This window comes from Panthera onca, chromosome C2, assembly GCF_046562875.1.
Source record: "Panthera onca isolate mPanOnc1 chromosome C2, mPanOnc1 haplotype 2, whole genome shotgun sequence".
NCBI classification, from domain to species: domain Eukaryota; kingdom Metazoa; phylum Chordata; class Mammalia; order Carnivora; family Felidae; genus Panthera; species Panthera onca.
The window spans coordinates 93,820,317-94,397,032 of NC_138347.1; the positions used below are offsets into that span (position 1 = coordinate 93,820,317).

Here is a 576,716-nt window from a genome sequence, read left to right on the forward strand (position 1 = left end):
ATATTAAAGGGACACAGTTTTTTCAAAGAATGTGAAATTTTTTCATTTTCTAGACCAGTGATTCTCACAATATGACTAACACATTGCACACCTGCTAGTGACCTCCAGGGGATTCTAATATTCACGTTGCTACTGTGGCAGTCAGTTTTGAGGAGAAGTTTAGTAATTTCCTCCAGTTTTCTTTTTAAGCTGTTGACTATCCTCACTGTGTCTCAACAGCAACACTAATTTTCTTTTGCCTTGACATTATAAAGGGAATCACTAAAGTGGTAGAAAGACTAAAGTCTTATTTTCTGTTATTTTTCCTTTGACTTCTGAATTTTAAAAACCTAATCTAGAAATTCAGAGGTCCTGGGAAAAATCATCTGGCCTGGGCAAAATGAAGACTTGGATGGAGGATAATCAGCGTTAGTTGCTTTCACGGTCACTTATGCCTATTGTACGTGGCAGAGCATCGTCCATCTGAGAGGTTCTCAATCCTGACTGCATGCATATTCAGTCTTCTGTGAAACTTTAAAAAAGAAAAAAGAACAGAAAAGAAAAAGGCAGGTGTCCTGGTCTCCTTCCTAGGGTTATTAATTTTGTGAGTCTATAGTACATACAAGGAATCTGTGCCCCAGGAACTCTGATACCCACCAGCCGTTGAGTGTAACCACTGTACTTCATGTGTGTCTGGTTGTATCTAACACATGTGAAATGGTGGACTCTCGTGAACAAGCTGTTGTGTCAATATGCCAGTCTAGTCACAAAACCACTCAAACAGTTGTTAAGTAGAAATGATCGGGAAGCTCGATAAAAATGGTTGAACTGTTAGTCCAATCTTGGTTAAAAAGTAGCAATAGGGAAAAGCAGAACGTAATGTTTCTCTGAAATCAATGGTCATACTATACATAATCAAAACAAAACTGTGTCTTCAAAATAGAATGTGGCTTGCTATGACATGTCTTGAACTCACGCTCTCTCTCCCGTTGTCCTTTTAGCTGTAGTGGTGTTTGCTTTCATCCTCTGCTGGCTGCCCTTCCACGTAGGGCGATATTTATTTTCCAAATCCTTCGAGCCTGGCTCCCTGGAGATCGCTCAGATCAGCCAGTACTGCAACCTGGTATCCTTTGTCCTCTTCTACCTCAGCGCTGCCATCAATCCCATCCTGTACAACATCATGTCCAAGAAGTACCGGGTGGCAGTGTTCAGACTTCTGGGATTTGAACCCTTCCCCCAGAGGAAGCTCTCCACTCTGAAGGATGAAAGTTCTCGGGCCTGGACAGAATCTAGCATTAATACATGACCGAGCACATTGCTGAGCAAAGTCATCGCTTATTCTAAACCGGAAGCCATAGCACAGCAGAACTTGGGAAGAAGTTGAAGGTTAACTTTGGAATTAGGAACACATAGAGCTGGAAACAATTGAGAGGAAAGAAAAGATAGAACTTGCAGCGTTCTATTCGACTGCACGCTCATCAGTGCTCTCATACACTATTTCTGCGTATTCACTGTCTATGATTTTGCATTCTGCTGTTGGTGCTAGCAAGGACTTGGCAATTTGGAGAAAGGAGGGTGTGCAGAGGGGCAATTAGGGTACTTTGTACTGTGTAAATACTAAATCTGATTTACTTGTTCATAATGATAAAAAAAATTTGATCAAGAGAATGACATTAAAGTGAAACATTTAAGACATATCTTTTAACTACTAGCAATTTTCATATAGCTCCAGATCAGTGCTGTCCAAGATAAATATAATGCAAGGTACTTAAGTAATTCATATAAAACGTATAAATGAGAATTTGACATTCTTTTTTTTTTTGGACAGAGTCTCTCAAATGTTTACATTTACAATGCACCTTAATTTGGATGCTAAGTTTTCACCAGTAAGACTGGATGTATTTAGGGTTCATGAAATTCACAGATGAAAAAGTAGATTCCATAAATCTAAGTGGCCCAAACACACCTAAAGGTTTTCCAATAAATAAACTACTGGAATTTTTAAAATTTAAAGTGAATTAAAATTAAAAATTCAGTTTTTAAAGTTGCTCAAGCCACCTTTCAGATGTGGTTAGTGGTTACCATATTGGACAGTGCAGCTCAGGAGTATATGTGAAATTATTGTTAATCTTATAAAAAATGTTTACAAATAAAACTCATTCCCTGAAGTGTTTTTTAATAGTGAACTTAGCATAGCAGAATGTTAGAGTGGTAAACCTTCAAAATTACACCTAAATGCCCTAGTCTTCATGCTTGGAAGAAAATGGATATGAAATAGAAGAGGCCTTTTTAAATTAGGTTGAAGTACATGTGTATTTATATATTCAGGAAATGAGACTTTATAGAAATTATAGAAAATCACAAACCGCCTTATTTGGCTTAACAAAAATACTTAAGCCAATCATAAGGCTTTGCTTTGTGAATAAAGGAATAATTTATAACTTACTCTGGAAAGCTTACAGGAATTTAGTGAACATAGACATTTGTCAAGTGGTGAAAAATTTAGAATCTCTTAAATGCTACCGCTTATTGATATTCAAAACTTTAAAAAATCTTATAGCCATTTATTTCAAAATGCCTATGCCATGTCCTGTCTCCAAATTAGTTTTGCTATTTCCATCTCACTGCTTGCCTGATAGATATGTTTACTTGGATTCCCAGTCTCCCTCTGATTCATACTTATGAATGATTAAGCACCTTCAACTAAATATTGAGCATTTTGGTCATAAAACTAAACTTCTCATTTGTATTGACATTGCTCCCTGCATAGGCAACTCTTTGCATATTTATATTATCCTAAAAATTATTTTGTCATAATCCTGTATAATATTAAGCCATAGAAGCAATTCCTACATGAAGTTATTGGTTCAACTATGGAAGTGCATGAACCAGTTAGGGAAATTATTGCCATGATTGATTTTCTCCCCTACCAAAAGTAAAGATTATTATGCTGAAATAATTGACTATTCATCTTAAAAAAATGAAAAACATCATTACAATTAGAATGATTTCTGGGGAAAAATATTTTTGAAATCCTTCCTGACACTAAAATTGCACCAATTTAGTCTAAATTCAGAACTTTCACAAATTGATTAGTCAGCTACTTCTTGGGAGTACATCAATATTTTAAAAAATACTCTCATTCATTTAAGCCTATGAGATACTAATTAGGTCATTCAGCATTATTGTCCTAAATAGGGTCCAGCAAATCCCAAAGATGTAATTCACTTTCCCAAAACCTTAGAGTTTTTGTCTACAAGTATATCCTATTTGAGAGAAAATAAGCAAAGAAGGCTTGACTTCTATCACACAGCTGATTGCTTTGGAGAAAACCACATCTAACTTTTAATTTGTTACCTACCTATTTAATGGTCTTTCCTGTCTTGTGAGTTCAGCCTACAGTCTCAGCCTAACTCACTTACAGGGCATAGTTTACATAGCAAGGACCACCAATGCCCTTCATTGGTGTTGATGAGCAAACTCAGAGATAATGTTTAGAGAAACAGGTCTTTAATTTGCCCTCTTGTATCATTGCCTTTTTTATTGTTTGTAACATCGTATCATCATACTTCATAAATTGTTTAAGACTCAGGGAAAAGAGGAACTTGCGATGAGGAAAATTGTTTCTAAAAGTCTATCATGTCACAAACGTTTAGTATGTGCCTGGTATATTCTAAGCTCTACAGACTCATAAGCCAAGGATTTTATCCTTAATGAGCTCATGATCACTTGTGTCTTGTGTTGCAGTAGATAACTAATAAATGTCTTTAAGTTATGAAATAAACATCTCCAGTTGACCCTGAATCAGATTATTCTCCAGTATTTTAAGGGGTTATTCATCTCCCTGTATTGTTGTGTATTTGGTTCAAAAGAAGTTCAAAATGGGCTGTTGCTACACAAACCAGTCAAATGTGTAGATGCACGTAGTATGTCTGCTGGCAGTAATTACACTCACAGCGTCCTTCATTAATGTAAGGCAAGTAAAGGAATTGGTTTCAGTTTTAATCTGTGTTTCCATTTTCCTGGTTATCCAGCAATGAGGCATCTGTCACTATACCTTCCACCAGGTCACAGAATCAAGGGTTGGGTCTTTTTCATTATAGGAAGTAACTGTACATGACTAAGAACTTTTTAATAATTTCTTTAAAGAAAACATTCTTGCCATGAGTTATTTAAAATCACAGTTTTGTGGCACTGAGATTAAGAAACACTTCCAATGACTGGTCAGACTTGGAAACCATTTCTTTATGGTCACGTTCTTACTGCAGTGAAGGTCGCAGCGATGAGATTTTTCTTGAAACACAGGCTATTTGACTCTAATGCATTTCTTAAGAGGCTGAGATCATTACAAACAATTTACAATTGTTAGTTAACATCGGCAATTTTTGCTATAATTTTTGGCTGTTTTTCATTTAGCAATATACTCGAACTTAGTTTAAAACAACAACAAAAACAACCTATCACAAGACTGGTGCCTGAAAACACTTGTCCTTTAAAAAACAGTGTGTGTATCTTTAAAACGTGACATACATGTACACATATATCAACATTTCTTCTCACATTGTCTAAATGATTAGAACAGAGCTTTCTGCTTTCAGAAACACTGTATCTAGTGTAAATAATGTCATTAAAGATAAAGATTTTTAATGATCCTCCCATGATTTCTTTGCAATTTAATTTGCAACACTGGCGAGAATCTTTCCAATTATAACTTAACTAGATAATTAGTAACCGATGTTAATTCAATGAATTGATAACACAAATATTCTTTATCTGGAGAATAAGCTGCAAGTCAAAATCAACAGAAGGGGATGTGCTGGTGGCAAAGGCCAACCACTTTAAGCTCACGTCACTTATTTATTCATATTAAATGAATTCAGTCATATTAATTCTTGGCAGTAATTGAAGTTTGGAGCAGGTGAGGGAGGAAGTTTGCCTAAGGCTTATTTTGTGTTTTTTTAAAAGATTTTATACAAATCAAATGTCATTTAAAAAAATTTTTTAATGTTTATATCTTTTTGGGAGAGAGCACAAGAGGGAGAGGGAGACACAGAATCTGAAGCAGGCTCCAGGCTCTGAGCTGTCAGCACAGAGCCCGACGCAGAGCTCAAAATCTTAAACAGTGAGATCATGACCTGAGCCACGCGAAGTCAAATATGTAACCAACTGAGCCACCCAGGTGCCCCAATTGTGTTTTTCCTTTTGAATGCAAACTCTTGAAGGGTCTTGGAAGCTAGTCATTTTTGGTTGAGGAAAATACCCTTAAAAAACCAAAAACCAAACCGAAACAAAAAAGGCTGCCAAGCCTATGTCCCTCCCAATTGCCTGGATATTTGCTGGAATTTCAATTAATGTTTCACACTATGACATAGTATACCCATTGCACAAGGGGCTACCGACTGTTCCCAAAACTGGTAAACCAGTAAATCCCTCAGAAAACATGCCTCACACAACTGCTCAGAAAGTTCTACCAAAATGTTTTCAAATGTTCCTTCTAGAAGAAGTCTCCCTGTACTCACCCTCTACCCTCAGCCCCACAGAAAACATTTGTGAAGAATAGTTTGAAAGATTTTCTGTGATTTTTAGTATCTCAAATCCAAACATTTCTCTGGCTCAAACAACAAAAACACTTATATTTAACCCTTTGAGCATGGCACGTTTACCACACTAGAGAGCACTTGCTCATATAAATAAATCCAAGCAGCATAGTCTCCTATTTCACTCATAACCTGCTGTGTTCTACGTAATGTGGAATTTACAACTTTGTTGATTTGTGTTGTTACAATGTGTCATGTCACTACTGGTATTTTGATTTGTGATTCTTTTTATTTAAGGCTTTTGTAAATGTTGAGGTGTTTATTCTAGCTCATACGTCTTATGAAATTAGACACTGGTTTTCCTTCTTATGGATGTTCTAAACCAAACAATAGCTTAATAAATATATTTTAAAAGCCTATAGATAATTTCTTCCATGTGCAGTTATAAATCTTGGTGTCTGGGATATTTTGCCCCTACCCCTATCCTAGATTCAATTCTTCTTTGTCCTTTTAATTTCTGAAATAATGTATTTTGCCACAATGAGGAGGTGTTTATTATAGTGAACATTATTTTCCCAAGGACTCCAATATTTAATAATGAGTGAAACAATTTCTAGAAGAAGAGGTGGCTTCTAAGCTAAAAGTCGAGGACCCTGTGATGGACTGTAATCCCCATGCCCTCTTCACTTCTCTGTCCCTTACGGTCTGTAATCCCCAGAACCAAGGGTGTTGCACCTGCATGGTGCTACCCTAATGTGAGACCCAAAGACCACAAGCTCTCTGAGTCAAAGGCAGACTTCCTGTACATCTTGCATACAGCAGTCAGCCCCTCACTGAATGCTGGTTGCATAAATGAAGGTTTAAAGACTGGGTATGTGTTACCTGGGCACTATCTTCTAGACATATGGATTCCTGGGACCAATAAAATTTAAAACTAAAATTGGAGGACCAATAAGGTGGCCAACTTTAATTTGCTGATTAAATGATTTTAAAATACTCTACTACCTATTGCCACCATCCTTTTTTTTTTCTTTTTCTTTCTTTTCTTTTTTTTAGAGAGCGAGTGGGGGAGAGGGTCAGAGGGAGAGAGAGAAAGAATCATCAGCAGGCTCCACACTCAGTGCAGAGCCCAATGCAGGGCTTGATCCCACAACCCTGGGATCATGACCTGAGGTGAAATCAAAAGTTTGTCGCTGAACCGACTGAGCCACCCAGGTGCCCTGCCGCTATCATTATTTCTACTTAAGAAGAACATGAGAAGTGAATAAAGGATAATCATAGTGTGAAAGTTCAATGTATTCGTACACATACGCTATTAACATGAGAGTTAATTACAACTTTAAGGCAGTATCTGAGTTAAAATGTACAAATAATATCTGGCAATAATTAATAATATAGTAAAGTAATCCTACATGAGATACACTTTTATTGATTTGCTAAGGCCCTTTCCAGTGTCTTCTGACCCCTTCTGTCCACCCCTCCTTCAATTCAGTGTCAGCCATTGCCCCTCACATTCTCTCAGTCCATCCCTGTGTCCTAAGTTCAAAAGAGGAGACTGACTCTAAGGCCGAGAGAGGAGAGGTTAGCATGTCTGCCTGGGACTTGGCAGGTCTCACATTCCGAGGCCAGTGTTCACATGCTGATTGTTCCTGGCCTCCTGACTCATAATCCATCATCAGTTCCCGACTTCATAGCCAGCTTCCTTCAAGGGGTCGTCAAAATAATTATAAATCAATACACGTCTCCTGAAGAATAGCTGGACAGTATGTATCAAATACATACACATTTTGCATATTTCTTGATGCAGTAATTGCACATCAAGACATAATTATGGAGGAACACAGAGATTTACCTGTAATTGTGTTCATTGCATCTTGTTCATAGTTGTGAAAACCTGAAAAACTCTAATGTTGGAGAATAGGAAATTGGTTAAATAAATCCCAGCAACGATAACAGTTAACCTGTACGTAGCACTGTGATACATGCTTTCAATTCTTTTTCACATATAATCATCCCAACACACCTAGGAGGAGGTTTGATTATTATACCCATGGGTGTTGAGGGGGTAACTGAGGTGAGAGTTTTGTCACATGGCCAGGAAATGGCAGAGCTAGAAATGGACCCCAGACCAGCGAGGTTCTAGCGCTTTCACTTCCCCTATTCTAGAGTACTAGGCAGGCATTAAAAATGATATTGTAGGCTGAGGGTCACATTGAGCTGCAAGGTGCTTCGGGGGTGTCTTTAGGACTCAGCACCATGGCAGAAGACATCAAGACCAAAATCAAGAACTACCAGACTGCCCCTTTTGACAGCCGCTTCCCCAACCAGAACCAGACCAGGAACTGCTGGCAGAACTACCTGGACTTTCACCGCTGTGAGAAGGCGATGACTGCTAAAGGGGGTGATGTCTCCGTGTGTGAATGGTACCGGCGTGTGTACAAGTCCCTCTGCCCCATATCCTGGGTGGCAGCCTGGGACGACCGCCAGGCGGAAGGCACGTTTCCTGGGAAGATCTGAACTGGCTCCACCCACCTCTCCTCCGTACTCCATCCTTCTCCTAGGGCAGTGAAGGGGGACCTGGGTACATGGTGATCCCCACCCTGGGATCCTGAAGCATGGCTTAACTAATAATAAATACTCATTGGAAAAGTGAAAAAAAAAAAAAAAATGATATTGTAGGAGGGGCACCTGGGTGGCTCAATTGATTACGTGTCCAACTCTTGGTTTCAGCTCAGGTCATGATCTCACGGTTTTGTGAGTTCGAGACCCTCCGTGGGCTCTGCGCTGGCAGCATGGACCTTGCTTGGGATTCTCTCTCTCCCCCTCTCTCTCTGCCCCTCCCCCTCTCACATTGTCTCTGTCTCTCAAATAACTAAACTTAAAAAAATGATCATGTAGGAGAATTTTAATAATGTGGGGGAAATGTTTACCTGCTATTAGTAAGTGGAAAAAAAAATACTGTCCCATCTTGTAAAGGAAAATAAAGATGTTCACAAAGCCAAAGACTGAAAAGATCCAGCAATATAAAAGTATTAACAGTGTTTCTCTGATCTGTGAAAAGACTTTCCTCTATTTTTTCCACTGTTTCTACAAAGAATGTGTACTATCCTTGTAATAATGGCAAATAGCAAACTGCATTACAACAGTTCAGAGGTTGGCTTCCCTCCCAGCCCTGCTCTGTTCTTACACTTTTCTCTGCTTTTTGCCTCTAGCAACTTGGGTTTGCCTGGTTTCTCTGAGGAGTATCATCCTCAGGATGACATCTTCCATACCCAACACTAACCCCTGCAGCTCCTGACTGGGACACCTGCTCTTCCAGGGGAGAAAGTTACAGAGAAGCGGTGGGAGAGGAAAGCCAGCACTCATCAACTAGGCTTACATTCTAGTTCTGGAGCTGCATTGCTTTGGGCAAGTTCTTTATCAAACCCATGAAAAGTACCAAAACCTAGCAGATGCTTATTAAATGGCTGCTATTATCATTTGGTTACTTGGCACAGCATGAAACAGCACCATGGTGTGCCCACCCTCCTAGGTTGTCTAGCCGAGGTGTCCCACAACTTTTTTGACCATGTGCAGATATTTAGAGAGGCTGGTAAGAGCAGCTGCAAATTTAACAATGCTGGGTAATTGCTTTGCCCAGGGTGTTGACAAGCCTCTGTCAGGTTTTCAAAATACAGCAGACATATTTTGGAGTGAACCCTTGGACCCTCTCTCCCAGGAGACATTTGCACCTCTACTTATGGAATAAAAAGATAATTTCAGACTCAGTCAGCAAGGGGGAGGAAGAGAGGGAACAAGAGCTTGACAAAATCCGTTTCCTGAAAGTATACCTTTCTTCATGGCCACATGTTCGTTATATTGGCATGTGTAACTGCTTCAGAACCTTTTTTTTTTTCAAGAGAGAGAAAGTGAGAGAGAGTGCAAGCACAACCAGGGAGGGAAGGGGGAGGGGGAGAGAGAGAATTTCAAGCAGGTTCCAGGCTCAGCACAGAGCCCCAGATGGAGCTACATCTCACCACCATGAGATCATGACCTGAGCCTAAATCAGGAGTCCAATGCTGAGCCAACTGAGCCACCCAAGTGCCCCTCTTCCAAACCCTTATTAAAAAAACTTTTTTCTTTCAGAATTTACTTCCTAGGAACAAAGCATGAAAAGTGAAGTATGCATAGGCTTTGGAGCTAAAGAGTTACAGAATTCTCTCCTGGCTTAACTATTAACCAGCCATGTGACACAGGGCAAAACTTAGCATTGACCTCTCTGAATCTCAGATGATTTAACACTACAATAGGAACCATAAGAGTATTTGCTTTTTGTGGTTTTTGACAGTTTCAGTGACATAATTTATGTCAAGGGGCAGCATTTGGCACATAGAAGAGCCCAATATACGTTAACTCTTTTTATTACAGCAACCTATTAGGTTGTTTAGAATTTACAATTTCCAATTTGAGTTTCTTTAAAGCAGAGAAAAAACCCAAAACGTGTGAAGAAATTTGAATGCAGAATCCTTCTATAGTTTTAGTGTCTCCCAACCTCAATTTTTTTTCTTTTTAAATTTTTATTTAAATTCTACTTAGTTAACATACAGTGCAATATTGGTTTCAGGAGTAGAATTCAGTGATTCATCACTTACAGACAACACCCAGTGCTCATTGTAATAAGTGCCATCCTAACACCCATCACCCATCTAGCCCATCCCCCACCCACCTTCTTCCATCAACCCTTAGTTTGTTTGTCTTTAAGAGTCTCTTATGGTTTGTTTCCCTCTCTTTTTCCCCTCTTCCCATATGTTCATCTGTTTTGTTTCTTATATTCCATATATGAGTGAAATCAAATGGTATTTGTCTTTCTCTGACTTATTTTGTTTAGCATAACACATTCTAGCTCCATCCACATTGTTGCAAATGGCAAAGTTTAATTATTTTGATGACTGAGTAATATTCCATTATATGTACACACACACACACACACACACACACACACACCATATCCTCTTTATCCATTCATCAGTCAATGGACATTTAGGCTCTTTCCATAGTTTGGCTATTATTGATAATGCTGCTATAAACATCAGGATGCATGTACCCCTTTGAATCTATTTTTATATCCTTTGGGTAAATACCTAGCAGTGCTATTGCTGGGTTGTAGGGTAGATTCTATTTTTAACTTTTTGAGGAACCTCCATATTGTCTTCCAGAGTGGCTGCCCCAGTTTGCATTTCCACCAACAGCGTAAGAGGGTTCCCCTTTCTCCATCCTCGCCAACACCTGTTGTTTCTTGCATTGTTAATTTTAGCCATTCTGGCAGGTGTGAGGTTAGTTATCTCATCAGGGTTTTGATTTGTATTTCCCTGATGATGAGTGAAGTTGAGCATCTTATCATGCATCTGTTAGCCATCTGGATGTCTTCTTTGGAAAAGTGTCTATTCATGTCTTCTGCCCATTTCTTCACTGGATTATTTGTTTTTTGGGTGTTAAGTTTGATAAGTTCTTTATAGATTTTGGATAATTAACCTGTATCAGTTATGTCATTTGGAAATATCTTCTCCCATTCCATAGGGTGCCTTTTAGTTTTGTTAATTGTTTCCTTTGCTGTGAAGCTTTTTATCTTGATGAAGTCCCAACAGTTCAATTTTCTTTTTGTTTTCCTTGTCTCTATGACGTGTCTAGTAAGAAGAGGGCAAAGAGGTTCTTCCTGTGTTCTCCTATAGGATTTTGATGGTTTCCTGTCTCACACTTGGGTCTTTGATCGATTTTGAATTTATTTTCGTGTATGGTGTAAGAAAGTTCCCCAACCCCAATTTTGACAGTTTTACCCACTGCTAATTAAATGAGCTCTTTGGTGACTTACTTTATTGAGACTTTCCAAAGAATTCAGTGTAGTTTTCCAAGAAATAATGATTCTCTTTTTGCAGTCACATTTTATTCAACTTATATAATTTAAATCAAGTAATTAGAATAACAGGGGCACTTTGGCGTAGATAGATTTGAGAACAAAAAACTCAGTTGGTGGAGAAGAAGTGCAGGAGTGAGCTAGAGCATGGCCTTCTGGCACATGACACATTCAGGACCCTTGACAGGGGAGGAAGGACACTGGATCCTAGCAATCTGATTAAGAACACTTCTAATTCCTATGTGAAAGCACTTCAAATATAGTAACTTTTTGGCTCCATTCAAACAGAATAAGTCCTAGTGCAGAACACATTACAGATTGTCTACAGTCCTAGGGGTTCTAGAAGGTTTCATGCTGTAGGCAAACTCCCATCAATTGGTAGTAGGCTCCCAGAAACTTGGCTAAGGAAGGACATTAGGGAGACAATGTGTCCCTTTTGCCTGTGACAGTACGGGTTACTCCTCCTGTCTAGGCATCCCATCTGGTTTTGCATTTACGATGGATTTTTCTTTCTTTCTTTAAAAAAGATTTTTTTAACATTTATTTATTTTTTGAGAGACAGAGAGAGATATAGCATGGGTGGGAGAGGGGCAGAGAAAGAGGGAGTCACAGATTCCAAAGCAGGCTCCAGGCTCTGACCTGTCCACACAGAGCCCGGCACAGGGCTTGAACTCATGAACCACGAGATCATGACCTAAGCCGAAGTCGGACTCTTTTTTTTTTTTTTAAGGACTTGTCATTAATAGTCGCGTTAAAGAAAGCTTGGGTGCAGTTGTCAGACCGCCAGTTGGTATTTCCAGCTTCTGCCATAATCTTGTCTAGGTGCATGTGTAGTGCATGCTCAGTGAACAGAGCTCTCTCCTTAACACATAGTAAACTGAGAGATGACCAACCCATCTCTATTCCCACTAAAGCATGCAAAACACTTCCTGAAAGAAAAAAAAAGTGGACTTTGATACATACTGTAAGGAAAGTCAACTTCTTCCTATCTCAGGAGTGGTGGCAGGGGAAATATTTAAGCATTTTTGTTGTTGTTGTTGTTGTTTTCCTCCACTTGTGCCTTTGCTCTCACTGTAGTCTTAAAGATGCATACTCACCAGGCTGCCAGTCAGCAGGGTCAGTGGGAAATGGGGAAAATTATAGGAATATGTGTAATAAGTCCAGGAAATAGAAGCTGAACAGTCCTCATGTAGAGCACACCCTAAACACTCTTGTTACAATGGTAACAGGCTTTTAACTTTGCTCTAAATCTGCTCGAGTCAGTAATTATTTTAAGAAAACTGTGCTTGAGCCAATAATTTAACACATAGCAAGCACTGCAGAAGATACATTTACATTTCAGCATGTGAATGTAAATAATTCATTTAAATAATTGTTCTTCAAATTAATCTTAATCATTTTTGATTCTGTAGTTTCTTGCACATGCACCAAAAGTTCATGACAGCTGTTACTGTGCTGGTTCTATTGTCAGAAAATGATCTTGGCCCAAGGTTGAACAAGGCCAATTTTATATCCATGCTTTCAGACACTTGAAATAAAAGATTATTTAATCTCACTAATGGGTTGAGTTTTCTCGTCCAGTTGATGAAGTTGAAATAATGCTTTTGGGAGTCATTTTGCCAAAGTGAAACATCTTATGTTATTGAGAATAATTGTAATTTTAGTTAAGCTTTTCCCCATGAAGTTAAATGTATTCATTTTGGAATGATAATACAACTCTAATTTTGGTGAGGCAAAGTGCCATGATAAAAATAGTACTCTTACTAAAGTTATGAATCTTATGGAACAGACAGCAGAACTTGGAATTGTACTTGCATAATTACAATTCATCCAAAGAAGTTGTGATATTCCACGAATTAAAATAGAAGGTATGTTGCCAAAATTTACAACACACACACACACACACACAAACTGAGACACAAAATAAAATGTCTCAGAATGGTAGTATTCATTCTTTCTCTTTTTTCTTCCCATCATCAATTGAATTTCAATAATGCTTGTGCTTTTGAAGAACTACTTTGTAAATCAACCTTATGTTCTCAAATAGAATTGTAAATGAGTCTTCTATATTTATCTTTTGCTTAAAATCAGTTAAAATCTTTAATCAGAGTAGTTAACAAATGGAATACCAAGAAAAAACCCTAAAAACTAAAAACATCTCTGTTTGAAGCTCTGAGACATGTGTAAAGTTACTGAAAACACAGCTCACAACAGGAAAACATTAAAATATATGCTTATGAAAATAAGAAACTGAACAAATTATGTAAGGAGGATTAGAAATTGTATAGGTTTAATTTTGATATTCTAGAATTGATCTTTGGAACATCTCAAAATTTGAGTTGAATCTTTTGATGGAATGAAATTGAGAAGGTCTACTATTTTCCAAGGTCTAAAGATGGTAAAACACTCAAAAGAATCACAGTCACCTTATTTGACAAATTTTGTTTTATAAAGATTTTGTCAAAGAAAGATACTCTCAGTAGGGACAAAGTGACAGAATCTGTAAAAAATTGAGGTTGAAATTAAAATTTCAGTAAGAAACTAACAGAAAAAGAATAGCCTCCTTTTTCTCAGAATTTGCTCTGACATTACTAGAAACAGCAATCAAAGACATCAAGAATTTCACATTTATTAACCACAAATGCAACAGAGAAGGGTACGGTAGGTAATTTTATTAAAAAATGAGTAGATTATATTAAAAATGATGTGAAGGCACCTAGTTGGTTAAGCATCCAACTCTTGATTTCGGGTCAGGTCATGACCTCATGGTTCGTGAGATCGAGCCCCATGTCAGGCTCTGCACTGATAGTGCGGAGCCTGCTTGAGACTCTCTCTCTCTCAAAATAAATAAACAAACATTTAAATGTTAAAAATGATTTATTCTTCATAAAAATATTAGTGATACAGTATTAGAGATAGATATGGCAAAAAGCCTGAATAAAGTATACAAATACATGCCAGGAATAATTTTCCCATTTGTTATTTTTAAACATTCTGAAAATCAATATAAAGTCTTTTTATTTGGATTTAATGTCCACAGATTTTATTTTTAGGAAAAACTTTGATTTTATTTTATTAGTAGAACTATGAAATAGTTCCATTCACAAACTAGTTTTAACTTGTCAATCAGAAAATAAAAATCAATAATTTTACATTGACTTATTTTTAGTTTTCTTGTTACTGAAACCCAGTTTGGCTGCTCACCACTTGAAGCTAGTACTCAAGAGACAAGAGTTGGTTGGAAAGGAAAGTTGCTTTATTCAGGAGTCTGGCAACCTAGGAAGATGGTGGACTGATGTCTAAAGACCATCTCAAAGGCCTGAAACAAGCAGGGTGTTTTAAAAGGGAGGTATAGGGAAGTCATGAAGGTCACTATTCAGGGAGAGCATTCTCAGTATGATCTCAAGCAGACTTACTGCATTAGGGAAGGCTATTTTCTAGCATGGCCAAGCTTGATCTTCTGGGGACACCTCATTACATGTTTCCCCAGGGTCAGTGTTCTGTTGAAATCTCAAAGAAGCTGTAATTAATCAAGCTATATAAGCTACAGGGCACAAGTTAATGAGTTAGAGATATGTATCCTTTAGGCTGCTTGGAACAAGCATATCCCCACTGTCGTCCCTTCTTTTCATTTCTATGGAATATGGGCAAAAGTTCATCTTCTGTAGCTGTTTCAGGCTGAATCAGGGCACAGAAGGGTCTTTGGAATGGAAGGCCCTGACATAGTGCAGGATGTAACTTTGGGCCCCTTTTTCTAAGTGTGTTGGGTGGGGGTAGTACCAAAGGTAGTTCTTTCTTTAAAGTTTTGGATGCCTTCTTGCATCATCTGGTGGCACATAACATTACTAGTCTTGCCCTAAGTATATTCCAGTAAGTCCATAATATTGGTAAGGCCCATTTTTATTATTCCCTCTAGAACTGATCTGATGCTAGTGAGTATCCAAGAAAATACGCCAGAAAACCAATTCCAACTCCCTTGAAACAGAGGGATGTGCTCTTCTAGGGTCTGCTGCAACCAAGTGGCCTGTTGTCTAATTCTGTCTACACTAGTTTCAGCCCGCAGGGTGGAGTTAGTCTAAGTAGAGCAAGAGTTGTTGGCTACTACAACATACACCATTTTGGTCACCAAACTAGTCTAAGGCTACTGTATCACTTATCTAGTGTTACGTTAGCCAAGCAGTCCAAAAAATTTTGTGGGTTGGTGAGGGAGTTAGCTGTTTTGTTAGTGATGAGAATTAAGGTTTTAGGCAAATAACACATGTTGATGAGCTGCAACTCCCCATCAGGGGAGCAAACCATACCCAAAGAAATATTCATCTCCATCTGGTGTTTCCCCAGGGACGTCCTGCCTGACATGGGTGAATAATTTGAGAGAGCTTGTTCAATGGGCAACTTTAGACTTACTGTGGACTGAAAAGGGAGCAGTAAGAACTCCTAACAAGTGCCTCCCGTTGTCCAACTGTTCAAATAATCACATGCCCATGGGGTCCTTTGATTATTCTCAGGGTTACAGGCATGAAAGTTGTCTATACATGAGCTGTTGTGGCAATTTCTCTGAAGTTTACCTCAAGTTGTCTAGCTTGGGCAAACAAACATTCAAAGACAATCAGAACTAGAATCTAACATCCACAAATGTGTGTTACTGAAACATAATTTTTTTTCTCTAAAATCACCTTCATTTCTATCAATGATAGCCAAATTAAGACTAATTTGTTTGTAAGACAAGCCCAGATTTATTTATTTATTTTTTAGTGTTTATTTTTGAGAGAGAGAGCGAGAGACAGAGTACGAGCAGGGTAGGAGCAGCACAGAGCCTGTCGCAGGGCACAAACCCACAAACTGCGAGATCATGACCCAAGCTAATGTCAGATACTTAACTGACTGAGCCACCCAGGCGCCACAAAACAAGCCCAGTTTTAACAAACTTGGCCTAATAAGCACATAAGCATAGCAGGAATAGTAATTGACCATATAAATTCTTTAAAACCTGCTTTGTTGGAACGTTTTATAAGGAATTTCAGATTGAATTTTTCATAGCTTCTCAAGGCCAGAAGCCAAGCCAAATGCTTGCCATTAGATTTGCCTTCAATACCTATAGATTCAGGTGAATTTATCTTCTCCACCTTCCCAAAACATCCTGAGGTTCTTGTACCTGCTAGGAAGTGACATTTTTACTCATTGATAAGGCTGCTGGGAAGTCTAAGCAAGGTACCAAGCCAACATTTCCAAGGGTCTCCATTGGCTCCATAAAGTCAACCTTCGTTCCTTCAAGCTGTCTGGTCATATCTGAGTCTCTGCTTGTCTCTCTCAAATATGGCATTCCAGTCAAAGCCTTGGTAATCTAACCAATGATTTCAATGGTGTCCCATTACAAAGACAACAGGTTCTTACTGAACTTATGCAAACAGTTATAATTGCCATGGAAGAAAAAATACTAGGAGTTTATGAATTCTGGAGGGTTCAGATAGGGAGAAAAGATAAATATTTCAGTTTATTCACGAAGGAATATTATTATATTTCTATAAGTTACAGGTATCTTAAGAGAAAAGGTTTCCTTAAATCTGGAAGAGCAAACATATCAAACAAGAGTCCTAAAGGGCGCCTAGGTGGCTCAGTCTGATGAGTGTCTGACTCTTGATTTTGGCTCAGGTCATGATCCCAGGGTCATGGTATCGAGGCCGGTGTCTGGTTCCGTGCTGAGCATGGTGCCTGCTTGGGATTCTCTCTCTCTCTCTCCCTTTGCTCCTCTCTCCTGCTCTCTCTCTCTCTCTCTCCCTCTAAAATAAATAAAAATAAATTAAAAAAAATAAGAGTCATAAAAACTATAATCATCTTTCTTAATTCACTTAGTCCCATGTAAATAATCTTGTTCTGTTTGAATGCAGCTTTTCCTTAATTTCAGAAATTCTTACCCAGTTTAGTTTTATGATCTTAAAGATAGCAGAAACCTGTGTTTGTCAAAAATCCTTTTCATGAATCTCCTTGAAGATGAAACACATTTTCTAAGAGCACCAAAACAATAGCTGTAAATGACAAAAGACTCAAAAAATAGACATGGTCAAAGATCTGAAGAGAGTTCATTATAATGCAGCTGACAAGGAAATCCAGTTATTTATTGTAACATACATTTTAATAAGTAGAATGTCAAGTGATGACCTTAAGCCAGGACATATTATAACTTTAGAAATTTCATATAATTTCTAGAACAGTTATAACATCAACCCACACAATATAACCTAAGAAGATTTATCATCATTTGTTTGACAATGTTTCCCATGTAATTTAACATAACAAATAAACAAGCTTAATTAGTCAAAAAGACTTCATTTAGAATTTGACTCTTGGGGAAATTTTGTTAAAAACTTCAGAAGGTTTTAAAGCTCCTGCTTAAATAGGATTACAGATCATTATAAAACTTAATGTTTAATTATTTAACCAAGATGGCAATAAGAGATACTACAGTTTGTATAGTTGTTAACAAAACTTAGCTCCTTTAATGTTGAGAGGTTTTAAGACCTGATCAAGACGAAACATAGAAAATTTGATTTTCTGGAAAGATTAAAAAAAAAACAAACATTGTTTATGATTTCTTATCAAGAGCAGACCAACAATCCAAGAAAATTTTGTCTTTTTAATAGAGAAAAGCCAAATTTCAACCTTATGCTAGTATACTTTTAAAACTCGTTCATTCCAATCTTAGTCTTGGCCACCCATAAAATTCTTTTCCAAAGATTCCCTTTCACAAACTTTCTACTTTTTTTTTTTAAACATTCAGAATTTTTCCTAAGCCTTCTCTCTCTAAATAACCAGTCTCATTTTAGGACAAAATTACTTTCTTTTCCCTCAACAAAAATGTATTCCCATTCTTCAAACCTTAAAAAAACACACCTTACTTTTTATGCATATAGAGTTGTTTCCTTATCATTTCTAGCAGTCTTAATTGCACTTATCAGAATTTTAACTCTTAGAAACCTTAGTTTCTAGAGAAAACTAAGTAGTAACTAATTGTGAACTGTGTGTTAAACCAGAAGTCTTTAGATTGGCAAATTTGTAAATATGTCATTATTTTGGAAATGTGCTTTTTTGTAGTACAATTTTCAATAAAGCATAAAAGACGTTTACTGGAAGACCCAAGTATCTTTAGGTGATAAGATAAGTATCTTCTCTGTGATAAGAAGCCAAAAGCAGATAAAAACCTATGTTTAGTAATTAAGATTTCAGTATTTATCTCACTTGAAAAAGACCTAGAAATCCAATAAATTCAACCCAATTCATCATTTAATTGCAAAACTTCAGGGGCACCTGGCTGGCTCAGTTGGTAGAGCATGTGACTTATGATCTCAGGGTTGTAAGTTCAAATCCCCTACTGGATGTAGCGATTACTTAAAATTTTTAAAAAAATCTTTAAAAAAGAAACCAACAAACTCCAAAGTTTCAGGTTGCCAAAGATTTTGAAAGCTGTTTAAAAGTTTATCTATAAGACTTTTTATTTATTTAACCTAAAACTTCATGACACAAAATTAACTATCATTTTGAGTCATTTTTTGCTGACAAATGACAACAGATATAATATGAGCTTATGTGACCTTTAGTAAACCTTGGTAGAATAAGTTTTGTATTTAGTACTGACAACTCTAAAGGCATGTCTATTTTAGCTAAACTAACAACCTTGAATTAGCTTTAATACCGAATATGTTGCACCTGTGTCCACTAAAAAGTCATTCAGTTTGTTCCCCACTGTCAATTTCATGTGGGCTCCTGTGGGAAAATCTGAAGTGGGCAGTTTAAGTCTAGGGGAGATTCTGGGCCCCTTCATGTTGATTTGGGAGGTGCTCCAGTTTGAACCTCATAAGAAGGTAGCCTGACGGCTTAGACTTTTTTCTCCTCCGTTGTGAGGGTAGGAGGAGCAGGAGCCAATGGCACCCAAGGCACTGAGGATGGTATAGGAGCCGGCTGTGCAAGCGGCCCAGGTGGTGGTGCAGAACAGGAAGAGAAGGCAGAGGCGGAGGTAGAGGTGGCAGGGGTGTCACGGGCAAGGCCACAGGTGGACTCAAACTTTGGACTAACATTCTTTTATCTCTGTCTCCTGTCTCTCCTTGCAAAACAGGCTTTGTCTCTGGTTGCTTTTCAGCCCTCTGCATCATTTATTCAAAATATGTCCTAATGGACTTTCTTTGGGAACGGAAGGAGTAGACCCCAAGGCAGAAGTTCAGAAAGAACACCAAAGAAACAGAACTATGACTAAATGAAGCCTAGCTAGTGTTACAATAAAATACCATTTTCTTTTTAGTCATGGTATTATAGCTGTAGGTGTGCCAATCAGAAAATGCCAGTCCCAATGGACTCTGAGAGGGGATTGAACTAGATCCCCCCATTTTTACACAAATACTAAAACAAATCAGGTACTTGTCAAACAAGCCAACTCCCCTTCTAAGAGGAGAGAATAGGGGGGGCACCTGGGGAGCTCAGTTGGTTAAGCATCTGACTTTGGCTCAGGTTGTGATCTCATGGTTTGTGAGTTCCAACCCACACCGGGCTTTCTGCTGTCAGCGCAAAGCCTGCTTCGGATCCTCTGCCCCCTCTCTCTCAAACCCTCCCCTGCTCATGTGCTCTCTCTCTCTCAAAAATAAATACACATTAAAAAAAATAATGAAGAAAAAAAAAACTAAGAAGAGAGACTGGCACAAAGTCACTTTAGAGTCTTGTCCCTTACCAGGGGTACCACAAATTGACCCAGAAGGGTCCAAACAGCTTAATTGGCCAAACTGCAATAAAAGAGGACTCCCAGCATGCATTCTGGTGGAATTACCCTGCCATGGAGCCTATTAGCTCATCCCAGTTCACGTTTCCTTTCCACCAACAGGAAGTGACGGGAGGCAGCTGAGGCCGAGCAGCAGCAAGAAAGGAGATTCCCCCAAACAAAAGTATCTGCAGCTGTTTGGGACCATCCTTAAAATCAATAACCATGAGCAGCTGTCTCCCTGACATCAACACCACTAACTCAGGAAACCAATGGTGGGCTCAGGGGTGCTGCTGCGAATATCTGCTCTCTGTAACCTGGGAACAGGTAAGCCCTGGCATTGCTGTCACAGCCAATCACTCTGTCCTGGGGATACCTGAGGAGGATAGATGTTGGGGTGGGGAGCATAGACTCCTGGCTGGCTCTCCAAAATCTGTTACCAAAGCCCGAGTTTAGCTGCTCATCTCTTTAAAGCCAAGACTCAAGAGACAAGTGTTGGTTGGAAAGAAAAAGTTGCTTATTCAGGTGGCTGGCAACCTGGGAAAATGGTGGACTGATGCCCAAAGACCATCTCCAAAGTCTTGGAACAAGCAGGGGATTTTAAAAAGGGAAGCACAGGGAGGTGATGAGGGTTGCTGTGCAGGGAAAGCATTCTCAGTATAATCTCAAACAGATTTGCTGGCATCATGGAAGTCTATTTTCTAGTATGGCCAAGTTTGGTCTTCTGGGAACACCTGGTTCCTTGTTTCTCCTGGGCCAGTGTTCTGCTGAAATCACAAAACTATAGTTACTAAAGCTAGGCAAAGGTAAAGGGTTAGAGATAGGTAGCCTTTAGGCTGCTTGGAACACAGTTACATTCTCTTTCAGTCTTCAAAGTGTTTTAGAATGGCCCACGATTTGTATTATCAATTCTAAAGCTACATCTTATGTCTGCAGTAAAAACTGTCATGATCTGTTGGTGATATCTGCTGTGAGTGAGATAGTCTTGGGGAATTTTCTAATTTTGGCAATTCTTGCTGGAAAACAATACTTTTAGTAACTATTAATCTCTACTTGTCCTGTATGAAGGAAAAAAAAAATGTTTATATGGCACTGCTGGCCCTAAAGGAAGCCCCAAAGGAGGATTTTCCTAAAGGTCTCTGGTAACACAGTTGTTACAGGGCAGAGATTCCCATTTAGTCTTGAGAGCCAGGAACAAGCGTAACCTATCAGATAAATAACAACATCATGTGAATTCTGTGATTTCAATGGTTTGTGTGACCCTCTGTATCAGTTTCTTGCTTCCTTTTTTTTCTGTCTCTTTATCCCAAGAGCTTCAAGACGTGAAGCACTAATAAGAAAAAAGAGGGAGAGACTGGTGGCTATGATAACTACCTGGGGAAGCAGTGCTGTGGCTCATGCAGCCCTCCCATAGGGGAAGAAGCCTTGTGAAAATGGAATTTTGCAAGGAGGCAGCTTACTGGACATCATTGCACTAAGCACTAGACTCATCTCTTTTAGACTGGTCTCCAGTCTTGGTCTTCTCCATTTCGGGGACCTTTACCATGAATCCACTTCAGCCACTCACTCCTAAGCTGACATGTTGGACAGTGTTGAAATCTTGCATTGAAACATCCCATTTGGCGACCACAGTCTTCTCCCGTTCCAGGGCTCTCAGCCATTACCCCTTTCACACAGAAAGTCTTTAGTCTCTTTACTTTTTCCCTATTAGTCCCCTCCCATCTCCATGATCCTAATTCAATCCATGACCCTGACATCAACCACTTTCCAGTGAGTGTTCTCAGTTCACATGCCTGCTTTCTACCATGTCACTGTTTCTAGATCAAGACAGCTATCCTCCTTCCTGGTTTCATGCTCCACATGCTGAATGGTGCCAGAGAAACATCTCATAGCACTAAGTACTTGGTGGAACAAAATCTCCTGATAATCAGCACTCTGTGCTCGTGTGTCCTTACTCCGCTCTCATTCTTCACATAATCTACTTAGAACCTTCTCCTCAAACCATGCCAGACCCTCAGCAGATACCCTTGTATGTTACTTTAAAAGGAAACAAGTCATGAGTTGAGAGCTCTTTTAGCTGGTTGACACCATATGGAAAAGGTCACACGGAGCTGCACTTGCCCTTTGCCCCTCCTATCATGTCACAGTGGGAGCCATGTCTGCCCTTGTCTCCAGCAGTGCTCTACTTGCTTTCTCCTCTCATCTCCAATGACTTTCCCCTCTCTGCTCGCATCTGCCATCAGAATTTAAGTCTGCTCAAGACTTTTTAACCATAAAAAAAATCTTCACTTAACTCCTGCTATGTACTGAATTGTGTGCCCCTCATTCGTATCTTGAATTTCTAACTCCCCATGTGACAGTATTGAGATGATACCCTTATGATGACATTAATGCTCTTATAAGAAGAGACACCATTTTTTAGCTCCTCCTGACGAATGGATAAAGAAATTGTGGTTTATATACACAATGGAATACTATGTGGCAATGAGAAAGAATGAAATATGGCCCTTTGTAGCAACGTGGATGGAAATGGAGAGTGTTATGTTAAGTGAAATAAGTCATACAGAGAAAGACAAGTACCATATGTTTTCACTCTTACGGGGATTCTGAGAAACTTAACAGAAGTCGATGGGGGAGGGGAAGAAAAAAAAAGAGGTTAGAGAGGGAGAGAGCCAAAGCATAAGAGACTCTTAAAAACTGAGAACAAACTGAGGGTTGATGGGGGGTGGGAGGGAGGGGAGGGTGGGTGATGGGTATTGAGGAGGGCACCTTTTGGGATGAGCACTGGGTGTTGTATGGAAACCAATTTGACAATAAATTTCATATTAAAAAAAAGAGAGAGAGAGACACCAGAGAGCTTGCTTTCGCTCTCCCCCCAACTCCACCCCCCCACCTCCATCCCCCCCTCCACCTCCACACCCCCCCCTGCTCTCCACCTCCACCCCCCCCTGCTCTCCACCTCCACCCCTCCCTGCTCTCCACCTCCACCCCTGCCCGCTCTCTCCACCACCCCTCCCCACTCTCTCCACAACCACCCACCCCGCTCTCTCCACCACCACCCCCCACTCTTTCCACCACCACCCCTCTCTCCACCACCCCCCTTCCCTCCCCCCGTTCCCCCTCCTCCCCACCATGAGGACACAGGAAGGAGATGACCACCTACAAACCAGGAAGAGAGGTCTCACCAGAAGCTAACCATGCTAGCACTTTAATCTTAGACTTACAGCTTCCAGAACTCTGAGAAGTAAATTTCCGTGGTTTAAGCTGCCTGGTCTATGCTATTTTGTTAAGACAGGATGAGTAGAGTAAGTCAATCCTACGGTGACTTCCAGCTGTCACCCTAGTTCTCTCCTCCCCTTCACAGCCAAACCTGCTGAAATATTCAGTATCCCCTTTCTCTCCTTCACTCATTTATTAACCCACTGACATCATAGAATGCTAATAGTACTAAAAAAGAAAGTTTAAGCAAGGCCACACAAACTAGTACTGTGCTAGGACCACTTAGTCTGCTCCATGGAGAAAACCTGTGTTAAGCAAATAACTGCCAATAATTATTTCACTATAATTGAATTGTGTGCTATGGTGAAGAAGTGTCAGGTGGATGCTGTGAGAGGTCTTTCCTTTACCTAGCTGGGCCTGGGGTCTAAGACTGATGAGGGCATCCCTGGGGTAATGACATTTATGCCATAGCACAAGGATGAGTGGGAGCTGAGCAGATTGTTGAAGAGGAGTGAACAGTTCCAAACATAAAGAATAATGGAAAAGGTCTGAGTTATGAACAACATGACGTTTTTGAGGAACTGTGAAAGGTCACAGGGCTGGAGCATAACGGGGTAAGAGAAAAAGTGGCCAAAGGTGGACACTGCCTGAGAGATAGGCAAGATGTCAAAGGCGACACCAGGGATTTTGATCAATTTTCTAAGAGTGATGTGGAGCCAGTGATGCCGTGATGGCGTTGGAGTGTCTCTTGATCAGTCTGACTAGGGGGTTATCAATTTTGTTGATGCTTTCAAAGAACCACCTCCTGGATTCACTGATTTTTTTTTTTAGTTTCTATTTTGTTTCTGCTCTAAATTTTATTATTTCCTTCCTTCTACTGGTTTTGGGTTTTTAATTTTTCTACTTTTTCTAGCTCCTTTAGACATAAGATTAGTTGTTTATTTGAGATATTTTTTCCTTCTTGAGGTAGACCTTTATTGCTATAAACTTCCCTCTTAGAACAGCTTTTGCTATACCCCAAAGAGTATACCACTGTATTTTCATGTTCATTTGTCTCCATGTATTTTTTGGTTCCCTCTTTGATTTCTTGGTTGAACCATTAATAGTTTAGTAGCATGTGATGTAACCTCCATGTTTTTGTGTTCTTTTCAGATCTCTTCATGTGGTTGATTTCTTTTATTTATTTATTTATTTATTTATTTATTAATTTTAATTTTTTTTTTTTAACATTTATTTATTTTTGAGACAGAGAGAGACAGAGCATGAACGGGGGAGGGTCAGAGAGAGAGGGAGACACAGAATCTGAAACAGGCTCCAGGCTCTGAGCAGTCAGCACAGAGCCCGACGTGGAGTTCGAACTCACATACCGCGAGATCGTGACCTGAGCCGAAGTCGGACACCTAACCGACTGAGCCACCCAGGCGCCCCGATTTCTTTTATTTTTAAGTTTTTATTTATTTATTTTGAGAGAGACAAAGACAGTGTGAGTGGGGAAGGGGCAGAAAGAGGGAGAGAGAGAATCTCAAGCAGGCTCTGCATTGTCAGCACAGAACCCAATGCAGGGATCAAACTCACAAACTGTGAGATTATGACCCAAGCCAAAACCAAGAGTTGGGTGCTTAACCAACTGAACAACCCAGGTGCCCCTCATGTGGTTGATTTCTAATTTTATAGTGTTGTCAGAAAAGATGCATGGTATGACTTTGAGCTTTTTGAATTTTTTGAGACTTGTTTTGTGATCTAATATGTGATCTATTCTGGAGAATGTTCCATGTGCCCTTGAAAAGAATGTGCATTCTGTTCTTTTAGGATGGAATGTTTTGAATATGTCTATTAGACCCATCTGGTGCAATATTTCATTCAAAGCTACTGTTTGTTGATTTTCTGTATGGGTGATCTATCCCTTGATGTAAATGAGGTGTTAAAGTCCCCACTATTATTATATTAATACTATTGATGACTTTCTTTATGTTTGTTATTAGCTGCTTTAGGTATTTGGTTGTTCCCATGTTGACTGCATAAATATTTATAATTGTTTTATCTTTTTTGTTGGGTTGTTCCCTTTATGATTATGTAATGCTCTTCTTTGTCCCTTCTTACAGTCTTTGTTTTGAAGTACACTTTGTTCTGTGTAGGTATTACTACCTTGGCTTTCTTCTCACTTCCATTTGCATGACAAATTCTTTTCCATTCCTACATTTTTAAAAGTTTGTTTGTTTATTTATATCTTTTATTTTTAAAATATTAAATATAATTTATTGTCAAATTGGTTTCCATACAACACCCACTGCTCATCCCAACAGGTGCCCTCCTCAATGCCCATCACCCACTTTGCCCTCTCCCCTACCCCATCAGCCCTCAGTTCTCAGTATTTAAGAATCTCCTATGGTTTGCCTCCCTCCCTCTATGTAGCTATTTTTTCCCCTTCCCCTCCCCCCTGGTCTTCTAAGTTTCTCAGGATCCACATATGAGTGAAAACATATGGTATCTGTCTTTCTATGCCTGATTTACTTCACTTAGCATAATACCCTCCAGTTCCATTCACGTTGCTACAAATGGCCAGATTTCATTCTTTCTCATTGCCAAGTAGTATTCCATTATATATATAAACCACATCTTCTTTATCCATTCATCAATTGATGAATATTTGGGCTCTTTCTATAATGGCTATTGTTGAAAGTGCTTCTATAAACACTGGGGTACAAGTGCCCCTATGCAGGGGCGCCTGAGTGGTTCAGTCGGTTAAGTGTCCGACTTCAGCTCAGATCATGATTTCATGGTCTGTGAGTTCGAGCCCCATGTTGGGCTTTGTGCTGACAGCTCAGAGCTTGGAGCCTGCTTCAGATTCTGTGTCTCCCTTTCTCTGACCCTCCCCCATTCATGCTCTGTCAATCTCGGTCTCGAAAATAAATAAACACTAAAAAAAATTTATTTTTTAAAACAAGTTCCCCTATGCATCAGCACTCCTGTATCCCTTGGGTAAATTCCTAGCACTGTTATTGCTGGGTCATAGAGTAGTTCTATTTTTAATTTTTTGAGGAACCTCTACACTGTTTTCCAGAGTGGCTGCACCAGTTTGCATTCCCACCAACAGTTCAAGGGGGTTCTCATTTCTCCATATCGTTGCCAGCATCTATAGTCTCCTGATTTGTTCATTTTAGCCACTCTGACTGGTGTGAGGTGATATGTCAGTGTGGTTTTGATTTGTATTTCCCTGATGAGGAGTGACGTTGAGCATCTCTTCAAGTGTCTGTTGGCCATCTGGATGTTGTCCTTAGAAAAGTGTCTACTCATGTCTTCTGCCCATTTCATCAATGGATTATTTGTTTTTGGGGTATGGAGTTTGGTGAGTTCTTTATAGATTTTGGATACTAGCCCTTTATCCAAAATGTCATTTGCAAATATCTTTTCCCATTCTGTCGGTTGCCTTTTAGTTTTGTGATTGTTTCCTTTGCAGTGGAGAGGATTTTTATCTTGATGAGGTCCCAATAGTTTATTTTTGCTTTTAATTCTCTTGCTTTTGGAGATGTGTCAAGTAAGAAATTGCTGTGGCTGAGGTCAAAGAGGTTGTTGCCTGCTTTCTCCTCTAGGGTTTTGATGGTTTCCTGTCTCACATTCAGGTCCTTCATCCATTTTGAGGGTTTTTTTTTTAATAAATGGTATAAGAAAGTGTTCTAGTTTCATTCTTCTGCATGTTGCTGTCCAATTCTCCCAGCACCATTTGTTAAAGAGATTGTGTTTTTTCCATTGGATACTCTTTCCTGCTTTGTCAAAGATTAGTTGACCATACATTTGTGGGTCCAATTCTGGAGTCTCTATTCCATTGGTCTATGTGTCCGTTTTTGTACCAATAGCATGTTGTCTTGATAATTACAGCTTTGTAGCAGAGGCTAAAGTCTGGGATTGTGATGCCTCCCGCTTTGGTTTTCTTCTTCAATATTACTTTGTCTATTCCCTACAAATTTTCCATACAAATTTTAGGATTGTTCTATCTTTGAGAAGAATGCTGGTGCAATTTTGATTGGGATTGCATTGAATGTGTAGATTGCTTTGGGTAGTATTGACATTTTAACAGTATTTGTTCTTCCATTCCATGAGCATGGAATGTTTTTCCATTTCTTTGTGTCTTCTTCAATTTCCTTCATAAGCTTTCTGTAGTTTTCAGCATACAGATCTTTTACATCTTTGGTTAGGTTTATTCCTAGGTATTTTATGATTCTTGGTGCGATTGTGAGTGGGATCAGTTTCTTTATTTCTTTCTGTTGCTTCATTACTGGTGTATAAAAATGCAACTGATTTCTGTACATTGATTTTGTATCCTGTGACTTTACTGAATTCATGTGTCAGCTCTAGGACTCTTTTGGTGGAGTCTTTTGGGTTTTCCATGTAGAGTATCATGTCGTCTGCAAAAAGTGAAAGTTTGACTTCTTCTTTCCCAATTTTTATGCCCTTTATTTCATTTTGGTGTCTGATTGCTGATGCTAGAACTTCCAATACTATGTTAAACAACAGCGGTGAGAGTGGACATCCCTGTTGTGTTCCTGATCTCAGGGGGAAAGCTCTCAGTTTTTCCCCATTGAGGATGATGTTAGCTGTGGGCTTTTCATAAATGGCTTTTACAATGTTTAAGTATGTTCCTTCTATCCCGACTTTCTCGAGGGTTTTAAGAAAGGATGCTGAATTTTGTCAAATGCTTTTTCTGCATTGATTGACAGGATCATATTGTTCTTATCTTTTCTTTTATTAATGTGATGTATCACATGGATTGATTTGCAAATGTTGAACCAGCCCTGCATCCCAGGAATGAATCCCACTTGATCATGGTGAATAATTCTTTTTATATGCTGTTGAATTAGATTTGCTAGTATCTTGTTGAGAATTTTTGCATCCATATTTATCAGGGATATTGGCCTGTAGTTCTTTTTTCTGGGTCTGTCTGGTTTGGGAATCAAAGTAATGCTGGCTTCATAGAATGAGTCTGGAAGTTTTCCTTCCCTTTCTATTTTTTGGAACAGCTTGAGAAGGATAGGTATTATCTCTGCTTTAAACGTCTGGTAGAATTCCCCTGGGAAGCCATCTGGTCCTGGACTCTTATTTGTTGGGAGATTTTTGATAACTGATCCAATTTCTTTGCTGGTTATGGGTCTGTTCAAGTTTTCTATTTCTTCCTGTTTGAGTTTTGGAAGTGTGTGGGTGCTTAGGAATTTGTCCATTTCATCCAGGTTGTCCAGTTTGCTGGCATATAATTTTCCACAATATTCTATGATAATTGTTTTTATTTCTGAGGGATTGGTTGTAATCATTCTATTTTCATTCATGATTTTATCTATTTGGGTCATTTCTCTTTTCTTTTTGAGAAGCCTGGTTAGAGGTTTATCAATTTTGTTTATGTATTCAAAAAACCAACTCTTGGTTTCATTGATCTGCTCTACAGTTTTTTAGATTCTATATTGCTTATTTCTACTCTGATCTTTATTATTTCTCTTCTTCTGCTGGGTTTGGGGTGTCTTTGCTGTTATGCTTCTATTTTCTTTAGGTGTGCTGTTAGATTTTGTATTTGGGATTTTTCTTGTTTCTTAAGATAGGCCTGGATTGCAATGTATTTTCCTCTTAGGATTGCCTTCACTGCATCCCAAAGCGTTTGGATTGTTGTATTTTCATTTTCGTTTGTTTCCATATACTTTTTGATTTCTTCTCTAATTGCCTGGTTGACCCATTCATTCTTTAGTAGGGTGTTCTTTAACCTCCATGCTTTTGGAGGTTTTCCAGACTTTTTCCTGTGGTTGGTTTCAAGTTTCATAGTATTGTGGTCTGAAAGTGTGCATGGTATGATCTCAATTCTTTTATACTTATTAGAGGCTGTTTTGTGACCCAGTATGTGATCTATCTTGGAGAATGTTCCATGTGCACTTGAGAAGAAAGTATATGCTGTTGCTTTGGGATGCAGAGTTCTAAATAGATCTGTCAAGTCCATCTGATCCAATGTATCATTCAGGGCCCTTGTTTCTTTATTGATTCTGTGCCTACATGATCTATCCATTGCTGTAACTGGGGTATTAAAGTCCCTTGCAATGACCACATTCTTATCAATAAGGTTGCTTATGTCTGTGATTAATTGTTTTATATATTTAGGGGCTCCCATATTCAGTGCATAGACATTTATAATTGTTAGCTCTTCCTGATGGATAGACCCTGTAATTATTATATAATGCCCTTCTTCATCTCATGTTACAGCCTTTAATTTAAAGCCTAGTTTGTCTGATAAAAGTATGGCTACTCCAGCTTTCTTTTGACTTCCAGTAGCATGATAGATAGTTCTCCATCCCCTCACTTTCAATCTGAAGGTGTTCTGAGGTGTAAAATGAGTCTGTTGTAGACAGCAAATAGATGGGTCTTGTTTTTTTTATCCTTTCTGATATCCTATATCTTTTGATTGGAGCATTTAGTCCATTTACATTCAGTGTTAATATTGAAAGTTGTGTGTTTAGAGTCATTGTGATGTCTGTAGGTTTGATGCTTGTAGTGTTGTCTCTGGTACTTTGTTGTCCTTGAAACATTTCACTCACAGAGTCCCCCTTAGGATCTCTTGTAGGGCTGGTTTAGTGGTGATGAATTCCTTCATTTTTTTTTTTGTTTGTTTGGGAAAACCTTTATCTCTCCTTCTGTTCTGAGTGACAGGCTTGATGGATAAAGGATTCTTGGCTGCATATTTTTTCTGTTCATCACATTGAAGATTTCCTGCCATTCCTTTCTGGCTGGCATACAAAGTTTCCGTAGATAGGTCTGCTACTGCTGTTATGTGCTTACCTTTATAAGTTATGGCCTGTTTATCCCTAGCTGCTTTCAGAATTCTCTCTTTATCCTTGTATTTTGCCAGTTTCACTATGATATGCCATGCAGAAGATCGATTCAAGTTATGTCTGAAGGGAATTCTCTGTGCTTCTTGGATTTCAATGCCTTTTTCCTTCCCCAGATCAGGGAAGTTCTCAGCTATGATTTGTTCAAGTACACCTTCATCCCCTTTCTCTCTCTCTTCTTCTGGAATTCCTATGATACGGATATTGTTCCATTTTATTGCATCACTTAGTTCTCTAATTCTCCCCTCATACTCCTGGATTTTTTCTCTCTTTTTCTCAGCTTCCTCTTTTTCCATAATTTTATCTTCTAATTCACCTATTCTCTCCTCTTCCTCTTCGATCCGTGCTATGGCCACCTCCATTTTATTTATTATTTATTATTTACTATTATATTATTATTATTGTTATATTATTATTATTATATCTTATTAAAATGGAGCCACCTCCATTTTATTTTGCACCTCATTTATAGCATTTTTTAATTCCTCATGACTATTTTTTAGTCCCTTGATCTCTGTAGCAATAGATTCTCTGCTGTCCTCTATGCTTTCTTCAAGCCCAGCAATTAATTTTATGACTATTATTCTAAATTCTTGTTCCGTTATATTGCTTATATCATTTTTGATCAATTTGTTAGCTGTTGCTACTTCCTGGAGTTTCTTTTGAGAAGAATTCTTCTGATTCATCATTTTGGGTAGTCCCTGCAGTGGCTTCAAACTGCAGGGCACGTCCCCTGTGCTGTTGGGAATAACTTGTGTTGGTGGGCAGGGCCACAGTCAGACCCAATGTCTGTCCCAGCCCACTGCTGGGGCCACAGTCGGACTGGTGTGTACCTTATCTTCCCCTCTCCAAGGGGCAGGACTCACTGTGGAGTGGTGTGGCCCCTGTCTGGGCTGCTTGCACATTGCCAGCCTTGTGGTGCTGCTTTGATGGGATCTGGCCAAGGGCATATTAGATGGGGTGGATCCGCAAGGTACACAGGGGCGGGAGGGGCAGGCTTAGCTCACTTTGCCGGTGGTGGTCTCCTGTGGGAGGGGCCCTGCAGCACCGGAAGGGAGGCAGACCCATCAGAGGGATGGATCCACAGAAGCACAGTGTTGGGCGTTTTCGTAGTGCAAGCAAGTTTGGTGATGGGAACTGGTTCCCTTTGGAATTCCAGCTGGGGGATGGGAGAGGGAGATGGTGCTTGCCAGTGCCTTTGTTCCCCCGCCAAGCTGAGCGCTGTCTTCCGGGGCTCAACAACTCTCCCTCCCAGAGTCCTCTCACCCTCCCCTCTCTCCCAGAGCAGAGCTGTTGACTTTTAACATTCCAGATGTTAAGTCCTGCTGGCTGTCAGAATGCACGGAGTCTTGCCCCTCCGCTTTTGCAAGCCAGACTTCTGGGGCTCTGCCTTGCCCCGTGGGCTGCCCTTCCACTGCCCCAGCTCCCTCCCGCCAGTCTGTGTAGCACACACAGCCTCTCCACCCTTCCTACCCTCTTCCATGGGCCTTTGTCTAGACTTGGCTCCGGACAGTCCTTTCTGTTAGTCTTCAGGTGGTTTTCTGGGTTATTTAGGCAGATGTGGGTGGAATCTAAGTGATCAGCAGGATGAGGTGAGCCCAGCATCCTCCTATGCTGCCATCTTCCTGTTCCCTCTACATTCTAAAAGAGCAGAAAAATATTTTTTATAAAAACAGAAAATAAAAATAAATTTTTTCACTTTCTGTATTCAAGAATAAGAAAAGAAAAAGAAAAACCATTGAATAGATGGACCAGCAAACAGAAAGAAATGCGATTGATATTACATCCAGTTTCCCTGAGAAATCAAACTACGAAGCACTTTATAGTCCATAAACTAAGCAGGCAGAGAGACTTATGGTGTTCCTTGAAAGCACAGTTGTCCCAGTTGGGTGAGGCTTAGTGTAACAGTTCCATTTTCTAATAGGTGGTGCTGCTTAGTTCACTGGGGTGGATTGTTGTGGCACATGTAGGCCTGTATGCACATGCACATGTGCAGGAGGGGTGAAAATGGCATCGCCCAGCTACCCAGTCTCTAGTGTCAGAGCTCTGTGCTTTTCCTGACCAGTGATCAAGCACCCCTCTGTCTCCAGTTTCCATCCACTCCCCACCTCTACACTGTCCATGACCAAGCATCAGGCTGCCAGGCAACATCTTCCTCTTGAGTCCTATCTTAGATGGGGCTGTGTTTTGCAACCCCTCACCTCTGAGGGACTGGGGTTTTGACCTGCTCGGACCCTCTGGGGGAGGGTTTTGCCAAGAAATGGCCAGGTGCCCACCTACCCCCAAGAACGTTTGCAGGACCATGCTGCTGCAGATGTCCAGAGACTGAAACTGGATACCAGCCCACCCCAGAAAATGTTCACACAATCATGTAGTGGCAGCATTTCAGGGATTATGGTAAATTACAACACATATCTGGTGCCAGGCTTTCCCCTTAATGTTCTTGTTCCAACACCAGTGAATGTGGCTGTTCTCCAGGGTCCTCTGGGACCTTTGCCTGTGAGGAAGCCACACAGCCTCTACCAAATGTCCTCCCAGCAGGGGAACTGCCTCTCCCTGTGTTGCCTGAGGGCCCCTTGGATCTCGGTCTGCTTCTGGGGATTTGCCCTTCCCACCAGAGCACTGCCAGGTATTAGGCTATGGAGTTTCAGACTCTCCACTCCCCTTGTTTAAGGAGTCTTAATGGAATTTAAACCATCTCTTTTCTCTTTTCTCCCTTTTTTGTTCAGTCCTTGTGGCTGTTTCCACTCTTCCTCTTTCTCTCCAGCTGCTTTTGATGGGGGGGGGGGGTGCTTTTCCTGTGCTTTCCCCCCATCTCTGTCCTCTCTCCACAAGCAAAAACATCTCCCTGCTCTTCGTGGCTTCTCTCTACCCCAGTTCACCTCTCCATGCTGTGTATCTGCTGAGTTCTGTGGTTCAGGTTGTTCAGATTGTTGTGTTAATCCTCAGATCAGTTTTCTAGGTGTGCAAGATGATTTGGTGTTGATCTGGCTGCATTTCAGGGATAAGAGACACAAAAAAACCCTTCCATGCTGTTCTGACATCCTGGTCCCTCCCCTATAAATCTTTCTTTATTACCACTTTTTGTATTTTAATTACTATGTGTCTTGGTGGGAACCTCCTTGGGTTCATTTTGTTGGGAGCTCTATGTGATTCCTGGGTATGGATTTCTGTTTCCTTCCTCAAAGTGAGGAAGTTTTTAGTTACTATTTCTTCAAATCTTCTCTTGCTTTTCTCTTTTCTGGGATCCCTATAATGCACATGTTATTAGGCTTGATGGTGGTATTGGGTTCTCTTAGTCTATTTTCTTGTTTTTATTATTCTTATTTTTTCTCTCTCTCCTGTTCAGCTTTATTGCTTTCCATTACTCTGTCCTCCAGATTCACTGATCTGTTTTTTTTGCTTCCTCTAGTCTACTATTTATTCCAGTTAGTATATTTTTTTATTTCAGTTACTGAGTTCTTCATCTCTGTTTGGTACTTTATGTTTTTTATCACTCTGTTGAGGGTCTCACCGGGATCCTCCACTCTTCTCAAATCAGTGAGTATCTTTATGATTACTTTAAGTTCTCTAGTAGGCATATGACTTATCTCATTTTGTTTAGCTCTCTTGCTGTGATTTTGTCCTATTCTTTCATTTGGGACATATTCCTCTGTTTCCTCATTTTGTGTAACTCTCTGTGTCTATTTCTATGTGTTAAGAAAGTCAGCTGTCTCCTGCTGTTGAAAGTTGTGGCCTCATGAAGGAAAGATCCTATAGTGTTCTACAGTGCAATGTCCGCTGTTAACCAGAACCTGACACTTCAGGGGTGTCTCCTATGTGTGTTGTGTGTATCCTACTGTTGTGGCTGAGCTGCTTTTGCATTCAGTCCAGTCACCTGCAATGGCTCTCTTTACCTGTTGTGGGCAGGGTTTGGTTCCTGTGTTGTTAATGGGCCAGTCTAAGTCCACCCTGGGCTTGAGTTAGTTAGACCAGGAATTTGTCAGACCTGCAGTGGCACCAAACTGCAGGGTGCTTTTACTGTATTGTCCCCTGAGAAGGTTTTGTTGGAAGGAAGGGCCTTCAGTCTGATCAGGTGTCTGCTCCTAGCCCACTACTGAGGCCACAGTCAGATTGGTGTGGTTATCTTTCCCTTTCCCTGGGGCAGGAGTCACTTTGGATAGTGTTGGCCTCTGTTGGAGCTGCCTGCACACTGCCAGGCATGTGTTGCTGCTTTGTATGGACTCCAGGAAAGGCTGCATTAGTGGGGGTGTGGTGCTAGCAACATCTGCATCACTCTGCTGTGGGAATGGACCTATGGCTGCTTTGGAAAACTCATGCTGAGGGTGGGTTGGAAGGGGTGGGTCCACAGAAGAGCATAGTGGTGGGGCATGCCACTAACCAGTTAGATGGAGATGGTTTGCACTGTGCTGTTTCCCACAGATGTCAGTGTATCTAGGCTGGGGGCAGGGGAAAGAAGGGGCAACCACCATCTCTTTTGTTCTTGGAGAAGTTTCCCAAAGATACATTCCCTTCTAGCACATACTCTGAGATTAGTAATTGAATCTTCCCATATACCCCAGGCATTTTTCAAACTCCTTCCGTGCTATCTCTCTGCAGCCTTTTTGTTGTGCTGTCTCCTTAAGGGTGGGGATTCAATTTTCTCTCAGCCTCCTGGCCCTTCCAGAGTCAAGCTCGCTGATTTTTAAACTTCCAGGTGTTAAGCCCTACTGACTCTAAGAACTTGCAAAGTTAAGCCCCCTGCTTTTCAAAGCCAAATATTATGGGGATTCATCTTCCCAGGGTTGGTCCTGGGATGCCTAGTGTGGGGTCTTCTTCTCTCCCTTCTCCATGCCTGCAGGGTCCCTCCCTTCCCAAGGACAGTCTCTCAGGCCAATTTGGTTCCTGAGCACATCTTTGCCTTTCCTACCTTTTTCAACGTGGCCTCTCCTGTACATTTATCTGTGGAGAGACTGTTTTGCCAGTCTCCAGGCTTTTTCTGAATTATTTACACTGTGTGGGTGTTATCTAGATATATCCATGAGATGAGGTCACCTTAGGATCCTCCTACTCCACCATCTTCCCTGAAAATACACACACACACACACACACACACACACACACACACACACACTTTTACATCAATAAGATAAACTATATGCTTGCTAGTTTTCAGCTCAAGAAATTAAGGAAATCTTTCCATGCTACCAAGTACTTAATAGGGAACAACTTTTTAAATGTCTGCATAGTATTCTATTAAATGTATTGATTATAATTTACTTAACTCTCTCTAGTGGCTCTTATTTTTCTCCCTTCTCTATTTTTCCAGCCTCAAATTCTCTTTCATTCATTAACAGATATTCACATGACTTGAATTCTCAGTTGCCTCAGACATCTGCTCAAATACCAGAAAACTTCCCCGAGCAGCCTATGTAATATAGTACTTATCCTTCTTTCCCTGTTTTATTTTCCTTCAAAGCAGAAACCTGAAAGAATGAGGGTTGAAGCCACATGCCTACTTGAATGGAAGGGCATTTCTAACTGGAAAAAAAAATTGAAAGTTGGTTGTGGAGGAGTGGAGATCAGACAGCAGAGCCCTGACTCTTGGTCCAAGGTTTCTTCTGCCATAAACAAACCCTCCTTTGTAAAAGGAGGACATTGATCTTCATCAATTAATACTTTGGTGTGTGGGCATCTGGGTGGCTAAGTCGATTTAAGAGTCCAACTCTTGATTTTGGCTTAGGCCACAATATCATGGTTTTGTGAGTTTCAGAGCTGCATTGGTGCTTGGGATTCTCCCTCCCTCTCTCTGTCTCTCTCTCTCAAAATAAATAAATAAATTTTTAAAAATGCTTTGTTGTTTTTCTTTTAGGATCTAAACAGTGATTATCAAGCTTTACTGAGCATATGAATCACCTGGGGATCTTGTTAAAATGCAGCATCTCATTCATTAGGTTTGGGTAAGGTCAGAGATTCTACATTTCTAACAAGATCCCAGATGTTGCCAATGCTGCCAGGCCATGGGTCACTTTTGGTGGAGCAAGTATCTAGAAGTTCCTAGATGGTTAGAGTTTTAGAAAGATACCCAAACAACATTTGCATTGCCTGCCCTGGACCAATTGTTTGTTCTATCAAAACTTCACCAAGAGGGGCGCCTAGATGGTTCAGTTGGTTAAGCATCTGACTTTGGCTCAGGTCTTGATCTCACAGTTGGTGAGTTCGAGCCCCACATCAGGCTCTGTGCTGATAGCTCAGAGCCTGGATCCTGCTTCCAGATTCTGTCTCCCTCTCTCCCTGCCCTTCTGCCATTCATGCTCTATCTCTCTATGTCTCTCAAAAAATGAATAAACATTAAAAAAATAAACAAAAAAAACCTTTACCAAGACAAAATTCCCTTCAGTTTCGATTACTTTTCCCATTTGCTGAGCCAAAGTCAGCCTTCCATTCATGTGGTACCAAGTTCTACTTTCTTTTTATCTTCCCCATTGTTTCTTGGACTGCTTTACCTGTTCTGCTGCCAAGGCTGGTTTCTTCCTATTTGACTCTCTGGGCTTCTATCCCTGGATCAGTGTTTTGCCTCCATGTGTCCTCCTTAAATATGCTCATTGACAACAATATGTTTTCTATAGCCATGGGTCTCAACCCTCAGTTCACATTAGAATTACTTGGGGAGGCTGTAAAAAATATTGATGCCAGGGTCATATACTAAACAAGTAAATAAAAGTCTCTACAGAGCTCAGACATAAAAATTTTTAACATTCCCCACTTACTATAGTATGTAGCCAGAGTAATGAGCCACTAAGTTCTAATTGGATTACAAATACCATCAGTAGGGGTCTCTCACCTAAACTCCCTAGATGAACTTTGTTTTAAACAGCTTTATTGAGGAATGACAAATACACAATAAACTATACATATTTCAAGTTTGATAAGTTTTGACGTGTATACACACATGAAAGCTTTATTACAAGATAATGAACATAGGTATCATTCCCAAAATTTTCATCATGGCCTTTTGGTATCCCATTCCTCCTTTTCTCCCACCCCCTGGCCCTAGGTGATTACTGATCTATTCTCTGGTACTACTGAATTGTTTGGACTTTACAGAATCAGCATAGTTATTCTGAGATCCATCTCTTTTGTTGTGTGTTTCAATAGTTCATGTCTTTTTATAGCTGTGTAGTGTTCCAGTGCACGGATACATTACAATCTGTTTATCCATTCATCTGTGTACGGACATTTAGGTTGTTTCCAGTTTGGGGCTATTCTAAGTAAATTTTGAGCTTTTATGTACAAGTCCATGTACAGACACGTGGTTTAATTTCACATAGGTAATATCTAGGAGTAGAATGTCTGGGTTGTATGGTAGGTATATGTTTACCTTTTAAAGCAACTATTGGAGTGTCTGGGTGACTCAGTTGGTTGGGCGTTTGACTTCCGCTCAGGTCTTGATTTCATGGTTCATGGGTTCGAGCCCTGCATCAGGCCCTGTGCTGACAGCTCGGAGCCTGCTTCGGATTCTGTGTCTCCTTCTCTCTCTACCCCTTCCCTACTCACACTCCATCTCTTTCTGTCTCTCAAAAGTGAATAATCATTTAAAAAAATTAAAGCAAGTATCAAACTGCTTTCTAAAGTAGTTGCAGTATTTTATATTCTGGTACATCAATGTATAAGAGTTCTTGCCTACCCTGGCATCATCAGTCTTAGGGGTGAAGTGGAATCAAGGCAACAAGGACAAAACTGGGGATAAGAGATGTTAAATAATTCACCTCAAATCAAACAGCTGATAAGGGGTGGAGCCTGTGAACATACTTTGTGAGAATCCACAGCTAATGTTCACAAGATCCTTTGTGCTAGAAGGCCACTTTGGTAGCATGAGAGGAATTGAGTATGTGCCCAACAGAGCTCAGCAAAGCCACTCTTACTTCAGTGAGGTTCTTTTTCATCTGTGCTAAAGAAAGATGTGGTCTTTGTGTTTTCTAGTTCTTGTAAGAGACTAAGGGCCGTGACAGAATCATGCACCCCCATAATGACAGAAACCACTCCTCTGTCCATGTGTTCCTATCTTCATCAATTGACCCATTGTATCCAAGCACCAAAGGTAAAGCCAGAGGTAAAGCACACTTCCAATAGCTTCTCTCTCTGGAACATCATTCCAAACAGAGGTGAGCACAGTGTCTGCCTCAGGGAGCTCTTTCAGGAGAAAGGGGCTTCTACTCTGACAGGGAGTATCATTGTAAGCAGTCATTCTGAGAAGAATAGAAGTTTTCGGCCATGTATTTTTTTGTTAGGAAAGTCGTTTTCAAAGAATAAAGTATTGCCTTCTTCCTCCCATTTTTCTTAAAAAGAAAAAAAATTATTTCCACTATTTGCTACTGTATTTGGAACAATTTCCACAGCAAGAGTTCCTGCATAATAAGCCAGCAATACACTCTGATTGATTGATTGATTATGATTGTTACTTATATTCTGAAAATGTATCGATTACTTAATTTTTTAAGGAAGAAAGAAAATTCAAAAATTGGAAAATCTGCATGCTATATGGTTACAAAGGCTTACCACACAACTTTGTGAATGTACCAATTGCCATTGAATTGTGCAAGTTATGTGAATTTAACCTCAAGGGGAAAAAATGCTTACCAATACTGAATGTTTTTTCTAGGAGATAATTTCAAAATTCTCAACATATAAAAAAATAGTTAGAATTAAGTCCACATAGAAGACATGTTTTAGTACATCCTCCTGTGCCATAAGTGGAGGGCAACTGCCCCACCAAAAACCCCTCTCAAAAAACTTGCCTTGGTAGCCAGTTTTATACTATGGGAATCTGTTCTTTTTTAGCCATAGGTGATTGAACCAGGATTTGCCCCAAGAGTAGCTCATTCATAGGCAGGTGATTTGGGGCAATTATATTCTTGAGATTTTCAACTAATATACTAGGAAGCCAAGATGAGTTGGTATTGAGCACTGGACTTTTGAAATCATATGGAGTCAGAGCTAAAGTTAAGGCAAATTAGGTTGTGTACAAGCCAAGCCATGAGGGGTTAGAAGTTATGACTAAGCAGAAAAAAAACGAGATAATAAGAGAGAGAGAAAATGAAAAAAGGAGAAAGAAGGGTGGAGGAGGAGGAGGAAGGAAGGAAAGAAGGAAGGAAGGAAGGAAGGAAGGAAGGAAGGAAGGAAGGAAGGAAGGATGGTTATGGGGAGGGAAGAGAGATCCCTGGCTCTGAGGAGTTTACTAGCTCTAAATGGGGGTGGGGCATGGTTGCACTTAAGTTCCTGTGCCCATGAGACTTCACATTTCACCTTTATTGAGGGTCTATCAGATTCTAAAAGTCAAAAACATTGATAAAGGGAGGCTGAAATTTCTCTTAATGGTTTCTAAAATACAATTTATTTCTATAAGAACACTTTGCATTTCTTATGCAGTTTAAGAGGAAGTTAAGCAATCCTAAAGGAAATTCTTGGACTCTGTTTGGTAGGCTAAGAAGAGCTAGTCTTGGCTCTGTGTATTTTGTAAAAGCACTGTGTTCTAGTACTGGTTCTTTCCTTGAATGTCTCATTTTTCTCATTCATCAGATGGGGTTAATAGCATATTTGGGACACCTGGATGGCTCAGTCAGTTCTGACTATTGATTTTGGCTCAAGTCATGATCCCAGAGTCATGGAATCAAGATTCTCTCCCTCCCTCCCTCCCTTTGCCCTTCTCCCCTGCTCACATGTGCTCCTTCTCTCAAATAATTTCCTATTAAAAAATAGCAGATTTAATATTTCACAGGATCCATATGATCAAATGAAATGATTAAAAGTATGTTGTAAGTTATAAATTGCTATTACAACAAAGAGGAAATATAAAATATGACCAGAGCGATGAGTATATGGGGTGCAAGCACCGGTGAGGAGTAGATGGATTTCTCTAAGCAAAACATGTATTCACTTTTTAGAAGTGTTCATTTATTATTTTTGAGAGAGAGCGACAGAGCATGAGTGTGGGAGGGGTAGAGAGAGAAGGAGACAGAATCCAAAGTAGGCTCCAGGCTCTGAGCTGTCAGCACATGGGACTCGAACTCACAGACTGTGAGATCATGACCCGAGCCAAAGTCAGATGCTTAAACGACTGAGCCACCCAGGCACCCCAAAACATGTATTCATTAAAGCTCACTTATTGTCAAAGACAATAATGTAGTTACCATTCTCCATTATGAATCTCACTAGAGTACTGACTAGTTTGGGACTGATTGTATTTTTCTGGTCTTGTCACCATCTAGCAAGATGTTTTTGCACATTGGATTTTGGGGGAGTTTTTTTTTCTTTTTCCTTTTGTACAGTATACCCCCAGGACTTATTTATCTTATAACTACAAGTTTGTACCTTTTGACCACCTTCACTCATTTCCACCCCTGCCCCTGTGCACTCCTAATCTGTTGAATAGTAATGGCTATGACAAACAGTGGGTTTACTTTCTCAGCATGAAAGTAACCCTAGGAGAAAGGCTGGTTATAACTAGAAGACCAGTCCTGTTTCACACAGAAATATGTGAATATCAAAATAAAACTCTCTTGTATGGACTGATGTTGGGTCATCATTTCCAGACAGCCATGGGGAGTGGGACTGAGAATGGGGCGTGGAGAACACATGACTGCCAAGTTTGTCTGCAGTCACTGAAATGATGGCAAGGAAGAGGTACCAGCCAGAGTGGTCCATCTAAACTAAGGATGACTTCCCATCTCCAGCAGGATAATGCCTAAGTGCCCATGACCTGATGATGCCTGAATCAATTCTGCTCCTGCATGTTTCCCACTTCAGCCTCCTATTTGGCATTCTCAAAATTGAGTGCTGGCAATTCCTTTATGAAATATCTTCTTCCCTTCCTCATTCCCTTGCTGGACTCTGCCTTCCAGGAACTTGAATATCAAGTAGAATGGGATAAGCATCATTCATTCATTCATAATAAGTGTTGACTTATTCTTTGACCCACATCTCAGGTATTACTTCCTAATCTCCATCACCAACACCATCTTCCCAACTCCAGTGAGGGATTCTTACTCTAGGCTTCTGTGGTAGAAATATCCTGATGAATTTTCTCTCCTCGTATTGACCAATGAGGTAAGCATATGTGTTATAGGTCTGGCTCCACCACCAGAATGTCAACTTACCGAGTCAGGAGTTTTCCTCCCTAGCACTTTCTCTACACAATGAAAATGCTCCATATGTATTTCTGGAATGATTTTAGGAACACATACTAAACAAACCATGATTTTAAAATTGTGTAATAGTAGAAGTAACTCTGTTGAGATCTGTGTGGCACAATCTTAAAAAAAAAAAATCACTTGTGATGTCTTTTCATGACTTTACACCAAATTTCATAGAAAAATGAATCTCTACTTCTTTTTAATGTTTATTTTTTAGAGAGAGAGAGAATGTGAGCAGGAAAGTGGCAGAGAGGGGGACAGAGGATCTGAAGTGGGCTCTGCACTGACAGCAGAGAGCCCAGTGTAGGGATTGATCTCATGAACTATGAGATCATGACCTGAGCCAAAGTTGGACACTTAATTGACTGAGCCACCCAGGCACCCTGAGTCTCTAGTTTCTTAATTAAAAAAAAAAAAAAGTTGAGAACTGCTACTTACATCATCCTTTTCACAGGGCTTTCACACTCCCTCTCCCGTCTGTACCACAATGTCCCTGTGAAGTAGAATTCCTCCTTACAGTGAGCAAAGCCCTGCATAGTTGCATAAGGTGATGTGACTCACTAAGGTTATAAAGGTTGGCTACAGAGGAATCAGGATTAGAATTTGGGATTAGTACCTGATTTTTATGAAAGATGCTCATCATCCAGGGATCAGTTTTATTGATTTTGAAGGCTAGGCAGGATAGGATATGCAGAGGAAAAGAAATGTCCAGCGGCTACCATACAGAGGCACAATCCAAGGAGAGAAGAGCCAGAGGCAAGGAAAAAGAGTTGATGTCATGCTGCCACGCCATCCTTTTCTCTTGAGTCCCTGTAACCCCTCTGGTGTTCACCATGGAGGAATAGAAAGATGCTTCAATTATACAATGATGTGTTCCAGTTCAAATGCATTCACATTCATAAATGTTGATGGGTACTTCAAAACCTTGGGTTAGGTGCTGTAAGAAACAAAAAGATGAGTGGGGCATACTCTGCTATAGTGGATAATTAGATGAATAAAACCAATATGGCAGGCATTGTTTATTTATATATAAATTTACTTGCTTGATTTATCATTTACTAAGTGCCCAGACACTATGTTCCAGGCAATGTTCTAGGTACCGGGGATGGTGAAAAGAAACAGTTTATGCTCTTGTGGTGCTTCAATTTTATTGAATGAGATTCAGGATAGATAAACATTTATCAGCCTTAAGGAATCTGCCCAAGTAACAGTCAGTGAAGACAGAGCGGAATTCAAACCTCAGCAGTCTGATTCCAGATCCTTGCTCATTAGCCACCATCCTATTCTACCTAAAGCCTGAAATTCCTGAAATAAAATAGGAAACCTGGCATCCAGGCCCCAATGACATCTTTGCAGAATTGGAATGGACTGACTTCATCATAAATAAAATAGATGAGTCAGAACTAACCTCTAGAATTCACATTTGTGATATTCTTTCCCCAAATCTTCAGCTGGTGAAGTAATAAACATCAAATAATGAAATATGAGACTTGCAATAGCTTGTGACTGTTCCCTGGGACCTATTCTGCTTATGATTATCAAATGATGCATGTTTGCTATTTCACAATAATATCTCCCTACTCTACAACCTGTTTGTAAATCTGTTGTCAGGAGACATGGGAAAGCAGGGGACAAACAGGAGAAGAGAGAAAGAGAAACCAACAGGGATTTAGGAATATGGTGAGGAAGGGGTGGATGTTGCTGTTGACACTGTAAAGCCATCGCCTCAGTCTCAGGTGGCCCAAGTAGGCTCCAGACCCTTGATTTCTCTGGGGTAGTTAATGCATGAGCATCACTCCTCAGGCAAGGTTCCCTGAGAGTGACCACCGGTGGGTGAAGTGAAATGTGTCTTCTGTGAAGATTGTGCCAATCACTCATGGTAAGAGTGGGGATGGAGATCAGGAATATTAGAGAAAAAATCTAGTGATGAACTAGTAATGAAGGGGATTGACATCCTGCTCCCTTTTGATATGAAGATAAGCTGCCCAATTTAGACCTTTGTGACAAGGGAGGAATAGCACAAACAGAGACAGGTACTGACCAAATGATATTTAAAAGGGGCACTGTTGACTCAAGGGCAGACTTATTTTCTTAGTTCAGTAGTAACAACTCAGCCATTTAGAATTCAAAAGGAAAACAGATCCGAGCACAGGACCCATGATCTTGGTGTGGCTTAGATTTCAATTCAGGCAGGATTTGTGACTTCGCTGGATGGTGCTAATGAAATACAGGGTATATTGACTCATCTCTGCTTGACATTTCATTTGCTTCATGATTCCTGGCATGTTCTGCTGAGCGTTGATAGAGGTGTTTTCAGGATGGATAGAGCATTTGAGAAGATGCCATATTGTTCAAAGAGGTGGTAACACTGAAAAGCACTGAAGAGTATACGATCCAGGTTCTGCACATGTTTAAGTTTTTTTTTTTTTTTAATTTTTTTTTTCAACGTTTTTTATTTATTTTTGGGACAGAGAGAGACAGAGCATGAACAGGGGAGGGGCAGAGAGAGAGGGAAACACAGAATCGGAAACAGGCTCCAGGCTCCGAGCCATCGGCCCAGAGCCTGACGCGGGGCTCGAACTCACGGACCGCGAGATCGTGACCTGGCTGAAGTCGGACGCTTAACCGACTGCGCCACCCAGGCGCCCCGTTTAAGTTTTCAACTGTACTGAATTCATAATGGTCTCAGTCCCGATAAGCCATTTTTGTGGCCAGTATCTATTGTGCTTTTAACCTCCTCAAGTTTAATATGCCCAGAAAAAATCCAGAAGATAAATATGAAGACTTAGGTAATTTCTGCTTAATATGTATAAGAAGAGAGGACACAATCTTTTTCTCAAAGCCTAGAAATTGAGGGGTTTTTGGCTTCTCAAAGCATTAAAATAATAGGATGTGATTGGTTGGTTGTATTGAAGATTTACTTGGCAATCATGTGATGAAGTTTTTGCTAACCATTGTTGTGTTTTAGCAATGTCGGATGAGGACACATTATATCATGTAAATCTGGTAGGAAGTGGAAAAGAAAAAACAGAGGTGAAAAGAAGGCATCTACCTAACAAGTAGGTAAAATATTTGTTCAGTGTATGCTCCGAGGTAGGAGCTGTGCTAGATATAGGGGAATATCAAGGAGAATGAGTTAAGAGCTGGGCTCCAGAGTCTGCCAAATGTATATTTGCGTCCTAGTTCTGTTGCCCTGTGATGTTGTCAGGCTATTCTGATTATAGTTTGCTGCATAACAAAGTACCCTAAAATTTGTTGTAAAGCAACAGCCATTTCATTTTGCTATCAATTTTGAGGGTCAGAACTTCAGGAAGGGCTCAACTGGACAGTTCTTGCTTGGGTCCTCTCCTGAGTTTGCAGTCAGATATCAGCTGGGGCTACAGTCATCTGAAAGATTGATTAGTTTGAACCAGGTATGAAAGCAACATGGCTCACTTACATGGATGACAGTTGATGTTGGCTGTCAGCTGGGAGTTTAGCCATGTTCAGGTGATGCTCTAACATGACTGCCTTTGGGGTAGCAAAATTCCTACATGGTGGTCATCTTCTGCAGGAGCAAATGTTCCAGTGGAAGCAGTGGAACCAGTAGATGCATGGCATTTTATAACAAAGTCATGCAGGGTAATTTCAGCCATACTCTACTGGTATAAACAATCACAACCCCAAGGGTAGAGAATCAGACTCTGCCCTTTGACAGAGGAGTGAGAAGGTCACACTGTAGAGGATGGGAGGTATGGTTGCAGCCATCTAAAATAAAATCTGCCACAATGGCCTTGAGAAAATAACCTCTCTAGAGTTCAGTTTCCATCTGTGAAATAAAAATAACAGAATCCTATAAAGGATTGTTGTGATAACTAAATGAAACAATCCTTATAAGAAGCTTTGCCCTGTGCTAAAAACCCAGTAAGTGCTTAATAAACGTTTGCTATTAACAGAGAATCCTGGACCTTGTGGCCTTTACTGTAGCTCCCACTTTACAGACCTAGGATACAAAATCCAAAATCGTGTTCCATCTCTTTGTAATTATCTTCAATGTATAATTTCCTGTAACCCCCTCTTGCATATACTGGAGGAGACTTTGTTCTCCTTCTTGGGGTCTGACATCCTGTGATGTCAAAATCCTCATCAAGTCCTTCCATTCACTTTCTTGACAGTATTTCTTGGGTCCCATCTTTGCTACAGAAAGTTGCTTATTGCTGATTGGCATCTCTACAAAGGCTACTCAGCACTTCTTCAGGTGTCTTTTCTGTGTAAACCCTGTCTTCTCTCCCCAAGCTCCACACCATGCCCCCATACCTTTCACTCACTGAAGATAGCTTGTGACTTCTCTCACTGAGAGAACAAAGGCTCCTCCAAACAGTTTCCTCATCACCCTCTCCTCCATTTCCACACTCAGCCACTCCTGCACCCATCATTGTCTTCTCACCTTTTATCTCAAAATGAAGACCTGTCTCTTCTGGTTTCTAAGGCTAAGTTCTTCAGTCTTGCACTCTTATTTTTTCTATCTTGATGGAACATTGCTATACTGATTATATCTTCTGTATCATCAGTTGCAATCTCTAGATTAGCACCTTCCTCAGATCAATTACATGCTGAAGCCTTTCCTAGTTTACCAAATCAAAATCAACCAACCAACCAACCACACCCTTTCTTTAGCCTTGCTTCTTTGTCCAGCTACTATACCTTCCTCTCCTTCACCATAGACCTCACTGCGTATGAGTCTGCCTCATTACCATTCATTCTTCACTCTCTGTAATCTGTCTTCTGTCCCCTCTTTCTGGAAACTGTTCTTGCAAATAACTCCTGGGGCCTTTTGATTCTTTTAAGACACTGAGTTTGCAAGTGGCTTATTATACAGAAATAGCTAATACCATTGATAAACCAGAATCTTGACCCATGTGACGATTGCAAAGCCCAGTGTCTTTCCATGTTAGCAGTTAATGAGGAGTAAGGCTAATGCATTCTTCGAAGGGTCTGATTTTTTTAAGTTTAATTTTGTTATTATTATTTTTAAGTTTATTTATTTATTTTGAGAAACAGAGAGTGAGCAGGGGAGGAACAGAGAGAGAGAGGGAGGGAGGGAGAGAGAGAGAGAGAGAGAGAGAGAGAGAGAGAGAGAGAGAGAGAGAGAGAGAATCCCAAGCAGGCTCCACAATGTCCAGGCGGAGCCTGATGAAATGAAGAGTTGCGCGATTAACTGACTCAGCCACCCAGATGCCCCAATTTTTAAAAAATTTTAATCGCAATATAGCTAGCATACAGTGTTATATTAGGTCCAGATATATAATATAGCGATTCAACAATTCTATATATTACTCCATGTTCATCATAATAAGTGTGCTCTTAGTCCACTTCACCTATTTCACCCCTCCCCTCCATCTCCTTTCTGGTAGACATCACCTTGTTCTCTATAATTAAGAATCTGGGGTGTCTGGGTGGCTCAGTTGGTTGAGCATCTAACTCTTGATTTCAGCTCAGGTTATGATCTCTTGGTTTGTGGGTTCAGGTCCTGCATTGGGCTCTATGCTAGCAGTATGGAGCCTGCTTTGGGTTCTCTCTCTCTCTCTCTCTCTCTCTGCCCCTCCCCTGCTCATACACTCTCTCTCAAAACGAATAAAAAAACACATTTTAAAATTTAATTTAATTTAATTTAATTTTTTTTTAGGGCTTAAGGATAATGTTTATTTTATTTTTTTAATATGAAATTTATTGTCAAATTGGTTTCCATACAACACCCAAGGCTCATCCCAACAGGTGCCCTCCTCAATGCCCATTACCCACCCTCCCCTTCCTCCCACCTCCCATCAACCCTCAGTTTATTCTCAGTTTTTAAGAGTCTCTTTTGGTTTGGTCCCCTCCCTAACTTTTTTTTCCCCTTCCCCTCCCCCATGGTCTTCTGTTGCGTTTCTCAGGATCCACATAAGAGTGAAAACATATGGTGTCTGTCTTTCTCTGTATGACTTATTTCACTTAGCATAACACTCTCCAGTTCCATCCACGCTGCTACAAAAGGCCAGATTTCATTCTTTCTCATTGCCCCGTAGTATTCCATTGTGTATATAAACCACAATTTCTTTATCCATTCATCAGTTGATGGACATTTAGGCTCTTTCCATAATTTGGCTTTGTTGAAAGTGCTGCTATAAACATTGGAGTACAAGTGCCCCTATGCACCAGCACTCCTGTATCCCTTGGGTAAATTCCTAGCAGTGCTATTGCTGGGTCATTCCATGCTCATGGATTGGAAGAACAAATACTGTTAAAATGTCAATACTACCCAAAGCAATCTACACATTCAATGCAATCCCAATCAAAATTGCACCAGCATTCTTCTCGAAGCTAGAACAAGCAATCCTAAAATTTGTATGGAACTACAAAAGACCCCGAATAGCCAAAGTAATATTGAAGAAGAAGACCAAAGCAGGAGGCATCACAATCCCAGACTTCAGCCTCTACTACAAAGCAGTAATCATCAAGACAACGTGCTATTGGTACAAAAACAGACACATAGACCAATGGAATAGAATAGAGACTCAGAATTGGACCCACAACAGTATGGCCAACTAATCGTTGACAAAGCAGGAAAGAATATCCAAAGGAAAAAAGACAGTCTCTTTAACAAATGGTGCTGGGAGAACTGGACAGCAACATGCAGAATGAAACTAGAACACTTTTTTACACCGTTCACAAAAATAAACTCTCAATGGATGAAGGACCTGAATGTGAGACAGAAAACCATCAAAACCCTAGAGGAGAAAGCAGGCAACAACCTCTTTGACCTCAGCCGCAGCAATTTCTTACTTGACACATCTCCAAAGGCAAGGGAATTAAAAGCAAAAATGAACTATTGGGACCTCATGAAGATAAAAGCCTTCTGCACTGCAAAGGAAACAATCACAAAACTAAAAGGCAACCAGCGGAATGGGAAAGGATCTTTGCAAATGACATATCGGACAAAGGGCTAGTATCCAAAATCTATAAAGAACCCACCAAACTCCACACCCCAAAAAAAATTAATCCAGTGAAGAAATAGGCAGAAGACTTGAATAGACACTTCTCTAAAGAAGACATCCAGATGACCAACAGGCACATGAAAAGATGCTTAACGTCACTCCTCATCAGGGAAATACAAATCAAAACCACACTGAGATACCACCTCACGCCAGTCAGAGTGGCTAAAATGAACAAATCAGGAGACTCTAGATGCTGGAGAGGATGTGGAGAAATGGGAACCCTCTTGCACTGTTGGTGGGATTGTAAACTGGTGCAGCCACTCTGGAAAACAGTGTGGAGGTTCCTCAAAAAATTAAAAATAGATCTACCCTATGACCCATCAATAGCACTGCTAGGAAAAAACACATTTTTTAAAAATAGTCTGTTTCTTGGTGTATCCTTATTTTTCTTTGTTCATTTTGCTTCTTAAATTCCACATAGGAGTGAAATCATATGGTATTTGCTTTTCTATGACTGACTTATTTCACTCAGTATTATATCCTCTAGATCTATCCATGTTGTAGCAAATGGCAAGATTTCATACTTTTTATGGCTGAGTAATATTCCATTGTATATAAATACCCACTTCTTTATCCATTCATCTATCTATGGATCCTTGGACCACTTCCATAATTTGGCTATTGCAAATAATGCTACAGTAAACATAGGGGTGCATACATCTCTTCAAGCTTGTGTTTTCATATTCTTTGGGTAAACACCCAGTAGGAGAATTACTGGATCATAAGGTAATTCTATTTTTAATATTTTGAAGAACTGCCATACTGTTTTCCACAGTGGCTGAACCAGTTTGCATTCCCATGAACTGAGCACAAGAATTCTTTTTTCTCCACATCCTCTTCAAGACTTGTTTCTTGTGTTTTTAATTTTAGCCATTCTGATGGGTGTGAGGTAATAACTCACTGTGGCTTTATTTGCATTTTCCTGATGATGAGTGGATCAGCATCACTGAGTGGATGAACATCTTTTCATGTGTCTGTTAGCCATCTGTGTTTCTACCTTGGAGAAATGTCTGTTCATGTCTTCTGTCCGTTTTTTTAAATTGGATTATTTGTGTTTTTTTGGTGTTGTGTTATATAGGTTCTTTATATATTTTGGATATTAACCCTTTATCACATATATCATATGCAGCTATCATCTCCTGTTCAGTAGGTTGACTTTTTGTTTTGTTGATTATTTCCTTTGCTGTGCAGAAGCATTTTATTTTAGTTAAGTCTGGATAGCTTATTTATGCTTTTGTTTCTCTTGCCTCAGGAGACATATCTAGAAAAATGTTGCTATGGCCAATGTCAGAGAAATTACTGCCTCTGCTCTCTTCTGGGATTTTTATAATTTCAGGTTTCACATTTAGGTCCTTAATCCATTTTGAGCTCACTTTTGTGTATGGTATAAGAAAATCATTTAGTTTCATTCTTTTATATGTAGCTGTCCAGTTTTCCCAGCACCATTTGTTGAAGAGGCTGTCTTTTTCCCATTGCATATTCTTGCTTCCTTTGTTGAAGATTAATTGACCATATAATTGTGGGCATATTTCTGGATACTGTATTCTGTTCCATTAATCTATGTGTATTTTTGTGCCAGCACCATACTGTTTTGATTACTATAGATTTATAGTATATCTCAAAATCTGGGATTGTAATATCTCCAGTTTTGTTCATCTTTTTCAAGATGGCTTTGGCTATTTGAGGTCTTTTGTGGTTCCACACAAATCTTAGGATTATTTGTTCTACCTCTGTGAAAAATGCTGTTGGTATTTTGATAGGGGTTGCATTAAATCTGTAGATTGCTTTGGGTAGTATGGCCATTTTAACAATATTTTTTCTCCCAATCCATGAGTGTGGAATATCTTTCCATTTTTTGTGTGTCATCTTTAATTTCTTTCATCAGTGTTTGGTAGTTTTCAGAGTATAGGTCTTTCACTTCCTTGGTTAAGTGTATTCCTAGGTATTTACTGTTTCTGGTGCAAGTGTGAATGGGATTGTTTTCTTAATTTCTCTTTCTGTTACTTCATTATTACCATATAGAAACGCAGTGGATTTGAGGGTGCCTGGGTGGCTCAGTTGGTTGAGTGTCCGAGTCTTGATTTCAGCTTAGGTCATGATCCCATGGTCATTGGGACAAGCCGTGCTTTGGGCTCCACACTGAGCATGGAACCTGCTTAAGATTATCTCTCTCCTTCTCTCTCTCCCCCCCCACAACCTCTCTCTCCCACTTGTACTGTCTCTGTCTCTTAAAAAAAATGCAATGGATTTCTGTATATTGATTTTGTATCCTGCAACCTTACTGAATTTATTTATCAGTTCTAGTAGTTTTTGGGTAAGGTCTTTGGGATTTTCTATATAGAGTATCATGTCATGTGCAGAAAGGACAGGTTTACTTCTTCCTTACCAATTTGGCTGCCTTTTATTTTGTTTTCTTGTCTGATTGCTGTGGCTAGGACTTACAGCACTATGTTGAATAAAAATGGTATGAGTGGAAATTCTTGTCTTGTTCCTGATTTTAGAGGAAAAGCTCTCAGTTTTTCACCATTGAGTATAATGTTCATTGTGGATTTTTCATGGACAGCCTTTATTATGTTGAGATATGTTCCATCTAAACCAACTTTGTTGAGGGTTTTTATCATGAATGGATGTTGTACTATGTCAGATGCTTTTTCTGCATCTATTGGAATGATCATATGGTTTTAATCCTTTCTCCTATGATGTGATGTATTATACTGATTAATTTTCAAATATAGAACCACCTTTGCATCCCAGAAATAAATCCCACTTGATTGTGGTGAATGATTTTTTTAAATGTATTGTTGGATTCAGTTTGCTAATATTTTGTTGAGGATTTGTGTGTCTGTTCATCAGAGACATTGGCCTGTCGTTCTTTACTGTAGTGTCTTTATCTGGTTTTGGTATCCAGGTAATGCTGGCCTTATGAAATGAATTTGGAAGCTTTACTTCCTCTTCCTTCATTTGAATAGTTTGAGAAGAATAGGGATTAACTTTTCTTTAAATATTTGGTGGAATTTACCTGTGAAGACCTCTGGTCCTGGACTTTTGTTTATTGGGAAGTTTTTGATTATTGATTCAGTTTCATTGCTGGTAATTGGTATGTTCAAATTTTCTATTTCTTCCTGATTTAGTTTTAGGAGATTATATATTTCTAGGAATTTATCTGTTTTTCCTAGGTAAGCTAATTTGTTGGCATAAAATTTTTTATAATCTTCTCTTATAATCATTGTATTTCTTTTTTTAATGTTTATTATTTTGAGAGAGAGAGAGAGAGAGGGAATGGGGGATGGGCAGAGAGAGAGAATTCCAAGCAGACTCCATGCTGTCAGTGTGGAGCTTGACACGGGGCTCAATCCCATGAACTGTGAGATCATGACCTGAGCCAAAATCAAGGGTTGGATGCTCAACTGACTGAGCCACCCAGGTGCCCCACAATCATTGTAATTTAGAGGTGTCAGTTATTTCTCCTCTTTTGTTTCTTATTTTGAGTTCTCTCTCTTTTTCTTGATGAGTCTGGCTAAAGATGTAGCAATTGCTTTGATATTCTCAAAGAACCAGTCTTTTGTCTCATTGCTCTATTCTATTGGCTTTTTTTTAGCTTCTATTTTATTTTTGCTCTAATCTTTATTACTTACTTCCTTCTACTAGTTTTAGGTTTTTAATTTTTCTACTTTTTCTAGCTCCTTTAGGTGTCAGGTTATGTTTTTTGAGATTTTTCTTGCTTCTTGAGATAGGCCTGAATTGCTATACACTTCCCTCTTAGGACAGCTTTTGCTGCATCCCAAAGATTTGGACCATTGTATTTTCATGTTCATTTGACTCCATGTTCTTTTTTAAAATTTCATCTTTTATTTCTTGATTGACCCATTCATTGTTTAGTAGCATGTGATTCAGCCTTCATGTATTTGGGTTCTTTCCAGATATTTTCCTCTAGTTGATTTCTAGTTGCATAGTGTTATGGTCAGAAAAGATGCATGGTATGATTTTGATCCTTTGAATTTTTTGAGACTTGTTTTGTGGCCTAACATGTGATCTGTTCTGGAGAATGTTCCATGTGCACTTGGAAAGAATGTATATTCTGCTCTTTTCAGATAGAAGGTTCTGAGTATGTCTGTTAGACCCATCTGGTCCCATGTGTCATTCAAATCCACTGTTTCTTTGTTGATTTTCTGTATGGGCAATCTATCCACTAATGTAAGTGGGGTGTTAAAATCGCTTACTATTACTGTATTAGTGCCAATGACTTCCTTTATGTTTGTTATTAGTTGCTTTATGTATTTGGTTGTTTTCATGTTGGGTGCATAAATATTTACAATTGTTATATCTTCTTGTTGGATTGTTCCCTTTATGATTATGTAGCATCCTTCTTTGTCTCTTGTCATCGTCTTTGTTTTAAAGTGTACTTTGATATAGGTATTGCTACCCAGCTTTCTTTTCATTTCTAGTTGCATGACAAATGCTTTTCCACTCCTGTACTTTCAATCTGGATGTGTCTTCAGGTCTGAAATTAGTTTCTTTTAGGCAGCACATAGATGAGTCTTGCATTTTTATCCATACTGTCACCCTATATCTTTTTATTGTAGCATATAGTCCATTTACATCCAAAGTAATTATTGGTAGATATATACTTATTGCCATTTTGTTACTTGTTTTATGGTTGTTATTGTAGTTCTTTTCTGGTCCTTTCTTCTTACTCTCCTCTCACTGCTGCTTTCTTTAGGGATATACTTGGATTCCTTTCTATTCATTTTTTTCATATATTACTGGTTTTTGATTTGTGATTGCCATTAAGTTTACATATAACATCTTATGCATATAGCAGTCTATATTAAGTTGATGGTTGCTTAAATTTGAATCCATTCTTACTCTTCTCCCTACCCCCAATTTTAGTATAGGGTGTAATTCTTTAGATCCTTTTCTTTTGTGAATGCCTTGACTGATTTTTATATATATAGTTAATTTTGCTGCTTTTGCGCTTCCTGCTTTTCTTTCTCCTTCTCGAGGTCTTTCCTTTCCACTCAGAGTCCCTTTAACAGTTCTTGTAGGGCTGGTTTAGTGGTCATGAATTCCTTTAGCTTTTGTTTGTCTGGAAAATTCTTTATCTCTCCTTCTATTCTGAATGATAGCTTTACTGGATAGAGTATTCTCGGTTCTAGGCTTTTTTCCTCCAGCACTTGGAATATATCATGCCACTCCCTTGTAGCCTGCAATGTATCTGCTGAAAGATCAGCTGAAAGCCTTCTTGAAGTTTTCTTTGTATGTAACTGTTTTCTTGTCTCTTGCTGCTTTTAAAATTCCCTACTATTACTATGTTTTGCCATTTTAATTAGTAGGTATCTTGGAGATGACTTTCTTAACGTTGATTTTGTTCGGGGATCTCTGTGCCTCCTGGATCTCACTTTCTGTTTCCTTCCTCAGAGTCGAAAGTTATCCACTATTATTTCTTCAACTAAATTTTCTGCCCCCTTTTCTCTCTCCCCTCTTCTTCAGTATTCTCTATAATGCAAATGTTATTATGCTTGATGGTGGCTCTGAGTTCCCTGAGTTTACTTTTCATTTTTGATTATTTTTTCCTCTTTCCTATTCCGCTTATTTGCTTTCCATTTTTCTGCCCATTGCTGATCCATTCTTCTGCTTCCTCTAGACTACTATTTACTCCCTTTAATGTATTTTTAATTTCAGGTATTGATTTCATGTCTAGTTCTTTTTTTATGTTTTCTATCTCTCTATTGAGGATCTCACTGAGATCCCCTACTCTTTTACTAAGTTCAGTGAAAATCTTTTTGAAGATTACTTTAAATTCTCTATTAGACACATGACTTAGCTCATTTTGTTTAGTTCTCTTGCTGTGATTTTGTCCCATTTTTTTCATTTAGGATGTATTCCTCTGTCTCTCTCTGATTCTGTGTGTTAGAGACATCAGCTATGTCTCTTGCTTTTGAAGGTAGTGGTCCTATGAAGAAGAGGTCCTGTAGTGCCCTGCAGTGCAATGTCCTCTGTCAACCAAAACCTGGTGCTTCAGGGGTGTCTCTTATGTGTGTTGCATGCACCCTGCTGTTGTGGCTGGGCTGCTTTTTCCTTCAGTCTAGTTATCTACAATGGTTCTCTTTACCTGTTGTAGGCAGAGTTTGGTCCCTGTGTTAGTGGGCCAGTCAACTTGGGCTTGAGTTGAATCAGACCAGGTATTTGTCAGAGATGCCATAGCACCAAACTACAGAGTGCTTTCTCTGTATTGGCCCCTGAGAAGTTTTTGTTGGTGGGAGGGGCTTGTAGTCAGAGAAGGTGTCTGCCCTAGCCCACTGTCGGGGCTGCAGTCAGACTGGCATGTGTAAGTTTCTTCCCCTCTCCCTAGGGCAAGAGTCATTTTGGAGTGGTCTTGGCCCCTATCGGGGCTGCTTGCACTGCCAGGCTCATGGCACCATTTTGGATGGTTCAGGCCAAGGGCATATTAGAGGATGCGGGTCCACAGGAGAACAGGGGGTGGGTTTCCCAGGGTTAGCAAGATTTGCACAGATCCATGATGAGAGGGGACCTGCAGCTGCTCAGGAAACTCCTGCCACTAGGCTGGAGCGGGCAAGTCCACAGGAGAGCATGGGGATGGACACACAGGGTCCATGCTGGTCTGCTGGCACAGGGGACCTAAAGCTGCCCAAAACCAAGGTCGGCTGGGTTGGAAGGTTGGATCTACAGAAGAGATGGGGGGGTGGGTATTATGGGCGCCTGTTGTTAGCAAGTTTTATGGGTTTCCTGTGGGCGGAGACATGGGGCCTAGGCCTGGCTGAAGGGGGCATGTTTTTGGGAGAAGGTGGAGGTGGGATACCTGTTACCAAGTTAAGTGGAGTGTTGGCACTATGTTGTTCCTGCAGCAGTCTGTGTAGCTGGGGTTGAAAGGATTGTGTCCACTAGTTCCTTTGTTCCTGGGGAAGTCTCCTAAAGATCCCTCCTCCTCCAGCACATGCTCTGAGATTAGTAGCTAAATCTCCTTCCCGTATATCCCAGGCCTTTTTCAAACTGCTACATGTATGCTGTATCTCTGAGGGGATGTTTGTTGTGTTGAGTCTTTCAGGATGGGGACTCAGTTTCTTTTTGTCCTCCTGGCTCTGAGCTGAGCCTGCTGATTTTTAAAGTTCCAGATGTTAGGCACCCTGATTGTAAAAACTTGGGAAATTATGCTGCTCTGGTTTTCAAAGCTGAATATTATGGGGATTTGTCTTCTCCATGGGGTGCCTGGTATGAGAGTCTGTTTCTCTCCTCTCAGTGCCTGCTGTGTCTCTCCTTCCTTCAGACAGTCCCATGGGCTCATTTAGCTCCCACAGTTTGCCCTTCTGACTTCTCTATGTTTACCGTGGAGAGACTTTTCTGCCAGTCTTTGGGTCATTTCTGGGTTATTTACACCAATGTGTGTGTTATTCAGTCATATCTGTGGGACAAGGTGAGCTTAGGTTCCTCCTACCTGCCATCTTCCCTGTAAGTTCTTGGGTGGTTTGATTTTTTTTTTTTTTTTAAGTGAAAGAGCTATAGAGAATATTTAAAAGAGCTTTTTGTTGTTGCTTTTTTGGTTTGAATCTGAAAGACATTAGGGAGTCTTGTGAGTAGAGGGAATTGAGGGCAGTATATTAAGAAAGAATCAATCACCTGGGATTCAAACACTGGTGCCTGTTTTCACCTTTCTTTCAGCTAAGTATTTGTTCCCTGACATCATTAGTTAGGAATGTTTAAAGTCTCTCTACATCCTTGTTGAGATCCACTCCAATCAATTTTTGTCAGGAAGAAACTGAGGCCTAGGTTGGACGAATGACTTGCTTAAGGTCTCAAACCTGCAAAGTGCCAGGATTTTATAATTGCTTTTTATGTATGTATTTGTGTTTGCGTGTATATGGGTTTATTTATATGTACATATTTACTTGTCTTACTGAGGTAATCAATATTAAGAGTTTGACAAACCTTCTATATTTTCTTATGCTAGTGTTTATTTTATCTTATAATAAATCAGGGATATATTTCCAGGTCATTAAGAATAGTTGAATTTATTTTTCCTACTTTAAAATTAAGATCTAGGGGCACCTGAGTGGCTCAGTTGGTTAAGTGTCCAGCTTCAGCTCAGGTCATGATCTCACAGTTCATGAGTTCGAGCCCCGCATTAGGCCCTGTGCTGACAGCTCAGAGCTTGGAGCCTGCTTCGGATTCTGTGTCTCCATCTGTCTCTTCCCCTCCCCGACTCGCACTCTCTCTATCTCTCAAAAATAAATAAACATTAAAAATTTTTTTTAATTGAGATCTAATTGACATACTATAAAATGTACTTGTTTAAAGTATATAATTCAGTGGCCTTTAGTATACTCACAAGATTGTGCAACTATCACCTTATCTCATTCTAGAATATTTTCATTACCCTAAAAGGAAACTCTGGACCCATTAGCAGTCACTTCTTATTTGTCCTCCCCTCAGCCCTCATAGCTACTGATCTACTTTTTGTCTTCCTACCTTGCCCATTCTAGACATTTCATATACATGGAATCATATGATATGTGGCCTTTTGTGTGTGGATTCTTTTCTTAGCATAACGTTTTCAAGGTTCATCTTGTAGTATCAGTACTTTTTTTATGGCCAAATGTTTTGTTGTATGGGTATACCATATTTGTTCATTCATTCATCAATTGACGTGTGGCTATTATCACTAATGCTGCTATGAACGTTTGTGTACAAGTTTCATGCAGACCTTTGTTATCATTTCTCTTGGGTGAAATTGTTGGGTTATATGGTGATTTTATGTTTAACTTTTTGAGGAATTCTTAAACTGTGTTCCAAATCAGCTGTACCATTTTACATTCCCACCAACAATGTATGAGATTTCCAATGTCTGCACATCCTTGCCAATATTTGTTATAGTCGTTTTGTCTATGGCTATCCTAGTGGGTATAAAGTGCTCTCATTATAGTTTTGATTTACATTTCCCTAATGACTATTCATATCAAACACCTTTTCATGTGCTTATTGGCCATTTGTATATTTTCTTTGGAAATATGTTTATTCAAATCCTTTGTTGATTTTTTTTAAACAGGGTTATTTGTCTTACTATTGAGTTGTAATAGTCCTTTATATTTTCTGGATACCAGTCCCTGATCAGATATATAATATGCAAATATTTTCATTCATTCTAGGGGGTATATTTTTATATTTTTATTTTTTTAATTTACACCTGAGTTAGCATATAGTGCAACAATAGTTTCAGGAGTAGATTCCTTAATGCCCCTTACCCATTTAGCCCATCCCCCCTCCCACAACCCCTCCAGCAACCTTCTGTTCTCTATATTTAAGAGTCTCTTATGTTCTGTCTCCCTCCCTGTTTTTATATTCTTTTTGCTTCCCTTCCCTTATGTTCATCTGTTTAGTATCTTAAATTCCTCATATGAGTGAAGTCATATGTCTTTCTCTAATTTTGCTTGGCTCACCAGCTCCATTCACGCAGTTGCAAATGGCAAGATTTCATTCTTTTTGATTGCTGAGTAATACTCCATTATATATATATATATACCACATCTTCTTTATCCATTCATCCATCGACGGACATTTGGGCTCTTTCCATACTTTGGCTATTGTTGATAGCGCTGCTATAAACATTGGGGTGCCTGTGTCCCTTCGAAACAGCACACCTGTATCCCTTGGATAAATACCTAGTAGTGAAATTGCTGGGTCATAGGGTAGTTCTAGTTTTAATTTTTTGAGGAACCTCCATACTGTTTTCCAGAGTGACTGCACCAGTTTGTTTTCCCACCAACTGTGCAAAAGGGTTCTTCTTTCTCCGCATCCTCACCAACATCTGTTGTTGCCTGAGTTGTTCATGTTAGCCATTCTGACAGGTGTGAGGTGGCATCTCATTGTGGTTTTGATTTGTAGTTCCCTGATGATGAGTGATGTTGAGCTTTTTTTCATGTGTTGGCCATCTGGATGTCTTCTTTGGAGAAGTGTCTATTCAGGTCTTTTGCCCATTTCTTCACTGGATTATTTGTTTTTTTGGGTTTTGAGTTTGATAAGTTCTTTATAGATTTTGGATACTAATCCTTTATCTGATATGCTGTTTGCAAATATCTTCTCCCATTCTATCGGTTGCCTTTTAGTTTTTCTGATTGTTTCCTTCACTGTGAAGAAGCTTTTGATTTTGATGAGGTACCAATAGTTCATTTTTGCTTTTATTTCCCTTGTCGCTGGAGTCGTGTTGAGTAAGAAGTTGCTGTGGCCAAGGTCAAAGAGGTTTTTGCCTGCTTTCTCCTCGAGGATTTTGATGTCTTCCTGTCTTACATTTAGGTCTTTCATTCTAGGGGTTGTATTTTTACATTCATTTTTAGTATATGTGCTGCTGAAGCAAGCACCTATGTTTACATTCTTGATGGTATCCTTGAAGAACAAAAGTTTTAACATTTTGATAAAGTCTAATTTATCGTGTGTGTGTGTGTATACATGTGTGTTTGTGGTGTCATATATAAGAAGTTGCTTAAGCCAAGGTCATAAACCTTTACCCCTATGTTATCCTCTATATATTTTGTAGCTTTACCTATTACAAATCTTTAGGTTTTTGTTCCATTTTAAGTTTATTTTTGTATATGGGATAAAGTAGGGGTCCAAGTTTATTCTTTTGTTTGTGTATTTCCTGTTTTCTCAGCACCATTTGTTAAAATGCTGTCCTTTCCCCATTGAGTGACCTTGGTACTCTTATTGAAAATCAGTTGACCATAGTTATCTGGCTTTAGTTTTGGAATCTCGGTGCTATTTCATTTGTTAATATGTTTATTCTTATGCCAGTATCAGACTGTTTTAACTATTGTAGGTTTGCAATAAGTTCTAAAATTAGGAAGTGTGAGACCTCCAACATTTTTTTTCTTTTTTTGAGAGAGAGAAAGGGAGAGAACAAAGCAGGGGGGCAGAGGGAGAAGGAGAATCTTAAGTACACTGACTTTACACCCAGTGCAGAGCCCAACATGTGTCTCGATCTCACCACTGTGAGATCATGACATGAGCTGAAATCAAGAATTGGATTCTTAATTGACTAAGTCACCCAGGGATCCCATGAGATCTCCAACTTTGTTGTTCTTTTTCAAGATTGTTTTGGCTAACCTGAGTTCCGGAACTTCTGTATGGATTTTAACATATTGTCAATTTTGTATTAAAAATAAAAAAGAGGAGCATCTGTGTGGCTCAGTCAGCTGAGCACCCAACTCTTGATTTCAGCTCAGGTCATGATCCCAGGGTCATGGGATCAGGCCCCTCATTGGGCTCTGTGTTGAGCATGGAGCCTGTTTAAGATTCTCTCTGCCTCTGTCTCTCTCCCCTGCTTACATGTGCGTGCTCTCTCTCTCTCTCTCTCTCTCTCTCAAATTAAAAAAAAAAAAAAAAAGGCGTGGAGTTTTGATAGGGATTGTGTTGAATCTCTAGATCAGTTTGGGAAGTTTTGGCATTTTGACACTTTTAAGACTTTCAACCCATGAACACGGGTTATCTTTTGGCATTTAGTTCTTTTAACAATATTTTGTGGTTTTCAGTGTACAAGTCTTGCACTCTTGTGTTAAATTTATTCCTAAGTATTTTATTCTTTTTGGTGCTATCTTAAGTGGGATTATTTTTATTTTTAAAATTTATTTCTATTTTTTAAGTTTATTTTGAGTGTGTGTATGTGTGTGAGTATGAGAAGGGGAGGGACAGGGAGAGACGGAGAGAGAGAATCCCAAGCAGTCTCCACTCTTTCAGTGCAGAACCCGATGCAGGGGCTCACAACTGTGAGATCATGACCTGAGCCAAGATAAAGAGTTGGAGGTTTACCTGACTGAACCACCCAGGCATCCCTGGAATTGTTTTTTTAGTTCTACTTTTTTGAGAGGGACATTGCTAGTGTATACACATGTAATTGACTTTTGTTTATTGATATTATATCCTGCAGACTTGATGAACTGGTTAATGAGTGTTACTAGTTCCCTCACCCCACTGGATTCCTTAGGATTTTCTATGTACAAGATAATGTCAACTGCAAATATAGTTTTATTTCTTCCTTTTACTACTTTTTCCTGTCTAATTATCCTAGTTAGAACCTTCAGTACAATGTTGACTAGAAGTGGCAAGAATGAACATCCTTGATTTGTTCCTGATTTTAGGGGTAAAGCTTTCAGGTTTTTTTTTTTTTTAAATTTTTTTTAACATTTATTTATTATTGAAAGACAGAGACAGACAGAGCACAAGTGGGGGGCGGGGCAGAGAGAGAGGGAGACACAGAATCCGAAGCAGGCTCCAGGCTCTGAGCTGTCAGCACAGAGCCTGACACAGGGCTCGAACCCACAAACCGGGAGATCATGACCTGAGCCGAAGTCAGATGCTTAACCGACTGAGCCACCCAGGCGCCCCTAGAGCTTTGTTTTTTACCATTAAGCATGAAGTTTATGGGCTTTTCATAGATCCTTTTTATCAGGTTGAGGAGGGTCCCCATCTATTCCCAGTTTATTGAGTGTTTTTTTTTATCATAAAAGACTTGGATTTTGTCAAATGCTTCTTAATTGTCTATTGAGATGATCATATTGCTTTATCTTTTATTCTATTAATATGATGTTGTACATTGGTTGATTGTCATATCAAGATGGTTGATCCCATCTTGCATTCCTTGTCAATGGCTTATATTTCTTTTTATATGTGACTGGATTCTGTTTGCCAGTATTTTGTTGAGGATTTTTGCATCTATAGTTGTCATAAGGGATAGTGATCTTTTCTTGAGATGTTAACTCATTTTTAATAGGCTGAAGGTAGTCCATAATATGAATGCATTGCTCTGTTGAGGAATATTTAAATTGCTTTTTTTCCTGTAATAAGCAGTGCTAAAATAAACACCCTTTCACATACTTACATACATATTCATTTTATTTCTTTAGACTTTTAAATATATGGTTGCTTAGTCAAGTGTATGTTTATGTTAAATGTTAACGTTTCTAGATTACCTTCCAAAAATGTTATAGCAGTTTACATCTCTCATCCCAGAGAGAGATGTGGTTGTTCCCCCATACTTTCTCCTGCATGGGATAACCTTTTGAATTTCTTCCCAACTGTCAAATATTTTTCATTGCTTCAATTTTAATTTTCCTAACATGTAACAAGTTTGAACATTGTTCCCCATGACAGTTGCAATTTACATTTCTTCTATAAACTGTCCATTTATTTGCTTTGTCTATTTTTTTTTAAATTGGATTGTTTTTGTATAATGTATAGGACCTTGTGTACATTAGGGATATTCACCATTTATCAGTGATGTTTTGCAATTCTTTCCTCTAGTTTTGATTAGTTAAATGTATCAATCTTTTCCTTTCTAGTTTGTAGGTTTCTTTTTACAGTTACCACCTCATGCATCCCTAGGTTATATAAATTTGTATATATTTTTTAAAAATATTGTATTTCCTCCTAACAAATGGCTGCAAATCTCTTTTAAGTACACAAGCTAAATAAACCAATCCAGAAAGATGCTTACAAGGTACTTGTGATAAATCTGCTTTGATGACAGAGGGAAAGAAAATCCCAGGGCTTGGTTTTGAAGGGGTTGACATTGTTGCAAGGCTGAAGACCTCAGGGGCGCATACCCGGGGGGGGGGGGGGGGGGGTGTGTGTGAACTGGTCCATTTCCTGGAGATGAGGCCTCCTCTGAAGAACCCTAGCAAGAATTCATGGGATGCCTCAGCAGACTCCCTTGGCCTTCCCACACTGTTTGCAACCAGCTAAGCCATGCAGCCAACCAGCTAAGTCATGATAAGATGATGTGTGTTAAACTGCAAAACAACCTTCAGAACCCATTCCTGCATTCCCTTTCTCTTCACACCCTTAGTACCACATGTATACTCTCTTCTATGCTATTTTTTAGTCCCTAACACCTGTGTGGTAGCATCTGAAATAAGCTTTGGAGAAACATGGTGTGTTCCTAGAGCGGCAGTCCTGGGGTTGGCTGGACAACCTTCTGGGAAGTTTTACGATCCAAATTTTAGAAGTTTATAGTGCTTGGTGCCAATTTGCTCAGTCAAAGGTGGAGGCTGCACATATGAGAAGGAACTAGCAGACTGTTCTCTGATTCTATCATTCAAGGGATTGTAGTTTGGACAGAAAGCCATCTACCTCAGAGGAGTCCAGTCTTCATAGAATCATAAAGTTAGGACTTGAGACTATGTTCAAGTTGCCTTACATTGGAGGAAAGCCAAGCTCAGAACTCCGCATTCTCACTCATTGCAGGGGAGCTTGTTCTTTATAAGGACAATCATCCCTGACTCACACATCTGACTGTTGGATAAAATATACCTGGTCCCTTTTCTTTTCTCAGGAGGGGAGAGGATGGCAGTAAAGGGACAGACTTAAAAAAAAAAAAAGGACTAGAGACTGAAGGTCAAAGCTGCTGTGGTTTAATATTTGTTTAAATCTTATTTTAACATCACAACATTTATGAGATAAGATCAAATGCTAGTACCACTGTTGTTCATATCATTTAAATACAATAGCAGAAGAGATCTTGAAGCGTTTTTGCCAGGCAGCACAATGCAGAGTTAGAGTAAACTGGCCTCAGAAATTAGAACCGGGCTTGAATCCTCCATCAATACTGACTTATATACCCTGTGCTTCAAGGGTGATAGCTACACTCACCTCAAAAGGCTGTGAGTCAGAAGTCAGATAATACATGTCAGGTGTTCAGCATGCTGCAAGTGCTCACTAATAAATGCTCACATTCAGCACCATTTTATTTTGGTTTTGATTTTTAAAAAATCTGTAGTTTTGGGGGTACCTGGGTAGCTCAATAGATTAAGGGTCCAATTCTTGATTTTTGGCTCAGGTCATGATCTCACGGTTCGTGGGATCTGGGCTCTGAGCTGACAGCACAGAGCCTGCTTGGGATTCTCTTTGCCTCTCTCTCTACCCGTCACCCACTCATGCTCTGTCTCTCAAAATAAGTAAATAACATTAAAAAAATATCTATAGCTTTCCTAAGTTCAGTGTATACTGCTTGAAAGGTAAAAACAAACAAACAGAAACAAAACTCTGCATGAATTCCCAGCATAAAAATATTTGAGGTTGTGCATTTTATACATTGAATATTCTACTCTAAATAGGCCCCCTTTGCAATATGAAATGGTTTTAAGTGCTTTCTGTCTTTGTTGGGCATGTTCTAGTCCCTGGTGTCAGAAATTCAAGTCCAATTAGCTTGAACACAAAGGGTCACAAGGAAACTGTAAAAGGGGTCAGTGAACGTTAAGGACAGAATAAATTGGGCCTTAACTAGGGACTTTCTATTGCATCATTGCCCTTTTTTCTCTCCTCTTACCAGCTTCATTGCTCTGTCTCACTGGCTTTATCTACATGGAGAAAAACAGCTGCTCAAGATTTTCAAGCTTTTCATCTTAGAGGTCCAGCCATTAGAGCAAGACCACCTTGAGTCTCAATCCCAGATGGCTAGGCCATCCCTAGAATAATGTAGTGAAGTCTGGGTAGTGGTTTTAGAGGAATCCAGCAACTTGTGGAGAACAGAGTGGATGGGGTTGAGTGTGGGAGAGGGTGTTTCTAGCCCACTGTCCTGGAAGGGAGTGGCAGACAAAACAATAGAGGCTTATCATACTTTTCTTTTCTTCCCCATGCCTGGTGAAACCAAAATGTCATCTTAGCTCAGGCTCTGCAAAAATAACACCATAGAGCCTTCAGGCTTTGGGCAAAAGCACCTTAACTGCAGAGAAGCCAATTTTCATTTATGCTAATATTCATAAGTGCTGAACATGAAAATATGCACAGCAGGATAGGAAGGTTTGAGCACGTCACTGAGGCTGGTAGGGGTCAGTTACACAAATCTCATTCAATTTCCAACTCTGTGTGGATCCTGAGTTTTATCCCCATTCCCCCGTGCCCCGCCCCCCCCCCCCCAATACAACACAACTCTTTTCACATGATGATTAAAGAATGTATTTGCACATGACAACTTAGAAATGTATTGCCTTGCATAGATCCATGTGTTATTTAGGACACTGCATTCTGTAGCGCACTGTTCTCAAACTTCATCCATTTGCTCATCATTCCTGTGATTTCTGCCATATCTGAGTAGCACCTGTGCCATTATTTACTCACCATATTCCTTTTCTTAAATATCCACTTTAATCTTATCTGGTTTTCTTTGATATGCCGGATACAATTTTTCCTAGTACAGATGACAAAACTACATAATTTAAAGATGTCAAGCCATGTACCCTTTACAGTTATCTTGTATATTTCCCCACTTTGGGAAACAATGCTATAGTGGAAAATCTACAGCGTTCAATAGCTCATATGTGCAAGAAATTTTGTTAATGTGAATTGAACATGTTTCTTGTAGAACCTGTTTGGATAGAAAACAAAAAATCTGTGCTTTCAGTCCTAGGGGGGAAAAAAAACTAAGAAGCATCCTTTAGTTATCCTTTGACTCAGAAAAGGGGATGGAAATTTATTTCTTCTATGGTTTTGTTAACCATAAAATTATTTTTTATTTCCTAATATGTAAGTGCATCTTTCATCTACAAGGCCAAAATATTATAGTTAAGGCTAAAATCCTCTTTGATCACCACCTCCTCATTTCTTATTAGGGCAAATCTGAGTTACAAATTCAGGTTCTATCCTTTCAGACTTCTGGCCACGATTATCTCTGTTCAATTTGATGTCAGTTAACAGCTACTCACAGATTTCCTTCAGTGCCTTGAACCAGTAAGTTTTCCACTCTTCTTCACGGGGCTCTGTATATTGGAGCATGCCTTCCACAGGCAGAGAATTCACAGTTCCACCCTGGCCTTCATTCCTTGCTTGCACAGAGCCTTGTGATCAGGCAGAAGTGAGACTGAGGACTTCTCAGGTCCTTCCTTGGCGCACTCATAGCCCTGTACATGTACATGGCCTTCTAGATTCTCAGGACCACATCACAAGCTTTAACCACCCTCTTGGATATCTCCGTCCCCGGGTCTTGGAAGTTTTTGACCAGGCTCTTGTTTGCCCCAACTGGTACTGCAGCCTCAAGCAGCGAGTGTTACATGATTACACTGATTATTTTTCAACAAATGCCCTGGATATAAGGTTTTTCCCATAAAGCGAGCTCCGAGTCAAGTTAAATAGTGACACTGATCTGGGGAGGAGATACTTTGAGATGCTCCAAACCCAGTATGCTCCCTCTGGTGGCCGCAGGGCTCATTTTCAAGGCTACTGTGGAGCTGGGGAGAAGAGGAGTAGATTGCGATAAAAAAACACAAAGCCTGCTGTTCTTATCAAGGTTCAGATTGTTACAAGGCTTTAGTTAATTTCCAGAGTTCTGGAAAACTTGATGTTGGCATTTTTCTTGTTGCCACTGTTTTTGTTGCTTTGATGGAGAAGCAAATATATACAGACGTTCTCCATCAAATTCTTGGAAATCTTGTCTCTTCCCCCGCCCCACATACCGTTTACTCACTTTTGTCAGAGATGAGTAAAAGGTGATATTCTTCTATTGGAAGAGACAAGATCATCCATATTCTTATCAAAAATTTGGTGAGAAATGTGGTCAGCTGCACAGCAAATGCCCCAACCAACAAGGACAGCCATTATTCACCTTTGTTGAGCATCATTCTAGAATAAGACCTACAGTTGCCAGGTCTTTCAAATTTTAGTAGAATCTGGAATTCCAGTATTTTGTATGAAATTTCCACATTAAAAACATTTTTTAAATGTTTATTGTTGAGAGAGAGAGCGTGAGTGGGGGAAGGGCAGAGAGAGGGAGACACAGAATCCGAAGCAGGCTCCAGGCTCTGAGCTGTCAGCACAGAGCCCGAAATGGGGCTTGAACCCACCAACCATGAGATCATCACCTGAGCCGAAATCAGACGTTTTACCGACTGAGCCACCCAGGCACCCTTAAATTTCCACATTTTAAATGATAAATTGACAACGACTTCAATTAAAATGAAAATATTGCACTAAAAATAACACACCCATGCAAAAGACTATGGTTTGGAGCAACAGGTCTTATGGATTACATCACTGCCAAATGCTGCAGAGGTGATGAGACTTGCTGTCCCAAGCATATATTCCCTCCCTCCAGTCCAGCAGTAGAGGCGGAAACTTTTTATTTTTGGTCGCCACTCTGAATAAAGGGTAGCTGTACACAGATCTAATTGTTACTTTTAATTAGCACAAGGTAAGATATCTTGAGAGGTTTAAAAGGGTCATTTGCATCCATTTTGGGGGGGCAGTCATGCAAACATGTTGGCCAGGTGGGGGTAGGAGGAAGATACAGTGAAAATTACATAAATTATTTTGGGGCAAAGGGCTGGATAGTCAACTTCTGCATGAAAAGCACTGGGGGCAGAATCCCATGGATTCTTCTTTTCTTGTTTTATTTGCCTGTATGGCAAATATGGGAAAGCATATCCTCTAATAGCTTCTGAGAATGGGAGCATGGGAGGCAAATTTGTGAGATCTCACATTTCTAAAAATGTCTTCATGATACTTCACACTTGGCCAAGAGTAAGCAGGTGGGAAGTCTTCATCTTTCAAATCTTGACGTACTTGCGTCACTGATTTCTAGCTTCCAGTGTTGCTAGCAAGCAGTATAAAGCTATTCTGATTTCTAATCCTATGTGACCACCTTCCTACATTTTTGGGAGCTTCTCTTGGTCCCAGTGTTTTGAAATTTCAGGACGGTGTGCCTTGGGGGAGGTTTATTTCCACTCATCGTGCTGAGCACCCTCCTGCCCTTTCCTTCTGGAAACACGGTGTTTCATGATTTCTTCTCCATTTTCTCTGTTCTTTCTCAAGTCCCCACTACTTGGAGATTGAATGTTCTGGTCTGATCCTAATCTTTTATATTTTCATTTATTTTGGGGTTATTCTCTTAATTGCAGCTTCTAACCCTTCTGAATTTTTCATTTCTGAGAGCATTTCCATGTTCGTTAAGCACCCTTTTCAACAGCATTCTGTCCTCAGTCTAAAGAGGATTTATTTCCTCTCATCTCTCGGGAGATAAACAATTGTTTCCTGAAGTTGCTTCTCCCTTAGTCTCTGATTCTTCCACGTTGTTGGCTTTGGCTTTTCATGTTAGCAGCTTTCATCAGATGTCAGGTCATTCGTCATTAAGCTGGAGGACTCAAAAGCTGACAGGGGATTGTTGAGTGAGTGTTTCACCTCAGGGCAGTGGTTCTCAATCCTGGCTGCACAGAGGAAACACCTGTGGGGCTTTAAAAGTCACCGATGCGGGGCGCCTGGGTGGCTCAGTCGGTTAAGCGTCCGACTTCGGCTCAGGTCATGATCTCACGGTCTGTGAGTTCGAGCCCCGCATCAGGCTCTGTGCTGACAGCTCAGAGCCTGGAGACTGTTTCAGATTCTGTGTCTCCCTCTCTCTCTGCCCCTCCCGTGTTCACGCTCTGTCTCCCTCTGTCTCAAAAATAAACGTTAAAAAAAAAAATTTTAAAAGTCACTGATGCTGGGGCGCCTGGGTGGCTCAGTCGGTTAAGCATCCAACTTCAGCTCAGGTCATGATCTCACGGTCTGTGAGCTCAAGCCCCACGTCGGGCTCTGTGCTGTCAGTTCAGAGCCTGGAGCCTGCATCGGATTCTGTGTCTCCCTCTCTCTCTGCCCCTCCCCCACTCTCTCAAAAAATGAATAAACAAAAAAAATTAAAAAAAATCACCAGCGCTCCGGAAATACACATTTTATTGGTCCAAAGTATGATGTGGGTGTAAGGGTTTTGAAAAGCACTGCAGGTGATATTACTGTGCAGCCCAGGCTGAGAAGAACCACCCAAGGATGCTCTGGCTGAACCATTTCATTGACCATCTTTAGATCTTTCTTTTTGGCCTATGAGGCCCTCTAGGTAACACGCTTAATATTCTCCTGTATGCATATGTTCACTGAATCCCATTTCTGATATGCTACACACAACTTTACTCTCAACTGTGGATTGCGTCTCCCAGGCTAGGGATTTCTATTTTACCTTTTGAGGAGAAACATACAGGCTTCTGCAGGGTTGCAGCTGTCCAAGTGGAAACAACACAACACGGGAGGAATTTTATGGATCCGATGGCATTTGAAACAGCTTTCAACTAGTAGTATTTTAGGCTCCCTTCCCTGTTCATCATCACTTCAAAAGGACATGTTTCTGTCAATTTTTGAGCCTTCAGCGTATTCTGCATGTGAATTGAGGTGATGCTCAGTCCTCTCCTTGAGGAATTAGAATTCCAAAATTCTGGTGCTAGCAAGTGCTTTCCCATTCTTCCCAGTGTTGAGGGGAGTTGTGATTCAACAACAGTAACAATAACAACAAATCTTTACTAGATTTTCAGTGGAGTGTTAGGAGCATGCAAACTCTGACGTGTCCACTTTGTCACTTTTACTCACAGGAATGGCCATCACTCTTTATAACGCAGAGCTTATTTTCTTCTAGAAAGTTTTTCTGTACATTTTTTTTCCTCCAGAAATGAGAAAGATACTAGCGATTCCTAGCAAAACCATCTGAACATAAGGAAACCATGGCCATAGCAGGGGCACTGTGCTTTATTGCTGTTGTTGTTGTTGAATGAGACCCAGGGGAGGCAAGATGGAAGTCAAAACCCTGGGAGTTCATCTTGGAGAGAGAGCATTCTGGGTCTCCGTGTGTACGGAGATAGACCTGGGCCCCTAAGGTTTGGCATTTGGATAACAGGTAAGGGACGCAGACTCTGACAAAGAATTAACTGGCAGCCCCCGAGCCTGTATTGTCCATAATCACATTTTAGCTGTCCCATACAGGGAAATCTGAATCGTTAGCTTCTTTTGAGACATTAGCACATGTGATTATGGCCTGTGATCTTGCAGGACCTCGGGTGCAACTGCTCTTTTGGATGCCACCTGTGTGGCCTCGAAAGGCATTTGTGCAACTTTGGGGATGTGGTTTAAGTTTTTAAAAAGTAACAACAACAACAAAAGCAATCCTATTCATGGCAGAAAAACCCTACTTACATCAGAAAGAATTAAAACATTTATTGGGCATAAATATATTACATATACACTACAGATACAGTTAGGTATTACATATAGCATAGTATTTGCAAAATCTATACATTAAAATTGATATGGCAGTTTTAATACAATGTGTATGAAATAGTCTAAAATTTACAATACAGGAAAACATGATTATTTTTTTTTTCTCCTAGAGTTGAAAACCTTGGAATGTATGTCCAACAGTGAGGTAAAACATTTTGTCTTTCAATTTAAAGAACTGTGCAAGGATAACATTCAAACACATTCAATTAGGGCACTTTTCAATTTTGACAGGAATACTGATTTACCGTAGCCAACAAAACACAGTTAGAAAATGCCAACAATTTCAAGTTGATAAGAACAAGGCAGATAATATGAAAAAAATCTTTTAAAAAAGTTTTCTCTTTCAACAGTTTCTTTGAGGACAAAGGGCAGTTTGCATTACATGACTGGAATTTCTTGTGCCAGGGAGGAATCTGACATACAGAGCATCGGGAATCGGCCACTCACTCATTCCTACCTATTGCAAAAGGGCAAGAGAAATAAGGTCGATAGAACACTTTATTTTATTGTTCGTGTGTAAGGGCAATACAATATAGTTATATATTGATGTCACAAATACGTATTTGTGATAGAAAACAGAGCCAGATGGGAGTAATAATTTTTTGACTGACGGGGTTATAATGGACACCAAATCATGAAGAACAATAAAATAAAGTGCTGCCAGCTGGTATTTCACCCACTTCAGCTTTCTGGTGGTTCAACAGGATGACAATCTCAAAAAAGATAAAGTACTCGTAGCAGTCTTGGCCTTAAGTATTCTTTCATTTAAAACATTTCAACCAATTCAGAGAATTTCTTGATAGCAGCAGTTCTGAAGTGTTTCCAAGAAGGGACCTCCCCCCCACCTGGCAAACAGGGTTTTTGTACACCTTAACTCTTCATTTCATGCAGGTGTTTTGGGGGGAGAAGGTGTGTTTTAAGCAATGGTCTCCAGAAACGCAGATGCCACGGTAGAGTGGGTCATAATACATACTTAAGCAGAGGGCTGAGTTTTGGAAGGCCAGAACTTTGGCAAAAATATATTTACCTTGATGCCATCACTTTGCAAGGCTAATTAAACTAATTATTACAGTCAATAACAAAATACAAAACTCTCTAGTACTTACTACATCAATATAGGCACACAGAGTAATTCATTGATCTCAGCACTTTCTTTCAAGAGATGATTATGGTTTTTTGGGTACATGTAAACGTTTCAATCACTGATAATGGATTTTTTTTTTTTTTTTGGCATTTAATGCACTAGATGCTCTTCTCTTTAAAAACACAAGAAAATGTCAGAAGATTGATAATAATACTACAGATGTTGCCAAGGAACAGAACTGACCTAAAAATTACAAAAGTATAAAACACAAAATAACATGCTACAAGGGGAAATTAGTACATAAGTACATTTAAAAAATTTTACAATAAATAAAGATTGCACTGTAATTGGCATTTAAAGTACTGTATGCAGAATATAGTATAAATAAACCAAAAACAAAATAATGTTGGTTTCCCCATGACTTTGGTATGGGAATATTATAAGCTAGTACAGGATACTGCATCTTAAGACAACACAGACCAAGCACAAAATCGCTATGATCAAGAAAAACCAAGTAGCAAAAATATACAAAAACAGAAGCAGGGGGATACACTGTGTCTGTTGCACCCTTTTGGAATATATTTGCACCTCCAACTCTTAAATGTCCCTGAGGTACGCGAACATTATGGACTTCATATAAATAATCCAATGACTTTGGGTTAAACTTGATTATCTCATGACTCAGAATAAACATGCAAGAGTAACACTTTGCACTCCAATAGCACCTGTTGATCAAGGATCTCAAAGCACTTACAAACATTAGAATCCCCATTTCATTTTATTTCATTTTATTTTTAATGCACGGGAAACTGAGGCACAGAGAGGTAAAGTGACGTGTTCAGGTCACGCAGCAAGTTAGTGACAGATCCAGGGAGAGAATCTAGGCTCCTTCACCCCCAAACACCCTGTGCTCACCACCAAATATCATTCCCTCTCCACACATGGCCAGGTCAAACCCACAAAAATAGGAACTACAAATTTAGATGACTCTCGTTTGGGTTTTACCAGTTTTCATCTGCTGTTAGATTAATATGATGTGCATTGAATCAAGGTATTGAAATTCGATCACTTCATTGATACCTCAAAGAACAGCCTAAAGGCAAATCTTTCCAAAACAACAAGCTGTAAGAAGACTGCTCACAATTAGTATGAATCATGGACAATGGGCAGAGGCACTAAACAGTCACCAGTTCTCGCCATATAACTCTGGTCAAACATAACAGAATATAATAACTCTAGTGATTAGATTAGAAGTAGTTCTACACAAAGACAAACAAGTTAAAGCAGCTTTTAAAACAGCTGAACAAGGAAACAACTAACTATTGCACAATGCCCTCTTAAAATTACTGCTATGAATCGATGGGGTAAAAATCTACAATGCTCCATAATTTATAGGTGCATTTTGGTTACTTGATTTCTTAGACAGGCAGCTCATAGTGTTAAAATCAGAAGAAATACAGATTATTAAAACATTTTAGATTAAAGTACACATTTTGATTCAAATGAGCTAAACACAGTTAAACAACTGAGTGACAAAATGGTTGTTTAGGGCAGCCTTATCTGAGCGAACACATCTTCTGTACGTTGTTGTTGCCGTTGTAGTTGTGTGCTAATACTCTGACAACACTGGAATCCTAGACCTGTAACTACACACACTGTGATTCATGTTCACAGATATCGATGATCAAGACAAAAGAAGTGACTGGTGAATATAAATTACTAAACTGTAACATGGAAGGAAAAAAAACAAACAACCAAAGGCTTGCAAAAGACATCAGTGAAAACAGAATAAAGGTAAATCTGAAGATAAAAGAAAACATATGAAAGCTAGCTTTTGGTATCTGGTTTGCTTTTCTTTAAAAAAAAAAAAAAATCCAGTTTAGTCTCTTCCTAGTTTTGCATTTCAAAAAGGTGCACCAAAACACTGATATTTTTTTTTCCTAGCTAAATCTGTAAAACAAGAGAAGTATATAAATCAAAGAACAGAAGGGCTTAAAAAGGGGAGTATCTGAATAAATGTGTGTATTAAAATGTGTAGCATTAATTAAATTCATACCTCTAGTTTTGTTGGGTTTGTTTACTTCATTAAGAAGTACTGTAATATAAAGGCAAACAAAATGGACAAAGTTGCAAAGCCAACCACAATGAGGGCTGCAAACTGTTCGTCAGTAGGCATCATGCTCTTCATTCTGGGATCATCTATGCTCCCCGTGTCCCCTGTGAGCATGACCTCGCTTCGCTGTAATACAAAAGCCGCAGAGGGGCTGAAAGCTCCGCTTAGCTCCTGAGAGGTGTCTACACAGCGACGGCACACGCACACGCGGAACCTGTAGTCTGTGTTGGTCTGGAGGCCTGAGATCTGGAATGTTGCTTCTTCTCCCTTGTATACCTTCCAGGGAAAACGAAAAAGTCCTGGTCAGTTAATCTGTAACACTGTGGTCTTCTAAAGGAATAATCCTGTAACGCTGGGGGCCTTGTGGACCTGGCTTTACGCCATAAAAACAAAAATGATGTAGACGGGTTATTTCTCCCAATCGGTATTTCATCCAACAGCAACAAAGGAAGGTGTTCTAACCCACTCTGAATAAGCATAATACAAAATTCAGCGACTAGAATTGCAGCTGACCTAAGTAATACATACACAACTGACTAAATTTTAATAAGCATTTAGGCTGTAAATTAGAAGATGACTTAATTCTTACAAAGAGCCCCAGATCTTGGTCCACAGAACAAATTAACATTTGCTGAAAGGAAACAATTAAAAAGTTGCAGAAACAATACAATGCAAAGTGTCAGTTGGATGATTTTTTGACAGTTGCATGCACCATATAACACTACCTCATTAAGATATCCTACTTCCACCTTCAAGAAGTACATCCTATTCTGGGGCCCCTGGGTGGCTCAGTCAGTTAAGCATCTGACTGTTGATCCCGGCTCAGGGCATGATCTCATGGTTCATGAGTTCGAGCCCCAAATAGGACTCTGCACTGATGGGGTGGAGCCTGCATGGGATTGTTTCTCCTTCTCTTTCAAATAAATAAAAAGATGTACACGCTATTCTGACTTGTTTCTGTAATTAGTTTGGCCTGCTCTAGAAGTTCGTATAAATGGCATCCCACTTCATGCCCGCTCTTGAGCCTACAAGCTTCATCCAGGTTACGGATTCAGTAGTGTTCCATCACCTGTCTAGACCTCAATGTATCCATTCTCTTTATGATGGACATTTGCATTTTTTTCCCAGTTTGGAGCTTTTATATAATAAGGCTGCTATGAGTATCTGTGTACAAATCTTTGAGGACTTAAGTTTTTATTTTTCTGGAGTAAATACTTAGGAGAAGAAGTGCTGGGTCACAGGAACATCTACATTTCACTTCATGAGATATAGTTTTCCCAAGTGATTACATCACTTTGTACCTTCTGCCAGCAAAGTAGGAGAGTTCTGGTTGTACCCCATCCTCATCAACATTTGTTATTATTGGTCATTTATATTTTAGCCATTCTGATGGGTGATAATGCTATCTCATTTGCATTTGTCTGATGCCCAACGATGTTTCCTATATTTTCATCTGCTTATTGGTCATTCATATACCTTCTTTTGTGAAGAGTATGTTCAAGTCTTTTTGCCTATTTTTAATTTACTTACTTTTAGTTATTTGTAGGAGCTCTTCTTTTAAAAAATTTTTTTTAAATGTTTATTTATTTTTGAAAGAGAGACACAGAGTGTGAGCAGGGGAGGGGCAGAGAGAGAGAGGGAGATACAGAATCTGAAGCAGGCTCTAGGCTCTGAGCTGTTAGCACAGAGCCTGATGCGGCGTTCGAACCCATGAACCGTGAGATCATGACCTGAGCTGAAGTCGGACGCTTAACTGACTGAGCCACCCAGGTGCCCCTGTAGGAGCTATTTTTATCATCTGGATATAAATCCTTGGCCAGATACATCTTACAAATATTTTCTCCTAGTTTTGTGGGAGGTATGTGCCTAATTGTTTTCTTGAAAAAAATTTTTTTCTACACACTCCAATTTATCACAAATTAACATTTAAGTAATTCAGTGGTCCATCTGGTCATACAGACAGTAAACACAAGACAATCTGTTTTTTTCCATTAAGGACCTGGGAAATTTTCTTCCCCTTTGTTAACTCTAATACAATCACCACGAGGCTTACCATTACAGGGACCTGAAAACTACCAGTCTACTTAGAGAACTCTTTGAGGAAGGGAGATCTCACAAGGCTCTTTTATCAAAGTGATAGCCTCAGACTTAAAGAAAATGATGATCACATTAAAATTACATAAAAATTCATGGCTTACATTACAATCAATGAATTGAGATAGGAAAAAAAGTACCTGGAACTCAAGCAAATCAGCAAGAGATTTGGCTGATGAGTTGCTAAACAAGAAAGTAAAATTAACTGAATCTTTCCTGTATGAATGGCACTGAGGATTGATAAAGCACTTACAATATGCCTGGTACATAGCACTGCACAGGAAAAGGAAGCTATTACACCATTTAGAACTTAAAAACAACTCCAAATATATTATTAAAACACAGCAATTAAAAGTGATAATTATAAGCATTTTCAACCTAGCTCCAGGCTAACTTAGTAAAGCTGTCGTTTTTGCCCATTAAAACAAATCCCCTAGAAAATAAAAAGTATTTCCAATGTTCTCAACGTTGTCTGAAACACTTGTCAGCTACAGAGTTAGTGGGGATCTACAAATGTTGAGTGTTTTTAAAAAAATTTTTAAATGTTTATTTTTGAGAAAGAGAGAGAGAGAGAGAGAGAGAGAGAGAGAGAGAGACTATGAGTGGGGAGGGCAGAGAGAGAGAGGGGGCACAGAATCCGAAGCAGGCTCCAGGTTCTGAGCTGTCAGCACAGAGCCTGGTGTGGGGCTTGAACTCACATGCTGTGAGATCATGACCTGAGCTGAAACTTGGAAGCTCAACCAACTGAGCCACCCAGGCGCCTCCAAATGTTGAGTGTTTTTTTTTTTTTTTTTTTTAATTTTTTTTTCAACGTTTTTTATTTATTTTTGGGACAGAGAGAGACAGAGCATGAACGGGGGAGGGGCAGAGAGAGAGGGAGACACAGAATCGGAAACAGGCTCCGAGCCATCAGCCCAGAGCCTGACGCGGGGCTCGAACTCACGGACCGCGAGATCATGACCTGGCTGAAGTCGGACGCTTAACCGACTGCGCCACCCAGGCGCCCCAAATGTTGAGTGTTTTTAAAGTCTGGTGTATCAACTTCTACCAATTACCAAGAAATAGGACATACCATCAGTGAACACAAGTATACTGGCCATGCATTTAGTGTTGGGCAAACAAAGACAGTGAAAGGATCTCAGAGTTTAGAAAAGGGAACCAACTACCAATGTTCGCTTGATATTTAGCCTTTACAAAATTTTTGGGCGGGGGGCATCTGGGTGGCTCAGTCAGTTGGTTAAGCGTCTGACTTTGGCTCAGGTCACAATCTCACAGTTTGAGAGTTTGAGCCCCACATCAGGCTCTGTGCCGACAGCTCAGAGCCTGGAGCCTGCTTCGGATTCTGTGTCTCCCTCTCTCTCTCTCTGCCCCTCAGCAGCTTGTACTCTGTCTCTCTCTCTCTCAAAAATAAACAGACATTAAAAAAAATTTTTTTTTAAAAGATCATAACCTGAGCTGAAGTCAGACGCTTAACCGACTGAGTTACTAAGGCGCCCCAGATATTTAGCCTTTTTCTTAAGATTTTTCCTCCCTCGTTTTCAAACTTTACAATGTCTTATTTATTATACTTTTGTCTAGGGACCAAGTGCCAGAAAACCAATTTTGTTTGTTTTTTACTATCCAGATTCATCATTGCTTTTGCTAGGCCTTTTGTAAGATTTTAAGCATATTCTGAGGCAGCTGGGTGGCTCCGTTGGTTAAGCGTCTGACTTTGGCTCAGGTCAAGATCTTGCGGCTTGTGAGTTTGAGTCCCACGTCGGGCTCTGTGCTGACAGCTCAGAGCCTGGAGTCTGCTTCGGATTCTGTGTCTCCCTCTCTCTGCCCCTTCCCCAGCTCACCGTCTGTCTCTCTCTCTCAAAAATAAATTAACATTAAAAACAAACAAACAACAAAAAAAGATTTTAAGCATGTTCCCCTTGGTGAGTTACCTTATTTCTTTAAAGACTGTAGCAAGAGCATTAGCAACCAGAGTCATAGACAGAACTGGGTTGGAGCAGCCAAGTATGAAAGGGCTGTAAGAAGAGCGCCCCTGTCTGGTACTAAGAGACCACTGACGGAGAGGTCTCTCACTGCTCCAGTGATGATTTGGTTAAATGATGGTTTAAGGGGAGCTTGTTGCCATGGTGACTGCCCCAACCCACACACTGCCAGCTATTCAGGAGTTCCAACTACACCCTGATGGAACTGTCTATGAATTATTTCCCAACATGTGCGTGGTCTCAAGGAAACAAATGGTGTACATGTTTTTTCATTAAAGAAATCTTTTAACTGTAATGTTCTTTACTTTCTTAATTGAGATTTAATCTCCTAAGTCTAAATGCTCAAGTTGGTATTTTCTGAGAAAAGCCTTTTATTGGAAACTATGGAGACCATTCCTGGAGGGAATGATTTACAACCCACGGGACCAGTTTGATAAAGAAGGTCCTTCCACACTTGCCACACAGCTCTGGTTTTTTATCTGCAACGTCCCAGTAAACAAGCCATTCTGATTCTGTGGTGAGAAGTTAGCACTGGGATGTTTACTGAATTGGAGAGAAGCTGTCCTACAGATTAGCTGTAAGATTTCCTGCTAGATCTGTTTTATTGAAGAGGCCGCTCCTCCTGAAGTATTTGTTGGCACTTACCACACACAGGTCGAAAGACTGTAGCTGTTGGAGCTCTTCTCCTCCGTGCAACCCTGGGGAACTGGGAGGCAAGTGGGCCTTCCCTTCTCAAGCACAGGGACGGACTGGAACCAGGATCCCAGGTCTAAATGCTCGCTCCGTTACTTTCTAGGTTTGTGAACTTAGGCAACCGAACAGCTTTGAGCCTTAATTTCCTCACTTTTAACATGGGGATAGTAACAGTACCTAACCTAACTCTAAGGGGGGCTGAGGGTTAAAGAGAAACTGTATGTGAAGAATGCTTTGTGAGAACACGCTGCGGAAGGTAAGCCAACTTTATCCAGTTTAATCCTCCTGCTTAGAGATAAAGCAAGCGAGGATCTTCAGAAAGGCTGTTCATTTCTTAAGGATTCCTTGCAAAGATGAGATCCCACTCCTAAGTCAAATACCTCTGCTCACCACTGGAACCGCCCCAGCTCTGCCTGTGCCATTCCCTCTGGTAGAGATGCCACCACCTGCCCTCTGCTTTACTCCTCATCTAATGACTACAGTCTGCCATGAGGTCCAGCTCTCATGGCCTGACTCGGTCTTCCCAGACAGCCCCACTCTCTGTCTGGTGTTTCCATTAAACCCCTCCCAGATCACCCCATCCTGGTTCCTGCTGCCTCTGGAGGAAAACACTGCCTTTCCTTTATGCTGTATGGACAGCAATTCCCCCACTCAGTCTGTGCCAAGCAAAGGCTTGGGCAGCATTTCTGTGCTGTGGCCTCTTAATTTCTGCCTTCAAACAATGACCTCGTTGAAGGAAACCAGTTAATAACCTATCCCCACAGATGTTTTTGAGACTTTTGGAAACTGGATATAAATGTTCACTTCTATTTATTTAAATGAATTCTATGGCTTCCAGAATTTGCACAGCTAGAGCTTTGGAAGAAAGCTGGCCCAAAAGTAGATTTCATTTCTTAGGAACCCAATTCATGGAATCCTGAACAGAGACTTCATATATTCATTTTGATGGCTCTTCTCAACTCTAACTTTCTGGAATGAAGATCTCTGAAAATGTTTTTAGAAAGCAAAGGAATGCTACTTTTCTCATACCATTTGGCAAAAAGCTTTAGTGAAGGAAAAATGAATGTCTAATCGAAGGGAACTTCCTTAATGACGAATCCAATTAAAACTTAGGCCTTAATTTGTAAATGTTTTTCTTTTAGCCATTCTTGGTGTTTTAATTGGAACAGCTCCCCCCTTTTCAAGCATTGCCAACTCAAAAATCTTTTAAAAAATATGGTAAACATATTGAGTGTGGGACTGTGTTCTATTATCCACAGCAACCAGCACCAAGGATAGCCTCAACTAAGTTGATGCTCAGTGAATGTTCTCTAATTAGAACTTTCAAATACTCAAGAGCAGATATTCTTACACCACACTGTTTGAAAAGAGGGGAGAATTAGCAGAAACAAGGAAACATTAAGTATTAGACACACCAACCACATAGGCAACAGAAAAGAATTTTCAGTACAGGTGCAGCCATCATTGTAAAAAATGGAATCATTAACAGTAAGTTGTTTTTAGTGCATTAATAGAAACTATAGTTTCTAATATATTTTAGAAATAGTCAACGATGCTTATTAGGCCTTTTGGATTCTTATTTTATATTTTATTTTTAAGTAGGCTCCACACCCAACATGGGGTTTGAACTCCCAGCCCCGAGATCAAGAGTTGCATACTCTAACCGACTGAGCCAGCCAGGTGCCCTGACTTTTGGATTCTTAGCTGAGGAAAAATTAAAACAATTCCAACACCCCATTTCCTGAGGACTCCGGTTCCTGAGGCTGGATATAACTGATTTGTTTTTGTATAAACAGTCACAGCCAGGGGATCACAAAACCACAAGTTCGTCCTATCTGTCACACAGCTGTGCCTCCACTGAAGTGACTTTTCCTGGGACTGCACAGCTCTCTGCATCAGGATGGCAGGCCTCGTGCCCCTTTATTTTCATTCATTTTGACAGGGGCACCATTATGGGCTTTTCCTCCTTCCTGAACCCAATTTAAAAGGCATAGCTCCATTTAAGATTGTCTTTATTGAAGTAACCAATCATAATACCTCAATAAGTATAGAAGCAATATTATTTTTATCAAGACTATTTCTGTTCTTGGTTTGATGTACAATAGATCTTAAAGTAATTTTGACCTTTATTCCAAACAGGAGGACCGAAAGTAATATTCAGATAACTGAAATGAACAATCTGTGCCCGTTAATTCAGAACAACATGCTCTGCAGTTGGATTCCTTGATCCCAGAGAGTCTCTGGGGGAGGATCCCTGGAGGTCTGCACCTGGGCCAATGCTTGGGTCTCTTTACTAATACTGCCCCTCTCAAGAACTGCAAAGGGAGGCAGAGCTGCACAGCAGTGTCACTTACGTAGAGCGTTCTCATTACTGAAGGGCCTGAAGCTCACAGTGGCCCCCAGTTAGAGGTTTAGAGTCCCTACTTTTATAACAAAGTGGCCGAGGCTCAGTGAATTAATTCTACTATCACACGACTGTGGGATACCCTCCAGCTCAAGAGGGAACCCACCGACCTGCAAGCCTCCTTTGTAGAGGGTGCAGTGCTGGGCAGGCGTCGTTGTCCCTGAGCTGAAGAGGACAGGTAAGGGTACTGTTGCTGAACTGCCTCTTGGGGGTCTGCTGTTCTCACCCCAATGGGCGTCTAAGCTCTGAGAGCACTGCCCACGCTCTTCTGTTCTATGTCGGCTCTCTCACGGTACAAAGTACCTAACAGTTTCTCAATAAACCAGGGTCCTAAACCTGGACTTCGCCGAACAGAATAAAAACTTGTCTCGTGAATTTTTAAGTGGATGTGTGAGCATTTTTCTGATGGCCTTCATCAGATACTTAAAGGAAGCTGTAAACCTAAAAAAGTTAATCCGTAAAATAAATGATGGCTTTTAAATGTCCCCATGTTGATCTATTATTTTGCTTTGGATTTGATCCTTTATTCAGGCAAAAATAAAGAGCTGTGTTAGGGAACTGAATTGAAAGCCATTAAAAAATATGTAGGCTCTAAGACTTTCAAATGGTTGCCTTAAGAGCAGCTCTTTCCTCATAGTACCTGATGTGATGCCATGAAGAACCAATGTTAAGTCCCAATACTACATTCTAAAACATGATATAAAATGAAAATTTGTTCAGAGATGCCACCAAATTAAATGTAAAGGTCCACAAATTTTGAGATGCTTTAAAGGTTTACTTAATGCAACAAATCTGAGCACCAAGAATATTAATGATTTGTCACAAATTTTTCCCTAACATGTAACAATGTGTTACAGTTTGGTACTCTTTGCTCCTCTTCATGGAATATTTTTTTAGGGGCTCCTGGGTGGCTCAGTGGGTTAAGCATCCAACTCTTAATTTCGGCTCAGGTCATGATCTCATGGTTTGTGAGTTCAAGCCCCAAGTCTGGCTTTGCATCACGCTGACAGTACAGAGCCTGCTTGGGATTCTCTCTCTCTCCTTCTCTTTCTGCCCCATCCCTGTATGCTCTCTTTCTCAAAATAAATAAATAAACTTAAAAATTTTTCGTGTAAAAATTATATAAAATTTGGTAAAAATTTTTCATACTTCTGGGGTATGAATAGGAATCATCTTGCTTTACATTCTTATACAGGTATCAAACTATGTTATATCTTGTGCAAAAAAAATATCAGTCACCTGCATATACATATAATTTTCATTCCTTTCCAGAATACTCTATAATTAATACTGTCTGACAAGAAGTTTTAAGCTTCTTTGAAAAAACTTGTGCTTGGCATGTTTATTAATGGCAGGAAAGCCAAATCAATCTACGTATGCGTTCTAATATAGAGTAAAAATTTAGGTGAGGATTTACTCCTTTAAGAGACCATTTGTAATTACAACCAACTGCTCACCTCCTATCTTGGTGGCTGAACAAAAGAAAGCTAATAAGCCAGAACCAAGGCAAAGTTAAAATCAATGTTTCAAGTGAAACATCAGAAAAAGCCTTGGTGTTTGCCATATTTGCCTGTATAAGATAAGCCTGGGAAGCAGAAAGACACTCTTCCTGTTACAGGTGATTTTTTTCACCTAAGTTACAAACTTTCTAAATCCACCCCATGCTGAAGCTTACTCTTACTACTACCCTGAGTATAAATAACACCGTTCCTTTGAAACTGCCTCTTTCACGCAGGCAAGAAAACATTTACTGAGTGCCTAACTATGTGCCAGTACTGAGAAATAACAAGGAGTAACACAAGCCCATACATTCATAGGTCCTGTCTGGTTAGTGCTGGGATTGAGGAATCCAGAATGCTCCCTAAAAGCACGGAGCTCTGCCGTGGTGTATGCTCGGCGAGAATGACCTCCCCTTTTCTTTTGCTTTGCTTCTATGTATTCAAAGCCTGTTATCTCCGGAGCACAATTATTTTAACCATTACTCTGCACCCATAATATAAATAGGTTTCATTTCCTATTTCATGTCCAGAAAAACTGAATGAAGTACTCAAAACATCATGTTTAAGTTAATGCTTATTGAACAGGAAGAAGCAAAAAAAAAAAAAAAAAAAAAAAAAAAAAAAAAAAAAAAAAAAAAACAAACCCAAAAAACAGCAGTACAAATTGTCCCTGTCCCTGACTCAACCGTGGCTTTTAATGCACCACGACCCACCTTAATCATTTCTTGGTAAATGTAGTAAACACATGGTTATGTGAAGAATGCTAATCCCTATCTACTGAGCCTGCCCTAAAGTACGATGTTTTCATATATTTTCAACAAGAAACTCGCTTATAACTACAATAAGAAATGTATTCTGAGTTCTACACATGTGACTGCATATCCTATTAGGATTTATAAATCCATGGGTCTAAATATATAACATTAAACAAAGAGCAGATTTAAAAACAATGTTTTTTTAATTTTACATATGTATGTAGGCTTCATGACCAGTGCAGAGCCCAATGAGTGTGCTGAGTGGAACACACAGCCATGAGATCACGACCAGAGCGGAGATCAAGAGTTGGTCACTTAACTGAATGAGCCACCCCTGTTAAAGATTTTATTTTTAAATAATCTCTACACCCCACGTGGGGCTCGAACTCACGACCCTGAAATCGAATTGCATGCTCTTCCAACTGAGTCAGCCAGGAACCCCAAACAAATACCAGATTAGAAACAGCCACATTGCTGATAAACTCTAAATTACTGAATTGATTTACCCATGTTTTAGCAATGCTTGCGATGTATTGATCTTGATCAAATAATGCTGCCTTCTCAATGTAAAACAGCAATCCCTCTTTTAAGCAGCAGAACATTTTTCTAAGAACAGGTGCAAAAGCATGGTACGGGAAATACAATGTTTTTAAAATAACAAGGACAAACATGCAATGAAGGTACTGTTGGGAAACAAATCATTCTTAAGTGTTAAATGATACACTGTGAAATTCGCTATCATTTCATCTTTCACTGCTATGGAACAGGACAGTGCTGCTGGAGTTAAGATGACTGCAGTTAAGAGGGAAAAGCCCTCTGCCGTCTATCTGAGCTGAGACCCTGCAACCAATCCTATCTATCTGGTGAGCTCAAACAAACACAGAAAATTATTTAGTCTGAAATGGGATATGCTGTAAAGAATGAGATTGGAAAGTGAAATGATACAACAGTGTTTTCCTCTCTGTTTTCTAGTGTTTTGCTCTTAAAGAGGAATAATGGAAACCTTAATTATATCATCCACTGAGGTTAATCCATACTTATTAGCAAATGTCATAGTTTTTTGCAAAATGGGGTTCATCCTTTTATCTGATTCTTCATATTAACAAAGTACATGAAGTGCACCAAAATTTTCTCTGGTCATCTTATACACTTGCAAGTATTCTTCATTATTGTAGAAGGAATATTAGCCAGTAATTTAGCAAAAGCTCTGAATCAAATTACTTTCTACCTGCTTTGTGTATCTGGAGCCTCAAGACATGAACAGAGGGGTCTTACAATTAGGCCAATGTTTTAGAAGACGGGTGACATTTATCTTCAAGTTTCTAAGTTTGATATACACGCATGCCTGCATTAAAAGCTCTGGGAAGGAATGGGCTTCACCTCTCCTCAGAGTAATGGGATCATATCCTGATTTCACAAAAACAATTATTAAGTTCCTGGAAACATTACGGAAACCGATGGAGTATCTGAATCATCTACGGATGATCTGAATCATCAGTATCTGCTGGTGGTATCAGTACTAGTGACTGATGATGTACAGTTGTGAAAGAACAAAGGATCAAAAAGCATTATGAAAAATAATAAAACCAAATTCTTTATCGGTTATATTCCAATTACATTCTCTCTTGCATGGGTTTATCAGGTGATCTGTATAAGCCTTGCTAACTCAAGTTATGGTTCATGGACCAGCATCACGTGGGAGCTGGAACCCTCCCCCCAGACTAGTGAATCAGAATTTGCATTTTAACAGATTCCTAGGTGATTGCACATTTAAGGGTGACAAACAGTGACCTCGAGTTGCTGAATCACAGGCCTCAAGAGCTGCTAAGTCATGTACTTTATCCTTCTAACTTCTATAAAAAAGGCAGACAGGACACAGTCTTCAGCAGTTAGGTTGAAACTACTCTCCCTCTGTAGTAAAGCCACTGGCACTTGGGTTTTCATTGCATACCGATTTTGACGTTTGTAAACATCACTGCCGATACCAAGTACAAATACAGAATTTAATATTCTTTGTAAGGTCATGCTTGAGAACTGAAAATTTAATGCCTCCACAGACGAAATGGAAACTAGGGCTTATATAAATGGGTATACACTAGGCAGTTTCTATGATTGGCTGTAAGAAAACCCCGGCTCACCAGTCACTGAATGTTTCAAGGCTAGAGGTAGAGGCTTAGACTGAGAAGCTGCACACATGTCATGCACGCCGGTTCTTACCTGTTTGTACTCAGATTCTCTTCCAACCAATACCTGCAGAATGTAGTTGACAGGGTCACCTTTCATTGGTGGTACCGTCTCCCATAAAATTTCACATGAATTTCCTTCCAACTGTGTGACTCGAGGTGCTGAAATACAGATCCACAGATCCAAGCTCAAAATCCAAAATCACAGTAACAGTCAACATTTTGGTAATACTGGAGCGGGAGAGTGCTTAGTGTCCGCTCTGAGAGGGGGGTTTATTGGCCCAACCTCCTACAAGACCTGCGGGGAACCCTTTATAAAGAAAAGATCCTCCATGACTAGCAAGCCATTGATGAAAACTCCTTTGCTTATTATCCTATTAAAAACTGCTCAGCCTCCATTTGCAACTACGTGGATGGGGCTGGAGGGTATTATGCAAAGTGAAATTAGTCAGACAAAGACAAAAATCATATGACTTCACTCATATGAGGACTTTAAGAGACAAAACAGATGAACATAAGGAAGGGAAACAAAAATAATATAAAAACAGGGAGGGGGACAAAACAGAAGAGACTCATAAATATGGAGAACAAACAGAGGGTTACTGGAGGGGATGGGCTAAATGGGAAAGGGGCACTAAGGAATCTACTCCTGAAATCACTGTTGCACTATATGCTAATTTGGATGTAAATTTAAAAAAATAAAAAATAAAACACGTTAAAAAAAAAAAGAAACGGCTTACCCTGGATTGCATTTTTGTTCTTTTTCAAATAGCTATTGAACACGTTGTAGGATTAGGCCCTGAGCTGGGTACTTTGGAGAATTCAAAACATGGACTATAAACCTTGCTTTCTAGGGAATTAAGACCTAGTTGAGGGAAGGGGAGAGCAAGGTTTGAGACAAATACAAAGAGAAATAAAATGTGAGCGAGTTCCAGGGGGAAGGTTTGAGGAGCGGGTGACATGTGAGCTTAAGTCCCAGAGAATGGTCAGCATTGTGAGAAAGCCTGTAAAAGTCAAGTTATCTCATATTTGTATATATTTTTTAGTACATTTTTCACCTACTGGACTCCTAATTCTGGCTTAAAGGAAAATTACATTAGTTTGTGGTAAAGCATGTAAAATGTTACAGAATTTTAAAATATTTTCTCATAGCCTATGCTATCTCTCTACAGCTTAATTCAATATCTGATATTTTTCTACGTTATAACTAGAACACATAACTCCTCTCTGAACCCCCTTATTCTTTAATTTGTAATTACATGAAATTAATTCTTTAGAGGTAGCTGTTTCTATTTGCATCTGTAGAGTACTGTTTCGGAAAAATAAAGGCTTTCTCAAAAATGAGTTGCAATTAATTGGCTAAAACCCTAATTAATTTATGGAAAAAATAAGGTTCTCCAGCTTATTATATTATATATACCTATATATCTATCTATATCTATAGATATAGATATACAGATAGATAGATAGATAGATATATTATATTTGGAGGACCAAATAGTTCTCCAGCTAAGGTAACAATTTCCTGAACCGAAGAGGAAGAGGAAGAAGATCTGACCATGTGGCAGTGTGAGGAGCCTGTCCTTCTGTAGAAAATGTACCATGAAATTCAAGTGCTATCAATTTAGTATTCCATTGTCCACAAAATGAATCTCTACCAACAAACATGTTGAGAGGCAAAGTCAGTGTCGGAAAGACCCTTGACAGGGCACCTGGGTGGCTCAGTCGGCTAAGCGTCCGACTTCGGCTCAGGTCATGATCTCATGGTCAGTGAGTTCGAGCCCCACATCGGGCTCTGTGCTGACAGCTCGGAGCCTGGAGCCTGTTTCGGATTCTGTGTCTCCCTTTCTCTCTGCTCCTCCCCCGCTCACACTCGGTTTCTCAAAAATAAATAAACCTTAAAAAAAAAGAAAATAAAAAAAAAAAAAAAAAAAGAAGACCCGGGCCATTTGCTAGTTGGTAAAGGTTGGTAAATGTTCCTCGTCACAACAAATCTATTAAACCCAGTGTGTTCAGGAATCTCTTCTGTTACAGCTGACAGGCAAAATGCTACCAAGGGGCTGGGGCATTTACTACCCACGTGAGCCAGCAAGGCCTTGCATCCATTTATAGTTTCTTAGTCACGTGAAAAAGCCATTGCCAAAGAACTTCTGGACTGCTGAGGAGCAGGGAAGCCAGGGAGAAGGTAGCTACCATAAAGTACCCTCGAAAGAGCTACAGGAAACCTTCACAGAATCCAAGCCAGACCTTGACCCAGGCCCTGAGGTCTCTTATCCTCAGTAACGGGCCCTACCCTGGTGGTAGCCAACACAGCTCCTCCATGTGGAAGCAGTGAATCCAACGGCCTTGCTCCCGGGGCCACACATATGAAGGACCTTTTTGCACAGGTCGTGCACATCCCCCTAGCCACCTAAACGATATAGCGACTCACTTTACCCATGTAAAACCTGGTTCAGGTAAGCTGCCTGTCTGTCCGGCAGCCTCAGGTCATCCTGGGCAGCAGGGACCTCCACAAGAATCACCCTATTGGGGAATGAAGGGCAAGGCTGAGGAGGCCCTGAGCGGCTGGGTGGGAGGGCTGAGCCAGATGTCGTCTGCCCCGTCATCTTGCAAGTCAGCTGGGCACAAGGCAGAACTCTGTGGCTGGAAATGGGAGTTGAGCGCTCACTACACCCCATGGAGGGAGAGCCTGGGCAGAGTGGCTTTCGCTCACTCTCCGTGCCCATGAAGGGACAGAGTAAACTAGTCACTGGCAAACCTCAAGACAAATGCTCAAGTTGGTGAGAACACCCTTCCAAAGGACCTCTCCACAGTGGCGGGGGGGACGGGCTGATGAATTGCCTGGGTCATTCTCTAGCCTCCAGGCACCACAGCCATCTGAAGACAGAGGCCAACCTCTGCTCCTCCTGCCAGTCTCTGGGAAGGGAGACTGTCAAACCCTCTGTGGTAAATGGTCACAAGTGCTACCCACACTGGGGTCCACCCTCATTTCTAACCCCAAGTGTGCCACTGGGGTGTGTTCCTTTTCTTTGTCCCATCCTCTGCAGGGATGAGGCCACTACATTATTTGCAGTAAACATTTATACAGACCTGAGGAAAGGCCTTAGCGATTCCTCAGAGAACCCATTCCTCAGCCTTCTCTTTCAAAAAGTTGTTTTGATTCTATGTTGTTGATACTAGAAATATTGAGAGAGTACATTTAAGGTCAGAACAGAGCCTCCTACTCCAGCTCCAACATTTCCTTACTCTCATAGAAGAGCCTGCCAGAAACTCACGGCCTACAGACCTTTGATGGTGGGGGGGACGCTCTTGGTTGTGCTGAAAGTGTAGGTTTCTGAGAAGGGCCCTTCCCCAGCCTCGCTGGCCGCCTGGATTCTGAAGGAGTAGCACGTGAATTCCGTCAGTCTCTGGACCTTATAGGTGTGGCTGGGTCCTCTGTAGATGGAAATAAACCTAGAGGAAGGAGCAGAGACCATTAGCCATCTGAGCTTTTATTAGTGGCAAGAAATCGTCACTGTTAACTTACCTTCTACTCTATCCTATAGAGGCAATGAAGTTCATGTTAACTGGGCACCTGAGAAATACGATGTCCTCTTTACCCATATTTTCCAGATAAGTGAGTTTTGGCTAGAAAATTCCTTAAATTTTAACCTTTATCCTTGCAACAGCTTTCAAAGCCCCTTTCCCAAACTAGTAAGAAGATATTTACGATTACAGAGCTTTCAGAAAACAGTTTAAAAGGAGAAAACAAAAATACTTGGCTCAGAATCATCTATCAGGTTAATCAAAATAACAGAAAAACAGCCAAGGTGAACTGGACAGTTTAAACTGGTAGCTTCTGGAGCCTTCTCCTATCTGAACGAGGATAATTTTGTACTCTGCTAACCATTATTTCTGCGAGACATAAACATAGAAGGCATGAAGATAAAAAAATAAGGCCTTTGGGGTGCCTGGGTGGCTCAGTCGGTTAAATGTCCGACTTCAGTTCAGGTCATGATCTGATGGTTCATGCGTTTGAGCCCCGCATCAGGCTCTGTGCTGACAGCTCAGAGTATGGAACCTGCTTTGGATTCTGTGTCTGTCTCTCTCTCTCAAAAATAAATGTTAAAAAAAAAAAAATTAAAAAAAAAATAAGCCCTTACATTTTCAAGTGTTTTTCTCCCAGGGTCTTGAAACATTTGTATTTTCACAATGAAATGGGATTACCTAGAACTACTACATACTATTGTCATTTGTCTTTTTATTAATTAAATGTAAAAACTTGGAAATAACTTCCCCCAAATGACCCAGAATTTCTGTAGATTACAGTTTTGAAGCCTGCTGTTCCAGGAACATTTTGGGAACCACTACATGAGTTAACCCAACACACAACCTTGTTGCTACACAGGCCCATGGTTCTCCCAGTTTCCAGTGGTTCGACACAGCATCTGAGGACAATCTGCTGTCCTCAGATACCGTTGGAAGTCGGTCAGATAGAATCACAATTTAAAATGTCTCGACTCTTAGGCCCATTTAGCTCAAGGGGAAGGCAGAATTTATGAATTCATTTAGCAAACATTTCTTGAACATCTGCTGTGTGCCACACTCCGTGGATTCAAAGATGAGTAAGACCTAATCCTGTGGGCTAGTTGGTCCTGTGTATGTGGTCAGCCTTTCCCTGTGCCAGAGAACAGTCCCTGTGGATAGTTCTAGAGCTTAAACTACTTTTTCAGAAAACCTGTCAGAGTCCATCCTTATTTTAAAACACCCACGCATTCATCAGCCTTTACAATGGAGTTCCTGAGCCCTAGTCATTTCACTATTTAATGTTCCTTCTGCTTTACTGTGTAAGGAAGCACCTTTTACTGAGGGCTGAACATTTTCAATTTCAGGGAAAGCCAGAGTCCATGCTGAAACCCACAAATACCATGGCAACCTATTTAGTACTCTTGACACATTACCACCTTAATGAAGATACCCTTGCTAATGCTAGAGGCAAACAGCTATTCATTAACTCAGCCTTACCTGGGCCCGAATCTCTAACCAGAGTAATTGCCCTGAGTTATACCACAAAATGGAAGTCATGGTTTAAGGAGTAAAAGTGTTATACTTCCATTACAAACTTGCACTAAGACCTGGTTTTTAAAAGAATTTGGAGAGGTTCACTACCAACAGTACAGCTTCCCTGCCATGCCCTGATCTAAGGAGACTGTTTCCCTTTGAAAATAAGGTCAATACATCTATCTGGGCAGTAGCACTCACAGTCCCAGAGGAAGGTACTGAAGCAGATTCACGGCTCTAATTTGATAGTGTAATCTAAATTGGGCTAAGAGCATACACATCAATTTTCAAATGCATCAAAATCTGCTTCTGGACTGCTTTTTTTTTTTTTTTTCTTCTTTCATTTACTGTTTTGCCCTTTTACTGCATTTTATTTTTTTTACATCGCATCCCAATTTATAGAAGCCACCGTGGAAACAGGTGCTAGCAATGAAATCTACAATTTTACCGTTAGAGCATTGGTTTGAGTCTGGGGATAATGTTACTTAGAAAAAAGAAAGGCTGCATTTGCTTTGCTTTTAGAAAAAAGCCAGAGTGACTCTGAAGGTTCTAAAGGAGGCTTTCACCCAGAGGATTTCAGGTTTAAGTTTACTCCCCTTGCATTCAGTGAGGGTGCACTTAGGCAGGTGCAGGAGGGAAAGGGGTAGTTCTTTCTCCCTCCAGCCTTTTCTAGAATAAGCATGTGTTTGGCCCTTTGATTTAGCCCTCTATTTTGGCAGTAATAAATCACAACTTGCTTGCTGCCCTGCTTTGTCTGGCTTCCCTCCCCTTAGAAAAGGCATGGGAAGAAATTCTGGGGGAAATTTTGTTCTCAAAATGTGTATGGGGATCAATGAAAATGGATGGGGCTAATATGGGGCTAATTCCTAGGTCACATAATTAGCGCACTTAGAGAAAAAGAGGTGACTTGTCCTCTTGGGGCCTGTGTCCTAAGGTGGACACACAGGTCCAAGTCAGAAGGAGCTAAGCAATGAAATAAGACAGCTGGGCCACTCCCTCCTGAGGACTTCTCCCCACATGGCTCATTCTGATGGGTGACTGAGAGCCACAGGGAGCCATTAAGAGACAGAGACAGCAAGTCTGCAAACTGTCTGAAAATTCATACGTTTCTCACTTTAAAGGTTTCCCGTACCTTCCTTCTTCTTGAAGAAAAAGTGCAAGTGTGAGAGAGTGGGGTGAAGGGAGGAGAAAGACTGGGCACTAATTAATGCTTTTTATAATATGGGACGCATTTACACATAGTCCTAATTCCATGTTACTTTACTTTTAACAAAGAAATTTAGTATATGCCTCAGTAAAAAAAAAAAAAAAAAAAATTATAGTTCAATGCTACACGGAAGTAAGTTTGTCAGTCAAAAGCCAAAAATCCTTCACAAAATCTCAGCTCTCCATTTGAGGTTTCTGGAACTAGGACCTTATGTTAACAGCCAATTTGGCACTTTGAGTCTAATCCCAAGGGTTTCGAGAGTTTTGATGTGGAAGACTTTCAGAGGGAACACTGGTTGTATGCCGCTTCTCCACCCACCTGGGCGTCTGGTATGCTCTTGGTCGATGTGGGTTCCACAAACAGAACAGGTCCTGCAGACTAGGAGCCACCGGCAACCTCTTTGGCCTCTTTGTGCCTCAGTGTTTTCCTCTGTGCAACAAGGGTAATGCTAGAACCTTCCTCAGAGGACTGGTGTCAGGTGTAAATGGGTTAACCAAAGTGTTTAGACCAGTCCTGAGCTGTACTAACCACTCAGTAGGTGTCAGTCACGATTATTTTATAATGCTAGGAACTTTTAACCAGGAAAGGCCACACTCTTCCTTCTGAGAGACCATCTATATCACTCAGGTCTAATACAGAGGTTGTTCTCTTTTCTCCTGGGTAGGAAGTTGGCTGTGTGGTGAGAGAGGCTGCAAACCAGGCATCTGCTTTGGGGCTCGGTCAGTGAGGCTGCTCACCTTCTGTGCCCGGGACCCCTCGTGAGGGTGGGTGGGGGGGGGGGGGCGGGCAAGAATAACGACTTTCCCAATCTGGGTGGGATTCAGTTTGACAGCCCCAGTCCCTACACAGAGTAGGTCTTAAATAAACGCCACTGATCCTGAATTTCTTTCTGTCTATGCCGATGGTAGCTTCTGTTTCAAAGAAAGGCCAGCCAAGACAAAATAAGCACACAAGCCAACACAAAAAGAATGGAGTCCCTCTTTTACCGCAATTCTGTCATTATTTTCCATCATTCCAAGAGGCGGGAGAGGAAAGAATCTTCTTCCTTTGGAGCCAGTGATTTATGCCAGTTGCACGGTGGCCTCTCTAGGAGGCTCCGTAGGTTAACGCCCTGTGGCCAGAATCACCCGGGGAGAGATTAAAAGTATTCATCAAATACTTGTTTTACAAAGACCAAGTCAATTTTTTCTTTCCTCAATCTTTTTTTTAATCCACCCTCATTTTAAATTTCATTAAGTCAGCCAGAGGCCTTTGGTGATAGAATGGAATATATGCGATGGGTCTTAAGACACAACGACTGAAGGCTACATATTTCACTGCAACCAAGGATTCAGCACTTAGAGCATGTCTTTGCCATGAAAAGAGGAGGAGGGTAGCCCTTCAGCTTTTCTGATCCTTCTCCCTCCCTCTTATATTTAGGCAGTCCAGCGTCAGTGTTTGGGCTCCATAGGTGCTCATGTACCATAGGGCCTGGGACAAGAGTCACCATTAGAGGCCAACGGGAGTCCTGCTGTCTTGGTGGCCCTGATCCATACTATTTTAGTGTGCACTGCCCGAGCCTGGGGAAAGGGATATCCCTGGAATGGGAGAAAAATCAACCGTGAATGGGGAGGATGTGGAGCAGCTGGAGCATCACCAAAAGATGGTCAAAAAAACCTCTCACCAAGGCCCCAATCCTTTGATTTCCGAAGGTGAGAGTGTGGCCCGGGCAATCAGCGATGCACTATGTGGGGAGTCTGCTGTGCCCCGGGCCACTCCCCTGGTCTAGGCTGCCAGTAGAAACTGGACCACTCTGGGCTTCTCCCCGAGTCGTCCCCCTCTCCCCCTCCTGTTGGTGGGCAGTGGTGGAGCACAGGGACTTGGACCCAGGAAGACTGGATGCAAACCTCAGCTCTGCCCCTTACTGCCCCACCACGCGCCCCTGCTAAGCATCAGTTCTCCCATCTGCAAAACAGGGACAGTATCTGCCTCTTAGGTTGTTTTAAGTGTCAAATGCAGAAATGTGGGTACAAAGCTCAGCATGGAATCCAGTACCTGGTAAGAGTTCAACACACGGTGTCCAAGTCAGGCTAAAGTGCCCTGAGGACAGCAGGTCTCTCAACTCCTGCCACACAGGCCTCTCTCCAGGTTACTGCGGCCATCACTGGCTCATGTCCCAGCAGGAATAGGTCCATATGAATTTGTGATGTTCTGCTGCATCTGCTGTGGCCTATGTCAGACACATAGCTCTCCCACCACGTAAGTTAATCTACTTGAAACGTTCACACTGTTATTGTTATTACGTGAACGTTCCAGTGCTACAGCAACGCAATGAAACATGTAAAACAGGTGGCATGGTTCCTGGAACACAGTACATGCTCAGTAAAATCACTGAGTAGTTTTAGTATTAGTTCAGGCTGAAGCATATGTAGCCACAAGGACCCCTGTGGAATCATAGCTCCTTAAAAGTCATCTTGGCACCGTGGGCCCATACTGGCATTGCCTCTGAGGGGTCTTCTACTCTGTGTTCAATCCCTGCTGCCCATGGCCATGTGCTTTTGGTGGCATCAACCGCATGACCCCAGACTCCTGTGAAGAGCAAGTAAGAGAACAGGTATGGAAACACCCATGCAGCTGCCCCACTGGCTCAGGAGCTGAAGAGACAAGGGGTAGTAACACTCTTTGCAGTCCGCAGACTTGAGGTTGAGTTTAGGTTCAAGAGCCTGGTGATTGATCATGGACTCTATAGCCAGGTAAGCTATTCCCTTCTCTGTAAAATGAATATGATTACAGTGCCTCCGCCCCAGAGGTTGTTGTGAGAGAATCAAATGGCATAATGTGGGGAGAACTCATGACAAAATGCATAGCACCTGTGCTAATACTAATACTAATGTTACTAATCACAAAATGCCAAGGTTTATGAATGATTTACCTTGTTTCTCAACATTGGAGAAGCCTGAAGGTTGTCCCCAGAATGGCATTCTTTACTTATACTCCCTTAGGCTTTCCTGGACCAGAGAGAAAGCTGCGCATATGAATACCATCCATCCCGTCCTGATGAACCCAGGCCAAGAACTTCCGCTGACAACAGATGAAGACAGGGGCAGTGGGGCCTATCAGTGCTGCCCATTAATGGGAATTTGGGCATTTTTACTTAGAGGAAGGAAAAAATGGGAAGAAATGCTCTCTCGTACTAAAAATATTTACTTGGAAAGGGAAACATAAACAAGGCAGAAGGTTGGGGGGGTCACTGAAAGTTTACAGTCGAAATGGATTCTTTACAGCTCTGCCTCCAACTTGCTGCGGCGTGGACTGTAATGTCCTGAAACTAAACACTTCTGTGGTAACAAGCACACATGGGTTTTAATGTTGCCAATTTAACACTGATTTATGAAAATGTTTTACGTATCTGTGAATGCAAAATGATTCTGCTTATTCTGCTGGCCTATCAGAGTACTCCAGGGTTGGTGCAAAGACGTACAAAGACCTTGGCCACAGTGCATAGTCTGTTGCCTTCGCTATGAACTTGGACAAGTCGATAACTCTCCAGGCTGAGTTCCCAGACATTTGGGATAATAATGTCTTGTTCACCTGGCAGGGATTTTTAGGAGATCCAAATGAGGGGAACGAGTAAATTCTATGATTTATTAATTTTACACTAGGAAGGCAAAACAGCAGATTCTTGACGTTTTCAAGAAGTTCTAGGGGAAGGCTGTCCTTTTAACCTCAGTATTCTAGGCTTCAACACATTGTGAAAGATGACTTTTTTACGCTGACGGGCTACTGAGGGAAGAAATTCAGACATGTTACATCTTTGAATATTTATTTTAAATCATTTTAGAGTAAAATGATGATATATAAAGAATTTAATTTTAAACTCAATTTCCTTAAAAGTTTTGTACACCGCCCCCCCCCCCCCCCCCCGCCAAAATCCAAAAATGCCCTGGACAGCTCATAACTTAAATTTGCAGTACAAAATGAGATGACACTAAGGATTTTGTGTTTACTATCTGTTGCTGCTACCTTATAATCCCAAGGTCCATTACAGGCTAACAGCAGCTCATTAATATTAACTCCTCAAAATGATCTACTCTGCTGACCTAAAATGGACTTAGTCTATTAAAGGCTGCACATTTTGAAACCTGTCCTACAACAGCACAAATCAACAGCTGTTAATAAGCTCAGGACAGCTATTTTCCTTAACAATGACATGTCATTGCCTTCATTCTTTCTTAATTTCCCAGGGCTGCATGGACTATGTATGTGTGTCTGTGAGAGAGAATGTCCTACGTTACTGAAGCCATGTTTGGGAATGGAGAATGTTCAAAACAGGAATGGATAGTATGTGTCCTCATTCTACCAAGAACACCGAGTCCTGTTATGCCTACGCAGGAGCAGAGGGAATCAGATGGCATCATGCGGGGACATCTGAGGCAGGGAAGGTGCATTTCCTAAACTGGTTTTGATGTTGATGAGCGTCTCCATTTGCAGACGAAGCACCCAAGTGTCAAGGATTTCCGAAAGACCAACGCGCAAGCAGTTGCTTTCCTCCCTGCACGTTCTCAGCTGCATATGTGCCTATCCGCTTGTGAGTGCTCTAGCTGCAATACTTTTTAGTTAGGTTTCGTTTTATGCTCCTTTTCGAAGAAATAACATGTCCATACAGCTACTGACGAGACTCCACGTAGAATAAAAGAAAATGCTTTTTTTCAATTTTTGTTGTTCACACTGCACTTCGTTATTGATATATTAAAAAGGAGATTTATTTACTTTCAAATAAAGGGTCTCAGGATGAAGACCACCTGAGAACCCTGAAACATCCCATTCTTCTACTTTCTTTGCAGGGAATCTTATCTTCAAGGACACTCTTTGCAGAGTCTTCCAGATGTCTGTTTGTCTACTTCTATTTTAATGGGCTTGTCTCAATCTGATCTGATTTAGGAAAAAATTCTGAGAAAAATGCTACCCAACTCCATTCTATTTATTTATGTTTCAAGTAGATAAAAATTCTATTTTCAAATAGAAAAAAACAAAACAAAACAAAACAAACCCGTAATCAATTTTTTACTTACGGTGCCATTAAGATCTCCAATGGTTCATTTACGGTCACTTACCTCTCCCCATAACTGACATTTCAGCCTGAAACTGACTAAGCCAGCGGTACTTTTTATTTTTGAGGCTCTTTTGAGACATGAGAATGTTTTTTCCCCATCAGTCAGGGACTGGAGACAGGCATCATCAGTTCCAATTTGTAAAGGGAAAAACTAAGGCAAAAAGAAGTTAAGGGATATGCCTCTAGCCATCTAGAAACTCAGTAACAACTCTGGGATTACAAATAAGAGATTTGACACCCCCGTGGAGAACCACAATTGCCTTCCGGTGATTGAAGATAAATAAAAGTGTCATTTATCCAACAAGGGTGATCATGTGTATCAGGACAATTCCAGAGAAGCAAAGGAAATGAATACCATGGGTCTGTGTGGGCCCTGAGCTAGTTGCCTTACATCTATTTAATTCAGCAATATGCTCTGAGAAACAGAAGCAGGGGTTTGTTCTTTAATAGGCATACATTAAGAAAGTTCACTTCTCCCGTAGTGCTCATATACCCTGGAGACTTTTATTAGTTGCCTAATGTGTATTTTTTCAGGGATTCATTATGTAGATTATTTTCTGTCCCTCTCTAACAATAAATAGTCAGTCATAATGAACACATTAACAAAGCCCTCCAATTTTGCCTGCTGTAAGGAAAAGTGTCACAGGCACAAGGGCTGAGTTAAATGGAGAGCAACTGGTAATGATCCACTCTATTAGAGCCCTCTCTCCCAACCCCTTTTGCTGGAAATATATTGGCTTTAAAATACACTGGCCATCTGACTAAACCTGAACAACAGAGTAGCCATAAATGCATTCCTGGAACTTAAGTTCCCCTCGCCTCGGTGCTGTGTACAATTATCAAGAACATGGACCCATAAGGGTCAGGACGAGAATCAGCATCAACTCAAATTCTGTTAGGGCAACATAACGTTTCATTTCAATAACACAGACAGATGCATCTTCAAAATCATCAGTACAGTGTTACAATCTTAAAATGCATGAGCTGATCTTGTTATTCTAATCCCTGTATTAGGTTAATGCAGCATTATGAAAATGTTTACTTCGGGTGTATATTTTTCTTGCATACACAGGAACCAAAGACATTCGGATCTTCTGTGCCAGATTTGCTAAGCATAATAGACTTCATCACTCTACGGCCAAACTAATGTAATTTGTGCTTTTCTGTTGAAATCAAATAAAATCTCTTGTGCTGTCTGCTCGTTGTTTCCCATTAACTTATTTTCTCAGCAGATAAGTTCCTTACAGGTAGCCGCATACCTCAAAAGACTTAGCACATTATAGTAATTCAGGAAAAAAACAACAACAACTGTGATTGAGTGATTATAATCTAACTATTAGGGATAAACTTAGTCCTATAAATATAAAACACTGCTTTGAAGCTGCTGCATAAATATGTAGTCAGTGCCCTTGGAAAGGGAGACTTGTGAGTCAAAAGCTTAAACACATGGAAAACAAATGTGCCATTCAAGGGGAAAAGAATATTCAATGTAGCAAGTCCAGGTGACCCAGATGAATTCTAGGTTGACTTACCTTGAGACAAGGACTTGGGCAAGATGCCCTTTTGGGATCCCTTCTATTTACATGAAATAGCTCCAAACTTAAAAAGAGCCATGTGTAAAAGAACCAGAATAGAAAGAGACACTTAGTTGGAGAAAAAACCAAGGGTACATTTCTGTGCTTTGGAGGTCGTATCCTTGGTTTCCACCCAATCCTGAGTCTGCACCACCCATCTCTAACTGAAGGCTATTTTGCATGAGATTATAAGATCAGGACCCCTTTATGACTCACTCAACCTGTTATCATCTCTAAGAAGCATTCTCTGCTCATTTCATTTTAAGCTTAAAATCATAATAATCATGAGTTAAAATCAAATCATCTCATCAAAACCCATTTTTTTTTTCATCTAGATGGTGGAAGGCTTTGATAGAAATCCAATCAGCATAGAAAATATTTCATTTTTTATTAAAAAACTAAATAATGTAGAGGGTGGCGCTTGGGTGGCTCAGTTGTTTAAGCGTCTGACTCAATTTTGGCTCAGGTCATAATCTCACAGTTGTGAGATCAAGCCCTGCATCGAGCTCTGCACTGAGCAGGAAGCCTGCTTGGGATTCTTTCTCCCCCTCCCCCTCTCTCTGCAAACCCTCCTGCTTGCTCATACTCTCTCTCAAAATAAATAAATAAACATTAAAAAAAAAAGACTACTGTAGATAAAAGCTCTCAGTGCTTGGTGCTTTGTAGGTGTTCAACAAATAGAAGTGTGCTTTAGGACGTTTGAAAATATATTTTTGGCTCAACATTATACTTAGATCTATCTCTGGCTCATTTCAGATTTTTTGATTGAGGGGTATATAAACAAATATAATAAACCACACATTGTAGATGTAAAACCTTAGGGGTTTAGGGGTGTGAGACATTAAGTGGTTGCCCTAAAGAAAGTTAGCATCTTTCTTATTATTTACTTATTTGTCAAAAGCAGAGACTAGAATGTGAAGAAAAAAGAGATAACATGCTGAGATACCCTTTTGTAATGGATCTAGCTCACAAATGATATACAAATATTCAGTGCTTTAAGGTGAAAAAGGTGGGAAGGAACTCTGCATTCAATCTTCTAGTTTAGCCTCTATTTGATGGATGAGAAGAGAAAGACCAATAGTTTAGCAGTCAAATCAAACTCTTTAATTTTATAATTACGAAGCATGGAGTTAGTAATTTTCATTGTGCTTCTGTTGCAAAAATTTTTTTAAATGTTTATTAATTTTGAGAGAGCATGTGCAATCCTGCACCTGTGTGCAGGAGTGGGGTAGGGAGGGAGGGAGGGAGGGAGAAAGAGAGAGAGAGAGCGAGAGCGAGAGCGAGAGCATCCCAAGCAGATTTGGTGCTTCCAGAGCAGAGCCTGGAGTGGGGCTTGATCCCATGAACTGTGAGATCATGTCCTGAGCTGTAATCAAGAGTCAGATACTTAACTGACTGAGCCACCCAGGTGCCCCCATTGCAAAATGTTTTAAGAGTAACATTACTTTCATACTGACTAGGACAACTGTCTGACTCACATAGCCAGCTCTCCTTTCCAATGCCCACAACGGCTGGTGAGTAAAGTAAATTAAAACCACAATTAAGTCTATCTCTGGTTCTCACCTTGGCCACAAGTAAGACACACAATATTTTTGACACATCCATAAGAACTCATTAGTGGCTAATGAAATCAGTGCATTCGCTAAGGAATACGTATACTTTTCCCAGAAGTCCCGACTAGAAATCACTCTGGCAACAAGTTTAATGGAAAAGCTGGTCCTTGAAAGAAGACACTTTCAAACGGACAAGCCAGGTCCAAGTCCTAAAGAACCACAAGGAGACCAGAACTGACAAAAACCACGCTAATCACAAGAATTATAATGTATCCTAGCCAGATGATTTCTCCCCAGTCCTCATGAGTCAAGATCCAAAGTTAAATAAAGGCTTGGATTTGAGGGGCCAATCGATACAAGAGCTCAGTTTCAGGACACTGAGGAAGGTCATCTTCGAACTCAAATTAGGCCAAGTTTCATCCTATTTAATCATAGGAAAATTATTCCACAAATAGAATGAGAATTTATTATGCTCTATACTCCCATCACTTTAATAACTTTCTGAGAGCACTGACAAATCTAATTTAAAAGAGATAAATTTGGACTCCAGATCATAAAATTAAGAAAAATACTGTTCCTAATGGTTGGTTTTCTTAAATCGCCATTTAAATTTAGGCAAGTCATTTATTAACAATGCTAACTTTGGGCCTCCTTTTTTTTTCTTTTTCAAAATAGCACAAATTGATTACTACATTCTACACTGTTTTCTGTCTGGCATATTAAAATGTCTCATACTCATTCAGATTGGTGTTCATGGAACTTTTGTTCTGAGCATCTGTACAGTTCTCCATACGAGGCGCCCAAGGCGGATGCCCCACAAAGGGCAGGGCTGCTGCAGGATGCACCCAGCTGGTTTGGAGCAGAGCGTTCGCTCTCCCCACCTTTCTGGAGGTAACAGTAGAGGCAACTGCATGAGGAGTTAGGAAGCCCCCAATTCTGCTGCCAATGTCAATGTTTCCGGGCTTCACTTTTTCTGAAGCAGTACAACTAGAAGACAGTCTCTAATGAAGATTCTATCATCAAAGGATGCCAAAAGCCCAAGGAAAAAGCAAAGGCTTGTTTGCAAATTTCCCCAAATGCTAGCTTCAAATATTTACCAGGGTTTCTGTTAGTCCATAATTCGTGTTCTTGCCAGCCCTCTCTAGTCGAGGAATCCCCTGCCAGTAAAATAGTGAACCCACAAACACGCATCCAAAGGTACAAAGCACAGTTAAGATGAATGATCTTGTCTATGAGTGAGGATGCATTTAACCTCTAATGAACCTACCAAAAGCAGCCTCATTTTCTCTGTGCTTTCTACACCAGGACTAGTTTCCAACAGATGATCATTTTTGTTCTCCTGTAGTCAAATTACTGGCTTTGATAGGTCCTTCAGTCCAGTTCAAACATCACCTGTTTCAAAAAGCCATTCCTGGTCTTTGCAACCCGATGGTCTCTGCCTCCTCCAACGTCCCAGAGCATTTTTCTCCAATGGTACTAAAGTTCTGAGACCATCTGTGGGTTGATACTATGCATCTGGAGGCAGGGGCTTGTTTTTCCTTGATCTTGGTCTCCACTGAAGGCCTATCTCATAAAATGCCTGCCACACAGGACTCCACTGCACTGAAATGAATCAAAATTCTCGAGTAGAGTGGGGGGTGAAGACTGGACAGCGGTTTCTGTGCTAACTAAACCAGTTCCCTGTGTAAAGGAGCAGGAGCTATAGTGCATAAAGTAGAAAGGACAGGAATGTTTTTGTGTTTAGCAGATAGGCCAAAGGGAAATAGCAGCGCGGGTCTGTTCCAGCAGGGTGTCTTGGATTTATGGTCACCTCCCACCTCCTTCACCTGATTCTCTGATTTGGACTTTTGGTAACAGAACAATTCTGCCATCATTACCTCTTACTCTGCATCTGAATTATTCCTAATACAGTTCAGAGGCCCACCTTCTGATGGGCCATTGTCAGAGGAAATGAAGTTAGGTTAAATAAATACTAGGTGAAAGGCTGGCTTTGATTTCTGTGGCCAAGAGTATTTTCCCGGGCATGGAGTCTTATAAAGAATGTCCTGTTTGCTCTGGCTAATCTGATACTGCGTTGCCCATAGTTACAGAATACAATCCCCATCTGTACATCACCACAGCTATTTCGGATTGGTAAACATGATTGTCCTGATGGTTACTGAATATTTAAAAAGCTAGCATCTCTTCCTAAGTCTCATTTCCCTCTGCACTTGTGACTGATCTAACGCTATAACATAGCATGGGCTTGCATATGACAATTTTATTTTTAGATAATTTCTCTCCGTTATCTGGCTCTATGAAAGAAAAAAAACAAACACAGAATATGACTTGCAGGCAAATCAGAATCTTCAGAATGTTAGTTTAGAAAATCCCAAATGGAGGGGCCCCTGGGTGGCTCAGTCAGTTAAGCGTCCGACTTCGGCTCAGGTCATGATCTCACTGTCTGTGAGTTCGAGCCCCGCGTCAGGCTCTGTGCTGACAGCTAAGAGCCTGGAACCTGTTTCGGATTCTGTGTCTCCCTCTCTCTGCTCCTCCCCTGCTCATGTTCTGTCTCTGTCTGTCTCAAAAATAAACATTAAAAAAAAATTAGAAAAAAAAAAAAAAAAAAAAAGAAAATTCCAAATGGAGAACGGAGGTCCACGATGCAGGACCCCAATACACAGGAAACCTTTCAACAGGAGGAAGAGTGTTTTATTAGAGGACAGGTGAACAAGCAAGGATTCATTCGGACAGAACCGCCCCCTGCAGCCGCCCCGCCAGCTCACCTCTTGTTTCTGTCTTCCAACTGCAGTGTGTACACCATGTCAGCGGCTGTGTGGGTCTTGGCGTTGCTGTCTCCCCACTTCAGCTTCAGGCTCTGGGGCCCCGCGGCAGCACATTCGAGCCTTGGAGGCAACGGTGGCAATGGCCGAGTTTTTGCCCTAATGAACTGACTAAACGGTCCAGCTCCAATTTCATTGACGGCCTGAATTCTGATCCTGGAAAAAGGGAAGAAATACACACATTGCAGCTGAAGATGAGGCAATTCCTCACTGGAAGCAGACACTTGTGGAGTATTTCCTGTGCGCCCCTAAAACTGTACCATGGAATAACGAAAAATAAGCCAATGTAATTCAAGACAAATAGAGAATAGGGCAGCTTGGGCAAACGGATTTCGCTCCCCCTTCCAAAACCCAGCAAAAATAGAGCAGTTAGCAAGATACCTCTTAGCCCTTTAATTAAAAAAAAAAAAAAAAAAAGGGAAAAAAAAGTCTGCTGTCTGAGGGAACACATCCTAAAGATGTGCTATTGTATTTTGTTCTAAGCCACATGTTACCTGCCTCAGAGTCACTTTTGGAAGTGAGTGGGCGGTAAAGAAGAAATGAAATAGGAAAGCAAAGGAATTTCCTTTAGGGTTTACAAAGGGCAGAAGCTCTTCAACAGGGCACGTCTCCAGCTTTGCCCAACCATCTCTGCTAGTCCAGAACCACATAAGTGTGCAGGCACTGCTGGCAATGGGCTGTCATTCAGCTGTCTGTATCTGAATCGCAACTGCATGTTTGCAGCGTGCAGTGTTATGGATAATAAAGATGCCTTAACACTGTCCTCACGGTCTGTGAATTTAAAACCAAAGAGAGTTAAAATTAATAAATAAAATAATATCCTGCTATTATTCCTCTTTTCCTCATGCCTCTGTTTCCTTCCTAGTTGACTGAAACAGCTCTCCAAGGCCTTCATACAACAAACACACGGATGGCACTGCCCCAACCTCATTCTCAACACCGCTCCCCGTGGTGACTGCATGTTCTGGAAGCTTGTTTCCTCCAGGCATTTGGCGGCCCGCACACCCCTGGTTCAGGCTTTCCTCCTCTGCTTCTCAGACCTAAGTTCTGACACCACCTCCCCACTGCCCTCTGTTCCTCTTCTCTTTTTCTGCATGGTACGGACAGTTCTCTCAATAGTCTATTTCCATGGCTCCACCCACTTGGAAGACCACTCACTCCCAGCTCTGCCTTTCCACCTCTTCATGCCCCACTCCGGGCCTCCAGCAGAAACCTCCACCCAGGACCCTCGCTAGGTACACAAGCATCTTACCGAGCTGAGCAGTGTGAGGTCGCTGGTTCTAAAAGTGTGCACACATTCAAAATAGTGTTTCAAAGCACATGATAATAATAAAACAGAGTCAGAGATAAATTCTTAGGAAACCGATCAATTTGAAACATTCTCATAATTTAGTTTTATGTGTTCCTCTTTTACAGCAATTATTGCTTACACACAGAAAATACTATTTAGGTACTACAATACCTAAATTCATCTTGTGATCTCCAATTAGCATTAATTCTTCAAATTTAAACATTACATAATTCAGCACGTCAGTCTAACAATATGCCTGTAGACAGCTGACAAGGCAAAACAAACAAACAAACAAACAAACAAACTCCTCAGATTAATGACAGGTGAGAGGAAGCAAGCACGCCCTACCCTGTACCCTGTCTCCCCCACTGAACGTGGCAATAAACCTGGAGAAAATAAATGAGCAGCTATTTAACAACTCCCAAAAAGCAAACAGTAGCTGGAGGATTTGGTGAAATATTTACCATTGTTTAATTCATTTACCATTGCATTTACCATCTTTTCTCCTCTATTATCCCCCAAACTGGACTCAATGCAGCCTGAAATCCAAAGGCAGACATCTGCATGGACTGAGGGCTCTGGGGGAAATGCGGTTCAAAGAACGGGGTTTCTGGAAGCTCAGAGTGAATGGGGAAATTCCTCATTCTTTTTTTTTTTTCCCTGCATTCTCTCACTCCCCAGTCCTTAGACAATTCCTTCATATTAATAGCCTAAAGAAGAAAAAACACACGCTCATACGAATTGGTACAGAAAAAGCACCTGATGAAATCCAACGTCTATTCATCACAAAAATTCTCAGAAAACTAGGGATAGAAGGAAACTCTCTCAATCTGAAAAGGGCATCTACAGAAACACCTACAGGTAACCTTATACTTAACGGTGAAAGACTAAATAATTTCTAAGATTAGGGACAGTGCAAGGATGTCTACTTTCAACACTCCAACTAACATCATGGACTAGAAGTCCCAGCCAGCGGCAGAAAAAATGGCACAAAGAAAGAAAGGAACTGAACTACAAGACTCTGCTGAAAATTTTAAAGAAAATCTAAATAGAGAGAGACATTCTGCGTTCACGAATTGGAAGGCTACACAGAAAGAAAAGGTCAGTTTGCCCCAAAGTGATCTATAGATACAATGTAATCCTACGAAAATTCCAGCAGGATTCTTAGCAGATCTAGAGAAATTGATTCTAAAAGTTATGTGGAAAGGCAAAAGAACTAAAATTGCCAAACACAAAACTGAAAAATAAGAATAAAGTTGAAAGAATCACACTTTTTGACTTAGGACTTACTATAAAGCTACAGTAATCAAGACAGTGTGGTACTGGTAAGAGACAGACACATGGATCAATATGAGAGAATACAAACTCCAGAAATAGATCTACACAAATATGAATGATTGATCTCTGACAAAAGTGCAAAAGTAATTCAATGGAGAAAGAATAGTCTTTTTAACAAATGGTGTTGGAACAGCTGGTTATCAGTAGGAAGACAAAACTCAATCTAAACCTTCTAAACTTAACTAAATTCTAAACTTAATTCAGAATGGCCCATAGATCTAAACATAAAACGTAAAATACAAAACTTTTAAGGAGAAAACAGAAGAAAATAAAAAGTACTTGTTACCTAGAAATAAGGAAAGAACCATACCATGTTGCCAAGGATAAAGAGGCACTACAACTCTCATATATTGCTAGTGGGAGTGCATAATGGTACAGCCACATTGGAAAACGGTTTTCCTATCAAATTTTTTATTAAGCTTCACACACTTGTGCGACCCAGCAATCCCACTTCCTGTTCTTTGGAGAAATTAAAATGTATGTTCATACAAAACTGACACACAAATATTCACAGCAGCTCTATCCACAATCACCCCAAACTAGATAAATATTTGCTTCATAGTTTGGAATGTACCAAATACTTATCTCTGATAAAGTACAGTAAAAATTCCATTAGAAAGAACTGGACTTTTCCCAGATTCTAAAATACAAGGGGCTGTCTCAGGTCTCTTGTAGATAGTGCAAAGTAAGTCTCTCAATATAACTTAAAGATAAAAGTTTAAAAGATTAAAATAAACTCTTTCTCACCTACAATTCACCTACAATATGGATCTTGTAGTTTTATGGTTTTAATACAAGAGGGTTTTTTTCTATGACTGGAAAATAAGAAATTTTTCTGCAACTGGAGAGGAAAAGTCTTTTAAAAAGAGGTCATCATGATGGTTGGAATTACTACCACTTTTCCCTTCTTAGGAAAAGGGAATTAAGCCAGACATTAAGTTGCAGTCTTTCTTCAAAAGTGTAACAAATTTCCTGACCAACAGCGTTTATATTAATGTCTTTCTACTGTCCAGACTGTCATTCCTTCCCTTTATTATAGTACAGGTATTCGTAGAGTCCAGAGTTCAAGATCCTTTCTTCTGTCTGTTTGCTCAATATCCTCCAGAGCCAAGCTCACCTTCTGTTCCAGGTGAACCTACTGCTTTGTTCTGTGCAGCCCAAACAGCCCTTCAGAACTCTAATAAACAATAGGAAGGGAGGTAATCGGTTGCCTAAGATCGTTATTCTGCTCAAGAAAAAATATCCTGAATCATTTGGAAGAACGAAAAATCAGTTTACAAATGAATTTACAAAGAAGCCAATCCTTCTAGGTGTTACTGGTTCCCTGGCCATAATTTGGAGGGAGGAAAAACACAGATGGTGTCAGCAAATTACTCGAGTTCTAACGAGGCCACACGTTTGAGTGCCCAGCGCAGTGCACCCCTCACGGACGCTCATAGTTTCTTCACTGTGAGAAAGGAAGGGCAGTCTCAAAAGAAGTCAGAAGAATCATTAAGTGCATAAATTAGCACTCTGCAGTTCACCAAAGTGCTCTTGGCCACCTTGAATCCTTTTCTGGCTGAATCAAGATACAAAATAAATGTAGATTTACTCTTTGATTCCTTTTGTAAATTCACTTATTATCTCAAAGCCTCTATAACACTTTCATAGGTATCGTATTCCTTACATTTGAAGTTCTATGGTTCTCTGAACTTTTACTACTGATACATATTTGGTAGGCACATAATCTTAGCCTTAAATACACACATAACACCACCACCACCAAAATACTTTTTAGCAGTGAAGCCTCCTTGGGAATCCTGCTCATCACTTTGGTGTGACCTTGGGGAAATTACATAATACCTTTGAGTAAGGGTTTCCTTATTTATCGAATGGGTATAGTAATACCTTCGCTGCATTTACAAAGTTGGTTATGTAGTTAAGATAAGGTATATAAGAAGCATTCTCTATTTTTAAATATTTTATATTTCACCATTCGGCCAGAAAAGGATTCAAGGTGGCCAAGAGCACTTTGGTGAACTTCAGAGTGCTAATTTATGCACTTACCATTCTTCTGACTTCTTTTGAGACTGTCCTTCCCTTCTCACAGTGAAGAAACTATGAGCATCCGTGAGGGGTGCACTGCGCTGGGCACTCAAACGTGTGGCCTCGTTAGAACTCGAGTAATTTGCTGACACCATCTCTGTTTTTCCTCCCTCCAAATTACGGCCAAGGAACCAGTAACACCTAGAAGGTCTGGCTTCTTTGTAAAGCATCCTCAGGAGGCGAGGGGGAGACACAGAGCTCAGAGACAGACGGAAGTGTTAATATCCAGCATGAGCAACACCTAGAACTGGCTCTGTTCAGAGGACTGTGCTCTGGAGCAGGAGCAGTGTTTCCTCTTGCTTTTAGAGATGAGAATACTGCAGTTAAACGCAGAGAGGTTAAATGACTCAACTTGAATGGCACAGCCGTTCTAGGTGTTGAAGCCTGGATGTGATATGCACAATAGTACCCCTAATTTCTAGCCTGACTCCATGAGGTAGGAATTACTCTATTGTATAAGTGAAGGAAATGAGGCCTGACTAGGTTCAGCCATGGGCACTAGTCTACACAGCAGATACAGGTTAGATCAAAGTGCGAACCTCATCTTTTTAGGCTCAAAGTCTTTTGTGCATTCTGGCATGCTATACTCTCCTAGTTGAACCAAACACGGTGTCCAACCAAAAGGGAATTTTAATTCAAATCATACTTTCAGTTCAACAACTGCCGTTCACCAATAAAGTGAGCATCTAGGATAGTCAATAAATTTGTTTTCACATTATTGCATCAACTTTTGGCCTCAAAGTCAACTACTTACATTTTTTTTTAACTTTTTTTTTTTTAACTTTTATTTATTATTGAGAGACAGAGACAGAGCATGAGCAGGGGAGGGGCAGAGAGAGAGGGAGACACAGAATCCGAAGCAGGCTCCAGGCTCTGAGCCGTCAGCACAGAGCCCGAAGCAGGGCTCGAACCCACCAACTGTGAGATTATGACCTTAGCTGAAGTTGGACACTTAAACAACTGAGCCACCCAGGCGCCCCGTCAACTACTTACATTTTAAAATACATCAACTTATCTACAGTTTTCCGTGTAGCCGATGCACTGAACTAACGCTGTTTAGTTCTAACGATAAAATAACACTAAAAATTGAAATACAACCAAGAACTGATTAAATAAAGTGAGGCCATGGGGCGCCTGACTGGCCCAGTTGGTAGAGCATGCAACGCTAGACCTCACGGTTACGCGTTCAAGCCCCATACTGGGTGTAGAGATTACTTAAACAAACAAAAACTTAAGAAAATAATGAGGCCATATCTTCTCGCACTCTAGTAAAAATATTACATACTCTGAGCCCAGGAGACTGAGAAAACTAAACAAGGACTAAGGTAGTTGCTGTTTGTTTTGTTTTGGGGTGAAAAATACTGTGTGTGAAAATACTTTTCTAATTCCAGTGAGAGCTCACTAAGGACTAATGAGCAGAACCACCACTGACATGAACAAGTCCAAAGAATTCACCTCAGAAGAAACAGATTTTCAAGTTTTATTAGATTAATTACAGTTTACCCCAAACCCAAACTTGAGCAGTTTTCTCTCTAGCTGAAGTAACCTGTTAATCTTGAAATTTATCAGTTTCTGAAACTGTAAGCTCTGCAAATTAAGTATAAGGGCAATGGAACTTTGCCTTCCAATCTAGGGAGGTGACAATGTAAGTCTTGATAAACTCTATCTTGGCCAGGCTGATATGAAAAATCTCAAGTGCCCAGGAGTCTATAATACCCAACAGTATACTGATAATACTGATCAAATAAATTCAATTCAGAAGCAAATTCCTTACAGTTTTTGATTGAAAATCCACTAAAAATATCTACTAATTCTAGATGCTAAATACATTCCTGCCTCAGAAGCTCATAGCCCTCCACAATGCCCTTTATATATACATATACACACACACACTCAAGTTTCTGGCACTTCATACATTGTAAGAAAAATGACTTTCAAAACAAACCTTCCTCAGCTGGGGAAGGTGACTTCTCAGTCATAATTAGCCATCCCAGTAGTCGGGATGTCTCGAGTGTGAGGGTGGGGACGATGAGGGGAGCAAGGAAGAGTCGGGGCAGGAGAGGCCTGGGAGCCAAAGATAGACTTTTTATCCCCCACCCCTCCCCTACAATCTACATCTAATTCTCTAAGAAGACAGAAACGCAAAAGAAGGGAATAATCATCAGATGAGTTGTGAAAGAATACAAAATAGTAGCTGAAATAAAGGAACTCCCTTTGAGGGTTTGATGCGTTGAGAGCAGAGTGATTCAGAAGAGGGCTTCCTGGAAGGGTGGCCTGAGCTGGCTCAGATCTGTCCCTTCCACTAAGCTACTTCTCCTGACAGCTCCTGGGGTATGTCTGCTGCCATTCTGTCTCTAAGCACTTAGATCCGCCTTTGACAGGCAAGAAAACCTTACATGTCTCCCACTGCTTAAGAAATGATGCCAGATCCCCACAGACACCTCTACCTCTATTCTGGTCACAACCCACCTTCCAGCTCTTTTTTTCCCTACCAAACATTAGCAACACACAAGTTATTGAGTGCTGACTTATTGTGTGTCAGGTCCTATATGAGTGCCTGGAATCTTCTCTAAGACAGACAGGTAGCTCAAGTTATTATCCCCATTTTACAGATCAGAAAACGGAGGCACATAGAGCTTAAATAACTTGCCAGAGGTCACAGAGACCCATGCAAGGGACCGAGGACTGAAGTCAAGCTGTTTGATTCCAGTCTGCTACTTCTGAACTACTTAGAATTTGCTCCTAATAAAGTCCACCTCATCTTGTTAGAATGATTTATGATTCACTTTTTGACAGGCTAATGTAGTGCTTGACCTACAGTGAGGACTCAATAGATGTTATTTTTCGTCACTGTTCTACCTAGCGAAAGGAGCATAAATGAGTGTAACAAACAAATCTACCTTAAGTTTTAGTTGTTTGGTAGCTTGGTATGAGTCAGACGATAATGAGGTTGCCAAAAAAAGTAATCTTAGGCAACCTTACTAACCGCTCAATATGGAGAACATGTAAGGTGACAGTCTTGCTCTGCTCTGAGCCAGTCATCCAGACCATTCAGAGGTCTGGGCACTGCTCTTATTAAAGAGTCCGTCAAGAGGCAGAACTCACCCGATCAAGAGGATGGAGGAGGTTACAGGAAACCCAATAATAAAGACAGATCTGAATGAAGTGAGGATGGTTAAGCAGAAGAAGAGACACTATACAAAAATGATGTCTAGACCTCCTCAGCCCTACTAAATTGAAGTCTACAGGAACGGGGCTCAGACTTCTGTATTTTGCAAAAGCTGTCCAGGTGATTCTTATATACATCAACATTCCATTCTGCTCTAGGGAAGAGGTTCTTCTTTTAAAAATAATTTTTTTTTTACATTTATTCATTTTTGAGAGACAGAGAGAGACACAGCACAAGTGGGGAAGGGACAGAGAGAGAGAGGGAGACACGGAATCCGAAGCAGGCTCCAGGCTCTGAGCTGTCAGCACAGAGCCTGACACAGGGCTTGAACTCACAAACCGCGAGATCATGACCTGAGCCGAAGTCGGACGCTTAACTGACTGAATCACCCAGGTGCCCCATCTAGGGAAGAGGTTCTTAAACTTTAACATGCATCAAAATCTCCTGAGGGGTAATTAAAGCGAGTGCCAGGCCTTACCCGTAGAGTTTCTGATTCAGTAGGTCTAGAAAAGTGCCTGATGGTATTTTATTTTATCAAGATTTACTCACCAGGCCATCTTTTCTCTCTCTGCTCACAGAGACTATGACACCATGTGTCAAAAGAAAGCTATGTCTCTGTTTTCAATAACATTTTCTTTTCCTCAAACCAAAACACAAACTCCATACCAAACTCAGTTCTAAGCTTAAAAGTAATGCCTTTAAAAACAGCATTGCAGTTCCAACCAAACCCCATAGGGGGTGCCAGTCAGCCAATGGGTGCTTTTGTAAGCACCCAAACCCTTCTCTGCGTCAGTAGGTTTGCTTACAGAGGTGCACTTTTCTGTCTGGCAAAACAGAGAAAGACAAACTCAGTGTGAGAACAGAGTGTAACTGCTGACGGTTTAAAAAAACAAAACAAAACAAAAAACCCAAACAAACAAAAGAAACAAGTCCTATCTCCCAGCCCCATGGCCTGCTTAAAATGTTTCATTCCACGCTTTTGTCTAGAACATCATGATCTGTTCATTTATATTTTAACCAATTTATGGAACAGAAAAAGGTGAGGTAAAACTTGACTGGACTGAAATTATACCCTTAGTCACTTGAAATACTCATTTTGTACTTCATCATAATTATTGTGATTGTGTTTTTGAAACATATAAAGAATAAGACTGTGGGTTGGTCAGACTTCTACAATAAGGTACCCAATTATGTACTATAGAAACTAGCATAAAGTTGCATAAAAAAAGATCTTAAATGGGAATAATGACCTTAATATCTTAACTCGGAAACAACCCATTTATTTATTGCTCAGCCAGCAAGGACAGGCTAACTCTTTGGTGGAGCAGGTAGGGTGAGTACAACTACATCCAAAGATTCACCTTTCCTAAGTCATGCCCTTCTCATGCAATCTGTCTAAAACGGTATCTTCGAAACTTCCCTATAAGGTTAAAAAGGGACCTTCCACATTCAGCTCAATATACTAGCCTTACATGTTAATACTGAACTGTTCATGCTATATCCATTAAGTACTTTTTAAATAGTCCTGAAGTTTTACTATCCAAATCTTTTTTTTCCCCCCTAAGATTTCATTTTTAAGTAATCTCTCCACCCAACATTGGGCTCGAACTCACAATCCCAAGATCAAGAGTTGCCTGCCCCACCGACTAAGCCAGCTGGGCACCCCCAATCTAAACTCATTCTTCCATAGTCCTTCCATTACTAAACCATTTTGTGTTCTCTAAAATAGAATTATTCGGGGGCGCCTGGTGGCTCGGTCAAGTGCCCGACTCTTGATCTTGGCTCAGGCCATGGTCTCGTGGTTGGTGAGATCGAGTCCCATGTCGGGCTCTCTCTCTCTCTCCCCACTCTCAAAATAAATAAACAAACTTAAAAAAAATAATAATAAAATAGAACTATCCTATGAGATACTTTTAAACATGTGGAAGTTTGTTTGATAATTTCCACTGTAAATGACATTTGATCATTAATCAAAGATTCCCTGTATCTGTTCCTTCACTAAGTCTGTGAGTTCTAGGTTTCTTTCTAGAAGTCATCTGACTGTATGTTGAGTAGTAAGAGCCAGCATTCCTCCCTTATCATCCTTCCACAAATCTTAAAGTTTACAGTTAGCACAACGTCTGGAACAAAATTCACAGGCTAACATTTTGCCCTAAGAGGCTTTCATGATTTCTGATCTAAAACATTCAGGACTGACCTGAGGACTTGATTCCACTCTGGGATAGATGTGGGTATGGATCAGAATGGACACAAAACCATTCAGTGAGTCCCTGAACTAGTGTGGCTTCTTCCTTGTTTTTCTTTTGGCCCTGAGGGATTAAGGTCAGGCAGTATTCGGCACAGCTGGGGAATGACATTCACTTAGTCATTTTACCCCAAGATCCAGCTCACAGCAAGGCTTCCTTAGAGTATCATCATTGGGGAAATTCCCTGAAGTCAAGGTCTGAGTTTAGTCATCTCTGGATTTCCTCCCCACCTGGTTAGAGTGCTCTAGACACAACAGGCACTTAGCATTCGGTTGGCAAACAAGAGTGAAGACTGGTTTTTTTGAGAATGGCTAAAAGGCTAAAAATGAAAGAACGCCCTCGGCCTGACTCTTCTCTTTGTAAGTCATATCCCCCTTTATCTAGTTTCTGTCTCAAGTCCCACTTCGAACCATCCTGATCATCCGGGACCCTGGGTCTTCCTCTCTGAAACACCAACAGGATTCTGTACACTGTGTTGTTTTCAGCCTGTGATGTCACAATAGCCTACTACGTATGCTACTGTTGCTATTTAAGTGCCCCTCAACTCTGTGAGTGCTCTGAGGGCAAGGCCAGTCTATCACTGTTTTATAGACCCACAGTGTATATAATGCTGTGCCCCAAAGAGATTTTTTAAAATAATGAAAGACTAAAAAAGTGAACAATGCCCCCTTGTCATTGTTTTGAAAAGTAAAATAAATCTAGTTGTATAAATTAGACAAAACAGATTTGGTAAGAAAGAAAAAGAATAAAGGTGATATGATCTGGCAAGATGGGGCTTTTGTATCCTCGAGTGCATTAGCTGATTTCTTTCTTCAGCTTCTGGGAGTATAAAAAAGGTAGTCTGTCAGACCACAGAACGAGAAAACACAGTAGAAAAAAAATAAATGAGATGATACATCCTTTTCTAGCAGCAAGTTTGTTAGCCCGTCCTTCACTCCCTCCATCCTACCCCAAGAAGAACCACTTTTGCTGGATGGCAGGATTGATGATGACTGAAATTGCAATGCACACTTACTGCGCACCTAATATGTGCTGTTGGCTTCTAAGCATTTAATATTTGTGTATTAATGCCTTACAATATGCTTATGAAGGAAAGAATCTTGTCCTCATTTTATGGAAAAAAGAAACTGAAACACAGAGATGGTAAGTAACCCTCCTAAAGATATAGCTGATGACCTGAATCTGAATCTATACTCTACATTTCCCTCAAGAAACATTTACAAATATTCCTCGGCTTACGATGGGGTTACATCTCAACGAACCCATTATAAGATGGAAATATTACAATTCAAAAATGCATTTAATACACCTAACCTATTGAACACTGTAGCTTAGCTTAGCCAATTTAAACACTTAACATTAGCCTACAGTTGGGCAAAATCCTCTAACACAAAGCCTATTTTATAAGGTACTGACTCTTTCCTAAAATATACTGAATACCATACTGAAGGTGAAAACCTGAATGGCTGTACGGGCACAGAGTGGCCGTGAGCACATCGGTTGTTGACCCTACTGACCACGTGGCTGACCGGGCACCGTGGCTCACTGCCACTGCCCAGCGTCAGGAGTGACAGCTTCACATCATGTAAGCCCTAGCCCAAGAGATGATCAAAACTCAGTTCCTACTGATTTGTGTATCGCTTTCACACCACTGTAAATCAGGACTGTCTGTAATCTGACCAAGGGTTAGAGGGCACACCTTAGTAACCACAGACGGTTCCTGTGCTCCTCTTACGCTAGTCGTGCACTTTTCATCTTGAGGGAGTTGAGGCAACTTGGAGACGGAGCTAAATAATTTGAAATTTTAAGAGGCCGTGTTGGAGAAAAAGATGGAAGGTGAGGTGCCTGGCTGGGAGAGGACTCCAGGGGAAAGAAAGAATGCAGATGCCAACTGAGCTTTGCTCAGTAATGTGTAATGTAACTTTTTCCTCTGGCCCCTTGTGAAAGGCTGAGTAAAAGGCTACATCACAAATGCTTTGTAACATTGTGTCTGCTTTGGGGAATGAAAAAATGGTGGAACCCAGCTTCAGAGGTGGGCAAGTCCACAGAGAGGACAGAGGGCGCCCACAGAGTGACATGAGTCACAGTAAAAGTATAAGGAAAAGTGGTTGCTAAGAGACCAAGAGGGAGGAACTAATTTAAAGCAGTAGGTGAAATTCTCCCTTGAGGGTTACGAATTGTATAAATTTGTAACAGACTCACAAAGTACAAAGCAATACACGCTTTAAAGCTGTATTTTTCATTTACAGGGCACCTGGGTGGCTCAGTCGGTTAAGTGTCTGACTTCAGCTCAGGTCATCATCTCACAGTTTGTGGGTTCGAGCCCGAGCCTGGCGTCTGGGCTCTGTGCTGACAGCTCAGAGCCTGGAGCCTGCTTTGGATTCTATGTCTCTCTCTCTCTCTCTGCCCTTCCCCTGCTCACACCCTGTCTCTCAAAATTGAATAAATGTTAAAAAAAAAAAAAAAAAAAAAAAAAGCTATATCTGCATTTAGTACTCTTAAATATATTAATTAAGAACGATTAGAATTCAGTCGTTTGGCCTTTAGAACCTGAAAGGTCTATAGCTCCAAGTGCTGATGTGTTCGTGCAGCTCCATTTCTGCTTCCCTGCACTCACCGATAGGTGGTTTCTGGAAGGAGGTCTTTTATAACATGGGTGGTGGTATTGCCCACGGTGATGCTAGTGTCTCCAAGGTCAATATTGTAAGCGAGGATTTCAGATCCATTATTGCACGGCTCTTCCCAGTTCAGTACAAGGCACACAAAAGGTGAATCAGGGTAGGCATTGAGGGTCTCCTCCTCCAGAACACAGAGAGTGGAGACAGGGTCAGGGGCAGATGCTGGTGTCTGGCAAAGGACAAGCTCACTATACGGTCCTGCTCCAGCTTGATTGACAGCCTAAAAAGACAACAGCAAGACAAAGTCCACATTACCCCACCGTAAATTCTGAAGCCTCCGTGTTAGGCGCTGTTACAGAAATCTGACGTAATACACAATTTACTTCCAGAAACACAGGTAGAAAGAAATCTCAGAAAACGTTCGCTTCAATGACCACTTTCCAAAAAACCGCCAATGACACCTTCTCTGTTAATAAAGCAGAAGATAATATCACCATCGTCACCTTTTATAAAAAAACATAACTTTAAAACAACACTTTGTATTTGCCTGGCCCACTTCAGGCCATATATGGTCCTGTGGCATCCTCACAGTTATTGTGGGGTAGACACTAAATGGCAAGTCTTCTTCTAGTCTTTTCCATGTGCACGAGTAACTCCTATCCATGGCCACTCTGACTGTATCACCTCCTAGTCTCCCCCTCACTTACTCTGCTCCAGCCACACTGGCTTCCTTGCTGTTCCACGGGGACACCAAGTCTGCCCCCACCTCAGGGCCTTCGCAAATTGCTGCCCCTCCTGTCCTGGAACCTTCTTCCCTAGACATCTGCACAGCTTGCTCAACCATCTTCACGTCTTCTCTCAAGTGCTGCCTTACAGTGAGCCCTCTCTGGACACCATGTTTAAATCTGCGGTCACCCTACCCCACCCTCACCCCCTGTGATCCTCATTTCCTATTTCCCTTCTTTATTTTTCATCACCACGTTTATCACCACCACGAGAATGTAAGTTGCATAAAGGTAAAGATGTCTGTTTGGCTCACTGTTGCATCCCCCAACAGCTAGAACAGTGTCTGATACACAGTATGTGCTCAATAAATGTTGTTAAACTTGTATTTTTTTCCCTTTAAAAACATTTAGCAGCCTCCTTACAAAAGCAAATGCACTCTAAACTCTAGTTCTCATTTAATTCATAGGAGAGTTTAGAAAGACAAATTAGAGAACTAAACAAAAGTAGTCTGAGCTCTTAAAGGTTCAAAACAAAAGTTACAACACTTAGGTACTACTGTTAATCTCAAAGAAGTTCAGAGCATCCATTTGCTAACAAACCACTTGTGAAACTCTACTGTAATATTTTCTCATATCTACTTCTATTTCATGACAATACTCCAACTCTCTTTTTTGGTAAAATTTTAATGTCATGATTTACTTTAAGAATATATATAGAGATTTCATTCTTTAAGACAAATTTATCACAGGGACGGAAAAATAAGACATCATGAAGCTCCATGTTCATATCAACCATGTACCAGAAGGAAAACACACGGTTTTTAGAGTTGCAGCTTAGTTCAAGTCTTGATTCCATTATTTACTAACTGTGCAGTTAGTAGGCATACACATATGTATGTACGTTGTGTGATCTTAGGCAAATTAGGATCTTCTGAGCCTGTTTCCTGAGATGTAAAATGGAGACAGCAACACCTAATTCATAGGATCATTGTAAAGATTAAATTGGTCAACATGAAAAATCCTGGCTGTTAGCCAGTGCATCCCTTCTGGGGAAGGCCAGAACAAAAGAGCATTTTCTTTTCTGTTAAAAAAACAAAACAAACAACTTTCCTTAAATTTTGAACTAATTTTAGATTTACAGAAACGTTGTAAAAATAGTACAAAGAAACATGTGTACATCTCTCACCTTTCATTCCCTAATGTTAACACCTTATACAACTAGAGATCAAAACCACAGAATTAATATTGATATAATACTATTAACTACATACAGATCTGATTCAAACCTTACTAGTTTCTCCAGCAATGTTCTTTTTCTATTCCAGGATCCCACTCTGGATCCCATATTCTTTTACTACCTTCATTTCATAAGAAATGTTTTCTTGATTTATGCTACTTATTATGACCAGTTTTCAAAAAAAAAAAAAATACAAATAATTTGGAAGATCTCTCTCTCTCTGTCTCTATTTATTTATTTATTTGGGAGCAGGAGAGAGGGAGAGAGGGAGAGAGGGGGAGAGGGAGAGAGGGGGAGAGAGGGAGAGAGGGGGAGAGAGGGAGAGAGGGGGAGAGGGAGAGAGGGGGAGAGGGATAGAGGGATAGAGGGATAGAGGGGGAGAGGGGGAGAGGGGGAGAGGGAGAGAGAGGGAGAGAGAGGGAGAGAGGGAGGGAGGGAGAGAGAGAGAGAGAGAGAGAGAGAGAGAGAGAGAGAGAGAGAGTGCACGCTCCCCAGGCTTGATCTTGTAAACCCTGAGATCATGACCTGAGCTGAAATCAAGAGTTGGACACTGAACCGAAGGAGCCACCCAGGAGCCCCTCAGAAGAATCTTTTAATAAAATAAATAAAAGCATGCCTCTAATATATAGTATGTCTCATGTGAACAGTACTATTTTGGTACTTGTTAATTAAAATACCCTTAAGGAAGCATATCAAAGTGCAAAAATTCTTGAGCAAAACAAGAAATGTTTTACCCAATTTTTATAAAACACAATATAAGTATTACAATGATTTAATTTTAAGATGCCAAATATTCAAAAAACTATTTGTCTGACTTTGCAGTGTGTTAAGTACAATTAATTCATGAAAATAATTCATATTTGGTCTACATGTGTCAAGTAAGTCAATTTAGGTTGAGGAGATCCCTTTCCTGACAAGACGGTACTTCTTTTGCATAGTGATGATGGTCTGAAAAGAAATACCCCCTTCACAGGGTCTGATTCATTTTATGACAAACAAGTATGGACATCTGAAAATATTTTCTACTCCTCACTTTCAAACCAGGGAGGCAAGATTCTTATGCAGGCTCTATTCCTACTCTACTCAATGTATGTTTTAAAATGCCATTTGGGGGAGTCAGTGCTAAGTGACAGCATATACCCTGAAGGGGAAAAAACAAGAACATTTTAAAGAGAGACCCAAAACTCAAAGAGCATAGTGAATTTTTTTTTCCGGTGGTGGCAGACAGTTCTTTATTTATATCCTGCCTTGTTCCAAAAACAGGAGTGTAGCACATATTTTATAACCTTTTCCCAATGACTCAGCACTGCTATTATAAAGATCAGATAATGTGCCGTGACCCTGAGTCACTGACGAGTTAATTATGTCCCAGGTGCTCCATTCAAGAAGGAAGGAACGTGTATAACAAAAGAGTTTAATCAGAATGTTTATGAAAAAGCAGCCTTCAGAATTTAACAGAGAAGCTTCAGTTGATCTGGAAAATTAATTTATGAAGGGAATATTTTCTCCAAAGAGGTCAGAGACACCGATATGTTCATGGACTTGTAATCAGCAATTTGATTCATGACTTAAATCAGGTGGAAACCTAAATCTGGCATCTCTGCCTTTTTATCTATTTAAATCTAAACATGTGTGAAGACAGAGTTCTCCAAGGTCAAGAACCACATCTGACTAATCTTGGTATCTCTCCTCTTGATCAGCCTGTTCACCCTTTGATTCTGGCACAAAGTGGTGCTCAAACTATGTTACCAAACAAATGGAAAGAAATGGACAAAGAACCCTGTTTTCTAAGGACAATTAAGGCTTTACAACGGGGAAAAAATAATCACTTATCCCAAGTCAATAAAAGTAAACTCATGACTACTGTCACTTTTAGGGGTTAGGCTAAGAAGCCAACTGTTCTTCATGTTACTCTATTTGTAACCAGCCTTGTTAATAATGGTCACTGAGAAATGGGAGGTGGATCCTGTCATCTAATGCAGCCTAGTTCAAATCACTCTAATGTTTGTTTCTGGCTCCATTTAACAACTGGCATATACGTCTTGTGTCTTTTGCCAGTCTTAAGCGTCTTTCCCACTGAAACATGCATCTCAGGGGAATTCACAGAGAAGGAACCTTCCCTAAGGAGCTGTAACTGACCCCTCGGCCCTGGATTTGGTCACTTATTCAGTGAGTTCACAGACAGGACACAAGGGTGGAAAAAAGGAGAGTGGTGCAGAATTGGATTTTGTCCTTCTGCTACAGGACCTCCCAGAGCAGCAGGAATCAATTATAAGACCAAAACAATTCAATTTATTTTCATTTAAAAGGACTCTTCATTCCATATCATCCGTCTTGATAGTCTCCATCACAAGCCTTTGGGTCAGTGCCCCAGAGTCCTTCATGGAACACCTGGGTCTATGAGTAACATCGGAGTCATGTCAACCTACCTGTAGTCTACAGCAATATTGTGCAGCGGGCAACAGGTCCCTTATCTCAAAGCCGGTATCTGTCCCGTGATAAATGAGTTCTAAGGATTCTTCATCTTCTCCCCATTCCAACCTGTACTCTGAGATGTCGGCACCAGAGCTTTCTGGACTCTGGAAAGCAGAGATTTAAGTAGTTAATTTCACCGAGAAGGAAAATCCCATGATGGTTGTGCTCAACTAACTAAACTTAGGGAAACAGAGCAACACGCCCCTGGGTATTTCAAATACATGGAAGAGAAAGGCATGAAAGAGGTACTCGATTTCCTCTCAGTTCTAACCAGTGGTAAAATTTCCACAACTCCAGGCGATAGAAGCAAGCGCCAAGAGAGATTAATGTGTAAAATCACCTACATGTGAATTATAGCTTTGTAGGTTCCTCGTGACTTGCATTTGGGGGCAGATAAAGTACAAGAAACAGAAATCGATGCAGAACACGTGCCTGACTTACCTCCCAACTCACTAGGACACATCCATCAGGCGTAAAAGAAATACAAGGTGCTTTGCACTGTCCAGGAGGCCCTGCAGCAGTGGTAATTTCTGAGACATCAGAATAGGGGCCATACTGAAAGGGAAGAACACACACATGCCTGTATGTATAGTGTGAACACACACGTGTGTGTGCACACACAAGCTTATAACCAAACAAGGGCTAGACAGACTAACACCATCATCAGTACAACTGGTTAAAACATATTGCCTAAAGGTTTTCACTTTCAACTGAATGTGCATAAGGTTTCTTCCTACATACACTCTCTGAGGGGTAGGTGTCTATTATGTATGTATTATTTCTTTTTATTCAAAAGGATCAGAAAGTTGGTTTACCAAACATTTCCCCTTTACTGTGCCATCAGAAACAAAACCATGCTGATTTTTGACACAACATGGCATTCTGTTTCAACATGTCTCCCAGGACAGCAAAGAAAACGAAGTCAAAGATAACTAAGTCAGATGTACAGTGCAGCTTAATTTTTAGCACACAAAAATCGACTCGAGATTGGTTATCCAATTCTGTGAGCTGTCAGCACAGAGCCTGATGTGGGGCTTGAACTCATGAACCACGAGACTGTGACCTGAGCCAAAATCAGATGCTTAACCGACTGAGCCACCCAGGCGCCCCTGGGTAACTTTCAATGTAACAGGAATAAATTAAGGCTGATGATAATATTTTTAGATGATAAATTAGATGATAAATTAGATAAATTAGATGATAAAAAATTTCTTCTTTGACAGAAAGTAAAACTCGGAGCATCAGAGTGGCATATTTATCTTTGTTATGGCAGAGATGCCCTGCACAGCTGACAGGGAAGAGAGCAAAACACCAGTAAAACATTTTCTGCAGCATCTGTGGTCATCACCTGCCACTGCTTTTTAATTATGTAAGCTCAGGTGCATCAGCTTTCTTATCTTCTCATCAAAACATTGTTATTGGTTAGATCCACTCTGGTTGTCGTCTTTTTTTTTTTTAATTTAGATAGTTGTACTGTGTCTGAATTTCTTTCCTAGCTGGTAATTAGAAGGAATCCAGCTCCTGCTAAAGGTTTGAGATGCTACTTCAGACCAAGTGTTTTCACGGTGTGGCTAACAGGAAATAGACTGGAGACCCACACATGTTCCTCTGCCAGGCTTTGCACAGGGCTACCGAGAACGAGAGAAAATCACCAATTTCATGCTGCTCTCAATTGTGCTTTCTTATTTTTAAAAATCCTATCAATTAATTATATCTACTTATTTACATGGAACCCATCTGTACAAATCACGAGTATACCTGGCAGTGGGGAGGGGTATAGAAGCAGCCTGCACCAGAAAGACAGTTTCTGGTTACCTTGTTCTCATCATGAATCCCACCCCCCAAACCCACATTACTCTGTGATTTAAAATAGGGGTGTAATCTAGGGGCTCAGTCAGTTGAGTGTTTGACTTCAGCTCAGGTCATGATCTCGTGGTTTAGAGGCTCAAGCCCCACATCGGGCTCTGTGCTGGCAGCTTGGAGCCTGGAGCCTGGAGCCTGGAGCCTGCTTCGTGGGTTCTGTTTCCCTTTCTGACCCTCCCCTGATCGTGGGGTCTCTGTCTCTCTCTCTCGCTCTCAAAAATAAATAAAATATTAAAAATAAAATAAATACAATATGGGTGTAATCTAGACACAGACTTCTAATCTATGATGGCCTGAGAAGAGTTCTCCGGTCTTCACTTGAAACAAAACAAAAACAAGAAGCTGGCCTCCCTGGCCTCTACCCCACTCCAGTTCTAAAAACTGACCTGAGATATTGCTGCGTATAGAAGGGCAAGGCTTCTATAGCTGGGTAAGAAGGAAATTATTTTGAAAACAACCCAAAATAGCTAAAGGGTGATGTTCTTTCTCATTAACCTTGAACTCTTTCTTAACAGAATGACTTGACAGAAATTTCTAATGCTGGGTCAATATGAAGTCACAACAATGTATCAATTCAGAAATGAGATTCACATACCCTTCTTTAATGGCTACCAAGGCTGGATAGATACTGCTGAGGAATTTCGGGGGGAGGATACGGAAGTGTCAGCACCTTGGTATTCTGGTTATGGTGCACAAGCCTGTACTCACCCCTCCGTCATTCAGAGCCCTCACCCGGAAACGATACACAGTTCCGGGGAGCAGGTTGCCCACGGTGCACTCGAGCTCTGGCCCATGGTACACCTCTGAAGCCACATCCTCGGGTTCCGTCATCTCCACACTGTACTCCGAGACCTCACAGCCACTTTCTGAGGCAGGAACGTCTGGGAATGGAGAACGCTTTTCATCTTAGAACATTTTTATGCTTCCAGTTGAGCAGCTCACACCTGGTTTCCCACAAGGTTTGTAACACATCGTGTGGGGGCGGCTGGTCCTCAGTATCTCTCCTACAAAAAGGAACCCTCCCCTCCCCCCAAAAGAAAAGCGATACGGAAGAAAAAGCTTCTGAAGGATGTTATCCGTACTTTTCAAACTACATCTAAGTACATTCAATTACTTCAACAAAATAATTTGGAAACAACAGAACCGCTTGGCAAATGTCTACATTGTAAGACAAGGAAGAAACAGAGGGGAGAAAATCTTCTAACTTAAAACCAAAGGCCACATTAAATCAAGATAAATGACCCAAGGTTGGCACAATATTTTATGACGCTGCACACACGAGTGGTGGCAAAAAAACAGTCTGATGGAGTTCTGCAGGTTTGTATTGGCGAGTTTACATGCTGCAAACTGCTGTCACAACAGGAAATGCTTGTACAGCTCGAATCCATACTGCAAAGTGCCAGGGCCCACATGTGACAAAAGACGAGGAGAATCAGAGGTTACCTTACGAGCCACTTCTCGCTTTAATCTCTACATTGCACGCCACTTCGCTTTTGTGAATAGAGTTGAAAAACTCCTGGGAAAGACTGGCTGCTGTGCAAGATTTTCTAGGCAAGTGTCCTCCGAAGGACAGAGAATGCCCAGTGAGCGTAGCTCCCTCAGGATGAGCGACGGCGTGCCGCAGAACACAAACCCAAGCCAACACACATCAGACAGACAGCGGACATTTTCAACACGAAGGACTACGGTCGTTAGCAGACTGCCAACTTAATCACAAAGCATGAAATCTGCAATTCCACCTCCAGTTGTCCCAACCGCCAATGTCAACGTGAAGATTTGTTCACTCACCCCACTCTAAGTGGACTTCTTTGTGCTTTGGTCTACCCAAAACCCTCGGTGGTCGACACTGACCTGGTGCAATGCTTAGTGTGCGAGCAGGGAGACTTTCAGAGCACTGCAGGAGAAACACCGGAGAGAACCATCTCTTAGTTACTGTGAATTCACCAGACCTCTACATCCCAGGCAGATCCTACTCTGTAACTGAACATGCTGCCCAAAGGGGATCACACGGTGAATGTGCACACTTGATTTCTGTGCAGAAGGGTCTTCTCTCGTGTGCGTGTCAGGTGTGAACATACACTGCATGTGGCACTGGTAAAAATGCTTATTTATGAAGTCAGATTCGTAGCCACGGGTTGTGTATTCTAAGCACACAACTGCTTTCCTTTAAGCCAAAATTAGAGAGATCTGTCGTGAGGACAGAAGAGAACACAAAACAACAGCTGGATGACATTTTTAAATGGTGCTATAAACGGTGAAACCATCCACATACGGGGGCAGAAGAGCAAATAAATTCAGAATTAATCAACTGAGTCTGACATTAACCGGCAGGTTCTTTTAATGCTAAAATAAGCGGGCCTCCTTTTAGGAGCTGATTGTGCAAGGCTGGGGATGTGGAAGTCGACTGTCTGCAAGAGGAGAAAACAAGGTGCAACTCTGCAGCTTGGCCAGACTGCTCCCTTTTCCCCGAGAAGAAGTGCTGCAGGGGAGAGGTATCCTAGACATCCAAGCAGCGCCACGTCTGTGCCACGCCTCACACAGGAGGTGCCTGCTGACCCTCTGGGGCTTGGATGTGGGGACAGCCCACCCAGGGAAGCACTACAGAGAGCTCTGGTGCTGGACGGTGGTCTAACTGGACCTTCTTTTCACAGTCTGTCTATGTGGGTAGCCTATACATCACAGCACTGCTATCCTTGCGGGAGGAAGAAAAACACAGGACACCAGTGGAGGTGTGCTGACTGCTGACTGCAAAGCCAGGCACCCTAACGGCAAGTCTTCTTGTGAAACATAAACCCAGCACAGAGCTATAAGCTACCGTCTCTCACTATTAATGGTTTCAAACCATGATGTGAAACATCCCTACGATGAAAATGGCTTTTTACCATCTTGCCTTTCATTCATTTCTGAATGCGCATTACAGCCAGTTAGTATCTGATTTCTAGAGCACTCCCTGTGTATTTCTGAGGTTATTTTAAGCCTATGAGAACCCTGTGTGGTCGAAACCAAGGCTCCTGACATGTTAGCCGATCTCAGGTCAAGTAAAGAGTGGAGAGCAAGGGATATGCTGCTGCCTACAGGTGTGTAAGTTGGGCACTGCACAACTGCAATGGTGTCACTCAGCTCAGTTGTCATAGATTTGTGTGGTTTTTCCAGCAGATGGCAGTAAAGCACCTTGGGGAAGGCGCATCTCCTGTTCTCACAAAACTGCTAGGTTTGGTAACAGCAGAGCTGTGCAGGAGGTCACGTCTTTTTGACCCTGAATTCTATGCTTTTCTAGCACTGCAATAACTCAGGTTCTTCTTATTTAGTGAGACGAATTCCGGACAACACTCAATTTTCAACCGTCACCTGGGATCATGCCAAAGTCTTCTGAGAAATAACTAAGTGACAAATGCGCCTTGACAATTCCACAGTTTAGCTGAGAATCACCCGGGCCTATCTTTCATGTCCTCCAAAAACGCAACTGGAAAAAACTCTTGTTTTCATTTCCTGATGTGACCCCGTGGCAGGCTGTGCTGTGATGATGCATTCTAAGAGTAATTGCCTTGTGATGTTACAGAGTGGTTGTCTGAACCCGACCCAAGAGGTTTTACTTTCACGCCACGGCAAAACCGACCTGACTGTGTCCACCGGTGCTGATGCAGCATGCTCGGAGTTTGTACAAAGTGCCTGGTTTCAAGTGGGTGAAAGTGTATTCTGTAGCCGATCCGCTGTATGCCACCTCCCACTGGCTCGCTGTAAAACAAGACTCGTGTGTGAGTTTGTGCTTCTTGCAAACGCGGAACAGTAGCAGCCATTCCTGAGGGGAACAAGCTCTAAGCGGTTTCCATGAAAACCAGCATCTCCTATTTTTTTTTTTTTCTTTTCTTAAATAGCCAAGGGCCCTCTCTCCCTTCCCTTCCCAAAGTTAAATATTTAAAATGACACGGAGTCATTTTTCATACTTAGTACTGCAGGCTAGAGTACTTAATACCACCATTATTATATTTGCTGACTATGAGGTTCGGATGCTGGAAACCACAGAAACCCGTCGTTGGCATGGGGGGTGGGGGGGCGGAAACGGAGACAGAGCACGGGGTCAAGCGAGCTGTGGGATGGTTGTGGCGAGAGAAGGCCTTGGGGGCCAGCTGGGTAGGGGAAGGCTGCCCAGCCAGGAGGCTCCTGGTCAGTCTGGGACATGCTCAAGAGTCCCTCCTGCTCTCACGTGCTGGAGGCACAGGGGGTGAAATCTCCCCGTCATGCACAGAGTCCTTCGGGGAAAAAGCCTGCTGTCTTCACAGAGCTCACGTAAGAGACAAAAATGGCGGGGAGGGTGACGAATTAAAGATGAAGCACTCAGGTGACCTAGTTATCTGGCCACTTCTCGGGACTAAAGAAAGTAAGCAGGGCCACTGCAGCAGTCTGACTGCCCGGTAAGGCTGACGCCACCAGGGACAAATCATCGGGGGCCACTTCCCCCGGCTGCCCGCCTCACAAATCTGGGCTGCTGCAGGCTTCCCTCCTCTGTGTTGCTCTCCTTACAGAGCCACACGTCTGGGGGACTATTTCACCAAGGCCTTCTCTCCATGAAGTTGTTTCCAGGAAAATATTTTTCCCCATTACCCAAGACACTTTACTAAAGTAAGTTTCCCTCGGCCACTTATTAGGACAGATTTACAATGAAGTCACAGGCACCAGGGCTGTGGGGGCTGTGGGTGGATACTAAAAAGCGTTATTAGGACATCGCTGGCTAGAAACCTGGGAAGAGGCACATGGGAACAGGGATGACTGACAAGATTCAATTAATCACCCACTTTATGTGCTGGCAAAGCTGTTAACTTTCAGTAGAGAACAGCGTCTAGTTTGATTTGATATCATCAGTGGTCAAGAGAGTCACAAAAATGGAAAACATGCTTTCACAAGGAGCCACGGCAGACACCTGCCTTCTCTCTTCGGTAGCTTTTTTTAACGTAAAAAACTAAATCAAATTTTTAGCCCAGAAGAGGACTTTATGATGAGAACAGCTGTGCCCACCTCAAAGCATTCTTACGTTCTTAGTTCAAAATAGAAGTGGACAGGCTCTAAAACCCGAGCTCCAGGTGGTCACCACAAGCAGAGGGTAAAAGAGCAGCACACGCCTGCCCGGCTTGTTCGCAAAAGTCACTGTTATGGATGGTTACGGGGATTATCAGAATGGTGAGATACGTCATTTTAAAAGTTCTGATGGCTTGGGGCGCCTGGGTGGCTCAGTCGGTTAAGCATCCAACTTCGGCTCAGGTCACGATCTCATGGTTCATGGGTTTGAGCCCCACGTCGGGCTCTGTGCTGACAGCTCAGAGCCTGGAGCCTGTTTCAGATTCTGTGTTTCCCTCTCTCTCTGACCCTCCCCCGTTCATGCTCTCTCTCTGTCTCAAAAATAAATAAATGTTAAAAAAAAAAAATTAAAAAAAATAAAAGTTCTGACGGCTATATTTTTTTTCTATTAAAGCCTAATGAGTTTTATTAGAAAAAAAAGATCGAGTATTTTTAAAGGCACTTCTTAAGGAATCTGATCTTTAACACTGTACTACTTTAACCCACATAGTGCACAAGTGATGACAGTCTGACTCAGATGTCACAAAGATGGAAAGACATTTGCTAAACTTGTCAGGAAAGTGGGACTGTGACGCTGTCACTCTCTCCCGATAATACGATGTTTTGTTTGCCATCGCTGTACGTGGGAACTTGTCGATTACCAAAATCGTCTGCTCTCTCCACCTTATCCTTCCTGCTGATTGCTTCTGCCACTCCCTCTGCTCGTAAGAATTTTCAGCGAACGTGTGCCAAGACAGGGGATGAAAATTTAATTATTCGATTAATTAGGACCTCTGGCTTAAAGAAAGGACACGGAACATTTAAAAACATGATAAAAATGTACATTTCAAGCATACTCTGATCCTTGATGCTGTGTGTAAAAGAGAAAACTGTAAATATGTGATTACGGTCTATCTGTTGTAATGGCACTACCGGTAGAATTGATGGCTTCCCGCTATTACCATAAAGATGTTTTAGGATGTTAGAAAGTAGAGGTTGGTACTGGATTTGAGGAAAACAATTTCCTAAAACTTCACCTTCAGAATTTCCATCAGTAATCTCCAGCAAGTACTTGAGTATTTCTGAACCACCATTATCCTTGGGAGGATCTGGAGAGTAAGCAAATGCCTTATTAGTTATGAAAGGGCATAGATTTTTATTAACAAATATCATTAGAAGACAGAAAACATGTCACATTATACTCCTTAATTCTGAATTTAAGCAAAAGGTATAATAATTACTGTATTACTCTTGAAAAACAAAAGAAACAAACAAAACCACCAAGAAGCCCTGAGTGCTATCAGATTATTCGAATTTTTAGGTCTAGAAACGTCAGAGTTATTTAACAAAACATGAGCAAAACTCAAACTATGAATTAATTTTTCTAGGAATTAAGTTAATAAATCGACTTTGAGAATTCTGAAGCCTGCTCTTTAACATTCAATAATTTTTATATAAGATGAAATACGTAACTCTTTTATTATTTATTTTATTCTTTACCTCACTTAGATTACCAGTGACCGGATTCTTTTGAGATGGAGAGGGAAGGAAAGAGAAGTGCAAAATTTACTGATAAAATAAACAAAACATCAACACGTAATAAATATGTTCCATCACGGTTTGCCACTAAGCATACTGTATATCCCAAGGGAATCTGATACGCAACCGAATTTGTGAGTCGAGAACGCACCAGACAGGTGGTCTGAGGAAGGGGTGCTGGCTTATTACCAGAGCCCTGTGGACTGTGGGTATTTACTCCACTGCTAACTCCGTCGGCGAGAGTTTTCTTTTCTGAGCAGCAAAATACCTTGCATTGTAATTTTGTTAAGACTATGCAGAAGTTCCCTCTACCATCAGTTCTGCCATGTCTCTATTTTAGATACAGACTTAGGAACTTCATGGCCCTTCTTTCGCTTGGTATTTCCATGAACGTATACACATTTCAGTAAGAGATTTAAAACAATAATTACAAAGTTAAATATTACAGCATATAGCTAATGAAACTAAACATTTACTTTCTAGGATTTTGTGAGGAAAAAGCTTCACGATCCGGCAAGAAAAGCACACCTAGATTTTTACAGTTTCTCTTAATCACATCCATCTTCCAAGGAAATAGATATCCTAATAATTCTGCCTCAAAATTATTAGGTAACTTGAAACAGTTTTATGTCTCAATGGTTGACCTCCAATAACAGTTTAATAACGTTTTGTGTTGGGGCGCTTGGGTGGCTCAGTCAGTTAAGTGTCTGGCTCCTGATCTCGGCTCAGGTCACGATCTCATGGTATATGATTTCCTGCCCCACGTGGGGCTCTGTGCTGACAATGCGGAGCCTGCTTAGGATTCTCCCTCTCCTTCTCTCTCTCTCTGCTCCTCCCTCATTCTTGCTCTCTCTCAAAATAAATAAACTTAAAAAAAAATGCTCTGTAGGTTTTTTTTTTTTAAGACTTTATTTTTATATAATCTCTATATCCAACACAGGGTTTGAATTTACAACCCTGAGATCAAGAGTCACATGCTCTACCGACCAAGCCAGACAGGAGCCTCTTTAACAGTATTTTAAATTCCCTTTATATGACCTGGCTGCCAGGTAAAATCTTATTTTAAGTCTCTTTTTTGGGGTGCCTGGGTGGCTTAGTCGCTTAAGCTTCCGACTTCGGCTCAGGTCATGATCTCACAGTTTCTGAGTTTGGGCCCCTCATCGGGCTCTGTGCTGACAGCTCAGACCCTGGAGCCTGTTTCAGATTCTGTCTCCCTCTTGATCTCTGCCCCTCCCCCACTCGCACTCTGTCTCTCTCAAAAATAAATAAACATTAAAAAAAAATAAAAAAATAAAAAAATTAAATCCTTTTCTTTTTCCTTTTTTCTGTCTTTCAGGAATCTAATACTATTATGACACATTAGTGATAATTATACACATCCCAGCAGTTTTACATATAATTGCAAATCTTTATAACATTCTAAAGGCATTCACTTCATTGAAATAATCCGAGCTGCAGAGGTGAGCCAGAATATCCTTCCACCAGATACCCTCAAACACCATTTAATGAACTTCAACAGGAAAAATTCCTGAAGTGGGGTGCACCCCTGGATGGCTCAGTTGGTTGAACATCTGACTTCGGCTCAGGTCATGATCTCATAGTTCTTGAGTTCGACCTCCATGTTGGGCTTTGGGACAGCCCGGAGCCTGCTTCAGATTCTCTTGCCTCCCTCTGACTCTGCCCCTCCCTCACTCATGGGTGCTCTCTCTCTTTCAAAAATAAATAAACATTTAAAAAAAGAAAAAAGAAAAATTCCTGAAGTTCAAAACTTCTGGTTACACACAAACAACAAAAACGAAAGTTTTCCTAGTTCTTAACTTGAACATTCTGTATGTCAAAATTTACTTAAGATGACATACCTAAAGTTTGAAATTTATTCTCAATATTAATTTTATAAATCCATTTTTCACATTAAATATCACTACCATTGTTAAGGGCAAGTTACTGAAGAATGAATACATATTCAGAGATTACTACATTCAAATCAGTAATGAAAGTATAGGAGGCAAAACAATACAGGAAAAATCGTAAAGTAAAATGCTTGTAAAATGGACAATTCCAGTGGAATTCTCTGGATGTTTCTCATACATATATTCCAAATCTGTAAAATCCCCACAAATAATACCTCTTATTTCTTATTCCGGTTTGTCACCACTGAAATCAGTTTTTAAAAATCTATCAAAAACAAGCAACAGCAATGGTAGCAAAACATACCCCATTTGACACTAAAGCCATGAGATGTAACTGGTCCTTTGATGAGGGGTCTTGTGGGGGGTCCGGGCCTGTCAGGACTCGTCGTACACACCAGCACTTCACTTGGACAACTCTTCCCTTCCACATTAGAAGCAGTCAGCTATAACACCACGGAAAAAAATATGAACATGCTTTAGATGTCATGTATTGAAGAAATGGCAACTTTTTACCAAGGCAAGATCAAGGCATCTGTAAATTCACACAGACAGACATTTCTCCTCTCTCTCAATCTCAAACAACTGATTTACAAGTTATTTCCTTTATGGGGTGCTTATTTTCTGTACAGTTAGCTATTGACAATTACAAGTAAAACACTAAGGTGGGTCGTAGCTAAAGACATTTTTTACCCTTTCAAGAAGACATAAAACCAGTATGTTACCACCTAGTTCTTATTGTTTTGTAGGAAGAAATTGGGGGAGGGGAAAGCAGGTAAAAATAACCTTACTTATTTTAGAGTAGGGCAATGCCACCTTGTGGAGAAATGCTAGCAGTATACCTACCTATGTTCTCATGGCACCAAACAGCAAGCGTTTGTTAAATATCAGAAACTGTCATTTTCCTCAAATAGTCACACACTTCACTTGGTGACCTAACAACTGTTTACTGAATGACTACTACATGCCAAGCTACATCATTTGGCCTCCAAATCAGAGAAGGAAGGGTGGAATCAAAAGATAAATTTCTCTCTCCAAACCGCACACAGTCCTATCAGAAAACCCAGTGCTGTGCATGGATCAATAAAGGGTGCCATGGCAAAGGATGCTATCTACTGCTTTTCCTCTCTCTCTATTTTCTAAATGTTTATTTTGGAGAGAGACAGACAGAGCAGGAGGAGGGGCAGAGAGAGAGAGGAAGACACAGAATCCGGAGCAGGCTCCAGGCTCTGAGCTGTCAGCACAGAGCCTGACGTGGGACTTGAACTCATGAACCGCGAGATCATGACCTGAGCCTAAATCGGATGCACTACCAGCTGAGCCACTCAGGTATATCTCTGCTTTTTTTCCTCTCTTATCAGTTGCAAAGCTTTGTTTCTCGTTACAACACAAAGTCCTATGGTCATATTAACAGTGGTTGTTAACCATCAAAGCAAAGCCTAAGTAGGCAGGGAGTGGGTAATGGAAGACAAAAGGAAAGAAATGGGCAGAAGAGCAAAGGAAGAGGAAGAGTGAAAGAGAAATCTAATAAAAAGGAGAAACATCAAAAAGTGGGGGAGAGACAGGTGCACTGAGCATTCAGTTTGGGTGCTCCTGGGTGAGGGCATCTGGCCATGCTGTAATGTAATTTGTTACAGCACACGACAGTAGCTTTCTCTCTCAAAACTAGGGTTTAAAATTAAAGTATGGTGTGCATTTTGTGTCACTTTAAAAATGTAAAGTGCAGGGAACTTAAAAATTTTCTTAACGGACAGAGTCCGTTTGAAATGGTAAATGGGTAAAACATGCAACTGCTTCTTTTTTTAAGCAGTTCAGGTACCAAAATGATTGACTCACCCTGAATTTATACTGTGTGCTTCTTTTGAGATTTTTCACAGTACAGGTTAAATCCTCTCCAGTGTATTTTGGGTGGAAAAGGTTATCCTGCAAAAACAAAGCCAGAAAGAGACATCAGTATCATGAAATCTGGGCATTAAATACTTTTGTGTATGGGATGTTTCTATCGCCTCTTTCCATCACCACCGGCTGCCAGAGGTCTGTCTGGCGGCTACGGCAGAAAGGGGAGCCGGAGTCCACGGTGCTGTGTACCGTGCTCCAGCTTCAAGTAAAAAAAATAATCTTGTTTCATTGTAGGTTCTGCTGGGTCTGTAGAACTTTCTTGTGAGGCTAATAGCAACATGAATGAGAACAATGCTCTCTCTTTGAGAGGATGTAAATTTGCTTTGGAATGGATGCCACCATATGCTTTCCTTACAGAGGAAAGTTTCCTCAATAAGTATTTTCAATAAAGAATTAAGCCACCAAGTAGTACTATGTGACAAAGCAGTGTACATTTTAAAAATACATATTTAACGTTATTATCAAAAAAGCCTCTTCTTTTGCGGTCTTCGCTGTCCAGCTGCAATGGGCTATGTGATACACAGAGGCTGAGGTTTCTGACCACACAGTGTCCTCTTCTGGCCAAGGAAGAAAGGACACCTGGGATGGGAAAGGCATGATCCTTTTAAGAGGATAAATATCCCACTAAAAGCTGAATGTACTGAATTCATCCAACTGTATTCTCAATCATCTGTCCATCCACTCAATCATTAAATATCACCGAGCACCTTCTACGCATCAGGCTTCCTTCCACGTTCTAGGGGTTCAGCACTGTCCAAGAGCAAAGCCTTGCCCACAAGAAACTTACATGCCAGGTAGACAAAGTGATTAAAAAATGAAACGGATCTAACTATGAAGCATTTTATGCGGTATTAAGTGCTGTGGCCCAAAATATCAAGTTGGGTCAAAAGACCGAGGGGCGGATCTAGTGAGGTGCTACTCTATAGCTGTGCAGGTTAACTAAAGCAGCCACGTGGGGTCTTTAAATTTAAACTAAATACAGTTGAAAATTCAGTTCCTTGGCCCCACAGCCATATTTCAAGAGCTCAATCATCATGTGTGACTAGGCACTACCTTTATTGGATAGCACAAACCACAGAACATTTCCATCACTGTGGAAAGTTCTACTGGATAGTACTGTTATACAAGGCGGCCAGGGGAGGGCTCTTCACAGAAGACGTGTGAGAGAAGAGATCCTCAAGGAAATGAGGGAAAAGAGTCAAAGGTAAGTGGAAGGGCCTTCTAGCTACAGGGCATAGAAACTGCAAAGGCCCTGAGGCTAGGGCTTGCTCTTGCGTTCAAACACACAAGGGCAGAAACAAGGACATTAAAGAAAAATCCTATAGCAAAGAACCTTATAGGCATTGTAAGGGCTCTGAGGTGAAGGCCCAGAGATAGGAAGGGTTCTAGACAGAACATCGACAGTATCTACTCTATTGAACAGATCACTCAGGCTTTGTGTGGAAAACAGACTATAGCATGAGAAGGAGGAGGGTAGGGAAAATACTTAGAGACCACTGCAATTATTCAGGGATGAGACAATGGTGGCTTGCGAAAGGATAGTAGCCTTAGATACTAAGAAATGGCCAGATTTCTGGTTGATTTTTGAAGCAAGATTGAAAAGGATTTGCCGACTGATTACACAGATAGGTTCAAGGACAACTCCGAATTTTCTGGCTTCCCTGAACAAAAGGACAGGAATGTCACTGAGACAGGGATGACTGTGGGAAGGACAGGTTGCTGCCGGTGATGGTAGTGGTAGGTATTGAGACTTTGGTTTTGAACCAAACGTAATTTGAACATAGTTTGATGGTGTCCTGTTACGTTAACAACAACGTGACTTACACAAAACACACGCAAGGGTACAAAATCTACAAAGCTTACGTTTTCATCCTCCTGGATTTCCAAGGTGTAGGTGACCACTTCCTCAGGCGAACAACCTTCTGGTTTATTCCACTGCAACGTGACCCATGTGACTCCAGCTCGAACAAGTCTTGGTGCAGAGGGCATCTGAGGGATGTTTCCTAACGTGTAACATACCACCTCTTGGCTATAACCACTACAGAGAGAGAAACCCGGTAAGACGCACATTTAGGAACATGTGAGGAGTCTTGGCATTTAAAAAAAAAATTTTTTTTTTAAGTTTATTTATTTTTGAGAGAAAGAGAGACAGAGGGCTAGCAGGGGAGGGGAAGAGAGAGAGGGAGACACAGAATCCGAAGCAGGCTGCAGGCTCTGAGCCGTCAGCACAGAGCCCAATGCGGGGCTCGAACTCAGGAGCTGTGAGATCACGACCTGAGCCAAAGTCGGACGCTCAACCGACTGAGCCACCCAGGTGCTCCAGGAATCTTGGCATTTTAAAAGAGGAAGGATGAGCCTACCTACTGCCCGACTTGCTTGGGTTGGAAAGGCCGGGGCATGACAGATTCAGCAAACAAAGGAAGGCAAGTATCCTTTATGTGATATCCCCTACCCCAACTCTCGGTCTGCCTGATTCCCCACTTCACTCTGCTACTAAAAAAAGCACACCACATCACAGGACAATATATTTAAGAATTGATTTCCCCCTGAAAGCACCCAGCAGAAAGCACAACACTGTGCAGTGTTACTAAGCTATGACCCACAGCTACCAAGGAACCTTCAAATCAGTGTGAGCACAGATAATTGTCTGCTGATGAAATACATGTTTTACAAATACAGACGGGGCTATTTTTTGAAAGTTTGTGGGTGCTTCCAATTCACTTACAAACTCTTGAAGCCTTTATCATTATGACTTTTTCAACTAGTAGACTCTAAAAATGCAACAGCTATCAAGGGTGGGGAGAGAGGGCTGTAAAACCTTGTGATGTTCTTGAGGCTGGAAAAAAGCTTGGGGACCAATGATGTGCTGAACCTTTAAGATTTTCAATGAGCAGTGATGAAAGACGAAGGATTTTTCCCTTAATCAAGAGTTACCCAGGAAGTGCAATTGAAATATGGCCTTTTCAAAGCGTCTTTAATCCACAGACGCTCCACTGGACACCTGCTCTTGCCTTTCTTCCGCAGCCTGGAGGCAAGCTGTGGTGCCCTGGCTGGTCCAGGTTTTCTCCAATCCTGTGAGTATCTGCCAGGGCTTGACGACAATGGCTGGCCCAGCACCCCTTTCTCTCTATCAGGCAACCTCAGATACAACTGGAAAAGGCAGCTGAACAAGTAGCTTGCTAAAGTGATGAAAGGAAACAGCGCGTGTTCTGAAAAAAAACAACGCCTTAAGAGGTATTTCTTTCAAAACCTAAACTGCTGCCTTCATCTTGGCTCTCAGAGACCCCTAGTGGGGCCTTTGCATTACAGCGTGTGAGACCACACAGAGGCCACACAGCAGCACTCCTCACCTCCGGGGAAGCCTTCTACCCTCTCATTCGATTCCCTCTAGGAAAATCTCAAATGGGTCCAGTGTGGAGGCGGTGGATGTCTTCATGCCTTCCAGCAACATGAGAGGAAGACACAGAATCACCACACGGAACGTTTAACGGCATGAGGGCGAGGGAATATCCTACCTGGTGCCAATGTCATTCCGAGCAGCCAGCCTGAACGTGTACCCCATGGCCGGACAAAGCTTTGTCAACTTGCAGTGCTTCTGACTTCCAAAGAAGCACTGTCTGAAACCGCTGTTTCTTTTTCCCTAAAAGAAAACAGTACAACAACGTACACGATTAAAAACAAAGCATACAGTAGGAAAATGAGGAAGGCATTTTGAACAATTGTTTCATTTCCTGGTTTGGATGAACAAAACCAGCAGAAGGAAAGCTTCTAGGGGTGTGTTCCTTTGTACATAAAGCACATGACAATGAAATGTCATCCTTAACATGAAACACTACAGAAGAGGCTGTAACTGAGACAAGTAACACATTGTACTTGTGGTCCTTCTAAAGTGGCTTTGGTTAACAAAATAAAAAAGGTTCTCTCAGGTACGAGGCAATGCACCATTTCTTCCGTCTTTCTTTCCTTCCTTCCTTCCTTCCTTCCTTCCTTCTTTTTAACATTTATTCATTTTTGAGAGACACAGACAGAGTGTGGGTGGGGGAGGAGCAGAGAGAGAGGGAGACACAGCATCTGAAGCAGGCTCCAGGCTCTGAGCTGTCAGCATAGTGCCCGACACAGGGCTCGAACCCACAAACTTTAAGACATGACCTGAGCCAAAGTTGGACACTTAACTGACTGAGCCACCCAGGGACCCCAACGCACCTTTTCTAAGATCTTCCTCACTTGGGTTGGTCAAAGTGCCCAATCTGACCAACCAAGAGCAAGTCTGCCCTCACTGCGGGGATCGACAGTTCTGGAGACACATAGCACCTAAGATCTGTCTATGCAGCTTGGTGTGGCTAGAAAAGCCCTCCCCAGCCCTCTCCTTTCCCACTTTGCCCCCCGACTCTTGAACACTTGCGTTCCTGCAATGGTGAGCTATTTCTCACTGATCCCTAAATATGGGTCACATGCCTTTGAATCCTCTTGCCCATATCTGCTTCCCTTGTAACAGTGTTTTGGACAATCAGAGAGCTCAATCGCTGCTTGCAGAGTTGAAAGTCCGATAAGCATGTGGAACAATGGCTGAATTCACTTCTATGTGTTATCGCTACTCTTAAGTTTCTTATGAGGCTGGAAATATATATTTAATGCCTTTGTAGTCTTCCATGATGCTTCAAATTCTTTGAAGTAAAACGAAAACACTCCAGTAGGTTGTCTTAATAGACTTAAAAGAAAAAAACTTAACTGCCCTGACCCATGCTCAGGCATGGAATCCTCATATCAGCCATATAGTAGAACAAATATTTCATACCTATAATCCACGGCATTTTATCTATGTTCACACAAAGAAAACCTTTTACATGCTAACACTGAATGGATCTTAGCATTCTAATCAGACGGTTGGGCCCAGGGCCCTCAGAAATGTTTGAAGTTCTCGATTTATTTTATAAAGAAAGATGAAAGCACATTTTCCTCCTAAGCAAATTTAAGCATTTCCTTCCTCGAAGCGGGCCTCCAAATGCTTACCACTGAAACACATTCCAGGTGAAGTTTAATTAAAAATAAAATAAACATACAACTAGCTTGAAGTGTCACGAGGGTGAACAGATTAAAAAACAACCCTGGCACGTTCATCCTCAGACTTAATTCCCCAGCCTCCCCTCCCCGAGCAAGGTGATGCCCTTTCCAGGAAGGGAGTGGAAGTCCTATTAATCTTTAAGATTCAAAGTTCATATTATCAAGGTTTCAAAGTACATTCAGATGCAAACAGTAAGGCATAACATTTTTCAGCTGCTACTTGTGCAAAGTCACTGCGTGGCTGGCCGATCATGCCCTTATGCTTACTTTAACCTTGAGTGTTAAGGTTGCTGCAGACGATGTATTCATAGAAAAACCGTTCATACATACATTTGCATAATTACATCCAGTGTCTGATTACACTCCTTGCACACCCTGGTATGTTTTGTATCCACTTTGAGCTGTAGTGTGATCTACCTTCTTTCCTCCTCTATTTCTGAGCTCAGAGTAAACAGTGCAAGAAAGGCACATCCTGCCGCCACGGAAGCCTCATGTCTTCCAAACCCCGATGCTGGCTCCCTTTCAATGCCTCATTTTTCCTATTTCTTTGTTTGGTCTCCTTTGCCCATTTCTGGTGCTTAGAACTATAGCCAGTAAATAAAAGCCAGTCTGTTCCTTACTAGGTTGATTTGCTTTAATATGGTAAAAGCCGGACTGTCTGCGGCTTAAATGAGAAAAAAGAATGGGAAAGATGGATGATGGGGACTAGACTTTTCTTTTAAAGGGCCACAGCACTGCGGCTCACTAAAGAATTAGAAGAGGCATTCTGTAGCCTTCAAGACGTTTTCCCTATGTTGCTAACATTTTTTTTTTTCCTGCTTCAGTATCAGGCACAATTGCTAAATAAACTCCAACTTGTTTAGATAGAGGACACCAAATTTTCCACCTTTCAAGATGTGCTACTATGTGCGTGGTCCTTAACAACCTGTAGAAGACCCAGAGTTGCTGGAACCTTAGAAACAAGTTTTAGAAACACTATCTGTAGAGTCCGAAGGGGTAAGAGTACACATAGTTCACAGAATGAAGGAAGTGAGGCTCACTGGTAAATGTTTAGAAGTCATTGAGAATAAGCAAAAATAAGGGAAAGTAGGTGAATAAAGTACTTCAAACATGAGAGAAGCTTTTGAGTAAAAGGAAATACTCATGTATGACACGGAGTTTAATATAAAAGGGATATCTGGGAAGAAAAAATTGATATTCACACAAGCTGTTGCACAACAAAAGCGAACTACAGCTGAGAGGTTAGCCAGCGAAGCTGGAGAATGCCATGGGAGACAGCATCCCCGTGGTCTTCTGGGACAGACTGTGCCAGGCTCTCAGAGAGCTCCGGGGCTTGGGCTCTGGAGGAAGAACATGTCCAAAGGTACAGGTGATGTGGAGAATCTGTCTGGAAACCAAGAAGGAGGCCACGTTGCAAACAGCATTTGTGAATAAAATATTACCCAGCTCTTTTTGTTGACAGAAATGAATAGGGTTTAAGAAAAAAAAAAAAAAGATAATGCTTTAGAACACAGAGATTCAGATGAACTGATAGGGGTGGTAATGTGGATGTTTATCGTTGTTTATCAGAAATTAGATATGTCTAAGCATCACTGTTAGGGAAGTTTTACAGATGGAAAGTCATAACTTTGATATTTTATAGGTAGTGTGGCTCCAAATGGTTCTGAGAGATTATGATCTCTGGAACACAGACCCTTTCTAATAAAACCTAATTTAAACTACACAAGATTACGGAGATACACTAGCTTTGCTTGGAAGCTTACTTTTAATCATTTCAAGTCAGCCTTGTCTGAAGTTCCCTACTAAAACACGGTCCTGACAGAAAGGAGTAGCTCTAGTCACTTTTTAGGTCTATTGTCAATAATCTGATCAGACACAGGCAGTAGGGACCTCAGGGGCCCTGGCCTTGTCTTGTGTCACACAGAGGAAGAGGAAGAGCCGGGGCCTGGGTGGTGGTTGGTCTACAGGGAAGGGCTGGCACGTGTCTGCTACCAGTACCCGATTCTCTGCCTGTGGGAGATCATGCAGCATGTGAGCAAACAGGATCAGAACCGCCCCAAGAGGAGCAATTAAGTTCCTGCTCTGAGCAAGGAAAGAAAACTTCACTCCAATTAGACAAAGAGCAGAAAGGAGGCTTCAAGCCCACACCCTTCATTATTCTAGAACAGATCTAGGCACTAAGCTATATTTGACACGAGGCGATACGATCGCTAGCCACCTTCTGGCCTGACTTTCTACTGCCGGTGTCCACAAACCAAAAGGGGCATATTTTCAGGGTTCCCTGGCTTGTTTCCATTTCAGAATCCTGGGCATGCCCCAATGCAGGTTTCTATAGCGCAACTGAGTTCAAGGACAAGATTCATCTGTACTAGATGTGACGGAATTTTGGAGCACAAACCCACTCTGTGCTGATTAAGACACTCAAAGTGGGCATGGGGTGTGGCATTAGCAACCTTCCTATTTCTGTATGAGTGTTCTTCTTATACAACCTGATCCACAGTTCTTGTTAATCTATCATCATCCCACACCCAGACCCCACCTGAGAGCACCCAATCGGCATCCATGGCCTTGAGACAAATGGAACTGTTTCCTAGGGGGCGGGGCGCAGGGCGCTTGTCTTCCATTCCCGGTCACAACTGCTCTCCAGAAGGCCAGCAAGCTGGTGTGTGTACACAGAATATGTCAAATCAGCCCTTCCCTGGTCCCGAGCTGCTCAGTTTTGCCTCACCTCCTCTTTATTACCGATGAAACTGAAGTACATTGCATATTATCTACATCCGAGACCCCACTGAATCGGCTTACTCCCCATTCCCTCAAGCATGTCGCAGGCAGCCCATGCCCTGCACCACTGCACCTCTCTTCACCACCGAGCTCACCTGGCAGATATTCACAGGACATCTTCTCTGTCTCATCCTGGGTGAGCAAGTGTCTCTTTTCCGTTTAGACTCACATACCGAAGAGAGGCACCATCTTTGGGCAAAGTGTCAGTCTTGTAACACTCAGAATTCTTAGAGCACTCACTTTTTAGAAAGGTCACACATTTGGTTACAAGTCCTAATAATAATCAGAGTCCAGATGTTCTTCTAGGTCCTATAAGGTTCCTGCTAACTTGTGAAGAATGTCAACTGTCAATAGCCTCCAACATTATGCCAGACTGTGAACGGGCAGGGATAAGAGAAGGAAGCATAGAGGAACATGGAAAACGTGGACTCCTATGTGGCTAAATAGCAGAGAATGGTTCACCCTTGGAAATGTTCTTTTCAAGATGTGTTAATAACCTCAGGGACAAAGATACTCCCCTAGCCACTGGGAGGAGTGGGGGAAAGGACGTGCCTTCTGAAATCTTTCATTCTGCAAGATAAAATTTGGAGATAAATTATAAATGTAAAAGGCTTTAAATATTTTAAGGAACATAGTCTCTTTTATCCTATTTGATCTTTCTTCTGCCCTTTTACTATTTACTTAAATATTTTTCCATTTTTTTCTAATTTGTAGTTTAAAAATTTTAAATTTTATAGCTAATAAAATCGTAACATATTTCTTAATTATCTCCTCCCCCAGATTAAATATTTTGCTGACCTCGTGTGAGTCGCCCAAGGGAAAAGGACACATGGTCCTGCTTTTCAAGGGTGACACCTGTGGCAGGAATACTGTTCATCTCACGGGTTCCCTGTCCTTACCAGTAAGGGAGCAGGCGGTGATGTCTTCCATCTATTAACTGAGAAGAGCAGTGTTTGAGCGCCCCCAAGCCACACCCTCTGGGCTACCAGAACTGTACCGGGTGCCAGGATGAGTGCCGTCCTACCTACCACTGCATCCCCGGGTACATATTTGCCTTCCTTCTCCCTCTTCCCAGGACACTTGGAAGAGAAGCAGAGGTAGGAACAAGACTTTGCCCTTCAAAGTCTGTGCCCTTGTATCTGACGATCTTAGGACTCAGTACCTGAAACACTGTATGTGCTATACAAAGACAAGGGGAAAAGAAGGTTTTGAATGGTTTTGCATGACTAAGAAAGTCTACGGTCCTTTCCCTCGAATTTGAGTGGGCTTGTGACATCGTGACGCGCTTGCTACTGACAGAATAGAGTGGAAATGAAGCTGTGTGACTCCAAAGCTAGGTCTGAAGAGGTGATAAAGCTTCTGTCTTTTCCCCAGAAGACTCATTTTTCGCAACTCTGACTCCTCTGGGGCTGCCATGTTGCAAGGGAGCCCCAGATGACGTTCCATCCAAGCCAGCAGTGACCACTAGCGAGTCAAGACTCCACCAGAAGATTCCAGATCCCAATCAATGAGCCTCTCTGTCCAGCTGAAGCTCCAGAAATTGTGGAACACATACTTCATTCCCCCAGTGCCTGGTTCAAATTCCCAACTGAGAACGCATGAGCCTAAGAAAGTAATTGTTTTAAGCCATCCAGTTTTGAGGTAATCTGTTATGCGATATTATGAACTTGTGATATGAGTGTTATGCACTCATCTATTTTGATGTCCATATATGTTTAATAGTATGATGTTTCTCAGAACTTTCATAAATTCCCCTCATGCCATAAATAGCTAGGAGGTAAGGGAGTGGAAGGTGCGTGCTAGAACCCAAATGTTTGACTGAATAAAGGGTTCTATTTTCTGTATGCACTTGGTACATGCCTTTTTTCCTCAAAGCCATCCAACAAAGTAAGGCCTCTGAAAAGATTTTAAGAATTTTTGTGGCAGCTAAAACTGTAACCAGATTCCTAGATGATAAAGTCAACCCAAATTGTTAGGCAAGGGCAATGTGGTTACTACACCGTACAGCGTTATATTTTAGACTGACGTAAGATTTTTAATACTATCCCAAACGCTGTAGAGAAACGTTGGGAGATTTTTTTTAAGTTGATTTATTTATTTTTGAGAGAGAGAGAAGAGAGAGAGAGAGTGCAAGCAGGGAAGGGGCAGAGAGAGGGGGAGAGACAAAATCCCAAGCAGGCTCTGCGCTGTCAGAACTAAGCCCGACACGGGGCTCAATCTCAGGAACTGTGAGATCATGACCTGAGGCAAAATCAAGAGTTGGACACTTAACCAACTGAGCCACGCAGGCACCCCGGACACATTTTAAAATATAGACATGCAACAGTCTTTTGGGGATGGTTCAGGTATGGTGTAGCCTAAAGCTACTGGAGTGAACAAATTAAAAAACCTTTCAGATGACCACCACGTGGTACTAGGTTTCCAGCTCTCTGTGGTATCTGTTCACAAACCCATAATGGAATAAAGTTCCAGTAGAGATGTCAATTTACAGATGGGTCTGCTTATTTAAAAACTGCTAAATGAAAGGCATTTGATCCATTTCATAAAATGCAACTGATTTTTAAGGTTAAAATATGTTTAAAAGTAACTCTTAATTTGTAGAACTATGTAACTAAAAGACTGAAAACAACTATTTTTTCAAGTCACTTTTCCTTCTTTATTAATTTCCGTGTCTTCATAAAGCTGCCCTCAGTACTTGGGAAGATGAATCCTCTAAATGGGTTGGTTTCCCATTAAAAAGAGCTTATTTAACACATCCACGGCTGATCCTATACATATAACTTATGCCTAACTCAATTAATTCGGGCTACAGTATTTTTCTGCCAAGAGTAATTCTGGAGACTGTGGGGAATGTGGTTGCTTTGGCTAACATTTCCAATTAGTCTGGCACTAACAACCCTGGGAGCCTGTATTCCCCACATTGGCACTACTAGCTGAAGTTGGCTGATATTTTCAATTGCCTTCTAATTAATAGATTGGAAAAGATCCTTCCTGTTCCTCTTTAAGACAGCTTGATTCCTGGCACAAGGAAATCAGAGCGGCCACAAGGGCGTTAGAATCCATGGGGAACCACCTCCCTCTGGTCATCAGAACTCTTCCTCATGTTTCTTAACCTTAGGCCTCTTTCCATCCACCTGCTTGTCTCACAGGTTCTTTCACAGCCGCACCCACTGCCTTCCGGAGCTGAGCTGCTCTTACCAGGTTTGGTAACTAACTGCCTGCTAAAGAAGTTACATGAACTTGGTTATCGGTTGTCATGTGCTCGTGGCCCAGGGCTGCTGGATCGAGACCTGGGCCGAATGATTCTGGGGCTGGGCACTCTCTGTAACAGCATAGTCCAACCTGTCAAAAATGGCAACGATAAATCAAATAAAAAATAAAGTTGCGCTGGCCAACTGAACTACTGCCAGCCTCAAAGATTTAGTCTGCTAGTACGTCTATATTTAGAAGTCGTGCCAGCACTGGCCGGCCCTAGGCAACATCAAAGATAAATGTTGGCTTGAGAAATAAAAGAGCGTGTATGCGTTCAGCATAACCATATATAAGGAGGGGTTCCTAACAGGGGGTAGAGACGCTCCACATCTGGGTGGATTCAAAGGTTCCTCGTGCCAAACCTCACTCTCCCCTCAGTGATGGCTCTTTCATTTTGAGCACACTGGCACAGAGTTACTTTCACGGGTAAGAAAAGGGGGGTGGGATTGTTTGTGTTGCATGTTACTAAATAAATACTGCATGCATCTCAGCCCTTGGCACACTAGATGTTTCTATTAGTGGGAGAGGCTTAGGTCCCTGAAATAGTCAAGGATAATCAGCAGGTCCTCTGATTTGACTCCAAGGAATACAACGTTCCTATATATTCCTCCCAATATGGAGGCTCATCTGAATGTCCAGTGCTTTGATAAGACCAGAAGGTTGCCACTGGCCCAGGAAAGGGAAAGGAAAGTAGCAAGGGGTGACTGTAGGACAGGCTGCCGTAGTATTGACGCGTGAACCACGGCATGGACGGACTTAGTCCATCCACCTGGCCAAGGCACAAGGCAGTCATCTTCCAGCTGGCATCCAACAAGCATGAAAAACATGAGTTGATAAATTAGGTGCCACGGACCAAGAAAGGGATTTGTCATTTAGTAGCAGCCAGAAGTTGTCCACAAAGTCTGCTCCCCAAACACCCAATAACCCATCCTGCACACATGTGACAAATGACAGAATCTGCTTCAGGTGTGCAGATATCTGGGGCGGAGGTCCCTAAAAGTGAGGGCTCCTTTTAACTTAGCTCTGCCTTTGGTACCCACGAGCCCCTCTGAGTTCTAAATCTATCCTGGCCTACTTCCCACCAACAGAGCCTACAGGGGAGGATGCTGCCCCCCTGGCTCTCTGAAACCACCCGTTGGTGTGGCACTGAAGGTCTGTGATGTGGCAAAACACTACTACTCTGCCAGGTCACTGACTGGGCTTAAGGCTCCTGTGTGAAAGATGGTTTGTGATGGAGCAAGTGCCACATGATCCCGGGACCCCACTCTGCAATCTCCATGAGGGCGTTCCCTGAGAATGACTGAAACAGCACACAGGCCTGGCAAGTGGCAGCTTCCCTTATATTTCAGTCAGGCAGGGGCGATGGCCTGGGGAATGCAAACCAGTTTTCTCACTGCACCAACGCTATGCAACCAAAGCAGTGCGGCACCTTGGAGAAAGCGTCGGCCGGATTCTCAGGGGCTCTCTCCCGCACTGTGGGAGACCCAGGAAGTCACTGTGCTTGCTGAAGCTCCAGTACCTTCCATGAACGGCTGTCTGTCCAACCAGAGAAGCCATGGGCAAATTCACTGGTGCCAAGAAGCATTCTGAAAGATTATCAGTGCTAATTGTGCGACACCTAAGCTAAGAAGTAATGTTTTTAGTAAACTAATTACCAAACACCTGCTAAGGGGCCAGCTCAATCCCTAAATGAGCTAAATTGGCTCTTCCTAACCTAGGTGTCTACGAAGCGACAATCTATGGCCTGTTGTCAGCTCCATGAGGTTTCTGCAACAGGACTGCTGAGCGTGGTTTGGCTCGATAATGGGTCCCCAGGGGCTTTGTGGGCTCCACCTGCTGCTGGCCTCTTCTGCTCTTTCTACGTCAAATTATACTTCCTTGATTTCTGTGGCATTTATGTCATTCTTAGTCGCCTATGTTTTGCAGCTGTGTTGGCTCATTAGTCACCAGGATGGCCACATGTGAAATTCCTATCTGGGCTAGCTGAGTCACATGGGAGGAAGAATCTTGGGAACTGTACTAGTCACATCCCCACAAAGCTATTTTTTTGGTTCTTTCATATGTTCTCTACATGTCATGTCCGGAAGCCAAGCTAATGGCAAATTAACATCTATATATAGCACTGACATCCGTGTTTGTTTTGTTCAAACTGGAGACACTAGCCTCAAGGCTCCTCAAAGTTCCACAGAAGAATGTCATAATCCCCTCATACAGTCCTAATGGCTGACTTTTCCTGCCCCAGATCCTAATATGCACTTAGGGGACATGAAATACTCATTACACTGCATCTGCTGTTGCCCAAGTTAACCCACCGAACCCCAGTGGGATAACGGACACTGATTTCGAGTGGAGAAGCTAAGATTTGGGGGCTCAGTTACTTGCTTGACTGGTAAGAGATAAAGCAGACACTCGGAATCCAAGTCTCCCTCAGTGGACGCCACGTGACTGAGACATATCAGCAATAGGGTTCCAGGCCACACAGCACTAGGTAGGGCTTCTATATGGTACAAACGAAAACCTTATCTAAGAGTAAAACTCTGTTGACAAGTTTCCATACACATTTCCTTTACAGGACTGAACGTTTTCTAAAATGGAAAAGAAAGTTCCTATCTGACTGAGAAGTTTGTTCTTTTACTCGTTAAAAAAAAAAAAGAAAAGAAAAGAAAAGAAAAAGGCCAGATCACCATCCCTTAAAACAGACCGAGCAGGCATTGATGTGCAAGTCAACTGGAGGTTACTAATTCTTTTTAGTAAAAGCCCCTCCCTACCCTAGAGAGATCTGTCCTCAATCCCTACATTTTAGCTTCTAGAGAAAAACTCCCACCCCCTATTGGATACCCCAGTGTCATCAGGCAGAGAAGCAACAGGGCAGAAAATGTGGCTCTGGAGGTGCCCAAAAGAGGGGTGTGGTCAGGACAAAGGGGTTGGTTAGCTCGCGGGCAGGGAGGGTTAGTGGATGGGGTAGTGAGCTTTAAGCAGTAGGTCCTCCCTCCTGAACTCCTACCCCCAAATCTCCATTGTGGGAAAGAACGTTCACCTTGAGAAATCTAGCACTGAAGCATGGTTTTGCTGTGTTCTCCTACTCATAATTCTGGATTAAACTAAAACTGGATTCATAAAGCAGTAAGTTTGCGGTTTCTTTGAAGTCAGGCTGGGTATAAAACTCAAATCTAGCAAAAGAAAGAAACCCTCATAAGGCTTTGGGCCTGCTTTCTGCCAGACGGAAAGCCTGTGACTTGTAAATTAAAATGCAAACCTAGGGGTAAACGTGGGGGTGGGGGCCACACTGTGATCAGGAAAAGGTTAAAATATAATGGTGGCTCATCCAACAGTCAAGTAGAAGAGTACTTTGAAAATGGCCTCCGTCCTTTCCAATGGGATCTCCCAGAGGCAAACAGTGGCTAAAAGTCTATAAACATGCAAGGTCGGCTCTCAGGTCCCATGCCCCATGCCTGTAAATGCCACAACTCATCTGAGTCACCACAGGAGGAGGAAGGGACCAGCAAAGTGCGTACCTTTCCACATTATGAAAACTGCTCTGTCTCAGGGGAAGATCAAAACTGATGGCCACAGCTTAAAAGCCAGTGACACCCGTGTGGTCCATTTTTGGTGGCTCATTACCATCTCCCAGTCAGAGTTACTTCCCACCCTGACTTAAAACTCAAGGACTGTCTAGTTATGATTACTAACAGAGAAAAGTAGGCAGCTAACCTCTGGCAGAACAATTAGTGAGTAATTTCCAAGTGAATTCTGTGGAACAGTAATGCAACATTAAAGACAATGAATTTAGGGGAGAGAGAGTATCAGCTTCCCCCTGAGCTGTAACAGGTTTCTGTTTTCTGTGACCCATTTCTGTTTTCTGTGACCCGACCTTAGAGACCAGCAGCAGTTAGCTATTGATTAACTATTGGCTCTTCCCGGGCACCTGGGTGGCTCAGTCGGTTGGGTGTCCGACTTCGGCTCAGGTCATGACAGCACCCTGGATGACAGAGAAGCAATGGGTGTAAGGCTGGGACAGATGCCCTGGGAGAGGAGAGCTCTGAAGAGAGTTGGGTGTATGTGTGGTGGGGGACAACCCCTCCCATTCTCCTGCCTCATCATGCTCCACTAGGGCAGATTCTGGAAACAGTTCCTGGCACTAGATGTACCTGAGTCCAGAGACTACCAGCAGAAGGTTTTGAAGGGCAGCAGAAGGTTTTGAAGGGATACCCAGGGCCCCATGTGCTCACACTTCCTGGAGGTCAGATGTTGTTCTTTGTGCATCTGATTTTCTTCCCTTGCGAAGTCATGAGCAGCATGGGAATGGCGGGGTGGGGGGAGGGGGGGTGGGGTGCAAAAACCAACCTAAGTGAGGTGCCTCAAGAGGGCTACTGATCCCCAACCTAGCCCCGAATTTAGAAATACAAACTATTAGTTTCTGTCAGAAACATTACTTCTGAAATGACACAACAGGCAGGAATGAACTGGTTACTATTGCCTCTATTCTCACTGTCAGGAAACCCAATGACACCATTTTAAAATCTTTTTTGGAGGGACTGAAAAGGAGAGAGCCAGCATATAAAGCAAAAAAGCTATTTGATGGAAAAATTTGAGAAGCAAGTGGTTAAGTCTGTTTTATTTATGTCTGTTTAAAAAAGTACAGGAGGATAGCATTACATGAGTTTTTTTCAGCTCTCAGAGTAAGAGAGCTTCCCTATGTCACAGATCCCTCACAGGACAGTGTAGAGTGTTGAGACACTGAGGGTCTGTTCCACGAACGCTCAAGTATTTAATAAACAAACAACAGTGAAAAGGATCCTAAAATACACTCTTATCAGAAGGGACAATCCTAAATAAGGAGTTTTGAGAGAGTGTCAATGATGTAAGTATACATGAGCTGATGGGTAAACTGAGGACTGGAGAGGTCAAGCTGCCAGTATAAAACCTGGAACAGAATTTACAGCCCCTCATCTTGGTGTTCTTTCAACTATCCTCTCCTTTCAGGGAGCTCACAGGACTTAAAGGTCAGAGAACACTCCAGAGAGTTTAGGGTCCAGAAGTCTTTCTAGAAGGTGAACAGTAAGCCACAGAAGACAAAAGCATTCCTATGTTGGCAAAAGGTCTATGGTAGGTGGGAGTGCACTCACCTGGCATCTTCGATAAGGCTTAAGAGAGTCAACACCAGCAGGAATTAGCAAGTGGAGAGAAAATGAAGAGGAAGGACAAAGCCTGAAGAATGAAGATGGGAGCAAGGAGAGGATGGAAAGACAGCAAGCAGGGAGAGGCAGGAGAAGGCAAAAAAATGAACAATTTAACATTGTGCGGTCGCGAGCCTATAGTGGGTGCTATTGATTATGAACGGTCATTAGACAAAGCTTCTCCATTTCATGTGACGCTGTAGCTTATTTCCTCCACGCATCCTGCCAGGACACTTTCCATCCAAATTCAAAGGGAAGAAGGCCAACAACTGAGTCACCATGACCATTTCCTGCAGCACCTGGGTTTGCCTTGGAGGTTTCCCATCCAAATACTCGACTTCTCTGACCTTACTTCACTTATGAGGCCATGGTCCAAAGCAGCAAAAAAAAAAACAAAAACAAAAAAACAAAACAAAACATAGGACACACACACACACAGACGCACAGCTCGGAGAGGAGATCTGAGATGAAAACCTGCCTCCTCTTTAGTGGTAAGTTCTATCTTGACGTAAAACCTCAAGATATGAGAAAAAGCATCAGGCACATCAGTGCAACACACCAACAGACACTTAAAAACACTCTCAGTCAACACTCACTCGTCCTTACGAGGAGGGGGAGATGGCAAGGTGTGGCCATGTGCTCACAGGTTGCCCAGGCTCCTTTCCAGCCTTCTGCACTGCCTATAAAAATCTCTTTCCACAAGAGCCATGGGGGTGGTTTCGCTTTCCCTTCAAACCACTTTAAAATGAAACCCACCTAATCTGTAAAATATCCTGGTCAGGTCTGAGATTTCACCAATCTGTACATAGGAACTATTCACAAGGATCCCCAGAACAATAGATCGTTGTCTTTGGTAACATGGAGCCCCAGCGTTCAGATGCAACCCAGATGCAAAAACACACTTCTGTAGAAAGTGACGAAGGGCTCCCTTTTTCACATCAAAATTGCACGTGCGAGTTTTGTCCAATTTCGTTCTACATTTGGTGGGAATATTTTTTCCACACTCGACAAGTCACTTTTTGCCTAAGCCTATATTCTGAACCTTTAAAATCCCCCTGAATTTAAGTCACAAAGACTATTAACTTGCATTTCTCTCCCAATTCCACATTTCCTATTCTTAAATCTTCGTCTGTTTGCTCAATCACTGACAGATAGAATAGAGCAAGGGTGAATGAACGAATGAATGAATAGAACTAACAGCCACAGGGACAATAAGTACAGTCCCTTTTTAGAAACGAAGGGCTTCTTTCTGCATCCAGCATTTCCTGCCTGAGATTCTGTGGGTGGTGTTAGCAAGGCCAGAAACGCACAGGGTCACCATTCAGCACCCAGCTGCCTTGAGAATAAGGTAACTTCACCATGGATACCACCCTAGGACCTCTGGTGACAGAAACAGCAAGAAGGTAGCCTGTTACAGGGTACTCTAGTCCACAGGATGATCACACGTCCCATTGGTAGAGTGAGACCTCCAGGCATGGCTCCAACTGTCCCACAGAGAACACCCAACGGTGCAACACCAATGTTCATCCATGGCTTCAAAAAGCAGAAACAAATTACGTTTCCTAAGTCACAGTGTAGGTTACCTTATCAAAACCATCTATGCAGAATGGCCCTGAGCACTCAAGATAACAGAGCAGTCGATTTATAATACTAATTGATGGCTGGCTGGGCACTAGGGACTCCATAATAGATAAGACCCTGTCTTTTCTTTCAGTAGAATTTCTTGCAAATAAAACAAGTACATACATTTAATGCAATCTAATACAATTCATTATGCGACTTTAGTCTGTCCTCCTTTTCCACAGTCAATACTATAGGTTTAAACTTTTCTCTATTTACATTCTTTCCTCCCCCATGGGTTTAGTGTATCTTAAAAAAGCATAAAATGGTTATTTGTTCAGGAACTTTGTCTCTGCTGTGGCGTTTTAGTTGGATGGATATGAAAATATGCTTACCTCATCCCATTCTAAAAGGTAGTTGGTGATTTTTGAACCATTGTCAATTGGTGCCTGAAAAGAAGAAAAATAGTAAAATGAGATGAGAGAAAGCTGTTCACAGGCAAAACTTAGGAGCTACCCACTTGATTCAAATACAGTACCTATGCTAGTCCTGTGCTCTCCCCTAAGAGGGATCACCCCAGTGGCTCCTGCATTTCCTTGGGAAACATTACCACAAATGAATTTTAATACAATTCAACTGTAGAGAAAGCCCCCCCCCCTCCCCCCCAATAATAAATCATGTCCCACACAAAGAGCCAAACCTGCTTTCCCCACTGCCTCTACCTTTACACCTACTTGGTGCCCTACTTCCTCTGGGGATAAAACTTTCAAGAAGCACATTAAGAAGGGAGAGATTAAAAAGGAAGCTGAGAAACTTAGATGCTGCTTGGAGTCTTGTGGGGGTAAATCTGACCCAGCTAGGTTCAGGGTCAAGAGTCTATAGTTTTGTAACTTCCTCCATACAGTTGCTTTTTTTTTTTTTTTTTTTTTTTTTTTTTTTTTAAGTGCTTAAGATTAGAGAGCCTTCTGTGCCACTGAGATTTCCTTTAAAAAAAAAAAAAATGAGGAAAAATGATGAGATCCCCTGAGAGATTACCAAGAGCAATTAGCCCTTCACATGTTAGCAAAAAGAAGTTTCATAATTTGCTTTCCTCTTAAAAGTATGCTGAGGTCTATTTCACTAAGAAACAGGCCTTGGACAATGGGAAGGGGGGCAGAAAACTTTGGAGACGAGCGGTGTGCAGGGTTAGACCTGCCAGAAGGGGTTGCTGCAGGGAGCAGGCAACCAGAAGGAAGAGGAGACCACTCTCTCATTGCACAAATGTGTCTGGGCCTGGCCCCTTCCCCAGGAAAGAGCTGGAGCCCCACAAACGGCACTGTCCTACCTAGTAAAGGGCAGCCATGTCAGTGGAGTTACACTAAAACCCGGCTTGGCTGTTTGTCATGTGTGGTCTTTTGTTAGGCCCTTAATATCATTGTTTAATATTGTGTTCCAAGAATAAATGGATGCGACAAGTAATTGGGAGAACATATATATCAATCACCTACCCGATACCAGGTACTGAGGAAGCACTCAGTAAACAATAGCGGTTGTTTTATTTTGGCTAATAATAAAACGACATCAAGGGCTCAGTAAATATTAGTCAAATTCATAAAGAAACTCTTCTCCCTCCTTTCCTTCCTTCCTTCTCCTTTCATCTTCTGAGTCATATAATCTGAGTCTCAAAGCCAGATTTCAGGGGAGTGCTGTATGTCCTACTGAACCGTAATTTCAGGCTTTTGTGGGCTCAATTTGGTAGACAGGGATACATCTGAAGTTCTAAGTAATGGACACAATCAAAGTTTTAGATGAGAACACATTTCTAAGATAAGAACTTCATTTATGATGTTTACAAATTTTGCTAGAGAAACTGTTCTTTCAGTAGTTTCTTCTATGATACACTTCCTGCCCCACCACCGAGTTCTTAATTCCTTGAGGGTGGGAACACCGACTTTGGTTTTTGTGTTGCCCAATCTCCTATTGCTGACTAATAAGAAGAAGTTAGATCTTGCACTCTCTCGATGTTTTACTGGATTCAAGGGCAGCTGGGCAGTGACAGCACTGTCCCCTGTCCTTGTGCCCCTCAGCTAGAGCACTGTGATCAGGAAATCTGTTCTAAGGACATTTAAGCAAAAACTGAACTGAATCCAGAACTTCCAAGTTTGTCCATGACTTAATGGAACAAATGTACGTTTCTGATCTATAATTAAATTAAATAAAAGGAGAAAGAAAATGTGAAATACTTTCGTCCTAATAAGTAAACTTTTTCTTGAAGATGCTGGTCTGCCAAAGACCTGAATTTCATCCAGGTTTTAAGCAGAGTATGTATCAGTGATTCCCAACTTTAGGCTTATAAGACCCCGGGGTCCCTCTGGCAATTTTAAGAAGATTTCTTATATTTTGCAAACAAAATGAATTTTAATTCTTTTCTTTAAAAAAGAGATGCTTATGTGCGTATACGTGCAAATAGAGAACATGTTTTAAAATGTGTATCTCCAAGGACTGAAACAATGACGACCGGTTAGGTGAGTGTTACAACTCGGAAAAGGTAGGGAATCACTGACCTGGATTATCCCTGGAAGCCAGGAAGGAAAATAAAATAGTTCAGATTCTAAGCCAGTCTAAGCTTTGCCTTTGCCAAGTAACATACTCCATGTTGGCCAGTGCCTATGAGAACGCAGCCCACACGAGAGGGGTCTCCAGAAGCCCATGCTTTGCTGCTAACCACTACTCTCAACGGCTTTTGTGGATGCCCTGGTTAAATTCAACCTCCTGGTCTAGGAACTAAAGGACAAAATATATCTTTACCAATAAGAGACCTCCCTAGCCATCTTATTTCTTTTATACATTAGTGTATTCCCCAAACACCACAAATTTTTATCTCTACCTCTAAAAATTCACATCTTAAACACATTTTAAAATATAAACAGAGAGGGGTGTCTGGGTGGCTCAGTCGGTTAAGCATCCGACTTTTGCTCAGGTCATGATCTCACGGTTGGTGAGTTCGAGCTCCCCATTGGGCTCTCTACTGTCGGCACAGAGTCTGCTTTGGATCCTGTCCCCCTTTCTCTCTGCCATTCCCCCCCACCCAAAAAAAAACCAAACATTTAAAAAATATATAAACATAGAGAAATAATTACTATAGATATTGATAACAGAATCTACTGTTTTCTTGCAAACACACAACTGTGACTAATGAGCTAACAATACACCTTTAGGACCTCTCTTTGGCAGGAGCAATTTGTAGTCAGTAAACTGTATTTTATGAAAACTACTATATAATTTAGACTTTAAAAAATAATTGGTAATCCTAATAGATCGAAGGTCTAGTTAGTAAAAACGAATTAAGTCTTAATGTAGTTTAGAACACTAAAAATTCTAGGCAGTTTTAAATATTAAACATTCCAGAGTTGCCACTGAAAGAAGCCAATGGAGCCCAAAACTTACTTTTTTCTAAATCTTTCTTTATAAAAACTTTTTACTAAAGTCCTCAACTGTTTCCTGAAATGAAGTAAACCATTAGAAAGTGATGAAATTCAGGGGTACCTGGGTGGCTTAGTCATTTAAACGTCTGACTCTGGATTCTGGCTCAGGTCATGATCTCACGGTTTGTGGGATCGAGGCCCTGCATCAGGCTCAGAGCCTGCTTGGGATTCTCTCTCTCTCCCTTTCTCTTTGCCCCTCCCCCACTCTTGCTCTCTCTCAAAATAAATAAACTTTAAAAAGTGATGAAATTCAGTTATCTAAGTATTTATATCACCTATAAGGCATTGTTTATGGTTCTAAAAGATTTATCCCTGCAAAGAGAGCTAAATGTTTTTTAAGTGTATTTTTTTTTTTTTTTTGAGAGAGAGAACGCAAGGGAGGGGCAGAGAGAGAGAGAGAGAGAGAGAGAGACAGAGAGAGACAGAGAGAATATCCCAAGCAGTCTCTGTACTGTCAGTGTAGACAATGATGCAGGGCTCAAACTCACAAACTGCGAGATCATGACCTGAGCCAAAACCAAGAGTCAGATGCCTAACCGACTGAGCCACCCAGGTGCCCTGAGAGCTCAAACTTCTTTTTGCAGTTCCATCTACTACCGCTCTGCCCAATTTTGATAGACATACCAACTTTTGATATCATAAAGATTTGTTTCACACAGTTACTATGTAGAAAATCTAACACTATCACAAAACTGGAGTAATGCTAAATAAAAATTTTCCAAATGGCTACTCTTCACATTGTTCCCGACACTTTGAGCTACCCACCTTCCATTGCAAGGTTAGTGAACTTTTGCTCCTGTGTGCCAGCTTAGGTGGGAAGGGACATTCAGGTGCGCAGCTGTGGGTGGTGAAGCTAACTGGCTCGGAGCAGGATCCCTTTACGGAATTGTACATGGCGTATACCCTGAAAACAAACAGACAAACAGTCAGTGGCAGTGGCCCATCACAGACGACCAGGGTTTTTATCTGTGCTTTGCCCCAGGCCTTTTTCCAGAGAGGAACAGAATTGAGGTGCTGCATACCATGACTCCTTCTTATCTCCTGGTTGTCCTGACCTAACTATGGCCAGCATTTCCAGGGGATAATCACCCCAGCAGGGAATGTGCCTCAACTCATTCTCTCCTTCCATTAATTGTCAGAACCCTCAGCCCCAATTAAGAAAGGCTGGGTCTACTGACTGGAAAAGAATATGCTGAATAAGAAAACATCCTTATCCCCAAAGTGGTCTTCAAATATCCATTCTAAAACCATGAACCACTCTCCAGTTGACTCTGTCTGGAAGAAGACTGAAAGGAGAGTTAAGGGTTGGCCGAAGAGGGACAAGACATGGCCGAAAAGGGACAAGCCTACAAACTAGAGAAGTATACACAATGGGGTAGAATAGATAACATCTTTAAACTGTTGACAACACTGCAGATATTTGGGAGAAATACAGACGGTGTGCTTGTTACTGCCAAGTGCATCTCTAACTCAACAAAAACAATGTTCAGGTACAGCTTATCCATGTGAACATTTCACTTTTGCACCTGGCGCCGAGATTAAAGATGGGTACTCTGCACATTAAAATGCCTGGCTCAACACCGAACATATGGGTCTGATTTCTCCAGAGAAGCTATGAAGGAAAAGCACATAATGTGCTATTATAAAACCATACTTCTTTCAAATATCCTAAAATAGGGCTATGTTGATTTTTATCATCTTCCTTTCTATTTTTCCATTTTTAAAATATTCAGCATTAAAAAAACCCCAACGTGAAAACCTACTCGTTTTAAAAGACAACAAAGAAACTTTTGCTGCCTAAAAAAGATGCAAGGATTCAAGCTATTCAGAACTGACAAATACATCAAGCCCTTAATTTGTGAGGTCCCATTAAAGACAGAAGAAAACTCAGAATCCAGAGGGGAAGTAAACTTTCCAGAGCTACACGGCTAGAAAGTTGCCTCAACTGAATGCAGCCGTGTAAATCTAACTGCTGTCCTCTATTGCCTACCGTCCTTACTCATCCTGCAATTATGCTTCTCTGAGCACCCACACTCTACCTCCCCTCACTCTACTCAGCGAACATAAACAAGAGCTAAAGATAACAACATTATGGAAAACAGGACCTAATTAGGTGTGTGATTTGCAAAGTCCCTTCTCCTCAAGGTCTATCACAAAGAATTTATAGAGGTCACGCAAGTTAAAATCACTAATGCTATTTGCCACCCTAAAAGGTAAGATACAGATGACTGGATATTTGATTTGTCTTAGGGGAGGACACCACAACATCTGATCCAAACAAATACACTTACTAGGATGCTCTTCACCCAACCTGATGAAAACAAATGTTCCCTTTTGCATGTCCTAAATATAGGAACATGATAATATAAAAGGAAATGGTAGATTTGGCTAGATCATTTCCATGTATTAGAATAGGCTCACTAGGAGTAAATTACTTAAAATGAATCACAGAATATTCCAGATGTGGGCAGGGTTCCTGCCTAAACTTTAGTAGATCAGTTGGATTCTCCAGCTGGTGGCTCATGGGTTACATCTGGCCCAAGCTATGTGTGGGAGAGAGGGAAAAAATAGAGTGATTTAAAATATCACAGCCCCCTGTGCATGAATGGATGGACATGGGCAATGGTCAGTACAAAAAGAGACAAGCAGACATTATACACTCCTAATGAACGATAATGCCACCACCTACAAAATCCTTGCCAGAAAAACGGAACCTGTATCTGATTAAGCCTCCTTCCCATTATATAGGAAACACAGAGAGAATATATTAAGCAAAACTACAGGGTTGCAATCTGCCTAATCCACACTGCAGAAAATTCTACAGGACAAAAAAGTTATTCTAACTAATAAATTGCAAGGGGACAAAACAGAAAAGGGAGGTGAAACCTATAGATTAAAAGAAATTTGTAAGATACCAACCAAACAGAATATTCAGGCCATGTTTGTATTTCAACTACAACAAACTGAAGAGACAAAACCTTCATTTTTAGGACAGTTGAGGAAATGGAAAGAGTCCCTGAATTTTAAAGATGTTAAGGAATGTTATCATTTTTGCTTATTTTGGATGGGCATGTGATGACGGTAATGTGGTTCATAGATGAAACATGATGGTGTCTGGATCGGACTTCATCATAGCTGTGCGGTAGGAGGAGGAGGGAGGGGCAGCAAGGAAATAAGAAGCTGGGTGATGGGTATACGAAAACCCATCAATTACTGTCCACTTAAAAAAATTTTTTTTAATGTTTATTTACTTTTGAGAGGGAGGGAGAGAGAGACAGAGTGCGAGTTGGGGAGGGGCAGAGAGAGAGGGAGACACAGAATCCGAAACAGGCTCCAGGCTCCGAGCAGTCAGCACAGAGCCCGACGCGGGGCTCGAATTCATAAACCACAAGATCATGACCTGAGACTAAGTCAGACGCTCAACCAACTAAGCCACCCAGGCACCCCAATTACTCTCCACTTTTGACTATATCTGAAATTTTCTGAAACAGAAGGTTAAAGGTTAAGCCAACACTGACAAAAAGTTCTGGAGATCTCTCATTTAGAAAAATGAACCTCTGCTTCTAGCAACACAGCGGCATACCTGCCTGATAGTACTCAAGATAAAGGTGAGAACAGTCCGCCTTTAGATGGGGCAGGTGTTATCCAGTTCAGAGTCCTCCCCATCTCTTACTGTCTTCCTGGCAATAAATTTGCTTGTCCACTTGGCCTTTTACCCAGCTCTTTACCAGCTTAGGTTCCTAGTAGATTTCACTTTATAATCACTGGGCATTTGCTTATTCAGACTATACTCAGGTACACTGGGTACTAAATGTTCACAAAAACAGCACCAAAAATCTACATGGAGAATAGAGCAGAGGAAATGAGGCAGGGACAGGCCCTGTGAAGGGCTGGCAGACTGCAGTTACTTATCTGGGGAGATTTGGACTCTGTCAAGTTCATTTTTTATTGAGATTCTTGGGAAATCCATACTTATTAGCCTAGAGAACATGAGTGACAGAGGCAGGTTGGGAGGATGACTATTGTCGGGAGGAATGAAGATCCTGGTGGCAGAAGTAAAAATTTGAGGACGTTGGAGATACATAGTTGTCTGGGCCACAAGGAATTATTTTTCTGGTCTTTCAACTGAAAGAATGTTACAGTTGAAATTAGGGGTCAGTGTTTTGTACTCATAAAACTCTGTCCACAAAGGAAACAAGATCCATTGTATATGCCAATATAAATGTGCCATACACAGTATGTAAAATTTGACATAGTATCTAAGTACCCCATGATATATCGGTCAGTTAAAGTTGTTCAGTAAATAGACAGCAACTAATTTTCATAACCACCAGCTGTGTTTACCAGAAACTTTTAGCGAAAAGTCTCTGGAAATGGTGATTTTTAAGAAGGTTGCAAAAATGTTTTTCATATGATGGTGATGTGTTTTCTCTAAATACCATCATGCGATATGAGCATCAGCGGGGTAGGATCAGTTTCTTAGGTTAAATAAATCAGCAAATTCAGTTCCTTTTGCATTTATCACAGCGAAGAAGGATACATTTTTCTAACGATATGATTAATCTTGTGTTACATTTTCACATTTGTTTCAGCTTAAATACTGACTAAATGATTATGAAACAGGTGCTCCAAGAATTTCAGAAATTTGCCTCCAACTTCCTCCAGCACATCTGTAACATAGCAGGAGCCACAGTTTCTAGTCAATAACACCTATTTCATAATTCTGTACTGAGATGGTCAACCGTGTTTTTGGAAATGTTTCATCACATAATTTTTCTGAGAAATGTTGCTACATGATATCATTTCTGGACAACTTCTTTGCCAAACTGTTAATGCCAATGACTGGAAGACTGCTTCAAATTGTGTCATAAAATTGCTATCCATTCCTTCACTCAAATTCCCGATTATCCTATTATTGATAAAAATATAAATTCTTGACTCCCAAATAAAATGACTATTTCAACGTCAGTACTAATTCTGTAACTACCAATTAGAATACCAATTAGGTATTTTTGCGTATGTGTAAATATTCATATAGCTAAGTGAATATAAATGTTTATGTACATAAACCTACATACTTACATATAAATACCACTGGTCTCTTAATAAATGACTCCCATAACCGCAGTGGGCTGCTGGCAAGGAGTCACGAGCTGTCTTGCCCAGGAACTGATGCTAAGCACCAGACATTCAACGACAGCATCCACGACTGAGACACTGCTGCTTAAAAAAACGTTTGCAGGGGCGCCTGGGTGGCTCAGTCAGTTAAGGGTCCGACTTCAGCTCAGGTCATGATCTCATACACCGTGAGTCTGAGCCCCGTGTCGGGCTCTGTGCTGACAGCTCAGAGCCTGGAGCCCGCTTCAGATTCTGTGTCTCCCCCGCTCTCTGCCCCTCCCCTGCTCATGCTCTGTCTCTCTCTGTCTCAAAAATAAATGAAAGCATTTAAAAAAAATTTAAAAAAAACGTTTGTATATCTGATGGGTGACCTCAAACGATACTAACATAAGGGAGAAAAAAGTTGAAAATGAGAAAAAGCACCGAATAAAGACAGGGAACCAACAGAATGAAGGGGAGGGAATCAGAGTCGCAAAATCAAAGGCAGCAAGAAATGTTAGGAACAGAAGCCACAGATGGGACTTTAGTATACGATTTGAGAAAGAAACCTTTCACTGTATTGAAGAGTGATTTGAACGGAGACTTCTGCAGGCCTTCGTCAAAGTGTGCAATATTAAGAACGGGAAGGAGAAGGTAGCCTGCTTGGAAATGCTGAAAGAAATATCTCATTGTTTTCATCCTTGGCTCTCCAGACTCTCACCGGGGTGACACTTTCTAAATTGGTAATGCACAAATAAATAAAAATGGCAATGAATATAATTGCTCGTTTTGTGGCCGTACAATAATGGAATTCTTTTGCAGCTCCTATATGATAGAAATGACTGAGAAAACAAATTCCACACAGCCTTTGAGGTCTTATAGGTGACTTTTAAATTTCACATTTATTTGAGGCTGCTGTATTTGATAGAAGTTGACATCCCTGGAACTAAGGCTTTGAGAACATGAACTCCACTGCATCAGAAAAAGAGATTTTGCTCCTTTTTTTTGCCAGTGTCAAGTATGGTATATCTTTATCCCAGTAAAATAGTAAGTGATATGGTCGAACTATACACAGGTTCAAAGGACTTGCATCATGAAGTCTTTTTTTTATTATCAGAGTGTGGAAACACCGCAGCGACTCTGGGCAAACAAAAACATTTATACACTTTCCAGATTGATAATAGGTTTGCACATACACTTCATTTGTTCTCACACCATCTTCCTGAAGCCGGTATCATTATTATTCTCATTTTATGAGAAACAAGAAAACAAGGCCATTTAAGTTTAAATGGCTTGCCTCAGCACACCCCCTTAGCAAGTGACTGAGCCATTAACCCCCAATTCCAAGCTCTGTCCACTATGTGTCACGCTGCCTCACCAAAGCTATTCAAGGCAGAGGAAGCTAATCTAAGCAGGCACTGGAAGGATTTCGATTCTTCTCTCGCTTGAAAAATGAAAGACCGTAAGAGGCAAGAGACGGAATGATCTATATGAACTGTGGGCCAGACAAGAAAAAAGTAAAATCTGGACTGTAGACATTTTTCTTAGGAGAGACTCTTTTTTTTTTTTTTTTTTTTTTTTTAATACTAAAAGAGCTTGCTACTGAAGACAGGGAAAATTTTCTCTCTCTCTGGCAAGCAGAGAAAGAGACCAAATAACAGTTGGTGGTGCCTTAGGCTGTGGTGTTATGTCACATATGTGTCATGTATGTTACAAGAGGTCCCAGATGTGTCAGGACAAAGTCTGGATCCAAAGCCTCTAGAGAGGCACTACCTCATGTCCCTATTCCTCTTGGGGAGTTCATTAATTACTCTTTTTTATCTGCCCAGAAGTTCAAGATGTTCCTAAGACGTGGCCGTAAAAGAACTGATGAGCCCATCTTGTCAGAATTCACCCTTTGTAAGACAAGTCAGAAAGAAATGAAGGCAAGCTACAGACGGGATGGCAAATAAAGGGCAGACTCCTGAAGACATTTAAGTGTCTTTAAAAAGACACTGTTAGCTCATGAATGGGCAGAAAATTAATAAAGTGAACTTTTATAAAGCAGTAACAATAAACTGTTAAAAAAGATGGAGAGAAAAGGAAACATATGTTGACGACTAATGGAGAACATTTACATGGCTCCCTATACGGTGTTACATGCTCTGGTTTGCTGTTAAATCAACCTTTTGAAATAGTAAAGTATTTCTACTATCATCTCAGTTTCACAAAGCACACAAATCTTTTTGTTTGTATAGACTGTGAAAAATTCAATATGTTTGGGCTGAAGCTAACTGATTCAAAACCCAAATGTTTTGATTTGAACAGGAAGAGACAGTTACAACAGAGTTCTTCTAAACAACGCAGCAACGAGGCAGATAAGCACTTTAAAACTGCATATAAAACACCTTGCTTTTATGTATTGCTTTAAACTTAATTTAAACGTTTACATGGCTTATAAAGTATTGTAATCTGAACACATCCCTACTCTCCTACCTTTGTTATAGAAAGAATTGTGGCCTCCAACCTATGTGATTAAGCATAGTTAAGACAGTTAATTCACAGCAGAACCAGACTAGAACGCAAGCCTCCTCATAATTAATGTATGCTCCTCCTTTTAGGCTAGGCTCCCTCTACTCCATTACAAAGGAACCTTTGGTAAGTGTAATAAAGAACGTGTGCTTGATGTTGTAATTCTATTACACAATTCTGATATACACATACATAACTGAAGAATGGAGAGAGAAACTGTTGTTGTGTACTCTTTTAGATAAAATTACCATTTCTGGTCAACTTATAAATTAAAAAAAATTGTAAGTCAAAATTGAAATTTAAAAAAATGTTACGGACCACATTCAGAAACCTATCTGCAAGTGGATATGTGAATGTATCTTTAAATAATTAGATGAGCTCTGCACAAGTTCATGTAATACTTTCCTCTTCACAAGTCTGCGGTTGGCTGTATTTCTTTCTAAGATTAGTTATAGCCCTGCCTTCCAGAGTAGTCACAGCAGAGACTCCAGAAAAATCACAGTACAGATTTCAGACTATCTTTCAGATTATATGGATTCACTGTTTCACTGTTTTGCCAAGTTGGGTTAATTCTTATCAGAGATAATTTGATATATGCATTACTTGTCTTTTTTCAAAACCTATTGACTTTTAAGGTCCAAAGGTGTTCTTGGAACATGGCAGAACTTAGTCACTTGTGCTGAACATACAGTAGATAGGTATGGGCTATCACAAACAACTGATCTACCAATGGCAAAAAAATGCATTTGTTTTACAGAAAGGAAATATTATATGTATTAAACCATACAGTCCAAAAGATCTTAGACTATATACAATTTATCTTTAAAATAGTTTTTAAAATTTGATTCAGTGTATCATCTATTTTTCTATTACCAGAAACACTTCTGTGTAATCACTACATTCTCAAGGGCAGAACACTAATGAATGGCCAATGAGCCAAGGAACAGCAACTTTTGGTTAGGAAAATGCTGTTAACCATAAACTTTTTAAAAGAAGCACGCGATTTATTTTAGCAATCTGAATGCCCAACACAGGTCAGCTCTCATATCCTAACTCACCTCACATGATAATCAGTTGCCGGTCTGAGATCTTTCAGGTTACATTCTAATTCTTCCCCACTGCAAAGAAAAATCATTTATTAGTCAATGATACCAGCTTCAACAGTAAGACTGATTTTGGATTGGGTCTCATCATGTACCAGCAATGATTAAAGAACTCTTATGTCTGATTCTACCATAAACCAGAAATAAACTTGCCAATTTGGTATTATTACCCTTCTAAAGTAGAAAATTAGATTCTATACACACACACACACACACACACACACACACACACACACACACACATATGTATGTGTATATATATTAAACTTATTTATTTTTTGAAAGAGAAAGAAAGAGCATGAGCTGGAAAGGTGCAGAGGGAGAGAATCCCAAGCAGGCTCCACACTGTCGGCACAGAGCCAGACACAGAGTTTGATCCCACAAACTGTAAGATCATGACCTGGGCTGAAATCAAGAGTCAGACGCTCAACCAATGAGCCACCCAGGCACCCCTAGATTCCTTTCAATGATACTATCCTAGATCGGGAAAATGGTGAGATTAACATACTAATAAAAGTTCCAAAAGGCCTTATCAGTTCTTCAAAGTAAATACATAAAAACAAATAAATAAGGAAGGAAATTAAACACAGAGATAAATTTTCAGTGTAAAATAACTATTCCAGTTGTCAACTGAAGGTAGTTCTCAGACTCACAGTGGAAGGAACCCCAATTGCTTCAACTTCTCATCTCTCTTGAAGAAATTTCAATGTGCTTTCCTTCACATATCAATCCTAATAGCTCTCTGATATATACACATACCAATCAATAGCTCTCTTACATAAATGAAACCCAGTTATATGACCAGAAGTTGCAAATGAAACTTAACTTAGCCATGAGGCAAAAGCCGTGACAAAATAAGGAATGTTCCATTGAAAGTTTTTAAAAGGTGAGGGTTATTATTCGGAGGGGGGGCGGGGGGGCACATGACTATACTCTTCAAAAATCTCTGTGCCCCAAAATACTGTGTTAGTGTTACAAATTAAAGGTGAAAGACGTATGAGCACAAACTGCAATATCTGACCCTGGCCAGGATTCTGTCCTAGAGGGGAAGGAAAATGCTGTAAGACATTATTTAATCGACTGACAAACCCAGCATGTGGTCGATGGACTAGATCAAAGTATATTATCAATGCAAATTTATGAAGCTGGTAATTACACTGCAGCGATGTCAGAAAATATCCTTATTCCTGGGAAATACACTGAAGAATTTTGCAGTAAAAGGCCATGATATACACAACTAATGGGAAAAAATACAGATTGGGAGGAGAGAAAGAGTACTCCAATGGTCAACCAAACAGGATAAAAAGCTACTAATAGGTGAATCTGGGTAAAGGGTCTATGCATATTCCTTGATCCCTTTATTTTTGCAACATTTTATAAGTTTGAAATTATTTTAAATAAAAATATGTTTTTAAAGTTGCCAACTGGAGGCCAATGTCCACACCCTGCCTATAATTCTGATGTTTGACCTGCACTGTATGTTTAATGTGGTTTTGCATTTGCTGAATGAGTCTGGCATTAGGAAAGCTTACATAAAAATTCAGATTTTCAGTATTTTGGGGGGGAAAAAATCCAAAGAAATCAGCAATTCTAAGGCCTGCATTCCCTTATGGCACCAACCTATTTTAGGTGAGCGGTGGCTGCTCCTTCAGAGGAAGGCAGGGGTGCTCCTGTGCACCCCATGCCCCATGTTCCTCCTTTTCTCGCTTAACGTTATCTGCCTAGCCCCCTGGTCACTTGAGACCAGCTCCTGCAACTAGTGGTCATCTGGCGTGGACAGAATCTCATGGTTTCTTGGTACGGCTGGGGCAAACGGTGCTCTGTATTTCTTGACCAATGTGGACTTCTCAAAATAGAACCAAATAGCTGTGAGCTGGAGTAAGGAGTTAGGATTTTTTTTTTTTTTTCTAAGTATAGTGGGGAATCACTGCAGTGTCTTCAGTGGGGAGTGACCCAGTGTGACCTGGTTTATGTCGTGTGGAGGCTAGGTAGCAGGAGGAGAGGAGACATTGGAAGAGGCTGAGGACATCCCTGCAGGAGTCCAGGGAGGGGACAATGGAGGCACAGTGGGCAGTGAGGTGGGGAGAGAGTGCCTAATAGGCCTCCTTCCCTGTCTCTTACCCATCTTCTTAGTGCAGAAGACATGTCCTGGAGCAAGTTAAGAACTCACAACAGGGCTGGGGAGATACAAGGTTGGTGGCACTGGTACGGCAGGGAAACGGGACAGAGAGCCAGCCTCTCCGGCAGAGGAAGAAGTGCAGTTTGTGTGACCACGCTAGGCTGGCCTCTGGTGGTCATTCTGGGGGCCACTCAAAGGGAGGTCAAACAAGCAGTGAAAACAAGACTGATGCTCTGATTTCCTGCTCTGCAAATGTGGGCGGTGCCTAGCAATTACAAAAGAGAAAAGGCCTGACCCTAAAAATTTTTAATCACATTTAGGACATGGCTATAAATCACTTAGATGGTTAATATCTGGGAGTTGGTAACACAGAAGGGACAATCCCCTACCCTGTGAGCTAAACTTATTTAAGAAAGTCTTGGAATGAAATGTTCTAAAGGCATCTTTACTACAGGCTAGAAACCTATTGTGGATGGTAAGAAACAGGATAAAATGGGAGGAAACCATATTAGAGTATTTCAAAAAAACACCAGAAAATGGTCTGGGTCGAAAAAGGTAACCACGTAAGTGCATGATTGATGTACATAAAAATTAAAAATCATACTCACTTTTAACCCTGACAGACATTAATGGAAATTTTTCTTTAGTACTATACTGACAAACTAACATAACCAAATGATATTTCATCAACATCAAATAGCTCTACAAAAGTCATTTCTGACTGGTAATTACTCTGCACAAAAATAACTCTTGACATTATAATTATCACTAATTCTTAAAATGAACTATTTAAAGAAAAGTTTGCAAAGCCTCTAAACTTTTCCTGTTTCTTATTTTCCTTAATGACTCCAACTGCACAGCTTAGCAGAAGAGCAAAACACATGGAAATATATGCTACCTGTAAATTATCTTGTACTTTCCATCTCGTCCTTTGTCTGATAAGGCAACCTCATAACTGTAGGGGAAAGAAAGACCGCTGTGGGGTCCACTGGAAAGTCCAACAGGGGGAGCCCAGGACAAAACGACTGCTCTTGCCTGAATATTAGAAACCTGAGGAAGAAAAACACAGACAAAATTATTCAAATCCACTTCATACACATCAGACACTACCTCTTCCAGTAACATTTTTGTCATGATTAGTAGTGGCATAAAATTGGCTTAGTGTTAATGCAAGGCGAACAATTTTAATTACAATGAAAAACACATCATATATAGTACTTTTTTGTCAAAGTCCTGGTGTCCAAAATAGCTCCTAAAGCATCTGTCCTTATAACGTAATTCACATTAGATCCTCCAGAAAGTAAAGTCATCAGTCTTGTTCGGGAGTTTTTTTTTTAAAGGTAAGAAGCTGAATGTGAGACTTCAGTGATCTCCACGACGGCCATCACGTTACATGGAAGGAGCCACGTCCGCAGGTACTTTCCGCTTGCCTCTGAGCCTCCCATGCCAGTACCTTTCAAATCACCCTCGTTGAAGGCCTCAGTTTCCGGGAGAACCCAGTGATGGGGGAGGAGAACCATGGCTCAGGCTGAAATGTGTGTGGAGGTGATGTTTTACCTCTCTAAGCTCTGCCTTTTTCTTTTTGGGGAAGCCTCTGTGTAAGACTTCATTTGAACAAAGGACTCTGGCACCTTCAAACATCCCAACTTTCTTCCTTTACTTAGAACCAACTACACTGAGGCAGGTTCCATGCCACTGTTCCTCAGCAGGACTGAGCTCCAGCCACCTCGGGCCGTAACCTGCCTGCTAAAGAGACCCTGCAGTGGGCTTCCTGCCCTTCCATCCCAGGTGCCCACTCTAGCTGGTGCTTCCTGGGGCACACCCCCCAACCCCCCCCCCCCCCCCCCCCCCCCAGATACACTGTTTGCACTCCAATCTTTGTTTTAGAGTCCATTTCTGGAGAAACTCAACCTAACGCACAGTCTAATTCTTTGCAATAAATCAACAGAACTTTGATGTTCTAATTTTCTAAAGGTTATTTTGCTGCTCTCTGGATACTGGTCTCAATAACATTAAAAACAAGGGTTAATATACATGCTAAAGCTTCATGTTCATAAAGACTTTATAGTGACAGATTATTAGTCTATGGGTAGAGATACATAAACTACTCAGTTTCCCCTTTTTTCATCCATTTTTGTCACTATCTGATCAATACAGAGTATTAAAATGTAATACAAAATAATTTAAAAACATGAATAATATGGACTGTGAATACTGAATTTCTTTTTAGGCTGTCATTCTTTCCAAGTTTAGCAGCGATCCCTCCGTATCATTTTTATTCCATATAGACAAAGCAGCAAGATCTATTTAACCAATTATTTAGTCAAATCCCTGCTCATCATTTAAGACCTAGCCAGCCCTCACTATCCCCACGTAAACTTCCCTGAAGTCTTTCACCTGTCATCACTCTTCTGTTCTACAGCACCTGGTTATCTTTACCTCTGCAAATCGAGTTTATGGCATTTGTCTACCTTTCCCACAGGACTGTGGGACTTCCTAAGGACAGGACCCAAGTCATATTCAACTGTGAGCAGTGGTTGCTTAGTAAATGTCTGTTGAATGAAAAATAAAAATCAAAGGGAGTGAGACAGTCTGAGTTTGTGATACAGGTGACACAGGGGATGGCAGACCAGCATTACATACCTCTTAAAAAAAACTCTGGGGAGACACTCTTAAGAATCAAACTCCACCCTTTGTGCTATGACTCCAGACTAGCATCTCCTCTTGCCCTGTCCCCCGACCCTCCTGTGCTATACACCCCTTCAGGATGCCATTCCCTTTCATGCCCCTATAACTTAGCTTCTGACTTTCCTGCTTTCTAACGTAGGATCTCTGCCTCAAAGAGCACCAACATGGTGAAGAGAGACGGATGCGTGAGAGATGGCCTCATAGCAGACACACGGCACAGAGAGACCCAGAGCAGCTTGCGGGCAATTCTGGAAAGGTTTCTGTACATTCCTGCCTAAACCCATGCTGAGAATCAACCACTGTTTTCTTTGTGCTCTGGTCACATTCTGCTGGTACCTATGCTGGGCAATCATTTCATTGTACTGTGCCTTAGTTGGTTATTTGTGCGTTCATTCTCCCGACTAGATTTTAAGGCAGTGCTTCTACAATGCATACCAGGATATCTGCTGCATTCTTTGATACACCATTAATGAGTCATCTTGAGGTACTGGTATCTCATAAAACTAACTGACTTCCTGATGTTTTTTTCTTTTTTCTTCTAATGTTTATTTTTGAGAATGAGAGAGAGAGCAGGGGAGGGAGGGGGGAGGGAGGGAGGGAGGGAGGGAGAGAGAGAGGAGAGAGAAAGAATCCCAAGTGGGTTCCTCGCTGTCAGCACAGAGCCGGATGTGGGGCTCAATTCCAGGAACCATGAGATCGTGACCTGAGCCGAGATCAGGAGTCAGACGCTTAACCAACTGAGCCACCCAGGCACCCCCAGAGATAACGTGAGAGAGAGAGGGGACAGAGGATCTGAAGCGGGCTCTGTGCTGACAGCAGAGAGCCCGATGCGGGGCTCGAACTCACGAACTGTGAGATCATGACTCGAGCTAAAGTCAGATGCTTAATGGACTAAGCCACCCAGGCGCCCTCTCTAGTTCCCATGAGCAAGCCTTAAGAAAGCAAACTGTGCTCTGAACGCAGGTCTCCGTACACATGCACTCTTCCAATAGGCCAGACTGTGGGAAGCACACTTTGAGAACTCTACATCATTTTCAAAGACAGCAGCCATGGCTTCTGAGAATTCTTTCCTGGAGCTAAGCAGCCTGCCACCTAGATTACTACCACTGGTCTGGAACCAATTCCCCCCTGTACTCCTGTTCCCTCTCTTTCAGACTCCAGGGCCTCAGGTTTCCATTCTTTAAGGCACTGGAATCCTCCTGAGAGAAAGAATGCCTCGTCTCTGTTAGAACTTGGAACTCACTTCCGTTTCAAGGATGATGCCAGGAAATTGCATGGTGCCCTTCAAGAGAATGTCACGTAAAGGGGAACCCTCAGCACCAGACGCACACCCCAAGTGTCCAGGGAGGTGATAACCTTAATGAGAGACCCGAGCTCTAAGAACTCTGACTGGTTCAGGCCTACTTCAGAGTGAAAGCAATCTCAGAGGAGCAGTAACTTCTAAGTCCCCCCCCCCCTCTCTCTCTCTCTCTCTTTCTCCGTGGGGAAAACTTTCTCACCAGCAGTGACCACTGAACTACACGAGGGCAGCTAATCTGACAGTCACAAGGAACATCATGGCTGACATCCGAAAGAAGATTAGAAGCCATAACACGAACTGACTTCCTGATGTTTAATTATCCGACTGTAAATAGAAGTCAATCTCCTTTATGATGATAATAAAAGTGATGATCTCTAGTTACAAAATCATTGGGCAAGACCCAAACTGACACTTTGTTTGGCACCAGAGATGTAAAAGGTCTGTTGGGGAGGTTACGAGTAGCAAGACTTCAGAGAATTAAACTGTTTTGAAGTATCTTGAAGGAATCATAAAACCATCATTTATTTCTAAATAATTACATCCTGACTAGAAATCATTGTTGCCTATATATTTGTTAAACGTAGACTCCAACTTGAGGACAGTTTCTAGTTAAAAGTGTATATATGTGCATATCCATTAGGACCTAAGACTGTATGATCACGTCGCTATTTGATTCACCATCTTTCACTCACCTTGTGCCCCCCCTCTCTCCTGTTCATTATTTTAGTACTTTTCTGTAAAATGTTACTATCTTAATTCTTAGGCCATATTATATGCAAATTATATTTATTATTTGGAACAAAAATACCATTTACTCTCATCAAGTTACTAAACTGTTCCTCCCATGTTAAAAAATATTTCTGTGTAAGTAAGTAGCTTCTAAATCTGGTCAGGACTTTGGAGTTAACTATGTGGGAGGCCTGCAGATCCAATTAGGGAGAACGCTAAGGAAATATTACCATGGAAATATTGGCTTCACTTCAGAAGTACCATCATGAAAAATAATAACACAATGGAAAAGTTAAAAGCAAAAGGTCAGAGATCGTTACTCAAAAAAAAAAAAAAAAAAAAAAAAAAAGAGAGACTCAAATCTAGGAATTTCACCATCATCTGTTTCTATAATCCCTCAAGTGCTAAGAACTGCCAAACCTTTTCAGATACACTGTTGTTTATTTTTCGAGGAATGGCTTCTTGGAGGGGCAATTGTTTCTCTTAGGTCAGTGCACTCACTTCTGGAACCGACAAATCAATTGTTCCCACAAGCTAAACATTAGCGGAGGGAAACAATGCAGGTTACATTTATTTACATCCTGAAAATAAACAGCCCGGCGGTAAGTGGGAGGCTGCATCTAGCACTGTCATCAGAGCAGATCAAAGGCTGGAGGTGGCAGGTACTGGGAGAGGTTTATTCCTCAATCACTTAGAACAGGAGCAAAATTGTTTCTCTGATAGAGCAGTGGCTAGGACCCTGGTCCCCAAGGCACCTAACTCTTACAGTCTCAGGACAAATACCTAGCAAATCCATACGGTTTTACTCCATGACTCAGTATTTGGATCTTTATAGTATCCAGGTTTCTGTAGAGTAAATGACTTGCTCAACTCAGTGTGCCCAAAGCTCTAGAAAGATGACCGGAACCCACAAATCTTAAAAATTCCTTCTACACCTAACACAAACCATCTACAAAATCTCAGAGAAAAAATATGTGCCTTTTATTTAGACGTGTTATCAGATGTGGCTGAAAGAAAAAAAAAAATCAGGAACAAAATGCCCAACTTGCTGAACTCTGCTTCTTTCCCTGGAAGGCAGCTGGACACCCCTCTCCCATTTCAGAGTGTGGTGGGGAATTTCACTTTTGCATACTGATAATGCTATAAACTCCAGAGAAATACCCTATCCCAAGTCCTCTCTAAATACTATATGATTTACTTCTCCCATAGTCCCATGTGGTATGTATCATCCTACCTTTGGAAGGTGAGGAAACCGAGGCTCAGGGAGGTCATGGAACTTACCCAAGGTCACAGAGACAACTAAAGGCCCAGAGGGCCAGAATGCAAAGCAGAGGCCCTTGCTCTCCATGCCTCTGCCTGGAGCTCTGGCACCAGGCTGTCCCCACATTCCACCATGCTGGCCGAACCTCATCTGATGCTGGCGGGCCTTCAGGCATTTGTCTCCCCTGCCAGAACCTAGCTGCAGCCATTGCGGTCTGCCACACGTTTATTCAGCAAATATTTGTTAAAGGTTCACAAGGTGCCAAGGACAGTGCTAGGTATTAGAGGCACAAAGATAAATAAGACCCAGTCATGAATAAGACCTTCAGACAGAGACAGGGGAGAAGAGGAAGGGAGGAAAAATGTGTAAACAACTAACTGGGCTGGGAAGGACGAGTGGGCGATCACCAGGCAGAGAAGGTTTAGGCGGGGCCAAGGGGGAAGGAATGACCCCCGTAATATGTCCCCATCCTAATCCCTGGAACCTATGCATAAGTTGCCCTAAAAGGTGAAAGGGACTTTGCAGATGTGATTCATTGCAGATCGTGTGAGACAGAAACAATCCTGGATTATTTGGGTGGGCTCAGTGTAGTGACAAGGGTCCTTATAAGTGAAAGAGCGGGGCAGGAAAGTCAGAGTCAGAGAAGGAGACAGGAGGATGGAAGGAGCCGTGAGCCAAGGAATGCAGGCAACCTCCAGAAGCAGCCGGAAAACATGAAGGAACGGATTCTCCCCAGAGCCTCCAGAAAAAATGTCGCCTGCCAACAGATGCTAGCTTAGTGAGACCCATTTTGGACTGTCTAACCACTCAGATGACAATCTTACAAATTTTGCACCTCGTGTCGTATCTGTTTACATAAAAGCTGGTCTATCCACCCTGCTCCAAAAAATGTAAAGAGTAAGCACTTAATAAATGCTGAATCAAGGAAAGGACTTGATTTAAGCACCATTTAAATGGTGCTTTTTTTTCTAATCTTGCTAGAGCCACACGATCCTAACAAACATAGACTCTGTCACTTCTGCCGTAAAGAAATGACAAGGAATAACTCAAGAAAAACCCAGTGTGTGTTCACATGACGAAGGCAGGCCTGTGAAGTTCTGTGACTGTGTTTGAGACAAATAACCTGTTGTTCTGCCTTCTCGATTAGGACTCCTGTTTTCTTCATGGAGTTTCCTTCTTTTTGCTATACCACGAATATATATACTATATACCACGATTATGTCCCCAAGCTTTTTCTAACCTCTCCCTATATTCCACCCCCAGCCCCCAAAATATCATCCATTCTTACTCCCACAGCTTGAACTATAAATCTATGCGTGTGATCTGATCACTATCTCTTTCCCCTCTCTCCCCAGCACTGCCCTACCAGACATATATGACTGCCCCTGCATTTACTTCCTTGGTGCCCTGCCAGTGAAACACACTCAACATGTCCAAGAATATCACTGGAAATCAAAAAAACTACACAAACCCATTCTAGAGGAATGCACAGATTACTGGGAAAAAGCAAATGGCATAAAATGTATTACACATATACATACACGCAGAGCACAGTGAAGCTGGGGGTAGTACCCACCCCAGTGGGTATACAGAACCCAGTACCCACAGGGGTTCTATGTACCAGGTGGAGAATCCCACTTGATGGGCAGGGACAGCAATGAAGGGAGACTCTTGGAGGCAGCAACTCCTCAGTGGAGGCATTGGAGCCTGAAAGCCCAGCTATCTGAGAGGTCATAACGCCTTACTGACTTCTCTAGGCAGTTCCGGTATGCATCCTCTCCTTGACACGCCTAGGGCCACCACCTGAATTCTGCCTCCTGTACCCTCCTGCCAGAGCTACAGTAACAGATTCTTGGTGCCTACCTCCCTGGGTCCATCCTTTTCTCACCCCGATGCATCTGCCAACCGTCCGTGCATCCTAAAACTATAGCCGTGACTATGTAACTTCTATGCCCCGAAACTCTCGTGGCAACCTGCTCCTTACACCAGAGTAAGTGCAGACTCCCCGCTCCAGGAGTTCCCTGTGGGACCCATACTCCAACACACCTGCTTTTAGGTTTTAGTCAAACTCAACTGTGTACCCTGAGGCATGTTTGAGCTCTTCTGTTAAAAAGCCTCAGGATTTGAAACGCACGAGGGATCAAGGTTTTCCAATTGGGCCGGAAAACATCCAAAGAACTTTGGCTCTCTGACCTCAGATGAAAGGCTGAGTCAACGTTTTCAATTTTTCACTTGGATTTCAAAGCATTTGGCAAAATCAGACCTAAAACGTCACAATATCATCACTCCCACCAATATTTTTTTTTGCCATTACACTCAATATCTTGGACTTCTTTTCAGCTAATATTTAAATGCCTTTTTGAAATTTACCTGGAAAAATACTCGGAATCACTGAGGCTTTCAAAAATTATTATTACTATATTTACACAGGTTCAAAGAAATTGCCAAAAGAAAACAGTTGTATAGACCTGTGGGAGGGAAGGGTGTCAGGGGGACGCTATGTGTCCTTGGAAGCAGGGAAGAATACCTAATTGCATTCAGAATATCTAAATAAAGGACACATTTTGGTGGATTGTGACAGAACAGAAGACTGTTGTTCTATATTTTCATGCTCCATTAATAACACTGTTTCATAGTTTATAAATAATCAGCAATAGGAAGGGGCCCTTTTGTTTACCTACGATGTGGTGAAAGAAAAGCACACTTGAAATGCTTAAGAATGTGTCATTTATGCTGAGAAATCCAGAAGACATACCTGTGGTTTCTCTATTCCTGAAAGAATGTCTTGCACCCTCTTTACTTCCAACTCATACTCTGCATGGAGAAAGAGAAAAAAAGACAAGCCGTTAATACCATTAGGAGGCAATAATGTTGCCAAGTTCCTCCTCCAAGGCCTTTAACTATAGCGAGCATTAAGTCAGTTGCCCGTTACGGTGAACTTTGGGTACCACAGACAGGATCATGAAAATTCAGAATGGGAAGGATGTTGGGGTGGGGATTTCACTGTGGTTGTGCTAACTTGCCACTGACTCGGTTCACATATTCACAAAGTTGACGAGATTAACACTGAGTCCCTTCTAATAACTCAACAGGCAACAGAAAATAAAAGGTCCTAAGAAGGAGAGAAATGGGTGCAGCTAGAAGCTGAGAGCAATTAAGAGATGAGGTTGAAGAGACAGTGGCCGATTCATCGAGGGCTCGGAGTTCAGATATTTTAGTTCAGGTTTTATTCAAAGTTCAGTGGGCAGTCTCTGAAGTGTTTAAGTAGAGGGACTGACGTGATCTTTTTTTTTTTTCCCCCAAGTCTGAAAAGATCTGTTTGGTTTTGCAGGAATAATGGACATACAGAAGGCAGGAGCGACTGTGGAAAAATCAGTCAGTACATTGCCGTACTGGTCCAGGTGAAGAAGGATAGAGCTGGCCTGGGTTGGGATGGTGGTGAAAACGGAACTGGTTTTGGAGGTATGGGTGCTAAAGGACTGGGTGTGACAGTCGAGGGTGAGGGAATGAACAGAAAGATAATTCCCTGTTTTGGGCTTGATCAACTGGATGGATGAGGATATCTTTTAATAAGATGGGGAAGCGGGCAAGTTTTGCACTGGGGCAAGAAATGTTTTAAAAACAAAGGGAGGACAGTGCTTAGAGTAGAGAGGATGGGGAGGGAAGAGTATGTGTAAAAGAAGGATAAGAGACTTTAAACTTGACTGTTTTGCAGAGGAATCCCTTGACTTTCGCAACCTACTTGATGTAATCTAATTTTGAGTTTACAGATTAACTGTTAAACCTAGTTTATGAGGTAAATGCTAGAGTTACATGATTACCAAGATATATGTCCTCACCCTCAAATAGTTCAAGTCTAGTGAGGGGGAAATGAAAGCAGCAGGCAATTCCATGTGATACATACTCAAGACAGAGCATTCTAGAAGGCTTCCTAAGCACCAACATCTAGCTGACCCTGTGGCCAAGCAGGCCACTGGAGGTGACGGGAGACGTGGAACAAGGGGGTGAGAGGTTAGTAAGTCCAGCTCTTTCGGAGGCTCTTCATACTCATTGCTCAGGTCAATCTCAAAGTCACCTTTTAAAAGAATCCCACCTCAACCCCACCCCCTGCTCAGCCTCCAGTCATTCTGCAGTCCCACTTATTTCCTTTCTTGTGGCTACCAAAATCTAAAAGTTCTCTTATTCATGTGTTCTCGTTTACTGCTTTTCTTTCCTACTAAAATATAAGCTTCAGGAAGGCAGAGATGCTACAGATCCAAAAAAAAACAATTTTTTTTTTTTTTTCTGTAAAGAATCAGGTGCCTGGGTGGCTCAGTCGGTTGAGCGTCCGACTTCGGCTCAGGCCATGAACTCACTACTTGTGAGTTCGAGCCCCGTGTCGGGCTCTGCGCTCACAGCTCAGAGCCTGGAGCCTGCTTCTGATTCTGTGTCTCTGCCCCTTCCACACTCTGTCTCTCAATAATAAATAAACGTTAAAAAAAAAGAAAAAGAATCAGACAGTGAATATTTTTCAATTGGCACATAGACCACTGTCACATATTCTTCTTTGTTGTTATATCCCTGTGAAAACGTAACAATCTCCTCAGTTTGTGACTCACACACAACAGACCATGGGGCTGACTGCAGTGTGCGGACCCCTTTGGTAGGACACACTCAGGATTTAGCCCACAGCACCTAGCACCGTTCCTGTGTGATCCAAGCTCAATAGCTTTGTTACCTAAATAAATGAACCAAGCCCAAGTGAAAAATAGTAAGACTTCAGGGTACCCGTGTGGTTCAGCCGATTAAGCATCCGATTTCGGCTCAGGTCATGATCTTGCAGTCTGTGAGTTTGAGCCCCACGTCGGGCTCTGTGCTGATAGCTCAGAGCCTGGAGCCTGCTTTGGATTCTGTGTCTCCCTCTCTTTCTGCCCCTCCCCCACTTATGTACGCATGCGTGTGCTCTCTCTCTCTCTCTCTCTCTCTCTCAAATATAAACAAACATTAAAATATTTTTAAATAAATAATAAGACTCGTAGCTGGCACCACCATAAACTTTAAAAGGATCAGTTCTTCATTGTTTCTTACTGCATTCTATTTAGAAGATGTTTACTTCTATTTTGGTGAGAAAAAGAAACGGACTGGTGTTTAAATTGCAGGTGTTTTGTATTACAACAAAAAGAAACTTCACATTCAAAAGGCCAAATGACACCCTTGTTTATAGTCATGTAATCTTGTTAAGATATAGATAATGGTTTATACCCATAAGTCAAACACGCACATACCCTCACATTTTCTGGAAGCTCGTACTAAGCAGACTCTACATTTATCTCATAATCTGAGGGGTTGATTGTCAGTACAAAAGTAAAGTAAGCACAGTTGCAATATACGAACTGGTTCGGTTGTCAAAGACCAAACTTTCTGAATCTCTGGGTATTCTAGAGTTTGCAGGAACCTATGGTTTCAGACACTCATAGAAATAGACACATTCACAGAACCAGCTGGAGGAGGCCACTGCTTCCTTCCGCCATCACAGATACCAGGACCAGAAGCCAGAAGCCACACCCCACCCTTGAGGTAATAAAGGTTGAGACTAGAGCGGAGATAATCACCTATTCGACAACGAAGGGAAGTACTAAAGAGCTCAGCATAAGAAGTATCCTCAGGACTATGTACTAGATACAGGGCCTGAAAGAGGGAAGCAAAAAAGGACGCTTTGTCCCACAAAAATTGGAGGCCCCTCCCTCTGGCCAGCTTTCAAACGCAGATGACAGGAGAAATGGCCAGGCTTTTGACAGAAAAAGGAAAAAAATGAGAAAGGAGGTTGGATTAGAAGGGGGAGAGGGTGGGGTAGAGATCTGTTTAAAATGAAAAAGAATGGGTTGTGGGTAAGAGCCAGAAATACAAGGGAAAGGTCCTGACTGAGATAAAAACAACTTCTGAAGAGAGGTCAGGACTGTCCAGGTTTGTCTTTGATTATAGCAGTGAAAGCTGACGTGTTCTGAGCACCCAGCTACGTGCTGGTTGAGGGGCCAACACCTTGCTCATTTTTACAACATCCCCTGCAAGACGGACATGCTCTGCTCAGTCTTCTGACAGTGTGGGCAGGACTGAAGTCTATTTTGTCCATCACAGTTTTCACCTTCGGTGCTGAGTACAACACCTGCAGGCATATGACAGATGAGGAGAAGGAATGAATGAGGAAACTGAGGCTCAGACAGCAGATGTGATCTCCCCGAGGGATATAAGACCAGTACCTGGTCCAAAAGCAAAGAGAACGTCTCACTGCATTATGACAAATTAATAGGGATCTGGGGGTCACAAGGGAGAGGATGTGGAGAGACAAGAGCGGAGGGTGTTTTGCCCCGGGGTGCATGGAAGAAGGAAGGCAGCAGGAGAAACCATCCAGATCCCATGAGAGGGTTTGTATTGGGGTTTTTTGTTGTTGGTGTTGTTGTTGTTGTTGTTGGTGGTGGTGGTGGTGGTGGTGGTGGTGTGTGTGTGTGTGTGTGTGTGTGTGTGTAAATCTCGGAGAAAGCTGTCAGAGAAATAGAGCAAAGGCCTCTGGATCTGGGCAGAAGGTATGTGAGAAAGGGAAGAAAAAGTAGGGCATGAATGGAGCCAAATAAACAAAGGATTCAGAGAAGATCAAAAACCCAAAGGGCAGGGCGAGGGGAGGAAAGGTAGTGACAGGACAATCAATGCCCCATTATATCAGGAGAAATGCGGTATCAAAGCCAGACTGGATTCCTTCTTTCTTTCAAGACTCTAAAATGTGAATATGGAAAAAGAAGAGAAAAATGCATCCGCACCACATTTACTGAATGCTTTTCCATTTGTGCTGCCACAGGCTAAGGATAAATAAATGCCAGGCATACAATATGCACACACAAGAGTGAAAATAAAATCCCTTTAACTGAGCTAAAGTGACAGTTACCACGTGTAAAATAAACTCTTGTCCGAAAGCTAGCAGTCTGGTACGAAATGCCAAAATTCACGACTCTACTACCTAAATAACCGAGTTCACTTGGACCCTGGCCTACCTCTCCCAAGGCAAGATTTAACCGGGCCTCGGAGAAGTCTATGAATTATCACCCTTTCCATTAAACAGCCTCGGAGCTCAGCTATTCAGTGTATTTCAGAGTCTGGGTAAAGCTTTCGCTTGCTCGCCATGCTTTCTTTCTCTGTGTCTCTACTTCTCCCTCTCTCATGCTCTCACACACACATATCGTGAGTGAGGAAGAACAGCTAATGCGGTCACAAAAATTTATGAGCAAAACCAAAAAGAATAGTTCCGGTGATCTGTCTTCAGGAAATCTTTCATATCAAGTTAAAAAGAAAACTACGGGAAGCCTGGGTGGCTCAGTCGGTTAAGCGTCTAACTCTTGACTTTGGCTCAGGTCATGATCTCACGGTTTGTGAGTTCGAGCCCTGTGTCGGCTCCACGCTGACAGCGCAGAGCCTGTTTGGGATTCTCTCTTTCAAAATTAATAATAATAATAATTAAGAAAAGAAAACTATGTCTCGTTTGTCTCTGTGTTTACCTCTTAAAGAATTTGGTGTGACAGCCGAGCAACAGATTGTCCTAGAAGAGGGGAATAAAAGGGGTGGGGGGAGACACTTGGGTGGCACAGTCGGTTTAGCATCTGACTTCAGCTCAGGTCATGATCTCACAGCTCATTATTTCGAGCCCCACATCGGGCTCTGTGCTGACAGCTTAGAGTCTGGAGCCTGCTTCAGATTCTGTGTCCCTCTCTCACTCTACCCCTTCCCCACTCATACTCTCCCACCTTCCCTCCCTCCCTCTCTCTCTCTCTCTCTCTCTCTCTCTCAAGAATAAATAAACATTAAAAAAAATTAAGGGGCACCTGGGTGGCTCAGTCGGTTAAGCGTCCGACTTCAGCTCAGGTCACGATCTCATGGTTCGTGGGTTTGAGCCCCGCGTTGGGCTCTGTGCTGACAGCTCAGAGCCTGGACCTTGCTTTGGATTCTGTGTCTTCCTCTCTCTCTGCTCCTCCCCCACTCATGCTTTCTCTCTCTCTCTCTCTCTCTCTCAGAAATAAACATTAAAAAAATTTTTTTTAATTAAAAAAAAAAAGAAGAGGAAAAAAATGCAAGGTTCTGTTACAGGGTTGTAGGATGAGGTTCTTTTCATTATCATGTCTGCCTTCTTCCCCCTGGTTTGCAGCAAGGAAATTAATCCACAGGCAAATCTTACAGGCCAACTTGTATTTCTTTCTCCTCGCATTAAAACTGCCACGAGTTAAGCAAACAGATTAAAATCATTTTCTTCCTGCTTTAATTTTGTTGCAACCATGGCTGATATGGATAGACATGACAACCCACCTTTCATATCACTACCTTCTTAACACTGAAAAACCTTTCCCTTGCAGTGAAGATGGTGCTGATCAATAAAAAAGGATTATAGGGTACTCTCAGTGCTCCAAACAGAACAGGCGTGTTGTTTTGCAGATACAGACACATTTGGGAGGTAGGTAATTTCTTAAAAAGGAGTTAAGATGGGAGCCTCTAGTTTCAACATGTCCCAAGGAGTTGAGAACCACCCAAATTGCAAATGACAAAAAAAAAAAAAAAAAAAAAAAAAAAAAAAAAGGGGGAAGGGGGATTCAGCTCAGTGATTTACATTTTTCTTCATCCCCAAAGAAATCTCCTCCCAAGAAAATAAAGCATTTTTTAGCAAAGGGAAAGTTAAAATAAAAATACACAAGCAAGCAAATATACTTTAAAAAAAAAAAAAAAAACGAAGAAGAAAAAAAGCAACAACAACCCACACACATAGAGAGAATATGTGTCATGTGAAATTTAAACTTTCCACAAATAATGGTTTTCATGTTTGCTCCAAAAAGAACTGTAAGTTCAGACTGTTTGAATAACTGTAAGGCCTAAACTAATTAAAATATCCCCCTTTATAAACACAATTTACTTCTTTGGTTTGCTTCACATTTTTTCCATCTTAGAAAAGAAATACAGCTAGACACTTAGCTGCTAGCTATAGAATGTATTTATGGCTGTAACAGCCCCTTCATTCCAATGGAATGACATCAGCATTATTTCTCTGTAAACCTTCCGTCTAGTTCTCATCCGCACGGCTCATTTACAGATATGCCCGGCATAACAGAATATGCTTTCTCAGATTTGCCAAAGAGCTGACTTAGCTACTATCTTTAACACATTATATATAATAAACAAGGGGTGTGGAAAATATGCAACTTCTTGCCATGCCCATTTTAGGGATAAGAGACTTCAACTCACTACTCAAGAAAAGAACTATATGAACAGAAATAAATCCTTTTGGATGAAAAAAATATGACTCAATAATTAAGGACAAGTTGAATATCCAATCACTGCCTACCAATGCTAATGAGAATGAATGGGGATGAAGTAAGATGGCTTAAGAATGCTTACTGAATTGCTTTTCTAATGAGAGAAAAAAAAATTAGCGATTTTCATTTTTGAAATACTACCTATGCTGAGAAAAACAAAGAATCAATAAATGCACACAAAAGTAGTATTAATTACTTAAGAACCTCCATTTAGTGATTATAATCCAGAGTTAATGGTGTTAAAATCAAATATTAAAAATGTACAAAATCACAAGGAATACATTTACATAATCTAGGACAATGCAGTTAATCCCCAAGGACAAATATTCCAGGAATATCTTCAGATATCAAACATCCTGATGCTAAAAATACAAAAATAAATATCTCTCTAGCCATTTAGCTGGTTAAGTGGTTACTCTACTGGAAATTCTGAAAGATAGCCAAGGGAATACCAGACTCTCAACACTAACGAGAAAGCAGCAGGCAGGTGAACATATGTTGTGGGACGCTGCCTTCCAGTCTAGGGAAATATTTCTAAGAGAACTTGGGTTCCCAACAGATTGTGGAGCCTTAAGAGAAAGAGCAGAGATGAATTCCTTTTGCAGGTGGAGTGCCTGGCTGGAGAGGAGGGATGGCCAGAGGACATAAATGGGACAGGGTCGGGGTGGGGGGGGTGCTAGTTTCCTCTAAGCTTTTGTCGATATTTCTGGAACTGAGTAGAAAGAATGATTTTCTTTCCTGGTCCAGGATTTGAGCAAAGTCCTACCGGGAATATTTACATTAGCCTACTCGTAGGCAAAAATGGGTCTCTTCAGGCAAAAGCTGTCCACCACTGAAGGTAGTAAGAGGGACAAAAGAGAAGTGGTAGGTCTAGGACCTGAATGAAAAGGGAAAGCACCAGATACAAACAATACTTCTGTTGACTCTCAGGTCAACTCAAAGTTTATGTCTCAGCCACCTTCTTTGAATGCCAACTAAACTGGGGTCTACCTGAAATACTAGGAGATTCTAGGTTCATTTCTGCCAACTGCCTAAGAAACATTCTTGTGTTTACTTCACAAAAATCGTACTTCTGCATGGAACTGGACACACACAGCTAGCATTTTTAAGAACATCAAATTAAATAGGGATGAAAACCCCACAAAAATGGATAAAGTATTAGGTAGATATGCTTGCCTGGCAAGCTTGATTCTACACCAGTCCTGTCCTTTCCCTCCCTCTGTCTGTTTGAGACGTTTCACTGGCTAGCTGAGCCCTAACCTGTGCCAGATATAGCTCTTTTATTTTGGGGGAAGGCTCAACGCCATGATTATCCAGCAAGAACTGGTGCCCTCCCTGGGTGTGTAACAGGAAGGCAATCGCTTAAACACAGGATAGAGCGACTTACAAAGGTAATTAAAGTTTATACACTACTTTCTGTGCTGGCGTCTGTAAACGTTTCCACAAAATGTTTTTTCATTAAGATTTGGCATGTCACATTGAAAACTTCTCAAGTAGCTTATTCAAAATTTTTGCAAAACTGTGTCAACTGACAGGCAGAACCCAGAGAGAACAATTTTGTAACACATTAAATCTGAAAAAGAATCTTAATATTTTTTTTAATTTAAAAAATGTTTTCTTATTTATTTTTGAGAGAGAGAGAGAGAGACAGAGTACCAGCAGGGGAGAGGCAGAGAGAGAGGGAGACACAGAATGTGAAGCAGGTTCCAGGCTGAGAGCTGTCAGCATGGAGGCCAAAGCAGGGTTTGAACTCATGAACCTTGAGATCATGACCTGAGCTGAAGTGGGACACTTAACTGACTGAGCTACCCAGGTGCCCCAAGAATTTTAATATTTATACCACCTATATAGCAAGTTTTGAAGTTTTTATTCCTACATTTTCTTTCTTTCCTTCCTTCCTTCCTTCCTTCCATCCATCCATGTTACATAACATACAGTGTAGTCTTGGCTTCAGTAGAACCCAGTGATTCGTCACTTACATACAACACCCACTGCTCATCCCAACAAATGCCTTCCTTAATGCCCATCACCCATTTTACCCAGCCCCACCAACCCTTAGTTTGTTCTTTGTATTGAAGAGACTCTTATGGTTTGCCTGCCTCTGTTTTTATCTTAGTTTTCCTTCCCTTCCCCTATGATCATCTGTTAAGTTTCTCAAATTCCACATGAGTGAAATCATGTGGTATCTGTCTTTCTCTGACCCAATTATTTCGCTTAGCATAACATCCTCCAGTTCCATACATGTTGTGACAAATGGCAAGATTTCATTCTCTTTCATTGCCAAGTAGTATTCCATTGTGTGTGTGTGTGTGTGTGCGTGTGTGTGTGTGTGTGTGTGTGTATTATACACTACATCTTCTTTATCCATTCATCAGTTGATGGACATTTGGGATCTTTCCATAATTTGGCTATTATTGAAAGCACTGCTATAAACATTGGGGTACATGTGCCCCTTGGAATCGGCACTCCTGTATCCTTTGGATAAATTCCTAGTAGTGCAATTGCTGCATCATAGGGTAATTCTATTTTCAATTTTTTGAGGAACCTCCATACTGTTTTCCAGAGTGGCTCCACCAGTTTGAATTCCCACCAACAGTGCAAGAGGGTTCCCCTTTCTCCAAATCCTTATCAACATGTGTTGTTTCCTGAGTTGTTAATTTCAGCCACTCTGACCAGTGTGAGGTGGTATCTCATTTTGGTTTGGATATTTCCCTGATGATGAGCGATGCTGAACATCCTTTCGTGTCTCTGCCATGTGGATGTCTTCTTTGGAAAAGTGTCTATTCAGGTCTTCTGCCTGTGTCTTCACTGGATTATTTGTTTTTCAGGTGTTGAGTTTGGTAAGTTCTTTGCAGATTTTGGATACTAACCTTTATACGGCATGTCATTTGCAAATATCTTCCCCCATTCCCCCCAGTTGACTTTTAGTTTTGCTGATTGTTTCCTTTACTGTGCAGAAGACTGTTATCTTGATGAGGTCCCAATAGTTCATTTTTGCTTTTGTTCCCCTTGCCTCCGGAGACGTGTCAAGTCAGAAGTTGCTGCGGCCAAGGTCAAGGAAGTTGCTGCCTGTTTTCTCCTGTAGGATTTTGATGGTTTCCTGTCTCATACTTAGACCTTTCATCCATTTTGAATTTATTTTTGTGTATGGTGTAAGAAAGCACACTTACATTTTCTTAACTGATGTCTCATATGACTAACATATCCATTTGGAGGATAGGTATTCAGTGTATGTTCAAAGAATCCAGTGAAGCTCATCAGCTGATATGGGGATCAAATTCAGAGCTAATGTCATGTGGCAGGGTGCCAAATAATTCCACAGAGTTTTAGCATATGGAAAAGTCATTACCGCCCACGGTACAACCTACCCTACCCAGGAAATCAGCCAAGGATATACATGTGGGTACATATTGAAAATGCATATTAGCCACCAGGAAGGTAATGTCAATGAGTAAAAGACAGTGGACACATTAGGCAAAAGGGGAGGGTAAAGACTGTGGAAAATGGAAAAAGCCCTCACCCTATCTAAAGGGGGCAGCTACTATGTATGGCAATCAATTACTGCCAGGCAGGATCATTGGTCTAAGGTTGACAAACACTGCCATTTTCTAAAGAATCTAGAAATGGAAAAATTTTCATGAAATTGCCTGATCTGTAAAAATATACATTGTAAGACATTTTTAATCTACAGAAAAGTGGAGTAGAACTATGAACACCCATATGCCCTTCACCCAGACTTATCAATTGTTAACATTTTGCTATACTTGCACATTCACATTTTGTCTCTACATATATACACTTTTTTTTCAGAGCCATTTGAAAGGAAGATGTTGATCTTATGCTAAGATGTTAAGTTTATCCCCAAAACTTCAGCATGTCTTTCCTTTTTTTTTTTTTTAAATTTTTTTTAATGTTTTAGTTTTGACTGAGAGAGAGAGAGAGACAGAGCATGAGCGGGGGAGGGGCAGAGAGAGAGGGAGACACAGAATCCGAAGCAGGCTCCAGGCTCTGAGCTGTCAGCACAGAGCCTGACACGGGGCTCGAACTCACAGACTGAAAGATCATGACCTGAGCCGAAGTCGGACACTCAACCGACTGAGCCACCGCCACCCAGGCGCCCCCAGCATGTCTTTCCTAAGAACAAGAACTTTCTTGCACATAATCGTAACACAACCAAAAGATTTAACATTGACAGAATAAAATCTAATGTGTATTCCATACTCAAATTACCCCAACTCTTCCGATAATATCTTTAATCCTTTGCCTCCTAATCCAAGATCCAATCAAGGAACACATGTTGGATTCATTTGTCAAGTTTCACTAGACTCCTTTAACCTAGAACAGAAATCCCCTGTACTTTTTTATCTTCCTAAGGTTGATATTTTTAAAGTGTCTGGGCCAGTTTTCTTAAGGCATGTACCACTATCTGGACTGTGTGACTACATCCTCATAATTATATTCAAAACTTTCAAATATAATTTCAAATTATATTAAAAACTTTTGGCAAGAATTCTGTATAGATGTACTCCCCATCCATTACACGAGGAAGCACACAGTACCAATTTGAACCTTTTGATGATGCCCTGCACTGTGATCACTTGGTTATAGTGTTGTGTAACCTCTTTCTCCACAGTGAAAGCACCTTCTCCTCCTTTCACCTGATGATTAAACACTGATGATTTTTGCCAGAAAATATTACATTAATAGTTTCAAGATGGCAATATTCCTAATTCTACACTTTTTTCCAAGTTTATTAGTTCTTTCTCCCACTTTAAGTATCTATGAACTCATGGACTGTTTTTTATTAAAAAAATTGTAATGCTCCATTGCAATTGTTCTTTTCGATGCTAAAACTGTCCCAAATGCAGCCAGTGGGAGTCCCTTCAAGTTGTTTTCTATGCCCCTTTGTCCACTTCCTTAAGATATCTGGTTTAGGGGTGCCTGGGTGGCTCAGCCAGTTAAGCATCCGACTTCGGCTCAGGTCATGATCTCACGGTTTGTGAGTTCGAGCCCTTCGTCGGGTTCTGTGCTGACAGCTTGGAGCCTGGATCCTGCTTCAGACTCTGTGTCTCCCTCTCTCTCTCTGCCCCTCCCCTGTTTGTTCATGCTCTGTCTCTGTCTCAAAAATAAATTAACATTAAAAAAAAATTTAAAAAAACGATTTCTTGTTTAAACACCTATTTAATATTCTGGCTTAAGATCAGTTGGCCAAAAGTACAAAAATGTACAGACAGCTAGTGACAGATTTTAGTAGCATAAAGTAGAATTCATCCAAATTATTCAGATTTGTCAAAAGCCACTATTAGCCAAGGATTTACTTATTCAAAAGGGACTAGAAGGGCGCCTGGGTGGCTCAGTTGGTTGAGCGTCCGACGGCTCATGAGTTCAAGCGTCGTGTCACGCTCTGTGCTGACAGCTCAGAGCCCAGAACCCGCTTTGGATTCTGTGTCTCCCTCTCTCTCTCCCCTCCCCTGCTTGCTCACTGTCTCTCTCTCTCTCTGTCTCTCTCTCTCAGAAATAAACATTAAAAAAAATGTTTTTAACTGACTAGAAAGAAAAAGTAACATGTAAGTATTTCTGGTTTCTAAATCTTTTAGAAATTAAAGTTAAAACAAAGCAACCCAATAATCCAAGAGCCAGCCATTTTAAACAATATTTTAAAGGGCACCTGGGTGGCTCAGTTGGTTGAGCATCCGACTTTGGCTCAGGTCACGATCTCACGGTTCTTGAGTTCGAGTCCCGCGTCAGGCTCTGTGCTGACAGCTGAGAACCTGGAGCTACTTCAGATTCTGCACCTCCCTCTGTCTCTGCCCCTCCCCCACTCATGCTCTGTCTCTCTCTGTCTCTCAAAGGTAAATAATAAATGTTAAAAAAATTTTTTAAACAATATTTTAAGACATAGAAAACTTGAAACAACCATTGGGTAAAAGAAGAAATCAAAAGGAATAAATTATCTCAAAACAAATGAAAACAAAACACAACAAAGCAAATATTGTGGGATGCACCAAAAGAAGTTATAAGAGGAAAGTTCACAGCAATAAACACATACATGATGAATCTAGAAAGACCTCAAATAAACAACTTTCACCTCAAGAAACTAGAAAAAGAACAAATTAAGCCCAAAGTTAGCAGAAGGAAGGAAATATTAAGGATCAGAACAGAAATAGATGAAATACAAATCAGAAAATAGAAGGGGGACACCTGGGTGGCTCAGTCAGTTAAGTGTCTGACTCATTGTTTTGGCTCAGGTCACGATCTCACGGTTTGTGAGACTGAACCCCGCGTCAGGCTCTGCGCTGACAGGATGGAGCCTGATTGGAATTCTCTCTCTCCCTCTCTCTCCACCCCTCCCCTACGCGCTCGCTCGTTCTCTCTCTCTCTCTCTCTCTCTCTTCTCCACATAAATAAAATAAACTTAAAAGAAAAAGTAAAATAGAATCAATGGAACCAAGAGTTGGTTCTTCAAAAAAGATAAGATTGACAAACCTTTAGCTAGCCCAAGTAAAAGAGAGAGGACTCAAAATTAGAAATGAAAGAGACATTACAAATGATACTACAGAAATACATAGAATCATGACATTACTATGAACAATTACAAGCCAACAAGTTACCTAACTGAGAAGGAATGGATACGTTTCTAGAAACACACAACCTACCAAGACTGAACCAGTCAGAAAGAGGAATTAATACCAATTCTCCTCAAACTTTTCCAAATATTAAGAGGAGGGAACACTTCCAAACTTTGTGAGGCCAGCATTCCTTTGATACCAAAACCAGATAAAGATGCCACAAGAAAACTTCAGGCCACAATCTCTAATGAATATACATGCAAAAATTCTCAACAAAATATTAATAAACCAAATTCAAGAACACATTAAAAGGATTATATACCATTACTATGTGGGTAATACCCACATTACTATGTGGGTATTACATCCCTGAGATGTAATACGGATAGTTCAACACACACAAATCAATACATGTAATACATATCAATAAAATGAAAGATAAAATTACACAATCATCTTAACAAATGTAGAAGAAGCATTTGACAAACTACAACATCCTTTCATGATAAAAACCTTTTACAGATTGTATATAGAAGAAACATACCTCAACATAATATGGAGCAAAGATATGTAACAAACATTATACACAATGGAGAAAAATTGGAAGTGTTTCCACTCAGATCAGGAACAAAGCAAGGATACCCACTCTCATCACTCCTACTCAATACAGTACTGGACGTCCAAGCTAGAGCAATTAAGCAAGACAAAGAAACAAAAGGCATCCAAATGGAAATGAAAGAAGTGAAATTATCATTATTTGCTGATGATATGATGCTATACATAGAAAATCCCACACAATCAGTCAAGAACTGTTAGAATTAATCAACAATTTCAGCAAAATGGTAGGATACAAAATCAAAATACAGAAATTGATTGCTTTTCTTTACACTAATGAGGAAGCATCTGAAAAAGAATTAAACATTCCAATCACAATAAATCTGACCAAGGAAGTGAAAGATGTGTACCATGCAAACTAGAAAATTTTGCTGAAAGATATCAAAGGAGACACAAACAGAAGGAAAGATGTCCCACGTTCATGAATCAGAAGAATACTGTTGAAATGGCCATACCCCAAAGCCACCTACAGATCAACATAATGCCCATCAAAATACCAAAGGCATTCTTCACAGAAACAAAGAAACGATCTTAAAATTTGTGTGGAACCACAAAAGATCTTGAGGAACTAAAGCAACCCTGAGAAAAAAGAACAAACTGGAGATGCTACACTTCTAAATTTCAAGCTATACCACAAAGCCATAATAATAAAAAACAGTATGGTACTGTCACAAAAACAGATACATTGACCAGTGAAAGAGATTAGAGAGCCCAGAACTAAGCCATGACATATATGGTATGGTCACCTGATATTTAACAAGGGAGACAAGAATACCCAATAGAGAAAGGAGAGTCTTTTCAACAAGTGATGCTGGGAAAAGTGGAGAAATAAACATATGCTAAATAATGAAATTGAGTGAAATCTCACACCGCTCAGAAATGAGCACAAAATGGGAGGGGAATCTGGAGGAAAAAATGAAGGAACAAAAAGCAGAATCAAACCTATAAATACAGAGATCAAAATGATAGGTGCCAGAGGGATGGGCACTTGGGCAAAAGGGTGAGAGGGAGTGGGAGATACAGGCTTTTAGGTATGGAATGAATAAATCATGGGAACAATATAGTCAATGATGTTCTAATAGTGATGCATAAAGACAGATAGTAGCTACCCCTGTGGTAGGCACAGAATAATTCCTAAACTTGTTCAATCCCTATGTTGTACAACTGAAACCAATGTAACACTATGTGTCAACTATATTCAAATAAAAAAATAAGAGAATAAACAAACACATAATTGATTCTACAGCTTCTAGCTGACTTCAAGGTACAGTGGATAGCATAATGGTCCCCAAAGATGTTTATGTGCTACTCCTAAGAGTGTGTGAATATGTTAGGTTACAAGATAAAGGAGAATTAAAGTAGCAGAAGAAATTAGGGCTCCCAATTAACAGATCTTAAATTAAGGAGATTATCCGAGGTTATCCTGATGGGCCCAATGTAATCACAAGTCTTTAAAAGTAGAAGGGAGCACTCTTAAAGTAGAAGGGAGAACTGAGGGTTGCTGGAGGGGCTGTGGGTGGGTGGAGGGGCTGTGGGTGGGGGGGGGGCGCTAAATGGGTAAGGGGCACTAAGGAAGACACTTGTTGGGATGAGCACTGGGTGTTATACATGGGGGATGAATCACTGGAATCTACTCCTGTAATCACTATTGCACTATATGCTAACTAGGATGTAAATTAAAAATTAATAAATAAATAATAAGTAAAAATAGAAGGGAGCAGAAGAGGAGGTCAGACTGATACAGAGTGAGAAGGGCTTAATGAGCTGTTGCTGGCTTTGAAGAGGAGAGGAACCATGAGCCAAAGACATTGGGCAGATTTAAGAAGCTGTTGACGGTTAGGAAATGGATTCTCTCCTAGAGCCTCCAGAAAGAAACACAGCCCTACCTACACCTTGATTTTAGACCTGGCTGGACTCCAGATGTATAGAACTATAAAACGACAAATTTGTATTATTAAAAAAAAACCCTCAAAATGGATCCATAGTCTGGTCAAAACATAAGACATGATACCATAAAACTCTTATAAGGAAATATAGGGAAAAAGCTCACTGATATTGGCTTAGAAATAATTTTGAGGGCATGAAATCAAAAGCATAAACAACAAAAGAAAAAAATCAATAAATGGTACTACATCAAACTCAGTAAAAGAAACAATTTACACAGTCAAAGAAACAATTAACAAAATGAAATGACAGCCTGCATAATGAGAGAAACCTTTGCAAACAATGTATTGAATAAGGGATTAATATCCAGAATATAAAAAGAACTTAGTCAACTCAACAACAACAATCCAATTAAGAACCAGGAAGAACTAAGCAGACATTTCTCCAACAAGGACATCAAAATGGCCAATAGACACATGAAAATATGCTGAGCATCACTATTCCTCAGGTAAATGAGAATCAAAACCACAATAAGCTATTACCTCACACCTGTTAGAATGGCTATCTTCTAGAAGACAAGAGACAACAGGTGCTAGCAAGGATGTGGTGAAGAGGGAACCCTTAGACATCCGATGGGAATGTAAACTGGGCCAACCACTATGGAAAACTATATGGAGATTCCTCAGAAAGGTAAAAATAAGGATACCTGGGTGGTCCAGTTGGTTGAGCGTATGATTTCGGCTCAGGCCATGATCTCATGGTTGGTGAGTTCAAGCCCCCATCGGGCTTTGTGCTGGTAACACGGAGCCTGCTTCGGAATCTTTCTCCCTCTCTCTCTGCCCCACCCCAACTCTCTTTCTCTCTCTCAAAAATGAATACACATTAAAATAATTTTTAAAAAAGTTAAAAATAGATCTACCATATGACCCAACATTCCATTTCTGGGGACATACCCAAAGGAAATGAAAACAGGATTTTGAAGATATGTGTACTCTCATGTTTATCACAGCATCATTCATAATAGCCAAGAGACAAAAACCACCCAAATAAATGCCCATCAACAGATGAATTGATAAAAAATGTGGTGTATGTATTCAGTGGAATATTATTCAGTCATGAGAAAGAAAACTCATCCTCCCGTTTGTGACAACATGGATGAACATTGAGCACTTTATGCTGAGAGAAAAGTCAGACAAAGATGAGTACTATATGATATCACTTATGCAGAATCTAAGAGTTAAACCTGACAAAAACAATGGAGTAAAATGGTGGTACAAAGGGATTAGAGAAAGGGGGAGTGGAAGGGGAGGAGAATGGCTGAGGAGGTAAAAGTGATGGTATTTAGAGGCGACTGAGTGGCTCAGTCAGTTGGGCGACCGACTTCGGCTCAGGTCATGATCTCACGGTTTGTGGGTTCGAGCCCAGCGTCGGGCTCTGTACTGATAGCTCAGAGCCTGGAGCCTGCTTCTGATTCTGTGTCTTCCTTTCTCTCTGCCCCTCCCTCTGCTTGCAGTCTGCCTCTCTCTCTCTCTCTCAAAAAGAAACTTAAAAAAAAAAAAAGCGATGGTATTTAAGGGTACAAACTTGTAATCAGTAAATAAGCCATAGAGATCTAACCCACTGTATAATGAATATAGACAATAATATGCATAATCATGTAATGTGATAAATATCACTATATTACCAATTGTATTACAATAAACAAATGTATCAAAGAACACAAATTTACACAATGATACATATGAAATTTATATAAAAAAACATAATCCAGATTAAATATAAATCTAGTCAAGCCATTATCTGATTTAGCAGGTTTATTATAAACTCCATGGAAAATGACCATACAGTCCCCGACCATAATAAACCGAAGAAAACAAAAACAAACTATAGCAAACTTTAGCTCCAGAAACTCAAATAAGAACCATAGTAAACTTTAAGTAGAAAAACATTGAACACATTTGGCTCTTCTTAGACTGTATAATTTCTGCTCTCAATTTAATCTGGCCATGTTTCATTTCTTGTTCTTCCTAATCAACATTTCCCTTGAAAAAACAGATAATCAAAAGAGACAGCACCATCTGCCCCAGTCCGTAAAAGAAAATGGACTGTATTCTAAATGTATCACACTGAGGAATAAGCTAAAACGGAAAGTTAGACTGGGCCAGCAGGCAGAAAACGTCTGTATGGAGGACGCTATCAGAGATTTTTCTCCAAAATTGGGATTACTCTTTGATGGCCAGAAGCCTTCTACTCTCAACTACTCTATACTAAAGTCACAGGCACTGATCTTGCTGTCTCAAAGTGCTTAATAAAATTAAATCATTTGGAATTTATAAACTATTCTGTTTCTACCTAAAATAAAGGCGTCTTTGAAGCTATGTAGCTGGAACTTCTGTTGTCCAAATGGACTGCCCTAGTTGTCCCAAACAGGATAGTAATAGGCCTTAATAATAAAATAAAAGGTCTTTTACACGTACATTAAAAATTCAGTTAAAAGGTTTGAGAACTGCAATATTACATTTATACTCCAAACTAGCTCTACAAGTGGCACACCTTACCAGCTTCACTTTTCATGTCTGCAGATGACAAACCGTGGTCACCTGGTCTCTGTCTCCTAACAGCTAAGCTGCACAATTCCTGGATCATGGTGAGCCCATCAGGTCTGGGGAAAACCCATCAGCAAAAGCAGCCATTTTATTTAGGTCATAGACCAAACTGGACAAGAAGTAACAATGCACAGAAAGAAAATATGAATGACGGCACAAAAGAAAAAAATAGATGAGATGGCCAAAGGGGGAGAGGCACTGAAAAAAGAATGAATGACAGAGATAAAAAAGATTCAAAATGCGGCTCTCAGCAAATACATTCAACTGACAATTTCTCATCTAGGTGATTGATTGTAAAATAATTTCCTGGCAATTCCAGTGATACAATTTCTACCATAAAATGCCAAAATATAAAAGGCTAATGTATGGTCGATTAACTTTTTAGTTATCCATCGGTGGAAGAATATTCACATGAGTCTATCCCTCCCCTTCCAGTCTAGCTGATCCCTCCCCTTCCTCATGAGTCTGGGGACCGATCGATACTTCCAGGAAGTGCTGCCTTTCTCACCCGTCTGCACTGGTGCTCTTTGGAGGATCTCCCCAACATCCCACCCTCCTCGCCGTATTTAAAGTATATGTCATCCCACTGCGTGTTCCCGTTCACAGTAAATCCCTTCCACCTCTACAAAAGTGGTAAGGGTGAGCTTCATGAGTACAGGAGTCACGTCTGTGCCATGTGTCATTGATTCCGCAGTGATTAGCTTAGTGCCTGGCACAGGAACATTTACTGAATGTATGACTGAATAAACGGTCAGGGAAACACTACCTACATATGCAGATACGATGCTTTTAATCTCTGCTTAATCTTTTAGGTACATGATCGCCATCATGATGGGGAGAGTTATAAGGGGAAGATACCTCGATAGCTCATGACATTATATCAAATAACATGTTATGACCAAACTGTGTCAAACACCTGTAGATCTATAGTTTTGCACAGAAAACCAGTATGCACATGCTAAATACATTCAGTAAGAATCCTAAATTGGCTGTGGATTAGAAACATTTCTATAACTAAGGCTAAGACTGCCTGACAAAAAACTCCATAACACCATTAAACTTGCTTGCTGTGACGATAAAAATGCAACCGAGTACATTACTAATCAAATAACTGAGAACTCTTGGAGCTCACTCTGGATAGTATTCTGGAAAAGAATGGAGCATTTTACCTACTAGTGGTAACTTCTTAATTTGTTATGTACTAACCTAATTGCAGAAAATTAAATCAGAATGCACAAAGTTGTTTTTAGTGGCTAAAATGCCTTGGTTTTGTTTAGTCAAGTTAGTTGTTTTCCAGCTTTCCTGTTCCACAATAGTTTTTTGTGTGTGCACAAATCATGCATCTCTAAAGAACCATTTGAGATGACTCTATTATGTCTATTTAGCAATTAATTACTCAGCCAAAAAGGAAAGTTTGACCTGCAAAAGTATTTGCAAGTCCCCCTCTTTGCAATCTTAATGCATGCTTCCAATTGCCCTGACTACCCTTTCTCCTTTTCGCCTTGGAGTATGAGACCATCTGGTTGCTTTTCTTCCCATAATTAACAATCCTCCGATTGCAATCCCAGTAAACGAAAAGCTCAGCAATTTCCATTAAGGGATCTCATTCTTTGCATTGCTCTCTACCCAGGCTCACAAAGTCCTTCTTGGCTTCACTGCAGGCTCAGTCTTTACTGCTAACCACCTGTAGCAAGCAGTCTAGCAGTTAGACACTTCAAGTAAAACAGTGCCATTTGCTCAAACTTTCACTTTCAAGCGAGAGTCTATTTACCCTTAAGCAAAAAATAAATTTAGATTTTTTTTTTTGATGCTGTTGGCAATAAGCAATTCAACTCACTGAAACTTTCCCAGTAAGCTCCCAAACCACCGTCTACAACTAAGAGTGAAACAAAAAGATGTCCTAAGAGATAGGTGTGTGCACAGAAGTTCCATCTACTGGCTACAAAGTAAAAGATGTACCATTTCATTTGCAAATTAACCATAAGGAATGAGAACACAGGTGAGTCTTAAATTTTAGTTTTTAAAAAAGGAAAGTATATTTTTCTAACAATGTATCCATTAGAATAAAACTTTATTAAAATATTTCAAACTGCCAGAGCAATTCAAATAATTATTAAGTATAGCCTGAGAATATCATTTATAATTAGATAGGCCTCTATAATGTTGTCAGCTGAATTGTGTTCCCGACAAATTCATATTTTGAAGTCCTAACCCCTGGTAACTCAGAGAGTGACTGTATTTGGGGACGGTGTCTTTTGCAGAGGTAATTAAGAAGCTAAAATGAAGTCATCAGGGTGGGACCAAACCCAATACAACTAATGTCATCTTTTAAGAGGAAGAAATGTGAACATACACACATACAGAGAGAAGACGATATAAAGACAGGGAGAAGAGAGCCATCTACAAGCCAAGGAGAGAGATCTGGAAAAGATTCTTCCCTCGTGGCCCTCAGTAGGAACCAACCCTGCAAACACTTTAGTCTTGGACTTTTAGCCACCAGCACTCTGAGGAAATATCTGTTGGTTAAACCACCCAGTGCATGGTACTCTGTATTATTACACCCATTTCCTACACGCAAATCCTATAAAGTAGAGATTTTAAGAATCTGGTCAAGATTACACAGGGAACTCTAAAAGAACCCAGTATCAACCCTCAGTCTTCTGATTCTCACTCTAATTCCATTTTTTCTTGGGGGACCTCCAAAACCTCCTCCTCCTGTCATCCGGCCATCTACTACATCCAGAGGGAACAAAGGGGGAACAATTTTAGTTATGATAGATAAACAAGCCTATCAGCTTGACTATTTGGCTCAGTACAAAATAATCACACTGAAAGTTAAAATGTATTTATAGTACTACTTCCATAAGAGGTCATACCCAATCACAGAAGGCCGATTTAGAAGTCCAAAAAGAAGCTACTGAAAAATCATTGAAAAGCTGATCCAAAAAAAGACTACTTCCTATGATAATTCTACAGACTGCTCATGCCAATGCATCAGTAACATAATATCCACCCCCCTTCCCCCCCCCCACCCCACGTATAGAAATGGATCATTCAGGATGTTTTGAGGCCAGAGCACTATTATGCAGTAATTGCTTCCAAAACACATGTTACAATATTTTTGCAGCTGACTGTGGCTTTAGAGAAGAAGCACATACTGGTTCCAAAAGAACAGAGACTATGTTGGACCATAAACTACAGCTGTTTGCTGTGCAGCAGCACCTGAAATATCTGTGTGTTGTTTTCTTCCCAACTAGCTAGTACAGAGTGTATCCAGACTACTCAACTTATTTATGGCTCCAGCTGTTTCAGACACTCAGCGTTAGCTCAAAAGTAGGGTGGCCATTTTTCTCTCTCCTTCACTGGTTATAAAGAAGTGGCTACACTGCCTGTTCTTAGATAAAGTAACTGCCATTAAAGCAAAAATCAGTATCTTTGCACCGTTAATAATAGAATGAAGTCCCCAATGTGACCTCCTTAAAACCACTGAGCAAGCTTCACAAATACTTTTGTGAACAGTGTGGCCCAGGCCTGTGTTTCTGAGATTAACAGTTGCTCTGTGCGTGTCTAAGGCCCTCATCATAACATGCCGGGACAAAGGGACGTCGGCGTGGGGGTGGGAGGGTGGTGGCCTGTGATTAGGCTGCAGAGCAGTTGAAGGTGGCTGGCCTACGGGACTTTTCTGACTGCACAGCAAAAGGAATTTCTAAAGGAGTGGACACACAGAAAAAGAGCTGAGGAAACAGGCTGAAGAGCTTCTTTAAGCGAACAGCTGAACTATTTAGTTATAATTACCGTGAACTAGTCTTCATCGTAATATAATTACTCTACATCGTTTGTGTGATTGTGAACTAGTCTGGTCTTCACTGCTGTATTTTGCATGAAATGTAAAAGTGTCATTCTCTTTTCCCTACCTCCTGAGCTTGGCAGAAGTACATTATTAAATAGTGGTCACAAAAATGCAATTGAGTTAGAAATTGCATGATCGAATCACAAACGATGTCACCTAAGTGAGGGACCTCTTAAGGCTCATCATCTACCACAATTAAGGTATCACATTTGACCGGGGTTATATTCTGGCAGGATAGAGTGAAATGAACTAAAGAAAAACCAAATAGGTTTTATGCAGATTTAGGTTTACAGCTACCTAAGATTGTGAAATTATAAGCATTCCATCTGCTCACCAGCTGTGGTCCCTAATCCTCTTTAATAACTCCAGCTTGCACAACTCCATGAGAATCTAGGCGTCTTCCAAATTTTACTTTACATTAGTTGCCAGGATTGATTTTGAGGCACCCGTCTCCAGTGAAAGCAGCATACAGTTGATGTCGCTGGCAGGTGTTAACTTTCAGGGGAGTGAAAGGAAGTCGGAAGAGAGATAAAGAACAGGAAGAAAGAAATTAAGGAGGTACCAAGGTCATCACATTGAGTTTTCAGGGTTCTGTGCTTTCCAGCAAAGTCCAGAGACCCAAATAAAGAATATTTGCCGGAAATGTGAAATTAAAATCTCCCTGAAACTTGTAAAAGGCAATATCTAAAAAAAAAGATCGCGTCCAGTTGTGTCTAGAACGAGGTTATGTCTTCCGCAGCAGTCAGTCCCTTTCTCCACTGCAATACACAACCTCTGCCTGCTGGTCACCGACCACAGACAGGGTCAGGGCGCTATAAACTAATTGTTCCCCAGCTACTTTTTCCTTAAGGCACTTCAGACAGTTTCTAAATAGGCTCTATACAGGTGGTCATCATAGCTTAATGCATAAATAGAAGAGATGTTCTAACCAAACAAAACACCAAGATTTTACGGAAGTCTCAAGCATGATTCACGGTACTATGTTTTATTACTTTTGAATGCTGAAATACCTTTCCATCACCACCCTCTTAGAGTTATTGTGGAGACAGGAGAAGGACTAATTCTGGTTCCTGATCTTGGCAACAACATGGTTTTCAAGCAAACATGGGTATATAATATCTCCTGTACCTTTAGTTCAGACTGCTGGACTCTTCTGAGAAAAAAGCTGGAATTAGAGGTCTCTGCCTAAGCCCAGTGGTGATGTGGACCTAACTGACAATATTATAAGGGCTCGGATTTGCTTCTCATTCAGATGAGTTCTCCCAGGACAAGCTTATCTCCTAGGCTACATATCACAGAGGCTTTCTTTCCTTGAATGTTATTATTAGCGTGAGGGACACTAGCGTGTCTCTAGACCAAGATGGAAGAGTCTATCCTTGTTCTAAAATGTCAATGTACTCCCTGGTGGAGAATGCTTTCATACATGGATGGATCATAATAATTTCAAAGACAAATGTGCTGCTCTCTCATTCTATTAACATCTGGAAGATGATACATGCCCATTTTTATTTCTGGAACCGACTGAAGTCCACTTAAGAACTCTCTTCTAGGGGCGCCTGGGTGGCTTGGTCGGTTAAGCGTCCGACTTCGGCTCAGGTCATGATCTCACGGTCTGTGAGTTCGAGCCCCGCGTCGGGCTCTGTGCTGACAGCTCAGAGCCTGGGGCCTGTTTCAGATTCTGTGTCTCCCTCTCTCTCTGCCCCTCCCCTGTTCATGCTCTGTCTCTCTCTGTCTCAAAAAAAAAAAAAAAAAAAAAAAAAAAAGAACTCTGTTCTAAGAGCATGGTGACCACTCAAGGGAGCCCTGGCTGGAACAGCCAAGTGGGAGCAAGTGGGCAAGCAGTCCCCAACACTAGTAGAGGGTGGTCCAAAAGCCAGGTTCCACATTGTCTCCCAACAGCCAGGAAAGACTATTTTCATCTCATCTTTCAATAAAATAAGAGCATATAAAACCATTCTGAGTGCCAAAGATGCTAAGTAATACAAAAGTTGTAATACCTTTTTTTTTTTAAATTTATTTATTTGGAGACAGAGAGAGAGCACAAGCGACAGAGGGGTAGAGAGAGAGGGAGAGAGAATCCCAAGCAGGCTCCATGCCACCAGTGCACAGCCTGACATGGGGCTCAAACCCACAAACTGAGATCATGACCTGAGCGGAAAGCAAGAGTCAGACACTTAACCAACTGAGCCACCTAGGCACCCCTGCAATACCATTTTTTAAAAATTCTTTAATGAAAGTGCTAAAAGAATCAGACTACTAAAAGTTGGTGTCTGAAAAATACCCCCCAACAATGGAAGGAAACAGTTCAAGACAAAAAGTTGAATCAGTTTCCATATAAAAACTTTAATATTCCAAATTATGTTTACTGCCATGCAGTCAGGAGTATCTGAGGGAAGTTTTAACTCTTAGGAATTACATGGAACTCAGTGACAACTTCATAGGTGGAAACACAAAGTCCAGATTCCACCTAAGGGTAAAAGCTAATGATACGGAGAGAGCCAAAATGGACTCTGAAACTCCCCAAACAGGCTAATTCTTACTGAACAAAAATTGGGGGGTAGGGGTGCAGTGATGACAGTTTATGACATTTATTTGGCAGGAGGGAAATACAAGACTTCATGTATAGGAAAGGCCTTTATCTGTGGGGCTGAAATAGGCTTAGCAGCAAATTCTACCCAGCAGTTCAGTTCCTCAGAAAAGCATTCTAAGCTACATGCTATGCAATTCTGCCACACAAGCATGCACAGTACACTATCTGGTAACTCTTTCCAACGGCAATGGCATTCTGTATTTTAACTCAAGCTGTGTAATATGAAAATTTCTAAATAAGAGACAAATTCAGCAATTCATACCACTCATAAGAGATGCCTAGAGGTCCCTTTGAATGAGCTCTGTACTTGGCACTTCCAACAACTCCAATTCGTTTCTAATCCATTTGCAGTGCAAACTCTGGGGGTGAATATAGATAACATACATATCTATGAACAAACATGATGAGCTCAGCTAGCGGCAGGTGCCAGAGGGTGATATGATGGAGCAGCCCAGGAAGGCCTCACTGAGTCTGAAGCATCTGGGCTACTCCAGGAAGGATGAGGGGGACACCTCCCGCCCCCTCCCCCTCCCCCCACCCAACAAAGAACAAGAGAATTTTGGAGGCAGAGGGAATAGAAAGGGCTAAGGCCCTCACACGTATGAGAAATGGAGAGGAAGCCTGTGTGTCTAGAGCCCAGAGAGCGGGAGCATGCCTGGAAGGAGCTGAGGCAGCTGATGCAGACTTCAGATATGGGGGGAAAGAGTCTGCACTTCATCGTAAGTTCAAAAGGAAAACAGAGGGTTTTAACAAAGTCTCCCTGGCTGCTGTGTTAAGAATGAACTCAAGGGAACACAAGTTACGGCAGAGGGACTAGCCAGGGGAATTAAAGCTTTACGAAAGTACACATGCATACACACAGATTTAAAAACATGCACTGGATATGGGAACTCTCTGTACCTTCTTCTCAATTTTGCCATGAACCTAAAAGTGCTCTCAAAACATAGTCTTTAAAAAATAAGCAAGGACTACGATAACACTGAAAATCTAGGAAAAAGGTCATATTTAATAAAATACGTTTCAGATATACAGAAACTTACTGTTTGTTTCATAATAATTAATGTGATTTTCTAGACCTAAGGTTTAGTATATGGTATTAGTATTTTAAAAGAGTTGCAACTCAAGGGACCAAAATATGCATTCAACATTCCATAGAAATCCAAGGGTTTGTAGTATACTCACTCTACAATCGAAAGAATCCAGAACAGGAAGAAGTTATGGATCATGATAAGCACGTTTCATTGCAGCCTAGATGCTGCTGATCACAGACATATCGTAGTATAGATTGTAACATCGTTTTAGACAGCAAGTAATACCAAAAGAAATAAGTCATTCTCTACATTTAAGATTTCAACATATTTCCATGAATGTCATGGCTCACAAAAAAAAAAAAAAAAAAAAAAAAAAAGCCAAATTCTACTAAGTGGAAAATGTATTTTGGTCTCCAGAGTTGTTCTCAAATAGTAAAACAACTTACCAGACATACTTAAATAGTTTTTACCCAAGTCCTTTATTTTTCTCATTTAAATTGGTTCCAAAAGGAACTGGCAGCGCATAATATATGCTGTAAGTGATTGATACTCTTATGGAAAAAACACGTAAGTAGCTAAAACTAAAAGCTCATGACTATGGGTAGAGTTAAATGGTTTAAATTGGACAGACTTAATGTTTTAAATTCACTAAAAGACCAGAGAAGCTATTCCAAGCAGGTAACGTGATGTGATTCCCTCAGCTTCTGTTTCCCCTTTATTAATACCATAAGAGTTAATTAGACAACTAATCTAGCACATAGACATAGCTTCAAACTGGCTACGAGCAAGATGTAATCTACATGACTGGCACTTGATCTTCAATTTCTCGATTTCTTATTTGCAGACTGTCATGGCATTCACACCTGCTATCTTCTGTCATGTATCATCTTGGCTGAAGATGGAAAATCCAGCTGAGTTTTCAATGTCTAGTCAAAACTTCATTGTTTTGGGCTCCTGGGTGGACCTGTCGTTAAGCATCTGACTCCACCTCAGGTCATGATAGGAGTTTGATTCCCACATCGAGTGAGCTCAAGCCCCAAGCCTCACATCGGATGAGCACGAACCCCGCTTTGGATGAGCTTGAGTCCCGCTTCACGTAAAACATGGGCCTGGGTAAGCCCAGGCTCACCTCTTGTCTTAACCTCTTGTTTTAGGATTCCTTATAATTCTACAATTACTGTCCAGGTAATTTTTGAAAACCTACAGCAGATGCAGGGTTCTAATTTGCTCATCCAAACAATGATCTGCTTTAAACAGATATACAGTGCACAGTAAACAGATAAACAGTTATACAGTATAAACTTAACCTTGACAGATATCTCCCACCAAGTTTCTGGAGTAGAAAAGAACCTTAACTGATTTAAAATACTATCTTGTGGGGGCACCTGGGTGGCTCAGTCAGTTAAATGTGTAGCTCTTGGTTTCAGCCCAGGTCATGATCTCACGGTTTCGTGGGTTCAAGGCCCTGTATTGGGTTCTGTGCTGACAGCATGGAGCCTGCCTGGGATTCTCTCTCTCCCTGTTTCTCTGCCCCTCCCCCACTTGTGCATACACACACTCTCTCTCAAAATAAATATATTAAAAACAATAAAAACTATCTTGTATGTAATTGAAATCACCTGTGTCTTTCCATTTTTGGCAAAACACCCACCAAAGGGTGAAAAAGAAAATCTACAAGACACAAGTTTTATTACATCAGGCAACAATCTAAAACATAGCAAGAGACACAACAGGGATGGAGAATTTATAACCCTTATGAAAACTTGGGCTCCATATAACTCTTCTTCAAAGTTAAACCAATTACCAGACCTCACGTAAGTAATAGTCATCATGGAAAGGATACACTTTCCATGAGTGTATTATAGATAATCACTCTATAACATTAACTATCCAGTCAATATCGAATCAGCACCATGGGTATGGAATTTCTTTAGGAGAATTCTACGATGATCAATCATTATCATCGCAGAATTGTTAGATTCATTAGGAATTATATTAAAAGCTTTGTGAGTCTTGGGGCCCCTGGGTGGCTCAGTCAGTTAAACGTCTGACTTCAGCTTAGATCATGATCTCGTGGTTTGTGAGTGTGAACCCCGCATTGGGCTCTGTGCTGACAGTTCGGAGCCGGGAGTCTGCTTCAGATTCTGTGTTTCCCTCTCTCTCTGCCCCTCCCCTGCTTGCACTCTCTCTTTCTCTCTCTCAAAAATAATTAAACATTAAAAAAGAAATTTAAAAAAAGCTTTGTGAGTCTTATCTCAGGCTAGATGAAAACTACCTTGGTTTCCTTTTTGTAAAAAAATATATGTTCCAAATTAGATAGGTTTCTTTCACTTCTTGGGAAATGCCATTAACTACTCATCTTTTAAGTAATTACACAGATCCTGATATTCAACTTCCATTAAACATGTCCTGAAAATACCCATCCACTACTTCACATGTTTATACGCACGCACATCCAACTCACTTGTACTTTCAGAGTTAAACTGAACAATTTCGTGGACTTGCCTCAAGTAGCTTGACGTACTGTGCAGAGATTTCCCCAGTGCAAACTACCACAGAGAGGAGGGAGCTCTGCTAAATGGTTCTGGGTCTATGTTCCTAGAAACAGATACTTGGTGCGGCTGTTGGCCGTGTATATTAACTGTAAGTCACCGAAAAGCCTGAGGTGGATGCTGAGAAAGGTGAGGGAATACATCAATCAGATCTAAACACTATGCCGGCCGATGGGCTAGCTCTGGCCAGGTTGCCAGCATGATGATACTGAATGTAGTCTGCGGTAAGGCGGAAGAGAGCCGCCAGGGGATGTCCACATCCCAATCCCTGGCACCCGTGAATGTTGCCTTTACGTGGCCAAATCTCTGGAGATGTGAAAATTGACTTGGATTACCTGAGTAGGCCTTAAATTAATACGTATTTGTGTAAGGAGGCAGCAGCAGCAGCAGATCTGGCATACTGAGAGGAGAAGACAATGCGAAGATGGGACAGAGAGAGGTTGGAAGATGCTGGGCTTGCAGATGGGAACGAGGTAGCCACAGGCCGAGGAACGTGGCAGCCACCGGCTGGAACAGCTAAGGACCAGACTCCTCCCTAGAGCCTGGGAGCTCAACTTGCCAACACCTTGATTTCAGCCCTCAGCACACTGGTTTCAGACTTCTGACCTCCAAAATGGTACCCTCTAGATTCTCTCCAGAACTGTAAGAGACTAAGTTTCTGTTGTTTTAAATAAACACTGACTGTGTGGTAATTTGTCAGCCCCAGGGAACGAAGACACAGCCTATCAGAGGTGGGCTCCACGGGGCTAAGCTTCTCCGCGGACAGCAATGATTCAATACGAAGAAAGGCAGAACAAAGAAACTCAAGCCAAATTAAATGAGCTACGTTCATACTATGTGCCAGGACTGTGCTAGAGTTTAATCCCAAACTTATTTTGAGTCCATTCTCCTCCTGGGACAGAACTGAAATTTGCTACTGAATTTCTGGGGGTGACAACTGACTTGTCAAATCTAGCACAGGGATCCCAAATCTAGCACAGATCCCAAATCTAGCACAAGGATAAAAAAGATTGAAAAATACTGACATTTACCCCTGGCAGTTTCTTTGTCACAGAAATTTATGCCTATCTATTTCTTTTGATTTTCCATTTTTTCCATCTTGTGCATTAAAATGATTCCAAAATGCTGAAGGAACAGCTGCTCACAACACTGTAACAGAAAGACAGACAAGATGCTTTCCAATGGGCCTGATGGCAGAATGTTCTTTTGGTAGCAGATACCACGTACAGTGTCCATAAATCTAGGCCTGAAAACATTTCCCGAAGGCTTATGAAGTTGGATAAAACTGAAAAATTATACACAAGAGCTTCTGCAAAACATGTGACTCTCAAATGCCTCAAATTCCTCTTGGAAAAAAATAAAAGTAATTTTCCAGGAACAAAACCACCACTAAATAAAGTAGAATTAACATAATCATCACCTATGATTACCACTTGTCTAGGGATGGTTTATTTTCCATTTTGGTTTCTCATTCACCAGCATTAATCAATAGGACTCTGGCCACCATTTTCAAGTAAACACCTTGGAGACTGTAACCTGATTCCATTTCATGCCTCGGTATCTTTATAAAATCCAGTATATATCCTGCCTTAAATAGGTAGCTGATCCGCTGCTTCCCAAAAATATCACTTGTGATATGCTGACTGCAAAAACTAACCTATTAATTGGACAAATCATCTGCATTCCTCGGTGTTCACCGTTTTCTCTAAGCCTCTTACTCTTTCTTGACATTGAAAGAGGGGAAAATAAGAACAATGAAAGAGGCATAGCAATAGGTGAAAAACAGAACAGAGATACACAATGTAAGATACTTATGATTATCCACTATACTGGGGGTCTGGAATATTGAGTTAAATTATAAAATGTCTACTATTCAATTGTTTTTGACCAACCCCCTGCCCACCCAGTTTCTTATGGACCTATTCAGTATTATGAATGAACCCTAAAGATCATTCCAGAGCATCACTTTATGTTTCGGGGTCTCAAAACTTTAGTGGAGCTATGAACAGCAGCCATCTGGACACATGTTCCCTTATCCTCTTATCCGGGCTGGTTACTCATTGGGGAGGAGATTACTGAAGATCAAGATGGACGCAAGGGATGAGCATAAAGGAAACATAAGGAAAAATGAGGGGACACAGATCATCAACCATGTGGATCATGCTCCTGTAAAGAAGGGCCATGAACTGATAGGTTCTATCTTTACCTTTATCTTTGGATGAGCTCAATGAAGTTGAAACCTAGTCTTAAAATAAGTCTTGAACTTTTCTTCTTCAAAAGTAAATGGGGAGAGAACTATGATAAAAATCTAGTACTAAAAACATTCTTCTCCTACTTCCTTTGAAGCAAAACAAAATGAAATACCCCAGCAGTAAATGAACAAATGAATAAATAAAAAATTCTGAACTCACAGTATTCGTGATGATAAATATAGCAGGTCACAGAAGGCAGGTATACAGAGTAGGGGAAAGAATTCACAGAATTTTAAACTGCACAGAATAAAGTATAAAGAAGGAGAAAAGGGGGCACCTGGATGGTTCAGTTGGTTAAGCGCTCAACTCTTGGTTTTGGCTCAGGTCCTGATCTGGGCTCCATGCTGACAATGTGGAGCCTGCTTGGGATTCTTTCTCTCTCTCTCTCTCTCTCTCTCTCAAAAAATAAATAAATAAATAAATAAATAAATAAATAAATAAATAAACTTAAAAAAAAGCAGGAGAAAAAGTAGAATGTGTGAGAATCCTAATTTCCAGGTATAAAACATCCCACAGATTATCAAGTTCAGAAAACTAAAGTTCTGAAAGCTTAAGTACAGAGGCTAATGTACAACAGATTTTCTTGAGTATCTCCCATTCCAACTATGGGTAGCATGAACACAGAATGGTAACCAACTGACCTCGAGGTGATTTGGAAGAAATGATGCAGAAAACAGGCATTGATGCACTGCAGATTCAGGCAAATCAGTAGGAAACCTTACTGACCCTACAATCTTTGCTACCTAAAATATAACCTTTCTTCTGTAAAACAGTAATACAACAGTTACTTAACAAACAGTAGAGACAGTTTTGCCATCACACATTATCTTCTAGATGACATTGAATCCACTAAATCCAGAGAAATCAATGGAGACTAAGACTTCACGGACAGGGAAACCTTCAAAAAAATGAAAATATAGTTTCAAATTGAAAACTGGCTGCAATCAAATTCGAGCCATCCTCTCACGGATGATACTGTGAATAGTAAATAATATTAATGGTGTCAGTGTGTTTCAAAAAAAACCCTGATAGCTGAAGAATTAAGGCAGTAATAAACATTTTCCACTTAAGTAACACATGATTTTTAACCAGTTTTCAAGAGATGCCGATATCTTACGGAGTTCCTTAGAGCAAATTCCACCAAAAGATAAATCTTTGTGAAAGACTAAATATTATTTTTTTTAAATGTGCTTGGCAAGATACTTAAATAGTTTTCAGGAACTCAGTGAACCAGAGTGTGGCAATTTCTCCATCCCTCTTTGTTTTAAGGATCTTCCTGTTCCATATAATAATCTGTGTCTTTTCAAATAATAGGAAAAAAGAGCTCAGTAAGTTCACTGTGTGAATTAAAGCTAGCAGTAAGAAATGCACTTATGAAAATTAAAAAAAAAAAAAATACTGCTAGCTGACCTAGCTCTTCCCTCTTACTTCCTCATGTTGCTTTCATGGGGTAGTTCTAGTAAGTCTAGAAAACAAAACTTGATTTTATTATATATAAAGGTAAGTAAGAGAGAACTTTTCTATTCAGAGAAACCAACTGCATTTTAAGGTCTCCTCAGTTTGTAACAAGACCTGAATGAAAGTAATCACAGCACCTTCAATTAAAGCAGCTACTTTTTGGGGCACCTGGGTGGCTCAGTTGGTTGAGCATCTGACTCTTGCCGTCGGCTCAGCTCATGATCTCATGGTTTGTGAGATTGAGCCCCGCATTGGGCTCTGCACTCAGCATGGAACCTGCCTGGGATTCTCTCTCTCTCTCTCTCTCTCTCTCTCTCTGACCCTTTCCTGCTCTCTCTAAAATAAAATAATAATAATAATAATAATAATAATAATAATAAAACTGCGATTAAAAAAAAAAAGGCAGGCTACTTTTCACAAAGGCATACTAACCAAGGGTAAAAATAAACTCTTTCCTTGTTAGTTTTTAAGCTAAAAAAAAAAAAAAAGGCGGGGGTGGGGGGTTAAATTTCCAGTTCTTAAGCACATCGAAGCTCTTAAAATATCACTTTAACTACAGATCACTATTCAAAAAGCTGAAACTTGAGTATAGTGTACCGCTGACTCCTTTGAAAGCGCTACCTAACATTTCATTTCTAATTTGCTTATCAAATCAATGTACACTGGCAGTAGATGCACTCATCCAGCACAGGAGGAAGCCAGAAATGTTAGGAAAAGTCCAAATAGGAAAAGAGTAAGAGACTTATTCACATGGAAATCTGTTCAAAGTACAGCCACCAATAACAGGGCTCGAGGACCACAATATGGCAGACAGGCTTGCCCCCTCCACCCACTCCACTGGAAAAGGTTCACATAGTGAGAGGCATGGAGCTGACACAAATGGAACCATGAATTTTCTCGGATTTTATCTGTTTTTTCCAAATTAATTTTATTCCACATTCCACTGAATCTTGTCTACTGTTGTTTGTTCCTTTCATGCTACTCGTTTTCCTACTTTTACCACTTCCTTTTATTTCCATGTGCCATTCCTCTGAGGCCCTTCTCATTTCTCTCCCGCCTTCTTATTTTCCAGTCTTCCTAAACAAACACAATTCCCTGTTGTGCCTGGAACAAATCATCCCACCACTATCACCTGGACTTTCCTGCCCTTTTCTGAGCACAACACCTACACAGAAAGCCCCCATCTTTCTGACGCAGCTGGAAAGAAGGAGTTATGAGCTGGGGGCAGTGTGTGTGTGTGTGTGTGTGTGTGTGTGTGTGTGTGCGCGCGCTGGTGCGGGGGGGGGGGGGGGGGCGGTAGTTTTTCAAAATGCAAATTCAGCACCAGAGGAAAAAAAAGAGGAAATTGTATAATCAACTACAGAGACATTTATACTGTTTATTTTGTAAATCATAAATCATGAGCACTTAGCTAGTCTCACCATTGTTTCCCTTGGACTGGTCCTATTTCTTGCGTTCTCCACTCAATTCTTAATAGGATTTCAAGGTCTTATTAAGCACTAAAAATTGGAACAGGGTAATACAGTCAGTGATACCGTGGAGTGTATGGTTGGGCAAATGAAATTTAAGCTAAAAGCCAAGGCTGGTCATGGCAGAAAAGATGACCTATATAGTTAACAACGCATTTGCGATACTGACTACAATTGTCACATTATAATGCACTGATCCTATAAAAGTTGCCAAAATTCCATCACAAATGGTGAGACTATTTCAGATGGAGTATTAATAGAAATGGCTTCTGGCTCCACACACCATGTGATGGGCAGCCTCTGTCATGCCACTCCCCTGCCCCATGACCGTTTTCTCCTGAAATTCACAGCTCTGTGCCTTCCACAATGCATCAACCGACAATATATGACCAACAGGATATGAGCAACGGGACACGGACGCGATGGTTAGGACTTACGAGGTGTAAGGAAGAATTGTGAAAGATTATGAAATTTAGTGGGTTTTCCTAGTTAGCTTCTCCACTTGGGGTAACTAACTGTCCTACAGCAAGTAATATCAGTGCTGGCAAAATAAATACAGAGAAGTTGTTGTTCACCCAAATCACCTCCAGCTAACCTCTCTCCCTTTTCCCCCCAGCACTAGCAAAGTAATGTAAAGCAGCCAATATGTTGGGCAGTTTCAAACACAGAAGCAAGCTCGCCTGTCAGGCTCTCCCCTAAATCTCAGAAGAGAATCCAGTCCAGAGAGGAGGCAGAGGAAAGATGAGGGGAGAAGAATGAAGTTCATTCTTGCTCAGAATTCAGGTAGTTTGTGGGTAGCAACAGTGAGAATTTGGGGGGGGGGGGGACTGCATGCTCCGCAGAATCCTCTCGTGTATCATGTCCTTGGCACTCAACATTACTCAAGACTGACCCAGAATGCAAGGTGCCTTGGCCCTCGGCACTCAGCGGGGCATGATCCCAGGCTGGGGTTCTGCTAACATGACCCACAGGAGGCAGTTCTCATAAGCAGACAAATGTCGTGGTCTTTCTTCATCCACGCTCTGTAACACCTGCAAAGCACTTAGTCCCTGAAATTATATTGAGAGCTTGTAACAGCCTATGAATTAAGTGTTATTAATTACCCCCACTTTATACATAAGTGAAGAAGCTGAAGCTTTGAGAGAGGAACTATCTTGCCCGAGGGCACACACCTCACAAGTGGCAGAGCTGGGACTAAACCTAGAACTGCAAGGTCCCAACTAGTAAGTTATTCTGCTTCTAACACATTCTGCTTCTGACACATTTGTGATGATGACCTCTGACCCAGTTAAATTCAGAATTCAACTTCGCTAAATGAGAGAATCACATATAAAAGCTTCAATTCGATAAAATTGAAGGTTACATATGTACCAGAAAAAAAGCATGTCATCACTTATATCTGCTATTTAAAGGGTTCTTTGGAATGCCATGTATTTTACCAACATGCATTCTGAGGTCATCTAAACTGCCTCTATGACCTGTTCCCAAGAAAGCAAAAAGACAGTGAAAATAATACAGGTTCACGGAGTTAAGTACTACATATGGTACAAACAAATCAAAATTCTGCCTTCGATTGCCTGGTGAACACTCATTTCAAAAGAAAACTCAAAGAATGTTTTCACGTGTTATTTGTCTTTTTATAAGTAAGTGAAAAATGTGAAGCTTCAAGTATGATTTAATGGGTTAAGACTTCTTAAAGTGGGGGCGCGCCTGGGTGGCTCAGTAGATTAAGCGTCAGATTTCAGCTCAGGTCATGATCTCGCAGTTCATGGGTTTGAGCCCCACATCGGGCTCTGTGCTGACAGCTCGGCGCCTGGAGCCTGCTTTGGATTCTGTGTCTCCCTCTCTCTCTGCCCCTCCCCCGCTCACACTCTGCGTCTCTCTCAAAAATAAACATTAAAAAATACTTTATAAAAGACTTCTTAAACATGACATGACAAAAATATCTCATCCTGTCTATTCAAAGAATCATGTAATTAACATCTTGAAAACATTCCAGATTGCAAGAACAATACAGGGGGGTCGGAAGAGGGCAAAAGGCAAAAAGAAAGTGATAGGACTTGATAAAGACGCCTACATACTCTACTCATGAGCCACAATTTGGGCCACCCTCATTTCCTCTTTGATGAGCCACACATGTGCCTTTGCACCAGTCAGGTAAGTCAATACCTCTTTAAGGAAAAAAAAAATCAGCATACTGGAATCTTAACAGAAGGAAGAGTTATTCATTGTTTGATTTCTCCAGCTCTGGCCTTCAGAAGATAATGCCCAGGTCAGAAAGCACATGTCAACAAGCAACACATTCCTTCTGAAAACTTTGCCTTATATCCCCGGGCTTGTCTCCTTTTCCCACCCCACACGTAGGCGGTTGTTGTAGGAAGTCTGCTCAGACCTCAACCAGCATCACTCAGAGGCCTCGAAAACCCAGAGAATGGATCTGGCAGCCCACATTTAAAATGGAAAACAGGGTGTTAACTGCCCAGTTTCCTGCTAGAAAGAATGTCTCTTGCATTTTGAGCCAGGGGTCCACATATCATCCTTCAAAAAAAAAAAAAAAAAAGTTATTCGGGCTTGTTTGGACTATTTTCACTTTCAGACTGTACTTGGCAGAAAGATGGGTGAATTCCACTGACCTGAGCTCACTTTTAATTTTTTTCATGTTTTCTTGGTATTTTTGCCATGCTTAGGATTTGTCCACAGCTGCAGACAAGTGAAAACACACAGGATTTATCTGCAGCTACAGACTTGAGAGATGAAGCAGTGATGGAAATCCATCTAGAAACTGTCCATTTTCAAGTACAGTGAGGAAAGTGCATACTGAATGAAGGAGAAAAGAAACACCCTACTGCCCCTCCACAACCAAACTGTCTTCCAAAACACCTTGTCTGAACATGCCTGAGAGGACATGTGCTCAGGAGATAGAAAAGGTTGCAAGTGAAAGAAGACAGCAGCCACTTGTGAAATGAGCAAGCCCCACGAAATATCTTAAACAGAAAAGCACCCGTGTTATCTTTTATAGGGAGCCAAGACCAAAAGAGATTCCAGAAGAAAAAAAATCTGCCTTGACTCCCAACATTCCAGACCTTATTAACATTGGGTTCCTCCTCCCAAACAAAGAGGACCACTGTCACCGTGCACAGGTGGATGCAGGCACCCCCTCCTGGAGCCCATGCCATCCAGCAAGAGGAAAAACCCCAAGGACTCCCAAACTCACAATCTCAGAGGTAGACAGGAAAACACCATCCCGAATTTACTACTGTAATTCTTATCTGCAGAATGAATAAGCTTTCAGTCTAAGTTTGGGTAAATAGATATTGAGGTCAGATCCTGGTTTCTGAGCAGTGATAGCAAAATATAAAAAGAGAAAAAAAAGTCAGGGAGGACCAGCTGAGAAGGAATTAGAATACAAAAACCTAGTAATGAGGAACACTGCTGGGGTCAGAAGGCAATCTGTGATGTCTGAAGGACAAAAGCACAAGAATAATGCTTCTGTCACTAGCTTCTAGAGTTAAAACAAAAAAATTATGACTCCATGTGGTGGAATTTCGTCTAAAGTATAACTGAAGCTTTGGATTGTCAACAATTCAAAGGCCAAAGGTCAAATGCCAAAAGTATGCCGTATCCTCATTTTCTTCTATATTTGGAATTCTTACCATTTTGTCCCGATTTTTTCCCACACAGCCCTGAAAGTTCTACAGGTCTCCACATCGGCTACTACCTGTATGTTAGCAACACAAATGGAACTCTACCAACACCGGTATATGTCTATAGGTATACAGGTATACTACAAAAGGAATAGGCTTCAACTTAAATCAAGTATTTTAACTAATGCCTCCCAGATTACCCCCCATTTTAAAATCTCACTTAAAAATTGCTTGGCACTCAAAGGGCTGGTGGCTCTCAAATGTTACTGTGCCTAATCACCACCTGGAGAGTCTAGGGAAACACAGATTGCTGGGTCCCGCCTCCACGGACTGTTGGTTAGGTCTGGGGCAGGCCATGAGGGTACGTATCTCACAAGTTCCTCCATGGTGGTGAAGCCACAGGTCTGAGACCAAGCAGCCAGGGTCTAGGTGAGGGATTAACCTCGGGGAAAGCCTTGTGGATGCTAACAAGTACCCAGGTCTCCCACTCCAGCCATAGCAACACCAACTCTATCTGCTTTCAGGATATGTGTGGGTGCGTGTGCACACGTGCACAGGAACACATATGATAGAGGTATGGGAATAAGGATTTGTATTTAATTGGGGAATCTACACAAGACTGTTTGAAAAAGGAAGATCTACTCATGGATAAATTTTGAAAATCACCGACCTTAATTCACTTGTTCATTTTACTAAAGGAAATCTGAGGCAGGGTGAAATGACTTGTTGTGTATCATATGGCCCAAAACATATTCTGTATTACTATATCTTACAATTCCATATGGTTTTAAAATGTTCAAGTAATGAGTGAGAAAGAAATCTCACTCCTGCAGTAGACTTAGGGATGAGGTAAAGGTCAGCAGTATCAACTGCATGCATGACATACCTCTACACACAGAGTAGAGACTGTGACTTAGCATGTTTGATGTACTCTCTTTCCCTCTCCCTGAACCACCCCAGACACAGACATGCAGACACACAGACACACGCATGCACACACACACACACACACACAGACTCCCCATAACTAAAGGGATTGCTTAGGTCTTTTTCATATTATTAGACAGTGGGTCCTCCCCAAAGTTTTTATTTTCCACTCTGGATTCAAACAATCTTTCCCAAAACAACACCAACAAATAACCTTTTCCTCCCTTCTGAGGATACAAGACAGTAGGACTCTAACCCTGATTAAAACTTGGAGGATTTCAGTTTCAAACCTGTAACCACGGGGTAACTTCTTTAATGTCATATGCTTTGGTTCTTATTGAGAATAAAAGGGAAGGAATGAAACTTCCTTCCCACTCAGTGACGAACATCAGTAAGTTCCTTAGTCTCTGTGATGAAACACAAGAGGACAACTTTAACTAGGTCTTGGCTACAGAACAGGCTCAAGGCCTATCAATTGGGCAATGTTCTGAATATGAGGACAAATTTTTCCGTGTCGTATGATTCAGCAATTCCACTTTGGGGTATTTATCCAAAGAAAACAAAAACACTGATTTGAAAAGATATAAATGCAGTCCTGTGTTCAATGCAGCATTATTTACAGTAGCTAGGGTATGGATGCAACCTAAGTTGCAAGTGCGCGCGCGCGCGCACACACACACACACACACACACACACACACACACACACACACACACACACACACTGGAATATTACTCAGCCATAGAAACGAATGAAATCTTGCCATTTGCAACAACATGAATGTCCCTAGAAGGTACTATGTTAACTGAAATTATGTCAAAGAAAGACACCTACTGTATATGATTTTACTTAAATGTGGAATCTAAAAAACAAAAACAAAAACAAAACTAATGAACAAATAAAACCAAACCCATAGATACAGAGAATAGACTGGTGGCTGCCAAAGAAGAAGGGGGTTAGGTGATCAGTGAAATAGGTGACGGGGATCAAGACGTACAAACTTCCAGCTATTAGGCAAGTAAGTTGCAGGGAGACAATGTATAGCATGCTGACTACAGTCAAGAACACTGTATTGCAAATGTGAAAGCTGCTAAGAAAGTGAATCTGACAAGTTCTCATCAGAAGAAAACTTTTTTGTAACTTTGCGTGGTGACAGACAGTAACTAGACTTATTGTCGTGATCATTTAGCAAAGTATACAAATGTCTAGGAGTATAGGGTTGAGCTTTTGAAAGTGTAAGATGGTTTGAGCATGAGGAAGACACTTCTGGCTTACAGGGGAAGGAGTTGAGGGAGAGGGCCTGAAGGGAAGGAGGAAGGCCATTGGGTAGGAGGGGATGTCCTGGATGCAAGGTGATCCTCAGATCACAGGCGGGAGACAGTCACAAATATCCAAGTAACAAGGGCTACCGTTATACTGAAGGGTTAAGAACTGAACTAGGCTACTTTTAGTATTTAATAAAGAAAATTAAAATACCTATTTTACAGATGAGGATAACAGAGATTCTGGGAATACTGAAAGCAAGTAGTTAGCAAGCAACAAAGCTGGATCGATTCTAAGCCAAGTACGTCTGATAACAAAGTCCCAACGTTCTATGCCAACACACCATGAACTCTACAGTAGTTCCAAAAAACAGGAAGCCTACATTTCTCTGAGGGTATCATTGGGACCTTGCCCTGCCTACACTATTTTCCCAAAGGTAAGAGTAAATGAAAGGAGGGGTTGGCTGCACGGCTATATCCCTGAGGAGCACAGTGATTCTTCCTAGGAAGAAGAAATGGTGCAACAGCTCCATGTGCTCAAACAGAAGGCCTGTTCTAGAAAACCAATTAAGAATACAGCATTCGTTCCACAAATATTTGCTGTGTAACCACTATGTGCCAGACACAGTTCCAGGAGGTGAGAATGGTGAATTAAACAAAGTTCCTACCTCCTACTGTGTACAACTTAGCGAATCACACCTACTGTAACCATCCTTGATATTAGGACAGTATTTCTTTTTTTTTTCAACGTTTTTTTTTTTATTTATTTTTGGGACAGAGAGAGACAGAGCATGAACGGGGGAGGGGCAGAGAGAGAGGGAGACACAGAATCGGAAACAGGCTCCAGGCTCCGAGCCATCAGCCCAGAGCCTGACGCGGGGCTCGAACTCACGGACCGCGAGATCGTGACCTGGCTGAAGTCGGACGCTTAACCGACTGCGCCATCCAGGCGCCCCAGGACAGTATTTCTTCATCTTGGCTGACATTCCCAGTGGAGGATTGACGAAAAAAACAAACAAGCAAAAATGAATCCAGATCAGGCAGAGATATTCTGCTTTGGTAGGTCTGAAAATGAGGTTTAGGGATCTGTTTTGGGTTTGATTTTTTGGTTTTGGATCCAGAATGGTAGTTTATTTCATTCTGTCTACTATATTTTATTCAATTCTATTCTTGTTTGCACACTGCTTCATCTGCTTATTCTTTAAATTTTTTTTTAATGTTTGTTTATCTTTGAGAAAGAGACAGAACACGAGTGGGGGAAGGGCAGAGAGACAGGGAGACAGAGAACCTGAAGCAGGCTCCAGGCTCGGAGCTGTCAGCACAGAGCCCAATGTGGGGCTCAAACTCAGACTGCGAGATCATGACCTGAGCCAAAGACAGGCACTCAACCAACTAAGCCACCCAGGCTCCCCTGCTTATTCTTAGTATTTTATTTTTAAACAATATCTGATTCATTTGGAGATGTTTTTCTTTTAAAGCATGTAAAACTGGAAGTTTGCATCTCCTGATTCTCTTCACCAATTTTGCCCATCCCCCAGCCACCTCCCCTCTGGCAACCACCATTCTGTTCTATTTAAGAGTCTGTTTTTGGGGCGCCTGGGTGGCGCAGTCGGTTAAGCGTCCGACTTCAGCCAGGTCACGATCTCAATGTCCGTGAGTTCGAGCCCCGCGTCAGGCTCTGGGCTGATGGCTCAGAGCCTGGAGCCTGTTTCCGATTCTGTGTCTCCCTCTTTTTCTGTCCCTCCCCCGTTCATGCTCTGTCTCTCTCTGTCCCAAAAATAAATAAACGTTGAAAAAAAAAATTTTTTTTAAAAGAGTCTGTTTTTTGCCTGCTTTTTAGATTCCACATGTAAGTGAAATCATATGGTATCTGTCCTTCTCTGACTTATTTCACTCAGCATCATACCCTCTTTAGATCTCTCCATGTTGTTGCAAATGGCAGGATCTCATTCATTTTTTATGGCTGAATAATATTTAAGCACGTGTGTGTGTGTGTGTGTGTGTGTGTATAACCATGATATATATGTGTCATTGGACACATGGGTTGCTTCTATATCTTGGTTCATGTAAACAATGCTGCAATAAATATAGGGGTACATATATCTTTTTGAATTAGTGTTTTTCTCTGGGTATGTAACCTGTAGTGAAATCACTGGGTCATATGGTAGTTATATTTTTAATTTTTTGAGGAACTTCCCTACTGGTTTCCACAGTGGTTGCACCAATTTACATTCCCACAAACCATGCATGAGGGCTTCTTTTTCTTCATAACCTCATTAACACTTGCTATTTCATGTCTTTTTGATACTAGCCGTTCTGACTGTTGCAAGGTGACATTGATGGTTTTGATTTGTATTTCCATGATGATTAGTAATAGTGATCTTTTCAAGTGCCTATTGGCCATCTGTATGTCTTCTCTGGAAAAATGTCCATTTCAATCCTCTCTTATTTTTCATTGTATTGTTTTTCTGTTTGTTGAGTTGCAGACATCCTTTACATATTTTGTATATTAACCTTTTATCAGATGTATCATTTGCAAATATCTTCTCCTACTCAATAAATTGACTTTTCATTATTTTGTTTGCAAAACCCTTTTATTGTGGTGTAGTTCCAATAGTTTATTTTTGTTTTGGTTTCTCTTGCCTCAGGAGACATGTCCATAAATACGCTGCTAAGGTCCAAGTCCAACAGATTATCGTCTATGTCGTCTCTTAAGATTGTTAATGGTTTCAGAACTCACATTTAGGTCTTTAAACCATTTTGAGTTTATCTCTGTGTATGGTGTAAGAAAATGGTCCAGCTTCATTCTTTTGCATATACCTGTCCAGTTTTCCCAACTCCATTTGTAAAACAGACTGTCTTTTCCTCATTGTATACTCTTGCCTTATTTGTTGTAGATTAATTGACCATATAATCATGAGTTTATTTCTGCATTCTCTATCCTGTTGCAGTGATCTATGTATCTGTTTTTCTGCCAGTACCAGACTCTTTTGATTACTACAGCATTGTAGTATATCTTGAAATAGGGGATTGTGATATCTTCAGTTTTGCTCCTTTTCAAGATTGTTCTGGCCATTTGAGGTCTTTTGCGGTTCCATATAGATGTTAGGATCATTGGTTCCAGTTCTTTGAAAAATGTTATTGGTATTTTGATAGGGACTGCATTGAACTTGTAGATTGCTCTGGATACTATGGACACTTTAACAATATTAATCCTCCCAGTCTATGAACAGGGAATATCTTTCCATTTGTTTGTGTCTTCTTCAATTCCTTTCATCAATGTCTTGGTTTTTGGAATCCAGATCTTTTACCTCCTTGAAATATGGTCATCAGATTGGCATGTTTCAGTTAAGGTGGTTTTATGTCTTTTCATACTTTAACAGTTCATTTCTGTTTAGTGTTGGGTTTCCATTGTCTGCATGTGCCACAGTTCATTTACTTACTGGAGGACATCTTGGTTGCTTCTAAGTTTTGGCAATTATGAATACAGCGGGTATAAATACTTGTGTGTATGTTTTTGTCGGGACGTAAGTTCCCAATTCATTTGAGAAAACGAATACTTAGTTTTTAAATCCAATACATAAACCCCTCAGATCCTTACTGAAATGAAGTAGAACACATAATACCCCATCTGATTCTTTATTTCATGACTCACCATGTGGAGAGTTGTAGTCTGAGTGGTTTTGAGGAGGTAAATAATGTGATGGGAAAAGGAGAAATAGACCAAGTTCAGACTAAAGCTGAGATAAAATTTTTTTCCAATTTTGCATCGCAACACACACCGTCCCAGAAGTCCACAGCGAAAGTGATCTCACTGTTAGCATCGCAATAAAACTTATAATAATAATAATGTTTTCTACATGACAGCAAAGAGCTTAAGGTGCTCAAAATAATTATATTCTCATTCATTACACAGAAGGCCAAAATGCTTGTAAACACATGGATATTAGCAAACATTTCCATATAGATTTCAGTGCAAATCCATAGCCTCTCTTCCAGCTAGGAGTATGTTAAAATATAGAGGAGCTTACACTTTTAGACAAATGATATGAAATAACTGCACATAGAAGGAAGATACTTATTTTTGCCATAGTTGATCCATAATTACATTAGTTTTATTTCCTAACTTCAACCCTGACGCATCTTATTTTCCTTCCTTTATCTCTTTGCCCCTTAGATCTTTACTCAAATTTATTCTGACTCTGTTATATATATCTATGTCACCTGTCTTAAATCTCTTTTGGTGTAAGGCAGGGCAAAACTTATCAGAGAATGAATCATGTAATCAAGGAAGTTCAAACCTCCTTACACTCTCTGAAGACTGTTTATACATTCTTCTTCTCTTTTTTATAAACTAAAACTCTCCTTAGAAAAACTTATTTCTAATTTTTTGTTTGAATTCCCTTATATGCCCCTGGTTAAAAATTCTAACACTGATTGTAATCTAATTTCAAACTTAGAAATTGTAGTATCAGTTGACTAAAAATTACTTTATATGGCAGAAATAGGACTATACCTAAAAAGCTATTTAAAGGCCTCTTAAACTTTGGGTTTCTTTTATATACTTGCTTACACTTTAATGACTAAGAATAACACATGATAAGTACATGAAACTTGGAAAATATAGAAAAGAATAAAAGACAAAATTAGAAGAATAACACTTTACTCAGAGAAATTATTATTCACTTTTTACTATACCTTACTATTCCTCTTTTTAATGCTATAATTCACTCATAAATAACACGGGGGGAAACGCTGATGCCAACGTCTGGTCCAACCTACGTGTCCTTGGCCCCAAAAGAGTCCAGTCTTCCGTACACAATCAAACATACTCAACTTCTGTCTTTTTCATTCACAAACACATTCTCACACACACCTAGATAAGGTCTGGTAAAAGGAAGGAGTATATTTAATGAGTGCTATAATCACTTCTGATCTTGTCTTTTATAGCTGCTCATGCCTTCACATATTTATATTTGTTAACTCACCTGGCTTTTTCAAAACAACACCTTACTGTGTTTCAGTTCAGTCAGCTTTCTCTACGTGACTGTATACAGAGCCTGTTTTTAACTTCTTTGGCATCAAAATAGGTTGTTTCTAAATCTTGGCTAAAAACTTCATTTAAAGCACATACACATTCCTCCCCAAATTAACTGATCTACAACCACAAGACTAATCTACAAAAACAAAAACAAAACCACACACACACACACACACACACACACACACACAAACATGTCCTTTTGAGCAGATGTCTCCTATGTAGCAACCTTATTTCTTCCACCTCATTCTTGGGATAGGAGTACTTTATTCAGGATGCAAAGGTGGCATTAAACAAGAATTGAGGCCTGAAACCAAGAAATAGATTACTGTTCCGCAATGATAAATTTCACTACAGAGCCAAGGAATGACGTCTGGTTTTATAAAGTATTATACTGTTCAGATTTAAACCAGCCCTCAACTTCTTAGAAAGACTGTTTTCCTATGGATCTCCTCCCCGCCTGTCTCCTTGCAGTGAACCAAGTTCAGATACTTGTTACTGAGAGTACGTAGAACATCACATGGCACCTGTGACCAACACGTATTTCTGCCGTAAAGTAGTAATAAAAGAGAGGATCCAATATTCTGCTGATCAGAGAAGGTCTAACCAGTCATTCCTAGTAGGAAGACCAACCACCGTGAAATGACATTGTTATGTAAAAGACGTTTCTTTTAGGATGTCCAGGTGTCCATGGTTTTACGCTTTATGGCAAACATCTTTGCACGTTACCTTGCAAATCTGCATCGTTCGACTTTGGACTGCTTCTTGCTCGCCGCTCTGTCTTCTTGATTCCTGGCCCACCACCACTGCCGCCTCCACTGCCTCCACCACCCCCGGCGCTGTGGCCCTTCCCGTAGCCGTTGTACACAGTTGTGCAGTTGCTTTTGTAGATAGAAGAAGGAGGACTGTTGAGGCGGTTCTGGCGGTCAATCTGGCGGTCTTTCAGTTTTTTGTGTGGAGGCTTGCTGTACTGGTCTTCCCGGGTGATGTAGCTTGACATTCCATAGAGTGGTATAATTTCTGAAATGGAGGGTTATGACAAATGCACGCTCAGTCTACAGTTTCGATAATAAATTCTAACAGGTCAAATAACCTGAGTCCTGAATGATGAAGTTTAAAATAGCACCATAGTAAATACCTTTAAAATTATATATGTACAAATAAAATACATGCTTAAAATATTTCCAATTTGGGGCACTTGGGTGGCTCAGACATATCTGACTCTTGCTTTCGGCTCAGGTCATGAGCTCATAGTTCTTGAGTTTGAGCCCTGTGTCGTGCTCTGCATTGACAGTGCACAGCTTGATTGGGCTTCTCTCCCTCTCCCCACCTCCCCCTCCCCTCTTTCTCTCTCTTTCTCTCTCTCAAAAATGCATACATAAACTTAAAAGAATAAATGAAGTAAAATAAAAATAAAATATTCCCACTCATTTCTGACCAACCAAGGAATAATCATTAAAAACCATACAATGTGTTAATGAATGTTCCAGAAATTATGGAAAATGCTGAAGAAGACAAGGTTGCTGTTCATAAAGAGTTCATAATCTAGCTGAATTTATAAAAAATGTCATTCTGTTTCGTCAAAATCACTGTCAAAATGTTTTTAGTTGTAGCATACCAAAAAAAAAAGTCAGAAAAAAACCCAAAATACCCCCATAAACATGTCCTTAGAATCAAGACACTTAAAAATATACTCATCATTATAGACAAAATAGCATTTCTACTCGAAAGAGTGTAACAACCAGAATCTAAAGAGTTATTTGTGGCATCTAAAAGAGCCAACATTTGGGGCACCTGGGTGGCTCAGTCAGTCAAGCGTCCAACTTTCAGCTCAGATCATGATCTCACATTTTATGAGTTTGAGCCCCCGAGTCAGGCTCTGTGCTGACAGCTTGAAGCCTGGAGCCTGCTTCCGATTCTGTGTCTCCCTCTCTCTCTGCTCCTCCCCTGCTCATGCTCTGTCTCTTTCTCAAAAATAATAAATGTTTAAAAAACCATTTTTTTAAATACATAAAAAATAAAAGAGCCAACATTTGACTAAAACTTACTAACACGATGAGATGAAAAATTTCCACTAAAAACACTCAGAGCTCAAAGAATCAGGGGAAACGTTTAAGGAGAAATAGTAGTGGTAAATACAGGCCATCTCTGCAGCCTGGTGCCACACATAGTAAGCCGTGGTCTCAAACTTCTATTCTGGAGTAATCAAGAGGCAAAACAAACGGAGTAGAAAATGTCACCTGGCTTCACTATGTGTATTTTTGTAGGTGGCTCAAAAAAAGAATGGGAGTCTGCAAAATAATTTCATGATCTTAGGAGAAAACATTTTAAGTTAAAAATGTTAAATCGATTAAAAATTAAATTTAGGCCATCAATAAAAATGACAATATATACCACAGAGATTGGTTCCTTAAATGTTTACAATAGAAAAGGGCCCCATAGCCACAGAATGACCAAATAAATTAGCATCCAAACTGAATACTTCTGAGAGTGGAAAGGTAGCATTTCTTTTTTTTTTTTTTAAGTTTTATTTATTCTGAGAGAAAAAGAGAGTGTACGCATGCATGCACAGGGGAGGGACAGAGAGACAAGGAGAAAGAATCCCAGAGATTGAACTCACAAACTGTGTGATCATGACCTGAGTTGAAACCAAGAGTCAGATACCCAAGGGGCTGAGCCACCCAGGCGCCCCTGGCATTCCTAATCATGTCTCCGGACAAGAGACTGAAACCAGGACTATCCTAAGCATACCAGGAATGTACCGTCACCATACATAACACCCAACTGATGTTTCGAGTGTTCAATGGCAAGGCTTCGCTCTTCATTTTTTTTCTGTTCCCATAGCTTAAGAAAGATCTTTAAAAAGCAAATCTTTGCAAGATAATTAATTTGCACTAGAGAATGTGAAAAAAAAAAAAAAAAACAAATAGAACCCTATGCCCAAATAAATTATACCCAACTATACAAAAAGGATGGTAAATGTTTTTTAACTATCACAATGCATCACACTTGAGATTTAAGATATTAACCATGGACACTAACAAAACAATCTTTTAAAGCACACTGAAGACTTTACTCCTATGGTTTAGGAAATTAAATGTTTAAGTTGCTTTTAGATATGCACATTGAAAAGGAAGGTAAGGGAATATATAAATCGCTTTATATCTATAAAGCAAAGGGATTTTGTTTTTTGCTTTCTTTAATATGAAATCAATGAGGCATTTGCATTTGTATGTTATCGTTATAGGTTATCATAATGAAATTAAACCAAAATACCCTATGAAGTGAAGGCACAATTTTTTTTTAAGTTAATTTCATTTTGAGAGAGAGAGAGAGAGAGAGAGAAAACATGAGAGGGGGAGGGGCACAAAGAGAGAGAGACAGAGATACAGAGAGACAGAACCCAAAGCAGGCTCCAGGATCCCAGCTGTCAACACAGAGCCAGCCTGACAAGTGACTCAAACTCATGAACCGGGAGATCATGACCTAAGCAGGAGTCAGACGCTCAACCAACTGAGCCACCTAGGCGCCACCCCCTCTTTTTTTTCCTGAAGCCTAGACACAATTTTTTTCTTAATTCTAATGACCATTTAAATCAAACTATTATCTAAAATTCCAGAGGACATCATTTACAAAACAGTAACTATGTGGCTTCCTAGTAACCTACTGCTGACACAAGGCAGGGCACACAACTCTTCACCAAGCGATCAGTCGCCAAGGCTCCTGGTCGTTAAGCTCAGAGCGAATCAGAAAACTCTGACAATGCTCAAATACTTAATGTACATTGTGTCAAAGCACGGAATACTTTTTCTGTTTTTTTAAAATGACAATTCACTTAATTTGGGGGGGATTTTATCCAAATGTTTTCATGGCATCTCCTCACTAGTCTGATGTTTTGGGGTGTGATGTCTGTGGGCAGGATACAAAGTTACAGATGCTATCACCTCTCCACACCCCACTTACGATAGCACTTGATTCCTGCGAATTACACTAAATTTCTTTCTACTAAAACAAACAAAAAAACCTAAAACAACAACAAAATGCAATTCTATCCCTAAGTTAGAGGACAGTCTGCTTTTTATTAATAAATTTTTTTTCATTGATATATACATATATAATTGATGAGAGAAAGTCAGGGGATAACTTACTCTCAAACTCAATAGCATAACAGCAATTCTCATATTTGAACCAATGTAAAAATATATTTGAAGTAATAAAAGGCTTCAATTCCTAGAAGAAAATCACTCTGCAAAGTCTTAGACATTTAAGTCTGATTTTTACCCTCACTTACCTGGTTTCTTAGTATCCACTTTGATAGAAAAAGGCTTTAGACTAAACCAACACCAATGCCAAAACTACAAAGACATAATGTGTGAGACTCCCTCATTTCAAGGTGAGTATCTGGCTAACAACCAGTGAAAGTGTGGCCACGCAAATGGTTACTCTTCACGTAAAAACAGGCTGCAGGAGGACCACACGGAGGAGATTCTGAGTTCTACCAAGATTGCAACCTAGAGCATCCAGGAATCAGAAAGATTACTGAGACCTCAGAGTCTTCTATCGTTGGAAATTGGGCACAAAACACTTAACTTCTCTTCTACTTCTAGACCATTTCTACTTCTAGAAATAATGCAGTTCCATCTAAGGGCACTGTCACTTAAAAATATGTAAACGGAACACAGGAACATACGACAGATCACTTATTTCTTACTAAACTAAGATGTGGCTACCCCACTCCCTGCTTTTTGTGGGGTGGGTGGATGGGGGAAGAATTTTGGAAAATATAAAGAGCTGTCCCCCACAAAGTAATCTTTTCAAGACACGCTTCGGGACAAAGGGAGCTAGGAGTTTCCCATGAGCTTTCTACAGCAGGTGGATCCTCTCCTACTGTGCTCCTTGCAGAAGAAACAAAGGGCTGGCTCTCTGGTTCTCCTAAGCTACTTCTGTGTTGTAACCAGTTTCAACAGCTCCCGATGCCAGCAGCAATCTACTCACCTTGCTCGCCGTATATTGTAGGGGGAATATGATGCTGAGGGAAAAACTGAGGCGGCATATCTCCAGGTCCGGTAACAGGTGGGTAGTAAGCCGTGTGTGAGTTATGAATAAAATGGGGGTGGTGGGTCAGGTAGGGGGGTAGGTGATGGGTTGGAGACATGGCCGAGGGGTAGCTTGGGGGGTAACACTCAGGAGACTGGGGTGTGACCACCACCCGGCGGACTCCAGTATTGTCTTCAATCACCTAGAGAAAACAGCAGAAAGAAAGAGTTTCGTGTGTATTATCAGCAAACATCCTGTGAATATATACAGTATTTAATTATTTCCCTGAATTTAATTTTCTCTCCTCATGAGGGAAAAAAAAAAATTAGTGCATGTTGAATTCTGCTTCTCTAATTCAACCAGCTAAATGAGTTTTAGAAACAGTAACATTTGACAATGAAAATGTATGAAAGTAAACTTTTCATCAACCACGTGATTCTGATTACACAAAACTCTTCGGAGAGATCAACAGCTTGATCATAAATCCTGTTTGTCTCATAACATTTTCCAAGAAGACACGAAGACTTCTGAAGACTTCACCGAAGACAGTGAATTTAATTTGTGATTAAGTTGATGTGAGGAATGACTTTGAATGTAACTAATGGCTCAGTGGTTTTCCAGAAAGAAGAGATTTCTGAGTAACAAATGTGCTTCACAGGGCACAGCTTTCCAGATTGGCCTGATGGCACTGGACTCATTACGGCTTTAGCACGACCATTCCATTTGTACAAGGGCAGAACATTAACTTCAGAGGCCCTAAGAGTACCAAAGTTTCATTTAGTCTGGGACACCAAGGACACTGATGAAATGGGGGGATTCCAAACAGTAAAAAACTTGAACAATACCAAAATCAAGATGGACACCTGTGCTCCCAAGACATCCTGACAACGTAATGGGTGTGGTGAAGGCAGATACTATGACGGGGACCTGCCATGAGCAGAGTGAGCCCATCAACACTCTGTCCATACTTTCTCCAAAGCCTTCCAAGTTCCCCCAAGGCAGGTGGCTAAGGCTGTTCAATGACAATGTTAACTGCCTGTTTGGCCAACTCCATGCTATCTGCTTTAAAGTGTTTAAAAGGAAACACTTTTGTTGAGATGCAAGCTAAGAAATAACCCAACAGATACTATAATCAAGCGGGAAAGCTGAGGAGTACAGAGAAAAGCACAGGGAAAGGCAGGATCGGGGGGCTTCGGGGACCTGAAAGAATTAGTACTATTGTGACAGCGGACAGAAAGGCCCTTGGGTCAGGGCCATGCAAGGAAGGGGACTTTCAGGGCCAAAGAGACTAGCTGCTCTAATCAAGTATTTAAGACAATCAGGCACACACTGGTAGGATGTTTGCTAAATACATACATACATACATACATACATACATACACACACACACTGAAAATTAAACTTGTATTTTGGAATGGATTTCTCATTATACCTCAGGAGGCTGATTACAGGCCAAAATAAAATGACTTAAATCATGTCTAAAACATTCTAATAAAAAAAATTTACAGTGAAAGCTTTGTTTTTTTAAAACACTGCTTGATACAAAATGGCAAGTTTAGGGGCGCCTGGGTGGCTCCAGTTGGATAAGCATCCCACTTCGGCTCAGGTCATGATCTCACGGTTTGTGGGTTCGAGCCCTGCATCGGGCTCTGTGCTGACAGCTGAGAGCCTGGACCCTGCTTCTGATTCTGTGTAACCCCACCACCCCCTCTCTGCCCCTCTCCCACTCGTACTCTGTCTCTCTCTCTCTCTCTCTCTCTCTCTCTCTCTCTCTCAAAAATAAACATTAAAAAAAAATTTTTTTTAAATGGCAAGTTTATCAACATTAGTCTGTACTTGGGTGTATAAGATAGGTCTCATTTGAATTAATGGCCATTAGTCTTTATGTTAAGAAAACAAAAATCTTTATGTTTATTAATGAACTAATTAATGTAATAGTTTCAGAATTAACGGTCATGTTAACAGTTCATTAAGAAAACAATATTAACTCCTTAAAATTAAGATTCTGAGTCATCCTCAGACATGGGTTTTTATGTATTTTTTTAAATAAATGTAACCTCTTCTGGGTTCTGGCAAGCTAATTACATTAACCTCATTTATGAAGGCATGGCTGCCGATTTACAGGTAGATGTGAAATGATGCTTAAAACTGTGACATTGGAAATTGTAACACACATGTTAACATCTTCTGTATTATCTAAAATAACATTGGTAGCACACTTTGTACAATTTTTGTACAAGTACAGATTTTTCCTTCTATCTGATATAAACATGCATTATTCTATAGTATCTTCTTTCTCCCCCACTCTGCCACTGGCTATTAAGACAAAAGTAAGGCATACTCCAGATGTTCCTCTTTCACAGAACCTTTATTCAATCCTGTGCTAGACACCGGAAGGTTCAAAGAAGCAAAGTATTTGTTTTCTTGAAACTTGCAACATCCATTATTTTCATTATTGTAATACTCCCAATAGTCAACCAGCCCCACAGACTCAACCGAGGTAGTAAAACCAGGAACAGGGTCCTCACTTAATGTGAAGAACAGTGGGCTTGTAAACAGGAGCAGTTACAGTGAAAAGAAATTATTTTCATTTTATCATGATTTTTGACTTGTTAAAATAAAGCATTAAAGAGTTGAACAAGAAGCACTAACAAAGATAAGAATAAGAATTCTAGTAGGGGAAAAAAACCAAAAATACAAGACAACTAAAAGATGATCTTTTTACCACCATATTTTGTAAGAATAAGTATCACCACTAATTCAAAAAATTAGTAAATCTGATGTATAAATTACCCTTCACAAAACAAAACAAAAAAAAATACGTTTCTAGTTAGAAAACCAAGTAGCCTTTCGAAACCACAAATTGCCTGCATGTATGAAAATCGTTTCACAGCCCCATTTTTAATTATCTTAAATTATTCTGTGGGATTAGTAAAAGACATCTATTTACATGTATATGAGTAATGGGACGCTTTCAGAAACCTGATCCCTTACCTAAAGTCAAGGCCTACCTCACCATTAAAAATATTTTCAAGAAATGAAATATTAATTCTCAAATAATCAGAAACACAAGTCAAAGTAAAAACTATACGGTGAATATTTTGTTCATTGTTCTTCTGTAACACAAACTGCAATGCATTTAATTAACAAATTTAGTCTGGAGAAGGAAATTCTGCCAATGTTCCCCCAGAGAGTGAGAAAGTCCAAGGAGCAATAACAATGCACAAAATAATAAACAACTGAGGAAATGGTGGTAATACCATTCTTTGTTTAAAAATTAGGTTCATAAAGAAATATAACTAGAGAAGAATTCAGATATTAGGAAGAGTTCAGTCCTAAAACCCTGAGACAATAAAATGCGCCTTCACAAGTGACAATCAAACGGACAGATTCATTTGCTTTTATAGTGAATGAAATTGTGACATTGTCCTGACACAGACAAATCCCCTGTATTCAATTCAACAATCATTTCCTAACACATACTAAGAGCTAAGCACTGGATGTTCAAAAGTGAAGAAAAAATTGGTAGGATTCATGTCTACAGTCTAAGAATAATATAAAGAGAAAAATTACACTAAGTCCCATAAGTGCTATTCAGAAATCAGAATACACTACTGCTTTTTCCAAAGTCACAAATTTTCAAACATCACTCAACTCTTTAAAAAATCTAGTATTCTTCATCTAGATTTTTTTTTTCTAGCTCTGTGACTCAACAGAGTAGTCACTTACATATCTTTTCCCGAGAAGCACAGACCCTTAGAAAAGATCATTGTGCTAGTTTCTCTATGGGCTCAATTGTGCACTCCCTCCCTTTCACCGATTTGTACACTGAAGTCCTAACTCCCCAGGAGCTTGGCATGTGACTCTCTGGAGACAGGGACTTTAAAGAGGTAATTCAGGTAAAATGAGGTCCTATGGGCTGGCCCTAATCCAATATGACTGATACTGCTGTAAGAGGAGCAAATTAGGACAAACACGCAGAGAGAAAACCATGTGAGGACACCGAAGGAAGATGGTCACCAACAAGCCAAGGAGGGAAACCTTAGAAGAAACCAAACTTGTAAGCCTCCAGAACGGTGAGGAAATAATTCCTGTTGTCTAAGCAACCCAGTCTGGGTGGTCTGCTATGGCAGCCCCAGCAAATAAACACACCACCTATCAGAGCCTGACAGCAAATACGAGCTGGTTGGATTCTCAACCGCGTCATTTATTCTGCTCGATAGACATTCACCGAGAAACTTCTACGTGCCTAGCTAGTATTCTTGCTAACCTGTGGCCTAGACACAAGGATGAGAAGCTAGAGAACAAGGTGTTCACAACAGAGAGAACCTTTGTCCTACTGCACAAGTGTTTTTAAAAGTATGACCGAGGGAATCATTAACACAGAATGATACACAGTGTGGAGGCAAGGGCAAGAGCGGCGGGGGGTGGGGGTGGGTAGGGGGGGTGCCGGGGGCAGCCTGCGGAGGGAGAAGAGAAAGAAACCCACAGCCCAGTGCCTCGGTCTGCCAGCTCCCTGACATGGATTGTCTCATTTCACTTCCTTCACTCCTGCAGAATTAGATATGAGCATCCCTGCCGCACACGAGGAAACCAAGGCACAGCAAGATTAAAATGTAGAACCGGTTCGGCTGCAGAACCAGATTCTCACTCGGATCTGTACTCCAAAGTTTTCGTTATGTGGAGAACTATACAGAAGTTAGGAATGCTGAGAAACAAAGATGTAGATACTGAACCGCAGCAAACAGAACAGTTGGGTTATTAAGAGATGTGAAAAGACTCAAGACAAACCAGCATATACTGTATTGACTACTTGCTGCTCTAATACCCTCTATCTGAAATAAGGCAACGCATGTTAAGGTCCTGGAACAGTAACGGGTACATAACAGAAAACTCCTACTTAGCCATTACTACTATTAATCCTCCCACCAACCCTGGGAGGCATATCCAGTTATTCCCACGTTAGAGATTAAGAGGAAGAGGAAGCTCAGGAAAGGGTCAGCCAACCGGCCTAAGGTCAGAGAGCTAAGGGGGAAGAAAGGGACTGATTTTGAGTCACAGGCTCAAAATGGGTCTCGTGATAACACTTACATCGTGAGGGTCTTTTCTCATAGCTAACAGAGAAAGAAGGTAAGTCCCCCTTACTGAAAGAAAATGCTCCACGGGAAATTTTTGTTAACGCCTCAGTTTCTACAACCCTCTCCCTTCTACTTCTGGGTTGCAAGCAACAACACTCAAGAGCTTACGTGGTAGGAAACAAAAGAAAAAATTTCAAAGGCTGTTCTAGGTGGCCAAGGATGATCCAGGAAGCAGGCAGAGTGGACGGCCCGCGGACACACATGAACCCACATGCACGCAGGCCGGGTGTGAGGCCGGGCAGCCAGTCTGCTGCAGTGGCCAGAGCACTAAGCTGACCACACACAGAAAACTAGGACCCAACAATTTTGTGAAACTCAGGCTCCAAACCAATTCCTAACTGCTGCCGACATACCTGAAGTGGGCTCCCAGGCCATTCCACGAAGTCTCAGCTCAAAGAAGTCTCAGCTCAAACTAAGCACGCAAGCAGTGAACAAGGAGAAGAAAAGTCCAAATAGTACACTACACTTGCATGGAAAGAGGAATGAGCAGGCAAACAGTCTAGGCTTCTCCCAACCAGACCGGGGTCTACCCGTCCACCAGCACCTCTGTCCTGTAGCATAGGTTGTATACAGATCTGTCTCTTGCGCCCAACTGTAAATCCCCCAAGGACGCCTAGGCACACAGGAGGTTTTCAATAAATGTTGGCTGAGAAGAGAAGAGAGGGGAGGGGAGGGGAGGGGAGGAGAGGGGAGGAGAGGGGAGGGGAGGGGAGGGGAGGGGAGGGGAGGGGAGAGAATGAAGGGAAGGAGCAGGGGAGGGGGAAGGAAGCGAAGGGAAAAGAGAAGAAGAAAAGAGAAGGAGGAAAGAGAAGGAAAGAGAAGGAAAGAGAAGGATTTCTCTTAGACTTGAGGTCTAGCAGGACTTATTTACATATCCACTATCAAATTTTCCCCTTAATTCACGTAAATATGACATCCTACTCTAAAATCTCAGTTAATCTAAACCCAGTTAATTCCCCACTTGTCATTCCTGAACCTCTTATTCTGAATAAATGTGATTTTTACCAAAAGAAAGGCACAAAAAAAATGACACATTTCCAATATAAGTTCTACTTTCATTGCAAATGCAGCTGAGGAATTTTATTCATCACCAACCAGGAGTACAAAAGTGTTACTTTTGTTCTCACGTTTCCTTCTTGCACTAACCCCTCACTCTGCATTTTCTAATATAGTGAACAACATAAAAGAGGAGAAAAGCAGGCCTGTTCTTCATGGAAGACAAGAGACCTGAAACCTAATGACCATCCCTTCCCTAGCCCATCCCCTTCTTGCTACCCTGGTGGAAACTATCCCCTTCATCACCCAAGTGCCATTAGAAGAAAGTGAAAACTGGAATAAAGGAACATTCAAAGAGTAACTGAGCACAGAGTTATAGGAGCAAGGTGTTGTTCTATTTTATAGATGAAGTTAAGTTACTGGACTTAAAAATGGTGGCAGGATCGAACGTATTGCCCAAATCTCCTGACTTACTTTTTCCTGTCTTTTCAAATTTAAAGATTACAACTGTGGTTGAAAACACCAAACCCTACTTCTCATTTTCCCTTCTCCTATCTGTAATGGCTAACACTGATGAAATGTTATTTGCTCCTTCCAACATTCCATCATCATTGTACTTTAGACAATAAACCCTCCAGGTTTAGCACCAGATCCTTTTGACATACAACACTCTTGGTTTTGTAGCCAAAAGGAAAAATGAATTACTGGTGATGTTTCTAGGTTTCTAAAAACCCTTTCAATAACGTCTTAAGATTGTTCTGCAGTATAGTTATAGGTTGATAATAAATATTCTCCCCTGAATCAAGAAAAGTTCCAATTATTTTTCTCAAACAATTCTTGTCAATGGTAAGTAAACAACCATTTCATCTGCTTTACCAAGAACCAAAGGTTTTAAGAAATAAGGGTGATTCATGAATCAACAAAAACTCCCATTTTTACCTATACACTCAGTTGTATCTATAAATCTTATGTTTTCCATTGGTGCTTGCTTATTTATTTATTTATTTATTTAGAGCACACTTGAGCAGGGCAGGGACAGAGAGAGAGCGACAGAGAGAATCTCAAGCAGGCTCTGTGCTGTCAGTGCAGAGCCCCATGTGGGGCTCGATTCCATGAACCATGAGACCACAACCTGAGCCAAAATCAAGAGTCAGACACTTAACTGACTGAACCACGCAGGCGCCCCAGCGCTTAATTTTTAACCCACATGGCCAACTCCATGCAACAGCTAGGTATAGGCTAAGCCGGAAATGGGTAGATCCAGATACAAATCTGAGGTTGCTATATAGGGGATCACAAGCTGAAGGCATTATGTGGCATTTGTCCTTTTCTGGGCATGAATCTTTCACACAGGCCTGCTCCAGAGGTGATCAGCATAAGAAGATACTGGCATAAATAGTAACCGCCCTTCTGCCGGTTTTCAGTATGCCAACACCTTTATACACACAGGAACAGGCCAAGCTACTCACACTTACGTAAATCTTTAATCTCGAAAAAACGCCACTGAGGCACATACATGTAAGTAAAACCAACTTTCAGTTCTTTACTAAACACACCTAAGTCTATCTGGGTTAACTACCCAGTGATTTATAACTAAACCCCTGAGAGCTGGAGAGGATGATGGAAACAGGTATGTCGTCCGTAGTATCTCTTTAACCCATCACCTTCAGTAAAGCCTGTAATTGCTGTAGTTGAGGGGACACTGGTAGTAAATTAAGACCTTTCAGGTTTTATAAAAAGGATGCCCAACAAGCTGTGAGAAACATCTTAGGAGCTGCAGGACCAAGTCCAGCTCTATCTTACCACACTCACTGCCCCACCTGAGGATCCCACAGGGATAGAGAGGTCCTTGCTTAGAAAGAGCTAAGATCTCAAGATACTGCTCATGGCCAAGACGCCTCTTCTCCACGCAGAAAGCAAGCCCTGGGCAGTGATGCTAAAGGCAAAATGGCAAAGTGATCGGTTTGGTGTAACAATTAAAGGTGACAGTAACAACTCCTGTGATCTGTGTATCATTTAATAGCTTGTAAAGTCCTCGGCACAGAACTTAACTGTTCTGGCAACATCACAGTCCTAAATTCAAGGTGAAGTACCTCTAGGAGCAATTAAGTAACTTAACCTATGGGGGGGTCAAGGTTCATACCCAAGTACTATAGAAATGCTGTGCCTTTTCTATATTTTGTTGTATGTCACCAACCTAAATACGAAAAAGAAACCACATCTGAAGATCAAAAATCAACTCTAATCTTCCCCAATATCTGTAAGCACATAGCACACTAGAGAAGTGAGAACAATTATATCACAGAATTTCAATCAATAAAATGGACCAAATGAGTATTTCCACTAAATGGAAATGCTATTTTAAGGAACAGAATATTTGTCAGAAGACAAACAGTAAGTAGAGATCTGATGGTGTTATCTGTGCCAAACCGAGATGATTTTAATATATTAATAAAGATATCACTACAGGAATCTGTAGGTAGTCACTGTTTTTTTCAGCCCAGGCCATCTCCATGGATCTGCATGGAAGAGAGAGCCAATCACATCTCTCCACTCCCGTGTCTCAGACACACTCATGCCCATGGACACATAGCAGGATTATTCTAGAGTGTATCTTTGAATTTTGTGTATTACGTTTACAAATGCATCACCAGTCCACCATCGGCTTCTACAGCACGAGGATTAAGAATCTGGGATGATATTCAGATCATATTTATCACAGAGCAAAAGAACTATATTATTAATGTAAATCTAAGTTAATAAACCAGATGGATTTCAGAGTGTGCAGGAATATAAAATCCACCTAACCTTAATAAGCTTCTGTACCCAACAAGTGGAGCAAAGGTATTTTTCCAAAAACAGTTGTTACGTATGACAAATATGGGCTACTAACTTAGAAACACAAATAATTGTCCAATGAAGTTAAATATAATGTGCATAATTTAATCCTTATTAATGATTCAGAAATCATTTCTACATGTGACACTGTCTCAATATTAGTGTTATGAAAATCAGGGCATCTGCCTGGCTCAATCTGTAAGGTATGTGACTCTTAATCTCAGAGTTGTGAGTTTGAGCCCCATGTTGGGTATGGAGATTACATAAAAATAAAATCTTTTGGGGCGCCTGGGTGGCTCAGTCGGTTAAGCATCTGATTCTTGATTTTGGCTCAGGTCATCTCACACTTCGTTGAGATTGAGCCCAGCCTGTGTCAGGGTGATGGCCTGGTGCCTGCGTGAGGATTCTCTCTCTCCCTCTCTGCCCCTCCCCCACACATTTGCACAAGAACATGCACTCTCTCAAATAAACATTAAAACTAAATACACTTAAAAAAAAAATACAAATACTATCTTAAAAAGAGAAAGAAAAATCAACTATCATTTTTCTATAGAAGTAACACATAGTATTCTAGTCAGCATTTTAGTCAATAGAATGCTAAATACCAAAGGAGTAGGTCACACCATTTTGGTAATGATTGCTTATGGAAACTTAGCTACATTCTCACTTGGGTCTCCTTTTTAAGGAATAATATGAACAGTAGAGGTGAATCATCTAATTTAGATCAGAAAAGAACCTCAGAGATCCTCAAACATTTTCCTTGCCCCTCCCCCTCTACAAAATAAAAATGATGCCAGCCAGTCAAAGTTTGAAAAATGCCTCTTATGTGCTAGACCACCTTTCGAGGAACTAGAGACCCAGGGATGCACAGGCTGTGCAGGAAGGCCAACAATCACCAAGTAAGAAAGCAAGTGGAAGGCCCAAATAAATAAAACTATTCCTAAAATCACACAGGCGGTTAGACGCAGAGCCCGCTCATGCTCATGTTTCCTCCTGTTAAACCCTGTGCTCTGCAATGCCACAATGTCAGGATCTCAGAAACAAAGGACAGAAATCCAAAAGAAAAGGCAGAACAGGGAGACAAAGAGAAGGCTCAGAAAGAGGAAACTCGCACAATGCTTTGAGGGAGGGTACGTCTTTGGCACATTAATTTACCACTGCCAACCCTGTCAGTAATTGATTCCTCAGACAAAATAGGCCATAAAATGAAAAACAAAGTGGCTGTAAATCTGTTGATAATGGAATTAAAACAGAACGGACATATAAGTCCTCTGCTCTTTTCCACAGAAGCTCCCAGTCGCCATGCACGCACTCTGTTCATAGTGGAACATTTTCCTAACTTCCGATTTTAAAGTCTTTTTTTTTTTTTTTTAACATTTATTTATTTTTGAGAAAGAGAGAGAGCGAGCGAGCGAGCAGGGGAGGGGCAGAGACGGAGACACAGGATCCAAAGCAGGCTCCAGGCTGTCAGCACAGAGTCTGACACGGGGCTCGAACTCACAAACCGTGAGATCATGACCTGAGCCAAAGTCGGATGCTTAACCCACTGAGCCACCCAGGCGCCCCTAAAGGATTTAAAGTTTTGAAAGAGCTTCCAATTCTCTTATGACTGGCCACCACATGGGTCTGATTCTCAGTCTATCAGGGCACAGGGCAATCCTCTATTCTTGCTGTTCATCATTTTCACAAGGTTGAAGGTGGAACCCTGCATCGGTTTAGTCCCAGGTTATAACTACCAAAGGCAAGCAGTCGAGGCTAATGTTTACAGCTCTCAGCTAGCTTGGCTAAGCAAAATGAGAAAAAGCATTCCATGTCTTCCACCTACCAGACCCCATTATTTCTTCACAGGGGCTCTGATTTGTGGCCAACTCTTAAAACAATCCCCATTGGAGAATGACCAACCAAAATGTACATGTATTTTCAATAGATTTCTTGCCTCTCCCTGGTCAAGGGAAATGGAATATATACAATTTCAACAGGTATTGAACCCATTAACTAATCCCCAAAACAATGAAATGACGGAAGGCATGTACTTGTGGTATAACAACAAGAACATTTATTTTGACCACTATTAGAAGTTTTTAAGTCACATCAGTTAATCTGGAAAAGAGTGGTTTCCCAAATGACAGAACATTAACTTGGATGTTTCACATTTTCTTTTCATATGCTTAAATCTTCTGGTCTACATGAAGTCTTTCCCGTAACAGTTGAAAAATGTTTTATAAATTACTATGGAAGCATGGAAAATAAAACGCAAGGCATCTGCTTAAGAAATTTTTACATATTGGGAGGCCTAGGTGGCTCAGTAGGTTAAGCACTCAACTTTGGTTCAGGTCATGATCTCACGGCTCATCAGTTGGAGCCCCGCGTCAGACTCTGTGCAGACAACTTGGAGCCTGGAGCCTGCTTTGGATTTTGGGTCTCCCTCTCTCTCTGCCCCTCCCCCACTCACACTCTGGCTCTCTCTCTCTCTCTCAAAAATAAATGTTAAAAATTTTTTTTAAAAAAAGAAATTTTTACATATAAATTATTCGTAAGTTAATGATGAAATTAAAAAATCTGAGAAAAACCACAGCCACGGCCAGTATACAATGCAAGGAAAAATTTGCTTCATACTGCGCAGTCTCAGTATGCATTTAGGAAGGCAAAGTCTGCCAAACTTTCACTGAAATTGTTCTACCAGTCTTCATCATAATATCATCTATCATTTACTGAATGCCCAATGTGGGCTACAGACCTCACGTAACATTTCTCTGAATTCTTACCTCTACCCTATCAGGTAGGTATTCACATATGTGGCGAAAATATTTGTCGAAGTTACACAGAAAGTAGCCGTGGTGAAATATGGTGGAATTTGAAAGCAGGCCCCTTCAAGTATTGTCCGTATTCTTCCCAGCTGTAGTATTCACCCTAACACCCCCAGTTTCAGCCCTAATCACATTCATAATTGTTTTTATATAAAGGAAATAATGGTGATGAGTGTGATAAGACTAAATTCCCTCTTATCTAAGTCTACTTTCTTACAGTTGAAACAAAACTTAGCCTCTATTTTCTCTTAGGTTGAAAAGCTCAGGTTACTTTTTCCTCAGACGTCCCCTAGCCTCTCACCAAAAAGTAAAGCACAAAACACGCACACGCTCTAAGACATGAAAGCCTCCAATATCAGAGATTATTGGGTTGAGATGACAAGATTCCACTGCCCTCCTATCCCACCCTAAGTCCACACTATCTTTAGGTCCGTGGATTCAGTCCTTCTCAACCCACAACAGCCTAGATTGTGCTGTTGACCGCACCCAGAGCTGCCTTCAACACGAAATGTTTGTCTTTCGATAAGATGATCTGTGCATTGCTGACATTTGTATTTTACCAATTTCATCAACTTATCCTGAAAGCACTTTCAGCTATCAAATTCTGTAAGGAAGACTGTAATCCAGAATTTCTCCACCGACTCAGATTAGAGTTACTGACGTAACATCTTTAATCACCGCCCCCTTCGATTTTCTTCCAATGATGGACTACCTCACAGGTGAGTAGCTGGTGTTTTAGCCCTGGAGATGCACGAGTAGGCACACCACACACCCGCACTCACGTTGGCAGAAAGCAACGTAACGTAAAGCAAATATATACACCAAGGCAGGATGATGCTGACTCTGAAATCACAACACAGAGGGAAATAGGTCGGTGAGCTCCGAAATGCTTAGGGTGCAATCAATCCTCCTTCTACTCAGGGCCTCAGCTTCCTTCCATGTCAAATTAAGATGGCGAAAGCTAGAGACGTAAAGAAAGCATTTGGCAGGCTAGTTCCTACCATACACAGTAGTTACTAGCACCATTGCGACCCACAGCAATGCAGGCTGGCCCATCTTCCCCAGCTGCCCCATTGTTTGTCGATAAATAATTAGTAGCAGTCACTACCTTCCCCCTCTCCCCTCTCTTTTATAAGAGCTTTGTTGAGATATAATTTATATACCATGAAATCCATCTTTTTACAGTGTCTGATATAGACACTTTAACCGAACGACCAGCACCTTGGTTTAAGTTCCAGGACGGTTCTGTTACCCCCCAAAAAAAGGAGCAGTCACTCCTCCCCGCCCCCGGCAAAAGCCCCTCTATTTTCAGCGTCCATGGGTTTGCCTGTTCCAGACATTATAAATAAGTGGAATGATACCGTATATGGCTTTTGTGTCTGGCTTCTTTCACTTGGTGTAATATTTTCAACGTTCATCCACATTTTGGCATTTATCAGTGGCTTCTTTTGGCTGAATGATATTCCATTGTATGCATATACCCCATCAAGTTTATCCATTCATAAAGCCGATGGACATCTGGGTTGTTTCCCTATAGGGGCTATTAGGAATTACCCTGCTATGAACATTCACCTCAGAGTTTCTGCGTTAACACGGGTCTTATTCCTCCTGGGCATATGCCTAGGAGTAGAATAGCTGAGTCATACGGTAACTCTATATTAAACTGTTTTAGGAAATGCCAAATTGTTTTCCAAAGCGGCTGTACCATTTTACATCACCACATGCAGTATATAACGGTTCCAATTGTTTCCCATCCTTGCCAACACTTGCTATTATCTATCTTTTTAACTACAGCCATCCTAGTACGAGTGGAGTATATTTCATTGTGGTTTTGATTTGCATTTCCCTGATGGTTAACAATTTTCAGCACCTTGGCAGCTCTTTCTGCCCACGGGTCCTGGCCCCATGCTTTAATAAAACCACCTTTTTGCACCAGAAAAGAAACAAACAAACAAGTAAAAAAACAACATTCAGCATCTTTTCATGTGCTAATTGGCAATGTATACAACTTCTTCATAGAAATGTCTATTCTGATCCTTTGCCCATTTTTAAATTGGGTCGTTTTTTTATTCTTCAGTTGTATCTAGAATATATAAAGAATCTTACAAGTCCCTTCTGAAATATATGATTTGCATATATTTTCTCCCCTTCTAAGTTCCTTTTTCATTTTGTGGATGGTGTCCTTTGGAACACAAAAAGTTGTAATTTGGATGAAATGCAATGTATCTGTTTGGTTTTTTTTTTTTCTTTTGCTGCTTGTGCCTTTACTGTCAAATCTAAGAATTGATTGCCTAACCCAAGGTTATGAAATGTTCCTCCTAGAGTTATTCAGTCTTAGCTCTTAACACTTAGGTCTATAACCCACTTTGAATTAATTTTTGTATATGCTATGAGGTAGAGGTCCAACTTCAGTCTTCTGCATTTGGATATCCAGTCCCAGCACATGTGTTGAAGAGACCATTCTTTCCTCTTCTGCACTGTCTTGGCATTCCTCTCACTCTTAAGTCCACATTCAGAGAATTTCATTCTTGTAGATACACATCCCTTTGATCTTGCTAATTTTCCAACTGCCAGGTATTTTATTACTCTACTTGAACCTCTAAATCTTTGAAGCAAATCTATGCTACATTTACTTTACTTCAGCTTGGCCAGTCACTTACATTTAAAAACATTTATCAAGTACCTACTATCGGGTACCAGACAGTATTCTAGATTCTCAAATATAACCCCAATGAGGCACTAAGAGTTCTTGAGGATGGCTATAAAATTATACTGTATTTCATGATGGAGAGGGCGGCAAAGCACCAAAGATGCTGAAAAACAGAACCGCGATTTCTGTGTTGGAGGTTTTTGAAAGGTCACACTGGGGAGGGCTATTTGAATGAGAAGGATGACTGAACTGTCAGACCAAGAAAGTCTCTAGAGTATTCTAAGAGAGAAATAATGGGTACAAAAGTATGTAGTTGAGAGAAGACCTGTGATGTATCCAAGGGACAGAAGTTTAAGGTGGTAGCAATGTAGGCCAACAGGAAAAGGTGGCCCTCAAAAGGAGAGCAAAGCTAACTATTCAAGATCCATCCTCTATACTAGAGAACCTGAACTCTGCTTCTATGTGATGTACACCCAACTCTAGATCTGAACGAGGGAGCCATATGTATTTGAGGAAAAGAACTGTGGGGATACAGTGCAGAGGTGATGCACATAGGGACAGACCAGTATTGGGCACTTCTCAAATATGTCCAGCCAGGAGAATTTGTGTGTGTGTGTGTGTGTGTGTGTGTGAGAGAGAGAGAGAGAGAGAGAGAGAGAGAGAGAGAGATTCTTTCCACAACTACATGACAAAATGTACTTTGCTCCTTAGATTTCTTGGTGATGACAAGTCTCTTAAGACATTTTACTCTTGGTTCCACCTTCCCCATTTCCTTGAAGGATATGTGCTGTGCGCTTTAAAAAGATATTGTATACACATTCTACCAATGCAGAATTTCATTGGTAGAAATGTCAGTTTTCTTCCATATGAACAATTGGTTTTAGGGGCGCCTGGGTGGCTCAGTCGGTTAAGCATCCGACTTCGGCTCAGGTCATGATCTCACGGTCCGTGAGTTCAAGCCCCGTGTCGGGCTCTGTGCTGCCAGCTCAGAGCCTGGAGCCTGCTTCAGATTCTGTGTGTCTCCCCCTCTTTCTACCCACCCCCCCGGCTCACACTCTGTATCTCTCTGTCTTGCAATACTAAATGTTAAAGAAAAAAAAAATTAATGAAAAGAAAAGCAATTGGTTTTACTCAGACAGACTTCACTGCCAGGTATCAGTAGTATACTTAACGCTGGGACTCTCTTCTGATTCAGGAGCCCAGTCTAAATGAAATTGAACACATGCCTTACAGACTGCTTTTTTCTCTTTTCTCAACTGAGCATCCAAATTATTCCATTTCTACTATCCTTCCAATATCCTCTAGCATTTTCTGCCCTAATTCTCAGTTGAGAAAGTATTGCACTACGTTTCTATCATCAGTTTTATGAAAGCGAGTTTACAGTTCTGCTATTAATCCCTCTTCCCGGATTCTCTATAGAAGTTTTCAGGGAATCAGAAATATACCACGGGCTAAAATTTTTCTGTTTTTCCTAGGACTCCCAAACAAACGTTTTGTAGTGAGTGCAATCACAGGAACACCACTAGCAAGGAAAAGCACACTGGAGCTTCTCTGCCCTAGAATGTCCCAACTTTTAACTGCTATTCCTTAAATGGACCTTTAGTGTGTGAAAGGAGGTGTTATTTCTGCTGTCACAATTGTGAGAACTGTACACGGTTCAATGGAATGAAACACTTCCTCAAAATAAATGAGGAGACATAATGGAATTCTACATTCCTGTTCTTTTCTGTTAATTGACTGCTGACGTGAACGTGATCCATCATCGCGTGTCCTGGCTGGAGGGGCCTGCTCTGCACCCTTTCTCCTTCTACTGATTCTTATTTACAAAGACTTGGGTAAAACAAGTCATTTAATTGCAACAGTGGGGAAACTGGCCGACATTTTGACTATTCAAAAAAAAAAAAAAAAAAGATGTCAAATTGGCTCATGTAAAAGTAGGGATGGAAAAAATGAAATTATAGTGGCTGCACTATGGCTCAGACAGTGAAGAAATCGCTAAGTTTTAACATCAGAGAAGGATAAATCTTTGATTCCTGCCTGCACTTTAGCAATTTTCCTATGTAACTGCCAATTTTTTTCACCCTAACAAAATCATTAAAAACTGAAAATTACAGATTTTAAACCACTTTAAAAGCAGACAGAGGAAGAATAGAAAGGGACAAAATCCAGAATATAATCCAAAAAATGTTAATGCAATGATTCTCTTCCATGGGTAGTAAAATTATAAATATTTTCTTTTCTATTCTCTCCTGTCTTTTCTGTTTTTTTTTTTTTTTTTTTTTTTTTTTCCTAAGGAGCACAGAATGCTCTCGTAAGCACACAAAGAAAGAACAAAATGGGCAGAGAGAAAAATAGTCAATTCGGCATCTGGAAAGGAAGCTGTACCGGGAGAGAAGGGACGTGCTCATCCTGCAGTGAGCACGGGACAAAACGAAAGTTTGTACAGACATCCACGTTCCAGGCACCCTGAGCGTCGTAAACTTTGTCTGGTTTCTCCTTTAGCATTTATCCTGACTTCTTCTCTAATCCTTCCCACGTACCTCTGAAACCGCTATCGCTTTTTAAATTGCTATTGCTATTTTACTAAGAAAAATTATATCTCAGAGAAATGTTAAGTCCAACAGCAGCCAAGTTCTCCTCTCATCATACTCAACAATTCACCAAGCCCAGGTGAGGACACATTGCAGAGAAATGAGACTCCAATCATAGAGGGGCAGACCCTATTTGCTTTAACAATGTCTCCTTTGGTATTTTTACTAATTAAACCTATCTACCAATTCTTTCTTTCCAGCAAATTGTGGTACAGACAGAAGGAAATCTCTCCGGCATAATCAGGTGTCAACGCACCTTGGCTGAGGACAGCCTAGGCGCCCTACTGTGTTTCTCTCTCTCTGGCTCCCCGGCCACTTAAGAGGCAAGACTTGGGAAGGACTATGTGGTGCTACAAAAATGATGGCAACTCTAGGATTACCCTAACGAAATTACTTTTGAGGTAAGTTTTTAAGTTGTAGCATATATTCTCTTGAAACAACGACAGTGCCCATAATGAGCGGAGAAGTCCATCCAATGGTTACCTGTGAGATGTAACCTGGAGGCACATGGATGGGGGGAATGGATCCATTAGGTGACATCATGGGAACTTCAGCAGGTCCTATAAGAGACAAGAGTAAGATATCAAGAGTTGAAGAAACACACATTATTCAAAATGATATTGGTGTTTTAAAAATATTATCAAAACTGAAGAGAATTAATTACTTGGACTAATTTTGAGGAAAAAAAATAGATCCTACTGTAAAAGTAGGCATTGTCAGGAACACTCCTGTCAAATTTACCTGGATCATTTCAAAGTAAAGCATTCAGTTAACAAGACATTATTTCCAAAATATTAAATTCAATAAACGTTAACCACATGTCTACGGAAAACAAAGAGTAGCAGTTACTGAAGTCAGTTACCTAAGACATAGTTTGAGTTAATATTTAATTACAAAGAAACTGATCATCATAAGGTTAAAATCAACTTCTAACACCCTTCCAATGATCCTGTGATTAAATGATTTCCCTAGAAGTGCAAGAAGCTCACGGTCACTGGTTTTTAGTTTGGTAGCTGGCTGCCCTATTTAGCAACCCACCGCCCAAATGTCCGTCCGAAGCTGTGTTTCTAGTCTGAGATGCGACTTCCTGGCTCCAAGTGCCTTGTGTTGTTTATTTGCTTTCTCCTAAAGTGTGTTGTGCTGCGGGCAATTAAAATTGTTTGGCTGTAACAAAAACCAAGAGAAAGACAACACTTTTCTTGGCAAAAGAAGACAGATCCCACTACCCAGTGCTACATTTACACTGGAAGCATAATGCACCTTTCACCTGCGAGTACAATCCAGGGTTATAAATACTTTGCAGGGGAGGCCAGTGCAGGGTGTGTGGAGGGACAAGGATACTGGGTGCCTATCAGCAGGTCTGCAAGTACAGGGTAAAAACTAGGAGCAAGGCAGAAAAGATGCTAATCTTCACGTAAAGCTCCATATGACTAGAGCATTCACTCCAGCTCCATGGACAACATACCAAGCAACTAAACTATGTGATAAGTTCTGAACACATACAAAACCACAGCAGTAACGCACATGCTGACACACTGGCAAATCAATGAAAGCGAAAGACAACGACGACATGAGAGTGGATAATTGCGTGACCCCATTCCATTTTTAAGTGCGACTTAAACTAATCCAACCACCAGCCACTGAAGGCACTTTCCAAATCATCTTCCAAATCCATCGTTCTCTTCAGCCTCAGCATTTTGGCCCCAGCCATCAAGGCATTTAGACATTTACTAAATTTTTATTTGACTCACTTAAAAAAACACATCGGCAAGTATTTCAGCCTTAGCCTGAGCACTGTCTGTGAAACCCAAGGGTTAATGCACTCAAGCTTTATAAGCAGGTGTTAAAAGCATGGCCTCTGACTGGTTTCAGTCCCTAGCTCACTATTCACACTGGGTGTGTGACCTTAGACAATTCATTTAGACTTTCTGAGTCTCACTTCTCAACAGTTACAAACGAGAATAACAATTCCTACCTCACTAGGTTGGGTTTAAAGACTAAGTTCAATAATACAGGAAAAAGTGCTTAGAGCACTGCGTGGCACAATAATGGCTCATCAAAATCGTTACAATTTTTTTCTGTTTATTTGTAACTTTCTGCTGTGTCTTGTTTGTTACAATTACACTGAGTACAATTTTTTTTTAATATTCCATGTTCCTGTAACACAAAATCAACAAGAATACATTTGATGTATTATTGACTTAAGAGGCAAACCTTGCTCATCAGATAAATATCAAATATTTCACAGTACAGACTGTGAACAGAAATGGTACCATCTCCATAAAATATTGCTTTTTAATCATTGAAATATACACCAGGCAAACAGTCTCTTAACCCCAGACATGACCCCTAAAACTGTTAAAGTCATTTGTATAAAATGCTTTAAAGCGTGTAGGACAACTAAGTGATTTACAGCCAGAAAATGTTTTCTTCCCTGCCTTGATTTCGAAAGTAGCCAAATGACTTTAACATGCTTGTTCCCCCTTCCTCTTGTCACTGTCCTCAAACCCTTTCAAAGGGCATTGCAAAATATATAGTGATGGCTCCCAAAACTCAGCTGTGCCTTGGAACCCCAAGGTTCCTCTCCTTTCTGAAATACACCGCCATACCCACAAGCATTTAGGAGCGTAAGAGCTAGCAAAATGAAATCCATTCACAATGGTGGTATGAGAAGTTAAAGTTTCTCCAAATACTGATCTCCTAATCAGTGAGTTTACTGCCTCTGCTGAACTGTTTGTGTTTGAGAACCCCCCTGATATTATTACTACCCTTCCCTAATGAAAACAAAGTGCTCTTACTAAACTTCTAGGACTACTAGGTTCCTTTTGATTTTTTAATCAATACCCTTTAATCAACACACAAGACGTAAATGATACAGCTCTTAGAATATGCTGAAAATTATTCTTTTCTTGTTCAAACTAACACTTGATATATTGGGGGAAGGAGGAGGGAGCCACACACTTTTCTCAAACCAATCTCCTCTCTGACTATATTGGGAAAGCACTGAACTATTAAAACTTTTCAAAAAAAATTTGAATTTCTTATGTATTTGGAAGCTTTAATTAAACACTTACGTTACATATAGGTAGATATGCACAGATATGTCTATGTCAATTAAATAATCTAAAAACAAAAGTAAACACATATATACAGTACTTCCAAACTATGGTCAGATTTCTTTTTGGGGGAACGTAATTAAGAAGCAAGCCCAGCTAGAGACCGCATGAACTCTTCCATAGACAGATGAAAAATGTCACATGCACAATTTTTAGAATGGAAGAAGAATGTTTGCTGAGAGCCAAGTAACCCCATGAAAAAAATGCCTTGGGTAATTTGATCAATTTCAGGTTTTAGCCTATGACTTCAAATGTCAAGAATTCCTTTTTTCCCCCCACTGAACAAGATGTGAAACACTAATAAGAACCATGATTGTTTATAGTCATTAAAAAATTTAACTGCAATATGCAAGTGCATGGTCTCCCATCTTAAAAGTCTGCCAGCATTTGTTAATGATTTTTCATTTGCTTATAGCAAACCTTGAACAAGAAAGGCTGGAGAGCAGTGTAGTCAATCAACAGTAATTCCTACAATGATGCGAGGACTATACTCCCACATCAAAGAGACTGAAGGAAAGCCCAGTGTTGTATTTTTAGGACCACACATGTCCATGGAGAGATTCTGAGCTCCTGCCAAGGCTGTGAGGACATTCTGCTTCCTCCTGCTACCAGCGACCCCCAGAGTTCACACACGTATATAACCCATGCTCTGATGCTATACTCAGAACCTTCGCCCATTCTGGGGGCAAGGTTAACTAGATGGACTTGAGCTGAGCATACAAAGGAGGGTCAGACACGTAAGAGTGGTGGAAAATTGGAACGCAGGGTATAAATTATCATTTAAACCAGCTTTAGAAAAAGGCCAGCTATAAATAAATAACTATCCCACAATTTTGGACAATTTTAAATGGTATTTTAAAAAGTGGAGTATTCACCAATAGGTAAATAAGCAGTGACTAAACACACTTAGTGTATTTGTCTATAAACTGATACTGTGTGCCCAAATGGCTATTTTCAACAATAGTCCTTAGTAGCAATAGATCACATTCTTATCTTAATAGTCAAATATTGTCTTGTTCAAAAAAGATGTAAGGGGGCTGAAATCACAACATAGCAAGATAAAAGAAACTGAGAAAAATAAAAGCAAAGGCAAAATAATGATGTGATAAAATCCAATAAACCCTATAAAAGTGACCCTCGTGTCTTTCTAAATAGCCAAAAGAGACATTCTTGCCAGCAGTGGTCCGAAGGATAAGTCCCTAGCTAGCAGGTAAGCAGATAATTATAGTGCAAGTCACTATCAGAACAAATGGTCTACATCAAAGTGTACTGTGCTGCTTGTCACTGATCTAAGACTGAATATGAAATGTGAGGTTTTCTGATGAATTTTGTAAATGTCTAATAATGAATTTCCAATTATTTATGGTGACTCAAAACATGTAGACAAAATAAGAGATTGTGCAGGCGCTTTGGGAAACTTTTGACATTTTCTTTTTTTTTTCCTTTTTTTTAAGCTTATTTATGTATTTTGAGAGAGACAGAGCGCAAGCCAGGGAAGGACAGAGAGAGAAGAAGACAAAGGATCTGAAGCGGGATCTGTGCTGACAGCAGAGAGCCAGACATGGAGCTAGAACTCAAGAATCGTGAGATCATGACCTGAGCCGAAGTCAGACGCGTAACCAACTGAACCACCCAGGCGCCCCAACTTTCTTTTTCTTATTTTCATTTTTTAAAATTATTCCACACTGATTAATCACACAAGAGAATGAAAAGGAATACAAAAATAAGGCACAGGTCCTCAAAACAAACATCCTAACTTCAAAGAAACTTAAAATCTAGTGTATACCAGAATCACCTGGAGTGTTTCTTAAATCTAGTTTCTAACCTCTGCTTCCCACAGTTTCAGAATCAGGTCTGGGGCAGGTCCCAAGTATTAGCATTTCTACCAAGTTTTCAGGTGATACACATGCTGCTGTCCAGGGGTCACATGTTGATAACCTATTATTTAGTGGGTTAAAAGATGATAAGCACCCCCAGCTAACATCATACCTAATGGGTAAAGACTGAAATTCCACCACCCACAACATCAGGAACAAGACAAGAATGCTCACTTTCATCACCACTATTCAACAGGACAATTGGGGGTGGGGGGGGAAGAAGAGGCATCCAAATTGGAAAGGAAGAAGTAAAACCAGATCTACTCACAGATGACATAATCCTGTATGAGGAAAATCCTAAAGATTCCATAAAAAATTACTAGAGCTAATAAATGAATTCAGTAAATTTGCAGGGTACAATGCAACACATAACTCAATTGAGTTTTTATACACGAGCAATGAACAATCTGAAAAAGAAATTTAAAAAGACCAATTCCATTTACAACAGCATCCAAAAGAATATCTAAGAAATAAATGTAACCAAGGGGGGTGAAAAACTTTGACACTTAAACTACATTACTGAAATAAATTAAAGACCTAAGTGGAACTAAAGAACACCTAAATGAAGACATGGGATGGAAACTTAGTATCGTTAAGATGGCTACTCAAAGTGATCACACAGGTAATGTAGTCTCCATCAAGATTCCAGTGGCCTTTTGGGCAGAAATGGAAAAGCTAATCCTCAAATTCATATGGAATTGCCAAATGCCCCAAACAGACACAAGAATAAATTTGGGCCTCTACTTGACATCATATACAAAACTTAATTCAAAATGGATCAGAGACCTACATACAAGAGCTAAAACCATAAAACTCTTAGAAGAAGACAGGCTACATTTCATGATGTTGAATTGGACAATGAATTCTGAGATCTGATATCAAAAGCACAAGCAAGAACAACAACAAAAAACCTGGAATTCATCAAAATTAAAAACTTTGGTGCAGAGGACATTTGTAAGAAAGTGAACTCACAAACTACAGAATGAGGAAAAATATTTACAAGTCATATATCTGATAAGAGACCTGCATCCCAAATATATAAAGAATTCTTACAAGGCAATAAAAAAATAAACAGCCCAATTTAAAAATGGGCAAAAGGCTTGAATAGACATTACACCAAAGAAGATATACAAACAGCCAACAAGCATGACATGTTCAACATCATTAGTCATTAAGGAAACACAAATTAAAACCACAATGAGGTGCCACTTTACGCCCACTCCAATGGCTATTCTCAGAAAAATGGAAAATAAGTGTTGGGGAGGATGTGGAGAAATTGGAATTCTTGTACACTGCTGGTAAGAATGTAAAATGGTAGAGTCCCTGTGGAAAACAGTTTGGTGCTTCTTCAAAAATTTCAACATAAAATTACCATATGACCCATCAATGTAACTCCTTGGTATATAACCAGAAGAATCAAAAACAGGAACTCAAAGACATATACACACACATTCACAGCAGTACTACTGACAAAAACCAAAAGATGGAAAGAGCCAAAAGGTCCATTCAAGTATGAATGGATAAATAAAATATGACAGAATACAAAGAAATATTATTCAGCCATAAAAAGGAATCAAATATGCTACAATGTGGATGAAACTTGAAAACATTATGTTAAGTGAAAGCCAGTCACAAAAGACCACATATTATATATAATTCCATTTATATGAAATATCCAGAATAAGTAAATCAAAAGAGACAGAACTCAAATTTGTTGTTTCTAAGGGCTGAGGCGGGGGAGGGATCTGGAGAGAAACTGCTTACTGGGTGCAGGGTTTCTTTTAGGGAAGATGAAAATGTTTCAGAATAGAACTAGTGATTACACAGCACAGTGAATTTACTAATTTACTAAATGCCAATGAATTAAAAGCGTTAACTTTATGTTATGTGAATTTCACTTCATTTTTTTAAGATGATGAGCATATAACCAAAAAAAAAAAAAAAAAAAAAGGCGGGGTGGGGGGAAGATAGTAAAACTGGAGTTACTAACAAATTATCAAAAAGCAACAGAGTAGAAGTCTCCTAGAGGACATTTTCATTCCTCATACATTTGTATTTGGGAGGATGCTATTTCAAGATGCTGTGCTATGCAAAGACCAGTAAGATACATTCTCCATCCTCAAAGGACTGATAGTCTAATTGTGGGGATACGGACATATAAACAAACGCAAGGAGGCATTTCAGGCGCTGTCTAAATTCAGCAAGATTTTAAAAGATTATCAACCTCTGGACACATTAGTAATTACAGAAATAAGCATTTAAAGGGCCCTTTGGATTTGGTAGAGTAGATTTAGTCGCTTCTAATTTTATTTTCCTTCTGGAGTAAATTTTGTTGTTCCTTAAAACGCTGCTAAGTCATTTTTCCGTTAGGTGTAATTTTCATACAGAAGCCAGGTATAGATGGCACATTTCCATGGCTCAGATAGGCTGGTCTCTCTAACCTGGAACTACTTCTTCCCAGAGGCATTCTGCCAGAGAGGAAACAGGCTGGGAGCAGCAGAATCTGAACAGCGTGAGGAAGAAAAAGTCGTGAATCTAAGGAGGCCTGGGTTTGAATGAACCTTATCACAGTCTAGCATGACCTTGGGCAAGTTTCTTAAAATCTCTCTGGTTAGTACATTTCTGACTTAAAAAAAGGGATGACAAAGGCTATTTTCAAGGTTGTCCTGAGGACTGCAAGATGTAACGTATGTAAGATACCCTAGCACGGTGCCTGGTCAAGTAACTGTATTTGAAAAGCAACTTTACCATTGTGCTGCTAGAAGAAAAATACTGTATGAATAAAGAGATTAATAGTGTGCAATCATTCACCACAGAGACAAATAAAGAATTACAGTTGCTCAAATGAGCAAGTTAATTGTTTTTTTCTTGACATTTTTTTCTTCTAAAAACACATTCGCATTCTGTACCTTGGAAATAGTATCCTCCATTAAAAAAAAAATGTAATATATTCAAGATATATCAATTGTGATTTAAAAATAAGAACCAAAATTTAAAAAGGGAAGGATGCATGCTTTCCCAGAGTTATCTACTTCTCCATCCTATTACTAGCTCTCTACCTCTCCCCAAATTACCTGTTATCTTTCCCTAATTTCTAGGAAACCTTAGAAAGTTGGGTGTGCCTAACTTTCAAAAGTCCTGAGACAGCTCTAAATCAAAGGATCAGCCCTTGTTTTCTGCAAGTCGATCCCCCACTTGTCTCTGACATTGGCTTCATTACAAGAATTTCTAGTCTGGCTCAGCCATTGTCCTTAAGAGTAGCAAGTGACCATAACAACAAATTGCCTAATGACTAAACATTCCTGCTGAAATCTTGTAGTCAACCACTCCACCAAGAACCAAAACTGAATTACTGATAGGATTCATAAATAATGGGTCACCACCTCTTATCACTTAACCATTTCAACACACAAGGAGGTGCTTTGTTAGTTATCTGGCCTGCTTTGCCGATTTGAAATGCAAGTCTTTCCTTTCCAAATGTTTCTCTTGGAACTTGTTTTCCTACTTAGCTGTTAAAAGGGCATGGGGAATTGGAAGACAAGGGTTTAATTCTCACATGAGACTAAACTGCCCAAATCCCAATTTTCTACAATTTCAATAAAACTAAGATATATCTACCCAATTTACCTTATCAAGTTGTTTTAAGGCCTAAATGCTAATAAAATCCACATAATTACTGTGTGATCAGAGTTAATATTTTATTGAACTCCATAAACCCTTATCGTACGAGATGCCATAAGGAATTAAAAGCCACAGAGAGGATTTTACAACACGTATGTTAACAATAAACTACTATAAATAAGCAGCAATTGTTTTATTAGAGGCCAAGAGCTCTAGAACTGGAAGATAAAAATTATCCATGGGGTGGGGAAGGGAAGCACTGAAAACTCTCAGTGACTGGGGCAATCAAGAGTCAAATCAGTTGGTGAATCCGTTCACAATAGGCATGATGATCTAACAGTTTTAAAAAGAACTTGATTTAAATTCAGGGCTTCAGAAATGCACACTAAAACTGTCCAAGCTACTAGTACCTTGAGAGGCCGGTAACACAGCCCTCCCCTCCTGATTTTACAACTCTTGATTGTTGCTTTGTTCAGTTCAATAAACCTTTGCTGAACCCGGTCTAGTTGCCAGAGCCCGTGCAGGATGCCAAGGACACAATGACATTGAAGAGAACAAGCATTTCTGTTCTTAATTACGGAGAGAATGGCATGCAGAATGAGTAATGCGCAGGTGCACAGAAGTGCGTGGGGGGAGGGGGGAACCCAGCTTCGTGTCCTGCGTTTGGCCTGAGGCTTCTGTGACAGACACTCTGTAGCTCAGCATGGAGTCAGGCATATAGCCCAGACAGCTCAAGCAGCGGGACTATTTGGTGCAACTCTGGTCTAGCAATAGAAATGATTAAAGAATTACATAGAAGACCTATGAGAAATAGTTCAAGAAGTTGCTCTTTGGGAAAAACAAAACAAAACAAAACAAAACAAAAACAGAAAACAGTGTGCTCACAACTGATGCTGAAGCTCGACCTCCCAAGGTCTCTTGGCCCCGCTTTCAAGTTCACCTTTACTGTCTTATCCAAATGTGGAATATATGTTACCAGTCTACAGAGGAAACACATCCAGTATTACCCTGCTAATTCAACTATCTAAATGAACACGGAGATTCAGTCTGTCTTTGTTTTGATTTGTAATGTCAGGTTTTAATGGCAGATAACCCATGGACTTGCTTATTTATACTTAAACCAGAACTTTATAATATAAACTTCAAAGCTCTCAGGAATGATACCAATACAACTCAATAATACTGAGAAAGGGTTTCTGATATTTTAAAAAAATTTTTTTTAACATTTTTTTTTTAATTTTTTTTATTTTTTTTTTTCAACGTTTTTTATTTATTTTTGGGACAGAGAGAGACAGAGCATGAACGGGGGAGGGGCAGAGAGAGAGGGAGACACAGAATTGGAAACAGGCTCCAGGCTCTGAGCCATCAGCCCAGAGCCTGATGCGGGGCTCGAACTCACGGACCGCGAGATCGTGACCTGGCTGAAGTCGGACGCTTAACCGACTGCGCCACCCAGGCGCCCCTTTTTTTAACATTTTTTATTTTATTTTTGAGAGAGACAGAGACACAGTGCGAGCTGGGGAGGGGCAGAGAGAGAGAGGGAGATATAGAATCCAAAGCAGGCTCCAGGCTCTGAGCTGTCACCACAGAGGCCGATGCGGAGCTCGAACCCACGAAACTGTGAGATCATGACCTGAGCTGAAGCTGGCTGCTTAACCAACTGAGCCATCCAGGCGCCCCGGGTTTCTGATATTTTAAAAAGAAAAGCCTCTGCAAATATTAGCAGCAAAGTTAAAGGTATCAAAAAGGGCATTAAGCACTTTATTTCAAAGCCTTCTTTCCCAGCATATGTTCTTTCTTTTTTTTTAATGTGTATTTATTTTTGAGAGAGGGAGGAAGAGGGAGGGGGGAGAGAGAAAGAGAGAAAGACAGAGAGAGAGAGAGAGAGAGAGAGAGAGAGAGGGCGAGCAAGCATGGGTGCACCAGATTGTGAGTGGGGGAGGGGCAGAGAGAGGAGACACAGAATCTGAAGCAAGTTCCAGGCTCTGAGCTGTAAGCATAGAGCCTGACGTGGGGCTCAAACCCACAGACTATGATATCATGACCTGGGCCGAAGTCAGATGCTTAACCGACTGACACACCCAGGCACCCCAGCCCAGCATATTTTCTATCATGCCCCTCAAGAGCATTAGCGAGAACCCTCGTCCCTTCCCCACACACGGTAAAGAGGACCACTTCACCCAACAGCTGGTATTCCAACTAGTAACAAACTCAAGAGGGAGTTACCAAGAACAGTGAGTCAAAAAAGCTGAGCATAATTCCAGTGGAGCCCTCCCAAGCAGTTCTCATTAAGTGTAAAAATTATTTAGAGCAGAGTATTTTAAATTTCATTCTATATGTCCCAAGCTAAGACACAAACTGCTGTTTTTAAAGAAAAGCATTAAAGGCTATTAATTTTATAGGGAAAAGGATCAGAAAGATTGTTGATTAAAAGGTGATGGCTAGGAGAGCAACTGAGGATGTGCCAGCAGGAATGGGCAGAATTTATTCGCTGTGGCCCTGACGATTTTAAAGGGGTTGCCTTCATTCTCTCACCAGTTTTCACTGCTCTCCAGGAGGGTTAAAAGGGGAAGAGGGATGAATAAAATGTCCACTCTTCTTTTCCAGACCCCCACTCCCACCCCAAATGGCTGGCCACAAGGCCCTCCTCTCCCAGGGGGGGACAGAACAGTGAGCAGAATACAGGACAGCAAATAGTTTCTTGCATAACAACTTTGTGAAGCACTCAGGGGCAAGCGTGCACTTCCTATGCTATCTGTGCTCTGCTTCACAATTCCAAGGTCATGCTCTAGTGGGGCAAGTCTGAAAAAAGTACCACAATTATTAACCAGACAATATGTGATTTCATTCCTTACAAGCCACTGGACATTATTCATGTTACAAATGAAAGAACATTAAAAACATCACCCACCTGAGAGCTGCATTACAAATAACACTGATGTATAGCTTTACCAACGTATCATTACTCAATGTATTGAGGGGAGTGCAATTATCCATTGCTCTAATGAGGTTTACAAACCAAACCAAAGAGGATCCCCTTGAACTATTCTCAGGGTAGCAGTTTCCCTTGCAAGAGAGCTTGCCGAAAAGGGAAGTCTTTGACAACACTCTAAAGGCATTTTATTGACAACATCCCAACACGGTTTACTAGCTTAGTTCTTTTAACTCACGCACCTGAAATCTCAATGCAAGAGAGCAATATCTGAGATCCATGGAACAGAACTACTTTCAAAAAAGCAACAGTTATTATGGAAATGGAATTAAAAAAAAAGGAATTTAATGTTTCATAAGACACCAATGACAGTTTACCTGCCTGACGCCATTTTCTCTCCAAGCTAGGAGGCCTGCTCCCGCACTCACAAGTTCCCAATGTCAGACTGGAAATTGTCTCTCACAGCCAAGACCAGCAATCTTCTGAAATTAACTTAATTTTACAAAAGTGTTTTGATTGCTAATAAAACTTCTCTAAATTGTCCGGTGGCTGGGATCTAATAAGGGGTTTTGAAATGACAAGTTCAATTTATAGTTCTAGTCTCTGCCTTACCTAAACCACACCAAGGAAGCCAGGAAAGTAAATGAGAGTTCCTATACACCAGCCATGTTTACACAGCCTGTTGCTTTCACTCTTTTGTTTGTATGTGAAAAACAAAGGGCAGGCTGAGGACTGACAGTAAACAACACCACAAATAGGTTAGGCTCTCTCATTTGAAGTCTGATCAAAGGCAGTCAGTAAACACCTCTGAGTGAGTAACTGTGGGAAGGTTGGGTCACCCTGGCCAGCTATTTTCTCAGCTATAAAAATGTGCTGACACAGTTACTGTTTGAGGGGCAGCAGACTGCTTTATGGCATAAATACTTTCTAGTCCTGGCACAGTGGTTCCACAGAAACAATCTGACTGAACAGGCTACAATTTCACTCTCAAGAATGAACCCTCCCATCACTAAGGGGGCCTGAGACAAAGGAAAATAAAGGGTCTATGTTTAGGGAACAGGTTACCAGGAAGGTGTCCCCACTGATACACAGCTATTTTTTTCTAAGCTGAAAAAGCAGCAGGCTTCTCAAAGAATGGATCTATTTTGAAGTTATCTCATCCAGACACCTACCAGCCCTCAGTTTGCTAATCAGGAATGACCAAGACTAGGCCTACACCATCTGAGGATCGGTAAGAAGGGGAGAAGGAAAACTGATCAATATGTTCAATAAAAACAAACAAAACTACATCCAAATGGGAATCTCACATCTGGTACTAGCAGTGGTTAAACAAGACCATAACACATGCAGATATGCATGATACACAAAACATGAGCAAGTCAAAAATCCCTTCAAGGTAAAATATTAGGACTGTACCCCTTCCTTTCTAGACATTCCTATTCAGATTGAACTGTGAGCATCAATTTTTGTCTTTTTCTCCATCACTGCCTTTGAGAAACTACTGTTGTTGTGTGACTTCCCTTCCCCCTGATTTCACCTATAAAATAATCCCCAGGTATATCTGTGCACCTGTCCTGAAGTTCAACAAGACACTCCTTCAGCCTCATACTTACCAAGGAGTACCAGGTTCACTTTTATTTTTTTTTTTTTTAAGTTATTATTTTTTTTTTTTAAACGTTTATTTATTTTTGGGACAGAGAGAGACAGAGCATGAATGGGGGAGGGGCAGAGAGAGAGGGAGACACAGAATCGGAAGCAGGCTCCAGGCTCTGAGCCATCAGCCCAGAGCCTAACGCGGGGCTCGAACTCACGGACCGCGAGATCATGACCCGGGCTGAAGTCGGACGCTTAACCGACTGAGCCACCCAGGCGCCCCCCAGGTTCACTTTTAGAAGACGAAAACAATGTCAAAATATTTGATTCAAAATTTCCCAGCCACAGGTATGAGGTCAGGTCTGTTGGGCAATGTGTTGCTAGAACTAAGTGAAGGCAGGTAATGAAAAGGAAGAGTTTGGGATAGAAAGTTGACCCTCTCTTTGAAAAGAGGGGAGGATCTAGACAGATAACCTAACATGGAAGAAGGGGTAGGGGAAGCAGGAAGAGAAAGCAACCTGGTGAACTTAGTCGGGGACAACTACAGACCAGGCAGAAAACTACACTCAGAAAATATTATGGCCCCAATTAATCTCAACTGAATTGTTTTCCAATTCAATTGACACATTAAAAGGTCTGTGGTGGGGGCGCCTGGGTGGCGCAGTCGGTTAAGCGTCCGACTTCAGCCAGGTCACGATCTCGCGGTCCGTGAGTTCGAGCCCCGCGTCAGGCTCTGGGCTGATGGCTCGGAGCCTGGAGCCTGTTTCCGATTCTGTGTCTCCCTCTCTCTCTGCCCCTCCCCCGTTCATGCTCTGTCTCTCTCTGTCCCAAAAATAAATAAAAAACGTTGAAAAAAAAAAAAAATTAAAAAAAAAAAAAAAAAAAAAAAAAAAAAAAAAAAGGTCTGTGGTGACGGCACACACACGATATTTAAAATGGCAACATATAAAAAGCATCACGGGAGGCTGGTCACTGGTTCATTTCAGCTTTCAAATGGAATTTTTAAAAGCTCTTCTCTTCAATGTACTCCCCACCCCCAAACCAAGTGGTGCTCAGTGGAGACACGGGTTCCCATCTGCAAGGCCTTGGGCAATTCACTTAACTGTTCATGTCAACGGTTTCAAATACAAAGTGGAAAAAAAAAAAAAAAAGGAACCTAATAAATTCTATGTTTCCTTCAACAGTAATATGTTACATGGCACTGGTGTCATTTATATCTATGCTTGCAATTCTACAAAACAGCTGTTGGTTGACAATCCCTAAAATCCTTCTAGCTAGGAGCCTCAAATGTGAGTTACATTAGAGTCCCTGAGGCCTGGGGCGCCTGGATGGCTCAATCAGTTAAGCGTCCATCCAACTCTTGGTTTCGGCTCCGGTCATGATCTCACAGCTCTGGAGATCAAGCCTTGCCACCAGGCTCTGTGCTGACAGTGTAGAGCCTGCCTGGGATTCTCTCTCTCCCTCTCTCTCTCTCTCTCTCTGCCCCTCCCCACTCATATTCTCTAGAAAGAAGGAAAGGGGTGGGGGAGGGAGAGAGAGAGAAAGAGAGAGAGAGAAAGAGAAAGAAAAAGAGAGAGAGAGAGAGAAAGAAAGAAAGAAAGAAAGAAAGAAAGAAAGAAAGAGAAAGAAAGAAATGAATCTCTGAGGTCTTTTGGAAATGTCAATTTCCAGGCCCCTGGAATCTGCTTTTCTTTACAGGCTGGCTACCTGTCCCTTCCTCCCCACCTCCCACCAACCACACATGGCATTGATTTTGATGTAGGTACTCTATGGACCAGTCACAGGAATAATGGCCTAGAAAAAGCACAATAAAGAGGCACCTGGGTGGCTTAGTTGGTTGAGCACCTGACTTCAACTTTTGCTTAGGTCATGATCTCGCAGTTTGTGAGTTCGAGCCCCGGGTCAGGCTTTGTGCTGATAACTTGAAGCCTGGAGCCTGCTTTGGATTCTGTGTCTCCCTCTCTCTCTCTGCCCCTCCCATGCTTGTATGCTTTCTCTCAAAAATAAGTAAATAAACAACAACAAGACAGAAAAACGATTTTTAAAAAAAGAGCACAATAAATAAATAAAAGGAAGAAAAAAATACGCACATACAAGAACCTTAAAACACATCTCATCTGTACTTACTTTAAGCAAGCTTAGCTGCCTTTCAATTTCAGCACAACATTTAAAAGTGAAGAGGGAAAACAAGACAGCAGAGTTACATTTTATCCTATCGATGGGTATTTAATTGATTATATGTCAACAAAGATGACTGCAATTTGGTAAGAACTAGTCCTCCAGGTTTAAGGATAATAAAGCAACCATCAGTATACTGCAAGACAACAACAAAATGACCACAGGATTTCCTATGATACAGACTAATAATAATACAGGCTTCTGAAGAAACAGTCTATGTAATCAATCCATTCATTTACATGATTACTGGCCACCAGTGATAGTTTACTATGAAACTCAGCTTACCTAAGAAGAGGTAAACAGGTAGAGCAGTTGATTAACTTCTTTAGAAATGTTTTTAGTGGAGAGCCAAAATCAAAGAATCAGAATTCCCCTGGGGTGGGGAAGGATCTTAAAGGTTATCCAGTCTAGTTCCCCCTTTAAGGATTGACCTGCCGAAGAAACTCTAGCAAGTGGACAGAATACTTCAAGTAATGTAGAGTTTGCTTACTCAAAATGTAGCAGATTCCATTTTTTAGCAACCTTAATTGATAAATGGCTTTCCCTTTGTTAAAAGGAAAACCACAGGCCCAAAATGGCGTCACTTGGGTTAAAGCCCCAAATCTGTAAACCAAGACTTAATGCCTAACCTAGCTGCAGTTTCAGCCCCTCAGGAATGTAACCTTTAACCAGTCAATCAGGAATTTTCTGGCCGGCACCAATAAGGTAATCTGTCATGTGGGCCCTCTTCATCCCTCAAAGGAAGATAATGTAATCCACCTACTGAAACCCTTCTGTCCTCAAATGAAGATGAGCTCAACTGAAACAATACATTCTTCTGTTGATGATTCCTTGTCTTAGCTTTGAAAACCTTTCCCTTTCTACACCTCTTTGGAGTTCCCATCTACTTGCTAGATGGGATGCTGCTCATTTCATTAATCGATTAATAATGCCAATTAGATCTCTATAATTTACTCAGTTGAGGGGTTCCTGGGTGGCTCAGTCGGTTAATAGACCCTTTCTTGATTTCAGCTCAGGTCATGATCTCACAGTTTGTGAGCTCGAGCTCTACATCAGGCTCTGCAATGACAGTACAGAGTCTGCTTGGGATTCTCTCTCTCTCTCATTCTCTCTCTCTCTCTCTCTCTCTCTCTCTGCCTTTTCCCAGCCCCCCTCCCCTTCTCCCTCTCAATAAATAAACTTAAAAATTTTTTTGTTAATGTACCAGGTTGAATTTTTGTTATTTTTAATAACCTGTTAACAAACAGAAATCTGAATTCTCTTCCTAACAAACAGACTAAATGTAACCTCAATCCCATAAAACAATTCCTTCAGATACTTGGAGAGTTAAATCTTATCAGACCTCCTCTTCTACAAATCCACTTGGGATTTCTTTCTATAAAATGGCTTCCAGTACAAGCCAGGTCAAGATGGATGGCTCAGGTCAAGATCCCAGGATCGGAAGATGGAGCTTCGTATTGGGCTCCTCACTGAGTGTGGAGCCTACTTGGGATTCTCTCTCTTCTTCTCCTTCTCCCTCTGCCCCTCCCTGCTCATGTGCTCGCTTGCTCTCTCTCTCTCAAAAAAAAAAATAAATAAATAAAAGACTTCCAACTGGATTCCCATGGGTAACTCTAATAATCTACCTTTCTAAGGCCCTTTTTTAAAATCAGATTTTGGAAACACTGCAGTCTATCACTCTGTAAGTACAAGATGTGGATTACCATCATTGCACTAGCCTACTCATTGGCCGGAACAAACCACCTCTCCCCCTCACTATGACCATCTGACCAATGAGAATAAACTGTCAAATCTTCCACCCCTCTGGTAACCCATGGGCACTTGGGGACTCAATCCACTGTCATTAGGCAGAGTTGAAAACAGGGTACTGACAAGTTCAAATCTGAAGGAGATCATGATGTCACTGTTTTTTCACTAAATTGCACTAAGTTATTGATATCATTTGGTATTCAAGTCAGCACTACAGTCACTATTTAAATAGATTTCATATTTATATGCTGTGAGTAATTCTTATGTTGTAGGAAATCTTTTAGATATGTTTTTGGGTGTGTGTATGTATATTATCATATGAAATCATAACAAAGTTCACTTCCATGAAACAGTTTTATTATCTGTAACCGTAATTCAAAAGTTTCTGTAACAGAATAGTCAGGCACTAAAGGACAAGTCTGATTTAATCAAGATACTTTCTAATCTTCAATCCCAATTTTTGCATGTGTCAGTGGCAAATTTCAGCTCTAAGAATGTATATAAAAATAATGACAAAAGGGGCACCTGGGTGGTTCAGGTGGTTTAGGGTCTGACAGCTGTCATGATCCCAGGATTATGGGATGGAGCCCCAAGTCAGGCTCCACAAAGGAGCATGGAGCCTGCTTGGTATTCTCTCTCTCCCTCTTTCTCTGCCCCTCTCCCCCACTCGCATGGGCGTACCCTCTCTCTCTCTCTCGGAAATAAAAAATAAAAATAATGACAATGATTCTACATATGGATAACCCATCTAAAAAGCAAATAACTTCTTAGCTGACATTTCTCTTATTGGAGACAGGAAAAAGAATGCTTTCTTCCCTAAAACTGAGTTTATTCTCCTCAATATTCACACCCATTTGGGTATTTACATAAAGAAATCTTTTCATTTTTTACACATGGCTAGAAAGTTTTTTAAAAGTACCACAAAAATGTAGACTCTTAAGAATAAATATAACAGCTTATAACATAGTGGGGAGGGGGGTGTCTGTAAATACTTCCCTAATTAAATTTCATGAACTTTTTTGAAAGTACCAATATAATTCATGAAATATTCTGGAAAGGTTTTACTCAGAGATTTTCCTTTTGTGAGAACTTGTTTCTTCATTTTACCCTAGTCTGTATGGGTTGTTTCATGAAGACTGTTCGTGGTATAATCATATTGCTATGGGCTTATAGCAACTTACAAAACTCTTAAACTGATGAGGGTCACAAAGCGATTACCCTTTTGAAAAATAAAACAAAAGTCATTTGTGTTTATTAGCAGTCCAAATCTGGAATCCCTACTTTGATCCAGTAGAATAAGAAGGGGGAAAAAATGATGCATCTTTTTATGTATACTACAGGGTCATTATTTTATAAATATTATTCTGCCAAATCTAGGACATCACTGGAAAGATGCAAGAAGATTTTATATGTTACTAAAAAAGACAATACCACTGCCTAAACTGTATTCCATTGACATTCAATCAATTGTAAGATGTTTGACAATTTAAAAGATGTTAAAATGGGAGTGGAAGTGAGCGCTTTTCATTAAAATAAAAAAAAATTTTTTTGAGTCAGAGAGAGAGCATGAGAGGGGGAGAGACAGAGAGAGAGGAGGACAGAGGATTGGAAGCAGGCTCTGCGCTGAAAGCAGTGAGCCTGATGCGGGGCTCGAACCCATGAACCGTGAGATCATGACCTGAGCCAAAGTCAGATGCTCAACTGACTGACCCACCCAGGTGTCCCGAAGTGTGCTTTTCAAAAATTAATGAAATACAGTATACAGTTTGAGAATAAATAAAGAAATGAGCAAGTTCTTACACCTAACTTAGAGAGCTATCCAACAGTCCAAAGTTGCCCAGTGAGCACGTTAAGAGCTTCACGGACACAATCACAATATTTGGTTGTGAACAGCCCAACATGCATCATTCAAAAAACCCAGCTTTAAGTCTGGTGTCTCAGAAACCACAAAAATTCAGTTCCTGCACAAAACTTTCAAAATGCAATGATACAGTAGCACCTAAACACATGTACCTGACCCTTCTCTCCTTTTAACTTCAAATGAGGATCCATCACACTTTAGTTGATCTCTTATACAATATTCCTATAACCAATTCTTTCATCCTACTTTAAATACCAAGAATTTTTATATTAATTTCTTAATTATCTAAAATTTACACAAAGATGAGTCATTATCCCCTTGAAGAGACCGGCAGTCTCACTACCCACTAAATCTAAAATTGAAGGTAATTTCTAAGATCAGCCATGAATCTAGGGTCCTCATATTCTGAACGCATACAACCATTGGTTCAGAAGTCTTAGCACAATTGGTTGGCAAAGCAAAAATTACTTTAAAAAAAGTTTGGCATCCCTGGGCAGATGGAGTATAAACAGTGCTAGGAAAGTTCCGACATCCCATAAATTCTACAATACGTCTGATTTGTATTAAAATGCCATGTCTTACAAATACATGTGTTTTCGAAAACTCAGTCTCAACCTAAGGAAAAATATTGTTTTATCCCACATTTGAAAGCATTCTACATCCCTCTTAGTCTCATTAATTCTTGGGATATAATAACCAATAAATGATTAATACTTTCTTCTAAAAAATTAAATTATACTCCATCTTCTCCATTTGCTTCCTACCTACCCCTGACCCTGTCCCCCTACCCACAACCTCTGGATGAAGGCTATATGGGAAGGAGCTTAAGATAAATACATGTATTATTATCCATGTTTTCAAGAAGCCATTTCTGACAGTGGACAGGAAGTATGTCTACCTAACCTATGATTGCTGTAACCACATGGTAAATTAACGTTTGAACTACTATTGTTCTCTGGTAGTTGGAAGAAATGCCAGGTTCCTTCAATTTGTGCTTTATCATATCCTCTGTTTTCTTGCTCCCAGGTACTCCTATCTAAATATTCTTATTAGTGTCAGCCAAATGAAAGGAAATAAAAGTTCCGATTTTAACTGCCAATGTGCAGTCCTAACCTGGGCTTTACAGAATGAGAATTACCAGGAAGTTAAAAGACAAATCTTCTCTCTAAAGACTCTGGAAAAAGAATTATTGTTAATGCCCAAGTTTTATTTAGTTATCTTTTAATGTCCTAATTTTACTAAATTCACTACTCACAAAGTGATTCGTGACATCTGGAGAAGTCTAGCCTATCAAAATTTACCAAATAGAAACCTACCTAACCTAGAAGCATATATACACAAAAGCAAAAAGTGGTCACATCTGATCCACAGATGCTTTGGTCACTTTTTCCCCCTGTCATTTCTCTTGTTGATTTGATATTCGTGGTCCATTTGCTCTAGATGATTGGGGAGGGAGTGCAAATAATGCTATCACTTACTTCTACTTTTTTTTTTTTAATGTTTATTTATTTTTGAGAGAGAGACACAGAGACAGAGAGAGAGAATGAACGGGGAAGGGGCAGAGACAGAGATGCAGAATCCAAAGCAGGCTCCAGGCTCTGAGCTGTCAGCAGAGAGCTCGACGCAGGGCGGGGCTCAAACTCACGGATCGTGAGATCATGACCTGAGCCAACGTCGGACACTTAACCAACTGAGCCACTCAAGCACCCCTCAATTACTTCTACTTTTGAGTGCATATCAGGAAAAACTAACACCAAAGACGTTTTCTGATTTCACATAAATTAACATCTTTAGTTGCACTTTATAGACTAATCCTAAGACAAACAGAAAAGACTGCTGAAAAATGGATGGCTACTGTGAGAATATTAAGGTGGTGGTGATCATAAATGTTCAGAAAGCTGGATAGAGAATTCTCTGGGTGTGAGGCCAAAGCTCCACAAAAACAGGTTCAAAACGGGTGAAACAGACACAAGATACATAAGTAAAATAAACAAAACTGACAAAGGCAAAGGCGGCCAAAACCAAGCTTCCTATAATGAGGCAGAAACCCGCGCTATACTTTCTGTCACGATGTCTCTCCAGAAACAAAGGAAACTTCAACAAACTTTAGTGTTACGGCAAACCCAATACTAAAAATTCTGTAGAAGTTTCATGGGCTCAACACATTTGTAAAACTTTTTATATCAGCTACAGGGCTTACAACTACATAAAGCATCACAATATGTGTGATCTATTTATATGTTTTATAACTGATTTTGTGGAACACAGTCTCTAGGATATACTTACAAACGTACTTTTTGATGGGCTCCTAGAAATAAGTGACAAGACTTGCCTATCGTTATTCATGCAAAACTACTTTGACTCCTCTTTAGGAGTCACAGGACCTCCTCCTCTTTACTTGGTGCAACATTTCAGAAGACCAGTAACTACTAAAATAACATTAGTGAGCTGCAATAAATGTAACTCCTATAAAAATCATCCTAAACTGGTCAATTTCAATAACCTCTACTGTCCCTTGAGCAAAACTAATTATGCTCCAATAGTCACATTACCTTATAGCAGTAAAAGTCTAAAAACATTGCTTCCAAACCTTATGCTCCTTATTACTCTCTCTCATCACATCATAAAGGAATATATGGTTGAATAATTTGTATATCTGCTTTTCATTTTTTTTTATGTACAGCGCACAAATGTATGCAAATAGCCTGATTTTATACTAAAACAGCTCAAAATGATTCATTGGTTTTGAGTCGACCATCAAGATGCCAATTAAGCACTGAACAAAATGTATTATCACCCAACCCTATCTACTAGACCACAACAATATCATTAATCAATTTACAATCATAACTACCAAGGAATAAGTTAAATATGGAACATCTCTCTGATAAAAACAGAATCAGGAGAGGGACAAATTCCTTTACCTATAGAATACATTATCTTTCTGAAGTGATCTCAGCTTCCTAGTACTTGCATTTTGAGCAACTTTAAACATTTATCCAAGCCACACTTGAAAGCAAAGGAAAGGTAAATTGAAAACTGCAAGGAGAATGCACATTTTTTTTTAACATACAGTGTTTTATTAGTTTCAGGTGTACAATATAGTGATTCCACAATTCCATACATCACCTGGTACTCATCGACAAATATACTCCTTAATCCCCATCACCTATTTAACCCATCCCCCACCCAGCTCCCCACTGGTAACCATCAATTTGTTCTCTATAGTTAAGAGTCTGTTTCTGGATTTGTCTTTTTTTTCTCCCTTTTGCTCATTTACTTCTTAAATTCCACATATGAATGAGATCATACAGTATTTGCCTTTCTCTGACTGACTTATTTTGCTTAGCATAATACTCTCTAGCTCCATCCATGTTGCTGCAAATGGCAAGATTTCATTCTTTTTAATGGCTGAATTATATTCCATTGTAGATATACAGACACAGACATAGACATAGAGATATATTTAGATAAAATCACTTCTTCTTCATCCATTCATCAGTTGATGGACACTCGGGCTGCTTCTGGAGAGGGCAGGTTGCCTTACTGGTCCACCAGAGTAAAACAGTTCAGCAGTAAAACAGTGCAGCATAGATACTGGGGCCACGCTCTCCTAGATTTAATTCCAAGCTCCACTAGTTATTAGTTGTGTGACCCTAGGCAGATTACTAAAGCCCTCTCTGTGCTTCGTTTCCTCATCTAGATGATGAAGAAAGCCACAGTTCTATAGCTGGGAAGAAGTGAGCTAGATGGAAAGTACTTAGAAGAATGCCGCCCACATGCTTGGCTCCACAACCAGGTTAGCTGCTGTCACTGCTATTACGCCACAGCCTCGGCCACCATGTCCTCCCCCGCCCCAACTGACCCTACTACTGTTCCTGTTACATTCCAGCTTTAACCAGTAAAGGTAAGGACCCAGACTTTCCTATGGGCACACGTAGTCGTGAATAAAAATATCCAGACAACAAAAACTATCAGTAGCGTAGCTTGGGATGGGGTGGTGATTCTGATTTTAAGGTTTTTGCTAGGTTCAGCCAAAAAACTCACAGGCCTATCTGCACACCAATGCTGGTTTCTCACTGACCAAGGGAAAGCAATACGGTGTGTTACTGCATGCGACTCTTCCTTCCCGTTCATAAAAGCATCTGTCCTTGCCATCGACTCCAACAGCCCTCTGTGTTTCCCCCCATACTTTGCCAAGCAAAGTGTGCCCAGTGTTTCACAGGCTCTTGGTAATGAGGCAAGCCACAACGGACAGGTCCTGTCCATGCCATGTGCCCACTTGGTTGCACTGCTAGTCAACACTGTTGGCCCTCACCCGCCCCCACTCAGCCAAGGTTTCTGAACCTTAAAACAAACAACGGGTAATTGCAAGGAATGCCTAACCTTGCCCCAATGAGCTGTGTCCTCATGGCACACCGCTAACACCAGACCCTGCCAAACAGCAGACTTTGGGGTAGAAAGTGACCAAATTGACAACAACAATCTTGTCTCAGTTGCACCCTTTAATTTAATATAGAATAAGTTTGGAACTCTAAGATCAAAAGAGAGTTTATAAAGTAATAAAAACTTCTTTCTATCAATTACCCTTTTTTGAGAAATGATTCAGGTGGAATAAAACTCTATTACTCATTCAGTAACATATTATGAATGCATTATATGCTTTGGGAGGTGCGTGTAGGTCAAAGCGAACAGAAACGAATCACGAGTTGGAAACTCAATGCCGAGCATTTTCTTCTGCTCGGGAAAAATCAGGAATATTCTCACAATCCTTTCTATTTACTAAGGCAGCCTGGTTTATTTACGAAAACTTGGCCGCAAGTGGCCAGAATAAAGGCATTTCAATGGAGCTGTCTTTTACTTTCTTCCTTATTCTCTACCCCTTTCTCATTCTCCTTAAGAAGCATCTCTGGTGCATGCTTGGTTTCTAAAGGTCTGAGGAGACTATGGATGCTACAGTGAATGCTGAAGTCTGAAAGAAGTATTTCTCTCTCCCCCTCTTTGAGTCAGAAAATTCTGAACACAAGAGGATCCATTCAAGGCATGATGGAGTGCCTCACAGAGGCAGCAATATGTTCACAGTTGGCAAACAGAGATCTGTTTGGACAGTGAGCACAGCCATCCACTCAGCAAACATCAGCTTTCCTATTAGTTCACGGCAGAAAGAACCAGACGCTGGCGGCCCTTCTTTCAGACTCCAACACCACTTTGGGACAAGCCTCCTAAACAAAATGCCTTTGTCCAACAGTCACAATTCAGTGGGTCCCAACGGCTTTCCTAGAAGCTATGTCTGTCTATTCACAATTGCATTCGGACCCAAAAATCATTTGTAAAGGTCTGGAGGAAAAAACTAATGGGAACCACCCCAATTTCCATTTACAATAATAGATAAGAAATGGCTGAATGGCTTTATACCAATCAGTAAGAAAAGCAGTAGGAAAGGTACAAAGCATATGGTGAATCTAATGGGCTGTCTCTTCCTTTAAGGTGCTTTTGGGAGCACGGATGTTGTTACCATTGCATTCTGGAAGAACATCAAGTATAACCTTTCAGAGGGAAGCCAGAGGAAAGATGGAGTAAATTATGTATGTGAATGTGACATCCCTTCCTGTAAGGTTTCAAAATAATATGCTTATGCAGTGTCTTAAGAACTGTCAGTCCTGAAAGATGCCATAAACTCATTAAGATGTCCAGTTCTACCCAAACTTTCACCAAATCCTGCATGACATGAGTTAAAAAAAAAAAAAAAAAGAAAAAGAAAAAAAAACCCTAAAGACTGTCTTGCTTTCTCCCACTTTGGGCATGAACTTGCTGTATGACTACTTATTCCTACGTATCTGATAAGAGAAATCTGCCAAAATGTCATTTTGCTTAGTATAAATATGAAATCAAATGAAAACAGGAGTATGATACGATGTCACAGAGGAAGGTCAGAGAGGGGGCGGGCAGTGTCCCCCAGGATATTATAGTGCCCATCGCTTATAACCTATTCTCATTACTAAGTATTCCTTTATACCTTACCTCCCTATCGACATCACTTCTATATATGTCAAAAATGAAGGGTAAATCTCAGAACACAGAAAATTCTCCATGTAACAGATTTCTAAGAGTAAACCTTCCTAGGGATGCCTTGGTGGCTCAGTCGGTTAGTCATCCAACTTTGGCTGAGGTCATGAGCTCATAGTTCATGGCTTTGAGCCCCACATTGGGCTCTGTGTTGACAGCTCAGAGCCTGGAGTCTGCTTCAAATTCTGTCAGTCTCTGTCTGTCTGTCTCTCTCTCTCTCTCTGCCCCTCCCCCGCTCACACACTATCTCTCTCTCTCTCTCTCTCTCAAAAATAAATTAAACATTAAAAAAAAAATTAAAAAAAAAAAAGAGTAAACACTCCTCCTTAGGAAAACTACTGCCAGTCTATGGCTTGTTTTTTTGTACCGCCTAGGCGTTTTCACATTTTTAAAGGTTGCAAAAGAAATAAAGAGGAATATGCATCAGAGACCATACATTTGCAAGATATTTACTATCTTGTCCTTTGTAGAAAGTTTGCCAATGTTGTAGCAAATCATTAAAAAGCCTCAAATAGGGGAGCCTGGGTAGCTCAGTCAGTTAAGCATCCAACTCTTGATTTCAGCTCAGGTCACGATCTCACAGTTTGTGAAATGGAGCCCGAGTGGGGCTCTGCACTGACAGTGCAGAGCCTGCTTGGGATTCTCTCTCTCTCCCCCTCCCCAGCTTGCTCATAAGCTCTACATAAACAAACCAACACTGTTTTAAGAAAGCCTCAAATAGGGACGCCTATTGGCTTAGTCGGTTGAACGTCTGGCTCTCGATTTGGGTTCAGGTCCTGATCTCACAGTTTGTGGGACTGAGCCCTGGATAGGACTCTGCTTAGGATCCCCTCTCTCTCTGCCCCTCCCCTGTTCATGCTCGCTCACTCACTCTCTCTCTCAAAATAAATACATAAACTTTTAAAAAGCCTCAAATAATAACTCCAGATTCTATTTAAGCCAAATCATGAATGTGAAGCCCACTTATGACTGTGCTTTCAGATAATCTCTTCCAGGGTTCGAGGATCCAGAGACTCAGGACAAGATGAACATGACAGAATTGAGGATGGAAGAACCCCAGCCAGGATTCCACTGATTCAACTGCAGAGGTTTGATAAGACAATCCTATTCTACAGCTTCATAATAAGACAAATTCTTTATTCTTTGGAAACGTACCTAACAAACCACTCAAGATGGAGAATTCCTCACTTACAAAATTAGGAATCATTACCGCTTGCCCTTGTAAAAGGGTGTTAGTTGAATCAAGTGAGTCACCTCTTAGTCTCACCCTAAGAGAGGGTGAGAGAGATCTTTGTATCACATGAGGCCCTCTGGTTTTCTTATAGAATATGCCAAAGGAAATTCTGAATAAAAGAGAAGGCAAGGCAGAAGGCTTTACAAGACTTCTTTTGTTATTTCCTACGTGCACAAATCCAACCTCAGGTAGCTATGTTTTTCAGTGAATAAAGGAAAGAGGCTTTTTATGAAGGAAAATACTTAGTAAAGCCCAAACACCTAACCTACAAGCTGAAGAGTCATTAAAGAGAAGGAGGAAATAAAAGATAATTAGAAATTCCGGATGCTATAACTCCAAGTTCTACCTCAAGATGGCCGACTCAACTTAGTATGGGAATTTGGCAAATGTGATTTGCCAGCTACATCGCAGTTCAGTTGCCTTTTAAGGATGGTCAAGATCAAGTCTCAAATTTTTGTACACTCAAGGGTTTATTTGAGAAGGCTGCCAATTTTTTCGAAACTGATCATACGCATACACACACTACTTCAAGTACGACTCATATCCAAGTGATTGCATCATGCAAAAACTCATGAAGCAGAGTTGCCAGCTACAAGAGACAGGACACACTCCGTTAAAGTTGCATTTCAGATACAAAATAATTTTTCATGTAACTATGATCCAAAGTAATTTTTTTGTATATAAAATTTCTTGTATATATTACCTGTATATAGGAAATCCAACTTTAACTGGATATCCTCTATTTTTACTTGCTAAATCTGGCAACTGTACATGAAGAGTGAAGGGAAACCCTGCGTCTGTTAAACAGCTGCCATTTTGTAACACTCTTTAGGCTGGAAGGTGAGAAACAGGTGAGGATGACTTAGACTCTCAATCCGTCAGCAATTTGTGCAAAGAATGCTACAGAAAAGCAGTTAAAGACACAGCAGGAGACTCTCATTGCCTCATTCAAGCAACCACAGGGAAATAAAACGCCCAGGACTGGGAAATCCTCAAGAAGTGCGGACTTACCTTACAGTGCTGCTCTGAGTTCTCATGAGGTCACCCTCACAAGAAAAACAGCGGCAGAAGGGTACCGCTAGGGAGCTAACTAAAAGGCCCACTCCACTCTCACCCTCCTGGCAGACACACACTGCCCACATCCCTAATGTGTCCAAGTAGCAGTGTTACAGTCTTTGGTAAAGGGAGAAAGAAACGAGAAGAAACCCCACAGATACTAAAAGCTCTGGAAAGCAGCCAGAATCTGGGTGGAAAAACTCTACCCTGCACTTTCCCCGCTGGGGCTATGGCTTTCTCGAGAGAGGCACTCAGCCAGAACCCAGCCCCTATGATACGTTTCCAATGGAAGCGTTAACAGAACTTCACTGTAGGAGCCCTTAGAGAGACTGGATGCAACAGGGAGCTCTGAAAACATGGCTGGCCCCAACATCCACACGGGGATAAGATCATAAGCATAAAAATTCTGAAGCGTTGTTCAAATAAATCCACCAAGAAGATGGTGTTAGCTAACAAGTGCTGTTCAAACTCTAAACTTGTGCTCACATTTGCGTATGGGAGCAATTACGTTGACAACAATTGCCACAAAGATAGCCCTTTTATTAAAAATTAAATAACAGCAAAGGTACTTCGGTATACTTCTGAAAAAAATATTTACTGCTTCAAATGCTCCTTGCTCCTCTCCCCAGACTACAAGATCATTTTCGCCCGGTTCTCAGGGATAGTTTTACATTTCTAACTAAGCCAATAAGCTGAGGGCACATACACCATTGCATTCATGTGTTTAAACTCAATTCAAATGACAAAAAAAAAAAAAAAAAAAAAAAAAGAGAAGCAATTATTAGTACTAACAGTGTGGTCAGTAACAGTGTTGTCAAAAATAAAATATTCCTAACAGCTACCACTCCTTCACTTGACATATTAAAAACATGAAAATAGCACTTCATTTACTTCTTCCCTTTCCTGTTCCCTATCCCCAAGCTAGGCATCCCAGGGTCCGGTGGTCAGCCTGCCATGGGGAGTGAAAGCTGGAGTGGGAGGAGGAGGAAGTCCAGGGGTAGAAACGGTCCAGCATAGAGCGTCCACATGAGAGGGTGGCCTAGCATGGGGATCAGGAGACCAGGTTGAAGAAAATATCAAGCATGGTGGCAACTTGGAACTGGCATCAGAGCCTGAGCAGGGCAAGAAGGGAGTCTGGGGAATCAGAGCCCAAGGGGTAAGACAGGGGAAGCACTGTGAGGCTGACTACATGTGGAGGGAGACAGATTTCTCACTATCAAAGAAGAGTTTTATAGAAACGTGGTAAGGAAAATTAAAATGAACCCTTGGTTTTGGATTAGAACTGGATGTTATCAGAGCAAACACAGATTTACATGTATATACACACACATATATGTGTGTGTATATACATTGCATATACAACAGATATTATACATATATTCAAATATTCAATTATATATACACATTCAAATATTCAAATGTATGTATACACACATTATGTATATATATACATTCAAATATTCTCCAGCCCTGAACACAGTCTTGGAGAGATGAAACCCCCACAGTAACAGACGCACATACTACTCAGATCTTGGCTTCTAAATACCATTTTCTTCTAAAAGAAACCAGGAATTCCTAGGAAATGGTTAATTCAGGACTATGGCAGGAAAATTTCAAGACAAGCCTGGAAGATCTTTTTGTACCAGAAAGGAAGTGGTCAACAAATGATGGGGACATGTTAAAAGGACACATAAGATGGCTGGAAGAGATTTTATGTGAGCATCAAAATAAATGATATTACTAATGGATTATAACCCACTGAATTAAACCAGAACCATGATGTGACTCTTAATCTCAGCGTCATGTGTTCGAGCCCCACACTGGGCATGGAGCCTGCTTTAAATAAATAAATAAGTAAATAAGTAAACCAAAACCATGTGTCTGAACTAGAATGAACAAATGAGGAAATGGACATTTTGACACTGATTTATTTACGTTCCTACAAAATACTTATTGCAAAGGGAAAATGAGAAAATCTGTAAGAGAGAAGACTGGCAGATACCCAACAAGTGCCAGAAGGCATTCTATTTGTGTTTGTAACAATTATGTTAAGTCTGAGGCTGTTTCATAAATTTTAAAGAATCATTTTTTAAATAGAGGAAAGTGATGGCTTAAAGCATATATTTAACCCCACCAAACATGTAAACAATGTCCACTTACTTTCTCCTGAGAGCTCTTGCGGCTTTCTCAGGGAAAAGAGAAAAGGGAGATGTTCTCATTGGTGTGGTCCATTCTGATTTTATCACACTTTAAGGCTGTCCTTAAACTCGAGATCCCCTTCTTCTGTTCAGAATGGAATCTCTCACCATGCACGTGCAGAGTTCAGATCACAGAGCTAGGCACAACTGGAGACATCAACCAAATCCCACCTCTACCCCTCCATTTTACAGATGAGAAAACCGAGGCCCCAGAAAGACCAAGGGGTAACACCAAACTCAAGGAAAGAGGAAAAATGGCAAATAGAAAGCAACTATAAAAAGTGAAACATCAAAGAAACATTTATGAAATGTGAAAGTTCTGGGCGCCTGGGTGGCTCAGTCTGTTAAGTGTCCGACTTCAGCTCCGGTCATGATCTCGCAGTTTGTGAGTTCGAGCCCCGCGTCCGGCTCTGTGCTGACAGCTCAGAGCCTGGAGCATGCTTCGGATTCTGTGTCTCCCCCTCTCTCTGCCCCTTCCCTGCTCATGCTCTGTGTCTCTCTGTCTCTCAATAATAAATAAATCTTAAAAAAAAAAAATTATAAAATGTGAAAGCTCTTCTCAGCAATCGAAAGCTTTCATGTGGGAGGCCTTGTCTTAAAGGGAGGCCTTTAAGATTTGAAGGAACAACTCACAGTCCCCTAAAAATGTCCTCTATAACAATAATTACCATTGCACATTTATGAAGGCTCACACTATGTGCCAAAAATCATGCTAAGTGTTCCACATAATCTCGTTTAATCCTCACAGCTCTGTAAGGTAGAAATTTATCATCCCTCTTTCACTGTGTTGGAAATTAAGGAGTAGAGTCATTATGTAACTCATTTAAGGTCAGAAAGTTTGAGGCAGAAGACCCAAAACTGAACCCAGGGAGCCTGACTTCTGAAGCCTGGGCTCTGAAAGTGCTTGCACCCAGTCCTGGGGGCCCAATTGGTCTGCCCCGCCTGTGCGACCGCCTCGTGATTTAACGGGTACTACCCTGAGCAGGCTGGTGTCAAAGGGGAATGAACTCCTTTGGCATTCTCCATGTGGACAGTAGTCCAGAACAAGGATTCTCAAAACGTGATTTGCTAAAAACAAGCACGTCAAAGATGCGGGAATTCAAAGAAATGAATATGGAGGAAACTGAAGTTACCCGCCCAGACGATAAACAGTCTACAGCACAACTTCTCAGATCCCGTAACACGTTAACGTGTGGCATAGAGCTCGAAGAATCTGCAGTGATGACAACGTTATCTAAGAAACTTTTGCCATGAAGCGAAAGCAGCAAGAGCCAGATCCCTGCCCTGCATGGGATTCTTCACCTAACAAGTCTCGGTACATTTCAAAACATGCTACAGAGTGTAGCGTTTGTTTCCTTACAAACTCATTTCATGGCAAGAGCAATTTCTAGCAAGTGACTAAAATCATTTCACACATTTTTTTCTCACAGACTCCATCCAAACGCTCATCTACACATTGTAAAGGCACTGCCAAGAGTCAGTCCCTGAAAACAAAAACGGAATGCAAAGTTAAGGAGGAAAAGAAATACCTACCATTCAATACACAAATGGTTCCAACCTCATACTAGTATGAATAGCTTTGTATCTTGGATCACAACTTTTTGAAAAAAATGACTAGAGGTCATGATTTAATTTAAAGTAACTTGGACTTTCTTTTATGTCAACTTTTACAGACCCAGGTTTGTTTCTCCTCCTGATGAAAAATTAGTTATAACCTGGGAAACAAATTCTATGAAGGTCCCTCGTAGCTCTGATTAACCACCTCCCAGCAGTGCTAAGGAAGCCTGAGAAGCCATTGCTTCACCAAGGCAACCTGATAACATAACAGGTTTCTTAGCAACATGGTAGTCAGAGTAACCATTCACCATGGTATTAGAATTAGGTTACCCAGCCGGGTAGAGGCCAAAGGAATAATTTAAACTCATTAAATCTATAGGCCCAAGGTAACAAGAAAAACACAAAATTTTTTAATGCCATTTGTGGTTCACCTATGAAATTAAGTTCTCATGTGACTTTTCAGTGTTACAGTAGATAAGTAGATATTTAGAAACATAATTCCCAAATGTAAAACAATCCTTAATGTTTTTAATACCTTTTTTTAAAAAGAAATTTGGAGCTGGCTATATGATCTATGTTACAAGTAGAGTCTTTTCAATAGAGTATTTTTTCACCAACAGTGAAAACTTAACAGGGCAAGGTATAATTCTGATGAGAAGATCATTTGATAGAAGCAGAAAGTTATAATCCAAATACAAAAAACAAAAACTTTAGAGTGTGTATGCAAGTACTCTTAATAAATAAATAACAAAATAACAAATAAATAACAAAAAATCATGATGATTTCCAATTCATTAAAAACATCTATGAAACAAAAGAGTGATAATTTACTTTTAAAGTCAAATAGTTATATAACCATTGGCTCACATATTACAGAAGGTTAATAAATGTTCTATGGATGGAAAGAAATAAATTCATAATTTATATAAATACCACTTCCCAAAAGCTACAGCAGAGATTGTTTGTGTTGGGAAAATAAAGGTTTAAAATTGCACTCAAGAGTTACATGAGCTATTCAGTTTTACGGTCCTTGCAACCCCAGTCATTTCCATCGTACTTAAGATTACTTAAGAATTCATAAAAATAGAATGTTTTTCACAAATGCTATGCTTTCACATTGGGAGCTTTTCAGTCTCATCTCACCCACTGAAAGAATATTCCAAAAGAAATATAAGGCTGATTATCAAATGTGACTGTTATCTTTCATAATGACACATAATCTCACTCATAATTGTAGAGTGTAGATCCTGCTTTATATATTATTTCACATGGCAGGTAAGTCATCTAAGGCAAGAATCACACATTTCCATTTTTATAGCTCTTGAAGCACCTGCTAGAGAACCTGGCAAACAGGAGGACCTCACTAATGGCTGCTGACCGGACAAATGCTTGAATCAGTACCACTCCACAACAGTGTAACTAACTCTTAAGACAATTTTGTAAATTTTGCCTGTTCACCCATAATTATTTTTCTTTGCCATTCACCTCTCAGTGTAAGCACTTCATTTATAAACGTGATGCAATTTTTGAGAAGCTTTATTTGATCTTCCTTTTGGGGCAATACCTTGCGTCATCACAGTTTCCTCACAAGGACTCGTTTCTAGACATCAAAACCATCTTCCCTTCCATCAAAGAGTCCCAGAACGAGAAGCAAGAAAGACACCAGGCCAAGCAAACCCAGACAAAATGCAGGCATCCCAAACCCTCCACGAGTCCAGCAGTGGTGGAGAAGGGCAGAGGTGCCCCCAGCCAGCAACCAAAATGCGATGGGAGCATGTGGAACAGGAAGTGTCACCAAGCACAAGATTACAAACCAACAAGTAGGCGCTATCAGCCAAAAAGAAAAAGCCATTCAACATAATCAATCTACTAAACACAGAGTAACACGACCCAGACTCTGTACTGGAGTAGTACCCTGCAGTACCTTTTAATATATGGAGACTAACAACCCAAATATCACGGAAAAAAAAAATGATAGTGCAAGTGAGAAAGAAGGTCAGAGGAAGAGGACAGAGAAGACAGACTGCGGCCTGGCATTTAACACTGGTAACACAAGATTACAGATTTGGAGAGGAGTCGAAAGACAGAAATGAGAAATGAACAATCATCAGTGTACCCTTACGACATTCACTGCTTTGCAAATACACTGCATTCTTCTTGATGTTGACACTCTAGACAATGAGTTCTTCCAAATAATCACCGGAGTTCTGAAGACGTTGTTGTTTCTAGCCTGAAATAACTGATTTGATACATCCAACCTGGATGGATAAGAATTTATATTTCCGGAGCTCTGAAGTGAAGTCCTTGTAACCATAATATGTACGCCAGGGACTATAGGCTCTTCATAGGGGAAATACTAAAAGTCAGATGAAGTCAGGAGTCGTAATCAACTATAATTGGAGAGTATAAAAGTCAAAATAAAATAGGGGATAAGATACCTACAGAATTAATCCTTCCTGAATAAATACAGTGAGCGCACCCAACAACAGAAAGGCAAATTAGTGAACTGGTATCAGTACTTATAAAACAGTCTTCTGAGAGGGGCACCTGGGAGGCTCAGTTGGTTGAGCATCCAACTTCGGTTCAGGTCATGATCTCACAGTTTGTGAGTTCAAGCCTCACGTCGGGTTCTGTGCTGACAGCTCAGAGCCTGGAGCCTGCTTCGGATTCTGTGTCTCCCTCTCTCTCTGTTCCTCCCCCGCTCACACTCTCTCTCAAAAATAAATAAATAAACATTAAAAACAAAACAAATAAACAAACAAAAAGTCTTCTGCAAATATGATTATGAGGAGTTGGTTTTCCGGAGCCTGGTCACAAACCCTACCTCCGTCTTCCCATGTATGCTTAAAATTGAGTTTTCTACCCTGTGAAACCAAGAATCACATTGTTACATTAGGAGAAACAGTACATCTGGCAACACGTATGTCACACGCACCATCTCTGACCCCAATCCAAGGCCATGGCAGACCTCACCAAACGCTGCACCTTTCCCACTGAGCCCAGAGGGTGTTTCTGGATCCTGCATTCAGCACTCCAGTCAACGACAATCAGTTGGTTGTGAGTTGGCAGGAAAGTTGAAACTTCATTTTCCTTGCTACAAAACAGACAGTGCTTGAAAGTCTGGATTTGAAACCTAGATCTACCACTTAAATAGTCTGCATAAGCTCTGAGAAACTCAGGCCTTCTAACCTCTAGAAGGGGTCGATGAGGAGGACAGTGATGACAGGGTCAACTCTTACAGTATTAACAGTGATGGTTGAGAGTAAGCAAATGTTTACTATGTGTTGAGTTCCTCTAAGACACTCCCACTGCCCCCAAAATATACCACTGTGTTCAGATTTAATAACAACACATACATCAAATACTGCTACAACACTAAGTGACTCTGTGAGTTTAATAGTGAGGACTAGGACTAAAAAACAGTAATAATACACACAGACACAGGAGCAAACTCAGTGAGATGAGGCCAAAAGGACTCAGTCTGCAAGCATCATCAGCCGTATGCTGTGTGATCTTAGGCAAATTACACAGCTTCTTTGAGCCTCAGTCCCTTCACCTGGAAAATAAAGGGGGTTGGCTATTTACTCCTAAAATTGCATGATCTTATAAGTGAAATGAGATTATATATGTAAAGGTAATTTCAGGTTCACTGTTTTATCATGAAACAAAACACAATCACTATCAAACCACAATCAAATTTCTGAATATTTAATCCTCAACCTCTCCCCACCCAGATGTTACACTGAATAAACTTACTACCCATTACTGTTTAGTTTAATCTATCCAATTACACCTAATAGTATTTACAGGGATGAAACTTACAAACTGACCACAGAAAGAAAGGAATTTCCTAACAAATGCTGTGTGAAACACTGTGATGCTGTGATCAGTTTCCTACCGTACTGTTTCCAAGAACACTGGAAGTGTTTCCACCTTAACCTCTGGTGGCTTCCATAGTTTGTGGGTCACCGGTAGCCTTTCTAAGAAGGTTTACATTTGAGACTGTGTAATTTTAAAACCCCAGGAAAGGACAGCTCACTGTAGGAATCCCACGGTGTTTCCGAACCACAGCCATTCCCACAGCATCACGCTCACTGCCCTTTATTCTGTTCACCCCAGCCCTGTTTGCCTGGGGCCTCGCACCTTATAAAGCACCTTTATAAAGGATCAGACACTCAGAGCAGGCTGGACTCACAAGACAGAAACAAGGCTCCAGGAGGAAAGAGACATGGTTTCAAGCAGCAGGTGTGAAGCCATGCGGCCTGGGCTGGCAATCCCACTCCCTTTCTCGCTAGCTGTGAATCTGGTCAAGTACCTAACTTATCAAGACACACTGAGCAACCTCAGTTGCTAAGTATTTGAGAATAATAAACGATCACAATTAAACTAGCTCCTTGGTGTTTCCCCATTCCAAACAATGTAAGAAACCTAACTGAACGATGTGATTTTTGAAGAAAGCAAATAGGCAAATTTATTCAAAACACTAGTTTCCTGGGACTATCACTTATCATTAGATTTAAGAAGGCACTGCTTTCATACTCCAAAAATGGAAACGACTACCTTGTTGCCATGGTGAGCCCCTGTTGAGGTGGGAGCACCTTGTCAGAGAGAATTTGAAATAGAATGCAGTTAATTCTCAATGACGGGTGTTGTAGAAGAGACACCAGCAGAAAGGTAGAGGCAGGACAAGATGTCCTCTAACAAACCTGCCCTAAGTGAACATTTGTTTTCACGCATCTTGAAAACTAAGTGTCAATGACAATATTGTAATGGAACTTTTTTTAAAAACAAATTTCCCCTTCTAAAATGGCACCATGGTACAAAGCAAACTATATCTTAGAAAAAAGAACAATTGTAGGGTGCCTGGGTGACTCAGTCGGTTAAGTGTCTGACTCTTGATTTAGGCTCAGGTCATGATCTCATGGTGAGACTGAGCCCCGCGTCCCGTTCTGCACTGACAGCACTGAGCCTGCTCGGGATTCTCTCTCTCTGACCCTCTCCACTCTCTCTCTCTGCCTCAAAATAAATAAACTTAAAAAACAAACAAACAATTGTGAATATCCCATTATTATGATTAAAATTTACAAACTTCAGGCAAGTTCACTGTTCTTTGGAAGCAAATATTAATGCTAATAAAAATACTCACAGTTCCCCAACTATAAAAAACATAGGAAATAAAGTTTAAATGCTTCCCTTCCCACTGACATGGTTCATTGCTAGCGCCCTTCTTCCAATAGTGGGGGAAACACCTGGAAGTGATAAAACAAGAGAGAACAAAAGACAATGATCTAAATGAGTGCAAACTGCACAACGCAATGTAAAATGTTGCAAGGTAGGGGGCACCTGGGTGGCTCAGTCAGTTAAGCGGCCGACTTCGGCTCAGGTCATGATCTCGCGGTCCGTGAGTTCGAGCCCTGCATCGGGCTCTGTGCTGACAGCTCAGAGCCTGGAGCCTGTTTCGGATTCTGTGTCTCCCTCTCTCTGACCCTCCCCCGTTCATGTTCTGTCTCTCTCTGTCTCAAAAATAAATAAACGTTAAAAAAAAAATTCAAAAAAAAATGTTGCAAGGTAGGTAAGACACCTGGGGCACAGTAAAGAAAGGAGGTGTGATAAGACCTTCACATTTTAGGAGGAGGTTGGGGCACTTGAGGCCTGGAACCGAACACAAAGACCAGAAGACAAGATGCCCAGGGTATGCACTCAGTATAGCTCACAGGCTTGAAATCTTTCCAACCTAAACTCAACACCAGCACTCAAAACATGAAAAAGCAAGGCCCTACCCATATCACAATAGTACCACTTAGCAGTGCTTTAAAAACTTTGCTTAAAAAGTGAAAAATGAGGTTTTAGGGGTGCCTGGGTGGCTCAGTCAGTTAAGCGTCCAACTTTGGCTCAGGCCATGACCTCACAGGTCATGGGTTTGAGCCCCGCGCTGGCTCTGGGCGGATAGCTCAGAGCCTGGAGCCTGCTTCAGATTCTTTGTCTCCTTCTTTCTCTGCCCCTCCCCCACTTGCACACTCTCTTTCCCAAAAATAAACATAAATAAATAAATAAATAATAAGAGGTTTTAACTGTAACTCAGTGTAGGCTGAGTTCTAAATAATAGCAATAAAAACAAAGAGGTTGACCAAACGCATCTGTAGTATGTCTTCAGGCTGAAATTCATGGAAGATGGTTTAAAAGTTATAGAAATAACTGAAACAATGATGTCTGAAATTTTTAGTATTTTCATTACACATTCTCCGGAACTGATCTCTAATTCGTGTATTAAAACAATCATTCCTCCAATAGGTACTGAGTGCCCAAACACCAAGCATTGCCCTGAGTGACATGCAGGGGAACAAAACCCCCAACACTGCTACTTACACAAAGCTCACCTCTTTGGCTGGGTTGGCCAGAGTGGTGTAACAGTCGATCACTAATACAGTAATTCTGTTACACATTACTGCTACCCAACAAATAGGCAGGGGGCAAGAAATGTTTTCACCTAAGACAACTGCATTCATTTTTCAAAACAAATAGAATTCTTTTAAAGTTTTACTTATTTTAGTAATCTCTGTACCCAATGTAGGGCTCGAACTCATAACTCCAAGATCAAGACTTGCGTGCTCTTCAGACTGAGCCAACCAGGTGCCCCCAAATAATAGAATTTTTTATAATAGGATTTTTAAGGTGCTCCTTTAAAAGGAGCAACACAGGGGTGCCTGGGTGAATCAATCAGTTAAGTGATTGACTTCAGCTCAGGTCATGATCTCATGGTTCATGAGTTCAAGCCCCGCATCAAGCTCTGTGCTCACAGCTCAGAGCCTGGAGCCTGCTTCCGATTCTGTGTCTCCCTCTCTCTCTCTGCCCCTCCCCTTCTCATGCTCTCTCTCTCTCTCTCTCTCTCAAAAATAAAGTTGTTTTTTTTTTTTTTTAAAAGGAGCAACACATATAAAAAGAAGGCAGTTCTACAAACACTTTTGGACAGAAGAACACACACAGCTGATCATCTCAACTAAGATATAGAGAAGTCAACCATATACTTCTGATACCTCAGGAGAATGACTGCACATGGAGTTCTTCTCGGAGGCGAGCCACCGTGCAGTATCCCGGAAGAACTCATTTAGAAGAACCAGTATGTCACCACCTGACACAATAATGGAGACAAGACCTTACGAGAGTCCCCCACCTCCAGCTGCTAAGTAAGTTAAAAAATAAAAAGTAAGTTAAATCAGGTTGTCAGGGACGGCTTTGGCTTTGAAACTCAAGTCAGACACACTGCGAGCCACGTAACCTCTTTTGGTTGTCGGCGAGAACACTGAAAAGCCACAGTGCAGTGCTTGTTTGGAGACACAGTGATAACGTAGCTCACCGAAAGTATGAGAGAGAACAGGCTGAGGAAGAGAACGCCGACATGGAAAAATCTTTGGCCTCGGCCTCTCTGCACCCTCTCATGTGTTGAAGAGAAAAGCAAAGACTGGGGAGGTGCTACAGGAGGACACGCAGAATATCCATTATTCTTCTCCCCTCTATTTCACTTTCTCATGCTGGCGGAGGATTTGTAAGATAGGAATAAGAAGAGCACAGTGCCAAGGCACTAGAAGTCAGAAATTTGGGGACATGGCACGTGCATCTTCCCCCTTGTCAAGTTTATGAGGTTTGTCAGGCTTTTCTAAGACCGGGGGTGTCGTCAATGAGTCTGGGGGTGTTTTTGAGGAGGGGACCCATAAATGTGCCCTAACCATCAATCTTTAAATATCTGACTGAGTAAAGCAAGCATCTGAGATGCTTTTTGAAGGACTTTGCCACAATGCTCAAATCCCAAATTGGGAGGGGTTTTTCTAAAATATTGCATAGAGGTGAGGAGACGAACATATGCAATCCCAAATTTTATTTCTTTAAAAAGAAACGGACAACAATTCATGAACGACACCGTTACTTTTGCCAGGCTCCATAAGTTAAAAAAACCACGGCAGATAGAACATCACAGAGGGAGAAGTTTCCATCACTGGAGGATGGGAGTGAGGCAAGGAATTCTAAGAACAATTCATTCATGGAAATTCTCTAAGCTCCCCAACTTTGGAAAGCCCTACTTCAGCTTTCTTCCTCTTCTAGCCTCAGCATCTACAATCAAGTTTTTGTCACGTAGAGTCATTCTCCTTTTTTTAAAATCTCGGTCTCCGAGTAAAACAGAAGGTACAGTCTCCAAAAGCAGTGATCGCTTGCAAAAGCTAGCAATTCAGTAAGAATTCAATATACACCTAGTATATTAAATTTTTTAGAGAGAAGCAAAGAAGGCACAAAATCTACATGAAGTCAGTGCAGTATAATTACTTCCTTGTAATTAAAAGGCACAGTGAAAACCTTAGGCAAATTATTTTTCTTTGTTAGGAATTAAATTACCAATACAAAGTTCACAGAGCCCATTGGCCTGTTTTCTGGCAACAGCAGGGAAATTTTCCTGTAACTATGATAAACATATTCTAAGTAAAATGATACAAGGTAACATGAAATGCTGCAAATACGAGGGAGTTAAGTTTTGTTCCTGAGTTTTTAAAATAAAACATTTCCTTTCAAGTCTCAATAAGAAAGAGATCACTGCAGAAGAACTTAACTCCATCTTTAAACACTTGAAAATAAGATACAGTCTGTAAAAGAACTGAGTATCTCCAGCTCTCTCAAAATAAGAATGCAAGTAATGAAAACAGAAATGTTCTGCTTTTTTTGCACAAATAATTTTTCAGAGGTGACACCTACACAGGATTAGGTGTCTTCCGTGTCTATCTGGATTGCTCATCTATCGATTTCTAGGCTATCAGGCTAATCAATGGATATGGTGAGAGGAAGAAAAATGGCCAGAAACAGGCCAGGACATTTTTTTCTAAGACTATCTAGTAGAAAGATATGGGAATTCTTTTCTCTCTCTCTCTTTTTTTTTTTTTTTTTTTTTTTTAAGAGAAAGAGTATATAAGCAGGGGAGAGGAGCGGGGTGGGGGGGATGGAGAAGGAGGGAGGGAGAGAGAGGACGGAAGAGGGAGAGAAAGAATCTTAAGCAGGTTCCATGCTTGATTCCACGACCCTGGGATCATGACGTGAGCTGAAATCAGGAGTGGGATGCTTACCCAACTGAGCCCCCCAGCCTCTCCAGCCTTTTATAAATGAAAAGGTCATGTGTCACATGAAAAGACACCAGGAAATGGACACAACCTACTAAAGAGCCGACCAAGCAGACGATGGAGCTGAGAGGGTCTTCTTGACAGATCAATGTTCCTGACAAAAGGAACTGATGAGAGCACACACCTTCAAAATGGCAAACAGTAATGGCCCTTGTCTACCATCCTGGAAAAAAAAATTTTTTTTACAGGTAGTATTTCACTACTTAGACACCAATTTTCAGAACAGTCACAACATTCATTCTTAATATTTGAATTTTGGTCTGTTTTTTTCTTCTTTGCTTCTAAATCTTAAAAACTTTATTTGTGGAACAGGTGGTTGGCTGTGCTTATGAAGTGATCAAACTGAAAGGCTACACATCCTGGGCCACTGGACTGTCTGTGGCAATTTTGGCAGAAGTATTGTGAAGAATCTTAAGTGGGTGTGCATCCAATTTCCACCGTGATAAGGGTCTCTATGGAATAATAGATGATGTCTTCCCTGGTGTTCCTTGCATCATGGGACAGAATGGAATCACAGATGTTGTGAAGGTGACAGACTCCTGGGGAAGGGCCCGTCTGAAGAAGAGCACAGACACATTTTGCAGGATCCAGAAAGAGCTGCAGTCTTGAAGCCTTCTAATCCTGGGACACTTCACTGTCTACGCTACAACCGGATTTTAGTTGGGGGTTGTACATATTGTTCTTTTTACGTGATCAGTGACTCAAGCAGTAATATTAAAAGGGGCTAGGAAAAACACCAGTTTCCTAACATTACGTTCACAAAACCGTGCAGCTATATCCTGACGCTGGATAGTACCTATCTGGTGCAGTCCTAACCCGATTAACGCAAAAGCGGCTCCCCCACCCCTTGGAGGCACCACCGCCAAGGCTGCATATGCTACAGTTGCTCTTCAAACCAGACCTGTGTTTAAAATGTGTGTCACAGAACTTCTAGTTCCCTCAGAATACCTACACCAACTTTTTTCTGCAATCGCATCCTGGGATCCGACATATAAATCCAATATTGCGTGTATTGCGTGTAACTGCTCTAAAGGATGTTATTTTGTGTACTGTATGCATCAGGACGGTTACATTGCCATAGGGTCTAAAAAGAAAAATCTGCATAGAAACAAAGCAATCAACTATCCAAGCGGCACACCAACTAAAACAAACATTGAACGGTGAAAGAAAATTCACACGTGAGAATTATTAGCAAAAGGGGTAACAGAGGAGATCTGTGATACTAGAGGAGATACTAGTGAAATAATTTTAAAATAGTACTTCCTAGTTGGTTCAGTCGGTCAAATGTCCGACTTCGGCTCAGATCGTGATCTCGTGGTCCGTGGGTTCAAACCCCACGTCGGGCTCAGTGCTGACAGCTCAGAGCCTTGGACCTGCTTTGTATTCTGTGTACCCCCCCCCGCCCCTCCCCTGCTTACACTCTGTCTCTGTCTCAAAAATAAACATTAAAAAAATAATAATTTAAAATAGTATTTCCTAAAGCAAAGGAAAACCCCAGAGGAAAATTTCTCACAACTGTGATCTGAGACGCTGGTATTGTAGCTCGGGAATAACTGGACAGTGCTCCCAACATCTAAACCTTCATCTCCTTCACAATTATGTCTGTCGGGTCACATTGCCCTGTGAGATATACAGACAATTAGCCTTTCTAGTCTGCAGGCTGGCAAGCCAAATTGCCAGTAACATCACCATCTCACTTAAAATTTGAAACTTTACTGATCCTGAATTTTTTTTTAAAGGCCTGATTTTTTTTCTTGCCTTTTGCTCATACTGCCCGAGGATGTCAACAGAACCAAAGACTGGAAAAGGATCTCATATTTTTCTAAGTTTTGCCAGAAAGCATACCCCCCTTCATCCCTCTTAACCAATGCTGTTTTCTTCAAAGCCATTACCACCTCTGGTGACGGTGTATGTTTATTCATTTAATTCTTTACTGTCTGTTTCATCCTGTTGGTTCTACTTCCTGTTGTCTTCTCAGCACAGAGAACCATGAATGACATGGTCAGAGCTCATTAGTATGAGCTGAATGAAAGAACAATGCAAGAAGTACCAAAGATCAAAAGTCAAGGTTTTGAGGTCAATGGAGACCTGGGCTCAAATTTCCACACAAATTCCAAAGAGCAACCGCCCCGGGTTCAAATATCCATCCCTTAACAGTTATTTGACTTCAGATAAATTACTTATAATTTCTACATTTCTATTTCGTCATTTGCACTTTAAATAACAGCGCTTTATCACAAAGTAATTATGGGGATCAGAAGCAGGCTACACACTTAGCCACGTACCCAGCATACACTAAGTATGAATAGAAGTCAGCTTGGTGGTATTAATGCCGATCACTATGCCAAAATGGGGGTCGGCATGGGGAGGGGGACAACACAAAAAATCCTTAGTCTCCATGTAACCGTTTAATAATCTTATAATGTAGTTGAATTTATTAATATTGAAAGGGTTATCTTAATCGAGAGCTAGAACAGACCAGACACTGGTCTACCTAAGACTAGCAAAACTTGGAGAAGTGAAAATATCAAGTGCCACCAAAGACTGAAAGAAACGTAACATCATCCAAAGACAAAACAAAATGTTCTCAAATAGCCTGACTGTAAGATCAATAAATAGCCTAACCAGGTTTTCACCGACAATCAGAAGTGGGTTACAATGACACACATCCTGACAAAGTTCTGAGAAGCATAGTGGGTCCATAATTAAGTAAAGCAACTCACTTTAAGGACACAGCTAAAGAGAAATAAAAATCCGTCTTTTAAATATATCTGTAAAAACTGAGAACAAACTGAGGGTTGATGGGGGGTGGGAGGGAGGGGTGGGTGGGTGATGGGTATTGAGGGCACCTGTTGGGATGAGCACTGGGTGTTGTATGGAAACCAATTAGACAATAAATTTCATAATAAAAAATAAATAAATAGATCTGTAAAGTAGAGGAGAAATTCTAGGTTTTGGTACGTGGCAATTCTAAACCTCTGGAAATGAAATTGGGAGGAGCGCAATTTTCATCTCTTACTTAGTCATAAATTGTAAATGTAAATTTTGTATAACAAATTATGTTTTCAAATAATCACACCCAAAAGCTATCAGACAGAACTTCTGACTCACTCATCAACAAAGTCTCACTTCTTAAAAAGCACAAAGGAGTAGAAGGGTGACCTGGGTCTGTCCACACAAATTCCAAAGAGCAACCGCCCAGGGGCTTCTTATTTTTTTTTACATTTAGAACCTTCATGTCACAGAAAGTGACAGCAATCTAGAATACTCATCTTTTAGCTTGCTGGATCTTGCTTTGACTTGCCAAATAGACAACACAATCAGCTTTCTGTAATTTCTCTGCTGCTAGTGTGGCAAAAGGGTGGGGTTTGGGAGCAGAAAAGTTTGTATAACATTCCGAGTTCCTTTTTAACCCTTTTTTAAGCTAATAAAATACTTCATCTCTATTTCTCATCCTTGCTCCTAAAGTTCATTACATTCTGCCACGAAATTAAACAGATTCTATAAGCACACTTCACATTTATTCCAACTATCACTATTTTTCCTTGCACGGGCATTAAAGATACAAAATGGCATTAAAGATACAAAATGATACCTCAAGAGAGAGAAACTTCCTCAAGATGCCATGTCCGAATTCCCTGTGGCGGGGACTCTACAGTTCCTACAGTTTACATCACCTGCACTGAAGAGCACTGCTGATCATGTCAAATGCAACTGACACCCTGACCACTCATCTTTTTTTTTTTTTTTTTTAACGTTTATTTATTTTTGAGACAGAGGCAGAGCATGAACGGGGGAGGGGCAGAGAGAGAGAGGGAGACACAGAATCAGAAGCAGGCTCCAGGCTCTGAGCCGTCAGCCCAGAGCCCGACGAGGGGCTCGAACCCACGGACCGCGAGATCGTGACCTGAGCTGAAGTCGGATGCTTAACCGACTGAGCCACCCAGGCGCCCCTCTGACCACTCATCTTACAAGTGCCTTTAGCAAACCCGTGCCCAGCACTGCCACCAAGCTCTGCCAGGGCCAACACTCCAGACAGGGAACGGGTCACAGGTCACAGCCCGCAAGATGCTGATCACTGGTTCCCTACGAGAGGAAGAGCCCAAGGAAGTCCACTTGGGAGTCTGGTGTCTGGCACGCCACATCCACCGTGCTGGCCTCGGGCCCGACGGCTGACTCAACCTTCGGACCCAGCTCTCCAGCTGCTGGTGTGAGGAGACCACGGACGGTCACCAGCCTGACTCACACTTCTTCCTGACTCTATCCTTCCTGTGACTGCGTCAGCATCGTGAATTGTCCTCCTCTGCTGACCCAGCCTTCGCTAGCTGTCTCCGGTCCCGTTGGCAAAGGATTTCTCCCCATCTACACCTTGCTGATTCCGGTGAGACCAAGAAGTCACTGCCTCAAGTGCAAAACCAACTCCAGACCCAAGTCACGGCTGCTGAGAATGACACACATGCTTAAAACTACTTGTGGTGTTGGAAGCTCAAGACCCTTTTAAACTCAACAGGCTACTTTGCATCACTCTCAGGCCAGAGTATGGAAGAAAACCATCATGTCCAGCCTTCATTTACTAAGCAGTCTGGGAAAACACTATGAGGCTACCCAAGGACATCCCCTCAGTGGGGGAGCAGCGGTCTGTTTCCTGAAGGCCTCGATACCTCCCTCTTCCTTAGCTTATGGATGGAGGCAGGTATGGAGTGGCTAACTTTAAAGAAGATATACCAACACTCTACGTGACCACAGAGAGAAATTCTACAAGCATTTTTTAAATTTTTTTTAATGTTTATTTATCTTTGAGAGAGAGACAGACAGACAGACAGACAGACGAAGCATGAGTGGGGAAGGGACAGAGAGAGAGGGAGACACAGAATCAGAATCTGAGCTGTCAGCACAGAGCCCAACGCACGGCTCGAACTCATGAACTGTGAAATCATAACCTGAGCTGAAGTTGGACACTTAACCGACTGAGCCACCCAGGTGTCCCTAAAAGGATTTTTTTTTTTTTAACTTCAAAAAAATGTACCTGCTAGGAATGCCTGTGTCATTTCAAATCTTAATTCCAGGTTATTCTGGTAGAGATCCAAAATCGATTAGAGATTATTAAGGAAATCAGCTTCTGTCAAGTTGGAGAGGAAAGGTTACATTTACACATAGTGGCTTCCCTCATTGCATTTTCCCCCCACCCTAAACCACAGCTTCCAAATGGTATCATTTTTCCTGCTTCTGAGGAGACTGAACAGAATCTAGAAAATAACCTCCCAACTCTAAGATACTATCAATCTGTAAGTAGTGCCAATTTTATGACTGGTTCCAGAAATCCAGGCATATTTTATCACCGCACTATAGGTTCATTTACAGACATCTTCTCCCCCACATTGTTGCTTGCTCTCCCTGTGTGCCCGCCTCTCTCCGTGGCACAACTAGATTCCCATACCCAGCTATAAACCTGCTCTGACCTCCCCCACATCCCTCATATCCCATCAGTTGCTGAGATCTGTCCTGCCTCTATTCCCACAGCAACTACATAGGGCTTTGTGTATGGTAAGCATGCAAATGTTTGTTACATGAATGAAGAAATCAGATGATTATGACTTCTTCTCAGGAAGTTTTATTTACACACACATACACACACACAGAGCATGGCCACTGCTTTCAGGGAACCATGGGTTAGATCTGAAGACCACAGCACATACCTAGAGGTGAATCATTGAGGCTCTCAAAGTGTAGTGAGCCCAAAGATCACTTTGGAGGCTTGTTAAAACAGGGATTCCAGACAGCCGTATCTCCAGAGATTCATTCTCAACAGGTCTGCAAGAGGTTTGGAATCTGCACTTTTACCCAACACCCAGGAGACCCACCATCCACATCTGAGAGACACTGTCAAGCTGGATGGATGAGGCGGGAGTGGAGCCGTGGGACAACACTGCCCGCCCACACCCACTTCTATGTGCCGAAGAGGAAGACATATTTGTTTTTGCCTAGGGACCCACGAAATCTAAGGAACAAGTGCAATCAAATCAAGCCAATGGGAAGAGAGGAAGAAGACAAGAAATGTTTCCATAAATCACTAGGTCAGAATGGGGCAAGTCGGGGTCACCACAAAACTATGGCTGATGACTATGGAATGTAAAACCCGAAAGATGTCGTTCAACCACTCCCCTCGTCTCAGGCAGATGAAGACACTAAAGCCCAGGAGATACTTGGGAACCATATGTGTGTTGCCAACAGGGAGGACATGGCACAAAACCCAGGTAATCCCACTTTATACCACCTTCCTTGTATATATGAAAGGAGTGTTTTGTTGTAATATAGACGTTTTAATCATCTCAAAGTAATTTCGGTCTTATATCGTATATTTACCTTGATTACAACTGTTTGGGTTTTTTTCTTTTTCTTTTAAAGAGAGTGTGAGCAGGGGAGAGGGTCAGAGGAAGAGAAGGAGAGAGAGAGAGTGACAGAGACAGAGAGAGAGGACCTCAAGCAGCCTCCAGGCTCAGCAGAGCCCAATGCCGGACTCAATCCCAAAATGCTGAGACCATGACCTGAGCCAAAATCGAGTCGGACACTCAACAGACTGAGCCACCCAGGTGCCCCACAACTGTTATTTTTATGCGACTCCATGGTCCACTGGTTCCTAGACAACAGCAAAATACAGAGAGTAAACCTTTTCAAAACTATACACTTCCAAAGACAAACCAAGCTTTTGGTCAAACACTGATATTTATGGTATTCATATTTAAATCACAAGGCAGAAATATGAAAATCACAAATGCTTACCCATTGGGTGTGTGAGGAAGCTGGACTTAACAGGCAATGTGGAAGTAAAAAAAAAAAAAAACCCTGAGGTTCTCAGGATGTGGCACGGGCTTTTTACCCACAAGCAACTTCAGGCTTCTTCCGATTTTCCTGATCTGTGGGACCTTTGTTATAATTTGTATTTTTATCCCCTTTACCATCACTCTCTACAGATATCTTTGGTTCTAAGACATAAAAAAATAACAAGAATGTGGGATTGCAGGAATATCCCAGCTCACTGGGTTTCTACGCATCAAGCTTTTGTTGCCTTTTTTCCCTCACGTGTTTCTTTTATTCTCACAGCTACAGCCTTGACCCCCTTCAAAACTTTAGACAAGCTCTTAACTCTTACCAGTCTGTGTCCTACCATCTGTCAAGAAAAAGCATTGATGAGTGTTAATTTGAAAAGCCTTATAAAAAGTTCACAGGCAGCTTGAAGCAAGGCGTGTGATCTTCTCTTCCCACCTGCTTTAGAAAGTCAATATATGAGCTTTCAGATGAGAAAGCAGCCAGCTTCTCATGAATGTTTCCTAGGCTTCCAATTCACCCAGCAGTATACCAGGCCTAATGGGTTTGCCCGGTTTCAGTGTGTCCAGCTTCCGTGGGCCAGTACTGTGGCTGCACTAGCCTACCGCGGCAGCAATGCGTTAGCCTCTGCCTGCCTCCCCCACCCCATCCTGTCCCCACAGGTTCTGACGGTCCCATCCACACTTGGCAATCTAGAACTGACACAGGCTGACAGCTTGGGCTTCAGGCTTCCATCAGATTCAAGTTCAGTTCCTTTATGACTAGCTGTGTGGTCCTAGGCAAGTTGCCCAGCCTTTCTGACCCTCAACTTGCCCCTGTGCAAAACACAGGGGCTGTAAAAATCAAACCTTCCTCAGGGCTATTGGGAAAATTGTATCATGTAAGCCAATTACACAGCACACATAATAGGCTTTCAAGAGGAGGGTCTCTCATACCTACATCCAAGACAGAAGACATGTTTAGGAACCCCTCCCCGTAGTAACTCTGTGGTCAGCTCTGAGCTGACATTTGCACTCCCCCACTATCCAACAGCAAAGTTTCACGACTGGCAACTACACGCTTCGAAAGGCTACAGCTCTGGATGTAAGTAGCTCGGGTGTAAAGTGCAGAAGAAATGCCCAAGGAACGTGTCAAAATAAGATGAAGATTCTCCGATCCTTGTCCTCAGAGATGCTGATTCAGCAGACCCAGCATCAGGCTCAGGAAACTAAGTACATAACAGCCACTGCAAGTCCCTCAGAAAAATAACTTTAATACTCTTTAATAAATAGTGAATCACATTTCAGATAAACTCATGATTCCTCCAGCACTTTCCATCTGCAAAGCACTCTCACATGATCTCCCTTGACCATCACCGTCCTGGGCAAGAATTCTAGAGAGATGCCCCCAAATCATCTCTAATCCTTGGACCCTCCCTCATCCTCCCCATGAAATCTGTAGTGACAGCAGGAACTAAATCTTCTCCAATTTAGAGACTACTTTTATTTGGCTCACATTTTAGGACAACAAAAACACCTCACTGATACAAAAAGGACGAGTTGAAAATGGAAGGTTAAGCCTCTTAGAGCATCAATACTTTAAATGGAAACCCTGCTGAAAACTACCATGCCCTCAGAATTCTTGTGTCCACTTGTGGTTTTTCAGTCTTGTTATCCACCCCCCCCCCCCACACACACAGCTCCCCTTCCTTAAAATTTGCTGATTTTCATCTCATTTGGTGTGAGAAACCAAAAGCTTCCATGGGACAACAAATAAACCAAACAGCAGGTACTAGGGAGGGCACCAAGGGCTCTTCTATGAATCCCATGCACACTGCTTTGGTATTGACTTATTCAGAATCTGATTGGCTAATCAAAGGCCTTTCAATTACCTGGCTTGGGCTTGGTTTGGGAATTGGACACAGAATTGTGTTCCTTCAACCAACATTTCAGCTAGGTGGGGCCTGAATATCTCTACTGAGCTCTCACACGATGAGAGAAAATTTATATTCTATGTAGACACTTAATATACAAAAAGGGAATAAAAAAAGGTTCATAGAAATTGTCTGGATAAGACTATTCGGCCTAGAAGAGTTCTCATTTCCATCCCCACAGTGCAGAAAAGGAATATGAGGGCAGAGTTTTTACATCTCTACTAACTCTGGCCCCCTCCCCAAGGAGAAATGAAGTCCTCTCAGGAGAGTCCTAACACCTCATCTACATTCAACAAGTTTCTCACATATTATGGTAATCAAGTGTTTATGTACTGGCTTTAGATTTATGGCTTTCGGGGTAGGCTCCTCTCTTCGATGTATTCCAACCTCTTCAAAGACAGAATGCAGGCCAAATTCACTTTATATCTTCCACAGTGTGCAAAATATAAAAAGAGTTCAATAAATTAGGTATTTGCTAAGTGAGGAACCACTCAAGGCTGTTCTTAGCTGCAACTCCATCCCAAAGTTGGACTTTTCCTCAGATAAACATACTCTAAAGAGCCCCTTTCTAATTATTTACTTTTTGGCGATGGGAAGGAGAAATGTCCAAGTTGAAAACGAAGGATGAAAAGACTATGTACGCATTTAGCTATAATACCTCCTCCACAGGACTGTAAAATCCTCAAGAAATCATTTAAAAGAACAACTCAGAAATGTTTTAGGGAGAATACTTCTTCTACTCAGTCTCCCCTCCTTTATTCCACAAAGTTCCACAGAGCACAGGAAGAGAAAGAAGGGGCAGCAGACATCATCTTCTGCAGAGTTTTTCCCTGACAATAACTAGATTCTCTATCACACACCTGAGATAACTGAACAGCGAAAGCAGTGTGAGACAAGAGCCTTGGGCTGTCAGGTAAATCCGGGGAACAGAGCAGAGAAAGCAAAGTGGTGGGGGCCAGAGAAGGAAACAAAAATGTAAATGAGGAGAGCAGCTGGGAACCCCTCTGAGAAAGCATGGTGAGAGAGGAAATTGGACCAGGGGACCGGATGGACAACAAATGGAGGGGTGGGGGGCGTCGCAGAGGAAAGTTCTCCAAAGTCCATAGAGAATCAGCAATCTGGCTAAAGCATGTATGAATAATTGGGAATTAACTGTGTACGCAAAGGACTTCACCTCATTTACCACAGCAGTCAGATAAACACCATGCTAAATCCAATAAGAGGCTGTTCGGGTACAGCCTCACCGGAACCATTGGTCTCACTGTCCTCCATGACCGGAGAGAAATTTCACCATGCCTCTGCAGTCACCCTCTGATTTCCGTAGGAGGCTGCTGTTTGTTTGTTTTGAAGAGGCTGGTTCCACTTCTCAAGATTGAGGTTTGAATAGGACCACATTAGTCCAGATGCTCTTTCTAAAAAATCTTTCAAATCCACCCATTCAAAACATTAACATAAAAATAATCAGAGAGCAGCTGGTGCAATTAACAAATTGTTTATATTTTCCCTTCCACTGGCTTAAAAGTACTAGAAGGAATTTTAAGCAAGAGGAGACTGCCATTCAGCTTTCAGAGTTTTAAATAGATGATTTTCGGGATTTTTTCAGGCTAAAAATAATAGTCTCTATGTCAGACTTGATATTGTACAAACAGGCTTCAATTCACATGACTAAACTAAATGGGGGTCTCTCTATCCAACAGATACCAAGGCAGGCAGAAACTGAACTACTGGAATAAAGTTCAGTCTTGGGAAACTTCTGGTCTTTCAGAATTTGCCCCCTAGAAAACAAGAGCAGTCTTCCCCAAATACGTTCAGATGCTTTTGGTCATAACGAGCTGAATGATGAATCCACCCTTTGGTGGGGGAAAATGGGAGTCATTCTGCACCTCGAGGTGTGAAAGCGACAGTCTTCACAGCCCTCACCAAGAGCCTCCGGATTCCCCGTTGGAGGAGGTAGCCACAGAGCACAGAAACATTCCCCAAAGGGCATATTTTACCACATGCATGAATGGATTCTCAGTTCACCGATGGACTCAGAGTTTTCCCTGTAAATAAGACATTGCTGGGCCACGTTGTATCAACAGTGAATGAATGAATCTCACTGGCAGCTCTCTGGCATCTCGGCACTCCTGCCACGGCAACAGCCCTCTCTTCCAAGGCATCGTGAGGCTTCAAACATCTTCAGCATGATTCCACACAGTAGCTCGAAAATTACACATCGAGTCTTCTCCTAGAGACGACGGGTTCAAAGAACCCATCGGAATTGTCGTTCACCTCTTGTACGTGGACGGAGAAATTCCTATTAAGGTGTGCGGTAACCCCTGGGCATTATTTTAAAATAGTTACGGTCAAGTTCAGGACTCTTGTGATAAAAGAACATCACACAAGCCGTGGGACCACCACCAGGGAGATGTCCAAAGGAAGAAACAGGTAACCTTTATAACAAGCAGGAAAGGGCATTCTACAAATCTCTTATTTACCCCTGAGCAAAAAGGCTCGTAACATTCCTCCTTCATTTTACTGTATTCCAGTTTCTCTTTCTTTAACCTACTCAAAGGGGGAAAGAAAAACTCCCCTAAGAGACTCCTTAAGAAAAGTTAGTAATTTAATTTTAAAAGTTTTCTATAAACGATTTTACTGGGATCTTCTCACAACAAACTAAAGAATCGTTTCAATGCCCACATTATACGGATGAGAGGCATTAAGATATAAGATTAAATACAGCTGTAGTAAAACTGACATCACTAAGACTAGAACAAACCCTTAGCAATCCACTCCTGAGCTTTCCTTTTATCTTTCATTGAAGAATTTTAGAAAATGAAAGAAGGGGAAAGGAAGAAGCTCCTTACAGTCAAATCATGATTGTTTTTTAAAAACCCTGACTTCACAGAACAACTGGAAGACGGAAGACCTGGGTGATACAAGTGCACACAAAAATAGGTGTTGGAACATCAGGTCTGTGTGTCTAAACCTGTGTCTATATTAAGCGATTTCACATGCAGGGTTTAGAGAATCTGGGAATTCCCCAGGCAAGTTTTTAGAAATGTATTTTTGCTGTATTCCCATGGAAAGACGGCCTCTCATACCAGTTCTACATCATTTCTTCCCCAAGACCAGTCAGGAAATGCCCCCTTCCCCCAGGAGCATATTACTTTGGAATAAAACAAGAGGAAGAGGAAGGAGGAGGAGAAGAGGGGGCAGGAGGAGGGGAAGAGGGGGAGGAGGGATCTTTGAATTTCACCTCAGATTTGCAATCTTGACATCCCTTAGTTGGTCACATAAAAAATCCAGAAATTGAGACCTAGGGAACTCTAGATATTACTACTTCTAATCTTAGATATTCCTTACTTGGTCACTATTTTTTAAAAAATCCCAGAAATTGAGACATAGGTAGTTTCGGTCATGGGTTTAAACACACTCAAACAAAAGTACATAAATTCCCACAGGCAACAAAAAGAAAATGTCCATTCCAGAGATGGTTTAAAAAGCACATATCAATTTGTAGATCTCTTAAATTATCATTTACCTACTGAGCACTAAAAGCTGCTAAATGATTTAGACCATGGGGTGTTTGAATCCTGATAGTGGAGCCTATTTTTGTAGGCACACAATGTTTTCTTTTTGTAAGAGGCAAAGGAGGAGGGATGGAATGACTGGCCAGGCAGCAACGGCCCTCCTTAAAATAATAAACCTTAAAATGTTTCTAGTCAACCACGACATAACTATTTTGCTACAAACATATCTACTTTCACCACATGCCTACCTCTCAAATGCTGGCTTCCATTTATACCCCCGAACAATAGTGCTAAAATACAGGGCAGACACAGGGTACAACCCCTGTACACATCTGGTGTTTATAGGGGGAAACACTACTATTGGATTTTTTATTTCAAAGTACTTTCATTACTAATGTATACAGCTGTTTTCTGTTGGCTAATAATCGGAACTGTAACACACATATGCACAGGGACTCCAGCTTGTGCCAAGCTGTTTGTTCTCAGCTGTAAACAGCTGGAATTCTAAGCGTCGGGGGAGATGCCCCTGGACTTCCCTCCCCAGCCCACCCTACTCCCCCCAACCCCCCCCCCCAAAAAAAAAGGAGGGGAAAATGGTTAATACAGCTGTTTTCCTCTCAGGAACACCCAAAGAATGCAATTCCTGTCTCCAAAACTCCCCCGAGCTCATCTCCACCAGTATTATGTTCCCTGTTCATACTAATATATGAGGGGAACTTTCAAAAGCTATCCCATTCTTTAATAAAAAGAATAGAGGGAAAAAATGCTGGGCATCCAAGTTTCCAGTAGTAATATATGCCACATCTACAGCAAGGAAAACACGGAAATCAAGCAGAATTTCCTACGAAGAGTGTGCATGCTGGATCACACTCACATAAAATGGCAGTTGATTTCACAGAAGATGAATGTGTGCTTTTGAACCAAGTGTTTCCAAAGTACATTTTAAGCCTGTCCTAATATAATCATATGAAATGTTTATGTGCTTGTCTGGGGTGTCACTCTGTTTTCTAAATAAAGGAGCGACTTCATTTTGCAAAAATGGACACAGGAGTTCCAGCTTCGCTCTTCTGTGGACTTCCCCCCTCCCGGCTCGGCTTACCACCTTTGTAGGGCCACACGGACCCAGCACAGAAGGCCTTTGTGTATAGGTCTCAGCCACAGATCTTCATACAGCCACTGGCAAAGGCCTCCGGAGGAGTCCCTTTCTTTCCCAACTAAACACAAAGGTTTCATCTTACAGTAAACAGAGAAGACTTTTAACATTAGAGCAATACTGAGGCACTGATGCCATCCAAATGGCTCAAAGATTTGCATGATGAAATTCTGCTACCTTGGTTTGAACTCAAAACTAGCTATTAAAAAGGGGGGCGGGGGCAGGGGCAGAAGGGCATGTTTCAATAGCTGAAAGTTGCATTTACAAAATGTGTTTCGGCTGAACTCTTCTGCTGGTTTATGTAGGAAGCCTGGAGAAGACCAAGTGGAAGGAGGGGAAAGTACACACGGCCCTGTTTCTGTAGGACATTCCCAGGGGTCTCCATCCACTGGCCTCCTTCGCATTCTGCACCAAGCCCACCTGCCTCCTGGAGCGGGAGACAGACAAATCCTCACATTCTTCCTTCCTCTCTCTCTCTTCATCAACTCTGGACGTCACCATGGAAGGGAGACTGGGAACAACTACAGGCAGGTAAGAAAGGATCATAGCCTTGCTCACTTCCCCAACCCCAACCATTTGCAAAGCTAAGGTCAAGTTTTGGTGTCTGCCCTGACTCACCAAAGGCCTCTCTTCTACGTGGAACCTCTGGTGGCTTTTTGATCATGGGGAAGGGGGCAGCGTGAAGGGGGGCAGACGGACCATGGGTGACCTCAACACATGATTTGTCCACCATTCTGAATATTCTACACCCAAATGAAGAGTGACAGAGAACGCACTGCCAGGTCCTTGGAAAAAAAAGGCTGCAGGAATCTACAGAATTAGGAAATAATATTCCCTCTGGACTCACATTTCTATTTTTAATAAAAGTCACTAGGGGGTAAGAGGAGTAGAACTTGGCTAACACGTGGAAACTTATCAATTAAATAACAAAGATAATAAAACTTAAACAAAAAACCCTTAGATTTGAATGTTGAGTATTCTACTTGAAGAAAGGCAAAAGGCAAAGCTGGGCATGAAGCCGGTCCATGTAAAACAGCAGGGGCCGGATGGAGACTGACCGCAGGGGCTTAAACTCACGTATTGCAGTCAGAGTGGCTTTTAGGTGCCTTCACTTTTCAGAAATCACCCCCACCCTTTTTTTAGGTTTAATTAAGCAGTGAATTTCCTTCTTTGTGGCAAGCACAAAATGTGAGGGTACTACGTGAGAATTTTCATAAAGTGCTATGTAAACGGGAAATAGTAGCAGAGAGCTTTCAGAATGGGGAACGAGGTAACTCATCCAACAGAAGTGAATGGACCAGAGCAACCTATTTGGCACACGCACGGCCTTCATCATTCAGTGTTTATGTGGCGTGCTTCCCAACGAGAGCAAGTTACATTCAGCCCGCTCTTTTCAAAAAGTGAGTATCATAAAGTCAGTTTCTGGCTGCATGGCCTTACCCACGAAATGGCTTTTAATTATTTGATATTGGCCAAGCAGGCAGGAAAGACATGACTCATCTCTACTGTTCTTCAATGTTGTTTTCCAACAAAGTCCTCTAATCCCTGCAATAAATAAAACTGTCCTGCTTTAAAAAAACATCCCTTTGGGAAGCATTTAACCCTGCATTTATTTTAATAGTTAGCAACTACTTTGTGAGCACACATAAGTACAAGGTCCAACCCCCTATTCCCAAATGCACCAAGTGGCTCCATTCTCCAGGCTGGCCTCACTCAGTAACGTGCATTCAGCGGGAGGCTGCGGAACATTCCAGAGCCTTGCTCCGGCAACCCCTTCAGTGGCTCCTTGAAAGGGCTGTTATGCACCTCTGGCAGCATCGGTAAAGTTTTCAGTGTTCTACAAGTGTTCAAGGCACCTTCGGAATAGAAGGGACTATGGGTGCAGATGTGGGCTTGCTGGTGTAGAACCTCAAACATCAGTGAAGCATTCTGGGATGTCACTCAAAGAAATATAGGGGCACACACGTGGCTCAGTCGGTTAAGCATTCAACTTTTGACGTTGGCTCGGGCCGTGATCTCGTGGTTGTGAGATCGAGCCCCACATTGGGCACCAATGTCAGCGTGGAACCTTCTTGCAGTTCTGTCTCCCTCTCTCTCTGCCTCTCCCCCAAGCTCCCTCTTTCTATCAAAATAAACATTAAAAAAAAAATTATAATTGTGTGGCAAAAGGAAAACTCACATCAAGGCAGGAGTAGAGGGAAAGCCTTGAGCAATCTAGCTTAGCTGTTTGACTGTAAGGCCCATATACAAATATCAACAAATGGGCATAAATTATGAAATGCTGAGTTATTAGTTATGCACAAATAGATCACCAACACCAACACCTGGTAAAAGTTAGTAAAGGTTCCAGTTTGTGTCTCAAAAGCAAACCTGACTCCCTGGACTCTAAAAGTTTATGAAATTATTCTAGATCTATTTATAGGCAGTAACATTTACACACACAAAAACTAATTATAAATGGTTGTCTACTAAGAAGGAGATATTAGGTAGTCACTGTTTCACAAAGCTGCATCTTTTTGAAAGAAAATTTTGTAAAAATAACCTTTAATGCCAGTGAGTATATCAGCACAGTTTTATCATACACATGTACCTGAGTTGGTTCTGTGTTTGCTTCTGTGCTGACACATGCCTCTGTGCCTCAACTTTCTTCCTCACCGTTGTCTCTTTATCTCCTGGCTGTTTCTCTCCTTCACCATGACTAAATACTATCAAGAGAACCAAACGAATAACGCAAAAGATGGAAGTGTCAATCTCCTTCTCATTTCTAGGCATCCCGCCGGAGTGTGTAGTTGTAAATATTTGGTAACAAATGGCTCTCCAGGAAAAAAGGGGGAAGGCGTGTCCCGGACGACAGTGTTGGCCAATTTCCTCCATATTAATAGTCCCACCATGGCCAATATCCACCCACCTACACGATACTACTGAACACGGACTTGAAAAGACATGTGCAGCAAGGTGCTGCTACACAGCCTTTCCACCCTCTAGGTACAACAGACCGAATCACCTCAAGAGACCAGATAATATCAACAGGTAGTAAAATGACCAGGAAGTGCGAAGTTTCGAGTATTTGTTAGCTTTGTGAAATTAAATATAATTTAAATTGGGAGCTGGTATAGTTTAGTGTTTAATGATAGCTGGGTTTATCGACCAGCTCACAAAACGTCTGAAAATTTGACACCCAGCTCTTGTGAGAAAGCACAAGCCATCTGCAGCACTCCCATGACAAGGTCTACTCAGCCCTGATGCGTCACACCAGGCAAAGGGGCAGTGGAATGCTAGGGAAATTGCAACACCTTCCCTGGTTCCCACAACTTCAAAATAGCAGGAATCAAAGAGTGTAAGAAAACAAGGGCTACTCTGGCAGAGTCCTTTTAGAATATTAGTAGGAAAGTAGGAGGGGCAGACTATTGTCTGTGAACTACTGGGCTCACGGGAGCAAATCATGCTAGGGTAGGGCAACGTCTGCAATGATGGCTGCCTGTCAGCTATTTTCACTGGCTATGACAATTTGAAACTGTAACTTGAAAAATGAGGGTTCGCTCAGTCGAGCATCCCCAACTCTTGATTTCTGCTCAGGTCATGATCCCAGGGTCAGGGGATTGAGCCCCGTGTCAGGCTCCACGCTGAGCACAGAGCCTGCTTAAAATTCTCTCTCCCCAGGGCGAGCGTGCATGCACTCTCATGCGCATGCTCTCTCTCCAAATAAAAAATAAAAGAGGGTAAACAGAGCATTACCTAAGATTTATGTGTAAACACACCATGAGCAGCCAAGAAACACAGCCCATGAGCATGTTCTGCCTAGGGAAAAGACCTACACCACAGCATGAAAACAGGTCCTGGGCCCAAATCCTGCCCATGCCGGGAAATTTAGGAAAAGCACGTCACTGGAATAGGACCTGTTTTTCAGAAAAGTGTTACCTCAAAATGATCTCTCGGAAAACTTAAAAGAACTGCAGTGAAACGAGGAATAGACGGGAAAATGAAAGAAAACCACATGTAATCGCGGTTGCTTCCACTAACTAGTTGTGTGATCTCAGGCAAAAGTAGAGCCAATCACTATTTACTAACCAAACACCAGACACTCTACTACATAAGGAGACAACGGTGAACGAGACAGACGCAACTGCAGCCTTCACAGAGTGTATATTCCAGAGTGCAGTTGACTGATCTCTAAAATGCGCTGATCACTATTCCAACCTTGCAGAGCTATTAAGATAATTAAATGAGACAATGCAAATGGCATAAAGGGCACTTTTGTCCTTTTTGTCACTATCTAAATGTGTTCCTTTTGTAGAAAAGGAAAGGACGCCAACATTTTTTATCTTTTTGATTTTCTTCTCTGGGAAGGAACAGAGATGCAGAAACCTCCAAAATTCTAAACCATCTGAGCAGGTATATAAAGAAGTGACTGTTGGGACCTCCAGAGTTCTTACAGGTTCTGATTCTTTAGTCATTACCTTAGACAGGTAATTACTCTCAGAAGGGAAATGAACATAGAGCTATGGATCTAGATTCCAGAGTGTGTACAACAAACAGATCAAGAGCACATGCATTCAAGTGAATTACTTCCAACTATAATCATAAGAATCATCTCAATGGGGAGAGATCAAACAACTCAACCGTAGGCTCTCAAACAATCCAGGAAGGGCTAATAATCACTCACTCATTCATTCATTCATTCCACAAAGTCATTCAACAAAAATTTAGAGGGTGTATTCTGAGGCACTAGAAATATAGGAGTGATCAGTACAATCCCATACGTACTGTAAAAAGCCAAATTTTTGCAAGCTTGGCTGTAAGATTACAACCCTCCTAATTCAGAATGAAACAGGTAGCTTTAACATGCTGACATTTTCCTCCAAAGTCACTGCAGACACACGCTCTGACCTAGATTAACTAATCTAGAATGTAAATCTGAAATAAACTTCATACACGCTTATGCTGAAATGTACATATTTTAGTCCCTGGATTCCATACAGTTTAATCTTTTTGTTTTCAACTCCCAACAATCTGCAATGTGCCTAGCATAATACCTTGCCCCAGGCAAGAGACAAAAGATCTTAAATAAATTATTTGTTAAAATGAATTAAATATAATTTCCTAAAGTGTCAATACATCTATTAATATAAACCAGAGCACTTTAAGCCCTTTGTGTATCAAAGAATACCCGAAGACCTCTTTGGACAGCCATAATGTCAAATCTCCACAGTGCTCCTTCGCCTGGGAAACAGAAACACCCTCCCAACAATAAGTGCAAGCACTTCTCAAAAGAACAGAATGAAAGCATCTGTCCTGACAGCACGTTATTTTCTAGGACAAATACATGTATGTTAGAATATTCCTGGATTTCTTAACCTAATGTGATTCATACAGATCATAGTGAAATCCGTCTGTGAACACCCAAGCCATGTGAGTAAATGCTTTCTGGCAGTTTTTCTTTTCTTTGTACCTACCACTGCCATTTGTAAATGCTGTTCTATAATGTGGACATCTTTACGAGGCATTTTATAAAATGCGATTTTACTTGTAGAAAACAGGATAAAAATTCATATGACTTTAGAACTGAAGTTTAGTGTACTGGAAAACAAAGACTAATTCTGCTCTGTATGGCACAGTATTAATTCTCAATCTAGAGTAAGTCTATAAAATATATTGCAGTTGTACACGTGGAGAAACAAACTGTAATTTGGCGAAAAACATATTTAACTATAAAGAGAAAAAATGGAAAGTACTTCAACAGTCCTATTTAGATTCCCAATATCAGTGAGGGAACCTGTTTGAGACTATCCCTCTCCCCCACAAAAATTCAATGAAATACAGAATTCACTTTTGGGGAAGCTTTTCTTATAACAGTAAGAGTACAAATATTCCTGGGATAGCTTGAAAAATGTATTAATACTCAAGAGTAAGGTATGAAAATAATTTATGCCACTAACTAAAATCTATAATAAAGTACTTGATGGGAGGAAACAGAAAATATTTTCCCTCAAATAACAACCTTACATTCATCTATACTCCAAGCACTGAAAGTAACGGCTGTAATTCATTCATTTTTCTCCCTTAAGACACTACACCAATCAACCGACAAGATCATACTTACCTGTAGCTATTTTTTTTTAAGTTGAAAGCACACACACACACACATACACACCAGCAAAACCCATGAGTGTACAATGAAATTTTCCTCTTATGAGTCACATACTGAGTATTCTTAATTGATTTTTTTGATTTCATACAAAAGAATCTTTCAGCACATTTCCTCACATTTGAAGCGATGGTCTTACTTTTTCTCATTGAATTAATAAGCAAGATTTGATTTCAGGTTGCTGTTAAGTTCCCAAATTATTAGTTTTCCTCTTTAAAAACAATATCTTCCTCCCTCTGGCACCAAATAATCACCAAAAAGATGAAAACGCCACATCTTTCAGCCTTTCACATATACACACACATACACAAATACATGTATAAACACTGACACCTATCATGCCTACACAAAAGGTAGTTGTGAATTCCTCTGAAGTATAAGTACTCCATTCACCACAAAAAAAAAAAAAAAAAAAAAAAGGACTACTTATATAAATTGAGCTTCGAATAAATATTGGCAAACCACAGACTTACTGCTTGTAGTTGCCTGTAAGTTAGGCAAAAGATATCAAACAATCGATAAATAATTCCATACATTTTTAACTTTATTACACAAAAATTTATGTAGATATGGCAAGAGAAAAATCATTGCACTGAAAAAAATCTGATGGCATTCATCTAAGTGATCTAAATTTAAGTTACAATATGTATAAGGAATATACCATCACAATGATTTTTCAATAGCAAAGATACACTTTTCAGGTAACTCAATGCTGACTTTCCTTCAAAGAAACAAAAAACATAACTGCTTATGCATAATTTGGTTACATTTTAAATTAGTAAGACACTTAGAGATATGCCAATTAAAACCATGATGAGATACCATTACCTACCAGACTGGCAAAATATATGTTTGTTTGTTTGTTTTCTACATAAGCTCTACGCCCAACATGGGGCTTGAACTCACGACCCTGAAATCAAGAGACACATGCTGAACCAAATGAGCCAGCCAGGCACCCCTGGCAAAATGTTTAAAGTCTAAAATTATTAAAGGCTGGTAAGGTTGTAGTAGAAAGCATTGCAGCCTTTTGGGGTAAGTCTGGCATTGTTTAAATAAAGCTGAAATCCCATTCCTTGGTAAATATTCTAGAGAGATTCCAGCAGACCGGGAGGTGCAAATGGAAATGTATGCAGCTTCACTATTCTGTTCATAATGTCCAAAATCCAGGAAAAACCCAAACCTTCATCAGGAGAAGAACACAGAAATGAGGAACCCAAATCCTATATGGTAACAAAAGCATGCATAAAAAGCCATACATAGTATCTTTGAAGGTCATAAACTATGTTAACAAAGAAGTCAAGAAAGAATGACTATATGTATGATTTATGGAAAGTCTGAAAACAAGCAAACTAAACTACATTTCTCAGCGTGTGTGTGCGCGTGTGCGTAGGTATCTACGTGAATTCATGTGTATACAGTAAAACTACAAAGAAAAATAAGAAAAATGATTATCCCCAGAGGTTAGTGGTTTGGGGAGAGGGAGGACAGATATAAGGAAGGGCACAGATATTTGTTAATGATTATTCATGTTTACAATCTTTATATACTTTCGCAGTCATCTTCATTATTTAGTATCACCTAGAACTGTAAATTTTTATTTTATGATCTAGGTGGGTGATATGGGTCTTTATCATTGTTCTTTAACTATACATATGTTAACTATATATATGTATTTTATATATCTCCTTTACATATAAGCACATATATTTTATATATATCTTATGCATTCTCATGTAGGTCTAATAGCTCAGGATGAAATCAAAAAGATCAAAACTGAACTTCTAAAAGAGAATTACTGTTTGTGGTACCACTGTGGTTTTGTCAATGCTGTGATTTGGGGTCAAGGTCAGAAACAAGGAAGCATGCTGGTTCTGGCACAGAGCTTCCTTAGAACTCAAAGCCATACCACAGCTAACCACATTCTACTTCTTTTAGTATACAAATACCCATCCCCCTGAAGGAACAAATGTTAACAATGCAAAGGGGCGGGAGTAAAATTGTACTGAAGACCAAAAAGAACAGATAACAAGTTTGGTGATAACATGGAGAAGCTGGGAAGCCTCATGCTGCCAGTGAGAATGTAAAAACGGTGCAGCCTCTATGGGAAACAGTCTGGCGGTTCTTCAGAAAGTTAAATACAGAGTTACCATATCACCCAGCAGTCCTACTCCTAAATATATACTCAAGAGGATTAAGAACATCTATCCGCACAAAACCTTGTACACAGATGCTCCTAGAAGCATTATTAATAACAGCCACAAAGTGGAAACAAAGTGGAAACAACTCAGATGCCCACCAGTTGATGAATGGATTCATAAAATATAGTACACCTACACAGTGGAATATTAATCTGGCAGTTTAAAAAATGAAGTCCTGATACATGCTACAAAACAGATGAACCTTAAACTATGCGAAGTGAAAAAAAGCCAACCACAAAAGACCACAAACTATAGGATTCCATTCAATTAAAATGTCCAGAATAAGCAACTCTACAGAGACAGAAAGTAGATTCATGGTTGCCAAGGGCTGGGGATACGGGGAAATTGGAGATGACTGCTAATGGGTATAAGCCTTTTTCAAGTGAGGAAAATGTTCCAAAATTCATCGCAGTGATAGTTACACAACTGTGAATACACTGAATGACTGAACTGTATACTTCATATAGGCAAACTGTAGGGGCGCCTGGGTGGCTTAGTCAGTTAAGCGTCTGACTTCGGCTCAGGTCATGGTCTTGTGGTTCGTGGGTTCCAGCCCCGTGTTGGGTTCTGTGCTGACAGCTCAGTGCCTGAAGACTGCTTCGGATTCTGTCTCCCCCTCTCTCTGCCTCTCCCTGACCCGTGCTCTGTTTCTCTCTCTCAAAAATAAACAAACATTAAAGAAATTTTTTATTTTTTTTTAAATAATAGGCAAACTGTAAGGGATGTGAATTATAACTCAATAAAACTGTTATTTAAAAAATGCATTACAGGGGTGCCTGGGTGGCTCAGTTGGTTGGGCGGCCGACTACAGCTCAGGTCATGATCTCACAGTCTGTGAGTTCAAGACCCGCATCGGGCTCTGTCCTGAGAGCTCAGGGCCTGGAGCCTGCTTCCAATTCTGTGTCTCCCTCTCTTGCCCCTTCCCTGCTTGCTCTCAGTGTCAGTCTGTCTGTCTGTCTCTCTCTCTCTCAAAAATAATAAACAATAAAAAAAATTTTTTTAAATGCATTACAGATGATCCCTGCCACAAATAATACACTGTCAGGCTTTGGTAAACACACACACGTGTCAAACGAACTTCTATATTCTCCCTAAGTCTGAAGAAATCTAACCAGTCACAAACCTAAATGCTGCACAAAATGGCTTTGTTTCCAATTCTTGGTACAGTAATCAATAGGTTTTGAGCTGAGCCATCCGAGGTTAGGCAAGAATGCATGATAGCCCGCAGAGTGTGCTAAGTCTTATATGCATGCGAAGCAGTTTCTTCTATACATGACCCATGACCTCTTTTCTGAAGTGATTTTCCAGGACTCTCCACAAGAGGAAAATCTGAAACTCACTAAACTCGTTAACCAGAAGGCTTCCTTGTGCTTTCTTGACTTCATATGTAGAGACTTTTTTTTTTTCCAAACCACACTGGAAAATAACAGGATTGGAAAAGCGATCAGTTAGTTCACATTCCATGCCACCAAAATCCAACAGCCTGCCCAAATGTAGACGTGAAAGTGAAACAGTCCCAATGTCATTGCGTGCTATTTCCAATCAAAGTTCTATGTAGCAGTTAAAAACGAACACAGCTAAAAAAGTAGAGAAACACTGTACCAACAATAATCACTGACAAAAACAAGAATGAGATTTTTAAGAGCTTTCTAAAAAGGAGTGTCAAAATCACTCCTGGCCTTCTCTTTGGTGGCCTTTGATGGCTTTATTTTCGTGACATCCTTTTTTCCCCCCACTTCTTTTAAATTTATTTTATCTCAACATATAATATTCATAAATGTAAGCTGCCAACAATCCTTTCAACAGGAAGTTGGGGTAAAAAGACCAAATCCAAAGGTGGAAAATAGGGATTCCTTCCATTGTTCTACATTTGTAAAACAGTTGCAGCCAATATAAATGTTTAGCAACAGCTTACCGTTATGTGGCTTTTAAAAGCCCAATAAAAAAAACAAACTCCAACATTATGAAAGTACAACCCTCATCCTACAGACAAGTATAATTTAAATTATACAATCATATAGATTTTTCTATTAATCCGACTCCAATACTGGATCCTGCCCCACCCCCTGCAGCTCATCAAACTGACATTTCTGATTTATAGTTGGCCTTTTCATTGCTCTGTTCCATCACAATCCCAAAAGGAGTAGACTAATGTTATTTAGAAGGCAGCTTCAGTATCATTAATGTTTTAGCATTTCTTCCATAACACTTAATAGGAATTGTTAGAGTTGGGGTCTAACCCCTAGATGTTCATATAACCCACAGCAGGGACCAGGCTCAAGCTGGCAGGCTGGTGACCATAATGAACACTAAAGAGAAGAACCTGCGGAAATGCAGTCAAGACCTGCGGGGCACGAGGGGCAGCTCCCCCCAGCAGGTGAAAAGCACAGCCAGACTTCCACCTAATTCCAGGCACAGCTCTACAAGCCGAGGTTCTGTTCAAGGGAAGAGGATGGGGGCTTAGGTGTGTGTTGCGTGTTGTACCATACAGCGGTGGTGCCCATTTCTGTGCTTGCCTTCAGGCCCACATCAGATGGAAAAGAACAGCTTGCCGTAGGGGCACAAGGCTAACACACTCCCCACAAGGCAGACTCCGGTCAACAGCTGACGCCTCCCCAGCCCCTCCTCCCCGGATGCCCCTACTAGAAACCCAGGGCACAAAAGAGCCCAGGGAAGGAGGAGGCCGAGAACGGCAAACTGGACCCCGATGTGCATTTTATACACAGCGAACATGGATCCAAGAAGGCACTCACCTCCAGGCAAAGCTGCCTTCTGAGGTTGTCCTCCAAGCCTCTGGCCCTCAGGTTTAGAGTTACAGAAAACGATTTCAAATCAAGTTCATGAGGCTGCAGCTCCTGAACCAGTTCCCACACTAGGCTCCCCATCAACAGTCAGGTTATGACTCCAGACAGAGGAAACGGCACTGGGATATGGCAGGGGCGGACAGGCTTCCCGCAAATTTTCGCGCACATCAGTTAAAGCTAGTGTGTGAGAAATATTACAGCACCGACGCGGACATATACGTGCAGGCCACAGAATTAGTTTTCTACTTGCTTTTTGTCTATAGCACATCCTTGCAAAAAGATGTTTCAGCTGGGCCCAAATGACGGGCTTCCCTAAGTAACGGCTGATAAAGTAAGTGTGTGAGTATTCACAGCATAGCCCATGTACCCTGGATCAAGATTCTCTCCCCCCGTGTGGACAGGCTATCTGCCCTGCATGACGTGCCATTTACAAAAGGACCCTGTGTCCTACCTGTATGGTGTAAAGGCTGAACTAATCGACCTCTATATCTCCTCTCCAAACCTAAAATGTTACAGTATCTGTGCTCTCTGAAGATGACAAAACACAGAGAAGGCTTGAGTGCCAGTGAGGTACCTTAAAATACACAAGCAGTGACTTTTTAAAAATGGATTTGGGGGCGCCTGGGTGGCTCAGTCGGTTGGGCGTCCGACTTCGGCTCAGGTCATGATCTCGCAGTCCGTGAGTTCGAGCCCCGCATCGGGTTCTGTGCTCAGAGCCTGGGGCCTGCTTCAGATTCTGTGTCTCCCTCTCTCTCTGACCCTCCCCCGTTCATGTTCTGTGTCTCTCTGTCTCAAAAATAAATAAACATAAAAAAAAATTAAAAAAAAAAAATGGATTTGAATCAGGGCGCCTGGGCGGCCCAGCTGGCTAAGTGTCCAACTCTTGGTTCTGGCACCATGATCTCACGGTTTGTGGGATCGAGCCCCACATCGTCTAAAACGGTGCAGAGCCTGCTTAGGATTCTCTCTCTCTCTGTCCCTCCCCCCACTTGCACACACACTTGTGCTCTCTTTCCCAAAATAAATAATATTTAAAAAATAAAATGAAATGGACTTGAATCTTAACTTTTTAACTTTCTACTCATGTAATTCCCTTTTTGATTACCAACAGCTGGTGTTTCAAGCCAAACAGACCCAAAGATCTAGTCTTTATGGTCACTCTAGACTCAAAGTCACTCAAGGACCTCAGTAACAGCTGTATAGAACTTCGGACTTACAAACCAATTATTACTTAATCTGTCTTCATGTTTTTGCACACTTCCTTTACGGTTTTCCTACCGATTTTCTCAGAATAAGTCAGAGCCGAACCAAAACTCCTAAGTGAAAACTCATATTTAGAAGTACTTCTTTAAGAAGAACTGACAAGCCTCTTTTGGGTCTTCACCTAAATACCTAAATCATTTTTTAAAATAAAAATCATTTTTAAAATACCAGGAGCCAATGTTAACGCTTACTATACATAACAATAGTAATCAAGACTGTGCGGTATTGAAGAGACAGATACATAGGTCAATGGAACAGAAACAGAGGACCCAGAAATAGACACACATAAATACACCCAAATGATTTTTAACAATGGTGCAAAAGCAGTGGAATGAAAAAACTCTTTTCACCAAACGGTGCTGGAATAATTGAAAATTGATGGGGGGGGGGGGGGGGTGGTGAGGGGGTGAGGTGGGGTGGGGAGAAAAGCTTCAAGGTAAGACCAAATACTGTCAAGGTTGAGGAGAATCTGGACCATTCACACACTTCTGGGAGAAATGCAAAATGGTGCAGCCACTCTGGAAATGTTTGGCGTTTCTTACAAAATGAAGTATGTAATTATAATACAACATATCACTGTACATCTCAGAGAAATGAAAAGCATGTTCACACAAAAACCTGTACACATGTGTTCACAGCAGCTTTACTTGTAATTGCCTGAAACTAGAACCAAATGTCCTTTAGCAAGTAACTATCAAACTGCAATTCATCCATACCATGGAATACTACTCAGCAATAAAATGAACTCTGGGTACACACAACTTGGATGGATCTCAAATTATGCTCAGAGAAAAAAGGCCAATCTTTAAAAATTATACACTGTAAAGGGGCATCTGGGTGGCTCAGTCAGTTAAGCGCCAACTTCGGCTCAGGTCACGATCTCACGGTTCATAAGTTCGAGCCCTGCGTCAAGTTCTGTGCTGACAGCTCAGAGCCTGGAGCCTGATTCGGATCCTGTGTCTCCCTCTCTTTCTGCACCCCCCCCCCCCAACTCGCGCTTGCGCTCTTGCTCTCTCTCTCAAAAATAAAAAAAATAAACATTAAAAAAAGTTATACACTGTAAGATTTGACGTATAGAATATTCTTTAAGTGATAAGATTAGGGAGATGGAAAGCAGATTAGAGGTGTTAAGAGAATAAGGGAGTGGCTATAATATAATGCAAGGTAGCCTTTTTGTAAAAGAACATCCTTGGGGTGCCTGGGTGGCTCAGTTGGTTAAGCATCCGACTTCGGCTCAGGCCATGATCTCACATTTTGTGGGTTCGAGCCCCACATCAGACTCTGTGAGAACAGCTCAGAGCGTGGAGTTTGCTTCAGATTCTGTGTCTCCCTCTCTCTCTGCCCCTTCCCAACTTGTGCTCTGTCTCTCTCTTGCTCTCAAAAATAAATAAACATTAAAAAAAAAAAAATTTTTTTTTAAAGAATATCCTTGATTGTGGTAAGGACTACACAAATCAACATACACACAAATGAATCCGTGGGAAGTTGGTGTAATCTGAGTAAACTCTGGATTGTACCAATGTTAATTCCTGGTTTTGAGACTATACTGTAGCCATGCAAGATGTTACCATTAGGCAAAACTTGATCAAACATACATGGGATCTCCACGTACTTTTTTCTCCCGAGTTTCTTGTGAATTTATAATTATTGCAAGTTTAAAAAATGCTTTTTTAAATACCAGGAGCTTTAGAACTCAAGATGTTGAGTTCAAATTCTAGATCTGCTACTTTACTGTGGATACCTTACTTGGCCATTCTGAACTTTTGTTTCTTCACCTTTTCAATAAGGATAATGAATATTAGCTGGCAGCTTAATGAGAATTAGAAAGGGGAAAAAAGTATTTCATCTTCAATAAATGGGACCAGATGGCAAAATATTTTTCAAAGTTCATTCCATATATGGTATTGCTCATATGATTAAGTCACAGACTCTACCTACAACTTTTTGCAATCCATTTGTAAATGTGACTTTTCTTATTTGTAGACAAAATTAGGTTTTACACTTAAGAACATTATTAGAGCAATAGCCATGCCACCACGTAGATTAGAATATTGAGGACAAATAAACTTTCAATAGTCCATAAGCTGATGAAATAAACCTCAAAAGGTTAAGCAAACATTCTACAAGGGAAAGCGATTTGACCTGGAATTTGATACGGTTCACTGCCACATCAAGATCAAACAGATTAATTAGCTGCTTTAACCAAATAAATTCCAGTTGCTCTGGAAAAGGAGCACTGAAATAAAATTCCAAAAATCAGCAACGGCCAGATTTCACCACAGAACCGCCGCTTCCACAGCAAGGCCTTCCGGGTTTGACCAGCAAACAATGTACAGACCCATTCCAGATCTGGGCCGGCAGGGTGGCTACGTCGGGCCTGCCCCATTGCCTCCCGCAGTATAATGGACATCCCTGTGCCCGTCCCTTGCTGGCAGCCTCTGTGAGGGCCCACCCGCTGTAGGCCGCCCATGCTACCAGCAATTCTGCACCCAACCCTGAGCACCCACTTCCTCCTGCAAGACCAGGATGGAGCCCCTTGGCCAAGCTGCCACTGGGGCTAGGTGGCTGATGGCGGGAACAATAGCAACTCTTAACCAGACGTGGTCAGACAGTACGTGGGGAAGGGATGGACAAAAGACGAGACACCAGACAAATGATGGCCTAAGTTCTCTTTTTTTCTCGAAATAAGGGTATTACTTGATGCAACTGATGACAGCAAAACATACGAAGTTAATAAAGACTTTTTTTTTTTAAATAAAGAAAAGAGACTTGCTAATGTGGCTCGGCAAAGACTCTGAAGTTTCATTTCAACAAAGAGTGTCCTGAAAATGTGTAATGCACAAATTATCTCATTACCATCACACAAAAGAATGAGCACTCCCACTACCCTGGCGTCCTACTCACAGTCGTATTTGAAGAAGAGACTTACCAAGAACATTTGGAAATAAGAGTCTCTGGATATTCCCCCCCCCCCCCCCAGTATGAGTTGCGAGAAAAAGAGCAGATAATTACATAGACAGCTCCCCTGCCACTGAAACAGGACCAACATATAAAGCTGTCTCTCCCCTTCTAGTCCTGCCCACAGCGTAAGCCTAGCCCAAAACAACAGCAATAAAACATCATAAATGATTTGGGGTAACTTTCTAATTCCACCGGTGTATGGCCTATGAAAAACATATCAAAGCCTCTGTAAAGAAAATCAGAGGACTTGACTGAAAACGTAAATAGACCGATTATTCTACACTTAGTATGCCATCGTCTCCATGTCCCTCTTATCTTGCTGGCTTTTCCTGAGAATTCATTTGCTACGGGCAGAGGTTTCTGTTTTACTGAGCCGAGAGGGGTAACCTGGAGAGCAAAAGAGGAAAGTGGCTTATAGGGGAGAAGAAACACTCCAAAATATGGCCAATATAAAGGATTTCCAAAATGTGCTGTAAATACAAGTCCACCCACCTAGTAGACTTGAAGGTGATGGAGGAAAGCCAATGCTGAAGCAGGAATGAGATCCACACGCTGGGCCTGAATCTGCCTCAGCTTTGCTCCATAATCGAGGGTAAACAACCCACCAAACTGATTCAAGGGAATCACATAAGTGAAGGAATGATACGCCAGGAACTAAGAGTTACACCGCATGCCAAAAGCCACCCACCAATCACACAGGGATGCTACAACGATAAAGGAAAACAGGTATCAAATCGCTTGGCAATCTCCAGAGGCCTCAAGGAGAGCAACTCCTAGGAGCCTAAAAGAGCAAGAGGGCTTTTTGAAAAACCGAGAAAGCTCTCCCCATCTCTGTGGCAGATGGGCTCCACATTCTCCCTATCGCTTGGGCTAAGTATTTGAGGGTCATCGCCGACTTTCTCTTTGTAACTTTCCCATTTCTGTAATGTAAACCATCCTGAAAAACGTAAGCCATGCTGCAACAGCACTGATGGCTCTTCCTTTCAAAGGTTTCCCCTCATCTGCAATCCTGATGCCATTCCACATTCACCTCATACCTAGAGCGGGGACGCCATCGGGGTCACACTCCACGATTTCTAGCTCTCTAGACTACAAATACATCTAACAGCATGGTGTGTCTACTAGCCATACTGGAGGCAGGGAGACCAGGAGAGGCTACTGTCACAACAGCTGAGAGATTATGAAAGCTCAAAAGCAGGAGACAAAGAACACAACTTTTATTCTAAGACACCTTGAAAGTCGCTGTAGTATCACCTAACCGACTGGCCTGTCTGAAAGGCAAAATGTTCTTATGTATAAAACGAGACAGGTGTATCAGCTCAGTGGCTTTTCAATGTATGTGTGTTCGGAGCACAGGGTGGCCAGGGGAGACGTTCTGAGGGCCGCCACCAGAAGGATGAGCAGGTATCCCTGAGGCCTCTCCGCGCCCCTCCCCCGCCACCACCCCGACTGCCCACTGTTGCTAAAAGTGGAGGTTCCACGTAAGACTAACTAAAGAAAAGGCTCTACAATAACCTTTGGAAACGGTGGAAGCCACGGAAGGTCTAAATCAGACCGAAGTCCCATCTCAATCTGAAATTCCAGGACTTGACTTTTTTGGCCCCTTTATAAGGCAAAAGGAGCTGTACTCGGAGCTTTTCAAGAAAGCAATTCAAAGCAGCAGGCGGTGGACGCAACAGGCCGACACTGAGCATCAGACGGGATCCTGGCAGCGCAGGTGCGGACGCGGACACCATGCGGCGGGATTTGCTCCTCCGCGGCCCCTCACGGCCCCTTCCTCCAGTTCCTACCAAGCTGAAAGAGCTGTTGCCACCAAGGCACAAACTACAGTTTGCCTCTGCTTCGTCTGCAGGCCAGGCCTGGGAGCTCGCATGCCCACCGGCCTGTGCAAGAGCGCGGCAAGGGCAGGCTGCAGGCTGCGGCCCGGTCAGGCCTTCTGAAGCCTCCCCTCAGATGTCTGCGGCGCCCTGGGTCTCACCCCAGAAGTTAGCTCCCGCTGATAAGAAACCCCTCCTATGGCCAAACAAATCACCACTCCTGTTTTTCTTCCTCCTCCTCCCTTCCTATAAAAAAGGGTGTCTTTTAAGTATATCTAGAAGGAAACCCGAACAGCTAGGCGCTTTCCCCTCTTAATTTGTTCCTTATCCCGCTGGTGATTCATGCCTTCGGCCGCTCCTCCCTCAGCACACTGAGGCGGCTCTGTTCTGCTCGGTTGTGGGAGGCCACGTCAGCAGGAAACAGCACCGGCTGCCAGGTCACATTCAAGACTGTCTGGAGCAAGTCAGCGTGCAGCACCCGCAGGACAGAGGCTGCTCTATGGTTTCTCCCGAGCGAAGGGAGCGCTCGGCCTGGAAAGAAAGGCTGGCCTCCGAGCGCCACAACAACACAAGCTTGGGGGAGACTCCAAGCCCCCGACGGGTTGCTTTCCCCCATTTCTAAATGTTCCCCAAATATTTCCAATTATAGTGTTTGGTTTCCCTTCTCCTTCTTTTCTTAGAGGGCTTACTGTACTGCCTCCAGATTCATATTTGGAAAAGGCTGCCACCAGCCAAATCAAACTTCGTCGTGGCTTTCTGGCTCCTGAGTCCGACAGAGGAAAACTCTGCAACCAATCTCAGCAGCCCCGACATGCATTGAATCAGGACGGAAAACCTGACCTAAGGGGCTGACACACAAAGGGGTCACTGCGGGTCTTTTCTCTTCTAAAAATGCACAGTAAAAACAATAAACAAATAAGGCGTGCCAGATGTCATCGTGGTATCTCACAGGACAGATTTATGACAACTAGCAGAGAGACCTGCACAAAGAGACCCAAGGAATAGAGGACAATACAGTGGTCCCCCTTATCCAAGGTTTTGCACGGCAGCCTTCGTTACCCACCAAGCAGACCACCCTCCTTCTGACCCATCCTGAGAAGGTCAACGGCAGCCTAATGCCAGGCCACAGGGTCTGTGCCATTCACGCCATTTCACCTCATCGTGTGGGTATTTTATCACCTCACATCATCGCAAGAAGGAGGAGTACAGAACAAGATATATTGAGATATCATACAACTTTCGGTTTGATATTTTGCACAACTTTTGTACAGCATATTGTTATAATTATTCTAATTTATTATTAGTCATTGTCATTAATCTCTTACTGTGCCCAATCCATAAATTCAACTTTATCATAGGAATGCAGGCATAGGAAAAAACATAGTACGTACAGGGTTTGGTATGATCTGCAGTTCAGGCATCCACTGGGAATCTTAAAATATATCCCAGTGGAGAGGGGTGGGGGTGGGGGGTCCTACTGTACCATATTTTAAGTAGTCAGTCTAGTAAAATCAATCCTGCTCAGGTAAACCAACATGATTAAGGTTAACGTGCTAAAATAGCACGGTTCCTATGCGCCTAGGGTACCAAAAGTTTCTTGATCTGTTGCAAATTAGAACAGGGATTCTGTAAAAAGAACAAATGTGGTCCCCCCCCTCCAGAAACGTCCTCAGTTGAGGGCTTTCCCCTCTACTCTTGGAAGGTCTTCTTAAGCGGACAGCCCAAAAGTCAAATCTTTCTCCTCAAAAACACTATGTGTGCTGAAGAAAACATCCCTTCCCATGGAGAGCAGTAACAGAAGAAACAAAGACAGAAAGAAAGTGAAGACAGAGTGGTTCAGGACATGGAGAAGGGGGTGTTAAGGAGAGAAGCAGCACAGGATGGAGGGCAGAGAGTGATACACACGAACACTGCAAGGACGTGGCAAAGGCAGTCTGATCCCATCAGCTCTGGAAGGCACTGAGTTACCACGCAGAGAGGTGTTAAGTGCCCTAAGCACACATGCGCACACACAAACCCTAATGCAAAAGGGACTATGTAGCTTCCAACAGGAGTCTATAGGAATAGAAGCATTAGGAACAACCCAGAGACAGAAGAAAACCACACAGAGCCAGGACACTACATGTGGCTACAGCACTAACTTTTCCATGAGGAACTGGAGACTAAAAATCAAATGTTCTAGGTAGAGATTTAGTGACATAAAAAGTACTCTCTTAATCTTTAGCCATTCATAAAATGAACAACAGTACATCTAAGCTGAGCATCACCTCATCAAACCTGGTCTTCACAGAGGAACAGAGTATCTTAAGTGGATCTCACCAGTACCTCCTTATGGGAGAGAAACTGAGTTTAACTGGCTACCACAGGTTTTACATGTAACACTTTCACCAAAGAAAAATACTCAGATGCCCTGATAAACTACAGGAAAGCTTTAAACTCCTCTCAAAAATAAAAACTACCAAACCTCATATACTGCTTATATACCTGGAATAAATTTAAATTAGATCTTATGCAAGGAAGGTATTTAGAGGGAGATGGTCCAGATTCAAAGGTAACATGGTTAACATTCACGGTAGGCCAAAAAACACAAACCAACAAAAAAGGTGGGGGGCAGGGACAAGTCGCCAGGACTAAATGTTTTCCACATAAATGTTAGAAGCACATAAGAACCAGACTATATCATTTTTAATAGGATAATGCTGTAAAAACCAGCACACGGATGAACCACAGAGGAGCTCTGAAAATCTTACCAAAAACCTAAAGTGAAACCCAAAGTGAAAATCTTACCAGAAGTTTTAGACAAAACAGAACCCACCCAAGTGGTAACAATGGCAAACATGTACACACATACAGTGTGTGTGTGTGTGTGTGTGTGTGTGTGTGTGTGTGTGTGTTCAAACACATATAGGCATTAAAAAAAAAATGAGCCTTCTGGCATAATGAGACAGACATTTGGTGAGAAGCTAAAACTAACAAAGAGTATCGCAAGATTATGGTTTGTAGATAAATGCTCGAGGACAGATCTAGAAGGAATAGTGTTTAAACAAATTGGTCACATTCCTATAACTGAAAAGTAAATAGAATAGTAAGTTTCTCCAATTTTTACACACACAAGCGTACATGAAATGATTATGCAACACAGAATTAGGAAAACCCCGTATCAATTTGTGATTTTTAAAGACCTGATTGGGGTGGGGCGCCTGGGTGGCTCAGTAGGTTGAGCGTCCGACTTCGGCTCGGTCACGATCTCCCAGCTTGTGAGTTCAAGCCCCGAGTCAGGCTCTGTGCGGACAGCTCAGAGCCTGGACCCTGCTTCGGCTTCTGTGTTCTCCCTCTCTCTCTGCCCCTAACCCACTCTTATTCTGTCTCTCTCTCAAAAATAAATAAACATTAAAAAATAATAATAATAAAGACCTGATTAAATCTGGAAGAGAAATTAAAAACTAAATTAGTGTATCTCATTGGTTCCAAGTAACTTCTCTTTCCTCATTTTAACATCTGAAAAAGGAAAGCATTTTACATTAATGGCAAGTCATTATTCAAGGATGGTTGTCTCCTGTTTTGTGGAGATACATAAAATAATGACATATTCTCAAAATCAATGGCATTCTAGATTGAGTAATATGACCACAAATAATCCTAAGAAACCAAAGCAAAAAGGACAAGCATGGGTGGTGTCCTATAGATGAGAGACCAGCGGCAAGGCAATGCCATCGGGTTCACGGACAAGAGGCAGGCACAGGATGGGAGCCAAGACAGACCCTTTACGGTAGCTGTGGTACGCCTAAGATGAGAAAGCATCGCTTTTTGTGCCCTTAGGAATTCCGCCACTCACAAATAATTCAATACCTTAAATAGCAGATGACATACAAATAAAACCCACCCAGTGCTCTAACAAATGCAATGTAAACTAATGAGAACTCAATCTTAAGAAATATACTAGGTAGTGGGGGTGGTTCAGTTGGTTAAGCCTCTGACTTCGGCTCAGGTCATGATCTCACAGTTAGTGAGTTTGAGCCCTGCATCAGGCTCCGTGCTGACAGCTCCGAGCCTGGAGCCTGCTTCGGACCCTGTGTCTCCCTCTCTCTCTGCCCCTCCGCTGCTCAAACTGCCTCTCTCTGGCTTTCAAAAATAAACATTAAAAAAAAATTTTTTTTTAAACATATACTGTACCAGTTACACCATAATCTCTGGAGGCAGCGACTAGAGCATGACTTGTTTTAAATCCCAGGTGAGGGGCACCTGGGTAGCTCAGTCGGTTAAGCGTCCGACTTCGGCTGGGGTCATGATCTCGCGGTCCATGGGTTCGAGCCCCGCGTCAGGCTCTGTGCTGACAGCTCAGAGCCTGGAGCCTGTTTCAGATTCTGTGTCTCCCTCTTTCTCTGACCCTCCCCTGTTCATGCTCTCTCTCTGTCTCAAAAATAAATGTTAAAAAAAATAAATTAATCAAAAAAATAAAAATAAAAAAATAAAAGCTTTTAAATCCCGGGTGATTCCATTGTGAAGGAACGATCACACCAGCGATGTCCATGTATGTCTACCATATGCCAGATGCTTCCCATTTTAATTTTTTTTTTTAGTAAGTTTATTTACTTATTTTGAGAGAGAGAGTGTGTGTGTGTGTGTGAGTGAGCCAGGGTCAGAGAAAGAGGGAGATGGAGAATCTTAAGCAGGCTCCTAGCTGCCAGTGCAGAGTCTGTCACGGGGCTTGAACTCACAAAACCACGAGATCATGACCTGAACTGAAACCAAGACTCGCACACTCACCCAGCGGTGCGCCACCCAGGTGCCTCAATGCTTTACATGTTAAAATGTGCCAATTACCAACTGAGAAGCTACTAAAAACTGGTGCCAGGTACCACGACAGTAACAGAACTTTGCTGTTTTCTGCGGTTTTGTTTTTTGTTTTGTTTTGACTTTTTTTCTTTCTTCTTTATTAATGGAGTGTCCCAGATGTCCCTATCATCTTGTTCAGAGGACTACAGAACCTAGAAAAGCTGTTGCTGCTATTGATGCGTAACATACTGCTACTGATCTTTTTATGAAAATACAAACATATGCATACACACACATATTATATATATGCATTTTTGGAAACTTTAGCTGTGCTGTCAACTTTGGGAAAAGTATCTCAGTTGTACAGTGTTGGGTTGGCAAACTACAGAAATTAACAGCCATACTGGTCTAGAAATATTAAACAATTTTTTCCATTTGTACAGGGGTAATGCACTGTATATATACGTAAAGTCTTATCTACATTGGTTTGATTATAGAAATTAATAAAACATTCTCTAAACTTAAAAAATATGTGGCAATTATTAAAACAAGAAAAAAATTATCCTGGGTAATTTTCTTTCCCTTTTTTTTGTTCCTAGTCAAGATTAACTTAATGCTAATAAAATTTCAGAGAAATTCTTGTAGTACCTAAAGAGTCTCAAATGATAATTTAACATCTCACTTGCAAAGAGAAAATCCTAGATAATTAAGCTCTTGAAATCTGCCCACACTCGAACCTATTTAAGAGCTTAGTCTTTTCATGAAAATTAGGAACATATAAGTGGCAGAGAATTCTAGAGGAATTAAAGTGAGAGAGGAATGAACACTGAACAGTAAGAAGAATTTTAGACATGATCTGGTCCAATCCTCTTATTCTCAGGTGAGGAAAGCGAGGTTCCGATCACTGGAACTAGAGTGAATGGGAACGGAGTTAAATTTGTATCAGGGGGACTCTTCCTCTAATCAGAGCCACAAGGTTTTGTCAGGTTTCTTCATTTAAGAGGGAGGAGGAAAAGTAACAATATAATCAGCTGATTTTTACCTTAGGAGTTCAAGTCTAGTGACCTTGGATGTGAACCTAAGTCAACAACAACAAAAAGCTGCACAACACAGAGGGTCTGTGAAAGGTGCACAGTTAAGATTTGTATCGACAAAGGGAAACAAGCTTGACATAAATTTAAAGAGGTCAGGTTGGCAAGGCTATTCCACCCTTCCTGTTGAGCCATTCCCTACATCTCCTAAATACATTACCCAGAGCCACTTTTCAGCACTCTGGCTCAAATTTGAAAGAATCTCATTTTCTCCAGAGTCTGTTCTGTGGTTAATTACTTGCCTTCTGACCACCCCGGGTAAAGCCAAGAAACAGGTAGAATGCACCTGTTGTTCTTGAGTTCCATCTGAGATGGAGGCTGGCATTCTATTCACCTCGGAGGAATGTTAATTGCTGATACCAGCATGACAGGTGCAATGAGGAGTAGAAAAATGATCAATGAATTCAAGTCACAGAACAGCAGCAGAACTCATCTAGAGATCATGAGAAAAGCTCTTCAAGAGCTGTAACTTTAATTACTAATAATCGGTCTGGAATTCAGTTTGACCCTTGAAACAGATTTTTAAAACAAGGCACAAAGTTCTGAGTTCCTACAATGATGCCCTGTCCACCAGAGGGGGAAAAAAAAAAGAATATGTATAATCTTGTTTTCCACGTTACTATGGAGTCATTCACCAACCCCAAATGCCTCCCATGGCTTGTTTCTCCTCTCTTCTCCAGGCACCGTTCCTGGACCATTACTGGTGTGCAACCCTATCTATTTTGAATTCTGAGTCACTTCCTTTCCCCCCCAGTTTTATGCTTTAAAACCTGCCTATTTCGTTAGAAGATACATGCTGAAGCCAACTTCCATATGGGTCTACCTATGTTTACCCTCCCGCTTTTGGCTTTTTCTTTTACTATGTACAACACAGCTAACTGGTGAAAGAAATGTACTTGCTTATTACCTGATCTGTTCAGAATAGTTTCCTAACTCGGTGATCCCCACACGCACGTAATGCTATTCATTAAACTTTAAAACATTCCTAGGATATCTTTGGCAATCATAGTCTCATTATGCGGGAATGGAGGCACAAAGAAAGAGGAATTCCTGATAAAATGGCAATGGAGTTAGAGACGTAAACTGAAAGACGGTTTACAAACAAATCCTTTGAAAACAGAGTCCCTGATGCAAATGTCAGGTCTTTAAAATTCCAGGAGACAAAGGGGAAAAAATTTCAGACCAAGAAAAAAATTTTACCTTTGAGCTTATGATTGAAGAGTTTAAGCCGATTCTTTCTCATTTTTCTGCATTCACGTGGATTTTTTTTGCCCCTTTTGTGACCAAACTGAATCCCAAGAGTTCTCTCTTTCAAGTGCGCTACCCTTACAGTTTTCCTTACAAGTACCCTTCACCTACCTCACCTCAGTTGTTCTCAAAGCCTGGTCCCAGAACCGAAAACATCAGGATCACCTGGGAACTCCTCAGAAATGCAAATCATCAGCACACCCTACCCCCAACCCGAACCCGAACCCCTGGGGCTGGTACCAGCAATGTGTGTTTTAACAACCCTCCCTGTTAAAGTTATTGGTAATGACCTGCACCTGACACCAGATACAATCCCTTGGATTCACGTACGCTGTGGGACGACCGGAGTCAAATACCAAGGTGTTTCCTGGACACTTCCCCCATTCGAGGTAGTAGGTACAATCTAGAACGAAGGACACAAAGAGGGGAAGCAACAGTGCTTCCCCAATTCTTTCATAAAGTCAAGCAGAAACAGGGTAAAAGCAGCTTCTGCAAGCACCAAGCGGTCAGATGGTTCTTTTCTCACTTTTTCCAACCTCATCCACCCTAAGCAATCTTAGCTGTTCTGAGCAATTCTGAATTTTAGTGTACAACAGGTGAACAAATATTGTGTTTACATCTAAAGAGAGAGAAAACAAATCTGTACCCTGCGGAGATCAAATTTCTCTTTGATGGCCCTTGTTTGAGGCCAATTTTAGTTAACAGGATTAATAAACACAACCTCCGTGTAGTTTCCTTAGTAAGTATCCGAATACAAAATAAAAGATCTTTAAGCACTTTGAAAAACTGCAAAACTTCCTCAAGAACACTAACCTGAATGAAATGGACAGACAAGGGTCGCAGTATGTGCAGTGTAATGTTCTAGGGGAAACATGGCCTAGGGGTTTAAGCTAGCCTGAGGATTCGGTTAAGCAGCGATTCTCAATCTCCACTGCGATTAACATCAACTGTGAAACTTTTCAAAACGACTAATGCCCAGGCCTTACCCACCTACAATCTGACACTTTCCTAAAATTAACCCAAAGATCGACCGCATTTATTTTGTTATATTGTTTTTTTAAGTTCCCTGGGTCCTCTGATGAGCAAAATTTACAAATCACCACATTAATACTACCAGCTTTAAAATTCTGGGGGAAAATAAAGAAATAAATATTAAAAACAATAATAAAATTCTGAGATGTCAGAGATGTTATTTACTTTAAGCACATGATGCAAGAACTAGGTCACTTAAAATGTGAATACTTGACTCACAGAATAAAAACTGTCTTGATCATTAACTAAGAATAATTAACTAGGGGTGCCTGGGTTAAGCGTCAGACTCTTGCTTTTGGCTCAGGTCGTGATCTCACGGTTTCATGAGTTTGAGCCCTGCATCGGGCTCTGTGCTGACTTTGCAGAGCCTGCTTGGGATTCTCTCTCTCCCTCTCTCTGCCCCCACCCCTGTTCACTCTCTCTCTCTCTCTCAAAATAAATAAACTTTAAGGGAAAAAAAAAAAGGAATAAATTAACCAAGTTAATTCAGATCTTAATTTCTAATTTATGGGATAACATACCGTGCTTCGGCTGTATTCTATACTTTATTAATATTTTATAACTATTTCATGCTTATACTCCAAGACAACTTACGTATAGAGATTGATTACACTACTTGCAAAGACCTCACTGCTTCTCTGTTGGTACAGTAGGCACAGAAAATCAACGCTGCTGGATGTAGCATGAGACCCATTGAACCGATGTTTCAAGATCCAATCCTCAAGAACCAAAATAATCCAACCCTGGAACCTGTTAAAGACTGGGCACGTCAAGAAAAGGACAAGCAAACCAGAGTTTAACAGGACATTTACATGAGGTGCGTGTATATATTCACTTTAATGAGAACTGCAAAACAAGACATAAAATTCACGTGGCCAGTCCTCTCACAGAATAACATTTTCACTCAAAAATACACTAATAGGGGCGCCTGTTGGTTGGCTCAGTCGGTTAGCATCCAACTTCGACTCAGGTCATGATCTCATGGTCCGTGAGTTCGAACCCCACATCCGGCTCTGTGCTGACAGCTCGGGCCTGGAGCCTGTTTTGGATTCTGCTTCTCCCTCTCTCTCTGCACCTCACCTCCCCCAGCTCGTGCACATACGCACGCTCTCTCTCTCTCTCTCTCTCTCAAATATAAACATTAAAATTTTTTTTTAAATACACTAAGAATAATGCTTATATTTTGATCTTAAGTTTCTACTCCTATTCCTAAAGACTTTTCTTCCCTTGATGCTGTACCTCCATTTCTTGTCAGTTTAGAATAGAAATTACAATTCGGTAATGATGGGAAGCTCTTCAAATTAAGTCAAAATGTGGAAACTCCTATAGCCAGAAAGTTACCACAAAACTAGTGTTAATTCTGGCTCTACAATGCAACATATAAAGTTTCCATAAAGGTGCCACAGTTAAATCATGAAATGCTTCCACTTTAACTCAAGACACAGAAAGACTTGGAAAAAAAACTTTTCTCTCCAAATTGCAAAAGGAGGGTCAGGGAGGGGAGAGGAGGTTACATTGAACCACATAAGAAATGTGGGTATATTCAAAGAACCCCAAACCAAACATCATAAAGGAAAGTCACTGATCTGGGCAATTCTGAGGCCAGCTTTCTCCACATTTGGATGGGCCCAGAAAGAAGCATTAAAACATCCTCCCCCCCACCTTTTACCCAGCAGTCTTCACATCCTCAAAAAACAGTGCGCAACATACCTTCCGAGTCACTGAAAAGTGTCCTCAGAGAAGCGACAGCCAAGTTGACAAGCAGAAAAAAGTTATTTACTTTTTTTTTTAACTTTGCCTTCTCATCCTGTTTTGTTCATCCTGTTGCTTGTCCAATTGGGATGGAAGGAGTACAAAATATTCATTAAAGGAAAAAAGTTTTTCTCAAAGAGCAGATTCCATCTATCTTAGAGACATGTCCAATTCATCTAGCACCCACCACTCATTCCATCCCTTCACTGGGCTCGCACCGGTCAGCAAGTCATGACCACCTCCCTAAGCACCTGATTGACATTCCCACTGCACTTGCCACCACCAGCCCCCCTGCCCACACCAGGCTCTCCTGGCCTCCTTCCTGCCTGCTCTTCCCTGCTGCCCATCTCCCCACTTCCCTCCCTCTCCTCTTAGACCACAATGGCGGTAGACAAAGAGAAAAATTACTCCATTTAATGCAGTGACCAGACTCATTTGCAACTAAAAGTGTACTCTATCTATTCCTGGGTGTGACACAGAGTTTGAGAGTTGACTCCTGCAGATAAATGCGGTAATTTTTAACCACACGAAGACATTTATAAAACATTAATGAGTAATCTACATGAAAATATTTGCTAATAACACAAAAAAATAAAGTTGGTCTTTTACTATTAAAGAGCCTTAAAAATATTTTCCGAGATGTTCCCAGCCTCCTCCCCACAAAAGGAAACAAATTACCAGAAGAATGAATAATCATTCCTTCACCCTTTTTACAGATAAGTGGACCTAACCCATATACCTAATGGACTTTGTCAGAAGGGCTGGGTGTTTCTGAAAAGCACTCTTCCCTTCATTCATTATCTTAATTTGAAAAACTAAGAGCACATATAATTAAGTACAATAACAAACAAAAAGGAAAAAGAATCTCTGTGAATTAACTCAGAATTTTCCCATCACTTTGACATGGATTTTTAGCAGTTTATTAGTAAATGACATTCTTTATTCTGAATGCCTAGCAGGTGCTGGAAAGGCACTGGGATACACAGATCACCAGATCTGATCCCTGGTCTTGAGAACCCTACCCTTTGAAGAACCCTTTACAGTTTCTTTTGAAGACACTTCCGACATGACAGTTTCCGTTTCAAGTTGTAAGAGTAAAAACTACAGAAAGAAAAAAGCAAGACCCAAAAGACTACAAGCTGTGAAATAAAATGTGGCAGACAAGTGAGGTAATGGGACACCATTTGCTCTTCTGAATTATCGGACATCCAAAGAACTGCGACATTTAAGCAACTCCAAGCAGTGGTACCTTCAGAAATGGCATTTTAACCATTGTTTAACAAGTCTGAAAGGCAAAAGGGCACACAAGCTAAATTCCCATTGTAAAATTTTTGAATGTGTTATTTTGGAGCATGATGACAAGAATGTGAAGACATCTAAAAAATCCTAACCAGGGGCGCCTGGGTGGCCCAGTCAGTTAAGCGTCCGACTTCAACTCAGGCCATGATCTCACGGCTCCTGGGTTCAAGCCCCACATCGGGCTCTGTGCTGACAGTTCAGAAGATGTGTCTTCAAAAGAAACCTGCAGCCTGCTTCGGATTCTGTGTCTCCCTCTTTCTCTGCCTTTCCCCTGCTTGTGTGCTGTGTACCCCCCCCCCCGAAAATAAACATTAAAAAAATAGAAAGAAAGAAAGAAAGAAAGAAAGAAAGAAAGAAAGAAAGAAAGAATCCTAGCCAATCACACAAGTTCACATGGGTTTTCCTGGAATACTTTAAATTTTTTTTTTTTTTAACGTTTATTTATTTTTGGGACAGAGAGAGACAGAGCATGAATGGGGAAGGGGGAGAGAGAGAGGGAGACAAAGAATCAGAAGCAGGCTCCAGGCTCTGAGCCATCAGCCCAGAGCCCGACGCGGGGCTCGAACTCACGAACCGCGAGATCGTGACCTGAGCCGAAGTCGGACGCTCAACCGACTGAGCCACCCAGGCGCCCCACCTGGAATACTTTAAAATGGCAGGTAACAAAAATGAAGAGTTATTCAATGTCTGGCCATAATGGAAACTGGGGGCCTAACATGGTTCTTATTTACTGGAACCTTACAATGACCCAGAAGCTAAGTGCTTTCTACACAGTATGTCATTTGATCCTCAGGGTAACCCTTCAAGATGGATACTGTCATTCCTATTCCACAGATAGGAAAACAGAGGAATAGAGAAGTAACTGATTTTACGATCTACAAGATGCAAGGAATTTCTAAGCCAGGTAATCTCACTCCAAAGCCCATAAAGATCTACCCATATGCCTTACAGCCCTTCGGTACTGCCGAAAAGGAGGACACACGAAATAAAGATTAAAAGTAGCATGAAATTTGGGATACCTGCCTAGCTCAGTGGTACAGCAACATAACTCTTGATCTCAGGGTCAGGGGTGCCAGACCCACGTTGGGTGTGGTGTCTACTTAGATAAATACATTTTAATTTATTTGAAAGTAGCATGGGATTTAATTGAAATGTAAAAGGCAAGGCATACCCAGAGGAACTGCTTTACAGGCCTGTCTGAATATGGCTGCTCAGGCATGCTCTGAGAGTTAACTATTTATTACTCCCAAGAAAAGCAACAGCTGAGGCTTGAACTACAGCAGAGCTTACCTTAAATGAGTGGAACAGCGGGCCCGTGGTCTTCTCCACAACCTACGTCTGAACAATACATACATTCCCATAAACGTTTGTCAGAAACGTCTGATCTGTTGCCATCACCATCAACCCCACGAAAGCAAGGCTAGAGTAAGTAGGCAGTAAAATGAAGGCTAGACCTTCCACTGATTTCCAGGAGTCAGCTAATCAAGTCCCTGCACACAATTTATCACATCTCCTTAGAACAAAAAAAGATCAGCAAACCTGTGTATATTGCTAGATAATGGTGGTGGTGGTGGTGGTGGTGATGAAGGCCCTTACAATGGATTATCTCACAACTTTATTGGATAGGTATTAGTATCATCCCCACTTTCAGAGAGAAAAACTGAGGCTAAGGGATTAAGCATTCGCTAGCAAACAACCAGGGATCACACTACATAGCCTTTCCTCTTAGAACATCCTCCTTATAAATGCTAACTAATCAAATCACAAAACTTTCCTTGGAGAAAAAAAGGCCAAAGAAAGTCCGACGATGGATCGTTAGGTGAAGTTTTTGTCTTAACTGTGTAAATGTAAGAACAGATGTAAACAATCGAGATAACTGGCAAGGGCAGAAGAAGGACAGAAAGAAGCAGATACACTGGGTACCTCCGTGGAGACGGACTTTACACCTCTTGGGAAGCGACATAGTTTGGCACTGATGCAACCGAGTCTCATGACATTACTCAATCCCGGCATGATGACAGCTGCATGGACGATCACACACCTTCCTCCTACCCCTTCCATGACCTGTACTTTCTCTTCTAGGCCCATCAATACTTGCCAGCCCTTGCAGAGACAACCCTACTGGTCAACTTCCAGTTGCTCAGCAGCAAGCTATGGTCTGAAGGAGGCCTAGCAGGTCCCCTTATGGAATGCCCGTTCACAACATATGTCTGTGCACGTCTATGTATGACAGCAAAGCCAAATCATCACGTTCAAAGTAAAGCTCCCAAACATTTCAGAGATCGGGTATACTCCAAAATGCTAACAGTTATTTTTGACCAATATCACACACACACACACAGGCAAAACCGCTTTGTCCGGAAGCTGACATCTAAGAGCTATACGATGGACTGGCAAGCTGATGGAGCAAGTCCAAGTTTTCCTAGAAACTCAGACCTTCCCGGCTTAGAACCTCACTGAAGGACTGTGAACCCTCCCTCACTGAATACAGTTTGGGATCAATCAGAAAGACACGCAGGACACTGGGGCTAGTCTGGGCAATTCTAAAAGATTTTCAAGTGAGGCCTAACTCTTCACGTAACATTTCAGATAAGCGATCACTCACAAACCGCCCCCCGCCCCACGTTCCCCATGCCCCTATTGCGAAAGAAATGCGTTTTTAAGGCAGTTTCTCACACAGAAAAGTGGCTCTCAAAATCCTAGTCTTATAATAAGAAAAAAAAAATTTCCACTTATATATAATACATTCTACAAATAAACACAGTCCAATAACAATTACGTGTTCAGTGTAATGAAAGTTTGTAAAGATTCAGAAGAAAGTAAGGCACTCACATAAAATTAATTTCACTCTCAAACCATGCAAATATTTTTGATGAAAAACTTGTTTGCAGATGTAAGCAAAGGCAAGGGTTCAATCAACCTCAGAAGACCGACTTCACTTGTCACAGGTCTTCTCCCTTGGTTCTAAGCCAGTAAAACAAGAATTTCTCATTTATATGCAGAGTCTGCTTTAAAGGAGTAGACCATATAGACGCTTTGCTTGTGAAATTATAGTCTGCCTCAACTTGTAAACCCCAGCTCTGACACCACTCATGTCGTTTCTCGATACACAAAGCAAGAGACAGCGAGAGTCCCCTTGGACCTGTCATAAAATTCCTAACAAGAATGACAGGTCAGTGTTTTAATGTGCCAAACAAGTCTAATAAATGCACTTAAGGCACCAAATGAGGGAATTAAAAAAAAAAAAAAAAAAAAGTAACATTAAAGTCCCTGTGGCGGTCTGGGTGCTGAATCATACAAGGATGGGAGGGGGGTGGGAGACAATCGAGGAGATTCAGAAATGTGGAACCGCTCTCAATGGTGTCATTCACGGAGCCCCCGAGCAGAGCGTGGTGTTCATCAATGAGACAGTTCCCACACTCAGTGGAGCAGGAGGAGAATGAGACACAGAACTGAAGAAGGCTTGCAGAGAATAAGTAGGGGAGGGATCGTTCCATACTCTGATGGCAGCCAAGTTACAGCCATGTCGGGGCAGGGGTCTCCTGTTCACCTCCTACCACACGTTCTGCTGTCGTTTCACAGTCTCAACTCCCTGGACACAAGTGAGTGGAGTAAACCGCATGTGTAAAAGGCATCTAAGTTATTTTGGGCAGAAAACATTAACAATTGGGTTATCTCTAAATAGTATTCTTTATTAAATTAATGGTGCTTCCCAAGCATTTTACTTTAATCTGTCTTTTCTCCTATCACCATGACATCCACCTGTTTTCTTCAGGCTCACGATCTGTATATAAGTCTTAAAACACAAATAAAAACTGAAGTTGTAATATATTGTATGAAAGTACTTGAGATTCTAAACATGTTTCTCTAAAGGAAACTGATTAGCTTCAATGATCCAACATTTTTGAAAAGTGGACGTCCTTCTACAGAGATATTAGAGACCACAAAAAGTATTGAACTAAACATTTTTAAGCTCCCAGCACAATAATAACATTTTAAAAAATCATCACACCTAATGGGATGCCAGAGCCAGTCAAGGATCTAGTTAATAATTACTAAGAGGCTGCTGGGGCGCCTGGGTGACTCAGTCGGTTGAGCATCCTGCTTCGGCTCAGGTCATGATCTCACAGTTTGAGTTCGAGCCCCGTGTCTGGCGTTCTGCTCTCAGTGCAGAGCCTACTTCAGATCTTCCGTCTCCCCCTCTCTTTGCCCTTACCCTACTCATGTGCTCGCTCTCTCTCTCTCACACATACAAATAATAAAAGCATTTTTAAAAAGTCCCTTACAAGAGGCTGTGCGGCTGGCAGGTAGGGTGAGGACACTGGGTCACGACTGAGTTCACAGTCTAATTCAAGAGCTAAAGAAAGGTAACCACAGATCATCAGGCTGTTCCAGGCAATGCCACCTCTACCTGCTCCTCCAGGAATGCAGAGGTCATAATGGAATGGAGTGGTCCAGTAGGGCTCCTGGAGGAGACAGACCCAGAGCCCTAAAGGAAGTAGAGTATTTGTTTTGGCTGCAGGATTTTACAGAGAACAGAGAAATGGCCCAGATAAAAAGATGGCATGTGTGGACAGGAAGGAAGGCTGCGATGCCAGCACCTCAGCCCAGACATGGATATGAAAATAATAGGAGAGACCTGCAGCTGCCCTCTATTAATTCCTGAATTTAAGCAAAGGCAAGACTTCATATTGATTGCTTTTCCCCCTGACAATTGGCTCTTTATACTTTCATCTGGCCTAAGAAAGAAAAATCTTTTGTCTAGGGTGCCATAGGTACATTGCTGCCTCCAAGTGAGAATAAACTATGACCTTTTGTGGCCCCTTCAAGACCTATGATTCATGCTCCATGGAAAATATTGAGAAATATTCCATTAGAAATGAATTTGCTTTCACAGCAAATTGTACGTTTCCTGTGTTTTTCTTCCTTCATTATCACCAAGGACATTCTCATGAAAACAAAGTCTTGTTTTCCCCCCGAGTAACCATATTCTTTATATTGATTTGCTTTGACTCAGCAAACTGCCTTTTCGTGGCATCACAATGAGCTTCTGGTGTCTTTCTAGTGATGTCATAAATGTCCTATAGAGAAAATCAGTAGGCTAACAAACTCAAGTAAAGAAGGTTGACGTCATATGGTGTAATTTCAGAGTTTCCAGGAAAGCCTCACAACCAACCGCGCTCCCTACCCCTAATCCCCTCCACTCCCAACAGCAATCCCTAACCCGCTGAAATAGTAGTGTTGAAATAGCAAAGTTACTAAGCTGCCAGTTTCAACCGTGGTATAAGCAATAGTCATGACTTCAAACTTTCCAGAAAGGCCACAACCAACACCCTCTCAAACACCCCCAAAAAACCACCTCCCCACCTGCCGGCTGCTGTTGAAAGACCACAACTAGAACTTTATTCTCTTCATTTCAATCTCTAGCAAAATGCAAACACTTCTTTCAGAAGCCCCCCATTACAATAAAATTCCTTTTCAGATCTTTTCCTACTAGGTCTTTAAAAGGTAACCAAGAGAAGCTGCCTCCCGCATTACTGGTCCTCTCCCCTAATACCCCCTCCTCTTACAGCAGCTGGAACTGGAAGCCCCACCTGGCTCAGCCCAACCCAACTCTGGGCCCAGTCCTAACTTTGGGCAGAAACAATTTCAGGAATTCTAAATCAGTACTCCTGTGTCACACTCTCTGCTCTTAGTTCCATTAGCAGGACGTCTGTCTTCTTCCATAGACCCAGTCTCTACCACATGCTTTTGCTCTGCAAACCACCTGTACTTCATCCTGGCCATCTGAGTACTCATCCTGGTATCCTACCCAGAATCCTGTTATTTTAGAACAGAAACCTACCTTGCTCTTGTCACATGCCCAAAGGGAACGGAGTCCTACTACTGCGGCTCCCTGATGTAAAGCCACGGAGCAAGGCAATAAGGAGCTCATGCTCTCCAATCAGACATACAAGAGGTGAAAACTCAACTCTGCCTCTTTTGAATCTTGTGTATTTAAATTAACCTGCATGAGCCTCAGCCTTATGTATACTATCATATCCATTAAATGAGAGAATACAAAGCCTAGCCTGAGAACTAAATAAGTATTAGCAACAACAGGGATGTAGATTGCAGTGAAAGGATAAAAATGTTACAATTTGTGTTGGAATTTACAAATATAGTGCTCATTCCCACATTCTGTGTTGATATGCTCTACCCACGTGGAGTGAAGCATTCACTCACACTGGAACTCGACAGAAGGCTTATTTGTGGGGGACGCTCAGGGACCGTCTATTATACAACAGTGACAGTCCCTGGGTCTGGACTCCAGGTTCCTTTCAGCTCCTGGTTCCTTTCAGCTCCTGCAGTTCATCCTGCTGCCCCAGGGCTTCCCAAGCCCTACCCAACCACTTGGTTCCCTCTCCTGGTCTCTCACATCCTGTGTCATTTCAATTCATTGGGCCAGGTACCACCATGCCCCACAAGTAGATAACCATAGTAGCTGGGGGTTCAGAAGAGAGCAAAGGATAGGAAGGCTGGGGAAGCCAAAGATAAATGGCTCCAAAACTCTGCTTTAGTCAAAGACATTTCTGAAATCACTGGAAGAGGTGTTAATGTCACTTATCTCCAAGTATCATCATGAATAAATACAATGCTCCAACTGTGAACAGAGTGATATACTTGTAACGTTCCCGGCAGAGTATACCAGTTACTGACATGAACTAAAAAAAAAAAAAGTGGGGGAGATGCTAACTAGATGAGCACGCGCGCGCGTGAGCGCGCGCACGCACACACACACACACACACACACACACACACACACACAGGCATGCATGCATGCACAGACTTTAGACACAGAACAATAAAAGCAGGTGGCACAAAAGAGTGGATTTCATATATGTTGATCTACTCAGCAATTTGCTTTTTATAGATTATATTGCACACACTCGAGTTGTAGAGGAACACAGTCTACCTGCCAATTCATTCATGGGGCTCCAATGTGACCATGACCAGAAGCTCAAATGCTTTCTTACTGAACTGAAAATACTGGGTTCGTTCTATGTAGGTGAAATGACTTTTTACCGAATTTTTCTAGAGTGATTTTTTTTTTTAAAGACAGTGGATCTTGAGGTTTTATTTGTTGACAGTATCTGTTTATTACAGAATTATAAGTACATAGAAGATTCTGTATCTCATACTATTTTAATGTATTTATTTCCTTTCTTCTTTTACCTGAAGTTTCTTTGTATGGTTCATCACCAAAGCCTAGATTCAGTTTTTAAATGCTTTAGAACACCAAAGATCAATTTCAGGAACATAATGGTCAGAGAAATGCAATCGGTAAAAATCATTAATAGAATGGTTAAGTCATTTCAGATTAACTGCAATTAAAATTCATTAGGCTTGAATCTTTGAAAATACACTCATTTCTCCAAAAGTAGAAGGTTTTTTTCCCCTAAATTTTGTTCTCATAGGTACAAAACCAAGTAGCAAAACCACAAAGCAGCATGCTCTGCTATTAAACAAAGCAATAGAAAAACCACCCTTTTTCCATGCAGCTCATTATGGGAAACTAAAACTAAAGGGCATTTCCCTTCATTCATTTATATACTGGTGAACAAGTCCAGAAATTAAAAATAAGGACTCTGGTCAGATTCTAGTCCAGCCAATAACCTAGTATTGAATTTGCCATTACAGACAAATCCCTACAATCCCAATCACTGCCAAGAAGAGCTGTCACAAACAGTGTCCTCCCACATGGTAGAGTTTACAGGCAAACTACAGATCTGGATTGAGCTTCCCACACGGAACTCTACCTAAGTCACTTCTTTCCAAAGTGAACTATAGAGAGGAGGCATTGTCTTACACAACTAGAAATTAAATGAAATGCCCTAGGAGCTGTACTGAAAGAACTACACCCAAGGAGTGTCACCCTACACCTGGAACTTACTTAGATGACAAGATTCTGGACTCGGGGTTGATGCTGTAACAGAGAACTTGGAAGGGAGTATTTTGCATATGGAGGAACATAATTTACTAGGGGCAGAGGGAAGACCGGGGCGAGCAGCTCTTAAAGAGCCTCCAATGATTCCCTCCTGCCAGTGCTCCCACCCTGTGCAATTCCCTTTCTCGAGTGGGCAGGACCTAGTACTGCCCTCTTGCCCTCTAGTTGCTGCTCTGATGAAGCCAGCTGCCACGTGCAGAAGCCACTTAGCGAGGAACTGAGTGAAGCCTCCCGCCAATAGCCCACAAAAACCTAGATCTTGCCAACAACCACTCAAGCCAGCCTGGAAACAGACTGACCCTTAGCCATGCCTCCCAATGACTGTGGCTCTAGCCCCCACCTGTATTTCAGCATCTTGAGAGGCCTGGGGCCGTGGGACACAGTGAAACTGTGCCTAAATCCCTGACCCACAAAAACTGTGAGATGATCAACGTTGTTGTCTTATGCCACTAAATTTTAGAGTCCTCTGTTAATCAGTAGCAAATAACAGACACTTCATACAGACTTTACCTCTAAAAACATCATCTGGTTAGCATCACAATATATATTTGAAATTTTTATCTACTTTGAACAAGTTCGTGTTCTCAGCTGAGAATTTAAAGTCTTTCAAAACCTCAACATTTTCCAAATTCCATAATATATTAACATACCGCAAGCTTTCCCAAGTTAAATCAATTCACGTAAAAGCCGACAGAATACCAGAGGCATTTTGATTTTGTCCCTTACACATCACAGGCCTGCATCAGCAGTAAGGAGACCCTATTTTACAGAAGGATAAAAAAGTTTTTAAAAAATCCAAGATAAATTTTACTTCTGGAAAAGAACATGCCGACACAAAGAAAAACTTTACTTCCTTAAAACAATAAATAAAGGAGAAACCCCTCTGATTACAAGGCTTACAGAAACTTCCTTACCTTGAATGCACTGAAGCGTTCCATCCTCCGCTCTTATTGTAAAAGTCTCACCTGGATTAACTTGAACGAGAATGACCTGCCAAAATAACACATTAATTTCAATTTAATACTAGAGCATCTGGGGTTTCTCTTCAACGGTTTTATTACTTGAATTTATGTACTAGACAGGAAGTATGTGGCACGGAATCCTGTATAAACACAAAACTTAGGATACGTCTTAGACCTGCTTCAAATTTAAGGGGGAGAAGTACGTGCATTTGAATTTAGCTAAGTGAATTCTCCCGTGTTGTTTATGATGTTATGTACCCTAAAAACTCAATTTTTTTTCTTTCACACAATTCCTTCTTTTCTTTCACTAATTTAGAAACAACAGATATAGAAGAAAAAAGACCAGAAACTATACTTATAAAGGAAAATGGCACAGAGAAATATAGTTCTGGCCTAAACACTATTGTATACTGTTCCCAAGTGTCCATTACTGACCTGGGTTATAAGATTCTACTGTGTAAACAAAGAAAGCAATTTATAAGAAAAATGTTTGGAAGATCTAGAAATAATGATACACACTATAAAATAAATGAATAATATCACAAATCAGCCTCAAACTCTCAAATCTTTAAGTCTATTATCTAAATGTCAGTGAACATAAATATTTAATATTAGCAGACAACTTCCAAGACTAGACCAAGCACAGCAATGGCAAAGTATGTTCTTTCAAGAGCCTTATAGTTTTAGCTCTAATCTAGTTCCTTTAGGTAACAAAAGAAAAAAAAAATCACTAATTTATATCTAAATACAAATTAAAAGATGTAATCCAAGCTGAAAACCTGTACTTGAAAATCATCATGTGCAAGGTTAACACTATTAAAATAATTACTGTACATTTCTGGAAACTGAAAGGATGTCAGGGTCATATTCATCTTCTAGCTCTCGGGGCAAGCCTTGTCCCTCCCTGCATTGAAACCATCAAGCATACCGTTCCCTCTGCCTGTAATAATCTTCCTGTCGTCCTTCACTGCCTACCACCCACCTTACTCCTTGCCTGACCACCTAATGCCTATTCATTCTTGTCAGCTTAAGAAGTATCGTCTGCTGGGGCACCTGGCTGGCTCAGCCAGTGGAGGATTGTTACTCTTGATCTTGGGGTTGTGGGTTTGAGCCCCACATTGGGCGTAGAGATTACTTAAAAATAAAATCTAAAAAAAACCCAAACCAAACAAAAGAAAAGTGGCATTTGCCTCTCAGGACAGGTTGGGTCTCCCACCATATGGTCTCGCGCGCGCGCGCGCGCACACACACACACACACACACACACACACACACCTACACTTCTCCTTCCTAGAATTTACAACTGCAATTAATTAAGCCATTATTTTAGGGTCTGTCCTTCTTTCTTTAACATTGGCTCTAGAAATACAAGGCCTGGCATAAAAGAAGTATTCAAAACTGTACCTGGCATAGAGTATGTGCTTGATAACCATTTCTATTTAAGGAATGAAAGTCTGAAAACATAAAGGAAAAACGATCGCAAACAATTATTTTAACTTAGAAATTAAGCTTTCATAATGTTCACCCTAAAAAGATAACATTATTTACTGTATGTACCATAATTTATGTTTGGTAAAAATGTTTGAGATCAAAGCTGTTTGATCTTTAAAAACTAAACCTTTAATATCCATGTATTTTCCTTCTTCTAAAAATTCCCCACAGAAGACACTGCTGGGATATTGTAATTATTTAAATCAGGAAATACATTAGCTGGAGAAAACAAGATCATTCAGGGAAAAGCAGTCCAAGTTTCATCCCTGGTGCTTCTCATTATCTTGAATTATAACGGTGGTTTCAAGGCAATTTATTTTTCCTGTACGGTAACTGTGTCAATAATCTTTCAGTCTTAAGTATTCAAATTCTCACCAATGTAAACACACTGTGCCATTTTAAGAACTCAAAAGGAAATCCCTTCAGATCTCCATAGAGAGATTAAAACATTTCAATTGCTTTCTTGAAACTGAGCTTTTAAAGTCATTCTTAACATGAAAATAGTTTTGATTTAACTTTATTTTCACATAAACATAGGACATAACTCGACTACAATGGAATACAAAAAGACACTCCAACAAAGAAAGTTCCCTAGGTCTTTTTAAAAGTCCTTAGACCAATTCCAACATCACTGTAATACAGCAGAATCCATTTGCTTATGTGGAACTTCTCGGGATAAGACGTATACTACATGCCTGTAGAATTAGTTAGTTGGAGGAAAAAAAAAAAAAAAAAATCAAAGGACACCAAGACTCTGCCCCAGATATTCTCTGACAATCCCCGATTCACGTACTCTCTTCCACCACTCTCAAAACTGTCAGACAACATGTCCCGAATGCCGGTTCTCAAAGTACACTTCACCAGTATTATGGAAAGTCCCGGGCAAGAAAAGGGATTTCTGAATTGGGGTATGGTCCAGATTCTGTCACATTACCTGCTTATCACATTGCATGAAGAGTGTAACGGTTCCTTGGCGGTCACTGACACCAGGCCACAATTCAAAGAATGGCCCTGAGGCACCCAGCCTCCAAAAGCCATTTATGCCATCCCTTCTCTGCTTACGGAGGCCAATTCCTGACCCTCACCCCGCTTCTTCAGGGAGAAAGATGATAGGCAAAGAGCTTTTAAGCATCCTACTAAAATACCACTCTTCAAATGTTTAGTCCCTGTAATTTTCCCTGCTGCTGGGTTGCTATGGCAACCAGATTATAATCTACCAAGTTACCTCAGAAACCAGGCAAATCACCTGTGTCCCAATATCAATTTTTCTTAGAGCAAAAGTCATTATTGGAGCAAACCGTATTCATCATGGCATGGAGTTATTATAAAAGGAGGCATTTTATGATCCTGAGGCCAACTGACCACTTTGCTGTTTTCACTGTCAATAAAGGAGAGATTAAAAAAAAAAGTTTTGACACACACCAGTGCCCGGGGACCTGTCTCTGACAACAGACATGAATGAGACAGCAGCAGCCTTGTCTTGCATCACCCAGCCTTGAGGAGAGTGAGTCACATCCTGGCAGGCTCCCTGGCACTTAACCTTTCCTATCATAGCAGCCTCTCTCTCTCTCCCTCTCTCTCTCTCTCTCTCCCCCCCCCCTCTCCCTCCCTCCCTCCTTTCTCTCTCTAGCCACAAAGCAGATAGACATAACTATTACAAGTTCTCAGAAATGCATAACGTAAAACATCCTATCACTGCCCAAACCTCATCATTTTTTGTCCACTAAGAATTTCCTGCTTTTCCAAAGTCAGCATTAAAACAATTCGTGCTGCATTCTGTGTCTTGTCAGAGGAGGAAAAGAGAGAGAGAGAGAGAGAGAGAGAGAGAGAGAGATTTTCACCACTGATATATTCTTTGTCCCCAGAGATATTAAAATAGAACCATGTTAATCAAATCACAAGAGCATACTTCAGGCTATGCTTGCTTCATCAGATGAGTCTCAAATCAGGGCTACAGGAACCAAGCAGCCCAAGATAACCAGAGGCACGTTTGTCAAAAATCAATGAAAAATAAGTGACCATTCTTCTAAAATCTTCCAACAATAAAACAAGAGGCAGAATTAGTATTATTCACTAAAAGGCTACAGAGCATCATGACAAAGCTTTGCCTAACAAGACTACTGAAACAGGTGTTAACAGATCTTTCCTTAAAAGGTATAAATCTAACTAGGCTTCTTACCCAGTAGATGAGGAAAAGGAAAGCTACTTCTGCAATTTAAACTGTGGGTGGCTGGTTAACCAGATCAATAGTATCTAAGACTATTCCTGGAGGCAAATTCCCAATGTACGCCTCAAATAAAAAATGACCAGCCCCCTGACCAGTCACTGCCATGTGATGTGTCCACGATAAAAGCCTCTGTTGGAGAATGGTACTGACTGACCCAAGATGGGACATTACATTTGCAGCTTCCTTACAAATCCAGTACCCAGACAATCAAGATATAAACTGTGCTAGGAGAGGGCATCCCATTTCATTTCTGATGCTTTCTCCACTTGCCATCTCTATGAGGCTGGTCTTACTTACTATTAGCAGTTTTATGTATAAATGAACACTCCACACTTGGAGCCAGCATTTATGATTATTCGACAGATATTTTTAGGCAGAAAAAAATGATATAACCTAAAAGCTGCAGGAGAGTTCCATGTAAGGAAGGATTCTATCCAAGAATATCAAATAACTTTGGAAAAATGACTTCTGACTACATGAGAGGAATAGCAGCGCTTTTTTTTCTGAATTATCTCTCTCTCTCTCTCCCTCCCTCCCTCCCTCCCTCCCTCCAGATTCCCAAACTCTAGAGAAATCCTAGCAAAGCTCCACCCAGACCCTGGAAGGCCCAAACCATCCATCAATCCACCTTTGAGACCCTGGTGTCTGGCCTAGAGACCAGAGCTGGCCTCAAACAAACCGAAAAGTAGGCATCATTTATTTTCTGCGCCCCCTCTCTTGGCTCCGAATCAGGAAAAGGGAAAAGATGAGCTGCAAATAACCAATAATTATCTTTGTGGGAATAATAGACACAAAGAAAACGTCCTAAGATTAAAATGTGACAGGTAAAATAGAAATGTACTAGAAGATAATAGGAGAGTACTGACTGCCTCATCTGCGCAGCTGTCCTACCTGAAACCTGAATCCAAAGCTGGCAGGAAAAAAAACATGTAAGACCAGGAAGCCTCCAAAAGTACTTACACACTGGGTCAAGGCACAGGGACTTGCACGGGATGTGAAGCTGGGGCTTGGTCTGTAACACTGATATGACAAATAGTCTTGTTTTGTTTTCTTCCTGAGCTTTAGGACTTGTTCAGTTAATTTTTTCTTTTTTAAAGATTTTAATACCCAACGTGGGGCTTGAACTTACAACCTCGCGATCAAGAGTCGCAAGCTCTATGGACTGAACCAGCCAGGCACCCCTGGACTTGTTCCATTTAAAGCAAGGAGCAAGAATTCTCCAATGTTCCAAAATTTTTAATAGTTTGATTTCTTCAAAGAATGGCAGGTTCAAAAGTTGGCCTCCTCATCAGACCACTACATAGCTCTAAAATTAACTCAGCATGATGCAGGTTACTTTATCAAGCCTTTTTAACAGCTTTTTTTCGATAATTACATAAACAGTTATTATTAAAGCCCTGTGGTCTGCCAGGTAGGTATTACTAACCAAATTATACAGATGGGGAAACTGAGGCTGAAGAAAGGTAAGAAACTTGTCTAAAGTCACAAAACTACAAAATGACAGAGTTAGCACTGGAATCCAGCCCCATCTGACCAAAATGCACGCTCTTCTCTTCTAACACACGCATTCCCTGCTCTGATAGCCATGGGCTTCACAAAGTCAATTCTTCATGAAGATGCTTTACACTTTAATAAATAGCTATAAGGAGAGAACTCACTTAACTGGGTCAAAGGCGTGTCTCCGAGACATGTTCTGAGGACAAGTTCTGTTCTAGGAAATCTAAGCCCACTCCCTGAGCCAGAGCCAATATAGCAGTTAGAAACTGCCCAAAATGGCAGTTGGAAACCCTTACCTAACAACAAACGGTTGTTTTTATACTGAACAAGATTTATTCTCAGAAAGCCCTTGTCAAGTCCTTGAATTCCCCTAGAATCCTAAGATGAACCAATGAGCTAATGACAGAGTATCACAATCACTAGATGCCACTTCTCATGGGCCAAGAGGAGGCATAAGAAAAATAAAAGAGGACTCCTGGAAAGATTGTACCACAGCTTCTATGTTTCCCAAAGTCATCTGTGATTAACCAAAAAGAAAAAAAAAGGCAGGAATGGATTAACAGGTAACCAAGGGAAGAGAAATCAAACCAAGGAGGACACTTTTATACACTGAAATCATGCCAGTGCCTGCTGAAAACATATACATTCAAAAGAGTTCAGTAAGTCCATTTCACAAAACAAGTGTCCTCAGAAAAATTACTACTGTATCTCTATTAATTTAGCAAGTAGCAATGAGTGGCCAGAATGGGTTGGGCATTCCTCTAGGCATTGTGGAATAGAGCCTTAGACAATACGAAGTTCTGCCCACCTCAGGCTGACAAACAGAACTTACATGGGATAAGGAGAGGTGGGGGGTGGGTAGTGTTTAAGCAAAAATAAAACCTTTATAGATAGTGGTAAGGGCTATAAAGAGAATACAATGGCAGCTTGTAAGAAGTCATACATTCCTCCTCTCTTTAATTGTATACTGCCTTGAATAAAGAGATTCTATTACAAAAAGAGCTGCTGTTTGCTAAGAATAAAAATATAGCCTTAACTTAAATGGAAAAAATGCAAAATGTAATATAGATGGCCAAAACTAGGTTAAAAGCCTCTTTTAAGAGGGCCACAAATGCCAGAATCTAAGGTTTCAACTAGAGGACTTTCAAGATAAAACTCAAGAATATAAAAGACCAAAATTCTATGTACGCTTAAGTATAGTTTTTCCCTAGCTAAAAGTAACAGCCACCATATATTCTTGAGTATTTGAAGCACCATGATGTTTACTTAAATAATTTTCTTTCACTTTAATAAACAAATTTTTCACCCAGTTTTTCAGTGCCAAAAAATAGAACGCTTCTTCCTTTGTTGAAAATTATGTTCACTGAGAACAAAATGTGATTCTTGTCATCACTACTTCGGGGTTAATCCTTTTCAAAAATGTCCATCAGGTGAGATACAACCCCTTTCTCCCCCTCAATTCCATCCATGCACCCCATGTCCACAGGCTGGGTTCCGACCACACTGAGGGCGAATAGGCAGTTCAGACCACTTTTCACTAACCAGCCCTACCATGTGCTTTTTGCACACGGAATCGAAAATGTCCCCCACCATTTAGATCCAGCCACCTTATGTCTAGTTTTGATCGGCAGAGAAAGAGCAATGTGACCCACACTGATGTGGTAATAATTCATGTCATGCAAGTCTGGTAAGCTACGCATTGAACCTAAACAAACAACTCTACTATCAGAATCTCAAGGCCAGCGGCCTCTGGGTGGCTCAGTTGGTTGAGCTTCCGACTTCAGCTCAGGTCATGATCTCACAGTTTGTGAGTTTGATCACCACATGGGGCTCTGTGCTGACAGCTCAGAGCCTGGAGCCTGCTTCGGATTCTGTGTCTCCCTCTCTCTCTGCCCACCTCCCCCCCGCCCCCCCTTGCACGGTCTCTCTCTCTCTCTCTCAAATATAAATAAACATTAAAAAGAAAAAAAAAATCTCAAGGCCAGTTCAGTGAAGAAACAGATTTAACTGCCTATATTCCCAAGATTCTAATATTTTTAAGCCTATTTCAATGTTGGCCATGTCATTCATTGAACACTGTTCTTCCCCCACTAAGATATAATCAAGAAATAATGCGCCCAAGGGGAATTCTCATCCTTCTGACAGGAAATCAGTGCCCAATATTTTGTCATTAAATATTCTAATGACAGAGCTAACTTTTCTATATTACTTATGTGTTTTCAATTGTCTAAAATTGGCACTCCTATTGCCTGGTATCTTATGCCCACTAACATAAAATCAGAAATGAATTCAAAGAAGTCCTATTCTAGGGATTTGGAAGGATTTTACGGAACAGAGAGGACTTCACCTCCCCACCACTCCACAGCATGTTATCACTTATTCAGCCCTTGACTTTCCATCAATGACACTTAGTTAACATCAATGCTCAATGCTATTATTGAAGCCTTGATTTTTGGAAAGCATTTACTTGCTGAGTAGTTACCATGTGCCAGGCATGTTGTAAAGTACGGATGATGCCAAGACGAGAAAGAGGACGTCCTCTTTGTGTGTGGGTGCAAGGGTAGAAAATGCAATGAACTGTAATAAAATCAGACTATTTGCTACAAAGAGCTATGGAAACTGAAGGAAGCATTGAGAAATCGGGGAAAGTTAAGTTGGGAGTGATATTAAAGCGGGAGCGAGAGACTGCAACTGGATAATCAAAAGACCAATCACACAAGCAAATGCACGGAGGCCTGGATGGCAGGATGTGTTCAGAATTCCGAAGTGGCCATAATGACACATGCAGGGAACAGAGGCGTAAAGGCGAGACTGCAGAGCAGGACCACCTAGGGAAAGTCTTTGTTCTTCCACTTACAAGTCTGGATTTTACCCTGTGAGCAGAACCCCCCAATGGGAAAGCAACGTTACTAGACAACCCCAACACGTGTGGGGACCTCAAACTGATATGGGAGACGCTGGGCACATGGAGACCAGTAAAGAGGTTAATGAAACATCCACCTGGGACATCATTCAGGGATTAGGCTGTTCAAAGTTGAAGTTTTCAAAAACAATTGCTGGTTTAGCGTTTAAATACGGCTAGCCAGGTCACGGGCTCTGCCGCAGACAGTTCAGCCCCATCTCTTTACCAACACCGAATTTTTTAAGATCATGGAGGTGTAGTAAGGTCTATGGTTTTGCAATCCAGAACTACTTTAGTTTTTCCTACTTCCCATCACTCTAGTTCTGTCCTCTGTGATGCTGCCACTTCCGTGTCTACCCTGCTCTCACTGCTGGGCATCCACCGTCCGCCCGTCTTGTGCCTCCTCCCTCCTCAACTTTTTCTGTCCTTTATTTCTTCGCTTTGGGTTCTTGGCTTTTGCTCTAAAAAGCTAAGCCCAAGAGTGTTCAACAGCCACCTGGTATTCCTTTCCTTTATTTCCAGTCACCTCACCAGGCAGTCACAGTAGATAAGGCATCCACCTGCCACATTTTTGGTGGGTTTTCGCACCACAAGAAAAGGACGACAGGAGCGCCAGGGTGGCTCAGTCAGTTGAGCGTCTGACTTCGGCTCAGGTCATGATCTCATGGTCTGAGTTCGAGCCCCATGTCGGGCTCTGTGCTGACAGCTCAGAGCCTGGACCCGGCTTCGGATTCTGTGTCTCCCTCTCTCTCTGCCCCTCCCCAGCTCATGCTCTGTCTCTCTCTCTGTCAAAAATAAATAAACATTAAAAAATTAAAAAAAAAAAAAAAACAAAGAAAAGAAAAGGACAAGTAGGACTGGTAGGATATTGGGAAACAGAATTAGGATTCAAGGGCCCAAAGTGAATCATCTCCCCAAAACATCTACTTGCTGATTCCTAAAGAATTCCATTTCACACTAGTCCATTCACTTTTTAAATCTTGAAGTTAAAGTTTGCCTTTCAGCGTACTGTACATCCACAAAAAGTTTTGAAGAATAAGTTAAGGACTCAGAATTTTAGATAAAACCATATCACACCTACAATGCCATCTTTAAATTAGATAAACCAATCTTAAGAAATTTTAGATTAAAAAAATAAATATACAATGGCACATACTTCTTCTACACGTTTAAGTGTCTTTTCCTGCCATACTGTATGGTGAGGTAAAATGAAATGGAACTCAGGCCACAGCTGTCTTCTAAATAACATGCTAGCGTGTAAACACTGAGTAGTTAAGTCACTCTCTGCTCATCTTATTTTAATTTCAGTTCATTTTAAAAAATCAGCCAAGAAAACCAAGCTGCACAGTGAGAAGAGCAAACCAGATAGATGGCACTTGAGTCCCACTCTGCTACACAAGGCACTTAACCTTTCTAGCCCTGTATTTCCTCACTCATACACACACACACACACACACACACACACACACACACACACGAGAGATAATACCTCATATTATGTGCACTTAAGGAAAAGAGCAACCCTAATGCAGCCCTGGTACAAGGCTTACACATAATATGTACTCAATAAATAACTATTAATTCCTCTTGTCTTCAAATTTCTACCAGTAACAAACCTCTAAGAAAAAAATGTGGCCTCTGAAGAAAAAAAAATATATATATTAATATACATAATATATATTAATATATTAATATATTTATATATAAATATATTTATATATTAATATATTATATTTATATATAAATATATAATTATGTTTACATATTATAAAATACAATATATTTTATAAATATAAAATTTTATATTATATATTTTATTATATAATATATATTATATATTTTATTATATAATATTTATAATAAATAATAAATATTTATTATATATAATATATAGTATATATTTTATTATATAATAATTTTATTATATTTTATAAATATAAAATATAATATATTTATATAGTATATGTTAATATATCAATATAATATATATTAATATATACTATATAAATATATATATATAATTTTTTTAACTGAATCTGCATTTAATCTTCTCAAAAAGAAGAAAATCTAAAACCAGCCAATTCTCACCTCTGACCAGATTTTGTTTGAGAAACATTCTGGCTTTCCTTAAAAATTCACCTCCCAACTCATTTGAATTCCGGTGTCTGTTCAGTTTCCGTGGATTCAGGCAATAACAGGGACTTTGGAATCCATTCACAGAAGTTCTGAAATCTAAGCCCTTTACGCCTACAAAATGGTTTGAATTACTTGGAAATGCATCTAATTAAGATTATCCTAATGAAAGTCAGCAAGAAAAAGTAATAAAGTAACACCACAGTATGTGGAAATTTCCTATTAACTGCTCAGAACTCCAGAAGACCCTTCTCTGACCCACAAGCTGCCTTCTCAAAACACACGGGAAGAATTAAACTTGGCCACATTCTCCAAGGAGCATCAGGCATTTGCCTTTTTAAACACTTAAGCAAGTAGCTTGAGAGGTTATCCACCATACATTCCAGGGAAACAGAATTATACAGCTGGATACTTAAAACCATTAAAAAGTTTAAAGAAACTGTCCAGATTTAAGGTTTCAAGACAAACAGACTGAAAAACGCTCTTCAAAAATGCTTTAAGATTTTCCTTTCTAGATCTTAATATCAGAGCTTTGTAAGCAACTGTTGGAAACCTCAGAGCATTTGTACTCTTAGTCTTGGAATAACGATATCCCCGAGTGCATACACATACCGATCTGTACAAATGAACAGATTATTCCAATTCTTCCCTCATTCTGCACCAAGTCCAAATTCAGGACTGACACTAGTCTCTGCAGACAACGGAGGAAAAATGTGACAAAGATTTTCCAGCCGGCCCCTCCCCTCCTCCTCACCCGCCCTCAGCACATACAAGTACACAGCAGATTCAATGCGCGGCTCTAATTCGGGGCCAGTTTATGCACCATGACATCAGTGCAGTATAATGAGCCAAGTTTAAACTCCATCTGGGACAAATAATGTCCAGGCACACTGTGACTTCTTTTGTTTATATACACTGACTAAATATGTCTTGGTGGTAAATGAACTAACTCTTAAGATTTATTTCCCAAGGCCTCCAAAACAATATTCTGCACCCCTGAAGCAACTCCCTGCCTCCAGTTCTCTTTCCAAGGCTATGCGTAAGTGATTTTTAACAGAACACATGATTTTGAAACATATAATTAACATCTTGAGGAGAGACTAAGTCCAAGCAGCCCTTCATCAATCTGAAACAAAGAAAACGAGGAACTGGCAAGCAAATGGGTGCCGTTTCGTGGCTCGTGGTACAAATAACGGCATGACACTTCATTCTGTATTCCCCCTGAGAATCAGAGTAAGCAGAGGTGAGAGATCTAAGGAATGCTCACGGAGCAAAGTGGCCCTTTTCTTTCTCCTTGAAGAATAAACTTGGGGTGTTTTGTGCTTGCAGTTTCGACCTCAGTTAAGAGAAACAATCATAGATTCAGAATGAAAAACAAACAATGTAATAGATTCGAGTCTTACAAGAAGTTGTTAGATTTCTTCAGACACAAAAAAACTGTGCCTCTGGGGTGATGTAATTTTTGAATGAAAACGAAAGGCTGGGTTTGGGAGGAAAAGAGGGCAGACAAAAAGGTCATCTCCTTGCTCCTAGGGACAAGGAACCCCTGCTTCCCTTCTTTGGTCACCACTGTTTCTGTCCACAGCTGTGACCCCAGAGGGAACCACGCCTCTGCTGCAAATCTCAGGGAAAGAACTATCCCCCTAAGGAAAGAAAGGGAGGGGCTCTGGTGATCTGGGCCTAAGATGACTTCACTCCCAACTCCTCCTCCAGGCCTAAGACACCACCACTACCACGTGGCCTGCAAGCTTCAGAAGCTCTAGGCCCAGAATCACTGCCACCTTCCAGAGCTCGTGTGAACATCATCATATAAGATAACAGGAATACTCTTCCCAATGAACTTTATCATGGACTATCAGGTAAAACTGGTCCCAGGTCTCTCCCAACTGTTTACCTGAACAAGAAGACAATGAGACATCCCTAACCCAAGCAACTCTACACCCTTTTCGAAAGGTAGGTTCTAAATGGGTTCAAATCCAGCTGCAGGTACTGAACCTTTTTTGCCACCAGTTCTGTCTGGAAAAATGATCAGCACCTTACAGGGTGTATGATTACTGGATGAAAACGATGTATGTAAGCCCCTAGCACCAACTCCCCCGGGCACCTAAGAAGCCCTCAGGCAGTTATCATTCACCCCCTCCTCCAGCACAAAGGGAACAAAGAAATCAAAATATCAAAAGCCATTGTTTCCAACAATTCAACAGACAGCCCACTAAGAAAGATCCACTCCACCATAGTGGAGACCAAAAGCCTTCTGGTGATCAGTAAGCTTACAAAGTAACATTTAAGATTGAAGTAAATGCCAAAAACTCAGATACTCAGAATTCTTTCAATGTCAAATATCTGACCTTTAATGAATCTTTTACACTGTTAAGGCACTGAAATCTCTGGAAAAGGCAAACTTACAGAATCTTTTGTCCCATACTTGCCCCTTAGTGTTGGAGTAATCAACACAGAAGGAGCCTCTGTAACAAAGCTCCGGTCCAAAGGCGGAGCATGTAAAGCTGGTGTACGTAGTGCCTACCTTCTGGTCTCCCGAAGAGAGGCTCTTCGAAGTCCCAAGGCAGCTTGAAGAAGCAGTGATGTGCGAAGGCCGCCAATAAAAAAATGGGAAAACTCTTCAGTGCCTGACCTTGAGGAAACGACTTTAAAAATGAGAACATGGGAGCGCCTGGGTGGCTCGGTCCGTTGAGCGTCCAGCTCTTGGTTTCGGCTCAGGTCAGGATCCCAGGGTTGTAAATGGAGTCCCTAATCAGACTCCACACTGAGCATGGAAGCTGCTTAAGATTCTCTCTCTTTTCCCTCTCCCTCTGCTCCTCCCTAGCTCATGAGCTCACTCTCTCTAAAAAACTAAATAAATAAATAAGAGACAATGGAGACTCCTGAGAAGTAAATTGGATGTGAACCCCCACCTACTAAGGGATAATGTCCTCTATCACCCAACTCCACCCTCAGTGGATTCCCTGGGTCTTTAAAATAGGTATTATTCACAGACAGGGTATACATAAGCCTAAGGTCTGATTTCCCATCACAACCCCCAAAAGAAACCTATGGCTGCCATTCCTTCGTAATTCCTAGTATATTCACATTTTATATTACTTTTATTTTCAGTCATGACTGAAGTCACCAAATAAATCATCAACAGAACAGTCATTCCAAAAAGATACTCTTCATATGGACTTTTTGCAAGGTAAGGAGAAGAAAGATGGGTCTCAAACAGGCCCATTCTGACAATGCAAAACAAAAAGTAAAACGGTGAAATCAGGACAGATGTATGAGGTACACGACTCTGGCTGGTTCAGCTACCGAACAACATCGCTGAGCAAAGCACATGCTTCAGTGTGTCAGAGTTTCTCCCATAAGCTAGAACTCAACATTCCCACAAAGACCAAAGAAATTTCTGTCTGAAGTAGTAACACACTTCAGTCAGTGCTGAATTTTTCTAACTACTCAGAAAACACAAGAACATTTTAACGATACCTCTTAAAAATTAAGTCATATAACATAACTAGGTAACAAGCGCAAGTCCGTTACTCTCCAAATCTAAAGTTTGGCTCACATGATTTAATTTCCATGTCTTGAAAATAATAGCAATGGAACCCTGATGACAGCTTTACTGACATATATACTTTCTCGTCAACCTGCCCCCAAAGCTAGACAGTCCGCTCCAGCTCTGTGCTGTCTCCATTTAACTGCCCAATTATTTGCCAAGCAGAAACCCTTAGCAAAGGAATTTTCTAAATGGAGGCTGTCCACTTTATCCAAACGCACACCTACTCTACCGCAAGGAGGAAGAAATGGGCAATAAAGAGTGGATCCAGGAGAGGCAGGGTCAAATTATTCCAATTAATGATCACGCCAAACACACCTGCTGCCCATAAAACACATTCCCTTCCAGCAATGATCTGATCTGATGGTCGCCTATTAAGGAAAAAGGCCCAGGGCAGAGAAGCAATAGCGACGTAGGAATGAACACGAAAATGGCACACGAATTCTGTTTTTTCTGGAGGCCCACTACAGTTCAGCTTCAGTTTATTCGAAACGTAGAGCTGGCTGGAAAATTACTAAGAGGCACCTAATTCTGGCCAACCCCAATTTAAATGGGGAAATAAATGGAGTCTGAAGGTAGCTAAACCCAGAACTGTAACCTAGTTACAATACTGTTGTCACTTGAGCAACTGGCTTCTCGGTAGGCTGTTTAATTTTTACATAAGCATTTGGAACGTAAAGATTCATGTTACTAATTTTATGCAGCTTACTCATTATTGTCTTGTATATATCATTTCTATATAATCTTACTTTTAAAATCAATCGTTTGAACAAAAAAGAGAAAAGTCTGCCAACATGAAAATGGCTATATGCAAACATATGTCTTAACACATGCAGACGGATCTTTGCTTCCTCTGTGTGTGTATATATATTATTTTTACTGCACTGTGTGATACAGCAATGGCTGTCACGTCACATTTAACATGACACATACACATTTGCAAAAGAAAATAGACATTAGAGGTCGGAAAACTATCATATTTAATCTTATCCAAGGAGAAAGTTAATACAGAAATGGTACGAAATGCCCCATCTAGGTAATAACCAGGAAAAGTCTGCTTTGAAAAGATTCTATTTCAATAAGTATTTAAGGAAGCCTCAATTCTTGGAGACTGAAAAGCAAGATTATAAACACAAGTATCTGCATCTCTGCCCTTGGAACGATGATAGCTTGCATCTGTGTTTAATGTCCCTAACTGGTCTGTAAACAGTAAAAACCAAGGCGCCGGGTTGTTCCTTCTGCCCTTCCGATGCTTTGGGGAGCTCTCAATGTGGCACTGATTGGGGGCCCAAGTTCTGCTCACCGAAAAGCAGAGGCCAAAGGAAACAATACGTGGGTCCTAACTTGTAAGACATTTAATTGAAACCCTCCCACAAAGCCAGGTGAACCAAAGCCCACAGCAGTTCATTTCACAAGTCGTAAGTAGAAAACTAAGAGGCTGAAAATCACTTCGTAAGTAGGATACAAAAATGAGTGTGCCTGAAAAGTCAAACATTTTTGCTCTATTTAAAACATGAACTGCATGAACACAGGATGCAATTTCAAAGGTAAAAAGGTTGACAGTTTCCAGGTTCCAACTCGGATGGCCATAGCACCCGGGCGAGTGCGGAAACCAAGTGAAGTGGACAGAGCGGGGCCTGAGAAAGACGGTCCCCATCTAACGCGGGCAGTTGCCATTTTCTGCCAGTCATTGTTGCCAAGTGGGAAGACCAGCCCAGTGTCATCAGATCTTCTGGGATTTCCAGATACATAGAAAGATCCAGAATTTTATGTAAATCTTCCAATTTTTAAGTACCGGCAACCTAATTATTTTTTCAATAATTGTATCAATTACAAAGAAGGGGGGGGTGGAGGAGGCCTGTATGACAGATGCAACAAGTAGCCTGTTTTCAAGCCCTGGTTTAGACGAATTAAATTTGCTCATTTCACTCATCCTTCACCCATTCTGAAGGATTTACCGAGTGCTACCTCAGACGCCAGGCGTGGTGTGAAAAAGAGACACGGTCCCTGCTCTCCTGGAGTTTACAGTGCAGCCAGACGGTCAAACATTGCAGTAAACTGAAAACAGTCATAATGTTAAAACCACCGTAGAGTTTAAAATTGCCGTTGTTTTGCAATGCAACTTACCCACTCCAGTGTTCTCCCTTAATCCTCTCCTTTTTGAAGGCAGCTCAATTTCTCCCATTTGAAGGATACGGCCTACGTTTTGTCTCATTATTATTGCCTTTGGCTAATTAAATTCTGAAGTGTCTCTCAACCCAGACAGCTCAGAGCTGTCATAATTACATGTCATATGCTGTAATTATCGTGGGTGCCACATATAACAACAGCCTCTGATAATATAGCATCAACATTTTCCTTTATGAGACAGAGATTATGCATAGGCTATGACTTTTCAGAAGCCTTTGTAGTGAGCGAAACTGGCAAACCTAAGGCAGAGAGGATTGTCAAACCAGACCACAGACCTGGATAAACTCACACCTTTTTTTTTTACAGCTGAAAGCAGGCCCTCAGAAGCAGGGGTGGCTGCCTGTGCTGCTGGAAGGAAGCTCTGGGGGAGAGGTGCCCCCACTCTGCATCTCTATGGGGTCAGTAATTCTGAAGGACATCATGGGACGCACAGCCACACTGGATGCATCGGAGGACAAAAAGATGCACTGACAAGAGCACTGAAGAGCAAAGTCGCCAGAAAAGAGAGGGTAGAATGTGCAGATGCAGTTTGGAGCACCGCTGACATTAGCCCTCCCCTGAATATACTATCCCTACAGAGCAGCATCACTTCATAAAACAGAACCCGATTACCTGATACGCAAAGCTGAGTAACAGTCCCAGACTTCGCTTCAAGTGAGGTGTCTGTTCAGGCTCAGCCTCCCCACAGACACTCTTCCTAGCCAGGTCGGTCTTCCTGCCCGCCTATTCCACTCCCGGTCCACCCCTCCCCTGCGCTCCCAGGGCACGGACATATTCTGCAGTCCAAGCACTTCTCCTGTGGCTCTACACATGTATAAATACAGCCTCTTTATTTTGGTAAACCACGTTTTGCTCCCCAACTCGATCACTCCTTCCTTCAGGGCCAGAACAGTCACATTCATCTTTGCATTGCCAGCACCTACCAGCACCTAGGGCAATGCTGGGACAGAACACATGGGACAAATACTTATTAAAACGAACAAATACAGGGGCGCCTGGGTGGCTCAGTCGGTTAAGTGTCCGACTTCAGCTAGGTCATGATCTCACGGTCTGTGAGTTCAAGCCCCACATCGGGCTCTGTGCTGACAGCTCAGAGCCTGGAGCCTGTTTCCAATTCTGTGTCTCCCTCTCTCTCTGACCCTCCCCCATTCATGCTCTGTCTCTCTCTGTCTCAAAAGTAAATAAATGTTAAAAAAAAAAAAAAATTAAAACGAACAAATCTATTACTGAGTCACTCCTTAAATTCAGTCGTAAATCCTACCCTCTCTCTCCTCCTTTCTACCCCAAATCTCCAAGAAAAGATGACCGCAGTCCCTTGACACCTGCGGCGTTGTTATGTGTGAGGGGTAGAGAGAACTTGGATGGCAGCTTGCGGTAACCATTTTCTTTCAACATCCGTGCACAACTTGTGCACTTCTACACCTGAATGCCGAAGAGTCTGCCCTGAGACCCAGCTGCCCCACGCTGAGTTTCCCAAACCCAACATTTGACCAACCTACCTCTCTATCTTTGACCCGAGCCCCAGCCTCTAAATAGGATTCTGTCGTAAAAAGAGCTGTTATGTAACATTGCTCAGCAATAATAGCTGCAGCCTCTATTTTCACCACCGGTCCCATTCTCATTTGAGTATCTTTCTGTTTCCCGGGCAAACTTCCCAAGAACTGTTTATCCATTTGTCTCCGCTGTACTGATTGTAAAACACTCTCTGTGTCTCCCTGACACGGTGGCTATCAGGATATTTAAAGAGTAAACCTGCATGGTGAGAGGATTTGAACCACTGAATGCACGAAGGGAAGCCATCAAGGAAAAGTTATTAAGAAGACATCAACCAGAACAGAAAGGGTCACTAGATTAGGAGGAAAGGCACATTTGATGTAAAAGACACGCCGATGACGAGCACCATCTGAACGTGGAAAGTTTTAATATGTTTAACGTGCTGTCTGGAAATGTGTACTCAAAAGAATGCTCCAGGAAATCTCTGGCTGTGTATTCTGTCTAGTGGAAACAAAGGCTTTCGAAAAGAAGAAACAAAAGGGGGGGGGGGGGGCGCGGCACGGGGAACTCAGTCTTGATAAAATGACATGCTGAATGCTGATCAAAAGGAACAGGCAAAGTCAAGAGAACTATGGACACGGCTGAGGTACTTTAACCTGTCTTCCAGGGCAAGCCTGTTTACAGGTTATCCTGAACTGGAAGGAGAAACAAATTTTCTGTTTACATTTAAGGAGATCTACTTCCTGAAGAAGAGGCATTAAGAACACTCATTAGCAATTAATACTGTGCAAGCTTAAAGCGGGGCGAGGTAGAGAAAGACATAAGAAATATAACATGGCTACCAAACATTTGCTAGTTTCCCTCAAAGAACAGTAGGACAGAGGGGCATCTAACCCATCCCCACTGACCCCTTCATGAACACATATATGAGAAGAGTCACCAACAACACGAGAATATAAAGAGGCATTCCACCCTCCTCTAGGTTACAAGTGTCACAGATTAAGTTAGCAAATCAGCAAACTCTATGTTAACACTTCTGTTCTCAACCTAATGGTTTCCTTATTTAAACCCTGGTGACTGCTGTAATTCTTTTTTTTTTTTTTTTTAATGTTTATTTATTTTTGAGAGCAAGAGAGACAAGAGTGTGAGTAGGGGAGGGGCAGAGAAAGAGAGGGAGACACAGAATCCAAAACAGGCTCCAGGCTCTGAGCTGTCAGCACAGAGCCTGACGCAGGGCTCAAACTCACAGACTGTGAGATCATGACCTGAGCCGAAGTCGGGCACTCAACCGACTGAGCCACCTAGGCACCCCTGACTGCTGTAATTCTTCAGAAATTATTAAAATATTAAACCAATAGAAAAAGTTGGAAATTGGGCTGAGGCTTACTCTTTTGTGCTTAAAACTAGCTATTACATTACCTCTAAAATATGCTAATAGTCTCTAACAAAGGTAGTTAAATTTATATACCATAGGTTCTGAAAATGTTTGCACCAATATTCTGATTATTGATGGGCATTCACTATAATTGATATGGTCATACACAAAAACTCAGGTCAGGAAACCTGATTTTTAGAACACAAGAATAGTATGCTGGCAGGCATATTAAAAGAAGCAAACTTTATTTAGCTATGCTGATCTATTCAGAGGTAGAACAAATTATAGTGACAGAAACAGAGATACTTTATGTAGAAAACAACAGTTCAAAATAAAGCTGCTCCCATTTCAATCCTAGGTAGATATCCAAGAGAAATGAAAATATACATCCACACAAAAATTTGCACACAAATGTTCACAGGAGTACTATTCATAATGGGCAAATAGTGGAAACGACCCAAATGTCCATCCACTGATGGATGAACAAAATGTAATATATCCACGTGATGCCAGTACAAAAGGCATAACGTATCGATACATGCCGCTACACAGATGAACCTTGAAAAGGTTACGCCAGGTGGAAGAAGCCAGCCACAATGGGCTACATATAGCACGAGTTCATTTACATGAAAGGTACAGAACGGGCAAATTATCTACAGAAAGAGAAGGTAGATTAGTGGTCGCCTGGGAATATGGGGAAGAAAGGCCTGGGAAGTGACTGCAACCGGGTTTCTTTGTATCATGATTAGAAGGTTCTAAAATTGTGGTCATGGTTGTGCAATTCTGTGACTGTAGCAAATTCCAGTGAATTGTGTACTTTAAATAAGCAAATTACATGGCATGTGGATTATATCTCAATGAAGCTGTTACATAAGCAAAGCTGTTAAGTCGCTTCGGTCCACACTCCATGTTTACCATTGTTCCTGTTCATTTTTTAGTTGCTAATATATAGTTTTCTTACATCTTCAATGATAGTGAGGGTGGCTTTTCATTTTAAGAAAAGAATCATCTTTTTCCTGCTACCTCTATAAAATGACCAAAGTTTCAAGCTTTGGATCATGAAAATTAACAGTGTCTCTTATTTCGAGAGCCAGAGTAGGGCCACGTATCTTGCCAAGGACCCGTACTAACTAAATCCAGAAATCATCAGTACAAAACTCAGGAGGAGGAGGCCTGTGGGGACTGAGGAGCTTTCTCATAACTGTGGTGGTTCTTTTGCATATACGGAAATGTTTAGAATGTCCTCCGCACAGCTGCAAAGTATTAAGAATGCTGTAAACACACACACACAAGGTAAGCCTCGCCATACACGCTCCCGGCAGAAATGCAGAGGCACAGACCCGTGGCCACTGGGCAGCTCTTTAGAATGGTAGAATTGGAGAGGAGTCTCAAGGGCTGCCTCCCTCAAAATGTCACCCCCAAGGGCCTGCCAGGCAGCGCCTGCAACGTCCATCACTGAAGTCAGCCCTGTGTCTCCAAAAGGTCCACGTTGAGATGAAAAAGTGTTGCCTCAGAGGGACAGCGCAGTAAAAGCCTTCAAAAGCATTAGTAGGGCTTTCCGTGAGGAGAGAGCTCTCGCAAACGAGCCTGGAGCCTGCTTCAGATTCTGGGTCTCCTTCTTCTGCCCCTCCCCCGCTCAATTCTGTGTGTGTGTGTGTGTGTGTGTGTGTGTGTGTGTGTGTGTGTGTCTCAAAAATAAACATTAAAAATTTTTTTTTAACAAAATAAAATAAAAATGTGATTTGATACACCAAAATTATGAAGCAGCTTCTACCTGGAGCTGAGGTAGACACACAGAGCAGCGAAATGCCGCATGGCCTGAGGACATCATAGTCTTTTCAGGCTCTGGTTGTTTCTAGGTACAAAAAAGTTTACTTCTAAAGAACGAATTAGAAAACTCTGTGTGCTAGGTTTCATAAACTACAAGAGGGTGTTCTGTGCAGACTGAATCACAGCAATGAGGAAGGAATCATCAAAACACATAAATGGTGCACAGTAGTAACAGCACGAGTAGGTGGCCTCGGGTCTCCCAGGTACACACGTGCAAACAGGAACTAGGTGACGACGCTGAGTCCCAAGATGCGTTCCAAGTTGAGTCGCATTTGAGCACCTTGGGGTTTTTTAAACCTTTTAATTAGTGAGAAGGGAGACCAGACACTGCACCTTGAACCATTCATGGCACTCTGGAGATCTTCCCGTGAGCAGATCAGGGGGAGAACGATGAAGAGGCTAAGGACTAAAGCCAGAAGGCTGCCGGGCCATGGCCCTTCACTCGGATTTTATTCCGGGTGTCACAGGACAGCTCTGAGCAGGGCACTGACGTGATGCATGTGTTTTTTAGCAACTCTCTCCAACGAGGGCGGTGTGGCAAATACCTTCTGTGGCAAAAATAAAAGCAGAGAGACCAGTGAGAGGAACTGTCCTCCCTGGTGAGAGACGTCGGCTTGGAGTCCAGTGGTGGGAGCGGAAATGAAGTGGACGTGGCAAATTATGGTTTCAGCAAGTGGTCCTGAGATGAAGCCAACAGGCCTTGCTGACAGGCTGGGGAGAGGAGGGTAGCAGGTCCAAGTGAAGACGTTGGGGTTGAGGAGCAATGGAGCTAAGGGGGCCGAGGCTGTGCTTAGAGGAGACCTGCCACGAGGGAGCCGAGACAGGAGGTGGTAACTGGGAAGGGCTGTGGAGTCAAGGGAGAGGCTCCGGCTTTGTTGGGTGGGGGAACGGGGTGGCTGTTTGTGCGTTTGAGGTAAAAGACATCACGGTGTGTTTAGTGGCAATGATCCAGCACCGAGAGAGAGAGACTGAAGAGTCAGGAAGGGAGATGCCTGTATCAGAGGTGAGAAGGGGTGAAATTCACTGAACCAACAAACGTTTACTGAGCACCATTAGATATTCTTTGTTCTTGAGAGGGTCACGGTCTAAAGAAGAAGAAAGTAATATAAATAAATGAGGCAGCAAAATAAGATCCAATAGAGGCAGAGATGCCGCATGAATGGGCTATGATAGAGAAAGGGTGTTCCTGTACCGGGGAAGATTGCGGGGAGGGGAAATGGGCATGTACTCCCATCACCTGAATGGCTGTCTAAAACTCACTTGAATCATTGACAGAGTTTGGGTAAATACTTTTCAAGCAATTGTTCCCAATTCTACTTTTACTAAGACAAAAACTTTCACGCTTCTAAAGAACGGCACAAAGACAAATGCTATTTATCTAATAGAAGACTAAGCAGACCCGGTTTTTGTGGTCAATAAAAACAATGTGTTATCAGAACAGCTCACCTAATAATTTCCTTACAGTTTTACTTACCACTTAAATCTCTCTCTTCCCAAGCGTTACATGAACGAGTTCAGAAACATCTTTTCTACTCGGTAGCATTCAATAATACTGACAAAGAAGTTTTACAGGAAAGAAGTACCATCATCTTCTGAGCAGCAGGCTCTATGTATGGAAGGGAGGCCCCAGAAGCCAGAGTGGGTTCACATGGGCCTGTGCATCTTGCCCAGGTCACTCATGCCCTGTGTGAGATCAAAACCTGACCCTCCCTCTGAGTGTCCTGCTCTGGCCAACCAGGCAAACCAGTCAAGCATAATATAGGACATGAATAAACAGACATTTTATTCCAAAGACTTGTACATATTTTCAAAATGATTCATTTCCAAAATCAGACATTTTTGTGACGCTTCACCAGGAATACTAACTGAATGAGATCAGATTTGCTGTTCTCAGAAAACACAATGGGATATTTTTTGAAAGCATACAGTAATTCTACAACAGCACCGCCTACCTCCGGAACTATTAATGTTCAAAATCACAGATACTGAATCTCAAGCAAAAACAATGACTGAGCTAATGTTTTGCACTCAGACAACTGTACTTAAATTCCCCTCTTGCTGCACCGACCTGCTGGGCTGCATCTCCATTCACCAAGTGAGGCATCATGGCGACCTCTCCGTTCAGCAATGGTGGCAGTTCCAGAGGGATTTGGTCGGTCATCATCATTGTGACGTACATTCATGGAGAATTTCCCTCAACTGGCTTCCTGCAAAAGAACCACCATCTTTTAAAAAGGACTCAGGACCCCGAAAAGTCATCTCTAACAAGTCAGCAATTTAAGTGCACTTTGATGAAGTCAAGCTGAAAATCAAATCATTGTAATCACAGAGTGCTGCATTATTTTTTTTATTATTTGTTTTTGAGAGAGAGACAGACAGACAGACAGAGCACAAGCAGGGAAGGGGCAGAGAGAGAGAGACACAGAATCTGAAGTAGGCTCCAGGCTCTGAGCTCTCAGCCCAGAGCCCGACGTGGGGCTCGAACCTATGAACCGTGAGATCATGACCTGAGCCAAAGTTGGACGCTAACTGACTGAGCCACCCAGACGCCCCTAGAGCACTGCATAAGTGTGTCAGTCCCCAAGAAGGGTAAAGCAAAAGCAAGAAAACAGCCTCAACTAGGAGACCACAGACTTGAGTTTCCAAGCAGCTATGTGAACATAACCTCCTAAACCTAGACTTCATCTTTTAGTTATAATTTTTTAAAATATATGAATAATAGCAACTACCCTGCCCCAGGGATCTTTTTGGATCTAAAACTAGACAAAACTGTGAGAAGGTCAAGTGTCAAACAAAAACTGGTGGTATCATTATCTTTAATTACAGAAAACAAGGCCAAAGAGGATGACCTATAAAAACAGGTGTTCCCTTTCATTAAGATCAAAATACTGTTCATAAGCAGTTAATCCAAGCAAGTTAACAAAGGTTATACTGCAATTGTTACAATTTCTGACCTTGCCATTAATTTGGTAATTAATCATGTTCTAATTATCTCTCTCTCGTCATTTCCTTGAATTGAATTTAACCTGCTGTGTATTTATATCTTTATCGCTGTGGAGATCTTGAACTTCCCCACATCCCAGACAGAACCCAAGGCACCTTGTGCAGTGTAGGGCTGAAAGGCAGACTACCTTGCTTCACGGAATAAATGATTTTCAAACAAGTATTCAAAACAGTACAAAGTGCACTCTCATTCCAAAATGGTACTTGGTACCAATAATTAGCTTTCCAATACAATAGTCGGAAAAACAATAACAAATTCCCATACAGAATTATAATTTGTTCTTTCAGAAGTATTTAAACATCCTTCACTTATGCCTAAAAATTTATGGCACAAAAAGTTTAATAGCATGTGCAAGGAAGAGACAACAAATACATGCATTCAAGTCCATTCAGAAATAAAGCCACACAAACTTTTTGTCATTCATAATAAAGTCCTCCCAAATATCAAATGCAAGGATATTTGATCAATGAACACTTTAATACTCAATGTCCAAACCAGGCAAAACTGTGGGACAAATCCTTTAATGACTGTCTCAAATCTGTCCCAGATGGGTATGCCAGAAAACAAATATTTTTCTCATTCTAAAACCCCTCCATTCTGAACATTAAATATACTTCCCTCTCCCACAATCCCACCCAAAGAAAATCCTTCTCTGGAAGTATCAAATGATGCATAAAAGCCACCCAAGAGACTGTAAACTTTTTTATTTTAAATAGGTAAAATTTTACACTATTCATTATAACCCCATTTGGAGAAACTAATTATTTTAAGCACCAAACAACGAAGTCTTGTCCCAACTAAGGAAGCACATTCTATAATAACAGGTCTTATAATTCAGTGTTAATAGTACCATCATGCTGTTTTATGAGGCAATTACTCAGTTCCTAAGCAAATAAAGGTACAAAACCCAAAGCCCAATAGTTTATCCTGATGAAGGAAACAGATTCTTGCTCAATAAAATTAACTAAGGTAATCCCATTGACACTGTCATGACATCACCATTTTGAGTAGGTCGAACGATGGAGAACTGATGTCCATGTCAATTGTATTCCTAATATACTTAATCCTACTAGTGCATGAGGAAAGGCCAGCTACTTTCTCCAGACTGCTGATATTACACAGGCTTGTTTCTTAAGTGGAATGTTTCACTTCACGTTTCTTCTGAACTGCAGGTTGGATAAACAGGGCAGTAATTTACATCAGGGGTCTGACTATGAAGCCTCTGGGGTGAAGAAGCACTCTCCTCTATCTTTTCTTCACTCCTCCCCAGGAAGACTTCCAAGGCACTTGCTGGCACAGATTATGGCTCTGTCTTCTCTCCCTTCCCTGCTAAAGCAGTGAGGGGCCAAAGCCCTTCGCCACGCAAGCAGTCCCCGGTCATGTCACATGCGAGCACAAGGATGGAACCTGCACCTTTTTTCTCACCCAATGAGGCAGCAGGAGCAAACCAACTTCAGGGCCTGCCGGTAGGTCCCTGCAGCCTGGAGGTCCTGCCACTAGGCCAGAGAACAGTAAATGATGATGGGGGGCTAGGAGGAGGAGGGAGGCCAGGACTGAGGTCCTTAGTCAGGACCTGCTTTGGGCTAAAGCTATTTATGCTCCACTGGTCCAACCCAGCTGCCTGATTTTCAGTATTTGGGGTTGAGACACAAATTCAATTCACCAGTGCTATTTTATTCCTATTTGTCACTGTCTCTTGGGGATAACGGCAGGTACTGGGTAGCAGGAGACAGTTGTAATCCGACACAAAATTCAAGCGTTCCTGGCCCGCTGGCCCTAATACCAAAGAATATCTCAACACCAACATTATATCTTACAGTGACAGTTCCAACGGAAGAAAGCTCCTGCTTGGTGCCATGTTAAACAATGGGACTCGCTATTAACAGGAGATAGCAATCCTGTCTTGCCAGGTAACGCTCTTAAGCACAGATGGCAGTTCCAAATTATGGAGTTAAACTCTAGGCTCTGCAACTCTGGGATTAGGGGAGAGACCTGAGGCCCACACGGGTTTTATAGATAGATGTAGGATGGGAGCCCAGAGTTGCAAAAACACCCAAGGAAACCCAAGTCCACCGGCAAAAAGAGGTAAGTGGCATTTGCTTTTGAAAACTGTACAGGCAATTCTGGTAATGCAACTATTCTATAAAGAAAAAAGATGCCTGAATCCTTTTTTTTTTTTCTTCCCCCCTACTACAATGGATTGTCTACCTCACAGATGTATAGTGGTTATTGCAGACTGCGGAGGGGAGCAGGGGAGGGGAAGGCAGGAGGAACGGCACATAAAATAAAGTCAACTATACGACCATCACTCAGATGGCAATCAGTGAGAATTTATAAACATCAGACACTCCTACTGTCTAAACTCAACCACACTATTAATCATGGAGGAAAATGGAAGGATGAATATAATGCATACAAAGCCACTGTGAACCCTGGCACAGAGTCTCCCTTCTCCATAACCAAAGCTGCTGATCGATCCTCTTTTTTCCTAGGCCACTGGCTTGCTAAAAGCCGACGTCTGTTTTCTAATCTCTGAGTTTTAGCAGAGATAAACCAGACTTTATCCTGAGTGGAATATTAGGTAAGAGATTCATCGAGGTGAGGTGGTACACACAGCCAGCAATATTTAAATTCCCATTTCTAGGCTCCATACGCATACGTAGGAGAGTTTCATTTGCCTGAAATGCAAGAGATATATGGAAATAAGCAGTAAGTTATCTCTAAGCAAGATAATGCCCAGGGCACCTGGGTGGCTCAGGTCATGATCTCGAGGTCTGTGAGTTCGAGCCCTACCTCGGGCTCTGTGCTGACAGCTCAGAGCCTGGAGCCTACTTCAGATTCTGTGTCTCCCTCTCTGCCCCTTCCCCGCTCATGCTCTGTCTCTCTCTCTCTCTGTCAAAAATAAATAAACATTAAAAAAAAAAAAAAAAAAAAAAAAAGATAATGCCCAGCTATTTAGCAAGGAAACCACCTCCAAGTTGTCCCTTAACATTATGACGGAATACAATTTAGCATCACAGACTGAAGGATAAGCGAAAAGGCAAGAAGGGGACTTTAAGAAAAATGAAAACCACAGATGCAAAACATAAAATAGGATACACACTAGTACCTTTTTGGTTATTTCCCAGTGATGAGGAGAAATGTAGCAAGTTTCCCCAATACAAAATGCGAAGTCAAATATTCAGGTATTAAAGTGGGAAAACCACACTGCCATTAAACATTGACAGTTAAAGAAGGTTTAAGTCCGGGGGCGCCTGGATGGCTCAGACGGATAAGCAGTTAAGCATCCATCTTCGGCTCAGGTCATGATCTCACAGCTTGTGAGCTTGAGCCCCACATCGGGCTGTCTGCTGTCCGCACAGAACCTGCTTCAGATCTTGTCCCCTCTCTCCCTCTCTCTCCCTCCCCTGCTCGCACTCTCTTCCTCTCTCAAAATAAATACTTCAACTTAAAAAAAAAAAGAAGGTTAAGTCCAGCCAGAAGACTTGGGAAGGCTTACTAGGTCATCAATCATTCAATCGATCAGCTCCTGAAAAAGTGAGTCTCCTGTGTTTGGACTGGTAACCCAAATAAACTGCACCGGTCCTCCATTTGAACAGGTGTGCCTCAACCCCACCGCTCTGAGGAGACCCATGTGACATACCCAAGAGACCCCATATGACTTTTTAATGGAATGAAAAGATGAAGCAATAAATGTGGAAGGCTTACTACCCAAACAGTTGACCATGAGGACCAAAACTTACTCTATTTGCAATAACTGTGGATGGAAAGTCACACATCTTCATTACAGAGAAGGCTGGCCATAACTTTAGTTTTTCTCAGGGATGTGGGGTCACTGTTCACAACAATACTGTCTGCAATCACAAGGTGATGTGTTAAGGAGTTACTGAAGCATTTTGACCTTGTACGCAGAGAAATTCATGCCTACTTTTTGGGTTTTTTCCTCTTTCTCATTAGGCAACACTGCAGACCATCCCTCCTCACATTTCAGGACCGTATCCTAAATTTGCTGTCTTACCTCTTCCCTGGGCTCCTTAGGAAGCCAGACTGCTAGCCATGTACACGAGTAGAAAGGAACAGTCTCTGTGGGGTCACTGAAGCTCCCCTATGTGCCTTGTGCCACCTTCCTTGACCATTTGCTGATTATCAGCTCTAAGAGAAGCTGAATGGCCAGATGTGTGATCTCTGGAAAACTGAGCTGTAACTGTTTTTTATTTGAGTCAGAAAGTCTCGTGACAAACCACCCTGACAAAACATTCATTTTTCTGGTCTGGGTTCTTTCTCCCCTAGACAAATGTGTATCCGGGCTGGCCAAATGGATCACGGAACTCAAGTATTTCAGACAAGGCTGTACCACATTCACACCGTCCCCTTCACACACAACAGAGTTCTTGCAAGGATCTCATTCTTTAGACCACTACCCTTTACAAATAAAGAATAAATGTGCTGCAAGACTAATGAGAATTAAAAAATGGAAAATGGATGCTCTCTATTACAATGCTTTTTTCTAATCCTCTGAATTTACTTACTTACTTATTTATTTATTTATTTATTTATTTATTTATTTTTACGCAGGGCCCCAAGGTTTCACTCCTGTTCTTTATTTTGTTCTTACCCATACCCATGCTTCCATTTCAAAGAATTCGGTAACAACCACAGGCCTTCACAACCTCTCCCCCTAACCACACATCCTAACACTAAAACCACAAGTGCTTCATGCCCAGCTAGTTCTCGTCTTCTGACTGACAGGGGAGGGATGCCACACGAGCACTTGTGGTTAACTTCCCCCTCTCCTTCGAGAGCCAGTCGTTTGCCACCTTGATTACCTGCTAGCAAGGCCCAGCACTAGGGAAGAAGTCTTGAGCTAACAGCAGGGGTGGGGGCTGGGCGCTCTGAGAAACGAACAGATCCTCACTGTTAGTTAAGACATTTAACTCCGTCCAAATATGCCCCAAAGCTTTTAAAGAACACCTTATTTTAAAAGAATATTACAAAAGGTCTTCAGTTTTTACATTACTCTAGGCAACTGGCTTATTACTTTTTCCTCTTATTTGGCTTTCCCAACTCCAAGTCTAAAAAGGTTTTCCATGGTATTTTGGCCCCAGCCTATACCAAGAAACACACTGGCCAAATTCATGAAAAACTGGATTCTCAGGAGAGAACCGCAGATCCATTTCCAAAGGCCAGAGAAAGCAATTATATACTAGGAAGCTTTTCTAACTTGAAAAAACCAAAGCCCTAATCGCTGTTGGGAGAGTTTTTAAATTGGTGAACCTGGCCTTCAAATTAGTAACAAAATGTCCTGGTCCCTCACTCCATGGGCCGATGACCCAAATTTCCTTACATTAATTCAAAATGTGAGTTGGCAGTACAGTACACAAATTAGTTTCAGACGACAAGAGAAAAAGAAACGTAACGACACCAAAAGGAGCAAAGTATAACCCTCAGAACCAAAGGAGCCCACACAGCTGCAGGAGAAGGAGGGGACTCTGAGTTACATCTCAAGTCAGGCCCTGAGGCACAGGCTCCCAGGCTCACTTTACCTACACTCTGACGTTGTTTTTGACTGATTTCTAGACGATCCTAGGGAAGTGTCTAAAAAGCAGATGCGGTGAGGAAACCAATAAGAAGAACGCACATGATCAGCATTAACTTTTCGCCTCCATTCTGCATTTTAAAATGCACTTTCAGAAACCAAATGGGTTCCTTGATGAGTGGGACATTGATGAAAACATATCAATTACAGGAACTTTTTATAAAGCAATTGGGCAAATAAATAATCTAATAAATATTAACCCGTAATTAGTTTTTATTAAATTTTTATTAAAATTAACATTTATTAATGTTAATTATTAATATTTATTAAAATATTAATCTAAGTAATACTAATTAGATTGATTTTTTGGCCTAATAAATACTCTTCAAAATTCATGCCACTGAAGATAACTGTGATTCCATAAGGTTTGTATTTTTTCCAATAAAACAGAGATTAACCAATCACATTCACATAATCTAAACAGCATGTAAACATTTTGCCTGCAACATGCTTGTTCTACAGCCAGAGAAAAATGCTGTCATGGGTACATTAGTAAAACCATAGCTTGATTCACCCTTCAAGAAAATTTCCTTCTCTACTAAAAATACCAATTGACTTCTAACACTGTGGGCCAGCTTTTAGAAAATTGTTACAAACGTACCAGAGAAACGTTCTAGCCATTTACACAATACTAATAAGAAAAAGCAACTTTTTCTTGTTGCAAAGGCAAGAAAAACCCCAGCAGTAGTCAGAAAGACAAAAGGACAAACTAACTCAATCATGGAAGGGGGGGGGGGGAGGGGTTTACTTTACCAAGTTGTGTTTGGGGCAAAAGGGTGCTACGAGGTAACTAAGAAATCACTGTATTCTTTTACAACAATGTAACTATCAGGTAGCTAATGCTTTATGAGTGATTACAAGTTTCTAAATGGCTAAGTCTAATAAAAATTTATTATGACAAACATTTGTGCAGCTGATTTACATTTGTCTGTGCCGTGGCTGTAGTAAAACAAAACAAAACAAAATGTAGAAAAGTCAGATTATGACAGAGAATCACAGAGCAGAGAAAAAAGAAATAAAGAAAAACTATGTTCACGAACCTTGTCTCATATGGGTGGCCTTTATGCCCATATGCCATCAGTCAAAAGACTGACAACTTCCTAATGTGTGGTCTCCCTTTGTAAGCTTTATTAGCAAGATTCACAAAGACAAAGAAGGAGGGAGAGAGCTCAGAGAGAGGAGGCGAGAGAAGGAAAAAAGTTAGCTGTACACATTCCTGACAACTAATACGATGTCAAAGTATCATTTGTTATTTTATCTTCCTCATCAGAAAAACCTCCTTCCTTACGGCTCCACACTGGTTTTAAAAGGTAAACCCCTGGACCGGTATTTCAAGACCTGGAAACTCTGAAAATGGTTGTCATTTCTAGCCTTCAGAGCAAAACTAGAAAGAAACAGCTTTCTAATAATAACTATGGAAACACCAATAGCATCAATAGGGGAGGAAAAGCGATTAAAACAGAACAGAAACACTGTGCAATCATCTTTACCTCTGGAGCTGAGAAAAATCTGCCCATCGATCAGCACACATCTGTTTTTACCACCTCCCTGCGCCTATGAGAGGAGAGTTTTTCTCTCCCTTCTCGGCAACATGAAACCAGCTCCCTGCGCCTGGCTCTGCCCATGCAGATTAGCATGTGGCCATTTACAAACCTGGACATATGAAAGCTGGGGTGGTTTTAGTGTTTTTTCTTGCCCTCACCTCTCCCGTACCGTGGACTGGAAAGGTACTTGGAGACAGGAAAACACTCCCCTTTGCTTTTTAATAAATTAAATTGGGGGGGTGGGGGGGAAGGATATGGAGAGGGACTATGGATTTTTATCCGAAATTTTCACAGCCCCTTGGCTATCAAGAGCTCAAAGGACCAGTGTGTTATGGTAAAAAGCATTACAGTAGGACTCCAGGACTAAGTACTGCAAAGTCTAAGTTCTAATCCGGGGTTTGCCCATTTACTCTGAAGTTGAAATGTCCCCTTTCATAAAAGGACAAGAGTATAGATTAGCCTTTAAGGTTCTTTTCTGCTCTTAACAGACCACACTTTCAAACACCACTGCTGACTTAACACAGATTAAACTCAAGCTAGAAAGAGGCTTACTCAAACTCTGAAAACCTATAGTTGCTCTTACTTGTGAAAGTAGAACCTGAGCCTCGTGCATAAAAGGGAGGAAGGATCTAAGTAAAATGTTGGAAAAAAGAATGTATTGAGCAAACAGCGATGGTAATCACTGTGTTTTTATGCCAATGAAATCTAATTTTACAGCTGAGTTCCACACAGCTGTGGAAGAAAGACTCTTGCCACGGCTTGCCACGTGAATGAAAGGAGGAGGGGTGATCACTGTTCAAGCAGAAAAACCTCTTGAGACATGAGCAGTACCTGTAGGTATGCACCCAGCTGGTTGGTTGAGGCACAAATTGTCTGGAATTTGTCTTCTTGTCTGATATGGGTTCATTAGCAAAGTTAAATCACGGTCGTCTAAAAAGTTCTCAGCCTTAAAAACATTCTTGCTTTTTGCATCCAAGTATAAACACAGGACATTCAGGTGCAGTGTTTAAATCCACAAAGAAATCCTGTGAAATCGAGTTCAGATTAAAACCACCACCACCTCCCTGGATTAAAATAAATAATGGCTTAAGCAACAAGTAAAAAAGAATTGTCCACTGTGATCTGGGGAACAAGGAGGGATGCCAACTTGTCTAATATATAGGCCTTGCCTTCAAGAATACATACATGTTTTTTTGTGTGTGTGTACTTTCAATTTGCCTTTGCCTAAATGGCAAAGCACACCCATGTCTGAACTCAAAACTACTACGCAGGGGCGCATGGGCGGCTCAGTTGGTTAAGCATCTGACTTCGGCCTGGGTCATGATCTTGCCATTCCCAAGTTCAAGCCCCACATCAGGCTCTGTGCTGACAGCTCAGAGCTTGGAGCCTGTTTCAGATTCTGTGTCTCCCTCTCTTTCTGCCTCTCCCCATGCTCTGTCTCATGCTCTGTCTCTCTCTCTCTCAAAAATAAATAAACATTAAAAAAAAACCCTACTATATAGAAGGCACCATTTTTGGCGGGGGAAGGGGAGTCTATATATCTACAGATTATATGTAAACACTATACTAATCTGAGGCTACTTTTATAATTCTCCATAAATAATACAGAGGTTGCTTCCATAACTCAATACGTCCCAAATCTTTAAAAAAACATAAAACCGGGGCACCTGGGTGGCTCAGTCGGTTGAGCAAACGACTTCGCGGTCCGTGAGTTCGAGCCCCGCGTTGGGCTCTGTGCTGACAGCTCAGAGCCTGGAGCCTGTTTCAGATTCTGTGTCTCCCTCTCTCTGACCCTCCCCCGTTCATGCTCTGTCTCTCTCTGTCTCAAAAATAAATAAACATTAAAAAAATTTTTTTAAATAAAAAATAAAAAATAAAAACAAAAAAATATAAAACCTATAGGAAAAAAAATTACAGCACTATATATCTACAGTCTCTGGACCTGAGATCCACATCCGCATATACGTAACCACTCAGTTCTGCAAATATTAGCTAAAAGGAAAGGGGACCCATCTACAAACAAAAGCTTAACGAATGTTTGTTTGGTTTGTTCAAGTTTGAAGTTTGCTTTGTTTGAAGTTTACATATGTAATTAGACATTTTTATTAGAACACCTCAACTCCAGCTACACTCAGCACAATAAATCTGACCTCCCAAGGATGACACTCTAGCACCTGCAATGAAACATTGCAAAGCTATGAGCCCTTATTTACACACATATCCAACCTAACTTTCCCCACATACTTTATCCATGGATGCAGGTAACTGAAAATACATATTTTCAATGAAATTTGGACTTGTATGGCTCTTTCTTTATATCCTTTTCTATAGGGCATTGAAGAAAAGTCTAGAAAACTATAGTCCAAGAATGTAAAGGTCATTTCTTTGAGTTTATTTATTTTGAGAGAGACAGAAATAGCATGAGTGGGAAAGGGACAGACAGAGAGAGAGAGAGACAGACAGACAGAGAGACAGAGGATCCCAAGCAGGCTCTGTGCTGTTAGAGCTTGAACTCATGAAACCATGAGATCATGACCTGAGCTGAAACCAAGAGCTGGACCCTTAACTGACTGAGCCACCCAGGCACCCCTGGAAAGGTCATTTCTAAAGCCCCCTCCAGTTCTAAGACTTCCCACCACCATACCACCTACCTCCAAACTGCATGAGAAGGTAGAAAGAGATGAGATGTGAAGTCAGAAGACACGCTCTCCTTCCCAGCACCCGCAATTCACTCCTTACCCAGCCCTCAGGCACCACTATCTGCCTGAAACCCCCACAGCACCGCCTGTCCTCTGTGGTTCAGGGTATTCCTGCACAGGCTGTCTGCATCTGTTTCTGCATCTGTAACAGGGGTGCTTAACATGGCTTCTAGACTCCCCTTTAATAAAACCCCAAACGTATTAAGAATTACGTTCACATTTGTGCAACCACTGAGTACCTAACAGCCACACATAACACCCTTTATTTGGGGGTAAAAATGTGTTACAAGCACCAAACAATTGACTGCTTTCTGGGAAAGGGTTAGAAGAAGAGCTCCGAAGCTCTTCCTTTAGCCTGGGCGGGAGGGGGGGGCGGGGGGGGGGGGGTGGCAAGAGCACTGCGTGAACCACCTCGCACTAATGCTCATCGAGCTTCACAATATTCATGTGAGGTGGGCGGTGTTCCTCTTTTACATATGTAGCAACTATTGAGTAATCTGCCCAAGGAGACTCAAATAGAAAGTGATGGTAAGAATAGCCAACTGATTATAACATTCAAGATTCTCCCAAGGAAACACAAAGTGGACAAGCTGATGCAGAATTCACAGGTTAGTGGCTTTAAAAATTATATAAAACATTATCATGGTGTTTTGCAATGTTCATCATTGTTGAATCACTGGTGTACACATGCAACTAATAGACTATTGCGTGTCAACTGTATTTTTATTTTTTTTAAGTTTATTTATTCTGAAAGAGAGGCAGTGGGAGGGGCAGAGAGAGGGAGAGAGAGGGACAATCCCAAGCAGGCTCTGTGCTGTCAGCTAGAACCCACAAACTGTGAGATTATGACCAGAGCCGAAATCAAGAGTTGGATGCTTAACAAATGGACTGAGCCACCCAGGCACCCCCTTTTCTTTTCTATTTTTTTTTTTAATGTTTATTTTTGAGAGAGAGAGAGCATGCACACATACACACATGAGCAGGGGAAGGGCAGAGAGAGAGAGAGAGAGAGAGAGAGACAGACAGACAGACAGACAGACACCAAGGATCTGAAGCAGGCTCCATGCTGTCAGCGAAAAGTCCAACACAGGGCTCCATCCCATGAGCAAGGAGATCTCAACCTGAGCAGAAGTCTGACACTTAACGGACTGAGCCACCCAGGCACCCCTTCCTTTTTTTTTTTTTTTTTTTTTTTTTTTTTTAATTGAACAAGCACATGACACAAAATTCAAAAAGTAACTTTCAAAGCCACTCAGTAAAAGTACATTTTTCACCTATCCTCCACTGCTCCCCATACAACAGCAACAACTCTGAATTTTTGATGTATCCTTACCAAGGTACAGATTTAATAATTTTTAAAACATTTTTAAAGTAGCTTAAGGAAGGTTAAGCAAATTCATTGTATTAGCATGTAGTCCAGATGGTTAAAAGTTAACCAGGGAGGGGGAAAAATCCCTGCATAAACCATATTTTAAACTAGTAGAGTGATACTCTCCATGGTGACTGTTAATGAGATGTGCCAGGACTAACCACAAAAGCAAGAAAGCAGCTGACCGAATTATTGATGAGGCGGTTAGAATAAGGCCTTTCGTACAAAGGGTTTTGAGATTCTATTATTTTCAATATCTCAAAAGGACTTAGTTGAAAGATACTTTCTAAAATAGCATTACAGGGGCGCCTGGGTGGCTCAGTCGGTTGGGCGTCCGACTTCAGCTCAGGTCACGATCTCACGGTCCGTGGGTTCGAGCCCCGCATCGGGCTCTGCGCTGACAGCTCGGAGCCTGGAGCTTGTTACCGAGTCTGTGTCTCCCTCTCTCTCTGCCCCTCCCCCGTTCACACTCTGTCTCTCTCTCTCTCTCTCAAAAATAAACATTAAAAAAATGTTTAAAAAAATAAAATAAAATAAAATAAAATAAAATAAAATAGCATTACAAAAGGACCTGAACAAAATTATCATCTGTTGGCTGAACAAATATTTATTGAGCACCCACTGTGTGCCAGTCACTGTACTAGAATCCTAGGATTCTAGAAATACAGGCACGGGGTTAAGCAGTATTGCAGTGAAATGTTACACTGGATAACTAAAACAAAATCCAAGCTGGATACTTCTGATGAAACAACACAGAGTCAACAGACCTCCATGCTCTATGAACCCTTTCATCGGAGATAAACTCCAGTGTCTAAATTTGGTTTCCCAGCTGTGGCCTCTTTTCTCGACTTAAGTGTTCCAGAAGAGGAGTTTGTCTTCAAAACATGCCCCCTACCTCAATCTTCACTTCTGATCAGCCAGGAGGATACTAAAATTGTTTCTTGAATCAGCTCATATAGAATTCAACCATGTTTACGTTACATACCCAGTTTTGTTTATGTAAACAGATGTCACAGAACACTCTTTATAAGGAAAACAATCCGCACCATTAAGATCGCTGGTGTTTTGTCTATTTATACTTAAGTATGTATTTCAAAGATTTCTGACATTTCATTAACAATCGTAGATGTTGGTTCAATTTTTTTTTTTTTTAATATCTCATTCTTTTCTCCACCTCTAAGGCGAAGGGGGTGGGTGTCAATGAGAGAATACTATAGGATACACTGAAAACCAGCATGGTGTTATTTCTTGAAGAATCACTACAATTGATGACATTCTCATAAGCCACTTGGTATTTCACTTAAAGTGACTAAACACAAAACACACACCAGGTGTTTCTTTGAGCTTAAAACCTACTGAAACAGAAAGTCCACAAGAAGTGACAAAACTCGCAAAGAAACAAATTAGCAGGTGCAAAGACTCATGTAAGGAAACATATATTTACTATTTCAGATTAACTTATTACTATAAAATTTTAGTATGAGATAATATATGCAACCACATTACTAATTTAGACCAACATTTTTTTAAACACAAAAATGTGGAATTCTTTAGGAAAACTATTTTCCTCTTCTCAAGGGGAAAAAAAAAAAACTGTCACGTACCACAGAGCATTAAGGAGGTTGGTTTTCCTAGATGAAAATAATGACTCCTATCCACATGCTTTACGTGCAAGTGGATGAATCTAAATGTTTGAATGTATGGTGCCTGCCTATATTCTAAACACTCCCTGTGAACGAGGAGGACATCATTAATTACACTAATATAATTTATTAACAAAATATAAGGGGGCTACATTTATTCATTTAATAAACACCTAGGTTCTGCTCAGTGCAAGATACTTTTAATCTGAAATCATGCAAATTCTAAACCTGAGGAGTCTGTTAAGATGTCAAAATCTTTCCAGCAAAGCAATTTTAAATGTCAACTCGGATACAACACCCGTATTCTCCAATTCAATTTTCGTATTTCCCATAATGACAATGCATGAAAGACACACACAAAAAATATTGCCATTCATGTCACTGAAGAACTCAGAAGCATGGGAATGAAAAAGACAAAGAACATTTTAGGGTTATTAATAGTTCTCACCTCATGATCCCCACAAAAGGGTCCCCCACACCACACTGTGAGAACTACTGCACCAAACTAAGCTGCTTCGATGTAAAAGAAGAAAATTTTAAGTTCACTCTCTAGTAGACAAAGACGGCTGTCCTTATATTATAGTCTGTATATTCACAATTCACCTGACAGATTCTGAACAAAATTATTAATCCAAGCAAAAAGCTATCCAATTCTAGCAGGGATTTCTCTCTTTAGGACTTTATGTTACACTCTTTAAAGCACTTTGGGGAGGGGCACACTGCCAGTGCAGAGCCTATTTGGGATTCTCTCTCCCTCCCTCCCCTCCTCCCTCTCTGCCCCTCCCCTGCTAGCTCTCTCTCTCTCTCAAAATAAATAAATAAACTTAAAAATAAATAAATAAATCACTTTGGTGAAACACATTCATTTGGTAAAATCTTGAAGGAAGTAAGAACAGGAGGCTGGCGGGATAAGAAAATGGATGTTGAGGGCCAGGTCCCCCTCTGCAAGGATGGTCAGCAAAACTGGAGGTCAGGAACAGGGTAGGACCAGATTCCAGTAAATCCAGGCCTGCTAGATGGGACTCCCACTCAACCTCTCCTGATCAGATTCATGCCCTGTACTCAAAGCAAATAATCAAGCTCACAACAATCATCGTGGACATGATGAAGTTCCCCAGGTCACACATAAGGCCAGCATGCTAGCTCAGTTCCTCATCCAGCTGGTCTGCTTTGTAGGGAGGCTGGAAAAGAGTCATTCTACTGGGAAAATGTTTACTCTTTCAGATGGAGAAGGGAAAACATGAGACCATTGAGTTGATGGAGCCCCTTGATGAAGAAATCTCTGGAATCATGGAAGTAGCTGGAAGAGTTAAGAGCCAAGGCAACCATCATGTGTGTATCTTATGTCCAGTTTAAAGAAGATAACCATCCTTTTGATCTTGGACTTTACAATGAAGCTGTGAAAAATACCCATGAGTTCCCTCGGTTTTTTCCTTTGGGGGTTGTACAATATGATTGATCTTGATGATTTTTTTATGATTGCAAATGAGCTACAATGAATACTATTTATGGAGGCCCCGGATATTTGAAGGAAAGATTTCTAGGATTTTTAGTATTTAATTTGTTCTCTTTTTAATTTTAGACATTACAATCTTTTTTTTTTTTTTTTTTTTAATTTATTTTAGAGACAGCAAGCACAATTGGGGGAGAGAGAGACAGAGACAGAGAGAGAATCTTAAGCAGGCTCCATGCTCAGCACAGAGCCCAATGCGGGGCTCAATCCCACGACCCTGGGATCATGACCTGAACCAAAATCAAGAATCAGATGCTCAACTGACTGAGCCACCCTGGTATATGGTCAGATAATCTGCAAGAACAAAGCAGTTGCCCTGAATTTACTTTTCTGTTTTATTAACAAAAGTTTAAATGGTTTTTAAAAGATCTCAAGTCCAAGGAATAAAGACAAAAATTTGTGTTGCCATTCCCAAGTAAGAATCGTGCCTGCTCTGATCGCTAGACCTTCGTTTACTGCTCAACACCGTCATTCTAAATCCAGAGACAACTTGATCTAGTATCTTCTAGGGTCACTAACTTATTTTCTTTTGCCTCAGCCTATTCTGTCTTTCATCAAAGAATCCAAAAAAATCTTTCTGAGGCATAAGAACTCTTACAACAAGAAACTCAAGTTTCAAATATAGACAAATCAGTAAGACAGTGGCATTCATCTCCTAGAGCAACAAATTAGTAAAATTAAAATACAGCACGGCTAACTGATATGCATGCAACAAACAATACTAGATAAGAGACTTCCCTTTTATTTTTAAAAATAGATTTAATAAGCCTATTAATTTTCCACCGGCCACTATAAATAAATGGAACTCCAAAATATCTTTCTCTCTGCAAGGGCGTCCTGGCCAGTCCCTGTTCGGCTGACCCTGAGTGGAATGTGTATTTACATGGCCCAGGGGCAGCATTGTGTGCTGGTGGGAAACCACTTCTCACAAACCTCCCATTCAGCGCAGGGCTCCACAATAGGTACTCACACAGGAAGCGGGCCTTGCTAACAGCACCTCTGGTTGTTCGAGAGAGCTTTTCCAAGGCTGCAGGTCCAGTGAAACCCTGCAAATGCCACGTTCACAGGCCCTAACTGCCTAGACTTCAGGGTCAACAAAGCTAGTGTTGCCCACAACCACCGCCCTGGTTCTTCCCAAGGTGAAATTGAAACGGTGAACAATTCCGTTTCATTTTTCTAGCTTATCTTTCAGGACATCACTCTGTTCAAAAAATTAAAACCCACAAACACACACACACACACACACACACAGCCATAACATTTTTTTTCTCAAACTGTAAAACACTCCAAGTGTCTATTGCTTTTCAAAGCCAAATGAAAAGTGTCAGTATGGAATATGGACTTTAAAATATCAAAGCTTCAAAAATCACTTTATTATCTCTACTGAAAATTATGATTCCTTAAATATTGACCATTTTGTTTAACTGCAAAGGAAAAAAATTATTATTTTAACTTCTAATAGAAAAGCAGGCATTGTCAACATCGTATCAATAATGACTTCTGCACAAATATGGGAGGAAATATGGGCAGCAAAATGCAGTTAATAAACAGGTTTTGTCAATTCAATGCTAAACTACTGAACTACTGGTAATTCTTTCTCCTCCCAAGCATGTAAAAAACACAACCTGGTTGTTTGAAAAAATGTGTTCATTAAATTCTCAATACCCCAGTTTCTCAACCTGCAAAAGAGAGGTAACAGCTGTTTCCTACAGTAATATTTTTAGACCATTAAATAATTTAATGATATTGGGCAAAGGGCAACCCTCCTGGATAGTTTTCCTCATTTCTCTAATTAAAGTACTGACCTCCATCATCAAGGTCCCTGCCAGCTCTAATAATCTATCAATTTGGGCACAGCAACAAAGACTATCACAATTAACACATACATGGATTTATTAGAAGTGTAATACTTAAGGCAGCCACCGTAAAAATAAAAGGTATCTGCACCCATGCCAACCATAAATAACACCACTTACTAGCCACAGGCAGTCACTTTTGCAAGACAGAAGAAGTAAACCAGAAATACCAGGAGGAAATGCTCACAATGTTTAATCCAAAGGTACATCTATTTATGTAAAAAAACTGAAATGAAATAGTCAAGATGTAGACAACGTTTAACCTACAGATAACGAAATGACGAGTCAACTATATTTTTCCTTCGTACTTACTATAGCTCTTAAAGTAGCCTACAATGAGCAACTGTAGTTTTTATAATGATAAAAGTTAGCTTTTAGAAACTTGATGTAATCCCCTTCGTTTTGCTCCGCGTGATTGTTTAAATGTTTGTAACTCAAAATGCTTTCAAATCACTGTCCGACATAAAGTGTAGACCTAAGGGGTATGGGCTTACCCAAGTCTCACAAAACTGGTTTCCACCAATCAACCGGAACTGTGGGCCGAGGCACTGGAAGAACCTGCACACGGTTAAGGAATAGATTCGGTAACATTTATAGAACCAGCCCTCGGGTCATGCTTGCTAAGTAATCCCTAGATTAGGCCCGCTCACCAGGACCAACCCAAACAGTTTTCTGTGTTTTTGTTTTGTTTTGTTTTGTTTTAAAGGGAGTAGGGGAAAGGCAGGTTCCCCAGCCTTACTTTTTTTAGATAACAAGCACTCCAAAAAATCCTCTTCCAACTGCCAAAATAAATCAAACTTTCTGGGTGGAGGACTCTCTGTCAATCAAACGAGACTCAGCAAAGATAAACTAATAATAGAAATCTGTTACATACTTACTTAGCTGTGCTAACTATGCTAGTCCTTAACTAGCACAAAGGACTTCAAAAACTCTGGCTCTGAAAAGTACAGGGTGGAGTCGGAGAGTTCCCTCAGGCTTGGCAGGCCTCCTTGTCAGTGGAAAAGTACCCACCCACTCCTATCTTCGTGGGCTCTCTCCACCGCACCCTCCCTCATGTGAAACCTTCTAAAAATATTTGTCCCATATTTTTATTCCCTCATCCCCATATATTATAACATGCAACACATGTTCACTCTAGGAATCTGGAAATACAGAAAAGCAGGAACGAAGTTTCAATTATTCAGAATCCTATCACCAAGAAACATCCACTGTTAAGAGGTGATGTGCTTCACTTCAGTTTTTTTCTATCCGTATGAAATCTATAAAGTTGGAGGGCTACAATTTACACAGTGCAGACCAATCTTTATTTGATACTTCATGATCATAACAATAACGTTGTCAACTTTAAAAGATAAGTAAGGACTGGTTCCTAAAAATCACATTTTCAGAGAAGGCAGTAAAATCCTCTTCTAGGGTCCTTGACTTTGGCAGAAAGATAGGGGAGGGAAAACATATTTAACCCACATGCCCAACGTGCACCTAACCCAGTGTGCAGCCAGAGGCATTAACTGCTTTCTAGAAGGTATCAGAGCATAGCGACAGAATACTCTTAGATTGTGTACAAGTATTTAAACAGAATTATCAAGTAAATGGTCCCCACATATCACTGTAAATTCAATTCTTTGTTCCATGTTTATATATATACAGGTTTCTAAAAAGTAAAGTTTTATCCTCTACCTCCTAAGAGCTATAGGATGTTTTATGTTAACTATTCACAACACATCTCTCATAACTATAAACCAAACCTACCCTCCCAGCAGAATACATATGCCAGGAATCAAGTGTTCTGGTTGCCCCAAAACACTTATCCCCGAGCATCTAGGCGTACTGATGCCAGGAAAATTATTACCAGGGAATCGAAGTGACAAAGACTCTGATGTGACTTAAAATATCTTAATATAAAGTCTGAGCACATATATCATCACAGGACACAATAGTGAAAAGTTGGAAACTATCTCATCCATACAACAGAAAACTAATTTTAAGTGCTGTAGAAATGAATCTGTTAATAAAGGAATATGTTCACAATCCACTGTTTATAGGGAAATGACGTAAAGGAATCACATGTTAAATAAAAGGTCTAAGCCATGGTCTTATTTGTGCAAAACTTGGACTAGTTTATTTTTCACACAGGAAAAAAAAAAAATAGAAGAATATACCGTAAAGTGTTCACAATAATTATAGTGAGGAAAGGAGAAGGAGGAGGAGGAAGCTTTTATCTACATGTTCTGATACTTGTTATGATGCTTTTGTCACGAGGTGGGGGGGGGGGGGGGGGAGTATATGGACCACAGAGCATCTTAGAGGTGATCTCATAGTATTTGTCAAAGAATCTCATGGAAAAATGAGAAACGGATAATGGATATCTGGTCAATGACAATTCTATTACATAAAACATACCTCTATGACTTCCTGACATGGGCCACTGGTTGTGCCGGCCCCATATTCTAAAGCTGTGCACTAGCTCACAGGTGTGGTTTCCCCTTCACTTGAGGCACAGCTGGACAGACCAGCAGTGATGGTGAGGACTGTGAACCTCCTAGAAGCGATTTTCAGTTCCAAGATAGATCAGAGAATCTTAAGTCTAAAAAGGAACCTTGAAAAGTTCAGTTCTGACTCAGACTTGTACAATTATCTAAACATCTCTAACAGACCAGAGGCTTGAAAATATCATAAGTCAGAATTTTTTTATTATACTATATCCTTCAGTTAGTTATCCCAGGATTTCCTCTCCCAAACGGTCAGTAAAAATACGTTTCTTCGGAATAACAGGATGACAGGAATAGATAAGGTCAGGATTAGCCAGACCTGTGTCTGAGTCAGTGAAAAGCATAAACTGTTGAACATTTTAAAATCACCACAATAAAAGGAATTCTTCCTTTGACGAAGGATGTTATCCCTGACCCTTCCTTTCCATCATCACCACCACACGCGGCAGCACCCTCCTTTAGGAACTAAAGCAAATCACTTCTAGGTCCTGGAAATACCTGAAACCGGCTTACTCTGCCCACCGTCCCTCTATGCACCGCCCCCCTCCATCCGTTCTACCCCGCACGCGCAGATCATGAAATTCACTTCCGGAACATCACTTCCGCTAAGTCACTGCTCGCTCAAAACCAGTGATTCTTGGAGCAGAGGCCAGAGTAACACCGCTAAGGGATGCAGAACGACGGATTTCACGCTGTGGGAGGAGCTGACCCACAGCCCTAACCACTCGGGCGAGTGTTTCTCCAAGGATGACGCAGGAACCCTTCGACGGAAGTAAGTGGGGCGCCTGCTGAGAAATGCAGCTTCCGCACAAATGTTCAGAGCCGCATTATTCATAAATGCCAACCGAGGAGAAACTACCCAAACATCTGTCAACCTCAGGATAAATTAATAAGATGAAGTACAGCCACATGACGGAATATTCTTCGGCAGTAAAAAGGAATGACGTACTGATACATGCTACAACATCAACCTTAAAACAGAGTGTGCTAAGGAGCTTGCCTATAGTTTCACCAGTTAGCTTGCTTGACCCAGATTGCAATTCTCTGCTAGTCCCAAAACACCCATGTCTGTGGGTTAAAAAAATAGATTTATGTATGCTAGCTGAAAAAAGCCAGTCACAAAAGGCCACATACTGTATGGTTTCCTTGGCATGAAATGTCCAGAAGAGGTGAACTTTTAGAGACAGAAAGTAGACTGGTGGCTGGCTGGGGCTGGCTGGGTGTGGGGGTGGAGTCGGAAGGGACAGCTGACTGGTACAAAGATGTTCTGGAATTTGAGTGTCGTGATGGTTGTATAATTCTATGAATATGTTCTACAAAGATTGAATTTTACGTCTTAAATGAGTAAACGGTATGGCATGTGAATTGTATCTCAATAAAACTTAAAAAAAAATACAGATCTCTCCCTTCCACCACGGAGCTGCTGAAGCGGAATCTCTGGAGGGAGGGGCCTAGATATCTTACCTCGGCAGGAGGGAGGAGGACGCACATGTTTACTAAGTACCCCAGAAAAGTCATAAAATGCGCTCAAGTTAACACCCCTCTAGCCCTTTCCCAACGCTGTATATAAACAGACTTCGTATCATATTCAGTTCCTCAAAACCATTTCTCAGGTCCGATACATCTACTTTAGTCACCCACCCTACGTGAATGTATTTCCTACTCGGCCTACACAACCACCCCTCCTAATCAGTGACTCTCTGGGGAGCGTGCGCCCACTCAACCTTTGCTCTTGGTACTCTCCTCCTGGGACATCAATCTGTTCTGCCCAGGCCTTACCTGCTGCTTAAAACTACCTTAGGATTGCTCCCATTCATGATGACCTCTACTAAGAACCCTCTGGACATTCATACCCTCAAGTGTGAAACGAGGGTGATCGACTACTAGACTTCCTTCCCTATCTGACAGCTTGAGCTTCTCGGAGGAGAGACTCCAGAGAAAGTCTCGATAAGCAGACTTTCTTCCATTCAGTTCGCCTGTTACCTCCAAATAATGTGTCTTGTGCAACTTCTTCCCCTACTTAATTTAGTGTATGGAGAAGTTAAATTATTTGAGGAATTTGTTTGAAAAGGCTGGAGAATGTGTACGTGTTTAAAGGTCCTCAAGATACTGCTATAGAGTCTGGCATATGGTAAGGGCTCAGGTATTTGACAAATTCCTTGATGCCTAAGAAGTCACTCCTGGAGCTCCAGTCTATTCACAGACTTCTAGGTTTGCTGAGGTATCCACACAAATCTTCGGTGTGGGGAGACCTGTAATTTCCACACTGCTTCTGTTTGACATACGATGTTTGCTGCCCTTCTTTTCCAACACTACCAACTCGTGGCAAAAACACCTGTGATGTGTTTTGGTTTTTCTGCCAGTAATGATGGCTTTATGACAGCATCTGAGGGACAGCGGTACATCTAAGGTTAGAGGTACATTCCATGGCATGAAATGAACAAAGATAACTGGCCCATCTTGTGGTCCATCTGCAATCGTATTCTCTGCGGCAGGCTACAGCCATTCATTACAGTCCCCCACCCACCCACACAGCGCTAGGTCAGAAAAATGCCAGAGCACTCGGGTAATATTACTGGAAGCAACACAATTTTGAAAATTGTTCTTCAGTGACTACTCTTGTCGAGATGAATAAATACAAATGCCACATGAAAATGTGTGTCAGAAGGCATCCTACTAATAAAAGCCAACTTTTTGAAGAAGCTAATAACTTTCGGATCACATTTTATAGGTACAAGTATGCCCTTTTTTACTTCCAGCAACTACAGTGATAAAGTTAACTTTGTAAAGCTAAAATCCAAGATGCTCCAAAACAGAAATACAGGGGGCTGTGCGTGTACACATACACATACACACACACAAACTCTCACTCTCTCTTTCTCTCTCTCTCTCTCTCAAATACTAGGATATTACAGAGTACTTGAGATTACAATGCCCATGTCTAAATCTACAAAATATCTGACTTCTGTAATTTCCGATATTTTTTCAGATGCTTGCAATTAAGAGAAAATATCCACTTCTTCAGATTGTGCTGTCTTTTTACATTTTAACATTACATAGAATAAAACCTTGGTAATTCAAATTAATTGAGGAAAGGGAAGGCCCATCTAAATGTATAAAAAGAAACATCTGTAAGAGCAAATTCAAATGCAGCTGAAACTTCCAAAAGCACTGCCAAGTGGGACTCCTACCTGCTCTACTTAACAGATAAGACACACGAGTACCTCTAGCAACTGCTACTTAAAAAAAATTTCCCAAGTACTTCAGAAGTGTTTTATTATATTCTACTCCCTCTCCCCGGTTCCCCAATGCCAGCCTCATTTTGCTAAGTTATTTTTCAAACTCTTCACAGACGATGAAGAGATTACTGGGGTGAAAAATTAAATTCACCGCATTCTCTTCAGTACCTAGACCAAACTAGGTAAAGAATGATTTAGTTTGTTTTCTGTGCTGGACCCTAAGTAACAGTATCAACTCATATTCCGAAGCCTATCCTGCTACATGAGAAAGCAAAGTGATAACAAATACTACACTGGAGAATCAGGACACCTGGGTTATTCTGATTCTACCAAGAACTATGTTGGTGTCCCTATGCACAAATCCTTCTCCAGCTTCATACCATATGCTGTTTGGTGAGAGCCCTAGATTTTTTTTTTCACATGCCCACTCCAATTAATTCAGTACAGTATTCAGAAAGATTCACTGCACCAGTTCCGTGATAATGAGAGAGGGTTGCCAAGGCTACGAAATTGAGGGAGGAGAGCCATGTCACATATTTGCCACCCATTGGTTAGAAAAAGCACCACGGACCCTCCCACTTGGGCGTTCTCCTCAATCAAGAACTGTGGTGGCAAAAGAGAGGCATATTTGGTGCTGGGTTAGAAGGATCCAGAAAGTCTCTGGTCTCTGCCTCTAATTCATTCAACATTGCCGACAATATTAGTATCTGATAACTCAATAGTGACTAATTTTAAAAACTGTTCAGCAGGGGTGCCTGGCTGGCTCAGTCGGTTGAGCAACGGACTCTTGGTTTTGGCTCAGGTCATGATCCCAGGATTGTGGGATCAAGCCCCATGTCGGGCTCCATGCTTAATGTAGAGTCTGCTTGAGATTCTCTCTCTCTCTCTCTCTCTCTCTCTCTCTCTCTCTCTCTCCCCCTCCCCCACTTGCACACACACTCTCTCTCTAAAATAAAAATGTTTAAAAAACTGTTAAGCAACTTCTAATAATTAAGACTTCAGATTAGTGGGTGAGAGGATGGGGAAATAGACAAAGGGGATTAAGGGATACAGACTTCCAGTTACAAAGTAAGTAAGTCACAGAGATGAAAAGACAGCACAGGTAATATAGTCAATAAGATTATAAAAACATTTGGTGACAGATGATGACCATACTTATCATGATAAGCATGGAGTAATGTATAGAACTGTCGAATCATTATGTTGTATCCCTGGAACCGTGTAACACTGTACGTAATTATACTTCAATAAAGAAAAAGTTTTATAACTATAAAAACAACAACAACAAAAAAGACTTAGGATTAAGTACACCCACTCAACTCATTTCATTAATCACAGCTGACAGTTATCACACCCCGAGCACTACAACAAATGAATGATATATGTGGAAATCATGTGTGATTGAAGTCATTAAAAAAAAAACAAGTTGACGGATCTGGCCGTCCATCCCCTCGGCTGTCCAAACATTTCCTGGGTATCCTGTGCATCCAGCTTTGCACATTTGGCTAAAACTATGTAACTGAGCTAAGATTTCAGTAATAAAGAGTGAGATTTTCAAACCTCCCTGTCCTTGATCTTTACACGACAGCCTCATTGGAATCCCCTTTTTTTTTAATGTTCCAAGATCCTTCTGTCAAAGGTATCAAGATATTGCTATGATTGAAATTATGACCTGAAATCACACTGCTGAGGGCTTTGTAAACCTGACATTCACCTCGTGTGTGGTATGGGTCGCCAGCTACCCCTGACCTTCGATCAACCGACGACTCAGGACTGACGGTCCCCTGGAGAGCCTCCAAACCTCTGCCGACAGCTGCACCACATTGCACTCTGTCTCCAACACTAAGAAAATTTCCTTACCCCTGATAAATCCTTACCGTCTTTTTTCCAGGGTTTGAGACAACTCTGTGGTAAAACAGCTTGCCCCTAGTTCTAGATTATCCTCCTGTAACATACAGTTTAAAAGACGTCTTTGGAGGCTCCTGGGTGGCTCAGTCGGTTAAGCGTCCGACTTCGGCTCAGGTCATGATCTCGCGGTCTGTGGGTTCGAGCCCCGCGATGGGCTCTGTGCTGACAGCTCAGAGCCTGGAGCCTGTTTCAGAGCCTGCATCTCCCTCTTTCTCTGACCCTCCCCTGTTCATGCTCTCTCTCTCTCTGTCTCAAAAATAAATAAATGTTAAAAAAAATTTTTTTTTTTTTTTAATAAAAGACATCTTTGTATATTCTGGATTCATATACTTAATACGGGAATAAAAATTAGTAAAAGAAATCATTTGTTCAGAACTGATTTTTACTTTACTAATTTCCAATGGAAATTACTTACTGTGAGTTTAAAAAACTCACAGCATTAGGAGCGCCTGGCTGGCTCAGTAGGTACAGCATGTGACTTCTTGATCTCAGGGTGTGAGTTCGACATCCCACTGGGTGTAGCAATAATACTTAACAATAAAAATCTTTAAAAAAAAAAAAAAAGACAAATTTAAAAAATAAAAGTAACTCACAGCACATTGAAAATACTATTTATTCAATCCTAACTCCATGAAATGCAACACCAAGACAAATCACTTCTCTCCCAACGCCTATTCAGTCCCTAAGAAAGCTTATTTCCAGGGGCACCTGGGTGGTTCTGTCGCTTAAGCACCCGACTCTCGATTTCTGCTCAGGTCACGATTTCACAGGTCCTGCGATCAAGCCCCAGGTCAGCCTCCATGCTGACAGTGTACAGCCTGCTTGGGATTCTCTCACACATTCTTTCTCTTTCTCTCTCTCTCTCTCTCTCTCTCTCTCCCTCCCTCTCTCTCTCAGCCCCTCCTCCACTCCCACATGCGTGCATGTGGGCATGCACACACCCACTCTCTCACTCCCTCTCTCAAAATAAATACAAAACCACTTAAAAAAATAAAGCATATTTCCCTCTCACTTAAACCAGAACTCTGAATATTATTTGGCCATCATCTATATATATATACATCTATATATATCTATATACATCTATATCTATATCTATATCTATATCTATATATAGAGAGAGAGATATAGATATATAGATGTATATAGATATATATGTATATGTGTGTGTGTATGTGTGTGTGTGTGTACATATATATATATATATATATATATATATATATATATATATATATATCTTAAAAGCCTAACTGCTGGATAAGTGAGTAAAAATACTATTTTTTAATACCTTCTGTACAAACATCACTCATATCCTAAGAGAATGCTGTCAACGCAAATGATGAGGTCATACTCTCTTCCATGACAGCTATCTTTTGTAAAGTTTTTAAAAAGGGTTTTTACACGATCAGTTACACTTCAAAATATACCTCTGAAGATGCAGATCTCTAACTTGCTATATGTAGATTATATTCCAATTTTTTAAAACATTTCATAAGAGGGGCGCCTGGGTGGTTCAGTCTGTTAAGCGTCTGACTTCAGCTCAGGTCATGATGTCGCGGTTTGTGAGTTTGAGCCCTGCATCGGGCTCTGTGCTGACGGCTCAGAGCCTGGGGTCTGCTTCGATTCTGTGTTTCCCTCTCTCTCTGCCTCTTCTCCGCTCGAGCTCTGTCCCTCTCTCTCAAAAACAAACAAACATTAGAAAAAAATTATTTTAATATTTCATAAGAAATTCTCACGCCAGACACACTGCCTAAACTCTACATGATATGAGCAAAGAGGATCTCAGTGGCAATCCAATATCTGGAGTTTAATTCAAGTTCTCTTCTATCCACCAGCTGTGTGACTTAGGTTTCTCAGAGCTTACGTACACCTGCAACATCATGTGGCTGGACTAGCTGATCTCAAATTCCCTTCTAATTCTGATTCCGGGATCCCAATACAGCAGTTTCAGCAATGTGGGATAAATCCTAAATAAAGGTCTAGTTAGAAGGAATTTTCCCTGGAAAGTACTTGCTTAGCCACATCTCTTTAACGAAAAATTACAATAGCCGTACAGCACTCACTCAGGTCACACCTTGAATGATAAGCATTTTTAAGCTGCCAGCTTTTTCTAGAACAAGATGAGGCAAGCACTTCTCTGGTACTAAGCTTCTCATTACTTTGAAACTGAATGGTTGTTTGATGAATGGTAAAAACTTCGAGATCTGAAGGCAAAGTGGTATATACTAGACTATCATTTCTTGCTGTATGTAGTGAGCGATGGCCTGAACATCCCTGAATACGGTCTGCCTAGAACTTCAAATTCTCCTTCAGCTTTTTCACAAGGTATAAGAAGGTCACAAATACAGAATCACTTAATTCTTGTAGCCCCTGGCAAATACCAAAGACTCCAAATCATATTTTTTATGTCGGCATGAGCTTTTCTACCACGAGGGTTTGATTACCCCTCTAGCATGTTACAACCTACACTAATTTCAAAAATGCAATCAATCTCAGCATTTAAAATTTGCAATGAATTTTTAAGTTTGTTTTTAAAACAGCAGCACTTTCAAGATTATCTAATCCATCTCTTATTTTTGAGAGGTCACACCAGTGATTAATGGGAAGGGTAAGGTCTCTGGTCTCTCCAATCACTTCATATTTCTGAACATATCTTCTACCTAAGTTTATAAAGGAAATTTGAGCGACTGGGTGGCTCAGTTGGTTAAGCATCTGACTTTGGCTCAGGTCATGATCTCAAGGTCTGTGAGTCTGAGCCCCACGTTGGGTGAGCACGAGCCCCTCTGGTGAGCAGAGCGCCACTTTTCTCTCTCTCCCCCCACTCTGTCCCTCATGGGATTCTCTCTCTCTCTCTTTCTCTCTCTCCCCCTGCCCAAGCTCACTTGCACCATCTCTCAATAATACATATACACAATATATACAATATACACAATATATATATATATATATATGAAACAACAGAGTTAGAAGCTCTTTACCACACCCACACATATATACACCAACTCTCGTTTATCAAATTCCAGCGGTTAATTATCCTCCCGCCTTCTCCTCCCATCCCTGACCTCCATCAGCTTCTATCTGCAAAGTCCCAAACCAGTCAACTACTGAGGCTCTCAGAGAAAACAAGTATTACCTACATTAATAACAGGAAATCTCCAAACGACACACACAAGGAAAAGATGACCACGCCTAAGAATGGTAGTTTACAATACAGGCATAGTAAATTATAGGTCTTAACTAGAAGCACACTACCTTAAAAAAAAAAAAAAAAAAAAAAAAAAAAAAGGTGGAGGGGGAGTCAATACAGAGATTTGTTTTCTAAACAAACAGGAAGACTCAAAAGTATCCTCTACATTCCATCTGGAGTCTACAGTTTTAACCAAGTCACTGCAAAATATCCCTGGGAGTAGCCTGGAGGAAAAGTAATTGCAAACCCAAGGAAAAGTGAAGGAAACAGATACACCTGTAAGGAAGCGGAAACGAACTACATGTATCTATTTTTTCCTAAATCCATCCAGGTGGGAACTTCCAAAGTATATAAAATGGAACAAATAAGCTGCTTTGTACTAATATATCTTATGTGAAAACAAAATTCTACCATAACCAAACCTGAAAACTCTAGATTGAATAGCTAGAGGTTCTTTAATACTAGACTTCACAGAACTAATATACACTGAGAATCGCTCCAGGGTCAAACTTTTTTGAACACAAACTTGTCTCAAGAGCTAGGGTTCATCAGATAATATTCTTTGGGTAATACTGCTGTAGCTATCTAATTATTTTTAACTCTCCTAATGAAATTATGTGATATCTCTATCTTTTTTCACCTAAGGACTTAGCCCAAATTTTTGGTAAAGAGTCAAAGAAAATTGGATCCACTGGTTAACTCCATAATCAAACAAGCCATTCACAAGTCTAAAGGACTGACTGCACAATCTTCTTCCTCCACGTAATATCAAAATATAAGTCGCATTTCCACATTAAACATGGTTTGAAATTGTCTAGTTATTCGAATTTCCCCTAGGGATAATATGCCATTTGTTCTTTCTACCAAAGAGATCCAAGGCTCAATTTTCCTAGTCCCCAATGCAAAAAGAAACCTACAACATTCACTTCCCCTGGAAGAAGTATCGCTTTTCCCAAACAGTAAACTTTTTTCTCAACCTTTTGCATTCCAGGCCACCACTACAAATAGAAAATAGTCTCTCTAGTAAACAGGAAATGTACAAATGGAGAACGTACACCTTTAGGGCCCTTCTAACGCAGTACCTGAGCACAAAACAACGTGGCCATGCACTTTCAACATCTGAACCAATTACGCATTAACAAACAGTTCAACAAAGGAAGCATTTTTTCCCCAGACCCACATTCCATGCGGCCACTTCACAGTCAAAGCACTGAAGTTCATTCCTCTAAGTCAGAGCAGCTATCTCTTCCCCCTTGCATACCATCAGCAATCACAGCTACAATCATAAAAAGGCTAGACCTAAAAGAGAGAGATGTTAGACAAACATTACATCAAGGGGCTGCGATGTTCGATGTTCAAATGACTACAAAAGCCAAGGACGTAACGTCAATGACTAAAGTGGTCCAGTTTGCTTTTTTCCCTCTTTTGTAAAACATGGCTAGAGAGAAATAGGTCTTTACATTTAAAAATTGAAAAGCTGAGGCGCCTGGGTGGCTCAGGCGGCTGACTTCGGCTCAGGTCATGATCTCACGGTTCATGAGCTGGAGCCCAGCATTGGGTTCTGTGCTGACAACACGGAGCCCACTTCAGATCCTCTGTCCCCCTCTCTCTCCGCCCCTCCCCGCTCATTCTCTCTCTCTCTCAAAATAAACTTAAAAAAATATTTTAAAAAATTGAAAAGCTAAAAGTATGTACATAATGGTAAAAAGCAACAGACAGCTTCGTTATCTATGGGTGTGGTAGGGTCCCCTCCCTAAGGAAAAAACAGAACAAAACCTTAAGGCTATATGCATTCATACGTGACAACATCCCTCAGGACCTTGTGACAGGAGACTACTTAATCAGACTGCATGTCTGTGTGTTACTATGTATGGGAGACAAAGAGGTAGAAAATATATAAAAAACTACACCACATGGCGTTGGAGGCTCAGTTCTTTGGTGAGAAACCCAACTGAGCCCTGCCGGCACAAATAAAGTTGCTTCCTGGAAAGATAAGGCTCAGTATCATGCCTCTCTGTGCAAGAATCCTGCTACATGGGGACGGCTACAAGCTGGGGAGTAAATGCCCCTTTAAAGAGGGAGCTCAGCTCAGGCCTCACTACCATGCAGGGATGCAGGCCCACACTGCCAAATGTCCAAGAACGCTCAGAAATTTCATTTTAGGTGAAATCCCTTAATTTTTAAGTGTTGCTTCCAAATTCAAGAACAAACAACACTGTGTAAGGTCAGAAAACAAAATCTGCAGGCCATATCCTTCAGCCCAGTTTACAAATTCAATCCCATCAAACCAGATGGAGCAACCAAAACTACCCAGAGAGGTCCCATCACTTGTCCAAAGCTGAAAACATGATCCAAGAAATGAGTCTCATCAATTTATAGCACCATCTAACTACCACACGTTGTTTCATTTAATCACCAAATTTACTGAGCACCTACTGTGAGTGAGATGCTGTTGCAGACATTGGAAATTCACCAATGCACAGGTGGAGGGGGAAAAAAAACAAAAAACCTGTCCTCCTGAGGTTTACATTCTACTAAAAGGAAACAAACAATGAACATAATAAGTTAGTTATGTAGTGTGTAAGAAAGTGATAATTAAACACACACACACACACACACACACACACACACACACACACACACACACACACAGCAGGGCAAGTAGAATCAAGAGTACTACATATTAGGGCACTTGGGTGGCTCAGTTGGTTAATGATCAGACTTCAGCTCAGGTCATGATCTTGCAGCCTGTGAGTTCGAGCCCCGCATCAGGCTCTGTGCTGATAGTCTGTGTCCCCCTCTCTCTCTGCACCTCCTCTGCTCGCACTTTGTCTATCTTTTCTGTCTCTCTCAAAACTAAATAAACATTTAAAAAATTTAAAGCGTATTAACTTCATGTCCTACAAAGATTTTTGTTGGGCCCAAAATGTTTTCTAAGCCGTTACAAAGTCTAACATGGCTAACATGTAACTAGGCAAATAATTTTTGTATGCTTCAATTCCCTATCCCTAAAATAAAGATCCTAGCCTAGCCTACCTAACGCCCACTATTGTTAAGACGATCTTTAGCTACTATCTGAGAAAAGTGAACATGTTCTATTTTAGTGAAAGAGTCATAACACTGCCTATTAAATCTTTCCAGGTATTCAGAATACCTCTTAAATGTCCCAGGAGCTTATTAGATTCTATCCTTCAGATGCAACAAATAGCCACTAAAACCGTTAACATTTCCTTTCCCTTCTAAGATCTGACCACATTCTGAAGTACCGTAGTAAGATGTCAATTTACAGAAGAAATAGAATGAAGTTGCTCATATTTTCCTCCCATTTTCATTCTCCTGATTATCCAGCACCGACCATTTTCTCTTACCATGATTTTGCTTGCTAACAGCTATGTAATGTCTTCTACTCTCTGTGAAGTTGCTAGTATGCATTACGTGTGATCGTCTCTTTTGTGCAACCCAGAAACGGACAGAAATGACAGGGCAATGTTGTTGTGAGACACACTCCATCAGTCTCTGGTGCTCATACAAGTCCTGCCAGGTAAGTAAAAATGCAAGGCCCTGCTTGTGCTGTACCCAGGCTGTTTCTCAGAGTTCTGTCTGCAGTGAACAACTTTGACAGATGGGATGAGGTCTCTCCTCTGGATAAAGACCAAGTTCACCTACTGCACGCTACAACAGCAGTGGTTTGCCCCAAGTCTAGTGTTCCACGTGTGTGCAGCTCCATCTGGACGCCCCGGATCACCTCTGCGGGTCTGGGGAGCCAGGAGGAACTGACACAAGCATGCCGATGTCTGGGCTGTTTGGTACGCCCCTGTCTGTGGCACGGAAGTCCCTCGTCTTCTGCCAGCATAGGACAAACGGCAACAGAAGAACTATTAGCTTAAGGTAAATCAAACGCCAGGCTCAACAATGCCAAATCAAGTTAAAGAAGCCCACATTTATTTACTCAGAGAGGTCATTCTTAGTAAGCTTATAGACAACACTTACAAACCATCTTATCCTAAATGCATGCCTGATTCATATTGTACTTTCGAACTAACATCCACAAACATACACATATTACTAATAGAGTGCCTCCCACATTAGGTTTCAGAAATAGTTAATAAATTCCAATCGAATCCAGCTATCATTAATCCTTACCTCGTCTAAATTAAGTAACTAGAGAGCTGCGTCTGAATCTGTACCTGGCATTACAATCAAGTCTTCCACCCTATCAGCACAGACTGCTTCAGAAGACAGGGGAGCAAGTTCTAGGCAGAGTTCTAAATATCCAGGGGCGCCTGGGTGGCTCAGTCGGTTAAGCGTCTGACTTCAGCTTAGGTCATGATCTCACAGTTCATGGGTTCGAGCCCCACATCGGGGTGTCTGCTGTCAGCGCAGAGGCTACTTTGGATCCTCTGTCTCCTCCTCTCTCTCTCTCTGCCCCTCTCCTGCTCATGAGCAATCTCTCTCTCTCTCTCTCTCTCTCAAAAATAAACAAACATTAAAAATCCAGAGTAAGTCCAACTTCTCAGGGCCTCAATCTGTTTACCCGTGAAGTAGGAGGGCTGGGCCAGAGGGACACATCTCTTTTTCCAGTTTTGATGATTTCCAGAATCTGATGATTCTACATGCAGCCTATACATGAGTGGAACATTCTTTACTGCTTTGTTCAGTGCTGGAGTGGTTTTATGAAGTGTGGTCCTGCAGAAAAGCTGGAGAATGAACTAGATGTCCTCTCAAGATACCTCCTGGCCCTATAATCCCATGATGTGCTTATAATGGAATTTGGCTATCCTTATAATTAGAAATGTAACTTGCTGGTCACACATCTGGATCAGATAAATCTGCACAAATAGCATTTCACCAGAAGCAGAAATGCCAAGCAAATGACAGCTGTGCTGTTACATCAGCCTTGCAAATAACAAGGAATACTATTTATCCATAGAAAGTAAGTGACCACAGCAGACAGTAAGTAATAAAGCTGACTTTGGGCATGGGGGAGATGTTTATAAAAGAAAAATCTATATTGGTCAGACTTCCTTATTGGTTCACAAGTCTGGTACAGAAAAGAATTCCCATACATACCTCAAATGCCAAAACACTATTTCCTTATTTCCTGCCATCCTAGTTAATGATGAGTTTCTTGCCATTGAACTTTTGTAAATGTAAAGCCTCCTCTGACTTGAATGTCAACGTATCACATGGAACCAGGAACCTAATCCACAATTAAGTATTATCAAAGTGTCAAATGTACTCTGGGAATACTCACAACCATAGAAAATAAATGCGTTTCAAGTTAACAATTAATTTCACTCAACCAACGTGCTGGATAATGTGAAACAAGAGGAAATTATTTTCCTAAGAAGAAATAAAAGCTCTTCCTAGCCAATTAGGTAAGCATTAACTACCTTACACTTTGAAGCACGTTTCTTAAACCCAAAAACTTAACGTGTTAACCTAACTGCTCTGAGGAATAACTGACAAAATGCAAGACTAACAGCAAATGGGAATTGCTAACCTTACCCCCAGCCGTTCAATCTTGTAAGTTACAACACTGCTGAAAATTTTACTTTCCGCGTTCAGCAATACATTCAGACTTTGGGTGATCATGATGTGCCAATGTAGTGTCCATCAATTATAACAAATGCACCACTCTGATGGGGGATAGTGATAATGGGAAGGCTATGTATGCATGGAGGGAAAGGGGTATATATATGAGAAGTCTCTATACATACCTTCCTCTCAATTTAGCTGTGTATCTAAAACTGCTCTTAAAACAAACAAACAAACAAACAAACAAAGAAAACCTTCCAAAAAATGGATTCAGTATATTATGGATTTAAGAAGAAAGTAACTTTTATATCAAGTCAATACCCTGCTTTGAAATATATGTATGAAATAAGATCCTAAGATTTTAACCTATAAAATGTAAGACTCAAAATCATCACTTGACATACAAAACACAAATATGGAGAAGCACAATATCAGCATAAAACTCAAAATTCTAGACTCGGGTCCAATTTTGTGCCATGTACAAAAAAAACAAAGAGAACAAAGATCAGAGAGACAATGAAACGAAAGATACACCACAGAAACCAGGGTTACATTTCAGATCAATGGAGAAAGCAGAGATGATTGGAGAAGTAAAGTAAGACAGAAGCAAATTTCTGCGGCCATTAAATGGAAGAATCCAGAAGGTAATCCGATTCTTCCCATTTTGCAATACTAACGAACAACCACTAGTAACAACCAGTGTCTTTGAATCAGTCCTGAAAGGAGTACAGGGATAGAAAACGACACAACAGATGAATCTCTGGAAAAAGAACTAATAAATCCCAACTTCCAACCTTTATATATCAGTTTTTACATATATATCAATTTTTGAACTCAAACCTTAGACTAACATGACATCCTGATGGTCAATCAATTTTCAAAAAAGTGTTAATTAACTATTTCCGAATACTGGGGAAACAGTTTAAGTAGCTGAGGTTCTAAACTGATTCTAATTCCTAAGAAAGTTACTGTAAGGAAAATGAGTTAGCCCTTCAAAAAACCTAACCACCAGATTCAGAGACTCAAATAGACACACACATTTTACACGTAATCATGGGATGTCCTTAATAAACACAATCAGCAGGAGATTCCTAGTCTAGACTTTCTTTGGGGCCCTCGAAGCTTTCTACTAAGAACATATCAAATCTGAGCCCATGATGGTTTATCAGCAAACCACCTTTAAATTACAGGTGAGAGCAGAGCCTTCTGGCTTTATGCCAAGATGAAACATCACATGGGTAGTTCCCATCCCTTCAAGCTATTGCTAAAAATTCTAAGATTCAAAAGGATGTCTTCAACCTAAAAAGGGCAAGAAGTCTCAGGAGAAGGTCACAGCTGAACCACACTCAACTTCAACAGTCAATCCATGAGAAAACCAAGCATATTCCAAAGCCTCAGGTGCAAGACAATTACTGAAACTGGGTAATGCCGCCCCCCACCCCACCCTTTCCAATAATTCTTTCAGGTAACTGAAGGTCATTATCAACTAGCCTTCAGAGTGAAGTACAAACTTTTGATAAGATAAACCTTATTTTTCTGTTGAGGTTCTTCCATAGTTGTTTTCTTGATTCAGGTTTTAAACAACCTCCTCATTCGTGTTTAAAAAAATAATAACTGGCCTATTTGTCAGTCTTTTCTCTTTCTCCACCCTCTATTATTCTAAATCCATTCTTTTGTTTTAGAATGCTGTTTGTGACTTCAGATTTGAAACCAAGCATTCGAGATTCTGTGCAGCCACACAGACAGGATTTCAGTTACCAAGGCTGCCAAATCAACAGCTAGTCCGCAGTGCAAAAATCCAGTCCCTACCTTTTTTTTTTTTTTTTAAAGAAATAGATTTTCTGCCTCCATGCTTTTCATTTCCAGGAACAATACTTCTCTCACGAAAAGCAAAGGCACCGATCAGAACTCAGCCTTCCCTCACCCAACACCTCACGTTAAAAAAACACTCCCAGGTCCTATCTTTCCTTACTAGGAACTCCTCATCTTAAAGGATGTTGACAATTTGCCAAATTGTGGCTATTGAGGCATTATTTGCCCTCTTAACACGTTTCCCTGTGTACAGAACTGAGGACTGAAGGAAGACCTGAACAGTGGCGACACAGGGGTAATCCTAATACCTGTGCTTCAAATACCTGCCTGCAAAATTTCTTTCCAACTATCTACAGACCTTCATGTCAATATCCACCCAACTCGCTTGCCAGTTTGTTCTTCCTGGTCTCTCCTCCTATTAAGCTAGCAGGTACACTTGGAACTGTAGCTCCAAACACAAAATCCCACCAAGGGCAAAGGCACAAGGACCTTCTAGATTCCTGCAACTAATACAGATTTATTCTTTTATCCTAATCAGCACATAATAGAAGATACTAAGACCTCATCTCAGATTCTGTGTAGCTTAACAGCATAACATTTATAGTACTTAGTAGAAGAAATCATGAATTCATATTTTTCATGTCTCCTTAATCCTGGGGATACACAGATTTATACAAATGTCCATCCCTGTCCTGTCTCTGTGACACACTATTTCTGTAGGGTGTGGGTTCCATTATCTCAAAGGTTGCTTAAATACCTACATAGGAGTTTAGCAACAACAACAACAACAACAACAACAACAACAGTGTGTCCTTTATCTCCTGTATCAAAGGGTCAACAGACAGTCAAGTAAACACATTCCCATAGCAATCATATGACACTCATCACCAGAAGAACTTCCTGTAAAAGGCGGCCATGGCCAGGAATCTCCAAAACTAGTGTCTGAATTTCCTCCCGCAGTTTAGGGAATGCCCCTGAAATCAATGAGAACAAGAAAGATGCCTGGGTGGCAGCAGACAGAAAGCTATCATTAGAGTCAAAAGCATTTTGTGCAGATTGCCCTTATCCAAAGGCGCCCGTGTTTTCATCTGCCACAATCTAAATGTCTCAGTATACTTAAATATTTACTTCAATCAACCTACTTCTGGCAGAGAAGCTATGATGAAAAGGGAGATTCCTTCATAATCTGAAATTTACCATTTCCACACTAAAAATGAGTACTTTCTACAGACATTGTCATATTGGTTAAACGGCATCTCTCACCTTCTTCTGACACAGAGATCTGCATTCAGTTGGACGTGGACACCTGTACTCACCCTCCCAAATCCCAGGATTCCATTAACATGACATTATTAGAAGATAGCTATTTTCACAGGTTTTAAATGGAGAGAAGGGGCCTTTTAAGGATTAGTACAAAGTGTCATTTCACTTTAAAGAATGTCAAGTGGAAGTTCACAGAAAAAGTTAAAAATATGAAATCCAATTTCGATTTGCCCGAAATCATACAACTAGGCAGATTCTCCTTCTCTGTGTATTTTATTTGGGTTACTACTTTTGGCTTTGAGGCATCATTTTCTCTGAAAACAAAAATGATTTTTTTCCTAAGGTGATTTTAATACTAGTTCCTTAAGTACTTTTTCAGTTCACCTTTATGAACTTAAAGTACTAGGAAACTCAAAAGTATTTGTTTTAGGGGCTCCTGGGTGGCTTAGTCGGTTAAGCACACAACTTCGGCTCAGGTCATGATCTCACTGTGAGAGTTCAAGCCCTGCTTTGGGCACTGTGCTGTCAGCTCAGACCCTGGAGCCTGCTTCAGATTCTGTGTCTCCCTCTCTCTGCCCCTCCCCACCCCCCCCCCCAAAGATAAATAAACATTAAAAAAAAAGAAATAAAAATTTAAAGTATTCCAGTTTTCTTCTTTGGAAAAAAAAGTCAAACATTTTTTATAGTGGGAGCCTTTCTACAAGAGATCAGAGAAAAGAATCCATTAATTTGCTCTCAGACAACCACACTGGAGGCCAAAATCTTTAACCAGGGAAGGGAGAGAGCATTCATCAGTTAAGTGTAGTAATGTTCTAGGGCTTTGTTTATAAGTCCATCATAAATTGCCACCTTTCTTGGACTAGAAAGCTTTAATTGATATATATGTAGTTCAGAATAAAGTAAAGGAAGAGGCAGGCCTATGTGAAAATGCCACCTCACAGAGATTTTCCTGCCCCTAGACCAATGCAATCCCAATCTGACTGAATAATGTCACATTTAAGGCTTGGTTTCCTTGCTCTTTGACTCTACACATTTTCTCATGTTACAAATATATTTACATTTCTCATTAATAAAATCCCTAAGTTGTTAATTTTTTAAATAGAAGAAATTCTATTTTTAAAAAAATAAATAAATTTCCAACTACACCTATGCACAGATTTTTAAGTGCTTCCAATCCCTTAAATTATATTCAATTCAGAACAGACATGATTTTTTCTTTTTTTACCAATCCAGTCCCATTTACTTCATATGCCAGGTCTCCAGTTACCTCTCTTGAATAATCCTACTTACCTATGATTATATTCAAGTTGTACTTATGTGGCTTTCGTGTACATAGATTTTATTTTCTTTCTTTTTTTTTTAATTTTTTAAATTTATTTACTTATTTTTGAGAGAGAAAGGCGGGGGGGGGGGGGGACACAAGAGAGGGAGGGACAGAGAAAGAGGGAGACACAGGACCTGAAACAGGCTCCAGGCTCCAAGCTCCAAGCTGTAAGCACAGAGCCCGATGTGGGGCTCGAACCCAGGATCTGTGAGATCATGACCTGAGCCAAAGTCGGACACTTAATCGAGTACGCCACCCAGGTGCCCCCCCCTTTTTTTAATTTTTTTTTAAGTGTATTTACTTATTTGGGGGGGAGCACACAAGCGAAGGAGGGACAGAGAGAAAGAGGGAGTGTAGATTTTATTTTCTAATGTGAATGCAAACTTTGAAGAACCACATTCCTATTTATTTTGTTTACTTAAACCTCTTCCCCCCAATATACTACTTTATATAAGACATTTTTTATTTATGTATGTATTTATTTATCTAATATAATTTACTGTCAAACTGGCTTCCATACAAACCCAGTGCTCATCCCAACAAGTGCCCTCAATGCCCATCACCCACTTTCTCCTCTCCCCCACCCCCCATCAACCCTCAGTTACAACAAACATTTTTTAAAATTCAATCTCTAAAACTATTAACATTGGTCCAAATTTACCCATGTCAAAGTCACTCTAGAAATAGTTACAATTTTATTTTAAAATTATACTTCGTTGTCTTAAAAAGTTAAAGACCCCTCTTGATGCCCTTGCGACCTGAAGAGAATTTACAGGCTTTTATCACATATAATGGAAACTTTCAAACTTCCCTTAACCACTCTGAAACTCAAGAAAAATAACTTAGTATTTTTGTACTGTGATCATTTTTTTTTTAAACTAATTTCCACTTCGTTTTTTTAACGAATTAAAACAAAGGAAAACTGTATACATCCACTCTCTTCCTAGGAGCTGCCATTTCATCTTTGCTGAGACGTGCACTCAAGTGGAAAGGCAGGAAAACCTCACAATTCAGAAGGGAAACACATACAAGCATACAACACAGAGCCATAAAAGACCACGTGCAATTGAGCAATTGAGCACTAAAAGAGAGCTCCATGGGTGAGGGCATGGCTAGGACTCATCATACTCCAAACGGCAGCACAATTCTCTACAATGTACACTCTCTGAAAGCAGTAATTTTTGTTCTGCTCTCTGCTGTATCCCCATGCCTCAAGAACAGTCCAAACAGTGCTCAGCAAGTGTGTGCAGAATAAATACTTGTAAAAAAAAAAAAAAAAAAATTGTGCAACACATAGTAGACATTACTAGGAAAGAAGACAGGAAAAAGACATGGCAGTGGTTAAATTTTATTCTGAGATTGTATTTCTTCCGGTCACCATTACTTTAAGGTGGGCACAAACTTTAAGTATCTAAGGGCAGATGACCATGATGGTAGTCAAAATATCAAAACAGGGGCACGTGGGTAGCTCCATCAGTTGCGCATCCGACATAAGCTCAGGTCACGATCTCACAGTTTGTGAGTTCGAGCCCCGCATCGGGCTTGCTGCTGTCAGCACAGAGCCTGCGTAGACCTTCTGTTCCCCTCTTTCTCTTTCCCTCCCCTGCTCCTGGTCATGCTCTCTCTCAAAAATAAATTTAAACATAACAAAAAACATTAAAAACTGTTTTTAAGAAATTCAAAATATCCAAACACACAAGGAAAACCTTTAAAAAGTAGGGACCTTAAGGCCCTTAAAAGAGAAGAGCTAAAGGCAAATAAGCTAACTGTAGTTGAATTTGAGTTGACTTTGAAGAAACAAACCTGTTCTAGGTTGCTATGGAGCAGTATTTTCTGAACTATAGGCCAAGACCCATTCCTGTGTCATATAATCAATTTAGTGGGTCACTGACTTTCTTTTCAAAAAATATATAATAGTACAGAATTGCATCACAAAGAATAAAGGCAAGCACGGACTTAACAAAACTTTTGACATTTGATTCAGCTATTACATAAATATTTTTGTGTATGTGTATTTACTGAGCTACTATACCTCAAAGTGTATCCTGGTCAAAATATGTGAAAAAAATACTGCTATACAAAGCCTCTCAACCATGACAATTTGGGTTCAATGTAAAAATGAAAGATGTCAAAAAAAAAAAAAATTAACTGATTCATCGTTAAAGCTGAAGACATTCTGTCAGGAAACCGTGGCACCTGGGGTACCTGGGTGGCTCAGTCAGTTGAGCATCCGACTTCGGCTCAGGTCACGATCTCGTGGTTCATGAGTTCAAGCCCCACATCAGGCTCGCTGCTATCAGCGAGAAGCCCGGTTTGGATCCTCTGTCCTCCCCTCTCTACCTCTCCCCCACTTGCTCATGCCAGCGCGCATGCACATGCTGTCTCTCTCTCAAAACTCAACCAACATGAAACAAACAAACAAACAAACAGAGCACCTGTATGGTTCAGTTGGTTAAGCATCTGACTCTTGATGTCAGCTCAGGTCATGATTTCACGGTTGAGGAGTTCAAGCCCCGAGTCGGGCTCTGCGTTCAGCACCGAGCCTGCTTGGGATTCTGTCTCGCTCTCTCTGCCCCCCTTCTGCCCCTCCCCACCTCAAAATAAATAAAATAAACTTAAACAAAACAAAAGAACTGAAAGAAACCTTAGTGACCACCTGGTCCAATTCTTCCATTTCACTAATCATAAACGTAAAGATACCTCACACCAAACTGGTAGTTAGGGGCACAATGGCTGCTGACCACGTGTCAAGATGTCATACAGGTGGCCTTGACATCAGTTGAAATAAAGAATTAGATGCCCTCCCTGATACCTCAGATCAAAATTCTTTAATGTAAAGCTACAACCAAGTATTTCTGTACTTATCTTTTGACGATCAGATCTACACATTTTCAGGAAAAAAGATAACAGGGACTTCATTTACATATATGTCATTACTCATAGGACTCAGGACTTCAAACATGATAAAAACCATTAAGGAAAAAAAGAAAAGCCTCTTCTTTTGAAGTCTGAGAAGACACAAAGACAAAGAAAAACATTTTTTGACCAAAAAATGCATTAGATAACCCTTAAATAGAAGAAATTCCACCTTGAGGTAAGTTACAAAACTTAAAATCTCTGAAATGGAAATGCCCCTTGCCGCGTTTGGGAGAAATTAACTTCCAGTCTTTGAGTATCTGCAGCAAAGTAGAAAGGAAAGATTTGTGAGACCTGCTCATCCAATTTCTCACCAGTCCAGACCCACCTACATTTTCACCACCCTCCATTTCCTTTCACAAGAGCACAAAATGACTCCTTAGAGCAAATCCCTCAGGAAACAACTACTAACTTCCATGAAAAACCAGCAACAAACATTTAAAATTACATTAATTCATGTTTTTAAGTCACTGTCCGGGACTTAAAAGTTCGGGAGGCCCGTCTGCCCCTGTATTTTTTTACAGGCCCCGGGCACAAGATGACATGATTTGGGGCAGCCTTTCTTTGTTTCTTCCTCTTCGTTTACTTAGTAAGAAGAAACCCACAGATTCTCTAAATTTAGAGAGTAGAGAAGTATGGAATCTTCAATTTTTCTTATGTTTCATGAAAATCAAGAAGTTCAAGTATAAGTATGCCCCAATTTATCGCACTTCACTTTATTGTACTTTGCAGCTATTGCGTGGGGTTGTTTTTGGTTTGGGTTCTTTTCTTCCCCCCTCAAAGTGAAGGTTTGTGACAACCGTGCAGCAGGCAAGTATACCGGCACCATTTATCCAACAGCATCTGCTCACTCCGTGTCCCTGGGTCACATTCTGTAACCCTGGCGGGGTTTCAAACTTTTTCAGTATTACTATATTTGTTACGGTCATCTGGGATCAGTGATCTCTGGTGTGATTACTGTGATTGTCTAGGGCACCACAGCCACCCGACACAAGATGGTGAACTTAACCATAAATGTTGTGTGTGTTCTGACCGCTCTGCCAACCAGCCACTCCCCCATCTCTCTCTCCCTCTGCTCAGACCTCCCTATTCCCTGAGACACAACGACATTGAAATCAGGCCAGTTAACAGCCCTACAATGGCCTCTAAGTGTTCAAGTAAGAGGAAGAGTCACAAGTCTCTCACTTGAAACGAAAAGCTAGAAATGATTAAGCCTAGGGAGAGAGGCATGTTGAAAGCCAGGCGGAGCTGAAAGTTAGGCCTCTCGCACCAGTCAGCCAAGTTACGAATGCAAAGGAAAAGTTCTTGAAGGAAATGAAAAGTGCTATTCAAAAGTGAACACACAAATGATAAGAAAGCCTTACTGCTGATATGGAGAAACTTTTTTAGCGGTCTGGATAAAAGATCAAATCAGCGACCACATTCCCTTAAGCCAAAAGCCTCATCAAGGGGAAGGCCCTGACTCTTTTCAATTCTATGAAAGCTGAGAGAGGTGAGGAAGTTGCAAAAGAAAAGCGTGAAGCTGGCAGAGGTTGGTTCATGAGGTTGAAGGAAAAAAGCCGTCTCCATAACATAAACGTACGAGGTGAAGCAGCGAGTACATGTAGAAGCTGCAAGTTATCCCGAAGATCTAGCTAACATAATTAAGGTGGCTACACTAAACCACAGGCTTCGGTGTAGACAAAATAGCCTTATATTGGAAGAAGATGCCATCTAGGGCTTTCATACCTAGAGAGGAGAGGCCAATGCCTGGCTTCAAAGCTTCAAAGGGCAGGCTGACTCTCTTGTTAGGGGCTAATGCAGCTGGTAACTTTAAATTGAAGTCAATTGTCATTGACCATTCTGGAAATCTTAGGACCCTTAAGAATTATGCTACATCAACTCTTACCGTGCTCTATAAAAAGCCTGGATGATAAAACATCTATTTACAATATGGTTTACTGACTATTTAATCCCACTGTTGAGACTTACTGTGCAGAAAAAAAGATTCCTTTCAAAATATGACAATGCACCCGGTCACCCAAGAGCTCCGAAGGAGATGTACAATGACATTAATATTGTTTTTCATGTCTGCTAAAACAACAGCCCTTCTGCAGCCCATGGATCAGCAGTAATTTTGACTTTCGAGTCTTATTTTTTTTTTATTTATTTTCGAGAGACAAAGTGTGAGCAACAGAGGGGCAGAGAGAAAGGAGGAGAGAATCCCAAGTAGGCTCCGTGCTGTCAGCGCAGAGCCTGATGCAGGGCTTGGTCCCACAAACTGTGAGATCATGACCTGAGCCAAAATCAAGAGTTGGACACTTAACCGACGGAGCCACGCAGGCTCCCCTTTCAAGTCTTATTACTTCCGAACTACATTCCATAGCCTATAGGTGTCATAGACAGTGGTTTTCCTCATTGAGCTGGGCAAAGTAAACTGAAAACCTTCTGGAAAACATTCACCATCCTAGATGCCATTAAGAACATTTGTGATTCATGGGAAGAGATCAAAATAACAACATGAGCAGTTCTGGAAGAAGTTGATTCCAACCCTCGTGGGTGACCTTGAGGGGTTCAAGACTCCACATCCAAAGCTGTGGTAGAAACAGCAAGAAAATGAAAATTAGAAATGGAGCCTGAAGAAAAGACTGAACTGCAGCAAGCTCATGATAACACTTGAATGGCTGACGGGTTGTTTCTTATGCAAAGAAAGTGGTCTCTTAAAATGGAATCTACTCCTGTTGAAGATGCCCTGCAGATTACTGAAATAACAAAAAATTCAAAATATTACATAAACGTAGTTGATAAAGCAGTGTTTGCGTTAGACAGGATTGACTCCAATTTTGAAAGAAGGTCTACTATAGGTAAGATGCATCCCATCAAAAGCATCCCATGCTACACGGAAATCATTTATGAAAGAAAGAGTCAATCCATGAGGCAAAGTTCATTGTTGTCCTATTTTAAGAAATCCTCACAGCCACCCCAAACTTCAGCAACCACCACCCTGATCAGTTAGTTAGCAGCCATCAACACTGACGCAAGACCCTCCTCCACCAGCAAAAAGATTACAATTTGCTGAAAGATCACGATTAGCACTTTTTAGCAATAAAATACTTTTTTTTAATTTTTTTAATGTTTTTATTTATTTTTGAGACAGAGAGAGACAGAGCATGAGCAGGGGAGGGACAGAGAGAGAGGGAAACACAGAATCCAAAGCAGACTCCAGGCTCTGAGCTGTCAGCACAGAACCTGATGCAGGGCTCGAACTCACGGACGGTGAGACCATGACCTGAGCTGAAGTCGGACGCTCAACCGACTGAGCCACCCAGGTGCCCCAGCAATAAAGTACTTTTTAATTAAGGTATGGATTTTCTTTCTTTCTTTCTTTCTTTTTTTTTTTTTTTAGTGACATAATGCACATAACAGACTACAGTATAGTAAAAACACAACATTCGTACGCACTGGGAAACCAAAACTTTCATTTGACTCACTTCACTGTGATATTCACTTTATTGTGGTGGTCTGGAACCGAACTCACGGTATCGCCAAGGTAAGCCTGCGGTTATGATTGGCTCAAGGTTAAAAACTCTCTAATTCCATACACATACATTGTCACACTTTCATACACGCCAGGCAAGAAACTTTTGTTATTGGAAGGAAGTTGGCAGAACAGTGTGAGTAGTGTGACACTGATGACAACATCAATTATGCCAGATGTAGGTCTGCAATAAGCTAACTATCGTTTCCAACTGCTAATCAATCATGTGACTGTGGCCACTAATGGACCTGGGGCCTGCCAAGTTTCATGTGCCCGATAGTTACGAAATAGCTTCCTTTGCATGGGTCTCAAGACAGACTTAAACTACTTTTTTTTTTTTTTTTCCAGGCCTTAAAGCATAATTCATGCTATCAAGTAGCAAACTAAGATACCTGAGACATCCTCCACCATGAAATCATCCTCTTCTAGCAGGAAGGCAAGATGCTACAGTCATAAGCAACAAATCTCCCTAAAACAAGTTACTAACGTGCAAACACACAAAGTAAAGGGCTGCTCTTCAACAGAACTAGTCTGTCTTTAAATTCGTGACATTTTCACTCTGGAGTAATGTTTCCTGTTTAAGAGGCGTGCAAGGCTCAATCGTCCTTCCAAGTCCTTGGTACAGTCTGCTTGTGTGTGTGCAGACGTGACACGTGTGAGTGCACACACACTATGGTTTCTAAGTTACAGAATGCACAGGATTTGGAAACCAAGAACCAGATCTGCACGCTGGCCTAGCATGAGTTTGGAATCGTTGCTCTCTCTAGCACAGCAAAAGGGCCACCTCAGGGGGAGTCACAGCAGTCACGGGTATAGCTCAGCACCCACGTGCAGTCAACTGTATATGACCTCTCTCAAGACAGAGGCACACGTACCATTAAGTGACTGAAAAAATGGGTCCAACAAACATCGATCCATTTGTAGGCAACTATCTCAATACAGCATTTGCATGGTCATAACCTGATGAAGTCGTCCTCCAGAGTCATCATTCTGTGACACCAGCCTTGCTTGAGATGCAGCACAGCATGGTCCTAAGTTCATGAGGGAAGACCTTGTTTCCAGAAAGAGAACAGTTTGGTTTGGGTTTTTTTTTTTTTAATGTGTTACTTGAGGGACAGCGTGTGAGCAAGCGTGGTAGGGAAAGCGAGAGGGAGGGGGGGAGAGGGGGGGAGAGGGGGGGAGAGGGGGGGAGAGGGGGGGGAGAGGGGGGGAGAGGGGGAGAGGGGGAGAGGGGGAGAGGGGGAGAGAGGGAGAGAGAGGGAGAGAGAGGGAGAGAGAGGGAGAGAGAGGGAGAGAGAGGGAGAGAGAGGGAGAGAGAGGGAGAGAGGGAAAAAGAGAGAAAGAGAAAGAATCCCAAGCAGGCTCCATGCTACTAGTGACATAGGGCTCAAACTCATGAACCAGGAGATCAGGACCCGAGCAAAAATCAAGAGTCAGACACCCAACCAACTGATCCACCCTGGCGCCCCCAGAGAGAATATATATATATATTTTTAATGTTAATTTATTTTTGAGAGAGAGAGACAGAAGAGGAGTAGGGGAGGGGTAGAGACACAGCAAGACACAATCTGAAGCAGGCTTCAGGCTCCAAGCTGTCAGCACAGAGCCCAATGCAGGGCTCGAACCCACGAACCGCAAGATCATGACCTGAGTCGAAGTTGGACACGTAACTGAGCCACACAGGCGCCCAAAGAGGACAGTTCTTAAAGGTCATGTGGAAAGGAAAGCGGGCCAGGGAAAACACAAAAGAAGAGTGATTTTATTTCCTGGCCAAAATAAGGAGAGTTTGTCTATGGAGAGGACATAAAGGCCAGTCAGTCAGTAAACTTACCTAAGCTGTGCAGTCACTACCCAGCACAAGGCTGAGTTAGTTCTAAAGCTTTGGCTAAAAAGGTAGCTACAGAACACGCTCTACAGTGTCCTACATGAGCAAAACTCAACCCAGATGTCTTTAAATAACGCTCACCCATTCCTTAAATCATCATTAAAAGTATAAATGGAGAGTTTATTGGCAATGAGGCAGTTAGAATAAACATGCAAAATCATTCTCAAAGCTATCTTTCATTCTACAAATAAACCGTAATTCTCTTTTCAAGAAGTCAAATCACTTTCTTGGGATACGCGGTTTCCCATCCCTAAAGAAGTTTTCACCAAGTGGAGAAGTCAAAGTCCACAGTAACTAAATGATTCGCCCAACTTCAAACAGAAGCTAATACCAGAGCCAGGAATAGGGTATAGTTGCCTACCACTCCATACTTTTTGCCTTAAAGTCCCAATCCACTCTCACATCCAATCCTGACTCTCTCTGTTCTCATTTCGCTACATCTGAGAATCACGAACAGGAACCGAGCAAACAAGATTTGTTGAAAACACCCCACAGCCTTCCAAATTCCCAAATGTTTGTGGAAACTTCTCCATACAAACCTTGCAAAGCAGAGTTCCAGATCCAGTACTTAACATCGTAGCTGATATAGCACCTGGCTCTTGGACTCCAAGTCCTTCACTTAAATGCTAATGATAACAGTTCAATCCCATAAACAAAGAAAAGGTCTGTTTTAGAACTGCAGACGTGTTTAATTATGTCTGCTGAGTGGCTAAAGTCCAAAACCTGCCACCATCTGCAAGCTCTGTTGGCTTGCCTGCATTTCAGATCCCCACCGCTGCTGATGGAAACAACCACTCCGGACCTTTTCATCAACATAAAGAAAAGATTAAAATAATTAGGTTTAAGTGCCTCATAAAGGCTTAGATGAAAGCACATTATAGGAGGCAGCAATACCATAGTTTATGTGGTCTCATTTGAAATGGAACCTGGCTTTATTACCAATGAGTGTACTGGCTTCACGTTGCTAGGTGGGAGTTGTGTTCTGTCAACACAAATCTACCAAGCAGGCTGTAGGAGAAAGAAGAAAAACTCAACACTTCCTTCTTAAGAGCTGCTTTTGGCCCACAAAGTCCATTTTACTGTCTTATCATCTTTCCTTGATGTTAAGCTTGACCAAGGAGCTGGACTCTTTACAAGCCAAGAGCTCTCCTCCAAGGCTGACAAGCATAAGGGAATGTCAAAGCAATTTCTGCTCAGCTACGGAGGAATTAACAAGGGGATGCCTCCAGACGTGGTAGGCCGACCGTGTCTCATGTTAGTGATCAAACAGGATTTTGTTGTTAGGCATTACGGTTTTAAACATTCAGTTAACTGATTTGTAAAAGTATTTTTAACTCATAAGAATCATTGCTATTGAATGATACAATCACTGACTACCCTACTGAGGTCAAGATACTGAGTCATAAAATGCCAAGGAGTTGTCATTTCTCCAGGAAAACGCAAACTATAAATTCTCCCAGGACTCTCAGACTCTAAAACTTCACTGTCCAATACTGGGGCCACTACAGCTACATGTGGCTATTAAAATTAAATAGAATTTAAACTGTCGTTCCTCGTTCACATTAGCCATGTTTAATGTGATTAGTGGTTATCCTACTGGATAACGCAGGCAGGATATCTCCATCATTTCAGAAAATTCTTTTGGACAGCAGCGGTCTAAAAGGACACGTTCTCATGGACAAAAACACAAGGCCTATGAACTAATAGTATTTCACCTTATAAACCAAGTGTGGCACTCTAGCAGAATTGTTAAGGGCTTATACTATGGAGCCCAGCTGTTGAATTCCACCTGACAACTTACGAACTGGGTTGGGACTAGCACCTAGCATCCCTGTGCCTCAGTTTCCTATCTATAAAACAAGGATAGTTACAACATCTATCCCCACAGGACTATGGTAGCAAACAGATGAGTTAGTTAAGCGCTCAGAACAGCAAGTACTAAGCCAATATGTGCTGTTGTTATTATTAAGCCTGACAGTATGCTTCAGAGCCTTAAAAATGCACACCGTTGTTTCTAGTTAATGAGTATTTTGTTCTTTTTAGTATGTGCGACTGCCTGTAACAATCTCCATGCCCTCTCGGGACACTTAAGAGAAAAGATAAGATTAATTAGCCAAAACTTGCTTTTAAGTTTGATTACCTTTCACAAAGTCGGCTCCTCACTTGGAAAGAATAAAGATTATTTTATTTTATTATTTATGATAAAAGTAAAATTCTAATGAATCAATTAATTGATTACATATAAACTAGGCTAGTTCTTCTAACTCAGATTAAACTCGTAGCATATAAACATATTTTTAAAATATATATACGCATATAAATAAAGCCCATAAATCCATTTACTTATTCTATAAAACCCAAGAATTCTCCTTAATAAGCACCTGCAATTAGCAAATACAGTTCTTGAATGGAAACCTACTATTAAAGTTATATCCAACTTACTGAAAATTCCCTACCAGTTGAGCCTAAATGATTGCATGAGCTTAAGGTACACTATTCAGCCTGTTTGAAATAGCTGGGAAATATAAAGGTTGAAAACAAACAAAACGGAAGAACATTAATGGCACTATACAAGAGTTTAAAAATTTATGAAACATCGGGGTACCTGGGTGGCTCAGTCGGTTAAGTGTCCGACTTCTGATTTCAGCTCAGGTCATAATCTCACGGATTGGGAGTCTGAGATCCGCATCAGGCTCTGCGAGGACAACACGGAGCCTGCTTAGGATTCTCTTTCCACCCCTCCCCCACGCCTGCGCATGCACTCACTCAAAATAAATAAGCTTAAAAAAAAAAAAAAAAAAAGCTTATGAAATATCTTCATTTTTTCAACAAGATCAAGTCTGAAAAATAAGCTAATTTTTAGCACTACCATGACACGCATTTGTTTGTTACTGTGATTAACTTTTTCCCAGTTTCAGAAAGTTTGTCAGCCAAAAATCTGAAAAGCGCTGATCAGTTAGAAATTGCTTAATCTCAACCACAACTTCATACAGCAAAAATTCCAATGTTTCGTCTGTGAAGCTTTTCTAAATAAGAAAATAAACTTTTGAAAGACCTTCTCCGAAAAAATACTGAAATATGTAGAGATTAAATGATAAGAGGTCTGGGATCTGCTTCAAAATATTACAGCGGAAAGTGGGGAAGGGACAGGGTCGTAGAGTGAAACCAGAGAGACCATGAAGTGATGTTTATTTAGACAATGACAAGGACACAGGGACCCACCACTATTCTCTACTTCTGTGTATGTTTGAATTTTTTCAAAATTGCAACTTTTTTTTTTTTAATGTTTTATTTTTGAGGGAGAGACAAAGCGCAAGCAGGGGAGGGGCAGAGAGAGAAGGAGACACAGAATCTGAAGCAGGCTCCAGGCTCAGCTGTCAGCACAGAGCCCGATGCGGGGCTCAAACCCCACAAACCGCAAGACCATGACCTGAGCTGAAGTCAGAAGCCCAACCGACTAAGCCACCCAGGTGCCCCTCAAAATTGCACCTTAAAAAAAAAAAAAAAAAAAAAAAAAAAAAACCTCACCTAAGTAGAAGGTTCTTTTGCTTAACGTAGAAGGTAAGGGGTAAAAATCATAACAAATGTCCATCTGTTTCACGGTCAACAACCAAGTGCTACAAGTCTCTTCCCCCTTGTCAGCCACTACCGGTGGCAGAATTTATGATTATCCCCAACAACTGGATGCCCCAAGGAGTGTTAATTCTTTCATGTGACTTGGTTTTGGATTTTGTTCGTCTCTTTCTTCACCAATTCCACAGAAAGAAAACCATAAGGTAGATTAGCTCACATTCTCCAGAAATAGCCAAGGGTCTTATAATTCTTGGCTCAAGATGTGCCCCTTTTTTAAGGCTATCAAGAAGCTGCCTTCTGTTGATGGATCTGAGGTTAGTATCTGAACATCTAAAATTACACAATTATGGTAACCTAAGTGATTTCTAACTCCATCGGTCATTTATAAAGTTGCAAAATATTCTACGAACGGTCTCGGAAAATGCTAGCATGGTAGAAGTATTTCACTGTACTTATCATTAAAAGTGCATTAGACACGCACCTACAGATTTTCAGTTAGAGGTTCTTCATTTTTGAGATGATATGAAGCACTGGAAAGAAAAGCGAGTGAGGGGGGTGGAATCTGTTTAAGTAAAAGGCATATTAACTTGTAAGCAGCATTAGTACCCCTCTAAAAATGGTTTCAGGCTATTCCCTTACTTAGAATGGAGAGGAATAAAGAGCCAATTCAATGAAGAGGACTAACTGGAATTGTTAACCAGATTCCACCACTGCTTTCCCAGGGGTGAGGAAACAGGAGTAACCTGGCCAGAACATCCAGGCTCTTCGGGCTGAGGCACCAAGGTGCTCTGAGTGGTGAGTGTGGAAGGGGTCTGCACCGCCCAGGAACTGAGGCTGGCCAGCCAGTTAAAGGACCATGGCAATAACTTCTAAGATTCACCAATTCTTTGAGGAGCTCAACCTTTGCCCAAGAGTGTTAACCCTGTGTTCGCTCACTCTGACCACATAAAAGCCAGCATTTTACAAAACATTTTGCTTAGCTAAGTAGAAGGAATAAATAAATACCAAAGAAATTCTGACTCCAATCCCTTTGAGACAGACAACACATCTAGCCCGAATGAAAGGAGTAGCCGAACAAGGCCATGTCCTGAGGCTTAATTGTGGTTACCCTCTGAAATGGCCCATCAACCTACAGTTACCAGGTCACGGAAGTGGACAATGACGTTTCTCAGCGAAAACACCAGAAGTTGACGCAAGTAACTCTACAAGGAACAATGCAATATGTAACACAGAAAAGATTTATAGAGGAATATGGAGGTTCGGGAGAGGATGTTATTATGCCCTCTCCTCTCCTGTACAACTTACCTATAAAGACAACTGCCTGGATTCAAATCCTGACTCCACAACTTGCCAGCCCTCTCAGGGCCACAGTTGCTTCATTTACAAAAAGGAGATGATACAATATCTACCGCATGAAGCTGTGAAGATTAGGTGAAATGGGTATAAAGCACTTAAAACAGTGTCTGGCACATAGCAAGGACTCTATGTTTTATTATTACTATTACTATTATTATTATTATTATTATTATTATTCTCTTTCCCTACAAAACATTTTTATTCTTGCTATAAATAAGTGCTCCTCAAAAAACATTCTGGCCCACAGGCACTTGGGTGGCTCAGTCGGCTGAGCAACCAACTTTTGATTTTGGCTCAGGTCATGATGTCATGGTTGGTGAGTTCGAGCCCCGCGTCAGGCTCCATGCTGACACAGAGCCTAGTTGGGATTCTCTCTCCCCCTCTCTCTCTGCCCTTTCTGAACACTCTCTTGTGCATGTATAAGAGATAATAAATAAACAAACAAAACTTAAATAAAATTAAAATTAAAAAGAAAAAAAAAACCATTCTGGCCCAAATACCTGCTCCATAGTTTTGAAGGAGAGAACCACACACTAATTCAAGTAAACTGTTTGAGGAAACGGCAGGGTTGAGTACTTAGAGTAGTGGGGCCACACTCAGGATCCTCAAACACGAATATCTTATCTTCTTGTTTCATGTTCTTCTTTACTCAGTCGGCACAGCATCAGCTGACACTAGAGATGTAAGAGGTGAACCTACAGTCCCTCCAGAGGAGCCCAGAGTCCAGTGGGAGAAGAAACAGGTAGGTAATGACAACAGGGTAAAAGAACAGAAGCACCCGGAAAGAGCTGTGGGGGCTATAGCATGGGTTCCACTAGGATGGGCCCGTGTGTTAGGAAATGTAGATTAAAATCTTTAGTACAAAAAAAAAAAAAAAAAAATCTATGTCATCACCCTATGACTCAAGGGCAGAAGAAGAGCGGAGAAGACACTCCAAGCAATGGAACACAGGTAGATTCCTGAGCGGCAACCTGACAGGTGCTCATGGGGAGCATGGGTGTGGAGGCTGGGGAAGATGCCCCGAACACTGCCTGCACTCAGGGGCCTTTGGGTAATACCACAACACACAACCTGAAACAGTGATAATCCCACATCCTCTGTGTGGGGGGGATCTAAAAAAAGGTATTCTACCATTAATTCTCAGAGGAGGTCTCTTCAAAAAAAACACGAGGGGGACACTCCTTCATATGTACTTAATTAGTCATGAGGGCAAGTAGTAGGGAAAATTACTGGGTTCCCAAGGTCTACGAAAGAGCTGGTTCTAGAGTACGACCTCCTGGCCCACAAGTCACTATGAAACTACAACCTCCTATACACTCTGTATAGGCCTCATGTAATTTTCTTAAAGGGCGATGACCTTCCAGTCCCCTGATAAGGGTACACTGCAGCGAAAACCCAGCAGAGACTGTTTCTAGATACAAAATTCCTGGGGCGCCTGGGTGGCTCAGTCGGTGGGGCGTCTGACTTCAGCTCAGGTCATGATCTCACTGCTCGCGAGTTCGAGCCCCGCGTCGGGCTCTGGGCTGACGGCTCAGAGCCTGGAGCCTGCTTCAGATTCTGTCTCCCTCTCTCTCTGCCCCTCCCCTGCTCGTGCTCTGTCTCTGTCTCTCTCACAAATATGAAAAATAAAACTTAAAAAAAAAAATTTTTTTTTTAAAAGGTACAAAATTCCCGAGGTAAGTGTGGCTCTCTGACTCACGGTAGGCACCTGTTTTTCTTAACATACGCAACACTAAGAAAAGGTACCTTTATTTTTATGTTCTTTGATAAAACAACAGCATTAACGTGGCATTCATAATTGTAATAAAGTAACAGGAACTAAAAGGAAAGCCCCAATCTGGTGCCTTTGTGAATGTGGCAAAGCCTCAGAGATCAGATTTACACGAAGCCGCACTAACCCACCTCCGCTCCACTTTGATCCTTCCCATCAAAAAGGTAGCAGGACTTCAAAAAGCACATCAACTGGAACGGAGTGTTCCTGCAGGTTAGGACCCAATCCCAAAAGAACTCATGAACTGATTACAGTACCATATAATAGAGAAAACTAATACTGCCTGAACAATATCTAAACAGCAGATTTAAAAAGATGACGAAGAGGCGCCTGCATGGCTCAGTCGGTTAAGCGTCTGACTTCGGCTCAGATCACGATCTCACAGTTCATGGGTTTCGGCCCCACGTCGGGCTCTGTGCTGACAGCTCGGAGCCTGGAGCCTGCTTCGGATTCTGTGCCTCCCTCTCTCTCCGCCCCTCTCCCGCTCGTGCTCTGTATGTGTCTCTCTCTGTCTCTCTCAAAAATAAATGAACATTAAAAATAATAATAAATAAAAAGGCAAAATTAAGAAGCAGAGTAACAACCTGGAGGAGGATTCTGGAAGCTCATGAAGACTGAGTCAGGAAAAAGTCCTAACCAGGCCTCAGGTCTGCACAGAAAATCAAGTGAGAAACGACTCCCCGCAAAGCAGAGACTCGGGAGCAGCTACAATCTAAGCAAAGGGAGAGCTGGCACGAGCCCCAGGTGAAGGAGTACTGTGTGCTTGCTTAACTGAAGAACACAAATCCTCATGCTTTTCAATACGAGTGCTTCAAAACAGCTACCTCTGTCAAACACCTGGACAATCAACTGAGAGGACAAGAATCAAAATTACAGATGTTTTGTCTTCAACCTACATACCGATATCTCAAAAGAGATCAAAATTCCTTTGTGGGGTCTGCAAACCGAATGTCACTTCCCCATGAGTAGCACTGTCTTCGAAGACAGAAATTGTGTTAGTGTTCTTCAAACTCACTGAATTACACAATAACCACAAGAGTAACTGAACACAGTGCGGGAGCAGAAGTCTGCCTGTAGGCTTAGGTCTTAATCTGAGCCTTGTGACCAAGCTTTACTAAAAGGCTCAGCTTCGACAAACCCCCGGTTTCCCAGAGGAAAATGAGCTTTCGTTCCTGAAGCCTGTGGTCACCTCGAACCTGAAAGGGCAGGATACTTGCAATAAATTCCTCCAAAGCTGTATAAGGGCAGACAGCAAAAGAGAATGATCTTGTTATTATCTTGGGCAGATATACTCTCTCTCTGAATGTTTTCTCATTTAGAATATAGGAATCACCTCATTCCCCTTCCAGGACTGACACGAAGGTACATAAACAAGGTCATGTGTGGAACTTAAGCTCTAGTGCCCAGGAGAGCAAAGCATGGTAACTGTTGGTCAATGCCATGACTTCTTCCCAGCTCATCGCCCCAGACCCCACCTCCCACCCAATACTGGAACACCTATACTTCGCTGTTACCCTATCAGCCACAGAATCATGGGGAAACATGAAAAGAGATAAGTAACACCAGCTCCCATCAGAGATGGGCCAAACGACTAAGGAAAGCCACCAAATAACAGTTGTGGGCTAACAGCCAGTTTATCACAGAAGCACACACAACCCAAATGAAGCCTCTGACCTGCATTTCCCAAATCAGCTCGAATGGCCCTTGGCATATCTCCGCATTCCAACTCTTCATGCATCCTTGGTAAATACTAAATATCAGGGGTACTGAGATTGACAAAGCAAGTATATGGACCACATATCCTACCTCGATACCACTGTCACCAAGAACAAATGTATTCCAAATATTAGATTCCATAACTCTAAAGCAACATTTTCTTCTACTCACTTCCTCAGGGAAAAATAATTAAACATAAAAACTTCACAGAGGGATAAAGTAAGAAGTCAATGTTCTAATATAAACATGACTAGCCCAATTCTATCACTGCAATATACTCTTTGACTTCAGTACAAAAATCTTTTCTGACCATCTGGAGCTACTCTAGGCATGAGGCCAAAACTTTGCAATTCCTTTTCAAAGTAAATGACAGATCAGTAACTGCCACCTTGCTAATGCACAGCAGAAAGGAGCACCTCATATCCTAGTCAGTGTTCCCTGGGGTTTTACACATGTAGTAAAAACAAAGTGCTTCCACATAAATCTGCCCGCTTACCAATATCCCATGTCACTTCTGAGCAAGACAGCATTTTTAGGGTACAATCCTATCACCCAATTTCACAGGCAGAAGTAGGACCTTCTGCAGGTTTCACTAAAAAGAGCCATCTCTCAACTAGAATGAAACCTATGTATGTCAATATTTCAGTTCTCCAGAAATGGCACATGGGAATCCCCTAGAAATATGGAGTCTGTCCCCTGCAGTGACTGAGACGTCTTTAAGATCGCAATAAACATGGAGTCACATAATACACAGGGCAACAGGAGTGACCCCAAGATCACTGGTAATCTATAAAGTTGGTGCAGACCTCTTTTTCAACCCCCTTGACCAACCAGCAGGATCACTTTCTTCATTCAACCAATAAGCCAGAGAGCCGACTACATGCCAGGTACACACAGTAATGGTCAATGGAAACTGAACTTCTCAACACCTCTGCAATTTCATGCACTATGCTCATCATAAGAGCAACCTGAAAGCTGAGAGACTTAAATTTGGCAATCTTCCCCTGGAGCATACTGAGTAGAAAGATATTGACCAGCGATGGCTATGGACTTCCTACAAATATTTTCCTCCAGATTTCAAAGACATGAAAGTTATCTCTAAAGTCACACTTTCCATTGGGAAACTAGCTTACCCTTTCAAGAAAAATATTTTAAAACTGAACAATCTGAAAAATGTATCTGGTAGCAGGCTGTTTCTTACAGAGATAAGCTATAAGGAGTTTTACGGAACAGTAAATAGTAGCTAAAGACTGATTACAAAATTAAACTGCAGACAGATTACAAATAAATAGAAAATAGGCTACTACGGGTCTCTCACTCCCCTGATGAACAAACTCTTCCTTGAGGATGCATTCAGATTCAGAGCTAAGAGAGCTGGAAAACTCATTAGAGATCTTTCCACCCTGATTCTACCTACTTCACCTCTTAGAGAAGTTATTTTGTGTGTTTGCCTTCAAAGGATCATGTCATCATTACCAAATTATTCGTATCTGAGTATCCTGATACGGATACTCATTTGGAGCCAATTCCAAATGGAACCCTTTTGTCCTGTCCTGAGATTGGAGAAGAGATGGACAATCTTATCTGGCACAGTGGCAAGAGAATTCAGATACCAGTAAGAAAACAGAAGCAGAAACTTTAAAGCAGAAACCTCAGCACAGGAATGTATAAGGAAGATTCTTTGTCCTTAGTCATTTGGAACAGAAGAGAAAGAGAAGTGAATGCTGACAGAATTACCTTTCCCGAAGGGTTTAAGAGGCTCAAGTAGAAATTCCAAAGCAAGTATCACCATCAAAGGAAATTTCTGATTTCTGGGAGGAATGGAGTAGGAGGAGAGGGCTTCAACAACTGCAGGATTCTGAACAGGAGGAAGCCTTCTAAAGAAAAGCAGGACTTTCTGAAGACATCTTGGGGTGAGGCGGGTGATTTGGCAAAATGCAAAGAACAGACCACAAGTGAGAAAAGACCAAGAATGCTATGTAATTTTCAGGTGCTATGGAACACCGGAAGAAAAATGGGAAACATACACAAAACTCAAGGCTTGCCTCAGAAGTATTTAACAAGGAGGAAAGGGAACAAAAGCTACAAGGAAGCAAGTAATGACAATGGGTCACTCAAAAGAGAAATCTTAATGATCTAAGGAGAATAAATGAGTTTTTGCAGCAATAGCTGATATAGTCTTTCGACTTCTTTCAAAGGAGTTACCAATAGTTAATATTTTAAAGAGGGAAACTATCTTTTGACTCCACCTAAATTCACTTAGGTCTTTCATTCGTTCTCCTCTCTTTTTGATCTCTATTAGTTATTCATTTAGTTAAGATTATATTTATTTTCTCTCAGGGGTGCCCCAGTGGCTCCATCGATTAAGCGTCCGACTCTTGGTTTCGGCTCAGGTCATGATCTCATGAGCTGTCAGTCCAAGCCTCACAACAAGCATCCCCTCATGCTTAGTATTCTCTCATTCTCCCTCTTTCTCTCTCTGCCCCTCCCCTGCACTCTCTCTCTCTCTCTCAAAATAAATAAATAAACTTAAAACAAATTGTATTTTCTCTCAGTGCTATAGGGGCATCAGGAAATAACAGAAATTAAAATGAGAGAAAGATGAATGAATGAATGAATGAATGAACAGACTGATGAAAAGAGTACTTGGAAATACTGTACATAAAATCAGCCCTGCTCAAATTGCAAAATGTCAATCATAATGCTTAAAGAATCATCAAGTAGTGATAAAGAGAAAAATCCCACTTTCAGGAAGGAGAAAAGTAGCAGATAACTGGGGAACTAGAGACAGGTAACAGGCATGAGCACAGGGGGAACTTGCCGAGCCAGACAAGAAAAAGAATATTATTTACAAATGGCTGCAAGGAGGAGTGGGGGGAGTGGGCGGGGATTGACTCCTGATAGTAATGCCAGCAGGGCACCAGCTTCAGATATCTTTATTGCATCACAAGAAACTGTTAAGAAGGAAGTAAAACTGCACAAACTTAACCTCAGTACCAGCATGAGCATCTCATGCAACCACTTTTCTCAGTATCCCTAAACAGGCAGACATTCTGATACAGAAAACAAATTATGATTTTTGGTAATTATCCCCTGGTACCAGGTTCACGCATCATGCGTAAGTTTGTGGAACCAACAAGTTAATCCTGGAAGAAAGATCAGAGATCTCTTTGGTTCTTTGCTCCAACTTAGTCAAGATTGTGTAACTTGTACACACATAATCACTTCCTGCCCACTGAACAAAGCAATTAATGGACTGGGCACAGTTTCTGAGATGATTAAGGGAAGAAATCAACCCAGCCATGTCTCACTGCAGTTCATTTTTTAAAAAAACAAGAAACAGGAAAATACAGATATCATTGTTTTGTTGAATAGTGGCCATTCTTTCTTTACATGAGTTTCCTCCCACAAACAGACTGTAAATGACATACTGGGAAAAGAATTTGCTTCAAAATGGCTCTAACAGGGGCACCTGGGTGGCTCAGTCTATTAAGCAGCTGACTTGGGCTCAGGTCATGATCTCGCAGTTCATGAGTTCGAGCCCCACGTCGGGCTCTGTGCTGACAGCTCAGAGCCTGGAGCCTGCTTCGGATTCTGTAACTCCCTCTCTCTCTGCCCCTCTGCTGCTCACACTCTGTGTGTGTCTCTCTCTCTTTCAAAAATAAGCATTAAAAGAAAAAATGGCTCTAACAAAACATCCACCATCCATATCCTGCATTCGTTATTAAAGACTAATGTGCAGACTCTGCCATTTTGGAAGGGAAAAATAAAAACTGATAAACATTTACAAGTTCAGAAGCATGGACCATTCATACAGGATGGAGCCTACAGAGGAAGAAGTACCAAATCAAAAAGGAAGGAGAGAGAGAAAGGGAAAGAAAAGCAACTATGGCTCCCAGTCATGGCTTCGATGACTTCCCAGGGCTGGTTCCATGACCTCAAGAGGTCCAGGAACACTTTCCTGACCAATGAATCCAACCTTTTGCTTAAGCTGGTTTGAGTGGGTTTCTGCTATTTGCAAGACAAGTAATTCTGGACTACTATTCAACACCAAAAATCTTTCAATCTTCATGTATTTTCAAGCATCTCAGTTATTTTTTTTCAAAGATCTGATTTTTAAGTAATCTCCACACCCACGATGGCACCCAAACCTACAATTCCGCTATCAAGAGTCACACACTCCCCGACTGAGCCAGCCAGGTGCCCCATCTCAGTTACCGTAAAGTGAAAATCTCATATACTTCCAAGAATTAGAACTGGAACACAGCTTTAAAATTAATACCAAACAAGTTTTCTCCTGCTTCAAACACAATGGGCTATCGGTGTCCATGTGTTGCTCTGTTAAGTCATTTATTCAGTAAACACTTAATGATTACTTCTTGTTGGCCAGGCACTGTATTAAACGAAAAAGGAAAGTGTCCCTGCCCTCAAGGAATTTGTCAGTGAGGAACACAGAGGGAAGTTAGAAGTGTCTCTGCTCCTCTCCTTGCCTCGACGCTTGGGCTCAAACACTACTTCTAACTGAACTAAAGGCTCCCTACTAAGCTTCTGGTACTGGTTCACGCAACCCATCAGTTCCTCTAGTCTTCAACTTCTAAAGGGGAAATGAAAAGTATGATGTGGGCCTGCAGGGTTTTCTCTCACCAAAGTGGGTAATCAGCCTCATGACCTAGGGGACACCGAGGAAAGCTTGGGCATGGGTCCAACTCACAAACATGCCTTACCCTCTGTCTTCTATCACCACCAACTCTCACCTGCATGCCACCGACAACTGCCACCCCGGTGCCCCAGAGCAATGGGACTGACATATAAAAGAGGGACTTATCATTTCTAATTAAAATCCACCACCTTTCACTTTTTCTTTCAGATTTTATTTTTAAGCAACCTCTACAACCAACATGGGGCTCAAACTCACAAAGCCGAGATCAAGAGTTGCACGTTCTACTGACTGAGCCAGTCAGGCACTCCCACCAGCTTTCATTACTTATGCAGAGGTTCGTTACAAAATTGAGTCATGAGAATCCTAAGAGAGAACATTCGAGAATTAAGTGTCAACTGGTTCACCGTGAGGGTCCTCCGTTGAAGATGGAAGCCCATTGTGGAACATTAATAAGCAACAGTCAATTCAAGCTAAAGATCTCCCACAACTAACAGGAGCTGACTACCTGGCTAAATCTTCACATGCCTGCAAATCCAGATATGTATTCCCTAAAGATATAGGTCAAAAGATGCATAACTGGTTTAAAACATTTCAAAATGAAGGTTCTCACTAACTACATCATTCAAAAGAACAGAGGAAGGAATAAGTGCTACATGGCTTCTATTTGTCTAAAAGTTTTATTTCACTAAGCTATAGATAAACATCCTTATACGCAATCATCCATCTAGTATCCTGGAAAAAAATATCATTACGCTAAAGGTTAAGCAAGTTTATATAGGCTATCAGCTGTAATGTTTTCAATGATTACTTTTCCACGGCAAAACACGAACTGCGTTACTGATTAAGAAAAATAAACAATAACGCCTAACTTGTATCCCTGCCCTGATTTCTTGCCAAACTTAAATACAGCAGATGTATTTCCAATAAACAGGTTAGACAATCTACAACAAATTCTAGCTAGGTGGTCAACAATCCATACAACCACTTCAAACCTAAATGCCTAATCATGAAAACAATTTTTCAGCTCGAAATGATCAACTCCCAAACACTCTCTGAATATCAGATGAAATTCTCAAAGTCATTTAACTCTATTTTTACATGTAAGTTTCAAACGTCCCATGCCATAGGGTGCAATTAGTGTCAGGAATCCAAAGAACTAATCTCAAGAGCCATCAAAAAAAAAAAAAAAAAAAAAAAAAAAAAAAAAAAAAAAAAAAACCTGGGAGAGTCTATGGCTCCTATGGAAAAAGCTAACAGAAAGCCATGTTTCTTTTACAAATGAAATTACAAATATGGATTTTAAAAATGTCCCCCAGATATGTTTTACAGCACGATACTGCCAAAATGTGTTTTACAAAACACACATACAAACTATACGTACTACAATTACCATGAAAGAATCCCCTACTTTGCTTATTCTTGTGCATAATTATAGTGACAAATGAATGAGGAAAATAAATGTTATGAAAAATGCTGGTATTGATGACAACCAGAAGCAAAATGTTAGGAGCCAAAGAGCCACCACTGTAGGCAAACTGCTAAAAGGTTTTAGGAATTAAGACAAAGAGAAAGGACAACATTCAGAAAAGCTCCCTTGGTTCACTGTTCTCTTCCTATGAAGATGTTACAAACTCCTTTCTCACAGATGGTTTCAGGAAGCAAAGAAAAAGCTGTAGGTATAGTCGATAACAAATATGATGACCTTCAATTATAGTGCTTCAGCTCTGGAACGCAAGAAGTTAGTTCTGTTGCACACGAACTACACATCCATTCAAGTAGAATGATTTCTTTTACCTCCTCTGGAGGCAAAGCCTGACACATCTCCTTCTTCTAGCGCTGGCTACTCCTGATGTTAAGGAAGTCCCTTCAACTTAAGACCTTCCTTTCACCACGTGTTTCTGGGAAAATCCAATTGCTTTTGAATGTCTTAGAATAATGAATTATATGGGACACCTGGGTGGCTCAGTCAATTAAGCATCCTGATTTTGGCTCAGGTCATGATCCCAGGGTCATGGGATCGAGCCCTGCGTTGGGCCTCACACTGAGCCCGGAGCCTGCTTGGAATTCTCTCGCCCTCTGCCCCTCAACCTCCCACCCTGCTCATACTTCCACTTGCTCTCAAATAAACACGTAACTATATAAAAGAACGAATTATATACCAACTGAGAATCTGTAATAGAACACGCCAAAAGAGCAAATATCAAAATAGCGATAAAGATCTTCTGCCTTATTTTAAAAAAAGATATAGGAAGGACATCAACTTGGTAAACAAATAAAAATCATCTTTTAAAAGATCTTCTAAAAACCAAAAACACAAAAGAAGTCGTGGAAACCAAGTGAGCTGTGAGATTAGGAAATGTAACTCTGAAAGGCAGTATGACTAGGATGTGCAGGGACAGGCTCACATATTTTCTCTGTAACATTAACTAATACCAACTTTTTCTTCTTGTTACTGAAACCACAAAGTAATTGATTGCCCTAATGAATAAACAGATTTTCCTCAACATGAATGTTGCCTTTGAAAAGCGAATTTATCTTCTGAAAGAAAGCTGTGACAAAGCCTTCCTTCAAGCAAGTTTCCAACAGCCAGTGGGAGATGTGAGAGACTGGGCAGTCTGCAAACCTGTAGTGAACAGTCTAGAAGGGAGCAAGTTCTGACACTATTCAGAAAGCTTTTCTACGCACCTAACTTGCAGAAATCCATTCATGATTTCAATGTGGATAAGGGCCAAATGTCCCTACAACTGAGATTAAGATTATCAAGTTTTTTTTTTTTTTCCCATGACATTGTTCTTCTCCCAGCCCAACAGTCAACTTGTATGCTGCATTGTATGATTTTTTTTTTTTTCCTCTCCCCGCAAGTTAGAAAATTTAATTTTCTTCATTTCCAGCCAGGGGCCACTCAAACAAATCTAATGGGTGTAGACAGCATTTCCTGCCTACTGTAAGAAAATAATAGGATTGCCATTATTAACATGGCCTGAGGCATGCACTGAGGTGGGGCACTGAAGAAACTGACCTTTAATTTTCATCAGTTAGCCAACACTGACTGCCTGGTTTTTGTTTTTGTTTTTCTAATAAAGGTGAAGGTTATTTTTTTTCTCCAACACGAAGGTCTAACACTGGCTCATTCACTCTCAGGGAGCAAGCCAGGCTCCAATCCCTATTATCCTTTCCATTCAACGGTGTTTATGTCTAGAAAAACCCTGCCGGTACACAACCAGCTAAAACTCAGTTTTGTTTTTCTTCTCTTACTTTGTTGGACCTAGGCTTCCAATCTGTAAGAAGCTGGTGAGGTTTAGGTTCTGCCAAAACAGAGAAAACTATTCACAGACACTCCGCCAAATAAAGAAATGAGCATCTCAAGAATGAGCGGCAAGGGTGGCTAAGATTTCCAGAAATACTTTAAGGTCTCAACCTGCAGGGCACTGTTCCCCAGCAGTGGCAGTGTGATGCCATTACAGAGATGAGGGACACCGTCTGAGGCGCTGACCCAGAGATGAAAGGCAGGTCTGGGGAGCCCCATGGTTTCACCCACCGATGTCAAGGCCTGATCTTCTCTCTTAAAAATGGTTGGAACAACATCCACAAGAAAAGGGAGAGGGAATGAGAGGGAGGGACTCTGCTTTATTACAACTCCCCTTTGATCCTAGACTTTAGGAGAGGAAGCAGAGCTGTCATAGCTCTACTTAAAAAGGGACAACCTCTCTTTGAGGGGGCAGGGAGGAAGAAAAACACTGGTAGGAGCACATGTAATAATTAAGTACTGCCTGGCGTTCAGACATGCTTCTTTTTCCCCCAAAGGGCTTCTTACATATATTATTTCATTTTATCCCCGCATCACCTTACTAAGGCAAGCAAATTAATGTATGGCTTTGGAGAGGAGATACAAAGCTGTCCCATAAGCAAGGATACTCAAGGAGTCAGTGGCAAGACCAAGAGAAAAATCAATGGCTTATATTCATATCCACCTAAAATAACTGGGAACACTTTTAAAATAACGATCATCCTATTAAGAAGTATGTCCAAGAGTTAAATGACTGTAGTCAGTGAATAAAATAAAACAGCAGCCATCACTTGCTAAGCCCTGGCTCCAAGCTCTGTGCCAAGCCAGAGAGTCCTAACAATTCCTGTTCAAAAAGCCACTGAGACTGAGTAACTTAATCAAAGTCAGACTTTGCAATCTGCAGTGGGGTCTCATTCCCCAGAGCACATGGGTTCAGTCACTCCTCGACAAATGACAATTAAGGATTCACCTTTTACCAAAAACATGAATTCCAAATGAAATGAGTAGTTTCCCATGTCCTGCCAACACAGAAATCGTGTGGAGAATCTGCTTTTACAGACAGCAGCTCAACAATTCCCAAGGAGAATGATTTCTCTTAAACCTTAAAAGAGGTTTCCTTTTCGTCTAACCTACCTTGCAATTAAACTTTCTAGAAAATCATTCTATGCTTTTTCATGAAAAATATTATGAAGCTATTTCTTGAAACCTGTTGAAGGCACACAAATACAGCAATCTGTGTTATAAACACTTAAAAAAAAAAAAAAGTTCTCCATTCACCTGCCAAGCAGAACGTCTGACAGTAAAACTGTCCCTCTACTGAACTCATGGATGACTCAGTGGAAACCAGAATGTGGAAAACTTGCCACCCCACATGAAATATAATAGGAACAAACTCGCTCACCTTTGTGGGGCTACATCCTTCCCAAACCCTGGCCTCATCTCTTCAGGCCTACAATCCCTGCTTCTCACAAAAAGCGAAGAATAAAAACTTTCAAGACTTGAAAGTTCATGGCAAACACCTGGGACCCCGAATTATTCCAAATGAAATGAAGCTAAGGGGACCTAGTAGAGAAATGTATTTGAATCCTTAATTCTCTCTCCTTTTAGCCAACTCCTAAGCCCTGGTAGGTCTGAACAAACTTCTGAGAACACCAAACTAAACTGAGAGGATCAGAAAGCGAAACAGAAGTAGGAAGTGGCATTGTTTCCATGTGTAAATTTAATAGAACAAGCAGCAGGCAAAATCTAAAAAAGACAGGTTTTAAAACTCTTCAGATAGTTACAGGTATCATCAAGATGCAGTGAAAGCCACGGCCCAGTAATCACATAGCAGGATTAAAATATGTCAAAATCAGACAGACCTGGAAATAACTGGGTTTCTTCACTAATGAAGAAATTTTAAGTTAAATGAAGATACCTGTTGCTGGTTAAAGCCTGAAGTAAAATACAAGGCCTTTCAAGTTGCTACCCATTTCTTCTCCATCCTCCTTGAAAAAAAACAAAAACCAAAAACAAGAACAAAAAAAAGAGAGCATTTTAACAATTGAACTTACTTCCTAAGAGGCTCAAAACTACAGACTGTATAATTTCTTCGAACAGGAGTCTACATACATGGGCGAGCTAGCTATAGGATCCCTTCACCCAAAATTCAGTAAATTTCCACCTTTCGGGTGACGGTGGCAAAAGTGCACAAGGGCTGGACAGAAGAGGAGGGTCCAAGCAATTTAAAACAAAAATAAGGAAATAAGATGCCCAAATCCTAAAATAAACACATTCCTTTTTTTAATAGCTGCTTTAAACTGTTCTCTTCGAACCCTAAGGTATAAAATAGGTTTTTAAAAGTAAGTATTCTTGTTAGTTGCAGCCATGGTAATCTGTGTGTGAGCACCTGCCGTCAGCAAGCCTGAGAGTTGGGCTAAGACCGAGGCTTCCCAGTCTCCAGCTTTCCAAAGAGGAGGGCACTCAGGCAGCCCAGCTTGGGGCAGTACTTCTCCGGACAGTTTCCCATTCACAGCCTCCCTCCTGGGCCGAAGAGAAACAAGAAAAGGTTCAAACAGCCCTCCCCATTCTGTGGCAACACACGCTCCAGAGAAGCACACGGCTCCTTTGGGGCCGGGGAGCATTTCCGGGAAGGAGCAAGAAGTATTTGGATGAGACAGCCTGAGAGCTCCATCATTAATTAGCCTCTTAGCCCGCACAGCCCCACACAAGGAATGAAAGAAAGCAAGTCGGGCCCCACTTCAGAGCCTTGTCCTGAACTCACCTCAGTGAGCTCACTTTCTAAAGATGGAGTAGAGAACTAAAGGATTTCTAACAAAGGAAGCATTTAGGGATGCCAGCTCCCCAGGTTTAGCCTGGGCCGTCTGGGAAAGCACAGGGCTCCTCTGAATCCTGAGGTCACCTTTCATTAACCACAGGGGCTGCTGCTTTGAGCTCAGAGATGAGGTTCGCTCTAGTCAGTTCTGTGCTGGTTCCCTCCCTGTGGTTGCCTCCGGAGCAACCCAAACACCACAAACTACTAGCCTCCAAAGGAGAGAAAGGGTTAGTATTCGGAGAAGCAGGCTCTGCTTTTCCAGGTGCAAATTAGAAGCACAGGATCTTGCTCTGTGCAAAGTAACTTACATGAAAGGCTTCAAGGAGAGGGATGCAAGTAAGATGAGCAAAACTGAACCACCACTCAGTGAAAAACCTCTCAGTTTCTCAGACGTCTGAATAAGACAAAAACGTCACTACCATTTCCTAGCCCACTGCTCTAGATTTTTCCCATTCACTACATTGAGTTTCTTATATATTACTTTCTACCAAGTATAATTTTCTTCTCTGGTTTCTCTCATCCTAGGGTTAAGTTGCTATTACAGAAAACAATTTAGGAAAATCTCTCTCTTGGGAAACATCCAGAATATCATAATTGTTTCAAAAATAAATCTTAGGCTTCTGGGCAATAGACAAGTTCAGCACATGGAAGGCCTTCAACTAACACTTGGCTTTAGAACCCAGCTCACTACATTGGAAACACAACTGGACGTTATTCCAAGTCGGAGATACAAATAAGATATTTCATGTAAACTACTGAGAAGCAGTGTAATGAAGCTGAAAAAAGTTCTGGGATCAGTCTAGGTGATATTCTTAACCTCGAACATGCCTTCTAATCTTCAATTCACTTACCATTTCTAGGGCACCTGGTATGCACCAGCTTCTGCTGTAGATACTGGTAACACATACAGAAAAACAAAATAATATCTACCTTCCAGGGCTAGTTTTTTTAATATGGCATATATATATATATATATATATATATATATATGTCTGTATGGAAATGCCTGGGTATGTGGTAGGTGCTTCACAATTGCTGGTCACTACTATTATATTTCACATCTGACTTGTGGTCACAGAGTGTAAGTTTAGCACACAAATGACAAGTGTCCTAAGCCAGTTTCTATATAAAACTGCCAAGAGCTGGTTATTGTTTTACCCTAAAGAATATGAGGATAGGGGGAGCCTGCGTGGCTCAGTCAGTTAAGTGTCCAACTCTTGATTTCAGCTCATCTCATGGTTCGTGGGATCAAGCCCCGCATCAGGCTCTGCACTGACAGCACAGAGCCTGCTTGGGATTCTCTCTCTCCCTCTCTCTGCCTCTCTCTTTCTCAAAATAAATAAATAAATATTTTTTTTTAATAATAATAAAATAAAGACTCCCAGATCCCACCCCAGACACAATGAATAAAAGCTCCCTTGCACCATCCACCCCACTCATGCTATAATACTTTAAAGATTCTTCACTTCTCCAGTATACTTTAACTCCACCTAAAATAGCTGAGGCCATTCTCCTCAAGTTTCTACGACATGCTCTTTGACCCTTTCTCCATGGCTTAGTTTTACACCAAACACTTTGGCCACTAGTCTAGCAGAATCAACTACCTCAGCTGGGCCCCCAATATCTTAGCAAGGCACATTTTGGTTTTTTTCTATCCTTTCATGTCACCCTTCTAGAATGTCCCTGTAAATTGATCATTTTAAACTACCACAAATCCCTGAAAAGTTACCTTTTTCATAAAATAACTTTTAAGTTTTTATTTTGAGAGAGACAGACAGCACAAGCAGGGCAGGGGCAAAGTGAGAGGGAGAATCCCAAGCAGGCCAGGGCAGAGCCCCACACAGGGCTCGAACCTGTGAACAGTGGGATCACAACCTGAGCCAAATTAAGAGTCAGTCGCCCAACCGACTGAGCCACCAGGCGTCCCATAAAATAAATTTCTTAATTTATAATTCCCAAACTGAGTCCCAATAGATAGGCAAAATATATACAATCAAGGACCACATTTTTAGGGAATAGAAATAGAAGCTGTTTGTTAAAAATTTTCAAAATCCATTAGTAATCTAATATAGGTATGAAAAAGCTCATGTATTCTCTGGAAAACCCTTATTTACATATTTTTTCTTTTTTTTCCTCTTTTTTTTTTTTTTTTTAACCATAAACTCTACATCCAACACGGGGTTCAAATTCATGATCCCCAGATTGAGTTACATGCTCTATGGACTGAGCCAGCCAGGCACCCCTTTCATTTCTTTAAAATAGTAATAAATGAAAAGCCAGGCTTGCACTGAAGGTGACTCATGCCTTTGTTTTGTTTAAATATTATATCTCTACTATGAGAAAAAAATCAGGAACACTGTTGGAAACACAACAATGTCCACAATATGGCCCATGCTTCAAAGAGGTCCACGTCGGTAGAACAAATACTGACTGAGCACCTGAGATAATGCACCAAGTTTAAATGGCACATTCAACCTGGGAATTCATCCACTCAACCATCCAAGGAACATTTACTATGCACTCACCATGAACAACCCTCAGTTAAATCAGTAATCATCCTCACATTCAAGTAAGGGTGACAAGGAGACAACCAGACAGCACGGAAAAGGACAAGTGTTCTAAAAAGTACAGGTAAAGGGAGAGAAGAATTTAAAGAAAATACAAAGTACCTAAAATGATGGTTCTGGAATGGAATGAGGCTATGCAAAATGGAATGGGACGTTCTTTTCTTTTGAGTAGGCCGAAATCAATGAGGAACACTCTGCAAACACGTTATAATTCTTCATATCTCCACTAGATGTAAAGACGCCATGACTCTCAGTACCTTTTGGTATCAGGTGGTAATGATAGTTACCTCTAGAGTAATTAGTGGGCCACGAAAATGGCCTGCTATGGTATGAATGCTATTTAAATACACAGCAGAGAAAATACAGTATACCCGTAGAGAGGGCACAGCACAACACACTACCACCATACCTTTGCAACTCTACACTGTTTTTTCCAGGAGTTCAGGAATTAACGAACTATCAGGGACAATAAATACTTTTGTCTAATTACATATGCATGTAATTAAAGTAATGTAATCTTCCCTAGAGCTTACTTGGATAGGAACTTAAACCTTCCCATCTGAATTTTTGTATCTTCAGTATTCCTAGCATGCACTTCACATCTGATGTTTAAGCTTTGTACTTTATCACTTAATGAAAATCCCACCACCTTTTTAGAAGTGACCTACCCAAACCCAACACCAATATCTCAGAAGGAAAACAAAACGAAAAACAAACCACCAACGCTCAGGGTGCAGGAACGACTACAAAATTTTTAGCTGCTAGAGACAAGTTCACATGCATAAAACAGAATACTACATGCTTTTCTTTCACTCTATCCCTTCCAACAGGGTTTAGTCTAAGGAACTGAAGAATGTTAGCACCTAAACACTTCCAACATGAGTACTGAGATGACTTAGGCCGTTTCTCTAAGTGGAAATCAAACTTCTTCCTAAAGTACTGAAGATGACCAAATGGAATAAAAAATATGACAGGTCTAATTGTACATCCCTGGTTTTTAGATGACTCACAGTGAAATTCGGGATAGACTACCTTTATGTGCCTCTCCATAGTCTGCGGATGTTAATAAACTACCTGATTCATCTTAATATTAAAATGTCTTTTTGTTTTCCCCTCCAGAGATCTACTACTTTTTAAATAGCTTCTTAAATTCAAGTCAGTTCATCAAATAAGGGCTCTCCAAACTCTAAAAATGGCCTAGGGGAATCTCCCTTTAGAATGCAATAGGAGGAAGAAAAGGAAAAAAAACAAAACAAAAACACTGCATACCAGCATGGAGGTAGACCAAGGGGGAGCAAAGCGAGACAAACTGAGATGGTATGGAATAAATCTCCTTCAATATTTTTTTTTTATTGTAGTAAAATACACAAAACAAAACATCGAACATTTTGAGCACTTTTCAGCATACAATTCAGCGGCGCTTAGCACATTCACAGTGTTGTACAACCATGACCATGATTCGCTTCTAAAACTTTTTCATCATTTCAAACAGAAACTCTATACCCATTAAACAATAACTCCTAGTCCCCCTCCCGATAGTCCTAGTAATCTCTGTTCTACTCTGTGACTATGAATTTACCTATTCTAGGTACTTGGAAATACACAGTATTTGTCCTTTTGTGTCTGGCTTATTTCACTTAGCATGATGTTTTCAAGTTTCATCCATGCTATACAATGTATAGGAATTCCAATATTTTGTTATGGTTGAATAATATTCCATTGTATGTATCTACCACACTTTGTTTATCCATTCATCTGTGCATGGACACTGGGTTGTTTCCACCTTTCAGACATTGTAAACACTGCTACCATAAACACTGGTGTGCAAGTATCTGTTTGAGTCACTGCCTTCAATTATTTGGGGTACATACCTAAGAAAAGAACTGCTAGGTAATTCTGTACTTAATTTTTTAAGAAACCACAAAACTCTACCTTTTACGTTCTCAACAGCAATACACTAGGGTTCTGATTCAATGTATGTTTAAGTATTTTCTGATTCACTAATTCAGAATGTTTATTTCTATAACTCTAAATCGGAATGATTTTTCCTGAGACAAGAAAAACCACAAAAGAAATATCCAAAGACTTAGTATTTTCCTCCTAAACAATTTAAACAATGGAAGATACAGAATGTATCATAACAAAAATTTTGTTAATATGAAAGGAAGCATAATATCCTAAAAATATCTTCAGCATCCCACACATACAATTTGCAACGTAAAAACAGGTCAATCTGACCCCTAAAAAGTCACATACTAAAAAATTTCATTGTCTGAATAAATGGATGTAAATATACTGAGATATTTTTAAAGAAATTTACTCTTCTTACCGGTCAGTTCATTCAGCACCTGCAATGAAACTGTCCAGGAAGGTCTTGCTTTAGTAAAAGCAAAGGAGAAGGGTGTGTGATGAGTTCATTTAAATACTACTTGCATGACTTTCCCCAGGTCGGCCCCAACAGCAGAGGCAGGAGAGATCCGCAACTAAAAGCAATAATGATGTTCTTAAACCTTTAACACCTGCTCTCACCAATCTGCCATCAAGTGCTTACAGGTGGTAAAGAAATTAACAAGTAGCAAAGCAAATGTCAACAGAAAAACTCCAAAACCCAATGAAGAGGCATAGTTGGAGTCTATTGGTGGGGGCAGGGTGAGATAGATATTTACTTGTTGCTGTGATTTACTCTGCATCCAGAAATACATTTCTAACTTTTGCTGGTAAACTGTTCCTAGAAGGGGATGGCATTGAGTAAATCAACAATGTTAAAGGGCTCCTGCATCTCTGTCAAAGTCCAGCAGGAGTACTAGCTTCAACCCTTAATGCAGTTTTGCACTGCTTTTAAGTAAACTGATTTTTCCAAAGTGCTTAAAAGTAGTTTGTTCTCCTAATTTGGTAAATATTCCCTCTGAAGATCTACTTAAACTTCTGTTACAGTAAAACCTTTTCATATAGAATAGGAAACCAAACTTTATCTTAGACCCGCCTGGATACTTGCAAATTCCTAATTAGTTACATCAAGAACAATGGAGTTATTTTTAATAGAGATCCCTTTCACATGTTGTGGAGAATCTGAGTCCCGTAAAAGTAAATTAAATCAAGCTATTTCCTGGGATATTTCCTGAAGATTTTGGAATCTTCAATTACTTCTCAAACATAAGACATTTGCTCATACATAAAGACAATTTTCTAGACAATTATTTCAACAGAAAGCTTTTCACAATTGAAGACTATGAGTTAGTATTAAACCAACTTAGTTTAGGTAAATTTTTCTGATTGGTTGCCTTTATAAAAATCTTCATCTTCCAGAGTCAAAACGGGGATGTATCAGAAGCCTTAAGCTCGGATATAAATTTAGTTTTAAACATAGCCTGTAAGCACTCCAATTTTAACACTTCTCAAATTTCAGAAAGGATTAAAGAACTGAAGTTGCCACCATCCTGCCCTAGGAGTTTGGTGGCAGACACGGTTCTCTACACAACATTCCAAAAATATGAGCAAAATACCCCTTCTCTTGTAAGTAGTAAAAAATGCTTTGCATTTGCCCCAAACAAGTCAGAAGAGAGTAGAATATTACATTAACAAAGAATCTAGTCTAGAACTCAATACATGCCTTCTGAGTCAACAAACAAGTGATGAAAGAAAATTAAATTTTAAAATCAAGCATAACCATATAATAGAAGGAATATTTAAAAACACTGATGCTTACTTACTAGAATCTCAAATAATGCTAACTTCAGCTCAATCTCACTAAAATCTTCTCCCTCCAGTTGTTTAAAACTGACAAGCAGTTGTCATGATATCAAAGAAACAAAACATTAGGAGCCAATCCCTGAACCAACAGGGAGTACTGCCAAGGGCATCTCATCAGCCAAGGGCATTGCAAATTACAGTCCAGGAGTAACGGAATGCTAAACCTGCATAGCTCAACCCGGGACAAAAAAGATTCAAGGACCGATCCACTGTCAAAATGAGAAATACCCCACCTGTGGATGGCTAAACACCATGTCTATCTTACCCGATTTTCATTTGGTGGCTTAAAAACTTCTTGTCTCCCTATCTCCACCCCAAATCCTTCATATTTCTGGTCAACAAGGACCAATCCTTCCCCATAAACCTGAACCAAAAACACCACCACCACCACCACCCCCCCGCCGCTAAGCTTGTGACCAGGGGCTAGCCTCTCCTTAGCTCTACCCTGCAATGTGCCCAAGGACCATCAATCATGAGCCTGTTCTTCACCCCTACACAGACCTGCCTCTGTCTCACCACAAGGATTCAAGTATTTTCTGCCTCGCTGAAACACGTAATACCATACCATACTGTATAGTCTAAGGCAAAAAAGGATATATGTGTATACACGCTTATGAGTAGTTTCCTATTTCCAAAGGCATTCAGAGTCAACTATAGAACGATGCTTCTCCTCAAGCACTTAAATGCATTCCCCACAGCTGCAAGGATGAGAATTAAGGTTTGCTTGAACGTGCCTTACCACAAAAAACTCATTTAATGGATTAACCTCATTAACATGAAGAAAAGGCAATTGTAAGTTCTAAAATGGAAATGCAGGTAAATTGCAAAAATCCCTCTACACTGAAAATATTCTCCTCCCCACCACCCCCCCCCCCCGCCCCCATTCTCAGCGGTAATTACGGAAAGCTCAAATAATAGGCTTACTAAGATACTATACAATGACTAAAGCCCTGTGCCTCTATCATTCGGTATTGGAAGTTCCTCTAAAAGATTGCACTCTTTTCCCTGCCTCTTAAGAAAAACCCTGAACCACGCAAACTGGCATGCCACGTCAGCAATGCTAGCCAGCTATAGGCTACATCTAAGGAAAAACTTCCCCAAAACATGGAGCTGGGATGACTTATGTACAGTACAATTTTTGAGAGGTCACAAATCAACTATTCTACTAGGGTAGGGAGAAAATGAACACAGCAATCTAAAGCTTTAAGCTTTATTTACTCATCAGAAAGGGGAAAATAAATCATTTTTCAAACTGTCCACATGCAATGTGGACGTCCCTAAAAATGTGCAAATTAATAGAATAGGAACAGCTCAGTTTTAAACTTTGATATATAACAAACTATGGAGTTTGCATACTATTTCCCCAAATACTTTTCAATACACTGACTCATCAATCCCTTGGGACAACTATTTGGGGGGGGGGGGGGGGGAATGACACGGATGAGATGTTTTCTCTTCATAATAAAATCGGGACACCTAAACTGAGAGAGGTTCAGAAGTTTATCAAAACACACAGCTAAAAAGTAAAGCAAGTCTTTGGCAGCGTAGATGTTCTGATTTCAAACTGATGCTCTGAAGCAGCCCTCACTAGACTTTTAAGATTTCTAATCTTTGCCCATTATTTGCCAATCTTTCAACATCTTTTATCTTTCAAAGTTTTAGTAAGGCTCCCATTTGTATTAGTGACTTGACATTCAACAAATGGAACCATGCATCATGAGTTAAACGGTGTTTCCTATATTGGTCATACTCACGAGAACACTGTAATCCTATTTATAACGTGGTCTTTATCCTGGTTCCTTGAAAATAACTGGGCTCCCAAGGGTCAGAAATGGGTATGAAAAGGGTGTTTCAGCTCTCTCAACAGTGTCATTAACTAATGACTTACCTGTGACTGAATTTACAAGTTTGAAAGAGCTTGGAGGCCATGCAATTCACAGAACACTAACATGATACAGATCAACTTAGAGCTGATTTAGAAGTATAGGTCTTTCAGGATCATGTAATGCTCTAGCGTCGGGATAATGAACTGCAACCAATCCTGGGAAATACGGTAACTACGAAAGGTACAACAGATTCAGATATATTTATACTGAACCTGGAAGTTACTTCTTTAAAAATCCTAACAAAAAGAGATGACTTTACCATTTGTCTTTCCCTGCAAGTAGTATGCCTCCCACACACAAAAGTATTCGACTACTGGACATTTATGTACAGAATCCAGATGAAGGCTTATTATTTAACATGAGTTGGAATGTTCACGATTTCATACAAAATCAAGAAAGTTGTTGAAATTCCTTCTGTTAAAAGAATTCTAAAGTGCAACAGAAATAAATGAAACTCACTAATCAAAAAACCACTTGACCATTTGCCACCAAGTGTTTCTGGAGGTTTATTTTCATCTTAAATATATTCTTCCCAATTCATAGATGAATCTAGTGTTTTATATCTGAATTTTATTCTTTGACGGTAAAGCAATGATTTTAATTCTTCAGATTACATGTCCACCTACATAAGGAAAAGCGAACGATGGTTTCACTGTATTATTTACCTGACACTTATGCAGTCATATGAAAAGAATCACCCACTGAACTGGCAAACATGGCTATTAAGCGGGTCATTTTTTTTTTTAACTCCCCATCAGTGACTTTTCATATTGCCTATTTACACTCCTGTATTACACTAAAATAACCAAAAAGGTCTGCCTTTTCAGCAATTCCTATAAACAATTATTTCAAGCAAACAAGAAAATGTCATTTAAAGTTTTGTCCATCAGTTTTAATTATGCTATGTAAGCATTTTTTTTTTAATGTGCTTATTTTATCCACTCCAGGTATAAAAGCAATACTGAGCTATCGCTAACTCAGCATTTAAATTCTACTAGAAGGTTGACTCTAAGCATCTTCTGGTGGTAAAAAAGAACACTGAACTAGATCTAAAAAGCAGGATGATCGAGTTAAATGTGAATGTATCTGGGAATCAGAAAAGTTCTACACTGTGATCTCCAATATGGTAACCACTAGCCACAAGTAGCAGTTTAAAATAACTAAAAGTAAATACAATTTTTTTAAGAAGTAAAATGTAAAACACAGTTCCTCGATTGCAGTAGCCACATTTCAAAAGCACAAAAGCTAATGTGCCTGGTGGCTGCCATGCTGGACAACACAGCCATAGAGCTATTTCCATCATTAAAGAAAACCCTGCTGTTGGTAGCAATGTGATCTTACACAAGTCAGTTTCATTTCTGAGAACTTCAACACCCTTGTGTATAAAATGCTCATAACATCGCCTAAATGTAAAGATTGTTATTAGAACTTTAATGAGATAATGTATTTAAAACCACAGTACACAGGCCTTAGTACACATTAGATATTCAAGAAAGAGTAGTTATTAATATGATTCTACACTAGACTTCCACCAAGGATGGCAACCGTCCTGGGCCTTGTCTTCCTAAACTGTAATGTTTGAGAAGTTCTTTTGGTTAACTTCTAAGGACACTATCAAATCCTTCCATAGTAAATTAAGTGTTAAGGAGAGCCATCACTTACTGAATAAATTACTACCTAGACTCCTAGAGCTTCCTAACCAATCCCAAGCATTCTTCCCAAAACCCCCAAAGTCTGTCCTAAAAGGTTACGGGAATATCTTTCTGGAACTGTATATACTGTAATTAGAAACTACAACCCCTATTCCATGATGATATCTTGCACTTTTAACATCTCTTTTAAAAGAACATGATCTTTACAGATACATGTTTCTTTCTTAGTATTTAAACCAAAACACTTTAAAAGCACATACGAGTTTAAACACAACTTTTTAATGATTTTTTTAAACCAGCTATGCCTCATTCTTAGCCATTTGTGGGTGACCCTCTAAACAAAGTGAGAATTACACCTTCATGGGTGAGGTCCCCTTTGCAGGGCCAGAAACATGCCCAAAGACTTTACTCTCATTAACAGCTGTTCCCTGGGAACCAGGGAACTGAATGAACGCTGGGTCCACAAAGCCTGCCTCCAATGAGGGGGAACCAAGCCCCCCCCCCCCAAAAAGCACAAAACCAGGGCCACCGGCTGCCTTGGGTTCTGGACCTCTTTCCCCATCCTGTCCAGGTCCCCAGAGTCACAGTTTTAGCCTGAGAGTGGAAAAGCAACTCAGGCAGTAGAAATCAGAACAGAGCGGTGCATTTTTGCCCAAGGCCTGTAGCCTCAAAAAAAAAAAAAAAAAAAAAAAGTGTTATTCCAGAGCAGATTCCTTTTCTTCCGGGTCTGTCTGCTCCCTCTGACTCTTTGCCCACAACCACAGTGCCTCCCCTTTCCCAATGCCCCACCTCTCTCCACGCTTTAAAAAAAAAAGAAAGAAAAAAAGAAAAAAAGTGGCTTATTCCTCTCCCTTAGTTTTTCCCTAGCAGGGCCTGGAAACTGGCGGAAATTCAAATCAAATTAGCTGCACATTAAAAAAATAAACGGACAAGCAATCAAAGGGTGCCCACCCAACAAAAGACCTCGCCCGTTCCAAAATATGATTAAGCCTGAGTGTAAGAGGGGGAGGGAGACTAGAAACCTACGGGGATGGAGAGATAAACGTGCGGATTGGGGGCCCCAGCGTCGGCTCATAGCGGCCCAATTCCAAATTTTGTTCCAAGGAAATGCTAGGCAGAAGAGAAAATAAAAAGTTGTAACTTTTAAGGAAGTCGCAAAACGGCACTGTCTGGATAATATGCCACTGCTTCCCTTCGTCTGGGATGGCAGGGTGGGAGTTGAGATTCGAAAAGCTCCAACTCCAATCGCGCACTCCTGGAAGCCTCTCCGCCAACGGCGCCTCCAGGCGGCCCAGCCCAGTCTCCCGGGACACTGGGCCCCGTGCTCGGGCTCCCACGGGGCGCCCGGACCCGGACCTCTGGGAAAGTTCGCTGGCACAGCCCGAGGCCCCACTTTCCTCCCAGGGTGACAGGCCCTTCCCACGCTGGCCGGCCCCCGCCCCGCCGCGGGCACCACACGGTCCGCGCGGCCCCTCCCGGCCGCCTCCGGGCGCGGATTCCGCCGCCCGCCCCACCCCCGGCCGGGGCGCCCCTCGGGGTGACCGACTGACCGGAGCTACGCTGGCCCACACACCGGGTCGCCCGCTCCTTCCCGCCGCGCCCCGTTCCCCCGCCCGATCTTCCAGCCGCTAGGCTCGCCGAGTCCGGCCGTGGCCGCCGGTTACCGCCCCCAGCCCGGGGGGAGCCCGGGGGGCAGGACGGGGAGGGAGGACGTGGCGCGCACGGAGGTGGCCAGCGGCGAGGCGGGGAGTGTCCTGGAGAGGCCCGGCCGGGGGCAGGGGGCCGGCTCGGCTCCCGGGGCTGCGGGCCCGGACCCTCCCCGCGAGCATCCCAGGGTCTGAGGTCCCGGCCCGCCCCCGCCCGGCGCGGAGAGGCGGCCCCAACTTCCAGCCCCACTTCGCACGCCCGCCCTCCTCCCTCCACCATATGGAAATCTACAGCCTCAGAAAGTGACACGTCGAAGATTCCTCGGCCTCTCCGCCCGCCCTCCCCCTCCCGGGCAGCGTTCCTGCAGCGGAGATTCCGGGAGGGGGAGCAGATTCCTCGGACAGAATCTGCTGGGAAGGATGGGGAGGACGAGGGGGGGAGGGAGAGCCCGGGAGCCACTGCCCAGATTTTTTTTCATCAAGAAGAATCTACCCGCTTCTTTCCCTCCTCCAAACCCAGGCAAGCTGGGGCGACGGGAGGGGGGGGCAGAGCCCAGCAAGATGCGGCCCCAAAGTGGAGACCAGCCCCCTCCCGGGCCCCGTGTTCCCGGGGTGCCCAGGCGAGCGCGGGGCGCCCTAGCACTCTGGCGCCAAGTTTTCCCCGGGAAGCCCGGCGCGCCCGGAGCGCTCCGGGACAGGATCGCACTCCCGCGGACTCCGCGTCCGGCCGGGGCTTTCCAGCGCGCGGGACCCGGCTGCCGAGGTGCGGGGTCCCGGTGCCTCCAGTCTGCCGATCGTGCACGCCTTACCTTCCCTCGGGCTGAAAAGCGGGGCTCCGGGCGCGCCACACACCGGGTCGCCCACGCCTTCCCAGCCGGTAGTCTCGAGGATCCCCGCTGCCCCTTCGCCGCTCCCGCCGCCGCCGCCGCCGCCGCCGCCGCCGCCGCTCTCCTCCTCCTCCGGCCGCCGCCGCCGCTCAAATAACTACCAGGAGGGTTTGATGGGGGATTCCGCCATGTCAATGATGTCGGGACCACATGGGGATTTGGGGCCCGCCCACTGCCGTAAACTGCAGAGTAAAACCGCCACCACAATCTCAGCTCCGCAGGACTGTGGGAGCCTCCCGTGCGCCCTAGGCCTGCGCAACTGACGAGACACTCTTTGATTCAGCCAGACTAAAGAAGTCGGAGGCTTTGGGGAACTAGCAGCTCCTAAAACTCGAGGGCTGGCGTTCTGCAACAGATCACCAAACAGCAATATAAATGCAGTGTTTGCTGAGTAATAAGCAAAGACTCTATGACGCTTTTTCATTTACACATCTATTAACTTTTTTTAAATCCCCACAACCTTGTGAGCTATTTTGTCACTCCCTTGTCTATTTCCCACAGCACTTGTTCACACAACCAACATAGCATGAACAGATTTTATTATACCAAAGTTAAAATGTCTGTTTCCCCCTTTCAGTACTCATATGCGCTCACAAGGGCACTGATCCGTATTCATATCTGTATTTCTGTCCTGTCAAACATAGCTCAGTGCATAATGGGACCCCTTAGATAACTGTTGAGTTTATATTAAGTAAATGTAACGTATTCCTCTTGTAGAGGCTCAAAGTGATTAACGGATTGCATCCCATCCCACCCCTCAAATTATCCAGGAGGGAAGAGGCAGTTTTCCCTGCCCTCTCTCCTCAGCTTCCCAGGTATTCTAAATAATGGCATTCAGCATCAACTATCAGATAAAGTTATTGTACATAGTACTGTATTAAAGCCAGAAAAACATAAAAGAATACTGCAATGAAAAATGTTTTAAAAAGCTGTTATAGCACTCAGAGCTTAGCTCAGACATGTAGAGATGGGATATTATCACAATTGCCTATGAAGAAGGAGGAGGAGAGGGGAGCAGAAGGAGAAGAAAAGAAAGATGTGTCCAGATTTCATGTTAATGAGTTTTCTTGAACCTGGCAAAGAACTGAAATTTCAGGGCAAGCAACTAACCCCAGTCTTCTCAATTTCTCTTGCCTGCTTTTACTTCCTTTTGCCAAGTCTTTCCTTCCACATGTGAATTCAACCTTCTGCCCTCTGAAGTTTGCCAATTTATCTACTCATTTCAATTCTTCCACATACTTTACGATTAATTTATTCAACAAACATGTATCAGGGGTCTTTATTCAAGGCACAATGCTAGGTTGATGCCGGGGATACAAAAATGATTAAGACCTGGGGTGCTTGGGTGGCTCAGTCAGTTAAGCATCTGACTCTTGGTTTTGGCTCAGTGTTTGTGGGTTCAAACCCCACATCGGGCTCTCTGCGGACAGCACGGAGCCTGCCTGAAAATCTCTCTCTCCCTCTTTCTCTGCCCCTCCCCTACTCTCTCTCTCAAAAATAAATACATAAACTTAAAAAAAAGTTTCTTTAAATGAACAAGACCCAATCAAGTAGAGGACATAAGCACTAGATTCAGAGCGATGTGAGAAGAACTAAAAAGAATTACAGAGTTTATGGGGACAAGAGCTATCAGACTGTGGGGAGGCGGGCAGTGATTTTAGCAGGAGCTCAAAGACAGACGTCTGCATGATCTTAGGACAGTGATGAGGAAGAGGTATGCTCCAAACAAGTGACAGCACGTGCACAAGGACAGAGGTGTGCTTCCAAGTCATGAGAGTTCAGCGGCACTGCAAGACCTGGCTCTGGGGGAAGCTGGAAAAGCTGAGACCAGAGCTGGAGGGGCGGCGGGGGGCACTGCGTTTTTTCTTTTCTTTTCTTTTCTTTTCTTTTCTTTCTTTCTTTCTTTCTTTCTTTCTTTCTTTCTTTCTTTCTTTTCTTTTTCTTTTTTTTCCTTCCCAGGCAGGACTATCACCTAGGTTAGAACCATGTTTTTAGAAAGATGGCTTCAAGAGCCCCTTTGGAGACATTTGGCTGAAAGAAGCCAATAAGGACGGAGGGCCACGCTTGCCTAGATTCACTATTATCTCACACATCCCCAAAATCGAATCGTAAATTCCAAAAAGAAAGGAGCTATTTCTCAGTATTCTGGTTTTTGGTTTTGGTTTGTGTGTGTGTATCCTTTTTTGGTCCTAAGTTCAGCAAGTGCTTGAATCCTATTTCTCCTCGCACACTCCTGTTTCTCTCCTGATTTCAATTATTTCTGCCTGTTTCTTCCACTAGACTAACTTCGTTCTAATTAAGAAGAATCGATATATAGAATACAGTTGTAACTGTATGTTCATATACATGATCTCAGTGCTTCATTCATCTTCTTATCCCAGCACCTCATACCAGTTTCGGCACAGAAAGAAACCACAAGAAATGTTTGCAGAATGAGAGGAAGTATGGGGTAGGCAAAGGGCATGGAAATTATAATCACACAAAAGCCAATGATGATGGGCAAGTTCTTAAAGTTCTCTGAGTCCTCTGTTAAACATTTAAATAAATATTTATTTGTTAAATGGTGATTTGCCTTCTGTTAAAGTTGTAAGAATTAAAAGCCTCGAGCAGCCAATACTCAATAAATAAATATTGGTTTCTCTTTGAATGAATGAATGAATGAATGAATGAATAGAACAGGAATTGGAAACTTCAAGGAAAAAGATGGACCTTCAAAAGGGCTCTCAGGGGCACCTGGGTGGTTCAGTCAGTTGAGCATCTGACCCTTGATTTCACCTCAGGTCATGCTGATGGTGAGGAACCTGCTTGGGATTCTCTCTCTCTCCCTCTCTCTCTCAAAACAAATAAATAAACATTTTTTAAAATGTCAGAAGGGCTCTCAACTGTACGTTGAAGGGTTCAAATTGAATACAGTGAGGTTATAGAGTCATGGAGTGATTGAAGTAGGTTTCAAAGCTGACTATTCTGGCAGCAGGATGCAGAAGGCCCTTGCCAGAAAGGCATGCCCTGAACCTACCCTGGATGGGAGATGATACAGACTTAGGCCAGAGAGATGGTCTGCAGATGGGAAGGAGGGCCTGACTACAAGGCAACGAGTCTTCCCATATGGTGTTGACAACCCAAGTCACCTGCCTCTCTAGGTCCTAAATTATGGAACTGTAATCATAACTTTGCTCCAAAAGCATTTTAGAATTTGCTCAATTACAAAAATTAACATCCAAATGAAGATGCCTGGAAGATAAGGTCTGTATGAAAATATACAGACTTGTAAGCCTTTCTGTGTGTGTGTGCGTGTGTGTGTGTGTGTGTGTGTGGGCTTCACACTCAGCACAGAGTCCATTGTGGGACTTGAACTCAAGCCCTTAGATCAAGTGTCTGACACTTAACTGACTGAGCCACCCAGGCACCCCAAGCCTTTATATTGTCCATGCAATATAGGCTGCGTGGCACTAAAAAAAAAACCAAAAAAACCAAAAACAAACAAACAAACAAAAAAAAAAAACCAAAGTGATACTTCCTGATTTCAAATACGTTATAACAAAAGAAATGCAACTTTAACATGTAAGAAAGCATGAGTTTTAAAACTAGCATTGAAAAAAAATCTTAAACCATGAAACCTCTGAACACCTTCTCTAAGTCTAGACTGTTGAAATTTAAACTTCTTTCTCAGAGATCACTACAGCCAGGAATACACAGTATCTAGAAGACCTAGGTAGGTTCCTGTCTCAATACCCTTCCTTTGCTAGATTCTCCCAGGCAGGCGCAGTCTTGCCCTCTAATCTTGAAACCCAATCTTGACCTTAGATAGAAGGCATTAACTCTTTGCCTTCACTTCTTGTTCTGATGTCCTGAGCCAGATCTGATACCAGTTTCAATATGAACATTGAGAAAAAGCCAATTAATCCTGTTTGGATTACTCTGAATTTACTGGAGTACTAACTAGAGTAAACGACAGCCAGCTCAGTCAATAACACAATCTAAGAGCAATACTTCAGGGGTGCCTGGGTGGCTCAGTCGGTTAAGCGTCCGACTTCAGCTCAGGTCAGGATCTCGCGGTCCGTGAGTTCGAGCCCCGCGTCGGGCTCTGGCCTGAAGGCTCAGAGCCTGGAGCCTGCTTCGGATTCTGTGTGTGTCTCTCTCTCTGCCCCTCCCCCATTCATGCTCTGTCTCTCTGTGTCTCAAAAATAAATAAATGTTAAAAAAAAAAATTAAGAGCAATACTTCAGCCTCAGTCAAACCCACTTTTCTAGAACAATGTTATAGCTTCACCATATATATATAATATTTTATATAAATATATATTTTATATATATATTTTGTAAAGTCACTTCAAACAAGAATATCCATTCCATAGTCATCAGAAACTATTCAGGTAGAAGCTGAATGAGTGCCAGGGCTCATAAAACCACAGGGTTGACAGGGAGCTAAAGGTTTTTGAGGTGCTCTTCCTCCCCGATCAGAATCTGTTTCCATGTCTGTGACAGCTAAGCACCCAGCTCAGCCCGAATGCCACCAGGAAGAGGGAAACGTTTCTTGCGGAGAATGCCTTTTATCAGCAACGCCAAATCTATACCAAGTCTTCTGACACCTGTCTCCTTGCCACTTTCCCCCAACGGTCCTGTTTCTGCCCTCTGGAGGCAGACAGAATAACAACAGTTGCCTTCCACATGACTTCCCTTCCAATGAATTGACCATCCCTGTCACATGCTCCCTAAAGTTTCCCTTTTCCTGGATAATCATCTCAGACATGCTGAATTCTTATCTCATCACATGGCTTCCAGATCTCTCTCCTTCCCTTTCTCCTGCCACCACTGTTGGCCTACTTGTTCAACCTCTCCAAAAGATGAGTATCCAGATTCTGTTTACATTTCCCCCATCGTCAGAACACAACCACAGAGTGGTTTCCTGCTTCCATTTGGACAAAACGCTGTGTCATTACAGGTTAATATTGTGCTGATTTCCGTAGCTGCCTCCTCATCCCATTGAATCATTTTTTCCTTCCATGAAACTTGTCAAGTTGGCATACATTAGGAATGCAATTGATTTCATCTTACTTGACTTTGATTAATGTTAATTGCTTGACTAATTTTATTACATTTTATTTGTAAGTTTTATACTCACATTCCAGCCTACCTGGGCCTTTCTAGACATTGAGTCTTTCACCAAAAAACCTTTACCGGCTTTGTGACGTTAATAATTATGACAACCATGCTTTCCATGTTGCCATCCAAGTCACTAACAGAAACATGAAACGAGACAAGGCCAAGGATGACCACTAGTAATTTTTCTCCAGTTGGAAGCAAATTCGAGGCAAAGTTATTTAAAAAGCTATGAATCTGTCCATCACCCTGGCTTACCTGAACCACACCACCAGAGAGGAACGGGTTGGTCTGACTCTTCCTCATTCATAGTCATTGTTAGCCCTCTTGCCCACTCTCATAACTGATTTACTCCTATGGTCACCTTCTCTTCATAAGAGGTCAAGAGCACAGCTGTGCTATATACTGTCTTCCTCAAACAAATTCAAAATTTCCCCTGGAGAGAAATACATGTAGGTAGAGATAAAGATAGAAGTGGAGATAGAGAGCTATAGACTGGAGATAGAGAGAATGTGGCTTTCACAGAGAAAGGAAGCAAAAAACACAAACAAATAGTTTTAGCTCAGCAACGTGCCTGAGATACACACCAATTTGATCAAGGAAAAATTCTGAAATTGGCCAGGAAGCAAGGAGTTGAAAATGGAGTAACCTTTCTGCAGAGCCAATGGTGCCCATTCTGTTTGTGAAGGGTAGGATGTTATATTTGAAATCATCATTTCTAGTCTTTTATGTAGTTACCACAATATTTCTTTTAGTTCTTGGAAGCATACCCCTTGGTACGTTACATGTAATCCTGTGTCTCAGATCTTACTAGCAAGGGGGTTACATTTTGATCACATTAACATTAATAAACACCCTTTCTCTGACTCTGGCAGCCACCATTATTGTAGGATTGCTCACTCCCTTTGTACTCTTTCCAGTTCTTTCTAGAAGTTTCCTGTGAATTTATGCGCAAGTTCTTCAGGTTGCTTCAGTAACTTGTTCACTCAACCAGGACAGCTAATATTGTACCTACCTCTGTGCTGAGCCCCCTGCTGTTGATAGAATTGTGGAAAGGGAACCCCGATTACCCCATGAGATCAGCACCACAGACTCACTTCCTCTCCCTTGACAAATTCAGTTAATCCTGGTCATCAGATAGAGGGTCCTTGGCTCCCAATATTTGATGATCTATAAATCATACTCCGTTTCCGTGAATTTGGCTTTTTTTAGATTCCACGTATAAGTGATAACGCACAATATTGGCCTTTCTCTGTCTGACTTATTTCACTTAGCATAATGCCCTCAAGTTCCATCCATGTTGTTGTAAATGGCAAGCTTTCTTTCTCTAAAAAAATTGTTTTTAAATGTTTATTTATTTTTGAGAGAGAGATGGAGAGCACACATGTAAGCGGGGCAGGGGCAGAGAGAGAGAGGGAGACTAAGGATCTGAATTGAAGTGTGCTGACAGCAGAGACACTGATGCGGGGCTGGAATTCACAAACCTTGAGATCATGACCTGAGCTGAAGTCGAATGCTTAACCAACTGAGCCACCCAGGCACCCCCTCTTTCTCTCTCTCTCTCTTTAATGTTTATTTATTTATTTTGAGAGAGAGAGAGAGAGAGAGAGAGAGAGAGCGAGCTAGGGAGGGGGAGAGAGAGAGGGAGACACAGAATCCCAAGCAGACTCCACACTGTCAGTGCAGAGCCCAATCAATGCAGGTCTCGATCCCACAAACTGCAACATCATGACCTGAGCCAAAATAGAGAGTCAGATGCTTAACCGATTGAGCCACCCATGCACTCTGAGATTTCCTTCTTTCTAATGGTTGAATAATATTCCATTATCTTGATGAAGAAATAGGCTTTTTTATTTGACAGTGAGAACAAAGTAATTTATCGAGGTTCCTTTTTCCCTTGGTTGCTAAGAAAGTCAAGGTAAGTTTTGTTCTCAACTACAGCAGTTATCCTTAGCCTAAAATTTCTGGTGAGACCATTATACCTCCCTCTTTATTACATGATTCATATTCACTTAATCTTTATTTTAATGAACCTATCTTATCTCTGTTTTATTTTATGCTGCTCTATCTTTATGGGAGGTAAGTATATTATTTAGAACTCTTTGGTTTCAAGTGACAGGAAACTAACTCAAACTGTATTGGAGGTAAAAAAAAAATATTACGTTTAGAATGAAAGAGCTTATTCTAAACCCATTTTGAAATTCCTGAACCAAGCACTAGCATTAACAGCACATATACCAAAATTGGAACGATATGGAGATTAGCATGGCCCCTGCACAAGGATGAGAGAAAAATCCATGAAGCATTCCATGAAATAAAATAAAATAAATTTTTAAAATAAAATTCCTGAACCAAAATAACACTAATACAAATGAAACTAACTGTAATTTTTTTTTAAGTCCACTTATTTATTTTGAGAAAGAAAGAGAACACAAGCAGGGAAAAGGCGGGGGGGGGGGGGGGGAGAGAATCTTAAGCAGGCTCCACGCTGTCAGTGCAGAGCCTGACTCAGAGCTCGATCCCACAAACCTTGAGATCATGACCTGAGCTAAGACGAAGAGTTGGATGCTTAGCTGACTGACTCACTCAGGCGCCCCTGTAATCTTTTTTTTTTTTCAAGTTTATTTATTTATTTTGAAAGAGAGAAAGTGAGCATGCGTGGGATTGAGCAGGGGAAGGGCAGAGAGAGAGAGAGAGAGAGAGAGACAGAGAGAGAGAGAGAGAGAGAGAGAGAATCATAAGCAGGCTCATTGTCTGTGCTGAGCCCAACAAGGGGCTGGATCTTACAACTGTGAGATCATGACCTGAGATCATGACCTGAGACAAAATTAAGAGTCAGATGCTTAACTGAGCCATCCAGGCACCCCTGTAATCATTTTTTTTTTAATTCCATAGTTTATATGTGATAGAGCAACAAATACATTGTTTATGCTTATTAGGATAATCAACATTCTTTCACTTACTTTTCATTGATTAACTAGTAACATTGTCTGTCCAGCTTTATGATAATTATTCCAAAGAAGATGGAATAAGTTTAAACATCCCTCCCTGGGGCACCCAGGTGTCTCAATTTGTTAAGCATCTGACTCTGTTTCAGCTCAGGTCATGATCTGAAGTTTTGTGGATTGAGCCCCACATCAGGTTCCACACTCACAGCACAGAGCTTGCTTGGGATTCTCTCTTTTCCTCTCTCTCTGCCCCTCCCCTGCTTGTGCTCTCTCTCTCTCTCTCTCTCTCAAAATAAATAAACATTTTTTTAAAAATCTCAGGCAGAAATTTGTTTTTATTTATCCTACATAGGACTTAGTGCACTTATCCAATCTGATGATCTGAGTCCTTCATCAATTTTGGAAAATTCTCAGTCATTATCACTTCAAATATTGTCTCTCCTCCATTATCTCTATTTTCTCTGGAACTTTTATTAGATAAATGTAGGATCTTAATCTCTCATATATTTCTTTCTTTGTCTTTTTTTGTTGTTTCCTATTAATATCCTTATCTATCTTCTAGTTCACCAATTCTCCCTTCATTCATGCCTACTTTTCTCTTTAACTTGCTTACTGAGTTTTCAATTTTATGATTATATTTTTCACCTCTTAAAGTTTTATTTGGTTAATTTTCAAATCTTCCTATTCCTTTCTTGGAGTATCTTATTTTTCTAAGGTTTTATTGAGATAGTATAATTTTTTAAGCAGCTTTATTGAGATATAAATCACATATTATAGAATTCACCCATTTAAAGTGTCCAATTCAGGGGCACCTGGGTGGCTCAGTCAGTTGAGCGTCTGAGTTTGGCTCAGGTCGTGATCTCACGGTCCATGAGTTTGAGCCCCATGTCGTGCTCTGTGCTGACAGCTCAGAGACTGAAGCCTGCTTTGGATTCTGTGTCTCTCCCTCTCTCTGACCCTCTCCTGCTCATGCTCTACCTCTTTCTCTATCATATAAATAGACATTTAAATTTTAAAAATAAAAGAATATAAAATAAAGTGTCCAGTTTAACGGCTTTTATTTTTTTTAATTTATTTTTTTTTAATTTTTTTTAAATTTTTTTAATGTTTATTTATTTTTGAGACAGACAGAGACAGAGCATGAGCAGGGGAGGGGCAGAGAGAGAGGGACACACAGAATCTGAAACAGGCTCCAGGCTCTGAGCTGTCAGCACAGAGCCCGACGTGGGGCTCGAACTCACGGACCATGAGATCATGACCCGGGCTGAAGTCGGACGCCTAACTGACTGAGCCACCCAGGCGCCCCCAGTTTAACGGCTTTTAAACTACTTACAGAATTGTGTATCCATCAGCATAATTAATTTTAGAGCATTCTCATTATTCCCAGAGGAAACTTACCCCTTTACCCATTATTCCTCAAATCCTCCCAGCCCTGTGAGCCTGAGACAACCACTAATCTACTTTTTGTCTCTATATTTGCCTATGCTGAACTTTTTATATAAATGGAATCAGACAACATATAGCTATGTCATTAACTTCTTAGCCTACTTTCAAGACCCATTGATGTAATAGCCACATGTATCAGTAAGTCATTTCTTTTCATTACCAAGTAATATTCCATTGTTTGGATATACCACATTTAGTATATCACTTCATCCGTTGATGGACATCTGGATTCTTTCCACATTTTTGTCATTAGGAAAATGGTGCCATGAACATTTGTGTACGGGTTTTTGTATGGACATGTGGTTTCCTATCTCTCGAGTGTATAACTAAGAGAGGAATTGCAAGGTCATGTGGTTATTCTATGTTTAACCCTCTGAGAAATTGCTAGGTTGTTTTCCAAAGCAACTGCAGTACTTTATGTCACAATCTTGTATTTGCTTTCCTTTCTGGTGATATAAAATTCTTTCTTTTATGTATGTAATACTCAAATATGCTTACTTTGCAGTCCTTTTCAGATTGTTCAATTACATCCATTTCTTGGGGTTGCTAGTCTTTCTGTGTGTTTATTCTTACTCATGCTAGAGTATTTCCTTGGGTGCTGTATATTGGTTTGTGAGCTCGTCATTACTAGATCTTTCACTGTGATAACTAGGATGTGGGACTAATCCCCCACGTCAGGCACCCAGAGGAATCAATAACTTAGCACCATTTTTGTGTTAATTTGTCAATTTAAGCCATTCCTATACTATGAAGGTCATATAAACTCCAAGTTTAAGTCCCCAGGAGATATAGGCTGAGAATCCTAATTTCTGAGAATAGATTTTCTTTCCTTTTTTTTTTTAACTGTGGCCCAGGTAGAGACAGTTTTCTTGTTATCTCACTATGCTAAGGAGCATATCTTTTTTAGCAGAAAACATCCCAGCTTTATTTAGAAATCTGTTTTAACTCTCTACTTCCCATAGACCTAAGGGTTCATTTTCTTTCCCTATGTGGGTATTAAAATCAAAACCTCAGTAGGATGTTTAATTTTTTATGTCAACTTGACTGGGCTAAGGGATGCCCGGATAGCTAGTAAAACATTATTTCTGGTTGTGTGGGAGGGTGTTTTCCAGAAGAGATTAGGATTTGGATTGGTAGACTGAGTAAAGATTGCCTTCAGCAATGCAGGTGGGCAGCATTCAATACATTAAGGGCCTGGATACAAGAAAAAGATGGAGGGAGGCAAATTGACTCTCTGCCCTTAAGCTGGGATATCTTTTTCTGCCCTCAGACATCAGTGCTACTGGTTCTTAGGCCTTTAGACTCAGACTGAATTACACCACCCACTTGTCTGGTTCACCAGTTTGCAGATGGCAGACTGTGTTTCTTCTTAGTCTCCATAATTACGTGAGCCAATACGTATAATAAATCTCTCTTTTTTTAATGTTTTATTTATTTTTGAGAGAGAGTCGGAATTGGGGAGGGACAGAGAGAGAGGGGGACAGAGGATCTGAAGAAATGGGCTCTGCTGCTGGCAGCAGACAGCCTGATGTGGGGCTCAAACTCATGAACCATGAGATCATGACCTGAACCGAAGTCAGATGCTTAACCATCTGAGCCACCCAGGTGCCTCTAATAAATCTCTTCTTATATGGATATCTGTATATATCCTATTGGGTCTGTTTCCCTGCAGAACCTTGACCAATATACCTAGCTATTACTCACAGGTAATATTCTTCTCCAGAGCTAATAAGACATCAACTTACAAACTCTTCACTCTTCATTCATGACACACAAGAACTTCTTTTTCTTCTAAACTCAAATATGCATTAGGCTTTACTGCTGTTATTGTATATTATCCTGTATTTCTTACTGTTTGTGGTGGATTTGCAGCATCAGCTTTGTCCACTGCTTTTCTGGAAGTGAAAAATTTCTACCACTAATATTATATTATATTTTATTATTCCCCTTTCATAGATGAAGAATCAGAGGCATGGGAAATTTAAGAAATGTTGCATGGGGCACCTGGGTGGCTCAGTCTATTAAGCAGCTGACTTTGGCTCAGGTCATGATCTCGCGGTCCATGAGTTTGAGCCCCCGTCGGGCTCTGTGCTGACCACTCAGAGCCTGGAGCCTATTTCAGATTCTGTGTCTCCCTCTCTCTCTGACCCTCCCCGTTCATGCTCTGTCTCTCCCTGTCTCAAAAATAAATAAAACGTTAAAACTTAAAAAAAAAAGTTTTTTAAGTTTACAAAACTTAAAAAAAAAAGAAAAAGAAATGTTTCTTACATCATACACCTAGAAACTGGCATTTCTAGAATTTAAATCTTTGAAATCTTTAAATCTAGCCATGAACTCTAATGACAATATTTGGTATTATCTTATTATAATATTGATAAATAATTATGCCCATTATCTAATGCTATGATTTAGTACTAAAGTACCCAAGTCTGTGGTAAAGGGAATGAGGGATGATGTTGAGTTTGTTCTTTACCTGGTTTCCCTCCTGGCAGCAAAACATGTGCCTCAGCTCTAGACCTCATAACTTCATATCACATCCCTCCAGAAGATAGTCTTTTCCAGTAGAGCTGAGAGAAAGCAAGGAAGTACCTCCTTCCCAGAATCCCTAGTAAATGAATACTAGCATTTTGTCGGCTCTGATTAGGTGATGGGGGGGGGTGGGGTGGTGGGTGGGTGTCAATCTTTAAACTAATTATGGTGATTCGGACAAAGGGATATAATGATTGCTTTAAACCAATCTGGGCCTACCTCTAGAGCTCTGAATAGAGTCTATCCCACTAAAACCAGTGACAAACAATAGGGGAGGAGTCTTCTCCAAAGGTATTTGGTGAAATATTCCCAAAAGTGGAGGAAGGAACGTTTGGTAGCAAGAGACATTTCATCAGCAGGGAGGACAGGAAGAACATTCCAGTAATAAGCAAAGGAAAAGGGTGACGTGAGCATGATAGATAGAACGTAAAAAAGGGCATGCAGTATATTTTTTCTAATTGTTATAATACTGGAATATTGTACAGAGCCAAGGTAAATTTTTTTTCCTGATTTTTTTGTCTTTCTAAAGAGACTATATTTTGTTCTAAGACCAAAAACGTGCTTCAGAGCCACAATCTCTGGGATCACAATCATTCCTCATCCTCGATTTACTGCAATCATATTCTCTCAGCACTCCATGGAAATGGTTTCTGACCCCTAATCAAAGCCTCCCCCAGGCTGAGAGACGTACAAGCACCAGCGCCTTGGGCAAGGAGGGGGCAAGAGCATAGGATCCCTTCTAAAAAGCATTGTCCCCCAGTGGCAACCTTCCATGACAGTAGAGGTAGAAGCAGTGTGAAAGAAGAACCAGTGCATCCATTATGTTTACAGCCGTACCGAGATCATGAACAAAATGGCAAAAAAGGAGTCAGAATGGGGAGGGGGCACCTTTTCAATGCGGTGGTTCCACCCCCCATTCCCCACCACCCCTCCAATTCCAGCCCCCAGCTCAGGCTTGTCTTCAGACTTGTACCATCTGATGGTGGAAACTAGCCAACTGCGAGCATACTTTCATCTGCTGAGGATCTGGGTATAGTAAAAATTGAGGGACAGAAAAACGGGTTATGAAAGTTGTGGAATGTTTTATGTGTTTGCATTTAACAAAATAGTGCCTTTTATACTCACAAAGATGCCTGTGTTGTGGAGTATAAAACCCCTGCCTTTACTGTGTCCACCGGTATCCCCCTTCTCAAAGCTCCCTGGCCTTGACCTTGGTGTCTAAAGCTACGTGTTCTTTGGTTTTCTCCCCAACTCGGTCTCATTTAATGGTTCAATACACATGAATCGAGGATCTACTTGTGCATCAGGCACAGTGCTCGGGATGTCAGCAGTGAACGAGACAGACACACTCCTGCCCTCATGGACCAATTTTCCTGGCCTGGTACACAAGACTCATTGCATTCCAGCTTGACCACCTTTTCTGTCTCATCTCCTTCCTGCTGCTCCACTCCTCCCACCCTAAGCTCCAACAGTAACAAACTGCACGTGGTACTCTGAGAACACCACGATGTTTCATGCCTCCAACGCCCTCCCTTTCCTCCTTTTGTTTAACTAGTAATCTATTTGTCCTTCACATCCCTCCTCTATGAGACCTCCTTAGCCTGCTGACTTTATAATCCTTTCTTATTCTGTGCTATGTTTATATCTTGTGCACATTCTTTTGCACACATCATATTCTATTGTAATTAATCATGTGCTCTCAGTGATCTCCGTCACCACACTGTGAGCTCTTCCAGGGCGGAGGGTGGCTCTGCATCCCACAGGGCCTAGCACAGAGCCTATTATAGACGCTCCGTAAATACCGATGAATGGAATTGTAGTATTTGTATGCTGTTATTAATAAGAGGAACCCTTACGTAGTGTTCTTTGTTTAATTTTGCTTACTCATTAAAATTCATGAACAAAAGGACTGATGCTTTTTAGCGTCTTGATTTAAAGTCATTGAAGAAATGAAAATGGGTTGAATTTGTGTACCATTCAGAGAATTGCTAGCACTTGTCCATTTGACATTGTGTATATTATACTTGATTAAAAGATAAAATCCAAATTTGATACTGAAATTTATATAACTACTAAGGGAAATACTATTAACGATTTTGTTAAGATTATTGTTTTTATTTGTTTCAGTCACCTCTACACAATGTGGGGCTCAAACTCATGACCCTGAGATGAAGAGTCATATTCTCTTCTGATTGAGCCAGTCTGGTACCCTGCTATTTGTGATTTAAAAAAAAAAAAAAAATTTTTTTTTAACGTTTATTTATTTTTGAGACAGAGAGAGATAGAGCATGAATGAGGGTCAGAGAGAGAGGGGGACACAGAATCTGAAACAGGCTCCAGGCTCTGAGCTGTCAGCACAGAGCCCGACACGGGGCTCGAACTCACGGACCGTGAGATCATGACCTGAGCCGAAGTCAGACGCTTAACCAACTGAGCCACCCAGGCGCCCTGCTATTTGTGATTTTTAAGTATAATTTGAAGTAGTATCAAGACTTCCTTTATCGCTCCGTAAGCTTTTATTAAATATTGTCCTTTAAAATTATTAAGCTTTTTTCTATCTAATAATATACCCTCAAAGTAATTCATTCGAACAGTATACAAGTATGCAGAATGTTTGTAAAGTTTTGCTTATTTATGCCCCGTGCACACTTCCATATCTTCCCCTGAGAAGTAACCATAATAATTCTTTTGGGTAAGCTTTCAGAAGTTTTTTGTGTTGCAAAAATATATTGTGTGTGATCAGTTGATTACACAAATGGGGTATTATGCACATTTTTAGAATTAAACCATCTAATTTCTTAACCCCTTTCAAAGCTGTTTCATTCTCATACTTCAATACTTCAGTCAATCAATCATGTCTTTCCCGACGTCATATTGAAAGCCGAATGTAGTTTTTAATGCATTTGTCTGTGTCTCTTACTTGACCTTATCTGCCTTGATGCTTTGTAATGTATAGATTGGTTGAAAATGCAAGAGAGGTTGTTTTGCCTAAAATATCTGAAAAATTGATTCAATTCTTCGTTGTTTATCAGAGAAGTCTTAACTTTTATCCCTTCTACATCCATACTTCAGCTCAAGTCCTTCTCTGTCCACTCGATATTCACCTCTACATTTCTGTTATATAATTTTACCTTTCCTCATATTATAAGTTTATTCTAAACCGCATTTCATGGGAAGCCTCGCTGGCTCAGTTGGAGGAGTGTGCAACCCTTGACCTCTGGGTCATGAGTTCGAGCCCTACTTTGGGTGTGGAGATTACTTAAAAAGAAATAAGTAAATAATCTTGAAATAAATAAATAAATAAACAAATCACATTTTATTAAATTTCACAAACCTTTCACTGAGTACATTTTTCTAATCCTCACTACTGACCTTGCCATATCTGGGTTCATAAGTCACTTCCATTTTGTATTTGTTCTTTTTGTATTTGTAATTGAATTTGTATTTGTAATCTTTCTTCACATTAGTTTATATTTATTTTTAAAGTATTTTGGCAAAGCCATACTAGTGGGCTAATTTCACCCAGAGTAAACAGATACTTATGTTGGGCAACTGAGACTTCTCTCACCATCTATATACCATACTGCCTAAAATTTTACCAATAAAGACTCACTGCGTCAGCTTAGGTATTGCCCTATTTCTGCTACTTTCTCTTAAAATGTAAGCAACCTAAGGAAGTATAGCACCCTGGAAACCAAAACTGAAGTGAGAACATTCATCTGATTTCAGGTAAATTAATAGCTCAATCAGAAAAATTCTGAGTAGAATAAAAGAGAAGAGCTGTAGCTTTGCCTGATCAAGAGGGCACAGAAAAGGAGATATGAAGAACAAAACTACCTCATTCCTGGTAATCTAAGGTTTGCCTTGTTTTCAACTTGTTAAGGTTTTTGCAGTGAAGTTAGTCATGTCTACTTTGTGTTGGCAACATAAGGTACTCTAATGGCTCTGTGTCTAGGAAAGAGGAGATCTGTCTTCACTCTCTTTCTCTTTTTTTCCCTTTCTTTCTTGCAACAACTATTTATTGAATGCCTATTTTGTGCCAGGCACTGTTCTAGGTACTGAGGATACAATGATAAAACAGACAAACATCCTTGTTCTTGTAGAGCTTACATTATAACAGGGAAGAGACAGACAATAAATGATAAACATAAGGAATCAATAAATGATATACTATATAAGAAGGTAATATGTTCTGAAAGAAAAAGAAAAGTAGAACATGATAAGTGAACCCAGGTGCCCCTGGGGTATAAATGGGAAGTTTGCAATTTTCAGTAAGAAGATTTAGAGTCATTGAGAAGATGCCTTTTGAACGAAGGAGATGGATTTAACTGTGGGGATATCTAGAGGACGAGTGTTCCAGGTAAGGAGAGAGCCAGGGAAAGACCAGAGGTGGGGATATGCCCGGCTTATTCAAGAAATACCAGGGAGGAGGCACCTGGGTGACCCAGTCAGTTAAGCATCTGACTTTAGCTTGGGTCATGATCTCACAGTTCATGAGTTTCAGTCTCATGTTGGGCTCTGCAATGACAATGCAGAGCCTGCTTGGGATTCTCTCTCCCTCTCTCTCTGTCCCTCCCCCACTCGTATTCGTGCTCTCACTCTCTCTGAAAGAAAGAAAGAAAGAAAGAAAGAAAGAAAGAAAGAAAGAAAGAAAAGAAAAGAAAAGAAAAAAAGAGAGAAAAGAAAAGAAATAGCAGAGGGATCACTATATTTAGAGTCTAGCAAGCAAGAGGTAGAGTTGTACAAGTTAAAGTTGAGGCAAATGGAGGCCAAATGGTGGAGGGTTCTGTAAGCACTGCCTGAGTAAAATAGGGAGTTAACACGAGGTTTGGAATGGAGCGCAAGAATAGCAAGAACTGGGGCACCTGGTTGACTCAGTGGAGCATGCAACTCTCAATCTCAGGGCTATGAGTTCAAGCCCCACGTGGGGTGTAGAGCGTACTTTAAAACAGGAAAAAAGAATGGCAAGAACTGGCTGAGGTGTAAAGGGCTCACTCTGTCTACTGATTGAGAGTAGGTGATTGGGAGCAAGAGCACAAGCAGGGAGACCAGTCAGGAAAACTACGGCAGTAATCTCGGGGCAACACCATGGCCGCTTGCACCAGTGCGGCGGATGTAACGGTGGGAGGATTTTGCATCTGTTTCAAAGATGGAGCAAACAAGATGTGTTGACAGATTAGATACGGGGGTGTAAAAGAAAGGGAGATAAGGAGGAGGCCAAGGTTTTTGGTGTGAGCAATTGGCAGGATGATGCCATCAACCAAGGCAGGGAGGGCTGTGGGAGAAACAGGATTGGGGGAACAACAGGAGTTCAGTCTGGGGCACGTTAAGTGCGAGATACCTACTAGATACAACGATTTCTGAATGGAACTGGTTGTCTGATCTGAGGGAAGCCAGGTAACCTCTCTAGGCTCCATCTGTCAAGTGAGAAATTTGGACAGGAAGAACTGCTAAGTCTCTCTAACACTATTTGATTCTGAGTTTTACTTGGATATGCTGTTTTTGTGCTAATTTACACAATAACTTGCATGTGCTGTCAGGGACTACACTTTACGTTTGTAATTTGAAAACGGGTGGTCAAGGCAGGCCTCATTGAAAAGGTTCTTGTAAACAAAGGAAATAAAGACGTTAGCCATAAAGGTATCTAGGAAGGAATTTTCCAGGTGAAGAAAAGCGCCAGGATAAGGACCCTGAGGTAAGAGTAAACCTGTTCAAGCAATCGCTGTTTGAGAAGTATGGGTTAAATACAAGGCACATACCCGACAGATAAAACCCCAAAGACAGCAAAAAGTCTTTCATGAGGCATAAAAAACACATTAAAAAGTTTTAAAGAATTCAAAAGTTAGTGGAACGTGAAATAGCTTAAAAAAAAAAAAAACCAATTTGATGATCCAAGCATAAATGAATCAAACGTAAGAATTACTTTTACCCTTATATCGCTATAAAAAAAATTCAAAAATAAAATTATCGGCAAATATGCTTTAGAGTTTTTGTTTAAACCTTTCCTCCTTTTCAAAAAAAGAGTCTAAATTTTTCAAACTGCAGTTTTCAAAAACCATCTCAAATTTAGCAATAATGAAACAATTTTTTTTTTTTTTTTTAAGTAGGCTCCATGCCCAATGTAGGGCACAACCCTGAGATCAAGACCTGAGCTGAGATCAAGGGTCGGACACTTAACTGACTGAGCCACCCAGATGGCCCCAAATAATTTGTTTTTTAAAGAAATAATCCCAGGGTGCTTGGGTGGCTCAGTCGGTTAAGCATCCAACTTCGGCTCAGGTCATGATCTCATGGTTAGTGAGTTCAAGCCCTTTGTTGGGCTTTGTACTGACAGTTCAGAGCCTGGAGCCTGCTTCAGATTCTGTGTCCCTCTCTCACTCTGCCCGTCCCCCGCTCATGCTCTCTCTCTCTCTTTCTCAAGAATAAATGAACATTAAAAAAATTTAAAGAAATAATGCCAACTGAATCAATGAATAGGGTAACTAGAAAAAGAATACAAATGACAAGGTAATGAACTTTCTAGTTGTATGAAATGCTTTTTGATACAGTTAGGAATTTAAAAATTAAAAGCAAGGGAGATTTCCTCATGAGACAGGCCGAATCTTTTCTGGTGTTTTCCCGGATTCTCACATTTCTTAAGAGTTTTGGTAAGCCAAATATATTCTTTTTTATCTGCTCCCCTAATCAAAGTCTGTTGATCGCTAACACAAATTGGGAGAGATACTCCATAAATTTAGATGTCATGTGGCTTACTGGCTTCCTGAGGCTGGAATAATTGAAATGCAAGTGTGGAAAGAACAGGGAGGAGGATGGGTCAGGTGAAGGAGGGACAGTGAGCGGTGTATGCTGAATGTGAGTTTAAGATAGTTATAAGGCAGACAGGTAGATTAGAAGTCTCAGACCATGGTCCTATGTTAACAATAACAACAGAAAACCTGTACAGAGCACTTACTATGAGGCAGGGAATGCATTTTACCTGTCTGTAAGAATACCTTTCTTCCATTCTGACAAGTGAAATATATAGCAAACTGGTCATAAGTTCTTTAAAAATTAAAAAAAATTTTTTTTTTATGTCAAGTAAGCTCCATACCCAACATGAGGCTTGAACTCACGACCCTGAGATCAAGAGTCACATGCTCTACCGACCGAGCCGGCCAGGAGCTCCATAACCATAAGATCTTTAAATGAAAGATTTGAAAATGTATTCAGCTCCCTTTTACCTTCTAATGTTGGAAAGAAGAATTTCACTAGCAGCCTATTCCCACCCCTCCACCCCCACCCCCACCCTCTTCACATGTATCTTATTCATTCTGTCTAGAAGCTAGTATGATTTTCCTCTTTATCCTTGGGTAATAATAACAGAAAATACTTCAAGAGTGTTTGCTACATGTGCCGGGGAAATATTTAAAGCATTTCACATATCTTAATGCTTGTAATCATCTTCACAACACTTTGAAACTATTACAATTGCTATCCTTACTTTATAAGAGAGAACACCGAAAGCAGTTCAATAACCTGGACAGAATTGAGCCAGGATATCTTCTGAAGAAGAGAACATGGGAGATAAAGCAAAATGTAAATACTGTTTTAAAGATACTGATCTTCATAGAGCGCAGGAAATTTGAAAGGAGAAATCCCAGCAAGGATGACCTTCTGCTTAGATACTGGTACCCTGATGTGTGCAGCAGAGGAAAGTAACTGAAAGAATTCTGGGGCCCAATGCAGGGAGACCATCCTGGGGTACATCACACCTCTTTCCTTCTAAAACCTACTTAGAAGGAAACAAAATCTTGACCATAAGCTTACTGGGCCTGCCATGATTTGGGTCTCTCGGCACACCTTTCAACTGTAAATATGCGCATTTTTGTTTGTTTTGTTTTGCTTGCTCTTTGAATACTCTCCCTATGTTTGGGGAATTCACCTCCCTGCCAGATCTTGACCTCCCGCACAAGCCACACAGCTTTTTTTCAGCTCTGCTTTAACAAGAATAGAAACTACTCTTGATGTGAATGGCTGAAGAACTGGAAATGTTTAACTTGCAGGAGAGAAGATTTTGGTGGGGGAGGCTGGTGAAGGAAAGCACGGATAGCGGATAGTGACCTCTCCAAATATTTGGAGAGCCTGGAGAGCCGGCACATGAAAGAAGGCTGTGGCTTAAGAGCAGAAACTGGGGGTGGGCGTGGGGGAGGAGATGTGGGGGAGAAAAAGCAAGATAGCCAAGCGGGTGAGGGGAACTACTCCAAGCATTCTCCAAAACGATTGCGTTCCATACAATTTTTCTAAAAGTCAACTTTCTTGAGGTATTGCCTACATACGACAAAAATGCATCTATTTTAAATGTTCATTTTCCTGGATTTTAACAAATGGAGACACCCATGTAACTACTCTAATCGAGATACAGGACATTCCTATCACCCCAGAAGGTTCCCTCCACCTCTGTGTCAGTCACCCATTCCTTCACCCAGCCCTAGCCTGCCGCTGATCTGGTTGCTAAATCTAGAATTTCATATAAATGTAACCCTACATTCTGTGTGTGTTTTCTTTCCCTGGGCATGGTTCTTGAGATTCATCACTGTTACAGCAGGCATCAGTTGCTCACATCTAGTTTTTGCTCAGGAGTGGTCCACTGAATCACAACATACCAAATTTGCTTATGCATTCATTTGTTGCTGGGCATTTGGCTGGCTTCCAAATTTTTCTTGTCTTGAAGCTTCTATGACCATTCACGTACAAATGTTTTTGTGGGTATCTGTTTTCAGTTCTCATGGGTAAATACTTAGGAGTGAGATTGTTAGGTTACATGGCCGGTGCATATTTAACTTTTTAAGAAATTGTCAAGCTCTTTGCCAAAATGGGTGTGCTGGTCTACATTCCTGCCAGCAACATATGAGGTTTCCAGTTGCTTCACACCCTTGCCAACATTTAGCATTGTAAGTCTTTAAATTGGAGCCCTTCTTAGAGGCCTGTAGTGGCGTATTATCGTGGTTTTAATTGGCATTCCCCTAATGAGCAACGATTTTGGATGTTGAGCATTTTTTCATGTACATATTTGTTACATTTCTGTCTAGACCAATGTGGACTACATTTTGACTGAATATGGTATAAAGGTCAAGAGTCAAACTTTTGCATCTGGAACTACAATTGTCCCATCATCGTTTGTTGAAAATATAATTACTTGTATATTGAATTATTGTGGTACATCGTGGTCAAAAATCAAATAATCTTTTATGCATGAGTTTATCTTTGGACTCTCTATTCTGTTCCATTTTTCTCTTTGTCTATTTTTTTATGCTGGCACCATGATCTTTGTTAATGTAGCTTTATAGTAAATCTTGAAATAGTGAGTCTCCTCCAACTTTGTTCTTCTTTTTTTTTTTTGGTTGGGATTCTTTTCCAAAATTGTTTTTCCTATTTTAGGTTTTTTGCACTTCCACATAGAATTTATAATCAGCTTTTCAATTTCACGATCTTTTCAATTTCAGCGATCTCACGGTTTGTGAGTCTGAGCCCTGCGTTGGGCTCTGTGCTGACAGCTCAGAGCCTGGAGCCTGCTTGGGGTTCTGTGTTTCCCTCTCTATCTGCCTCTGTCTCTCTCTCAGAAAGAAAATAAAAATATTAAAAAATAATATAAAATAAATAAATAAGAACTCTCAGCAAACAACAAACAGAAACTTCCACAACTTGCTAAAGAGCCTCTCGATAGGTGACATCCTCCTAGAGGACATCACACTGAATGCTGGAACACTGAATGCTTTTCCCTTAATTGGATAAAAAGCAAGGATGTCTACTCCTTTTACTTCTATTCACCCTTGTCCTAGGAGTCCTAAAGTAAGAAAAATAAATAAAAGGCATAGAGATTGCAAAGAAAGAAGTAAAATTGCACTTACTCACAGAGAATATGATCATATACATAAGAAAGTTTAAGAAATCTCCAAAAACACAATTTGATCTAATAAGTGAGTTTAACAAAATTATAGGAAACGTCAGTATACACAAATTGTTATACTAGCAACAAACAATTTAAAAGTGAAAATTTTAAATACCATTTACAACAGCGTCAAAAACATACTTCAGGAAAACTGTAACAAAAAAATGTACCAGACTTCTACACTGAAAACTATAAAAGACTACTCAGAAAATTTAAAGAAGGTCTCCAGAATTGGAGAGATACACGATGTTCCATAGTTTTTGTCAACGTTAAGATGTCAGTTTCTCTCAAATTTACCTGCACATTCAATGCAATACTGGTTTTACTTCTTTCTTTGCAATCTCTGTGCCTTTTATTTATTTTTCTTACTTTAGGACTCTTAGGACAAGGGTGAATAGAAGTAAAAGGAGTAGACATCCTTGCTTCTTATCGAATTAAGGGAAAAGCATCCAGTGTTTCAGAATTCAATGTGATGTCCCCTAGGAGGATGTCAGCTATCGAGATGCTCTTTAGCAAGTTGTGGATGTCTCTGTCTGTAGTTTGCTGAGAGTTCTTATTTATTTATTTATTTATTTATTTATTTAATGTTCTTGTTTTATTTTTGAGAGACAGAGACAAAGCACGAGCAGGGGAGGAGCAGGGAGAGAGGGAAACACAGAATCCCAAGCAGGCTCCAGGCTCTGAGCTATCAGCACAGAGCCTGACGCGGGCTCAAACCCATAGACCGCGAGATCATGACCCCAGTGGAAGTCGGACATTTAGCCGACTGAGCCACCCAGGTGCCCCAAGAGTTCTTCTTTATTTAGTTACAAAGAATGAGTATTGAATCTTGTCAAATGCTTTTCCTGCATCTCTTGAGATGATCAAACGGTTTTTCTTCTTAGGGCTACCAAAATGATTGACTTTCAAAGGTTAAACCAATCTTATTACCACTTTTAATAAAAAAGCCAGACAATCACAAGTGTCAGTAAGGATACAGAGAAAGTGAAGCACTCATACATTGTTGAGAAGTACAGCCACTTTGGGGAACAGTTTGGCAGATCCTCAAAAAGCTACACATAGTGTTACCATATGACCTAACAATTCCACTCTAGCTATGTACTCAAAAAAAAAAAAGAAACCATATATGTGCATGAAAACTTGTACATGCATGTTCACAGCAGTATTATTCATAACAGTTCCCAAAGTGGAGATAACCCAAATGGCCATCAACTGATGAGCAGATAAGCAAAATGTGATATATCCATTTAATGGAATAATATTCAGCTGTAAAACGACATTAAAAACTGAGACATGCTACAAACTAAGCATTTTGGATGAGCCTCCAAAACATGATGCTAATTGAAAGAAGCCAGTCACAACAGGCCACATACTGTATGATCCCATTGACATGACATCCCCCCAACAGGCGAATAGAGACAGAGCAGATGAGTGGTTTGTAAGGTGAAGGAAGAGAGGATCGGGGAGTGACTACTAATGGAAATAGTGTTTTTCTTTTAGGGTGATAAAAAGACTCTGGATTGGTTACACAATTTTGCAAATATACAAAATCACTGAACGCCGCTCAAACGATGTAATGTAAATTACATCTCAATTAAAGAATAATAAAACTTGGGGTGCCTGGGTGGCTCAGTCGGTTAAGAGTCCGACTTCGACTCAGGTCATGATCTCACGGTGGGTGAGTTAGAGCCCTGCGTCGGGCTCTGGGCTGATGGCTCGGAGCCTGGATCCTGCTTCCGATTCTGTGTCTCCCTCTCTCTCTGCCTCTCTGCCGTTCATGCTCTGTCTCTCTCTGTCTCAAAAATAAATAAACGTTAAAAAAAATTAAAATAATAATAATAATAATAAAACTTTACATTCCTGAGAGAAACGTTACTTGGACGTGATGTATTATCATTTTTACATGTTGCTGGATTTGATAAAGTAAAGCTTTGTTAAAGATTTTTGTGCCTGTTGACATGTAGTCTTGGAATGCATTTGGTTTTAACCTCAGCATAATGCTGGCTTCATAAAAACAATTGTATTGAATTGATATTTTCTTTTTAAAATATTTGGTAGAATTCACCAGTGAAGCCATTTGAAACTGGAGTTTCTTTGTGAGAAGATTTTTAACTACACAATTTTTTTTTTAATGTTTATTTACTTTTGAGAGAGAGAGAGAGAGACAGAGCATGAACAGGGGAGGAGCAGAGAGATAGGGAGACACAGAATCAGAAGCAGGATCCAGGCTCCAAGCTGTCAGCACAGAACCCGACGAAGGGCTCGAACTCACAAACCGTGAGATCATGACCTGAGCCGAAGTCGGATGCTTAACTGACTGAGCCACCCAGGCGCTCCAACTACACAATTCTTTTATAGACACAGATTATCTTTTTTTTTTTTAAGTTTATTTGTTTTTGAGAAAGAGAGAGCACAAGTAGGGCAAGGGCAGAGAGAGAAGGGAGAGAAAGAGTCCCATTCACTCAGGGTTCCATCTCAGGAACTGTGAGATCATGACCTGAGTCAAAATCAAGAGTCCCACACTTAACCAACTGAGCTACCCAGGTGTCCCTCCATTTTTTTTTTAATGAGTTTTGGTAGTTTGTGTTTTTCTAAGAATTTTCCCATTTTGCCTAAGCTGTCAAATTTGTTGGCATGAGGATGTTCGTGACACTCCCTTTTTATACTAATATCTGGGAGATCGATGATGATATTCCTGTTTTCATTCCAGATATTGATAATTTTTTTAAAAATTTTATTTGAGAGAGAGAGAGAGAGAGAGCATGAGCAGGGTAGAGGGTCAGAGGGAGGGAGAGAGAGCGAATCCAAGCAGGCTCCATGCTTAGCACAGAGTCCAACATGGGGCTTGATCCCATGACCCTGGGAGCACAACATGAACTGAAATCAAGGGTCTGATGCTCAACAGACTGAGCCACTCAGGCGTCCTGAAGCTTAGATTATTTAATTAGGCATTTACAGCTACAAATTTCCCTCTGCACACTGGTTTAGCTTCCTTTCCATGAATTTTGATATGCTGTGTTTTCATTCTCATTCAGTTGAAAATATATGCAAATTTCCTTATAATTACTTCTTTGAGTTACTTAGAAATGTATTTTTCAATTCCCAAATGTTTAGAAAGTTTCCAAAAATCTTATTCTTAATGATCTCTAATTTTGTTGTAGTTGAGAATATACACTGCATGTTTTCAATGCTTTTAAATTTATTGAGACTTCTTTTAAGACCCAGATTATAGCCTATCTTTGTGAACATTCCATTAGCCCTTGAAAAAGAATGTGTAATCTGTTATAGTTTTGTGGAGTGTTTAAGCAGAGTGTGAGTGTCTAAGTTGCACGTGTTGTCAGTGCTATCCACGTGTTCTATCAAGTGCTAACAGAGGAGTGTTGAACTCTCCAGCTAAAATTGTAGGTTTGTTTGTTTTTCTCTTCCATTTTATAAATTTTTGCTTGATGTATTTGAATCTGTTTTTTTAACTTTGATTTTATTTATTTATTTATTTAATATGAAATTTATTGTCAAACTGGTTTCCATACAGCACCCAGTGTTCATTCCAACATGAATCTGTTTTTAAGCACATGAATCTTTAAGATTGTTATATCTGTCTGATAAATTGACCTCGTTAGGAGCAGAGAGAGTGGGAGACACAGAATCCGAAGCAGGCTCCAGGCTCTGAGCTGTCAGCACAGAGCCCGACGCAGGGCTTGAACTCACAAGCTGTGAGATCATGACCTGAGCGGAAGTCAGATGTCAACCGACTGAGCCACCCAGGAGCCCCTGTGCCTTTATATTTAAAATGGGCTTATTGTAGTTGGTATATAGGTGGGTCTTGCTCTTTTTTTTTTTTTACATTTTTAAATGTAAAATATAAATAACATAAAATATTATGGTATTATGTGATAAAATATACATAACATGGAATTTACCATTTTAGCTATTTTTTAAGCCAGTTTTAAGTACATACTTCAGTGGCACGAACTACATCCAGATAGTTGTGTAACTATCACCACTATCCATTTCCAGAATTTAAAAAATCAATCCAAACAGGAACTCAGTACCTATTAAACAATAATTCCTCAACTCTTGCCAACTCCAGTCCCTGGTAACCTTTCACCTTTTTGAGTTCCATCCACCCTCACTCCCAATTTCCCCAACCAACTGCCCATGCTTTCTTCTCCTGCCTGCTCTAGATCACTTGTAAGGCCCTTTCTGATCTAAAGATTCTACTTTTTTAAATGCCTTTGGATTTAAGAAAAAATCTTGATGTCTAGATGATATCTTGCTATTCGCAAAGATTAATGGGCTTCTTTAAGTTTATCTTCCTGGTTTTTCCCTCCCTTGGAGCTGTACATCCTGTAGAAATTATGCTACTATGCATTTAGTAAAAATATTTTATGATTACTTTGAAACTCAACAAGCCATAGCTAAATGCAATTAAGAATTGATCTGAGCACAATGACAATAAAATCTATAAAGATCTTTGGCTTTTCCCTCAGTGCATCAAATTGCCAAAGTTTTCTTCAGATTTCTGGTCCTACAAATACCCATTTGAACTTCTTGATTTAGTGAAAGCTAGTATGCGTGAGTTATAAATTCCTTGATTGCACAAGAGGAATCATTCTTCTGTAAATGTAAACTAGAAAGCAGCAAAAAGAGATTCCTCCTTCAGTCTTTGTGCTAATTGGAGTATTATCTACTATGTACTCTGGTTTCTGCTATGTTCACAAGCTGACAAACTGGACAGTACATTTTTCACATTGTTTCAGCCCATGTAAATTTTTCTAAATAAATGGTTCCTGCTTGCCAAGCCTCAGTGAATAACACTGACTTATTCTCTGTCCACGAAGCTTACCACATGGATTACATATATGCATTACTCACACAACACAATCATTGGCCCATACGCCAGAATGAAATATGATTTTACAGTTGCCTCTAGAGCACATATTTCCAGATTTGGTTCCACATATAAGGAGACAGATTTGCAGTTTTTGTGTTTTTATACAGATTCAAACACGTTCAACTCGAGCCGAAGTATATGCTCCATAGGCTAGTTCTTTTGTTGGAGGAAACGGTTGCTTCTTTTCAATCTGTCACCTACGTAAAAAAAAGAGCAACACTGTGCTGTTTGCATTGTTAAAACTTAAAACGGGTCCAAAGGAAAATGTGCCTTGGAAATCCTTCACTGATTTGTTTTTGCAGAACAGCTGGAGGTGAGGCCCACTGTACTAATCATGTCCAGTTGCTGCTGGTCGAGTTGCACATTCAGGAAATTCATAATTAGGTGGTTATATCCCCTGAGTTTCCCCTGAAGCACACTCTTTACGACTCTTGCTTTGTCTTCTTCCTTGTCATTCAAAACAACCAAAGAAGAAGAAGAAGAAGAAGAAGAAGAAGAAGAAGAAGAGAAAGGAGGAAGAGGAGGAGGAGCAGCAGGAGAAGGAGGAGGAGGAGGAGAAAGGAAAAAGAAAGAAAAAGAGGGAGAGACATGAGGGGAAAAGGGAAATTGGAATAAAATTTTAAATCATGACACCTCTAAAATAATATGGTCTTATGACTGCTGGCTCTCTCTTAAAAAGAAACCACACGCACACACACAAAACACAGCCACAGTATGTGTATATATTAGTGTGTGTGTGTGTGTAGTTTTCAGAAACATTCAAAAAAGGTTAAAAGAGTTAAAAACATTTCAAAATGGTGTTCTTAAAAATTATGTTCTGTAAGGTTCACCTGCCCCTGCTCATGTTTTTATCTCAAAGAGTGTGGATTTAAGATCAACTGGTACTACATGGACTTCAAGGTTTAAATTTTAACATTTCATTTCATTTATTTATTTTTTTTTTTTTTTTAAATTTTTTTTTCAACGGTTTTTATTTATTTTTGGGACAGAGAGAGACAGAGCATGAACGGGGCAGGGGCAGAGAGAGAGGGAGACACAGAATCGGAATCAGGCTCCAGGCTCTGAGCCATCAGCCCAGAGCCTGATGCGGGGCTCGAACTCACGGACCGCGAGATCGTGACCTGGCTGAAGTCGGACGCTTAACCGACTGCGCCACCCAGGCGCCCCTCATTTATTTTATTTTTAAGTTTATTTATTTTTGAAAAAGAGAGAGAGAGATAGCATGAGTCAGGGAAGGGTAGAGAGAGAGGAGGCAGAGAATCCCAGGGTTCGAACTCACAAACTGTGAGAAGTCAAGAGTTGGATGCTTAACCGACTGAGCCACCCAGGAGCCTTTCGTTTTATTTTATAAAATTTCATATTATTTTAATAAATTTTACACATTTCCTTATTCTGTCTGCTTCTCTCCCACCCTCCACCTTTGGACTTGTTTGATAACACAGTGTTGGAATTTGTAGTTTAGGTGTTTATCAATCCCTTACTGATTAATAGCATGTTTCTTATTCTATATTGGAAGATCTGACTTTTTTATTTTATTTTTTTAATTTGGTTTAGTAATCTCTACCCCCAGCATGGGGCTAGAACTCGTGACCCTAAGATCAAGAGACACATGCTCTATGGACTGAGCTGGCCAGGCAACCCCTGAAGATCTTTTAGTGTATAGTTGGGAACAGCGGGGTTTCTTAGGATCTTTAATTCCTTATGAGGCAGTTTTAGAGAAGATAAGGAAAGAGAAAATGCTCCATGAGACAAACTGTGGTGAGGAATATGAATCATTATTTTCCTAATAATCTTATACTACTAACTGTTAATTCATCGATCTAATTGAAATAAACAGAGGTTCAAGTTAAGTGCTACATGCTAATTAAGCAAAATTAAAATCAAACAGAATTCTTCAAAAAGCAAGCCATAGAATTACCATATGATCTAGTAATTTCACTTCTAGATACCCAAAAATATTGAAACTAGGCACTTAAACAAATATTTGTACACAAATTTTCATAGCAGCACTATTTTCAATAGTCCAAAAGTGGAAACAGTCCAAATATCCAGCAATGGATGAACGGATAAACAAATTGGGGCACATGCATACAATGGGATATTATTCAGCCATGAAAAGAATGAAGCCCTGATCCACGCTAAAAGTTGGAGGTATCTTGAAAACATGTTAAGTGAAAGAAACCAGACACAAAAGTCACATACTGTATGATTCCATTTTTATGAAGTATTCAGAATAGGTAAATCTATAGGACAGAAATCAGATCGGTAGTTACCAGGGGCTGAGGGAAGGGGAGATTAGGGAATAACTGCTTACTGGATACAGAATTTCATTTTGGGGTGATGCAAATGTTTTGAAACTGGGAACCTGGGTGGCTCTGTCTGTTAAGCTGCCTACTCTTGATTTCGGTTCAGGTCATGATCTCACACTTTGTGAGATCGGGCCACGCATCGGGCTCTGTGCTGACAGCACGAAGCCTGCTTGGGATTCTCTCTCCCTCTCTCTCTGCCCCTTCTCTCTGAACATGTGCTCGCGGGCGCTCTCTCTCAAAATAGATAAAATAAACTTAAAAAAAAGAAAATGTTTTGGAACTGGATGGAGGTGCTGGTTACCCAAAATTGTGAATGTACTAAATGCCACTGAAGTGTTCATTCTAAAATGGTTAATTTTAGGGGCGCCTAGGTAGCTTAGTCAATAGAGCCTGCAACTCTTGATCCTGGTATTATAAATTCCAGCCCCAGGTTGAGTATAGAGATTACTTAAAAATAATAAATTCTTAAAAATAAATGAATAAAATGGTAAATTTTATGTTGTGTGAATTTCACCTTAAAAAAAGCAACAGTAGAGAAAGAAAGAAAGAAAGAAAGAATAAAGAAACATAATGCATGTTTTCTCTAAGATCCCATTACTTCTTGGAGGCTACAAAATTTGAAGTTCTTAACAAAGTTGTACGAAGGGCCACAATCTGGCAAAACAATCTAGCTGTGCTTCATTTTCTCAAAAGCTAATTTAAAATGTTAATTCATATATTAAAAAACAAAACTTATAAACATAGCAATAATCATTTTCATACATTTTTTTCTCTAAAAATAGGTTCTCATGTGACTTATAGGTGCATTCTGGGCTTCACTTCCAAATTCTACACCCGATCTTTCTATAATGTACATGTGAAACCAATACATTACTGAAGGTTAATATAAATTCAGCGTTTCTCCATTAAGTGATATCTCCTCATATCAAACAGAAACACTTCCTCCTCCAGAAACCCTCTCTACCCCTCCTTAATTTCACTAAATCCAATTGGTAACAGAGGAATTCTAGTCCAGTCTTTTCTTAAGGAATATGAGAGCTTAACGTAGAAAAAGGGCAGTAGCAGATTAAATTATTTTCTTCCCAAAATTCACAAATAAAATTATAGAAAAATAAGACAATATACATCAGCTAAAGAATAAAATGGGTGAAGTTAGGCAGGAGAGATTTTCTCAGCCCCGGGGACTGTGCACATTCTTTCTGGCTCTCAGGTAGAGCTAGCCAGGTAGACCAAGTCTTCTCTCCTGGGAGACTGTAAGCTGGGGCACAGACAGACTTCCTTCTGCTGTCTTAACAGGGCTGACAGTCTGCCTGATGTCACCATGTGTGTCCTCGTGGGCAGAGACTTCCAGGCAGGCCACGATTCACTGAACTGTCACTGGGTGACATATACCAGCAGCTGGAGCTGAGCCTTGATGAGCAGATCACTCGAAACCAAGCAGAGAGAGGAGGAACAAGCTGAACGTGGCTCTCTATGAATTAGACTTACTGGAGGGCAGAGAATGTAACTTAAACTTGAACAGAAAAGGTAATGCAAGTACCTAATGAGATCTAAGGGGTACAGAGAATAGACTTCCCGGATTTAAAAACAACAAAAACATGATTTTTAAATTTAAAATCACTGGTGAAGGGGCGCCTGGGTGGCTCAGTCAGTTAAGCGTCCAGCTTCCTACTTCGGCTCAGGTCATGATCTCACAGCTTGTGAGTTGGAGCCCCATGTCAGGCTCTGTGCTGACAGCTCAGAGCCTGGATCCTGCTTCAGGTTCTGTGTCTCCCTCTCTCTGCCCCTGCCCTGCTCATGCTCATGCTCATACTCTCTCTCTCTCTCTCTCTCTCAAAAATCAAAAAAATAAAAAGCATTAAAAACATAAAAATAAAATCAGTGGTGAAGAAATTGGTAACTGCTGAAATCCAACTAGTCAGTCGCCTGGAAACTGGATGCAAGACATGTTACAGGCTCAGAGCAAAAAAATGTAAATCATAAGTAGAGAGATGAAAGAGAGGTTTAAGAAAACTGACACGAGAATATTTGGAATCCCAGAAGGAGAAAATGAGGCACATGAAGGAGAGGGCATATTTAAGCAAAACAAAATGAAGCATATAAAAAAGATTTTTTGGGGTTGAAGAAAGGACCCCAAGTTTCAGGCAGGAATGATAATTATGGCAATTTTTTCATTTATATAGATAGATAGATAGTTATAGATACACATATACATTTATCTATATTTGTAGATGTATTAGATTTATTTATATGTGTATATACACACATATATGGCTAGCTGTATCCTGGTAAAATTTTTGAACTCCAAAGGTAAAGTAAAAAATCTCATTCTTTCTGTGTAGAAGCTTGTAGGTTATTTATAGAAGAAAAAGATTACATTGTTACTGAAATTCTCCTTTGCAACACTGGAAGCTAGAGCACAAAGGAATACATTTCCAGCTTAAAAATATACCTCGCTTGTTAGGGTACAAGAGAGATGTTTGTAGATATGTGTGAATTCAGAGAAGTCGCACATCTCATTACTCATCTGGGAAAAATACTAGAAAAACACTTTAATCATAATACTTAAAAAAAAAAACCCAAACAAATAAAACAGAGACTTGACCAGGAGAGAACACTATAGTGAGTCTTGAGTTTGTGATAACTAATTGAAAATGAACGAACAAGGATCGACTTGGGAATGTGTAATGTAAGTACTAAATAAAGACCCTAGAAATAGAGAAGTGTACTAAAAAGGAAGCTTCCAAGAATAATCTTGGATTCAAAGAACTAAATGACCTCAGCAAAACTAAAGAATGGTGAGGAGGAGCATGAGGAGGAAGGAAGCACAAATATTCCCAAGGCTTTATCTCTTGGGAGGGGAGTGAGGAGGAAATTGCAGTAGATGCCTTCTTCCAGTTGTGTGTGGTGGGTGGGGAGTGGTAGTGGGCTAATAAAACCTCTCAGTCAGGGGAAAGTTGGTGTCAGTCTTTTTTTCATGCACTACCAGGGAAATATTGGTTTGGTTTTCTATGAGGGCTGGGAAAGGCAAGTAACCATTAACACAATGTAAAAGGAGAGCTAACTCTCAAAGCAGGTGTTATAATATTAATACTATGGAACATGGAATTGAAGTTTAAAATCTCTAAACGGAAAAAAGAGGGACCCTATATAATGATAAAAAGCATAATTTATGAAGAAAATAAAACATTGCTAAGATTATTTTTTAAGTAGGCTCCGTGCCCAACGTGGGGCTTCAACTCACAGTCCTGAGATTAAGAGCCACATGCTCTACTGACTGAGCCAGCCAGGTGCCCCAACAATACTAAGTTTTTATGCAACATAGCAGCTAAACAAAATTTTAAAATGTTAAAAATGCCAAGTGCCAACTGTTACATAAAATATATAATATTTTATATGAGCCAAAAATACTTAAGTCTATAAGCAAAAGACTTGAATATCAGGATTGACTAGTTCTGATAGATGATAGATGATAGATAGATAGATAGATAGATACATACATACATACATACATAGAGGTAGACAGACAGAAAAAGATATAGATGAATTAAATAATATAATCATTATGCTTGCTTTATATAGATATGCTCATCCTCATTACTTATGGATTCCATTATTGGTGGATTTGCCCATTCTCTAAAATGCATTTAAAATTCATTGCTAAAATGCAACCCTCAAATCAATATTTGCGACACTTCTGCAGTCATTCACAGACATGTGGCAGAGTAGCAAAAAATTTGAGTTGCCTGATGGCCACATTCACAGCTGAAGTCAAACAAGGTGACGCTGCCTTCTTGTTTCAGCTTTCGTATTACAAGCAAGAACCTTTTCCCCAGGATATTTAGTGTCATGTTTTTCACATTTTTATGCTTTTTGTTGGTGAGTTCACTGTTTCAAATGGCTCCCAAGCATAGTGTTGAAGTGCTGTCTAATGTCCTAAGCACAAGAAAGCTGGAATGTGCCTTATGGAGATACTACACTTGGTAGATACATTCCATTCAGACCCGAGTTATTGTGCTGTTGGCTGTGAATTCAATGCTAATGAATCACAAATACACATTAAATAATGTCTTTCAACAGAAACGCATATAAAGGAAGGTTATATACTGATTGGTTGACAAAAACGTTGTTGGCTCATAGGAGCCCAACCCTGTTTTTGCCCTAGAAGCAGTGGTTGCGTGTTCACGGTCACTTTATAGAACGTAGTTACTGTATTGGGAATAATGAGAATCACCTGTATATGGATTTAGAGCGAACTTTCAGCTCCTCAAACATAGAATAGCCATTTTTTTAATATTCCATGGAAGATTTCTAAAAATTATTATGTGTTTTCCCTTAAAGAACACCTAATTATGGTTTTCTGGTCATAATTCGGCAAATTTAGAAATAAATAAAAATGATACGAAAACCTTAACTTCATCGGAATCAAGAAGTACATACCTACATAGCTTGCTCCTAAATTCAAAAAAATATTAAAAACTGTCAAAAAAGCAATGAAAAATTTAAGATTATCTAGAAAGTAATGAAAATAATATTTCCTACCAAGGCATATAGTACTTGGTAAAGCTCCATTCACAGAAAAGAGTAATACCCTTAAATTTTTTATTATTAAAGAATAAAGATGTTAGGGGCACCTGGGTGGCTCAGCTGGTTGAGCGTCTGACTCTTGATTTCAGCTCACGTCATGATCCTAGGATTTTGGGATCAGGTCCCATGTCTGGCTCTGCCCTGAGCGTGGAACCTGCTTAAGATTCTCTCTCTCTCCCTCTGCCCCTCCTCCCTGTTCGTGCTCTCTCTCTCTAAAGAAAATAAATAAAAATAAAAATAAAGAAAAAAGATGTTAAAACATAGAAATTTTAGAATATTTACAAAGATTAGAAAAAAAACAGCTAAAGAAAAAAAACAAACTAGGAAGGGGGAATTAAGAAAGACAAGGCCTGAAAATAAAGAAATAGGAAATAAAAAGAGTACAAAGAACAAAAAGCTCAAAATCAGTTGATGTGAATGACATACAAAAGGAGAAACAATTTTCATTTGAGGTTGAGGAATGCAGGGAGAACCAAAAATATACAAGATTGTCAATGACAAAGAGCACATAAGGACAAATACCAAAGAGAAGAAAAGAAATAAGACATTATGTGCAACTCTCTAAAAATCTGATATTTGAAACCTAACAAACGATACAATAATTAACTCAAATAAAGACAGGAAAGTTGAATAAACCATTTTTAAGGAGGCTTCACACCCATTGTGGGGGTTGAACTCACAACCCCAAGATCAAGACATGAGCTGAGACCAAGAGTCCAGTGCTTAACTGACTGAGCCACCCAGGCATCTCAAATAATCCAAAGTTTTTAGAAGTGATTTAAGATCTAGCATTTACAAAAGCAACAGGATCAAGCGTCTTCATATCTGAATTCTAGCAAAACTTTAAAGTAAATAATTGCAAGACGATTTAAACTGTTCCTGATCTTAGGGGCTCCTGGGTGGCTCAGTCGGTTAAATGTCCGACATCGGTTCAGGTCATGACCTCACGGTTCATGATTTCGAGCCCCATGTCGGATTCTGTGCTGACAGCTCTCAGCTCGGAGCCTGGAGCCTGCTTCACATTCTGTCTCTGTCTCTCTGCCTCTCCCCTGCTCAAGTTCTGTCTGTCTGTCTGTCTGTCTCTCTCAAATATAAATAAGCATTAAAAAAATTTATGAAACTGTTCCTGATCTTAGAAAAAAATATAGGAAAGCACTCTACTTAATCTGATGAAGACAGGAAATTTTTAATACCAAAACCCAGTAAAGAGGGTGTCAAATAATAATCCATGTGACCAAGCAGGGTTTGTTCCAATAGTGCAGTCACCCTCACTAAACCTAACAACATAATTTTTGTTCTTTTTCATTTGAAATCATGTCCAACTCGCAGAACAGGACAAGAACAGTGAAAAGAACTCTTATGTACCTTTCACCCAGAGACACTTTTCAAATTTTGCCAACTCTTCCAGTAATGCACTTTATAGGAAAAAGATCCACCCAGTGCCGTGCGCTGCACGTAGCTTTGTCTTTAATCTCTTCAGATTGGGAACAGGTCCTCGGCAATCTCTTGACTCTCATGACCTTAACATTTCAAAGACATCACAGGCCAGCTATTTTGTAGACTCTCCCAGTTTGGGCTTGTCTGATGTGTCTTCACGATTACATGTGGATTATGCATCTTTGGCAGGAACAGCACAGAGTGATGTGTGATGTTGCATCCCCTTGGGTGGTATTCGATGTTGATCTGCCCACACCTGATAGTTTGCTTACCAGAGAAAGGTGGCATTGCCTAGACTTCTCCACTATAGAATTTCTCTTTTTCTCTTTGTAATTAATACGTTCTTTTGCAGGAAGATACTCAGATAACTAGTAAATATCCTGTTCCTTGTCCAACTTTCACTTACTAGTTTCTTGCAATGCTTTTGTCTAGATTGTTTATTTTTGTGATGATGGTTAAGTGGAGAATTTGATAATTTCTTCTACATTTATTGGTTAGCATTCTACTGCGAGGAAGAGCTTTTCTTCTGATTTATTTATTTATTTATTTATTTATTTATTTATTTGTATCAGTGTAGACTAAAGAATTCCTATTTTACTCAATGGTTTACCATCCCTTACTGTTATTTATTTTGATGATCAGATTGTTCCATATTTTGGCCAGTGGGATCACTCACAAGCCTGTTTCTATGTCTCTCGGGCAGATCCATATCTTTCTATGATCGTACCCTTATATTCTCTCATAGCAAGATGTGCCAGCCTTATCTTTTATTTTGCTGCATTGGCCTTGAAATCAGTCATTTCCCTAGGAAAGCATGATTTGCTTTAAAAGAAAGTTTTTAGAAGCCAAGATCTGGGTAGTAGGTGTGGCTTATTGCTACTGAGATATTACTATATCACTGTGTCTAGGTTATCTAAGTGGACAGAGCTAGGAAATACACAGAATAAAATCACAACAATGAGATACCACTTCGAATCCACTAAAATGACTGTCATGAAAAAGACAGCTAATATCAAATGTTGGAGAGGCAATGGAGAAACTGGAACCCTTATCAATTGATGATGGGATGTAAAATGGTATAGTCACTTTAGAACAAAATTTGGCAATGTCTAAAAAGATTAAATACAGAGTAACTATAAGTCTCAGCGATTCCACTTCTAGATATATGGCCAAGAGAATTGAAAACCTGTCCACCAAAATCTCACATGTGAATGTTCATAGCAGTATTGCTCATAATAATGGCCAAAAAGCAGAGACAATCCAAATGTCAATCAGCTGATGAATGGATAAAAAATATGGTGCATCTGCACCATGGAAAGTTATTTGGCAATAAAAAGGAATGAAGCACTGATAAATGCCAAACCATGGATTAACCTGTGTAGTGAGTTGAATGGTGGCCTCCCCAAAATATTGTCCTCATCTTTGTTTCTGGAACCTGTGAGTGTTACCTTATTTGGAAAAAGACTCTTTGCAGATATAATTCATTTACAGATCTCAAGAAGAAGAGAACATCCTTTATGCAAGTGGGCCCTGAATCTAATGACAAGGGAGTGACAGGTGTCCTTATAAGAGAAAGGCAGGAGATTTGAAAGACACACATACACAGAAGAAGGTGAGATTAAGACCGAGACAGAGAAGGGAGTGATGTGGCCACTAGCCAAGGAATGCCAGCAGAAGCTGTAAGAGGCAAAGCAAGATTCTCCCTGCGATCCTCCAGAGGGAGTGCAGCATTGCTGATAACTTGATTTTGGACTTGGCCTCCAGAATTGTGAGACAATGAATTTGTTTTAAGCCACCTGGCTGGCAGTAATTTGTTGTGCCAACCTCAGGAAACTAATACCACCTCAATAATATTAAACTAAGAAAATGAATCCAGAAACAAACAAACAAAAAACACGTACTGTATGACTCTGTTTATATGAAAATTTCCGAAAAGGCAAATATGTAGTCAGAAAGATCAGTGGTTGCCAAGAGCTGAGATCAAAGAAGGGATTGACTGAATGGGCAGAGGCAACATTTCAGGGTGAAGAAGATGTTCTGGAAATGTATGGTGGTGGTGGACGTACAATTGTATAAATTCATTAAAAACAACAAATTGTACACTTACGTTGCACTTCAATAAAACTATTATAAAAAATAAAAAGTGAAAAATTTAGATATATATTTATGAAAATTTTTTAACACTTATTTATTTTTATGAGACAGAGAGACAGAGAGTGAGCAGGGGAGGGGCAGAGAAAGAGGGAGACACAGAATCCGAAACAGGCTCCAGGCTCTGAGCTGTCAGCACAGAGCCCAACGTAAAACGGAGGGCTCGAACTCACAAACTGCGAGATCGTGACCTGAGCTTACCGCTGGCCACTTAACTGACTGAAACACCCAGGCGCCCCTAGGTATATATTAGACAAAGAAGGAGAAGAACTTATATAAAGAAAACTGAAAAATCATTTTTCTCCCTCCATGGGTATGGCAAGCATTGTTAACTAAGATAGGAAATCCTAAAGTATATTTCTATATGTCATATCAACATATATTTATTTTAAAAATTTGTAAAATTTTTGGCCAAGGATGCCATAAATTATATGAACTGAGAAAATAATATATTTGAAGAAAATTATCAGAAGCTGACAAAACACGAATTTTTTCTGATAATGCAAGCTAATCTTAGATGTTAATAAGAAAATGGCAAACAATCCAAAAGAAAAATAGGCAAAGAATATGAAAAGCAAAGACAAATGGTCAATAAATAGATGATAGATAGATAGATAGATAAAATAAGTATATGCATAAACTGAAGCACGATGAGAGAATGCAGATTAAAGCATCAATCAGGTATCATTTTCTACTCCATCAAAGTGGGGAAATTATAGAGCAATAGTATCTATTGTTGGTGGGAATACGATTAAGAGTAACAATCTCCTATTTCCTGTGGAAATACCTCAAACTGTTATCGGGCCATTGGAAAGCAATTTGGTAATGCATTAATGTAAGATACAGACACATTTTCGCCCCATTCTTAGATGGTAATTTCACAGAAACGAAGGATCAGCACATGTGAAATATGTACAAGGATGCTTATTTTATAGCATTGTCCATAGAGGTGGCAAATTAGAGGGGAAAAGGAAAATGCACCTCAATGGAGAAACTTGTTCAAACAGTCACGCTATATCCACAACCACACTGAAAAAGATAGAGATAGCAAGTTAGAGAAAGAGATACTAGTTGAGTTAGAAATTCTTTCAGGCACTACTGCCTGAGAAAAGCAAGTTGTAGAGAAGTATGTAAAATTTTTTTAAGGTATGTATTTATGCATATATGTGTATGAATATGTGAGTGTCTTTTGCATCTGTCCCTCATAAAAATGCCATTTCCTATTATACTTAATAACGGATATATGAGATGCTTCTTTGAGGCCAGATGAATATCCTGTTCCCCAAATGGGTTTCATTCAGTGCATTTTGTATCCTGGCCCAAATGAATTAATTACATTAGGTAGTTACAAGTGAATCTTTTATTTTGTATAAAATAAACTTTATTGGTGCACCTGGGTGGCACAGTCAGTTAAGTGTCCGACTCCAGCTCGGCTCAGGTCACTGTCTCACGGTTTGTGAGTTTGAGCCCTGCATCGGGCTCTGCACTGGTGGCATGGAGCCTGCTTGGGATTCTGTCTCTCATTCTCTCTGCCCCTCCCCAGCTTGTGCTCTCATTCTCTCTCTCTAAATAAATAAGTAAACTTTAAAAATAAAATAAAATTAGGGGCGCCTGGGTGGCTCAGTCGGTTAAGCGGCCGACTTCAGCTCGGGTCATGATCTCGCGGTCTGTGAGTTCGAGCCCTGCGTCGGGCTCTGTGCTGACAGCTCAGAGCCTGGAGCCTGTTTCAGATTCTGTGTCTCCCTCTCTCTGACCCTCCCCCGTTCATGCTCTGTCTCTCTCTGTCTCAAAAATAAATAAACGTTAAAAAAAATTAAAAAAAAAATAATAAAATAAAATAAAATTAATTTTACTGAAATACACTGAATCATTTTTAAAACCCTGTTTTTGTTCCCTGGTGGGTTTTGAAGTTTGAATGATCTACACAATGTCTTCCTTTCTTTTTGTCTTGGCCTGTGAAGACTCAAAGCAAATAGACTTACTTCATGCTTACTCATTATATCCATGACTAAACTGAATACAGTTGATGTTTTCTGTTTTCTCTCAGTCGATCTGACACTTCCAGGGAAAAAACCTATAACATATTAGCCAATGGGACAGGTAAATTATGCTTTCGATTTTGGCACCTTCATCAGCAGTATAGATTAGTAAAACTGACCAGAATAAAGTTTTATTATTCTAGGTTCTATTTTTCTGCACTTGACAGTTTCTTTTTGAAGTTTCTGCCAAAGCCTTGTTCAATGATATTACCCACAAGTAGTGTTTTTCTGAGTATGACATTCAAAATCTGTTTCTATAAAATAAATTAGGACATTCACAATACTGCACTTTTACTGTCCGGTTTTTGATGTTAAATACTTAGAGTCTTTGAAAATGAAGTAGACCCTTCTGAGTACAAGTGACTAGTACAACGGAAATCTATTTCAGTTCGCAATGCTTCATCTAAAATCATTTTTCGAGAGAATCACCATGTGCATGAAAAAGCTTTAAAGTTTGTTTGAATGATAAGGTTTATGTTTTTTTTTTTTTAATTTTATTTAAATCCAAGTTAGTCAACATTAGGTGTAATAATGGTTTCAGGAGTAGAATTTAGAGATTCATCACTTAGGTAAGGTTTATGTTATATTGCTCTATTAAAGATTCATCTGAAAAGAATCAGGCTAGGTAACTTTTTGCTTAGAATGAGACAATAGAACCTAAATCCCATGCTGGTTTTTTTCCCAAAGGGTAATTTTTTGGGTTTGTGAAGTAATATGGAAACCCTTAGTACAGACTCCTAGACCCCTTAGTGTTTTATCAAATAAAAATACAGAATTACAAAGTAAATTTTTTAATCATAAAGTTTCACACAACGTACTCTAGTTTTTAAAAACTTTTTAAGTGTTTATTTTTGAGAGAGCACGCACACGCATGAATGGAGGAGGGGCAGAGAGAAAGAGGGAGACAGAATGCGCAATAGGCTTCAGGCTCTGAGCTGTCAGGACAGAGCCTGACACAGGGCTCAAATTCAAGAACCATGAGGAAATCATGACCTGAGCCAAAGTCAGACGCTTAACCAACTGAGCCACCCAGGCGCCCCACACAATGAACTCTATTTAGAAGCATTAAGAAGTCTCACTAAGGGATTAGGCGAATAACTATTTGAACACCATGAAAAAAAATTTTTTGCTTTTTCTCTAATTTGAACTGAAGGTGATTGTACGTCCATAGAGTTACATAAAAGCAAACATTTTCATATCTCAGAATGTTGCAGGGGCTAAAATGAAGAACTCAGCTTCAGAGATTTGAATTCTGGTCCCAACTCAGCTATGTGGCGATATCTGAAGGCTATGGCTTGCTAGATTGTAAAAAGAGGTAGTTGAATTAGGTGGAAAGATTATAATCTCTTTTCATGTTAAAAATTCTATACTCTTAAGGTCAATGAAGCTTGGGTACATATAAAAATGGCACCAAGTGACTCATTGATTCAAAAAATATGCATTGAGCACATATTACATGCCAGGTATTTGTTCTAGGCACTGGGAATACAAATAACCTACCCTTTCAAATATGGAAGAAATATAAATATAGCCAGTTAATATAACAGGCACCGAATAAATCTTGACTAAGACATGTTATACACATTCTACTGTTAAACCATTTCACTGTACCACCATTTCACTGAAACCACTCTTGTCGTCAGTGACCTCCATGTTGCCAAATCTAATCACCAGTTCAGTTTTCAGTTTGATACGTCTATAGCATTTGACCCAGCTAATCATTCTCTTCTCCTTGGAGCATTTCCAGGAGTTGCTTGCCAGGACGCCATTCCACGATTCTGCTATTATAATAGCTGTTTCTTTTCCATTTTCTTTGTTGTTTCTTTCCATCTCTCTTAATCACTAAGTGTTGGAGGGCTTCAAAATCCATCACTGGGTCTCTTTTATTCTCTATTTACACTTACTTCCTGGCTGAATTTTATCCAGTCCTATGGATTTAACTACTACTGACAACTTCCAAATCTATATACTCTACTCTACTTCTTCCCTGAGCTCCAGAATCACATACCAAGTATGTATTTGACAACTCTAATTGGAAGAAAATCCAAATGCCACTCTCCCCCTTGCTCACTCTGAGACTCTGAGATTTACATGAGGAGATGTGGGGGGAGTGTATTTGGGGCCGGTACCTGTGATGGATGGGGATGAAGGAGGCAGCACTGAGAAGTGGGAGAAAGCCGAACTACTAAGGCAGCGACGACAGAGTCCTCAGCTGATCCTACAAGGAGCATTAGAGCTGGGATGGACCCTCAGAATTATTCCAGTTGAGGCAAAAGAGATCTGAACCACCGCATGAGCCAGTTATTGGATGCAGGCTACCCCCAGGAGGGGCATAACCTTGAGCAAGGCAGTTTCCTCCTACAGAGAGCAGGTCCTGGAGAGAACTCAGCTGTGACCTGTCAGCTGCCAATATTCACAGTAGCTGGCGGGTAGGAGTCGGGCGGAGGGGGCAGGAATGAATGTCTCCCCCCGTAGGAGGACCTAGGTAGTGCAGTTTTTGCTATAAACACCCAGTATCTGGTAGCATCTCATACTCCTCAATTTACCTCCCTTATGCAGCTTTATTTTTCTCTCAAAGTGTAGACTATATGTTTTACTCATTTGTTTGCTTGTAGATCCCTGCTAGAATAAAACACCACGAGAGCAGAAGCTTTCTTTCCCTCTTTCTTTTTTAATCCTATATCCCCAGCATCTAGAAACAGTGCCTGGAACAGAGTTAGGCACTCAATAAAGACAGCCAATGAGTGAATAAATGCACCACATACTTGCTATATTCTAGAAACTATGCTGTGTTTTGGCATTACAGAAGTGAACAAGACAGGCTCAGTCACTACCCTCACAGAGCTCACAGTCTAGAAGAAATTATATACATATATAGCAGACATAGATCAAATACGCATGTGTCTACTATATTTTTAAAAGTGCAATCACAGCCAGATGCTATTATATAGTATTTTACTAATCTATCTAGTTTCAGCCCATCTGAGAGTCCATCATATAAAACTTTTTACTGAATGACAATGTCAGAAGACTATAAAAAGAGTGGAAACTTTAGTTAGAGAGTTATTTATTGCTCCGGCTAGATTTCAGAAAGAAAAGTTAGATCACTGGGACACATCTTTTGCCCAATTTAGGAGGAAAGAAATAAGGGACAAAATAGGAGCAAGACAAGCTCAGAGAAAATGAATACTTACTTTTCACTGGAATTTTTATTAACCAACATCCTGTTTTCTAAAACGCTGGAGAGCAAGGCTATAATTGTATCTAAATAGATAAGGGGTAAAATGTTCTGTAATGAATGGATAATTTATAGTCACTTTGTACATAGAAATACAATTTTTCCATTACTTTAGTTTCGGGGACAGCTGAAATGTAATAAGGACTAGGAAATAACGCTTCAGTTTCTATGTCATCATTGCAGAATCATATGCTCATCTTTTTATTTTTTAATTTTTTTAATGCTTATTTATTTTTGAGAGAGACAGAGACAGAATATGAGTGGGTTAGGGGCAGAGAGAGAGGGAGACACAGAATCCAAAGCAGGCTCCAGGCTCTGAGCTGTCAGCACAGAGCCCGATGCGGGGCTCGAACCCATGACATGTGAGATCATGACCTGGGCCGAAGCTGGACACTCAACCGACTGAGCCACCCAGGCACCCCCATATGCTCATCTTTTAAAAAGCAGATTATCTCCCTAAAAGTTATGTTTTCTGCTTTCTATACGCAGCCATATTTTATTTCCATTCACAACCAACTAAGTCGTTTTGCCTTTTAGAGCAAGATGAATCCTGTTGCTCCCTGAGTGTATGTTATTTGAAATGTGAAAGCCTTTCACTCTGTGTTTTCTGTGTACTGGTGAACAGGAACAACCAACATTTAAATTCTTGGTTTGTTGTAAACGAGGTATTTTGGCATTTCTAGAATAACTTGTGTGCAAAATCTCAAATTGTTCTATATTTACGAGTTCACTAGTCTCTCCTTCCTTGCACATTACTGTCACAATGCAGAAGTATAAACTGGATCTGCATGAGTTTATGTGCCTCTCTTCTCTGCATTACTTTATCCTAGAAGCAATGTAAGCCTTGACAAGAATAAACATTTCTATCTTACAAGTGAAAAAAAGCAAGATTTTTTATGCTCATGGATAATAAAACCATTGATTTTCACTTCAGACAGCTTGACGTGGTCTTTTATTTTTTTTTAATTTTTTTAACGTTTTTATTTGTATTTGAGACAGAGAGAGACAGAGCATGAGCAGGGGAGGGGCAGAGAGAGAGGGAGACATAGAATCCAAAGCAGGCTCCAGGCTCTGAGCTGTCAGCACGGAACCCGACACGGGGCTTGAACTCACAGACTGTGAGATCATGACCTGAGCTGAAGTTGGACGCTCAACTGACTGAGCCACCCAGGTGCCCAACATGGTCTTTTATTAAAATAAATTCCAGGAGTGCCTGGGTGGTGCAGTCGGTTAGGTGTTCGACTCTTGATTTCAGCACAGGTCATGATCTCACTATTCCTGGGATCAGGCCCTGAGTTGGGCTCTGTGCTGAGAGCATGACAGCTGATACCTGCTTGGGATTCTCTCTCCCCCCACCCCTCTGCCCCTCCCCTGCTCATGCTCTCCATCTCTCTCTCTCAAATAAATAATATAAAATAAGTTCTAGATTTCTGATGAATACCTTAACTGTCAATTTCATATTAATTTGTTGAGATGTCACCTCTATTCCTGGATATCTTTTAGGGAAGAGTAGACAACTATTAGCCTGGTTGTCATAGTGTGCAGATCCAGTTTAGTTCTATCATTGCTTTGACGACTGATGGTTAATTAGATGGCAAGGTCCTTAGAGCAGGTCCTACAGAGCACACCAAATATCGGAACTCTACAAATTATTTTTGTTGATAATAAATTAATCCTCCTTTCACAATTAGAGGTGATACTTGAGTACCTCTAAGCACAAAAGGGCTGCTGCACCCCTCAATTTTAGAGTTAACAATATTTGATAAGGAGGTAAAGAGCCATGGATAGTTAGGCAGTACAGAATCTTACAAAGGGAAGTGACAGGAAATGATCTCTTACTATGAACTCAAATGAGTGTCAGGTGTGGCAATTCTAACTTGTCTGAAACCTCACACACCATTGCACCTGTGTCTGCCTCACTTTCTCTGTATCTCTCTCTCTCTCTCTCTCTCTTTGTCTTCTTTTTCTTCCTTTTTTAGATATTTATTTATTTATTTATTTATTTATTTATTTATTTATTTATTTATTTTGAGAGTGGCTGAGACACCACCGGTGGGGGAGGGGGGGTGGGCAGAGAAAGAGAGAGAGAGAGAGAGAGAGAGAGAATCCCAAGCAGGTTCTGCACTGTCAGCACAGAGCCTGATGCGGGGCTTGAACCCATGAAATTGTGAGATCATGACCCGAGCCCAAATCAAGAGTCAGACGCTGAACTGACTGAACCATGCAGGCGCCCCTCCCTGTCTCTCTTCTGTTCATCTCTCACTATCTCATCCTTTATTTGCTTTCTTTGAGCTTCCCTGCTTCTTCCTTCTTTTGTGCATTTTTCTTCCTTTTCCTGACCCCAGCTTGCTCATGTGCACTGACGAGAAAATATATTTGAAGTATATATTTTAGGGTTTCTAATATTTTTCCTACAAAAATTTTATTTTTCTGTTAACTTTATTTTTCAGTTTTGGAAACAGAAGAGTAAAATTCTATAAATTTCTTCATTTAAAAGCTTTTCAATTATGTCTAGATTTTGGCTTTTATGGGCTGGTGTAGTTTAAGTTGAAAGGAAAGATTACTTACTCCAGGTTTGGTTATTCCTCTAAGAATAGAACCCTGCCCATAATATGTGTCCAATAAGTGATTTTTGGATGAATGCTCAATGTCCAAAATTAAATTCTTACTAGGATACTCAGTAGGTGCTCTCGGTAGCATGAAGCATCCCCGAGGCATGGATACGCATTTAAGACATAAGCCTGAGTGGGGCAGCTGGGTGGCTCAGTCAGTTGAGCGTCTGACTTTGACTCAGGACATGATCTCAATGGTTCATGAGTTCAAGCCCCTCATTGTGCTCTGTGCTGACAGCTCCAAGCCTGGAGCCTGCTTCGGATTCTGTGTCTCCCTCACTCTCTGCCCCTCCCCCCCCCCCTCAAAAATGAATAAACATGAGAAAAAATTAATAAGACGTAAAACCTGAGGGTGCTACTTATCTTTTTGCTTATCTACATATCCAAATCTTTGGTAATAGCCAGGTAGAGTTCCCCTGCATGAGATTTCTGTGTAACAATACCCAGAGGGGTTCTATCATCGGAAATCTTATGAACACTCAGAAACACAGGTTGAGAACTACATATACTATCTCCCATGCTTCTGTCCAGTGAACTCCAGAACAGTGCTTCTCAGACTGTACTGTGCAAACAGCTCACCTGGGGATTGTGTCAAGTTGCAGATTCTGGTTCAGTATGTCTGGGGCAGGGCTTGAGATGCTGAGTTTCCAACAAGCTCCCAGGTGATACTGCTGGGGCCGGTCGGTAGATTGCACTTCAGCAGCAAGGGTCTAAAGGTAATAGGGTTTTGTTACCACCCCTTGGTTCCTTCACGTTAAGGAACTGTTGATGAACCTCAGCTAGAAAGGGCCTGGCCTGTATTTTCTCCTGTCATCTGGCCTATCCAGGGGTGTCTGTATTTGCCTTAGGGTTTTGTTACTGATGACGTAGATTCCTTAGTATGGACTTGTTAACCCTGGGAACAGCTGCTGGTTGCTCATTTGTGCACCATTTGGATGCTGGTTCTGGCAACCACATTCTCTGAAGCTTCAATTTTCTTTGTTTTGCTGGGGAGGTAAATGGTGAGAGAAGGGACAGGAAGAGTTATTTCTTGCTTTGTATGTAAGCTGCATAGCACTGTAATACTTTCTGTGTGATACCAGTGGTGATTTGGGACACTGCCCTCAAATAATATGAATTTCATGCATGTTATCTCCTTGAATTCTCACAGCAACTTGGTGATGTAGGTGGTATTAATATTATAATATCCATCTTAGAGGTGAGAAAGTGGAGATGTAAAGTAGTTCAAGAACTCCTACAAGGAGCTTCCTTTACTTACAAAGGAAGTAAACAGCAAAACTGGGGTTCACACCCTCATATGGTGACTCCAAGTCCAGTAGGAAGATGGACCGTCCAAGCTTTGGGGGTGTCTTTGGATCCCTACACATCCACAGATTTAATTTTCTTTGGTTGTTCATTGGCCTGCTCTCATATCTGCCCTCTTTCTACAGAGTTAGAGCAAGAACAACTTGATCCCCTTGACAGTCTGTTGACCTCAATTTGAGAAAGATCATTCCTTGGTTTTAAAAGAAACTGGAAGAGGGGCCTCTGGGTGGCTCAGTCGGTTAAGTGTCCAACTTTGGCTTAGGTCATGATCTTGCGGTTCACGAGTTCGAGACTTGCATTGGGCTCTGTGTTGACAGCTCAGAATCTGGAGCCTGCTTTGGATTCTGTCTCCGCCTCTCTCTGTCCCTCTCCCTCTCTCTCTCTCTCTCTGTCTCTCTGTCTCTCAAAAATAAACATTAAAAAAATTAAAAATCATACAACAACAAAAATAAATTAAAAAAACAACACAGCTTTGTTTAAAAGAAAGTGGAAGAATATAATATGTAAGTGGAGAATAAGGAGGCAAAATTAAAATGAGGATAAATGCCGAGAAGTGGGGTTATCCTCTTCCCCAGTTTATCTCTTTCTCATCCTTTTTGTATTCCGCTACGGAATGGAAGACAGCTTTGTAGGTACTTAGACTCCTGACTTCTACTATTTTAGGAAAACTTATTTTTTTCAGTATTTTATTTTTATTTCTTTCTTTATTTTTTAAAGATTTTATTTTTATCAATAATCTCTACACCCAGCTTGGGGTCAAACTTATAACTTTGACATCAAGAGTCACAGGCTCTACTGACCGACCCAGCTAGGTGCCCTTAAATTTATTATTCTTTGAGAGCTTTTCAGCATTTTATTAGGAAACAATTTTTCTACTGTAGTCAATGGTCAAGTTATTTGAAGTTTAGGATCCATAGTATCGCTCATATTCACATTAGACGCTATGCTTTGGGGTGACTGCATGCACAGGGGATGTGATTGGTAGGAAAGTGAATGCTGCATTTGTATTCAGTGTTTTCTTTCTAAAAAATTTCAGAGGGAAAGAATCAGGCAATTGCTGCAATTACTACATTGATGTTTCCGTGGGGGCAAAAATGTAACTCACTACAAATTGGAAAGTGAAAAAAAAAAAAAAAAGGTTTAGCAAATTTCTTTTCAAACTATTTCTTAGAGCTCTCTAGAGCTCTCTAGTCTGCTCCACGAGCCGCTGGGATGAGGCATAAACTTGTCAGTTAAAGAGATTTTAATGTCTTTCAGTTAAAAACAGGCTCTTTGGTAATTTGTGTATTTTGGGTAAATATTCATTGTTTCTGGATACCCTCCCCACCACTCAGGTCTTCTTTTAATGGTCCTGGAGGTGAGGCTGGGAGAGGGGGTGCTGGTCCTTGAGCTCTCCTAGAGCTGTTGGATTAAAATAGGCCCTTGATGGCCTCCAGGATGATGGCCCTTATCCCTCCTGGTTATAGGCATACCCTGCTGACATCTGCCACTGAAATCTCTGGTTACGAAACTGGCGTTCTCTTGATTTAGCCAAGGCCTAGACTATTGCTGGTGCTGCAGATCCTCTGGTTACGTCCAGAGCCAACATGGTTGGGAAAGCCCATTCTTACCCCAGGCCCCAGCAACCTCCTGGCTGGGCACTGGCTCTCTACTCGGTCATCCCTGACAAGGGTCATGTGGGAACTTCAGATAGCAGCCAAGGGAGACCTTAGGGGCACTTCTCTGGCTTCTCACCACCTGGACCTGTTCCTCAGCTATTTCCAACCAGCCTGGATGGTGCCATGTTAAAGCTGGGTTTCTCCTAAGGAACTTGAAATCATCGCAATGTGTATCCAAAAAAGTTAGGAAAGGGCCCCTGCTCTGGAAAACCTCTAAACATATCTGATTGTCTCCATTTCCCCATTTCTCATTATCTTGATCCAAAAGTAGGCAGGGAGATGACTAGCCCATAGAGATTCTTGGTGACAATTAGAAAATGACACTCCTCAGGTGAATATACCTTTGGGCTGGGCTGCAAAGCTTGGTGAGTGGAGAGACAAGGCCTGGAGAGACCTTCTTACTTGGTTCCTTGGCCAGGTATCTGGGTGCAGCAGGAGATTGCACAACCACTTGCAGTAGGTCTGGAGGAAGAAGCTAGAACCCAAATATCTGAATGCTTTCTTTTCTTCTCCCTCTCTTATCTTCTCAACTCCTCCCCAATGAGCCCCCACTTCCCCTTTCTCTTTAGGGAGTCACGAACTCCCTTTATGTCATATCCTGAGTTACCATTCTTATTGCTCATGTGAGATCCCTATGAACTGAACCTACTGTGTGTGGCTATCAAATCAAGTCTTGCTATGAACTAATTACCCCCCCCCCCGCCATGTAGTAATTAAAACAATAGACATTTATAATCTCACACAGTATCTGAGGGTCAAGTATCCAAAAGTAGCTCAGCTGGGTAGGTTGCCATCAAGCTGCACCCAGGAGTATAGTCTCTAAAGACTTGACTGGGACTGGAGGATTCATTTCCAAGCTCACCCATGTGGCTGCTGGAAGGAGGTTTCAGTTCCTTACTGGTGGGCCTTTCAGTAGGGCTTCCCATCATATGGCTTCCCCCAGAGCGGTGATCCAAGATAACCTAACCCAGGAGTGACATGGTATCACTTCTTCCATAGTCTGCTGGTCACAAAGACCAACCCTCCTCTAGAGTGAGTGTGGGAGGGACAGGAGAAGGGTGTGAATACCAGGAGGTAGGGATCAACAGGGGCCATCTTGGAGGCTGGCTACACATAGTTCTGCCAGCGTTCTTCAATGGGTGCAGCATTGACATGTGGGGTAAGACAACTGTTGTAGGTGGGCGTTCTGTTGTTAGGTAGGACCGTCCCAGGCATTGCTGAACATCTCAGCATTCCTGACCTTCACCCACTAAATGCCAGCAGCATTTCATAGTCAATGTGACAATCAAAAGTGCCCCTGCAACATCCCTAAGATGGGCAGTATTCACCCCTTGTTGACAACCTATCTAGTGTGTGAATCAGGAGCACCTACACGTTGGGAGTTCATTAGGATCAAAATAGATCAGTTTATTACTTTCAAAAATATTACAACCATTGCACTGGCACCTCCCCGTATGGTTTGAAGTGACTGAGCGATTGATAGTCCTATAGCATGGAGGACTGTAATTTGAAGGAACACTGAACTTGGAGAAAATGCTTGCTTCATCCTCCCTCTCCCATTTATTTGTTGATGGCCTGGAGCAAGTTCTTCAACTCTCTGAGCCTCACCTGTGAATAGGAAATACTACTACTCACCACACAAGGTGACAGCTAAAGAGAACAAAGCACCTTTGAACCACACATGGCTTACTCCTTCCAAAGGCACTAGAGTGTCCCAGTCCCTGTGGTTTGTAACAGGAGTGTCACAGGAACCAGCTAACCCAACAGGCCTGCGGAAGGGGCCAGGGTTCCCCTGACAGGACAATCAATGCAAGCCTGGCTTCACTCCTTCACAGAGGCCTGAGATTTTCCTAGCTACCCAGATGACTGCTGGGCTTTATTTTGGGGCCACACCTGGTTGTCAGCTAAGCCCACCATTTCTTCTATCTTATTGCCTTCCCTGGTCCTTGGCCAAGGTGTGACTCTCCTGGGACAACTGTCTTCTCCATTTCACTCCTCTGTTATGGGTTTCCTTTTCCCTAACCCGAACTCCACTCCTCCTCTCCTCCAGAGCATTTCCATATTCTTTTTGGAAGGCGATCACATGCACCTTCCACTTCTCCACGAAATGTCTCCACCTTCTGGAAACCTGGCTCACTCCTGAACTTTGTGCTTCCCCTGCAGCATCCTTAAGTTGACTTTTCCTCCAAGATTTCAGGCAGAACTCTTCCATCCACAGCTGTCTGCCTTTTTCATGCTCTGGGTTAGGGAGTACTGCTGGAGAAAATCACCCAATTTTCCGGAAACATGTAGTCCAAATTCATTTCCAGGTCACCTGGGCCATCAGCACTGCCCTGGAACTCCTGCTTCCCTGGTCAGCATGTTCCTTCAGCCTCCATAGCATCTGTCATAAGCCTTTTCCTTCGTTCGCTTCAGACCTTCTACTTTGCTCCTTTGTACTTCCTTCTCACCTCAGCCCTCAGATGATGCTGCCTGCTACTCCACAAAAACCTAGAAGCCCGATGCAGATGCCCACAATTTCCTGCCACCCCTCCCATCACCTCACCTGTCCCTTTACCTGCACCTACCTACCTTCCCCCAAGACTAACGTCTCTGCCTGAACCCAGGCTCTCACATCTTGGGCTTCTTCAGGTGCTTCCCGCCAACAATAATCCTCTCTTCTATAGTTCAATCTTGACGTTTTCACTGGATCCTTCCCATTAACTATCCTCAAGTCTTTTCCATCTTAAAACAAGACAAAACGAAACAAAAACCCCCAAACAAAACAAACAAACAAACAAACAAAAACCAAAAGAATAAAAAAAAAACAACCCACTCCCTCCAACTCTTCCCTTCCCTCCCTGGCCCCACACTTTCCTCCTATCCCTCCACCCCGTCACAGCTCATGTTCTTGAAATAACTGTTATCATTTTCCTGCCATTTCCTCACCTCCCTTTCCTCTCAATTGACTGCAATCTGCTAGTGCCCACACCTCTCCTCAGAAACTGCTTTCACCCAGGTCATAAACTGTTTCCCCATTGCTAATTCTCATGAACAGTGCTCATTTCTTATCTGACCTAACCTCTGAACATTTGACACTGTCCACCACTCCCTTCTCTGTTGGAAGACTCTCTTCCCTGGCTTCCATGTGACCACATTTTCCACCCCTAGTGATCTTTCTGAATCTTTAATCATGTCCCTTCCCTCACTCCTACTTAAAATTCTTCAATGATTTCCTCTTGTCCACAGGATATAAAGCTTTTCCATGGTCTGTTCTCTCCCACACAGTGTCTTGCCACTGCCTCCCCCGACTTATCCTTCAACTACACTGAACTATTTGTAGTTCTATCGGGTTATTTGCTGTGTGTTCCTCTGGACTTTTGCACATGTTTTTTCCTGTTCATTCCCTCTTGGCAGGTTAACTCCTTTTCATCACTTTTTCCATGGTGCCTTCTATGGCCTCCTTGTAACAGTTAGATGTTCCTCCCATCTTCTATCATGGGTTTGCCTCCATAATAGTACTCATCTTGCTTTAATTGTCCATCTACTCTTAGATTTTAGGGAAGAGACCTTTCCTTCCTTGCAGTTTTAACCCTAGAGTCTAGACAGTGCCTGGTGCATAATAGGAGCTCAAAAGCTATAGGGAATAAATGACCCTATGAATGTGTATCACATGAATGGCATACGAACACTTATAAAAATTAGTTGAATTTGAACTTTAGGTGAGGGAAATATTAGGGAGATAAGAGATGGATTTAAAGGGGATAAAGGACAAAAGAGACCTTCTTCCTTGCATCTCGTGTTAAGGTCAGACAGCCAGATGCTCTCCTATCCTTCCCCTTTATCTTCTTTGACAAGGGAAAAACACCTGCCACTTAGAGAAGCCACTGTTGACCTTGGTGTTGCCATTTCAAAGATGATATTTCAAAGATGATGATTTTCTGGTTTTCTTTTCACAATTCAGGTGGAAAAAAGAAGTACAGACTCAAATGGAAGAGGAGAAAATACCCTAAAAAATACAGCAGATTCCCCGGGCTGAAATTTAAGAAATATTTACTGTTTAGAATTGTTAATGTCATTTAGGTAGATATCTTGAAACGAACAAGCTTATTACTTTACCTTGCAAGTTAAAAAAAAAAAAGACAACAGAGGCAAATCAATATATTTTCTAACGGCAAGGTCCCACCTGCCTTATTTATTGAAGAAAAGAGTGTACACTTGCTAGTAACACCCACACGTAAGTAAATGAAACACGATTATGCAAGAATCCAGGGAATGTCAACTAAAACCAGCCTGGTATTAAATACATAGAAATGACTCCTTCCCTTGTTGTAGCCACATGGACTTTCCCTTGCACTGCCGATCTCCAACAGATTTCATTTCTATCTGGTTTGTCTTCAGAACTGGGGAGGAGAGATCCTGGATTTGGCAGGTGCTGAGCTTGGAACCCACACTCACTCCAGCAGTGCTTCTGGTTCAGATGACTCTTGAGGCCAGTAACACTTCCAGCCCCAGGGAAACCTCTGTTCCGGATTTTTCCCTCCATCCACAAGGGAGTTCTTTTTTTGCAAAACGCTTTGGCTGTTCCTAAAGCTTTCTCTCATTTTGTCTTTTGAAAAGCATTTTGTGGGGTTGGAACGTTGCAGGTTCCCCCCTCCCCCTCCACCCAGATGTTTCTGGTTCTCAGGATGTACACCTGTGAAGTTGGGCCACTTGGGAGAAATGTTTGAGTTTTATTTACAGCGGAGAAGAATGTGATCTTCACATGCAAATGTTCAAAATGGTTATTTTGTTCTAGGGAGTCGACTGCAAGACCTGCTAGTTAGCAGGGATTTGAAAGGAAAATATGAAGGTAAAATTATCTAATCATCAAATATATTTTGAGTGTCTACTCTGGCTCAGCAGCACTGCTGGGAATCAAACAGGGAAAGAAAACAGGGAGAAAAAGAGAAAGAAAGAGACAAATCTATTCTAGTTAGGGAAGGAGGGAGAGGAAGATGACAATATGAAAAAATAATAAGTCAACAAGAGTGCAGTTTGTTAGATAAAATTGTTCTGAACTCTGAAAGATCAAATTACACGCTGAGAGTCCTGCTTTTTGCAAGATTGTCAGGTTATCTCCTTGCTTCAATGAGGGATAATATATATGAAGTATCTAGCATAATATCTGACACATAGTAGGTGCTCAATAATATTATTTCCTGCTCTGGTCTTAGCCTGAGCTACTCATCCATGAAGGTGATTCTGTACGCCAAGAATAAGTGCGTTCAGCAAAATGTGCCACTTAACGTCAATCTAAAGGGACTTTAGGTACAGCTGTGATGGAATATTCTTCATACAGTCAATAGTTACTGTTAGTGAGGCGCCTGGGTGGCTCCGTCGGTTAAGTGTCTGACTTTGGCTCAGGTCATCATCTCGCGGTTTGTGGGTTCGAGCCCCACGTCATGCTCTGTGCTGACAGCTCGGAGCCAGGAGCCTGCTTCAGATTCTGTGTCTCCCTCTCTTTCTGCCCCTCCCCTGCTCATGCTCTGTCTCTCTCAAAAATAAATAAACAGTCAAAAAAAATTTTTTTAAAGTTACTCATTTCATTTCATATCACTTTTATAATAAATATAATCAAGAAGCTACCATTTGTCAAGCACAGCGATAGGCAATAGGAACGCAGAAATTATGAAGCCATCATCTCTGCTCTCAGGAGTGGTCAGATACGGCAGCAGTGTAAAATAAGGCAGTGTAAGATAAAGCCCCAGAGACAAATACAAATAAATTCTCTCGGGGGCTCAAAGAGGAAAAGGTATTCTTGGGGGAGAAGGGAAGAAGGGAGAAGGAGAGAAAGGAAGAAGGGGGAGAAGGGAAGAAGAGCGTCAGCAGGGGCTTCAACAGGTAGATGACCTCTGGGATGAGCCAAACAGAAGTGAACTGAACTTGCAGGGGAGGGAAGGAAGGCAGGAAAGCCTCTAGAATGTCTAGGCCCCCTGAGTTGCCCAGTTTGCTTGAAACACAGAATGGGCAAGGGGCATGGTGGGAGATGGGCCTGGAAGGGAGGTGGGGACCACAACATGAGTGTCTTCGATGGCGCGGTGAGGATTGGTGTTTCATGTGGTCACCTCTGGTTCTTGTTGAGATTTTAGAGACGAGAAATCACATGACCGGCCATGCATCAGACAGCAGGTAGGGAATGGGAAGACCAGGTAGGAAGTGACCATAATCAGCCAACTAAGAAGGAAAAGAGATCATAGGATGGTGGTGGCTGTGGGAATGTACAGAAGGTTGGATCGGGATACTCGATGATCCCGTTCTGCTGTGTTTGTGGCACGTGTCACAAGTTGAAATTACTTTTCTTGTATGTTCACGTGACTATGGTTTTTTCCCCCTCCCACGATTATAAATCCCACAAGAGCAGGGACTTTGTCTCTCTTCTTGTTCACTGCTTTCTGGTGGCTCCAATGGTTCCTGAGCCACAGCAGCGATTCAAAAAAACGTGTGCTGAATGACCGCATGACTGGTGTGGAAATAGAACCGATGTGACTTGACAAATGACCGATGCAGGACAGGTGGGAGGCAGAAGCGGTGAGATGTTGTGAGGACGGTTTCCAGCTTGGTCCCTGGAAGAATGCTGAACACATGGCTGGATTGGTTTCCCACATATCAACTTACTTCCTTTTGCACTTATGCTGTGTATCGTTAAGAGACGATTCTTTCCTTGCAGTGACTCTCGTTGTTGTCTTTGTTGTTGTTATCATTGCCCATTTGTCATTTCTTTCTTTAATAGTTAATCTTTCATTTCTCTTCTAATTTTTCCCCCAGTTTTATTGGATACGTTTTGCCAGAGGTTCAACAAGGAAGTTTGCCTTGCATTTTTTATCAAGAGTGTTTTCAAGGGAGGAGGCTTCTTCCCTCTTCAAGAGAACAGGTCTCAATATTTTATTCATGAAATATTAGAACCCTCGGAGGTGTATACAGTGAATGGGAAAGATTTATCTGCAATCATTAAGAGAGGAATCTGGGGCTTGGCTGTGTACAAATTCCTGCATGTAAAAAAAAAACTTTCTAGTTTTGATAAATACTGCTTCCAAGACTTAATTTTTTTTTTTTAAACAAGGTAGCACATTTTGGGAGTTACTATTATATTAAAAGCAGAGAAGAAAGACATCTGATAAGGAGGGAGAGGGCACGTCAAAGAAGACACCATCACAGAACTGGAAAAGATTGAAGGGCATGTGACTTATGGATGATTTTCGAGGAGGGAATTTATAGTCTCTAGGAAAATGGGGGTACAGAGGTTTCTAGGGCCAAGAATTATGGAGCCAGGAATTGAGTAGAAACAATTGGCCCCCATCTGCTATGAGAAGATGCTGTGGCCTTGTTCCACCTGGAGATCAAGCTAAAAGAGTCTCCATAGAGAAGGTGGTACCTGCGTCGTGAGGACTCAGGGGAAGGAAAATACTGGAGGAACATTCTCTAAGAGGCATTTCATGAAAACTGGCAGTGGTGTTCGTGCAAAATCATAGTGTTAGGAAGGAAGCTCGAGAAGAAGCAGCTCACCCAAGCCCAAGCCCAAGCAGCAGTAGGTATGTGGAGAAATCGGTGCTGATAGATATAGTAAGGAGAGTTTATGATCCCTTCCATTCTCACGTTGCACAGTTCTGGGGAGGGGGGCACTCACACATAGCTTATGTAAATGGGGCTACGCTCCTGGTGGTGGCAGTCCCATAGATGCTACTCCAGTCACCTAGCTAATATTCCTCATTGCACCTGTCTTCCAGAAGAGTGCAACGAGGAGTACTGTCTATAGGGAGATGAACATCTTGAGTTTTGGTGTTAGGATTCTTTTGGTTGCAAGTCACAGAAACTCAACTCAGACAGCTTTAGCAATAGAGGTGATCTATTGGCTCATTCCTGTGCATTCTAGGGATAGAGCTGGTCTCTGTTTCCATCTCTTGGCATCATTGCATTCCCCTCTGTGTTAGTATCATTATCTCCTATGCTTGTGTGTGATGGGGGCAGGAAGGGTGTGTGTGTTTTGTTGGGGTGGGCGTGTGCTGGGGGTGTGTGTGAGTGATATTTTCTTTGGCAGCCCCCACCCCAGAACCATGTGAAAAAAAAGTAGAGAAAAGCAGTTTCTCCTACGGAAGGAATATAGTTATCTTCTGGATTACAGAGATCGTGAAACCACAAATAAAATGTCCATGAGCAGGCTTGAATAGAGTTGCTGGTGGGCCATTAATTATCACATCTTTTAAACTATACGCTACAAATCACTGCTTTAAACATCTTTCCTTCCTTGTTGAGGTAATTCCATTACATTCTTAAAGAAACTCAACATGAAGAATTCTGCTTAAAAGTCTTCTTTCATGGTCAATTTACAAATTTAATTAATATGGCTTGGTAAGTGATTATGCAATTCTAGAAATGAATATTACTGGATTAAGTTGTAATGAGTACTTTATAGAGAAAGTCAATACATGGTGTGTGTTTTCAGTCTTTGTCATCTGGTTCTAGTCTCTGTTTGGCAACAGCATTTTATACGTGGCTCTGTTAGTGCAGCCAAAAAACCTTGCATACTTCACAACTTGCCACTCTTCTCAAAGATTTAGTTAGAGACTGAAGCTTATAGCACATGCTGCTGGATTCATCTTCTAAAGTGAGAGTCTCATGGGCCTAAAATATCTCTTGTACCCACACATTTCCTGGTAGGCCAAACTTCACAAAATAAACATAGATGACCTCTCATCCATCCAGTCTTCCGGAAAGTTTAGAAATGATGCAACCTTTTGGCAATATTACATGACACATTGCTTTCCTTGTGCAGAGCGTGAACTTCCTTCATTCTGCACGACCAGGACAAACAAGCCTTTACATTAGCACTGCCCCGGATTCTGAAACAAATTCTCATCAAGTTTAACAAAACTAGACATTAAATAAATGGCCTTGGCTTGGGGAAGAATGAGTCAACATGAGACACCAGGGGAAGTCTCGCGGTTGCTTCATAGTGACATATTAAGACATTTGAGAAAGTAGAAGCTGGTTTTTCTGTCAATACCTTGGTTTCCTTTCCTTTCTTCGTCCCCCCTGCACGCAGGAATAACAATGTCTGGAATCAATATAGCGCTCTTCTACTGTGAGGTTGAGTATTTTCCCACACGTGAAGCTTCCTGGCTGTGCGCTTTCCCTACACGGGAGAGTGAGCTGTGAGATTTTCTACTGCTCCTCTCCCTGCCTCGTTCATCTCTGGACCACTAGCCTAGCTCTCCACTGGTTTTCTTGCTGGGATGGCTTATTCTGGCTTCTCTTATTCAGTAAATAGAAACAAACCTTTGGATGTTGATCAGTGGGCTATGTGCCTCTTTTAACCCTTTCGGTTGTTGCATCTAGTTTCTGCTTACTCCAAGAGGAAGAGATAGGCCCTTACTTGCTTCCCAGGTATTTTTGTTTTGTTTTGGTTCGTAAAGATTTTTCTTCGTCCCACCATTGCCCCGTTGCTCTGTTTTCTCCAGTCCTCACCGATCCTCCATGTTTTAAAGGGCCACAGGGTCACAATTATGGGGCATAACTAGGCACAACCCAGTTAAAGAATTCTGGACAGAGAGGTGATCCCGAACTATTGTACTAATAAGGCCTTTCACACTTTGTTCCCAATCTATTTTTCCAGCATGTACTCCCTCTAATGCATCCCATATGACGGTGCTTCTCACACTGGACAAAGTGAAGAACCAGCTGTTTTATGTCCCATCTATCAAGGTTGGATATGTGGTCCTACTGTGCAGGGCTAGCGTGCAGCTTGGGTGACACTCCCCTCGCCACACATGCTTGACCACACCTGGTTTATATCCTGCCCCAAGACCAGAGGCCACTGACCGTGCAGTGTCAAGTTACCAACATTTCTATAGCCTACTCACTCGTGATTTCTTTCCTTATATGGTCAGAGAATGTAACAATCACAGTCCACTGACCACACTTGGAGTAGCACAGCCATAGGCTCTATCCTCACCAGGCTCTTACCAAGAGCCTGAACAAACCTTGGTTGTTATTACTTTTGAACTCTGACCCTAAGTTTTCCTACAGCCTGGGTGCCTCTGTTCCCCTCACTTGCTTGGCATGTCCCTAGGTCTCTGAAGGCCCACATTAATTTTTTTTTTAAGAAATAATTCGCCTAACATATGTTTATCATTTTAATGTGTAAAATTTAGTGTTGTTAGCACATCTACAGTTTTGTGCAGCTGTATCACTACCTAATTCTGGAACATTCCTGTCACCCAACAAAGAAGCTCTCTACCCATTAGCAGTGGCTACCTACTCCCCGCTCCCCTCCAGCCCCTGGCAACCACTACTTTATGTCTCCATGGATTTCCTTATTCTGGACATTTTGTATCAATGGAATCATATCATACGTAGCCTTTTGTGACAGGCCGGTCTCACCTGGTGTCATTTTTTCAAGGTTCATCCATGTTGTAGCATATATCAGCTTTTCATTCCTCTTTATGGCTGAATAATATTCTATTATATGGATATATCACATTTTGTTTATACTTTTACCAGTGAATGGGCATTTGGGTTCTTTCTACTTTTGGGCTGTTATGAATAACACTGCTAGTAACATGTACTACTTTTATTGTGGATATGTTTCCATTTCTCCTGGGTATATACCTAGGGATGAAATTGCCGGGGTTGTATCATACCTCTATGTTTGACTTTTTAAGGAACTGTCTATGTAATTTCTCCACATTGTTGCCAATACTTTTTTTTTTTTTAATTACGGCCATCCTAGTGGACTCTATACATATTTTTCTTATGTGAATTCATCTCTGGCTCTTTCTCTTTCCAAAAAGAATCAACCCCTTTTTCCTCTCTGCTCTCACAAGAAAGAATAATACAGTAATAATAAGAATAGCTAATTTTGGAGACTTTGTGGGTGCTACGTACTATGCTAAGTGCTTTACATGTGTGAGCTCATTAAATCCTCATATAATCTTTTGTGAAGTTGGTGTTCTTATATCTTCTATTTTATGTATGAGGGCACAGACAGAGAGAGTAAATTGTCTAACATCCTGTACCTGCAAGAGTGAAAGCTGGAATTTGAACTCCTGGACATGTTTGACCCCAAAGCCAACGCTTTGAACTATTAGGCTTTTAATAAATAGAAACTATTAATATTAAAATCTCTTTTTTAGGAGTACCTGGCTGGCTCAGTCAGAGGAGCATGCTACTCTTGATCTCGGGCTCATGAGTTCAAGTCCCATGTTGGGAGTACAGATTACATAAACAAACAAATAAATAAATAGACTTTCTAAAAAGGTTTAAAAAACCAAAACCTCTTCTTTTAGAGCAGGCCCATGCTGTCTAGTTAGAGCTAGCCATGTTTCGTTGCAAAAGAATTGGTGGAACGTTATCCCTGGTTTACTCAAAAGTATTTCTACAAAGTACAGTCAACAGTTTCATTTTTTCCACTCAGGGTCTTCCAAAATACAAAGTAAACTGTCCCATTCCCAAAGCTCTCATCAGACCCCCTATCTAAAGCCCTGCAGTGTCATCTGTTTATCCCCAGTCACTATCACACAAAGGGAGGTATTTTTTTATTTCATCTTTGAACTTGATCTTGAAGAAGACGATTTGGAATTCATTGAACACATGTTTATTAACGTGTCTTTTCTGACTGAGATGTGCCATGAGGATATTCTTTTCTTTCTACTGATTTTCTTTCTCTCTTTCTGGGCAATAAGAGAATTCAAGATACTACTTCACTGTGAGCAAAATCTTTGTCATTTTTTTTTTCTTGTGCTTATTTTTCATCACACATAAACCCTAATTATTTTGTTAGTGGGTATCTCCTGGTGGGGTGGGCATAGGCTCTACCACTTACTAGAGGTGTGTGTGTATATCTAGGTCTGTACATATAGATATATCTTGCAGTGATCACAGTAATGATATGAGTTGTGTTTTACTATCACGAGCCTATGGTTAAACCAGTAGAAGTGTAGAGAGATTAAGAAACTTACCTAAAATCACACCTGTAATAGTAAAAGTAAATCTTACAGCAAAGGGTCTGTTTAAGTTATTTGATCATGAACCCCTCCCCCCCCATTTTAAAAAACAACACTTCTATAAATAATTGAAGAGACTGTGTAATACACTCTCCCCTCCCCCTCTCTTTGTCATTCCTGCAAAGCCTTCCCAGAAGGAGTTAATCACTTCCTTCTCCTTCCTGCCCCGGCCATGTTGTGTCACAGCATTTAGGATGCTGTGTTGTAATTTGTTTGTTTACACATCTGCCTCTTTCTGAGGGCAGGGTCCACGTCTTATTTTCTTTGTATCTTTAAGTGATACCTAAAATCTAGAAGGTGTCCAATCAATGATTATTGATTTAACTCTCTGTCATGGCCACATTTGACATGTGCATACTACTCAGAACCCCAGGTGAGGACAGCAATGCACATTGCTCTGAAACAAGGAAGAAGAAAACAAACTCATCAATTCCCAGTGCTTCTTGGGATAACAATCCAACATACCTAAATGCCTTTAGTTAAATGGGTCCTATGGGTTAGTGTGGGCCTCGGGTTGGCATGTGTTCTTATCAAATAAATCTGCCAAGATGGATGAGTCAACTTATTTGAATGAATATGCATCAATAAGGCTTAAAAAAAAAGATGCTCGTATGCCATCCTATCTTAAAATTTTTTTTTTCAAGGGGCACCTGGTTGGCTCAGTCGGTTAAGCATCAGACTCTTGATTACAGCTCAGGTCATACTCTCACAGTTTGTGTGTTCGAGCCCTGCATCGAGTCCCAAGTCAGGCTCTGAGCTGACACTGTGGGCCCTGCTTGGGATTCTCTCTCCTCTCTCTTCCTCTTTCTCTGCACCCCTCCTCCTCCTCCTCAAAAAAAAAAAAAAAAAAAAAAAAGAAAAGAAAAACAAAAGCACACTCAGTTCCCATCCTAACTCCTGAATTAGAGTTTGCATTTTAAGAAAAAATAAATTCTTTTCTATCCAAAAATGCTTTCTTTCCTTCTCATACCTTGGCCCAGCAGTGGAAGATTGCTTATTCTGGTTCTGGATAAAGCTGGGGCAAAATTATGTTGGGCTTTCTACTTTTGGTTCTGTGCTGACAATTCCTTTTATTGTCCATATTCTTCTGTACACTGGTCCATGACCTGATTCCCTTGTCTCCCCTACCTCTGCCTTTTTGTCAGTCCATTTCTGTATCTGCTTTCGAAGAAATATTTTTGGGGGCACACAGCTGGCTCAGTCAGGAAGCATATGACTCTTGGTCTTGGGGTGATGAGTTCAAGCCCCATGTTGTGTATAGAACTTACCTAAAAAAATTTTCATGTTACCCTTCTCTTTTCATTACACACATCAGTGGTGCATGTCCCTGTGAATTAATGCAATATCTCCATGAGGAAGGACATCTCACAGAGGTCAATTGGTGGTCCTCAGATCACATAGGAAGAGGAAAACTAAACCCAGAATCCGGATTTCTGCTCTGTTCTGTGTGAGTTTTCACTCTCACTGTATGTATAATTGTTATTGCTAAAGCCTCATGTGGTACCCACCCCTGCCCCTAAAGTTTTGGAGAGAGACATGAAAGGTTTTCTTCTCACAGGACATTAAGGGAAAGAAATTGTGAAGAAAACTGTGAAGAACCTTCAAGATAGAGTCATTATTTGCCCAAAGGGCTAGGTTAAGTACACAGGAAAGGGTAGTCTTCCTACCTCCTGAGGGTGGACCCAGTTCATCTGAGGAGGCCATTCTCTGGCCATCCTTGAGATGCACGCAGGCGGTGACCTCATCCTTCCCTGAGCAAGTGTGGCCACTACTGAAAGGGCAGACACCCCCCAGGGAGCAGGCAGGCGGGCCAGGATGTGGGGAGGGTGATTCAGCAGGTAACAGCAGTTCCTTTCACACCACCCTGAAGGAACACCCAAAAGGCTCACCTTCTCAGACGAGTTTCAGAGGAGAGACACCAAACTCCTAGTTGCCCCTGCTAATTTTCCTCAAAGATGAATTTTGTTTCTCCTTTTAGGAGAAAAAGCCCATATCCTGATTTACATAAATCACAAACTTCCTCATGAATCTGATCACAGCGGTATGGATTCATTTTCTTTTATTCTGGAAAGGATTGACCATAAGCACCTTTCAATTTAATGTCAGCTCCTGATAAAATATTGGGTGCTACAGGTTGAGGAGCCCCTGTATCCATCCAGCAGAGTCTGGGGCCCCCAACACGCAGCTGAGACATGTGTGTCGAGGGAGGAGAAGAATGGACATTTTGAAAGAGTCTCTCCTTGAACTTCCTTAATCTACTCTGAGTTTAATAAGCATAAAAATATGATGTGTTGGGGTGTCTGGGTGGCTCAGTTGGCTAAACCTCAGACTTCAGCTCAGGACATGATCTCATGGTTCATGAGTTCGAGCCCCGCGTTGGGAGCCTACTTTGGATTCTGTGTCTCCTTCTCTCTTTCTCTGCCCCTCCCCCACTTGTGCACACACATGTGCTCTCTCTCTTTCTCTCTCTCAAAAATAAACAAACTTAAAAAATATGATGTGTTACCAAAACTCTGAATATAATTAGTGAAAAAATAATAATAAATAAAATGATTGATATCTGAAAGCTTGTAATAAATAAAATTAATTTGAAATGAGTTGGTGTCCTTTTCCTTACTGCTAAACACTTGGATCATAAGAACTGAAATGTTGTTCCCTCGAAGCGTAATTTAAAGTGTAGTTTTTCCTTTCACAGTGAATATTTTTAGACTGGACATTAACATGCAAATTATATGGATTAAACTCTACCAGCACCACCCCCCCCTGCACCTTTATAATAGCCTGTGAAAAGTCAGACCACAAAGGCACAAAGACGATCTTATTACTTTTAACCTTTGAGGAAAGCGGCTTCATCTACCACTCAGAGTTTACTCGGGTATCAAACTTACAACATACCTATGGCTCTGAAAGGCCCTGCCAGATAACACCCCCACACGCATGCCGAGGTGCTCTTTGGACTCTGCTATGGAGACGGCCTGGAAATTAACGACACAGACTGAGAAGGACAAAGACAGGGGGAAAGGGATTTCTGAAATGTCAGGGACTCCCTCCTGCTGACATTTTCCTAACAGCTTGTCAGGGGCTTTCTCTGTGACACTGGAGCTGGATTTTCCCACAGGTAAACTGGATATTCATTCAGTGCTTACTAGGGACCCCTGCTTTTCTTGGAAGTCACTTGGGGAATGGGGGTGTCACCTGATGTTGGCTACTTCAGCTTGAAGGCCCTGGGCTAGTTAGTGTTGGGCATCGAGGGAGGTGAGGTTTGGTGTTTCCAAGGTTTCCTTGGTCCTGCCCCCCCCCCCCCCTTCTCCTTGTTTCTTAAGAAAGAAATCTGATTCCTGTCATTCCCCTGCTTTAAAACCAACTTTGGACTTTTACTGCCCATACACGAAGTTTAAGTTATTTAGTATAGCATGAAGAATCTTAAGAAACTGGCTCTAGCCCACCTTTCCTTTCTCCTTTTTGACACTCATGACTTGTTTGCCCCAAGGATCCTACAAGCCTTTGCTGGTCCCCCAACTGGAGGTCACTGCACAGGCTCTCTTCCTGGATCCACCTGCTCCACTGACCTTGTCTAGGCAACATGCCCATGGGACCCAGTCAACTGTTAGCCATGGCCACACTCCCTTTAGACTTGTTTAAAACCTTTATTGTGACACTTATTCCATTAGAATATGATTAATTTGTTACATTTCTGAATCTCTTACAAGACTATGAACTCCCCGGGGTGCTGGGGTGGCTCAGTCGGTTGAGTGTCCAACTTGTAATTTTGGCTCAGGTCATGATCCCAGGGTGTGGGATCAAGCCCTGCATTGGACCCTGCACTGAGCATGGAGCCTGCTTGAGATTCTCTCTATCTCTCTCTCCCTCTGCCCCTCTCTCCCACTCCAGCATTCATGCTGTCTCTGTAAAATAAAATAAAATAAAATAAAATAAAATAAAATAAAATAAAATAAAATAAAAAAAGATTATGAACTCCTTGAAGGCAGTGTCTGTATCCATTTCTCTCTGAATTTCCATCTTCTACACAGACCTTGGCAAGAGCAGTTATTTTGGTGCAAGACATCCATATTATACTCTAGTCATATGCAATTTACTAGCCCTCCCATTTGCTCTGCCTGGGATTTCATTTCCCTAGAAGGGTAGGAGTTAAGTAAGGTTGAATTTGTTTCCTACCTGCAAATGATGTCAAGTCAAATTGGAAGGCAATATTGAATCAATGACTGCTGGAGAAGGAGTCAATAAAATTGGATTCTAGCCCTAGCTCTGATACTAAGTAGCCGGGCATCTTGAGAGAGATTATTTGGTCTCTCTGACCTTCAGTGTCTTCATCTACAAAATTAAGACTTTATCCTGGGCGATGTTATTTTCTAAGGAATATCCATAGTTTCCTATGGGCAAAAAAAATCCTCGGGGGAGGTTTGAGGAAAAGGCAAAGTGAAAAGGGGTTGGGTGATGTAGCTTTTTAGACATGAGATGATTGTGAAAGTGTCCAACACTGGCCTGCTGCACAGAGTCCTTAAGAGAGGAGAGACTTATTCCTTCCTGATGTCCTTATTTCTACACCCCAGCGTACTAGAAAAGTCAGTCGTACCCTGTTTCTTCCACTACCCTGATCTAGAGGTTCATCTCTCTTGAGAAGTTCTTCCTCCCTGCCCTAGTACAGGGGGCAGGCTTTGAGGAGGTGAGCACGAAGTAGTGGGAGGTACTTCACAAACGGAGGCTTGTGATGGGTGGAACTGTGTCATCTAAAAAAGAGACATTGAAGCCCTAATCCCTGGTACTTCAGAATGGACCTTACTTGAAAATAAGGCTGCTACAAAGCTAATCAAGTTAAAATGAAGCCATTAGGGTGGGACCTAATCCAATATGACTGGTGTCGTCATGAAAAAGAGAAATGTGGACACAGAGACAGACACACAGAGGGAAGATGAGGTGAAGACTCACAAGGGGAAGACGGTTCTGTGGCTGGAGTGATGCATCTACAAGCTGAGGAATGCCAAGGGTTGTTGGCAAATACCAGAAGCCAGAAGCAAGGAAAGAGTCTCCTCTCAAACCGCCAGAGAGAGCCTGGTCTTGCCAATGCCTTGATTGTGGACTTCCGGTCTCCAGAATTGTGAGACGATACATTTGTGTTGTTCTAAGCCACCCAGTTTCTGGTACTTGGTTACAGCGCTGGGAAACAAATCCAGGATTCAGGCTGAGCTATGTGGGCCGCACAGAGGAAGAACGGGGCACTCGTGCCTGTATGCACGTACATGTGTGTGTTAGGAAGATGTTGCTGGTGTTGTAAGGTAATTACATCATGGGCAGGTAGTGGGCCAGCTCCTGGGAAACTCAGCTGATGCCATTTGCCTGAAATGACTTAAACCCAAGAGCAGATTCTGCTTCTCCTTTCTCCCTCCCTGTTTTGCTCTTCTGTCTTTCCTTGCCTTACTGCAACTTACAAACCCTCCCTCACCTCCTCTCTGCGTTGGCTCCTTTAAAAGGGACATTTTATTCTGATGTTTACTTAGAAATGTTAGTACTACAAAATATGGCCTGGTTGACGAGGCCTCCAGTGAGGGAGGGAGAGAGGCCTCTTGCTTACAGGAGATTTGGGGAGGTTCAGACCCTGGTGGCACCAGTAAAAGGAAGCCAACCAAGGTAACCTTCTTTTTTTTTTTTTTTTTTTTCAGTTCGTAAATCCTCCTTGTGAAACTGGTATAATAGATGCTGTATAAGAACTCTGCTGAATTCCCCCCTCTGGAATCTTCGGGGCGCCTGACATAACCCTCGCCCTCCGCACGGTGGAGGGCAGAGAGGCTCCCTCTGTGTGCTTCATCACCGCTTTCCACTGGATCTGGGTTTGGGCTGCTTGATTTGAATGGAGGATTGTTCGCTGTAGCCAGTGACCGGTATAGCTGCCAGTTCCAACACTTAAAAAATACAGTACTGCTTTTAACATAGAGCAGAAGGGCGTTGAAGCAAGGACGCAGGGGTTCCTTGTCAAATACACTGCCCATCTGTCCTGGCTCTCCTTGGAGGGGAGGGCCGATGCTTGCCCAGGCAGAGAGACAGTTCCCCAGACCTCCACCTCCAAACCAGCAAAAATGGGGAAGGAGGCCCACTTCATCTCAGAGCTCTTGAACAGACCTTTTTTTGGGCGGATTCAGACTGATAGTTCCTTTCCCATGAGCTCACTCTCGGAGTTGGTATTTACAGAGTAACTATGGCTGAGATGTGTGCCACAGACATCTGGTATATGCCTCGAATTAAGTGCTGTGAGAGAGAGATCATTTCTGCGATTGAGGTGGCAAGGGCTGTTTCATGCTCTATGAATTGGTATAGAAATGATACACATAGTTTTTCTACGGAGATGAAATGGGATTACATGGTTAAATATTCACGTTTTAATTATTGGAAAGAAATACGTTAATGAACTATTATTGAAATATTTTCCGTATAGAGTCAAGTAGGAAAACCCAAAGAGTTAGGCTTTTTCTGTACACTTGCAATGAAATAATTTCATTGTTTGCTGCAGCAGGAACATTTTTATAAAAGAACCGAAATTTTTCAGTTGCCTAAGTGACTTGACCATTACTGAGTACAACTGCTAGGAAGCCAGGCTGCTTCAAAACTCCGCGGGAGTGTTTGGATACACAGAGAAAGGAGATTCCCTAAAGAGGATCACATTTATTTTCTTGGGAATGGGTAGAAGACAGAATGAGATGGTCTCTGACTATTCTCTGGGATTCAGACAATTCACTTAAGAAACAAAACAAAACAAAACAAATCTAAGGCATTTTTGTTTCCACGTCCTCATGAAGTGCCGGGAAGGGACTCTCACCTATGTGGAACCTACCTTTGTTAAGCCACTGGTAACATTCTTCATGAAATGGATGAAAGGGTTAGGAATGGCTCTTCTACCCATCTTAAGGGCAAAAGAAAAGAATGGATAAATAATAACATCTTGATTTCCTAGGTGAGCGCCAGTGGGGACAGAAGCAATATTATTATGAGAGAACAGGAACACATCATGATTGGGTCTCAGAAAGGCAAAATGACAGGACCACAAACACACCTCATTGAAAAAGAGGTGCATTTTCCTATTGTTCTTAAGTATAATGAAGGGCAGGAAGATGGAGAATAATATTCAAAGCATCTGCAAAGGAAATGAGCCGCCAAATGGCCTTTTTTGGTGCTGTAGTATGAAAGGACACCTGCCTTATCCACCAAATAGGCGGGGTTTTTTTTCAGGCTTTTTTTTTTTTTTTTAAATAAGATTAAGCCTTGCTGTTCTGAGGAATGAATCACAGGCATTACGTTCACCACAAAAATAACTAATTGAAGGAAGTGATTTACCTCTTTCTTATTTTATCACATCAGAAGGAGCAAAGATTACAAGTAAGATCTAATTTTTCTTGCCTTATTGATCATGTCGGAATGCTGACCATGTTTTTATAAAAGAAACAATGCTATGTTCTCAAATTCTCAAAACGAGGAGGCCAGAATGACTTCATCAAATCTATAGTAGGAAGTGCAGAGCTGAACAATACACTAGCTTGTGTGTTTTGACTCCACTGTCTCCATGGTAACACGCATGAACAAATTAAGAAAAATATGAGCCATTTGTCTTTAGGGTAGAACTTGCCAAATCTTATTTAGGCTAATTAGTTTTTAAATTAATGATATTTTAGATAGTTAAAATGTTTTCCCAAGAATTCTCATGCAAAAACCTGTTGTATTTATTGACTTTGGCATAATTAAATGTCCATATTTTTAGACTAAGCCAGTTGTAGAATGAGAATTACTAACTTGCATAAATTAAAGTAGTAAGCATTTCAACAAAGGTTGTGTAGGTAAGAAGCCAAAACAACTGTTAAAAAGTTAAAATTTTAGTTCGTCTGATTATTTGGCATCATGTGAGTCCCATTTCTTAAAAGATGGAAATATGTCTTCAAATCAATATTTATTTTAGGCAAATCATACTAGTCTACGAAGGCCATGTACTCAGGGAATGAACAGGAGCACAACGAGGGGCAAAGCTATGGAAATCAAAGGGGTGTTAAAAGTTGACACTCAGCGGGGGGCACCTGGGTGGCTGTGCTGACAGCTCAGAGCCAAACCTGTTTCAGATTCTGTGTCTCCCTCTCTGCCCCTCTCCGGCTCGTGGTCTGTCTCTCTCTCCCTCAAAATAAATAAACATAAAAATTTTTTTTTAATTAAAAAAAAAAGTTGACACTCGGAGTATTGACGTCCAAGAACCTTATTCAATCTCGCTTATCTATTAACTGTCTTTTATCAATGGCCAAAGCGAGGTTACATAACCTTCTCACTACCATAGTTTAAAGACCATGAGCAAAAGGGTACAGAACAGCTCAAGAACCTACCTGCTATCCTGGGGGGGGGGCGCCAAAAACACAACTGGCCCTAGGAATTTTGTGGAGTATGCTGAAGGCACAGGAGCCCTCCTTTTGCTATGTAAGACTCATGTGAGGTTAGGAAGAGTTATGGAAAAGAGATTGGTGAAGAGCCAAAAAAAAAAAAAAAAGAAAAGAAAAGAAAAGTAGGGGCGCCTGTGTGGCTCAGTTGGTTAAGCATCTGACTTTGGCTTAGGTCTTGATTTCATGGTTCATGGGTTTGAGCCCTACGTTGAGCTCTGTGCTGATAGCTCAGAGCCTGGAGCCTGCTTCAGATCCTGTGTCTCCCTTTCTCTCTGCCACTCCCCCACGCATGCTCTGTCTCTGTCTCTCTCTCTTTCTCTCAAAAATAAACAAATAGACATTTTAAAAAAGTGAAAAACCTGAACTTTGAGCACCTGCACAGAGACAGCCAGAACCCTCTCTGCAATTGGTGTTAAATGGCTGAACACAAGGGAGCAGTTGTCCCCACACCTCTACTGCATGATCCTGAGAAAAGGATCAACAGATAGTGCAGGACTGGCATTATGGGAAAGGAAACAAAATTGCCCCAAAGACAGAGAGAATTCCCTGAGATTCGTGAAGGTCTTTCACATTTTGTCAGTGAGGAAGGCTGGAGATCTCACTGAAGAAACATCCTGTGTGTTTTACTATGAACACACACACACACACACACACACACACACACACACACACACAGCTTATTCTGCAGTGCATTGGCATCGTTCTCAATTAATAAAACTTCCTCAGGTTCCAAATTTGAAGACAATATTGTTAAGGACACACAGCTGATCCAGGAGTGTTTGACAATTTTAGTCAAGATTCCGCTACTCAAAGTAGGCAGACTAGCCACACAACACTGCCCCCGTGGCACTGTGCCTGCGGTAGTCCTGCACTGGAGAGGACTGCCCATTGCTTGGGGCGCTGCACCCTCTGCCCTCCACCCCCCCCACCCCCCCTCGTCAGCTGGCAAACCTGGAAACATTCATGCAGCACACAGACAAGACTACAAAATGAATTTTCTCCTGCTATTTGGGATGACGGGAAACGAATTCCTTCTTGTTGTTTACGACAACAGTTTGAGTAGCATTTAGAAATATAAACACATAGTTCAAGAGAGAATAAAGAAGATTCGAATTTAAGATGATAAACTTAGTTATTGGTATATTGTATATATTTTGTATATTACCAATACATATATCAGGTGTGTTCTCTGGATTTCAGAAAAGACTTTTTAAAGTCACCATGCTAAATGTAAAATCTAGAACTATAATGCTTCCAGAAGAGCACACAGAAATTTTTACAGCCTTGAAAAAGTTTTCTTAAACACAACACCATAATCCATAAAAAAGCAATAGATTGGATTTCATCAAAATGAAAACAGCTCATCAAAAGACACTTTAAAAAAATCAAAAGGCAAGCCACAGACTGAGAGAAAATATTTAAGTATGTATGTCTGATAGAATATATAAAGAACTTATACAACCCAACAATAAAAATAAACTCAATTTTTAAAATGGGCAACTGTTTCACAAAGGAGATGTATGGATGGCCAAATTGGCCATGGAAATACAGTCAATACCATCAGTCATCAAGAACATGTGAATAAAAACCACAAATGATATATCATTTTATACCCATTAGAATAACTAAATTAAAAATTTTTTTTTCAATGTTTATTTATTTTTGAGAGAGAGACACACATAGAGTGAGAGCAGGGGGAGAGGCAGAGAGAGAGGGAGACGCAAAGTCCAAAGCAGGCCTCAGGCTCTGAGCTGTCAGCACAGAGCCCCACGCGGGGGTCGAACTCACAAACCATGCAATCATGACCTGAGCTGAAGTTGGACGTTTAACTGACTGAGCCACCCAGGTGCCACTAGAATGGCTAAATTTTAAAAGACTGACTTTATCAAGTGTTGGTAAGGATGTAGAGAAACTGGGACTCTCATACGTGCTGGTAGGTATGTAACATGGAGCAACCACTTTATTTATTTTTATTTATTTATTTATTTATTTTAACGTTTTTATTTATTTTTGAGACAGAGAGAGGCAGAGCATGAACGGAGGAGGGGCAGAGAGAGAGGGAGACACAGAACCGGAAGCAGGGGCGGGGCTCGAACTCACTGACCGCGAAATTGTGACCTGAGCTGAAGTCGGACGCTAAACCGACTGAGCCACCCAGGCGCCCCTATGGAGCAACCACTTTAAATACAGTCCCACAATTACAAAACTAAGCATACACCTACTCTATAACCTAGTAATTCTCTTCCTAGGAATTTACCTAAGAGAAATTAAAACAAAAAGATCTGTAAAAGAATATTTAAAACAGATTTATTCATAATAGCCTAAAACTGAAAAGAGCCCAGGTGTCCATGAATAGTAGAATGGCTTAAATAAGTGTGATATATCCAATGAAAGGAATACCAGTCAGCAAAAAAAAAAAAAAAAAAAAAAAGTGATGACTCCTTATACATGCAACATAAAACCATTATACTGAGTCAGAGAAGCCTTACTCCAAAGAGTACATACTATATGATTCTATTTATATAAAGTTCTAGAACAGGCAAAACTATTTTATGATAAAAAAAATTTCATAGCAGTTGTTGCATATGGTGAATGAAAGTGGGGATTAAGTGGGAAGAGGGGACATTCTGGCTTGGTGGGAATATTCTATATCTTGGTAAGAGTTTGAGTTATATTTGCCTGAATTCATCAAAAGTACACTTAAGTTTAGTGTATGTCACTGTATATAAATTTTATCCTAAAAATCTGTGGACGAATACTGAGCTCTAGTCAGTGAGATGCACGTTGAAGTGTTTAGGAGTAAAGTATACTGATGTCTGTGACTGACTTTGGAATGCATTAAAAAAGGGGCAAATAAAAGAATAGATATGTGATATGTGATGAAGCAAATTAGCAAAATGCTACTTGCAGAATTTAGGTGTCAGGTACTGGGAAACGGTTGCCCATTGTATAGTTTTTTCTCACTTTTTCTGTATATTGTAAATTTTTCATTAAAAGATGTTGAGAAAAAATTAAGTTAAGGGCGCCTGGGTGGATCAGTAGGTTGAACATCCAACTCTTGATTTCGGCGGAGGTCATGATCCCAGGGTTATGGGATTGAGCCCTGCTCAGGCTCTGCACTGAGCATGGAGCCAGCTTGGGGTTCTCTCTCTGTCTCTCTCTCTTTCTCTCTCACTCTCTCTCTCTTTCCTTCTCTGTCCCTCACTCCCTCTCTCTCTAAAATTAAAAAAAAAATTAACTTAAATATACACCTACCCTATGACCCAGAAGCTCCACTCCTAGGTACTTGCCCGAATTAAATGAAGGAATATGTTCACACAGAAATGTATCCGAGAATATTTATAGCAGCATTGTTCCTAATAGTTCTAAACTTGAACAACCCAGGTGTCCATCAACAGGAGTATGGGTGTGTGAATTGTGGTGTATGTATACACTAGAGTGCTACTCAGAAATAGAAAGGAATGAACCACTAATACATACAATAAGATGGCCGAATCCCAAAACTGTATGTTGAGCCAAAGAAGTAAGAGACTAAACTTAGAAACAGGCAATCAGAACAGGGATTGCCTATGAAGGATGGGAATTGATGGGAAGGAACATGGGACCACTCTCTGGAGTGAAGGAATGTTTTATATCATGATTGGGATGATGGATATTCAGATGTGCACCTTGATCAAAGCTGACTGAATTGTACATTTAAGATCTGTGTGGGGCATCTGGGTGGCTCAGTCAGTTAGGCATCAAACTCTTGATTTCGGATCAGGTCACGATCTCATGGTCATGAGATCAAGCCCTGAATCTGGCTCTGCCCTAACAGGGAAAGCCTGCTTGGAATTCTCTCTCTCCCCCTCTCTCTGCCCTTTCCCTGCTGGTGCACGTGTTCTCTCTCTCAAAATAAATAAATAAAAATGTTAAAAAAAACCCCTATGCATTCCTGTATATAAGGTTTACCTAAGGTGGGTGGGGGGAAAGCTAGGGAGGAAAGTTCCCAAGATGTAGGCTGAATTGTCTTCCTCTGTGTGACTACAGATGACAATTTAGAGGCAATAGAGAACTCTGAATAGGAGGGGGCAAAGGTGACAGATTCCATGTTGGTAATCCAACTCTGAATAATGGGATGAGTCTATTCCTTGAGACATCCTAAGATAGGAAAAAAAGACACTCAATATTTCAAGGTGTTGTAAGATGAGACAAAATAGTAATATCTTAGTTTGTGGACAATATAGATCCAACCCCAACTTTAACTGTACAGGATTATAGCCACACTGGTACATTTTCCCCTTTGTCTTAGGAAATGTACAGAGTAAGTTCCCATAGGGAAACTAGATGTCAGAACTGATGGATTGAAATCACTGCCCTTTAACTCCCCCCAGGCCCTCTCTCCGAGTCTATTTCATACATAAGGCGAAGAAGGTGGGCTAGCTGCTTTGTTTCCTAGCCTTCAGCAGGTTGGAAGCAGCAAATTAGAAATGGGGAGGAGACAGTGAAATAGCCAGGGGCTGTCACTCAGACAGCAAGTGACAGCTCACAGCAGGCAGAAAGGATGAAGCAAGAAGAAATATAAAAAGCCAACCTAAATGCTCAAGCACACAACAGTAAGCGAGGGACCCCTGCAGCTCAATTTATTTAAATAACTCCTCAGTGCACTGCAGTGTTTTACAGATCAGTCTAAAGTCTTTCTTAATGTCCTAAAAGAAGAATCAAGAATGTGATGGCATCATTATACAGTTTCTAAGAAGTCAAAGAATTGCTGTATTTTCTTAATTTTTTGATGCAATGTAAGTAGAATAATAAACATTTTTGGTTAGAGAGATGAACTCTACTTATTAAAAAATGCTTCTGTAAAATACTTATTCCCTGGCAATTATGAATAATACGCTTCTTACTTCTTAAGATTAGTGAAGCCTAACCCATCAAAATCATACGTTAGGTGACAATATCTTGAAAAAGAAAAATAATAACACTTACCTCTGTTACCAAAGCTGAGGTCTTGAACTTTCTATCTTTCCCGACTTCTGAATCAGTGAAATGTCATCCCTATTATTTCATAAGGGCTTTATATATTGAGACACGTCTTGGAATTCCTTTCTTCTGAATGTCAATCATTACATCAGATCAGGCCTTGAAAACTTTATAGCGGTTTTGTGAAAAGGCGATCCATTTTGTGTGTTTTTTCACCGAGCAGTGTAATGGAGCCAGCTCCTACTGAGTCGCGAGAGCCCATTGTAGCATCTCTTCCCAAGACTGAGTTCAGAGATTTCACATTGTCAGCTTGAAAACGGCCACGGTGGGAGTATTTGTACCATGAAATCAACAAACACTATCAATCAGTGTTATTTTCTTTTCTTTTCAAAGAGTCGGTTGCTAAACATTTATCAGCACGCCACTGGTTATATCAGATGCTTTAGATACATTGGATGGTCTTAGATTCAATTGCCACCACCTATGGTTCTTTCCTAAATAAGAAATGTAAATTATTACAGCTGGTCAGTCCTGAGCACAATTGGCAAGGTTAGAAAGCTTGTTTTGTTACTTACATTTTATTGGTATCCGGACAATCCAGTTTAATTATTAAATTACTTAAGCAATGGTGACAAAACAGATGGGAAATAAGCTAAGTAAAAAAGAAAATAAAGTTTATAGGGTCAGTACTGTTATAAAATATGATCCTAATAATACTTGCGTCAAGAAATCCTATCATTTGTCAGATCCTGAGAGGTCTTGGAAGAAACAGACAAGTAACTGAAGCAAATACTAGGCCTCAGGCTTCCTATTTAGAATAGAAGTGGATCACAAGCCTCCACAGAGACAGTTGTTTTTATCAGGGAGGGTATAAGCCCTTCTATTATCTGGATATTTGATGCTCTTGAGACAGGCAAGTTCATTTAAAGCACTCACTCTACCAGTGAGTAACATTTGTGATTGTAGGGAATTCCTAGATGTCATTGTTTATGTAAATCCAACCTGATGACTCTTATAACCTATTTGGGATTTGAGCTTTGACATGTGCTCACCTGTAGGCACTTATGTATTTTTGGCTAGGTTTTGTTGCTTTGTAAAAACCATGAACAATTGACTAGGGCCAGAGCTGTCGTTACAGGGAAAAAAAAATGTTCAAATAGCTTTTTCCATTCCTCTTTAAAGCTAGGAAAGGACTATTTATATGCTTTCAAAGAGAGAGATTGGCTATTCACCCCAGTCTCATATTTGATCCTGAAAAGCAACAGAGACTTTAGGATGACAAATATCTGTTTATCTAATAGATTCTGGTACTTACTGCAGTCAGTTCATCAAATTCTCTGAATAATTCCATCCAAAAAGTTGAATTCACAAGTGTTTATTTAGTGCCTAATATAAGCAAAGCACTCTGCTGGTCGTTACAGAAATATAAAAGGATGGCCAAGATATGGTTCCTGTCTTCAAGGACTTTAATACATAGTGAAGAATACACATTTGGTGTGTTATAATCAATTGCAATTTTTTTTTTTTTTTTAAATTTTGAGCCCGGGTGGCTCAGTCGGTTAAGTGTCCGACTCTTGATTGTGGCTCAGGTCATGATCTCAGTTTGTGAGTTTGAGCCCTGCATTGGGCTCTGTGCTGACAGTGGAGAGCCTGGTTGGGAGTCTCTCTCTTCCCCTCTCTCTGCCCTTCCTCTACTTCCTCTCTTTCTCAAAAATAAATAAACTTAAAAAAAATTTTTTTTAAATACCATAAAATATTCAACTCTGAAGATAAGAACAGACTACTTCATGTTTAGAAATATTTGAGAAAGTATGTCTACTTTCTACTTCTTAGGGCATGTCGACTTCTTAAAGGCAGGAGTTTCTCTATCACGGTTTCAGCTGTGTCCAGTGAAGATTTATCAAGAGCTTTGTTCAATGAATCTTGTCCCTTTGTGTTATTTTTATAAACATCTATGATCACTGAGTCTAAAAATTAATAACTAAAGATCCCTGGGTAGGAAGATGTCAAACAACCTACTTTATCTCCTGGTAGTCTATGCTACTAAGTTTCCCAAAGTATTGCTTTTACTGTTTTTCATTTTTCAATTTTAGTAGGACACTTGAATTTCATCTGAAGAAAAAAAAAGAATCAAAATGACTTGTCATCATGTACAAAATGGCAATTCTACTTATAAAGTTCTAATCCCATTACTTAAATGTTCTTTGTTAAAATAACGTTATGCTTCCCAGGTATTAATAAATATTGAAAAAAATAAATATTGAAATATATACAGGAAGGAGGAAATCTGCATTTCATATAAGTGTTTTCATAATTTGCCAACTTCCTTAAGTTGGAATTTTATCAGAAAAAATAGAGAAAACAGGAAAAAACTGAAGCCAAAAAAAAAAAAAAAGGCATATTGAAATCAAGAAAAAAATTGGGTGAATCCCAAAAATGCTACTTGTAAATTTGCCAAAACATTTTAAAATCTCATATGAGATTTCATTCCCCCTTCCATGTGATTTATTTAACTCTAGCCCAACAAATGTGGCTGTGAACACAGGCACTAAATCTTTAATGCCAAAGTTGGCCAGAAGGCAAAAGGCATACTCCATTCTTGGGACTTTGCCGCTGTACTGCCCACCCTCAACACGAACCTCTACCTTCTCACTCCCACTTCCCTCCCCACTCACCTCCCACCCCTGGCAAGCCAAAACAGATTCCTTGGAGGTAAGCCATACTAGGCCAGGGCTAGTGTTCCTTAAGAACCTGCAGTACAGGGGCGCCTGGGTGGCCCAGTCGGTTAAGTGTCCAACTCTTGGTTTCAGCTCAGGTCATGATCTAGTCTTTCGCGAGTTCAAGCCTCACAGTGTCTGCGCTGACAGTGCAGAGCCTGCTTAGGATTCTCTCTCTCCCACTCTCTCTGCCCCCCACCCCCCACTTGCTCCGACTCTCTTGAAATGAATAAACTTAAAGAAATTAAAAAAAAAAAAAAGAACTTTCAGTACAGTGAGCCAGTCACTTCATCAATCTGGGCCTCAGTTTCCTCATTTGTAAAAGGTGAAAATAGCTGGCCTTCCTGTTTTTCTGAGGCTCAACGATCTTGATGTATGAGGAAAAGAAACATGAAAACCCTTTGCAAATGTGGTTACTGTTTATTTCAGATTATCCAATTTCCAAGTACATTAAAGAAAGTTTAGGCTTATGAAACCACATTATTGCAGGGCCGTTTCCTTTCGCTATATAGGGAAGTTCCAAAATTTCCCATGTTTCACCCATTAATTACGTTAGTTCATTAAGGACAAGGTTGAGTGGGTTAGTGGTTAGGTTATGGGACTAGGCATAATACTTCCTGCATTCTTATCTGACTTGGCCATTGTTTTGTTATTGCCTCAGGGAAAATCTTAATGCCATAATTTGCTGTAAAAACAAATACATATCAGGGATATTTACTTTGAAAAAGGGTTATAAGGCTTTGAATGGATTCATATGAGAGGGCTTTCTACGTGAATCTTGTTCTTTGGAGCCAAATTATATTGTATAATTCAAAATCAATAAGAAAGGAACTAATTTTAATTGAGTTTTACCTTGTCGTAAGCACTGTGCTTACATTCTCATTCAATCTTTACAAGCTGTAAGTTTTTTAACATTACGGCCATTCTTACAGATCAGGAAGCGGAGTCTCCGTAATTTACCCAAACATCATCAACTACAGGACATAGGGCTGGGATTAAAAAAAACTCTCTTCTCTTTAATGGGAAATCTCTACTCCTCTTACTAAACCTCTGCTCATCACAGTGTGGTCTGTGGAGAAGCAGCAAGGGAATCTCTTGGATCTAGTTAGAAATGCGGAAACTCAGGCTTCTCCCCTCTGCTTCCTAAATCACAGTCTGTGATCTAGTTAAGAGTCCCACATTAAAGTTTGAAAATATTTCGCTAGACCACCTGGCCTCTCAAACAGACTGCTGACATAATTGCTCCTCTTCACAGCTGACCTGGTTTCTGGATGAGCCCCCAACACCCACACGCACCCCCACGCCCCCACACCAGCTCAAGCTCCAGGCAAAATTCTCTTTATATATGGCACTGGTTTATTCCGGCATTATAACCTCCCAGTATTGTTTCATCATGAAGTGTGTGTATGATCTTTTTCTGTGCCACAGTATGCACTCTATGACAGCAGGCTTCGTCTTGGCCATCTTTGTACCTTGTGAACCTGTGACTTAAACTGGGGTTGATCAAATGAATGATTTAGCAGCGCTTCTTAAGTGTCTCAATACTTTTTCCCTTTGTTATCTCTTCCCCAAACGTAGCTGCCAGGCCTGACACTCCTCACTGTGAAAGGCGCAACTACCATCAGTTGGAAGAGTGGCTAGTAAGTCGTGCAGGCTGGATCCTAATCTATCCCCAGAGAAAGGCTACCGTGTGCAGAATCTCAGTGCCAGGAAGCTTCCCCTGTCTTTGCCACCAGGAAACCTCATGACGCTTGGCAAGTCTCTTCGATTTCCTGAATTTTCGTTTTCCATCAAAGACAGATGAAGTTTGAGTTCTAAAGTACGGGAATTTTTCACCTGTTACAGTCTGCTCCTTGCATTTCCATCACCTCCAAGCCTTCCAACCCCAAACCTTCTCTTTATCCAGAGCCCTAAACCGAAAGAGGGGGAAAAACAAGGAAGAAGGTAAGTATGTCTCACAACTGATCTTAAGCCAGAAAAGAAGAGACCTGAGGTAAAGTCATTCACGCTGATGAACTTTTGGAGCTTTTCTTAATCATGGCCATTCCCTGTTGTGGCAGCTCAGGGGTACTACTTCTTGGGTATACTGCTTTGTGTTTGGTACCTAGATGTCCTCTGCGAAAGACACCAGATTGGCCAGTTGGGCGGCAAACTGTGTGCAGTTCTGGAAAAGTAGAGAAAGAGATACATGAGTATACCCTTGGTGCTCTACAGCAATGCTTTACTACTACCTTGTCTCAGTGACACAGTTTTGAGGTGTCTCAGATCTTTGTTATTAATAACGGTTATACGAAGTTGAAGCTTGCAAATGATTTACTTTCTCTCTCTTTTTAAAGTGTTGGAGTGAATTCAAGTATCCCGGCCACGGTCACTATTTTTCATCACTCAGTGCCTTTTTTTAAATGTTTATTTGGAGGGAGATAGAGCACGAGTGGGGAGGGACAGAGGGAGAGAGAGGGAGAATCCCAAAGCAGGCTCCACACTCAGTGTGGAGCCAGGCAAGGGACTCGTTCCCAGGAACCGTGAGCACATGACCCCAGGCGAAACCGAGAGCCAGATGCCCAACCAACAGAGCCACCCAGGCATCTGTCGCCTTGTGCTTTTTTGAGTGAGAGAAGGAAATGAAGTTATAGAGAGTTCTAAAGGAATATCACATAACCAAGACCTTATCTTACCTCTGCCACAGCTGTGAAATCCAGATATGGCCAAAGGGTTGTGCGATTCAGATGCATGTGAACATCATTTCTCTCGTGGTGCTCTTGGGAATGTTGGCATCGTAGTTTTGCTGACAGAGAGTTTCCTTGTGAGGTTTTCATGGCCTGTTGAAGAAACTAACATGTTTGGAACACAATTCAAGGCTAAACAAAGAGAATGGTTGGTATTTATTTAAAATGCTTTCCATTAGTAAGAGAAGATTTGATAGTTGTGGTTTCTCTCACTACCCTTAGAACAGAGACTTTTAAATTATGTTGACTGTGACCTACAGTGAGAATACACTGTCTAAAGTAACCATGGAGTATGTGTATTATATTTAGAGAGGTTTATATATAATTATATATACACAGATGTCATGATTTATATATGAGTGTATATATAAATAAAATTTTAGTTTCGCAAAACCATGCTTACTTTTAGTGTGTTAATAATATTTTTTATTCTATCTCAGTAACTAAAAAAGACTAAATACAATCCACTAAATTGATTTCATGACCATTAATGGATTGCAGCTCAGAGTTTAAAGATATTGCTTCAGAAGCATCCTCATTTTACTGCCATGAACAGTTGCTTACTGCCAATTACTGAAGTGATCAATCTAGTGTCCTCTTTCACAGATATAAGTTAGGGTTCTGGCCAACAGATCATGACAGCTGCCTTAGTATTAGATGACTGGTTTGACCATGATAAAATAAAAACACTCTTTCCCATTTAATGGAACTCAGTTAATTCTATAAAACATGTGGTCAAGCTGCTGTTGTTAAGGCATTCATGGATATATTGTCCTATTTTATCCCAAATTTATAAAACACTATGCTATTGTGTTGATCAAGTCAGTAGAAAAGAAACGTCATCAAGATAGCATTATAACATCTCGGTGTACATTCTTTCTTAAAAAAAAGTTTATTTTTTTTGAGAGAGGGAGCGCGCACAGGAGAGAAAGAGAGAGAGAGAGAGAATCCCAAACTGACTCCATGCCATCATTCCAGAGCCTGACGTGGGGCTTGATTCCATGAACTATGGGATCATGACTTGAGACGAAACCAAGAGTTGGATACCTAACCAACTGAGCCACCCAGGTGCCCCAGGTATGCATTCTTATTAATAAGGCAGTAGCTGGAATATTAGTGTTGGTTTTCTCTATGATATGTAAAAATCAATATAAAATATAGCGTATGGTCCTCTTCAAATTTTTCCCATCTATTTTTGCTTCAATGGGATTCAAAATTAGAGGCTAACAATTTTATTTTTATTTTTATTTTTTAAATTTATTTATTTTTGAGAGACAGAGGGAGACAGTGAGTGGGGGAGGGGCAGAGAGAGAGAGAGAGAGAGAGAGAGAGACAGAATCCGAAGCAGGCTCCAGGCTCTGAGCTATTAGCACAGAGCCCTATGCGGGGCTTGAACCCATGAACCATGAGATCATGACCCGAGCTGAAGTCGGACGATCAACTGACTGAGCCACCCAGGTGCCCCTAACATTTTTATTTTTTAACTTTTAAAAGTTTCAAATTATACACCATGAAGACAGGTTTATATGTGCAAAATATTTTTTATTCTTCTGAAACGTTTCTATACTGAAAAAAACTTTTCCGTATTTTTGTCATTGGGATTAATTAACTATTGTTCTCAGGGTGATTTTCTTAAATAAAAGCAAACATAAAAGAAATGTTTCTTTGCTTTTATTTGAAATGTGTTTCTTTTCTGTCCATTCCCTTAGAAGCCAGTGTTGAAATATAGACTCTAGTGCCATATGCCAATTCTCACAAGTAGAGTTCAGGGAACAACCACTGCAGAATATTAGACAGACCCTGGGATAACTTTCTACAATTGCAACAAAGAGCTGTCTAAAAGTAGCTAGGCTGTTACTTTTAGAAACTGGATTTTGTGATTTTTAAACATCAAGCTGATTTTTGCCCTTGGAGAAAAGCGGAATGCAGGAATGTAACCCAGCACACCTGCTTAAGCAGGAACATTTTATTTTTTAATTTTTTGAAAAGGTTGTTTATTGTTTAGTAACCTCTACACCCTACGTGGGGCTCGAACTCACAACCCCGAGATCAAGAGTCGCACACTCTACCGAGTGAGCCAGCCAGGTGCCCTAAGCAGGAACAATTTAACGTTCTGTTTTGGAATGTAAACTGGGTGTGCTGGTAAGACTCTACCCTGTATAATTTGAGATTTTTTTTTTAAACCGATATCCGAATGTAGATAGACTCTTCTAAGAATGAGGATGGAGGCAGGTGGCTCAGCAGCAGTGGAGAGTGGGAGAGAGGGAGAGAGATTGAGAGGGTGACCCACATATGGTACAGAGCATGGGTAGTAGTAAGACGGTCACAGTGTGTGGGGGCTCTTCCTCTGGTCATTAACCATCTAGGCAGTAATGTGATGGCAGGATGGAGAGGCTAGCGTGGAAGTTCTAGTTAGACTTGGTCAGGAAAATATATGGGGCAGTTCTCTGGGAAAATTTCAAGTAATGCAGAGACCTTCTGATGGGGCCTCATTTCTGGACATTTTGTAATAAAAAGGTAAAGTCAGGTACATATAGATGATGTAGATTGTATATTATATAGATTAAACAAGCATGAACACATTCCTTTTATAATGTCACAAAATATTTGCATAGGTAATTATTTTAATCACATTAGAATAGTGATATCAAATGATATGAAGACAGACCTTTGCCTTTCCCAGCATAGACCAAAGATTCACTAGCTAGATGCGAACTCATTGAGGAAGAAACAAGCTCACCTTCTATTTTCGTATGGTTTAGCCAAGTAAGTCATTCTTCTTTGCTTGCCATCTTAGAGTCCGTATTTCTGGTGGTCTCCAGAGTGATTATTCCGTAGCTTCTTAAAGAAGGTATAGAGCTGGGTGACTGGATAGAACCTAAGGGTGAACTGTTGACTATTTTGTAAGGCGGAGAAAAGGTTTCCACCATCTGTTTTTCTCCTGTGTAAGCCCGATCCTAGAAAGTCTGGGAAACTCCAAGTCACCTTGGTTTCCCAAACTCACAGAGCTCTTCATTAACAAGCCACTTCGTAGTGGGGCCAGTCAATGGAGACAAAGCATAGCAACATGATAAAGAACAATGGAGACTTGCAACTTACTTTTAAGCAACTTGGCCACAAACATTAAAATAAGCAAAAAATATATTCCATATATATATATATATGGATATTACATATGTATATATGGATATGTATATTTACGTATCCATATATACAGAGACAGCACATGCAGCATGTTCAAGATTGGTAAATCTAAATTTAAAATTGTTATATTAGTTTTTCAACTTTTCTGCAAATTTGAAAATTTTCAAAATAAAAAGTGCGTGTGTTGGAGGAGGAACAGTAACAGAGAGGATAATCAGCACAGATGTTACATTTAATGAGGCTATTACCTTTAAATTATACAGTATTATGCTATATTATGTTATACAGAACCTAGCTTAGGGCTTTGAATTTAGGAGGGATTCACTTATTTTTTGAAGAGCATAGATTAAACTGCTTGGAAGAACATGCTAAGAAAACCTCCCAAGGGTCCAGTCCCTTCTCCGGCGTCTTGGGACTGTGTGACTCCAGTATCCACCGTCTCACCCTTGAACGGAGGCCGAGGGTGAGGAAGACAAATTACCTTCCTCTACGTTGGTTGAGCGGTGAGCTGCATGAACCAGCAGCATCTCCAGCCCTGGGACCTTGGTAGGGTGCAGACTATCGCTCTAGCCCCAGACCCACTAAGGCAGAATCTGATTCATATGCACCTTAGTTGTGTCCCTGTTAGAATAAAAACGGGCTAAAGCCATTTACCTGTGTTAAATGTCTCCATGCCTGCTTCTGAATCAATGATAGATATATAGCCAAAAAAAGATTTCTGAGGACTCAGTCTTTTTCTTTGCCAATGCTTAACAGAGAAATGATTTTCTAAATAAATATAAGTAGCTTATTTTTTCAAAACTTTTTTTTAATTGTGGGTTATAGTGATTTTCCACACGTGAGCTAAGCATCACCCACAATTCCTCTGATCATGGTGACAGAACATTTTTAATTTTTTTTTTTTTTAACGTTTATTTATTTTTGGGACAGAGAGAGACAGAGCATGAACGGGGGAGGGGCAGAGAGAGAGGGAGACACAGAATTCAAAGCAGGCTCCAGGCTCTGAGCCATCAGCCCAGAGCCCGACGCGGGGCTCGAACTCACGAACCGCGAGATCGTGACCTGAGCCGAAGTCGGACGCTCAACCGACTGAGCCAACCAGGCCCCCCGGTGACAGAACATTTTTAGATTATAGGTCATATAAACTGAAGGTTTCGTTAGCCCTGGAAAATACAATTCTAAAATAGAAAACGATACCAATTGGGATGCTTTAGTTTTAAAAAATATGAAACTGTTCTGTGGGTTGTAAAAGTTTGCTAAAAGGTCTTCTTGACATTTATAATTCTCTTCCCAGTAGCCCTTTAACTAGAGACAATTTAAAAGTAGTTTGCTGAGAGTTCAAGAGTTTAGAAATGTTTTTTTTTCCCCCTTTTATTATTCTGCAGTCTGCGCTACCATAGCTGAGGAAAAGGAGAGGAAAGGGGGCCTTCTATCTTCTGCAGTCTCCAGTGAGGGTTGAAACTTAGGGCCTCTGTGGTGATGCTTTAGGAAAAAAGATCAGAGATGCAGATGTATCTGTGACTTGGAGATTTTAGTGAGGTCCTTGTTACGATGAATATTGTGGACCTTCTGGATAAATATGTCCAGTGTAATTATTAAGCTTTAAAAATGCCAAAAGAAAAAGAAAGGAAAAAAAAAAAAAAAACCCTCACATTTGGAGCTCTGCATCTGGAAGCCTTTTTCTCCCCTTAGGAAATATTTGTGGCTCTTTGTTCCTGTCATGGAGGAAAATGTGCTTGTAAATTTCACCCAAGAGAAAGCATATCTTTGCATCCACCACATCAGGAAGGAATAGATACAATCCCACAAACATATGCCAAAATCTCCAGAAATTTGACCAAAGGCTGGGGGAGGGGGCTTGGGGGAGGTGGGAGGGGTGGAATCATGCAAGAAAAGCAACCCAGCCCGGCAGAAAATTTGCCAGCTGAGGATGTTGTCTGTGCCAACCTTGGCCTCAAAGAAAACACTCCACCCTCTTAAAACTGCTAAGATGGCAAGGAGGGCAGTGCCTTCTCTGGCCATGCAGACCTCCCTGGACAAATGGATGCCTCCAAGAACAGCCAAAGCAAACTTCCCCCTACATGCTAGACATACAACCATATGCACAGAGGTCAGTCTTGTGTGTCAGGCAGTTGCTTGCAGTGTGAAAGGAGCCAGGGAAATCACCCCAAAGTTTCTCTGACTGCCTATCTGGGTGCCTAAAATTCAACCAGTATTGTTCCTTTTCCTTTTAGTCAGGATATATGCTCACCCTAAAATTTCCTTATGATGTTAAGTAACCCCAGGGTAGGGGGGGCATCTCAGAGTTTCATCCAAGACTCTTTTGTATTAAAACCTGAGGTCTTGTTCCTAGCACCGGGACCCCTAAGGCAATGATTCAAATGAGACATGGTGATTCCTTTGTTCCTGCTGCCCACACTTCCTTATTCTTACTTCTTAACGGGGGTGTGAACTGTTTTTACACAACACAAAGTAGTTTGCTCTCCAGGTGAGGTGGAAGAGAAGAACTGATGGTTTATTTTCCCCATTGTTTGCTTCCTGACTATGAGGATGGGCTCACCTGGATTTCCTTAGAGCTGCCCCACCATGCCTGGAATCCAAGACTGTCAAAGTGGTTTCCCCCATTTGGGGGGCAAACCCACTCCTTGTATGGGGGACCTCTGGGTATCAACTGTTGCCTTATCAGTTAGGGACAGACTAGCACCTGGAGTTTGAGAGCGTTCCAGTCACTCTGCATATTGTAAATGCCCTCCCTTACAACCCATACAATTAGAACACTTTATATTGAAATGCTTCCTGAGGTGAAACCCTGTACTGTAACCAGAAGTCTCAAGGGAAGCATTTATTGCATTAGTCTTAAAAAAAAACCCACTCTTACGATGAATTAAATCTGTTACCTTGAATATTTAATTCCTACCATACATAATTTTAACCATCCCTCCCAAACAATTTGTTTTCATTACAAGGCTTAATGACCATCTCCTCTTGCCAGAATCACACTAGCCCTTTAAGAAAGAAATGTTTAGCATCACCCCAGTAATACTAAACAGAGCTCGGCAGTTAGAGGTGAATTGGGGAACCTTTACTTTGTTGGTTTGGGTAGCTCAGATGTGGGGTCGGGGCCTGTGCACATGAGACAGGTGCACACACACACCTTCTGGAATCTTAGGCTGGGAAGTCTGAGTGGCACTGATTCCTACTTCCGGCTCCTATTTCAGTTTGCAGGCTACTGACATCAGGTTTCTGCAGTGTGCCAAGCACGAGCTCTCTCCTACATCAAGCCAGGAATGGCAGTGGAACATTCGAAAAGCATCTAGGACTCTTGAGAAAATCTCCCTCTAGATAGTGTCTTTGGCCCCTTTTGCCTCCTTCAAGCTTCTTTTCCTGTCTCTTGGGACTTCTTCCCTCCTGAGGTACCTCCCCTGGCCTGCACCGGGTGCTCCCCCAGCCCTGCTACAGCCACTATGGGACACATCCCATAGTCTTTAGAGACCACTCTCCTTGCCTCAACCTCCTGGCCCTTCCCTTTTCTCCAGCCTTGCCTCCAACTTAACTTCTGTTCTGGTTCTTCCTTGCAAGCAATATTATACTAACTAATATTTTGCGGTACTTGCAGTTTGTAAAATACAGATAATTATGTTGAGCACAAACAATGTTGTCAGGATGGTATAATTATCCCCATTTGAACATAAAAACAAATGTAAGGCTCTGAGGGTCAGGCTCATTCAGGCTGAAGAATAACTGATGGGTTCATGCTGTTCCTCTCTACGTGTTAGGCAGCTACCTCCATCAACAGGGCAGGCACTGTGACTGCCAGGGCCATGGCGTCTTCTTTACATCGGTCTACTGGACTTCCCAGGGTCTGCCAAAGCCCCCAAGGTGACATGAGAAAGCTTCTTTCTTGGGTTCCATTATCTTAAGTACATTTATCCATGTATTATATATATATATATATATATATATATATATATATATATATAGGTAGTGTCTGAGCCAAAGTGAGTGTTTGAATTGGGTGGGGTGAACCGGCAGCCTGGGTTCCCACTTTGAACAAGGCCTCACTTTGGGCTCCTTGGTAGGCACGAGGGCAAAAGAGTCTCCTCGATGCAGATGCCTGGGAGGGAGATGTGGAGAAGCACAGGGAGGGACCTCTTTCCAGTCTGAGCATGGAGGGAAGGGGCAGGGAACAGATTTTGAGGACCTTGATTTCTCAAGTGATTTCCTGAGACTCATGACACAAGCAATGTCGGGGCGGGTCCCAACTGGGAAGATGTAAAGGAGAGCCGTGGAGAAAGGCATCTTGTAATTTTGATGGAAAGAGCCAGCCTTCTTGCAGTGTTAGGGAAAAATCTGTTGTAAGATGGCCGACAGGACTGAGAAGGGAATTCCAGTCCTTGTCAGAAGACTCCCCTTCCGGGATTTCCTTCCTATTCTGCTTGCCACAGGCATCAAATTACTACCAATTAGGGATGCGGAAGTAACAGACTATAAATTGTCCCCTCTGTTGATGCTCTGGGCTCAGATCTCTGGAGAATGATCTCCTCTGGGCCTACTGGTGTAAAATAAATGTCCTACCTCCTTCCTTCCACTTGGTTCTTCTGCCAGGGTGATCCAGACCAGTTTTCTGTAACAGCAGAGGGAAGCTTAAAGGAAGCCCAGCCCATGTGAACCTTTGAGGGAGACAGTAAGAGGGGGCATGAAAGCATCTCTCCTCTAGGGGAGCGATGGAGGCCTGAGAAGGAAACCTGGGAAAGTCATCCCAGACTCCCACAAAAATAACTTGGGGCCTCCTTCAGGTGGGGAAAGATCTAGGTCTTGCAACTATACAGGAAGAGGCTATCAATGGTTATATGGTAATAGGGACATCTATTACCATGATTAGCCAGCTCTTGGGTTGCTGAGGTGCAAATATTGAAGAATATCAACATAGATTCAGGCTAACCTTCCCCTTTTTCTTTTTTTCTTTTTCTCTTTCTCATTCTCTTTCTTTTCCTCTCTCTCTCTCTCTCTTTCTTTTTTTCAAGTTTATTTACTTACTTTTGAGACAGAGAGAGATCGTGCACAAACGGGAGGGGCAGAGAAAGAGCGTGAGAGAGAATTCCAAGCAGGCTCTGAGCTGTCAGCGCTGAGCCTGATGCAGGGCCTGAACCCACCAACCATAAGATCATGACCTGAGCCGAAGTTAGATGCTTAACTGACCAAACCACCCAGGTGCTCCCTTCCCATTTTTCATAAACAGTATAGCAACTGCACATTCCCAATTACTGTTTTTGGAAAAAAAAAAAAAAAAAGTATTTATTTGTCCACATAATGCAGCAGTTATGGGCAAATGTTCTTGAGGATGACTGCCCACTGGGGACTGCCAGCTTTCTTAGCACAGGCCCATGATGGAATGGTGTGTGGGCCAGCCCAACCTCTCCGGCCCCTGGCCTTGTAACCTCTAACTCCCCTGTGGAACAGAGGCACGTAGGCAGGAGGCGGTGCTTGGATCCTCCTGTGGAGAATTGAGACAAAGAAAATGAGGGGAAAGTTAATATTCTGCGAGTGTATTTCCTCATTCTCTTTCTCCATGGAGGCTGTATGTCCAGCGGGATGATAAGGCTGTGCGAACGAGCAGAAGCAGCTGAGCTCAGCCAACTGGATTGAAATCTTCACTCTTACCCAGGGGAATGGTGGGCAAGTCTCTTAAACCCCGTGGAGGACTGGCTGATGGGTAGACAGATGGCTCTAACTGTGGAAGGCAGGACTACATCCCAGTTAAGAACTCTGTGTTCAGACCGTCAGGTGTGAATCCCAGCTAAACTACTAGTGGGACCTGGGGCCAAGTGTTCAACCTCTGTGAGCCTCGGCTTCCTCACCTGCAAATGGAGGAGTGGGCGACTAACTCATAGGGTTGCCATGAGAATGAAATGAGGAAAACAGATACAAGACCCATTGCTCCTCTCACATTTCATGCACTCAGGAAATATCTCTTATTATGGTGGATGTTTTCGATGCACTTGTGTTTATACCTGAGCTGACATTATTTTTTAATGGGTATTTATCTTCATTTTGTTACAAGCTGTTTTTCTTTTTGAGGAGCCATTCTTACCTTTCACTGATCTAAGACCCCCACCCCTAAACTCATTTTTGGCTTAGGGGGGTCCCTGTTTTGTGTTCTTTGTGTGAGGACTTCTTTAACAGTATTTACCATAGGGTATTTTGCTGGGGTTTATCTCCTTCAGGAAATTCTGGATTGCTTGAGGGCAGAGGTTTTGTTCCCAGAACCCAGCCTTAGTTGGCTTTCACCAAATACTTGTTAGATAAGTATAGAAGAGAATAGATATCCTTATCTAAAAGGAATTTTGATGAACCTGGAAATGGAAGCTTCAAAAAATCCTATCCTACCGTATGTATCAGAATATAAGTGGCCCAGCCTGAAGCTGACCTGTGGGCCAAAACAAAGAGATCTGGTCACGTTTTCTACCTGCAGCAGGAGTGGCTGACTCTGAGGCTGTCCTTTCAACCGGTGGGTTGACCTGGAAGGAGCTCCCCCAGTCTCAGTATAGAAAGAACAAGGGGGTAACCCTTGGAACTGCTTTATAGAAAATGAAGAACTTGAACCTGAGAACTGTCACTACGTGAAGAATTGAACTTGCCTTCTTCCTCTGCAATCAATTTTTCTTCTAGATGCTCTCCCCAGACCATCCCCTCTGCTGTTTCCATAACCCTGGAATTCAATTCCTTCTCATTTCTTGTCTGAATTACTGAGTCACCAGGCTTATTGGTGTCTGTCATGCCATCCCATTCTCCATAGTGCTTCTGAGGTGAGCAGACTATAGAACAGATCTGTCCCCATTCCCTGTCTCTCCCTCACCTGTCATTGTTCAGGGTCTGTTTGCTCCCCACACTGCTCCCTGGATAAAGGCTGAATCCCTACTCGGGCTCCCTAACTCTTTCAGGGTGGGTCCTTGCTTTCTGTCCATTTCCTCCTTCTCCAGCCCTTCCTCTCACTTCCTTCTTCCTTTTATCTCCAGACATATTAAGCTACAGGATGTTCCAGAGCAGTCCCCTCTTTCAAGTCCATGTTTTCATGTCCTCTAGAAAGTAACCCTTGTCTCCTAGGATAGTTTACCACCCCATCAGTTGTTAGATACAAGGAGGTACCCAGATCTTTCCTCCACTGTGGCAATAACCATATTGGATTATAATGAGCTAATTGCTGAATTCATTCATCTAACTTCCATTTATTTCGTCTCCTTTTCAATGCCATTATAGTGTGCTTACCAGCCATCTTTGAGATACATGTTAGAGATACATGTACCCATAAATAAGCCAGGAAAAAAATCCTGCTTTCATGGAATTTGCATTCTAGTGGAAGAAAATGAATGATAAATATACGAACAATTTATTTTCCAATAAAATTTTGATACAAATCTTTGAAGGAAATAAATAGGGTGAAATGATGATTAGCTAGTGTTGGGGGTATGTGAGTGGGAAATCAGGGAAGCCTTCTCTGAGGGAGGTGATATTAGAATCGAGTCCAGAAGCACAATGAGAGGAAAGCTATACACAGAACTGGAGATGGAACATGAGTTCCCGATAAAGGACTGAGTTTGGCGTGCTGGAGGAAGGAGAGAGAGCCACTCTCCCAGGAGCATGACATGAGCTCCCAGTAGACAGTGAGCTCCTTGAGACTCCAAGAGGAATCTCATACCTTACCATGATCATAGGCTCTAGACATACCCAGTGTGATAATAAGTATTTGAATGAGTAAATATGATTTTGAAATTGGCTTTTCTTTGGTTTCCCACACCAAAAAGCTGAAAAGGTCTTCCATTTGCCTAGAGCTTTTATCCTAGGAACTATAGTAAAATATTATTTTTTCCCCCAGCTTTATTGAGATATAATTGATATCATATTATATAAATTTAAGATGTATGACGTGATGATTTGACGTATCAATACACTGTGAAATGATCACCACAAGGTTACTTAACACATCTGTCACCTACGTTATTTTTTTTTTTCTTTTTTGTCATGGGAACATATAAGATCTACCCACTGAGCGAATTTTGAGTATACAATACAATATTGTTAACTATAGTCACATACTGTACATTAGATCCTCAGAACTTATTCATCTTATTATTGAAAGTTTGTACCTGTGACCAACCTCTCCCCATTTCTCCCCAACGTTCAGTCACTAGCAACTACCATTCTACTGTGTTTCTTTGAGTTTGACTTTTAAAAAAAATTCCATATATAAAGGAGATCTATGGTGATGTCACCGTATTAGAGCAGTTCAGGAGAAATTCTCATTGAGAATCAAGGAGAAAAAGTTCTTTTTGAGGAACAAGTTTGAAAACTCTTCCAGAAGGATGCTCAGTAGGGGAAAATTCTTTAAAATAACAATCACAGAAGTGGAGGGAGAGGTTGGTTTATCTTAGAGAAGTTTTTCTTTAGAAGGAGAGGTACTTCAGGGAATAAAAACATTGGCTGCCAAGGAAATTAAGGAGTAAGCAAGCCACAAACATTCAAGACCCTGTCAAGCTGGGGTGGGAATAGGAAGTTCCTGTGAATCTCTATATAGTAGTGAATGATGATGCAAAATTCATATCTTAACATGGAAAGTTCACAAGGATTTTGATTAATTAGAAGACAACTTTAAAAGGATGTGATTAATGCTGGAAAAAAAGAGTGAAAAAAAGGATGTGGTTAAGAGATAATAGAGTCATTTTTTTTTTAGTTCACATATTTCACAATGCTTTATTTCTTTGTTTGTTTAAGGTGTTTAGGGGCCAAGGGCTTTCCTCACTATTTCCAAGGGAATTTTTTGCTTGTTTGTTCCTGTTATTTTGGCAGTGCATCTATTTATATTGATAAGAAGAACTACCTAACTAGCCAGGTGAATAAAATACATTTTAACCCCAGGGTGATTTTTATCCCGTGTTATGCAGTACTAGACCTGATAGATTTTAGAGAGGATAGGTAGCAATCTTCTCCAAAATGAAAATCAGGGGCGCCTGGGTGGCTCAGTCAGAAGATTAAAAAAAATTAAAAAAAAAAAAAAAATCAACACAGAATAGAGTCCAGAAAAGAAACCACAAACAACTCCCAAGAATGAAACTGATAATGGCTAACTCGATGGCTTAATCATGTGCTTTTTAAAAAGATCAGATTTATCTTTATTCACAACAAATTCATTAAAATAAATTTATCCAACACCGAGATTATGAAATGTTTTTTTATACGGAGTATATAGCCTCCTTTGAGCATGAGTGCAACAGGAGTCCCAGCCTGAGTCTATGAAACTTTAGACTTTGGAGGGGAGGGGAGAATGAGTTCAGCTTGCCGGTTGTCGCTTAGATTTAACCCCAGGCCTAAGCCCCACTGGAAATGTATCTGAGACGCATAGAGAGAGTGGGGTTATCAGAGAGAAAAACCCTGAGGAGCTTTATTTTAAAACATGACACCAGGGTGGGAACAAAACTGGGGGCTGCACAATGGCAAGAGAGGAATGAAATATTCTTACCTACTTCCCAACACAACACTGAAGCTTTAAGGACTTTGTTGCCTCCGCTGCAGCAAAAGGCAGTGGGACCCACAGACATGGCAGCAGGCACAGGTTGCCCAGTGGGTGATGGCGCAGCAGGGAGTGCAGACAGCAAAAGCAGACCCTCTGGGAGCACATGAGGTATACGTCCAGGGGCATCTAGAAGTATTTGAGAGACACAGGCAATTGAGGTCCTGCAGAAGGTAACCGTGGAAAGTGGGTTAGGGGCAAATAAAACTTGGGTTCTTATTAATTTGACTCCATTAGAACCCTCAGGCTGTGGAAGCCTGGGAAAACATGAATTAAATAAAATCCTGAGTTCTGTGTGGGGCAGAAATAAGGAATAATTGAAGTGAAATTAAAGAACAATATGACTTTGTGCAGTGTTCTTCGTATCAAAAGTAGGTAGTTGGATGGAAAAATACATTGAGACCACAATCCTGTGGTCCATGCAAGTAATGCATGCTTTTATTTGTTTTGACTGAATAAAAAGCAAATTCAAGATGTTACTTGGTGACCTACCATCTCCAAAAAAACTTGTAAAGTAAATTAATTATGGAATTTATAGTTGCAAGCGCATTTTCCCCAGTTCTTCTGGTTTCATGTTTTTTACTCACAAATCTTGTTAACTTCTAATATACTTGTGATGTGGATTCCTTCTTAATGTAGAACACATCTTAATATTCTTGTTTTTGGCAAGATTTTACACAAACATGTTACTTCCAGAAAGTGATTTAGAAAGAAATGTTAATAGAAACACCTTTATAGTATTCATAGGTGTTGAGTCTTTAAAAATACGTGGGATCAGATTTTAAAATTTTTATCATTTCTAAAATTAGCACATTAAAAAACTCTTATCCTGTGTAGTAAATATGCACCATGGAATTGCACAGTAGATAAAAGAGAGACGAATACTAATTTACAATTTTAGTGTTTATTGATTTTTTGAATTACAAAAATAGCATTCTTGTTGTAAAACATGTAGAAAAAGTTGAAACGCATTAGTAAAAAAATAAACCACAAACCATAATCCCAACCTGTTAAAGGCAACCAGGTTAATATGGGGGTGTTCCTTTTTTCTATTCTTTTATGTGTATTATATATCCATATATGAAACAGGATCATATTGTATAATAGCTTTTATATCCTGATATACTTTCTGCAACTATGTTTTCTTGCCTCATATTTCTCTAGTAATTTAAACTATGATTACACCTTTTCTATTACTAATAATCTTTATGTTATTTAAAGCCATTTGAAATATTTTTCTCTCTGCTTATCAAGCTTAAGAATATAACTATTAATTATCATATGCGTACAATGAGAAGTCTTTCAAGCTTTTACTGTCTTTACTGCCTCTCCCCACCTCACAGTTTTGATTGATGTACTCTGGAATTTAGATGCAAATTATTATTGTTATTTTACATTATTAACTATTCTTTGGAGATTGATTTTTGAAATTTGTTTTGCCTTCTAACCATACTAATCACAGTTTTCAAGATGTTGATCTAGGCTTAGTTGGTTTCCTTTGCTCCCTATCATCTGCTTTTATCACGTCATCCTCATTCTTGAGGTCTTTCTTTTGATCCCTCCCCAGGTTGGCTGGATTGTATCCCTAAACTGCAAGTACAATATTTTCTGAGCACTGGCTAATGGGAGAATATTGGTCTTTCTTATAAATGAAAGTACATTGTTCCCCCCCCCCCCCCCCCCCCCCCCCCCCCCGTTTGGAAGCTCATCTTCATTTACTGCTGCTATTTGGTTCTCTGGAGAAGGTGATGGTTTTCCTTCCCTTGGGGCAGTAGCTCTCAACCTCCGCTGCACATTCAAATCATGGAGAGGGAGATTTTTTAAATGTCAGTGCCGAGGTTCCATCCCAGAATAATTAAATCAGAATGCCTAAGGATGGAGCCCATACACTAGTATTGTTTAAAGGCTCACCCAATGAATGATGGCTGGGGTTGAGAAACACTGCTTAAGACTTAAGTTGTTTTTTTCTTGCCTGGATGCTTGTAGGGTTTTTTCCTTCTCCTTAATTCTTGAAATATTCAACAGGATATGTCTAGGTACCTGTGTCTCTTCATTTCTGCCTGGTAAACTTTAATTCTATAAACTCAGCAATTTCCCCCTGTTAGTTCTTTGTATATTGCTTCCCTCCTATCCATTCTGTTTTCTCTTTCTTGGATTCTTAGGACATGTTGATGGTATTTCCTGGATCTCTCTCTCCCTTATATTTCTCTTATTTTCCCTCATCATTTTGTCACTGTTATCAGTTTGTTTCAAAGTCATCAGTACTGGTTCTGGGCCTTTTGGGAGTCATAGACGCCTTTGAGAACTTTATTAAGGTTAGATTCTATTGCCCCTCAAAATGGCCACATCATAAAGTTGCATATCGTTTCACAGACCAACTCTTCTGATCTCTGTGATCCCTACATGAAAACTCATGTCCCCATGATAGACTCCTGGTCTAAATGAAGTTCCATTGCTCACTCTCAAAGAGCAGGGGAGAGAGAGAGGCTCAGAAATCGAGTAGCTGTTCCCGCACACATATGAAGTCCACTTGGGAAGGGGGTACTTCCACTGCCCTCGGTTTGGTTTGATGAAACTTATTTAAGTTCCAAGGTTTTCATGGTGTTCTGACAAGATGTCTACCATTATTTTCCAGTCACCTGTTCTTGCCCTGCAGGAGTAATCAACTGTATGATAGCTAGCAGAAATCACATGGATTTTCTAGTAAGGACCCCTCTCCCATCTTCTAGGTTTTTACTTAGAAAATTTAAAATACAATGGATGGGTCAAGAAAGGGACCATCACTCTCTTTAACACAAGTGCACAATCCCCGTCTCCCAATCCTGCTAAATCGCTAAGAGATTAGCTCTCCTGCTCTCACCGTTTTCACTCCATAGATGTTGCTGCTCCATTATGTTTAGGTTTCTAATACAACAGGAGAGAAATCTAAGGAAAGGTGATTTGCCTTCCATTCTGGATGAACGACATTTTTCTTCTCTTTGGATTCTCGTAAGAATCTTTATTTTACCTTGAAACTCACACTTTCACTAGGATGCATCTAAATATCTTTTCATTTATGATCTTTTTTCCTCGTATCTAGGAAGCTATGTTGATCTGCAGATTAAATTTTACCTTTAGCTCACAAACATTTTCTTTGTTTGTGGTTTTAAATATTGCTCGTTTTACATTGGTTTAGATCGTTTCTCCAAAACTGCCATTATCCACACAGTGAACCCTCATTGTTAGTGTTCCATGTATGTTATCTCTGTAGATGCACATTTGTCTTGTCTGCTTTCCCCCTCTCATTGGCCCTGGAAAAATTCATCAAGCTTGTCAGATGTATTCATGATACAGTTTTCTTTTTTTTTTTTTTTTTTTTAATTTTTTTTTTCAACGTTTTTTTTTTATTTATTTTTTTTTGGGACAGAGAGAGACAGAGCATGAACGGGGGAGGGGCAGAGAGAGAGGGAGACACAGAATCAGAAACAGGCTCCAGGCTCCGAGCCATCAGCCCAGAGCCTGACGCGGGGCTCGAACTCACGGACCGCGAGATCGTGACCTGGCTGAAGTCGGACGCTTAACCGACTGCGCCACCCAGGCGCCCCCATGATACAGTTTTCTACATCGTCAGTTCTGCTCTCCACGGCTTCGAATGAAGTACAAAGTCTCACAATTGCAAAGTAATTTCAAGATGCTTTTTCCCTTAGTCATCCAGTTCCCTTTTCATTTATTTAAAAAAAAATTTTTTTTTAATGTTTATTCATTTTTTGAGAGAGCACACGCGTGAGCGCAAGTGGGGGAGGGGCAGAGACAGAGGGAGACGCAGAATCCAAAGCAGGCTCCAGGCTCTGAGCTGTCAGCGCACAGCCTGATGTCGGGCTCGGATCCATGAACCATGAGATTATGATGTGAGCTGAAAGTCTGACGCTTTACTGACCGAGCCACCCTGGCGCCCCTCCCAGTTCCCTTTTCATTTCTCTCAACTGATTCCCTCCTGAACTCTGTCTGTTCAATTTATCTTGTATCACTCAGCTCTGGGTGTACAAGTATTTTTTTTTTTTTTTAATTAAGAGCATATATAGGTACATCTAAAAATTTTTGTTCCTGAAGTATCTATGTTTCTCTGATATGATTCTCTTCTATCTTTTGCATGCTATGTTTTCTTTCCTTTATACTACAAATTCTTCTGTGGGTTATGGCAGAGCTGGCTAGTTGTGCCCCAATATCTGTTTTGTCTTTGTCCTTTTTTTTTTTTTAAGTTTATTTGTTAGTTTTTGAGAGAGAGAGAGAGCGCGCACGTGAATGAATGGGAGAGAGGCAAAGAGAGAGAGGGAGACAGAGAATCTCAAGCAGGCTCCTTGCTGCCAGCACAGAGCTCGACGTGGGGCTCCAACTCATGAATGGTGAGATCATGACCAAGCTGAAATCAAGAGTCGGATGCTTAACCAGGTGCCCCTGCCTTTGTCCTTAGTAATAGAACTCTGCTTTCTAGCTGGGCACCTGGCCCCTGAAATAAACCTGCTTGTCTCTTGGAGCTAGGCATGCTCATAAAACTAAGTTCCAGCCAGTGGGATATACGTGAAAGTGCTATCTACAGAGTTTCTGGGCAGTGTCTCTAAATGGAAGGGAGAGTGTCTCTTTGTCATCTTTTCTTGTAGCTGGAATGCAGATGTAATGATTGTAGCTAAAGTAGCCCTTTTGGACAGTGAGGTAAAAACCATGTGCCAAGGATGGCAGAACGATAAGATAAAAGGGGCCCATTGAGCAGCACCAAATAAGGACTGGACTGTCTACCTCTGGACTTTGTTTAGGTGATAGTAAAATAAATACTATCTTATTTAAGTCAGGATTACTGTGGGTTTTCTGTCACAGCCAAATTTAGTCCTAACTGACATGAGACTTTTCTGTTTACTTATATTTATATAGTGAGAATCCTTTTTTGCTACCTCCTCCAGAAACCAGGTAAGGGGATTGAAAAAAATATGTTTACTCTTTTTTTCCCCACTTTTTAAAAATGTTTATTTCTGGGGGGTGGGGGGAGATCAAGCGAACGGGGAGGGGCAGAGAGAGAGGGAGACACAGAATCTGAAGCAGGCTCCAGGCCCTGAGCTGTCAGCCCAGAGCCTGACATGGGGCTTGAATTCATGAACCATGAGATCTCACAAACCGTAAGATCACGACCTGAGCTGAAGTTGAATGCTTAACCGACTGAGCCACCCGGGTGCCCCTGTTTATTCTTTTTCTTAAAAATATTTTTAGACCACTTAAATCTAAAATGGAGTTGTGTGGCTAGTTCCTTAGACAAACAACCTGGGGGAGTCAGGGCCATGTGAAATCCTGGAAAGGAAACTTCATCTCTATCATTCCCTCCCCTTTCTAACAGAGGGATAAGCTATGTATCATAAATTGCATTAATATACATGTGTAAATATATGTATTTATCATCCAAATCTAGAAATAGCTTATTTCCTACAATCCAGCAGGCTCCCTCCTACCCTTCTCCCGGTCACAATCCTTGCTCTTCTGCCTTCTATAGCTGTGGATTATGTTTGATGGCTTTGGACTTCATACAGGTGTAATCATTTGGTAGTAACTGTGGCAACCACACAGGTGTATCACTCAGATCACCCTTCAGGAGATAACCCACCACAAAGAGTGCAGTTAGGTGACAGTCTCCAGATGTATGTGTGCCTCAGCTTTTGGCCTGTGGTTCTTTCCTTCTTTCCTTCCTTCCTTCCTTCCTTCCTTCCTTCCTTCCTCCTTCCTTCCTTCCTTCTTCCTTTCTTTCTTTCTTTCCTTCTTTTCTTTCTTTCTTTCTTTCTTTTTTTCAAGTATAGTTTACATACCATGTTACGTTAGTTTCAGGTGTACAACATAGTGATTTGACAAGTCTATATGTTATGCTGTACTCACCACACTGTAGCTGCCATCTGTCACCATACAATGCCATTCCAATACCATTGACTATATTCCCAAAACTGTGCCTTTGATCCTAGTGATGCTTCAGCCTTTGAGTTAAGGTCATGTACGTCCGGGGTAGCATCAGTCAATGACTGAGCAGGCTGGTATGAAGGCTTGCCATTTGTGGCTAGTGAGAGCCTTCTCTAAGGGTAATTTTTGTGTTGAAGCTCCTCATTGAGCTCGCCAAGATTTTCCTGGAGCTGCACTGAAGGCTGAGGCTCTTTTTATGCAGCTGTATCCTTCTCTTCTAAATGTCAGGCTTGGAGCCTCTCCCCTGCCCATTACTATTCCCAGCAAATCTTTTGTACTTCTTTTTTTTTTAGATTTTTTTAATAGACGTTATTTAAAAATTTTTTTAAAAATACTTATTTATTATTTTTTCATGAAAGAATTTACTTAGATAATATGCAAAGCTCCCACAAAATTCTCCACACGGGGTAGTGATTATGCCTTGTTACTTTACAGTTTTTTAATATTTATTTATTTATTTATAATTTTATTTTTTTAATTTACATCCAAATTAGTTAGCATATAGTGTAACATGATTTCAGGAGTAGATTCCTTAATGCCCCTTACCCATTTAGCCCATCCCCCTCCCACACCCCCTCCAGTAACCCTCTGTTTGTTCTCCATATTTATGAATCTCTTATGTTTTGTCTCCCCCTCCATTTTTATATTATTTTTATTTCCCTTCCCTTATGTTCGTCTGTTTTATCTCTTAAAGTCCTCATATGAGTGAAGCCATATGATATTCATCTTTCTCTGACAAATATCAGTAACTTCACTTAGCATAATACCCTCCAGTTCCAGCCATCTAGTTGCAAATGGCAAGATTTCATTCTTTTTGATTGCCTAGTCATACTCCATTGCATATATACCCCACATCTTCTTCATCCATTCATCCATCGATGGACATTTGGGCTCTTTCCATACTTTGGCTATTGTTGATGGTGCTGCTATAAACATTGGGCTGCATGTGCCCCTTTGAAACAGCACACCTGTATCCCCTGGATAAATACCTAGTAGTGCAATTTCTGGGTGCTAGGGTAGTTCTATTTTTAATTTTTTGAGGAACCTCCATACTGTTTTCCAGAGTGGCTGCACCAGTTTGCATTCCCAATCTTTTGTACTTCTAACTCAGTCTTGGCGTCTGCTTCTTGGAGGACACAACTGCCATCTTACTTTTTTGAGTCTCGCTTATTTTGCTCAATGTTATGTTGAGACCCATCCATGTTTTCGCATAGGAGTAGTTTGTTCTTCTTTCATATGGATATGGATAGTCTAAAATCCATATACTTGTTCTCCTATAGATGTTTGGCTTCATAAATAAAGTTGCTATGACCATCCTAGCACATGTATTTTGGTAGATACAAGCATTCATTTCTGTACGGTAAGTACCTAAAAGTGGAGTTCTGGGCCATAGGGTATACATATGTTTAGTTTTAGTGGACACTGTCAAACACCTTCCTAAAGCAACTTTTTAATCGCTACACATCTACCAACAATTTATGAGCGTTCCAATTGCTGTACATCTTTGCCAACACTCGATATTGTTGGCAATTTGCTTTCCTGTGACTAATAATGTTCACACTTACTGGTCATTTTCTAAGCTGACCGTTAAAGCATTTTACCCATTTTTAGTTTGTTTTCCTATTTTATTCTTATTGATTGGTGGAAATTCTTTATATGCTGTGGACATGAGTCCTTTGTCAGGTATATCTATTGCTAATATCTCCTCCCAGTCTGTGGCTTGCCTTATTACTCTCTTAATATTGTCTTTTGACAAATATACATTCTTTGTTTAAATGAAGTTCAATTTTTCCATCTTTTATTTTCTGGGTAGTGCTTTTGGTGTTCTATTTAAGGAGTTTTGTCCAGGGATCACGAAGACATTATGCTCTCCTCTAGAAACTTCATTGATGTACTTTTCACATTTACATCTATGGTCCATCTCAAATTAATTCTTACGTGTTGTGTGAGAGTGAAGTCAAAATTGAAAAAAAATATATGGTTATCGAAATTTCAACTTGCAAAGTCTCTTCTTTGTATTTGGCATAAGGGCTGTGCTATTGGACAGATTTTGTGGTAGGCTTCCTATCTAGGGCTTCCAGAGGTACCTCCAAGCTTACTGTGGGTGTGTGATACACCCAGGCCAAGGATTCCAGCCCAGCGCCCACTGCATCGTCAAGGAATACTGCTGCTAGTGACAGCCTGAGGCTTCGGGGAGCTACTTAGGCCTCGCCTTCATGCCCAGCTCCGCAGACACAGGGAAGGTCTCCAAAGCCTGGGGAAACCATCCAATAATACAACTATGGCCACTGTTCACAAGCTTTCTGCTCCCAACTTCTACTGTTGTGTTAACCCTCAAACTCACACAATTTTCAAGACTGAAAAGGATCACTGATGTCGTCCTGCAGTCCGCTTCCAAGGCCTCACCCCTCCAGGGGATGTTTCTCCTTTGGTGTCTGGCAAATGTGGCCTTGGATGTCTTTTTTAAATATGGTCCCAACTGCACAGGATTTAGAAGAAATTCTTTTGAAGTTTCTGGCATTTGTATGGTTTCCTTCCCTAGCTTCCAGTACTGATTTAGGGTTTTGCATATTTTTAAGTTTTCTAGGTCATTTTGGATGGGATTGGGAGGCAGGTGGTTCAAATATGTGCCCTCCGTCTCCCATATTTCCCCTGAAATATAGTAAGATATTTTTTACTTTTAGTCTTGTGTGGATTGTGGAAAAAACTCTGTATTAGTTCTGGGAGAAAATGTATTTATTATTAATAGTAAACTATTAATATTGGCAATTAGAATTTAATATTCATTCATTTCCACATTTGTTTATTATATGTTTCACTTCAGGCTTTTTTTCTAGGCACTTTTTGAAAAGTAATTGAGATCTTGCTGTATATCAAATTTATATATAAGTATTTTTAATTTTCTTTAATGTTATTTATTTTTGAGAGAGAGACAGAGTGTGATCGGGGGAGGGGCAGAGAGAGGGAGACACAGAATCCAAAGCAGGCTCCAGGCTCTGAGCTGTCAGCACAGAGCCTGACGTGGGGCTTAAGCCCACGAAGCATGAGATCATGACCTGAACCGAAGCTGGACACCTAACCGACTGAGCCACCCAGATGCCCCTCAACTTTATATATTATTTGTAAAACTTTTTATTGTACTGTGAGCATTTCTCCATGTTAATTATCAGTAACATGGAGAAAGGAGAAATGCTCACAGTACAATGTATATTCTTTACATATGTATTATAATCCAATTTTGAAACGCCTTGTAAATGTGAACATATATCTGTATTTGTTCATACAGGTAAAGGAAAAATTATGGAAATATATACACCAGACTAAACAGTTAAGAGTCAGGATTGTATAGTAGGAGAGGGAGGCTATTTCTTTTACTTCATAAATTTCTGTATTTTTAAATAGTTCCCAAAAAAGTTTTTTTTTTAAATAAAAATGTTCTTTGTTTCTTTAATTTCTTAATTCAGTGAATGCATCCCATTTTATTATCCATTCCATTATGTTGTTATTTAGGTAGTTTCTATTTTTCTTATAGTATAAATGTCTCTGTTGTTAAAGCTTCACACACACGTGCACACACACACACACACACACACACACACACACAATTCCTTAGGATTTATTTCTGCAAACAGAATGACTCCTTAAGAACATTTACAAGCCAAACACTCATTTTCCAAAATTATTTTTTCATTTTCTATTTTACCTTTAGACTGTAACCCATTTGCTTCAGTTATAATTAGGTTTGGCCGTTTATGATCGAAAGTAAAAACTAACAGTGGCAAAAAACAAACAAGCAAATAAATAAAGTCACGGGAACAGCCACTTCAAAAAAATAAAGATATCAAAAAATTAAAACAAAACAAAACTAAGTGGCTGAAATGCTTAAGGTTGACAAAGTTTCATATATAAGATTCCCAAAAGCTCTTGTATTTTGTTAAGTCCAGAGGAAGCAGAGTGATACGGTGCTTCATGAAATCATTAGGCACCCAGCTGTGTATGTGCCACTGTGGCTGCCGTCCTTAGGGTCACAGTATGATTGCTGGAGCTCTTGCTGTTACATCCCCATCTGGCAGCAGGAAAGTGAAAGAAAGCTGCCCCAAAAATACTTACTGAGTTTACTTTCCTAAAGTGTTGGTGGACTTCCAGAAGTCATTTCATATGGCTTTATTTTATAATGTAAATGTGAATGTAACATCATGCATAATGTAATGTCATGTAAATATAATAATTATGTATATAATATAATATATATAATATATATATAATATATATAATTTATATATAATAATTATATATATATATATATATCTACATCTAGCTACAAGGGAGGCTGGGAAATATATCCTTCTATTAGCGCACACTGCTGTCTCAAATAAAATAAAATCAGGATTCCGTTACTGGGTGAAAAGGGGTGGTAAACATCGTATAGGAAACTGGCAAGCTCTGCCACAGTACGGTATCTAGCATTCTACTCTCACCATAATTGAATGTTTTCTGGTTTAAATTGGACTTTTTCTGTGGTTATTAGCGAGGTTTTGTATTTATATACATACATATATGTCGCATGTGGGGTTCTCCAGAACGCACATCCCAAGATGGAGATTTGTGATCAGGTAAGTTCTGGGGGTCAATACCTGTGGGGGAGACGAACAAAGCAGGATTCGACAGAGGGAGAAGCTGGGCTGAGGGGCAATTTCACAATTGTCTCAGATAAACCATGGGGGATTTTGAAGCTGGGATGTCTTTTCAGAATTGTTCCAAGTTAGGGCAAGGGAACAGGTTTTCATACCTGCACTGACCAACCATTGGATGAAGGGTGACTGAGTAAGGGGAGCATGGGTGAGGCGGATTTCTTTAGCCAAGGCAATTCCGAAAGCTGGAGGAGTAAGTAAGTCCTTCAGTCCAGAAGGATAATTAGGGTGGGGCAATTTCATTTCCTCTTTTGTAATTTACTGTTCACTTCCTTCATTTATTATCATAACATTAAACTTAAAAAAGCACCATCTAAAGCATCAATGTTCCTTTTATTTAAATAATCCCTGTTTTGACCTGCCCATCAAGATTAGACACTCAAGAACCTTCTACCCAAATCTGACACGTTAACATGAATGTATCATTTGTTTCAAATTTCTCTTCTTCTCATTTTATTTTTGAAAAGAATTTTTAATGTTTATTTATTTTTTGTTTATTTATTTATTTTGAGAGGGAGAGAACGAGTGGGAAAGGGGCCCCTAGAGAGGGAGACAGCATCCTAAGCAGGCTCTGAGCTGTCAGTGCAGAGCCCAATACAGGGCTCAAACCCATGAACCACAAGATGGTGACCTGAACTGAAATCAAGAGTGGGATGCTTAACCGACTCAGCCACCCAGGCACCCCTCTTCCTCTCATTTTTAAAAAGCAAGAAAATATTATCTATACAACTAAAGTTCTATCTCTAATTCTTTTCCACTCTCTCTCTAGAAATAACTATTACCCTGTTTGTATCCCTCCTGTGTATGTTTTTATACTTTTAGTGCAGATATGGAACAGATAAATTTAGTGCAGATAAACTTATACAACTGAATATATTATTAACATTTCAATAAATAAATAATTTAATATCTATTAATTAGGGTTCAAAATAAATAGGAATAGTATTTCTAAATATTATGTATACATGTTCTTGCAATTTATAACAAAAAGGAATTTCTTCATGAAACTACAACTGTTGATTCAATTCTCACTGTTACCCAGGTCCCTGCCTCCTTGTTAGAAAAGATGGAAAATCCTCTTTTGGCAGAAGCACCAGAGAGAGTGTAAGAAATTACTTTAGAGGTCAATGAACAAATCATATTCAATCTCTTCCACAGTGATTCTTCTCTTCAATCTCAGACCAAGAGGAGTTGTGGTAGTGGTAACCTGGGGAGCATGAATCATTCTATATTTGTCAAAAAGCAAGAAAAGTCTTCACCATTAAAGTCATTTGTAAACAAGAAGTTTCCTACAAAGAAAATCTCAGGCCCAGATGGCTTAATTGGTGATTTTTACCAAAGGTTTGGATTATTGACCCAAATCCTTCACAAACTCTTTCAAAAAATGGAAGAGGAAGGAACATTTTCCAACTCATTCCATGAGATCAATATTGCCCTGAAACTGAACCTAGACAAAGATATCACAAGGAATGAAAACAAAAGACCAATATCCTTTATGAATATAGATCTAAAAATCTCCAACAAAATACTAACAAACCCGATCCAGCAGCATATTAAAGGGATTACACACCACAACCAAGTCAGTTTTATACCAGGAATGCAAGGTTAGCTCAACATGTGAAAATCAATTAAAATAATACATCACATAAATAAAATAAAGGATAAAAACTACACGATCATCACAATAGATGGAGGAGAAGCATTTGAAGATAACCCAGCACATTTCATGTTAAAAAGATTCAACAAACTAGAAATGAACATGAACTTCCTCAACCAGATAAAAGGCATCTACAAAATACCCACGGCTAACATACAAGATAGTGAAAGACTAAAAGCTTTCTTCCTATGATCAGAAACAAGATAAGGATATCTGCTATTACCACTTCTATTTAACATTGTACTTGAGGTTATGGCCCAGGAAATTAAGCAATAAAAGAGAAAAGAAAATACATCCAGAGTGGAAAGAAAGAAGTAAAGCAATCTCTATTTGCAGATGACATGACCTTGTCAGAACCTATGAATTCAAAGTGACTGTCAGGGTTGTTTTTTTATGTTTGTTTTTTTTTTTTTTTTTTTCATTTATTTTTTGTTTTAATGTAGTTAAGAATAAAGATCAGAGGTAAATAATTCTTCTGTTTGAGCAGGACTTGTGATGGCAGTGTCTTTGTCACCTGTAAACCTTTAGGACACAGCCTGGAAGTTGGAGATTGAAGAAAGGAAACAAATAATGGCACCGGGGAATAATGTAAAGGTCTATTTTCAGAGTTTATTTCAGGATAAGTCTTTGCAGTTTATCAGAACACGTAGGAAGTTTTCTCCATTTAATATGATTTAGACAATATGATCTCTAAGAATTACTATTTATCTTTCAGATGTGTGTGGGTGTGTATTTCACCCATAGGGCACACACAGTCAAGATCAGGAGATCACAAAGAGAATGAGAAATCACGTCTCCACTTGACCCTGGCAGAGGGTATCCTGAAAATATTGGGAAATGAATTGGCAAAGGCCATCCTGGATTACTGTTGTTCTAGATGACAACTTTATAATGGTTATTCTAGATGAAATTGCTCAGATTTTGAGAATTAGACTTCTGCTGATTAGGGTGCCTTATGGGTCATTTTGGTTGTCGAGCCAGATTGCAGGTCAGGGCACACCATTGTGGCCAGGAAGTTGGGGTTTCTATGAATGAATGGAGATTCTCATGCTAAGAATTGAAATGTGACCTTTACTAAGAGAGGGAGGAAGTAGAGAGGTGATCCCGAGACAAAAAGTCAGACCTGGAACTGAGGTACGCCAACGAGTAGAACTCTATGAGATGTTTCCTTTAGTTGGACTCTGGAAACAGTTATATATAACATTCATGGCTTTATCTTAGTTTTTACCTTTGAGTAAGTAATAAACACACCCAATACAAAATTTAAAAACTATACAAAAGGTATACAGGGGAAGGAAAGCTTCCCCTCTCCCCTCACCCACAGACAACTCAAAACCTTGATCAAACTGATCAAACTCAAACCTTGAATAGAGCAGCCTTGTTTAATGGTGCTCTGAGGACCTGAGGGTTGAGACAATGAATAGAAGTGTAGTCTTGCAGTCCATCCCCTCCCCTGAAGCCTGCTTGGCAGTGACAGCATGATTTGGGGTAGGATGGGAGGGAGAGAGCTGTCCAGGAGTTTGGGACGGTGCTAAGAGGCAGGGTTGGCTGAAGAGCATGATGAGGCTTGGAGGAGTCATTGTAAGCATAGTGAAGGTGTAGGTTGTTGGCGTGCACTGACACTAATCCCATGTGAGGCTCAAACCCTCTGTCTCCACATGTACAACTCAAAAGCGACCCTTGAAGGAAAGGGGTGGTGGGGTGGATGGGTAGGAAGCCTCCTTTCTGCTCGTACAAGAATGGAGGTGAGCCAATCGGCAAACAGCCTACACGTGGATCAAGTCGGGAACCAACATGCTCCCCACAAACACAAATGCGCGCACACAGTGAGCCTTTTTGAGAGGACAAGGCTACAAAATTGCTTTTTTCCCCTACAACCTCTGCCTTTTGTTGCATCTCTCTGCTCTTCCATCTGCCTTTCACCTCCTTCTCTCTGTTTTTGCTCCCCACCCCATCCCCTTATTGGACCAATACATGTACTTTCTTTATTACAATTTTGTTTATCTTTACCCCAAGAGGAATGTAACTTGGATAGAAAAGAGAGTTCTCATTTGATTCTCTAATGATATAATTTTGTGTCTATTTAAGGCAAGTCTTTAACCTTTCTGAACCGTAATTCCCACATCTGTAAAACTGATGACTACTTACACATTTCCCAGGCTTGCTGAGTAAAGCAATTATAAAACACTCAGCAATGTAAAAAAATAATGTAGAAATTAAGAAATCTGCCAATTCCTGCTTTGAGCATTTTGGGTGGTGCAGATTGGAAGCTCCCAGGCAATCTCTTAATGTAAGACAACTGGCCCTGGAGAAGACACATTATTGGAGATTCTGCTGGCTTCGCCAGAGGGGCGGAAGTCTACAGAAGAGGAGAAAATGGGAGACTAAGATCTGTGGTTTTGCGGATCAAGCCCCTGGGAAGACAGGGCTGCCTCGGGGTGACTGCTGATGGCAGTGGTACTATCTAAAAAACTGAGATTTGAGCTAGCCTCAATGTGGGGAAGAACTGTCTGGGACTTTGTGCTGAGACAAGAGCTTCATTGGGATCAAATGACTGACAATAACCTTAGAGCACATTTCCTCTATGAAGAATAACCATATAAGCTTAAATCCCTGTAACCGTGTAAGCCGTGTAACCATATAAGGCTAAAGCAAATGAGACAAGGTTGAAATCAGATCTGTACACTGTATGTCACAATTTTGTGTGTAGGTGGTTTTATTATTTTTCTTAGAGTCCACATTTGCAACAATTAAAATCGTTATATAATTAGAAAAAAAATGAATGAGAAATCATTTTATGATGGAAGCAGTCTAATAGCCCTAAATATAGAAATTGTAATGTAATTATGGAACTTTAGAAATTGTTAAAAAAAAACCCAAAAAACAAAATAAAGGGAATAAAAGTCAATATGAGAACACGTCTATGATATAATAAATGTAACAAAAAAACAGGTATATGTATATACAGTATGGTTAAAGCTATGTAATATATTTATATATAAACACAAGAAGAAAGAATATACAAAAATACTAATATGTTTTCTGAAGATTTTTAAAATCTGTGAGCAATTCTAAAACTTTTTTTTTCTAATATTAACCTTTCTTAAAAGGTTGTTTATCACTTCAAAACTTAAAATGTAGTAAAAATGATACAACTACTTCAGAATTCTTGGGGACCAGGGGCAGCTGTAAAGAAAACAATAAATCCAGAGTTCAAATGGTTGGTCGGGAATGCTGTGCCTCTGGTGTGGCGGGAATTAGAGATGGCCTCTACCGAAAGGAAGAAGTTTGAGGCCAAGGATGGAAAGTATATGGGGTCCCTGCTTCTGTCCTGGGGCCCATGGAATAAGATGGGCTGTGTGATCCGGGAGAGGGGGCTGGATCTCATGAATTTGGGGGATTCATGTTGTTCTCCGAATGTATTTATTTTTTGTAATACTCAAGCCTTCAAAAAAATCGTGTTCAAATTTGCTGGCCTCATTGCTGCTTGTAGAGCAAAAAGGGGAGATCCCTGTGACCAGGCTTAGGAAGAGCTGTGCTCCACCAACTACAAAGGGGTTGCTGAAAGGAGGAGATGAATCTCACAGAAATGGAGGCAGGAGCTCTTGACTCAGCTTTTCCTCTCCTAGTTGGGCAGTGTGAAGAGGAGATCCGGAAGCTTCGGTGCTTTATTTTTGCTCTGGTTGCAGGCATTTCCCATTAGTGGTCAGGCAGCTTGGAACAGTGGGAGAGGAGGAGGCCTATAGCCCCAGGATAGCAGGTCGGTAGCTGTGGTCTGAAGCTGCTCTCTGTGCAGTCGCTAAGTGGCCAGCATTCCCCAGCAGTCTTTAGTTCTGTCCAGTTTCAAAATGACACCAAAGCTGCTCAACCTCCTCATAAAAGCCCAGCCACTTCAAGACGAGGCTAAAGGTTTGACAGCTCAGTATCATTCTCAGTGATGATTTTTTTCACCCATTGTTCACTAACTTGCTACCTCCTAAATAGCTCTTTCCTCCAGACCTGCTTTTCCATTCCTGCTACCACTCCTTGAACTGTTTCATGATTTTATGTCAACATCATTGCAATAACCTGGGAGCTGATTTCCCTATCTCTGATCTTAGGAGCCCTACCCCTAAATTACCAGAGTGCTGTTTTTAAATAGATTTGACCATGTGGCTCTTCATTGATTGCAGGGTCTCAGTCTGAGATTTAAGACCATCTACAATTTTTCCCCTTCCGCATTTCCCACTCCATCTTTTACCAATGGCCATATGTTCTAGCTACATAACATTACTTAAAGAGCCTTCTCTTCTTAATCTTTTTTTCCATTTCTCTCTCTCTTCTTTCTCTCCCTTTTGTCTTCATTTCTTAAAACAATAAGAACAACAACAAAACCCACAAGCATGGGCAATAAAAATGAGGGAAAATGAAAATTCACAATTTAACAACTCCAACACATAATTACTTAGGTATCATTTGATAATAATTTATTATTTCTTTATGTGCATTCTAATTCTAGATTATAGACCTTTTTATTATTCTCCCTTTGAAGACAAAAACACACATTTTCAGAGAAATCATGGTGGTTCTCATTTTTTTTTAAATGTTAATTCACAAATCTCACTTATGGTTTTAATCACAGGTTAGAAGGTATGAAATTTAGTCCCTAAATGCAGAAAAGCAAGATACTTAACTTTCTTTACTTTGCTCTGACTTGGTGTATTAATTTCTGTTTCCACCCCCATTCTTCTGGGTGTGGCAGACACGTAATTTCAGTTGATTTGCTATACCTCTCTCTTCTTTCTCCTTGGTCAGATCTATGTTCTTAGGGAGCTTGCACTGGATCGTCAATTTCGTCTAGCCGCATCACCATCTTCTGAGATGTCCATCACCGTGATTGTTCCTTGTGCATTGTTTATCGTCAGCCATTGAAGAAGCCACTGGGGAGACTCCCATAACCCCATGTGGTCTCATCGGATTTCAGGATTCCTTCCGTGCCACTTTTGGGTGTGGGGAGATCATTGTTTGACTCTCACACAATGGCCCTGCTGGGGAACTGCACAGGGAAGGCTCTCAACCATTAAACATGCTGCCATCTCTTCTCTGGGGCCTTACCTCCTCTTTGGAGAAGAGCTTCTAGGGTAAAGTCCAGGCCCCTGTCACTGTGACCTTCTGCTCTCTATGCTCCTCTTCCAATTCTCCTTTCCTAATCTTTTTTAGTCTGGGTCTTTTCTGTTCTTCTAAGGGACTCCATTCAGAAATCTGAAGAGTCACTTTCTCTGCTTAATGCTACCTTGACCTTTTCCTGAGACGACAAAGGTCTAATCCAGTGCTCGAGCAGAGGGAGGAGTCAAAGGCAGAAAAGGAAATACTGGGGAAAACCAATATTTCAAAAATATTCTTCTTCCACAATAGCATAGATAAAATTTTGTTTTCTGCTTTTTAAATTGACCATAAGCATGCCTAGTCTTTAAAATTGTAATTCCCACTACTTGTCTAATAATATGTTGCTTAAATTCCACGTGGGTGTGGGATTTGTTGTGTTCTTTTGGTTGTGAGAAATACTCGAAGCTAGCTCTAATGGGGCTGGCTTCATAGAAAGGGCAGTGAGAGAGAGGCTCTGTATCGAAGACAATTTTAGGATCTTTAGCATCTTCTCACTGCTGCTAGCAATCAGACTTTAGAGATAGTACATCAGTTAGACACATTTTGTTTGGGTTTCTATCCCTGTTTATATTGAACAAAGAGGTTCTAATGTAATGGGCTTCCCTAGCTCCGGATGCTTTTTGAAAGATCAAGTATGTACCTTATGTCCTAATGTAGTTCCCAACTGCACAGATAGCATCAAATAAAAGCATTTTGGATACACAGAGAGCTGAAGAAAATAAGTAAGAAGACTCAGTTTGTTATGTAAAAATTTTAGTTTGCTGGCCATGATGCAAAATCCAGTACACTAGATTTTGAATCCAATTGTTGAAGTTCAAATTTCCATGGTACTTGATTGTGTTTGCATGAAATGTGACGTAATGATATGTCATATAATGGTACATATAAAATGACCTCAGATGTGGCAAACATGTTGGAAAGGGGGTGAGGAGATCAAGGAAGTTATTCTGAAGTAGGGTTTGCATAGCAAACACAGATTCTTCTGTCTTTAGATTGTGTATTTGGGCTGGTGGACATTGGTATGTGGAAAAGGACTAAAGTCTCCCCCACTCTCCCATGCTCTCACCCCACCCTTGCCACCAAGGGCACAACCACTGGTATTAGATATAGGCTTAGAGTACCTGACAGATCTTACTTGCTATATGATCTTGAGCAATATACGTAACTTCTCTAAGTGTTAATTTTTTCATTTGAAATGTTGATAACCATACCTAACTATTAGGGTTGTTGTAAGGAGTAAAGAAAATGTGAAGTCCCTGGCTCATAGTAGGCATTCAGTAGAGGCTAGCTATTATTAGTATTATTATTGCCTGTGAAAGGGTCTGTGAGCATAAATGGGATGATTATGAAGAAAAGATGAGGTTAAAAAGAAACAAACACCGGGGCGCCTGGGTGGCTCAGTCGGTTAAGCCTCCGACTTCAGCTCAGGTCATGATCTCACGGTCCATGAGTTCGAGCCCCGTGTCGGGCTCTGGGCTGATGGCTCAGAGCCTGGAGCCTGCTTCCGATTCTGTGTCTCCCTCTCTCTCTGCCCCTCCCCCATTCGTGCTCTGTCTCTCTCTGTCTCAAAAATAAATAAACGTTAAAAAAATTAAAAAAAAAAAAAAAAGAAACAAACACCAAGAACAAATCACTCAGCCTGTGATGACTGCCCTCTGGGGAGTTTTAACAGCTGATCATTGCTTGATTTCATGATATTTATTACCCTTCCCAAGGCCCCACAAAGGATTGTATGTCATGTTTATTAGTTTAAATGATTTTAGCCCCTTGAGACTTTAGATTTTGTAACACCCTTTGTGGTACTGAAGGTTCTCAGGGGAGTTACCAAATCAAGACTGAGATTTCCTTTAAAATGTTAACAAAAAAAGTAAATCAATGAAGTGTCTTCTTCTTCCTAACATAAGGTAACATCTAATAAATGGCTGGATTCATATCTTAGCTGACAACAGAATGTTATTTAATCTCTTGCCTCTTTCTTCTATCTCACTTCTCCACACCCCCCAAATAAGCACGAGAAATGAAAAGCTGCAATTTCACCTCCAAGCAATGGTCTGGGCATATAGATAGGACATTCCAAAGGGCGGAACAGAGCAAGTGCTAGAAATAAGAAAAGAAGGAAAACCAGAGGGTGAAGACCAGCAACCATAGCCTTCGAGAGTAATTCTAAGACAAGAGACAGAAAGGAAACCCGGAAGTGGGTGTGGGGGGTGGTGGGGTGTGGTCAAGGGCATCACTTTGCACTCTGAATACCCCTAGGGCAGGTGACTTCACTCAGTCTTGTTCTCAAAGCTTCTTCTCTTGAATGATCTCTCCAAAAGGATAAATGTCATCTGAAGTCATGAATTCTGTATAAATGTTAATGCTAACTCTTACCTGAGAGTATTCCAGCTCCCCCTGGAAACCAGGATTTCTCAGGAAATCTGAGTATACAGCCAACTTCTGCTGTTAACGGTATGGGAGAGCTCCAGGAAATGATCTCTTTTAACCTCAGTGCCTTCATTTGCATTATTTTGTTTAACAAACTTTTGTGTAGCACCTACCAGGTGCCAGGTATTGTGATTCACCCTGATAATAAAACAGAACAAGAAAGACATGGTCTTTGACTTTAAGATGCTTAGCGGATAGTACAAGTAGACCAAAAACAAATAAACAACTAAATGAAATAATTACAAATGATGGTGGGTCCATCAGAGAGGTAAAGAAAGAGCATAGGTCAAAGCAGCATGATGGGCAGAGACCCTGAGACTGACAAGGTAGGTGAGCATGAGGACCACCAGCAGAGCGAGTGTGGGGTGGGCGCGGTGGGGGTGGGAGTGGGGTGAAGTTGGAGAGGCTGTCCTGTGGGACTAGGTTGCAGAGACGGGCAGGGATGGGGACCAGGCCATGGGTTTCACATGAAGAGAAGTGAGAAGAAACCCATGGAGGATTTTAAGCAGAGATGAGATGATCCATGTGTGGTTTATGAATATTTCAACATTTCTGTCTGTTTGAAAATTCTACTATTCTGTCTACCCCCTCTTAGTTCTTTGGCCCAAGTAGTCCTTTTAATAGAAGAGAAAATTCTCTAATACAAAGAGTAGTCCTTGGGTTAGAAAATCCCTTTGTAGGTACCTGGTGACCTCTCCTGCCATCTCTCTCCCATTTGCCTGGAACATTTACCCCTCTACCATTGTAACAAATCCCACCTTTGAACTTTCTTGGCATTTCCCTACAAATCCAGTGTCAAGGTATATAACCCGTATCTTATTGACTTTTGAGGAACTATGTTTCAACTTGTCTTCAATTCTCTGTGAACCTAGAGTGTCACCTGACTGAAGCCTCTAGCCTTAGCATTGGTAAACCACAGTGATTCTTCTCCACGAAATCATTTACTTTCCCATACCATTTGCTTGAGAACTGTGTGATAAGCTCGTCAAGAAAAAGAGAAGGAATCTAACAAACATTTGTCCTGTTGTGTCCTGTGTCTTCCACAAAGATAAAGTTGTTCTCTTCAAATTATGGCCTCCAAAGACATCCTAAACCCTTTAGGCTTAAGTGTTTTAGGATATCCAGTGAGAGCTCAGCAAATACCACATGCCAGGGAACCATAACCACAATGTCTGCTTTTAAGCAATTTAACTCATGAGATGTGAGCAAAGAACTGGTCTTTCAAGACTCCATTTCTCACAGAAGCACATGTAATTTCTTCACCATGCCTTAATTTAGTCTGGCAGTCAGTCTATTGCAGGTATTGTGCAGCTTTTGTGTTTTACAGCCCCACATGAGAAATGGGGAAGGGCCGGCTGGGATACCTTTGGATTTTGTATGAGCTGTTGGTGCCCAAAGTTGACCTTTTCCAGCAGCTGGTAAACAGATTTAAGATGCGGAATCTCCTCTTTTTGTTCTCTTTTGCCTGGAGAGCCATAAATGTCAGTCTCTTAACTTCCTCACAAACAAAGCCCATTGGTAAGTTAGTAAACGCGGACGGGATGTACACTCAGAAGAAGCATGTGAAGACACTTTGTTACCTTCTGTCCCGTGGTGGGGCAAGGACAGTGCGGGGAACGTGTCTGTGCAGCACGCACAGGAAAACTACGTTTTTAAAGCTTAGTTGAAATGTAGACTTAGCATTCAACTGAAACAGGCAAGTTAGATGCAAGACTATTTTCGTCAGGTTTTCTTTCTACAGTTTGAACAATTTTGAATTAAGGAAGATTGGATTATTAGGTCGGAAATGAGGGCCCTCACAATGCACAAACCATCTTCTTAGGATGCTTGGACTAGTTGTACAGGAGTTAAAAAAACAAACAAACAACACATTTCTTTCCTTGCCTTTTACACCCATTCTCATCTTTTCTAAAAACTCCCATTCCACACTCTACCTTTTCCTAGAGGATTATGTCTAAGTTGAGGTTATTTTAAAATTCACTGTCTTCAGAATTATCTGTCAGTTTTCTCCCCCCTAGAATGTTAAGTCCTCCTGGCAAAGCCTTACAATCTGTTTTCCTTGAACCTACAAGAGCCTTGTTAACTGTGTGATACGGGGTAAACCAAACATTTGTGTAGTGTCTGTCTGCCTGGGAGATAAAGCTGTTCTTGCAATTAAAGTTCTGGAAGACATCAATAACTCCCTTTCATTTTAGGCATTTCAGGAGAGTTGCCTCAAAAAAAAAATAGGAAAAAAAAAAAAGAAAAAACAGTTTTACAAACTCTTTGGATGTGTGGAGAATCTCACCGTGTTGCAGTGAGATAAGGAGTATACTTTTTGGCAAATAAATGAATTAAAGAAAAGATTGATACAGAAATGAACATGTTAGTAACATAACAATGACAATTCCTTCAATTATTTTTGACCACGTTTTTAAAATGAAAAGCACTGCTTGATCCTGCTTGATTGAATGATACCATCTCTTGGTTTTTCTATTTTAGTTTCACGTATTGAATTTTTCTAAGACTAAAAACTGCTAATTCCAATAAATTAATAGTTAGAAAGAAACATTCATTTATAGTAAAGTTCTTAGTTTTTACCAAAGGTTATGGAAATGACCAGGCCTAATTCTGGATTTTAACAGACTACTTTTCCAAATGTTGCAATGCAAATGGCTAAAATTCAATTAAAAACATTTTTTTAATGTTTATTCATTTTTGAAAGAGAGAGAGAGAGGGAGTGCGAGTGGAGGAGGGGCACAAAGAGAGGGGGACACAGAATCGGAAGTAGGCTCCAGGCTCTGAGCTGTCAGATGCTGGGCTCAAACTCACGCACCATGAGATCATGACCTGAGCTGAAGTTGGACGTTTAACCCACTGAGCCACCCAGGTGCCCCTAAAATTCAACTTGAAAGGCTTCTCCTAAACATCCCTGAGTTTTGTTCAAAACTTGTATCCAGGGTTATGCCAGTTTGTAAGCTGTCCTTAAAACCACAATGATCCACAAATCCCCCATTGAGGATTGAAATGCTTTGCTTAAGGAGCAAAAGACATATTTTTGTGAAAAACTCTTACATAGGAGAACACAATTATTACAACAGAATGATTTATAAAAAGTAACTTGTCTATTGTTGGTGAATGCTAGTTTTCTGTTATTCTAGGGAAGAGGCCCAGTTTCTTCATTTTCTAGATTAGAATCCCCCTAGATATAATATGTGGTGGAGGTGAGAGTCTCCCTCTGTGTGGATGTGTGTGTGTGTGTGGGGGGGGGGGGGGGGTTGTGGGGGTGGGGTGGCTGGAGAGAATATGACACAGTCAGTCAAGTCTAAGTACAACTTGTGAGATAGTTAAACCTGGAAAAGCAAACTGCTGTTCCCCTAATTTAAATGCCCAGCAAGCTGACTTGGCTGTTATTGGTAAGTCTAACAGAAGATGAATCTAAATATGCAACGTGGACTCTTTGGCACCTCAACTCACGCTTTGGGTAATTTCCTAGGAGAAGCCCTTAATTAAAGGCATTCTCTTCCTTCTTTCCCCTCCTTCTTTCCTGTTCTTCCTTGATGTCCACTGACGAGAATCAAGCAGGACACTACCATGTATGCAACTAGTTTTGGCTGACCTGCATGCAGTCTGTCTTGAATTTGAAATTAGATCTTCAAACTGATGTCATCAGCGTTTTACCAGAATACTCACTGATTTAGAATGCGTTCATGCAAATGATAAATGGCAAAAAAAAAAAAAAAAAAAAAAAAAATTGATCACAATCTGAGGGTCTTAGATTTAATTTCTGCACAACGTAGTTTGAAGGGTCCCCAGAGGTATTTTCTTCCAACAGCTTTGAAACCATATTCAGGATGGGCCACAGTGTCATCGTGGTTGCTGCAAGGATTCAGTGTCAGGCTTGTTTCAGAGTAGCATGAACTAAGTGCATTTTATTATTATTTTTTTTTTTTAAATTAAAGTTTATTTATGTATTTTGAGAGAGAGTGCACGTGCGCACGAGAGACAGCATGAGCAAGGGAAGGGTAGAGATAGAAGGAGAGAGAGAATCCCAAGCAGGCTCCCCACTGTCAGTGCCTGGAGGCCGATGCCGGGCTTGAACTCACCAACTGCAAGATCATGACCTGAGTCGAAACCAAGAGTCAGATGCTTAACCAAGTGAGTCATCCAGGAGCCCCGAACTAAGTGGCCTTTAAAGCCCCTTTGTTGATAGGATTCTGTGGTTCTGAGACCCAGAGCCTTGGAATTCGCCAGAAGCAGACATGAGAATTTCTACAGTTTTTCTTAGTGCCGCAGGACAGTTGAAAGTGATCGGTACTCCAATTCCTAAGTAGACTAAGGCTAAAGAAGGAAGGAAAAGAGGAGGAGGAGGGAGAAGGGAGGAAAAATAAGTACAATAGAAGTCTGTTTAATATTTAAAGGCCAAAAAGTATGGCATACTTACCTCTGAGCACTTTCTCCCCTTATATTTTATGTGCATGTGTGCGTGTGCCTGAGAGAGAGACAGAGAGAGAGAGAAAGAGAAAGAAAAAGAGACAGAAGAGAACTGGTACAATTGGCTTACATTTCAACCTTCATTTCATTTACTTTGCATGGTCATCTTTAAATGAAGTCTTCTCAATCCCCCGCCTCCCGCCCCACTCAATACACTCAGATCCAGGGCTTAATCCTGCTTGTCTTCAGAAGCCTGCCTTGACCATCCCAGCCCAGGACAGTTTGCCCCTTGGTCTCTCACTTACTATTTGAACTAGCCATTTGGTTCATATCAATGACAGTCTCATGGTGCCACTTATCTTGCCCCATGTGTATATCTTATCTGTCCAATTAGATTCAGAGCTCTTAAGAGCAAGAGAGACTATCTTTTGTTCTTTTGTTTTGTTTTGTTTTAAACTGTATCATACATGGGAGCTTAGCACAGTGCTTTACACATAGTAGTAGGTGGTCAATAAATACTTGTTAATTGATTAAAAATTAATTAATTAATTGATTACAGTTTGTGAAAGGAACATGTTTTGCAAGACCACCTTGTGGGCCCAAAGAAGAGGAAGGTTTAACAATCTTCATGCATCCACATTTTTCTTTAAGGAGAACAGAACTCCTGCAAGGTTCAAATTTGTGTGATTTCAGGTTGAGGATAATTCCACTTCTGCTCTTGTCATAACGCCTTACACTTAATAGGCAAAATATCCACCCTAGCTGTAGTATCTATTTCAAGTTACGTATTTTAGCAAAAGAGAAATTTGGAGATCTGTGTTGAACCGGTTACAGGGAAAGAAGGAATCAGTTGCTGGAGTAGCATTATTTGTGCTTTCATATCCCCCTTCAATATATCAAAATTTGCTTCTTCAAATTTCTCTCAAGAGCACCCTTCTTCATAGCAGCCAAAGATCTAGTAAGGATTAATTTTCTTTTTTGCTATATTTTTGTCCAGATCATACCGTTCAGCCTAGACTAGAAGACAGGGAAATATATAAATATAAATATAAATATATTTATATATAAAAATATATTTATATTTATATATATGCTTATATATATAAATATAAATATAAATATAAATATATATATATATGTATTTTGTATCCTGGATGAGTTTAAAATAGAGTTTGTCACAACAAGCAGTAATTATGGAGCACTTAATATTTGTAAAGTGCTTACCAATCTTTGACCAGTTTGCCTTTGAAATAGCATTGTTGATGTAGGCCACTTATCTTCTGAATTTCCAGATGGAGAAAGGGCAGAGAGGTTAAGTGGCTTGCCTGAAATTTAATAGTATGTTACTAGTACTGCTCCAGTATTAATGCTCCACAATTCCTGAAGGGACAATGTTATCCATGTTTCCTTTCTAATTTTGAAGGAAAAGCAATCCTAGAGCTACCCATTATCTACTGATTTGTAGGATGGGAGAAGTATTCGGTTCATGGTTTTTATTTGTTAAGACATCAGAAGGTACTTTAATCAAATAATACTGAACAAAGAAGTTTTGAGTAACGTAGTGCGTGAAGAAAATCATTTTGTGGTGGAGAGGCCCATATAAAGCTACAGTGAGACTTTTCAGCACAGTAGCCAAAGGATCAAACCTCAATTTAAAAAGCTAATGAACAAAGCTCTCCTTTGCTAAACGCATTTTTTAGGCGATATGGTTTCTATTTTATGTGAGATGATTTTACGCTTTGAGAGAGGCAAGGGGGGATGGGGTCAGACTACTGGTGCTGTGTGGAGGGTATTGGTGAGGTGACCGGCTCTCCCCGAATCTGTTTCCAGAGGCCAGCTCCAGGACGCCATCCTATTGACTTATCACTCCTGAATTCAGTAAGTGACCTGGAATGACCTGGAGCCTTAGATGTTTTTTTCTTCTCTAGATCTGTCCAGGTGATTCATACATGCTTTTTTGCATGCCACCAAAGAAATCCATCTTGGGAATGCTATTTTGCTCTGATTGGCCTCTTATGCTGTGATTGGTTTCCCTCTTGGGAGATGGACTGCCCCTGGAGAGGTGCAACTGTTAGGAAAATGGATTTTTATCCAAGTTCATTACTATCCCTGCTCAGATATGCCTGCTGTTCAGGTTGTTGCTTACCTGCATGTGGATCGGGGTTGTATGCCTCTCACTTAAACATCACTGATGAAGCATTATATTGAGCCTGTCAGTATTTAAATTCTTGGCTCACAAGCCAAATAGAGCAAAAAAATCCCACCCTTTTTCAAGTTCACTAGCCCTGAATCACCTTGACCAGGTTTTAAAGGAAACTCCTCTTTAGTGGGGCTCTGGAAAAGCTGGATGGAGAGTTAGCTCCTATCCTTCCTCTGTTTCTCTATATATCAAGAAATGTTTTAAGAGGGAGAGAAGTTTGCACCCTTAATAAAGTCTCCCCAGCTCAGATAGTCTTAGTCTCATCTCTGAAACTGTTCATCAGGTAGATGTTGGGAACCCTGGATATATTTGGAGAGAAAAAGGATCAAATCGAGCAAAACACAGTATTTTAAAAGTTACTTCTAAGGAAGAGATAAAAAGTGCTCTTATTTGAAGTAGCTAGTCTCCTTCATTCTCTGAGAAAAGATTTTTTGGTTACTTTAGTCAAATAAGTTCACAATAATTCTTAGGATTTATATGGAAGAAAGAGTGAAAGTTGTCTCTGGCTTTCTGATAGCTAAATTTATCTTATACCTGCATAAAGCCAAGTCTTTAGAGATATGGCCTTCAGTCCCTGTTATTATACTAATTAAAGAGATTTTATAATCTTAATATTGACTTATTTTTGATAACTATAGTTATTCTTTTGCCCCACATCCCCCCCCCCCCCCCCCCCCCCCCACCACATGCCATTAAGGGCCTATTCAATTAGGGAGCATTTTCTTTTCCCTGGAAATTTAGAGTCAAGTGAAAAAGTCATTTTGGAAGTGACACCCTAAAGCAATGTCACTATGATAATCCAAGGAGACTGTAACCAAAGAATACATTTCTTTTTCATTTCATTGCTGGCATGTTTATTACCTATTTATTTCAGTCTGTCTATCTCTGGGAAAAGCTTGACATTAAAGATAGTGTTTTGTTTTTTTCTTTTTTCAAAGTATCTCTGGGTTGTGAGGGAGAAACCTGAGAACCTATGGTGGGGCATTTGGCTATATGCACACTAGTAAAAACCAGCATTTCACCTCCTTGTAACATTTTTCTAAACTTCATTTTGTGAAGGGCCCTGAGGATGCAGATTAGTTAGTTGGGCTTCTGCATTAATAGCAGAAAATAATAGTAGTTGACATTTATTAAGTGCAGACTATATGAGAGGCAGTGAGACAACCACTTTGCATGTAATATTCTGCACAACAACCCTATCATATACTAACACAAAGCCCATGATAATACTAGAGTATTACTACCCGAGTGAGCAGATGAATGAGACTGAGCTTTGGATGGTTAGGGGAATTGCATGTGGTCCCACTGATCCTGGGAAATAGACCTGGAGTAGGAACTTGGGCAGTTTTATCCAGAGACAGGCCGTGGCCCGTCCACAGCTACATCTAGTGGCTCCTTGTGGGTCATCGCCTGGGGAGATAAGAGAACATCTTCCCATAAGTGATAGGCGGTGGTCCACTATTTGCTGAGTACTCACTCTGTGTAGACTATTAGGACTCATAAACTCGAGAAAAAAAAGTATGTTCCCAAAATACCATGGCAGAGAATGGAAGTTAATTTATGATAATGTATATATGTGTGCTGGTGGGCTGATAGGACCAAGAGAGAAGGACAAACAATTTTTGTTTTGGTGGACAAAAATTATTGCTATCTCCTGACAGCCTTGAAATTGCTGGCTAGGGAGGAAGTGCCAGCCTGCTAATCTCTAGGACTAGTGGTAAGGAGGCATAATGGTTTCTCCCCACTCACTACCAATAAAATGATTTCAGGAAACCACGAGGAGTTTTTAACAGAGGTTGCCGCTTTACAGGCAGTGTTTCAGGAACCTCAAGAATGATATAATAACCTTATAGAAATTGAGATTTGAGAAATAATTGGTGTGTTTAATGGATTAAATTATACCAAGAGTCAATGTGCATACATATATTGGATATGTATATATATGTGAAAAATGAATCTTGACCTCTTACCTCACACCGTACTAAGAAAGCAAGTCCAGATGGATTGTAGAACTAAATGTAAAAAGAAAAACAGTTAAGCTTCTAGAAAATAACAGGAAAATGTTTTTGTGATTTTGAAGTAGAGAATTATTTCTTAAATGGAGCATAGAAAATAATAACAAAAAAAGAAAAGATTGATGTATTTATTAGACATTGATAAAACTAAGAGCTTTTGTCATCAAAAGTTACCATGAAGAAAATAAGAAGGTGAGCTCAAAATAGAAGAATATATTTGCAATGCATAGAACTCACAAATGACTCAGAGCCAGAATATTTAAAGAACTTCTAAAGATCAACAAGAAATGAAGCAGACAATCCAGTAGAAAAATGTGCGAATGACTGGCACAGAGGTGTCACAAATGAAGATAATCAAATGGCCAGTAAATATTATCCATCAGGGAACATAGGTGATTTCACTACCCTTTTACTAGAATGGCTAAAATTAAGAGGACTGACAATACCAAGAGCTGGCAAAGATACAGAGTAACACACACTGCTGGTAGAAATGTAAGTTGGTATAATCACACTAGACAACAGTTTAGCAGTATCTCCTAAAACAAGACATATGTATATCATATGCCAAATTATTTCCCCCCTGCATATATACATAATGGAAATGAATTCATATATGTACAAAAAACATGTCCATAGCAGCATTATTAATGACAGCCAAAAACTGACCATCAACATGAAAATGGAGAAATGAATTGTGGGTATATTCATGCAATGGTATACTACAGAGCAAGAAAAAGGGATGTATTACCAACACATACAGCAAAAGGAATGAATCTCGTAAATGTAATGCTGAGTGAGAGAAGCTAGACACAAAAGAAACTATACTGTAAAATTATATTTATATGAACTTCACAGACAGGCAAGACTCACTGATGGTAATGGAAACAGTGGTTATGCAGCATAATCTTGCCCACTCTGACTGATGCACTACCAATAATTCCACTTTCTCTCTGATGCTTTACATGATATTCTCCTTCTGTAATTACAAAGGAATATTGCTTGTACTTCTATTTAGAATTTATGCCATTCTGCCTTTCTTAACAATTAGCTTCCTTTTCAAAAGCTTGTTTTCTTCTGTCATTAACTACGTTTTCATCATATACATACATACACACTACCTCATTTCAATACATATACTGAGATAATGATAAAGAAAACAAGGTTGCGATTATTTTAGGATAATCTCAATAAATGTTTAAAAATAATCTTTTACTGTAGTATAACACACACACACACACACACACATATGCACACACATCATAAGCATACAAACCAATAATTTTTCACAAAGTGAACAATCTCATATATTGAACACACAGATCAAGAAAAAGCACTTTGTAGCACCCCAGCTATGGCCTCTGCAAAGGAAACCAAACCTCAAACCCCAAATTATAATGGTCATTTCTCAAAAGTAGAATGGGGCTTCCCACCCCAAATTTAGTTCAGATGTTAAGATTAATAATGCCACACACATAGCAAGATGATATGAGAAGACTTATCACATAGTGAAGTTTCTGGGGGGAGTAGGCAAGTCTAAAAATGGCTTGAGGGAACAAGAAAAGAAGACTAGCCTTAGATTTTTATAATAATTAGAAGATGGGCCAGAGTGAGTATTCCTTCATGCAAGAAGGGGCTTACATGGTCTGAACTGCCCACCGGCATTAAAGAAAGGTGCACCCAGGGTTTTTTAATCAGCCTGTGTAGATGTGGAACAGAAGGGAGGGGAGGGTGAGGTTAAAAGATATCAGCAGTCCAACATCAAAAAATGGAGTCAGACTTTACATGAAGACAACCTACATTTATTTCTTGCTCATGTTACTTGTCTATCATGGTTTGAGTGGGAGCTTGGTCCATGACATCTTTATTCTAAACCGTCAGAGCAGTCATCATTAGGGACATTGCCAATCACTTTAGTGGAAAAAAGAAAGAGAAAGAAAGAAAGGAAGAAAGAAAGAAAGAAAGAAAAGCAGAAAGAAAGAGAAAAAGAAATAAATAGAAGAAAGAAAAAATATCCCATCTCACTCTAAATTATATTACTTCTGTCCAGAAGTATCATATGGCACTGTACTTATATTTCAGTGGCCAAACCAAGTGACATAACTGTTGGATGCGAAGGACTGAGAAGAGTGCAATCTACTATGTGTTTAGCAGGAGGAGAACCACACTGTTGTCTACCCAAGCAGATCTTAAAAGGATGAGTAGAGTATTGATAGGTGAAGGAAGAACATTATTGAAACTGAAGAAATGACATGAGCAGAGATGTGAACGGTTGGGTGGTGTGGATCAACGAGAGAATGTCTAAAATGAACATATGGGAGATGAGGTTAACAAGAAGGGTTGAGTTTAGTGATAGAAAGCCTTGAAAATAAAGTATTTTGAACTTAGAGAATGGGATGGAATGAACAATTTTGAGAGTAAACAATATGTATTTTCAGTAAGTTGGTTTAGATAAAAAATAAGATGCTGGGAAGTTATTGTAATAGGGAAGAGTGGGTGAAGCTCTGAACTAGAACAGTGGCAGTTGTCATAGAAAAGTGCAGGCTGGGGTCTTTGGAGGTCCAATTGGATATGAGTTGAAAGTGAATAGTGAAAATTATTCCATTTTCTTCCACCCCGGATGATCACCTGGTAGAATGGTTGTGACACTTCGTAGGGCATGGAGGACTACATGGAGTCAATTAATAAATTTGCTTCTGGAAATACTGAGTTTCTGATGATGGAAGGGCATTGCTATAGACTGAATGTACCGTCTCTCAAATTCATATGCTGAAATTCTAATGCCCAAGGTGATGGTATTAGGAGGTGGGGGGGGGGGTCTTTGGAAGGTGATTAGGTCATGAGAATGGAGCCCTCATAAATAAGATTAACACTCTTATAAATGTTTATTTTTAAGAAAGAGAAAGAGAGAGAGAGAGAGAGAGAGAGAGAGAGAGCACGAGCAGAGGAGGGGCAGAGAGAGGGAGACAGAGGATCTCAATCAGGGTCTGCACTGATAGCAGCGAGCCTGATGTGGGGCTCAAACTCATGAACTGCGAGATCATGACCTGAGCCGAAGTCTTAACTGACTGAACCACCCAGGTTCTCCAGATTAACAGCCTTATAAAAGAGACCTCAGAGAGTGACTTCACCCCTTCTGCTATGTGAAGACACAGTGAGAAGACAGCTATGAACCAGGAAGTGGGTCTTTACCAGATACCGAATCCCCTGGTGCCTTAATCTTGGACTTTCCAGTTTCTAGAACTATTGGTTGTAGCCACTACGTCTATGGTATTCTGTTACAGTAGCCGGAACAGACTAAGACAGACATCGAAGTGTAGAGGAACACTCAGAAATTATTGTCTCACACCTAAGAGCAGACAGAAGACTAAACTTAGATCCTAAAGTCTACATCAGGTAGGAGAAGATTGAGGCCATGGAACTGAATGAAGTGGCCCCAGTGAGAGATGATAAGGTTAGAGGAAAAGAAGGCTGCAGACCAAACTTTGGAGAACAGGTACGTTTGGGGGCATGTGGAACATAGCAGAAGCTAGTGAAGAAAACCAAGAACAATCTATCAGAGAAAAAGAAGGAGCGTGAGCTGTAGGAATAGAGAGGTCCAAGAAAAAGGGGAGTGGCTCCAAATGTCTAATGCTGCCAAGAGGACAAGCAGGAGGAGGTCCAAAAGGATGCCATTGGACTTGGCTGTTGATGGCATTTGAGCAGAGAAGTGAGATTAGATGGCAGGAGGATTGTGGCAAGAAAGGGGAAGAAGCAAATATAGATTCAGCTTTTGATAAGTTTGGTATTGAAAAGGAGGTGAGATATGTATGGGAAAATCGCTTAAAAGAAAGGCAGAGTTTCTGGAAAGCTTAGCTGTATCCCTTGGCATGCCATTTTATACACTTACTTTAAGGCAAAGATTTTATTTAAACATAAGTTATGCTCAAATCCAACTACAACTTGTGGTAAGTCCGTAAGTCCATCCTCAGTACCTTACAGGTGCAGCCAAGGAGAATTCCACGAGGGTGGACATGTGACTCAAGAGGGACCAGACAGGATCAATCCCAGGCCTGTGTCTGAAGTGACCCAGAATTCTTCTGCTGAGCTTGGAAGCTGGCCGAATGTGAGCTGAGAGCTGCCAGTGGTCATCTTTTCCATTACATGGGTTCAGCCTGAGAAAGGTGCCAACCAACACTGAGGAAAACAGAGCGAGAGAGACAGTCTGGTGGTGGAAGCCTAGCCCCAGTGTGCCCCCTCTTCTGGCTGTGCCCAAGGTGCCTTCTAAGTCTGTGCTTTTCTGTTATGTAAGCAAATCAATTCCACTTTTTGTTAAAACTAGTCTGAATCGGGTGTTCTGGCATCTGCAACTGAGAGAGTCCTAATACCTAACATTACCTAAAGCCACGCTCTACTCCAGGACCTTCTACATCAGGAGGAGTGGGATTTAAAAGAGATTAACATTTGTTAAAACCCGTGAAGCCGTGATTATGACAATTCTGAATAAAATTGAATTTGACTTTGTCTTTCTTTAGACTTTTCATGGGTTTCACTGTAGGAATAGGAAAAATGTAATAAGATAAACATGAACTTTTGAGTCATCCGTGTACATAGTTGTCTTCGAGATACAGTTAATGGAGAGCATACGCATCAGATTATTTAGTTGTTTTCCTCAGAGTCTCTTTAAAAATAATGAAATTATCACGAACAAAAGGATAATTAACCTCTGATCTTTTTAAGGGAAAAATTTTCCATCTTTATAATTGCAAAGTTCCAAAATCCCAAAGAATCTTTTCCCGTAAACGTTGCACGAGTTGGTCTTCCTTATTTGTGTTTTGGATTAGTTCCCAGTTGACATCAGATACAGCAGCAGACCCTTTCTCTTTTGTGTGGTATGGGGAAGCATCAATTTGTGAGTTGTAAATACCCAAACTCTGTCCTGAAGATTAGCCTTAACTAAATTGCCTTGGGCACAAGAGATGGGGAATTCTACTCGCAGAATTTAAAAAAAAAAAAAAAAAAAAAAAAAAAAAAGAATCTTAACATTCAAAAGGAACAGGAAGCAGCTTGTCCATAATAAATCACCAGCAAGCAAGTGTTCTGCAGAGGAAAAGGTTGATATTAATAGAGGCGGCATTTTTCTTTCAGCAGGAAAGATCTTTCAGTGAATTTGGAACTGACAGCCTTGAAAACCTAGTCAGCGAAGAGTTTGAATGCCACAAACTTGAGAAGAAATGTTATTGTCTTTTATGTACTTGAGCATGCTTCTTCCTCTAATTGGGAGGTAGTTGCATTCAAATGTCCACATCATCGACATTTGTAAGCTTCACACATGGGAGGCCACAGTTCACTTTTTTGTTTATATGTCAAGGAGTTTGACTAATCCATTTAATTATCAATGGGAAGAAAGCATCAATGGGGTAAAATTGTGGCACGACAAAGAGTTGCTCTCTGCACCCTGCATATAATTAAACAGAAGTTTTTCTTGATGCATTATCATATATTAGAAAGGAAAAGGCAGTGGCCTGAGGGTCAGAAGATTAGTTCCTAGGTCTCCTCTCTTTTACCGCTGCCAATTTAGAAACATGGTTAAACAAGCTAATCTCTCTGGATCTCAGTTTCCTCAACTGCTACGGGCGGTGATTGGAGAGGATTCTATTGAGACTTTGGTTGATGTGCCAGTTACTACTGCTAGTAACAAATTATCCCAAATCGACTGGCATAGAACGAGAACCATTTTATTGTGCAAACAGATTCTATCTAATTCAGGCTGGGCTCAGCTGGCCAATTCTTTTGCTTCTCCAAGAAATTACTAAGGTCACTCAAAGGTACTCAGCTGGCAGATGAGAAGGTCCCAAAGGTTGAAGACAGGTTGAGTCACATGTTTTGGCAGAGATGAGTTCAGGATATCAACTGGAATGTCCAGCAAGGTCGCTTCTTCAGCCTGGTGGTCTCAAGGTGGTCAAATTTTTTTACATGGTAGCTGGCTTCTCCCAGAGTGATCATATTAAGAGAACCAAGTAGTTTCAACCTAGCCTTGGAAATCAGATACCCTCATCTTCACTGCATTCTGTTTGTCACAAGGCTGTTCAGATTCAATGGCAAATGCTATAGAGCCCACCTTTCTTGGTTTTTTTTTTAATTTTTTTTTTTTAACGTTTATTTATTTTTGAGACAGAGAGAGACAGAGTATGAACGGGGGAGGGTCAGAGAGAGGGAGACACAGAATCCGAAACAGGCTCCAGGCTCCGAGCTGTCAGCACAGAGCCCGACGTGGGGCTCGAACTCACGGACCGCGAGATCGTGACCTAAGCCGAAGTCGGCCGCTCAACCGACTGAGCCACCCAGGCACCCCTAGAACCCACCTTTCGATGAGAGCAATGTCAAAGAATTTTGCAGCCATATTTTAAAACCACCACACCTAGTTATGAGTTCCGAAATATTATTTCTCAGTATTATTCTCCAACAGAGTGTCCATTCCCATGTCTGTCTTTCTTTCTTTCTTTCTTTCTTTCTTTCTTTCTTTCTTTCTCCTTCCTTCCCTCCTTCTTTCCTTCCATTCATTCATTCATTTATTCATTCATCAAATATTTTAGTCCCTTCTCTGGGTCAGACATATTGAGTAGCCCACAGTAAAATTGAAGGGCAAAACAAACACAAAATCCCTGCCTTTATGGAGCTTGTAGTCTAACGAAGGCCACACACATTAATCAAATGCAGGCAAGTGTATAATTACAAACCCTGCGAAGTACTATGAATGAAAAGTGCAAGAATCTCTGCGGTTCCACAGCAGAGAGCTCTGGTTCAATCAGGGTGCAAGGGAAGCTTCATGAGGAAGAAATGTTCACTTTGATATCTAAAGAATGTGTTCATGAAGAGCATCAATATATCCCACACAAGACTTCCTCCTGTTGCTCTGCAGCCCCTAAATCTCCTAATTTAGAAGACCCTTTTTTTCTACCCTCCTTAATTACTCTTTAGCAGTAGTTCATTAGGGAAGTTACATGTTCGGTATCTCGTATGTATCCACCTCCTATTTGTTCTTATCCTTATCAACCTTTATTGACTGCCTACTGTTAGCTGAATAGAATCAGTAGGTTTAGTGTGGCATTGCACGTGTTCCATGTGCTGGCTCTATCCTAACTTTCTGGCCTCATCTCTCCCTATTCTCTTTGGACACCATGCTCCAGCCATACCAGGCTACTTGCTCTTCCCAGAGCATGCATTCATTTTCATGCCTCTGTGCCTCTGTTCTCACTGATCTCTCTTTCTGAGATGAATTCCCCCCTTGTTTCCACCATTAAAATGTCTTTCATTCTTTCTTGCCCCAGAACCATCTCCACTAAGGAGGCTGTCCTAACTTTTGGGACTAATTACTCTGTCCTCCAAGTGTTCTCTGGCCCTTTACTGATGCTTCTTTTCCATTCTGCTTTGTTAGTTCACTGCCCCTAAATTTTAAGATTCTTGAAGACAGCAATCATTAAGAAATCATGCTTCTGTCCTCCAAAGTGCCTATTACAGTGTTTTTGCCATAGTAAGCATTTAATAATTGTTTGCAGAATGAATGGATGGATGGATGGATGGGTGAATAAGAATCCTTTTTTTAAAAAAAATTTACTTTGGGGCACCTGGGTGGCTCAGTTGGTTGGGCGTCTGACTTCGACTCAGGTCATGATCTCACAGCTCGTGGGTTCGAGCCCCACATTGGGCTCTATGCTGACAGCTCAGAGTCTGGAGGCTGCTGCGGGTCCTGTGTCTCCCTCTCTCTCTGCTCTTTCCCTGCTCCCACTCTGTGTCTCTCTCTCTTTCAAAAATAAATAAACATTAAAAAAATTAAAAAACAATAAAAAGAAATAAAAAATTTTACTTTTTGTGAGAGAAAGAGTGTGTGAGTGGGGGAGGGGCAGAGAGAAAGGGGGATCAGAGCATGCGAAGCAGGCTCAGTGCTGGCAGCAGAGAGTCCAAGGCAGGGCTTGAATTCATGAACCATGAGATGATGACCTGAGCCAAAGTCAGACGCTTAACTAACTGAGCCACCCAGGTGCCCAATAAGTATCCTTTTAACCAACTGATAGGGGTATAAAGCACAGAGACCTTAGTTACCATTTTCAATCAGCATTTAGCATAGTGGGTAGTACTCACTATTGATATTTCACTGTAAATAAATGTGTAACTTTCATACGTCCATATTTCAAATATCACTGAACCTATTAAAACACTTTCCACACAATGCTGGTTACGTTTTTAAGTACTTCTGCTGAATCGTAAATTCTTTGGGGCAGAAACTGTGTGTTCCTTTTATTTGTGTCTGTTATACTCCCAGATGTTTGTTTTACATACAAATCACTGATATGAAATGAAAATGTCTGTAAACTAATAAAAAGGTTTGTAACGTATTTCCTAAGTTCACAAGTTACTCAGATTCTTTTCACATTTATTATATATATGTCACTGTTCTAATATGTCAGTGTGGGTGCGTATATACCTGTATATTAAGACTTGGTGTAAACCATTTGCCTTGGATACGCTATGAAGGAAATGATCTTGAAAAGCAACCATACCTAGCAAGTCTTTGCTATAACTCAATAATCTTTCAATACGTTTCAAGCTTGCCCTTCAGTGTTGCCATTAAACAGGTGTTATCATTGTATTTGTTTGCATATTGCGTTTTATTGCTTTTGAAGAGAGTGATAATGATGACTATCTTTGCAGAGCAGTGTAGCCAAAGGGCTGGAAGGAGAAATGGATCATAAAGTGACAGATGATTAGAGCTAGAAGGGGCTAGAAGCCTAGTAAATCCAGCTCGTTTATTCTACAGACGGGGAAACTGAGATTCAAGTTGAAGTACTCCACGATGCTCAATTTTGGGGAGTCTGACATAAAAAAAGAGACTTCCTAGATTAAGGGAAGCACGAAGTTTATTGACTCTTTTCTCCTCAGAGGGTCTCTTCCAAACAGCACTGTTCTGGGACACACCTGTTGGATCCCAGTCTGAGCGTGGTAAGCACACGCTTATTTATACCACAAATGACATCATCCATCCATCTTGGAAGCCACAGTGCTCACTCCTGTTGGTTGTCAGCGGTGTCTAAGATGTCCCCTGATTTCATTGACCTCTGTGTGTCCTGGAACCTTGACCTCTAAGGCTCCCTGGTGCCAGAATGTCTGCAGCTGTAGGATCAAAGACCCTCAGGGGAAAAATCCACTCCTAACTGAGATGAAATGGAGTGAGTTATTAGGAAAACTAGCTATATGTCCCAGAACCCTTGTTCATCTGGAAAATGCTTGAACTGTATCCCCAATATAAACACCAAGCCCTAAGAGCTAAACAGAGCATAAGCCAGAGACAGAGTCTCCTGCCTGGCAGGCAGAGCCACATTCCGCCTGCCCTCCTGATGTGCCTGGCACATAGTAAATGCTTTATAAATAATCTGTGAAATTAATGAAAGAATGAGGCAGCATGTAATTAAAGATACAAAGATAGCAAAATTGGGAAGCCCAAAAGATCAGGTGAAAAGTTACAAATTTCAAAACAGTGGGTTAGATATTTAAATGTAGGTCCTGAAACTGAGTCTAAATTCTGTCTCCAGCTTCCTGGCAAACAGAGCAAAAAGGGCCATGCAGTGGGCTTCACCTAGTTCTCATTATGGTGGAGAACACAGCATTATAGGGCATCACATATTTTTCTATCTCTGAGAGAAATGAGTCGTGCGGGCAATCTATCTACGTCACTAAAGTGTCATTTATGTCTTGAGGACATGTGAAGATGCTTCCTTGGTTGGCAGCTAGAGTAACTGCTTGCAACAGTTTGGTAATATCCTCCCCAAATAGTGGTTGTCCGCAGTCTTTGCTTAGAGAGAGAGCAACTCCATTTTGGTTATCATCCACTGGCTGTCTGTAACTGCTATTTCTTCACAATCCTTAGCCAGGACCCTCCGTTTGAAGCTGAACCTCAGAGCATTCTTAAAATATTTTCTAAGCCCTCTTTACTTACAGATGTCCTTCTTCCACTAGTCTTATAGAGCTAGATGCTAAGATATTTTTACAGTCTTCTATACTTAGTATGGCTTATAATCCTTGGCCATGTTATCTCAGGCGCCCCCTTAAGAATCCCTTAACAAATAAAGTAACCTGAGCAGAATAAAATCCTTGTTGATTGATTGATCTGAGACTTGCAGTGCACTCAGCCCAGTCTTGCTGTTCAGCTCTCTGCTGTGGCTCCCTCCCTCCCAGTGTGTCTATTCCACTGAGATATTTTCTCCTACTTCTGGCCAAACTCCATATTTTTCCTCTCATTGATCACCATATCTGTAATAGCGTCCACCTCCCCATCAGTGGTCGTAAATCAGATTTGAGCTTACCTTCTTTATGATATTTGACAAACAAAGCTTGTGAGAGTTTGAACATTTTAAGTTTTTTTTTTTTTTTTAATGTTTATTTATTTTTGAGAGAGAGAGAGAGAGACAGAGACAGAGTGAAAGTGGGGGAGGGACAGAGAGGGAGACACAGGATTGGAAGCAGGTTCCAGGCTCTGAGCTATCAGCACAGAACTTGATGCAGAACTTGAACCCATGAACCGTGAGATCATGACCTGAGCCGAAGTTGGAAGCTTAAACTGACTGAGCCACTCAGGGACCCCTTAAATTTGCTTTTAGCACTGGCATGTATTTCTTTTAGTTTTTTAAAAAATGTTTATATATTTTTGAAAGGGGGAGAGAGAGCATGAGTGGGGGAGGGGCAGAGAGAGAAGGAGGGAGAATCCCTCGCTGTCAGTGCAGAACCCAATGCTAGGCTTGATCTCATCAACTGTGAGATCATGACCTGAGCCAAAATCCAGAGTTGGACACATAACTGATTAGGCTACCCAGGTGCCCCTAGTCCCAGAATTTTAGAGCTAAAGTGACCATATGATTAATTTTGACTCCTTTGTTTTATAGACGAGAAAACTAAGACCAAAAAGGTGAAAAGATTTGCTTTTCAGCCCTTAGCCTGGAAAGTATTGAACCCGTGTAACCTTCATGGTGTTTATTTCTGTATCATCTCTGTTTTGTGAACTAGAAGATTTCAATCTACAAGTCATTGTCCCTTGTCCTCTGGTAGTCACTTTACATATTCTTAATCAATAATAAATTAACGAACTAAGTGAAATAATATATCATGGTTCATTTTATATTCTACTCCAACCAAAAAGAACTAACGAATTAACAAATAAATTAAGGTCATTTAAAGTAGAAATAAAATACATAAAGTATGTCAGTCATTTGGTTATTTCATGGCAGAATTGACAACAGATGAGTTTTTTCCTTGTTGTATCTCAGCCTTATCATTATAGCATATTGATTATAAATACTTAAAAAAATCTAATTCTGACAATTCTTTTTCCTAAAATATGTGTTTTAAATACTATGATTTTAATTTTTTTATAAGGAAATTCGATTTTAATTTTTTTAATGTTTATTTTTGGGAGACAAAGAGAGAGACAGAGAGACAGAGCATGAGTGGGGAAGGGGCAGAGAGAGGGAGGCACAGAATCCGAAGCAGGCTCCAGGCCCTGAGCTGTCAGCACAGAGCCCATCGCGGGGCTTGAACTCACGAATTGTGAGATCATGACCTGAGCCGAAGTCAGAGGCTTAACCAACTGAGCCACCCAGGTACCCTTAAATACTATGATTTTAAAAAGCTATGATAAAGTATCTGTCCACATCGGTAAATTCCTTCTTCTAAGAGGCCAAATGGGCAATGGCAGTCTTGCTTATAATAAGCAGATTTATGGAATGGAGAAATAATCAGTCTTGGCAGAAGCTTCCACAAACAGGAGATGTGAAAAGTAGTCGGAACAAAGAAGGGGTCATCCCTAAAACATACAGGAAGCTTTGATCTTTCTTGTTGCCTACAGCAAGGTGAAAGGGTAAAGTCTTCAGCAAGTCTGATCTGTGTATTCAGGTTAAATGACACTTTCAACACGTATGGGCAAGCAGAAGAGTTGCTCAAATGGTGAAAAATACAGGCTCCAGACCTTGTGACTCTACAAAAATACCAAATGTAAAATAAATTCTTTTTTTTCCTCATAAGTTCAACTCTAGGAAATAATGAATTTCCTTCACAGGAGTGATTAGATAGCGTAAGAATGCAAATTTGGCACAGTAATCAAAACCCAGTAATGTCGGACATTTTACATTCTTGCCTGTGATCTAAGTTTTATAGTCCTTTCTAGGCATGTCATGCTTCCCAGGTTGTAGCCACTGATACTTTGAGAGACTGTGGAAACAGTTACTCGTGAAGACCTACACCTTTGAGAGAACACCCAGAGGGTAGTGAAGGAAAGGAGTGACAACTCTGCTTGTGTTTTGACTCATCCTAAAGAAATGCATTAGCCCTTGAGATATTTGCTAATTTTTCCAGAGCTAGCATATTGTCACTGCAAGCTCTACCCAGTTACTGTGTCATGATTTATAGACGCACTCCCAGTTTTTGAGCTCTGTGTAAGCTGTGCCTCATAGCATCCCTGACACGTATCCATTCAACTGCCACAGAGAGCTTAAACCTGTCTGGCAAACCCAGTGCGTTACCTAGAAACATTGCTTCCAGCATGTAAATCCATCAGGGATCCTAAGACTTTACATTTCTGAAGTCATAACCTTTTTTTTTTTTTTTTTTTTGGAGTAGAAACTTCTCCTGCTGACTCTCTTCTGACATAAAAGTGCCTTAGCCTTAGTTTTGTTTTGAAACGGACAAAAGATGCGCCAGGAAGCTGTTCTCTCGTCATAGCTGCAGTCATTGCTCGGCAGATGCCATTAACTCCTGAGAGGATCCCAAAGCAGGGTGACAAGCAGAAGAAAAATGACAGAAGCTTCTAAGTCTGGAGTCCTCATTCTGTTGTTTATGGGGGCACACCTGAGGTCTCCAGAAGAGGCATGGTAAGGTAAATCAAGGGAATCAATGCTTAGCCCCAGGCAGCACTCACCAGGCACCCAGCCACTAGAGCTCACACAGAGGCAGAAATCCAGGAACTGAGTTACAAGGCCACAGATGGACAAGCAAGGACAGTTTGATGTGGAGTCCCAGTATTGGTGCCAGCCCTTAGATTCTTCTTGCCTTGATTCGGGTCTCTAAATTGGTGTTAAGGGCCCGGGCAGTTCTGTCTGAGTATGGAGTCGAGAGCAGCGTTCACCATATTGAGGGCCATTAATGCCATTACAGTATTGCAATTTGAACATAAAAGTACCTAGCCAGGGCGAAGCCTTGCTCAGAGCCTCTACTCACCAAGCCATGTGCCCCACACAGCCTGTGGGGGCTCACGGGCAACACTGGTTTATAAGTCCCCCCAAAAGGCTCTCTACATGCTGGGGTGATACTGGCAGGAGACTCACTGGCTTAGCATTCATAATCAGGCAGGTCCTAAAATGTGCACTTCTGGAGATGCCCCTGAAAGATGTTACACCTACAGGTATAGAGACACCGGGGACTGAAGGCAGAAGAATGACTCGTCATTCAACTTAAACCTGTGTCTGTTACAAGACCTCCTATTGCGAGTGGGGAGACATTTGTGTGAATCAGAAAAAGGCAGATCTCATACCGCTCCAGCAAGCATGGGTTGACGATCAGAGAGTGAGTCAATTTTAATCCTTGCTCTTCCCTTTGGCCAGCATGTACAAGCATTCCTTGTGGCTCTGCCTATATGTCACTTAAAAAATTTTTTTTTTAATTTTTAATTTGAGAGAGAGAGAGAGAGAGAGAGAGGGAGAGGGACAGAGGGACAGAGGGGAGAGAGAGAGAAAGAAAGAGAGAGAATCTCAAGCAGGTTCCACGCTCAGTGCAGAGCCTGATGTGGGCCTCAATTCCATGACCCTGAGATCATGACCTGACTGAGATCAGAAGTCAGACGCTCAACTAACTGAGCCACCCAGGTGCCCCTATGTCACCATTAATAATAGATCTAGAAACTGTTTTGTAAATGGCAAAAGTATATATATTTTGTTTAAAAGTGTCAATTGCTTTCACAATTAATATATTCCACAAGTTGTGTAGCTAAATTCTAACACACCTTCATTTTAAATATATCAGGATTTTCACAAAATGGAAGTGGCTTGGGTCTCTCTCTCTCTCTCTCTCTCTGGCCTCTGAGAAGCCCCAGACAAGGGACAGGAGGGAGGGAGGCAGGAGCTGGAGTGAGGGAGGCCTGACACCTTCCACTGCAGGGAACTGAGGCTGCCCGTCAACTCTAATCATTTTCCTGCAGGAAATGTCATTGCATCATTGCATTGCAAGAAAGTGATGTCATAGTATGGGGCCCTGATCTACTTCCTGACTTTTAACCTGAGTCTTGTAACCTTTTTCAGCTGTACAGCACCCAGAGAAAATGAAACACATTGAAATGTAAAGGCTAGCGTGTCTCATAAAGGCCTGTGAGGCCCCAAGATGGGGTTCACTTCTGCACATACATTAATGATCAAAAAACAGTTTTGTGTGGTGACCACATCCTGGACATGACATGGTCCTAGTACCTAGGAAAGTCAACGGAAAAGAAATAGTCTTCAGGATGTGTCTGAAATTTCTGGACAGGAACCCTTCCGTTTCCTCATATTGGGTTTAATTAGTGGGGACAATGCTAAATTTAATTAGGATGCATGGCTTAGTTTTTGTTGTGGCGGTGTTTTGTTGTTAAACTCTCTGTGAAAATGAATAATGGTCCCTGAACCGATATTTTAAATCTTACATATGGCATTTGTGTCTCTATGTCTTAGGATTGGTTACAACCCCAGCCTAAATGACATTATTAAGCTATTTCCTGGAATGTCAAGGGCTGAAATTGCCCTGTCAAGAACGACTCTGTTCTTTCAGGGATTGCAGAGAGCAAGGGCTCAGATTGCATTCTTGCTCTGTTATTATAAGTTTTTGCCTGGCAGGAAACCACTGGGTCTCAGATAATTTGCATATATCCAATGAGAGTGATCCACTGTTCTATGGAGGTTTTCAAGATTGCATGACAACACTGTGGAAGAATCTCATATGGGGAAAGGGGATTTTTTCCCCCTTTCCCTAAGCCCCATTTTAAATAGTTTCCTTCCCACAAGCTGATGTGTCCACATTCAAAGAGTTATAAGTAACCCAGCCTATTTTCTTGCCTTGGCCTCTGTCACTAGTCCAGTAATATTATCAGCCACACAAAACTGGAAACAGACTGTTTTAAAGTAAAGGTGCCTTATTCCTTCCAGAAGGCCTGTAAAGCAGACTTTTTTTGGCATGTGATGGTGAGCATGAACCAAAAATTTAGTTCTCCCAGGCAAGGGCATAGTAAAATGTCTGCTCATTTCTTTGTGAAAGCAAGGGCAAGAAATACCCCCCACATATTTCTTGAAAACTGAATATAATTTTTAACACTTTCTACATGGGATTCCAGTCAGCCTAAAGCACTTGGTATTAGACTCTTTCACTTGTGTATCAGTTTGGGATCTTCAGAACTGTGCTGATTTTGCTGAGCACCAAAGTTCCAGGAAGCAATCACTGGACCTCACTGGCCCCACGGTTGGTGCCATAGCAGCTGAAACTTTAATTCTTGATAAAATGCCCAAAAGTCACCTTAAACCCTTTCAAAACAGAGACGGATGCAAATAAGAGTGTAGAATGGAAGTAAATAAATAAATAGCCAGGGCACTCAGTCCTGGCTCAAAATGTTCAAATAATATTAAAATTAATTCAGGCTCTATACTGATAAGTCCCAGGTCCAGAGCTAGACGTCTTACAGCTTCTTAGGTGACAGAGGAACATATGTTGATTGCAGAGCTGAGGTCTGAGTGGTACCTAGAGGACTTTCAGACACCAGCAATTCAGTTGTGTCTTCTGGAACATATTGTTTAGCTTCTCTAAATATCATATTTTTCCATGATATGTCTAAAATGTTATGTCTATTCAGGTAAGGTCATGATCTTGTGGTCGGCGGGTTCGAGCCCCACATCAGACTCTGTGCTGACAGCTCAGAGCCTGGAGCCTGCTCTGGATTCTGTGTCTCCCTCTCTTTCTGCCCCTCTCCCACTCACGCTCTGGTTCTCTCTCAAAAATAAATAAACATTAAAAAAATTTTTAATGTTATGTCTAAAATTTTCATTCTGTACTTGTGCATTCTCAAATGAATGGACTCCGTAGACACTGATATTCAAAGGCATCTAATAAATGTGTCGAATGAATCAACAACAGTAGACACTGTTTTTGTCCTTGTGTTTGATTTTCTGCTATGTGGTTTACCTAGATAGTGTCACTGAATTCTCTCAACAAGCCTAGGAATCAGCTCTCCTCACCAGTTCCATTTGACCAGGGAGGAACCGAGGCCATTACTTACCTAAACTGACCAGAGGGCTAGGATCTGAATCCTGGTGTTTTTCATTCTGAAGTCCTGCCTGCTTTCCATTACACTCCACGGGTGCTTCTCAAACTTCAGCATGCATCAGAATCACCTGGAGGAGGGTTTCCCAATGCAGACTGTTGGGACCCAGCTCCCAAATTTTCAGTTCGTACAAGTTCCCAGTGATGATGCTGTTGCTGGCATAGGAATCACATCTGAGAACCACTGTGCTATATTATTAAGACCTGTGGGCATAGAGACATAGAGACATGTAAGAATATATGACATAGAGAATATAAGAAGCAAATCTTTGGCCAGATTAAAAGAGACCTCTTACATTTTTTAAAAAATGATTTTATTGTTGACTAATCTCTATACCCAGTGTGGGGCTCGAACTCACAACCCCAGGATCCAGAGTTGCATGCTCTACTGACTGAGTCAGCCAGGTGCCCCAAGACCTCTTACAGCCACCCAAATAAGCTGTGTCTTCTCAATTGAGAGCCACTCAACTGCTGAATGGGGTTGCCTCTTGGGAATGGTTGAGCTGTCAGGGGCATTTAGACCTTGGGACATTTGTGAAAAGTTGGCCAAAAGGACAGCTATGGTCCCTTCTTATTTTATTTTATTTTTTTAAATTAATTAATTTATTTTGAGAGACAGAGAGTACAAGTGGGGGAGGGCCAGAGAGGGAGAGAGGGGAAATCCCAAACAGGCTCCACACTGTCAGCACAGAGCCTGATGCGGGGCTTGAACTCATGAGCCGTGAGATCATGACCTGACCCAAAATCAAGAGTTGATGCTTAATAGATTGAGCCACCAAGGCGCCCCAGCTATGGTCCCTTCTGACTATTAAACTGTCATGAGTGCCATAGACAACTTATAGAGAAGCGAGGAGGGAGGCTCATTCTCCCCTTGCAGGAGACCCTTCTCATTATGGCTACTATTCTATGTTTTAATTGTGTTTGCAGATCTACAGTTGCTTTGGTAATGGCAATGAAGAAATGCTGAGCAAAATGGTTGCTTAATTTAGGTAATATAGAATTATAGTTTAATGAAACACTAAACACGGGCAAAAGGCATTTAAAGAAAACATTCATTCACTGCAAATTTGTATTTCAGATTAAAAAATTTTTATGACAATGATGATAAAATTTCCATTTTAAAAATCATAATATGTAATCATAAAAAAACAAGGTTAATAATCTGAAAGGCATAAAATGTACAATTATCTCAACTTTTATTTTATAAGAACACAGAAAAAACTGTTTGAAGATGAAAATTATTTTGTATTTCAAAATAATGGTCACAAGTATAACAAATTTAAGAGGAACACTGCTTCAAATTTATTGTCCATTCTTTTGACCCTAGAAGAAAAAAAAAATAAAGTAGTGTTTATTTCTACAATTTATCAAAGAAAATAGAGTGTCACTTCTGACATTTAATTTAGCCTTTTTTATGTCACAGGAACCCAATGAAGGATGACTCAAGTAACAGCACCATGGTACCACTTAAGGATTTAAAAGGAATCACCAGAGAGAACAATATTGGTGATATTGGTGAAGGGGGATGGCAGAAAGATATAAAAAAGAAATATATGTGTAATAAAATATCTGGCATAAGCATAAAACAGTTCAGAAGAACCATTACTTTTGTGGGCAGGGACTGTCTAAGGAAGTGAGGAATCTCTCTGTTGAATATCTTTTTTGGTCATTTGTTATTTGTTTTGTCTGGTTTGGATTGGCTTGGGGCATTTTGAAAATTAACAGAAGGTTAAAGGGTTCTTTCTAAAATCTTTGAATGAGAGCCAAGAATTTAAATTTGATTAGAACTAAGAGGAAGAAAGCAAACATTTCTTGAACAACTATCAAGGGCCAAGTCCGTGTAAGGGTCTTTGTAGTAATTATACCATTTCACTTTGCAACATGTGGGGTAGGTGTTATCTCTAGGGCTCAAAGAGGTTCAATATTGATTTGCTCAAGGCTACTCAGATGGTAGGTGACAGAGGAAACAATTATACCTCAAACTGACTTCAAAAGTACCATGACTTCTCAGGATCTCCACATACCATAAATAATGCTGAAAGCAATTCTTCAATAAGGCACTTTTCCTTGGTATGGAAGTTCATATCTACTTTTCCTCTGTATTCCTTCCTGGAGCTCTGTTTTGGAGTCCATGACCACAGTAAATTCCTGCATGTTGTGTGAATTGCTTTTAAATTTGAAATATTCCTGACATAGAGTGAGGTAAGATTTTAGCTCTGGCTAGGAATACGTAAACGTGGCATCTAGTATTGCAACCTGCTACTCTCCTGTCTTCTGAGTCTCCCAGTCCCACCATTTAGCTCACGTTAGTCAGTCTCCATTCTCAAGGAACACATATTCTTGGAAAGGAGCTACACACACATGAATGTCACATAGAGGAGCGTGGCTGTATCTTGAGTGTGAAGGGGAGTCACGGAAGGATGTAAAGCGGGAAAGTAACAAGAGCACATTGGAACTTCAGAAGGTTCAGTCTAGAGCCTGTGTGGAGGATACTTCTCAAGAAACACAAGATTGGGAGCAAAGATGTCTGAGTGAGAGAAGATGGAGGGCTGGACCAGGGCCACTTGATCAGTACAGAGAAAGGGGGACACAGTGAATAAGGGGTGTAGCTGCCAGGATATGGTGATCAGCTCAGGTGGCAGGAGTCAAGGATGATTCCGAGTCTCAGGCTTGTCCTGAGTGTCACCAGGACTGCTGGCAACTGAGCTGGATTTACAGGAAGAAGAGCAGGTGTTGGGGACAAGGAAATGATCAGCGCCATTATAAACATCTTGAGTTTGATGTGTCTGTGAGACCCCCAGGAGAGTGTCCAGAAAATAGTCAGATGTGGAACTCATTAGAGGAGGAGAAGGAACTGGGCTATAGACATGGATGTGTGAGGTATCAGCCCAAAGGTGATAACTGAAGCCACCAGCCTTTAAGGATTCAGCAGAGCAATGGAGCCATCAGATAGATTGAAAAGGAAAAACCAAGGAGAAAGGAAGAAAACCAAAGCAAATTGTCCATGGAAGTCAGAGGGGAGAGGATTTCATGGAGAAAGTGGTCAATAGTTTCAAAGGTTGTGAAGAGGTCAAGGAAAATGTGGATTGAAAAGACTCCATTGGGCTTGGCTATGTATAGGTTGCTCATTGGCAGCCTTTGCCATAAGAGTGTCAGTAGAAGAAACGAAGAGATAAGTTGTTAAATATGGCCTAGATTGAAACTGTTCTTATAGCCCGTGCTCTTCAGCACTAGGTTTATTATGAACTCAAAGCAAGGCATCATTTGGATCTGGTATGTAACCAACTAAAGCCATGGAGTGTCCAGTGGCAAGCTTCAGTACCTCATTGAGTTGAACCCCAGGAAGAAGTCCTTTTGATGCCTTCTATTAGGTTCTTAAAATGGCTTTTTATTAATGACGGGCTATGAAACCCTAAATGATAAAAGTAGGACTCACACATTAAATCCAAGGACTCTGTCTTGTCTCTCATGGTCAAGAAATCCCATGGGGTGCCTGGGTGGCTCAGATACTCAGTCTAAGTATCCGACTTTGGTTCAGGTCATGATCTCATGGTTTGTGAGTTTGAGCCCCTCATTGGGCTCTATGCTCACAGCTCAGAGCCTGGAGCCTGCTTCAGATTCTGTGTCTCCCTCTCTCTCCACTTCTTCCCTGCTCACACTTTCTCTCTCTCTCTCTTTCAAAAATAAAAATAAACATTAAAGAAAAATTAAAAAAAAAAGAAACCCCTTTGCATCTTCCTGAGCTCTTCCCTTATTCCTCATGCTAACTGATACTAAGTTCTCTTGATTGTACCTTCTAAATATCTTTCAAATGTTTCACCTCTTCTCCATGTCCACTAACACTACCTAATTCATATCTCATTATTCCTCATGTGGGCTCCTGGTCCTTCTGGTGCAGGTGACATTTCCCCTCAGTCCCTGTAAGTCAATGGGGGACCAGAATATGTCTTGCTCATCCTTCTGTCTCTACCCTTCAGCTTTTAGCATGGTATATGGCAAATAATATACGTTCACTAAATGTTGAGGGGCAAGTATAAATAATGAGTGTTGTATTTAGGGCTTTGGAATCAGATTCCTCAACACGTGATAGGAGGGAAGTCATATACTAGTGAACACAAGATACTCCTCTTGTCAGATAGGTACTAATTACCATCCAGCGCTTAGCAATTCTATTGCTTTAACTAGCAGCGTTCTTTCTTATCCATGACACTAGGTTAGTTACATGAAATAAGAGGAGAAAAACATTTGGAACAACCTTTTTGCACATAAACTGGAGTTTAAAACTCCTTACTTATTTGGTAAAACAATGGTTAAGTTCTGCAACTACACAGATTGGTCTAGAGGATATAATGCCAAGTGAAATAGGTCAATCAGAGAAAGACGCATACCATACAATTTCACTCCTGTGTTGGGTTTAAGAAACAAAATGAACAAACAAATTTTAAAAAGGGACAAACGGAAAAACAGACTTTTAAACACAAGAACAAACTGGTGGCTGCCTGGTGGCTTGCCAGGGGGAAGGTGGGTAGGGGAACGGGTCAAATAAATACAGGGGATCAAGTGCACAGAGAGTACACTTATCTTGATGAGCACTGAGAAAACACATAGTATTGCTGAAACATTATATCATACACCTAAAATTAATGTAACACGATATATTAATTTTGCCTGAATCATAAAAAAAGACAACCAACAAGATAATTCTGGTTGGTTTGATATGACAGACCGAATACTGAGCAAAGAAAGTTGTTTTCCCAAAGTGGTTAAAGCGATCTATAAATCTGTGACAACTCTCATATCCATCTTGATTGGATAATATTGCTAGTGCATATTCCTTCTTTTTTAAAAAAAAATTTTAATGTTTATTTTATTCTTGAGAGAGAGAGAGAGAGAAAGAGAGAGCAGGGTAGGGGCAGAAAGAGAAGGAGACACAGAGTCTGAGGCAGGCTCCAGGCTCCAAGCTGTCAGCACAGAGCCCGATGCAGGGCTCGAACCCACGAACTGTGAGATCATGACCTGAGTCGAGGTCGGACACTTAACCGACTGAGCCACCCAGGTGTCCCTGGTGTATATTCCTTCTTGAGCTAGCAGGGTAAAGGCTATGTGGGGTACCCCAGCGACACATCAACATGGCTTAGGACAGGTGAAGAGCCACCCCTCGTTGCTGACAGTCCTCCCTTCTGAGTGTTAATCTTCCCCAATGGAATAAAGTTTTATTTGAAAATCACAGACCGAGACCGATCTGGAAAGGTCTTTGGACGTGGCTGGCCAAGCCCTGTGGTGTTAGAGATGAGGAAGCTCAAGTCCACAACTACTGATGTGTGCAGGGGTGAACTGCTGCCTTACCCACTGTCCCTGCTGGCTGGTAGGGCCTGTTTGGGAGGGAAGTGACATTGTGTCATTCCTCAATCCTCATAGCCTTGATTGCGTGTCACCCTATTACTTTGCTCGTGGGTCTCTCTCTTCTTTCCTGGGGGAATGAACTCAGGTGCCCAATAACAGCCACTGCATATTCTCTTCGTTAATTAATACAATGCAAAGTGTCCAGCCAACATTGTTACCTCCCTAAATGGCTTTGTGCTCACATATTGGCACCATTTCAGTCATTCTGACATATTCACTAGTATAAATTCAATTTTCTTTGTTGAAACCAAATTTATATGATTATAGAGAATGGAGGTTTCTGACTTCTGCTCAAGTTTCTGCTCTTTTAGAAAGCAAAAATTTCTTCTGTGTTTTAAATATATATCTTATTTGTTTTAAATACAGCACTTAAAGTTTGTTGAAAAATATATTCATAATAATAACATTAAAAAATTTTTTTAATGTTTATGTATCTTTGAGAGAGTGAGAGAGAAGGAGAGAGAGAGAGAAAGGAGACAGAGCATGATCAGGGGAGGGGCAGAGAGAGTGGGAGACACAGTATCTGAAGCAGGCTCCAGGCTCTGAGCTGTCAGCACAGAGCCTGACGCGGGGCTTGAGCCCATGAATTGTGAGATCTTGACTGGAGCAGAAGTCAGGTACTTAACTACTGAGCCACCCCAGTGTCCCCATAATAATATTTTAGATTAAAAGTAAGGAGCAAGGAAAAAAAAAAAAAAACCCTAGTAGGATATTTTATATTAAAAGATTAAATTGACTGTCAAAAGGAAAATATGTTGATACTCACAATGATTATAAAATAAAAACTGACAAAAGGCAGTTTTCAGGTTACCTCCTCAGCTATTTCTTCTGCTTTGACAAAATATCAAGCTTATTTTAATACATCACAATAGACACTTCCCTCTCATTTCCTCTCTTAGCAAGTTGCTATCACCCTTGGCATCATCTTGCTGATTAAATGAAATGAAAGTATCCTGGAAAAAATAGCTTCCATTTCTGATATGTGAGTTAATTTTTGTCTGTGAGAAACATAAGAAAGACTGTCCACAAAATGCATGCTTATGCAAAGCCACTCGGAGTCTGTAAAACTGAATACACTCTCCAAAAGGTGTGGCTCAGCAGGGTGGAGCCTGGCCTCCAGACCCTTTGAGACAAGGAGCGAATCCTGACTCCACATGGCAGGCTCAATGTCCTCATCTGTGAAAGGGGGAGAATGAGTTTTGCAGTGTTGTGAGGAAGAAAGGAGGTAAAGCACCTGACAAGTAGTCACTGCCCAATAAATAGCACCTACAATCACTCTGCTACTACTCACCAGCATTATTATTCCAGAGAACATAATGAGATCAAGGGAATGCTAATGCCCTGGATTGCAATTATTTTTCTAGATTCTGACTTTTCTATCGACCAAGTTGAGGAGACCACATAAAGGAACTCGTGAGGAAGAAATACAGTGCATTCTGACCTCTGTGTAGTCCTACTTGAGGTTTTACTTGGATCTCCCCAAGGGGATTTAGTTCCCAGAAGCACCAGAAAGACCTTGGTGTAGCCCAACATGAGGTCTCGGACCTTTAGGATGAGAGTCATGGATGAATTTATGGCAAAACACATTGCTATTGCTGATGATGCAGGGTACATCCGCTAGAAGATTTGAAGCCAATATATTTCTGCAGATTTGTCTTGTGTTTAGAGGAAGACGGTCCTCCACTGATAAATATTCTGTCCTCATATGTTTTTTCACTGTTTCAAGGGTTTACCTACATCTTTTATGGGAAGCAAATATTTCTCAATTCATTGAGAAAAAAAAAATAAAACCATTGTATCACATGTTAAGGGGGAAAATATTCTCTTTCTCCTTTCATTAAAAAAAACAAAAAAACAAAACCCCAAACATAACAATGAATAATGAAAGGAAAACAGAGGGAGCCATTCCATTCCATGGGGGAGGGGCGGAGTAGCTGCAGGGGACAGCTGCAGCACGTCTGGCGTCCCAATTCTTTCCTTTCCCATCACTTTATTACTTACTGGACCAAGAATGTAGACAATTTCGGCTATGGTTGTTTTGCGTTTTAGTTTCTCAACTTAATCTTATGCGGTGCTCCTTTGCCCCCTGCACTGAGTCCTAAGCCCACAGGGTCACTTCATGGTGTTTCATGTAGCCACAGAAGCGGGGACTCTTACTCCTTTTCCAGCTCCAGCTCCTCCCATGGGGCCCTGGAAAATTTGGAAGGGCTTGTGGTCTTAGCTTGGGCCGCTGTAACAGACTACCATAGGCTGGGTGGCTTAAACAGCAAACATTTCTCACCGTTCTAGAGGCTGGAAGACCAAGATCAAGGTGTCAGCTGATTCAGCAACTGGTGAGAACCCTCTTCCTATTTGGCAGATGGCCACCTTCTTGCTGTATCCTTATGTGGTGGAGAGAGAGAGGACTCTGGCCTCTTCACCTTCTTATAAGGGCATCATGAAGTTAATCCCATCATGGGAGCTCTACCTTCCTGATAAACTTAATTATCTCCCAAAGGCCCCGCCTCCTAACACCAGCACAGTGCAGGGGGGGAGGGGGGGAGGGGGGTTAGGGCTTCAACATGAATTTTTCAGAGACACAAACATTCAGTCTGTAGCACTCATATAATGCTTTTATCAAAATCATCATAAAGCAAAACCCTTTATGCCTCTTTCAAGCATTTCTCACTGTGGTTTTAGTTGGGGACCAACTGACTGCATACGCACACACACCGACACTGTGTGACCCTCAACCAGATGCTATCTACTGTTAGCGTCTTCCTCCCAAATCACTATGTTGAAGCCCTACTCCCCACTGCGATGGTATATAGACGTGAGTCATTCGGGAGAAAATTAAATTTAAATGAGGTCATGAGGATGAGACACCCCCCCACGAAGGGATTAGTGTCCTCATAAGAAGAGGACAGAGTTCTCTGTCCAGGAGCAGGGCCCAGGGAGGACAGTGAGGTGACATCCACAAGCCAGGAAAAGAGGCCTCAGTGAAGATCGACCTTACTGGAAACCTGACCTTGGGCTTCCAGTCTCCTACACCATGAGAAATAAATGTGTGTTGGTTAAGCCACCAAGTCTCTGGTATCTTGTTATAATAGTTTGAGTTGCCTGGGATGCAAGGTGACTTCAATTCTCCTAAAGTGAAAAGGCACAGGGAAGAGAGAAATGATGAATATGGTGATTCCTAAGGGACTGTTTGATAAATTTCTGAAAACATGTTTTCAGACTTATGGAAAAACTCTTAGAAGTGAATATTTTCTATCATGAGATTGACTATTACATACATGAAAAAAAATGATTTTATTCTCTAACACAATACAATTTCCCCCAAATCTTCCTTTAAACTATCACTTTCTTCTTTCTTACAAATTTTCACAGCTTTCAATTTTCCAGATATTTACATACATTTACATGCATAAATATTCCTGTATTTACATATGCATATTTACATTGATACATTTATGAAAGAAGAGTAAATCAGCAGCATATTTTACAGTATTTATATAGCTTTTAATAAATTTATAATTTTTAATAAAATTTTAAAAATATGATTTGTCTCTTCCAGCACATAGGGAACCTAACATCAAAACTCTCTGGAGGCTCATTAAATGCAGAATCACCATGTAGAATTCTATATCCTGACCAGTGATCTGCCATTTCTTCTGAGAAGGTTATATGTTTTCTAGAATTTTGACAAACAATACATTATTTCACTGCTGGAAACTGTGCCTAGTATCACTGAGATCTCTACATGGTAACATGGTAACAAAGGTTTGCTCAAGCTGCACATGCTCCTTGTGGGCTCGGGGAGGCGGTGGTGTATTTATTAATACAGAACCTCATATCCCATTATGTCAGCCACTCATCCTTGCTAATGAAACATGATATGCCACCACCATGGATTAAGTGGTGTCAAATCATCCAAAAACGCTCACCAAAGATTTGCTGCTTGTTAAATTTATCGAGAGCTTTCACCCAAACTCGTGCTGCATTTTATGCACATGGGAAAACTCAGATTCTGTCCAGAAGTGACAGAGAATCCTGTGCTAGGAAGAGAATTTTTATCAGAATCTCTTGGGGGCATGTGCTAAAAATGCATATTCCCTGCCTCCAACCCCTGAGTTTCTGCCATAAGAGTGGGCCGGGATGAAAGCCAGAAATCTGATTTAATAAGAACCCTGGGTGATTTTGATGTTATTGATCCACATTGAGCAACATGTTGTAGTTGTGTTGGATCTTGCATCCAATTTAGAAATTACACACTTAATTTAGAAATCACTTGTTTTGAGCAAGATTGGCAAAGGCAAAATTCTAAACTTAGAGAACTTTGTTTTGTTCTCAATGAATTTTTTCTCTTTCCAGGAACTTCAGGTGGCTTCACTATTGGGTTTCCATGAGGCTGGCTTACCAAGCTCTGGACATAATTTTTCATAGTTTTCTCGCTGACCTCCATCCATTGTTAAACTTTAGGTGTCATGCCCAAAGATGGCAGCCAGATGTCTGATGCCAAGGAGTTATGGGTGGCTAACACTTTAATGTGTAGTTCTCCTGGGTTTATGTTCCTTTTAACAAAAGGGCTCTAGGAAGTTGGGATAGTCCCCACAAGGGAGAAATTTCAAATACTAAACTTCTAGATGCACTGGCAGAACAGCAGGGGAGGTCATTTTGGTCTACTAGCCTCAACTCTCAGTGGGCCTCCTTGCAAAATCAACTCTGTTCCTAAGAATGTACAGGATTTCCTTTGCAGACTTATGTAGAAGTTGAAAGGACAAGACTGACCACAAAAGGTATTGAGAGTGCCAAGTTCTTGTCTTCCAGCTTTGCTGATCTGTGCTGATATGATCAAACCGGGAAAAAAAATTGGCTAACATAACTCAAATTCACCTGACCTTAATATAAAACTAACTTGAATTATCAAGCCAGTATAAGAGTTTGCAGTGGGAAATACCTCTTTCCAGGAGGAGGCTGTTCAACCCAC

General features: G+C 40.9%; 4 protein-coding genes, 3 long non-coding RNA genes, 1 other non-coding gene and 1 pseudogene across 17 annotated transcripts in view; 4 read left to right on the forward strand and 5 right to left on the reverse strand.

The window, feature by feature from the left end:
- GHSR (growth hormone secretagogue receptor) overlaps positions 1 to 1,350 on the forward strand; it is a 3,699-nt gene extending 2,349 nt beyond the window's left edge. Inside the window, exon 2 of the mRNA XM_060637957.3 lies at positions 981 to 1,350. Coding sequence (XP_060493940.1) covers positions 981 to 1,285 — 305 coding nt within the window. The 3' untranslated portion in view covers positions 1,286 to 1,350. The remainder of the gene's footprint in view (positions 1 to 980) is intronic.
- Positions 1,351 to 7,716: 6,366 nt separating this feature from the next.
- LOC145715736 (cytochrome c oxidase subunit 6B1) lies at positions 7,717 to 8,165 on the forward strand. Its single transcript, XM_081796548.1, has one exon. It carries the CDS (start codon positions 7,773 to 7,775, stop codon positions 8,031 to 8,033), a length of 261 nt encoding a protein of 86 aa, XP_081652674.1. The 5' UTR covers positions 7,717 to 7,772; the 3' UTR covers positions 8,034 to 8,165.
- Positions 8,166 to 69,389: 61,224 nt separating this feature from the next.
- FNDC3B (fibronectin type III domain containing 3B) lies at positions 69,390 to 478,395 on the reverse strand. Of its 8 annotated transcripts, none has more exons than XM_060640755.3 (26): positions 478,252 to 478,395; positions 351,932 to 352,070; positions 329,127 to 329,202; positions 238,725 to 238,801; positions 221,180 to 221,423; positions 216,914 to 217,204; positions 171,867 to 171,925; positions 164,032 to 164,183; positions 160,970 to 161,029; positions 153,069 to 153,207; positions 149,235 to 149,288; positions 134,524 to 134,648; positions 132,872 to 133,046; positions 130,946 to 131,032; positions 129,417 to 129,555; positions 126,701 to 126,772; positions 124,228 to 124,346; positions 122,400 to 122,505; positions 121,320 to 121,492; positions 119,190 to 119,303; positions 118,703 to 118,852; positions 114,311 to 114,591; positions 101,508 to 101,720; positions 87,563 to 87,729; positions 84,311 to 84,438; positions 69,390 to 72,945 (listed from the first exon to the last, which is right to left on the reverse strand). In XM_060640755.3, exons 2-26 carry the CDS (start codon positions 352,040 to 352,042, stop codon positions 72,634 to 72,636), a joined length of 3,624 nt encoding a protein of 1,207 aa, XP_060496738.1. In that variant the 5' UTR covers positions 352,043 to 352,070; positions 478,252 to 478,395; the 3' UTR covers positions 69,390 to 72,633. The 8 variants fall into 8 exon arrangements, with proteins under 8 accessions (XP_060496738.1, XP_060496735.1, XP_060496736.1 ...); XM_060640752.3 differs by lacking the exon at positions 478,252 to 478,395 and adding an exon at positions 429,653 to 430,106; XM_060640753.3 differs by lacking the exon at positions 478,252 to 478,395 and adding an exon at positions 428,748 to 429,635.
- Positions 102,029 to 111,917, reverse strand: LOC132684168 (uncharacterized). Its single transcript, XR_009612589.3, has 2 exons — positions 111,645 to 111,917; positions 102,029 to 106,595 (listed from the first exon to the last, which is right to left on the reverse strand). It is a non-coding gene; the product is annotated as an uncharacterized LOC132684168 (long non-coding RNA).
- LOC144612760 (uncharacterized) lies at positions 263,978 to 282,003 on the reverse strand. Its single transcript, XR_013549766.2, has 2 exons — positions 269,256 to 282,003; positions 263,978 to 268,935 (listed from the first exon to the last, which is right to left on the reverse strand). It is a non-coding gene; the product is annotated as an uncharacterized LOC144612760 (long non-coding RNA).
- Positions 297,271 to 324,589, reverse strand: LOC132684167 (uncharacterized). Its single transcript, XR_009612588.3, has 2 exons — positions 320,863 to 324,589; positions 297,271 to 320,628 (listed from the first exon to the last, which is right to left on the reverse strand). It is a non-coding gene; the product is annotated as an uncharacterized LOC132684167 (long non-coding RNA).
- Positions 354,247 to 367,177, forward strand: LOC132684268 (replication protein A 14 kDa subunit pseudogene; annotated as a pseudogene).
- LOC132684440 (U6 spliceosomal RNA) lies at positions 437,043 to 437,146 on the forward strand. The gene has a single exon (XR_009612661.1). It is a non-coding gene; the product is annotated as a U6 spliceosomal RNA (small nuclear RNA).
- Positions 478,396 to 560,477: 82,082 nt separating the features above from the next.
- TMEM212 (transmembrane protein 212) overlaps positions 560,478 to 576,716 on the reverse strand; it is a 58,100-nt gene continuing 41,861 nt past the window's right edge. For 2 of the 3 annotated variants that reach the window (XR_009612578.3, XM_060640750.3), the window contains one exon: positions 567,524 to 567,667. Coding sequence is in view for 1 of the 3 variants with exons in the window: in XM_060640750.3 (XP_060496733.2) it covers positions 567,647 to 567,667 (21 nt within the window). In the remaining 2 variants the exon portion in view is untranslated. Of the gene's footprint in view, positions 566,549 to 567,523; positions 567,668 to 576,716 lie in introns of those variants that run through there. The other variant, XR_009612576.3, reaches the window with a different exon arrangement.

Coding starts and splice junctions, on each gene's coding strand:
- FNDC3B (XM_060640755.3), bottom strand. CDS start 352,042: ATGTACGTCACAATGATGATGACCGACCAAATCCCTCTGGAACTGCCA. Junction 153,208..160,969: donor GCAACTGATTATCATGTGAG/GTGAGTTAGGAT, acceptor GTTTGTTTTCAG/GGTATACGCCATGTACAATT. Junction 101,721..114,310: donor CTTCCAGAAACCACCTATCG/GTGAGTGCAGGG, acceptor CCCTTTTTCCAG/GATCAGAATTCAGGCCGTCA.
- LOC145715736 (XM_081796548.1), top strand. CDS start 7,773: ATGGCAGAAGACATCAAGACCAAAATCAAGAACTACCAGACTGCCCCT.